Source organism: Oryctolagus cuniculus, chromosome 13 (genome assembly GCF_964237555.1).
Source record: "Oryctolagus cuniculus chromosome 13, mOryCun1.1, whole genome shotgun sequence".
NCBI lineage: Eukaryota > Metazoa > Chordata > Mammalia > Lagomorpha > Leporidae > Oryctolagus > Oryctolagus cuniculus.
In genome coordinates, this window is record NC_091444.1 from 102181090 (window position 1) to 102655845 (window position 474756).

Below are 474756 nucleotides of genomic sequence, written 5' to 3' on the forward strand. Positions count from 1 at the left end.
AAAAAAAGTGATGGACATTTGGCAAAAAGAAGAAAGAAACCTGAATTTCTCCCAAACAGTAAATTAGAATGAGAAAGTGGTGCCAGCATGGAGGTGCAGCAGTTAAACCCCGACTTGTGAAGCCAGCAGCCTATGCTGCAGCCCGGGTTCAAGTCCCAGCTGCTCCACTTCCTATCCAGCTCCCTGCTACTGCCTGGGAAAGCAGCAGAGGATGGTCCGGGACCCTGCCACCCATGTGGGAGATCTTGTCTAAAGAATGAGGAAATGTAAGTGTCAAGGACAAAACACTAAGGAAGAGTAAAATATCCAATGTTATGGCACCAAATGTGGAACCCTTAAGTGATTGGGATCCTGCTACCCATAGAGGAATCCTGGACGGTGATCCCAGCTCCTGATTGAGCAGATGGGAGCTGTCTCAGGAATGCCGACGTGATGGCCAAAAGCAGCAGCAGCTATCTTGGACCAGGAGGTAAACGAGAAATGGAGCCCTACACAGCGGAGCGATGTGAGATAAGGAACCATAAGAGGTGGCTCCTCCCAGGGCTGTGGGAATCTGAGCTCACCAGAGGCGAGGTGCTGAGATCTGGCCCAGCTCTTGGCCTGCTGGGTGGAAGGTTCTGCCTCCTGCCGGCCCACGAGTGCTTCTCTCTGCTAAGTAGCAGGAGAGCCCTGACCCTGTCACTGCTGAGCTGACCCTAACGCTGGCCTGCTTGGGGTCAGCGGGAGCTTTCAGCTATGGACAAAGAAGATGCCAGAGAAATTACGCTGGCATTAAGCCAGGTGGCAGGAACACTCCGAGCTGCCTTTATTCTGGATTGGGTGAGTGCCCGTCTGTAGGTCTTACTCAGCCTCTCATATTTGCTCGCAAATAACGCCTCTGGCTGTGCACGCCTGGGCATCAGACCCAGCCCGGGGAGTCCACCCTTCTGGCCTCGCTCTCAGAGTGCCCAGAGTTCGAGTCCTGGCTCTGCTATGGATTCCAGCTTCCTACTAAGTGCACCGTGGGAGTCAGCGGGGATGGCCCGAGTGCTTGCGTCCTGGCCAGCCAGTGGGAGACCCAGAGGGAGCTCCAGGCTTCCGGCTTCAGCCTGGCCCAGCGTTGGCTGTTTGGGGCATTTGGGGAGTGAACCAGCAGGTGGGAGATTCTCCCTCTCTCTCTCTCTGTCTCTGCCTTTCAAATAAATAAATTTAAAATAAAAATCATTGGCTGGCGCCGCAGCTCACTATGCTAATCTTCCGCCTTGCGGTGCCGGCACACCGGGTTCTAGTCCCGGTCGGGGCACCGGATTCTGTCCCGGTTGCCCCTCTTCCAGGCCAGCTCTCTGCTGTGGCCAGGGAGTGCAGTGGAGGATGGCCCAAGTCCTTGGGCCCTGCACCCCATGGGAGACCAGGAGAAGCACCTGGCTCCTGCCATCGGATCAGCGCGGTGCGCCGGCCGCAGCGCGCCGGCCGCGGCGGCCATTGGAGGGTGAACCAACTGCAAAAGGAAGACCTTTCTCTCTGTCTCTCTCTCTCACTGTCCACTCTGCCTGTCAAAAAAAGAAAAAAAAAGAAAAATCATTTTAAAAAAAGAAGACTCCAGGGCTTGGAGAAGGAGATGAGTAGGAAGCAGACTAATTCCACAACCCACCCCGGGAACCTCCTGATTCTTCTGAGATTCCCCCTGACCATACTTCCGACTCAGTGGTACCTGGTCAGTTACAGCCTCTGGGGCAGCCCAGTCTTCAGGCCACTGGAAATCCAGATGAGTCTGGCTCAAACCTCTCTCCCATGATCCATAGAGGTTTCTCCCGTTCATCAGCAGACCGATGCTGCCCGAGTCACCTGGTAGCTGGGGTTTACGTTACCCTGACCGAGATGTGAGCATCACTCCATCCTGGAGTCGCGCACACACACAGGGCAACCTTACAGGGGCTGGCCCAAGCACGCTCAGGCACTGACAATCAGGGTAGACCCTGGGGCCGGCGCTGTGGCGTAGCGGGTCAAGCCGCTGCCTGCGGTGCCAGTTCGAGTCCCGGCTGCTCCACATCTGATCCGCTCTTGGCTATGGCCTGGAAAAGCAGCAGGAGATGATGGTCCAAGTGCTTGGGTCCCTGCCCCGACGTGGGAGATCCAGAAGAAGTTCCTGGCCCAACCTGGCTGTTGTGGCCATCTGGGGAGTGAACCAGAGAATGGAAGACCTCGCTCTCTAACTGCGTCTTTCAAATAAATAAATAAATCTTTAAAAAAAAAAAAAAACACATACATAGAACAGACCTGGTGTTCATGGGGGTGAGGCCACCGCAGTGTAACAGAGGTACACAACTCTGTGGGCAACCCATGGGGCACACGGCCCACACCCCCACTTCACAAACCACTGAGGCCAAGATGAGACTTCCTGTGTGTTTTTTTGTTTGTTTGCTTTTTGTTTTTTGTTTTTTGTTTTTGTTTTTGTTTTTTTTTTTTTTGACAGGCAGAGTGGACAGTGAGAGAGAGAGACAGAGAGAAAGGTCTTCCTTTTTGCCATTGGTTCACCCTCCAATGGCCGCCTCGGCCGTTGCGCTGCGGCCGGCGCACCGCGCTGATCCGATGGCAGGAGCCAGGAGCCAGGTGCTTCTCCTGGTCTCCCATGGGGTGCAGGGCCCAAGCACCTGGGCCATCCTCCACTGCACTCCCTGGCCACAGCAGAGGGCTGGCCTGGAAGAGGGGCAACCGGGACAGAATCCGGTGCCCCGACCGGGACTAGAACCCGGTGTGCTGGCGCCGCTAGGCGGAGGATTAGCCTAGTGAGCCGCGGTGCCGGCCCCTGTGTGTTTTTTATACATGCAAGGATGCTTCCAAAAATTCATGGGGAACAGAATTTAAAGATCAGTTTATTCTTGTGCAAGCAAAAATCTTTTTCAAGATGTGCTTTTATTTTCTTGAAAGGCAGAGTTACAGAGAAAAAAGGAGAGGAAAGAGAGAGAGAGAGAGTGCTTCCCTCCACTGGTTCATCCCCCAAATGGCTGCAGCAGACTGGGGCTGGGCCAGGCTTCAGCCAGGAGCCAGGAACTCCATCCGGGTCTCCACGTGGATGCAGGACCCCAAGCACGTGGACCATCTTCCATTGCCTTCCTAGATGCATCAGCCAGGGGCTGGATCCAAAGTGGAGCAGCCAGGACTCGAACTGGTACCCCTGTGGGATTCCAGCTTCATAGGCAGCGGCGCTTAACTCGCTGCACCAGTGCCTGCCCCAGTGCAAAAAAAAAAAAAAAAAAAAAAAAAAAAAAAAAAAAATTGAAATCCATGTGGACGCAGGATCTTCAAAAATTCCATGGAAAATTCGCATTGTGAAAAAGCTGTGCATGCATGGGTTTCCCAGTGGGTTTTTGTTTTTTGTTTTTTTTTTTTTTTTTGCATCTAAATAAATTTACGCTTTCATTCCACTTTCCACAAAGTTTTTGAAATGCTCTCATACTGGGTCACTTTGCCATGAGGGTCCTGTTTCTTCTCAACAGGTGACAGCGCTCACCCTCGGCCAATGCACAGCCCTCTCTCGTCTCTGTCGCTGTCGGGCTGGGAGGACATTTTCCTGGCATTCTCAGGGGGCAGTTTGAACAGCTCCCTTTACTGCCAGAGTGCCTGCCAAAACCCTGCCTTTCATAGGCTCACTCACCTCTTAGCCCAAGAGCTTATGGAGATATTCTCCCAAGCAAGCAAACAGAATCCTTTCTCTAAGAGGAATTCTGGAGTTGGCTCCCAGCAGGTTTTTTTTGGGGGGGAGGGGTTGTCTAAAAATAAAATTCCAGACAGATGCCTGATGCCATGTGGGGATCTCCAGGAGCTGTGGCCCCTGCAGGTCACGGGGCAGGGCTGAGCCACGCCCGGAGGAGCTGTCCATCTCCCAAGCACACGTCTCCTCCAGAAAATGCAGCCTAGTGTCTCTCACGCTCAATACCACCCCCATTCTCGGGTTCCTCACCTCTCCCTCTCAATCCTTTACATGCAGCAGGGGCCTGTCCTTGTCCATCTCCGCTCCAAGAACCTGGCTGACACACAACTAACACATGTGCTACATGCACCAGGGGATACAGACGGAGCTGGTGACTAAGCTCCGGAAACTCAGGTTCTGTCGGGGAAGGCAAACCCAGAACCCGGATCACCCGGGCACGAGTGAGATGAGCGCTCCTTCAGCTTCCATCAGAGACGGGGGTGGGGGCGGGGCCTCCTCCCAAGCCCTTGTCAGAGAGAAAAAGGCACTAGGAGCACAGAGACTCAGCCTCAGATGCTGGTCTTGGCTAGCTGGGGAGCCATGAGCAAGCTGCTTAATCTTGCAAGGTCTCAGTTTCTTCATCTGCAAACTGGGATGCTAGCCCACCTTGCTCACCAGACAGGTGAGTCGTGAAGACAAAAGTCTCTAAGGCACGGAGCAGGGCACCCTGACCTGTAGCCACGTTAAACCGGAGCCTCAGTCGAGCTGTCACAAACGTGCTCGGAGTGGAGGAACTCCTGGACCCTTCGCAGAATTCCTCGTGTACAGAGCTGGAAACCGTGTCTGCAGCCTTGAACTCCTTCACTAGCATCAAGGAGATGAAGGTTGAGGAGCAAAGATGAAGAGAGAATTTGGCAAGGAAGCTATTTCAGAGTTGTTGGATGCTGTAGGGTTCTGCCTTCATCCCAGGGGTTGCTGGGGGTACAGGCAGGGATCTGCCATTTGCCCTGGGCCTGGTGGGAGGGGCTTTGGTGGGGCCATTTAGAAAGCTTAATGGGAGCCAGCGTTGTGGGGACAAGGTTGGGTCTGTACCTGCGGCATCCTATATGGGCACCAGTTCGAGTCTCGGCTAGTTAGCTCCCTGCTAAGGTGCCTGCAAAAGCAGCAGAAGATGGCCCATGTCCTGGGCTCCTGCATGGGAGACCCATATGGAGTTCCTGGCTCCTGCCTTTGGATCGGCCCAGCAGTGGCCATTGTGGCCATTGTGGCCATCTGGGGAATGAACCAGCAGGTGGAAGACCTCGCTCTGTGTCTTTCCCTCTCTCTCATTCTGTAACTCTGCCTCTCAAATAAATCTTCACAGAAGAAAAAAGAAAGCTGATATGGACATTTATGGTGGGGGTCCGAGACAGTGGGCCACACAGCCGGGATCCCTGTATGGATGGCTCCTTTGAGGGAGGAACTTGGGGTGCTCCCGGAATGCATCTCCAAAGCCCCCCAACCCCTCCACCCCCCTGGCCTCATCCAGGCTGCCCCTGGCAGCAGCTTCCTGGGGCTGGCTCGGGCCAGGGCCTAAGAGAAGCCCCAGGGCAGGCAACCAAGGGGTGGCTCTGCCAGTGGCACCCCGCGGGGGTGCAGGAAATGTGCCCATGATGCCCTGGGGCAGCCTTCGCCACGGGAATTCCCTCTCAGAGCCTCCAGAGGGCAACAGGCCACAGACAGCGTGCAGACGGGGTGCAGAAGAGAGAGACAGAGGGGAATTTTGCAATGTCACCTTCCTTACACTCATCTATATTTTTTGGCTTCCAGAAATGAGCAGACAATGCTTCCATCAGCAGGGAAAGAAACGCATGTGTGTATGTGCATTGGGGTTTTTGTGGAGAGGGGAGCCTTTCTGGAGGTCCAGCCCTGAGGACGGCACAAACTCAAGGTGGCTGAGCCCTCCCGTGCGCTCCTGTTTGGATCTCAAGATTCTAGCGGGTGGGCGTGGCTTCCTCTGGGGGCTGTCTTGTTAGGTTTGAGCCTTCAGTTTTCTGCCGTGTTCTCTTTCTACCCCTCTCAGTGTGACAGCCAGAAGGAGGCCAGGGTGCACAGACCATGGCGTTGGGCCCATGCTGCTGTGCTGTCCAAGGACAATGCCACGCACTCAGGGTAAGAGCGTTCATCTTGGTCTCATTCCGCACTCTGCGTTCTGTTAGGAAGACCAGTGTCGCCTTTAATAGTCTCCAACAGCGTAGGTGGAGCTCGGAGCAACCTCACTCTTGAGCAGTTAGACAGTGTGGGAGAGCAGGACAGTGGAGGAAGACGTGCGTGGGGGGTGGTGTAGGATTTCACGGGCTCAAGTTCTCCTTGAGGGGTGGGCTTGGGGATCAGACAGGCACACACTTGGTTCACAGCCGTGGTAGGTGAGGAAGGGTCCTCCAAAGTCGTCCTAACCAGCAGAACCTGTGAATCGGCTACCTCACGTGGCAAAAGGGACTTGGCAGGCGTGGCTGAGTTAAGGCAGTGGAGGAGGAGAGAGCCCTGGATTGTGTAGGTGGGGTTCAATGTCATCCAGATCGAGCGAGAGGCCGAGCGTCACAGACAGAGCAGGAGATGCAACCACAGAAGCCAAGGTCAGGGCCGGGGCGGGGGGCGGGGGAGATCCAAGATGCTGTGGACGCGAGGAAGGGGTCCCAGCCTGGGGCGGCAGGCAGCCTCTGGGGAAAGCCAGCAGGAGGCGCTGCCTGGCATCCTGTGGACAACCTTGACTTTTGGGCTTGTGACCTGCAGCACCCCAAGATAATGACTCTGCTGTTAGAAGCCACTCAGTTCTTGGTGGTTTGTGACAGCAGCAGGAAACGAATACCAACAATCAGACCCAAGAGAGTCTCTTCAACTGTACGAGAGGATGGCCGTGTGCGTCTGCTGGGGCTGTTGTGCGCCTGGAACACAGCACTGCCCTAGAAGCCGCACTTCCGGATATTCGTGAGTGCTGACTCGAGCCACAACACTCCCTCCTGCTCTGTAATGCTCGTTGGAGCAGCTCAGAAACATGCATACGCCTTCAAAAAGTTCACGCAAAACGTACACTATGAAAAAACTAGGGACCTCAATTTTTTTGCACCAAAATAAATAAACTCACCTTGGAATTCCACTCTTCTGCAAAGGTTTTTAAGTACCCTCCGATAATATGGAATCGAACTAGCCAGCCAAGCAGGGAGGGGACTTTCTATGCAATGTCCCCACGTTTACATGTGACACCGTGGGGGTTCAGGAAGTTAAACAAATTGCCCAAGGTCACCCAACTGTTTAGTGGCAAACAGCATCAAAACGTTTCGCTCTTAAAACACTCACCCCTGCTTGGATGGGTGATTTACTACACTTGTGACTCTCAGTGAGTGAATCTATTAAATATGCAGATTTCTGTTTCCCACTCACAAGGAAACCAGGCACAGGTGCCCAGGAATCTGCATTTTATCAAGCTCCCTAATTATTTTTATTCAGACTCACCCATGTTGAGGAATGCTGCACCACCCCATGCTGCCCCATCTGCTTCTACTTCTATCATGGCTTTGACTGAGTGGTTGGTTGATTGGTTGATTGGTTTGAAAGGTAAAGAGAGAGAGAAAGAGACAAAACCACAAAGGGAGAGGTCTTCCATCCACTTGTTCACTCCCCACTTCTATCCACTGGTTCAGTTCACAAGAGCTGGGACTGGAGCAGGACAGAGTAGGAGGCTGGAACTCATTCAAGGTCTCCTCCATGGGTGGCAGGTACACAAGGACTTGGACCATCCCCTGCTGCCTCCCAGGGTGTGCATTAGCAGGAAGCTGGAATTGGAAGCAGAGCAGAGACTTGAACCCAGGTGCTCCAATATGGGACGTAGGTGCGTCTTACCCCCTATAACAAATGCCTGCTGTAATGTCTTTAACCTTCTATTTGGAAAAACTTCAAATGTGCAGAAAAAAACTTACATCAGAGACCACTCACATATTCACCACTTCGATAAAGGAACTGCTAGCATTTTGCCATATTTGTTGCACCTGTATAAACGCACGCGTTTCCCTTTGGGGCTGAGCCATTTTAAAGTATATTGCAAGACACCATGCCGTAACTTAAAATACATCTGAGAAAAGTGAGACACTCTCCTACCTCCACGATAAATTGTCACACAATTTCTCAACATCCTCTAGTACTGGTTCATACTCAAACTTCCCCAATATCTCCCCCAGTGTCTTTAATCAGTGACTTTAAGAAGAATACCAGGAACCGTGCTCTGTCGATTTTGCAGTGGCCGGTCTCTTAGACGAGCCTTGAGGATTTCCAGGATGATGGGCTGGCGGGAGTCCCCTAGGTTTTCTGCACTCCAATGAGCTCATAAATCAAAGGTTGGTTTTCCCCTTGAGTCTGGCCTGACAAGCCTGCAGCCTCCGCCCTGTAAGGAGAAAGCCCCTCTTGCTCTTCATGGTGAGGACAGAGGGCGCCATGAGGCGCCTGTCCCTACAATGCCCTGTCCCTTTCAGGACCCAGCAGGGGAGAGATGACCCCAGACTCACAAGTTGGAATCCACCCAGAATTGTCACACAGACTTCTCCTTGATTAAGCAGCAAAGACAGGAAAAAGTTCTGCAGCCTCACAACTGCCACAGTCATCTCCTATGTCACCCTTTTGTTCTAGAACCTTCCACGGATCCCCACTGTCTGCAGAGTCCAGGCCAAACTGCTCCACGTGGAATTCCAGACCCAGCCTAGTTATCCTAGATTCTTCCTCCATGAGGGAGATGAGAAGAGGCAGAAATCCAGGCAGAGGGAACAGCACAAAGCAAGGAGATGGGAGTATAGCATGAATGAGTCCGTGTTCCCACCTTGGGGTGCACAGTCCGGCAGAGGAGGCAGATACATACTAAGCGCAACGGAGGGCAGCTGAGTGCTGTCCCATGGGCGCTCAGATGAGGAGTTGGAGGCTCAAGGAGGCATCCTCAACGCAGTGATACTTGGATAGAGACCTAAGAGTAGAGACCTAAGAGAGCAGAATCTGGCAAAGAGACGAGGACACCATGCGTGCAGCAGCAGGAGCACTGGCAGCCCAGATGTGGAGCGGGCAAACTGTAGGGCATGTGTGTCCAGTAACGAGCTGGGTGTTACTGGAGCAGAGCGAAGGCGTATTGGGTTCTGATCTGCTCCTGCTCCAATTTCTTGGTGGTTTACCTACCCTCAGATGGCAGGCATGACTCAAGTGTTGATGAATATCAACGTCCAGCTCTATATTACATCTCTTTGCCTTGAACTTCACGCACGTACATGCACCTGCAAAACAGCCATTTCCACTTGAGTCCCATGGATGCCAAAAGGTCAACAGATCCAACCTGCACCTTTCAAACCATGTCTTTTGTTGTTGGGGACAGCAGTTTAAGGGACAGGTAGGGGCATTTAGCTGTGAACACAGGAAGCAAACTGTTGGGAGACCAGGTGTCTCGGTTCCTGACTATCCTTTCCAGTACCGGACTGCACTTCGAAAAATTGGCTGCCCCCAAAGCATCCCGTATGACACAAGGAGTGGACAGACTTTGCAGGCAGGATTCTCCATCTCACAAATCCTCAGTGTTCTCCTAGGGAAGTGTGCACCCACATCACGTAGCCCAGTGGGACATGATGCCAAGCTGAGTGTTCCCTCTTGCCTGGGAGTTGGTAAGTAGGATCCAAGCTGAGGACAAAGAGGAGCTCAGTAGCCAACCTTCTAACAGATCTGTAGGTTTTGGCCGGCGCCGCGGCTCACTAGGCTAATCCTCCACCTAGCGGCGCCAGCACACCGGGTTCTAGTCCCGGTCGGGGTGCCGGATTCTGTCCCAGTTGCCCCTCTTCCAGGCCAGCTCTCTGCTGTGGCCAGGGAGTGCAGTGGAGGATGGCCCAGGTGCTTGGGCCCTGCACCCCATGGGAGACCAGGAAAAGCACCTGGCTCCTGGCTCCTGCCATCGGATCAGCGTGGTGCGCCGGCCGCAGCGCGCCGGCCGCGGCGGCCATTGGAGGGTGAACCAACGGCAAAGGAAGACCTTTCTCTCTGTCTCTCTCTCTCACTGTCCACTCTGCCTGTCAAAAAAAAAAAAAAAAAAAAAAAAGATCTGTAGGTTTTGTAATCGCCACACCGAGGCTCCCAGTCTGAGTGACGGGAGATGCTGCAAATGTCATAGAATATCGAGGACTGGGCCACTCGTGACGTCACCCTTCTCCACCCCTGAACTCCAGGCGTTTCTATCTTTGCTGCTCCGTCATCTCCCTTCCCTGTCAGCTCGCACAGAGGGACCAAGCTCATGGCCTGAAATGACCCCGTTCTGGTGGAATAGGCTTCTGGGTCTTTTGGTACCTCTTGACCGTCTCTGAGTGATCTGCATTTGGGGCCATCTTCCCCAGCAGACTCCTGTGCACCTGCTGCAGCCCAGTGTGGTAGATGAAGATGAGCGTGCCGTTGTCCGGGAGACAAGTCCTCTTGCAGTTTCCAGGGAGTCTAAAGAAAGGGAAGGCCCAGCTCCCCAGAAGCCTGAAGGCCACAGATCAGACTTGGAATTCTCAGGACCCTGGCCGGAACCATCGCAAAAGCTGCCTGTGGTCGTCACTTCTCTCCTCCACGGAGGGAAAAGGCTGCTTTGGACTCTAGAAGCAGTTGGAAGGCTGGGGCTGAACGTCCCCCATCTTTCCTAAGACTCAGGATGACACAGGAGGAGCGTCTGTCTGACTGGGTTGACAGGTTCCCCTGTTCTGTTTCTTCTACTGGGTCAGACGATGAGAACTGAAGAGTACATGGGGGAGGTGGGGAGTGACGTTTACTCCCCCTGCTGAGCTGAGGATCAGCGGTAAAATCTTCCCTCTTCCCAAGAACACTGATGCGCTTCCTACAACTACAGCTGTCTCTCCAGGGCCTGGCAACTTCTGAGACCTACAGGAGGTAATGAATCCCAGCCCAAGGCTGCTACCCCAGCCCTACTGATTTCCCTGAAGCCTGCTCACAACCACCTCAGTATCTCTTTGTTAAACTCTCTCCAATTATCCTTCTTCCGTGTGCCAGCCATTTTCCACTGGGACCCCGACAGATAAAATAATTGTTACCAAGGATGGCCCCAAAGGAAAATGCCTCTCGACTGGGATTCTAGAATTGGATTGCTCACTTATTTGAGACATACCAGGATAATCCCCATGCCAGAGAGACGTAAGGTACAGGTAATCTATATAAACTATGGTGGCGTGTGGTTACACAATGGGTCACCAGTAGTGCCTTCAAAAATGTGCCTAAAAAAACGTTGGAGGAGCAGGTGGCTCTGCTATGCTGCAATGATAGGAACAAGGTTTTGCTGATAGCACTGGAACCGTGCACAGAGACGGGACACAAGGAAGTCCCCAGATGCCCAACTCAGAATGTAAGTGGAAAGCCCCCTCCGTGGGAGCTTCGGGAGATTTTTCTCACCTCCTGTGGGATAGCTGTGACCGAGGGCCAAGCTCAGAGACAGCTCACAGAGCTCACTGACACGCCCAGCCAGTGAAAACCACAGAGCTACCAGATTCCGTATGCTTTCTGCTGGTTGCAAATGGCAGACCCCTGACTCATAGACTGGGATGGTTAAGCCAACACAGCTGTGTCTGCCAACTCAGCTCGGGACTCATTGCCACAGCCCTCATTGTCTCCAGCCCCATGACAGCTAGGGCCCAGAATAGCCCAGACAGTGAAAGACAAAACCTGGGACAGGCAGGAACAGCCGCAGGATCCGGGGGTGCAAGACGAAGCGGGGTGAAGCAGACAACTTGATCAGGGAGCGTTCGACAACGCGGGCAGGTGCAGGCGTCACGCCTGGGAGTGGCCTTCACAGCTGGGCTGGCCAACGCCAACCTGGAGCCAACAGTGGCTGTTAGCGAATAGCACTTCTCCAGTGCTCTGAAGAGAAGGGAACTGAAGACTCCAGGAGTTGGGGGTGTGGAAGGGGCTCTATTCTTCCTAGCGTGGCTGGCCACACCTTATCCGCACTCCCCCGGGAGGGCCGACTCCACCGCCTGCAGAAGCCATCAGAATCCCATTAGTTAAATCTGCACAGGTCTCCTGGAAAAGCGCTTTTGGCTGTTTCCTATAAGCAGGGAGGGGCTGCAGTGGAATCGGGCTCCTGGCTTTAATGGAAGAGAAATGTGACCCCAGAGGAGCAGAGACCAAGGCACAGCAGACACAATTACCCCCAAGGAGCCGGCGTAGCCACTGGAGCATTTGCGCCCACAGGGACTGGTGGCACCGGCTGACCCATCAGGGGTCCTGAGCACCGTAATAGCTGTGCAGACCACTAATGGACTCTGACAGATGGAAGCAGGAAAATTCTGGACCTGGCAGGCAAAATCAACATGGGGAATCAGAATTTCTCCAGTGCCCAGATCCCAAAGCCCTGGAGTCCAGAACGCCCTCACCCTGGGGGAGGGTGGCACAATCTCTTCGGGCAAGCACCTAGCAAGGTGGCCTTGGGTCTGCATGGTCCGCCTTCTCCCAGTTCCTCTACAGAGAGAGCTGAGGTCACCCAGCAGAATGGAGAAAGGAAGACCTTCCCGGGGCCATTAGGTGCCGTTCTTGGACTTGTGCTAACCACTAAAGTCTCCAGTTGCCACTGTCGTCCACAAGTTGGGGTGAGCTCAGGAAACCAGGCAGTCGATGGAATAGTGACCCAGTGGGGCCAACGGGACGGAGGAGCGACCCTGCGCTTACTCTCCCAGTTCCAGAAGGCATACCACAGTAGCAGACACGTTGCTAGCTAGCAGGGTCTCCTTGCATGGCAGGTAGGGCCACATGGGAGCTCCCTCCTCTGCCACTGCCAAGATAGTGAGCCCAAAGAAATGCCACAAACCAGGGATCCACAGAGACTCGGGCAGCCATCAAATGATTAAAAGACCCAGGAGTGATGGTCCCTACAACATTAGCATTTTTTTTTAAAGATTTATTTATTTATTTGAAAGTCAGAGTTACACAGAGAGAGGAGAGGCAGAGAGAGAGAGAGGTCTTCCATCCGCTGGTTCATCACAATCCCCTCCCAGCTGGGAACTCGGTCCAGGTCTCCCACACGAGTGGCAGGAACTCAATCGCTTGGGCCATCATTGCCGCCTCCCAGGGTCTGCACTATTAAGGAAGCTGGAGTTGGCAGCAGAGCTGGGTATCAGTTGAACTCAGGCACCCTGATAAGGGATCCAGGCATCCTAACCAGCATCTTAACCACTAGGCCAACTGTCCAGCCCACTGTGTTTGTTCTTTTAAACCACTGATGTTATTATAGTCTGTCCTATTAGAGACCGGTCCTCAATGCAGCCACAATGCATGGCTGGCAGGTACACTCGGGTTCACTGATGCCTCTCTTGTCAAGGATGTTCATTTGTTTTCAGTAATACATCTTTTTTTAAATAAGAATAAATCTTTAGTAGGACAAAATGATTTTCTGATTGGGTCACATGGCAAGCCCAAATGTATGCTATAGGTAAGAGATGCATCCAGCCAAAAAAGATTAGGGAAATTTGGAAATTAAACATACATCATGGACGGGACTGTGGTTCACTAGGCTAATCCTCCACCTTGCGGCGCCGGCACACCGGGTTCTAGTCCCGGTCGGGGCGCCGGATTCTGTCCTGGTTGCTCCTCTTCCAGGCCAGCTCTCTGCTGTGGCCCGGGAGTGCAGTGGAGGATGGCCCAAGTGCTTGGGCCCTGCACCCCATGGGAGACCAGGAGAAGCACCTGGCTCCTGGCTTCGGATCAGCACAGCACCAGCCGTAGCAGCCATTTAGGGGGGTGAACCAACGGAAGGAAGACCTTTCTCTCTGTCTCTCTCTCTCACTGTCTAACTCTGCCTGTCAAATAAATAAATAAAATACATCGTGGAAGTACAAACACAAAGAAAGCAGGGGTGGAGCTATTAATACCTCATAACGTAAAATTCAGGACAAAGGTCATAAGATGATGAAAGACAGGCATATTATTACGTAAGGGGCAGACTGCAGTGATAACATTTATCAATATCCATAAGTCAATAATACAGCATCCACTCCTTTTTTAATGTGTAACTTATGTGTACTATGTAAAGCTTACACGTATGGCAGAAAACAATGTGGCATTTGTCTTTTTATGTCTGGCTTCTTACACTCCAGCTCCATCCATCTGTGGCAAATGCCAGGATTTCATTCTTTCTATTGCTGGGTAATGCTCCATCATGCGGGCAGCATGTGTTCTTCGCGCCCTGAGGGATACCTGGGTGGGCTGCCCCATCATGGCTACTGGGAACAGCGCTGCAGTAAACCCGCAGGGCCAGTGTTTCTTGGATAAGCTGACTTCATGTCCCTGACGTGGACTCGCTGGATCATACTGTAGATCTATTTAGTCATTTGAAGACCCTCCATGCTGCTTTCCATGATGGCTGTGCCAACTTACGTTCCCACCAGTCATGTCTCAGGGCTCGCTTTTCTCCACAACCCCTGCAATATGTGTTATTTTGGAAGCATCTTTGTGTAACCTCTCTAGGACCATTGGTAGCCTCCCGACGACTCCACCAGGGTTGCATGGAATCTCTAGAGTTTGGACTTAACGGCCTCTTTTGCTGACATTTGGAAAGGAGCTCTTTGCTTGCTACCAAGATCTGGTAGACGCTGAATCCCTGTGGTCATGGGACACACGTGACGATGTGACCAGACCCTCCCCTCGTGACCTGACAATTACCTCATCTACAAGACCAAGCACACGTAAATTGCAGCCACAGTGCACTGGTTAATTCTCTATGTCAGTGTGGCTGGCCCACGGTGCCTAATATCTGGTCAAATATTATTCCAGATGTTTCCGTGAGGGTGTTTTTACATCGTAATTGCATTTAAATCAGTGCCTCTGGGCTCAAACTGCAGCTCCTCCCTCCATCTCCAGCCTGCTGACCCAGCCAACTCATGAAAGTCTTCATACACTCTGCCTCCGCATCTGCAGGTTTCTTGTCCACGGATCCAACCTGCTGAGGGGCAAAAATACTTTGCTAAACACTCGTGTCTGTGGTGAAGACCGTTGTGTTCTTGTGATCATTCCCTAAGCAGTAGGGTAAGACGGCTATTTGTAACAGCATTTACATCAATCAGGGATTTTACAGAACTTAGAGATTGGAAGTAGATGGCAGGATGCGCATGGGTTCTGTGCAAACACAGTGCCACTTTCTAGAGGGGACTCGAGCATCCGACAGTATCTGCACAAGGGCTTGGCTGTTTTTGCCGGATAACGAAGCAGGTGGCTCCGACTCTTGGAAGCTGCTCCTACTGTTTCCTTGCCCGATGTGCAGCTCACACGGCTGACTTCATGGGAAATCCCCTATGACTCACTAACGGCCGGGGGGGAAAAGCCAGGTCTGAGTTAAGGACACACGAGTGTCAGCCAGCAGCAGGGAGCGGTGTCACTGACAGCCATGTTCTGGGTGGCTCCGAGGGAGCGCGGTGCAGGGACGCCCTTCCAGGGGGCGGCACTGGGCAGGGACCAGGGGGCGGGGCTACCTGATGTAGAGATCTACACAGACTCACAGGCAGACACTAACAGGACGCACAACCGGACAAGGACTTAAAAGGAACAAGACTGAAGGGGGACCGGGAGAGTTTGGGGCTGGACGCCACTCGGCTGGGACAAATGGTGAAGATATTTCTGTCCTGTGTGAATGCCTGCCAAGGGCACACCCGGACTTAGTCACTGGGACCGTGGACAAAGCACCTCGCCCCCCCTTCCTTCTGGGATGCAGAGTCCAACAGGTTCAACAACGCGCAGCCAACAGCAGAGGTCAGTGCCGACCGTGATGAGGTCAACACTCAGTAAGGCTGGGTTCCCTGAGCCAAACGCCGGCCACCTGGTGGAGGCTGAGAGGCCTTCCATCATGGCGGGGCGGCAACTGGTCCCTTTTGGGGAAAAAAAATTATTTATTTATTTGAAAGGCAGAGTTACAGAGAGACAGAGGCAGAGGCAGAGAGAGAGGGAGGTCTTCCATCCGTTGGTTCACTCCCCAGTTGGCTGCAAAGGCTGGAGCTGCACCGATCCGAAGCCAGGAGCCAGGAGCTTCTTCAGGATCTCCCACGCGGGTGCAGGGGCCCAAGGACTTGGGCCATCTTCTACTGCTTTCCCAGGTCATAGCAGAGAGCTGGATCAGAAGTGGAGCAGCTGGGTCTCGAACCGGCACCCATATGGGATGCCTGCACTGCAGGCGGCAGCTTTACCCGCTACACCACAGCGCCGGCCGGCCCCGATCCAGCTCTCTTCTAATCACCTGGGAAAAGCAGCAGAAGATAGCCCAAGTACTGAACCCCTGCCACCCACATGGGAGACCCTGAAGAAGCTCCCGGCTTTGGCCTCACCCAGCGCGGCTGTTGCAGCCATCTGGGGAGTGAACCAGCAGATGGAAGACCTCTCCCCCTCACGTTCCCTCTCCCACCCCTCTGTAATCCTTTCAAAAAATATTTTTTAAAAAAAATTTTTAATGTAGAGAAAAAAGCGTAGCAGTGGGCTTATTCTAATGAAATTAAATTCTCTGACTCATTCCATGCACACTGTCATCCTGCCACAGGTGGCTTGAAGCAACAGTGCATGGAGTGGTCTACTGACAGCTCTGTCATGGGGCTCATGGGAAGACAATGTTTGCAAGGGTAGGGTGCTGCCCTGCGGGATGGGGCCACCCCCTAAACCAGCAGAACCACAGTGCCCAAGTCCGGGAACCAAGAGTGGAAAGTGAGAGCGACCCTCTCTGGTGCAAGGCCCGGAGCCAGTGGTGCCTCTGGTCCCTACACCTTGAGCTCAGCGAGTCTGTATGTCTGTAGGCACAGGGAAGAACCAGGGCATGCAGCGGAGATTCTGTTAAACTGGAAGCTCAGACTGCCCTCCAACCACTCCGGGACCCAACAGGCAGAGTCGGGGTGGCGCTACTGACCCAGGTGTCTGATCCAATTGCCAAGGGCAGGTTGGGTGAGGACAGGGAATTCTGGGAAGCCACAGGCCACCACTTGGCACTGTCTTCCCCCACGCACTGCTGGGAAGTGCCCTAGCACCAGAGTGCGGATTCTGGCCCATCCTGGCAGCGGGACAGGGCACACCACCCTGGGTGGGAGCCGGGCAGCTCCGAAGGCCTGGAGCTGTTAAATTCAAGCTGGTATCAGCATGTGGACCAACAAGGCCACCCCCCAGCTCTCTTCTTCCCGTGCTGTGGCCGGTGGGGAGCAGAGCCGGGCCAGTCCCCATGGGGGTGGGGGAAGACAGACCCTGGTGGAAAGTGGCTTCTTCCAGGTGTTAGTGGGTGCTGTTGAGCTGTGTGCTGGCAGCCCGGAGGCTCTGCCCAACGCCTCCTGGAGCACTGGGCCCATGACTGCAGCCTGAGGCTGCCCTCACCAGGACCCTTTTAATCCTAGGCCAAGGAGCAAGGTGTGGGGCTGGGGATGGGGCAGGGGTGAGAGCTGGGAGTAGGGGTGGGGAGGGTCAGGGCAGGGCGGGGCGGGGCGGGGGCTACAACATCTACCACTCAGTCTCCACCACCCAGAACTTGTAACTAAAATATTTAAAGCCCTGGGTTTTGAATGAAAATTAAAGGACAGATGTTGGCAAACAAACAAAACTACAGGCAGGACCACCCAGGGTGGGCGGATGAAGGGGTGAAGGCGGAGGGGAAGGGAGTCTGTGTTCAGGGGGGGAGAAGGGAGCCATGACTCTCAGCCAGCACCTCGCCTCGTGGTCCGGGCTAGGCAGTGGGGATCGTAGCACCCTTTGCATGCGTTTTTTCTCTTTCTTCCTTCTGATCCCAAAACTCTATAGGGAGAGTGCTTTGACTAACAGTGCAGGTGTGGGGTCGGGAGTCTGACGTCAGCAGCCCATCACCGTTCAGTAACTCTTGGGACTTTGTCCTTGCGGGGGGGGGGGGGGGACTGAGTGCTTCCTGTGGGCCAGGTACAAGGTGAAGGGCATAGGGGCCAAGAAGAGGGGCACCTCCACTTCCAGCATCCGCTTGGGTTTGGCCAGGGAGAGGCTCTGGCAGGAGGCAGGCGGACAAGGCGGTCAGAGCAGGCTGCACCAAATCTTGCAGCATTTGCCACACGGTGCTCCGTTCCCCGGGTTCCAGTGCCCACTCCCGTGGCCTCTTCTCTGCAGGTCTGTAGGCGGTCACGGCCTCTACACCTGGTGCTCCCCTGACTACCGCAGATCTGCCCGACTCCTGCCTGCACTGCTGTAAGCACTCCTAGGGCCAACCTCTGTGATGCAGCCAGGATCGGGCAGGCTGGCTTCGGACTGGACGGTGCCAGTCTGCACCTGTGCCAGGTGCACCTGAGACACAGTTCCTGAATGCCTGATTCTCACCCACCTGTGCCCTGTGCAGAGGTCTCCGGCCTCACACATATGTGGACACCTTAGTCAGTCTGCTGAATAGAGAGCCCCTACCCCCCCCACACACACTGGCTCAAATGCTCTCGTGCTTGCTGGAAGGATCTAGAACACTTGGTCTCTCTCTCAGTCACGGAAACATCTCGGGATGGATGATCCCCGATGCTGAGCGCAGTGGACGGCGGCTGCACAGCACGAAACGAGGCCCTCGTCCTTCCGGGCAGTGGGAGGGGCCTCGTCCAAGCTCCGTGGAGAATCAGCCTGGGTCTGAAGGCACGGCCTGGGGTCCCACGGGCAGCGCACACAAAGGGCAGCGCCCACCCCAGGCCCTCGGCTCCTCCTCCACCTGGCGGGGGACCTGTGTGGCCAGCACAAAGTCTGCACCCACTAGGAGCTCCCAAGCTGCCGGAGCAGGCTGTGTGCTGCATACCCAGGAAAACACAGGCCACCTGCTCCATGCCTTCCGGCCGGCATGCTCCCCCACGTGACTAGCTTCTCTGCTCAGTAAGAATCCAGATTCCCCTTTCTCTTTTAGACACAGCCCTCACTCTCCTATGCATTGCTCTCCCTGAACAAAAAGCTTAAAAACTCTAAAAAAAATTAAAAGTAGAACATTTAGAAACAAAGCAAAGCTGAGCGCTGTCCTCTTTTCTAGATCCATGGAAAGATGTCTCACTCCCCCAGCCTCCAACTGCTTGCTCTTTTTTTTCCCTCTTCTTTGTTGGCAAGTGGATCTGGGGGAGCCAAATACGTCAGCTGGTGTGCATTTCCTGCGCGGACACGTCACCATGTCATTCGAAGCTAATGACCATGTGTGGTCCTTGAAATCAGCGAGGTTGCTTCTCTCCAAAGAGCTGAGGTTGCTCTTCACCTGAGCCAAGCTGGAAGCGAACGAGTGGAAAACACAGAGGATTTCGGCTAGACCACAGGAGGACTGGATAAACCAGCGCATCGCAGACCTGGGGACCCCCACCCTCCCAGCAGAGAATTAGGGGTTTTTCAATTGTTTTCTTTCTTTTTTTTTTTTTCGGTTTTATTTAGCACCGTGACAATGGCTTCCATTTGGTGCTGCCAGAGAGCCCAAGCTCCGTGGAGGCCCCACAGGCAGGCGGGGCCTGCCGGCTGTCACCAGTCGCCATGGTGACCTCACAGCCAGCAGCTGCTCTGGCCACCCGGGGGCCGGGGGGCTGAACGGTTTCCAGGCAGGTCAGCGGGCGGTGGGCAGTGCCAGATGAGGCCAGAAGCCCGCAGGTCCCGGCCACTTGCTTAGCCTGTGCCTCCAGGCTCCTTCCCAGCAGGCTTGGCCAGAGCGGCCTGGGACAAGTCTCCCAGCCCTGGGAAAGTCTCGGCAGCCTGGAAAACACAGCACAGTTGGCTTTTTTTTTTTTTTTTTTCCCAAGGGCAAACAGAGTTTCTGGAATCTGAGACTCACTCTTCCTGTGCACCTGGTATCGTGTCCATTTTGGAGCTGCTGCTGGCCAGAGACCGGGAAGACGCCTCCAGATTGGAGCCCGGAAGTGGCCTCTGCTTTGTCCCCGCGACCTGCTGCCCCTCGAGCAGTCTCCATCCCCTCCCCCAGCACCCCTGCCTGGCACCTAGCTCCAAGCACACACACACACACACACACACACACACACAAAGCAGGCAGCGTTACAGCTGGCAGCCTCTCCCTACCCCCCCTCCATGGCCCACCTGCCCCGCCAGGCCAGCTTGGAGAAGGGGGCTCTTAAAGGGGGAGGGAGGGGGTCTCCAGCAAGACATCTGCTCCCCTGGCCGCGAGATCTGAAGGGCGGATGCAGGAGACCCGGGCAGCTCTGCCAAGCTGTGGCTCTGGCTCTCAGAGGTGGCTGCAGCCTTCCCTTTCAGCGCCTGCCGCCTCCCCTCCCCCTCCCCGTCAGCCGGCATCTCTGGGAAGAGAAGTGTCACAGCAAACTGCCACGGCAAACAAAGCTGCGAGCTGGCGGCTGGCCCAGCCTGCTGCTGCTGCCCCTGCAACCCGCCGGGCTCCCCGCTGCACCCCAGTGGGGCCCCTGGCCCTTCCTGGTGCGCTGATCCCAGCCCCCGGGGAAGCCCTGGGCCCTGGCCAGCTCTGTGTAAGACCCCTCCTTGCTTCTGCTCCTGGGCCGTCAGAGGCCTGGATGATGGGGCCAGGAAGAAGCCCTGTAGGCCAAGCGCCGTCCTCGGGGAAGGAAGGGACGCGCCTCCCCCAGTCAGCGTGTCCCATCTCTTGGCTAATGCCCCTGGAGGCTGGGACTTCCAGTCGTGTGAGCTGGGCCAGTTGGTTTGGGGATGACGGCAATTTCAAGAAGCAAGACAGCAACCACTGGGACCAGCACTGTGGTGCAGTGGGTTAAACCCCTGCCTGCAGCGCCAGTATCCCACGTGGGCACCTGTTTGATTCCCGGCTGCTCCACTTTGATCCAGCTCTCTGCTATGGCCTGGGAAAGCAGTAGAAGATGGCCCAAGTCTTTGGGCCCCTGCACCTATGTGGGAGACCTGGAAGAAGCTCCTGGCTCCTGGCTTTGGATCAGCTCAGCTCCGGCCGTTGTGGCCATCTGGGGAGAATGGAAAATATCTCTTTCTCTCTCTCTCTCTCTCTCTCTCTCTCTTTCTCTCACCTTTAAATAAATAAATAATATTTTAAAATAATAAAAAATAAAGATAAACAAAGAAGCGGCTCCAGCCTTTGGCCCTGCTGGGTGAAGCAGTTTATAAACCCAGAGGCCCAAATGTTTCTGTTGCCCCAGATGCTCAGGCAACCTGGGGTTTTCTTTCCCGCTGATTGTGCCCAGGATATGACAGCAGTGACCTTGAGGGCCAGGGGTGGGGCCCGGGCCACACGGAAGGCCACTTCCAAGCCCAGTGCCATGCCACAGTCCACAGAAGGTCCTCTTTGGAAGTCCCTGAGCCAGCACACAAGGCCGGAGTGACAAGATGGTCACGCCGCACTCAGCGGCCCGGCAGCGTGGGGCCGGCTTTCCTGCTTTGCAGACCTGGCCTGCCCACTGCTTCCTGCATCTGAGGGCTGCACACTGGCCTCTGCCTTCCGGTGACTCAGAGGCTCACAGGAAGGAAGTGTAGCCGTGGAGTTTGTCTCAGTGGCAGCCGAGCACAGCCTTCCCTGTCTCCTGACGGCTCCTCCCACAGCTCACCAGCCTCCTGCCTCGTGCAGGCCCGGGTTCTGCCGATGGTTCTGGGCACCGCACACAGCCTCCAGCTACACTGCAGAGAGCAGAGAACACAGAGCAGGACAAGGCCTTGAGGGTGGCAAGAGCTGACGCGTGTGCGTGCGGTAATGCACACACACACATGCACACACACATACACATGCACGCAGGCTCACACACACATGCATGCACGCTCACACACACACACGCATGGGCCCATGGCTGGGAGCGAGCGTTAACCCCCACCTCCTTCCTTGGACCCCCTCTCCCCCTCCCCCCATCTCCTGCCCCATTTCTGCTGTCCACACCGAGGGCCTCACTGCACACATCTCATTGCTGTTTGCGCCACTGTCACATCGTCGCCCACTGAACTGTCTCCTCCTCGGGTCCCAGGATGTCCAGGACAGTGAGGGCTCCTTAACCTCTTAAGAGTGAATGGAGGCCGGCGCCGCGGCTCAACAGGCTAATCCTCCGCCTTGCGGCGCCGGCACACCGGGTTCTAGTCCCGGTCGGGGCGCTGGATTCTGTCCCGGCTGCCCCTCTTCCAGGCCAGCTCTCTGCTGTGGCCCGGGAGTGCAGTGGAGGATGGCCCAAGTGCTTGGGCCCTGCACCCCATGGGAGACCAGGAGAAGCTCCTGGCTCCTGCCTTCGGATCATCGTGGTGCACCGGCCGTGGCGGCCATCGGAGGGTCTGTCTCTCTCTCTCTCATTGTCCACTCTGCCTGTAAAAAAAAAAAAAAAAAGAGTGAATGGAACCCTCACCTTCGGGTCTTCCTCTAATCCCCTTCCCAGCCATCAGCCCCCAGGGCTGCAGGGGGCACAGCCTGACACAAGCAAGGCTGCTTTCCTTGGTTCCTGACCCTTCTTAGCACCTGTGATAGAAAAGCCAAAGCCCTCAGTGAGCGTACTGAGTGGGCTTGGTTCTCCTGTGCGCTCCCCTGCAGAGCGATGCTGATGGTGCCATCAAAGGAACAAGGAAGCAGTGGGCTCTGCTTTGCATCGGCTCCTGCTGTCTCCCACGGGGGTCTCAGAGTCCTCCTGCAGGTGTGGCACCTCCAGTCCCCGGCAGCTGCGGGAAAGGGCGTCCCGTGCATGGCAGGTGCACCATGTGGCCATGCACAGACGCCAACCATGGCATCTTGGGGGAATCTGCCACTTAGCTTCTCTGAACCTCTGCTGCCCTATGAATGATGGGTCCCCGCCCTGCCGGCTTCCTAGATGGATGCTGAAGAGGACGTAGGGTAAGAGCTAGGAGAGGACTCTGGGAAAGCACTGCGTGGTGAGCCTCCCGAGGCTGGGGCACTGGGCATGTCCTGGAAACAGGACGTTAGGACACAGATGCAGACACACACACACACACAGGATGGCCCCCTGAGGACCAGCTGTCAGTCAAAGGAAAGACCTCGGAGGTAAACCAGCCTTGGGGTTGCACTTGCACTTGGGGTTGCACTAGGGTTGCACTCTAGACCTGCGGCTCATATGGAAACTGACTTAGGGCTGTGGCACGTTGCTAAGCAGCACAGCCCCTCCTTGCCTTTCTGCCTCCGTGGCCCCATGGGGCGTCCCCTGCGCCACGTTGCAGCTCTGCCCTCCAGCTACCTCTAGCAAAGCACTGGGAAACAAAGTCTCAATTCCCCCAGCACCGCACTCTCTCACTGCGCTCTCTCACCGGGCAGGGCAGGATGTAAGAGCAGTTTGCACCAAGGTGCTGAGATATCCGGAGAGCGTGCATCCTGCCCATCTCAAACCTACCCCACAGGGACCCCCGCTCCAGTGTGCCAGATGTGTGAGCTTCAAAAAGTTCATGGAAATGAATCAAAATGTAAGTTTAGGGGCTGGCATTGTGGCGCAGCGGGTAAAGCCACCACCTGTGATGCCATCATTCCATATGAGCACCTGTTAAAGCCCTGCTGCTCCACTTCCCATCTAGCTCCCTGCTAATGGCCTGGGAAAAGCAGTGGAAGATGGCCCAAGTGCTTGGGTCCCTCCCCCGACGTGGGAGACCCGGATGGAGTTCCAGGCTCCTGGCTTTTGGTCTTTAAGCAGGTGGCTGCTTGACCTGTTGCACCATAATGCCAACCCCTAAATCAGTTTCTTTGTAAAGCCGGTTGCCTGGGGATGTGACTGTAATGTGAAGTGGATGGAGACAGGCCGTCCGAGGGGCTGGTTCCTGACATGCACACTGGAGCCCAGGGAAAATCCAGTCTCTGCTGGGACTCACAGACCACAGGTCCCCGGGACAGGGAGGCACCTGCAGCTGCAGGCCCGCCATTGACCACCAAGGAGACCACAGCTGTGCGGGAGGCCAGGGAGCCTGGGCTAGACCAGGTAGCCAGCTGGAGCGGGCGCCCAGGGCCAGGTGTGCGGATTCCTGGTTTCGTTCCCGCTTTCGTAGGTGCTCTGTGAACACCTTTCCCGCCTCTGAAAGAGGAAGCGCAGGCTCCGCCCAGTGGGGCTGGAGCAGCTGCCATGTGCCAAGTGCCTCTCATTTTCTCCTCCCTGAAGCCCCCCCCCAGCACTCGGCCTCACCCCCACACTCTGGATCCCAGACATCGTAAGGTGGAGCCCCAGCTCACCCCAAGCCTCAGACAGCCCAGGAACAAGCACAGGGAAGGAACTCTGACTGCAGCCAGAGATGTGAAAGGGTTGGGGTGGGCGCTGGGCTCTAGTCCCGGCTGCTCCTCTTCCAGGCCAGCTCTCTGCTGTGGCCCGAGAGTGCAGAGGAGGATGGCCTAAGTGCTTGGGCCCTGCGCCTGCATGGGAGACCAGGAGAAGCACCTGGCTCCTGGCTTCGGATCTGCGCAGCGCCAGCTGTAGCGGCCATTTGGGGAGTGAACCAACGGAAGGAAGACCTTTCTCTCTGTCCCTCTCACTGTCTAACTCTGCCTGTCAAATAAATAAATATATATATACATATATATAAAAGGGTGGGGGGAGCTGAAGTTGCAGATAAGGAGGTCAGAGAAAGTAAAGACAAGAAAAAGTAAGCAAACAACCATGTGGCTACCGAGGGTGGAGGTGAGGAGCATACCAGGTAGAGAGCCCAGCATGTGCAAAGGCCCTGAGGCAAGAGCAGAGGGAAGGAGGGAGACAGGGGTGGAAGATGAGGTCGGGCAGACGCGGTGTGCAGGGAGCGAGGGGTACTTCTTCATGCAGACAAACTCCTGGGGCAGGCAGCAGAGGAATGCCCGGTCTGACCTGTGACTGATGACCTTGGCTGTGGCGTGGGTCACAGCAGGAGATGGACAGACGCCAGGGCAGAAGCAAGGAGGTCTGACGGTGGCTGATGCCGCAGTGGAGGCGACACACAGTCACTAAGAAGACATCTCAAGGGGGGACCCTGGCCTTCCTCGACTTTTCCGACCTCTTCCCAGAAAGTCGAATCGCACGCTGGCGCGTACCAGCAGGATGACCTGGACAGGGTCACTTCACCTTTGTCTCCAAGGCAGGAGTCAGGGTCATACTCACACTGGAGGGCTCTTGGGAGGATGAAGCCAGAGGCTTCCTGCCACCCTGCTGGGGGCCGGCTCCTGGCCACGCCCACGCCCCCTGACCTTGATACAGGCTGCCACCCAGACCTCACACCGGACACCGACTCCCCAGGGCCACACGTGCTTCCTGGCCCTCCTGGGCCTTGGTAGGCTGCAGCCAGAGGTGACCAAGGCCTGGTTGCAGACAATGGGGTGGACAGAGACCGCCAGAGACAGCACCCAGCACGTGGCAGGGCGCACGAGGTCCTAGGAACCTCAGGTGTGGGACCCTGGCTCTCCAGGGCTATTTTCCACGATCCTTTTGTCCATCCTCCTTACCACCAAAAAAGGTAAATAAGTTTGTATTTCCCCTTCCCCTCTCCCTCCCTCTCCCCCTCCTCCCCTTTAAAATAATAAAAAGACTTTTTAAAAAGGAAGGGTCGTAAGCTCTCAGGGGCACCATCTGTGACTCCCCATAATCTGGCTAAAGGGCACACCTTTGGGGGAGGCGGGTCTACAGCAGACTCCACCCAAATTCCTAGGCCCCGCCCTGCTGGCCAGCTGCCCCCTCTCTGGCCTCTGAAAGCCCGGGTTTCCCGCCCCCGCAGGCGGCAGGAGCCTTCCCGAAGCAGGTGAGGCCGGGAGCCTACTCCCCCCAGTCCTGGCTGGGCATTCACACGTCTGGGAGCCAAGAGGCTGTCTCAGCGCCGTCTGGGTGGGTGCCAGCGGACAGGAGAGACAACAGAGAGCAAGCCATTTTCCCTTCTGAAAAGATCTTCATTTCCACGCTAATTGCCATTTCTGGCCTGCCCAGGGTCTCACACTGGCCAGTCGCTGCTGGCCTGCTTCCTCCGGCTCCTTTCTCGTGGCCAGTTATAAATTGACAGGGAAAACACAGCTCCCCGGCCCCTTCTGTTGTCTCGTCCAGGGCGACTTTGCAGCTTGGAACAAATCCCATCCAGACCTCAGCTGCCGTGGACGCCCGACCGGAACTAGCGCCTCTCAGCCTTCCTGCCTCCTCTTCCTTCCTGGCCGCGGACTGCAAACGCGCTCTTCGGCCAGATCTGTCCAAGGCTGCGCCACAAACCAGGGGCCCCATGGAGACCAGAGCCAGGCAAGGCTGCCCAGGGAGGCCAGACCCGTGGGAACCCAGGGTCGAGTCTTCCCCCAGCCCCAAGACTGAATTAATCCCCCTCTCTGCCCCAGGTTGCAGCATGGAGTGGGGGCAGAAGCAGTTAGCGGCTGAGCTGGGGAAGCCACCAGATGTGTGTGGAGGATGGAGGTGTTTCCAGGTGGAGAGGAAGAGGGCCTGAGCAAGCACGGTGTGGGGCCAGCACCACACACCCGCTAGATGGTGTTGTGTCACGCCCCGGGCAGCAGAGGCAGAGTGTGGCTCCAGGGCTACCGGGTGACACCAGGAATCTGAGTTCGGGGCACAGACATGACCGTGAGGGGACTGGCGCGGTGGTGCAATGGGTTAACCCACTGCATGCAATGCCAGCATCCCACATGGGTGCAGGTTCGAGTCCTGGCTGCCCCATTTCCGATCCAGCTCTCTGCTGTGGTCTGGGAAAGCAGAAGATGGCCCAAGTCCTTGGGCCCCCTGCACCTGAGTGGGAGACCCGGAAGAAGCTCCAGGCTCCTGGCTTCAGCCTGGCTCAGCCCTAGCTGTCGAGGCCATTTAGAAATATCTCTCTCTCTCTCTCTCTCTCTCTCTCTCTCTCTCTCCCTCTCTCTTCTGTAACTGTGCCTTTCAGATACATTTTTAAAAAAGGAAATGACCAAGCACATTTGTTGGGGGGGGGGGTGCAGGAAGCGGCATCTCAGGTGCACCTGCTCTCCCCTGCCTGCCTCGTCCCATGGCCTCAGCTCCCACGAGATCGCAGGTGGCAACACGGTGTCTCCCCAGTGGGCGCGTGTTCTGCTGGGGTGCAGAGCTGCGCCGCGGGACAGCAAAAGGGTTTAAAAAAAAATGCAGATATTTAAACTACTGACTGAGCGGGAAAACCAGTCTGGAATACTAGAGGTTCGGACAGACTCCGGCCACGTCAGGTGGAATTCGGGGAGGAGGAGGCCCGAACCTCCACACGCTCACAAAAGCGGTACAGCCCCTGGAGCGCCGGCTGCCAGGTTCCTCAGGAGGGAGAACTTGGGACACCCGTATCACCTCGACCTCCACAGGTGGCTGCGTCACCCTCGCCCTCCCCCCGACCCGGTTCCGTGGGGGTTAGAACAGAAACACCCCCAAAAAGCCAGGGACCCCAACGACCCCACGGCGGCACCCACAGCCGCCACAGGACGCGCGCCGCGGAACCCGGATCCCCGCTGGTGCGCAGGCCCGAGGTGGCCCGGGGCGGGGCCTGCTCGGGGCGGGGCCTGCTCGGGGCGGGGTCTGCTCGGGGCGGGGTAGGTGGACAGGGTGGGGCGCCTGAGGGGGCGGAGTCCGGGCTCCGAGGGAAGGGTCAGCCGCGGCCCGGAAACCGCCCACGTGACGCTGACGCTCCTGAGTGGCAGCGCGGGTTCGGGCGGAAAGGCGGGACGAGAACTCACGGCCCAGGCCGGGTGCCTGAGGCGGGGCTCGGCCTCCCGCGCGGCCGCCTGGGCACTTGGGGGCGGGGCGTGGTGGTCCCTGGCGTCGTAACCACGGCGACCGCTCCTCCCCCCCCCGCCGTACCGCCTCCCCGCACTGCCCATTGGCCAGCGGCCTCGTCGCTCCCCGCGGCTACCAATCACCGGCCGCGTCTCCTACAAAGGGTGGAGAGATGCCTCGTGGCAGGAGCCATGCTGCTTTCTGCGAGAAGCGAGACTGATGGCTTAATTGAGGTTAACGCGAGCCCCCCTGTCAGGGAGCAAACCGCTAATGGTACATACTGAAGGGCGCCCTCGGGCAGAGCCGTCAACCTGGATCTGCCCGGAGACTCCAGTCCGGCTCCGTAATTCCAGCTCCCCACCTCCGTGTCCCTCTGCCGTCTGAGATCCTGGTTACCTCAGCCCGGAGACGGGCAGCGGGTGTCAGGAGCCTTGCAGGGCCGCCTCTCCGTGGGCTGCAGAGGCCGAGCCACTCCTGGAAGCCACGCTGCTTAGCATTCAGGCCTGAACCCTGCAGCCGCAGATGGGACGCTGATTGGATTTTGCTTTTTTTTTTTCCCCGCTTTGCCTCTGTGTGCAGAGAAAAACAGCCGTCTCATTCCCCTTTGCCAGAGGAAAAGATCAATAGGTGTTTAATCTGCAAGGGAGATGAATTTCCCATCGAATCCAAGGAGATGGGGAGCCGGCCGAGGATTGATGGCGCTGCCAGACGTCAGGGCCGGCAGGAGCCATAAATAATCTAGTCCAGCCGTGTCGTGTCACAGACCAGTGCTCGGAGCACTTGGGCAAGGCCAAGAGCCCAGGGAGCCACGGGCGAGCTTTCTGCTACACCGCGCTGGGTGGCTGTGGCCGCAGCTCTCCCCTCCCTCCTCCCGGTCTCACACTGTCCGATCATGAATGCCAGTGTCCACGCTGGCTCAGGGACAAGGACCAGGCTGAATTTTCTGTTGCTGGCTCCTTGAAGAATGCTGCCTTTACCGCAGCCACAGGCCGGAGCATCCCGGGTTCGAGACTCAGGCGAGGGAGGGAGGAAGTGGCGGGATGACTGGCAGACTCGCTTGTTTCCCTAGGGAACCAAGTGCTCAGCACTCCCCGGACTCGGGATCTGAAAAGACCTTGAACCACACAGCAACAGAATCCCTCATCTTACCAAACCCACCTCGGTCCCTGTACCTGCGTCTCGGGGATCAGGCGTGGCCTGAATTCCTAGTCTCCTGAAATGATGCAGGCGCCTGGCAAGCTGACAAGGAACTGGTGGCACTCGGAGAGTTCACACTGAGACCAGGGAGATGCAGTGCCTCTATTTAAAGACAAGCCTACCCAGGAGGCTGCACACACTCCTTAGCTTGTGGGTACAAACGGGGTCACATCAATATTAATGCCCAGGGCTGGTGCTGTGTCATAGCAGGTAAAGCTGCCACCTGCGGCGCCGGCATCCCATACGGGTGCCTGTTCCAGTCCCAGCTGCCCCACTTCCGATCCAGCTCTGCTATGGCCTGGGATAGCAGTAGAAGATGGCCCAAGTGCTTGGGCCCCTGCACCCACGTGGGAGACCTGGAGGAAGCTCCTGGCTCCTGCCTTCGGATCGGCACAGCTCTGGCCGTTGTGGCCATCTGGGGAGTGAACCAGCAAATGGAAGACCTCTCTCTCCCTCTCTCTCTCTCTCTCTCTCTCTCTCTCTAACTCTGACTTTCAAATACATAAATAAATCTTAAAAATAAAGAAAGTATTTAAAAAAATTAATGCCTGGCTTTTGATGACTTAAAGCTCCCAGCAACAAAACTGCAAAGCTTGGGGTCAGGGCCTCCCTCCCACGTGCGCAGAATCCTGAACTCTCTCTGCAGCCGCCTGTGGGCCGGGCCCTTAACCGCCAGCCACAGCCAGAGCAGCCTTCATTATCTCATGGCCCCTGATGGCTGGGCCCCTGGCAGAGCCCTGCTGTGACCTGGGAATCTCCCAGAGCATCAGAAGCCTGGAGACTCCAAATGTGGCATTGCCTGCAGCGGCACTGCGGGAGGCCCGGTGAGCTCCAGGCGCAGGGGCAGTCGCAGGTGTCCTGCTGTCTCTGCCAGACCTACTTTCCATTGCCCTGCAGGTCCCAGCTCCTCTCTCTGTCCCCACCCCCACCCCCTGGGGCTGTTAAGCTCCTGTGTCAGCCCCAATAAGAAACATGAAAAGAACAGCAAAGGGCCTAAAATGTATCCAATGTCTTTCTTCCCGCCCTACAGAACGAAGTGTGAAACCTTTTGCCACCATTTCTCAAAGCAAAGCCTACTCGGTCATGAACTGGAACTGGCTTCATTCATTTGGCAAACACTTGGAGCCCCCACTGCATGCCGGGACCGGGGACGCAGTCGTGGCAAGGCAAGGTCCACGGTCTGTGGTGCCTACAGGCTCAGGCTGCAGCTCAGGCAGAGGTCTTGCCCTCCCCCTGGGGCAGGACGGTGCTGAGTGTTCAGGATGGACAGCGGAGGCACAGAGGCGGGGGCCAGGGGCCCAGAGATGGGGCAGCTTGGGGAAGGGAAGCTAGGAGGCAGACGGAATCAGATGTCGCAGGGCTCTGTAATCGGATGAGAAGACGGGAGATTTCAAGGCCATGAAGAACCAGTGCAGGATTTTAAGCTGAGATGAGACATAACCTGATTTAATTTGTAAACACCCGTGTGGCAGCTCTGCAGCTAATGGACCACGGCATTATCTAGAGAGGAATCTTCTTGGCCCGAGCAGACGAAATCCATTCAGTTGTCCGAGTCCGAGTTCCCTTGCCGGACGTCATACGCTGGGAGAAGACACTGATCCTGTTATCCCACTGAATTTACAAATCAGCCTGGTGCAGAACCTCGGAGTGCGTGGACAGAGTCTCGAGACACACAAAGCGATGGCCTCGCTTCTGACCCAAGTGCTGTCCACCTGCCAGGCCCTGTGAGCCCAGCCCTCCCAGACCCGCTGGGCTGCAGCCAGCCGGAGGCATTAAACCACCTTGATGTTGGTGGAACGAAGGAAGGAACACGTAGGGGGAAAAACAGGCGAGTGGTTAGCTAGCAGGAGGGGTGGAGGACTGGAGAGAACCAGTTTACATGGAGGGGGAGGTGGGAGAGGAAGGGGGGAGAGGGCAAGGGGGGAGGGGAAGATGGCCGGTGGGGAGAGGGGAATGGGAGACAGAGAGCAGAGAGGCCCAAGGCAGAGGAAGAAGGTGGATCCAGAGCACCAGAGAAGGAATGGACTTTGGCCACCTCTGCTTTTTCTGAGAAGCCCTCCAAGACTGCCTGGTAGGGTCAGGGGGGCCAGCAGGAAGGGAGGGGGGTGAGGCTAACCCAGGGCCGGGAGGCAGAGTGGGTGCAGAACCACCTGCTGCTCCCTGCTGTGGCCCACCCAGCACCAAGGCGGGGCTCTGGGTGCCAGCCCCCTAAGGGTCAGCACCCAACAGCCCAGCTGACCAAGTCGGCGTCCCCCACGGCCAAGCCGCCCCTGGGGAAGGGGCTCGCGCAGATGCAGCGGAGGGCCAGGACCTTGGCTGGCGCAGGAGCCGTGTTCAGTGCCCGGGCTGCATTCTTTGCTCCGAGCAGCCCACCACGGAGCAGCGCTCTCACGGCCCTGGGCCTTGGGCAGAGGAGAAGGCATGATGAGGAGCAGTGCGTGCGCTCAGAGGGGCCGAAGACAAAGGGTCGCCTTTCCCTGTAGTCCCCGTTCCCGTGGGAAGCCCCACTCGGCTGTCCCGCAGAGCTAACGGGGAACCTGCCGCGGGGCCCGCAAGCGTTGCTTTGGTCCCCAGGCGAGGTCTCCAGCGCAGACAGATGCTCTCCACATGGCCCCAGCGCACCAGGCGCCTTCCGCCCGCTTTTGATCCTTGGGGGCGGCCGCGTAAACAGTCTTCCTCCCACGGCCGCTTTCCCAGAGACGCGAGCCTCGCTAGCTAAACAGACCCAAGGGCTAGGGGACACACGTTGTTATTGGGAAACGCTAACAACACACCATCCGCCTTCGAGTCTCAGGACCCCAAACCCAGAGCTGCTCAAGCCCCTCCTACAGGCGCGGAACCCACCCACAGCCTCCCGGATAATCTATCGTCTCTTGATTGCTTCCGATACCGAAGGCAACATCCACACCAGGAAAATAGCTGCTCGACTGTATTGCTGCAGGAACAACGATAAGGAAAAAACCTGTACAGGTTGGGGACAGATGCATTTTTCCCAAGCATTTTTGATCAGCAGTGCGTTGCCTCCCAGGACGTGGAACCCATGGATACAGAGAGCCCCAGTGTGACTAAATAAGGAGGGATGGGGACTAGGGCCTGCAAATGAGCACGCTCTGTGAGTGTCTCCACTCCTGCCCCGGGATAAGTGCCCAAGGACCGACACACAGGGCGCTCCCTCCAGTTGGAAACAGCCTAAACACCCAAAGATGAGGGCAACTGTGACGTGCCCCTATCAAAAATGTTTGCAAAACGATTTTAAGAAAAAAAAAAGTCAAAGACTAGGAAATTACAGTCACACAAGCATGCGTTCTCCAATATATAACTACCCCCAGAATCATTGATATTTAGACAAAATAAAGGCTCCCTACCAAAAAATATGTTTGAGTACACACCCTGATACATTGGCATTTATTTATTTTTTAATAAATTAAATATGGGTACTGTCAAAAATGTTATGTGCATTAAAATACATGCAATATGGACATTTAAAGCGACATTTTAAGTTTATTTTATTCAGGGGCCAGTGCTGTGGCGGTTGTGGGTAAAGCCACCACCTGCAGTGCCAGCATCCCATATGGGTGCCGGTTCTAGTCCCGGCTGCTCCACTTCCGATCAAGCTCTCTGCCATGGCCTGGGAAACCAGTAGAAGATGGCCCAAGTGCTTGGGCCCCTGCACCTGCGTGGGAGACCTGGAAGAAGCTCCTAACTCCTGGCTTCGGATCGGCGCAGCTCCGGCCGTTGCGGTCAATTGGGGAGTGAACCAGTGGATGGAAGACCTCTCTCCCTCTCTCTCTCTCTTTCTCTCTCTGCCTCTCTTTCTCTCTCTGCATAACTCTGATTTTAAATAAATAAAATAATTTTTAAAGTTTATTTTATTAATTAAAATTGTAGAGCACCAAGCACAATATTTTTTTTTTATTTATTTTTTTTTTTTGACAGGCAGAGTGGACAGTGAGAGAGAGAGACAGAGAGAAAGGTCTTCCTTTGCCGTTGGTTCACCCTCCAATGGCCGCCGCGGCCGGCGCGCTGCGGCCGGCGCACCGCGCTGATCCGATGGCAGGAGCCAGGAGCCAGGTGCTTTTCCTGGTCTCCCATGGGGTGCAGGGCCCAAGCACCTGGGCCATCCTCCACTGCACTCCCTGGCCACAGCAGAGGGCTGGCCTGGAAGAGGGGCAACCGGGACAGAATCCGGCGCCCCGACCGGGACTAGAACCCAGTGTGCCGGCGCCGCTAGGCAGAGGATTAGCCTAGTGAGCCGCGGCGCCGGCCAATATTTTTTATTTATACACAAAAAATGTAATGTATATGAGCAAAATTGACATTTTGAGGTCTGATTAGTGTTTATAACCCTTGTCTATACTTGTGAGGAATCGTGATTTTTCTACTTTTTTTTTTTTTTTTTTTTTTTTTTTGACAGGCAGAGTGGACAGTGAGAGAGAGAGAGACAGAGAGAAAGGTCTTCCTTTGCCGTTGGTTCACCCTCCAATGGCCGCCGCGGCCGGCGCGCTGCGGCCGGCGCACCGCGCTGATCTGATGGCAGGAGCCAGGAGCCAGGTGCTTTTCCTGGTCTCCCATGGGGTGCAGGGCCCAAGCACCTGGGCCATCCTCCACTGCACTCCCTGGCCACAGCAGAGGGCTGGCCTGGAAGAGGGGCAACCGGGACAGAATCCGGCGCCCCGACCGGGACTAGAACCCAGTGTGCCGGCGCCGCTAGGCAGAGGATTAGCCTAGTGAGCCGCGGCGCCGGCCAATATTTTTTATTTATACACAAAAAATGTAATGTATATGAGCAAAATTGACATTTTGAGGTCTGATTAGTGTTTATAACCCTTGTCTATACTTGTGAGGAATCGTGATTTTTCTACTTTTTTTTTTTTTTTTTTTTTTTTTTTTTTTTTGACAGGCAGAGTGGACAGTGAGAGAGAGAGAGACAGAGAGAAAGGTCTTCCTTTGCCGTTGGTTCACCCTCCAATGGCCGCCGCGGCCGGCGCGCTGCGGCCGACGCACCGCGCTGATCTGATGGCAGGAGCCAGGAGCCAGGTGCTTTTCCTGGTCTCCCATGGGGTGCAGGGCCCAAGCACCTGGGCCATCCTCCACTGCACTCCCGGGCCACAGCAGAGAGCTGGCCTGGAAGAGGGGCAACCGGGACAGAATCCGGCGCCCCGACCGGGACTAGAACCCGGTGTGCCGGCGCCGCTAGGCGGAGGATTAGCCTAGTGAGCCGCGGCGCCGGCCTCTACTTTCTACTTGTTAAATGCTTATTTAGTGGACGGTTAAGCTTGTGGTTATAAAATAAATTGAAAGTAAAAGTAAAATTATTTTATTTGAAAGGCAGAAAGAGATCTTCCAACCACTGGTTCACTACCCAAATGCCCAAAACATCCAAGACTGGGCCAGGCCAAAGCCAGGAGCCTGGAACTCAGTGCAGGTCTCCCACATGGGTCAGGGACCCAAGGACTTGAGCCATCACCTGCTGCCTCCCAGAGTGAGCAATAGCAGGAAGCCGGATGGGGAGTGCAGGAGCCAGGATACGGGACTGAGCCCCACACCAAACGCCCACCCTACCGTGGGATTTTCTACTCAATTATTTCACGAAGTCTTAGTTCAATACTTTGGGACACAATCAAAAGTTCAACATATTTGATTATAATAGTTACCATTTTGTTTATAAAGACATAGTTACAAATAAAAGAAAGGTATCATTAGGCACATATGCTAAATCAAGAAAGTAATCTTCATTCGGATATGCTAAGTTTACAGAGTTTTTTTTTTTTTTTAATTAAAGTTAGGCTAAGTAAATTTTCTCCTATGGTATTGATCATAAGTGTTACATTTTTTAATATTTCTACCAGGTAAATCCAAAACACTAAAATTTTTATGGGCACATCTCTAAACAAATTAGAAGATTCTGTTGCCACATTTTAAAGTGGGTAAATACGGAACTATTTTATGTATAACCACACTTTTCTCTAACCGTAAAATCATATAAGATTAGGAATCAAAAGGCATTACTTATCATTCACTATTAAATATCACCATAACTTGGATGGACAGATTCCAGGTATTTGTTTACGTATTTTGAACATTAAATAATATGGAAAGTCACAACAGTCTCTAGTTCTTTTTTTTTTTTTTAGAAATATTTTATTTATTTGAAAGAGTTACAGAGAGAGAGAGAGAGAGAGAGAGAGAGATCTTCCATCTGCTGGTTCACTCTCCAAATGACTGAAATGGCCAGAGCTGAGCTGATCAGAAGCCAGGAGCCAGGAGCTTCTTCCATGTCTCCTACATGGGTACAGGGGCCCAAGGACTTGGGCCATCCTCCACTGCTTTCCCAGGCCTAATTCATTTCTGTATTTACCACATAATTTGCTGCAGGATCCACATCCAACCCTTGTGAAAATAAAAATGGTTTTGTCCATTCCCTATGTCCTCAAAAAGTCTTAGTAAGATCCTCGTATACATTAACAGCTTTGCTTTACAAACTGCACCACACCACTGATGTTCAGCGTAGACCTCTGCACTTCCAACTTCCTCCTCTTTGCTAGGGCAGTTTGCCTGTGGTGTGAACTCCTAGCTGACATTTGTAGAGCACTTACTATGTCCTAGGCACTCTATAAATATGAATTCATTAAGTGGTCACCAAAATCCCTCCTGTGGGTAGGATTAATATCCCCGTTTCTACAGCAAGGAAACAGGCCCAGGATGGCTGGGTAACTCTGCCAAGGTCACACAGCCAGCAGGACACGGCGCCGGGACTTGAACTGTGATGATCTGAGTGCAGTGCTCTTGACCGTGGGGTGACGCTGTGAGTTCTGGGAAATGGGGGCACAGGAATCCCGCTGTGGTCCAAGCTGGTGCTGTCACAGCTTTGAGAGACATTTGAGAGACACACAGAGAGAAAACAAACAGGGATCCCAGCTGCCGCTCACTCCTCAGAGCGCCACAGCGGCGGGGGCTGGGCCAGGCTGAAGCTGAGAGCTGGGAACTCAGTCCGGAACTCAGTCCAGACCTCGCCCCATCACTTGAGCCATCAACGCTGCCCCCAGGGTCTACCTGAGCAGGAGGCTGGAGTCAAGAACCAGAGCCAGAAATCGAACCTAGGTGCTTTCTGATGAGAGACGCAAGCCAACCACCAAACGCCTGTTCCTTTTTTTTTTTTTTTTTTTTTAACAATTATTGAAGACACTCATTATTAAGAATCTACATCCTTCAATTCTCTTTCCTGTAGTGGCCTACAGAAACATAATTCATGTGTTTCATTTTTCCAACAATTTAGCACATGAGGTAACTGGATCATGTTGGAAACACATGTACTTTGATCCAAATGCATGGCAAAACTCCCAGACTGCATAATGTAGCCTAATATTTGTTTCTTCCAATATTCAGCAACTGCTCTGTATGCTTTTCAATGGTATTTTATTACAAAAGACTACATTTAAGTTCATCTCCATATTTTTTCCAGGCATTATTTTGGCCAATATTATCATGACATGTGGCTTTTAAGCGTCTAAACATTTATTATTATTAGCTTAGTAAAAATGTTTTAAGTGCTGAAACATTGCGTGACTTTAACCACTGATGGGGAAATGTTGATGGGAAAATTGCCTTATATCCTTTTTCCAAAAAGTTGTACATTTTCATTTTATTGGAAAGGCAGACTGAGAGAGAGAGAGATTTTCCATCTGCTGGTTCACTCCCCAAATGCCGGCAATGAGCCAGGGCTGGGCCAGACCAAGGGTGCAAGTCCTTGAGCCATCCCCTGTGCCTCCCAGGACGCATGCTGGAAAGAATGGAGGAGCCTGGACTTGACCCAGGCGCTCTGACACGGGAGCAGGTGTCTCAAGGAGTGACAACCGCACTACCTAAGGCCCGCCCCTTGATGTCCCTGATGGTCATTGAGTGTCTCACCTGCCCTGAGGGTTTCACTCACTCATATCTCAAGTACAACATGCCCTCAGGGTAAGGCCTTCTGTATCTTACAATTCATCTGGTCTACCTGTGACTGACACCATCTCAAGTTCTTCAGATGTGTCTGGCCGGGGTCTTCTGAGATCTGATGATACCACAGTTCTAACAGCCGATGGGGACGTGATGAGCTCACACCGCAAGCTGAAGAAGAATCCGCTCTGTCATCCTCATGTCTCCTGCCCTGCATTTTCTTTGCAGAAGGAGCTCCAGGCCACCTGTCCAACTTGTGAGTTAAAAGAATAGAATTGGGGAATCCCTTTAATCAGACCTCAGAAACTGCATGAAATTGCAGATGGCTAAAACAAAGCAGTGTGGATGCCACTGTCAAGCCCTCTGCCTCTGCCCAGGACCCTGCAGGGGCACGCAGCCTGGGTGCAGCATCAGGGGAATGTTCCGTATTACAATATCGGTAAAGCCTGGGGCCGGCACTATGGGGCCACTGGTTAAGTCGGGCTTAATGCCAGCATCCCTTATGGGTGTCAGTTCTAGTCCCGGCTGCTCCACTTCCCATCCAGCTCCCTGTTAATGCGACTGGGAAAGCAGCAGAAGATGACCCAAGCGCTTGAGCCCCTGCACCCACGTGGGAGACAGAATTCCAGACTCCTGGTTTTGGTCCGGTCGGGTCCAACCCTGGCTGTTGCAGCCATTTTGGGAGTGAACCTGCAGATGGAAGCTCGCACGCTCTCTCTCTCTCCCCCTCCCTCTCTCAAACTCTACCTTTTAAATAATAACAAAATCATTTTAAAAATCAGTAAAGCTTATGTTCTTCTTTATTTTTGGATTAAAAACAGGAAAGGAAGTTGTAATATTTTCTTCTCTCACCCCCTGGGTCATGTGGCATGCATCTCACTTTGCAGGCCACAAGAGAATATTTTGCAGTCGTTAAAAATATGTTATAATGGGGCTGGTGCTGTGGCTCACTTGGTTAATCCTCCGCCTGTTGCACCGGCATCCCATATGGGTGCTGGTTCTAGTCCTGGCTGCTCCACTTCCAGTCCAGCTCTCTGCTGTGGCCTGAGAAAAAAAGTGGAGGATGGCCCAAGTGCTTGGGCCCCTGTATCCGTGTGGGAGACCAGGAGGAAGCACCTGGTTCTTGGCTCCTGGCTCCTGGCAGCGACGGCTGTAGCAGCCATTTGGGGGGTGAACCAATGGAAGGAAGACCTTTCTCTCTGTCTCTCTCTCTCACTGTCTAACTCTGCCTGTTAAATAAAATTTTTAAAAAGTGCTATATTTGCTACAGCTATTAAGATATCAGAGGGCCGGGTATAAATCCTGGCTCTGGTCCTGTCTCCAGCCTCCTGCTGCTGTGCGCCCTGGGAGGTACCCTGCCCCCGTCACGGGAGGCCCGGGTTCAGTTCCAGCCTCCTGACTCTGTCCTAGCCCAGCCCCAGCTGCCTGGGGAGTCAACCACAGATGGGAGACCTCTCCTCGCATGCCTTGGGCTGTGGTTTGCGTTCTTGCCTGAGGAGGAAAGAGTTGCTACCCACGTGCTGAATAGCAATGAAATAACCCAGCATCTGGGGAACAGGAAGCCACTGGCCATTCCCCAACGCCCTCTTCTCTATGGCGCAGCCCAGCCCTGGGAAGCAGGGGAGGGACTCTCGCCCACGCTGGCCCCAAGCAGCTGTTCCCAGAGCAGGCCTCTCCCTGGATGGGTTTCAGCAGGTCTCAGAACTCAGTCCAGGGCTCCTCCATGGGTGGCAGAGCCCCAACCCTGCTGCCTGCCAGGGATATGGGATAAGGCAGGGAACCAGACTAGGGCCACAGCTGGAAGCCACACCTCCTCCACCCTCTGTAATCCTATCTGCCCACCTGTCAGTCAAACAGCCCCTTTTCCCAGGAAGTCTTGCTTCATTGGGACACAGGGAAGGTGTCTCAGCAGCTCCTCTGGGAAGGTTCTTGATCCACACCCCAACACACACACACACACACACACACACCCCCGGCTCCGGGCAGGGCTACCAAGGGGCTGCAGTCCCTCAGCAGGTCCTCCTGGAGCCATGTCATGAAGTCTGATCAAAGGTCCATGCTGGTGTCCACGGCGGGGACACTCGGTAGCCCATGGTGACCGGGGCCCAGCGACAACAGAGGTACCTGGCACCGAGGTCGACTGGGGGTGCCCACATGTGAACCCCACAATTTCACCCCATCACCCAGGTCTGAGCCCGGGACATTAAATAAATCCTCTCCATGGCGTGGTAAGCGCTTTGGTGGACGCCACTGGAATTAGACAGTATAGCAGGAGCCAGGGGCCCCCTGAGTCCCCAGTGTCGTGCACAGAGCCCACCGTGGCCACTGCAGCCTTGTTCCCCAGGCCTGGCCTTTGGTGGCCGTAGGGCGTCAGCTGCGGTTCGAGCGTGCACTTGCGTGCGCACAGGTGGCTGAGCGTGAGTGTGCACGCAGGTGCGTGTGTGTCAGGTGGACGTTGACCCCACCCTCAGACCAAGCATGGAGATTGCGTTCCAGCCCCGGAGGCTGCCAAAGAAGGCCAGACGTGGTGCCCCGGACTCCTGCCAGCTCCGGGGTGGGGGGCGGGGGCGGGGCGCTCTGGCTGCAGGAGGCTGTTTTATGGATGGGAAGAAAAGCCCCACACAAATGCAAGAGGCCACCTGGAGAGCTGCGGCGGATTTTTGGAGAGCGAGCAAGCGAGCGAGCGCCGCCACCCACGACTCAGTGTTTACGCAGGGGCCGGGGACCTCGCCGGCGCTAGCATAAACTGTGTGCACGGCGCTGCGGGGCCGGGGCCCACCCCGCGCGCTCGGTGGCGGGCAGCGCGCGGTCAGGGCTGATCGCGGGCCCCACAGCTGCTGCGTCACGGGAGACCAAACAAAGGCAGGGAGGCAGCTGCTCGGGCGCAGCTGTGCGCGGCCTATTGAATTCAGGCCGCAGATCCCCTTAAGTTATGCGGCCCGGCGCGCACCGGGGAGGCCTGCCCCGTAAATCAACAGCGGCCCCCATCTTTGGGGCGGGGGGGGGGCTGCTGCAAGGCTGGCCCCCACCCCCACCCCCGAACAGGCCCTGGGTCTGGGGGAAGAGAGGAAGCCAGGGGAACGGGGTGGGGGAGGTTGGGGGATGTCCTGCGGGAATACATTGACTGCAAGGTCAGGTGTGGGGCAGACGCCCCAGGGACGTCCCCATCTCCCCTCCGGAACCCTGGGGGTGGGGGGAGGGAGGCCAGCCTGGAACAGGCCCTGAGAAGAGGCCCAGCAGTCCCCGCTGTCCCCTGCTCTGTCCTTTTGTGTCTTTGCAAAAAGGCACAGCCGCCTGGAGCCGCGATGGACTCAGCTGTAGAACATGGGTGCAGGCTGGGGTCCCCTCTGCACCCCAGACTTTCCAGGGCTGTGGAGAGCCGCAAGGTGGCGGGGAGGTAGAAGGAGGCCGGTCCCTGGCCCCTGGAGCAGGTGCGAGAGCCGCCGACTGTCCTGGAGCCAATGCCTGAGCTGAGAGCGGACCCCAAGTCCACCAGCGCAGTGCCAGTGCCCTGCTGGCTGCAACAGTGACACTGAAATACAACCTAATGAGTTCGTCACTTGGAACAATGTCTGGTCCAATAAAAGTATAAAATGAAAAAATAAAGCCTGCAGCTCCAGCTCTTCAATTCGGATTCGGTTTCCCCAAGCCCCTCCCCCACTGCATCACCTGCTACGCACAAAAGCAAGGATTAGACACCATTGTTCACGGAGTGGCTCCCATCCTGCCGGCCCCAGAGGTGCAGACTTCCAGTGCTACAGAAACAAAGGGAGAGGCGCGGCAGGAGCACACAACACTGAAGAGAAAGGCGCTCGCGCTCTCTCCCTCTCTCTCCACCCCCCCCCCCCCAGGCCAGGGCCTGCCTTGTGCTTCTCTGCTATGCAAGTTCATGGTCAGCAGTATCAGAGTAAAACCTCTGATGCTCACAGGAGTAAGGAAAAGCACTTAACAGCCAGCCCAGGCCAACAGCAGGTGCACACCCAGGGCTGGCCTGGGGCGTGGCCCCTTCCTCCACCCTCTGCCTCCCTCTGTAGACTACAGGGCAGGTCCACAGGCACTGCTTCCGCGGACCAGAGTCGGGATTTCACTGCGCTCCGTGTGCTGAAGTCCAGGTTGCATCTGGGCTCAGTTCTACTGTGGGAGGAGTGGATTGGAAAAGCCATGTTCCATGGCCACAAGCCCTGCGGTATGAAGCAGAGAGCCCCCACGGAGGAGTCATGCAATGACTGTCTGAATAGTGCTTGTGTGCCAGGTGCTGTACTAGACGCAGACCCAGAATGAGACCGGCTGGAACCCCCTGGGAGATGCACCTAACTCTGTTCCTGCGGCCACAGGCCAGGCCACCCAGAAAAGACGCTCTTTCCAAGACAAACGTCTGAGAATGTAAGCCGGGAGTCTCTCTGGTACTGCGAGGGGACTTCAGAATGCCCGTGGGAAAATGCAGTCAAAAGATAACGTTTAGCTGAGCGCAAAAAAGTCTTGAAATCCAAGCATAGTTTTTCGTAATAGTTTTCACGAGCTTTCTATTGAGTCCTTATATATGTGGATTTCAAAACTTTTGCATCAAAGGAAACTTACCTCTTTCTTTTTTTAAAGATTTAGTTGAAAATAAGAGTTAGAGAGAGAAGGCGAGAGAGATCTTCCATCTGCTGGTTCACTCCCCAGATTGTACTGGCCAAGGTTGGGCCACGCCAAAGCCAGGAGCCAGGAGCTTCTTCCAGGTCTCCCACGTGGGCGCAGGGGCCCACACACTTGGGCCATCTTCTGCTGCTTTTCTCAGGCCCTTAGCAGGGAGCTGGATCAGAAGTAGAGCAGCCGGGACTCAAACCGGCTCTCATACGAGATGCCGGCACTGAAGGCAGCCGTTTTACCCACTATGCCACAGCACTGGCCCAAACGAATCTTTTAATTTCATTTTCCATGAACATTGCCATGTGCTCTTGTATTCATCATAAATTCTGATGTCTCACGCAAAAGTACTCAAGATTATTTTAGGAAGCTTTTTCTATTCTTTTTTAGACATTTTTATTTGAGAGGCAGAGAGACAAGCAGAGTTCACCCATCCACTGGTTCACCTCCCCCCGCCCCCCAATGCCTGCAACAGCCAGGGCTGGGCCACGCTGAAGCCAGGAGCTCAGAAATCAGGTCTGGGTCTCTCACATGGGTGGCAGAGACCCAACTACTGAAGCCATCAAGGCTGCCTCCCAGGGTCTGCATGGGCAGGAAGCTGGATTCGGAAGCAGAGCTTGGACTTGAACCTGGGCACTCATCTTCCACCACATACCTGCCCCTAACAAAAGGATTTTTTTAAAACCATCCTATCTTAAGACTAAAACCAGCTCAGGTAAGGCAAAGTGGTTGTGAACTTGAAACACCTGGGGAGCAGGACAACCCCAAGGACCTGTGCGACTGTGTCCTTGAAATCCCTTTGGATGGTAAAGAAGAGTGACAGCGAGAAGGGTTTTTAGTGCAGCACTCTCGGGTGAATCACTGGCAACAAGAAACACTCAAAACAGCGCTTGATGTTGTCTTTTGAGTATCCGAGCAGGATCCGAGCAGGGACCTATTCTATTTTGAAGATACACATACTGTTGACTGTCTACAAAGAGGCATTTCCAACACCAGAATTCAAGGAAATTCACACACACACTCACACACACACACACACTCACATCTCAGTGTATTTTCACCAAAGATAATGAACAGAGCAGACCAATCAGTCTGACAGGTAATTCACCATTGCATTTGATTCCATCAGTGCAGCCACAGGGCATTATGAACCAGGAAAATTAGACAAGTCCAGAGGATGATAATATCGGTGTTTAATGTTTATTTTTCCATTCCCTGGCAGCCCAATTATTCTCAACCAAGTACTACCATTCTCCAGGAGAAAAAACTTTAAGTAGCTCAGCTAATAAAAATTATACTGTTCAAGTTTCAAGCAGAGTAAGCAACTTGGCAAAAAAAAAAAAAAAATGCCTTTGATTGATGACTGGTGTGACAACTAGAAAACCACAGAAATTAATCATTATATTTAGGGGAAATGAAGGGAGGCAGGGTAGGGTCTGGACACACAACTTCCATGTTCATTCAATGAAAGATGCTGCCCACGTCCCTTTTGAATGTCATGTATAATGTAGTCATTTAGAACTGAGTTGACAGCTCCATTGGTTATCTCAAACCAAAAGAAGCGTTGGACAAACTGCAGAAAATCATATGTCAATTCGGGATTTGTCAATAAATGTCACACATACCTAAGACCCAGGTAAAAATTCATCCCAAGCTGACTGAGACAAGAGCTTTCATGGACTCTACTGCCTACTACACTTTTCAAAAATGGAGTCTCCGAACACAGGTAAACACTCTGAGATGAGCTTCAGTGCTGTAACCTGAGCATGGTTAGTTGGCCTAACCCATCGCACCACAAAATTGGCCCCAAAATGCAATTTCAAAAGCTTCATAAAGGGACCGGCGTTGTGGCATAGTGGGTAAAGCCACAGCCTGCAGTGCCAGCATCCCATCTGGGCACTGGTTCGAGTCCTGGCTGCTCCTCTTCCGATCCAGCTCTCTGCTGTGGCCTGGGAAAGCAGTAGAAGATGGTCCAAGTCCCTGGGCCCCTGCACCCACGTGGGAGACCCAGAAGAAGCTCCTGGCTCCTGGCTTCGGCCTGGCCCAGCCATGGCCATTACAGCCATTTGGGGAGTGAACCAGCAGATGGAAGATCTCTCTCTTTTTCTCTGTAACTGTGACTTTCAAATAAATAAATAAATCTTAAAAAAAAAAAGATTTAGGTTCCTTGCTGTGAATTCATTTGTGGAATTCTTCCATTCAATTGCATTGAGCTGAAATGACCATAAAAACTGTATTCCACTCATTTTACCTCTACCGTCCAAACATAAACAGAGCTGTATTTATCCAAGAAGACACCAAGAGCAGCTCACCATCCTGCATCTTGTAGCTCATTGGCAGGAGCAACAGAGCATATCTCTGCCCATGGCCTTGCACACAGAGTGCAAGGCCTAGCCAAGAGGCCAGGCAGACAGTCACAAAGCTTGGGCTAAGGTACCAATGCCCTTGGACAAGAACAAAACATGCAGGAGAAGCTGACCCACAGGTAACCCAAAACTCACCTGAAAAAAATGAACCAGTAAATCAAGAACATTATTAGCAAGAAAGGCAAGTTCTACAAACTGGTGAAGGCTCAGTGCATAGTTTAGTATGAGCACATGAATTGATAAAGGCTCAGTACATAGTATAGTGTGAGCACATGAATTGATAAAGGCTTGGTACATAGAATAGTATGAGAACATGAATAAATAACCAATGGGATAAATAGTAGGTTCAATGATGAATCAAAATATATATAGAAATTCAGCATATGATAAAAGTAAAATTTCAAGGCAGTGGGGTAAAGACAGCTCTTTGAATAAACTACTTTGAGATAATTAGGGAGGACAAATACTCTGCCTATTTAGAAACATACAAAGTAAAAACTAAAATCATATGAAAACATGCATCAATTCCTTTATAACAATGGAGTCAAGGAAAATAAGTCAAGATCCAGAAATATTTAAACATATAAAATAATAAATTCAACTATATAAATTTTTTAAAGATTTATTTATTTATTTTGAAAGTCAGAATTAAAGAGATTTTCTAGCTGCTGGGTTACTCCCCAGATGGTCACAACAGCCAGGGCTGGGCCAGGCCAGAGTTAGGAGCCAGGAGCTTCTTCCCGGTCTCCCATGTGGGTGGCAGGGGCCCAAGCACTTGGGCCATCCTCCACTGATTTCCCAGGCCATATCAGGGAGCTGGATTGGAAGAGGAACAGCCAGGACACAAAGCAGTGCCCATTTAGGATTCTGATGTCACAGGCAGGGATTTGCCTACTATGCCACAATGCTGGCCCTGAAAACTTAAAAATCTGTGTGACGAAAAGAAAAATCCAAAAATACACAATGAGTAAGCGCTTGGCCTAGTGGTTAAGCTGCTGGTTGGGATACCCATCCTACTGCAGAGTACCAGGTTCAAATCCTGACTCCAGCTTCCTGCTAATGCGCAGGGGGCAGCAGAAGATGGCCCAAGTAGTTGGGTCCCTGCCACCTACATGGGAGACCTGGATTAAGTTCCTGGCTCCTGGCTTCAGCCTGGCCCAGCCTCAGCCTTTGTAAGCATTTGGGGAGTGAACCAGCAGATGGGAGCATTGGTTCTCTCTGTTTCCCAAATAAATAAAATAAATAAAGAACAAATGACAACAAAAAACAACCTATAGTTTACATCATGGATCAATGGTTCCCAATTTATTTCAGGAACCCTTTCAACCTTAAAAATTATTGAGGGATCTCAAACATTTTTGTTTACGTGTATTTTTATCTATTGATATTTGCTCTATAAGAAATTAAAGTCAAGAAAATTTTAAATATTTATTAAAAGTAACAAACCTGAAGCTGCCACTTGCAATGCCAGCATCCCATATGGGTGCTGGTTCGAGTCCCGGCTGCTCCACTTCTGATCCTGCTCCCTGCTAATGTGCCTGGGAAAGCAGCAGGAGATGGTAAAATACCTGGGTCCCCATCACCCATGTGGGAGACCCAGATGGGGGCTCCTGGCTTCCTTCTAGCCCTAAAAATTGCAGCCATGAGGTGAGTGAACCAGAGAATGGAAGATGGAAGATCACCCTTGCTATGTCTCACTGCCTGTCAAATAATTCCTAAATGAATCTTTAAAAAAAACTATTTTATGTGAACCTAACACAAATTATGAAAAACAGCTCTCTTTTCCAAAACAAAATCTAGCTCTTATTTCACATTTCCTGCACTTGCCTCCATTATCTGGTTCCGCTCTGGGTGCTTTGGTTGCGGTACAGGTGGGGAAGCCAGCTTCACACAGATGTGGCTGGGAAAATGAGGAGCTGGTTTTTTTTAGAAAGATTTATTTATTTATTTGAAAAGTGGAGTTACAGAGAGGCAGAGGCGAGAGAGAGAGAGAGAGAGAGTGAGAGAGAGAGAGAGAGAGGTCTTCCACCTGCTGGTGCACTCCCCAAATGGCCACAGTGACCGGAGCTGCACAAATCTGAAGCCAGGAGCCAGGAGCTTCTTCCAGGTCTCCCACGTGGGTGCAGGGGCCCAAGCACTTGGGCCATCTGCTGCTGCTTTCCCAGGCCACAGCAGAGAGCTAGATCGGAAGTGGAGCAGCCAGGACTTGAACCGGCGCCCATATGGGATGCCGGCACTGCAGGCGGCGGCTTTACTCGCTAAGCCACAGCGCCGGCCCTGGAGCATTTTCATAGTCTTGTCCGCTCACGGTGCATAGTCTCCTTCCATACTGTCCTGAGGCACAGCAAGTGGATTTCAAACCCTCTCAGGGAACTTTCCATACTTTAGGAAAATCCGCCAGTTCCCTTGCCATTTGAATGGATCTTCTATCCATCCCTTCATATTTATAGAGTATCTTATAATTGGTCTTTATTTGATAAAGTTGGTTCACTGGGTTATGCTGATCTTCCAAATGCTGACATGTTTCTTTGTATAATATATATAAAGATATATATATATGTATAATATATTAAGAAAATCAGATTTGTTAATAGCACCACTGACCGCACCCAAACAGTCATGAAGGTTGAGAAACTGTCCAGCTTATGGTTATGGACACAAGTTTCCAAACTTCTAGTTTTGTCTCAAAAATTTGAATTTTGCCATTAGCCACCAATACTATTTGCCATGTCTCCTAGGACGAGAGGGCTGCTTCATGAGGTGTTTTTTTGTTTTTTTGTTTTTTTTTTTTTTTTGACAGGCAGAGTGGACAGTGAGAGAGAGAGACAGAGAGAAAAGTCTTCCTTTGCTGTTGGTTCACCCTCCAATGGCCACTGCGGCCGGTGCACTACGCTGATCCAAAGCCAGGAGCCAGGTGCTTCTCCTGGTCTCCCATGCAGGTGCAGGGCCCAAGGACCTGGGCCATCCTCCACTGCACTCCCGGGCCACAGCAGAGAGCTGGACTGGAAGAGGAGTAACTGGGACAGAATCTGGTGCCCCGACCGGGACTAGAACCCGGTGTGCCAGCACCGCAGGTGGAGGATTAGCCTAGTGAGCTGTGGCGCCGGCCTGCTTTCATGAGCTTTTGAGAAATGCCTGCCAGACAGCCAAGCCTGAACCAAATAGAAATGATATTCCATGAAAACACAGCTGGCTCAATTTGCAACTCAAAAAGTGCTTTCCCAGGGCCAGAGCTGTGGCGTAACAGGCTAAGCCGCTGCCTGTGACGCAGCCATCCCCTGTGGGCACCAGTTTGAGTCCCAGCCGCCCCACTTCCAATCCAGCTCCTTGCTAATGGCCTGGGAACAGCAATGGAAGATGGCCCAGTGGCTTGGGTCCCTTCCAACCACATGGGAGACCTGGAAGAAGCTCCTGGCTCCTGGCTTTGGTGGGATCCAGTGGCCATTGTGGCCATTTGGAGAGTGAACCAGTAGATGGAAGACCTTTCTCTGTCTCTCCCTCTGTAACTGCCTTTTAAATAAATTAAGTTTTTTAAAAGTGTTTTTCCTCAAAACAGTCATTGACCTGCCAAGTCATTCCATGTGTACTTCACATTTCAGCACATAGTGTTAACACAGGATAAAATTAATAATTTTATTGCTTCCTTGAGGACATTGTAAGATGAAATTGGCTTGTTTTTAGTGTTTTTTTTTTTTTACTTTGACTAATGAAGGTTCCAGCAGTTTTACCTACCATTGCTTTTTTATTATTATTAAAGATTTACCTATTTATTTGAAAGACAGAAGAGAGAGAGAAAGAGATCTTCCATCTGCTGGTTCACTCCCCAGATGGCCTCCATAGCTCAGTCTGGGCAGGCTGAAGCCAGGAGCCAGGAATTCCTCCTAGTCTCCCGCGTGGGTGGCAGGGCCCAAGTGCCTGGGCCATCTGCCGCTGCCCTCTCGGGTGCGTGAACAGGGAGCTGGATCAGAAGTAGAGCAGCTGGGGCTCTGGCAGTCTGACATGGGATGCCAGCGTCACAAACAATGGCTTCCCCACTGCACCACAATGCCGGCCTCTCCCACCATTGTTCTGTACCGGCAGTGTCAATACTGGCCCAGTAAAATGGCCAATAATATCTTCATTTTATTTTGAAAGTGGTTTTAATCTTGTGGATCCTCTGAAAGGCTCTCAGGGGCCCCCAGAGGTCCAGAGACCAGCTTGGAGAGACGAAGGGTGAATCCCACTAAGACAAAAATAACTTAGAAATTCAGCAGTGAAAGGTCAGTGACCCAGCAGGAAAACAAAGGCCGGAAGAGAACAGCAATGGTCCCAATAATAAGTCAGGTGGGCAAAAGTCAGCAGTGGGTGGTAAACAAGCGAGCGGAAGTGGGTGAGCCGTGAACCGGAAGTCCCTCACCTGAAATCACTTCTCAGGCACTGAAGGAGCCGGGCTCTCTGTGGCGGAGACACAGACAAGGCTGTAACCTGCCTTCAACGTCGGCTTCCCTAACAAGGGACAGCTGAGAGAGACCGCTGAGTTTGATCTGAATCTCATCATGACCAGCCATCAGACAAACCTACCTTGGGCTAGGGGATATTTGGCAATGTCAACTGTTGCAATATTGAATATTGAGTTCTTTAACAAAAAAAAAAAAAGTCAGTGTTGTGAAAGACCCAATACAAACGGTTACAGGAAACCACTCATATTACAGGATGCTAAAAACACACAACTGTAAGCAACCCACGCTCCTGAATTGGATCCAATAAAATCACTACAAAGGATATTCTGAGCACATTTGGTAAAATCTAAATTAAGATTCTAGTTCAGATAGGAGTGTTGTACCAAGGTTAAATTTCCTGATTTTGATCTTTGGACCCTGGATAGGTAAAAAAAAATGTGTTTTTTTTTTTTTCCTGAAGAAATACTATACATGAAAGAGAAAGAAAGCAATAAAATAACCATGTACGGGGTGAAAGGTATATGGCAGGCCTATGCACTATTCTTGCGAATTTCATATAAGTTTGAAATCATTTCATAAGAAAGATTTGAAATGACTTGAAAGAATTTGAAGTTCTTTCAAAAGAATCTTTTGAAAAAAGGAGAGGAATAAAATGTATATGTGTTTATATTTGCATAAATATTGGAGCGATAAATAACAAACTAATGAAAGCAATGACCTAAGCCAGGGGAATGGAGTGGACGAAGGCTGAGAGGAGGTGAAATGTCTCACTCTATGTCTTCTTTCTTTTTTTTAAGATTTATTTATTTGAAAGGCATAATTACAGAGGGAGGGAGAAACAGAAAGAGTGAGATCTTCCATCCACTGGTTCACTCCCCAATGGGCTGGGCCAGTCTGAAGCCAGGAGCCAGGAGCTTCATCCAGGTCTCCCATGTGGCTGCAGGGACCCAAGCACTTGGGCCGTCTTCTACTGCTTTCCCAGAGAGCTGGATTGGAAGTGGAGCAGCTGAGACACTAACTGATGCCGCAGGCAGTGGCTTAACCTGTGTGACACAATGCTAGCTCCTAAATTGAATTTCAAAAGTTTCATTTTGAATGTGTGATTTTGACCACTAGAATTGGATATGAGCGTGTCTTCCTTTTTCCAGAACGAGATGCATCTCATTGCACAACTTTGGTTAATGTTGCTAGAGGTAAGAAAATAAATCCTAAATAACCCTAAACGGCTACTAAAATTCCATGATATGTTTTAAAATAATAATACGGAAGCATAAAATATTTACGTTTTGCATTAGCTTATGAATCCCACGGGGTTAATGTTTGCCTTCAAAGAATCAGCTTTTTAGTTAACTTACTACATGGTTGTACCGTGTTCCTGTTTTCTAAATGGCTAACGTGGCTTTTATATTTACTAATTATTTTCTTTGTTTTACCATGGACCTATTTCTAGCACTCCTTTTTTGGAAAAGTATTTATTTGAAAGTCAGAGTTACAGAGAGAGATCTTCCATCCACTGGTCACTCCTGGGGCTGGGCCAGGCAGAAGCCAGGAGCCTAGAGTTTCATCCGGGTCTCCCCAGTGGTTGCAGGGGCCCGAGGACATGGGTCATCTTCTGCTGCTTTCCAGGGTGTGTTAGCAGGGAGCTGGATAAGAAGTGGAGCAGCCGGGACTCGAACCAGTGCCCATGTGAGATGCTGGCTTTGTAGGCAGCAGCTTACTCTGCACCACTACACTGGCCCCAATATCCAGCCCTTTTTTTTACCATGTTCTTAAGTTGGGTCCTTTTTTTTATTACTAAACAAGGCTATCCAGTTTCCTCTGAGCACCCATAGGGTCCGGTACAGTTTTCATATCATTATTTTTAGGTGTCGGGCAATGGCAGTCAAGTTTTCCTTTTTGATTTGAGCTGAAAGGTTTTTTTTAACATCAAAGTAGTAGAATGTTCCTGGTTTGGGTTTCTACTATCTATCTTAGTGAGCTATGATCAAAGAATGTCTATATTCTCTGCTACTCAGAATTTATCAAGGTCTTCTTTCTATTTTTTTTATTTTTTTTTATTTTTTATTTTTATTTTTTTTTATTTTTTGACAGGCAGAGTGGACAGTGAGAGAGAGAGACAGAGAGAAAGGTCTTCCTTTGCCGTTGGTTCACCCTCCAATGGCCGCCGCGGCCGGCGCGCTGTGGCCGGCGCACCGCACTGATCCGATGGCAGGAGCCAGGAGCCAGGTGCTTTTCCTGGTCTCCCATGGGGTGCAGGGCCCAAGCACCTGGGCCATCCTCCACTGCACTCCCGGGCCACAGCAGAGAGCTGGCCTGGAAGAGGGGCAACCGGGACAGAATCCGGCGCCCCGACCGGGACTAGAACCCGGTGTGTCGGCGCCGCTAGGCAGAGGATTAGCCTAGTGAGCCGCGGCGCCGGCATCAAGGTCTTCTTTGATGAACGTTTCACTGCCACTTTAAAAAGAATGAGTTTTTAAGTTCATAGATACTCACACCTACTACTACTTTATCGATTATGATATTTAGGCCTGTTTGATTCTTGTGTAATTTTCATCCTCTTGATCTTTAATAAAGTAAAAAAGTTGAATTAATCTGGGGCAGGCTTCATGGTACAATGTGGTAAGCCACAGTTTGGGATGCCCACATCCCATAGCAGAGTGCCCAGCTACTTTGCTTCTGGTCCTGCTCCTGACCCAGCTTCCTGCTAATGCACACCAGGGGGCAGCAGATGATGGCGCAAGAGAGACTCAGATTGAGTTCAAAGCTCCTGGCTTTGACTTGGCCCAGCCCTAGCCGCTGTAGGCATTTGGGGAGTGAAACAGATGGAAGATCATCTATCTATCTATCTATCTATCCATCATCTATCTAATCATCTATCTACCTCCATTGCTTTGCCTTTCTAGTGTATGAAAATAAGTAAACATTAAAAGAATTAAGCTGTGTGTCTTCTATATTTTTCTTATCTCTCTTGTAGCTCACTCTTTCTGTAACTGCTGAGACCATGCTATGTGAGTAGAGTTGTTCAAACTTTACTGTTACACATATACTCTACTTTGCATGTCCTTTGTTCTTTTAGTGCTTTTTGTTCCTTATCTGACTTTAAGATCACAACATCTCCTTTCTTTTTTCTTGCATTCGTCTGGGGTACATTTCCTTCAACTTTCATGGATCATCTGTTTTACTTGTTTCTTTAGAGTGGAGTGTGGAGTTTGGTTTCCTTAGTCCATTTTGAGTCTGTGTCTTTTAATAAGCGAGACTAGCCCATTTACATTTATTCATGTGGCAGATGTATTTGATCTTGCTCTGTCTTGTTACCTGATACTGTTTTGTTTCCTTTACTCTGTCCCTTTGGGTTTTATGCTTTACTCTGTACTTACTGTTTTCTTTGCTCTATTCTTTACTGTCTACCTCAGTGATTTATTTTCTCTGCATCTGTGTTTCTTCAGATAATGTAGAAAGTTTACTTTTGTTCTAATGCAACACCCTATCCATTTACCACTCGATTTCATTAAACTACAGGTATTGAACCTGGGAGCAATAATGATTATTCTTCTCTCACCCTCTCCTCCTCTACTTTCCAATCTTGATTACCTAATCTTCTTACCTTGAATATTTTCCTATACTCCATCTACTTTAAAATGTAGCTTTTGCCTATAAATGGGTGAGGAAATCAGTAAAATCATAATTCTAATGTTTCCTGCTCTCTCTCATTTAGTTATGTAATTTCTATTATATTATATATTACCATCTCAACCTTGATGACTTCTGGCCACATCGTCAGACCTGGACTTCCCCTTAGCAGTGTGGTCCTCCATCTCCCCGAGCATTTCTGGAGAATTCAGCAAAACTGATTGGAAGAGTCTGGGAGTTTCTTCCTGTGCTCTTCCCGGCGCACCTGCATGAAGACGGCACAGGGGACATGGTGCCCCCTGGCGTGTTGGGGTCCCTTTTCCTCGGAGTCTGGCAGAGCAGCTGGACCCCAGTGCCCCTTTACCATGCCACACATGTTTTAGCGTCCACTGGACAATTTCCAAAACCGAGTCTGCTAGGATTTCGCTTAAGGACTGCATTGAATTCAGGAATTAATTTTGTGGAGAGCTGAGCCTTCCAATACATAAATAATCATTTATTTAGATTGTCTTTAGTTTTTCCCAATAATGTTTTGTAGCACATCCTCATTTTACTTGTTTGCACATCTGATTTTTCATACCATCGTAATAGATCACTTTTTAAATGTTAGTTCCTAATTATTCATTGCAGAAACAAAAAGTATAAAGGATTTATATTGCCTTTGTATTCAGCTAATCTTACTAAATTCATGTGTTCATTAGTCTATTATATATTTTTCCTATAAAACATTAGTTTCACATTTTCTTTTTTAACCACGGTGTCTTACTTTTATCCTCGCCTACTGCGTTGTCTGGACTTCCAGTAAAGAGCTGAATTACCAAGGTGATGTGTCGCTCCCCGTCTTCGTGGAGGAACGACACAGGACCCTGCGCTGTTCTTTTGTCTGCTCGGCCCTCCCCGGGTTTGCTGCTGGTTCTTCCCGGGTTGGCTACCAACCCTTCCACCTCCGTGGAAGGGCGGTTCCCCCTAGCCACTTTCCCCACTTCCACGGGGGAGCGGCACACCGCCGGCTGGCTCTCTCGGGGGCTGCACAGGTGTTCCTTCAGATAGATGTTCCCCTTAGATGTTCCTGGTGCATGTTGTCTCTCTCCTCCTTTATAGTCCTCTTCCACCAATCCCAACTCGGCTGCCCACACGCCGAGTACGCTGCTCTCCTCCAATCAGGAGCAGGTCCTACAGTTTGTCAAGTTGGTGAGAGGCAGCTGGGTAGAAGCTGTTTTCTCCTCTCCCAGCGCCATATTGTGGGAGAGCAGATGCAAAGAATAAGTCTTAATTCCAGTAACTTAGTCTAGTCCGAGTTGCTCCCAGTTGCTCCCCACAGTGATGACCAACAACTTCCTCTCACTCTCAGCTTCAGGAAGAGCTTTCAAATTTAAACCTAGGCCAGCGCCACGGCTCAACAGGCTAATCCTCCGCCTAGTAGTGCCGGCACACCGGGTTCTAGTCCCGGTCGGGGCACCGGATTCTGTCCCGGTTGCCCCTCTTCCAGGCCAGCTCTCTGCTGTGGTCAGGGAGTGCAGTGGAGGATGGCCCAAGTGCTTGGGCCCTGCACCCCATGGGAGACCAGGAGAAGCACCTGGCTCCTGGCTTCGGATCAGCGTGGTGCACCAGCCGCAGCGCGCGGGCTGTGGCAGCCATTGGAGGGTGAACCAATGGCAAAGGGAGACCTTTCTCTCTGTCTCTCTCTCTCTCACTATCCACTCTGCCTGTCAAAAAAAAAATTTTTTTTAAACCTAAAGAATGATGTTTGCTGTAGATCTAATTATGTACTTATTTATTCATTTGAAAGAGGGAAGGGGGCAGGGAGAGAGAGCAAGCTTCCAGCTGCTGGTTTACAATGGTTTGGCTTGCTCTGGCCTGGGCTGGTCAGAGCCAGGCGCCAGGAACTCAATCTAGGTCCCTCACTGGGTGGCAGGAACCCAATCACGTGGACCATCACTGCTATCTTGCAGGGTTTGCATTAGCAGGAAGTGGGAATCTGGAGTCAGAGCTGGGGATTGAACCCAGATACTCTGATCTAGGGTGTGGCTAAGTGTCTGCTCCATGCTGTTGATTTTTAAAAAATGTTCTATACTGGGGGCCCATGTTGTGGGGTAGCAGGTAAAGCTGCTGCCTGCGACACCAGCTTCCCATATGGGCACAGGTGACTGTCCCGGATGCTCTGCTTTCAATCCAGCTCCCTGCTAATGGCCTGGGAAAAGCAACAGAAGATGGCCCACGTCCTTCCCTGGGAGACCTGGAAGAAGCTCCTGGCTCTTGGCTTCAGCCTGGGCCAGTCCTGGCCATTGGGGCCATCTGAGGGGTGAACCACCGGAAGAAAGATCTGTCTCTCTCTCTCTCTCTCTGTCTCTACTTCTCTCTCTGTAGCTCTGCCTTTCAAACAAATACATAAGTCTTTTTTTAAAATATGATATTGGAGGCCGGCGCCGCGGCTCACTAGGCTAATCCTCCGCCTAGCGGCGCCGGCACACCGGGTTCTAGTCCCGGTCGGGGCGCCGGATTCTGTCCCGGTTGCCCCTCTTCCAGGCCAGCCCTCTGCTGTGGCCAGGGAGTGCAGTGGAGGATGGCCCAGGTGCTTGGGCCCTGCACCCCATGGGAGACCAGGAAAAGCACCTGGCTCCTGGCTCCTGCCATCGGATCAGTGCGGTGCGCCGGCCACAGCGCGCCGGCCGCGGCGGCCATTGGAGGGTGAACCAACGGCAAAGGAAGACCTTTCTCTCTGTCTCTCTCTCTCACTGTCCACTCTGACTGTCCAAAAAAAAAAAAAAAAATATGATATTGGATTGGGAAGTTGCATTCTGTCTTTCATCTACTGTGAGTTTTTATTACGTATGGTATTTAACCACAGTTAATGTTATTTCTGCATCTACTAACATGAACATATGGCCTCTCTCTTTAATTATGTCAACATGGTAGGGTATACCAGGGGTTCTCAAATGTCAAACCAACTTTTTGAAATAAATCTAGTTGGTCATATGTTGCATATAAATGATGAGATTTTATTTGTTAATATTTTGCTTAGGATTGCACCTATGTTTATGCAAGAGACTAGACTATAATTTTCCCTTCTGGTAATGTTTGTTGTCAGGTTTCAGATTTTGCTGGTTTCGAAAATTAAGCAGAAAATGTTCCTTGTTTGGCAGTTTTCTGAAAAACCTTGTGTATAACTGCTGTTCTTCCTGCAATTGCCCACTGAAATCATCTGGACCTGCAGTTTTCTTGGTGGGAAGATATTTCACCGTGAAGTTCAATTTTGTGATTGTGATTAAATATTATATTTATATTATATATTATTATATTTATATTATTAATTATATCATAATTATATTATTAATATTTATATATTATTATTCGGATTTTCTAATTCCCTTGTGCCAGCCTCAGTAAGCTTTTCTCCCAGAATGTATCCATGTTGTCTAAATTTTCATGTTTATTGTCATAAACTATTTCATAATATTCAACTACCTCTGAGCTGTCACTAGAATTTGTGATGATGTCTGCTCCTGTTTTTCATTCCTGATATTTGTTATTTTTGTGAGTGTGTGTGTCTAGTCAGGGATTTATCAAATTTATTATTTTTTCCAATGAAACATCCTTTAGCTTTTTGTTTAAGATTTATTTATTTATTTATTTATTTGAAAGGCAGAGTTACACAGAGCGAGGAGAGGCAGAGAGAGAGAGGTCTTCCATCCGCTGGTTCACTCCCCAACGGCCGCAACGGCCGGAGCTGCGCTGATCCGAAGCCAGGAGCCAGGAGCTTCTTCCAGGTCTCCCACGTGGGTACAGGGACCCAAGGACTTGGGCCATCTTCTGCTGCTTTCCCAGGACACAGCAGAGAGCTGGATCAGAAGTGGAGCAGCCGGGATTCGAACCGGCACCCATATGGGATGCTGGCACTACAGATGGCGGCTTTACCTGCTACACCACAGTGCTGGCCCCATCCTTTTGCTTTACAAATCCCTTCTATTGTAGAGTGATCTACCATTCAATTGTTTTTCTTTCTAACTTTCTGTTTCCTCCCCTCTCCTTTGGGTTTAATTTGCTATTCTTTGCTTATGTTCAGGAGGTAAATGTCACATTTTCAATATCACTCAGTCAAAATGTTTTCTAATTTCCGTTGTGATTTCTTCTTGGTCCTGTGGATTATTACAAATATTTTTGTAATTTGTGTTGTCTAATTTTCAACCATATGTGACTTTTATAGTTATCTTTTTGATACTGGTTCCTTTTAAATTCCACTGTAGTTAGAGAGCATATTGCATATAATTTGAATAAACTTAAATTTGTTGAAGTTTTCTTTGTTGCTCCAGTATACATTCAGTTTTAGTGAATATTTATGTGCAATTTAAATGAACAAGACATTCTAGTATTGTTGGTGCAGAGTTGTACCCTTGTTAATTAGGGTAAATTAATTACTGGTGGTGTTTACCTTTTATAGCTTTATCTTTTGGAAGCCTGTGCTACAGTCACCCATTGCTTAATGGCAAGAATATGTTCTGAGAAACAGTCGCTTAAGGGGACCAGCACTGAGGCGCAGTGGGTAAAGCTGCAGCCTGCAACACCAGCAGCCCACACCGGAGCACTGGTTCGAGTCCCGGTTGTTCTTCTTTGATCCAGCTCTCTGCTAATGCAGCTGGGAAAGCAACAGAACACGGGGCCCTGCCACCCATGTGGGAAACTCAGATGGAGTCCCAGGCTCCTTGCGTTAGCCTAGAGCAGCCCTGGCTACTGTGGCCATTCAGGAGAACCAGGGGACAGAGTGGAAGACATTTCTCTCTTTCTCTCTCTCTGGGCATGTGTGTGTCTTCCTTTCAAATAAATAAATCCATCTTTTTAAACAAGGAAATAGGTGGTTAGGTGATTTTGTCCCTGTGTAAACGTAAAGGGTGTATGTAGTTCACAAACTAAGATTACTATGACATCACTAGGCAATATACATTTATGCAACCACTGCTGTACACACGAGGGGTTCTTCAAAAAGTTGGTGGAAAATGGAATTAAAAGGTCAGTCTATCTACAGTGGTGCAAAACATTTTCAAATCCATGCATTTTTTTCATAACGCACATTTCCACGAACTTTTAGAGGACTGTATGTGTAGGCTTTGATTATTTTTTGCACCAAATCAGCTTATCTTTTAATTCCCTTTTTCATGAACTGCTTGTAGTCCCTCATGTCGGTGATGGACAGGGATACAGTGTCCACTTCCTCTCTTAGTTCTGTCGGCTCCAGCTTTCTGGGTGTGCGGCCAGGTGAACAGGTGCACGCCGTTTAGCACTCCGTGTCGTCCAGACAGACGGGCCCTTCTGTGAGGCTGGGAGCCCTCTGTGCCTCTAGCCGGCTTTCTGCCTTCAGGTCTGCTCTGTAATCCTAGCTAAGGTTTGCGTGATCTTTGCGGCTGTGCCACAGCGCCGGCCCCCAGCCCCGCGCTTATCACAGATTCCGTACTTTCTGTTTTTAAAGCTGGTGGTCTTCCAGCATTTTCCTTTGCTCTGCTAAAGCGTGTTGCTGTCTATTCTTTTATGATGACCCCAGAGAGTTCCTGTCTCTTGCTGGAGTAGATCTGATACGAATGAATATTTTTACAACTTTCTCAACACGGCCAATGCCCCGGGACATTCTGACTCCATTTGCTTGCCTCTTGGCCCCTGTGTGGTTATCGTGAAGTCGGCTGCCGTGTGAACAGACACACGCACACGCGCACGCGCACACGCACACGCACGCGCGCACACACGCAGCCCCTCGGTTCATGCACCTCGTGGTTTCCCTGGACTCCACGCTGTCGTCTGGGATCACTTTCCTCTTGCCTAAGGAACTCCATTTGCTACCTCACCTCCCAAGAAACTGCTGGTTTCAAGTCCTATTTTTATTCTTTTGGAAATTATCATTCTTTCCCTCTTCCTCTGTGAAGGATATTATTGTTAGTACAGAGCTATATATAATATAGAGTATAGAGTATATATTATTGTTAGTATAGAACATGAGTTTGGGGGCCAGCGCCGTGGCTCACTTGGTTAATCCTCCGCCTGCGGCGCCGGCATCCCATATGGGCACCAGGTTCTAGTCCCGGTTGCTCCTCTTCCAGTCCAGCTCTCTGCTGTGGCCCAGGAAGGCAGTGGAGGATGGCCCAGGTGCTTGGGCCCTGCACCCGCATGGGAGACCAGGAAAAGCACCTGGCTCCTGGCTTCAGATCGGCATAGCACACCAGCCATGGCAGCCATTTGGGGGGTGAACCAACGGAAAGAAGACCTTTCTCTCTGTCTCTCTCTCTCACTAACTCTATCTGTCAAATAAAAAAAAAATGAGTTTGGCGATTTGCGCTCAACATTTTACTTTGTTGTTGAAGAATTAGGTATCTATTGTTTGTTTGGAATTCATATGTCCAATTTTTTCTTTTGTTTTTACGTTCTGGAAGTTTCACAGGTGTGCTTAAGAGACGGTTCTCTTCGGACTGATCCTGCTTTGGTTTGTAGAGCTTGCTCAACCTGTGATGGCTTGCTAATTTCTAATCTGTTTCGGGAAATTCTCAGCCATTAGCTCTAAGTATTGCTTCTGTCATATTCTCTCCCGTCTTTCCTAAAACTGCTCCTACGTGTATGTTACATTGTTTTGACCATGTCCCATGTGACTCTTACTCATGTCTTTATTTTCTGTCCTTGCTGTCTCTCTGGACTTGAGTCTGGCTATTATCTGCTGACCATCTCTGACTCAGCTGTCTCTTTAGTTCTGTCTCACCTGAATGTGAACTCACCTGTCGGGCTCTTAATTTCAATTGTAGTTTTCAGCCTCAACATTTTCATTTCCATTGCATCCCCTTGTATGTTCCAGCTCCCTGTTGAAATGGTCAGTATTTTCATTTAATTTCTTGAACACGGTAATCACAGCTTTTGTAAACTCTCAGTATTTGGTCTGGTGTGTAACTGCTTCTTTTGTCTCTTTTTTCTCTTGGTTTTGTTTTATTGTGTTTGGTGGTTTTTTTTTTTTTTTATGGCAAACATTCTGTGTGGAAAACTGTGAGTTGGTTTAGGTGTTCTACATGATGTCATAGTCCTCCACAAATGGTTTTTGAGTTTTTAAATATATATCCCTGCAGCCGGTGCTGTGGAACAGTGGGTTAATCCATATGGGCACCAGTTCTAGTCTCGGCTGCTCCACTTCCGACCTAGCTCCCTGCTAATGCGCCTGGGAAGGCAGTGGAGGATGGCCCAAGTGCTTGGGCTCCTGCACCTGCATGGGAGACCAGGAAGAGGCACCTGGCTCCTGGCTTCGGCCTGGCCCACATCTGGCTGTTGCAGCCATTTGGGAAGTGAACCAGTGGTGGATGTGAGATCTCTCTCTCTCTCCTTTACAAATACATAAATATTTTAAATGTACATTTTATCAATCTAAGTGCCTCCTTCCCAACAAATTCTCTCCCTGACAACATAACCATCAACAGGTGAGTGTATAAACCAATTATGCTGTAGACACCAAGGGACCACATCTCAGCAATCAAAAGGAAAAGGGGTTGGCATTTGAGCGGTGGTTTTAGACATTGCTTGGGGTACCTGCGTCCTGGCTGAAATGGCTCTCTGAAACGAGTCCTGGCTCTCCCACTTCCTGTTAACGTGCGTCCTGGGAGCAGCAGCAGTGCCTCACGTACTTGGGGCTCTGCCACCTGTGGGAGGCCCAGACTGAGTTCCAGGATCCTGGCAAAGCCCTGGCTGTTTCATTTAGGGAGTGAACAAGCTGATGGAAGATGTTACTCTGTGTCTCTTCCCTTCAGAAAACTGAACATAAATTTCTCTTTTAAAAACGGTCAACACTATGATACACACAAACCTGTGGACGAGTCACAGAACACTATGCTGAGTCAAAGAAGCTGGACCGGGAGATGCACTTGTCCCATGATCACGTTTCTGTGGAACTAGGAGCAAGTCACATCTCATCTGTATCGTAACAAGCCCATCGGAGCTTGCCTGGGACCAGGGATGGAGAACAGATTACTGATTGCAAAGGGACAGGTGGGGAGTTTTGAGGGCAATGGAAATGTTCTATTTCTTGACGGTGGTGTTGGCTTACCTAATTTGTCAAAGCTAATATAAATGTACATTTAACATGGGCGTGTGTTCCTGGCGTAAACTGCACCTCAGCACTAACCACTTACAAGTATTCATCCAGGATAGCTTTGCAGCTCTTGGTTGCAGAATTCTTCGGATACGAGTTAATCTGCTGCAGCCAGCAGCCCAAGTCTATTCATAGACCTTTGTCTATTATTGCCTGTCAGCTATGCTCAGTCAGTCCTGCCAGGGCTGCGTCATCTGCAGTTTCGGAGGCAAGACGTCACTCTTGAAAAGAGTGATATTAAGGCAGTCTGAGATCACTCAATTATTCTTGTAGGACACAACAAGCCACTCTGTTAACACGGCCAGTAGTTAGGAAACAGCTGCCTATTTCTCTAGAAAATTCCGGAAACTAATATATTTTTATCTCTTCATCCATAGGGCATTGTGTGCAATTTCGCCAAAGGCTTTGCTGATTCCAAGACTGTCTTTGCATTCCTTTCATTGATTAACCTTTCCCTGTTTCTTGAGTTGGGGGGAAAATTCTGTGCCTTGAGACTTGTGAATATGTCCTTTATTATTTATCAAACACTGTTGACTTATGTTCTGGAGCTGCATGGGTGAGCTCTCCATCTCCAGGAAGCAGCAGATGGGGTTGCAGTTGGTCTAGCCCTGGAGAGAGAGGCATTGAGAGCTCTCATTCCTTTCCATGGCTTGTCTTGGCTCTGTGGCCCCACATCTGCATTAGTTAGTTTCCTGTCCCTATTGGAGGGTGATTCTGCTTGCTGGGGATGCAGGCCTGTCTTATGCTTCTGGATCTGAATCCAAGAGGGGACTTCAAAAAGTTGATAGGAAGTTGAATCAAAAGGTACGTTTATGTTGCTGCAAAAAGTTTTGAAATCCACTCGTCTAGGGGATCTTCACATAGTTCATGAAAATGAGTATTTTGAAAAACGGTTGTATGGATTTCAGTCTGGGCAAGCACACCAGTGGATCTGGTCTACCCAGCCCTGACTCGGCATCCCATTTGTCGATACATGGACTCTCGCTTTTCAGTGACCTCCCCAGTAATCCACAGGACTGTTCGCTGTTTCAAGTTTGAAGCAATGACACTTGAGTTCACAGAAATAAGGCTCCCTGCATGGGTGATTAAACCCTTGTTACCATGAACGTCGGGAACAGGAGATCTCTGTCTCCCACGTAGCCCATCATTTCCAGGCCTTCGTCCCACGTAGCCCATCATTTCCAGGCCTTCAGCTAGCTCCTCCTTGTCTACTAAAATTATCCACATAGCTGCTCCCCTTCTAAAAGCATCAGCAAAGTGAGTCTGGATTCCAGGCCTCAGGAAGGGCCTTAACTCTACAGATGATGTCCGTGTGTGTCATACAAGGGGTCTTCAAGAAGTTCAAGAAATGCGTATTGTGAAAAAACTAGGCATAGGTTTCCAACATTTTACTGCCATGTTTATAGCAGCCCAATTCTCAATAGCAAACATAGGGAATGCACCTAGTTGTCCATTAAGAGATGCCTAGAAAAAGAAAATGTAGTGGCTAGATAGATAGATAGATAGATAGATAATAGATAGATAGATAGATAGATAGGATGGAATATTACTCAGTTGTAATAAAGAATGAAATCCTGACACTCACAACAAAATAGATGAATTGGAGATCATTATGCTAAGCGACCAGAAGGACAAATACCACGTTTTGCTCACACGTGGACGTTAATATAGAGAGAGTATTAAAATGATGTGGCTGTCATATCCTTTGGTACACAATGATGGACTTCCCTGAATAGAATCATCTACATGACAATATACTCTTCTCTCCTCACTTTCTGATCATTGCCATGAATCTCATATCATGGGACAGTAATAGCCCTGCTTTCAAGAAAAAAATAGCATATATCGTATGTATATAATACTGACATCCAAGGTGAATATGGCAAAATGTTAAAAATTATTAAATATTAAAATAATTGCTACAATGCTTCTAAAAGCACAAAATTTAAAAAAAAAAACAGGGGCTAGCATTGTGGCACAGCAGGTTACACTGCTGCCTGCACCATCAGCATCCCATATGGGCACCAATTCGTGTCCCAGCTGCCCCACTTCTGGTCCAGCTCCCTGCTAATGGTCTGGGAAAGCAGTGGAGGATGGCCCAAGTGCTTGGGCCCCTGCACTCATGTGGGAGACCCGGATGAAGCTTTTGGCTCCTGTCTTTGGCCTGGTCCAGCCCTGACTACTGTGGCCATCTGGGAAGTGAACCAGTGGAGGGAAGATCTCTCTCTCTCTCTCTCACTCTCTCACTTTCAAATAAATGAATAAATCTCTTTAAAAAGAGAAAGAAAAGAAAAAATAAAAGAAATGTTACATGATATAATTATTGTTAATATTTATGATGCTCAAATTTTTTTTCACTGAATTCATCTTTTAACTCCATTTTCCACAAACTTTTTGACGTTCCCTTGTATGATCTCTATTAAACAAACATTATCCAAATCTTCCAAATAGGTCAGTGGCATTATGTAATGATTCCAAAGTACTACATATTTCCATCTGGCTTCACTTAAATGCTTGCTGCACTTCCAGTCCTCATATTTTTATTGTATTTCTTGACAAATGAATGCTTTATTTAGGTATCACACAATCCCTTTCCTATTAAATCTATTTCCTTTGGATCCATCCCTGTTGGGTGGTTATGAGAGTCTGTGCAACTGTCGACTTGGGATGTAGCTTATGCACACATAGACACCTGCAAGCAAAGTACTGCACCCAAGTAGCCTTTAATGTAAAGATACTGCTGCACAGCGCGAATCATGGGGCCCTGGACTAGGCAGCTTTCCGTGCCGAGAACTAAAGTACCTGGCAGGAGCTTTCCGTGACGGCTCAGAGTTCGGAGGATCAGAGCTCAGGGTCAGGCGGCCCCATCTGGTGGAACAGCCCCATGGCAAGCCAGGAAACAGAGAGGGAGAGAGAGAGAGACAGAGAGACAGAGAGAGAGAGAGGAAGCCGGGCTGAACTTGGCGTAAATAATCTTCCCTCTTGGGAAAGCTACCTTCTGAGGACAAGCCCCCAGCAACCTAAAGACCGCCCTTGCCTCCGGTCACGCCCACCTCTCAGAAATCAAGTATCCACCCCGAACCCGGCAAGCCTTAACAGGAGACTTTAGAGTCTAAACATCCACTGAGGTCTGGCGAGCCGAGTCCTGCTCAATCTGTAATAGGCCCCAAACAGCCTCTAACGCACAGATTATTTCTGCGTGTGGTTGCCACCGAGTGCTCCGTTACATAAGTCCTTCCGGCTTTCAGCTCAGCTGGGCTTTCTTGTTGTGTATGTCACCTGGAAATCCAAGCTATATTTAGTCCCTAGTGAAACCTTCGTTCTCATCTATTTTTCATTATTATGTGAGAGGGAGGAAAGGAAGAAGAGCGAGCGAGTGTGCACAGTACCATCCACTGTTCATTCCCAAATACCCTCAATGGCTAAGGCTGGGCCTAAGAGACGAAGCCAGGACTCAGACGCTCAACCCAGGTCTCCCACATGGAGCCATCACCACTTACTCCCTAGGTCTACACTAGCAGAAAGCTGGAGTTAAGAGAAAGAGCCAGGACATCCATAAACCCAGGCACTCCGATATGGTATGTGACATCTCAACGGGTAGTCACTCACCCACCCCCTCTCTGGTCTTTTTGAGCCTCAACCCCCTCCCCTCCCAGGAATCCACCGTTCTGTTACTACCATACTAAGAATAAACACCGCTAGCACTGATTACAGACCGCCCAAGTTCCCCAGGGTGTGTGGTAAATGTTTACTAACTGGCACGAGATACACGTATGTAACGTTACGATAATTATAAAACACTGCGTATTGCAAGTTCCACATAACCAACCTATCCTTGAAGAACTTCATTGATTTTTTCAAATTCTTCTATCTGCAGCCATCCTGTGGTTGCAACTGATTGATGAATGGCTGGAATGCTGGCTGATGTTTTCATTTACATTAATGAGACAGAAGAGAACAGTCCGCACACATCAGCGCTTCGCTCGTGCCAGTGATGGAGCGGACCTCTTTGCTGAGTTAGATAATAGTTGTGAAGACCAGAACAATATTGTTCCAATTTTTTATGTCGTTCACTGCTACAGGCACATTAATCTGCCTGAGCATTTTTCCCATCAATTTCTTAAGTCTGGAAAAATCAACAAAGTAGTAAAACAATCCCTGACTTGGTCTAAATACTGCTTCTGTGGCCAATCTGAAATTACTACGATGTCATTGAATGGAGGATTGGGAAAAGATATGTATAATACACATACTATAAAATATACAATATTATATAGCGTTTCAACCACAGAGCACATTTAGTTCATAGAGAACACTAATGTAATACAATAAAAAAGAACTAAGTTTTGACTACTATGTTTTTAAATCTCAACTGGAAAAATAAAGGACTTGCACATTTATGGAGTGCCTCTTGTAGCTTTCTTTTCCCTGCGGTGTTGCTTGTTGACAAAGCCAGACCCTTTCACCTGCTGAGTTTCCCGGAGTGGACCGTCTTGATCTCATACTCATGATGTAAGTCTCTGTCCTCTGTCTCCTGGAAGCTAGACCCAGAGAGTGATTCAGACTCAAGGGGCACGTCCTTTGACAAAACCCCAAGAGGCCTCGCTGCCTTCCCTCGGGATGCATGCAACGTCCAGTTCTTTCTCAGGATGACAGCAGCTGTTGATGCTTGATGCTCTATTTGTCAACTGAATTGTAAGGTGGATATAAAATGGATATCATATCATTTTTCAGTTATCAAGTGGAAACTTTTAGATTGAGATAGTTTCCCTCGTCTGCTATTTGGTTACTCAGAGGTCAAATGCATACACAGAAATCAAGACAAACGCTCGATTCATTCCATTGACTGGTTTTTCAAAGGGCTATGAATGGATTCCCTCTCGTCTTCCTCAAATGAACAATTGTCTTTTTAAACATCTTTGTGAATCATGGGTTTCAATCTGCAATGATTCTTACTACTGGACCCCAAACTCACCCATTGTTGCCAGCGGACTCTTCTTCGACTTGCCTTCAGAATCCTTTTGACAAGATCCTAGTGATAGCTGATGGCTTCCTGGCACGACAAGATCTTCCGGGATCATTTTGTACGTTTCATGCCCCACATCTGGAATCAGTCATGTCTCCAAAAAGCCTTGGTTTCTATTGCGAGGTGGAAACATCTGGGTCATTTTCAAAGCAAGAAGTGTAGCTGTGAGTAGGCAACTAGCTAGCCTAACAGCTACGTTCCACATACCTAAAGTTCTTAGATAAACAGGACGTTAGCAGCCAAAACAGCCGAAGCAAATGCCAGGAAGACTGTGACCCTGAATACTCAGCCAGTGAGGAACTGGAGGAAGGGCCTGCGTGCCAGGAAACACCTATCTCGGTGTGAAGGTGTGCCGGCCCATCAGCCACCTGGGCTTGCAAGATCTTTAATAAAGTCTCGCCTTTGCTGCACTTCCTGTGTCTGAGTCCGTCCTTTGAGTGGACAGGCGAGGGTGCTTCTCACACTCTTGATAACAAATTCTAGTTCAAGTGGGTAGCTAACAAATGACATCTATGTACATATAGATATATACATGAAGTACCTCATGGCGTCATGGTGATAGTCCCAGTTGAATAACACACTACAGAGTATTTCCTTTTACAGTTGTAACTCCTTTGTTCCATCCTGAGAATCTTGATTCTCAAGGACTCAGGAGATGATAGAATTAAAATATCTCATATGTATTCATTTGTTTAATTTCCTATTACACAGTCCAGGAATTTTTCTAGAAAATGTCTTGGTATCGGTTGTTTTAGGCCAGTATTAGTTATCTGGTGTGCTCCTTCAAAATATAATATTTTTTAATTTCAGGAAAGTTTTCTTGAAAAATAATTTTTTTAAAGGTGTGTTTATTTGAAAGTCAGAGTTACAGGTTCACACCCTAGATGGCCCAACAGCCAGGGCTGGGCCAGGCCGAAGCCAGGAACTTCCCACATGGGTGCAGAGACCCAGACACTTGGGCCACCTTCTGCTGCTTTTCCCAGGCCATTAGCACAGAGCTGGATCGGAAGTGGAGCAGCCAGGAATAGAACTGGTGCCCGTAGGGATGCCAGGGTTGCAGGTGGTGACTTTACCACAACGCCAGCCCTGAAACATAATTTTCAGTTTTTCTCTTGCCTCGGTTTTCTTCATATAATCCTGTTCTCTTTTGCTTTGTCTTTCTTCAATGTCATTTTATCTTTTTTTAAAAAAAATCTTTAAATCTCTAGTCTTTGATTTTTAACACTTTCCTCTTTTGCATCTTTTATTTTTAAGCATCATCTCTTCGTGTGTTGTTTCTTCTAGTCGACAATGCTGGAATGTTCTTACCGCTCATTCGTCCCTGAGTTCTGTCATCTTAGTTCTTCTAAGTCTGATTTGTGTTGTTCTTTCATGTCTTGGAATTACTAAAGATTCACAGCTCATTTTGCAACAACAGCGCGTGTGTCTTGGGCATGCTTCCATTTTCTACAGGGATGCTATTCTGCACCTTGTTCTCTTTTTATATATATTTACTTTATATGTGACTTAACCTCAATACCGTTATGCTCATTTTTCTCAGCAAGCAACTTCCTGAGCTTTTAGAATAAAGACAGGACGAGGAAAGCTTTAACTCCAGTGTGTGTGTGTGTTGCTTGTGCGTTGTTTACAAATACAGCAGCTGGGGGTCCCTGGGCTCCGCTTCCCTGCACCTTGTTGAAGGAGATAATCGCTCTTGCCCGGTGCTCTCATCCTGTTCCATCCTCATTCCATTCTCAACCGCTTGTCTTTGGCAGGAGGACGGTCCTGGAGGGAGCTCTGGCAAGCTGGTTTCCAGAACTCCTAGGGTGCTTCGGCCTCTCCTGACCTGGTGGTTGCTTGAGGTCCTCCTGTTCCCAGGCCCACCAGACGCTACCCCTTTGCCTCCCCGTTTCTCTCACAGAAACCAACACCATGGAGATCCTGAAGCTGTCAGAACTCGGTTCCCACCTGCATATATCTGTGAGAATCCCTAGTCACCTAGTCTTCCCGTTGATTAGATGTGGGAATTGGAAACTTATGCTGTTGCCACACCACCTTCTTCCCAGAATGCTTTCCACATAGTTTCTTATTTTTAGAGTTACTTATTTATTTGAAAGAGTTACACAGAGAGAGGAGAGGCAGAGAGAGAGAGAGAAAGAGAGAGAGAAAGTGAGAGAGAGGTCTTCCATCTGGTGGTTCACTCCCCAGATGGCCGCAACGACCAGAGCTGTGACAATCCGAAGCCAGGAGCCAGGAACTTCTTCCTGGTCTCCCACACAGGTGCAGGGGCCCAAAGACTTGGGCCATCTTCCACTGCTTTCCCAGGCCACAGCAGAGAGCTGGATCGGAAGAGGAGCAGCCGGGACTTGAACCAGCGCCCATATGGATGCCGGCACTTCAGGCCAGGGCGTTAACCCACTGCGCCACAGCGCCAGCCCTATCCACATCGTTTCAATGCAGGAAGTATGATGTGGGTTACTCACGTGACACTCTTCTATTGCTGTTAAATCTATGCTTTTCCCAACAATTCACACTGGACAGTTTCATGCCCAGCTGAGCCAGGCCCTGTCAATGGCAACTATGCTTCATCAAAGCCTTCAGTCATCCTTGTATTTATTTGACAAACTCCCCTTGTATTTATTTGACAAACATGTACTCAAAAGTTAAGTCAATCTCAACACATGCCGCCCAGTTGTGCGGTAAAGAATCTCAGCAGAGGGGGAAGACCATAACACCAGCATCTGACTTGGAAGCAACGCTGAGAGCTACTGAGACTGATCATCACGCGTTCACCTACTCCGCACATATGTGCACATATGTATATATGTCAGAACTTGAGATGCCACTGTCACATCACCTAGCTCAACCCTTCAAACAGGAGAGCTCACTGTTAAATCCCCAGAGGTTAACACAAATCTGAACACACACTTAACTACCTGAAACAGCCTTAATGCACTGTTCAACGAATGGATGAAAGCACTTCTTAACAGACTGTTTATATTAAACCCATCCCAAGCACCTCTTGTTCAGTGGGCGGTGTTTCAGTACTGCCCTCTATTTAAAATCACACCATCACGTGATGCTGGTTTTGTGGAACCTGCCTACTGAATATGCTGCAGGTGTTGTCAAGAGTGGAAAGATGGGTAAGGAACTCTGCTCTTCGTCTCGGGTAATGCTCAGACCACACTTTGGTTAATATTAAGAGGTCAGGAGACAGGGACGGGACCAGAGAGGGCAACCCTAAGATGTAGCCAGGTACATCAGATCTGGCTCTTTAACACAAGGGCTGAATTCCGGGAACCTCATAGTCAAAACTGTGTCACTCAAGTGTGTTGGGATGCCCCCTTCTCAACACACTGGTGTTGGCTTCCCTAGGTGGGTCTTTGATCCCTTAAGTTCATAGACTGGACAGTCTGGACGCAGGGACATCAACAAATCCTGCCACAGTCACTGAGCAGCCACTCAACTGTTTGAAGGTCAGCACCAATGCAGAGGTGTGGGCAGAGGGGACGGGAAAAGGAAGAAGACAAGACAGAGCACATTTCCTGTTCATGGTCTTAGAGAGAAGATGGGAGGAGAGTTTGGTGAGTCAATTTCATGTGATAGCTAAGCTTCTTCACCCTATGGTTTGCTGAAGTCTGAGCTGTCCTTGGGTTAGATTAGTTAGGGGAATCAAGAAACTATCACACCAGGGAACCTTCACAACAGGCATGCAAATACAGCCCATCAGCAACAGCTTCTTCAACCATAGCATCAGACTTGTATGTTCTCAACTACACATGTACGCACCAGTCCTGAAAGAATTTGGCCAGGAACCCTGATAAAATCACATTGATAAAAACAAGTGCTAATTATCATCTACTGTAAGTACTGTAAGTACCCACATTTTAGCAGGTGGCTGGTGAAATCATGTGCACACCTACCGACTTGCTTTGAGACCAACAGTTTCAGCTGCCATTTAAAGAGAAGCTTTGTCATGGACATTCTCTGAGCTCTTCAGTGCTTCATACAGGGCGTCATTAGAAGTCTGCAGTAGCCTGGGTCCCAAGGGCATGCTCCAATTAGAACCATTTCTTTCACTAATTGTTGGGAGACAGTTTCTAAACTAAGGTTTTAGAAAACCTTTCCCACCAAAGAGAAAATTTTTGAATTTAAATGCGAGAATGTCCTGACACAAATGTCTAAAACAGTGTCTCAGAGTGTACCATTCCCAGATTTCCCAACAAGAACAGGGTCGACTGAGGCACAGTTTCAAAGTGGTGCTCACCGACTTGCGAGCATTTTCATAATGTAAATTCAAGTTCAATCGCATTAACCTCCCTTCCAGTCCCAATAGGAGAGCAGAGTGCGACAGGTATTCAGGTGTGGGAGCCCTGGCTGAACGTGCGTCTGCCCTTAATTTTAAGCTCTTCAAGCAGCAGGTACTTAGGCAAGCACGAGGAGGAGCTAAAACATAATAAATAGTTCTCTGTGTCATGTGTTTTGGAAATACCTTTGTAAAATGTGCACTCAGCAATTGCTTCCTCCCTAGAATCTACCTTCTAGAATAGTACTGTCCAGTGGAGCTTCAGAACGGACATGTTCTATCTGCATTGTCCAACATGGCCATGTTCTATCTGCATTGTCCAACATGGCCGCCATTGACTCCATGTCACTTCTGAGCACTGGAAATATGGTGATAGTGCCTAAATAGCTGAATTTTTAATTTTAATTAAATTCTGGGGAGGGCACTTGGTACAGTGGTTAAAACACCACTTGGGGTACCCACATCCCCTAAGGGACTGCCCAGGTGGGAGTCCCGGTTCTACTTCCACTTTCAGGTTACTGCTAATGCACACTCTGGGAGCCAGCAGGTGATGGCTTACATAGTTGGGTCCTGCCACCATATGGGAGACCCAGATTGATTCTGGGCACCTAGGTTTGGCCTGGCCCAGCCCTGGCTGTCGCGGGTATTTGGGGAGTGGTCCCAGCAGATGGAAGATGTTTGCCTTTCAACAAAATGAAAATAAACCTTAAAAAAATTAAATCCTTTGGAGGATATACACAGAAGTGAGATTACCGCACCATATGGTTATTCTATTTTTAATTTGGGGAACCTCCATACGGGTTCCCACAGCAGCTGTACTCTTTTTACCTGACAGTACCTGAGGGTTCCAATTTCTCCACATGCTCGCCAACATTTATTCTGCTTTGTTTTGTATAACACCCATCCTAAACAGTGTGAGGTGGTACCTCATAGTTTTCTATATGTGTATTTCAACATAAGAGACAGAGAACCAGGGAGTAGCAGAGACCTACCCTCACACTGATTCATCCTCAAATGCCTGCAAGTGCTGGGCCAAAGGTGAGAGCTGGGAACTCAATCCAGGTCTCCCACGTGGGTGGCAGGGACCCAACCACCTATTACCAGATGCCTTCTAGGGTCTGTCTTAGCAGACGGCTGGAATCAAAAACTGAGGGTAAGACTCAAACCTACGTACCCTGCCGCAGGATACAGGTATCTTAAGAGACATTTTCAGGGCAAGGCCAAATGGCCATCTTGGCATCTCATAGTTCTGATAAACAATTTCCCTAAAATCATTAGTGCTAGCTTTTTTTTTTTTTTTTTTTTTTTTTTTTTTTTTGACAGGCAGAGTGGACAGCGAGAGAGAGAGAGACAGAGAGAAAGGTCTTCCTTTGCTGTTGGTTCACCCTCCAATGGCCGCTGCGGCCAGCACGCTGCACTGATCCAATGGCAGGAGCCAGGAGCCAGGTACTTATCCTGGTCTCCCATGGGGTGCAGGGTCCAAGTACTTGGGCCACCCTCCACTGCACTCCCTGGCCACAGCAGAGAGCTGGCCTGGAAGAGGGGCAACCGGGACAGAATCTGGTGCCCCGACCGGGACTAGAACCCGGTGTGCCGGCGCCGCAAGGCAGAGGATTAGCCTAGTGAGCCGCGGCGCCGGCCATTAGTGCTAGCATCTTCTCCTGTCCTAGTGTCCATCTGTCTATATTCTTTGAGAAATTTTCAGCAGGTTATTTTGTTATTAAGTTCTAGGATCTTTCTACATATGCTGGATATAAATTCCTTATCAGGTAGGAGGGCATTTTAAAAAGTGGAAAAATGAAATTAAAAGATAATGAACATTTCCCCTGAACTTCCTCAAGTACCCTCAGATCCAATTTGCAGCCATTTTCTCCCATATTCAGAGTTGCCTTTTCAATATGTTTTAATGCCCAAGTTTTTAATTTTCATGAAACACCCTCTACATTTATTTGTGTTGCCTTGCCTTTGGTGCCATATTCAAGGGCTGGAAGAGGGATCAGCAGCATCACAATCACTAAGACCTGGAAGCGCCCTTTGCCACTCACGGCTGAGTAGAAAATATGGTGGACACACACCACAGAATACTGCCCTGTTGGCTCCTGTTTGGACAGGACTGCCGTAAGTGAAGGCAGACAGCCATATTAAAGAGATCAGCGTGCACAGTGGGCTGTCCAGGGATGTCAGTGGGTGGAAACGGACCCACTGAAGTCTGATTATGCACCAGGAGTCGGGTAAGGGATGCTGGCTTATTTTCTTGCAATGCAGACCAGGAGACCAGCAGAATGCACTACTCACCCCTGCCACCTCTATATTCGTAACAGATGCACATAATATCTGGAAGTTAAAAAATGGAAGCTTCGACATGTCACATCAATAAAACTCAGCTTGAAAGTAGATGACAACAGGCAGCAAGGTACTTGTTTCTTCCTCAAATTGTATTACTGAACTTTCTGGAATATGCCTTACAGGTTTCACTTTCCGCAGTTAGAGTTCACTGTGGTCAACTGCTGCCTGACAATACTGGAGAACTCCAGAGCTAACAACTCGTCACCTTGAAGCTGTGGAGCACTCTGAGTGGTGCCATCCCACTGTCCCGTCCGGGACACTATCATTGCTTTGTGCAGCGTATCCACAGTGTATATGCGACCTTCCTATTAGTCACTCAGTAGTGTCTCAGTTACCAGATCAACCAGCACAGTGCCACAGTTCAAGCAACCTGTATTTTAATTAGTAATGGACCCAGGGTGGAAGAGCCTTGATGCGAAGGCGGACCCAGGGCATCAATCACCAAGGGCAGGTTTACTCTGGTGCTGTGTGGCAATGCTGCAGGGCGTACAGGAAAAGAGGACACTTCTCCCTCAGTATGTGTAGGGTCTGGTTCCAGCACCCTCCACCTCCACAAAAAACAGCAAGACCTGCAGGTGCTCAAGTCCCACAAATAAAATGGAACAGTATTTGCATGTTGTCTGTGCACAAATGAGGGTACTTCAAAACATGCATAGAAAATGGAGTTAAAGGGGGAGTTATACCACATTGCTTAGAGAATAACAAGAGAAACGCCTATACCTATTCACAACAGACCCTTTTTCCCCCCCTCAAATACTTGCAATCCACAGTTGGTTGGGTCCACGGGTGAGGAATGCTACAGAGGGCCACTTGCACACAGAGCCAGGGCTCAGGCCTATCTGTGGTTGTAGGCATCCTCCAGCGGACTTGGGATGCAACCCCATAGATAAGGGAGAACCACCGGTCTTAAATGACCACACACGCCAAATAAAAACCACCTAGCTGATGGCAACACTGCTGCCCTTCAGTCTCAGGCTCACTGCCAACGACCAAGCACGTAACTTATGTGCTGCATCAGCAAAAAAGTTCACAATCCATCAGGGTCTCGGGTATTTCACCCCAAAACTTAAGCTGTGATTATGAGGGTCCTTGTTTTATCAGTGAGACTTTTATTTGAGCATCCAAGATTCTCATTTTACCTACCTAAAAAGAAGCCATCTCTCAAAATGTCCAGGAGGAAAAGGACGTCTTGAGTGCTACCTTAAGTATGCACTGGTCACCACACCCCAACTGCATTGCGGCTCTGAGTCCTACGACTTCTCCAGGCCTGTGCAAAGGCCCAGTGGACAACAGCTTCTGCAGCGTCATTTGTCTTCCCAGTGTCACCACGGATTTCACCCCCGTCCTGGGGTTCACGATGACATGAGGGGTTTCGATGCAACTCGCAGTACGAGCCGCCGCCTTCAAACTACCTGAGACTGGGGGGCCAGCACCCATAGTTCAAGGCCTCTCTCAAAGATGCCCTTTCTAAAAACTCTGAGAGAAATAAAGGGGAGGGAGAGTGGACCAGGAAAAACAAGCAATCCGACTTTTCTAACGAGGTATGGCAGCGATTACACAGTTACCTTGTTCCACAAGTGCCTCTCTCTTTCCTTTTCTGCTCTTTTTGTTCCTGGGGGCGGAGGGAAGTAACGAAGGCAATGACAGGTTCTTCTAAGGCCATGCCTGCGTGAGGCTGCTTTGTGAACGCTGGGCCCGGCCCGGCCGGCTTAATATGCTCACAGCCACGGCGGGGCCACACGCCTTCCGCGCGGGGGACTCATTGGGATTTGCCGGCAGAGCCCTGCTGTCGCCGCTGGCAGTTCCAGGAGCCTCATTAGGTATTCCTCAGCGCCCCCTCCTGTAGGGCACTCGGGCTGACTCTGCTTGGCCCCTGGGTAGCTTGGGAATTTCCAATAGATTCGCACACACCAGGACTGGAAGGCTTGCCATTCGCTTGTTTTCATTTTCTTTTAAGACGCAAACGAACGCTGCACTTCGGAGGACTGTTGCACTGGAATACTGTTGTAAAAATGGGAAACGGTGGCCACCTGCAAGATTCTATGGGCCAGGCTAATGTCCCCGCTAAACGCTCTCTCTGGTCCTACGCCGGGGAGTGTTTTCTGCACACAAGATCATTACAGCCGAGGGCTGGAGTTCAGAGAGTACAGCGAACTCCATAAAACCTTACTTTCTTCCCATCCTCTATACACATGCGATATTTGAACATTTGCGTTTTATTAAACTGGTGACGGCGTGACGCCCACTGGACTATTTTTATTTTCTTCTTTACTGAAATGACATGTTGTGCACTCCTCTGGGTGTTTAAAAAAATCTGTAAAGATGTTTGAGAATTAGTGTCATGGGAAACTACATGTTTACTTTAAATATTTAATTAGAAGCCTCTCCCATGAGCTGGGAAATAATTTCTTGGCACACTTCAGGGGCAACAGTTCTCCTTTTACTGCTCTCTTAACTATCCACTACTATGGGTTTGCAGAGAGCTTGGAATGAACCTAAAATAGTACGGAGACCTCCGGGTATCTGCCATTGTGACGACGGGGGTTCTCACTCGTATGGAAACGACGGCAGGCAGCCACACATCCATGCCTGCATACGGGTGCATGTGTGTTACACAGTCTATCTTGCCCCAAGTCCAAAGTTTGTGCTTTGCACATAAAAAGGAGAAATTCAGATCTGCCTCCATCTAATATGTACCCTTATTTTCTCCAGAGAAAAGGTAAAAATTTCTTACAGCTGTAAAACTTAAATGAGTATTTTTCTTCTAATGCAGAATACACGCTGAACATAGTTTTTCTTTCACCTCTCAACTAAGCTTTTTTATGACGCTCTGAAGCAAGGCCTATTCATCAATGAAATTCTACAGATAATTTTTATTTCAGCTTTTAATGTATTTTCTACTAAAAAAAAATCAAGCTGTCGAGACAGGAAAATATTACTGATTTTGTTATTACAAAAACAAGTGAGGGTTTTTCAAATTCACCAAGGATGAACACACAAGACATTGCTCTCACTGTACACACAGTGTTACAATCAGATGGTTAGCAGGATACTAACAAGACATCAGAGACTTCACACACACACATACACACACACGTACTTTGCAACAAGAAACACAGAACAATTTTAATCTTTGATATGTTCATGACCACCCTTGGGGAAGAATGTTACAGAATTGGGTCTCAGTATTTTCCTGGTAAAAAAATCCCTTATAAGAGCGAGCCCTAAGCACACGTTCTTTGGGACATCTTTAGGCAAATGTAAGCATTCAGATTTGGGGCTCTTTCTCTTGACCCAAAACGATCTGCTTTAGTTGACAAACAGTTTGGTTTGTTATCAATTTAACAAGATCACAACAACACACACAGTCTTATTTTGACCACAAAACTCAGGTGAGAGAGGCTTTTAGACAGACCATACAAAAAAAGGATTTGTTCCCCAGGAAGGCAATCTGTAAATTATAAATTCAATCTTAAGAAAAGGAATCTGGGCCACAAATCATTTACTTTTCAAATATTGATGAAGAAATAAAAAGTATGTGTGGGGATGGGGCTGTGTTGGCATGGAAAGTAGAAGGAAGGGTGGGAAAAAAGGAAACCATATTCGCCACAGGAAATATTGGATTCGGTTGATTTTTAAAAAATGAGGTATGAGAGTATGCCAGTAAATGCAAAACCAAAGAAACAAACAAACAAAAAAAAAAAAAAAAAAAAAAAACCACTAAGAGCCCAAATGCACATTTCCAATGGAAAAATCTCTAAACCTCTTAATAGTTTTCTTTATTAGATTAGACATTTCATATACAGCAGTTAATCTAGAAAAATACATTTAAAAAATTTTCAACAGACCATGCTCCCTGTAACAAAACCTTCCAAACCCTGTTTTATTGTACAAATCAATCTACATTAGTAATGTAAAAAGAAATTCTCAAATTTAGCAACGTCATTTTCTATCCAATGTCCATCTAATGTACACATGGGTTTCTACTATTCAAACTAAAGAGTTAGACTTCTGTCATAAAATTTTTTCTAACATACTCTGTACATATTAAATAATCTAAAAGATTTCTCTTGTAGTGCATTTACCCTTAAACAAGTCTAGTCAATATTTTTTCAGTACCATTGGCATTACAGTGGTTTGCCTGTCAATGTAATCAAAATCTAAAAGTGCACACAGTTAACTCTCCCAAGTAACGGCCTATCTCTGGAGGAACCTACTACTCATGGAAAAGATCACCAACAGCGTGAATAGGAACGCAGGGTTAGAATGTCCTCTGAGACTATACAGCACAATGATATACACAGCTAAAGGACCTGGAGTCTTCAGCCTATATTTACAATGTCTATTTCCACAGGGTCATACCAGGAGCTCAGTATGGCACTAGATACAACTAGGGTTGTTAGCTACAATTCAGTATAAGCAAGACAGCTCAAAAAACACCCTGACCTCACTGATGCTAACTAGAACTCCAGTACATCACAGTGTTTTAAGTAGTATTAGTGTGCTGCCCAGACGCGCAACTGAGACACCCAGTGAGGATGCCGTGCGACACGAACAGACAGCAAGCCTTCGGCAAGGGTTACGTCTGGTGACAGCACTTAGCCACTGCATGCAGAAACCCTGAAGAGGAAACGCACAGGTTTCAAGACAGGTATACTTCATTTTGTTTAAAATGCCCAAGTGGTTACATGTTGTTCTACCAAGTGGTGAGCCTACAGATCATGAGAAGAAACTCTACATTATCCAGTTTGAGGGGTGGGGGAAATGTAGTTTTCTTATCAAATTATCCAGTGTATATGACTGGTTAGAACTGTTAAGTTTTGATTTCTTTCTGTCTCTCTTTTTTTTTTTTCTTTTACTGAATTCCAAGTATGAAATGCAGACATTCAGGATAAATGAATTCAATATTACACAGTTACACCTCCTTGTGACAAAGCAGCAAATATGAGGGCCTAATAGGCATCGTGACGCTCCCCTTCCCTTCTGATCCCTCAAAAAAGTGCAAAATCAAAGAGTCACTGCTTGGTCCAAAACGAAAGCACACTGTGGACAGAGACGTGAAATCGATGGAGCCCCGCGTCGCTCCGCAGGTCGTCCTCGTGAAGATTCAACGTCCGAAGATGGAGCTTACTTCCAGCAGAATTAATTCCACAATCTGATTCTGGTACACAGTATGAACCGCTATGTTGCCAGTCTCCTTCTCTGGTTTTAGCAGGGTGGGACCAAAGACAATTGCTATACTCTGGTAGGTCATTCGGTTTTTTTCTCCATTTTCTATAACTCTGGGAGAGGGGGGAAGAGGTTGTTAAAAGATGGTGGGGAAAACTTTTTCACACTGCATCATGAACCTAACCGTCTGCATTGAGAAAAGAGAATAGCGCTCATTCTCCCAAGACACATAAAGTCCTGAACCAAGGAGAACCCAGTCTGAATGCCGTGTGAAGCCTTTTTTTGAAAAAACTCAGATGAAAGGATAATTACACAAGAGGCCTTCAAAAGTTCGCAAGAAATGCAATTTGAAAAAACCTGAAATCCACGCACAGCTCTTTTCACAGTACGCATTTCCTGGTGAACTCCCGAAGACCCGTTGGACACACTCTAACAAATTTTAAAAGTGTGAGATTTCTGGCTCCCTCTGTAAACAGGACACAGACTCAAAGTATTAGCTACGATTCAGGTGGCAGTGGTCACTCCCCCAGGTGGATGGTTGGGGGGGGGGGGGATTTCACCAGGACACAGAAATTGAACTTTGAATTATACTGATTTTATATTATTTTTGCAAAACAACAAAAATTTCCCTATTGGGATTATTTTAGATTCTAAAGTTCTTTTTATAAGATGAAAACATTCAGTTACTCACATGTCCAGAGTAACCCAGAGCCACGGTGGCTTTACTTGAAGGTAATTTAATGTCTCACACTTAAGGCTCAATCTCATCTTTGCACGAGTAGCAACAATGTGGCAGGCCCTATATAAATGCTCCACACACAGGGTCTAGTGCATGTTTCACCCTACATCATTTCACCCCCGAGGAACTGATACTAAAGGAAGTCGGGGGAGCATCCTCTTTCACAGTCACAAAGACAGCAGGTAGCATGGCCGGATCCCATCCTGGGTCTGAGTGACTGGGACCGCCCAGGGTTCCCACTGCACTACGCCGTATCTCAGACTGCCCTTCCCCTCTTACCTTTTGAGATGTCTAAAAAGAATCTGCATTGTATCTTGATTTGGCTTTGGTAACTGTCTGATTAGATCCTTAACAGCAGCGACTCGCTGTCTTGGTTCCTGCTCTGGAAAATAAATAACAAGTAGGTATTCGGCAGCTAGTACTTAGGAAACTGAAAGCAATGACCGTTTGGAAAAGGGTATTTGGTAATACACAGTGCCATCTGGTGGTCACATTTAAAATATCTGGAGTAAAACCATCTTTATAATGAGAGATCAAACAACACGACGGTATCATCTACAGGAAGGATTTTCAGTATGTAGAGAGAAAAAACAATGCATTTACATACTTACTAATTGCATTAACGAAATCATTAAAATGATTAAATGTAAAAAGCGGTTCTGGTAATTCTCGAAAAAACATTTTGAGTGCTCCGGTGACGACATGAATATCTTCCCATTTGCTGTCGTTCAAGTCCAACTTCTCATCTGGGAAACAGAAGGAATCGGAAATTTTTAAAAATGGCCTCGAGCCAGTTCTGAAGGTGGTGAGTGCAGCTCTTGGCTGTGACAGCAGGGAGGATAATCTTACCGTGGTTGACTGCAAATCTCAGTTTCTGGATCACAGCAAGGTTGCCGCTCACTCTGTAGATCCCGTCGACATCCAGACCTAGGTGGAGGCACAACGTTTCAGGTTTAGGGATTGCTCTGCCGCCTCTGCAGCTGCCTGTCTGGGCATTCTCACTCGTTAGCATTCGTCTAAAACCAAATGCACAAATATTCTTCTCCGAACGGCTTTTTATACATGCTTGGCAAGGGGAGCGGGCTAGAAATTCACTCTGAATTCTGTTTAATAAACTCTGCTTTGTTTATCAGGCTCAAGGCAAACATAACATTTAAAACTTAAGAAACACAACAATTTCAGATAAACTTCTGAAACACCTGGGACAGTTCAACACGTAAAGGAAGCCAGTACACAACACTGGCCTGCTATTTTTTTGCGCACTACTTTATAACATAAATGTACACAGTGAAGAACTCTCTTAAAAGTATTTGTCATATTAAGTGCTTGCAATAACTGTAATACAAGCAGATCAAAAGAAACACGCTCATTTGATAATTTATCTTATATATGAAACAGAATCATTAGAAATTTACATAATTAAGCCTTAAATTTGTAGGTATGCATGAAATGACAGTGCTGTATACATTTAACAAAGCACATTAGCTGATGTGCTGTTCCGTTTAACTTCAGACAAAGGCAAGCAAGCAGTGTGGTGTCGACGACTGTCACGTCGACAAGAGGAGCCAGGGGCACAAGAGACCTGGAACTGGCAGAAATTACAAATCCTATCACATGTTTTAATTGCATGAAATGCTTCTGATGACACACAGATCTAGGATGGTGTGATTACAGCTAACATACTGTTAATTTATTAAAAAAAAAAAAACTATTATATATTATAAATGTTAAAATTAACCAAAACAGAAATTAGCTTGTCACGCTTTGTAGGAAATGATATCAACATTCTGTATTGACTGAACAGTCCTCAAGAATCCTTTTATTAACAATGACTGTACGTATTAATGGGCTGCAGCCTGACATTCCAATATATACACACAGCGTCATCTCACTTCCGCAGTCTCCTCAGATCTCTGCACTATCACTTCCTAACAAACGCAGTTTCACAATCACCGTGTTCTTCATTTTAATCAAAGGCCAACTCCAAATGGCTTCAGAGTACCACACACTTAATTAATCACTAGGACTAAAGCATTCAATAGATACCTGCAGAGGTCTTATTTGCGACAGGTCTAAATAAATAAGGTGGTGTTTTGTTTTGTTTTTCCCCCAAACAAAATGCTTTTCTGGACATTTCAGGACTGTAAGGAACTGCTGGTTGCCTCCCCTGGATTTGACGGTTAGACAATAGGTTGGCTGTTTAATGTAAAAGAACAAGAAAACCAAAACCGGTCTCTTACCATGTTCTTCCACGTGGTCAATGCACAGCCTCACAAACGCAGGCACTGTGCTGTTCTCCCTCTGACACAAATTAGCAAGGTTGGCTCCAAATACCTGATCTGAAAGACATTTATTTTCAAAAATGAATTGCTTTACTAAAATTGAGTTTAGGAAATGGCTAGGCCTTACTCCATCTGCCCTCGGCCTACTTTTTCAATTTCGCTTCAGAAAACTCTTCACTGAGCCGGAGAGCCTTTGTATTCTCAACTCCTTTGGAGAGAGCCAATTTCCCCTCTCAGCTAAAATGTCAGCCCCTCAGAAAAATCTACTGGCCACTGTTATCTAAGACCACCCCTTCCGCACGCTCTCTGATACCTGGTCAGCACGATTCAGCCTGTCTGCTCTCCTATCACCTGAGTAGAAGTCTCACGAGGACAGGGACCAACAGCTACTCACATCACCCAGGCTCACCCCAGCATTTAGCAAATACTCAACTATGCTACAAACTATCAGGACACGCACATGCGTGTCCTTCCTGGGCGATCATCTGACGTCACCAGACCTCCCTCAGCAGCTGCCCTTTCACTCTTTCAGCCCCACCGTTCCGATGTTCCACGTAGTGCTAAATATTCAGGAAGGCCGACACACAGAGTATTTGTCGTGAGTGACACTGCACAGTGAGAACAGTTTACATTTCTCAATGAAGAGGTCTAAGGAACAAATGAGCAGCCGTTTCTATTCATTCGTTTGTCAAACGTCTTTTTATAGAGGCCTAAACTTGCCATGCAAATTCAGATTCTTTATTTGGGAATACCCATTTATCCATAAACTATTTTTTTAAATCCATAAACCATTTTTAAAGATTCATTAATTTATTTGAAAGGCAGAGTTATAGAGAGAGAAGGAGACACAGAGAGTGATCTACCCTCTGTTGGTTCACTCCCCAGGTTACCCCAATAGCCAGGGCTGAGCCAGGAGCTCCATCCAGGACTTACATGTGGTAGCAGGGGCCCAAGCACTTGGGTCATCTTCTGCTGCTTTTCCCAGGCCATTAGCAGGGAGCTGGATTGGAAGTGGAGCAGCCGGGACTCGAATCAGCGCCCACATGAGATGCTGGCGTCTGGCTGCTATGCCTCTATACCACAATGCTGGCCCCTACCTTTAACTCTTAAGGCTGCTGATTTAATGCACTTAAACTCTGTTGAAAAGTCTTTTTTTTTTAAAGATGTATTTTTTATTTATTTGAAAGGCAGAGTTAGAGAGAGAGGAGAGACAGAGAGAGAGCTCTTCCATACACTAGTTCATACCCCAGATGGCAGCAACGGCCAGGGTTGGGCCAGGCAGAAGCCAGGAGCCAGGAGCTTCTTCTGGGTCTCCCATGTGGGTGAGGGGCCCAAGCACTTGAGCCATCCTCCACTGCTTTCCCAGGAGCATCAGCAGGGAGCTGGATCAGAAGTAGAACAGCCAGGACTCCAACTGGCACTCATATAGGATGCTGGCGTTGAGGCTGGAGGCTTAACCCACTTTGCCACAGCACTGGCCCCTGACAAGTCTTAAATACCTTTTCGGTAAAACTCATCTGTCTTTTTAGTTTGATGTCCTGGTGATGGCCTTTGCTATAAAGTTTATAGTTATCTTTATCCAAGAATAAATGTCACTGCTCTGAGGCATGTAACGCAGAATTAAACATGCTCGTAAGAACTAAGGCATACACAAGATTATGTGATTTTGTTTTTAAAATTGTTATTTATTTATTTCATTTGAGAGGCAGAGAGACAGAAACGGACACACAGAAAAGGAGCCCTCCCATCAGCTGGTTCTCCCGTCAAATGCCCGGGAGTCTGGCACTCCATCTGGGTCTTCCACGTGTGCTGCCTCCCAGGGTACGCCACTAGCAAGAACCTGTAAGTGGGAGTGCAGCCACAGCCTGGTACTCTGATCTGGGCTCGGGTATCCCAAGTGGTGGCCCAACCACTGCACCTGACACCCCGGTACGTGACTGTAAAAATACTTTGCTATTTAGAAGAGATCTTGCTAGTGCATGGCGGCGCTTGTAAGAGAAATAAAAATGTATAAAATAATTAGGAAAAAGACCTCTGATTCATTTCAAAATTACCTTAAATGCAGTTGAAGGCAGATAAATTAATAACAGAATCATTTGTTCCATTTTTCTTCCTACCTCGTAGTGTTTTTGAAAATATCTGATTGCTTCTGATCTTTGCGGCTCAAAACTGAAACGACCCACTGTCACTCGTGACAGTCTGCTGCCATCACGTCCAGGCATCTCCTCTCATACAAGCATCTCAGCTTGGCGTTTACGTGGGCTCAACGCTTCAGTTCAAGTGAGCGTCATGTGTGCGTTTAAAAACATCGATTTTCATCACTAAATGTCTTTCAGTCACTGTAACTGAACACTTCACGAATGAAGAACGAGACATGCTTACAGTGTGGAAACTGCCCGTTTTTTATGTGCAACGTCTTGTTTCTGACTCTGGCCGATGCTGATCATCACGAACACCCCTCCTCTTACCCACCTTTGATATACCCCTTTTCACGAACAGCCTGCAACGTGGGGCGGCGCGTAAGAAACTTCTTCAGGTTTTTCTTGGTTTTTTTCTGTTCTGAAGAATCTATGCTGGACACTTTCATAGCTTAACAGACAGACAGACAGACAGACACATATAAGCATTTCATAAGATAACAAGTTCTGGGAAGAGTCTCTCCACCCAGCACTCCAAGCACACCAGGAGCCTCAGAAAGGCCACTGAAAATGTGCATTGTCCTCTAATTCCATTTTCCCATAAACTTCTTGAAACCCCCTCATACCCACACCCTGTGTCAAGGTAACTACAAATTCAGTTATTCTGGCTTCAGAGTGGTGAGAGTACCAGGTGAGGAACCAAATTAACACAGACCTAACTGAAAAGACAAACGCTTCATTTCGATCACTTAAAAAGTGACCAAAACCATACCTCATTTGGTATATACATCGAGGCACTCAAGTTATTCGAATTTATACTTGTTGTTTCACAAATGGTTCTATTTATCTCAACTCTGTCAGTTTTAGGGAGTAAAAATAATCACCAAAACCAAACAAATCCATAGAATATATAACAGATAAAACACTACTGTCCTTTTTGAATCAGGAGATTGGAGATATATATAAGGGGACTTGAATGAGTTCATGAATAATGGGATTAAAAATTAAGTTTATTTTAGTGCAAAATTCTTTTGAACTTCATGCACAGTTTTTATACGATACTCATTTTCCACAGCTAACTCACCATCATATTCTTTTTTTTTTTTTTTTGACAGGCAGAGTGGACAGTGAAAGAGACAGAGACAGAGAGAAAGGTCTTCCTTTGCCGTTGGTTCACCCTCCAATGGCCGCCACGGCTGGCGTGCTGCGGCCGGCGCACCGCGCTGATCCGATGGCAGGAGCCAGGAGCCAGGTGCTTTTCCTGGTCTCCCATGGGGTGCAGGGCCCAAGCACCTGGGCCATCCTCCACTGCACTCCCTGGCCACAGCAGAGGGCTGGCCTGGAAGAGGGGCAACCGGGACAGAATCCAGCGCCCCGACCGGGACTAGAACCCGGTGTGCCGGCGCCGCTAGGCAGAGGATTAGCCTAGTGAGCCGCGGCGCTGGCCACCATCATATTCTGAGCTAAGCGTGGGAGCAGCTGGAAAGTGCTGCATATTGTCTTTAGTCCTGGCTTCTTTTTCAGATACAATTAGAAAAATTCAAAAAGCACTATTTCTTGACAATAACTCTGGGGAAAATTGACAGCATAGTAATAAAGTATAAAATAATCAAATTTTATATGTTGACATTGCTATAGGGTGATAATAATGTCCAAAATAGGCCTAAACTTCATTAGAATGTAGGACAACAAAAGTAGAACGAATTTTGTGACCATCAGTTAATTGGAAGCCCAAAGAGCGCTCTCTCAGTTAAACAGGTGAATTTGTTTAAAAGATGAAACAAAAGTCAGAGTCATGGGAAATGGCCTATTTCAATGCCATTCCCCAGGTGCCTGCGTTAGAAAATACTTTTCTTAAAATCTCAGACTGTGGCTCTGCTCCTTTCCATGTCTGAGTTGGAGATTTGAACACAAACACCTATGCGTGTGCACAGACATACGCTGCTCGCCATCACTGCCTGGAGCCAGGAGGAATTATGTACACATCCTGTGACTTCTGTCGTCCTAAAACGTCCACACTGCCCTGCAGAATCTTAAACAGTAACTAGATATGTTTAGGTCAACAACACTTAGCTTCCTCAAGAAGTATGTTATAATCAGTTTTCCTCTTAAAGTATCACAATACCTTAAAATTAACAGGATGCCACAGGAATGCAGACCATAAGGTTGAAAAATAACAATAATGAGTTAACAAGAGAAGGAAACACTCTGAGACTGCAATGATTTAATCTTTCGGGTTTTTTGTAACATTGGAGATTGCACTCAGGTTTTATACACGAATTTATTTTAGGTCTGAAAAGTTACGAAAACAAGCTCACTCAAACCGTTAGCCCAGAAACTTACAACGGAGTTTTCTGAGGTCCTTTTGGTCCTTTTCTTTATCGTGCTTTTCTGCTCCTGGTGAGTCTGGCGTCTCCTCTTCAATTGCCTCTTCAGTCTCCGCCGCCTGTTGGTTAGAGATTCCCCGAACATTCATTACTTCTAATTGTACTGCAGTTGTAACACACAATTCTCAGAGCAACCAATGAAATGACTCACCAATGATTTTAGGAAACCAATTAGTACACAGCATGTACAGCTTAGATATGTGGTCTTAAAGAAATACTACTGGCATTAATTTTCATTCACAAAAAACACAACACATTGCTGATCATTCACAGGCTAACGTGTCTACTCCTGAGCCGCAGCATCGGTCCCCCAGCGTGACTGATCCCCCTTCACAGTTAAACTGGTTACAGCCTGCGGTGATGCAACACACTGCAGCTGTGACAACACCATTAGTAACCATGGGAACAGTGTCAGGTAACACAGTCAGACTCATGGATGTCAGACACTGAAAGGAAACCCAGATCGTACCCTCAGCCTCATCAAGGCCACTATCACAGGCTACAAAACTGGACTGAGCTCCCAAAACTGTTTTGCTCTGCACATTGAGGCCTTCATTCCACCTGGAATTTATTTTTTGTGCACGGTGCAAGGAAAGGCTCCGGACTCCTGGGATAGCTGGTCACACCAGCGAACGTTTCCTTCCCCTCTGCTCTACAGAGGTGCAGCTGACAGAGGGCATCCAGAGGCACGTGCATCTGTCCCCAGTTCTTCACTCTGACCCACAGGCATGGAAGCTTATCCCTGTGTTGATACCATGGCATACTAGTATATCTCTAAAAAGCCTATGACAGAACCAGTCCTGGGTCCTTTCACCTTCTTCTTCATGACCATTTTAGGTATTTCTTAGGCCTTTCCATCTCTATATAAAAATTTAGAATAAGCTGGTCAAGTTCCATCAGAAAAACTACTGGGATTTTGAAAGAGGTTCAAAAGTCTCCAATCTACACATTTATACATCCTTTGTAAGAAAACTGTATCTTCACACTATCTTTTTATTGTTACTTGAGAGACAGAGACAAACACAGACAGGACCATTTGCTGAATCACTTCCCCAAATGCCTACAATGGCTGAAGCTGGGCCACACCAAAGCCGAAGGCAGAAAACCAATCCAGGCCTCTAGGTGAGGGGCAGGACCCCAACTCACAGGGACTGCTGGAATTGGGAGCAGAGCCAGGACCGGAACCCAGGCATTCCAATATGGGACACAGGCATCTTAACCGCAGCCAAATGCCCATTATTGAATCCTTTAATCTATGAATGAACATAGTACATTTGGTTTGGTATTCTTCTGTGTCTGTCAAGAAAGCTTTGAAATTTCCCCTGAAGAGGTCTTCCATCAAAACGGCCCCAACAGTCAGGTCAGGGCCAGCTAGGAGCCAGGAGCTTCTTCTGGGTCTCCCACACAGGCAAGGGAACCCAAGGACTTGGGCCATCTCCCGCTGCTTTCCCAGGCACGTTAGCAGAGAGCTGGATCAGAAGTGGAGCGCCCACGTGGGATGTCGGCATTGCAGGCTGTGGCTTCACCTGGTACACCATGATGCTGGCCCCTCCAATCACTGCTCTGAGACCGTGCTGCGTACCCTTACCGTCTTCACATTCACCACACCTCATCACACCTACTCTTCAGTCGCCTGTCTGCAGTAATCCTGTCTTTGACTGTAGCCTCTGCACAGGTAAGTGCAGTTTCTGACTGTATGCTATCTCCCCAGTGTGTAAAGTGCTCATATTTTTGTTAAACGACTCATGTATGTGCTTTAAAGAGGAAGTCAAGACGACTCAGACTAGTGCAGAAAAACCATATGAGTAGAGTAGAGGGTACATTAGGTTGCTGAATTTTTTAAAAAGCATTTTTTTTTTAAGTTTACTGTTTTATTTATTTGAAAGGGAGAGAGAGATGAGGGGGAGAGAGACAGAGAGAGACAGAGACAGATCTCCCATTTACTGGTTCACTCCCTAATGTGCCTGCAAAGACCTGGGCTGAGCCATACCACAATCAGGAGCCTAGAATTCAATCCAGGTCACCCATGTGGGTGGCAGGGACTCAAGTACTCAAGCCAGTATCTACTGCCTCCCAGAGAACAGAGCAGGAAGCTGCAACCAAGAGTGTAGCAGGTTAAGCCAGCGCCACCTGCAACACCAGCATCCCATATGAACACTGGTTCAAGTCCCGGCTGTTCTGCTACAAATCCAGCTCCCTGCTAATGCTCCTGGGGAAGCAGTAGAAGATGGCCCAACTGCTTGGGCCTCTGCACCCGCATGGGAGACCCAGATGGAGTCTAGGCTCCTGGATTTGGCCTGGCCCAGCCCTGGCTGTTGCAGCCATTTGTGAAGTGAACCAGTGGATGGAAGATCTCTCTGTCTCTCCCTTCCTCTGTAACTTTGCCTTTCAAATAAATAAATAGGCTTTAAAAAAAAAAAAGTGGAGTGCAGACTTGAACCCAGGTACTCCATTTGGGACGTGGGTGTCCAACCAGCATCTTAACTGCTGCACCACACGGCAGCCTCAGTTGCTGAATTTTTTTTTTTTTTTTTTTTTTTTTTAATTTTTGACAGGCAGAGTGGACAGTGAGAGAGAGAGACAGAGAGAAAGGTCTTCCTTTGCCGTTGGTTCACCCTCCAATGGCCGCCGCGGCCGGCGCGCTGCGGCCGGCGCACCGCGCTGATCCGATGGCAGGAGCCAGGAGCCAGGTGCTTTTCCTGGTCTCCCATGGGGTGCAGGGCCCAAGCACCTGGGCCATCCTCCACTGCACTCCCTGGCCACAGCAGAGGGCTGGCTTGGAAGAGGGACAACCGGGACAGAATCCGGCGCCCCGACCGGGACTAGAACCCGGTGTGCCGGCGCCGCTAGGCGGAGGATTAGCCTAGTGAGCCGCGGCGCCGGCCCTCAGTTGCTGAATTTTAATGGGAGTGACAGAAGTTTTCTGAGCAGAAGATTATAAAACTGGCTTTCGGAAGCTTCCTAGAGCAATATTAAAAGTGGGTTAGTGGGAGGCAAATGAAACAAGGACATCTGTTTAGGACTAAAGGTCTGTCCGCGGTTCTGGGGATAAACAGAAGGGAAGGGACAAGATTCAGAAACACCACACAATACTACAAATGCAAGGGGGAATCTACACATAGCTTCATGAGTAATTTGCCTAAAAAGGTCAAAGTTCCCTTTCCCTTCCCGTAAGCACTCTCTCTCTCACTTCTGTCTTCATCACATGATCCCCAATAACCCTCTATGGCGAACAGTAATTAGGAAAACAGTCTAAAGATGCACAGCCCCTAGCTGCCCACGACTGTGCTTACTAATACGGCCTCAGAAAACAAAGAACCCTGGGGTTCTTTTAGGTGGTTGTTATGTAAGTAAGAAGACGTGTACCAGGAACTCAAGGGTACCGCACACTGTTGAAGGGAAGGCGCAGAAAAACTAGAGAGGTGCCACTAGGACAGGAAAGTGCTAATGCAGAGACGACAGCTCCATTCACTTCACAATTCTGATCACTTCCCGTGTATCCAGTCATGGAATAAATACTACGTACAGCTGGCCTGAATTCAACCACAGATCAAAAATATCTGAAAAAAACTGCATCTGTACTGAACATGCACAGAAAATTTTTTCTCTTCAGTGTTTTCCTAAACAACACAGTGTAACAACTGTCCACACAGTATTTGTAAGTATGCTGTACTAGGTATGGTAAGTAATCTGGAAATGATTTAAAGTACACGGAGCAGGTGCACAGGTTGGAAGCAAAGACTGTACCATTCTATTTAAGGGACTTGAGCACCCACAGACTTGGACATTCCAAGGGCAGAGTGTGGAACCAAACTCTCACTGATTCTAAGGTCCAAGGGATGCGTGTATGAGGCAAATCTCATTTCAAACCCACTAGTAGCAAACATCATATAAATGAGAATTTTAAATCACTATCCCCAGGGACTGCTGAGTTAACTACTGTCTTCCCACTTCTGCCCCTCCTCTCAGATATCTATATGGCATCTTTTCACAGATAAATTGGAAGCCAGATGTGCAATAAGCAATTATAAAATGCAATCTTACCTAACTGAAACACGTACCTGATTACTGATTGTACTACTAAGAACTTTAAACCAATCATTGATAACAGTGTCATTATCAGACTGAATTAGCAGTTCTGTTCCTTGACGAGTTTTCAGCTTTAGAGAGAAAGGAGAAAAGCATGGTTAGTGCTTTAACAAAATACATGAACACACTTCAGTCAAGGTTTCCAAACCACCTGTAGATTATCTGCCATACGCTACACCGACAGGACGAGTGGTTAGAAGTACCACACAGCTATGCAGTACACTTTGTTCATTTTATAAAATCTGAAGCTGTTCCTCCTAATAAAATCTCAATGCAAAGCTAATAATCCAGGACCCCAAACTCTGTTATCACAAAACTTGCAAAAAGTTTATTATTTAAAAATTACTTGAAAGTGGTACACTTAAAATTAGAATTGAGGCGTAATTCACTTGTAAAGAAAGAAAATGCTTGACATTTTTACAAAGCCTGACAAATTTATCCCTGGTTAAAAAAAAAATACACAGAGAAAAGAATACACAAAGGGCTCGAATTTTAAAATTTCCTACTTAATAAGCAAATACTGTGGCTTAGTATAAAGACAGAGCACAGACAATAAATATCACCCCTTGGCGCAGAGATAATACCAAAGCGTCAAACCATGAACAGAGGAAAGGTACTATGTATTATTCTGTTCCAATAATAATTTATGTGTAGAGCCGGCGCCGTGGCTCAATAGGCTAATCCTCCGCCTTGAGGCGCCGGCACACCGGGTTCTAGTCCCGGTCGGGGCGCCGGATTCTGTCCCGGTTGCCCCTCTTCCAGGCCAGCTCTCTGCTATGGCCAGGGAGTGCAGTGGAGGATGGCCCAGGTGCTTGGGCCCTGCACCCCATGGGAGACCAGGAAAAGCACCTGGCTCCTGGCTCCTGCCATCGGATCAGCGCGGTGCGCCGGCTGCAGCGGCGGCCATTGGAGGGTGAACCAACGGCAAAAGGAAGACCTTTCTCTCTGTCTTTCTCTCTCACTGTCCACTCTGCCTGTCAAAAAAAAAAAAAAAAAAATTTATGTGTAATCGCTGTGGTTCGAAGCTTTTTACACTTGACTGAGAAAGGTAGTTGTGTAAAGTATTCTTTTTTTAAAAAAAATTTTATTTATTTATTTATTTATTTGACAGGCAGAGGGACAGAGACAGGAAGAGACAGAGAGAGAGAGAGAGAGAGAGGGAGGGAGGGAGGGAGGGAGAGAGAGGGAGGGAGGGAGGTGGGGGGAGGGAAAGACCGATCTCCATCCTCTAGTTCACTCCCCAGATGTGTACAACGGCCAGGGGTGGCCCATGCAGAAACCAGGATCCAGGAACTCCACTGAGGTCTCCCGCATGGGTGGCAAGAACCCAAGTACTGGGGCCAGGATCTGCTGCCTCCCATAGGTATCAGCAGAGAGCTGGATCAGGATCAGCAGAGACAGCGCTTGAACCAGACAGACACTCCAGGATGGGACGCCTCCCAGCCAGAGCCTAACCCACTGCACCACGGTGTCCAGCCCAGCACTCCTCTGACTTTCTGGTTGACAACTGATTACTTTTTCCTTAGAGCAGCATGTGGCAATATTTTCCAGACAACATTCTCAGGGATGCATTCCTCAAACATCCAAAGGGTCTTCCAAAGATCTGTGGCAAATGCGTATTTCAAGAAACTTTTTGCACCTAACAGATACCTTCTAATTCCACTTTTCCACGAATTTTTTGAAGTACTGTTGGAGTTCCCCAAATATGAAATGGTACTCCCCAAAAATGTATTTTTTTTTTTTTATTTTTGACAGGCAGAGTGGACAGTGAGAGAGAGAGACAGAGAGAAAGGTCTTCCTTTGCCGTTGGTTCACCCTCCAATGGCCGCCGCGGCCAGCGCGCTGCGGCCGGCGCACCGCGCTGATCTGATGGCAGGAGCCAGGAGCCAGGTGCTTCTCCTGGTCTCCCATGGGGTGCAGGGCCCAAGCACCTGGGCCATCCTCCACTGCACTCCCTGGCCACAGCAGAGGGCTGGCCTGGAAGAGGGGCAACCGGGACAGAATCTGGTGCCCCGACCGGGACTAGAACCCGGTGTGCCGGCGCCGCTAGGCGGAGGATTAGCCTAGTGAGCCGTGGCGCCGGCCCAAAAATGTATTTTTAAAAAACTATACAGTGTTAATTTGGAAAATACTGGATTGAAGAAAGTCTTAACAAGAGTCCATCCTTCAAGACCTCCTGGGCCTTCTGACATTCTAGGATGCTCTGTGCTTTCTCTAAGGTGAGAACAGAACATACATTGTTCCCCAAGTTTATCTGGCCGTGGAAGCCTCTCTGCTGTGGCAGAACCTCAACACTGCACAGCTGATTCAGGAGAGGGTGACCCAAGGCTCGCTTCGGCAGCACATACACAGGAAAGGTGATCCCTTTCATGCATCTCACTAGAGAGCTGCTCAATCCGGTCAACCCCTGTTGAGATGTTCTGGTGGAGGAAAACCAAAAAACCAACTAAATCGTCTAGTAGGGGGACTAATTCCCAAAGGATGACAACTAACGGAACCATTATTTCCAAAGTATTATAAAGTAGGGAGGCCAGTGCTGTGGCGGAGCAGGCTAAGCCTCCACCTGCAGTGCTGGCATCCCATACGGGTGCCGGTTCAGGTCCTCGCTGCTCCACTTCTGATCCAGCTCTCTGCTATGGCCTAGGAAAGCAGCGCAAGATGGCCCAAGAGCTTGGGCCCCTGCACCCACATGGGAGACCCAGAAGCTCCTGGCTCCTGGCTTTGGATTGGCGCAGCTCTGGCCTTTGCAGCCATCTGGGGAGTGAACCAGTGGATGGAAGACCTCCCTCTCTGTCTGTAACTCTGCCTCTCACATAAATAAATAAATCTTAAAAAAATGTTTAAAATAAGGAAGTAGTATCGCTGTCATGGTGATGTCTGTCGTGAGTCTTGGAAGACAGGTAACAACTGAGAGGCAGAGACTGGCATTGGGTTGGTACTCAACACTGAATAAAGAGTAAAACACCACACAGACAGGAACACCTGGGCTCTGCCTGGGAGACAGCAGTGAAGCCAATCTGCCTAGAGAAAGCCCTGCGACGTGAGGCTGAGAAAGGAAGCTAGATCTACAAGATGGTTTGCAGAGCCAGTCTCAGAACTTCCTCCCAGCACTGAAGACACACCCTCTGCAATGGCGAACACCAGTCCCCCACAACCCTGAGTACTTGGCTAGCTTTCTGAGAGGTGTGAATTATCAGAATACACTGGGAGTGAGGTGGGACTCCCACGTCCAGGCCTCGAGACGCCTTGCGGCTTCTACTCGGCCTGCCTGGAACCAGACCCCTGCACACGAGGAAGCGTGAGGTAGCCCCCTGGAGAAAACAGAGATCTTACAGAGAAAGAGGCCTGGCCTGGCAGGCACCAATGCCATGCAGCTCTAGTCAAGCCTCAGGAATGCTCCCAAGTGAGATCCTAAGAATCACCCAGCTCAGACCAGGTGCAATCGAACAAACAGAATGGTTCTTTTGTTACACCACCAAGCCTTGGAATGGTCTGTTTCGCAGCTGTAAATAACTGATACTACTGTGGAGGATTCAGAAGGACAAAATGGACAGGTTTCTACCTCAAAAATCTCTTAATCATTTTATTTGAAAGACAGGTATCACACACACACATACACACACACACACAATCTTCTATCTGCTAGCCCACTCCTCAAATAACTGCAACACCCAAGTACTTGAGCCATCACCTGCTGCCTCCCAGGGGGTGCATTAGTGGGAAGCTGAATGGGAAACAGAGTAGCCAGAACTCAACCTAGGCACTCCAACATGGGACACGGCATTCCAAGTGTTGTCTTAACTGTTGAGCCAAACATGTGCCCTGAGATTATTCCTTTAGGATCAGTTTTAGGATCACAGCACCTCCATATATGTAGTCTTCCAATTATCAAAACCCTCCTCAATTTACTTTTTTAACATTGAATTTGGGGAGCCGGCACCATGGCACAGTAGTTCAATCCTCCGCTTGCAGCACTTGCATCACATATGGGCGCCGTTTCTAGTCCCGGCTGTTCCTCTTCCAATCCAGCTCTCTGCTGTGGCCTGGGAAAGCAGTAGAAGATGGCCCAAGTCCTTGGGCCCCTGCACCTGCGTGGGACACTGGGAAGAAGCACCTGGCTCCTGGCTTCGGATCAGTGCTGCTCTGGCCGCTGTGGCCATCTGGGCAGTGAACCCATGGAAGGAAGACCTCTCTGTCTTTCCCTCTCATTGTCTGTAACTCTACCTCTCAAATAAATAAATAAAAAATCTTAAAAAAAATATTGAATTTGGCAGGTCAATCGAAACACACCTTTCTATTTTTGCCGAGGAAAGGATCTGCCGGGGAAAAAGGCTTGGAGTATCTAGTCTTGAGTTTCAGTAATTTGCTGAGTTTTTTTTTTTTTTTTTTTTTTTTTTTTTTTTTTTTTAACAGGCAGAGTGGACAGTGAGAGAGAGAGACAGAAAGGTCTTCCTTTGCCGTTGGTTCACCCCCTCCTGGCCACTGCAGCTGGCGCACTGCGGCCGGCGCACCGTGCTGATCCGATGGCAGGAGCCAGGTGCTTCCTCCTGGTCTCCCATGGGGTGCAGGGCCTAAGCACTTGGGCCATCCTCCACTGCACTCCCAGGCCACAGCAGAGAGCTGGCCTGGAAGAGGGGCAACCGGGACAGAATCTGGCGCCCCGACCGAGACTAGAACCCGGGGTGCTGGCGCCACAGGCGGAGGATTAGTCTATTGAGCTGTGGTGCCGGTCAATTTGCTGAGTTTTACATCACCCTTTTTCCCCCTGAAATTACGATTCTTTGATCTTATCACTATTCACAATGCAAGACTATTTCCAAAACTAACTCTAAAATAGTGTATCCAATTGCCACATTAAGAACATGATCCTTAGAAGAATACTCATTACCTCCAGTACATTCTTTTTGCTGGATTTGTCCTTCGAAGCCATCTCAATCGTCGCTCCCTTGAGGTCCACTGTGAACTCTGGTTTGGACTGATTACTCCCAAACTTCATTGTAGAGAAAGAGGAAAATTGTTATGTGATACTCATGCAGCGTGTGGGTAAATTCAAAAACATGTAAGGCTCATTTTATTTTTGTTAATGGTAATTCAAATAGGTTACAGTGGTTTCAGTCTTTTCTTCCTATATAAAATAACTCCTACTTTAAACACGAAAAACGTTTAGAAGATATGAATATGCATTACCTAGAAAATGAAATAAAATGGCTCAAATTCCATCATAATGAAGTTTATAAAATAAAGCCAGGCTGAAATCCTTTTTCACGCACACAAGGGTGAAATATCCCAAACTGTGAGGCTGTATGTTAACAGGCCTCTGTGCAAGCAGGACATAAATTGGAACAAATCCCAGACCGGGAAACTTGGTGATGCTGTATTTGCAAATCTACAAACATATGTACACGCTGGCTTTGCAGTTCAATTTTCCTGGAATTTATCCTAAACTACATATCACTACTGTAAAATGACATGTCCAAAAAGGCAAGGCGATATTATATCCGAGATCAATCATCTCAGGCAGCTACCAAGTGAATTTTCCACTTGAGAAGCCTTTCTAACCCGATTGTGTGCTTTCAAGAGTTATTTCCTTATGGATTATTTACGCTGTCAACAACTAACAATAACTTGTGGGGAAAAGGCAAGCTCTAAAGCTCCATCTTGTTTCACTGAGCCCTGCTGGAAACGATAACCAGTCAGATGTCACGCGGCCTCAGCAGCTCAGCGAGCAACTGTGAAAGGGGTGGGAAGGCAGCTGACCATGAGCGCCTGAGGTGAAACAGAACTCGACTGCATTTTGTTAGCACTAGGTAAGGAAACGGTGAGCAACAAAAAAAACTATGTGAAACATACACTGACTCTGCATCTTGCCGTCCCTAACTTAAATTTCTGCCAGTTCACTAAGAACAGAAAGTGCATCCCTCAGCGACTGGGAAGGCCAGGCGCTGCTGGATTGTAATCTCAAAGTCACAGAGATTGGAGAACATTTCCTGTATGTGATTCAGCAAATTTCATTGCTCAAATATCTTCTAGTTCTGTTGCACTTGTCACAGGAAGTGGATCTTACCCACCAACCTCGTGATAACTCATGCCCTATTTGCAGTGTCAGCTTTATGTTTCAGAAATGGTTCGTTTTCACCTGTTAGCAGTGTGGACTTATATGATGTATTTGTTACAACAAAACAAAACTACATTTAAGAATGATACAGAATTTATTAGAGGAATCAATGCAACATTTAGGATAATTTACAGAATTTACCGCTGGAATATTTTCTTAGAAATCACTGTAAAAATCTGGCTGTACTCTAGTTTTCTTTCTTAAGTATCTTCTGTCATTCAAAAGACATTTAAATAACCATGAAGCTATACACAGGCACAAATAACTTCTTGAACAGGAATGATCCAGTCTGAAAGTTATAAAACTTCAACACACATTTAACAAAATGATGAAAATCAATTATTTAACTTGTTGCCACTATATTTGCTATAGGTGGTTAGCTATTAGCTAAGATACAAATAACCAGTCACGTAAGATATAGCCACTAAATGTGAATACATGACCTGATATGAAATGACAGAAAAATGTGGTCAAGATAGCTGGCAACATTTCCAAAACTCAGCCCCATTTTTCCTGACTGTAGTCACCACCCACCAATGTATTCATGGCACAGAAAATGGAATTACTGTGGCAAGAGGCATGCAACAAGAACACATACAGTGACAGCCGACACAGGAGCACACTTGACATATGTGACAGCAGGCCGACGACTGACAGAATTTTTCCAAGAAGAAAGCAGCGAAAGCAAGAGCTCAGAGATGGAGCCCGGCTGGCAGAATGACTTGATGGGAAAAGGGAAGAAAATGATGATGTCATAACAGTGCACAATGAGAAAATGAGGCACAAGAGAAAAGCATCATGGACCCACATAGGACAAAAATCCTTTTCCATAGCAGACGGACCAGGCGAGCAAAGCTAGACTTTCAGACGCTTTTCAAAGACCTTGGAATTTATCTCGGGATATTTTCTGACTTTGTAATTATATAAATTCACGTTTTACTTGTAAGCCCATGTTGATGACAGGAGACTCAAGGCATAAAGGGGCTGCACCCGGCCCTCTGCCATGCTGTTCACTCACTGCTCACAGACCCCTGGGCCTCCTTCCTCCTGGGGCCCTGTGGGGCCCTGCCTCTACCATGCCTTCTCATCTCTCTGGAACAGCCCTGCCACGTAGTGTGCCTTCCAGGGGACACTTGGTAACATCTGGAGACATTTTCAGTTGTCACAACCCGCGGTGGGGGTGTCAGTCACGTGGTAGAGACTCTCCCACAATGAAGAACTATCAGGCCTCTCAAGAGTATTTGTGGGGAATTTTGAAATACTCAAGGAAAACACTGGATAATCAGAGTGGCGCTGGGACCGCTCCCTGGTCAGTCTTCCCTGTTATAATACGTAACTTTTGCAGAACACAATGCTCAGAACACAGCAGGCTTTCTCCTCCACTGAACAAACATTTACACTTCTGAGGTGAAAGGAGGCGAGGAACCAGACTTCTCAGTTTCTGGTACTGTTACGGGAGTGCAGTGACTAGAGTTTCTAGAACAAAACTGCAGGTATTCATCTTACAGAAGGCAAGGCTCCCTCGGTCTCGGCTACCCCAGCACCCACTGCACTTCTCATCCAGAGGGGAACGCCATGCAGTATTCGGGAGCTCCTTTACTCGATGTTAGCTCTCCACGCTCTGCCACCAGATACATGCAAGCCGGAGAACAGAACTGCCAGCAGTGGGGCGGCTGTCAGCGGGCCACCCAGGGCTGAATGGAAGACGTGCACCGCTTTCTTCACACGGACCTCCTGGTTTCTGTCCCGTGATCCTAACGTCTGAAAAACTGTACTTCTCCCATAATATGGTCCCTTCACAAAACCATCCGAACTCATCTGAAGGGAAAGTGATCTCTTCCTACAGCAAAGGGAAACGCTGTGTGCCAGAGATGAGCTTCCACAGAGCGCCTTCCTAGGGAGACTTGAGAACTCTCTACAGCGGCTGCGGAGCACTCGGCCTGGCTGCTCAGCCTCCGAGGGGCATCAGCAGGTGCAATGCAATCCGCTGTAGAAACAGGACGCAGCTCATCTGCAGAACATCTGCCCCGTGACTGAGCAGACTCAGAACTAGAATTCCCTTAAATCCCTTTTTTAACCATCTTAATTCCAGAATTAAGGAGAACCTTGTATATTTTAGCAAACTCCATACTTCTTATTTAAGTAATGTTATTTGCTTTTCTTTAGGCCATTTCAATTGGTTTTTATTCTGTTAATATGTGGAAATGAGGAAAGCAAGACAGTCCATAGTCTGATATTTTAAAATTAGTCATAAAATAAAAATTAAGAACTGACTGTAAAACCAAGCATTTCACCTTATCCCAAATCTTATTTTGTCTTTATTGAAGACCATAAAACATTGTGTGGCTGTGTTTTATTTAATTATGCCTATTTGAAATAATATTAATAACAATACTAATAAAATCTCATTTAAAGGCAAATATTCAAATAGTGAATTCCTAAAATTAAAAATTCATGAAAATTCTACAATGTCAAAACTGGGTAACTTAATGAATTTTAAACTCTGTTTCCACTATTGCCACATGGTCACACAGTAACAGAATTCTAGCTGACAAACAGAAATGTATCACACACAAAGTCAGTGTCAGTTTTGATTCCGAGTTCTGAATCACCTAAGGTCGCCTAGAGTGGAAGCTCTAAATAAGATGCAGCCATTCTGCCATCGTGATTGTGTGCGGGGTAACAACTAACATCTGTAAATTGAAAGAGAAGCTTTCATTTTCTTCAGGTTCAATAATCAACAAATACTTGTTATACAACTTTCTGCGGGTTTTTTGTTCTTACTTACTAACAAGTATTATTATTCTCCATTGCTTTCCTTTCACTCATCTTCTCAATTTCAAATACAGGTTGCGCCATATGAACACAGGACTGGTCACAGGCCTCTAGCATTGCGGCAGCACGAAGCACCACACGCGTTCCCTCCAAGGGGACGGGACAGACACAGCTATCGTCCTGCTTCAGGCAGGACAAGCCAACATTTCAGTCGCTGAATATGAAAGCACATCACGGGCCACTTTTACTGTACTGGCTGATCAGAGAGTGAAGCACAGTGAGCGAGGCGAAACAAAAGCAAGGCACTGGAACGGCCACATTTGTGCTCAGTCCCTGGGGGTTTTGCGGCTGCCTGTGAGAGCAGCCGAGGACCTCCACTCTGCTGGCACTGCGGTTCAGGACAGTGGTGCAGGCCCGACAAATACGGAGGACCAAAATCTGCTCCAATTTTAAAGTGGACTTCTCTTTCATTAAACAGAGGAGCTGCAGGTTCTACTCTACTTTTAAAGAAACTCAGTCATTCTAAAAAAAAAGTTCATTAAAGTAAGATAGGAAGCGGACCAAATATGTTTAGAATAATTTTCTTCTTTTTTGGAGATGGTTTTGTAGTGCAGAGGGTAAAGCCACCACCTGCAATGCTGGCATCCCACATGGGTGCCAGGTCAATTCTTGGCTGCTGTACCTCCAATCCAACTCCCTGCTTATAGCCTGGGAAAGCAGGGGAAGGTAGCCCATTCCTTGGGCCCCTACTACCCATGTGGGAGTCCTGGGAGAAGCTCCTGGCTCCTGGCATCAGTTTGGCCCAGCCCTGGCCATTCCAGCCACCTAGGGAGTGAACCAGCAGGTGAAAGAGCTCTTTCTTTCTCTGTGTCTCCCCCTCTCTCTGTAACTCTGATTTATGTATTTATTTATTTGAAGGTCAGAGTTACAGAGAGGCAGAGCCAGAGAGAGAGAGAGGTCTTCCATCCGCTGGTTCACTCCTCAGATGGCCACAACAGCCAGAGCTGCGCCGATCTAAAGTCAGGAGCCAGGAGCTTCCTCTAGGTCTCCCACGCAGGTGCAGGGCCCAAGGACTTGGGCCATCCTCCACTGCTTTCCCAGGCCATAGCAGAGAGCTGGGTCAGAAGTGGAGCAGCCGGGACTCGAATCAGCACCCATATGGGATGCCGGCACCACAGGCTGCGGTTTTACCTGCTATGCCATAGCACCAAATCTTTCGTAAAAAGTAACTTTACTTTAAAAGTTCTCTGCACATTGACATTTCAAACTCAATTACTGAAACTTTTAGGAAATACCCAGAGCACAGACTCAGGGCCAAAACAGCAACTTTTTAAACCCAGCTCTGCGAGGCTCCCAGGGAGTTCCTGACCCCCTGGACCTCTTCTTGTCAGCTGTGGCAGAGGATGAGGTGCACAGTGCACCTGATGCACACTGAGTGTACAAGAAACACTAGCGACCAGATGCCACAAGTTCTAACTGCCTACGTTTTTATTACAAATAAACTGAGGAGTAGTGATAGAAAGCATTCAAGAACGCAGACATCTGGTGAAATCTTTTTCTTCTAAAACCTGCTGACTCAGACGCTGAACCCTGGGTCAGACCACAGTTCAGGCAGGCTCGCCCTACGACTGCCTATTCTCTGACTAACACCTGAAACACCAGAGGCTCAGCTACAGGAAAGCTTTCCAATCCTGAAAATGACTCAAGAAATGAAATTTGTTCTATAATGCCCAAGGAGCAAGCCCACAGTTCCGTTCAACAGCTAAAGCAGAACCTGTTGATTTTAATACAACAAACTTTTCTACTGAGTCTTCCTTTTTCAGTCAACAGACATCTTTAACTAGAAAAAAAAAAAAACTTCATTGATTTTATCTGCACATTAACTATAACTAGAAGGACTTTGGAAATTACTCTGCAAATTCGGGTATACCTGAATACCATCCATATAATTTAAAGCCTCCAAAGAAAAGAGATACTCACCCAACTCGTGCTACTTCCTTGAGTTTTGGTAAAAAGCAATGATGATCCCTGCAACACTGCCCACGAAGATAACCAGTTCTTTCTGTAATGATAAAGATGACCAATTACAGCTCTACTTGTCCAGTTCTTCCAACCACTTAAAAATCAAAACCTACTTAACTATTATCACTATCATCTACAATTTACAGGAATTACTGACACTCGAATAATCATTTTTATTGAGGATTTGATGCTGATGGAACGCAGTCATTTGCAGCCCCAACCTGATCTCAAAGACCTCAAAGCAAATGGAGTCAGCTGGGGATACAAGTTATCCAAAAACTATGAACAATCCCCTAATTAGGTTCACATGGAGCTAATCCAGCACACTGTGGTCATGCCCACTAACTTCTTTGAAAGTCACACAAGTGGAACACCATATTTGGCAAGAATTCTTATTCACAATTGGAAATTGGACAAACATGCTTTCCTCAACTCTCCTAATTCCTCACAAATACAGACTGCTCCTTCCTTCTCTGCTCTCCCTTCTGCTAAACAGGGCTGCTCGAGGCAGCAGTAGATACTGATGCTTTGAAGTCTAAAATAACATGCACACTGACTGACCAGCCAGGTTACTTTAGCTAGCCTGACATTCAGAGGGGAAAAAGTCTTCCTAAATTCACCAAAGCAACACATAAAAATTCTGAAGACAGAAATGTGTTAGGAAAAAAATGAAAAGGCCCCCTTTCTTCTCCGTCAATCCATACTTCAGAAGTAACCAATGTTCAGAGTTGGCTGTAATACAAAGCTCTAAAATACATCCCTTTAACACTGACTGTCTCATCTCCAGATACACAGGAAGACTCATACGGAGTATGTCATCATCAGCGTTCCTATTGAGCACTTTAAAAGCTGACAATTGTCATTCCCTGGCCAGATTCTACCCAGTTTTCCCCTTCATTGTCTTTTATTCTACATTAGAGTTGTTTGCCTAAATGCTTCTTTCCCTTTGAAGTTGCAAAGTTACTTGAAAGCAGAAACAGTGCGTTATTTTAATCATCTCAGGCCTAGCAAAACACTTTTCAAACAGCAGGTGTGGATCAGTGTTTGCAGACAGGAAAACAGGGGAACTCAGTTGTTAGGAGGTTAAAATGAATGTCAAATCCATCTACTATAGGAAATTATCACGGCTTTCCTTACAGCCAAACATGTGGCTGGTTTTGTGAAAACGCTACAGACATACAAGTTTATTTTCTGTTTTCAAAATGTTAGAATTTAAAACCTATCAAGTAGGTGTACTTTATTAATTTTATCACTCCTTATGTCTACTTGAACTTCATGTATTAAGAGGAGTAAAATGGGCCAGTGCTGAGGCATGGTAGGTTGAGCCTCTGCCTGCAGCACCAACATCCCATTTTAAGTGCTGGTTCAAGTCCTGGCTGCTCCACTTTCAATCCAGCTCCCTGCTGATGGCCTAGGAAAGCAGTGGAAGATGGCCAAAGTGTTTGGGCCCCTGCACCCACTTGGGAGACCTGGAAGAAGTTCCTGGTTCCTAGTTTCAGATCGGCCTATCTCCAGCCATCACAGCCATTTGGGGAGGGAACCAGCAGATGGAAGACTTCTCCCTCTGTTTCTCCCTCTCTGCCTCTCAAATAAAAAAAAAAAGAAATCTTAAAAAAAAAGTATATGTCTTTCACCACAATGAAAAACTTTAACGCTTTCACACACAAAGTAGAACAACAGCCAGGGCTGAACCAGGCTGAAGCCAGGAACCAAGAGCCTCAGGCGGGTCCCCAGTGTGGGTGCAGGGACTCAAGCGCTTGGGCCACCCAATACTGTTCTCAGGACATTAGCAAAGAGCTGGATCATAAGGGGAGTATCTGGGACTCAAACCAGCATCCACATAAGATGCTGGTGCCACAGGTGATGGCCTCACCCACCATGCCACAACTCCAGCCCCTAAAGGTAGAAGTTTTAAACATTTCTCATCTGCCACTGTTTGACAACTCCTCAACACTTAATGACATCAGTGACCTTTCTGGTATTACCAATGTGTGATTCTTGGTAGTATGAAATAAAATGTGTACCCATATGAAAACTGAGCAAACTCAGTGAACCAGTAGTTCCAAATGACCTACAAGATACTATAAAATTATGGATGGGTAAAGATTCATTCAAGGTGCTGGCGCTGTGGCATAGCAGGTAAAGCTACTGCCTACAGTGCTGGCATTCCATATGGGCGCCGATTCCAGTCCCAGCTGCTCTACTTCCAATCCAGCTCCCTGTTAATGTGCCTGGGAAAGCAGCAGAAGATGGCCTAACTCCTTGGACCCAATCCCTTGGGAAAGAGCAAAGAATTTGACAACATGCTGAACTGGGAAAAGCTATGGAACTATGCCCGCTCTGGGGGCAGGGAGGGATTCAACATGTTGGAGCACAATTTGTAGTACTTCACCAAAATGACCTTGCCAAGGGTCTAGCAACTCTGCTTTTGCAAAACTGATTCTACAAGCACAGTAACATATTTACAAAATGCACTAGCCCAAGATGCTAAGTGTCATATTGTTTGTAGTAGTAAACACTGTAAACATGCTAAATGTTCTACCAGTGGGCCTCGTTACATACTTACAAATAAGTAACAGCTACATAAACTACAGTACAGTCATACAGCATGCAACTGTGCAGCAAATAATTCATTGTGGCAGCTCCACAGGCAATGCAATGGAGCCATCTCCAAGACAGACTGAAAAGACTGTCTCACAGATCCATCTATGCACACGTGCGTAGGAGTACATCCTGTCTCTGGAGGAAAGCACTAAACTCACGGGATGCAACCCTGGCTGCGTCTGGGGAGGGACCCGATGGCTGGCTAACCGACTTCAGTCACTACTTAGTGTACCCTGCTTTTTATCATGTGCATTTACTGCCTACTGAAAATAATAACAGGAATTTAATACTGAAAGTAAGTTAAGGCTTCCCCGAATCTGTTGCTTGATCACCTCTGAATTTAATATTACTTAAGAAATAGGTGAAGACAAAGGAAAATGTTCATACAATTGATGACACACACTCACATACTCTAGTACATTAGAAAGTAACCCATTAGAAATTCTGCAACTCTCAATCATTTCCACTAGAATACATCTGGGACGTTCCACGTATTTCAGTCAGATGAATCACACCAGAGCATTAAAGAATCCATACTTACCGAACTTTTTTCCCATTTTCAGTTATTTTTGTCACATTTAACAATCCATATTTCTCTTGGCCCTAGGAACAGAGTAATACTGTTTATGTGCCATGCATGTGGACAGTGCAGTCTAAGCTCTAACCCAGGACTGAGCGAAACGGCTGGGAAGTCTAACAATTAGCTCGTGGGAAAGATTAGTGAGTACGTGACGTGCTTAGTACTACGGCACAAGTGTAAGATTCCTAATGCTTCCAGAAAGCTTTATTCAGTGACCTGACAAAGTCTTCCTCTTCTCCCTCAGTTACAGCAGCTATCAGGTACTTCCTGCGCTACCAAATTAATTTCCACATGAACAAGTCAATACCAGAGAAATTATTTATGTGAAAAATACCAGAAACAAAGGAATTATTTACTTTGTTTTAACTACATAATTTGAAAATTATTCAACATACTAACCCACTCTGAATATAAAAATAACTAGGGAGGGGTCGGTGCTGTGGCGTAGCGGGTAAAGCCACCGCCTGCAGTGCCAGCATCTCATATGGGCGCTGGTTCTAGTCCTGGCTGCTCCTCTTCCAATCCATCTCTCTGTTATGGCCTGGGAAAGCAGTAGAAGATGGCCCAAGTACTTGGGCCCCTGCACCCACATGGGAGACCTGGAAGAAGCTCCTGGCTCCTGCCTTTGGATAGGCGCAGCTCTGGCCATTGCAGCCATCTGGGGAGTGAACTAGTGGATGGAAGACCTCTCTCTTTATCTCTATCTATCTCTGTAACTCTGTCTATCAAATAAATAAAATAAATCCTTAAAAAAAAAAAAAAAAAAACTAGGGAGAACAAATGCAGAGACTGTGATAATAAATCAATCAAAAGTAACTGTTATTATGTACGGTACTGGCTTTAATATGGCATAAAAACTCAATATGTGCTTCATTAACTGTACTATCAGATTGTGAGTTAGGCTCTGGATAAAACTAGATTTATTAGGCAGCTGATGTCAAAAATAATGATACAAGCTTTATCAGCAAACACTATGTAGGCAAAATCCATTATATTAAAATTAATGTTATTTTAAAATTCTTCCAAATGGAAATAAAGAAGTATTTTTCTCACTGCTTTTCCTACCTACATTCAAAGGAACTTAAACAAAATGAGTTGGTGCCCACATCAATTATCAATGTTAGTATAAGCACTGTACATTAGTACATGAGACAATGGTTAATTTTAATTCAGTGGAAACACACACACTCACTCTCAGAGGAAAATATTCTCAGTTCAGCATTTGTTTCTGACTATTTAATGGATTCCCCATCTACATTTTTTCTATGTACTTTAATTAGAAAATGTATTCTCTGTACGAGAGATAAACAAAATGTACTGAGTAATTTTCTCTATAATGCCTTAAAGATAACATATGAAGTTTTGCTTGATCTGATAAAAACTTACACATCTATAAACAAAGCTGAAAAATTGTCAAGCTGATTGACATTTCTGGCATACTGAGAACTTGGGGAATAATCCACATAAACTCCTACAGTAATTTTTTCATAAGACATAACTTAGATATGCAAGTTTACCATTTAACTTAAGAACTCTGTGGCCTCTCAACAAGGACATCAGTTACACAATTCTAAGGGTGCACAAGATGTGGAATAAGAACATTCTCAACTTACTGTCCCCCACCCCCATCAGAAACAAGGGAGAAGTTAGAAACCTTTCGATGCATCGGGAACGACCTAAGCACAGGACTTTGGATGGATGGGCACTGGCTACGTGAGCTAATGAGCACCGGAACTGCAGGGGCAGGGAAGTGGGAATTAAGCCATAGAAAGTACCCCCGCTGGAATTGTGTGTGAAACAAAAAAAATCAGAAGCAGGAGGAAATCCAGGCATGCAGACGGTGGGAACAATGGATGGGCCAGTAGCAGTGACAGATGGCCATGCCTAAGGGTGAGCGAGAGTCTAACCTGGATTCTCATCTGAGTCAATGGATGACCTGAAACCAGTACAGAATCGTGCCTGTGGATGCCTGGTCCAAGGAAAGGATCAAGACCCAAGTACTGATGCTCTAAGTACGAAGCACTCTAACCTGAACATAAACTAAGAACAACATTCGCCACATCCAAAATGTTTAAAAAATACAAAAATCAACTACCATACAATGTGCTCAGCGCTGTGAGAAAGGTACAGCTAACTCTTTGTGGGAGACAAAGAAGGGGAGCAGAGATGGAGGGAACCAGGAAGCAGACCTTGGCTGGACAGGAAGAGTAGGAGGGAAAATAACAAACAGCACCCAGGCCAGGAGCGGGGGAGAGCGCACGCAGCCGAGGGCTTTCCGTGGCTTCTGGGAGTTAGGTTTCGAGTTGCAGAAGCAGCAAGAAAGACTGAAGAAGCAAGAGCAGCAGGACAGGGAGCCAACCAGAGTCCTCTTCTAACCATGACCCTACGAAAGGAGGGAGGCTGGGCCCAGAGAAGGGACAGGGGGAGAGAGGAGGCACCACTCTGCAGAGAGATGCAGAATGCAAAACTGACAGAAACTGGGTGTGATGGGTAAGAGGGGAGATGGCGGAACAAACTGCCCCACTAGAGCACCCTGGTGGACGAGGTCGCCCGGCTCCCGCTGCCCTTCCCGCGGCGACCACTGCCCCAGTCGGTCCCTGCGTGCTCCTGGCTACCGAGTCCTTCCACCATGCCCGATCCCCCATAGGATGGTGCTTCATTTTACAAGACACACGAGGCCACCGAGGGGAAGACCAGCTGTGCGCTCACACATAGGCAAGGGAGACCACCAGAGCGAACATGGGGGCTGCAGAGAAGTCAGTGGTGCAGGGACAGACCGCGCAGGACAAGGAGGCAGTCTGTGCTCCCCAGGAAGCAGGGGAGAGCTGCTTACCTCTGGACGGCTGGCCTGAGGACAAGGGCAAAGTCTTTTCTGGGAATCCTTACATTTAGTTTTAAAAGGCAAATATAAATTCATCACTTAAAAATATGGTACAGACGTCAATCATGATCTGGCACAAAGCGGGTCTTTAAAATCCATAAAATCTGATTCTTGATTTCAACCTAACTGTGATTTAAGGCCAGTGAAATGTAACAGCAGGAACCCCTAGCCACATCCTTGGAGAAAGGGAACTCCCTGAGAAGGACTGAGGGGAGGCCAGGGCCAGCCCACCAGCGCCCACCACACTAACTGTGTCTTGGAGCTTTGGTGAAGAGGGAGAGGAGTCACTTTCAGGAAAGCAGGGTTTGGAGGCAGTTGTAGATTCCTACAAGAAATAAGTAATGAACACGGTTACTCTATTTGATATCTGACTTCATTCCTCACTCTACTCACAGTAGGAGAGCATCAACAAGCTAGCCAAAGGAAAATGTTTTCCTTAGTACTCTCCTTCTATCTTCAGCTCCAAAATGAATACAGTGCTGACTTTAAAACTACAGATGTTGTAAAGAGTTTAGGAAAATGTGGTAAATTTTAAAGCAATTATTGTTAAATAATGCATACAGAATTGTTCAAAAGCAAGGGTGCATGTTGCCTTAAGATCATGTTGCCGTACTAGCTTCAATTAACTACACCCAAAATATGCAAAATCCGTCACTGGGAGAGAATACACAGTGGTCACTACACCAATGTGCTCTCGGGATAGTAGGGAGGCGTCCCCAGCACCAGGCAGGAGACGGTCACGGGAATGACTTAGAAACTGCCAGAAGGAGGATTTCATTTTACTCAACAGCTACAGGAGAAACTAAATTAAACTGCTATTAATGTTTCAGTTAATTTATAGCTAACTTTCCATTGATTAGAAATAAGAAAGATTTTCCTTTTTTTAAAGTATTCATTGGAAGGTTTTTATTAATTTCAAAGAAATGAACATTTTATAGTGGAGAAAACTGGACACGCCTCCTTAGCCTTGGGATGGTGACACCACCCCTGCAGGAGGCACTGAGCAGGGCCCAGCATCACCAACATCTCAGACAAGCAAGATTGTAAAATGTAAGGAAGAAACCTAAAACGCAAAGATTCATGCTTCACCAAAAAAAAAAAAAAAAAGGCTTTTATGAGTAAGCCTCTAAGAATAACATCAGAGCAAACCGACAGTGAGTTTGAAGCCTCTGCTTTGTCAGTACTGAAACACAGTATATAATTTCTACTACAGACATTTATAGGACTATTCAGGCAGATAAACCTAAAAAAAAGTGTTTGGTGGAAAATGCCTAGCTTGATTTAAATTTTCTCCATCCACTTAGATGCTTCAACTAACTTCAGAAAAAGAGAATTACAAAAATCCTGTCAATACCTATTGATTGTCCTATCAAACAACCCCTCTGTGCATCTACCTTTGCATCTCTATCACTCTAGTTTTCTATGCTTATGGAAAGTGGAGAAGGTATTTCAGAAAACCTGGAAATTATTTCTTATAATAACGCAAAAACCATGAACTCAACAGTCATCCACTTGGAAGAAAGTCTTCAGGGTTACCTCCTACACAATTTCTAAACCCAGAGAACAGTGAGAGATTACAGGCAAACCCTGCCAAGAGGGAGCTTTCAAACCAAACGTCTAAGGCCAACAGTACTAATGGAGAACATATCAAAATCTTATCAAAAAATACCCTTACAAGAAGAAATTAATGTCTAATCCCCGCTGAGCCTCACTTAAGTTCTTCTGAGAACTTTGTATCAAATGAATAGTAAGTGTGATTTATTTTTCATAGCAAGATCAATCTTACAGAAATAACAACAAATGGAGTAATAATGCATAACAAATATAACTACTGTAAGCAAATAACTTATACATTTATCATAAATGTATATGCATATATATCTTTATAAAACTAAAAATAGCAGTTTCAGTAAAAACCATACATAAGCAGACACACAGATACTCCCTCTACCCCCACCGAGGTTACCTGCCAAATGAAACAGGATCTTGGTCATATTTAACAACACTTGCTTTACAGTATTAGCCTTCTATGATTACATCCTGTGTCATACACACTTCACTCCTTACGCATCTTGGGTAGTTTGTTCTGGGATAGTCCCTTTTCATAACCTCAGAGACTGCCTTGTCTTACGAAGGCATATAATAGATTATAAAAAATAGAAATGTCCAGCTGCTGAAGCAATTCCCTATGGATTCACCTTATTAGGCTAATGTAGGGAGAGGGGAGATATTTCTACTGAAAACAACCTACCCTCCGATCTCAAGAAAACCATATTCTCACCACTCTGTGGCAATCAGGTGAATGAGGAGATGGTACTAAGAATTTCATGCATATGACTTTAAGCAACAGACGGAAAATAAAGCTCGAAAGAGATAAAAAAGGAGTAAGAAATTTTAAGAATATGTCACCAATATCATCATCCTATTTGTTCCAGCACAAAGAAACAGGGGGTTGTTTCAATGCTGACTTTTACTCTATATTAGTATATGAAGAGCATTCAAAAAGTTCATGGAAAACATCCATTATGGAAAAATTATGCATGGATCTCATAAAAATTTTCTGCACCCAAATTGATTTAACTCCATTTCATACAAACTTTTTGAAGTATGTTCATACTGTATTTAGGCACTTTCTATAGATCCTGAATTGTAATCTTACTTGGAGTTGAACAAATTTTTCTATTAAAAATCTCCAGGAATCTTACCCACCGGGGTGAACCTCAATGCTAAAGTATTTTCAAGCCTGTCTTCAGTAATTAAGTACAGACTGCAGAATGCTGCTGCTTTGACATGCCCTCCATATTCAATAGCAGAACATCTTTACACGAAACACGGAGAGCACAAATAATACAGCCACATGTCATCACATGTGCACATCAAATGCTTACGCTGGTTCAAAACAAAGAATCATACTTAACAATAGGAATGCTATATAAAGTAAGATGTTAGTACAGATGGGAACAATTCACCATGAAATATAATGCACAAAACTTGCCAAAATCCTCTTTCCTAAGAGTCCTACCTTGTCATTGGTGTCCAATACAATGGTGCTGTGTCTCCACTTTGTCAACACTATTGGTTCCTGCAGCCGCCTGTCCAGGCTCCTACTTTTAATTATTTCTCTCTGCTGCTGAGATGACGCACTATACTAAAGAGAACAAAATGCACTTCATTACTAACAGAAAAAACCAGTGAAGTTTAAACATGCTGATTCCAAAGATACGTGCCTATTAAGCAGAGTTCACCCCGCAGCCCCATTGTGAACATTCTAGACTCCTCTTCTCATCTCTCACCAGCACTGTGGCACAACCGAGAAGACTACAGATTTGGTGTTGGACAGATCAAGCTATGTCTGGTAAATGTTTACCCCCCTGAAGCTTCTTCAGGTGTAACACACGCGTAACAGAAATACGAACTCATTCCCTGAGTCACTCAAAAGACCAAAGTATAAACCTGCCCTGTCAGGCTCCCAGTAACTACTAGCTATCATAGTCTCTAAAATGAGCTCCTTGCATAAATGCACTTCCAAGGTTGCTTCTACTTCTAAAATCCATACGAATTTCATTTCAGGCTTGGATTTTTAAAATAATGCTTATGTACGCAACAGGGATTTCATATTTAAGGACTGTTTTTCCTGGCTAAGAATTTTGTCTTTGTTTCCACTCAAAAGCCAGGTGATGATTTGTTCTTCTGAAGTGGGACTAGTTCTAAAGGCCACCCCTAAATATATCAGTTGTGTACAAAGAACAGGTTGTGCACAGAAGAAATTTCTGCAAAATGAAGAGTAGGTTTTCAGGCGTTATTAAATCATGTAAATGTTTGCAATGAGAAGGAGAAACAAGAAAAAGCACGTGAGATATCCAAAACCTTAAGAGCTACGTTGTCTTATGCAGGCAAAATGACAAACGAAAACCAGTATTCTTTTTAATGGACACACTCTTCTTTTCAAACTATACTTGTTACCCACTTCGCCATGCTTAGAAGTCAAGCGAACTTTGGGCCGGCATTGTGGCGCACTAGGTTAAGCTGCAGTCTGAAACACTGGCACCCCATATGGCGCTGGTTCAAGTCCTGGCTGCTTCGCTTCCTATCCAGTTCCCTGTTAATGGTCAGGGGGAGCAGTAGAAAACAGCCCAAGTCCTTGGTCCTCTGCACCCACATAGGAGACCTGGAACAAGCTTCTGGCTCCTGGCTTTGGACTGCCCCAGTCCTAGCCGTTATGGCCATTTGTGGTGTGAACCACAGGATAGAAGTTCTAACTCTGCCTTTCAAATAAATAAAACTTAAATATATATATATATATTTCAGACACATCAGATGCCCCCTGAAACAACTTCCAGATCCCGTTTCTCTCTCTCTCTCTCCAGCTGTGCTACATAATAAATGTGGTATTTACCCACACACATTTTTTACGCTTCAGTACACACTTATGTATCAATGAACACACTGTTTTATGGGTTTTTTAATTTTGTATAAATAAATTAGCACATGCATCATTTTTAAAAAAAAAAAGATATTTATTTATTTGAAAGTCAGAGTTACACAAAGAGAAGGAGAGGCAGAGAGAGAGAAAAAGGTATTCCATCCACTGGTTCACTCCCCAGTTGGCCACAATGGCCCATGCTTTGCTGATCCAAAGCCAGGAACCGGGAGCTTCCTCAGGTCTCCTACACGGGTGCAGGGCCCAAGGACTTGGGCCATCTTCTACTGCTTTCCCAGGCCATAGCAGAGAGCTGGATCAGAAATGGAGCAGCTGGGACTTGAACTGGCACCCATACAGGATGCTAGCACTGCAGGTGGCGGCTTTACTAGCTATGCCACAGCACCGACCCCCACACGCATCATTTTCAACTTTTTTTTTGAACTCATACAGCCTCATTTTTGAAAGTATCTATGTTGGCTGGCACTAAGCAGCCCTAGCTCACTCATTTGTTTCTTCTCTAGAATAGTCTATTACACAGGAAAACTACCATTAGCCATTTTGCTACAAACAGACATGTCAAAGGTAGCAGCACTAATCTATACTCCTTCCAGCAGAAGACGAAGCTTTGCACTGCCCCACATCCATCGGCATTTGGCACTGTCAAGCTTACACATGGGTGTGTACACAGAAAATACAAAAATGTACACATATGACACTGAGAGGGGAATTCACAAGATTTGTGGAAAATAGAATTAAAAGAAGTCTCTTTGGGTACAAAAGGACTTTGAAATCCATGCAGATAAGGGAGTTTCAAAAAGCCTATGAAAAATGTATACCTGGATTTCAATTTCTTTTTGCACAAAACTCAACTTTTAATCCCATTCTTCTACGAAGATTCAAAGTACCCTTATATGGTTTAAAAGATTCATCTGAAGGGTGAAGTGCTGCCTCGCTGCTTTATTCATTTTTTAATTTATTTCAAAAGCAAAGAGGCAGCGATTTTCCATCTACTGACTCACTCCTTAAATTCTTGCAACCAACAGGCCTGCCCCAGGCCAACGCCAGGAGCCCAGAACTTAACCCTTGTCTCCCATGTTGGTCTCCCAACACTGCTGCCCTCCAGGGTGGAACTGGAAGCAGAGCTGGATCTGAATCAGGTACTATTACATGGGCTGCAGGCCACTCCGTGGTGTCTTGACCACTGAAGCCATTAAACATTTTTTTTTTCATTTTAATATTTATTTGTGTGTCTGAAAGGCAGAGTGACAAAGAGAGGGGCGAAGAGACAAATCTTCCATTTGGTGATTCACTCCCCAAATGGCCACACAAGGGCTGGGCCAGGCTGAAACCAGGTGCCTAAACTCCATCCAGGTTTCCCATGTGGGTGCTAGGGGCCCTAGTTTTGACTATTTCTTTTTTTACTATTTATTTATTTATTTTTTTTGGACAGGCAGAGTGGACAGTAAGAGAGAGAGAGACAGAGAGAAAGGTCTTCCTTTTTCCGTTGGTTCACCCCCAAAATGGTCACCACGGCTGGCACACTGTGCCGATCCGAAGCCAGGAGCCAGGTGCCTCCTCCTGGTCTCCCACGCGGGTGCAGGGCCCAAGCACTTGGGCCATCCTTCACTGCTTTCCTGGGCCACAGCAGAGAGCTGGACTGGAAGAGGAGCAACCAGGACAGAATCTGACGCCCCAACTGGGACTAGAACCCGGGGTGTCGGCGCCACAGGCGGAGGATTAACCTATTGAGCCGCGGCGCCGGCCTATTTCTACCATATTTTCAGACTAACTTTTTACTAGAGAAATGGTTGGTTTTTAATGTTCATTTTGTATCTAGCAACTCAGAACGCTCATCAGCTTTAAGTCTGTAAATTCTCTTGGATTTTCTAATAATCAAAAGAATAATTATATCTTTTCCTTTTCAACTGTATTATTTCTTTCTCGCCTTTATTTACTTGTTGAATAGAAGTAGTGATTTAAAAAGTTCTAGTCTACTTGAGGGGCAGCAGGTGATGGCTCAGGTAGCTGGGATATACCACCCATGCAGGCGTCCCGGATTGAGTTCCTGGGTCCTGGCTCCCATCCCAATCCAGTCCTATTCATTGCAAGCCTCTGGGGAGTAAACAAGTAGAAGAGAGCTCTCTGTCTGTCTCTCTACCTTACAACCCACCCCCCCTTCTCAAACAATTTCAAAAATTTTAAACCAAGTTTTAGTCTAGCTTCTAACTCTGACAGGAAATCTCTGTACTCTCCATGAAACATGAGACAATATAGACTAAATGACAGAGGACATTTAACATGACGTCTCAGGACATTTGAAGTGATTTTCTTATGGAAGTACATCCCTGGGTCATGATTTTTTAAGCATTCTGAAAATCTTTTAACAGGTATGTTCAGGCCAGTTATATTTAATGTAGCAATGTACATGTTAGAATTTAAGTGTGATATTTTTTAAGATTTATTTGAAAGGCAGAGTACCAGGGACAGAGAGTCAAAGAAGTTTCCATTGGATGACTCATTCCCTAAATGCCTACGACAGCCAGGGCTGAGCCAAGACGAGCCAGGAAGCAGGAGCCTCATCTGGGTCTCCCATAGAGGTGGCAGTGGCCCAACACTGCGGCCATCATCTGCTGACTTCCCAGGTGCACCAGCAGAGAGTGGACTGGAACAGAGCAGAGTGGCCGGGTCTCAAACCAGTGCTCTGTTACGGGATGCTGGTGTCAGAGGCAATGATAAACCCACTGCCATCTGCCACCATCTGTACCATGACACCGGCCCCGAGTCTACTGTTTCATTCTCTTCTGTCTTCTCTTTTGTTATCACTCTTGTTTCTTCTGTCCTGCCTCTCTGGGGGCTACTTGAGCAAGTTTTCCTATTACATTTTCACATATCTAGTTTCACTGAGTCACTCTTGTTAAGTTTTCTGGTGCTTGCTCTAAGGATTCTAATGCAGGTATTTAATTTAGCACAGTTTGCTAGTGTCAACATGTTACTGTCTCAAGTGGAATACAGAAACCTTCCCAACAATGGCATCCCTTTCCTCCTTCTTGCCACTTGACGATGAGTTAGATGCCAACTCTGCCTAACAGTACTACTTCACAGAAGTGCCAGGAATCTGTCAAACACTGTTCCAGAGAAGTCTCCCAGAAGTCAGCCTTGACATTTCCGGTTTTCTTCAGTCACCATTTCCCTTCAGTTTGAAAGGGAAACCCCCACAGCAATTCTTTGGGAGCAAGACTGCCAGTGATAAAAGTCTTCCCTTCATTCTGAAAATGTCTTGATTTTATTGTCGTTCCTGATGAGATCTTTGCTGCGTGTACACATGAAGGTTGACAGTTCTTTTCTTTCAGCATGAGGTGTTACTTTCTTCTGCCTCCATGGTTTCTGACAAAACCAGAGTCATTGGAACAACCATGACCTCACAGGTCACAGGTGGCTTAGTGAGTTCTTTCCAGATGGGTGGGGTTTTTGTTTGTTTGTTTTAAGGGATGGTACAGAGGTTATCTTCTATTTTCAAAATTGTAACATGACTGAATATGGATTTCTTTGGGATCAGGGAAAGAGAGACCTTCCACCTGCTGGTTCACTCCACAAATGGCTGCAATAGCTGGGGCTGGGCCAATCAGAAGCCAAGAGACAGGAGCTTCTTCTGGTCTCCCATGTGGGTACAGAGGCCCAAACATTTGGGCCATCTTCTGTTTTCCCAGGTGCATTAGCAGGGAGCTTGATCAGTAGTGAAGTAGCCAGGACTTGACTGGCACCCATATGGGATGCTGGTGCCACAGGCTGCAGCTTTACCCACTACACCACAGTGCCAGTCCCTCAGCTCAAGTTTTCAAAATCTATTTTCTCTCTGTGGCTTAGATTGTATAATTTCTAATAACCTAACCTCAGTATCACTGATTTTTTTAAGATGTATTTGAAAGGCAGAGTTATAGAGAGAAAGGAAGAGACAGAGAGAGAGGTCTTCCATCTGTGGGTTCACTCCCCAAATGCCCCCAATGGCCAGGGCTGCACTGGGCCAGGCTGAAGCCAAAAGCTTGGAATTCCATCCAAGTACATCCGTAAGTTCTTGGCAGAGGTCCAAGTACTTATACCATCTTCCCCTGCTTTCTCAGGTGCATTAGGAGAGAGCAGGATCAGAAGCGGGGCATCCAGGACTCAAACTGGCACTCACTTGGGATGCCGGCGTCACAGGCAGTGGCTGAATCCGCTGCCCCACATCACCAGCCCCAGTACCACTGATTCTTTTCTCTTTCCCCTGAATTCTGCCCCTGGCCCAGCCAGTCAGTATTTTCCTTCTGAGGATTTTCATTTGGTTCTTTACGGTTTCCATTTCTTTGCTGAGACTCTGACGTATTCACTCATCTCAAGGGTGTTCATACTTGCTGTGGTAGCATTTTCATGAGAGCTGCTCTAACACCCTTATCAGAACTCCCTCAATCTGGGCCATCTCAGTGTTAACAGCTATCATCTTTTCCCGTGGAAGGGAGATTTTCCCGGTTCTTTATAGGATGTGCAATTCCAGGATGTATTCTGACATTTTAAGTAATTTTTTTAAGACTTTGATTTCTATTTAAATTATTCTATTGTAACAGGATGCCAATGTGTTTAGGTTGAGAATACATATCTTGGACCACTTTTATGATCTGTTGTTCAAATGTCAATTTAGTTTTTAAAATCTTTTTACTGCCGTTTGGCTCTGCCATTTGAACGCTGTCCAGAGGCCAATTTGAAACTTGGGCAGTACTCCATGCCACATTTTAGTTTCTGAAGCTCCTACCGTGCTATTTCTGGATAGTTTCCTGCCTGGCCACTAGAAAGACGCCTAGGACTTGTGCACAATCTCAGTATCTCCCCCTCGCCTACCTGACCCTCCTCCCAGCCTCTCCCTGAATGGGGGCTGCTATGGTTTGTTTGGGGCACGGTGAGGATGATTCACACGGCTCCTTGCATGTGCTGGGGCAGGCTGGTCGACAGGGCTGCAGCCGCCCTGAGGGCTGGGGCAGGGATGAGGAAGGTGCTGTTTCATGGATGCTGGTTAGGGACGGCTGACAGGGATCCACACCCCGTTCTGCACAGCACATGATGCAGAACGACATGCTTCCTTTTTTGTTGTTCACCAAAAATGTGGCAGGAATAATGAAAAGACAAGAAAGAATGGCTTTCTTAAGGTGTCAATCATTTCCTTCCACAGATATGGGGGTTGGCTAAAAAGTTAGCTGATCTAGAACAGCTCATTCTGCTCAATTCTGCTCCCTGTATCTCTCCTCCTCCTCCTGTGTCCAGTGGGCTAGCCTGGACATGTTCCTCTCATGGTAACCAGAGCAAGCCCTGATGCTCAAGCCCATTTCAATACTCTGCTCTCATTTCAGCAGCCAAAGCAAGTCACACGACTGAACTCAGTGAATGGCAGGCAACACACCCCATCTACAGCAGGAAAGATGTGGGCAGGGTGCAGAATGCAGCCAATGGTGCCAGGCAATCAGTCTGTTCACCATCTGATGGCTTTTCAGTCGTCTGAAGTTCTGCAGACTCAGCAGAATTTGTCAACATGTGGATTTATTATGCATCCTGGTCAATATTCAAAGCATATTTTTTATTTAAAGACTCACGCCTTTCTTCAATTCCCACAAATTATATTTTTTAAATCTTATTTCCCTACCATTTCTTCCATTCTTTTCTTTTAGGATTGCTACCATATTGTTATAGGGAACTTTCAACCCAATTGCAATCTCTCTTAACTATGTTTTCATATATTAAGAAATATATGAGTAAATACAGCACTCTAGTTCTTGATTTTCACACTTTATCTGGGGTTCTGAGTAAGACTTCATCTTCAGTGGGAAATGTTTTGTTTTCTCTCTCTTCACGCACCCTCCCTTATTTCTCCTTCCCAACCCTCGCTCCCATCTTGCAGTTTTGTGATTGCTTTAAGCTACATCCAGTCCAGAACCAGGTATGTTTACATGAATGAGTGTGCATATTCTATTTTACTCAGCTGTCACATGAACAAGTTTCTTATTCCAAATTTATAACAAACTTCCTAAGGCTGAAGACCATACCCCATGTCCTTGTATTCATCACAACACCTACACAGTACTGAACACCGAAGAGGTATTCAGAAAACAGTGGTTAAATTAAACTTCTAATATTTGCATTGGGGGTTCTAAGTCTATTTGACAGAATAGTCTTAAATTACTTAGGGTACAGAATTTAACTTGCAATTGCTTTTACTCATACAGAAGATAGGGGTTCTAGTATTTTTCCACACTTCCTCATTTCCAGCTTAGACAATTTAAACCTCCTCCTCACAACCAATTTAACTAGCAGGTCAAGAAACTGCCAAGACCTAACACTTTACCCTAAGAGGCCGATGGCGGCAGGAGCTGAAACATGATGCTGAAAGTGAGGACCTAACTCTGGTGACAGGACAATCCACATCCATTTCTACTACTGAAGAACGACCCCGTGAGATTTCGATGGAGCTCAGATTCTTGCTCCTCCTCCTCTGCTTTTCACTCAAGCCATCTCCAGAAACAACTGGGTGTCCAAGCACTGAATCTGTGATTCTGACCAAGGAAAGCACGGAAGTAGTAGAATTCCTATGGGAATATTTAGCCACTCTTCAGAGAAGTCTCCAAACTGCTCCTCATATATGAGGAGTCTTCAAACCGTTCACGAAAAGTGTGCATTATGAAAAACCATGAGTAGATTTCAAAAAATTTTCCCAACAAAATACCTCATGCTAACTTGCTGCAATACATCTGTGCAGGATCTAGTCTGAGGCACTAAGAAACTAAGACATCAGTCTGAAAAGAGCCCTGGGCATTAAGAACAAACATCAAATTTATGATGATGGCTGGGTAGAAAAATGGTGAAATCAATGATGCTTTATGAGAAGTTCATGGGGACAATGACCCACAGAAACCAACAGTTTACAAATGGATTACTCATTCCAAGGGACATGATGATGTTGAAGATGAAGTCTGTGGTGGCAGACCGTCCACAGGAACTTTGTGACCATAAAATGGACCTTGTTCATGGCCTAACTGAAGAGGACTGACAACTGACAGCAGAAACAACAGCCAAAACCACAGGTGTCTCAACTGGCTCAGCTTACCCAATTCCGAATTTAAAAATAAAGTGGAGGGGCCGGCGCCGTGGCGCAGTGGGTTAATCCTCCGCCTGCAGCCGGCATCCCATATGGGGGCCAGTTCTAGTCCCGGCTGCCCCTCTTCCAATCAGCTCTCTGCTATGGCCTGGGAAAGCAGCAGAAGATGGCCTAAGTGCTTGGGCCCCTGACTCCGAGCGGGAGACCAGGAAGAAGAGGCACCTGGCTCCTGGCTTCGGATCAGCACATCTCCAGCCACTTCAGCCATTTGGGGAGTGAACCAACGGAAGGAAGACCTTTCTCTCTGTCTCTCCCTCTCACTGTTTGTAACTCTACCTCCCAAATAAATAAATAAAATTAAAAAATTAAAGTGGAGCAAACCTTCTGCTTGACTGGTGCCCAAACTGCCGCACCCACATCAGCTGCAGATAAGAACAGAGTTTCAGTGGAAATTTCACACAAGTGGGATCAAGATTCTGAAACATTTGTTCACAGAATTCTAATAGGGGATAAAACACGGCTTTAATAGTATGGCCCAGAAGACAAAGCACAGCTAAAGCAATGGCTGCCAGCAGGCAGAACTGGTCCAGTCACAGCAGAGCCAGAAGTCACGAGAGTTAATAGTTCTGGAGTATGCTCAAGGCATTTTGCTTATTCGCTTTTTGGGGGACCAAAAAAAAGTAGTATTTGCTTATTAGGAGAAAGTAGCCAATGTTCCAGCAGACAAATGCCTGGGAAAACTCTGCCAGAGAGCCACTCCCAGTACAGCAATGCTCCTGCTCCTCCGTCTCATCAAACACACACACCGGGACAACGGGAGATCATCCACCTTACAGCGCTGACACTGTGAAATTCCCAGGATCTTCCCTTTATGGGCAGACTAAACACCCAGCATCATGCCTACAAAGGTGTCTGGAACTCGACAGGGCTTATGTTGAGAAAGAAGGCTTACAGGAACCTTCTGAAGTCCCCCTGTAACAGCCTCTTCCCTTCAGATGGCCCAAACCTGGAACCAGTCGCTCAAGAGAAGCCCTTGACTGACCGCATCACGCCAAGGGCTCAGAGACCCCCCTGAAGGAACACACTCAGCTGACTAGCTGAGGCACTGACAGCAACTGTGACTCAACTTGTCCGCGGGAACAAAAACAATTCATGTATGTTTAAGCTTTTTATTAACAAAACATAGCCTTCTATAACCTAAATAACTTTCAGTGGACTTTCAGCAGATTTTTCTCTTGGTTTCTTCAAAGTCAGATCTCATATTTTATGACTGGCAAAAGCAGTCACTGTTGCATGGTTTTCAGTACTTAATAGCTATATCCCCAAAATATATTCTTAGCTCATATATAAATTATTACAGATTTTGGCTATCACAATTCATAAAATTTTTCTTTTCAAAGTAACCACATCATACATGATTAAATTGTTTTTATAAATGGGATTAATTTCAAAACGTAATGGTTGAGATATTCTATAACTTCTTTCTACACATTTCTTTTAAAAATATTTATTATTTATCTTATAATGCACACCTTTTTCTCTCAAGGTTGGAACAGCCATATTAAGCTTGGGATATTACTTACCCATTAAAAATCTTATTGAGAGCCAAATTTGGAAAATAACACACTATATAATTTTTTGTAGAAATTTAACTAAAGATAAAAAACTTGCTAGAATATCTCTCCACTGCTTACTAATGAATGTCACAAATGCTGAGTCTTCGTACAACCTTGAATTTTAAAGAGTAAACAAGATTTTATTTTCTGAAGCAGATTCTGAAAGTATAAATTACAAGTGATAGGAATGGGAAAAAAGCCACAACTGGTTTATAGAATATTTCATTAAGTTACGGAATATACAAAACTTTCACCCTTGAAATGTGAGGAGCAGTTTATGGCACTTTTAGATGTACTTTTATTTTGATCTCTCTAGATTCCTGGTTATTTTAAGGGTTATAAGGTAAGAACATAGTGTGATATCTTCATAACTCTTTGCAAATGAATTTTGTCATTAAAATATAAAACCTGTATATTTTTAAAATAATAATATTGTATAAATGTCAATTTTAATATGACCTCTAATTGTGAAAGTGTTATTAATTTAAACAAAGTGGTTAAAAATATGCAATAACTTTTTTCTGAACTGGGAAAAAGATAAAGTACAAATGTAAATGTGTGATAAAGAATCCAAAAACACTTGTTTGAAGATTTGATCTGTTTTTTAATTACAAGAAAATACTGGGCTATATTTGATAGGCAAATTAAACAAATATTTTCTTTATCTACCCATCCCCACCCCTAACAAGTTTCCAGGACAGCAACCTGTGTTGTTCCACAGGATCACCAAATTTTTAAAGCTCCAAGTCATGGAGCTCTTTTGCTATAACACCGACTCATATTTACAAGGGTACCCTTAAAAATCAATTACAGGCTATATACCTTACCTTCCTAGTATCAGTCATATAATTTCATAAAGTAATTAAAGGCCAGAAACTAGTCACGGAAGGAAGAAACTATGATAGCATTACTTTATTGGATCAGTATTTCGCAACCTTTATTCAGTTTAGTAACACCTTGTGATTTTTTCTTTATTCATGTGTCATTTAAACTACTAATATCTTTAAATTGACTTACATTTCCTTAAAAACTAATGTATATGAAATAACTGATACCACAATTTTGCCAATTCTAATTGTTGTTTACTACATTATTAAAATATTACACCAATTAGAACTGAAATGTTTGCTCAGCTGTCACTTAAAATTAACTCAAGTGTCAATAATGACGTGTCCATGACTACTCTGAAACAGTGCCTTAGAAAAAGTCAGCCACAGTGTGCATACCTGTCTGAAAAGAAACATTCAGGCTAGGTCCCAATGATCTTATCACAGCATACTGCCTATCCCAACCAATGCTGACACAATTTTAACAATTACAACACATATTTAATTCAAGGTAATTTGAACATTGAATTACTTTTATTTCTCTTAAAAAAAAAAAGATTAAGTAAAAGACTTAATGTAGAAAACATAGACTCCTGGAAAAAGGTGTCATTATTGGCAGGAAGAGAATTCTTATCTCCTGGGATAATGAAAGACCAATTTCAAGTTAAACCAAAAAACTGAATAGGAATAATTAGTATAATATATCAAAGATAACTGCACATCTTTTAAAAATTTAGCCAGTCATATACTTCACGATGAATTGTGAAAAAACTAGTCTTGTCACTTTTAGAACTTGGGTAAAAATTTAACAACAAATCTGCTGAGACTATATTCAGATATTACTTCACCTGCTAATTTTTCATAGAAATTCAGCGTTCAGAGTCATTACCTTTGGCAACTCCCATTCTGACCGAGATCCATCTGCACTGTAGTAATATTGTCTACCTTGATCATCAACGTGCTTGAGCCACTATAAAAATACAACAGGTTTATTTAAATAAAAGTGAGTTTAAGCCACTACTACAGAGACAGTAGACATTATTCTTATACTACTTCCACAAGAACACTGCAAAACAATATGACAAACTTAGTAGACTAATAGAGTTGCATTTTTGATTTGGCAAGAAGATGTATTAATACTATATTGTGTGTTTTTCTTTCTCTTTCCTCCAATGTTAGGCTAGTGATTCAAGCATCACTTAAGGACATAACAAGGAACAAAGCCCTGGAACACAGCACACTCCCATCCTGGAGACAGGCTGGGGAAACTGACAAAGGGGAACTATTTTTCAATCTCTAAAAACAAAACTAAACTATTTAGGCCTCATTCATGAGAATCCTTGGGATTGCCTGCCTTAGTCAATACATTTTATCAACATAATTGAAGCAACAATAGCAAGAACTTTGTGCGGTAGAATAAGGAGGAACAGGGTCGTGGGGAGGGGACATGATCTTGGTTATAAAATAAACGAAACTATTGCTGCCTTATGTTCTTAGGCTAGAAAGAGAAGCAAAAACCAACACTGCCAGGTGTAATACACATATAGAATGTCAACATTTATTCCCAACCAAATTAATCATAAAACACTAGATTCATGGCTTTTAACAAATTTGGTTATAATAATTTTAAAAAGAGAGTAGAGGCAATGTACAATTACAGATGGTTGAAAATAATTCCAAAAAAAAATGCTTCCTGAAGAAATCTAAACACAACATCCGACAGGTCTACCTATGACAGGTCTGTTTGAAATGGCCGTCAACAGCACACAAAGTCCCATCATTGTGAGCAGTCAAAAACCATGAATCAGTAATTATATATTGCCTTTTCACATGGTTGGTCGGCATAATTACAGAATTACAATGAAGAATAGTCTCATGAGTTTTTTCTTAAAATATTACTAAAACCAGTACACAACTATGTTATGAGAGAATTCTGTCAAGAAACACTAGATGAGAAAAAAAGAATGTACCTTTTCATTAGTATAGTCACTGGTATATAAGGTATGCCCACGTTCATCCAGCTCTTCTGACCAACCCCTGGGAGCAGAACCACACTGACTATCTGACTGGCTGTTACAAAGGCTCTGGAAGTTCTCCTCTGACGAAAGCAGCTATAAATGGTCAGAAACACAAGGATTTTTCTTCTTTGAACATCAACATGCAGCAATTGAAAATCTAAGAGATCAACTTTTCTTGGCTATAAATAATAAGATATTTTGAATATATTTGAATAGTTTTGTTTAAAACAAACTAGTTAGTCGTTAAGTATTTAAGTATTATAAGTGGTGAGGTAAAAATTAATAATAGTTATTTTGACACATTAATGCAATCCTAGAAACATCACAATGAAATGGAAAACGATGTTTTCAGACAAAGGAGTGAGAAATGCTACCTTCCATTTAATGCAGCTGTCCAACAGACACCACGTTAACAAGCGACAGGGATATACGTGTGTGTAAACGAAGGGATGAGGAAACTTCAGACTGTTAGGACGAGTTTCTTGAAAACCCTCACTCCTCTGCGTATCCCATGAGTAAGATCAGAAATCCAGTAGGGACACAATAGGGGTGTGCATGATAAACTTCAGACATACAAAGGGACTTCAGAAAGTTCATGGAATGAGAAGTTAAAAGGTAAGTTGTTTGGTGCAAAAGATTTTTGAAATCCATGCATAGTTATTTCCTAAGACACACGTTCCACGAACTCTTTAAGTTACGCTTGTACAAAAGGAACACACTGGAAGACCGAGAAAACTTAACAGTTATTGATGCTTCTTAACAAACCGGAGGTAATACAATGTTACTAAGCAGCCATCTGTTTACTGCACTTAAACCTCATTTATTCAACAACCAATCATTTGGTTAATCCTCATGGGCAATTGATATTTCCTATCACCTCTAGGTAAAACAGTTTCAGACTATATTTTCTACCACTGTAACTTAATATGAAACCTTGAAGATGGATAGACTCTCAATGTCACATGTAAAGATACAAAGAGTACATTATTAACTTTTCACAAAAACTGACATAGACAACTTTGCAGAAGCATTACATAAAAGTGAGCTGTGTTTTGCAACATAACACTTTGAAAAAATGAAAAGCCTAATTCAAAACTTCAGAATGTCTTTTTATTTAATTGCAACACCTTAAAATGTAATCCTGTGTAGGAGTACAATGAAATATTTTAGAAGCTGAATAAAAGAAGGAAATCTAATTAGTAAATTTAATGCAAGAAAAAAAATCAAAATCACTAAATCAGTTTTCCCATAAATATATAATTTTCTAGTTGACAGAATGTTGATCACAACTGTCCAATGTTCTCTTCTGGTATGACAAACAACCTTCAGTATCTTGGTATGTTTTACCCAGAGGAACTCTGAGATCTTGATACCTACTGGTAGAAAACAGCCATCTAATGGCAATTTAATAAAAAATTAGGATAATTTTAGCAAGCAGTCTCCAAACGTTAACTGTTCTATATTAGATAATTCTATGCTGGAGGGCAGCTGGCTCAGTAAGTTTGGGTATATTCTGCAGTGAATGAGCCCTAGCTGAAATGTAACAGGCCTGCTTACAGGAACGTGGCAGGTAGGTACATCAACTGGTCATCTGCATGAATACAGTTAAAACTGTTACATTAATCATCAGTGAGCAAGAGGCTAGTTGAGAAACACCCAGAGGTCACCCACTAAGGAGAAGCAAGATCCAGGGAGCTAAACAGAATAAAAAGACCAGCTTTGTTCTGGAAGGCATTTGCAAAACCTCAAACTGGAACACTGTTCTTCAACGTCATGAAAACCCTACAATGCAGAGCCGAGATCCCCCAAAAATTAGACCCACAGAGTATGAGTGATCAGAAACAAAACTTGCCCTTTTATTCCACACGAGGAAAATCGAAGGAATCTTCCCCAGACCACAAGGCAGTCTTCATGCATCCTAAGTTACTGCTACCCAGGTGGCCTAGAAAACCAAAGCTGACATCCCCATCGTGAGCTCCTAAGAACCACAGTCGCACATTAAAACAGAGAACAGACACGTCCCACTACCTCACGAGGCTCAGGAGGAAAATAGACACCATCAGAAACCTCACATACCAGAAATCAGAAAAACAAAACACAAGTGGCCGACATCATGGCACTGCGGGTTAAAGCCCCAGTCTGCAATATGGGTGCTGAATCACATCCTGGCTGCTCCACTTCCATTCCAGCTCCCTGCTAATGTGCCTGGGAAAGCAGCAGAAGATGGCCCAAGTCCTTGGGCCCCTGCACCTGCATGGAAGACCTGGAAGAAGCTCCTGGCTTCAGATCAGCACAGCTTCTGCCATTGCGGCCATTTGGGGAGTGAACCAGTGGATAAAAGACCTCTTTCTCTCTGTGCCTCTGCCTCTCTGTAACTCTGCCTTTCAAATAAATAGATAAATCTTTAAAAAAAAAAAAAAAAAGAAGAAGAAGAAGAAGAAGCAGAAGCAGAAGAAAGAAGTCCCGTGTTCATGCTGCAAAGTGTCCTTATATTTTTGGAATAAAATATGTTGCCTGCTTCAAATGGTTCAGGAGAAAATGGTGTGTGTTTGGGAGGATCAAAGGACACAGAAATAAAGAGAATGTGGTAAAATGGTAAGAACTGGAATATCTAGATGAAGGTCCGTGGTATACTGATATTCACTGGAACAGTCACCTAACTTTTGTCTAAGTTTAAAAGTTTTCAAAGTAAAAGACATTGAAACCCTTCCAAATAAAAAATAACACTTTTTTAAAAATGTAAGTACTGACTCAACATCAAAGAAAGACACAGATAGATACAAAAAATGAAGAGGAGCTAGATTTGGAAATGCTGAGGATGAAGCAGATACCAACACAGGAAGCAGATCACACACACACCTAGTCAGAGTTCCCAAGTGGGGCAGTGGCTATATACAGATAATAGCTAAGAATTTTCCAGAACCCATCAAAGACAGGGATCTTCACATCCTTCAAGAGTTCTAACCACAAAGCCCCAGCTGGAAATAAAGACGCCTTCACTTAGTCACATCAAAGCGCAACTGCAGAGATGGGGTCTTAAACGCTACCAACAAACCTCCCCTAAAAAAAGACAACCTGAAAGCTGAATTCCCAGCATCAACAATGGCAGCCAGTACAACACGATAATAAAATCTCCCACGAACTAGGGAAAACCAAACACACAGTCAATTTAGACCCCTATATTCATTAAATAATTCTTCAAAAACCATGGGCAAAATCAATAAAGTTCCAAACAAAAGCCAAGATTCTAAGAATCTATTGGTAACAGATACTGATAAGGGACTATTTTTTTAAAAAAGATCTATTTATTTACTGGAAAGGAAGAATTAGAGACAGACAGACAGACAGACACATCTTCCATCTGCTGGTTCACTCCCCAAGTGGCCACAATGGCTGGGCATGGGCCAGGCTGAAGCCAGGAGCCAGGAGCTCCATCTGGGTCTCCCATGTGTATGAAGGGGTCCAGTATTTGGGCCATCACCTGCTGCTTTTCCAGGTGCATTAGCAGGGAGCTGGATAGGAAGTGGAGCAGCCAGGACTCAAATGGGTGCCTTATATGGCATTGCAGGGAGTGGCTTTACCCTCTATGCCACAACACCGGCCCCAGATGAAAGAATTTAAAAGCATGTACTTATAAAGAAAATATGAGAAAAAAGGTAATGTGGGAAAATAAAATGATAAACTGAGAATTAACTTGAGTCATCATGTACAAGAGGACTAAACACAGAAATAAAATATATGACACTAACATAAGAGCACAACAAGGATACTTCAAAATCTTTATGGAAAATGAAATTAGAAGGTACGTTTCTTTTTGGTACAAATAAAAAATCTGAAGTCCAGGCATAAGAGGGGGACTTCAAAAGTTAATGAGGGGACTACACTGTGGCGTAGCAGGTTAGCCACTGCTTGCAAGGCCAGCATCCTACAGCAGAGCACCAGTTAAAGTCCAGGCCACTTGCTTCTGATCCAGCTCCCTGCTGGTGTGCATGGGAAGGCAGTGGAAGATGGAGCAAGTGCCTGGGCCCCTGCCACCCACATGGGAGACCAGCTGGAGTTCCTGGTTCCTGACTCCTGGCTTCGGTCTGGTCCAGCTCCAACTGTTGCAGCCAGCTGGGGAATGAACTAGTGGATGGAAGACCTGTCTCTCCCTCTGTTCCTACTGTTTTACCTTTCAAATAAAAAAAAATTTGTATTAAGAAAGTTAATGAAAAATGAATATTATAAGAAAACCATAAATAGATTTCAAGTACTTTTGGCATCAAAATAAACTTGTCTTCTAATTCTGTTTTCCACAAAAGCTTTGAAAAGTACCCATGTGTATTTGGGCACAGCTTTCGGAAGCAAGAGGACAGTGACTAACTTCCGTCTTAGGTGCCTCAGGTGGCCAGGTCAGGATTCTAGGGCAGGGTTTCTCGTCAGCAGAGCTGTGGAGAGCTGTCCTGTGTGCTGCTGGAGGCCCAGTAACGTCTCGGGCCTGGACCCACCACGTGCCAGTAGCACTGCTCCCCTTGGTGTGACAACCAAAGAATCCACAGACACCGTCAAATGTCCCTGGAAGGCAACATCACCCCCAGTGAAGCACCACTGGTGTAGGGCAGCCACTAAAGCAATCAGATGAAAGAGTGCACAGTTGGCACCTCTCAAACTCCGCTGATGTAAATCCAGAACAGGGCAAACACCAAATGAGACAACAGCCAGACAAGCCAACGCAGACTTAATGATGCACACAGAAGAGAGCAGGCCCCAGGTGGGCCGGGCAGGGCAGTGAGGGGAGATGAAACCCACCAAGTTACAGAGCAGAACCTGCACGTGGCTCAGGAACGGCTAAGGTTCCTCTGGAACCAGGGAGTGAAGGCAGTGCTACCTAAACAGCAAGGACTAAAATTGCCGGGACCCCCTTCTCTGAGCCTGGTCACTAGGCCTGTACCCCCTTCTCTGAGCCTGGTCACTAGGCCTGTACCCCCTTCTCTGAGCCTGGTCACTAGGCCTGTACCCCCTTCTCTGAGCCTGGTCACTAGGCCTGTACCCCCTTCTCTGAGCCTGGTCACTAGGCCTGTGCCCCCTTCTCTGAGCCTGGTCACTAGGCCTGTGCCCCCTTCTCTGAGCCTGGTCACTAGGCCTGTGCCCCTTCTCTGAGCCTGGTCACTAGGCCTGTACCCCCTTCTCTGAGCCTGGTCACTAGGCATGTACCCCCTTCTCTGAGCCTGGTCACTAGGCCTGTACCCGCTTCTCTGAGCCTGGTCACTAGGCCTGTACCCCCTTCTCTGAGCCTGGTCACTAGGCCTGTACCCCCTTCTCTGAGCCTGGTCACTAGGCCTGTACCCCCTTCTCTGAGCCTGGTCACTAGGCCTGTGCCCCCTTCTCTGAGCCTGGTCACTAGGCCTGTACCCCCTTCTCTGAGCCTGGTCACTAGGCCTGTGCCCCCTTCTCTGAGCCTGGTCACTAGGCCTGTGCCCCCTTCTCTGAGCCTGGTCACTAGGCCTGTGCCCCCTTCTCTGAGACTGGTCACTAGGCCTGTACCTCCTTCTCTGAGCCTGGTCACTAGGCCTGTACCCCCTTCTCTGAGCCTGGTCACTAGGCCTGTACCCCTTCTCTGAGCCTGGTCACTAGGCCTGTGCCCCCTTCTCTGAGCCTGGTCACTAGGCCTGTGCCCCCTTCTCTGAGCCTGGTCACTAGGCCTGTGCCCCCTTCTCTGAGACTGGTCACTAGGCATGTACCTCCTTCTCTGAGACTGGTCACTAGGCATGTACCCCCTTCTCTGAGCCTGGTCACTAGGCCTGTACCCCCTTCTCTGAGCCCGGTCACTAGGCCTGTGCCCCCTTCTCTGAGCCTGGTCACTAGGCATGTACCCCCTTCTCTGAGCCTGGTCACTAGGCCTGTACCCCTGCCGTACCCCAGCAGACTCCTGGGAACTGACCCCTCTGAGCAGGGACAGACTTTCGGGTTCTCGGTTGAGAGACAACATACACGACTGGGACACAGGTACCGACACAGAGAGGGAGACGCCAAAGGAACAGGCAGCCCTCACTCTCCAGACAGCAGGGCCAAGCCGGGGCTCCATGGAGACCCTGCTGCGTGCAGAAGCAAAGACCTAGAGGTTCTAACACTGGAGACTCCCAATAAGCACTAACTGCCTGCGACTGCGGCAGAAAGGGCTTCCCTGCCTAGAGTCCTACGCCCGGGCACGATGTCAGTTAAACACTGAGCGCAGAGGGCAGGATTTCTCACCCACGCACGTCTTGGTTTGGCCTCTTGTACGCAATTTTTCTCAGGAAGTCAGAGGAGAAGTGCTGGAGCCACTTCGGAAACAGCTATTTCTATGAGTTTGTGCAGAGATTGGTCGTGTAAGCGGAGATCCTGACAGACAAATCGCTCACATATATTTATTGAAACAGAAAGCTAAAGAACATGTTAAACGTTTCTGGGGCTACTTCAAACTTCCTATGTCTGTAATTTAGCCTTTTCCCTAATTCTCCCAAATAAAAGCTTTTATTTTATTACCGACTTATAACGCAAATCTAATTTTCCTAACTTTCTTATCCAGTTAAGCAGAAACAATTTCTCTCACTAGTTTTCCTCTCATTCTTAGACACTAACAGCACAAGCTACCGCCGAACCAGAGCTATAAATAACTGAAAAATAGGACATGAAGGGGGTTATTAACTACAAAAGGCTTTCCTGCATTTTGCTCAGCACAGGGTATGCTGCTGGGTCCTGCCGGCTCCTACCTGCCCGCAGCTCTGCTTTACTTTGTGTGAGCCCCCTACCGTCCACTAGAGCAGGTGTCCTACGCAGGTGTGGGACTCCACTCTGGCTGTCCCGCCAGCCCAGCAATCCACATCTACACCGTCTACCAGCATCTCATCAGCCCCCAAGCTGAGCGTCTCTCGAGTCACAGCTGACCAACTCACAACACTACCGTGAGGAAGTGAGGGCAAAGGCGGAGCCAGAGGCAGCAAGACTGGGAAAGCACTCGTGAGAGAAAGAGGGCCGCCGTGAGCAGCTCGTCAGACTGACAGGCTGATCACTGTAACAGAGGAACTGCAGTTAGTTTCCTGATGTAAGCACAGAGGGATCTTGTACCTCCGAGAGACAAAGTGAGAAGTAGCCTGACAGCCACGCGAAAGCCTCTGCTTTAATCGCTTAGATAATTTATTTCTACTTATTTAGCTTAGTCACATCGTATCTTTTCCTCCTTTTCTGAAAATTGCCACTGGTTATACAACAAAAATGACTGAATTGGTGCCTTCTAATAGAGCAGTGAGCAACTTCCATCCACTTCTGGAACTAGTAAGCATTCAGGTTAGCCGATGTCTGCTAGTTAGAGATTAGGAATAACCAGCACTAGTATGGTGAAACTTGGGAATCAGTTAGTGTCTTAGAGATGCAAGTGTTCTACCATCATCTCGCTACCATGTCACAAAGCTTCTCAATTAACAAAGAGAACACCGGGTAACTCACGGGTCGGCTCCGCACTCTCACATACCTCGTGATCTCCCGGGCTGTGGAAGTCTCCTTTGCTTGCGTCCCGAGTCCAGCGGGGCGGTTTCCAAGTTCTTTCCTGAGTCCCTCGGTTGTAGTAGTAACAACGCCCCGAGCCGTCCTTGTGGGTTTCCCACTCTCCATTAATCTGAATGGCGGGGCTCCCGGGAAGCGGAGGCAAAGCAGACTGGGATATTTTCAGTTCCTGTAGATTGGCGTAGACGGGAGAATCTGGCCTTCCTTGACTTGGAGGTGTAGTGGCCTATGACACGGAAATAAAAATGAATGTTCAAAAAGGCACGTTTAACAAATTAAATAGGAGATTATGCAAATTAACATTTAAAAATTAAAAGATCTGGAAACATACATATTAGTTCAATTAAATACATAGAAACAGGTGTATATATTCTAACAAAGGAATAATCTAAGTTTTAACACTCCTACTTTGACTGAAAAGTAAACAAAAGCTTCACACAGGACTCAAAGTGTACTCAATACTTTCCTTAACCTGAAAGCACACTCGATTAGAAGTAGGAACTGTGGGTTTTGGTTCAGAATCTGGCTCTGACAAGTTTTATGATACTGGAAAAAATCACCTGAACCTCCATAAATGTGAGAATTGCCTAAACCACCCAGATCTTCTACAGCTCTAAAATTCTAAGATTTTAGGCAATTTTTAAAAAGATTTTATTTATTTATTTGAGAGGTAGAGTTACAGACAATGAGAGAGAGAAACAGAGAAAGGTCTTCCTTCCGTTGGTTCACTCCCCAAACGGCCACCACGGCCGGAGCTGTGCCGATCTGAAGCCAGGAACCAGGAGCTTCTTCTTCCAGGTCTCCCACATGGGTGCAGGGGCTCAAGCACTTGGGCCATCTTCCACTGCCTTTCCAAGGACATAGCAGAAAGCTGGACTGGAAGAGGAGCAGCCGGGACTAGAACCAGCACCCACATGGGATGCGGGCGCCGCAGGTGGAGGATTAACCTACTGTGCCATGGCAGTAGGTTAAATTTTTTTAAATATAAGAAGTCTGGAGCTGGAGCTGTGATGCACTCCCTATCAGAGTGCATGGGATGGAGTCCTGCCTGTGCTTCCAACTAACAATCATCCTGGTAGGCAGCAGAGGATGGCCCGTATGCCTGGGCCCCTGCCCCCTCGTGGGAGACCTGGGCAAAGCTCCTGGCTTCGGCCTGGCCCAACTCTGGCTGCTGTAGTGGGCCTTTCAGGAGTAAACCAGAGGTGAAAAGTACTCACTCTCTCTCCCCTGGCACCCTACCTTTCAAGTAAATAATCTTTAAAGAAAATAAAAGGGGCTGGTGCTGTGGCACAGCAGGTTAACACCCTGGCCTGAAGCATCAGCATCCCATATGGGTGCTGGTTCGAGACCCAGCTGCTCCACTTCCTGTCCAGCTCTCTGCTGTGGCCTGGGAAAGCAGTAGACGATGGCCCAAGTTCTTGGGTCCCTGCACCCACATGGGAGACCTGGAAGAAGTTCCTGGCTCCTGGCTTTTGATTGGCCCAGCTCTGGCCGTTGCGGCCGTCTGGGGAGTGAACCAGTGGATGGAAGATCTCTCTCTCTCTCTCTGATTTTCAAGTAAAAATAAATAAATCTTTAAAAAAAGAAAAGAAGAAGTATAAAAAGTCTGATACATGGACAGCTCATTAAGAAATATGTATATTTCTAAACTCTAATATTAAGTCAGGGATATAAGCAAAACATAAAAGAATAGCACATAAGAATTTACATGTTCTACTCCTTCTCAGTGATAATTTCTCAGTGTCCATAAATAAATCAATTAATCCCAAATTTCCTATTTGTGGATTTTCTAACAACGGAAAAATAAGAATCAGCAGTAACTGATACACATACTCTTGCGTGACAACTTCCATTTTTATTTCTGAACGTCTCACTAGATGTCAGTAAAGAGCAGAACACGCTTCCCACACTTTGAGGACACTGCCACTGTATCAGGTTCCACAGGCCTCCAGCTGACAGAACAGAGCACTCAGAATACACACACACGCACACACACACACACACACACATGCACGCGCACACACACCTTTCTCTTACAACAAGACTTCTCAGCTCTGGTGAGGGTTGTATGAGCCCGGTGTGTTCACTAGCACGCCTGACCTCCGCCTGCTGGATGACAGGGGTGCACCCATGTACACACACACACCTGCCTTCGCTGTGACAACCAGAAAGCCTCCAGACACTGCCAAATGTCCCCTGGGGACAGAACTGTTCCCAACTAAGAAATCACTGCTTTAACATTAAATCCTAAAGCTGTATCCTGATGTTCAATTACTGTTGAAACGTATCCCGAGTTTTATGAATGGTTTAAAATACTGACCTAAAAAAAGAGAAATATGAATTGAAACACTCAATCAGTTTTATTGAAATTAAAGAACTTCAACTTTTAAAAAGTACTATTTGCCTGTGCGATTTTAGTGAGTTTAAATCACAGAATAAAAAACACAAAGGCACGGATACCATTCCGAAGACCACGGTCTTTTCAGCCACGGTAGCTGTGCAAATATTGCACCCAATGACGCAAACTGGACCGTTTTCTTAAAACGTGAGCTTCCAATTTAGAGCACCACCCAACAGCATCTTTTTATGACGATGCTCTATCCACAGAGATAAAACAGCCACTTATTCCTCTCTCAGACAAATCCCATGTCCTGGTGAGTCAGCCATAACAATGTTTCTCTGACAGGTGGAAATTCTGTTTCCACAATTCCTCAGTAGTAAGTCATTCTCAGAACTTTATCCAGAGAGCACTGATTCAACAGGTATGAACCAAGTTCTCAATCTGTCCCTCACACTGGACCAGAACTCAGGGAACTCCAGACGCCAAGGGACAGCCACCTTCTAAAATGTTTGTGGGAAAATTCTACCGCATTTTTAAGAAATGACTAATTTCCTATTGTTTAAACAGCTCAATTTTAAACAGCTTTTCCTAATGGAGGAAAAAAAACCAGAACTGCTTCAGCACAGTCAGGAAGACTAGCATAATCCTGACACAAGAACACTACATCTCACTTTAAAAAATCATGAAAACATCCAAACTAAAACGTCAGCAATCTAATCCAGCACTACGTTAAATAAGGCAGAGGCGTTAAGAAAGCCTGAGGAAACCGCATACTGTTCTTCAGACTAACGGATGAATATGGTCATCTCCACAGACACGAGAAAGCATTTATGAAACCCAACACAAACTGAGGACAAAACTCGCCACGGCTTAGGAACAGGTGATGCTTCTGTGCCTTTTCAAATTCATTAGCACTTAAAGTAAACAGTATAGTTCACAAGACACATGAGACGTACTTCCATTAAAGTCACGCGTAACACTAGAATGCCGAGTATCTCTTCAACATTGGTTAGTACCTAACCAAGGTACTAAGACATGAAACAGAAAGTCAGCTCATAAATACCCAGGAGAAAAAGCCCCTGTCAGCTGTTACTGAGATAAGCAGTGTTGTGGAGTGATGGAGTGGTAAACAGGTAAGGTACTGGCTGGGTACCCACTCCATATTACAGTGCCTGGGTGTGAGTCCTGACTTCCCTCGGATTCCAGCTGCCGGCTCACGTGCACTCTGGCAGGCTGCGATGATGGCCTCCTAGGTGGGCTCCTGCCACCCACATGGAGACCTGGAGTAACACCTCGGCTCCCACTTTGAGCCCAACCAGCCTCAGCTGTTCTGGGGATCTGGGGAATGAACCAGCAGATGAGAGCTCTCTCCATCTATGTCTGTTTCTCTTTCTCTCTCTCTCTCTCTCTCTCTGCCTCTCAAATACAATCTTAAAATTTTCTAAAACCCAAGTCCAGGAAAACTACTAAGAAAGTTTAATAAATTGGCCTGCTCTGGAATCTCATCATCAGTTTCCCACACATGAGCAATAACAAATCAAAAAAAGCAATGAGGAATAAAAATCTTATTCACAAGAAAAAAACAGCTAAACAATTACAAATAAGCCTTTAAAGAAACATACAAAATCAAATGAAGATACCTATAAAGCTTCCAAGTATCTAAAATTAGACTTTCACCTTCAGGTTAATTCTCTAAAACTCAATCTATAAATTCAACACAGTATTCAGCATGTAACATAGACAGGACACTTCCTAGCACACAATAGCAGCAGTGAACTTCGCTGACCAAATGAACAAAGTGTGAGTAAAAGTATGCAAACACACATGCCCACATAAAAGCAAAATTAAGGACCTGGAATCGGTTAGATGTGATAAAGAGAGGAAACCAGGAAATCATCCACATTGCTAGCAGCTGTGTCTCTAAGACAGCAACATCTGCAGATGAACTGAGCGCTGTGCACTCAGCCGGGTGCATGGGTTACAGACAGGAACTGTCAAATTTCTTATCTTCCAGGACCTCAGGACACAGCGAAGGAAAGTGAAAGAAACTGATGGTTCCAATGCATAATGGATGCATGGCTAGAGCTACAGAGAGGGGACTATGGGAACAAAAATGACCAAACCACAGAAATGAGTAAGTCACGGTTAGCCAGGTAGACGCTGGGGAGACAGGAGTAGCACCAAAAAAAGAAGCCGGGAAGCAGCACTGTACGGTCATTGAACGATGCTGACTCAGAGCATGCAAAAGGAGAGGCAAGCAGTGGAACAAAGAGAGTCCTCGAGCCATGTTATAAGGCATTGATGTCATCCAGAAGCATGTAGGGAACTACAAGACTTTAAGCCAGGAGGTACATTCTGATCTAAACTTCAGAAACACTCTAGACTGCAGAAGGCCACAAGCAGAGGCAGGGGTCGGTGAGGAGCCTGCACCACAGTAGAGAGAAGATGAAGAGAGCTGCAACAGCACAAGATGGCAGAGTGCAGGAGGAGCAGGACCAGATCCAAGAAGGCATCAGAAGGTGAAATGAACATGCAGATTGGATGTTCCTGTCTGTGGAGGAGGACTGGCTTCTGCTGTGTGTGTGTGACTAACTCGGTTAGACTGAATCAGGCAGAAAAGCCTTCAGTGCTCACAGATTGCTGGGTACATAGATTGGGAACTGGGTAGATATCAGGGCTTAAAATACAAACGCAGAAGTCATCTACATTTTGAGGGGGCCAACAACTTAAGAGAACATACAGAATGAGAAGAGGAAGAAAAAAGAGAACCCAGGAAAATACTGAACAGTTGGGCTCATGAATTAAAATAGGATGTAAATTTTTTTTTCAAATTTTTTTTTATGGATTAAGCTTTCTCCTGTTTTTTTTTTTATTTTTTATTATTATTATTATTATTATTATTTTTGACAGGCAGAGTGGACAGTGAGAGAGAGAGACAGAAAGGTCTTCCTTTGCCATTGGTTCACCCTCCCTTGGCCACTGCGGTCGGCGCGCTGCGGCTGGCGCACCGCGCTGATCCGAAGGCAGGAGGAGCCAGGTACTTCTCCTGGTCTCCCATGGGGTGCAGGGACCCAAGGACTTGGGCCATCCTCCACTGCACTCCCTGGCCACAGCAGAGAGCTGGCCTGGAAGAGGGGCAACCGGGACATAATCCGGCGCCCTGACCGGGACTAGAACCCGGTGTGCCGGCACCGCAAGGCAGAGGATTAGCCTAGTGAGCCGCAGCACCGGCCAAAATAGGATGTAAATTTAAAGTTGGCACACTGTCTAGCACCGGTGACTTTTGCTGTTGTTAAAATTATTATTACTGTAATCAATATAATCAAGGGACCACACCCATCCTCCTAAAGGAAAGGATCCAAGGGAGGAGGCATCTAAAGGTTAAGACAAGATTTCCAAAGGGGGAGAACAGTATCAGATCAACGGCATCGATTCAGGGGCTCTGAAACAAGAACCTGACTCCCAAATGAGACATCAAAGACTTCAGCTACCAGCCATGAGGACCGGCACTGCCTTCTGCCACACACAGCTAGAAAGTGAGGAAGGCAAAGGACACAGAACTGTGAGGCTGTGTGCGGCCGTGTGGCACAGCGCAGCACTGTGATCCGGGAACAAGCGGAACAGGGTGCGCTCTGCCACTCCTGCCTTTGTGCCCGGGGGTTTCCAGTGAGCTAATGCAGAGTCCAGCACACAGATAAGGGAGTGCTGGGAATAACACAAGGATGGAAAGTGACAAACTAGTTAACAATAAGAGAGAAAATAAGAGAGAAAAGGGAATGATTTCTTTCCATCAAGAAATCCTCCAAGCTAGCTGGTATTCCTCAGATTTGGTAAATCAACAGAGGGAAGAGTTATGTCCGACAGCTAGAGCCTAACGGAAATAAAGGTTTACTGCCAGTGAAAGGTAACACGTTGCTGGTTCCCACCCTAACTTACCACTATTAACTTTTCCTGACAGATACTCACTTGAAGTGTTGTTCACCTACTGGCAAGAGAATTTTCTAGTAGAAAAAAGGACTTTGTTTTCCTAATGAATTCATTCTGCACAAGTAGGATTCAGTCTTCCATTTTCAAAGTGTGTAGAAGGAACACAAGAGGACTCAATATTCATCTAAAATTGAACTTTGATCTCTGACAAAAAGAAACTGTACGTGTTTATTGTCAATTGCCCAAACTCCTGGGAAAACTCACGGAGATTACCATGGATGGGGTGGGCATTTGGCACAGCAGCTGCAGAGACCCACATCTGGTGTCTGGTTCAAGTCTCAGCTGCTCTGCTTCCAAGCCAGCTTCCCACTGAAGTGCACCCTGGGAGGCAGAGGCAGCAGGTGACGGCTTAAGTACGTGGGTCACTGCCACCTACGGAGGGCATGGATGGAGTTCCTGGCTCAGGCCAGCTATTTGGAGAGTGACCCAGTGGATGAAAGACCTCTTTTTCTGTCTCTCTGCCTTTCAAATAAATAAGATAAACCATTAAAAAATACAAGAAATCATTCACTGCATGCCCAGTGAGTGCACAGCATGGCCTCAGTGGCCATAACTTACCCAGCTGTTCCTCTGTTGTTGGCCAGTTTGATTGGTTTTGATTTGCTTCTTTTTTTTTTTTTTCTTTTTGACAGGCAGAGTGGACAGTGAGAGAGAGAGAGAGAGACAGGTCTTCCTTTGCTGTTGGTTCACCCACCAATGGCCACCGCGGCCAGCGCGCTGCAGCCGGCGCACTGCGCTGATCTGAAGCCAGGAGCCAGGTGCTTCTCCTGGTCTCCCATGGGGTGCAGGGCCCAAGCACTCGGGCCATCCTCCACTGCCCTCCAGGGCCATAGCAGAGAGCTGGCCTGGAAGAGGGACAACCAGGACAGAATCCGGCGCCCTGACCGGGACTAGAACCCGGTGTGCTGGCGACGCAAGGCAGAGGATTAGCCTAGTGAGCCGTGGCGCCAGCCTGATTTGCTTCTAATGAAGAACACTGGAATGAAGCTCTCTGTCGGGAAAGCATTTTTCTGAAGCTAGGATTTTTCCCCTTTGCTGAGGGCCCTAAAAATATTCTGAAAAGCTCTTAAAACACACTGACCACCTGTTTTTCAGAAGGGTTCTGCTGAAGAAAGCGGCCAGTGGTAACCTAGACTTGTACACCCTACCCCCACGCACACTGAGTGTGTTCCTTTTTTTTGTTTACTGGCCAAAATGGGCACTTCTTAACCATCCTTCTTGCTATTAATATTTGTTTATATATATATATAAGATTAGCTTGATGTTTATGCTAAGTACTTTTACATAAGTATATCTTCAAGAGTTCTTGTAGAAAATTGTTGCTGATCAATTAACAGAAATTCCCTTGAATTTTCCTTTTTAAAAAATTTTACTTTGATTTTATTTGAAATGCAGAGAAATAGACAAAGATCTTCCATCCTCTGGTTCACTCCTTAAATGGCCGCAACTGCTAGGGACAGGCCAGGTAGAAGCTAGGAATCTGGAACCCCATCCAGGTCTCCCATATGGGTGCAAGGGCCCAAGGACTTGGGCCATCTTCTGCTGGCTTCCCAGGTGCATTAGCAGGGAGCTGGACTGGAAGCAGAGCAGCAGGGACTCAAATGAACACTCCAATAAAGGATGCCAGCATTGCAGGCAGCAGGTTAGCAGCTATGCCACAGCACAAGTCCCATGAATAAATTCTTAATAACATGATAAAAAAAAAAAAACTTTATAAAGTTAAGCCAAAGAAGTAGAAAACTACACAATAAAATTCCAACCAAAAATTTTAAAACATGAAGAAAACCTACATTATTATCAGTGGTCTGTGAACAACAGGACTATATACTCTTTCTGTTTCACTTCCCAACTTCATTACAGTGAGAATGGTCACCTTTAGAGGATGAGAATCCGGGGCAAGACAGACACTTGCACAGTCCACTAGACTCCGAAGTGACAACACCATTAACACCTTATGAACGGGTTTCTGGGGCGGGCACTGTGGCGCAGGGGTTTAAGCCAGCGGCTAGGACACCTGCACCCCTCATCAGACTCTGCTTCTGGTCCAGCTTCCATCAGAACGCACGATTGAATGCATTCTGGGAGGCAGCAGATGGTGGTCCCAAGTGCTTGGGCCCTGCCACCCAGATGGGGTCCTGAGCTCCTAGCTTCAGCCTGGCCCAGAGCTGGCTGTGGCAGGCATTTGGGGAGTAAACCATAAGGTAGATCTTAATGTCTCTTAATTTCTCTCTCTCTCCCCCTCCCTCATTCTGCCTTTCAAATAGATGAAAATAAACAAATATCCTTAAAGAACATAGATCTTAATTGCCTTAAAAAAAAAAAAAGCAACTAATGTTTCTTAAGGAGTGGTTAATGGATCACCTACACCAGAATCACCCAGGTGTACCTAATATTAAACTTCCTGGGTAAGATCCCAGTGTGGAGTTCTGGGAGCCGGCAGTTAAGAATCTGCATACCTTAAGTCTTCTACATGATTTTAGTGTGCACTACTGCTCCAACATGGTCCCCCTGGTCCAATAAATTTGTGTAATAAAAAACCTAAATACTAAAGACAGTTTTTAAGTTCATACTATCAGCTGCTTCTTGCTCTAGAGATATCAAAGGAAGAAGAGTTAAAAGCTTTAAGCGACAAAGTATACTTTCAATATGTGAATAAAGTAAAAATTAACTTTCCAACATTTATAAGAATAACCTTGCTCATGTTGTTACCAACAAAAACAAATGAATTAGAGGATCTTTAAAAGGAGAACAAAAGATAAAATTATTTTATGGGTTATATCTGTCATTAATTAACAACAGAATTAGGGCTAGTGCCTCTGCACATGACCCAATTTTATATTAAAAAAAGACTTGGCCTGTTCCACTTTTATCTATAGATAGACTAAAATAATCCTCCCACTATCCACAGGAAGGAAAAACTAGGGAACCACAGAGGAAGGTAATGTTGAACAAAACTGTGCCTGAATCCTTTTTAATAACAAAAATATTGACATTTGTAATTTTGTCTTAGACACTTATGTAAGAATCGCTTCTATAATAAACTTTAAAGAATGGCATAACCTGTTTTTTCTTTCTTTTTTCTTTTGAGAGGCAGGCAGAGAAAGAGACAAAGAGAGAAAGAGCTCTTACCTGCAGGTTCCTACAAAATTCCTACAATGATCCTGGGCCCAGCCCTGGAACTCAATCCCTGCCTACCATCTACGTGAGCCATCACCTGCTGCCTCCGATTAGCAGGAAGCTGGACTCAGAAGCAGAGCCAGAATTCAAACGCAGGAACTCCAAAATCGTTGCCGGTATCCTAACCTGTGGCTTAACCTCCATACAAAACCACCCCCACCATCCCCACCTCTGACTCCATATTAACTATGGAACCACACCTCTTGTTTCCTGGACAACACGTGCTACTCAGTATCAGTAAAAAAAAGAAGAAATCCAACAATGGCCAACATTCAGGTAAAATAAGATCATATTTTAGTTTCAAAACTAAAAATTGTGAATCAATTTTAACTGAAAAGTGTAATTTTCCAAAAAATACTCTTCATTTAAAGCCAAACTTTAAAGAAAAAAAAACCACATACTACCCTTTGTTAATAATTCTGAAGTGTAAAAACTTTAAAATTCAAGTGTTTGAAGCAGGACAGGGAAACCACTGGCCCGCAGGCTGTAAAAGGCCTGGCCCTGCCTTGAAATGTGATCAATCTACAGCAGGCCAATGTTTAAGTTGATAGCTGAGTATGGACCAAGAATGACGGTATAAATATCCAAATGGCTCTTGACAGAAAAAAGCTTCCGCACCCCTGCGTACAGCACGGCCGCACTAAGATTCAAGCTCTTAGAGTAAACCGATATTGTCGATGGTTTACTTATTTAACTGACATTTAAGCAGTAATTATGAGCTAGGTGAGAAATGAAAACAGACAGCCCCTATCCTAAAGGAGGCAGTAGCCTAATGAAGAGGAAGAGACAGGTTAAAAACAGAAAGCAAAGCACTACCCCAACAGCACAGCTCCGCGCCGGAGAGAGAAGCGTGCCCTGACACTCAGGAATGTGTTCCCAGCAGTGGGCTCCACTGGATCCCTAAAGGGCAGCCGGCGTGAGAAGTGACAGGAACTCTCTAGCACCTGCAACACCTTCTGTTAGCTGCCACACAAAGAAACAGTATCAGACTCTCTCCATGAGGACTACAGGAACTCAGTACTGCATTATCCTTAACAGGTGCCACTTTTCATGGTAAACACGTGGTTGTCCTTACTGATTTTTTTTCAGGCGGTTTTCTACCTTGTGCAACACAAGGCTGCTCCACTACTACAGGGTTTGATACCTAACACAGCCCCTGCCTCTCCGTTTCTTTCTGTCCTCTCCCTGCCCTTTTATGGCCTCACTCAACAACAGGAGCAAGCCCTTTGCACATCACAGCCAAAACATCATTTCTCGCTCCCCTCCTGATACAGACAACAATAAAGCAGATTCCAAACACAAAAGCCATGAGGGCTGACAAATGCTTATTTCTGGAAAGCCACACGCCAACACACTCAGGAAGTCACTTCTGTGCTAGCGCCCCTCGGTACCAGCAGCAATTTGACCACTGCGCAAGCCAGCCACACAGTGAACCAGGACCACTGGTGGCAACAGACCCTCCAGGTAGAGGGTGGAGAGGTGAGGGTTGATGGACACCACAGTGAGAAGCTGTGGGTAAGGGGGACCGAGACACAAGTGATCTCAGGAGTGCAGAGTGAGGAAGTCCATCAGGGCAGCAGACTTGCCAATGAGGAGCTAAAGAAGACTTGGCTCTTCCAGACCAGCTCTGTGCTTCTCCAACTCCTTTCCCCAGCCCACAGCCTCAACACCTGGTTTCCCCCAGCCTTACCACCCTGGAGCTCTGCACCACGGCACTTACACACTCCTGTCATCCCACATTCCCTTGTCTCTCTTTCCCTCTAGGACCTGCTGATCTTTAAGGCAGAACTGTTTGTCTTCTATGTCTGTTCATCTTCAGAGCCTAGCACAGCAACTGCACAAGAAGCACTCAATATGTTCCTGGATGACAATTACTTTTATATAATTAAAGGAGCTATCTTGACACCCACACACTAAATTTCACTCTCCTATTTTTCAGTCTCCCTGGAAAAACTTCCGCACGTCCACTGCTTTAATAAAACCATAATCTCTCCCTCAAACATCCACCTCTCTCCCCGAGCCACAGCATACATTACTAGCACTGATGCTCCACGTAAACCTCAAACTCATCACGTCCCCTGCCTCAGCCTTCTCCCACAACCACCACCCCATCCTAGTCACCAGTACAAGTAACGGGATCATCAAGCTCTCGATCGAAAATCCCAGTCGTGCTGTGTCTCTTCTCCTTACTACAACCACGTTCTACTAAGTCTCTGTCCTAATAAATCCTGAATTCCTTCCTCTCCTACCCCAAGACAACTACCTGGTCTAGGTCCTCTTCCTCTCTTTTGCTGAAGACACTTCGAGTATGGGGGCTACTGCCCCCAATTCTTTGCCATGCCCAACTGATCCTCCACAAACAGTAGTTATTCCCTGAAAAGAAGCAATCAACACTCCGCCAACTACACAGTGAGTCCAGGCTTCACAGCAGAGAGTTCGAGGCTCTGAACACACGGTTCTCACATTTCCTGCCTCGCTGACTGCCACTCTTCCTACTGCGGTCCTTGCTCCAAAACTCCAGGTCACTCACAATTCTGTTGTTAATATCATATCAATTTTCTACCATTACCTGAAATCTTTACTGAAATATCCCTTCCCCAACCACCAAGTCACACACAAAATCACACAAAGCTGGATCACCCTCTCTGAGCTCCCCTGTTCCCCAGGGCAGGATTAATGGGTTCCCCTGCACCCAGAGCAGCACTAACAGGTATATAGGCATGCAATTCTAATAATAGACTTGTTTAATCAATACATCCAATCTTTTTATTTCACTGCATATTCAATGTAAGAACTATTTTTAAGGGGACCAAGTCTTCGAAACCCAGTGTTTTTCTTAATAATTCATCTCAATTCACATCCTAAATTTTCATTAGAAATATGTGACTTTTATCCAGAAAGGATAAAAGATCGCAAAAAGGGTTTTGTCCCTGCCTTGTAATGAATGTCAATCTGATTGTGAAGTTTTTTTTCCCAAAACTGTGCTTAAAAACTCAACTGCCACAGACCACTTCAGGTTGTTTCCTCTTTTGGAAGCCCCCCTCCATGCCACTCTGGCTGGAGGTCTTTGACTCTAATACACCTTGAATTAAATTAAAAAAAAAAAAAAAAGAAATATTTGACTTTCATTTCAGATTTCATAACATTTACAGTTGAAAAAGTAGATTCACATGTCCAAATTATTCAACATTCTCAAAAGCTTCTCGGTAAGTGAAAACAAGTGTCAGGGTTTTTTTTAACTATTAACTGAAATTCAGTAATTAAATCTCCAGTTCTTCAGTCCCATTAACCACGTTCAATGCTTAAGCCCCACACGTGGGCAGCGAAGTGGCCCCTGTACTGGACAACACTGGATCCACAGCATGCTGTACGTGCAGCTGCGTGACTGTCCCCACCACATTTTAACTCGTCATTTTTCTGTCTCTCTCACCGAACTCTAAGCCCCTTAGGTGTTCAGAGCAAGCCCAGGTCTTCAGCAGTCCATATTCTCAAAGTCTGGACACGAATGCATGACTGAAGCCCTCTTCCCAAGCCTGGACTCAGACTCGGATGGCTCTTAACTTTCTCAGTAACCGCTTCCCAATCCGCAGCACATTCAGGGAAGAAGGAGAAAGGTAACGGAGACAGCTGTTAGGAACTGGGATTTATCTGATGAGATCCGTGTGACCCTGTTGGTCAGTAAAGCAAACCAAATCCTTCAATGGGACGTCATGCTGAGACAGTAACCCTGAGCTGCTGTTTCATGCTGATGAAGCAATGCCAGTGACCGGGTATGTGGCCATTCACCAGTACAAATCTCCTCTACGGGGGACTCCATAGTTAACTCTACATCAGCATTCCCAGCACAGATGCTCTGTTGCTGCAACTCCTCAAGATTAAAGAGTTAATAGCAAAATTACAAATGGAAAAAAAATGCGCCTGTTTTTACTGGATGAAGACATGTACATCGAGCTGAAGTCTAAGCTTAGAATTACGTCTAACCTGAGGATTCTGGCAAGAGCAAAAAACAAACAAAAACCATACATTTCAAATTAACCTATGATTTTAGGGCCGGCGCTGTGGCACAGCAGGTTAACACCCTGGCCTGAAGCACCAGCATACCATATGGGTGCCAGTTCGAGACCCAATTGCTCCACTTCTGATCCAGCTCTCTGCTATGGCCTGGGACAGCAGTAGACGATGGCCCAAGTCCTTGGGCCCCTGCACTCACATGGGAGACCCGGAAGAAGCTCCTGGCTTCCGATCAGCATAGCTCTGGCTGTTGCAGCCATCTGGGGAGTGAACCAGCAGATGGAAGACCTCTCTCTCTGTCTCTACCTTTCTCTGTAACTCTGTCTTTCAAATAAATAAAATAAATCTTAAAAAAAAAAAAACCTATGATTTTATAGCACACTTTTAAACGACTGGCCTTTCATTCTTTCTCTTATTTTCTGATACTGAATTTTCTTTTCTGTTTTTTTCTCAGAAGATCTTGAAGTTAAAAAAATTTTTTTTTGAGAAACACTACCTGAAAAAAGAGCGTATAGGTCACCAGTTGAAGTGAACACAGCCAAACAAACGGGTTTGTAACATACCTCACATACCAGCTCATTAACAAGTTTTCATGAGGGCATAATAACACAGCCGCTTGGATAATCTATCATTACATAAATTCCAAACTGAGTATGTAGTTTAAGTTTAAAGTATTATTTCCTTAAAGCTGTCTTAAAAACTATGTCTATCACAAAGAAAATAGAAAGCAGGTGATTTTTACATATTTTAATGATCAATTTACAGTACCAAACCTAGAAATATTTAAGCCCTCAAAACAGGTATTCAGACACATGAAGTATACAAATTACATTCACACACATGCACATCTGTATGCAGGAAAAAGAGCAGAACACATGTAAGCTTTCATAATTTACTTCCAAGTCATAGGATTATTGCTGGGTTTAATCTCCTTTCATTTGAGTAGCTGGGAGGGACAGAAAGAGAGAAAGGAACACCTGTCCGCTGGTTCACTCTCCAAATGCCCACAACAGTTGGAGCTGAGCCACGCACTGAAGCCAGGAGCCAGGTCTCCCATGTGCCCTGAGCCATCACCTGCTGCTTCCTAGGGTGCACACTAGCAGAAGGCTGGAGCTGGATGCAGTGTTGGGGCTCAAACCCAGGCACTCCCAAGCACCATCTTAATCACTAGGTCACACATCCATTCCACTGCTACCTTTTTGTTTACTTTTGTTTATACGTATTTTTAAATTTATTCCTTAGGGAACACATTAATTTCCTTTTTTTTTGGGGGGGGGGGGGGACAGGCAGAGTGGACATTGAGAGAGAGACAGAGAGAAAGGTCTTCCTTTGCCGTTGGTTCACCCTCCAATGGCTGCCATGGCCTGCGCGCTGCGGCCAGCGCACCACGCTGATCTGATGGCAGAAGCCAGGTACTTATCCTGGTCTTCCATGGGGTGCAGGGCCCAAGCACTTGGGCCATCCTCCACTGCACTCCCTGGCCACAGCAGAGAGCTGGCCTGGAAGAAGGGCAACCGGGACAGAATCCGGCGCCCCGACCGGGACTAGAACCCGGTGTGCCGGCGCCGCAAGGCGGAGGATTAGCCTAGTGAGCCGCGGCGCCGGCCTTGAACACATTAATTTCAAAATGAAATTAAAAAAGAAATTTATGGGAAAAGGGCCATATAGTTCTGAATCTGTTATAATTCTGTAGTTTCTCTTTAAGTTCTACCGTTAAGTTATTATACTCATGAAGGCCAATACTCAAACTTCAGGTTCACTGGAATATCCGGAGTAGCAAGGAGGAAGGGCCTGTTCAAGGTCATGTGTATTGTGGCCTCATTCTAACCTAGAAACAGCCACTGAGTTTAGAATTATAACCTTCACAACAATCCACAGTGGAGACACAGTTCCCACGAGTAAGTTCTCCAAGCTAACTGATAAGGCAGGGTAAATGCACTGTTCCAGAGACAGAAGTCAGAGTCTAAGCCCTCTGTGACAGGAGAGCTCATCTTAAAGATGCAGTTTGTCTAGACACTTAGCATTCCCAGCCCTCTTTTTTTTTTTTTAAACAAAAGAACACAGAGAATATGCACATGTAAAATCTGCCATTCTAACCACTTTTAAGGGTACAGTTCAATGCCATTAGGTACATTAACACTGCTGTGCAAACATCACTACCATCCACCTCTAGAACTTTCTTCATCTTGGGGGAAAAAAAAAAAAAAAAACAGAACAGTAACCCCTTGCCCCTTGGTCCACTCCCTGAAACCCCTGGCAATCACAGGTCTAACTCTGGTCTTCAAAGTTAACTACTGCAGGTGCCTCATAGGAACAAACTCTATAGTGTTGGGCCTTCCGTCACTGGCTTATTTTACCTCAAGGTTCACTCACTTCGCAGTAAGAATCTTCTTCGGAATGGAGAATAAGACCCCACCGTATGGAATGCCCCATTTGCTTCATGTATTCAGCCGTCAAAGGACACTGGGTTAGCACCCACCTTTTGGCTATAGTGAATGCTGCTGCTATGGACATGCATGGACAAATATCAGTTCCCGATCTCTCCGATCTCTGCTGTCACTGAATCTCTGCTATCAACTCTGCTGGGTCTTCGCCCAGGGCTCTTTTCTTTTGAAACTCCTCCGATAAAAATCACTTTTGACTCTAAAGGTTTATGTAAAAAACAATGATGATATTTCACGTTTTCCACTTTTCAGCATCTTCTATATATGTACTGAACAGCATCAATCCAAAGAGGAGTTGGGTAACCATCCAACAGCTAAGTTAAAAAGCAATTTAGGGAAGGGTATTGTGGCACAGCAGATTAAGCCCCTGCCTGGGAGACCCCACAGCCAATCAGTACCTGGGCTCAAGTCCTGCCTCTGCTTCTGATTCCAGCTCCCTGCTAACATGCACCCCGGGAGGCAGCAGGTGATGGCTCAAATAATTAGGTCCCTGCCCCCCACACTGGAGACCCAGCTGGGAGTTCCTGGCTCCTAGCTTCAGCTTGCCCAATAGTGGGCGTTGCAGGCATTTGAGGAGTAAAGCAGCAATGGAAGCACTCTTTCTGCCTTTCAAATAAATGCAAATGAATATTTTAAAAAATACATAAATGAAAGTAATGCTAAAATTCTGTTCATCTCTGCCTCTTCATGTATCCCAATCCCGTGTGCAAGAAATACACTGTAACATTCTATTTAGATTACAAAGTCCATATTTAATAAATATGCCCTAGCTCTACAAAGAGTTGGTGCAAAACTGCAGTTTGTTTTCTGTTCCAAGGTCATTAGCCTCCTTTTAAAAGGGCTGTTCCAACTTTTCTTCCTCAAAACCTAGCTCCGAGTTCAGAACTTTTAGACAATACAAAGGAGACACTCTCCATAGTTCAAATTAGCTCGCAGTCCTCCTCTCAGACCCACTATCCTGTCCCAAGGCTCCAATGAGACACTCGCCAGCCCCTTTGGTTCCAGATCAGTAACTTGAATGCTTTTCTGCTCATCAAGCACCTGCCCACTCACAGGAAAGAGCAGTGGGCTGAGATCGTCTGTGGCAGAGACCTAACTCCCATTACAGTGCACTCGCTGCTGGCCCGGCGTTTCCACTGGGGACACTGCTGGGCTTCAGAATGACACAGACTGAAAGTGGCACAGGACGCCTGGTTCCTTTTAGTCAAAGAAAGCATTCCCCCTAGGAAGGAACAAGTCTGGTTAACAGTGGTCAGTCTTCGCAGTCTATCTTAGCGAATATGCCCACACAGGAACTGAATACGTATCAATCGTATGTCCGAGCAAGTAGCCGGCGTAAGAGCGTCCACACTATTTTTCTAATTATACATAATTACTAGAGGAACACTGATGGTTATCGATTTCCATTGTAAGTCCTTACATCACACTCCTTCCCACTGGATGAACAGATGACCAGTGTTATCGTACCTGATGGATAAGCAGACTGTTTTTCTCTGCAACTCATTTAAATCACCTTAACAAAAATATTAACAAAGAAAAACCGTAACTGAAATAGATGGGTCTTCCATCCAAACCACCACACTGGTGAGTACTGAGCAGTACTATCCACACGGCCTGAGTGCTGAACCTCGTTCTTTCAGCATAAGCATGATAAAATGAATGAATAATCTGACATAGGTAGGGAACACATGCAGCAGAAAACTAATAAAATTTTAAATTTATACTTTCCTGAGTAGAAAACTGATGCATTAAGCTGCACAAAATGTTATATACGCTCTTCTTTTTAAATTATGAACACAAAAGGCAAAGGTGAAGTTCTTAAAAAAAAATGGAAAATAGGATTTTTAAAAATCCAGAAATGAATACTTAAGTATAATCCCTGTCGCTGTCTTAAATGAAGGTGTAATCATAATAGGTACAGGCCGTGCATGACCCTTCACACAGAATTTCCACTGCCAAACATCTTGTAGTTTCACACAGAAAATCCTAAAGCTCCCATAATAAGAAATCTCAACTGTTTCACACCAGCTGATAAGGTCTTGAGCACTTGTTAAAATGAGACAAAAAAGGGAAATTAAAAATAAAAATGGTGCTGCATTTTCCTGTACAGAATTCCATGCAGTACAGGGATAAGTGGCATATAAATCAGCCTACTGCCTCTATTTGTAAACAGTTTTACTGAAACCCAGCAGTGCTCCTTTGTTTCCATATTGGCTAGAGCAGCCTTCAAGCTACAGTGGTGCAGCTGAACACTTAAGTTTGGATCCCTGTAACATTAACATTCTCCTTTTATAACCTATAACCCCAGAAAGGATGAAGAGAAAATGAAGTCTCCTCCAGCTCTGCACACACAGAACTGAGGCCAACAAGCCACTGTTATACTCATTCATGGTGAGTTTCAACTGAATTTTAAAATTCACATATTAACGCTCAAGATCTACTTAAAAGATGAGAAAACTTAACTATGGAGATAGTTATCACAAAGAACTAGAGTTAGTTGATTGAAAACCGGATAGGATTATTTTAAAAATACAACTTTAGGGGCAAGCTTTTGGCACAGAGGTTAGCCACCACTTGGGATGCCCACACTCCCTACCAGAGTGCCTAGTTCAAGTCTCGGCTCTTCCTTTTCCAATTCAACTTCCTTCTGACGTGCACCCTTGAGGCGGCAGGTCCCTGCCACCCATGCGGGAGATGCGGACGGAGCTTTGGACTCCTGGCTTAGGCCTGGCCCCGCCCAGAGTGCTGTGGGCATTTGGGGAGTGAGTGAACCAGTTGGACAGAAGATCTCTTTCTGTCTCTCTGCCTTTCAAATAATAATAATTTTATTACACACATCAAAACATTATTGGTTGGGGCTGGTGTTGTGGCGCAGTGGGTTAAAGCCCTGGCCTGAAGCACCAGCATCCCACATGGGCGATGGTTTGAGTCCCGGCTGTTCCACTTCTGATCTGGCGCTCTGATGTGGTCTGGGAGAGCAGTAGAGGGTGCTTGGGCCCCTGCACCCGCATGGGAGATCCAAAAGAAGCTCCTGGCTCCTGGCTTTGGATCGGCGCCATTGCAGCCATCTGGGGAGTGAACCAGCAGATGGAAGACCTCTCTCTGTCTTTCAAATAAATAAAATAAATCTTGAAAAAAATTATTAGTAGCTAGCCAAAGTCAGACAGAAAACAACTAAATGCTAAGTTTCCAGTGTTAATAACTATTTAACTTATTTTACTTACTCTTCTGTGCATACTTTTCCTCTGACTTCAAATCTTATATCATCCTATTCATTACCTCATCCTACTAATTAACTGCATCCCAACAAATCACGTAATATGCTCACACCCAGCTCCAGTTAGAAGAAAGAAGTCATCATAGGCAGCTAGTTTTAAAATTAGAAAAATCCCATTAACTACAATCTTCACTGTCTACACTACCAGACCCCATGAAATATCCTATCTAATTCTTCAATGAATATACCAAACGCTCCCATGTGCTTTTACAAGGTTTCTGGCTATTCTCAAAGTATCCTCTGTAAGCCTCTGACAGGGGCCAGCGCTGTGGTGTAGTAGTAGGTTAAGCATCCACCTGCAGTGCAGGCATCCCATATGGGCACCAGTTCGAGTCCCGGCTGCTCCACTTCTGATCCAGCTCCCTGCTGACGGCCTGGGAAAGCAGTAGAGGATGGCCCAAGTGCATGGGCCCCTGCAGCCATATGAGAGAGCTGGAAGAAAACTCCTGGTTTTGGATCAGCTCAGCTCTGGCCATTGTGGCCATTCAGGGAATGAACCAGCAGTTAGAAGACCTCCCTCTTTCTCTGTCTCTGCCTCTCTATGTCTGTAACTCTGCCTCTCAAATAAATAAATTAAAAAAAAAAAAAGAAGAAGAAGGAAGGAAGAAGGAAGAAGGAAGAAAGGAAGAAAGGAAGAAAGGAAGAAAGGAAGAAAGGAAGAAAGGAAGAAAGGAAGAAAGGAAGAAAGGAAGGAAGGAAGGAAGGAAGGAAGGAAGGAAGGAAGGAAGGAGAGAAGCCTCAGATATCAAGGAATGTCCACATAAGAAACAAAAGCTGTTTCTTACGGGACACAGGGGAAAACAACTGAAATACTGCACTGTAATACTACACCCAGGTATCTAGCAGATTTTCACAAGGATGTTCCTCTTAGGAGGGTGCTCTTTGATCGTATTCCTATCTCTAGAACCTCGCACAAGGCAAGGAGCTCAGCTGGCGCTCAGTATATACAAGGATCTTCAAAAGGTTATGGAATATGCACATTTCTCTTCCAATTCCATTTCCCATGGACTTTCTGTGTTACACTTATATGTTGAATGAATGACTGAGTGACTGAATGAATGAGTAAACCTAAAGTCAGAGTTATTGTTTCATTTTGTTCTTTTGCTTTCTCTTCCTTTCATAATGAAACATCATCTAACAAACAGCATCTAACAAACAGGTATGAAAAATCTAACAGTTCTCCTAAAGGCTGTAGTTCACACCACATATTTAAAATTTCTGTTTAATTGTCCTGAAATGCAGAAAAACACGCTGCCTTGTTATGGTTTCAGAAACATGTTTATGTAGAAAGCACATCCTCTCATGTCATCACATCACCGCATGGCAAATAATCCAATCTCCAGGAACTCACAAAGTTCCACGTTTAGCCACTTCAAACACATAAACAGCTGTATTTCTCCAACTTTTATAATCACATATTTACTTGCTAAATAGATTATGCTTCCTATGGAAATATTAAAATGGATTTTAGCTATTTTCTTTCTTCTATTTTTAATTAAAATATCAAAAAATAAATAGCTCCATCTGAATGTTTAAAATGAAAGTAACAAGAACACCCTTATATATATATAACAGAAACCACTTATGTAGTGTATTTTAGGGGCTAGGTACTATTTTAAGTACACATATTAATTTATCTAAGCTTTATAAAACTGTATTATGTGAATTCTATTTTTTATTTTATTTTATTTTCCATTTTACAGACGGGGAAATAGTTCCAGAAAGTTCATTCCTTGCCCAGGGTCACACAGCTGGACTTTGAACTCAGGCAACCTAGCTCCAGAACCTGTGCTCCTTGTCTCTCTTACAGGATACTGCTTCAACACTTTACCAAGGGGTAAAAAGCTTATTAAAATTTTAAATATACATTTCAATATTTGACTTCTATAAAAGATTAATAGTTACAAGCTATGAAAAAATAAGCCATATAAAAATACAAGTCTTCTTTGGAAGTACACTATAGACTATACCAGGGAAACCAAGACAAGCTGTTGAGCAAAATGTTCCATTCAACACACACATATTAATTAAGAAGTAAAACTGGGAAGCCATATATTCTTTAATGTCTAGGTTGTCTGAATTATTTTCTTAAAAAATCTGTATTTCTTTACTTGAAAGACAGACACACCAGGGGGTCGGAGAAAGGAGAAAGAGCAAGCTCCCATCCACTGGTTTACTCCCCAAATGTCTGCAGTGGCTGAGGGGCTGGCTGGTCCAAAGCCAGGAACTCAATCCAGGTCTCCCACTTGGGTGGCAGAAACCCAATTACTTGAGCCAAGACGAATGCCTCCCAGGGTCTGCAGTAGCAGGAAGCTAGAGCTGGATCTGGGCTAGAAATCGGACTCAGGCACTCTGCTGGGAACACGGGCGTCTTAACCACGAGGCCAAGTGCCTGCTCCAGGGGCCTTGACCTCACTAGCGGCCTTTCATGCCCTGCTTCATGCACTTAATTCCCTGGGGAAATGCTCCATCCATCTCTGCTGTCGGAAGGGAGAGAAAAGAGCAGCAGTCCTAACTCCTGTCCGTGAGAAGCGAGGCTCAAGGCAGCCCACGGCACCTCCCAGACTTACAAACCCACTCCTCAAAAACAGTGGTAGCACACCAGTTTCCCATAAGAACGTGGAAATCGACAAAGGACCAGCCATCAAAACTATGTCGGAAAAATATAAATACTCATCAGAAGCAGCAACATCATCCCCATGGACTGCCGTCCTGGGCCCACAGACATACGAGGCCCGACACAATACACAGCGTAAAACATAAAACACACATCAAGACGCACCCTGCACATTCAGGACCTTTCGCTTGCCTCCTAACAATAAGAAAATCTCTTTTGAAGGGCCTCAAATCCACAGCTGTGAACTTTTTCTCTCAATGGAATTTCTTTCAGTATGACAGAAATAATAGCAGTATTTACTGAGCAATCGCTCCGAGGCACTTGGTTTCTTATTAATGGTCTCGGCACCCAGAAGTTTAATTATTCCTCTTCAGGAGGAAGTTGCTGAACCAAGATTCAAATTGGGTCTATTTGATTCCAAAGTTCAGTCTGTTTTATTCACTACCTATACTGTCCCTTCCAAATATAAGCATTAGTAATCTTAGAGCTGTGTTTAAAAAACGCTTTTGCTAACACAATGTAGGATATTATTTAACTATTGACATTTCTCTCTCTACAGGTACAAAAATAAAAACACTATCAAGGCATTAAATGCAAAGGTATTCCACTTTAATTCCAGTCCGCCTATTTTTCAAGATGATTTGAGAAGATTGTTCTAATTTCATTATGTAACATGCCTGGTATGGCACAGTAAATCAACAAATCTTTTAAACTAAATAGTGCTCTCCTCTATATAAGCATGGCAACCATTCAACCCAGTTCAAATTTCAAATATTCTCTCCTACTCTCCCTTAAAGTACATTCTCTCTTCTTACACTCATCAAAACAAATGTTCTTATTTTTCATTTGGAAAATGGATTTGCCACATCCAGGACACTATGAAAAATCCAAGCTCAAAATGTTTTTACCTCGCCAACTAAATCTACTACGCAAAACAAGAGCAGAGAGATTTACACTACAGAAGTGTGTTCTACTAGGAAACAGATTACATGATTCATTATAGTCACCCTACTTACTCAGTGCCTGTAAGTATAAGAGACTACACAGTTAAAGGCAGAAAAGGCAAACAATTCTCAAGGTTAATTTTCATGGTTCTTCAGTATCCAAAGTATAAAGAAGGGGCAGGAGTCTGGTGCAGCAGTTAGGACACCGCTTAAGATGCAACATCCCACATCAAGTCCCTGGGTGTGAGTTCCAGCTCCTTTGCACACAATTCAGCTTCCTGCTCACATGCACCCTGGGAGGTCAGCAGGTGATGGGTCAACTACTTGGGTCCTTGCCATCCACGCAGGAGACCTAGATGGAGTTTTAGGCTCCTGGCCTCAGCCTGGCCCAGCCTTGGGTGTTGTAGGCATTTGGGAAATAAACCACCAGACAGATCTCTCTTCATCTGTCTTCCAAATAAAAATAATGACAATAATAATAAATACATGTATGTATATATATTTCTAAGTGTAAAAAAATTCAGAAAATTATGAGTATAAACTAATTAACAAGGCACACCTACCAATTTATTCTTAAAAGTGAGTTTCAGGGGCAGGGTTTTTACACAGTAGTTATGTCACCACTTGGGACACTCGTATCGCACTATCAGAGTGTCTGGTTCGAGTCTCAGCTCTTCTGCTGCCAATCCAGCTTTCCACTAATGTACACCCTGGAAGGCAGCAGTAATGGCTCAGTCCTTGGGTCCCTACCACCCATATGAGACCTGAATCAAGTTCCAAGATAAGCCCTGGCTGTTGCAGCCATGTAGGAAATGAATCAGCAGATCGATCTGTCTGCCCATCTCTCTGTCTCTTTCAAACAAAAAAATGAAAATAAGTATTTTTTTTGACCACCGCAGCGATATAAGGGATAAGACCCCTCCCAGCAACATCAGCTCTACCAAAGTCTCTCAGAGATGAGGCAGAACTGGTTCTCTGTGAGCCATTCAGACAGATAATGTAACTGGCATTACTTATGTGAAGAAGATACTAGCACAAAGGTAACAAAGGCCAGATGTATGTTCTGGGTTCTAACTATGAGGTCAAGTAAAATTCAAAGGCTAGAACTGTCACAATACAATTAAGTCTGCATCAATGGAATTTTAAAAGAAGGTCAGAAATGATAAGAGTATACAGAATCAAACAGGAAACAGTATTTTTAAGTGTATCTTTTTTATCAGATGAAAAGAAAGGCAAACATCTACATTCAGCATATTATAGTTGTTAGTTCTTAACCAAAACTGCTACCTGGAATTGTACAATGTTTCCATTTTCTGGAAATTATGCAAATGACACCTGATAAATTATGTTTTTCTCCAACAATAACAAAGAAAAACTAAGAAATATAAGCTGCAGAGAGAACTAATGGTAAAAATAAAGATGACTACAAAAGTCTTGATTCTTCAAACAAGAAGCTCAATAATCTTTCAAATGATACTGAGAGTAGACTAAAACACATTAAACTAATGAGTTCCTTAAGGGCAGAAACTAGGACGCCCTCAGTAAGTGGTGAATGAAAAGTAGATATGGGGTCAGGTGTCTGGGCTAGTAGTTCCAAGGGCAGTTAAGACCTTTGCATTCCACATTGGAGTGTCTGGGGTGAACCCCAAGCTCAGGCCCCTGATTGCAGCGTCCTGTTGATGCAGACCCTGGGAGACAGCAGTGAAGGCTGAGAGAAGACTCTCCACCTGAGAGTCTTGGATGCCGTTCCCAGCTCCCAGGCATTTGGGGAATGAACCATCAGATTGGGGAGAAGGGAAGAATTCATATTCTCTCTCTCTCATATTCCTCTTCTCCTTCCCTGTCAAATAAATAAATAAACAGATACTACAGAAAGTCAATTAGACAAAGTCCCCTAGGAAAACTAACATGTTTCACTACATTAGGAAATATTTACTCCTTTAAGACTTCCCTTTGTCCCACATGCTTCAAGCTTTGGTTCAACAAGGTAAACATATAAGAGAAATGGTGTCAATTCATCTTCTATCAAAACATTCAAAAATAGTTCTATCATTAAGGTATATCTCTCACATTGTGTATTATGTATAAGGAAGAACCAGTACAGACTTTTTCAAATTTTTCATTTTCCAACTTCAGCACAACAAATAAAAGCAACCAGGGGCCAGCTCGTGGGCACAGTATGTCAAGTCTCTTCCTGTGGCACCAGCATCCCATAATGACATGGGTTCTAGTCCCGGCTACTCCACTACCGATTCAGCTCTCTGCTATGGCCTGGGAAGGCAGTAGAAGATGGCCCAAGTCCTTGAGCCCCTGCACCTATGTGGGAGACCCAGAAGAAGCTCCTGACTCCTGGCTTCCGATCAGCGCAGCTCTGGCCATTGAGGCCATCTGGTGAGTGGACCAGCAGATGGAAGACCTCTCTCTCTGCCTCTGCCTCTCTCTAACTCTGCCTTTCAAATAAATAAATAAATACAGCTTTTAAAAATATGAAAGAAAAAATAAATAAAAAATAAACGTGACGAAGAATTCCAGGCAATGTTTCTTCCTTTTTCCATCTTCACTGGAAACCTGTCATTAACTTTTTGTCACTTCTACTTTTGCACATTCAAGGTTTTTACATCCTGAAATCGAGTATTTTCACACTGTCCTTTCCATGTGGAAATGTGACTTCATGTATAATTTTTATATAAGCATAAATTATTTCTAATCCAAAAGATTCCAGATATTCAAATACTACCATATTTCATAATATTATATGTGTTTATACCAAAAAGATTGAATTTAATTCTATGTATGTTTAAAAGATCACTGCCTGTATGCTTTCCAAATTAACAGCTACAGATTTTAACGAAGAACTCATCTGCCAGTTGCCTCTGTAATTTTAAGAGAATTATTTCATTAAAGCTTTTGGCCAAATTTTAAAACACTTGTCAAACATCTACAACATCAGGGGCAGGTATCTGGCAAGTGGTCAAGATGCTGGTTACCAGAGTGCCTGGGCTGGATTCCTGGCTGGGCCCCAGCTTCCTGCCAATGCAGACCTGGGGAGGCAGCGGATAGCTCAAGTAACAGGGTTCCTGGCACTCACCTGGCAGGCCTAGATTGAGCTGTCAGCCTGGCTTCAGCCTGGCCCAGTCCTGGCCACTGTGGGCATCTGGGGAGTAAACCAGTGGATGAGAACACATTCTTTCTCTTTCTCTCTCTCCTCTCAAGTAAATAAAAATTATTTATGATTTTTATGATCATCAACTGCTACATTTACTCTGGACCTACTACACCAAGAGTTCTCGTCTAAGCAAAATAATCTTGCAAGGCCCCAGTCAAATGTCAATTCCACCTAGCCAAATGTAGACTCTCCCTTAAAACAGCTATTCTTAAACTTCTCATTGCCAAAGTCCCTTGACACTGGAAGCTCAAAGAGTTTTTGTCTAAGTAGTTTACATCCATTGATTTTTGTATTAGAAATTAAAAGAAATTTAAAAACACACTCATTTAAGAATAATAAACTCATATGTATTAATTTACATAGATATTTATGAAAAAAATAATAATTTCACCCCCAATAAACTAGTGGGAAAATAGAACTGTTTTGCATTCTTGCAAATCTCTTTACTACCAAATTCTCCTCTCTTCTTCTCCCTTCAGTTGAAATAGTCAGGTCTGGGTCAGGCAAAGGCCGAGAGCCTGGACTTCCATCCAGGTCTCCCATAAGGTGGCCGTAGCCCAAGTCCTTGGGTCATCTTCCACTGCCTGAACGGGAAGCACAGCAGCCGCAGACTCCAGTGTTTCTCTGATATGGGATGCCAGCGCTGCAAGCCACGGCTTACAGGGGCCACAACGCTGGCCCTTATAAAGCTGGAACTACTCCCTTGACTTAACGCGGGACTACGAAACTGCTCAGTGTTAAGAAGAAATGATTCCCACCTACGTTACAGAGCATTTATGAAGCGATCCCATGCACAGAACCCAGCCCGGCACCTGACATGCTGGAGGCACCAAACAATGGCTGACAGTGAAGACGCACCACGCGGCCCTCTCTCTCCTCACGGCAATCCCATCAATGAACTGCCTTCAGCCTTTCTGTTTTTCTCTCTTCACTAAAACCAACTTGTCCCTCCCACTTCCCCTACAGTCAACCACATTTAAGTTAAACTCCAGCCGTAGGAGACAGAAAAGCAGACAAGTAAACAGGATTCAACCACAGATACAGAAAGAGGGTATCAAAGTCAAGGATCTTTCGTAAGCAAAGGTTCTCTGACACGATCTTCTTTGATTGAGAAGCCTATTCCTACACTTTAAATGGACACCAAGTTACAGTCAGGATTTTCAACAACTCTGATCTTGGGCGTGATTATTCCTTGCTTCAGAAGAATTGTTAATTTGAGTAGTCATCCTGAGTTTAAGCCATCTGCCTGGCATTTATTGAAGAAACTGCTAAAGATAGTCTTTGCATACTGATGAGATTTTTCTCAACACAAATGAAAAAACGTTTCTCCATCTGTTGTTTTTGTTGATATGTCACCTAGATTAACAAATTCTTCCCTAGGATGAAAACACAGAGCATTTTTAATGTACACATTTTTTAATGACTCTATTAAGATTATGCCATCTTCTCAACCACATTTCCTGTTGCTACTCTACTGTAACTATTGATGTGTGTCTGCAATACACATATACAGCAAGATGTTTATGACACTCCAAGTCAGCTGACACTGTGACCTTAGTTGTTAGACATAACATCTCAGACTTTAAAAACAAAACATAGTTTTAAGAACATGAATACTTCAGCCTAGCAGAATGATGAAGGAAATTTATATGCAACTGACCTTATATAGTATCCAAGGTTTCTGAGAACATACAATGTATGCTCATTCGATATTCCAAAAGAGAAACATCTCTCAATGTGTAGCAGATAACTGTGCTGTATAAACAGTGCTTTTGATTGCTAGTAGCCCCCTCTTGGGTTCTATTACCACCACCATTCTTTTCTTCAGTATATGCTCGCCTGTCAATGATACTGCCTTGTTTTTTTTTTTTTTTTCTTTTTCTTTTTTTTTTTTTTTTTTTTGTCAGGCAGAGTGACAGTGAGAGACAGAGAGAAAGGTCTTCCTTTTGCCGTTGGTTCACCCTCCAATGGCTGCCACGGCCGGTGCGCTGCGCCGGCGCACCGCGCTGATCTGATGGCAGGAGCCAGGTGCTTCTCCTGGTCTCCCATGGGGTGCAGGGCCCAAGTACTTGGGCCATCCTCCACTGCACTCCCTGGCCACAGCAGAGAGCTGGCCTGGAAGAGGGGCAACCGGGACAGAATCCGGCGCCCCGACCGGGACTAGAACCCGGTGTGCCGGCGCCACAGGCAGAGGATTAGCCTAGTGAGCCGCGGCACCGGCTGATGATACTGCCTTGTATACATCACAACCTTCATTCATTAAGGGATCGGCACAAAAGGCAGGTGTGACACATCAACCCATTCAGCAGAGTAATTGCAGCACAGAGGAACTCAAGACCTGAGCGAGGCTGAGAAGTCCCGCTGAACTGCATGAAGTCTTTCTCCTGGGGTGTCGAACCGTGAGGCTAAAAGCCTAGAGCAGTCAAGGGCTCTACCCTGTGTATATATATTAGCATTCTCCAGAGAAAACAGCTCCCAGAGGGTGCACACTGTGGGGGAGGCAGGCGGTGGAGAGGATTGGAAGAAGCAAGAGAGACAGAAGGAGGGAGAGAGCGACCAATTTCTACTCATTTTAAGCAAACCCAAAGGCAGCCCACAGGACGGCAGCCCAGGGAAGAGGTGCAGGCCGCGTGCAGAGGCGGTCTGCCAGCAGAATTCCTCCTTGCTCGGAGGTCAGTCTTTGTTCCAGCAAGGCTTTCCAGCCACTGTATGGAGGGTAACATGCACTACTAAAGCCCTCTGATTTACACGTTGATCTCATCCAGAAAACATCTTCACGGTAAATCCCAATCCCTGAGCACTGCAGTCCAGCTGAACACACACGTTAACCCCTGGTCAACTGTAGACACATCATATTGCGGTGTTGTTTAAGTCGGTATCGCCTTGGCTATACACAGATTATTCACTGCAGTATTTGTTGCCAGGAGCCTGTTGGCAGAGGCAGGCAACATACCACCTTTAGTATAAAGGACTTCACAATCCGAAGAGAGAAAGACATGCGCGAACTCTCAAAAGACTGTCATTTTGCTCTTTTTACAGCACACAGAACTCCTCTCTCCTTGACGTCTGAATCTTCAAAACTTCTTCGGTGAACAGAGTAAGCCTGGAACCTGATTCCTCGCCGGCTCCATGCCCTGCCTTTGTAGCAGCTGGTGTCAATGATGACCGCTGATAGAGCACCGGTCTAACGTGGGGAGACCCAGAACCTCAAGAGTAGAACAGGAAGCCGGCGCCGCGGCTCAGTAGGCTAATCCTCCGCCTTGCGGCGCCGGCACACCGGGTTCTAGTCCCGATCGGGGCACCAGATTCTGTCCCGGTTGTCCCTCTTCCAGGCCAGCCCTCTGCTGTGGCCAGGGAGTGCAGTGGAGGATGGCCCAAGTGCTTGGGCCCTGCACCCCATGGGAGACCAGGAGAAGCACCTGGCCTCTGCCTTCGGATAGGCGCGGTGTGCCGGCCGCAGCGCACCGGCTGCGGCAGCCATTGGAGGGTGAACCAACGGCAAAGGAAGACCTTTGTCCACTCTGCCTGTCCAAAAAAAAAAGAGTAGGACAGGGTAGACGACGACTACTTTTCTCACTGGCACCTCTCCCTTATTCTGGGAATGGCACATCTACCACTTCCGCAGAGAAATGTTTCTCCTTAGATTCCTACCATGTGATTGGGAGAGGGCCAGGCATACCCTGGCCATAAGTGGAAGCATGTCCCATGTCAGGCCAGATTCTTTCTCCAGGACTGTCACATTTGGAACTAAGGGGAGAAAAACTGTCACTCTAAATAAAAGAAAAACTAAGCGTGTGATCATGGCAGGTGCCTGCAACTTGCCTTTGGGCACATGGAAGAACAAGAGTCAGAGATGGGAGATGGAAGAGGTAAAAAAAGAATCCTGCCGGGGAGCAAGGTCCCAGCTGCAGTCACTATGAATGCCCAGACCAATAAACCCTCGCTGCAGTTTGATTTCCTGAGCCAGCACACTCCCTTTGTCTGAGCTAGTCACAGTTGGGTTTTCAGCATTTACAAATCAGAGTTCTAACAAGTAGGAATTAAAGCAGAAAAAAAAAAAAGTAAATAAATTTAAATGTAAAATCAATAAAGCCAAATGCATCTGAGAATCATGAGCTAGAAAGTCAATTAGCATTCAGAAAAAAAAAGATGAAAAAGAGACCAATTTGTATTAGAAAAGGAGAAGCTGAGAAAAAGATCAAAGTGGGGATTTGTAAGAGGACATTGAGACAGTCAGGGAGTCACTTACATCACAGGCTTGAAGACACTTATAAAGACACTTTCTTAGAGTCTACACCTTTCACTATAGTCCCATAAAGCCCACTACCAAATAATGAAGGAAGGAGCCTGATAAGCATGTCTACAATAAAAGGAGTTAGGCCCTTTATTCTAGAGGGTAGTTATTGGTTTAAAAAAAAAATACTACATTAACGAATGAATAGATAAAAATAAAAATATTTGCTTTCTAATTCCAGCAGCTTCCGAAAGAAGATCATCACCTCCCTGCCCCCCAACCACTATAACCAGGGATTTGTGGACAGTAGGAGTTGTGTCGAAAAAGCAAGATCAGTCACCCTAAAAGGCCTCAGCAGGTTTCACCTTTAGGTGTGGCACAAATGCCATTTCACACTGATCTTGTCCTCTCCCACAATTCCCTGCACCTAGTCATTTATGCTTACATTTTCATAAAGATGTATGAATTCTTACTTCATTACTGCTCTGCCCAGAATTCTCTAAGACAATGTGGGTTTCTGGATATCTTGAAATTACAGTAAAATTTGGTTTAAATGTGGTTTAAACTGTGAGAAGAGGGCTCCTCACAGTTTCATTGAGTTCTGAGTCCTGACCTGAGTATTTAATGAAGTAACATCAAATTTAAGAACCGTTACTCATTCCCGTTTTAAGTAGATGACAGAACTCCCCAGATGTTCAAAGGAGGAAAACACAAAGAAAGGAGAGTTCAAGGACACTGGACAGTTTAAAAGCTTCACAATTTTGCCCAAATGTATCTCTCTACTTACAGCCACATTTATACTGATTTATAAGTCAAAAGCAGTCAAACTAACAAAAAGCCTTGCTGATTTTGTCACTCCCAGCTATTTCACTAATTAAAATATTATGACATAGATGCAATTTTAACACAGCCAACTCTCCATCAGCTGGAAATGATGGCCATTATTTGTGAATTATCAGAATCTTTTTCCTTCCCTTCTTATTCTTATTTACTACTTTCTATGACCAAAGCAAAGGATAATCAAGAGAACAGAGAGGAACTAAAATGCCAATCAATTTATATTAATGCTTAACATTACTAGGGCAAAGTTAAGGAATAATGAAGAATGTAAGGTATTAAAAACTATAGCTATTAGAGCCAGCACTGTGGCGTAGCAGGTAAAGCCACCACCTGCAGTGCCAGCATCCCATATGGGCACCGGTTCGAGATCTGGCTGCTCCTCTTCAGATTCAGCTCTCTGCTGTGGCTTGGGAAAGCAGAAGATGGCCCAAGTCCTTGTGCCCCTGCACCCGCGTGGGAGACCAAGAGGAAGCTCCTGGCTCCTGGCTTTGGATCAACCCAGCTCTGGCTGTTGCGGCCATCTGAGGAGTGAACCAGCGGATGGAAGACCTCTCTCTGCCTCTGCCTCTCTCTAACTCTGCCTTTCAAATAAATAAATATTTTTTAAAAAACTATAGCTATTTTATTATTCCATCTGCAGATTTCACAATAATATATAAGCTAAACAGGCAAACATCACTAAGGGCTTACTACAAATACATCCACTTTCACATAAATCTATTGTTATATTGACTCTTTTCACTTTTTTCTTTTTCTTTCTTTCTTTTTTTTTTTTTTTTTTTTTTTTTTTTTTTTTTTTTTTGACAGATAGAGCCAGACCATGAGAGAGAGAGTCAGAGAGAAATGTCTTCCTTCCGTTGGTTCACCCTCCAAATGGCCGCTACAGCTAGAACTACGCCAATCGGAAGCCAGGAGCCAGGTGCTTCCTCCTGTTCTCCCATGTGGGTGCAGGGGCCCAAGGACTTGGGCCATCCTCCACTGCCCTCCCGGACCACAGCAGAGAGCTGGACTGGGGACTAGAACCCGGTGCCTATATAGGATGCCGGCACCACAGGTGGAGGATTAACCAAGTGAGCCATGGCGCTGGCCCCTCTTTTTTCTTTTTAGTTATTTAAATTGAATGCCAATTCTGTTTTATCTGCCTTCCCACTTTTATTTTCTAAAGACTAAATCACCAGCTACACACACTTTCGTTGTCTCAAAATAATTCTTTGAAATATTTTTTTCAAAAATCAATGCATGGGGGCCGACACAGTGGTTAATCCTCAGCCTGTGGTGCCAGCACAGCCTGGGAAAGCAGTAGAAGATGGCCCAAATGTTTGGGCCCCTGCACCCGCATGGGAGACTGGGAAGAGGCTCCTGGCTCCTTGCTTTGGATAGGCCCAGCTCCAGCCGTTGCAGGCATTTGGGGAGTGAACCAGTGGATGAAAGACCTCTCTGTCTCTCCCTCTCCCTGTCTGTAACTCTACCTCTCAAATAAATAAATAAAATCTTTTTTTAAAAAAATCAATGCATACTACATTATACATTCTATTTTTTAAATTTATTTATTTATTTGAAGGGTAGAGTTACAGTGAGGCAGAGGCAGAGGCAGAGAGAGAGAGAGAGAGAGAGAAAGTCTTCCATCCCCTGGTTCACTCCCCAAATGGTCCCAATGGCCAGAGCTGGGCTGATCTGAAGCCAGGAGCCAGGAGCTTCCTCAGGTCTCCCACACAGGTGCAGGGGCCCAAGCACTTCAGCCATCTTCTGCTGCTTTCCCAAACCACAGCAGAGAGATGGACTGGAAGTGGAGCAGCCGGGACTCGTATGGGCGGGCACCCATATGGGATGCTGGCTCTGCAGACCCAGGCTTTAACCCACTGCACCACAGTGCCAGCCCCCAATATGCATTCTAGAGAAGAGATTTAAAACCCCAGAATCTGGCTGTAATTTAGCTAGCCAATCTTCTAGAGTAAAGCCACTGAATATCACCCAACAATTACTTTGATTGACTAATACTCTGCCAGTCAACATAATCACCTTTCTAACTGCCCTTACCTCAGTTTTTGTACAAAACCACATCACATCTCATCACAAACTCCATTAATAATGACTATACAGAATACAAAAGATCACTTTTGCACCCAAACAAGTATACGTGCCGCTTTGCAGTTTCTAAAAACTTTGAAGAGAGTTTAAAATCCAATAACCACTTTAAAGTTTTATCTTCTATGATTAATGGTCAAGAAAGATTTTAGTATTTTTAAATACATATATGCTAAAACACTGAACAACTGTTTTTATGAGAGCAGGCATTTAGTAGTTAAGATGCTTGTGAACCATATCTGAGCACGTGAATTCAGTGCCCACCTCTGGCTCCTGACTCCAGCTTGCTGCTAACACAGACCATGGGAGGCAGGGTGATGGCTCCATAACTGTTGTTTCTGCCACTCTTAACCTAGAGTGCATTCCCAGACCCCAGCTCCAGACGTGGCCCAAGCCCAGCTGTTGTAGACATAGTGGATGGGAGCTCTGTCTGTGTTTCTGCCTCTCGAGAAAATAAAAAATAATAAAGCAGCTCCTTCATCACTCATAATACTGGAAATTCAGAAGTGTAATTCCCACATTAAAAGAAAAAAAAAACTATGAGATCTTAATCAGTGAGATCCCTATACACAATTGTGCTTGGTCATCCTATCTCTAAGACTATCAGTTCCTCTATTACTAAACAGTGAAGAGAACTAACATTATGCCAAGGGCTTCCTTTTCTGTCACCTAAACAAGTACTTTCAAAGACAGGATTTCATTTAAACTTACCAAAATTTCTTAAAAAAAAAAAAGATTTATTTTGAAAGTCAGAGTTACACAGAGAGAAGAGAGGCAGCGAGAGAGAGAAAGGCCCTCCATCCGCTGGTTTACTCCCCAATTTGCCACAACGGCCAGAACTGTGCCGATCTGAAGCCAGGAGCCTCTTCCAGATCTCCCTTGTGGGTGCAGGGCCCAAGGGCTTGGGCCATCCTCCACTGCTTTCCCAGGCCACAGCAGAGAGCTGGATCAGAAGTGGAGCAGCCAGGTCTCGAACCGGCACCCATATGGGATGCCGGCACCACAGGCAGCAGCTTTACCCGCTATGCCACGGCGCCGGCCCCAACAACAATTCTGAGTTCTGTTTCTAGAGGTGAAAAAATTGAAGCTCAAAGATGAAGTGGTTTGCCATACAAAACAGCAGATCCAAAATCTGAAGATACCTCAATCCTAACCCAAGTTAAGACACCACAATGTCCTAAGTCAAAAAAGTAAACACTAGTTGCCCAGCGCCGCAGCTCACTAGGCTAATCCTCCGCCTTGCAGCGCCGGCACACCGGGTTCTAGTCCCGGTCGGGGCGCCGGATTCTGTCCCGGTTGCCCCTCTTCCAGGCCAGCTCTCTGCTGTGGCCTGGGAGTGCAGTGGAGGATGGCCCAAGTGCTTGGGCCCTGCACCCCATGGGAGACCAGGATAAGTACCTGGCTCCTACCTTTGGATCAGTATGGTGCACCGGCCACAGTGTGCCAGCCGTGGCGGCCACTGGAGGGTGAACCAATGGCAAAAGGAAGACCTTTCTCTTTCTCTCTGTCTCTCTCTCACTGTCCACTCTGCCTGTCAAAAAAAAAAAAAAAAAAAAAGTAAACACTAGTATTCAACAGACAATTCCCGCTTCCATATGTTCTAAGATGTATATAAATATACACATATATTTTAAGATAAATGAAACTTCAACCACATTTTACCAATGAAAAGTACATTATAAATACTGAAGATTAGATAAATCACTCAAAACTTGTTTAAGCCATTATTAAGCAGAAATCTTATACTAAAGGAAGACTGAATCGCAGGGTCTCCTAAGATTCCTAACTTTAGAACTGCTCTCAGCAATAAAAGGATTAAGTAGGACGTTTACGATGAGGCAGAGCATTCCAGAAAATGTTATAAAAGCTAAAATGTTGTAAAAGCGATGACTCCACTGTTCCAGTGGTGTGGTGGAGGAGGGGCCTAGCAAAAAGACCTGTCAGCAGTGAGGTGACAGGGCACACAAACAGCTGCTGCTGGACACATTCATTCCTGATTCTGAAATAGTATTTATCTATCTGGAAGGCAAAAAGACAGAGAAAAAGACAGACCAAGTGAGAGAAAGAAGGCCCACAATGGCCAGCACTGGGCAGAGCCGAAGCCGGCACCAACAACACAAGGACGGCAGAGCTCAGTTCCTGGAGCCATCACTGCTGCCTCCCAGGATCCACATTAGCAAGAAGCTGGAGTCAGGAGCCGGGGCAGTCACCGACCTGGGCACTTCCTGTGGGACAAGGGCAGCTTAACCCCTGGCCAAATGCCCACCTCGTGCCTGCTTTTAGCTTCAGCACCACGTACATGGAAACAGGTCTGGAAGAATCTAACACTGAAACAAAAAAGACTTTATACTTACTCCTGAATCAATCACAAAACTCAACTACCTTAAAAAACCACATCCCGCAAGCATTCTTCTTAAATGAAATTCTATTTGCATAATAGTTTTTCAATATTCCTGATGTGAAACTGCACATATAATACTGATCCTACTTTGTAAATACATGCATGTATGTGTACTTGAAATTTGTGTTTTTAAATAAAGATCTATGTTACCAGTTCACATCATTTGGGGAAGAAAGATTTAAAAGGAAATATTTAAATGATTTTCAGTTATAAACAAAGCTTAAATCTATAGCACGTTAGATAATTGTGAACCCACTATAAAATGATAGTAACACTCTGAAATGGTGGTTGATGAGATGTTCCATAAATAAATTAATAAATTATTAAAAGATTGGGCTTCTTATGCCAAAAATGTATTAGTGTATCATTGTCAATGAAGAACCTACACATATCATATGCCAATACTAAAAAAAAAAAAAAAAAAGCTGCTACCAAACATCATTTAAACATTTCTAGATGTCTGGCCATCACCATAAGAGCCCTCTCGTATTTTATAAATGATACAGCTCTAAGCTTCACAGTCTGTGGGCCTTCCTCCCAAATGTCAGGTGGCAGTCATCACTTTTGTCATCCTGTCAGCCTGTGGAGGAGAAGTTTACCATGGCTCCTCTCCAGCTTAGGGTCACATTTTGTAAGTAAAAAGACCTGGGATCCTTGATACTCCTGACCACTAAGACACATATGTGAAAGGGGCATTAAAACAGGGCCCAGGAGCAAAGCTCCTGGGAGCTCCGAACAAACGGACTGATTAGAAAAGTGCCATCTTCACGCCAAGCACCACTGCGAACTCTGAGTGGAGCTAAATGCTTGTTCTAAAGAAGACACTGACTGTGACTATGCCTTTCTGGAGATGGGAGTGGGTGCCAATTCGTCCAGTTACGCGCTTTGATGGAAATGCTAAGCTTCTGACTCACATGTTGGAAGCCCTGTATTCCATTACAACTTTCTACGCCAGCTCCATCTTTCTCACACCAGTTCTCTTTCAAGCATTTATTGTATCAAGTCATGCCACTCCAAGATTACCGCTTTCCAAACAGGAAAACACATCTTTGGCAGACCAGACATCTAGGCTTCTCGCTCCCCTTTAACTTCTATGTGTCGGTGGTTGAACCCTGGAAGACATGCCTCTCTGCTATGTACCAGGTACTACATTCAACTCTTGACACACAAGACATGGTGACTAACACAGCCTGGAGATCACAGCCCAGGAAGGGAAGGAAAGAACAATCATAAAGATGAGTACAAGAAAGGCAAACCTCGGGGTGCGAAGGAAGCTGAGGGTGGGAGGGCATCTCGCAGAAGCCAACTTAGTAAGACTGCTGAGAGAGCAGGAAAAATAATACTAAAAAACTACTACTGAAAACTTAGCAGTCACTTCCATTTCCAGGGAGGAGTGGGTTAAGTATACCTTTCCCACCCCTCCCACTAAGCACAAATAAAAACCCTGGACATCATACAGAAAACAAACACAAGAAAGACACTGAACAGTAGGAAGAAGGCAGGCTAACTAGTGACCTTGGGACCCAGTGAATGACCAGGCCATGAGTTTAGCTATGTTTACTTTGGCTTCACACAGCCCAGATTCGGAGAGGTAGACGCCAGCAATCCAGACACACCCACAAGCTCAGAAAGTCCCAACAAAGCCCTGCTCCATCTAGCAAAAGGACAAGAAGGGGGAAGCCTAACAGAGAGCTGACAGCCACAACCATGCTACAAACATCCCAGAAGAATGCCTCAGAGGAAAACAGCAACCTGACCCATGTATCACCAACCTACATTTATATTTCCACACCACCAGCCTATCAAGAGTTACCTAAACTCCTGCCAGGGGGGACCAGAGAACACCCTCCAGTGCACACACAGCGTCGGTGGAGACCACACTGGGAGCTGGGACTTCTACTCCAACTTGGCACAGAAATTGGGGTGACATCAAAGGAGGCCTAGAGGAGAGTTAGAACCTCACCCCACCCATGATGTCAGCGGAGGTCCCAGAGCCAACGCATGGGGCACTTCTACCCCTCCCAGCCAAGGAGGTCAGCAGAGGAGGCTTGGTGGAGAGCCAGGATCCACCCCTGCACCCAGCAGCCAGGACAAACTTCCCCTCCATCAAGAAGCTACAAGGCTGTGGCTGCCTTCCACAGCTGGGGCAGAGTCAGAGCAAGGCAGCTAAACTTCAAGGTGTAAATCGGATCCAAAGTATCAGAACAGAAGTGCTTATATTTCCAACAAAATAAATGATCACACTAAGAACCAGAAAGATCTCAAAAGGAATGAAAAACCCAAGACACGCCAACAACGAGACAGAGATACTGTAACTACTTGACAGATTTTAAAGCACTCATCACAAAAATGCTTCAACAATTGCAAGCCATCAGTATTTAATTTAAAAAAAAAATAGAAAGTCTCCACAGAAAAATAAAGACTCGGGCAAGAAAAAAATGAAATAAAGAAGAAACAAACACAAACTTTAGAGCTGAGAAATATAAAAACAAACTGGATGGGCAGCGTCAATAGCAGTGAGTATGTGAGAGGAAAGAATTCATGTGCTTGACAAATTAATACTAGAAATGACCCACTCTCACCAACAAAGAAAAAATGGACTGAACAAAACAGTGAACAGAGCCGCAAGTAAGTGTGGAACTGTAACAGATAATCTAAAATTCACATCATAAGAATCTCAGAAGGAAAAACAAGGAAGATACCTTGAAAGCAGTTAAGAGACTTTACCTGCAGGGGGAAAACAAATAACAGCTGATTCTCATCAAAAACCAGGAAGGCCACATGGAAACTAGTATAGTATTTTGTTAAAAGCATTTTTAAAAAGAAAGAATAGCCAACCAGAATTCTATATTCTGCAAAAATATCCTTGAGGAATAAAGGAAAAATCAAGATGTTCTCAGATGATAGAAAATAAAGAATTTGTTATGCCCTAAAGAATGGCTAAAGAAAAGTTCTCTAAGCAAAAAGGAATTAATAGGAGAAAACCTAGAACACCACAGAGGAGGCAAGAATACTGTAAACAAAAAATGTGTATATATGGGGAAGGCTCTGTGGCACCGTGGGTAAAGCTACCACTTGGCATGCCTACATTCCATGTCAGAATGACCAGGTTCCAGTTCCAGCTACTCCACCCGTACAGCTAATACACCTGGCAGGCAGCTCAAGCACTTGGGTTCCTGCCACCCACACGGGAGACCAGGGAGTTCCTGGCTTCTGGCCCAGCTCCAGCTGTTATGGGCATTTGAGGAGGTAAGATTCTCTCTCTCTCTCTCTTTCTCTCTCTCTCTCTCTCTCTATATATATATATATGATATTATATATATATCACTCTACCTTTCAAATAAGTCTTTTAAAAATATGGAATTTATAGATTTGCTGTCTTATGCTTTCTAAATGATGTCTGATAAAGTAAAAACTGTAACACAGTCTGACGGGGTTTTCAATGTACATACAGTAAAACCATTGTAAAAGGGAAAAGGTTAAAGGAAATAAGGTTTCTACAGTTCACTCAAACTGGCAAAGTCACGGTAAGCAGATAAGCAGACTGCTAAGTTATACGAACATGAGAGAACTTTAAAAACTTCATAGAAAATGGAAGTAAAAGATGAAGTTTATCGCTGTAGAAAAAAATTTGAAAACTAAGCATGGCTCTTTCTTTTTTTTTTTTTTTTTTTTTTTTTTTGACAGGCAGAGTGGACAGTGAGAGAGAGAGACAGAGAGAAAGGTCTTCCTTTGCCGTTGGTTCACCCTCCAATGGCCGCCGCGGCCGGCGCACCGCGCTGATCCGATGGCAGGAGCCAGGAGCCAGGTGCTTTTCCTGGTCTCCCATGGGGTGCAGGGCCCAAGCACCTGGGCCTTCCTCCACTGCACTCCCTGGCCACAGCAGAGGGCTGGCCTGGAAGAGGGGCAACCGGGACAGAATCTGGCGCCCCGACCGGGACTAGAACCCGGTGTGCCGGCGCTGCAAGGCGGAGGATTAGCCTAGTGAGCCGCGGCGCCGGCCGAGCATGGCTCTTTCATTAATACATGGTCATGTTCCATGAACTTGCTGAAATCTGCTTATATATACCATACTGGAATTTTCTGTACCAAACTTATCTTTTAATTCTATTTTTCCACAAACTTTTTTGAAGTACTCTGTGCATACTATAATGTCTGGAACAGTTATATGAAGCTATATGAAGATCAAAAAACATTTATCAACAGAACCAAAAACAAATTCTGAAAAATATCTCACAGAAAGGCAGGAAAAAGAAAAACAACTGAAAAAAACAAACATTAAAATGGCTTAAGTGTTAGCATCAATAATTAATTTCAAGGATCTAAATATGTCACTTAAAAGACAAGATTTACAGGCTAAAAATACTATTACTAATAATAATAGGCCTAAATAACTACAGTAGTTCTCCCTTACCCACATTTTTTCCTTCTCTGGTTTCAGCTACATGAAGCCAACCACAGTGCAAAAATGTTAAACGGAAAGTTCAAAAAATAAATAATTCATAACTTTTACATTGTGCCTCAATTTAAGTAATATGATGAAATCTCACACCATCACCCCTTTGTCCAGGATGTCCCCGCTGTATGCCAGAACTGTTAGTCATGTAGTAGCTGACTTCAGTTATCAGATCAACTCTCACTGCAGGGCACTTGTACTCAAAGTAACTCTTATTTTACTTAATTATGCCCCCAAAGCCTACGAGTGTGATGTTGGCAATTCTGATGTGTCAAAGAGAAGCAGTGAAGTGCTTTCTTTAAGTGAAAAGATGACAGTTCTTTAACAAGGAAAAAAATATCATACGCTGAGATTGCCAAGACCTATGACAAGAATGAATCTTCTATACCAGTAAGATTATAAAGAAGGATCAGAAATTCATGCCAGTTTTGCTGTCAAAAGTCAGGCTGAAAAAAAAAATGGTTACAGTACTTCGTAAGCACTCAGTCAAGATGGAAAAGGCCTAATGGTTATGTATGTGTGGATAGGAAAGAACACCCACAGGGTCCATACTACCCATGGTTTCAAACATACACTGGACGTCTTAGGTGTCCTGTGAGGATAAGGAAAGACTACTATATACACCTCTAAAAGAAACTCAGTTCAGATATAATAATGTAGACATAAAAAAGGGAAAAGATGGAAAATGCATATCTCATGTAAACAGTACTTAAATGAAAAGCAGTGAATGCTATCTTAATATCTAATAGAGGAACCTTCAAAACAAAGAAAAGTACCAGAAATGGATGGGAGCATTTTATGACAGAGATGTCAATCCACCAAGAAAAACCTAACACTCCCAAATGAGCATGCACCAAACATGACCCCTGTGAATATATGAAATAAAAATGAATACAACTGAAAATTATGAAGATGTACAATTATAGTTGGAAAACTCAGTGACTCAACAAACAGAACAAGCAGACACAAAATCAGTAATGCTTATAAAATACTTAATGCCATCAACTGAAAGGTTCTTATCAAAACTTTAGTTCATGCTAGCTACCAGCTTAATACACATTTTTTTCTAATGTCCATAAAACAAATACCAAGACAGACCAGTTCCTGGACCATTAGACAAATCTTAACATATTTTTAAAAATTTAGTCACAGGGCCAGCACTGTGCTATAGAAGGTAAAGCCTCTACCTGCAGGGCCGGCATCCCATATGGGTGCCAGTTCTAGTCCCAGATGCTCCACTTCCAATCCAGCTCCCTGCTAATATGCCTGGGAAAGCAGCAGAAAATGGTCCAAGTACTTGTGCCCCTGCACCCACATGAGAGACCCTGAAGAAGCCCTTGCCTCCTGGCTTCAGCCTGGCCCAGCCCTGGCCATTGTGTCCACTTGAGCAGTCAATCAGCAAATGGAAGATCTCTCTCTCTCCCTCTCTCCCTCTGTCTCTCTCTCCTCTATATTTCTGCCTTTCAAATAAATCTTATAAAAAATTTCAAGACACACAGAGATTGTTCTTCTACTACATGGAATCAAACTAGGAATCGATAAAGCAAGGGTTAAAAGAGAAATCTCCAAATACTTGGAAACTAAACAAGACCATTCCAAATAATCATGGGTCCAAAACAAGAAGGGATAGGGAAGGAGGAAGAGAAGGAAAGGAGAGGAAGAAGTAGTCATCATCATCTAAAGGGGAATTTAAAAACAGTTTGAATTGAATATGAAAATACAACAGGGTAAACTTGATGGAACAAAACTCAAACAGGACTGAGAGAGTAACTGATAGCACTAAATGGTCACACTGGAAAAAAGAAGTCCCAAATCAATCATCTAAGGAGCAAGTAGGAGGAAAAACAGGAGAACAAAAAATCAAGGAAGCTGAAAAGAGAAAAATAAAGTAATGAAACAAGGACCTGGTTATTTGAAATGATCAATAAAACTGACAAACCTCTAGCAATACAAAAGAAAAATGAAGGAAAACATGCACATTGCCAATATGGAGAATGAAACAGAGTATCAATATAGACACTATAGACACTGAAAGGATAATAAAGGAACACTGTCAATAATTCTAGATACATAGATTTAACAACTTAGATGAAATGTACCATTTTGTTTAAAAAAAAAAATCCCAAGCTATGAGAATTCTCCCAATATGAAATAGGTTATTTGAATAGCTCAATAACTAACAAGAAAAGTAAATCTGCAATTTAAAAACTTCTCAAGAAGGAATCTTCATGCCCAGAAAGAAGCACCATAAAACACTATCAAACGTTTAAATAAGAATTACAGATTTTCTCACGTAAAATAGGAGGGGTGGTCCAGTGCTGTGACACAGCAGGTTATCCCTAGTCTGTAGCGCCAGCAACCCATATGGGCACCAGTTCTGGTCCCAGCTGCTCCACTTCCAATCCTGTGCCCTGCTAATGCACCTGGGAAAGCAGTGGACGATGGCCCACATCCGTGGGCCCCTGCACCCACATGGGAGACCCGAAGAAGCTCCTGGCTCCTTGCTTCAGATCGGCTCAGCTCTGGCCATTGCGGCCATCTGGGGAATGAACAGAGGATGGAAGATCTTTTTCTCTCTACCTCTCTCTCTCTAACTCTTTCAAATAAATAAAATAAATCTTAAAAAAAAAAAAAATAGAATGGAACATTTCCCCTTTCACTCTGTGAAGCCAGAATCCTGATACCAATAACAGATAAAATATACACACCCCAAACTGTAGATCAGGATCTTCCATTAATGCAAACACAAAGCATTTAACAAACACAATTCAGCAGTAAGTAAAAAGAATGACCAAATGAGGGCATTCATCTGACCATGAACAAATGTGGAATATTCCAGGAAGGTTAGTCAGTGTTTGAAAATCAATCAGTACTATTCACCCTGTTAAATAGCCTAAGGGGGAAAAAAACCCACAATCATTATCAAGCAAAGCAGAAAAAGTATTTGATAAAATTCAACATCCACTTATGATTTTCAAAAACTAAAACTCTAAAAAAATAGGAATAGAGGAAACAAGACAAATGCTGAAGACACTGAAGATCGGTGATCTCTCTGAACGATGGGAAAACTAGGGTCTCGTGGCACATCAGAACCCCACAACTTGAACAGAGTCACAACCATGAGCAGAAGCCTCTGGAGCTAGGTACTTACTTCCTTGGGAATTCTGATGAACTGCTGGAGACCGACTGGATTAGCATGACAACAACTAAGTTCTGGAAGACCCCTACCCTTTTACAGGTCTACTTCCAAAACTACCCTCAGGTTCTCCAAGTAAAGAAGCCAACAAAGACACGCCCAGGGCTGCAGGGGACAGGAAAGAGTGGAATCAGTCAAACTGATCTTTGTGTGGCTCTCCGGGAAGACACAGCTTACCAAAGCCTTATCTAACCTGGGGAAAGAGCACGCCCAGCCCTCCAGCCTCACCTAAAGGAGAGAAGGCAGGCACTGTCACAGACAGATTTAATCATCGCCACTGGGCTTCCACACACTACCTGCAGATTACAGGGGAGACAGCAGCAGGAAGCAAGCGGCACTCCAGGGGGGCGCTTAGAGAGGCACCCCAAACACAGATAACTGGGGAATTTAAAGCTTCCAGCACCTATAACTACAGCAAACATTAAACATAAACTAGTACCTCACATCAAAGGTCTATTTTCTTCAGTTCTTGTCTTGGGATAGAACATACCTGCCCTCCAACCAAAAACTCAAAGCATACCAAGAGGCAAGCAAAAACACAGGCTGGAGAAACAAAGCAAGCATGAGAATCAAATTCAGATCTGTGGAGGTGGTGGAATTATCAGACAAGGAATTTAAAATCATTAGTCTTCCTATGTTAAGTGCTATAAAAGAAAAAACAGTAACACAAAAGAACAAGTGAATAACATAAGCAAAGAGATGAGAATCCCAGGATCAAAAAGAAACGTCAGAAACCAGAACACCAACGGAAAATGCCTTTGATGGCATCATCAGTGGACTGGTACGCGTCTTGGGAAGACTTGGTCAGCTTGAAGATATGCCAACAGAAACTTCCCAAACTGAATGAACAAACACAAAAAAATAAAATAAAATAAGCATACAGTTCTATCAAACCTGAGCCACAAAAACTGAAAGATGAAGAGAAAATCTTAAAAGCAGCAGGAAGGAAAACGTCTCTGAGCTACAGAGGACCAAGGGTAAACAGTTAAATCATATTCTTCAGAAACTACGCAAAGATGGGCATGGGGTCAAAGACTGAAAGTGTTGAAAGTGATAAGATCACCAACCAGAATTCCAGGTCCAAAGAAATTATACATCCAAATGAAGCAGAAATAAACACCTTCTTGAACAAACAAAACTGAAAGAATTCAGCACCCAGACATGCTTGGCAAAAAAAGAATACTAACATTGTCAAGACAGCAATATTCCCCAAACTTAGGTGTACAAACTTCAGGCAATCCCTATGAGAATTCAAGTTGACTTCTTTGTAGAAATTGAGAAAGCCAATTCTAAAATTAAATGAAATTCAAAGGACTCAGAATAGAAAAAAAAAAAAAAAAACTCTTGAAAAAGAATAATAAAAAGTAGGACTAATACTTTCCAATTTTAAAACTTATTACACAGAAGAGTTACCAAGCCCGGCCTACCACAAGCACAAGATCGATACAAGGATCAATGGAGGGGTGGGCGTTGTGGCGCAGCAAGTCATGCTGCCACTCGGGACGCCCACATCCCACACGGGAGTGCCTGGGATAGCGATCCACCTGTACTTCCGACCCAGCTTCCTGCGCATGTACACGCTGGGAGGCAGAGGGTAATGGTTCCAATACTCGGGTCCCAGCCAGCCACGTGGAGACCCAGATCGGGTTTCAGGCTCCTGGCATCAGCCTGGCTCAAACTCACTGCTGTGGACATTTGGGGAGTGGGAGTGACCCAGTGGGTTGAAGATATCTCTCCCTCTTTCTCTGGCACTCTGGCACTCTGCCTTTCAAAAGCAAAACAGAACACTGTACAATAATTCTGTTTTTAAGATTTAGTTATTTTTGTGAAAGGCATAGTTACAGTGAGAGAAGGAAAGACACAAAGAGAAAGAAAGAGCTCTTCCATCTACTGATTCATCCGTCAAACAGCTGCAATGGCGGGGATGGGCCAGGCCGAAGCCAGCGGCCTAGAACTCTATCTGGGTCACCCAGGGTGGCAGGGGTCCAGTGCACCTGGGCCATCCTCTGCTGCTTTCCCAGGCGCATTAGCAGGGAGCTGGATCGGAAGTGGAGCAGGATGCAGGCGTCACAGGCATTGGCTTGCCAAGCCGCACCACAACGCGGACCCCAAGCTAACAACCCTGACGCCCCTCCCAGTACAGGGAGGCAGGAGGCCCGAGGGGAGGGCTCTTCTCTGCCCCCTCCAGCCTCTGGTGTGAGCGGCCTGCCCCGGCTGAGGGGTGCTCTTACCGTCAAGGCCGGCATCTTCAGAGCTCCGTTTCACTCTCTATGCAGGGCCTCTGCCTCTCCCCCAGAATTCTTGTGCTCCACGTAAGGCCCAGGCCAACTGCCTCAGCCCCGAACCTTAACTTCATCACACCTGCAAAGGTCAAAGGTCCCTTCTCATGGTACAGCTTCCAGAGACGGAGACTCGATGTCTTCAGTGGATACCGCTCGGCCTGCTGCGAAAGCTAAGATGATTTTGACAAGAACATAAAGCCAGAGGAATCGGTCTGCCTGATTTCAAGACTTAGTATATAGCTACAGTATTAAGGCTGCATGAAATTAAAGGGTGTAGATGAATGAAACGTAACAGAGAATCCACAAAAATACATCTGACTGATTTCTGACAAAGGGGTAACAGCAATTGACTGTAGGAAAGACAGCTTTTTCAATAAATTATACTGAAACGATCAGATATCCATGGGTAAAAAAAACCTTTATCTAAGTCTCACATTTTATATAAAAATTAAACTCAAAACAGATCACAAATTCAAACGTAAACATAAAACAATATATTGACTTCTGGGGGGAAAACACAGAAGGAAATACTGAGAATCTAGGGTTTCTATGATGACTAATTTTATGTGTCCACCTGACTAAGCCATGGTGCCTACATATATGTGAGGACATTTTGGCATGAGAGTAACATTTTAAAAAGTGGACTCTGAGCAAAACAGATTGCTCCCCGTAACGTGGGTGGGCCTCACCCCATTAGGTGAAGCCAAGCATCAGACAAAGGCCTGGCCTCTGCCAAGCAGGGGGCAGTCCTGCAGCACTGCCTTCTGACGGGAAGACGCCAGGCTGCCAGGCCAGCCCGCAGACCCTGGCCTGGGAGGCCTCAGGTGGTGTGAGCCTAACGCTGACACTGATTCCCTCTCCCACCCCTCGTTTACATGTCGGCACATCCCAGTGGTTCTGTTTCCCCCAAGAGGGCTCACTCAATTACACCAGAAGTTCTTAGGCTTGGCACGAGGGAAAATGGACCCTTTTCATAAATTGGACTTCATCAAAATTAAAAACTCTTGTACTTCAAGAGAGCCTAAAGGGTAAAGACAAGCTACACACTGGGAGCAAACCATGCGTGTGACAAATGGCCAGGATCTAGCGCATAAAGACCTTGGAACACTCAAGAGCAAGACACAAACAGTCCATTACAAAACGGACAGAAGACATGAAACACATCAGCGAGGAGGATACAACTGACGACAAAGCAGCATTAACAGGCGCTGGGGAAACACAAACTAACTTCACAATGCGCCGTGATCGCATGCCTGTCAACATGGCTAAAGTCAAAAAACTGCGAAGCTGCCAGTGCTGGTGAGCAGAGACGCTGCATCACACCCACAGGTGCCCGGAGTGAACGTGAAACGTGTGAAACGGAGCTCAGACACTCACAAAACAGCGGGGCAGCTTAAAAACCAAACATGCCGCTGGCAATTACACCTGTGGGCATTTATCTCACACAAATGGAAACTTACGTTCACCACGAAATCCTGCACAGAAATGTTTATGGCAGCTTTTTCGCAGCCGTGGAAAACTGCAAACAGCCTAGATGTCCTGAGGGGTGAAATGCTAGAAATGGTGGCACACCCATTCCACAGAGTACTACCCAGCAGCCACAGGGAACAAACTATGCACAAAGCAACTCGGCCCAATCTCTGAGAACCACGCTGATGAAAACACCAATCCCATGGGCTGGGTAGTGCACCACTCCATTTATGTAACATTCTGGAAATGACAGAATTACAGAAATAGAGATCAAATCAGTTCTCCATATTGGGTAGCCAGGGTTCAGGAAGGATGGGGTGGGAGGGAAGCGGGTGTGGCTATAAAAGGGCAGCACCAAGATCCTCATGGTGACAGAAACACTGTAGCCACTGTTGACATCCTGATTCTAATGTTACAGTCCAGTTGTGTAAGAAAGGGTACAGGGGATCGCTCCATGTTATTTGCTTATGGGTCTACAATTATCTCAAAATGAAAAGTTCTACTAAAGAAGACGGATCGATAGAGATGCAAGTCAGAAAAATGAAAATCGAGCAGAGACACAGCGGTTGGCCGCATGGATATCAACTGAAAGGAGTTCAAGGCTGGTTACAGAGTGTATATATGTAAAAATTCATGAAGCCACACATGTAAGATTACTACAATTCACAATTCGATTATATGCTACGTGTGGATTAAGAATTATTTAAAATTGCCATTGCATCAGCCCTGTTGCTATAACAGCATTGATTATGTGTAAACTTCTGAACGCCCGCAAGTACGTCACCATGCCGCCAGGGGCCTCTCTAGCAGAAGTCGTCTAAGTGACACGGTAGAGTCAGAAGCCACACTCGAGGTGGTCTCAGGAGCAAGAAATGAGGAAATGCAGGGAAGCAAATACAGACAGCTCTCTGCAGAGGATGCCAGTGGAGGGAAGGGGAACACAGCGAAACGCAGAGGGGCAGGCCGGAGTGAAGAAGAGCTTGATTAAACCTGAGTCAACGTAAATGTTGACAGGAAAGACTCGATAAACAGGGAGTCCAAAGCCATACGGACAAAACACTATCACCACCAGCACTAGCTTCGGGAAAAAGCGGGGAGAGCAAAGACGAAGAGACTTGCCCTGTGACGGGACAGGCCAGGCCTGCGATGCACCAAGGAGGAAGACGACCACTAGGAAGACAGGGTCCTCACAGGCACGACAGTGGAAATAATAACAACAGCAGCAGATCTTATTGACTAAAAAGGTATTTCAAAATGTTGGTGGAGAAAAACAGAATGAAAAGGTAAGTTTATTCTGGTGCAAAAAAAACTAAAAATTCATGCAAAATGTGTTCATAATACATGTTTTTCATCAACTTTTTGAAGACTCCCTCCTACATGCGGATTTTGAAATTTTTTGCACAATAGTATATCTACGTTTTAATTCCACAGGCTCTGTGAGGTACCCTGTACTTCCCGTGACTGCCAGCCCCCAATGTGCCCCCTCCTCCCCCATCCTCAAGTCCTGATCTCACACTCCGGGGCAGCATCCTCCCACAGCGAGGAGGGCGGAAGCGCGCGAGCAGCAGGACACAGCAGGCCAGGACTGTGTGTGTCCCAGGATGCGGGCACACTGGCAGCAGCTTCCACCTCTGCCTCCTCTGGGGAGAGCAGGCACGAAGAGGCCGGCTTTGTGAGTGAGCAGCTCTCCTGGCCTCAGCCACGCCCCGTCAGAATGCAGCCCATGAGAGACCCCAGACTTTTGACGACACCCAACCAAGCTGCCTCTGATGGAGTGACCCGCAGAAACTGGGAGATAATTACTGTTTACCGCTTGAAGCCACCAGATGTGGAGGTAATTAAGCGGCAATAGCTACCTACTGCACTTATTATGGGCCTCAACGGCCTGTGATCCGTGAGCAGAGGAAGAAAATGAGCCACATGGAGGTTAAGTAATTGTCCCCAATTACCACACAGCTGGCAAGTGTATGACCCGACTCAAATCTAAAGCCAGCCCTGTTAACTACGGTGCAAAAAGCACGCGCTCCCCAAGGCCAAAGGCGCTCCCACGCCACAGCTTCTATTCTGACGGTGAGGCAGAAGGCAGGGCTATCTGCTAGGAGCAGGGTAAAACACGTGAAAAAAGGAAACAGCCCGGGTTTCACGCAGTTGCCCTGCAGAGCTGGAAACGGGGCTGGCTTGGGAAATCCAGGAGGACTTCCTGCAAGAGTGTTAAGGCCCCAGGAGAGGTCAGGAGCCATGAACCTCCAGTGCCATGGACGTGAGATGGCAAGCAGGAAGAGGGTACGGAACAGCTGGCGTATGTCACTAACATAACGTCAAGTAGGAAGCGGTGGTGATGGCTGGAAGGAACAGAAGACACGTGTGCTTCCAAGGCCCGTCAGGTGCACAAGGAGCCAGCAAGCACCACGTACTCCGCGTCTGAGCATCACACAGACTGAAGACAGGCCTGGGAAGACGACGAGGACGAAACTGACGGTGCGACTCTGCGGAGCCGCCCTGGTCACAAGCAAACACCAGAAGTTTCTCTAGACAATCTCCCCTTTTCCCTATTTCCATCCCCAAGTGTTACAAATTACAGCCCACGGAAAGAATGTACTTGCACGGCATTCAGACCACACCTACGACCAGCCTCACGGTTATTCACGGCCTTAACCTGATGAGGAATCTGACAACAGAGTCTGAGGCCAAAAGTCACTAATTATTAAACTCACTTAAAATGGGACATTTCCAAATATGTCCAAGTTTGGATTTCACACTTTTTTTTTTTTTTTTTTGACAGGTAGAGTTATAGAGAGAGAGATAGACAGAGAGAAAGGTCTTCCTTCCATTGGTTCACCCCCCTAAATGGCTGCTATGGTCAGCACTGCACTGATCCGAAGCCAGGAGCCGGGTGCTTCCTCCTGGTCTCCCATGTGGGTGCAGGACCCAAGCACTTGGGCCATCCTCCACTGCCTTCCTGGGCCACAGCAGAGAGCTGGACTGGAAGAGGAGCAACCGGGACAGAATCCGGTGCCCCAACCGGGACTAGAACTTGGGGTGCCGGCACTGCAGGCGGAGGATTAACCAAGTGAGCCCCGGCACCAGCCCCCCACACGATTTTTTTTAAAATGACTTCCCATCACTTGAGAAATAAACTGGCATAGATCTAATCTCAAAAGAAAGTTGCATAATGAAAAAAATCATATAAAAAAATGACGGATGCAAGATTGTTTCTGGGCTAATAATTCAATGCCATCAATTCTGAATAATGACACTTCAGACACAAAAGCACATGAATGAAGATAAAGGGGCATGAGCTATTTTTTTTTTTTTTTTTGGCACTCAAGGTTAATAAACAAGTTCCACAGAACAAATGTCAACAGTCTGGTGACGTCTTTCCTCATCTACATACTATCACCCAGCAACTACTGCAAGCAAGTCCGGAAGAGTACTGCCAGACACAGTAAAGCCTTTCCCAGTGAAAGAAAAGCCATCGCTGTATAAAGCAGTCCTTTCTGCTTCATGCGCAGTCTACATACAGAAAAGCCGTCCACACTGATCTACAGTGCGCCAGCTCTGCAGGGGTGCGAGAAGAATCGCAAAAGCCACAAGGTGGCCTCTAGGAGCTCCACAAGTTACGTCACCTATTGTCTAGCTCTAAATCAGGATAAGGCCCACGTGTCCTGAAAATCCCGAGCAACACGCAAGTCTTAAGGCCTACAAAGACCTTAATTACGAGAAGAATCCATGACTTTTATTAAGGAGGCGCGGGGCTGCATCTCGGTTTCCGCTTACCCTGATCTGCTCAGTGGAGCTGCTGCTCAGCTCGTCCCCGGACTCCGAGTCCTGGTGGACCTTTTCCGAGCCTTCTCCCGCAGAATCACACGACTGCTCCTGGGAGAAGCTCGTTTTCTCCACGTCCAGGAACTCCGGGCCGGGAAAGTGACCGAATAAGCGTGTCCTGTTCTGGCTGGGCACTTTAGGAGAGTGAGAGTCATGGGTGAACTTCCCGTTATTGTGGGTCAGGTCCAGGCTGAGGTTGAGGGTCTGACCTGCATTGTAACTGGGTCCGAAATTCTGATTGGCATCACGGACGAGACCGGTTCCTTGAACGGACGCCGGCTTTCCGAAGCTCGAGAGCTCGGGCAGCTTGTTCACATTTTCTGTCGACCTCTGCAGGGGCAGACTCTGTATCATCTTTACGGAATTGCTGGGCAGTCCCACCGGCGGCTTAACGGGCGGCATCAGAGCTTTTCGCGTGACCTCCTTCACGTACTGGGCTGGCACGTAGAAGGCTTTGGAGCTCTCATCCGGCTTGACCTGCCACCAGTCGTCGTTGGTCTTTTTCACCAACATGTACCGCTCGCCCTGCTTGATCACGATCTTCCTGTCCTTCGCTTCATACTCATAGTCATATTCCACTTCGATATACACTTGTCCTGGAACCAGCTTCCCCCTGTCAGCCATGTTGACTCAGTGGGGTTCACCTCTCAGACAGGATGATGTGCCACATTCTGGCTTTATTCGGCTCGCTGCACGGACGTAGCTATTTTGTTTAAGGAAAGGAAGAGAATGCACAAAAAAGTAAATATAATCTGGATTTGATATTTACTCACAAACAGCATACAGCTCAGGTTTTTTCTTCAAATCTCAAACTTCTAAAAGTACACGTGTGTCTGTCTAGCAGTGTATTAAAACACTGTCACTCTGGGGCCAGTGCTGTGGTGCAGCAGGTTAACGCCCTGGCCTGAACTGCCAGCATCCCATATGGGCGCTGGTTCTAGTCCTGGCTGCTTCTGTTCCCATCCAGCTCTCTGCTGTGGCCTGGGAAAGCAGTAGAAGATGGCCCATGTCCTTGGGCCCCTGCACCTGCGTGGGAGACCAGGAAGAGGCTTCTGACTCCTGGCTTCGGATCAGCACAGCTCTGGCCGTTACAGCCATCTGGGGAGTGAACCAGCAGATGAAAGACCTCTCTCTCTCTGTCTCTACCTCTCTCTGTAACTCTTTCAAATAAATTAAAAAAAAAAAAAAAAAAAAAAAAAACTAAAAAACCACTTTGACTCCAACTAAGCTACACTGTTCAGTAACTTAGGACTGGAGCACACACTAAGTAGTCAGACGCAACTATCAGATGTGAGAGTTGAGAAGAACGTAACTTTTCATGATGACATCACACTTTCCTTCACTTTCCCAGAAAAGCTCACGGATGATAATAAGTAGTGAGCGCCTTCCAAGAGCCAGGTGCTGAGCTCTTAGCTCCAATACGCACCAGGGAGGAGTCTTTATGAAGTTAGACCTACACAGTGATGCCACATTAGTATTTTACTCTTTATTTTCCAAAGGATCATGAAAATTATTACGGAGCTTAAAAATATTTTTAATTACCCAATTATACAAGTTAATTTCCTAATTTAAGAACAGCATTAAGCCGGCGCCGTGGCTCAATAGGCTAATCCTCCACCTTGCGGCGCCGGCACACCGGGTTCTAGTCCCGGTTGGGGCGCCGGATTCTGTCCCGGTTGCCCCTCTTCCAGGCCAGCTCTCTGCTATGGCCAGGGAGTGCAGTGGAGGATGGCCCAGGTGCTTGGGCCCTGCACCCCATGGGAGACCAGGAAAAGCACCTGGCTCCTGGCTCCTGCCAGGATCAGCGCGGTGCGCCGGCTGCAGCGGCGGCCATTGGAGGGTGAACCAACGGCAAAAGGAAGACCTTTCTCTCTCTGTCTCTCTCTCTCACTGTCCACTCTGCCTGTCAAAAAAAAAAAAAAAAAAAAAAAAAAAAAAGAACAGCATTAAAATAAGGTAAAACAGGCCGGCGCCGCGGCTCACTAGGCTAATCCTCCGCCTTGCGGCGCCGGCACACCGGGTTCTAGTCCCGGTTGGGGCGCTGGATTCTGTCCCGGTTGCCCCTCTTCCAGGCCAGCTCTCTGCTGTGGCCAGGGAGTGCAGTGGAGGATGGCCCAGGTGCTTGGGCCCTGCACCCCATGGGAGACCAGGAAAAGCACCTGGCTCCTGGCTCCTGCCATCGGATCAGCGCGGTGCACCGGCTGCAGCGCACCGGCCGCAGCGGCCATTGGAGAGTGAACCAACGGCAAAAGGAAGACCTTTCTCTCTGTCTCTCTCTCACACTGTCCACTCTGCCTGTCAAAAAAAAAAAAAAAAAAAAAAAAATAAGGTAAAACACACACAGATAAAGGAAAAACTGCTAGTTTACTTGGTTTCCCTTTAGGCTGAACATCACAAATGCCAACAAATAACTATTCATTTGTAAACACTGAACAACCACTACCTTCTCTGATTCAAAGTCCATTTTTTATAAAGATTTTATTTATTTATTTGAGAGGTAGAGTTACAGACAGTGAGAGGGAGAGAAAGAAAGCTCTTCCGTCCATTGGTTCACTCCCCAAATGGCTGCAACGGCTGGAGCTGTGCCAATCCAAAGCCAGGAGCCAGGTGCTTTTTCCTGATCTCCCACGCAGGTGCAGGGGCCCAAAGACTTGGGCCATCTTCTACTGGTTTCCCAGGCCACAGCAGAGAGCTGGATTGGAAAAGGAGCAGCCAGGACTAGAACCAGTGCCCATATGGGATACCAGCGCTGCAGGTGGAGGATTAACCTACTACGCCATGGCACCGACCCCTCAACATCTATTAAAGACAGCCCTAGAGAAGGACACTGTAGCACAGCAGGTTAAGTCACCACTTGGGACAAGCATCTCCCCTATCAAAGTGCCTGGGCTGGAGTCCTGGCTCCTCTGCTCTCCCAATCCAGCTGGGAGGGTGGGGGCGTGGGTACAGGAAATGACAGCCCAAGTATTTGAGCTCCTGCCACACACGTGGAAGACTCTCAGCTTCAGCCTCACCCAGCCCTGGCTGTTGCAGGCATTTCAGGAGTAAACTAGAGGATGAAAGAGATCCGTTCATTCTCACTCTCACATTCTTTCTCTCTCTCTCCCTCCCTCCCTCCCTCCCTCTCTCTCTCTCTCTCTCTCTCCCCCCTCTGACTCCCTCTGCCACTATGCCTTTCAAATAAATAATAAAACTTTTTTAAAAAGTCTCTAGATTGGTTTGAGAATCTAGCATTCATTTTTATTCCTATACTAATCCCAGGATATTTTAGTACCTCAAATAAAACTTTTTTTAAAAAGTCTCTAGATTGGTTTGAGAATCTAGCATTCATTTTTATTCCTATACTAATCCCAGGATATTTTAGTACCTCAAATAAAACTTTTTTTAAAAAGTCTCTAGATTGGTTTGAGAATCTAGCATTCATTTTTATTCCTATACTAATCCCAGGATATTTTAGTACCTCAAAGAATACAGCACTCGAGCTTCAAAATGATCACAGCATCCTGAGAGTGCTACAACGTGAGTCACCCTCCCACTGCTGAGGGTGAGCTGTATTCCCCAAAGAGACATGCAAGTCTTAACCCCAGGACCTTTGGCTGTGACTGTTTTTGGAACTAGGCTGTCTGGATGGAATCCAGTGAAGGTGAGGTTACACTTGATTATGGTGTCATTAGATGCAGTGGCAAATCTGGAGCCACAGAGCACAGAAAGGGAGGAAAACCACATGAAGACAGAGGAAGAGACCGCAGTAAAGCAGCCACAAGTCGAAGAACTCCAAGCCAGGGACTGACAGCAACCACCAGAAGTCAGGAAGTGCCAAGGAAGGATTCTCCCTGGGGGCCTTCAGGGGAAATACGGGTCTGCCAACACCTTGGGATTGGACGTGTAGCCTCCAGAAGTGTGAGAAAATACATTTCTGCTTTAAAAAAAAAAAAAAAGTTATTTATTTATTTGAAAGGCAATTACAGTGAAAGAGGGAAAGATGTCCCATCCACAGCTAACTGCCATTGGCCACTCACCCGGGCCAAAGCCAGAAGCCTAGAACTCCATCCAGGTCTCCTGCATGACTGCAGAGGCCTGAGTTCTTGGGCCCTCTTCCACTGCTTTTCCAGGTGCATCAGCAGGGAGCTGGATAGGAAGCAGAGACACTGGACTGTAAACCAGTGCTCATCGTAAGTCAGCCTGTGGGTCCCTGGGGCAGCTCCAAGTCTCTGCTATTTTAAGCCACCTTTTTTGTGGTCCAGGTTGAGTATCCCTAACATGAAAATCTCAAATGCTCCAAAATCTGAAACATTTTAAAAACTTTCCTTACACTTCCTGATGTGGGCAAACTGCTGGCACTCAGTGGAGGCAATGCTAAAGCAACTGAGAAACTGGGTAAGCTGCAGGTTCCATGAGCACCTGCCAGTTCCCCCTACACCTAGGCACTGAGCACTCAGAGATGCTCTGTAGCTACCACTCTGCACAGACAACAGTCTTCTCTGTGGGAGGTGAGGTCCATTAAACCCATCAGCAAAGAAATTAGCTACTGATAGAATTTCAGGAACCAAAAGTACTTTCTACATAAACTGTCTGAATCACAAATGTAATAGAGTAACACCGCTTCGAAAACAACAAAAAACTTACCTTAGGAGACCGATATCCTGTGTTACATTTAAACCTACAAAACAGAAAGAAAACAAAAAGTTCATTAATTTTAACCAGGAGTGCTTAACTTAAGGAAGACTAAGAATTTAATGCAGCTTACAGTTTTAGAATCATAACTTTTTTTCTTTAACAGCCATAAGGAACGGATGGCAGTTTTATACGTTTTTGTGTTGGGCCCCACCCTTCAACCATGCATAAGCACTGTCCTGAGAGCCGCTAAGGACTGCTTTACCACAGCCCTCCCATTTCCAGTCTCAAACTCACTTCTGTCCCTTACTTAAAAAAAAAAAAAAAAAAAAAGATTTATTTATTGGTTCGGCACAAGTCCTGGCTGCTCTACTTCTGATCCAGCTCTCCACCATAGCCTGGGAAAGCAGTGGAGGATGGCTCAAGTCCTTGGGCCCCTGCACCCCTGTGGGAGACGGGGGAGAAGCTCTTGGCTCCTGGCTTCAGATCAGCCCAGCTCTGGCCGATGTAGCCATTTGGGGAGTGAACCAGCAAATTGAAGACTTTTCTCTTTTTTTTTTTTTTCTCTCTCTCTCTCTCTCTCTCTACCTCTCTATAACTCTGTCTTTCAAATAAATAAATAAATCTTTTTTAAAAAGATTTATTTATTTAGGGGCTGGCACTGTGGCATAGTAGGTTAAGCCTCCCCCTGTAATGCTGGTATTCCATATGGGCACCAGTTTGAATCCCAGCTGCTCTGCTTTCGATCCAGCTCTCTGCTACGGCCTGGGAAAGGAGTAGAAGATGGCCCAAGTCCTTGGGCCCCTGCATCCATATGGGAGACCCAGAAGAGGCTCCTGGTTTATGCCTGGCCCAATCTTGGCCATTGCAGCTATTTGGGGAGTGAAACAGTGGGTGGAAGACCTCTCTGTAACTCTGCCTCTCAAAAAAATAAGCAAATCTTTAAAAAAAAAAAAAGATTTTCTTATTTATTTATTTGATAGGCAGAATTAGAAAAAGACAGTGACAGAGAGAGGAAGAGAGAACCCACACCTCATTAATGAAGTGTCTGGATTTGGGTCCTAATTCCACTTCCAAGTTCAGCTTCCTGCTAATGTAGACCCTGAGATATAGTGGTGATGGCTCAAGCCCTGACCACCCGGGGAAACCTGGATGGAGTTCACAACTCCCAGCTTGGGTCGCAGCCCAGCCCCAGTTGTTGCAGACATCTGGGGAGTGAACCAGTAGACGGGAGATCTCTTTTACTGCCTGTCTCTTTGTAAAATACATAAACAAATAAATGAATGATTAGGAGTTCTAGCACATGCCCCTGCAGATTAGTTACTAATTAGAAAAAGGGGAACAGACATTTACAATGGAGAGATCTGAGGCTGTTCAAAGGTGCGAACTCAGCAACACTAACAGTGAGACAACCGGATGATGTGTGCTTCCTAGTATGAGACAACTAAACACACACATCCCCACCCACACTGCATTCTTGTCAAAAAGCATGCTTCACTGCGAGCAATTAGGAAGTAAACAAATCCAGAATGTGAGAGACTCCAGCAGACAAGACTTGAGTTCTTCAAAAACAAATTCACGAAAAATAAAAAAGGGAGATTCTTCTAGATTAAAAAAGGTTACCGGCACACTAGGAACCAAATGTACCTGACTGTCTAAGAAGCACCAAAGCCTGCCATATCCAAAGTCGACTTCTCTCTGCACCTTGCCTTGCCCCGTAGGCTCCTCCCAGGGCCTTCTCACCGCCTTCTACACGCTCAGCCTCCACTTTCATGTGCTGCCTGGACGTTAGTCACTACGTGCGTTAGTCCCTCACCTCTGTCAATTCTTCCCCACAACTCTCCAGATGCCGACACTGAGACATAGTTGCGCACTGTGCAACAACAGTTTGCGCGATGACAGACTGCCTATGGGACAGCGGTCCCGTAAGATGACAATGGCACTGAAAAAAATCCCTCTCGTCTGGCGTTGGGACGAGACGTGGGAGCACAACAGGTGTTTGTGGTGATGCTGGCGCAGACAAACCTACTGTGCTGCCACAGGGGACACGAACACTCATGGCAATAATCAGCTGTGCCACTGGGCCACGTGTGTGTCTCGCTACTTTTTAACCACTATCTTAGAGTATGCTGTGTAACTGAAAGAACCCGTATTTCCTGTAAAATGGCACGCTGTGGAGTGACTGACCTCCGCCACCTCGGTGTGTGTGGTGCGCTCTGTGAGGTCCACATAAGGACGAAATCACCTGAGGACGGATTCTCAGAACAAACCTCACCAGGAAGCAGCACATGGCTCTGCTTACTCTTGGGACAGGGTGGATGTGTGCTTATCTTTTCTCCCCAGGGAGGCAATACAGTAATGAGGACGTGCAGCTAGTTCCCAGAGGTTACACAGCTCAGGCATGCTGTCACAGGCCAGACATTCAGGAAAGCACGAAGAGGAACACGCAGACTTCCACACTAGTGCCGAGACGCCACGGGGCGGCAACAACAGTGGGCTAAGGGTCAGTCCAGGTTCCACCTCTCTGACCACCAGGCTTCAGGACCACACCTTCCCAGGTTCTACAGTGGCAAGTATGAAGGAGGAGGTGTGCAGAAAGATAAGCAGGTCAGTTTCACTGAATTCCTCAGAAGATGTGCACATCTTACACATTGGGGGCAGAGAAGTAAAAGATGTGAGCAGGTGTGTGTGTGTGTGCGCACATGTGCGAGGATATCACTGTTCTTGTTGAAACATGAGGAAGAAGTTTCAAAGGCAATGAGGGCCGGCACCGCGGCTCAATAGGCTAATCCTCCACCTGTGGCGTCAGCACCCCAGGTTCTAGTCCCGGTCGGGGTGCCAGATTCTGTCCCGGTTGCCCCTCTTCCAGGCCAGCTCTCTGCTGTGGCCCAGGAAGGCAGTGGAGGATGGCCCAAGTGCTTGGGCCCTGTACCCGCATGGGAGATCAGGAGGAAGCACCTGGCTCCTGGCTTCGGATCAGCACGGTGCGCTGGCCACAGCAGCCATTGGAGGGTAAACCAATGGCAAAAGGAAGACCTATCTCTCTGTCTCTCTCTCTCACCGAAGGGGGCAGGCAACAGAGAAGAAGTAGTCAAAAAAACACCGACACAGGAAAGATGATGAGACACCAAGGCAAGAGATGGGCGAGGAGGGATACAATGGGAGCGAGAACGGGGTGGAGACCAGAGTTCTGTCCCATACTGGGGTGGGCACTGGCGAATGAGGCTGGGAAGCAATGAAGAGAAAATATTAAAGATCATAAACATCCAAAAAGTCACAAGTAGCAACTACGTATTATAATCCAAAGTCTAGGGAAAAGTTGAATAAAAAGGAAAAGTCTTATTAAAAATTATTGATCCAAAGAGAATTAAAATTATGGGACAGCTCTACATATATACATCTAAGTGGAAACTATCTGCAAGTCTGTGAATGCCTTACTTTGAAGCATAAGTAGTAAAACAAAGGCTTATAGTTTTCATTGCAGTCTGTTTCGTTCTCTGGTCTTCAAACCTCTGGCTGCTTCGGTGTAGCCCAGACTGAACTCTGCCCGTTCTGTCACCCTCTGTGGCATTTTGGTTAGAATCTTGCTGATTCAATTGCAGTGCGCTCGGGGCGCAACACTCCTCTCTGTAATCTATTCTATTCTCATCACCGCACTCCTCCTTCCACATGCAACCCACACACTTACAGACGCTAAACCTCCAACCACCAGTATATATATAAAACCCCGCTAGCTACTGCCCACTACACCCTGCTGCTTTTCCCAGCAGGCTCTCCGTGCCTCCTACCAGCGCTTTGTATTCCTCCCTCATTCCAACCACTTCTTCCTCATGTTTCAACAAGAACAGATATCCTCGCACACGCACACGCACACGCACACACACACCTGCTCACATCTTTTACTTCTCTGCCCTCAAGTCAGATGCAGAACCTTTATCATGCTATTTTATAATGAATAGCCTCCTCCTTCCCATCTGCCAATTTTTTACATTCTCTTTCCTGCATAACTACTAAGGAGCCTACAACAAATGATACAGCTCAGCAAATGCTATCTTCCTCCCCCAGGAAATCTGTTTTCAGCAGTTCCATCTCTCAGTAAGATATCCTCACTAGGTAGATCAAACAAAAGTAAACAGTGAGAGGAATAAATGTACTTATAATTAACAACTTTCCAGTTTATGGCAAACCAGATATGTACAATCTACTTAGCAATTCTTATACTGTGAACAATAAATTAGTAATACGGCCTAAAACACATAAGTAGTAAGCAACTTAAAAATATCCAGTTAGGCACTGATTTCTTGGCACTAAGGCCTCCAAGCAGTTTTAGAAATACTTGTTTAAACCCTATAGAGGCCTCTGGAAAAGAAATAAGTAAACTTAAGGAGCACAACACAAAGCAAAAGAACAATTCCAGCAAAGGCTCCAGCAGAAGAAATTATTCTACCATATTATTTTGTGAGTTGTACACTTAAATCATGGCCCATTTTTTGAGCACTTACAAATTTTTCTAAATGCCTGACTCCTGTCTTCTAAAAATAAACAGATACACAATCTAGGATTAAAGAAGGGAAGGAAGGGGGTAGGGCTTTTGGTACAATGGTTAACACACAGTTTGAGACTCCTGCATCCCATATCCAAGTGCCTGGTTCCAGTCCTGGCTATGCCACTTTCAATCCAACTTCCTGCTAATGTACACCCTGGGAGGCAGCAGGGGACGGCTCAAGTCCTTGGGTCCCTGCCACCACATGGGAGACCCAGACTGTTCCAGGCTCCTGACTTCTATCTGGCCCAGCCCTAGCTGTTGTAGGCATTTGGGAGGTGAATGAACCAGCAGACAGGAGATCTTTCTCTATCTGTCTCTTGTCTCTCCCTGCCTTTCAAATAAAGTGAAAAATAAATAAATAAAAATTTTAAAAAAGAAAATATTGGGAAAAAGGGGGAAATATTATAAATCATTTGGGCCAGGAAGAAATAGCAAAAATAAGATACAGGAAATAACTGGTAACTGGAAAGCAACAGAGAATACAGTTAAGTGTAAATTGGTAGAGGAAATTCAAAACCAAGATTTAAATCTGAAACAAGAATGAGGAAACAGCAAAGGAAGCATTTGGGGAAGCAAGCGGGGGTTTTAAGACAAATGGCATTCACATGGGGTATTTTAGGAAAATCAGTACCATGAAATCTTAGTCAGAAATGCAGTGAATTTAATGACTTTTCTCAGATTGTCACAATAATGTAGAAAATATTCCAATTGAAAAAGGAAGAAATATGACATTGGCATTGGTAGTTTTTAGAAACGTGAAATTCACAATTCGTGGAAAAAGAAACAAAGTCACACATTACTAAAATTTAAAACTTCCGCTCATGAGAGACACTGTTAGGAGAGCAAAAACACAAACTGCAGACAATGAGAAAACATTTGCAAAACACAAATCTGATTAAGGACTGTTCTTCAAAATACACAAAGAAACTCTCAAAACTCAACAAGAACCCAATTTTTAAGAGGGTTAAGAATCTGGGCACTTCACACACACACACACAAATACAGGGATAGTAAGCAAACACCAAAAATACCGCTCAATACCACACCATGTCATGAGGGAACTTGGGCATGGGAACAACGAGATACCACGGCACACCTACTAGGAATGGCTCAAAGGAAAAAAGCTGACACCACCAAATACTGCTGAGAACGCAGAACAGGAACTCTCATTCATTGCTAGTGGAATGCAAAATGAAGCGGCCACGTGGGAAGACAGTTTAGCAGTTTCTTAGAGCTAAACATAGTCTTACCATATGATCTGGCAATCACACTCCTAGGTATTTACCCAAATGAGTCGAAAACTTATGTCCACACAGAGCCCTGCATGCAAATGTTTAAAGCAGCTTTATTCCTAATTGTCAGAAACTGGGAGCAACCAAGATGCCTTGCAACCAGACAAAGAAAAAACCATGAGACATCCACCAAATGGATGTAATATTCAGAGATAACAAGAAACAAGGTATCAAACCACAAAAAGATACAAAGAAATTTTAAATATATACCAGGGGGTCTTTAAAATGCTCGTGGAAATACATATTATGAAGAAACTGTGCCCAGGGTGCATCTAGTCTGCGTGTACGAGTGGGAGGTGGCAGGCCTCTGGCTGCGGCCTTCCCCGCCCACAGTTCCGGCAACACATCTCTGGCCGTGAAACTGTTTGGTACCCAATCGGTGGGAGCCATGGCGACCCTGTGGCCATGGCCCAAAGTCTGCAGCAATGAGAATCTCAACAAAATTGCTGTGTCTTTGGGTGATTTCATCAAACTGAATGGAGAGGAAGGAAGGAAGCATAATTTTCCAGGGCTAAACAGAAGAATCCAGCAAAGCGTTGCTGACAAATCAGAATGCGAGGCTGGTGGGGAACCCAATAGAGTTTTGGTTTTGCTTAGTCTGGATCATGGAGGAAGACCAGTGCCTGGAAAGAGGTGTCCTTTTGGAGTTATCACTGGCCCTGCAGCTAGGAAGGCAACTGGACTTCGAAAAGGAGTCAGTCCTATGAATCATCCACCTGTAAGCGACTAAGAATACAGAATGATATTTCCCAGTGTTAAAAAGGAAGGCAAACCTTCTGAGACAAAATGAAATGCAGAGGAAACCAGATGCAGTTCTCAAGAGATCTAACCAGTTAAACAGAAAAAAATAGCATTCCAGCTAATTTTACCAAGAGTGGAAATAAATTAAGCCATCAGAAACATACTCGTCAGGCAACTTTGCTTTTCTGAACAGGCCTGAGGGTTCAGGCCCAGCTGAACACAGGACACCTGCGAGATGACGCAGTAGCACAGAGAAGTCAGTGGCAGACTTCTACCGTGAATGGAGGAATTCTGACTGTATCTGTTGGCAGTTTGTGCTGCTGCACCTTCATTCTTAACAAAACAGGAGCAGTAGGATGTAAAAAAAAAAAAAGTCCCTAAAGGTGTCCCCCTACAATCTGACATAAACAAGGTTGGAAAACAGACAGGGATGACCTTGAATGAGTGGTTTTGTGTGCCAAGGTAGTGCTAAGAGTCTCTGGATAGCTGTATTTTATGGTAAAATGCCAAAATGCAGCAAAATATTCCAGCTACCAATTACAACTTCGGTCACTTGAAACTTGACCTTTCAGTTAAAGCCTCTCTCTAAGTAGGTGCTGGGCTTCCCTGGAGTAAATAAGTAGTGTTGACTTTTCCTGTAAAACAAAACAAAGCAATGTATTGCTTCTACTTCATTGTTCTCTCATACTTCTTGAGTTACTTATTGGTTAATGCTAGCCATGGAAAACTATCAGTAACAGTTTCATGCTTATACCAAAGAATAAATCTGATCCTTAGGAGTTGATGTTTTCACAGTACTTCTACTGATATGGGATTATGGGCAGCCAGTCGCAGAATTTGAAAATAAACTCTAGTCTCTTCAGCTATTCAATGTTTCTCATAGAGTCCAAGGATCAGAGACAAAGCAGGTTTGCAAGTATGGATGCTTGCATTTAATCCGGGGACAATATATTTAAGCTTGGTTTAGAATTACTGGCCACCTACTTTAAAGCAAAGGAAGAACAACTGAGCATGAGTCTGTTATCTTTAGAACAGTTTGTGGAAATTCAGCATAAAAAGATGTTTTCATTTTTCCTGAGATTTTAAGTATTTTATTGAGCTATTATTGATTCCATTTTGGAGGAAATGTTTAAAATTGCTCCAGATATTGAGCATAAAGTACATCAAATAACAGTGTCTTTGGGATATTAAATTTTTGCTCTTCAAACACACACACACACATAACTGTGCCCAGATTTCAAAAATTCTGCACCAAAATAAACTTTTTTTTTTTTTTTTTTTTTTTGGACAGGCAGAGTGGATAGTGAGAAAGAGAGAGACAGAGAGAAAGGTCTTCCTTTTCTGCCGTTGGTTCACCCTCCAATGGCCACCGCAGCCGGTGCGCTGTGGCCGGCACATCACGCTGATCCCAAGCCAGGAGCCAGGTGCTTCTCCTGGTCTCCCATGGGGTGCAGGGCCCAAGGACTTGGGCCTTCCTCCACTGCACTCCCGGGTCACAGCAGAGAGCTGGCCTGGAAGAGGGGCAACCAGGACAGAATCTGGCGCCCAGACCGGGACTAGAACCCGGTGTGCTGGCGCCGCAAGGCGGAGGATTAGCCTAGTGAGCCGCAGCGCCGGCTCAAAATAAACTTTTAAAAATTTATTTATTTTTAATTTGAGACACAGAGAGCTCCCATCTGCTGTTTCATTCCCCCAATGCCTCCAGCAGTGAGGGTTGGGCTAGGCCCAAACCGGAAGACAGGAACCCAGTCCAGGTCTCCACACCCAGGTGGCAGCAATCCAATCACCTAGCTATCGCTGCACCTCCCAGGGCGTGCACAGGCAGGAAGCTGAGCTGGGGCTCCAACCGAGTCACTCCAATGTGCAACGTGGGCGTCCCAGCTGGTGGCAAACGCTCATCCCTAAACCTACCTTGAAATTCCACTTTTCTGTGAACTTTTTGAAGTACCCCCAGAGTGCTCATGAAAGCAAGTCAGCCTGAGAAAGCCACGTGCGGGATGGTTTCAACTTACGGCACACTGGAAACACCCAAACCAGACAAGAGTGACTGCCAGGGTGAGGGAAGGGAGGGAAACAAACCACAGACGCAGCACAGGGCATCTCCCAGGTTCCTGACTGGTTTGCATAAGGTAACAGTGGCTACATAGCAGCAGGTGCTTCTCAGAGGACCTCTATTTAGTCTGGCAGTTAAGGCTGCTGCCAGGTTCTACTCCTGCAGCTTCCAGCTGATGTGCACACAGGACGGCGGCTGAGAGCTCAGAAACCACTGGGTTCCTGCTCCATCAAACGAGACCTGGATCGTGATCCGAGCTCCTAGCTTCAGCCCCGGTCCATCCTTGGCGGTGGCAGTATCTGAGTGAGTCAATGGATGGGAGCAGCTGGGCGCTGTCTTGCTCTTGCTCTCTCTCTCTCCCTCGCTCTCTCTCTCTCACTCCCTCTTAGTCTCTCGCACTCTTACTCTCTGTCTCTTTCCTAATAATATGTTTTAAGAACAAAAGAAATGTAAGTTACATTATTTAAACATACGTAAGATGCTAATGTGTCATGCAGTTATGCACGGTCTCAATTTTAACTGGAGTTACAGTTTCAGCATGCAGTTGTCTCTCCAAATGGCCCAGCTTTCTTTAGCTGAAGAGTGCTAACAGAAATCAAATGTGAGTGCTTGCTGCTGCTACACTGTCGTGTACTGACAGCAAGGAAATATGTGGATACACTACACAGGAGATACGCATCTGTAATATTTCTATATTTAACCACCTGTACCTGCAGTCAGCCACAAGTGAGTTCATACAGACAATCCATTATCAAATGGGCCATTCTCAGTATCGTCTCTATGCCTAGGTAACCTGTAAATCCCCTCTCCAACACAGAGAAACCTGGCTCCCACCAGCCACCTTCATTTACTTAATTGTTTAATTCCAGGATGCATATGAAGCAGCATCAGAATTTCTAACTCATACACCCTGAGGAAAACAAGTTTATACTAGAACATAGTACTTTTATGCAATTTCTTTAGCCTGTATTCTTAGAGGCTCCACTTACTTCCAGACTAAGCTGGATCACTCCCACTCCCTTGTTTTGTGTCAGCACAGTTGAACTTTCTCACATCTGCTTTCCATCCTAGATCCACCCTCCCCCAGATTTACCCACACTGAAGTTCATGCTCGTGTTGTCAAGTCCTATCAGATTTTTTCTTAATTTATCTGAAAGGCAGACAGATAAGAAAGGCAAATACATCTACAACTATAGCTATTACTCGAGTCAGACATCACTAACTTACTAAAAAAAAGGGAAAAATTTCCCTATGATGTTTAAGTTATGTAAACATTGTGATGATAAGAGTCAAGGTGATCAAAGGACCTGAATAATTATTTTTCCAAAGGAGACAGAAAAATGGCCAATCAGCACAAGAAAGGAGGTGGGATACCACCGATTATCATGGAAAAGCAAACCAAAACCTTCAGCAGGGGACAGGTGCTCCTTGACATCAAGTCACTAAGAGGGATGGCCACTTTCCATATCAGAGTACCTGAGTTTGCGTTCTGATTCTGGTTCTGCTCCTGACCCCAGCTTCCTGCCAATGTGTACACCCTGGGAGCCAGCAGACGATGGCTCAAGTAACTGGGTCCCTGCCATTTACGCAGGGAATTCCAGCTCCTGCCTTCAGTCTGGTCCAGCCCTGTCTGCAGGCATTTGGGATGGATTATCTCTCTCTCCCATTTTTGCTCTTTCAAATAAAAATAAATAAATAAATAAACAATTTTTAAAAAAGGAGAAACCACACCAAACAAGATGGCTATTTTTTTTTAAAGATTATTTATCTAAGGCCGGCGCCGTGGCTCACTAGGCTAATCCTCCACCTTGCGGCGCCGGCACACCGGGTTCTAGTCCCAGTCGGGGCGCCGGATTCTGTCCCGGTTGCCCCTCTTCCAGGCCAGCTCTCTGCTGTGGCCAGGGAGTGCAGTGGAGGATGGCCCAGGTCCTTGGGCCCTGCACCTGCATGGGAGACCAGGAAAAGCACCTGGCTCCTGGCTCCTGCCATCGGATCAGCGCGGTGCACCGGCCGCGGCGGCCATTAGAGGGTGAACCAACGGCAAAGGAAGACCTTTCTCTCTGTCTCTCTCTCTCACTGTCCACTCTGCCTGTCAAAAAAATAAAAAAATAAAAAAAAAGATTATTTATCTATTTGAAAGTCAGAGTTACACATAGAGGCAGAGAGAGAGAAAGAGAGGGAGGGAGGAGAGAGAGGTCTTCCACCCACTGGTTCACTCCCCAATTGGCCGCAACAACCAGAGCTGCGCCAGTTCAAAGCCAGGAGCTTCTTCCAGGTCTCCCACGTGAGTGGAGGGGCCCAAGGACTTGGGCCATCTTCCACTGCTTTCCCAGGCCATAGCAGAGAGCTGGATTGGAAATGGAGCAGCCGGGACTCCAATTGGTGCCCATATAGGATGCTGGCACTTCAGGCAGCAGCAGCTTTACCAGATTTGCCACAGTGCTGGCCCCAGGATGGCTATTATTAAAAACAAAACAAAATGTAACAAGTGCTGATGAGGGTGTGGAGAAATTGGAACTTCTGTGCATTTCCTCTGAAAATGCAAAGCAGTGTGCCTGCTAGGGGAAACAGTATGGCAGTTCCTCAAAATATTAAGGGGCCTGCACTGTGGCATAGTAACCAAATATCCACCTGTGGCTCTGGCATCCCAGATGGGCACTAGTTCATGTCCCAGCTGCTCCTCTTTTGGTCCAGCTCTCTGCTTAAGGCCTGGGAAAGCAGTAGAAGATGGCCCAAGTGCTTGAGCCCCTGCACCCGTGTGGGAGACCCAGAAGAAGCTCCTGGCTCCTGGCTTCAGATGGGCTCAGATCTGGCCATTGCGGTCATTTGGAGAGTAAACCAGCAGATGGAAAACCTCTTTCTCTGTCTCTCTCTCTCTGTCTCTAACTCTACCTCTCAAAGAAATAAATAAAATCTTAAAAAGAATATATTAAAAGTACAACTACCATATTGCCCAACAATCCCATTTCTGGGTAATATAAACCAAAGATGGAAAGCAGAGACGCAGAACAGTGACTTGTATAACCATGTTCATAGCAGCACTATTCACCACAGCCAAAATGTGGAAGCAAACGAAACATCCTTCAGTAGAAACAGTATGTGGTATATACATACAAGAAAATATTACACAACCTAAAAAAACCCTTGCCATCCACATGGGAAACCAGGATGGAGTTTCCAGCTCATGGCTTTGGCCTGGTCCAGCCCTGGCTACTGCAGCCATTTGGACAGCGAACCAGCAAATGGAACATCAATCTCTCTATCTCCTTCTCCTCCCCGACCCCAACTCACTTCCTCTCTCTCCCTTTCCCTGTCCTTCTATCACTCTTTCTAATAAAGCAATCTTTAAAGAGAGAGAGAGAGTGAAAGAGAGAGAGAGAGAGAGAGAGAGAGAGGTTGGTATTGTAGCACAGAGGGTTAGGCCACCACCTGGGACACTGGTACCCCATTTCATAGTGCTGTTTTAAGTCTTGGCTTCTCTGCTCTGATCCAGCTCCCTGCCAAAAGGCCTAGGAAGGCAGCAGAGGATGGACCTACTACTTGGACCCCTGCCACCAATATGGGAGACCCAGATGGAGTTTCTGGCTCCTGGCTTTGGCCTGGCCTAGACCTGGCTGTTGTGGCCCTTGGGGAGTGAACCAATGGATCGAAGATTTCTCCTCCCTGCATGGATAAATCTTCAAAAGGAAAAAATTCTGGGGCCGGCACTATGGCACAGCAGGTTAACACCCTGGCCTGAAGCGCCAGCATCCCATATGGGCACTGGTTCAAGACCCCGCTGCTCCACTTCCAATCCAGCTCTCTGCCATAGCCTGGGACAGCAGTGGAAGATGGCCCAAGTCCTCGGACCCCTGCACTCCGCATGGGAGACCCAGAAGAAGCTCCTGGCTCCTGGCTTTGGATCGGCACAGCTCCGGCCGTTGTGGCCAACTGGGGAGTGAACCATCGGATGGAAGACCTCTCTCTTTCTCTCTCTGCTTCTCCTCTCTCTATGTAACTCTTTCAAATAAATATTTAAAAAATAAAATTTAAAAAATCCGATAACACAATACAATGTAGATTAATTTAGACAGCATGCTGACACAAGTAGTCACTCACAAAAAGGCAAATATGATTTCACCTGTATGAGGAATCTAGAGTAGCAAATTCATAGGATGATGGTTGTCAAGGGTTGGAGGAAGATGGCAAGGGGAAATTATTTTTAATGGTTATGGAATTTCAGTTTGGGAAGCTGAAAACATTCTGGAAATGGTTGGTGGTGATGATGGTACAACACTGTGAATTTACCTGATGCCACATTTAAAAAACAGAATAGCACATTTTGATATGTATATTTTATCACAAATCACTGTAGAATACAATTGAAATCTTATATCCCTCTATTCAAAAATCACAAAATCCTCCCTTAGCTCTTACTGATCTTCAGAAGTAAGTATTAAAAAGCAAACAGACATTCAACTTAGAAACTGAAAGCTAGCACTGAGGTGGCACACAGACAAATGATGAACTACTGAGGACTATTACCAAGTCCTCAGAGCTTTCTGGTCTCCACCAGAAAAAAAAAGAAAGAAAGAAAATACCACTCCGGAATTCATCGTTTTTATTCAAATTTATTTTAACCAAAAAATAAATAAAATATAATAATGTAAATTAAAACCAAGTTATCACAACCCACCAACCACAAAAGAGCAAATTATTTTCTTAAAAATGCACAGTAACTGGAACACTCATGCGGTGCTAGTGGGAATACTAAATGTTACAGCTGGTTCAACAGTCTCGCTCATAAAAATAATTTCCTGTGAACCATAATCAGGGTCATGAAACAAGTTTCAATAAACTTAAAAGGACTCTTAGCATACCGAGTATTTAGTCTGACCACAATGAAGTTAAATTAAACTCATAAAAAGACATAGTAATAATCCCTAAATTGTTAAGAATCTAAACAACACACACATCTAAATATTTCAGGAGTCAAAAAAGAAATCAAACAGGACATCTGAATGGAAAGAAAATGAAAATATGACATCTCAAAATGTGGGTGGGGTTGCATAGCCAATACTAAATGTTATTATTAGAGAAGAAACGCAGTCTCAACGAGACAAGCTTCGAGGCTAAGAATCCATAGAGTAAATTAAACCTAAGCAAGCAAAAGAGGGGAACATGATAAACATCAGCACAGAAATCAGAAAAACGTTAGAGGAAGCCAACGCAGTCAGAGCTGGTTCTTTGAGAAGATGAGCAAAACTGAGAATTCCAGAACCAAATTGATCAGGAACCAAAGAGAAGACACAAATGATCCGTGTCAAGGAGGAGACCAAGACACAACTACAGGTTCTACAACATCAAAAGAAAAATAAGAGAATATTACCATCAAGTTTATGCTAATAAATTCAACAACTCAGACGAAACAGACAAATTTATAGAAAGACACAAATTGCCAAAGCTTGATGAAAAAGAAATGGAAAACGTGAATACCTCTGTTACACTGAATTTGTCTTTGAAAGATTTGCCTAAAGAGAGCTCCAGACCCAAATGGCTTCACTGGTGAAATTTACCAAACGGAGTAAGGAAGGTAACACCTATTATACACAAACCTCATAAGCAAAATTGAAGCAGAGAAAAAACATCCAACCTGTTCTATGTTGTCTGCATTATCCTTATACCAAAGATCTTATAAAAAAGAAAAACCAGAAACCAATATGCCTCATGAACACTGATACAAAAGTTTTTGATTCAAGTAGCAAGTTGTATCTAACAATATTTTAAATGGTAATGTACCATGACCAACAACAGTATAACACTGAACATTTAAAAATCAATCCACGGGCGTCCGGCGCTGTAGCTTAGCAGGTAAAGCTGCCGCCTACAGTGCTGGCATCCCATGTGGGCACGGGTTTGAGTCCTGGCTGCTCCACTTCCGATCCAGCTCTCTACTATGGCCTGGGAAAGCAACAGAAAATGGCCTAAGTCCTTGGGCCCCTGCACCTGCGTGGGAGACCCAGAAGAGGCTCCTGCCTCCTGGCTTCGGAACGGCGCAGCTCCAGCCATTGTGGCTGTCTAGGGAGTGAACCAGAAGATGAAAGACACCTCTCTAGCACGCGCTCTCTCTCTCTCTCTGCCTCTGCTTCTCTGTAACTCTGCCTTCCAAATAATAAATAAATAAATCCTAAAAAAAATGATTATTTATTTGAGAGGTAGAATTACAGGAGAGAGTTTGAAAGACAGTGAGAGAGGTCTTCCATCCACTGGTTCACTCCCCCAAATGGCTACAACAGCCAGAGCAGAGCCACTCCAAAGCCAGGAGCCAGGAGCTTCTTTTGGGTCTCCCTCGCAGATGCAAGGGTCCATGCACTTGGGCCATTCTACGGCTTTCCCAGGCCTTAGCAGAGAGCTGGATGGGAAGAGAAGCAATTGGGACATGAACCAGCGCCTATACAGGATGCCGGTACTGCAGGCAGAGGCTTAGCATACTACGCCATAGTGCCATCCCCTCTGGCAGTTTCTTACAAGGAAAACACACTCTTACCCAAAATCCAGCAATCATGCTTTGGTATTTACTCAAGTACCTGAAAACCAATGTCCATGCTAAACCTGCATGCAGATGTCTAGGACAGCTTTATCCATAACTGTCAGCATTTGGAAGCAACCAAGATATCCTTCCGTAGGTGAGTGACTGAAAATGGGAGGCAGCCATACCGTAGAGTACTACTAAAAAGAAAAGAGTTACCAGAAAAAGACATAAAGGAAAGCTAAACACACATTACTAGGTGAAACAAACCAACATGAGAAGGCTACAACGTTACGACATTCTGGAACAAGTAAAACCATGCAGGGAGTATAAAGACCAGTGGTTGGGGCTGGCATTGTGGCACAGCCGGTAAATCCCCTATCTGCAATGCTGGCATCCCATATGGGTGCTGGTTCGAGTCTAGATGACTCCACTTCTGATCCAGCTCTCTGCTATTGGCCTGGGAAAGTAGCAGAGGACGGCCCAAATCCTTGGGCTCATGCGCCCACAAGGGACACCCAGAAGCCCCTGGCTTCAGCCTGGCCCAGTCCTAGCTCTTGGAGCCATCTGGGAAGTGAAACAGCAGATAATAATCCCTCTCTCTCTCTCTGTGTCCCTCTCGCTCTCTGCCTTTCAAATAAATAAAATAAAACTTAAAAAAAAAAAAAAAAACAGGCCGGCGCCGCGGCTCACTAGGCTAATCCTCCGCCTAGCGGCGCCGGCACACCGGGTTCTAGTCCCGGTCGGGGCGCCGGATTCTGTCCCGGTTGCCCCTCTTCCAGGCCAGCCCTCTGCTGTGGCCAGGGAGTGCAGTGGAGGATGGCCCAGGTGCTTGGGCCCTGCACCCCATGGGAGACCAGGGAAAGCACCTGGCTCCTGGCTCCTGCCATCGGATCAGCGCGGTGCGCCGGCCGCAGCGCGCCGGCCGCGGCGGCCATTGGAGGGTGAACCAACGGCAAAAGGAAGACCTTTCTCTCTGTCTCTCTCTCTCACTGTCCACTCTGCCTGTCAAAAAATAAAAAAATAATAAAAAAAAAAAAAACAGTTCTTGAGGAGCACGGGTGGAGGAATGATGATTTGGCGGAGCACACATTTTTACGGAAGTGACAATCATGGAGGATACGTGTCATTTGCCCAGACTCACAGAATGTACAACACAAGAAGTGAGCCTCCATGTCAGTTATGGGTCTGTACGATAATGATGTGTCAAGGTGGATTCATCTCGGTAATAAATGTACCACTCCGGGGGGGGGGGGGGGGGCTACTGATAACAGGGAAGGCTATGGATGTGTAAGAACAAGAGGTATATGGAAGATCTCTGTACCTTCCCTGCAATTCTGCTGTGAATCTACAACTGCTCAAAAACATTGTCTTTAAAAAAAAAAAAAACAATCTGGGGCCTGCACTGTGGGCCGCCACCTGCAGTTCTGGTGTCCCATATGGGCACCAGTTCGGGTCCCAGCTGCTCCACTTCTGATCCAGCTCTCCGCTATGGTCTGAGAAGACAGCGGAAGATAGCCCAAGTCCCTGGCCCCTGCACCCACATGGCAGACACAGAGGAGGATCCTGGCTCCTGGCTTCTGATCCGCATAGCTCTGGCCATTGCAGCCAACTGGGGAGAGAACCAGCAGATGGAGGACCTGTCTCTCTCTCTCTCTCTCTCTCTCTCTCTCTGCCTCTCTGTGTAACTCTGACTTTCAAATAAATAAATAAATCTTGGGCCGGCGCCGCAGCTCACTAGGCTAATCCTCCGCCTTGCAGCACCGGCACACCGGGTTCTAGTCCCGGTCGGGGCGCTGGATTCTGTCCCGGTTGCCTCTTCCAGGCCAGCTCTCTGCTGTGGCCCGGAGTACAGTGGAGGATGGCCCAAGTGCTTGGGCCCTGCACCCCATGGGAGACCAGGAGAAGCACCTGGCTCCTGGCTTCGGATCAGCACGGTGCGCCAGCAGCAGCGCACCAGCCGCGGCGGCCATTGGAGGGTGAACCAATGGCAAAGGAAGACCTTTCTCTCTGTCTCTCTCTCTCACTGTCCACTCTGCCTGTCAAAAAAATAAATAAATAAATAGATCTAAAAAAATCCATGTAATTCATTATATTGTATTAACAGGTTTTTTTATTTTTTATTTGTGAAGCAGAGAGTGAGAAAAAGCTAGAGAGTATGCTCCTATCCACTGGTTCACTCCCCAGATGCAGGCAATGAATGAGGCAAAGCCATGAGCCACGAACATGACACCCACATGGGTGCCAGGAACCCAATTACGTGAGCCATTACCACTGCCCCCAGGGTCTTCAGTAGCAGGAAGCTAGAGTCAGGAGTCAGAGCTAGGAACTGAACCTAGACATTCCAACGTGGGACACACACATACTAACCTTCAGGCTGTCTGCTCCCTTAACAGATTTTTTAAATATTCAAGTCATCACCTTAATGGATTCAGAAAAAGCATCTGATAAAGTCCAATTTCCATTACTGGTAAAAATAATAACTAAGATTTAGAAGAGAAGTTCCTCAACTTGACAGAGGCATATACAAGAAAGTCTAGAATTAACATCATTCTTAGTGGTAAAAAACTGAACGCTTTCCTCCTAAGACCAGGGAGTCAGCTCTCACCTCATCCTTCCACACTGGATGGTGCAAGATGGCAAATAAAACAAAGCAAAGGGCAGGGGCACATACAAAGCTTACAGTCACAGATGAATGATCATTTACAAAGAAAATACTAAAGATCTACAAAAGAGCTTCTACATCCATCCATAGTGAGTCTGGAGAGGTCCAATTACATATAAAGTAAGCTTTAAAAATCAAGCATATGTTTATATACTAGGCACAAGAAATCAGTAACTGAAACTTAAAATACCATGACATCAGCATCAAATATTGTGGTATCAAAGAGCAAAAGATGTGCAGGAACTATATTCTGAAACCTGTAAAGAACTTCAGAGAGAACTCTTCAAAGACCCAACTAAGTGGGAAGACTGATGGATCATGGATCCAAAAACTCACCATTACCAAGATATCAGTTCCCCCACAACTCACTTATAAATGCATCGCAACCCAATTCAACATCCCAGAAGACTTTCTTGAAGACATTACAAGCTGACTGACCTAAAATAAACACCAAGTAATAAAACTGAAAGACGTATTGCACTGATGCCAAGAGTCATACAGCGACAGTAATCAAGCAACTGTGGAATTGGCACACAGACCACTAAAAAAAAAAATAGAGTCCAAAAATAAGCCCGTGTGTTTGTGTTCAATTAATTTGCAACTAAGGTGACAAAGAAACGGAATTAGGTGGGGCCAGCACTGTGGCATAGTGGATTATGCCACTGCCTGTGACACTGGCATCCATATAGGTACCTCTACCTGTGGCGCTGGCACCCCATATGGACATCGGTTCAAGTCCTGGCTGCTCCACTTCCCATCCAAACTCCCTGCTAACACACCTGGGAAAGCAGCAGAAGATGGCCCAAGTCCCTGGGCCCCTGCACCAAGTAGCAGACCCGGAAGAAACTCCTAGCTCCTGGCTCCTGGCTTTGGATCAGCTCAGCTCCAGCCATGCAGCCATCTGGGGAGTGAACCAACAGATGGAAGACCTCTCTCCCTCTCTCTCTCTCTCTCTCTCTGTGTGTGTGTCTCTACCTCTCTCTATAACTTTTTCAAATAAATAAAATAAATCTTAAAAAAAAGAAAGAAAATAATGTTGCTGAGTGGAAAAAAAAAGTCCAGACAAGAAAGAGTGCCTACTATATGAGTCCATCTGCTTAAAATTCTAGAAAATGCGGCACTCACTTAAAATATGTGCAATTTTATACAGCACTTGTGCATCCATAAACCATCAACAAAGCCCTCACAGTGCAAATTAGAGCAATCAGACATCATGGCCCACCTACCAGAATGACTTCTAAAAATTTACTTTTAAAAAATTACAAAGAATATTTTGTATGGTAAGGACACTATCAACTAGACTCTCACTCATTCTGGCAATTCAAAAGGGTACAGCCACTTTGAAAAACAGTTTGGCAATTTCTAATAAAGCTAAACATATACTTTCCCATGATCTTGCAATCCCTCCCCTAGGTATTTACCCAAGAGAAATGTGTGCACTAGCACACAAAGGCCTCACATTAACATTCTTAAGAGCCAGAAAGTAAAAACAAGTCAGAGGCCTATTAACTGGTGGATGCCTAAACAAACTGTGATATACCCATTTGTAAAACAGGAAACAATTCAAACTTCAAAAGATCTTTCAGAGAATGGAAAGAGAAAATGAAAAAAATGTTAAGATATAGCAGGACAGTATCACATTAATCCATGGTTATTCAAAAAGGCAAGAACTGTGACAGTGGAAATGGAAAAATAAGTCACAAATCATACAGTATATGTAAGCCTTCTAAATCTGGCTTGTTCCACTTAGAAAAATGCTTTTGAGATCCATCCATTTTGCTGTAAGCATCTGTGGTTCATTCCTTTCATTGTTCACTGCTGGCATATTTTAGTGTTGGTATTAGCATACCTCAATAAAATCAACTCTTTTTTAATCCCAAGAAACTAACATACAGCAAAACACAGGTAATTTTCAGTCAACTTTTATAAAGGTATCACTCTGACCTCATAACATATTCTACATTCAGCTGTGGTAGAAGGGAAAGACCACACAACACAGGCTCAGAGGCTTGAGATTTTAAATCAGATCCAGAGCACCTTACCCTTTGGTAAAGCAAAGGTTTCGAAACACACAAACCTGCTTGTGAGGACGGAAAGAGGGAAAAGCTTTGAAAACCATAAGGGGTGAGAGTATTTATATGAATCACTGCTTATTCAAGGAAGCAAAAGTTATCGAGAGTACAAAAATACTCCCACATGCACTGACCACTTGTAAAACTGGTCCCTGCTCAAACATCCTGGGTCTGCCTCTTGCTAGCTGTGTGACCCAAAGACAATTCTCCCGTCTGCAAATGGAGCTTACCACGTCCTAGAGAAGTGAGTAAAAACAACTGTGTGTACAGCACTTGAATTTAGCGCCTGGCACATGCTAGGTGCTCTAATGAGGAAAATATTACCCCACCAGACCCGACACCAGCCTCCATCCTGCCCACCCAAGGCATTAGTGAACTACATCACGGATTCTCACACTTTCAGCGGACAACGGAACCATCTGAAGAGTGCCATTATTTTTTAAGGAAACACTTTAGAAGAAACTTGGGTTTACAGAATTACTACAGAGATAGTACAGAGAGTTCTGATATACCCTGAAGATCCAGTCCACCCTACTATTAACATCTTACTGTGGGACATTAGTCAGCCAGGTCTGGGCCAGGCCAAAGCCAGGAGCCAGGAACTCCATCGGCATCTCCTATGTGCATGACAGGGCCAAATACTGGGGCCATCTTCTGCTGCCTTCCCAGGTGCATTAGCAGGGAACTGGATCAGAAGCGGAGCAGCCCGCGTTCCCACATAGGAAGCCAGGATGGCAAGCTGCTGTTTAACTGGCTGTGCCACAATGCCAGCCCCTCAGCCCTAGATATTTTAATGATAGTAGGTAGGTGAGGCCCAAAATCTTACATTTCTAACATGTTCTCAAAGGTTGTTGATGGGGCCAATCTGAAAATACATTTGGAATAGCACTGGGCTGGAACTGAGACTCCAAAATGTCAGATACAGAAGCCACCACCCAAACGTGACTACCGAGTATTTGAAAGGTGGCTAGTATAAACTGAGGAGCGCTCTAAGTGTAAAATACACCTCAGATTCCTAAAACTTGGTACAAAAAATACCTCACTAGTACTTTCCATGCTGATTACATGTTAAACAATTTTTCATATACTGAGTTAAACATTTAGTTATTTCATTTTCATTAGTTGTTTATCATTTATAATATGACTAGTAGAAACTTTAAAATTCGCAGATAGTTGCCACTGTATTTCCACTGGACAGCAGTGGTCTGTGGTGTGAACAGAACAGCATCGATGTGACAGGGAGGTGGGGGTTGGGGTGGTCTGCCAGAAGCATAGGTGATTCCTATGTACATTAAAATTTCAGAAGCACTCAGCGCTGTGGCGTAGTGGGTAAAGCCACTGCCTGTGGCACCGGCATCCCATATGGGCACTAATTCAAGTCCTGCCTGCTCCACTTCTGATCCAATCCCTGCTAATGTGCCTGGGAAATCAGTGGAAGATGGCCCAAGTGCTTGGACCCCTATACCCACTTGGGAGACCCAGAAGAAGCTCCTGGCTCCTGGCTCCAGATTGGCCCAGCTCCTGCCATTGCAGCCATATGGGGAGTGAACCAGTGTAGGGAACTGGGGGATCTCTCTCTGTCTCTCCTTCTCACTCTGTAACTCTGCCTTTCAATTTAAAAAAAAAAAAAAAAAGTAAAGTTTGTGAAGCACTAGATTAGCAACAAACAGGGGAGTGGGATTAGCAACATCAGCATTTGGCAGTTCCATTCAGACAAAAAGCTAATAAACAGCAAAATGAAACTGCAGGATATTGATAAGTCCACGAAGAAATCAAGGTGATAAGGAAATGACTGAATCACAGTAAAGCCAGCCACCAGAGAGGCTCTAGATCAATCACATCAGTGAACCAAAGAAAAGAGAAACCACAGGAATGGTGGCCAAAGGTTCCTCCAAAGAGAAAGATGTGAAAAGAACGATTTAAGGTGTAATGATCCTATGTGATACTATGATACTTTCTCACATCTGACTTATTCCACATAATAGTGCATATTTGTGGGGGCTGGCATTGTGGCACAGAAGGTTAAGCCTCTGCCTGCAGTAGGATGCCAGTCAAGTCCACAATGCTCCACTTCCACTCCAGCTCTCTGCTAATGCACCTGGGAAAGCAGTGGAAGATGGCCCAAGTCCCTGGGCCCCTGAACCCACATGGGAGACCTAGAAGCTCCTAGCTCCTGGCTTCAGCCTGGCCCAGCCCCAGCCATTGCAGCCATTTGGGGAGTGAACCAGCGAATGGAAGATCTCTCTCTCTCTCTTCTTCTGTTTTCTCTGCCTTTCAAATAAATAAATCTTTCGTTTTAAAGTGCATATTTGTGCCAATGATTAAAATCGCTAAACACAAAACAGGATGAAAGTTTAATTTCCCTTTCCTTTCCCACTATTATAAAATTGGAATGCCCATCATCTCAGTGAAGTAAAATGCTAGTTTTACTACTTAATGACTATACAGATCACCATTATTCATTATTTTAGTTTAGTTTAAAATCTTGCCATCCTGTTGTTCTCAGTTACATCTCTTGCATAACTTAAAGAACCTAAATTTGGAAAGCTCACTTTCTATCAGCCTATGGAGAAAGGCACCGTGCAGGGACCGGCCTTTGGCCTGGTGATGAAGACATGCAGATCCCCTAACAGAGAGCCCAGATTAGACACCTGCTCGGGCTCCAGCATCCAGCTTCCTCCTAAGGCACACGGAGAGAAGCAGTGTGAAGGCTCAGGTACTGGGGTTCCCAACACCATGCAGGGGACAGGGACTGAGTTCCTAGATCCCAGCTTCCACCTGCCCATGAGGCTGCAGCCATTTGGGGAGTAAACCAACTGGTGCGAGCTCTCTCTTTGCCTCCCAAATAAATAAATTAAAAAAAAAAAAAAAAAGGGATGAGCACACACTTTCTAACTGGTAAAAGGCTAAATGAGTAACCATAAATAAGATGCTATTTTTCTACAGCACTGAGTATTTTCGTTAGCGCCTCACAACTGGTGTGGTAAGTAGAGGATGGCAAAATACATAAAAGATGGTTGATAATGGCCAAAGAACCTGTGCAGGTGGCCTTAGATTAACCAGTGAGTGGGCAGCTGTCTGCAGCTTCTATATCTGATGAAGTATGACGAGAAGCCTATCAATAAACACTGGCGTTATTTGCAAGGAGTCCTTTAAAAATTCGTGGAAATGAACATAACGAAAACTGCAGATTTCAAAAATTTTTTGCACCAAAATAAACTTACTCTTTATTCCACTTTTCCAAGAACTTCCTGAAGCACCCTCATAAACTCAGGTGTGAATCCACCTAACCCATTCCATGACATTGCGTTGCAGTTATTTTTGCCAACAAACGCGTCCAGAGCCCAGGAGCAACACGCAGCAGCAGCTGGCACGGACAAGCACCTGCCCAGCCCGCCCAGCTCTCCCACACCGCACGGCACGGCCCAGGCCCAGGCCCAGGCTCACCCTTCGCCGCCTGTGTCTAGACCCCGTTTCCGAGGCGATTGTACAACAAAGAGAAGAAAACAGTGCACCTGCAGGCAGCCAGACTCCCGGCTCGGAAAACAGCCCCGATCCAGGAATCCACCCTCTCTTACCGATCAGGTAAGCAGAGATAGAGACAAATAAATACGGCTCCAGGCCACCACGCCCCAACTTTGCAGGAGCACAGAGGCGTGGCCGGGGGGGACAGGGGACTTGTTTAACACGCTCAGTGTCACACCGGCAAGTCCCCCGCTCTGCAAGCCGGACTGGCCGCAGGCCCAACCAGAACCCCCGCGCCCCTCGCCTCGCAGGCGCCTCCCTCCACCTTCTCGCCCCTGGGGCATGCGTGCCCAACAGTCAATGAAATCGACTTCCGTGTGTCCTCACCTAGCCAGAAGGCGCGAGAGCGCGAGCCGCCTGGACACGCACCGTGCCAGCCCCGCACCCCGACCCCCGGGACGAAGGACAGCGTCCCGCCACCGTGCACACACCCCGCCGAGATTCTGCGACAGCCCCTGCCTCACCCCCTGAGGCCCGAGCCTCTGCCCCGCACGTCGCGGCCGCGCGTGGCCGCCCCCTTCGCCCAAGGTCTGCGCTCACGCCGGGACAGGCACACAATCGGAGACCCCGGGGCTGGGGCAAGGGCCGGGCGCTGGTCCCCACGGCGGGGTCTTTTTGTGTCTGATTTTTTTTTAAACCAAGGACTTTGAGGGCTGGCAGGGGACGAGACGCCCGGTGCCCCCCGCAAGGTCGGGGATCGCCCCGCACGCCCCGCAGCGGCCTTTCTCTCCCACACACACGGACTGGCGCGCACCCGGGCAGCCTGCCTGCCGGGGGCGGGGCGGGCGCTGCCCGCACACAGGAAGTCGGGGCACCCAGCGGCTGAGGAGACCCAACTTGGGGCCATTTAAACCCGCCGCCGCCTCAGCCGCAGGGCGGCCACGGCCTCCGCCTCCGGACCCCGCAGGAGCCGCCCGGCCCGGCCTCCGCACACCCCACAGCACCCCCGACTCCACCGCCCGCGGCGGGCACAAGCCCGAGACCCCGGAGCGCCTTTGTGCAACGCCCCGCCAACCTCCGCGGGGACGCGCGCCCCGCCGCCTTACCGAGGACTCCGCGCGGCCTCGCACCAGGCGGCCCCCCCCCGCTCTCCGGCCGGCCCCGCGGCTGCGGGACGCCGAGGCAGCCCGCAGAGCGCTCACTCGGCGGCGGCCGCGGCCGGCGCGTCCCCGCAGGCTGGTCTCCGAGGGAGGGTAAGTTCCAGGGCACGTCGGAGCGCGCCGGCGCGGGGGCGGGGCGGGGCGGGGCCCGAGGGGGCGGGGCGGGCTCACGTGACCCGCGGCGGGGGCGGGGCGGGGCTCATGTGACCGCCCCGGCAGCCGGGGCGCGCGCGGGGTGGAGGCGGGCATGGCGGGGCGGAGGGGGCGCGGAGCGGCGTCCGCACTTTGTAAACGCGGAGTGGGACGCGCGTGGGGAGAGCGAGGGAAGGGCGCGCGCGGAGCCCTGAGGGTGGCAGGAGTGGAGCTCTGGGGGGGACCGCGAGGCCGTGGGCCGCTTGCCCCTCTAGGTTCGTCGTTCGCCGGGCCTGGAGCACGCCCGGGGCTGGGCGGGGGGGATTCTCGAAGGTGCCAGGCGCAGCCTGGGTGGCAGAGATGGCCGTCTGGGGACCGCCGTGCGGGGCAGCGGCGGCGGAGACCCCGCCCTCGGCCGTCCAGGGGGCCACCGTGGCTTTGTCCGTGGGCATCCCGGGGTGCGGGGCTTGTGCGTGGCAGCCGGGAGTCCTGGGCGCTGCAGAGGGAGCGATCCCGTGGCACGAGGCGCTCTGCCGGCTGGAACAGGCATCGGGAAGCAGACCTGGCGTGTGCCATTGTGGCCTCGCCCGCCTGGGCCCCGGCCGTGGAGGAGTGACAGCGCTGAGGCCTGGGCCTCCTAGGGAGAAAAGTGTTAGGACTTCCGAAACCGCGCGTTCGTGGACTGGCTGTTGGTCGTGCCTGTTCCGAGGCCGGGATGAAACGTTAACAATACGGGCCAGAAACGGGGCGTGGGGTTGGGAGCCAGGCCGAACTCTCAGTTGTTCTTGAAAGCATCCAGAGAACCCCACCCCCACCCCATGGTGGCAAGACTGACAGCTGTCACTCACAGCCTTCTTGTTAAACTGAATCTGATCTGGGACTAAAGTTTCGAGATCGCCTCCTTTAAAGACGCTGAGGATAAAACTTTGGCAAAGCCAGGCTGAGACCGACTGCTCTGGCTTTGCACCTGCTGCTCCCTTTCCTGGGCATCCACCTGCTCTGTCCTGCTCCGTGGCTAACACGGGCCCTTTTCCACTCTCTTATTCAGCAGGTGGAGTATTTCCGCTGTACGCTTCTGTAGCTGTTTTCCACAGAAACCCCTTGTGATCTCTTTCTAAAACCAAGACAAGGACACATTGCAAAAAGGAAGTCATGCCCTGATAGGAAGTGCTGATAGCCTTATCTCTCCTACTCCCCAAACCTGAAATGGGAACCATTGGTTTCAGGGATAAAATAGAACCAAACAGTTTGCATACACTTGCTGATCTGTCTGTAACTCCATTTCCTCTTTCACAACCTAATCTCGGCTGATACCACAATGCCCACAGTATGCTGATCATTACCAACAGCAGATGGAGTCAGATAAAAAGAGCTCTCCATAGTGTGTTGTTTTCGAAAGGGCCTGATGGAGAGCTATGAAATCATATGCAACATTGCCTGTAGTTAGCTTTTAAATAGCACTTGTAGCATATGTCTGGCGCCTGTACTCGGGATCTCAACAGATCATTTTCAGGATTTTGACATTTAAATGGCTTCTTACCGAAGTAGCAGAGAGTTCCAAAATGTAGAACTCCATGTAAGCTCCGCACACAAGCAGGAATCAGCGTCTGCTTTGTTTGAGTATATATCCTAGCTGCCCCAAACCACTTGACACGCATTAGATGCAGAAGAAATCCCTATTAAATGTATTTTTGAATGTAAATGGACTCTGCAGGTTGCTGGAAAAACTTGTCCCACTTTCTAATTCTTTAATAGGTAACCTACTTTGCATTGTATATTTTTAAATGAAAAAGCATTAAATTGTATCTGGCATCACTACTTTGGCTAGGCTACAGTGAAACAGGAATTTGGCAAGATCTATCAAAATTACAAATGCATATATACCCAGAACTTCCCATTTCACTTCTAGGGATTTATCCATTAGCTGTCTATCCAGACGTGAGAAAGGACAAGATATTGCTTATGGCATTCCTGAGACCAGCAAAAAGTCAGGCGCAACCTGAATATCCAGGACACTAGTTAAATTATGATGCATCTGGATATTTGACCATTATGCATCTGTTAACTGAAAGGAAAAAAATGTGAAAGTTCCTCTGTGGTTTTTAAAAAAGATTTATTTATTTCAAAGGCAGTTAGAGAGAGAGAGAGGGATCTTCCACCTGCTGGTTCACTCCCCAAATGTCTGCAATGGCCAGGGCTGGTCTGAGCCAAAGCCAGGAACTCCATCCTGATCTCCCACCCAAGCAGCAGGGGCCCAGGTACTCGGGCCATCTTCCCTTGCCTTTCCTGGTGCATTAGCAAGGAGCTGGATGAGAGGCAACAGCTGGGACTTGAACCAGCGCTGTGATACAGGATGCTGGCATCATACGGGCTTAATCCACTGTGCCACAATGCTGGCCCCTCTTTTGTGCTTTAATGTTAAGATTTTTAAAGTGGAAAAAAGCACAGAATAGTGCTTGCATATGCATTAAAATGAACCTGCTGACTGTTGGGGTATGAGAACTGGATGGAAGGCATGAAAGATAGACTTCCCAGTATATTCCTATTTAAACTCTTTGACATTTGTACCATGAGAATGATTTACCTATTCAAGAAGTTCAGATGTGTAATTTAAAATTTCCCTGACATCCTAAAATTGTAAGTTGTTTTCATTCAGTTCAGGTTGAAAACTTTCTTAATACTGATTGATAATTTAAGACTGAGATACTATGTTTACCTTGAGGCTTCACATACGTCTTACCTAATGTACATAAATTTTCAAAAGTACTGTATATACGTTTCTTGATGTGAGAGCCTTGGCTGCAACAAGTCCTGATGACTTGGGTCCTCTGTTTTAAACAATAAAAATTAGGGGCTTCTATTGGGTACAGTAGGTTAAACCGCCACCTGCAAAGCTGGCATCTCATAGGAGCACCAGTTTGAGTACTGGTGGGCTCCGCTTCTTATCCAGCTCCCTGCTAATGTGCCTAGGAAGGCAGCAGAGGATGTCCCAAACGCTTGGGCCATGCCACCCACGTAGGATACCTGGGTGAAATTCCTGGTTCCTGGCATTGGCTTGGCCTAGCCCTAGCTGTTGTGGGCATTTGAGGAGGGAAGCAATAGATGGAAGACACACACACACATATCTCTCTCACACACACACATTCTCCACATTCTCTCCCTCTCCCTGTATGTGTAACTGCCTTTCAAATAAAAATAAATCCTTAAAAAAATAAAAATTAGAATTTCATGGGGCCAGCACTGTGGCACAGCGGGTTAACACCCTGGCCTGAAGCGCCGGCATCCCATATGGGCGCCAGTTCTAGTCCCCGCTGCTCCACTTCCGATGCAGCTCTGCTGTGGCCCGGGAGTGCAGTGGAAGATGGCCCAAGTCCTTGGGCCCCTGCACCCGCGTGGGAGACACAGAGGAAGCTCCTGGCTCCTGGCTTTGGATCGGCACAGCTCCGACCGTTGCAGCCGTCTGGGGAGTGAACCATCAGATGGAAGACCTTTCTCTCTCTGCCTCTGCCTTTCAAATAAATAATAAAATATTTAAAATAAAATAAATAAAATCTTTAAAAAAATTCATGGACCACTTGTTTGTCTACTAATTAAGGTCAAGAAAACCTATATTTTGGGAAAAACACTAAAGGCGTGTGTTTTCTGTGTGTGTTCACTTGCCCACTTTGTAACATTAGCTGCCTCCTGCTTCCATGGGCTACACAGATACCCTGTAAGTGATTTTGCTGATATGTTTCAGTATTATTTATAGACTTAATTTCCAGAAGTCTCAGTGAGAATTATAATCATCACTGCAGTAGCAGTCAAATTTATGTAACACCATCTCTTAAAGGATTTTAAGAGCTTATTAGTGTGTGTTTGTGTGAAATCTCAATTTTCACCATGTCGATTCACGATCAGCTTTGTAACATACACTGTAATTAAAGTATAGGCATAAAAGAATTAGTCCTAAAGAGCTGATACACAAATTACCACGTGGAGTGTTTTTCCAAAATTTTACAACCCAAATACAAGAAAATTACTAATTGGCGTTTGAACTGAGACTATTTAGTAAGTCAGTCAGTTACTCAGATCTAGTTTCATTCAGTGTAATTTTATCTTTTAAGTCAAATCCGCACTCATTTTACATGCAACTCAAATATAGGCACTAAAGAAATGACCTTTGAAGTAATAAAAATTGGTCATCAATAATCCATTATTTAAGCCTATTTACACTGCAAGGAAGACATCGACTATTTGTCACAATTAGGCAGTAAGTAGGGCAGTGGTTCTATGTGAAGCCATGAAAATAGAAATGAAATTTTTGATTCCAAAATACAGGTGTTTTGCTGATACACCTCTGCTCTCTCCACTTGTCCTGCAGGTTCTAGCAAGTATATGGCAATGAGGAGGTTTGCAGAGAAAACTTTGGTGGATGGACGTGATTCGGTACAGCCAATAAGAGCACGCAAACAAATCGCATCATTGAAATCCACACGGTGGGTCTGTTGGGGAGGGAGGGGGAATCCAGGGGACCCTGTAGCATCTGCACCTTGCCAGCGGGACCCCATTTCCTTTCTACAGTCTGTGCTGGCTTGGGTTTCAGAAAGAGATCACAGGGTCTTCGGCAGGAAGAAGCGTCAGCAGCACACAGCTAAAATCGTTTCCAAAGCAGAAGTCGGCCTGTGCTAGGTGGTCGGGAAACAATGAGGGTCTGCCAAGATTTGTCCACTCTTAATGTAAAGGTGATTTGTGTTAAAGGGCTTACAGATCTGTGCAGGTGGCAGATGAAAATACACCTCTGTGCTTGTGTGGTCCTCCAGAAGCCGATCTTGATGCAGAGATTAGAATCAGGAAGTTTGGGCGGTGAAGGAAGCCCCAGCCTTGGGAATGAAGACATGAGACCCCGGAACGAAGGGAGCAAGCTCCAGCCACGCTGTGCAGCTGCAGCTTAATCGCACTGGGGAAATTCAGGAGCAGGGGACAACAACCTCTCTTCTGTTTTCAAAGGAAATACAGCAGCCTTCAGCTCAGCTGCAAACCTGACGTCGAGAGATTTTCAAAATACATGTGCGGGACGGAGCTGGCTGTCATACTTGCGTTTTCCCGAGAGGGATTCCCACAGCTTCTCAGGAGCAGGGGCCCCTCCTGTGTTTAGTTGAGCGTGGCTTGCAACATGCACGCTGCCAGTCACCCTTATGATTGCTATGGGACTGGTGCGAGGGATCAATCTTGGAGAATGTCCGCCATTCACTACGCAGGGAAACAGAACGATGTGTAAAATATTCCAATGCACCAACACCTTACTGCTATAGGAAATAGGACCTGGTCATTTCCCAGTATCAACTGAGTTGTGATCTTGTGGCCGCAGAACTATCAGATCCACTGGAAGTCAGCTGTAGGACAGTACCTATGGTCCAAATAAGTGAAAACCAAAAAATAAAAAGGGAAGGAGGGTAGTGTATGGGAGGCTGGTGGTGCTCAGAACAGAGTTCGCCACAAAACTTTTCCTTGATCCAGAGTTCTGATGAGTTCAATGGGTGTACTGGGAGGCACTGACAGCAGACAGGGTCAGGGCGTCTTGTCGCCTCCCCTGCCTGCCTTTGAGGTTCCAGCAGTGGCTGCTCACCTCCACGATCCGAGGCCCCAGGAACAGCTGCTCTGTCATGGTTCCCGCTCCCTCCAGGCTCTGTAACATTGGGCTTTCCTCCCCCATCTGGAGCCCAAGGGCTGGAACGGCTCCTCGCTGTCCTGGTCTCTGGGTGCCTTGCTAGCCCCTTCCTGGTTTCCTGAGCCTGCCCACACCGCTGAGAATAATCCCGGCATTATCTTTGCTTCTGTTAAATTCACTGGAGTGGACTTTTTCCTGACATGACCCTGACTCATACACTTTGTTCATTGTTTTCCTAACATGTCTTTGTCAAATGTGCATCAGAAATTAGGATTCCAAAGAGTCTCTCAGGAAAAAAAAAAAAAAAAGTCATAACCGGCATCCTCAGACCAAGTGACAGGAAGAGGCAAAAACACCGTATAAAAAGCAGCAACAGCTGGGCTGGCGCTGTGGCGTAGCCGGTAAAGCCACCGCCTGCAGTGCCAGCATCCATATGGGTGCCAGTTTGAGTTCGGGCTGCTCCTCTTCTGATCCAGCTCTGCCGTGGCCTGGGAAAGCAGTGGAAGTCGGTCCAAGTATTTGGGCCCCTGCACCACGTGGGAAACCGGGCAGAAGCTCCTGGCTCCGGAGAGGTCCAGCTCTGGCTGTTGCGGCCATCTGGGGAGTGAACCAGCAGATGGAGAACTCTCTCTCTCTCCTCCTCCTCCTCCTCCTCCTCCTCCTCTCTGTAACAGCACCTTTCAAAAAATAAATAAATCTTTAAAAAAAAAAAAAAAGGCAGCAACAGGGATAGGCATTTTAGCAAGTTAACATGCTTGGGATGCCTGCATCCAATACCACAGTTCCTGGTTACTCCACTTCAGATCCAGCTTCCTGCTAACTCACACCCTGGTGGGCAGCAGATAATGGCTCAAGTACTTGGGTCCTCCCACCCACATGGGAGATCTAATGGGTGGGGTTAGAGGATTCCTGCCTCCCAGATGGGTTTCTGGCTCCTGGCTTCAGCTGGTCCAGCCTTGCTGTTGCAGCCACTTGGGGAGTGAACTAGCTGGTGGAAGAACTCTCTCTCCCTTTCAAATAAATTTTTTAAAGATTTTATTTATTTATTTATTTATTTATATGAGAGGTAGATTTATAGACAGAGAGAAAGGTCTCCCATCCACTGGTTCACTCCACAAATGGCTGCAGCAGCCAGAGCTGCGCCGATCCGAAGCCTGGTGCCAGGAGCTTCTTCCTGGTCTCTCACGCAGGTGCAGGGGTCCAAGAACTTGGACCATCTTCTACTGCTTTCCAAGGCCATAGCAGAGAGCTGGATCGGAAGAGGAGCAGCCAGGACCAGAACTGATGCCCATATGGGATGCCGGCGCCGCAGGCAGAAGCTTTAGCCCACTACGCCACAGTGCCTACCCCATCAAATAAATAAACTTTTAAAAGGCAGGAATAGAGAGATTCGAGACATACCCTGTTTGAAGTATTTAGTGAAGGCATTTCAGTGGTCTTGGAGGTCGTTGGACTTTTTGGAATGTACCTTTTAATGACTCCATGCCGAGGCCCTATGGAAGTAAGACTAATTTTTACTAAAAATTCAGGTTTGCTGGGAAGCCCTTCAGCTCCTGACTGCTCTCACTGATGGCTGTAATCCCAGGAAAGGAGGGAGAGGAAGCCTCGTCTCGCCTTGGGCAGGTCCTCACATGCTGCAGCTGGCATACACATTGGCACACATAAAACCAGCCCGCTGGCCACAGGTGCTGGCTCATCTCGAAGGTATTCCAATGTGTTTCCTCAAATTCTAACTTTTAAAAAAAATAAAACTTGTTATTTCCACTTTCATATCACTCATTCTAATTTCTAAAAATAGAACCAATGGCACCATATGTCCATCACCATTGGCTAAAAGAAAAATTTTATGTAAAGCAATGAGTTGGATCTAAATAGGGTAGCCTATCTAGTTAAGAGAGAATAAAAGTCTTGAAATCAACTTTGCATAGTTATGAAAGAACTTTAATCATTAAAATTACTAAGATTTTGGAAGGGGAAAAAATTTTCCACTTTCAGGGAACACTACTACATCTGTTGATATTCTCATGGCAGCATTTAGATAGCTGTCATGGCAACCATAATTTAATCCTACAGCAGGGACTTGGAACACCCAGGCACCCCAGGAAGTGGGGAGAGTGATTCAGCGGGCGGCACGCTCCTGTCCTTGTGAGTCAGGAACATAGCAGTGCTCTCACTCAGCCTGGCTTCAGGCACCACTAGGCAAGGTACAAAGTGCACCTGCCACGTGACCTGTGGCGATTTCCACCGGAGCAGAGCGTGAGCTGCATGAAGGACTCCCGCAGAGCTTACCTTCGGTGGCTCTGAGACCCGTTTTCAGCTTGTGACAAACGTGGAGCCGTCCTTTCTCTCCTTTCTGCCTTTGAAGCAAATCATCTTTGAGGTGTAAGGTCAGGAAGAAGGTGAAACATTGAATGGTTCTTTTTACTGCCTTATCAGTTTTGTGTGAAAGGTAACAAGAGAAGAGGTGTACAGGAATGGCTAGAAGGAGACATTTTTCATCTTCATTTCCAGGCATAACATCACCAGCCCTGCACTTGTCAGGACTACCAAGTTCAAATCTAGAGTTGCGGAAAAGCTCCTTTGCTTTGCATATTCGTGAGCTCTGTGAGCTCAGCGCGTCTTACGGCTCTGAAATACCTGTGGAGTGTTCTCAGTGGGCTAAAGCCCACGGTGATGGACATATAGTGCCTACTACAAGTAGGCAAATGACTTGGCTTCTCGAAGAAAGCACCTGAAGAGTTCTTGCCTTGCAAAATTTCTTAGCATTTTTTTCCTGCTCTATTAACTTTTTTCAAAGATTTATTTATTTATTTATTCATTTATTTATTTTTAAAGTCAGAGTTACAGAGGCAGAGGAATCATCTATCTGCTGTTTCATCCATCTGGCCACAACAGCCAGGGCAAGGCAGGCCAAAGCTGGGAGCCAGGAGACAGGAGGCTCCACCAGATCTTCCACATGGGCACAGGGGCCCCAACACCACTTGGGCCATCTTCCGCTGATTTCCCAAGCCATCAGAAGGGAGCTGGATCAGAAGTAGAGTAGCCAGGACTTGAACCGGCACCTATATGGGATGCCAGCACTGCAGGTGGAGGCTTTACCCATTGTGCCACAGAACAGGCCCCAATTAACTCTTATTATTTGTGTATATGCATGTGTGTAGAGTGCAAGAGAGTTTTGTATATCCAAACATACACTAACTCCCGTTTAGGTTGGGGAAAAATATTTGAAAGAAAGCAAAAGTTGTATAGGAAGTTGCAGAACTTGTGGGAGGAACAAAGGAGAACACCCTGTCTTTTGGTTTCGACAAATTCTATGCCAGTGCTCCATCTGAGCCGGGAGCTGTGCTGGCGCTGCTTATGATTACATCTTGAACTCCGAACCATTTGAAAGTATCTGCGAATACAGTTTCCCACACAAATAAGCCAGCTTGCCTCCCCAGTCTTTTCTGAATACCATTCTCCCATGTACTGATCTTGAATGTCCTTAGTTACAGTCCGCGTCATTTCTGCAGAGTTCCACACACTTTTCCTGCGGCGGTTAACTTGACAAGAAGGCTGGATTCCCTTTGGTGAGGTGCTTCTCTCCAATGGCCAAGATTCCAGAGCGGCTAACAGACGGATTTCCTCCCCGGTTAATCAGCCCGGGGAAAGGAGCTGGCACTCTCTGTCAGACTGGTTCCACTTCATTTCCGCCACCCTCCTCTCCCGGCTGTTTGCCTTGCAAGGGTGAAGCGAAAAAGAGGCCTCAGTTAGATTAAAATCTGCTCCTTCATGCTGGTTTCTTAGACTTTGAGAAGCATGCTTGCTAACTTTCTATCCCCTGGATGGAGAGATGGAGGCTGGAGGAAGACTTCTGGAGGGGCTTCAGGACCCCCCCCGCCCCCCCCCGCCCCCGCCCCCCCGGTTAGCAATCAAGCTCTGACATTAGTGAGCAAGGCCGTGTTGGACAAGAGTCACCTCAGCTATAGCTCTCACTGCCTCCATTTCTTCCCCTGGCAAAGGGTTGGAGTGGAGGATTCGAATATCCTGGATTCGAATATCCCAGTATTCTCTTTATGACCTCAAGATATTTAACAAAGGAAGGCATCTTTGATTCTTGGCATATTTTAAAGTAACGTTCACCGCAATATAATAGTACTTAACACTCTTTCATCTTTAAACTATTTTTCTCTTTTGATCTTCGAAATATCCCTTGGGTAGGAGTTGTTATTCCTGTGTTTCTGATAGGGAGACTTGAAGGTTCCTTAATGGACCAAATGAGATAGGGTCCTTGTCTGCACCTGAGTCCCATTCACTGACCCCAGGCCCTGTGTTGACCCCCACCAGTGCAGAGAATTGTTCAGCTGATCTACCTCCGCTTTAAAGTCCCAGAAACTGTATTGCTGAACTCTTCTTGAACTTGTAATCACAGCCAGGAGAACAATGGCATGTGTCGATTGGCACTGTGGTGCAGTGGATTTACCCACTTCTTTTGATGCTTCTGATGCCGACATCCCAAACCAAAGCACCAGTTCAAGCCCCAGACTGTTCTGCTTCTGACCCAGCTCCCTGCTAGTGCACCTGAGAAAGCAGCCCTTGGATCCTGCCACCCGCATGGGAGACCCAAATGACTCCCTGGTTCCTGGTTCCTGGTCCCTGGCCCAGCCCTGGCTGTTGCAGCCATTTGGGGAGTGAACCAGCAGACGGAAGAGCTTTCTCTCTCCACCTTTCCAATACATAAATAAATCTTTAAAAAAAATAATTGTAATGAAATACTAACCTTTCAGAAATTGGCTACAGAATAAATGACGAATTAACTATTATATCACTGAAATATTCACAGAATTAAAAACTTGGGCTTAATGAGTTAAAGGCACATCTAATTAAATCATTTTAAAAGGGAGACCTGGAAACCTGGAATGGTAACATTCTGTGGAACCACCATGGGTCCACAGCTACTCAGGGTGAGATGCATTCCTGGTGTTATATGGGGAGTTGTTTGAAAAGTGATCAAAGGGCTGGCGTTGTGGTGCAGGGTGTTACGCCACAGCCTGCAACATAGGCATCCCATGTGGGCGCCAGTTTAAGTCCCAGTTGCTCTGCTTCAGATCCAGCTCCCTGCTAATGCACCTGGGAGAGTAGCAGAAGATGGCCCAATTACATGGGCCCCTGCCACCCACATGGGAGACCCAGATGGAGTGCCAGGCTCCTAACTTCGGCCTGGCCCAGCCTCTGCCATTGCAGCCATTTCGAAGTAAACCAGCAAGTGGAAGTCTCCCTCTCTCTCTCTCTCTTTTTCTCTCTCTCTCTCTCTGTAACTTTACCTTTCAAATAAATAAATCTTAAAAAGAGGTAGAGAAGAAAAGTGGTAAGAATTGAACAAATGCAATATGAAAGTAAGTGTTGGGTTATGTAAAGAAACAGGGCCATCTGACCCTGTGAATGAACTTTTATTGCCTTTTGTACAGCAACAAAACCACTTATCACTTATCTTTCTTGCTGTTCCTGTATTTTCCCTCCATCTTGCACTTTAACTGCTGAGTCTGGGATAACCTAAAAGGGGAAGAAGAGTTCCCAAGCCCTTTCTCTGGGCAGTGTTTGTTGGTTCGCTGTGTGAAGAGGGATAACACAGACCCCAAGAGATGAACAAAGGATAGGGTGGACAATTCACAAAAAAGGAAATCAGTTGTTTAACAAGCAGTGGGGAAATGTCAGATCTCAGTATTAATCAAAGATACTGCACACAAAAGCCATAAAAGGGACCCTTTCCCAAAGTGTGTTTTATGATAATACTCGACAGACAACAGGGTGAAGCCTGGTTCCTTGCCTGGTTCCTTACATAGATGTAGCTCTGCTAAAGAGAGAATTGGCAGTGAAGCGGCATTGTGGTGCAGTGGGTGGTGGGACAGCCACATGCGTATCAGACACAGTGCTTGGGTTCTGATCCAGCTCCTGCTGATGTGCACCCTGGAAGGTAGCAGAAGATGGCTCGAGTGCTTGAGTCCCTGTCGCCCACCTGAGAGACCCAGACGGAGTTCCTGGCTTCCTGCTTCAGGATGGCCCAGCCCCAGCTATTGTAGGTATTTGGGGAGTGAACCAGCTGATGAAGGATCTCTGTCTGTCTGTCTGTCTCTCCTCCTGCTCTGTGTCACTGTTCCTTTCAAAGAAATATAAATAAATAAACTTGAAGAAAAAAAATCATTTAAAAATTGGTGGTGATACAAATCAAAATTTAAACACTGACTTGTTAAGTGCTTTTTGAATTAGTAATTCCACTTCTGAAAAGTCTAAACCTTACAAGGGTTTTGTATAGACTAAAGCAATGATCACAATAACTATTTTTATTAGCAAGACACTAAATCAACATCCGGTAATAAATTACAGTGTGGCTCATCCTACCAAAACGTTGTGAAACCATTAAAATTAGTTCATGAAGTGTTGCTAACCAAACGGGAAAATTCTCTTGTTATCATGTAATGTGCAGAATCAGGTAATGAAGACCATGGAGTGGGTGCACATTATGGTGTGGTGGGTTGGCTGCTGCTTAGGATTCCCTCAGCCCATGTCAGAGTGCCCAGTAGTAGGCGTGGCTACGCTGTTGTGATCCAGCTCCTTGCTAATCCACCTGGGAGAGGGTAGAATAGGTGACGGCTCAAACACTTGGGTCCTGCCACCCACGTGGGAAGCCCAGGTGGGGTTTCTTGCTCCTGGCTTTAATCTGGCCCAGCCCTGGCTACTGCAGGCATTTGGGGAGTTAACCAGCAGGTGGAAACTCTTTGTCTCTCTGCCTCTCAAATAAATAAAAATAACTTTGAATAAACATTCAGAGCAAGAGAAAATAGCTAATGAGGAAGAAAATATTTTCACATAAAACTTATCAAGGAAGAGAATTGTACAGTAATTTTGTGCTGGAGCCACTGAATTATTTGTATGAAATAGCATAGCACTGTGTTAGATTTGTATTATACCTCCTAAAATCAAAACCACCAAATAGGTACAGTCAAGTAAATGGGTTTTAAAAGAGAAGTGCAGGCCGGCACCGCGGCTCACTAGGCTAATCCTCCGCCTGCGGCGCTGGTACACCGGGTTCTAGTCCTGGTTGGGGCACCGATTCTGTCCCGGTTGCTCCTCTTCCAGTCCAGCTCTCTGCTGTGGCCCGGGAGGGCAGTGGAGGATGGCCCAAGTGCTTGGTCCCTGCACCCGCATGGGAGCCCAGGAGGAAGCACCTGGCTCCTGGCTTTGGATTGACGCAGCGCGCCGGCCGTAGCGGCCATCTGGGGGGTGAACCAACGGAAAAAGGAAGACCTTTCTCTCTGTCTCCCTCTCACTGTCTAACTCTGCCTGTCAAAAAAAAAAAAAAAAAAAAAAGGAAATAGAGAAGTGCAAAGTGTCAATGGCATCCATCAGGACTTGGTGGAGAGGAAGAGAAATGGCCTGTAAGCTTCATCAGCATTTCCCCGGCGTCCCTTCCTCCTCTTTTTTTTTTTTTTTAAGATTTATTTATTTATTTGAAAGTCAGAGTTACACAGAGAGAGGAGAGACAAAGAGAGAAAGGTCTTCCATCCGATGGTTCACTCCCCAATTGGCCACAACCGCCGGAGCTGCGCTGATCCAAAGCCAGGAGCCAGGAGTTCTTCTGTGTCTCCCACGTGAGTGCAGGGACCCAAGGACTTGGGCCATCTTCTACTGCTTTCCCAGGCCACAGCAGAGAGCTGGATTGGAAATGGAGCAGCCAGCATGCCGGCACTGCAGGCGGCGGCTTTACCCGCTATGCCATAGCTCCGGCCCCCCTTACCCCTTATTTTTGCCTAAAATACTCTGAATTTGTGACTTCTGTTGGGAACATGCAGTATCTTCTGGGGACGGCATCTGATGAACTCTCCTTGAATATCAGCCTCCCCACTCTATCAGATGATCTGTAATACGTGATTCTGAAAACAAAACAAATGGGGCAGCCCCCTTGGCTCTGAGATGTTGCTCTAATAAATCAAAGCCGAGTGATGTAGCTGACCCCTGTTATGATGGATGTCATTCGCTCCTAGAGAGCCAGGTTTCACAATCCATTATTTATCCTCTTCTCCTGGGAGTCATCATTCTTCCCCACGTGACCACACTGTGTGCTGCCAGCCCTTGGCGTGCTTGTGCCCTGCACTGTTTTGTCTCCATTCCATTCCTCCAGCTCACCCTTTGTGGATTATTGCCATCTGCTGGGAAAACAGGGCTGACGACCAGATGGCAGCTTTGAAGTTTCTGCAAGTCAACTGAAGTCATTTTCATCAGCGGAAAGTGCACTGAGGTTTGCTGCATATTTTGGGGCTCCAGGGCAACAAGCACCTTTGTCTTCCATTTCTCTTAGGGACGTCTGCAGTGAGTTCAGTGGATGCATCAATTTACTGATTTTCTGTAGAGGCCACACAGGAATAGCACTTAAGAAAAAGTGGGGCCATGGCCGGCGCCGTGGCTCAGTAGGCTAATCCTCCGCCTAGCGGCGCCGGCACACCGGGTTCTAGTCCCGGTCGGGGTGCCGGATTCTGTCCCGGTTGCCCCTCTTCCAGGCCAGCTCTCTGCTGTGGCCAGGGAGTGCAGTGGAGGATGGCCCAGGTGCTTGGGCCCTGCACCCCATGGGAGACCAGGAAAAGCACCTGGCTCCTGGCTCCTGCCATCGGATCAGCGCAGTGCGCCGGCCGCAGCGCGCTGGCCGCGGCGGCCATTGGAGGGTGAACCAACGGCAAAGGAAGACCTTTCTCTCTGTCTCTCTCTCTCACTGTCCACTCTGCCTGTCAAAAAAAAAAAAAAAAAAAGTGGGGCCATATTTTAGGTAACTCTGTGATCACAAGACAAAAATGAGAAAGCAGAGCTACAATGTCTCAAGTGCTTCTCCCTTGACTAGGAAAGAAAAAATGCAGTGTTTTTTCGTTTGTTTGTTTGACAGGCAGAGTCAGACAGTGAGAGAGAGAGAGACAGAAAGAAAGGTCTTCCTTTTCCGTTTGTTCATCCCTCCACCGGCCGCGCTGATCCGAAGCCAGGAGCCAGGTGCTTCCTCCTGGTCTCCCATGCAGGTGCAGGGCCCAAGGACCTGGGCCATCCTCCACTGCCTTCCTGGGCCACAGCAGAGAGCTGGCCTGGAAGAGGAGCAACCGGGACAGAATCCGGCGCCCCGACCAGGACTAGAACCCGGTGTACCGGCGCTGCAGGCGGAGGATTAGCCAAGTGAGCCCCGGCGCTGGCCTTTTTTTTTTTTTTTTTTTTTTTTTTTTTTTTTTTTTTGACAGGCAGAGTCAGATAGTGAGACAGAGAGAGAGAGAAAGGGAAAAAATGCAGTGTTAAGGTGTTTTCTACTTCTAAATTCTGATAGCACACTTGAATTGGTGAGCAATCTTAGGGTGTGTTCGTTCTTAAAATGAGATTTACTTATATTCAAAATTTAGCAAAGCCTTCAAAGTGACAGGATGAATGTTACGTCCAAAATAATGAGGAGTTCCTCTTTGACAAACTGTCATAAAGTTTACTAACATTTGCACAATTCTCTACAATCTAAAATAAACAAGCAGACCTGTGTTCCTGAAAACTGTCAACATTATGAAAGAGACAAAGGCGGGGGGGGGGGGGGGAGGGTTCTCAGCCCATTCAGGCTGCTGTGACACAACATCATCAAGCAGGGAGCTTATCAACAACGGAAATTTGTTCCTCGCATTTCTAGAGTGTGAGAACAAGATGCCTGCAGATTCAGGGTCTGCCCAGGGCCCACCGTCTGACCCAGGGACGTCATCTTTGGGCTGGGACCCTCAGCAGTGGCAGAGGCATGCGAGCTCCTTTGTGGCTATTTTATGAGGGCAGTAATATGATTCATGAAGACTCACCTTGCGGCTTAGGATTTCAACATACGAATTTGGCTGGGAGTGACCAACATTCAGAACATAGCAGGGATTTTTCCAGATGAAAATAGAGTGATGAAACCTCGTTTCCAAATACTCTGAGTGATGCTTGTTTGGATTGTGAATCTAGAAAAAGTCGTAAAGAATAAATGAGACTTGAATACAGGCTGTAAATTAGCTAATATTATTATAGCAATATTAAATGTCTGGTGTGGTCTTTAGCCTGGCGGTTAAGGTACCAGTTTAGATTCCCAAGTCCTACATTGGAGTGCGTGGGTTTGAGTCCTAACTCTGGTTCCTAACTCCAGCTTCCTGCCAATGCAGACTTCTGGAAAGAGCGGTACTGGCTCAAGTAGTTGGGTCACTGCCACCCACACTTGGACTTGGATTGAGTTCCAGGCTCCATACTTTGGCCTTCCCCAGCCCAGGCCAGTTAGGGAGTGAACCAGCAGGTGGAAGATCTCTACTCTCCCTCTGTCTCTGTCTGTGTCTTTCTGCCTCTCAAACGAATAAGCAAACATTTTCTTAGGTAGAATAAAGCTATCGTGGCTATATAAGAGAATGTCCTTTTCCTGGGAGATGGAGAATGAATGTTTAGGTATGACAGTTGTTTTCAATTGGTTGGAAACTATAACAAGCGAGATGAAGTGTCTAAGGCGAAAGTAATAGCCAGTCTAGACAAAGGGCTAAGGAATTTCTTTGTTCAGATTTTCCCAATTCTGTATAAGCATCACATTTTTCAAATTAAAAAGTTGGAAGGGAAGCAACTGAAGAAAATGGTCTTCTGAAAACCATTGAAGAGTGGAGGAATTCTTTGTCAGTGCATAATACAAAATGTCACCAATACACAATGGATAATTGAGTGAGTGTGTTACTCTAATTCTAGGTCTGTTTGTCTTATTGCCAGATGCCAGACCATGAGTAAGATCCATCAATAGGATCAAAAGCATTAAGTGGTTTCCACTTCCAGACATGATGGAACAGCAGGAATTGGATTTACCCTCTTACCTTAACCAAGAAACTGAACAACATACATGAAAAACTGGTTTCCAGACATTAGACAACAGGAAGCTAAGGCTTGTGTTCCCTAAGAGAAAGAAGACAAACAGGAGAAGCCCTACCGCTGTCCCAGCTTCCAGTGTGGTTTCTGGGCTGCAGCTCAGGCAGGGGAGAGCCCACAGGTGTCTTACAAGGTTGGGGAATCTTTTTCTGCCATTGGATATTTATAGCATCGTTCGCAGGCCATACAAAATTATCAACTTAAAAATTAGTCGGCTGTAGATTTATTGAATTTTGAGTGCTGCCTGTGGTTGCCTTAGCAGGACCAAACCAAATGATTTCATGGGCCCTAAATGGCCGGTGGGCCGGATGGACATCCCATGCCCCTGGAAGGATGTGGCGTTCATGGTGACAGAGCTGAGGGCAGGTGTTTGGCACAGCAGTTAAGTAGCTGCTGGGGATTCTACATCCCTTATTGGATTGCCTGATTCGAGTCCCAGCTACTCCACTTCTGATCCAGCTTCCTGCTTACATATACCCTGAGAAGGCAGTATATGATGCCTAAAGCACATGGGTTCCCGCCATGCATGTGAGAAACCTGGAGTGAGCTTCCCAGCCCCGAATTTCAGTCTGACCCAGCCCTAGCTGTTGTAGGTATTTGGGGAGTGAACCAGTAGATGGAGGATCTCTCTGTGTCAGTCTCTTCTCTCTGCCTCCCAAATAAAATGACAATAAATAATTAATTTAAATTATTAAATAAGTAACTAATATTAAATATTAAACAATTTAATTAATAAATATTAATCATTAAATATCAGATGATTTAATTAATAGATACTTAAAGCCGTTTAAGAAAGACTGATGGAGTTGAAGTGACAGTCATTAGAACAAGCAGACAATGGACTGGGAAGCAAAGAACCGTACAGAAAGATTCTTAGAACATCAGTTTCCCTCCCGTCTTGCAGTGAATACCGATGAGCACACAGGAGACTAGAGGAGACCAGTAACCAGAAGGGAAGAAGCAGAACAATCCTTGGAGGCCACACAGAGCAGGACTAGCTCGTGCTCCCGGCCAGAAGGAAAGACCTTGTAACCAAAACACACTGAAGAACATGAAAGGGTATGGCCATAGAGAGGGGACAAGTGAGCTCTAAAAAAGGTCAACAGATACTCATAGGAATACAAAACAAACAGTCCAGCGCCGAGCAATGTAAAATCCACAAAATCTGGCATTGTAACGAATTAAAGCATGTGAAGACGTAGGTAACCCAACCCATAGGGAGTTGGAATTTATATGAAAATAGGTAGGGGGCCGGCGCTGTGGTGTAGCGGGTAAAGCCGCTGCCTGCAGTGCCGGTATCCCATATGGGTGCCGGTTTGGGCCCCAGCCGCTCTATTTCTGACCCATCTCTCTGCTATGGTCCAAGTTCTTGGGCACCTGCACCTGCGTGGGAGACCCGGAAGAATCTCCTGTCTCCTGGCTTCGGATTGGCGCAGCTCGGGCTGGTGGGGCCAATTGGGGAATGAAACAACGGATAGAAGACTCTCTCTCTCTCTCTCTGCCTCTCCTTCTCTCTCTGTGTAACTCTGACTTTCAAATAAATAAGTGTTTTTTAAAAAAATAGGTAGAGCCAGCGCCGTGGCTCACTAGGCTAATCCTCCGCCTTGCGGCGCCGGCACACAGGGGTCTAGTCCCGGTCGGGGTGCCGGATTCTGTCCCGGTTGCCCCTCTTCCAGGCCAGCTCTCTGCTGTGGCCAGGGAGTGCAGTGGAGGATGGCCCAAGTACTTGGGCCCTGCACCCCATGGGAGACCAGGAGAAGCACCTGGCTCCTGCCATCGGATCAGCGCGGTGCGCCGGCCGCGGCGGCCATTGGAGGGTGAACCAATGGCAAAAGGAAGACTTTTCTCTCTGTCTCTCTCTCTCATTGTCCACTCTGCCTGTCCAAAAAAAAAAAAAAAAAAAAAAAATAGGTAGAAAAGACCTAGAAAGGACACATTTGATACAATTAATAGATGAAGACATAAAAATAATTTTTATAAATCCAAGGAGTCCATTTCTTTTTTCTTTTAAGATTTTATTGATTTATTTGGAAGTCAGAATTCAAGAGAGAGAAGGATAGACAGAGAGAGATCTTCCATCCACTGGTTTATTCCCCACATGGCTGTAACTGCAGGGACTGAAGCCAGGAGCCAGGAGCTTCATCCAGGTCTCCCACGTGGGTTGCAGAGGCCCAAACACTTGGATCGTCTTCTGATGCTTTCTCCCAGAACATTAGCAGGAAGCTGGATTGCTAGTGGAACAGCCAGACATAAACCAGTGCCCACAGAGGATGCTGGCATTGCCAGCGGTGGTTTTACCTGGCACACCACACTCTGGCCCCAAGAGGTCTGCTTCTTTCCCCAGTGAACCACCCCTCTCTGTGATCATTTGACCACACAGTGGAAGGTTTACTTTTGGGCTTTCTACTCTATTCTTTTGGGCTATTATGTCTGTCTGTATGCCAGTACAATACTATTTTGATCATTGTAATTTTGATGTATTACTTGAAATCAGTAAATGTAAGGTCTCCAACTTTCTTCTTCTGTCAACGCTTGAGAATCCACATGAAGTTTAGGATGTTTTTACTTCTCAAGAAAGAAAACACACCATTTGGATTTTGATAGGCATTGCATCAGTCTACAGATTGGATGATATTGCTATTTCTTTTTTTAAGATTTTATTTATTCATTTATTTGAAAGGTAGAGATACAGACAGAGAGACCAAGAGACATAGAGAAAAGTCTCCCAGGAATCCCAATCAGCTTTTTTTTTAAGATTTAATTTATTCATTTGAAAGAGTTACAGAGAGAGGTAGAGCCAGAGAGAGTGAGAGGTCTTCCATTCCGCTGGTTCACTCCCCAAATGACCACAACGGCCAGAGCTAAGCTGAAGCCAGGAGCTTCTTCCAGGTCTCCCACACGGGTGCAGGGGCTCAAGCACTTGGGTCATCTCCCACTGCTTTCCCAGGCCACAGCAGAGAGCTGAATCAGAAGTGGGATAGCAGCGCTACAGGCCAGGTCTTTTTAACCCACTGTGCCCCAGCACTGGCCCAGAGATATGATTTTAGACATCATTTCCTATGTCACTTGCCTTATGTATATGTTTTTGTTGAAGATTTATTTTATTTATTTTATTTATTTTTTATTTATTTTATTTTTATTATTATTTATATTTATTATTTATTTTCTTTATTTGAAAGGCAGGGTGGCAGAGAGGGAGAGACTTCCATCTGCTGGTTCACTCTCCAAATGGCTGCAATGGCTGGAGTTAGGCCAGAGCAAAGCCAGATTCCTAGAATTCCATCTGGGTCTCCCACACGGGTGCAGGGGTCCAAGAACATGGACCATCTTCTACTGCTTTTCCAGGCTCATTAGCAGGGAGCTGGATCAGAAGTGGAGCAGCCGGGACTCGGACCAGCGCTCATGTGGGATGCCCGTGTTGCAGGTAGCAATTTAATGGCAGCCCCATGTATATCTTTTTAAATGAAGTGTCTAGGGAGAGATGAGAGAGATCTTCTATCTGTTAGTTCACTCCCCAACTGGCTGCAATGGCCAGGCCTGGGCCAAGCTAAAGCCAGGAAACAGGAGCTTCATCCAGGTCTCCCAGTGGGTGCAGGGGCCCAAGGACTTGGACCATTCTCTGCTGCTTTCTCAGGCTCATTGTCAAGGAGCTGGATTGGAAGTGGGTGAGCCAGGACTTGAAACTTTTAGCCCATTAAAAAAAAAAAATCATTTGAGGGGCCAGCGCTGCAGCGTAGGTAAAGCCACCACCTGTAGTGCTGGCATCCCATATGGGCACCGGTTCGAATCCCAGCTGCTCCGTTTCTGATCCAGCTCTCTTCTAAGGCCTGGGAAAGCAGTAGGAGATGACCCAAGTCCTTGGGGCTCCTGTACCCGCCTGGGAGACCCAGAAGAAGCTCCTGGCTCCTGGCTTTGGATTGGCTCAGCTCTGGCCATTGTGGTCATTTGGGGAGTGAACCAGCGGATGGAAGACCTCTCTCTCTCTACCTCTCTCTGCCTCTCCTTCTCTCTGTGTGTAACTCTGACTTTCAAATAAATAAATAAATCTTTAAAAAAATTCATTTGAGATTTAGTCCATTTTAAAATTAAGTTTGTTTTCTTATTGTTGAGATTTAAGTGCTCCTTATGCATGTGTTTTCTATGGCAGTCCCTTTTCACATATGATTTGCAAATTGTTTTTAATTTTGTTTAAGGAATGCAACTTCATGCATTCAATATATACAGGTTTGAGAACGTGATGATTCTCTCCCCGACCTCCCTCGCACCCATACCCCCACTTTTCTTCCTCCTCCCCCCTCCCTTTCCCATTCTTATTTTTTACAGAGATATATTTTCAGTTAATTTTTATACTCATAAGATTAACCCTACACCAAGTAGAGAGTTCACCGATTAGTATGAAGTAAAGAAGTAAAGAACAAAAACAAACAAACAAGAAAAACATTGTTCCCCAACAGTCAAGGCAAGGGCTGTTCAAAATCATCACATCTCAAAATGTCAATTTCACTCTTGACACTTTGATTTGCAAATATCTTCTTTCAACCTGTGACTTGTCTTATTGGTCTTTGAACATTGTCTTTTGCGGAACAGAGGTTTTAAATTTTAATGAAGCCCACTTTATCAATTATTTTTTTCATTAAAAAGTCATTGCCATACCCAAGACCATTTATGTATTTTCTTATCTACTTCTATGTTTCACATTTAGGCATGCGACCCATTTGAGTTCCTATTTGCAGATGGTGTAAGGATGGATTCTCTTTCCTAAGTGTTATGGCTGAGTGTTCAGCACCATTTGCCCAGCGACTTCTCTCTCCATTGAATAGCCGTTGTTCCTTTGTCAATATTTAGTTGACTGTATGTATGTACAGATCTGTCTCTGGGCTTTCCATTCTGTTCTGTGGATTATCTTTTTCCATGATTCTAAGTTGTGTTAACCATTATAGCTTACATTGTCTTGTGGTTAGATAATGTCAGTCCTCTAACGTTTTTTTCTCCATCTAAATTGTGTTGGTTATTTTAGGTGTTTTGCCTTCCATATAAATTTTATTTTTTAAAGATTTATTTATTTATTTGAAAGGCAGAGTTACACAGAGACAGAAGAAGAGGCAGAGAGAGAGAGAGAGAGAGAGAGAGAGAGAGAGAGAGAAAGAGAGAGAGAGAGGTCTTCCATCCATTGGTTCATTCCCCAAACAGCTGTAATGGTCGGAGCTGCACCGATCTGAAGCCAGGAGCCAGGAGCTTCCTCCAGGTCTCCTACACGGGTGCAGGGGTCCAAGGACTTGGGCCAGCTTCTACTAATTTCGCAGAGAGCTGAATCAGAAGTGGAGCAACTGGGGCTCCAACCGGCACCCATATGAGATGCTGGCATTGCAGGTGGCGACTTTACTGGCTACACCACAGCACCGGCCCCTCCTTATAAACTTTAGAACCGTTAAGTTTATATCAACAAAATAACTTGATGGCACTCTAAGACTGCATTTAATCCACGTGTCTAGGAACACTGGGAAAAAACTGACACCTTCCTGTCGATGGCTGTGAGATCTCTACATCTATATTTATTTCTTGTTTTATATCTTTCATGAGAGTTTTGTAATTTTCCCCGTATAGATTGTATATACATTTTGTTAGAGTTACATCTAAATATTTCATTTTAGGGATGTTAATGTAAGAGGTTCTGTCCATTCTTATACAGGGGTGTTAAAGCCTGCAGCAATAATAGTGGACTTATCTATTGCTTCTTGCAGTTCCATCAATTTTTTACCTCACATATTCGGATGCTATGTTGATTTTGATGCTATACCCATTAAGGATTCTGTCTTCTTGGAATATCAATCTCTTTATCATTATTTAATGCTCCTCTTTATCTGTGATAACTTTCCTTGCTCTGTTTGAAATTGAACGAAAATTTCCATTTTCTGTTGATTACTTACGGTATATCTTTCTCTTTATTTTTATTCTCTAAGCATGTTTATATGTAAAGTGCTTTCCTTGTAGACACCATATAATTGGATCTTGCATCTTGATCCACTATGACAATCTCTCTTTTAATTAGTGCATTTAAAACATTGCTATTTAAAGTGGTTATTGATATAGTTGGATTAATATCTACTGTAGTCATATAAGTTCTTATTTTTTTACCCTGTTCTTTGTTCCTATTTTTGCTTTCCATACTTTTTCTGCCTTTTGTTGTTTTAATTGAGGGTTTTTTTTTTTTTTTGGGAACTTTAAACTTGTATTTGTTTATTTCAGAGAGAGAGAGAGAGAGAGAGAGAGATCCCAGCCACTGTTTCACTCCCCAGAGGCTCACAATGACTGGGACTGGGCCTGAAGCCAAGAGTCAGGAATGCACTACAAATCTCCCATGTGAGTGGCATGAACCTAATTACTTGAGCTATCCCCACCATCTCCCAGGATCTGCCTTAGTAGGAGGTGGGAGTTGGGAGCTAGATCTGGGAATCCATCCCGGGCACTCTGATATGGGAGGCAGGCATCTTAGCCACTAGGCTAAATGCTCACTCCAGATTTTTTTTCATAATTTTTTTGAGTGACTGAGAGACAGAGCTCCTGTCTCCTGGATCACTTCCCAAAAGCCCTCCAGAGCCAGGGCCAGGCCAGGAACCCAATCCAGGTCTCCCATGCAGGAGGCAGGAACTCAGTTCCTTGAGCCATTAGCAGGAAGCTGGAATCAGAAGCCTCAGCCAGGAGTCAAATCCAGGTTCCGCAATGTGGGCTGCAGGCATTCTAACCAGTGTCTTAACTGCTTAGGCCAAATGATGCACTAGTTGAGAATTTTATATGATTCCATTTTCTCACTTTTCTTTTTTTAAATTAATTAATTTGTTTGAAAGGCAAAGAGTTGCATAGACAGAGATTTCCCATCTACTGGTTCACTCTCCAAATACCCACAACAGCTAGGGCTGTGCCAGGCCAAAGCCTGGAGGTGAGAATTCGGTCAAGGTCTCCCGTGTGGGTAGCAGAGACCCAGGGACCTGAGCCATCACTGCTGCCTCCCAGGGAACTGGACTCAGGAGTGGAGCTGGAAAGCAAACCCAGACTCATGAGATGGATGCCGTGTCCCCTTTCCTCCTTTCTTAACATACTGATTATAGTTTTTTATTATTATTATTATCTGAGAGGTAGAGTTATGGACAGTGTCAAGGAGAGACAGAGAGAGGCCTTCCATCCACAGATTCACTCCCCAGACGGCCCAACAGCTGGAGCTGAGCTCCCAATCAGCTTTTTTTTTAAGATTTATTTTATTTATTTGAAAGAGTTACAGAGAGAGGTAGAGCCGGGCGTGGGAGGGGGGGGCTTCCATTCTGCTGGTTCACTCCACAAATGACCACAATGGCCAGAGCTAAGCTGATCCGAACCAGGAGCCAGGAACTTCTTCCAGGTCCCCCACGCAGGTGCAGGGGCCCAAGGTCTTAGGGCCATCTTCCCCTGCTTTCCCAGGTCATAGCAGAGAGCTGGATCGGAAGAGGAGCAGCCAGGACTAGAACCAGTGCCCATATGGGATGCCGGCACTGCAGGCGGCGGCTTTACCTGCTATGCCACAGCGCCGGCCCCAATTGTAGTTCTTGAAACAGTGTTTAAGTTTGTCCGAGAATTTGCAGTGTCAGTTTCAAATGATGCAAGCCCTCTTTCAAATAACACTACAACATAGGTACTGCAAGAACCTTACAATAACAAAATATTTCTAATTCCTCCCTCCCATCCCTCAAATAACTGCTCTCATTCATTTTGCTTATATATAAGTATTCACAAGAATAAATATGAGTGCTTGGAAAAGTTTGTAGAAAATGGAATAAAAAGTTAGCTTGGAGGAGTAGGTGGTTAGCTTAGCAATTAAGGTGCCCACGTCCCATATCAGAGTAGCTAGGTTCAGTCCCCAGTTCTGGCTCCTGAGTCCAGCTTCTGCTGATGTCACCTGGGAGGCAGCAGTGACCGCTCAAGAAATTGGGTGGCTGCCACCCACACGGGAGACCTGGATTAGGTTCCTGACTCCTCACTTTGGCCTGGCCCAATCCCAGCTGTTGCAGGCATTTGGGGAGTTTGCCCACATTCCTCTCTCTCTTTCTCTCTCTCTCTTTCTCTCCTCCACTCCTAAAAAAACATAAATTTTAAAACATTTTTATTAATAAGAAAAAGGCACTTGTTGAAAGCCTAATTCCCATGTGATGGTGTTTGGAGATGAGAACCTTTGGGTAACTCGGTCCTAAAGGTCGGATCCCTGTGATGAGCTTAGTGCCTGCAGAAGACAAGACAGGAAAGCACTCCTGCTGTGTGTCCTCTCCACACACACAAACACACACACACCCCGCCAGCTTTCTCATCCAGCAGTGTCAGGATGCAGTTTGAGGGCAGCTGTCTCCAAGCAGGAAAGCAGACGCCCACCAGCCTCTGGACGTGCTGGTACTGTGATCTTGAACTTCCCAGCCACCAGAACTGTAAGAAAGAACTGTTTGTGTAAGCCTCCCAGTGGCTTATGATACTTCTGTCACCGTCCCCCACTCACTGAGAGTGATTTTCTTCTCTCAATGCTTTAAATATTTCACTCCACTCTCCTCTTGCTTGGATGGCGTTTGGAGAGAAAGTGGACAGGATTCCTTATCTTGGAGCCAGTGCTGTGGCATAGCAGGTAAAGCCACCACCTGCAGTGCCGGCATCCCATATGGGTGTCGGTTCCAGTCCTGGCTGCTCTACTTCTGATCCAGCTCCCTACTATGACCTAGGTAAGCAGTAGAAGATGGTCCAAGTCCTTGGGCCCCTGCACCCATGTGGGAGACCCAGAAGAAGCTCCTGGCTCCTGGCATCAGATCGGTGCAGCTCCGGCTGTGGCTGCCAATTGGGGAGTGAACCAGTGGATGGAAGACCTCTCTCTCTCTCTGCCTCTCCTTCTCTTTCTATGTAACTCTGACTTTCAAACAAATAAATGAATCTTTTTTTTTTTTTTTTTAAATAAAGGATTCCTTATCTTTGTTCCTCTACCCCTGAGGTGTGTTTCCCTTCTGGCTTCTTTTAATGTTGTTATTTTTGTTTTCTGCCGGCTTGGCTATGATATGCCCAGGTGTCATCTTTTTGGCATTTATCCTGTGTCTTAGCTATAACCAAAAGTTTGACATCTTGGAAGTTCAAGGGCAGAGGCCACCCCTGGCAAGGACCCTCTGGCTGGCAGGGCCTCACCAGAATCCCCAAGCAGTGCGGAGCACGTGTGCCGGCCCGCATCTCTCTTCCTCTTCTGACCAAGCCACAGATGCCATTGTGGGGCCCCACCCTCAGCGCCTCACCTCGCCTAATCACCACCCTCAGCCCCACCTCCAAGCCCCACCCTCTTACAGCTCACAGCGCGGATTCGATGGCCACGTGGGCTTTGATGGTGACATTCAAACCCCGGCAGCCTGCTCAGTGTCTCTGAGCTTCGGCGTCTGCCGCCATTGATCCGGGCGGCTGTTCTTGCTTCAAGTATTTCTTCTGCTCCTTCCCTGTTCTTCTTGTGTTCTCATTGCACGTCCAGTAAACCCGTAGTTGTCCCGGGTATCTTAATTTTTAGCCCAGTTTCTTGCCCCCTACAGAGATAAGAATTATAAGTGGGCGGGCCAGCACTGTGGCATAGTGGTGGCAGCTTCCATATAGGCGCCAGTTCAAGTCCTGGCTGCTCCACTTCTGATCCAGCTCTCTGCTATGGCCTGAGAAAGCAGCAGAAGATGGCCCAAGTCCTTGGGCCCCTGCACCCACGTGGGAGACCTGGAAGAAGCTCCTGGCTCCTAGCTTTGGATCGTCGCAGCTCCGACCATTACAGCCATTTGGGGAGTGAATCAATGGATGGAAGACCTCTCTCTCTCTCTCACTCTCTCTCTTACCCCCCCTTCTCCCTTTCTCTCTAGTTGCATTTTGAGTAAATAAATAAATTTTTTAAAAAATTCCATGTAGCCATCATGGCAGTTCTGGACGAGATACAGTTGCATCTTGGGAAGGTGGGCGTGTCAAACTGACAGAGGTTAGGTTACATTGCAGGGCTGACAAGAACTCCAGGTCCCTTAGACCTAACTAACTCCCTGCCTAGTTACACCATACCACAAGTACTTGACCCAGGGTGTGCATTAGCAGGAAGCTGGAATTGGAAGCAGAGCCAGGACTCGAACCCAGGCCTCTGATATGGGATGCAGGCGTCACAAGCAGTGTCTAAACCACTGCACCAAACCACAGCCCCTGGAGTGTTTAGCGCTTCGCTTTGTCTACCCTGAGCCTACACCAAGTCACTTCAGAATTCCGACTGCATCATTTTTCCTGCCGAGGTTTCTGCTTGTGTAGACTTTGGTTCTCGGTGGGTGCCTACTGCTCTTCAATTTGGGGGCAGAAATTTGTCTCATGGCCTCACTTTGCTGCCAGGTCTAAAAAGAATGTTTATTTTTACATTTGTCCAGCTTTTTATTTATTTTTAGGGTGGAGTGCCAACTCCTTAGAGTCCAGATCAGAAATTGGAAGTTCTTCATTTCTTCCTGTACATCTACTGTAGATGTTTTCTTCATGGTTACCACGAGGGTTACATAAACATCTTAATGTTATAAAAACCAATTTTAAACATATAACAACTTCAATCACAAACCTCTACTTCTTTATGTGTCTGCATGCACCCACTTTATGTTGTTGATGTCACAAAAGACATCTTTTAATACTTTTAATATTTATATTCATTAACATAGATTTATAAGGGTTTTATAAATTCTATATATGAGTTAAAGTGATTTATTACACTCATAGTATTCTTGTTTTAAAAAAGATTTATTTATGTATTTGAAAAATCAGAGTTACACAGAGAGGGGAGAGAGAGAGAGAGAGAGAGAGAGAGAGAGAGGTCTTCCATATGCTGGTTCACTCCCCAGATGACTATAATGGCTGGAGCTGCGCCAACCCAAAGACAAGAGCCAGGAGCTTCTTCTGGGTCTCCTACATGGATGCAGGGGCCCAGGGACTTGAGCCATCTTCTATTGCTTTCCCAGGCCATAGCAGAGAGCTAGATCAGAAGTGGAGTAGCCAGGACTCGAACCAGCACCCATACAGGATGCCGGCACCGCCACAGCGCTGGCTCCATACACTCATAGTATTCTTATAGAATGCTACAGGATTCTGTATTTATTTATCAAGGAGCTTTGTGTTTTTGTATGGCTCATATGACATAGCATCTTTTCATTTAAAATTTTTTTTAAAAAAGATGTATTTGTTTATTTGAAATGCAGGATGATATAGAGAGGGAAAGACAGAGAGAGAGAAAAAGAGAGAGAGAAAGAGAGATGCAGCTCTTCCATCTGCTGGTTCACTTCCCAAGTGCCCACAACAGCCAGGGTTTGGCCAGGTTGCTAGGAGCCAAGAACTCCATCCTGGTCTCCCACATGGTAGCAGGGACCTAAGCACTTGAGCCATCATCCACTGCCTTCCCAGGTGCATTAGCAGGAAGCTAGATTGGAAGCAAAGCAGCTGAGACTCAAACTGGCTCTCTGATTTTGGGGTTCGGGTTCACAAGCAGCAGCTTAGCCCCTTGTACCAGCATCAGCCCCTCATTTCATCTTTAAGGAGCCCCTCTGCCATTTCTTGTAGGGCAGGTCCAGCGATGAACTCCCTCAGCTTTTGTTTACCTGCGAAAGTCTTTTTTTTTTTTTTTTTTTGACATGCAGTTAGACAGTGAGAGAGAGAGAGACAGAGAGAAAGGTCTTCCTTCCATTGGTTCACCCCCAAAATGGCCCCTACGGCTGGAGCTACGCTGATCTGAAGCCAGGAGCCAGGCACTTCTCCTGGTCTCCCATGGGGTGCAGGGCCCAAGCACTTGGGCCATCCTCCACTGCACTCCCTGGCCACAGCAGAGAGCTGGCCTGGAAAAGGAGCAACCGGGACAGAATCCGGCGCCCAGACCGGGACTAGAACCCGGTGTGCCGGCGCCGCTAGGCGGAGGATTAGCCTAGTGAGCCGCGGTGCCGGCCCCCCCTCACTTCCTTCTACCTGCATGATTTCTGCTGAGAATTCCACGGAGAATCTTACACAAGCTCCTTCGCATGTGACAAGCTGCCTGTCTTTTGCTTTGAAGATGCTTTGTAAATTAAAAGTTTATTGCAGTGCCTCTCAGTTCGAGTCTTGTTGGGTTCATCCTTACTGCCGTTGTGCCCGTATTGGTCTGCCTCATGGAGCCCTGTAAACCTCTTAGGCTGTCCACTTCATTCTTTTTCCTCTTTGCTCATCTGCCTCAATGATTTCAAATGACTCGTCTTCCTGTTTAATTAGCCTTTCTTCTGCATGATCAAGTCTGCTTTTGAGACCCTGCAGTGAATTTTTCAGTTTTATCACTGTATTCTTCATTTCCAGAGTTTCTGTTTGCTTCCTTTTCATAGTTTCAGTCTCTTTGTTGATGTTTCCATTTTCTTCATGAGTCATTTTGCTGAGTTTGGTTAACTGGGTTCTCTTTTTTGCTCATTAAACATCTTTCAGTTGATTGTTTTGAATCGTTTGCTTTATTGGGTAAGGCATACATCTCCATTTCCTTAGAGTAAAAGTGTAAAGATTTATTTTGTTTCTTTCGTTTGGCCGTGTTCTCGAGTTTCTCTGTGTGCCTTGTAATATTTTAAGGAGATTTGGGCATTTGGAGGAAGCATCCACCTCTTTGCATCTTTGCAGACTGGCCTTGTACGGGAATGAGCCCTCACCCATGGGACCTCTCCAGGCTCTCTTCCGAGGCATCGTCCACGGGTTTGCGTGTGCAGTGTCCAGTGACAGTGGGCTGCCTTGTTCCCATCACGAGCCTGTAATCTTTGCTCCTCCTACTCCTCTCTCTCTCTCTGTGGTGTTTTCATCTCCCTGGTGCTGTAGAGCTGCAGTGCCCACCTTTGACCTCAGCACCCCTTACCTGCCAACCAAACTGTGCTTCCCAGTCCCATCAGTGCTGAGTCAGGCAACACAGCCCACCACTGCCTTGGTGGTTCCCCAGAACACCTGCCGATTGTCCACTCTTCTCTTTCCCCTGAAGGAGCGGCCAGTGAGTTTTCTCTTACGAAGGAATAAGAGTGGCAAAATGTGACGAATTTTCTTCCCCGCTTTAGTGCGACTCTTTTTAGCACTCGCCTGGGTGCTGCGGCCTCTTCACAGATTTCTGGAGTTCTCACGAAGGCACTTTGGTCCCTGTACTCTTGTTAGTACTCTTGTTAGTTACTCTTGTCAGTGTTTCTAGGGGAGAACAAGCCCTGCGGCTTCCTCTGCCATCATCTTGTTAATATCCCACCCTCTAAAATGTAAAAACGTCATGCTTTGTATTTGTGTAGTGAGAATCAGCTTTGCTGCAACTGAAAATTTACTTCACTGTCAGCAGGTAATTAAATTGGGATGTTGCCGTCCAACTTCACAGTAATAACAAGAATTCGTGATTTTAATACCAAGGAGTCCTTACGAAAAACCCAAAGGGACAGCGCCTTTGGTCCTACATCTGTGTTTCCGTTGTGGCTGTGGTTTTACAGTCGGGTAATCTGAGAACCACGGGCTCTTGCGCCAGTCCACTCATGCTCTGATACAGGTTCTACCGCTGTTTGGCTGAGTGCCCTTTAGCAGGTCATGTAATCTCTGTGGCCGCAACTTCCCTGTTTTTAAAACCAGAATCATACAATGGCCTATTTTATTGGTTGTATATGGGTTAAATGATTTGCTTAAAACAGTGCCTGGGCGGCCAGCAGGGTGAATCAGCTTAAGCTGCTGCCTGCAACACCAGCATCCCCTATCAGAGTGCCAGTTCGAGTCCCGGCTGCTCTGCTTCTGATCCAGCTCCCTGCTGTTGCACCTGGGAAGGCAGTGGACGATGGCCCGAGTCCTTGGGTGCCTGCCAGCCATGTGGGAGACCCAGGTGGAGCTCCAGGCTCCTGCGTTTATTCCAGGTAAGCCACTGCAGCCATTTTGGGAGTGAACCACTGGATAGAAGATTTTTGTCTCTCCCTCTCTGTCACCTGTCACTCCTTTTTTTTCTTTTTCTTTCTTTTTTTTTTTTTTTTTTTTTTTTTTTTTTTTTTTTTTGCATTGCGTTGTTTAATTCCAGGTGATACAGAATCTGGAGAGCAAAGATCAAAGACTCCGGGAGGCTTCTCAGCTGAGTTTCGTTTAAAGTCACAGCTGAGAACGGCTGAGCGAAAACAACTCTCGAGGCAGTGGGCTACAGCACAGCAGGGTTTTCTCAACCTTTTTAACGAAAGTTTATTCGTAAACGTACAACAGGCTCCAAGATAACACTTACCTCTAAACACTTCATTCTAACTGTGCGAGGCAGAAAGATGCTATGGCTGGGAATCCAGGTGTTTAGCCAGGAATGGAACCAAGGGCATCATCACTTCAGGCACAGGGAACGGCTAGCTTTAAAAAAAATTGTTTATTTATTTATTTGAAAGGAAGATTTGGGAGGGGGGGTCTTCCATCCTCTGGTTCATTCCCCAATTGGCCACAACGGCTGGAGCTGCGCTGATCAAAGCCAGGAGCCAGGAGCTTCTTCTGGGTCTCCCACAGGAGCGCAGGGGCCCAAGCACTTGGAACATCTTCCCCTGCTTTCCCAGGCCGTAACACAGAGCTGGATCAGAAGTGGAGCAGCTGGGTCTTGAACAGGCGCCCATAGGAGATGCCGGCACTGCAGGCAGCGGCTTTACCCGCTACGCCACAGTGGGAACAGCTGACTGCCCGATTTCTTAATTCAGCCTGTGGCGAAGGGGCCGCTCCCCGCTGCCTTTGCTTCGGCTCCTCTTCTTATTTTTGCTTGCAAGCCTTATCTTCCTGGGCCACCTCCTCAGCCTGCCTCCTGGGCGGTTGCAGGGGCTGCTTCTTGCCACCTTCCCGGCCGGACACAGCACCGGCCGCCCCTTCCCCAGACCCTGCCACTAGAAACAGAATAAACAAATCTTAAAAAAACAAACACAAAAGCAGTGCCTGGCAGGGAGTTAATGCTACACAAGTTCTTGATATCATTCCTGTTGTTGGTTTGATTTACATAGGAAAAATTACCTGAAAAACAAATGAAAATTTATTTTTAAAATGTATTTTTTTTTATTTGACTTCTTTGAAATGCATAGAGAGAGAGAGAGAGAGAGAGAGAGAGAGATCTCCCATCCACTGGTTCACTCCCCAGATGCCCATAGCAAGCAGGGCCGGCCCAGGTCAAAAACAAGCGTCCAGAACTCAATCCAGATGTCCCAAGTGGTAGCAGGGACCCAAGTTCTCGAACCACCACCTGCTGCCTCCCAGGTTACACACTGGCGGGAAGCTAAGATGAAGAGTAATCCAGGACTCAACTCCAGGCATTCTGGTATGGGATGCCAGTACCACAGCCTGAGGCTTCACCGCTATATACCGCCACATACCCGCCATTCACCGCCACATACCCACCCCTAACACTGATTTTTAACCTGGGGAGAGAAAAACTGAGAATCTATTAATGTCTCTGTTGTTCTTTTTTCAAGGATTCTTGATTTCTAATTCATAATAGGAGAGAAGAATAATAGCCAAAATAGCTGTGTCCCACCAACTATATTGTACATCAGCTAATCTTGAAATCACTTTTCTTAGTATAATTTAGAGGAATGGATTAACCAAAAATTATGCCTGGCAAGTTTTGTAGAAGAATGGATCATCTGGTATAATAAAACTGCTTGCAAATTGGCAAAAGTTGATAGCGATTGTTGCCGTCCATTGGGTATCCTCTGAGCCTTAGGCACCGCTCTGAGCCCTTTACCGGCAGTAACTCTTTTAAGTCTGATGATACGTCCAGGAGTAGAATTCAACGTCATCTCCAGTCTGCAGATGAAGCAGCTAAGGTCTCGAGTAGATAATCCGTGCGTGGATCACTGCGAGTGAACTCCACCTGGTCAGACAAGAACACGGGGCAGGCGCTGGAGCACAGTGCGTTAAGCCACTGCGTGAGATGTGCGCATCCCATGTCTGAGTGCTGGCTCCCGTCCTGCCTCCTCCATTTCCAATCCGTCTTCCTGCCGGTGCATCCTGAGAGACAATAAGTGCCCCTGCCACCCATGTGGGAGACCCAGATGGTGTCCTGGCTCCTGGCTTTAGCCTGGCACAGCCCTGGCTGGTGTGGGAATGTTGAGCCAAATCAGTAGATGAAAGATCAATTCCCCCTGTGTGTCTTTCTCTGTCTCTCTCTCTCTCTCTACCTTTCAAGTAGATGAAAATAAACATTTTAATAAAGATATCAGTAATTCTCAAAGAATTTAAATGTAGTCTATTTTAATCACAGGATATTGGTGCCAATTTGATTTCAGATGATGCTGTTAGTAAAACATCTATATAACAGGTTAAGTAAAATGCATTTTTTAAAAGATTTATTTTTATTTATCTGAAAGAATTACAGAGAGACAGGGAGAGACAGAGATCTTCCATCTGCAAGTCCACCCTCCAAAAAGCCAAGAGCCAGGAGCTCATCCGGGTCCCCCAAATGGGCCCAGGGACCCAGGCCATCCTCCACTTCCTTCCCAGGCACAGAGTAGCCTAGACTCTGACCAGTGCCCATATGGAATGCTGGCACTGCCAATGGCAGCTCAACCCGCTACGCCCTAGCAGGTAAAATTAATTTAATAGCATTTCAATGGCAGTACTTTTATATGATACAGATTCCCACGCCACCCTCCAACCAAGTTAATATCATCTGGGTAACTGTTAATTTTTATGCAAATTGAGGGAAGTATTCTTATTTTTTAAACTAATTTCTCCTTGAGTTGAGGTCATTCAAGTGACTCATGTCACTTGAATGATTTGTCTTTCTTAAAAATAGACCTTTGGTTTCAGAGCAGCATAAATTTACAAAACAAAAGTTGCAAAGTAGTACAAAGAGTTCCCACGTTTCTCACATCCAACCTCCTTTATTAACATTGCCTCTCGGCTGGCGCCGCGGCTCACTAGGCTAATCCTCCGCCTAGCGGCATCGGCACACCGGGTTCTAGTCCCGGTCTGGGCGCCGGATTCTGTCCTGGTTGCCCCTCTTCCAGGCCAGCTCTCTGCTGTGGCCAGGGAGTGCAGTGGAGGATGGCCCAGGTGCTTGGGCCCTGCACCCCATGGGAGACCAGGAAAAGCACCTGGCTCCTGCCTTTGGATCAGCGTGGTGCCCCAGCCGCGGCAGCCATTGGAGGGTGAACCAACAGCAAAGGAAGACCTTTCTCTCTGTCTCTCTCTCTCACTGTCCACTCTGCCTGTCAAAAAAAAAAAAAAAAACAAAAAAAAACAAAACAAAAACAAACATTGCCTCTCAGTATGATTTTGTCGAACAATATCCAGCTTAGAATTCTGTAATTGTTTCTTCTAAAAGTTTTATTTATTTTTTGAGATGCAGAGGCAGAGAGAGACAGAGAGAGGTCTTCCATCTGCTGGTTCACTCCACTGATCTGAAGCCAGGAGCCAGGAGTTTCTTCTGGGTCTCCCATGCGGGTGCAGGGGCCCAAGGACTTGGGCCATCTTCCACTGCTTTCCCAGGCCATAGCAGAGAGCTGGATCAGAAGTGGAGCAGCTGGTACTTGAACCGGCCCATATGGGATGCCAGCACAGCAGGCAGAGGCTTTTCCCCACTACGCCACAGCGCCAGACCCTGTAATTGTTTCTTCTTCTTCTTCTTCTTTTTTTTTTTTTACAGACAGAGTGGACAGTGAGAGAGAGAGAGAGACAGAGAGAAAGGTCTTCCTTTGCTGTTGGTTCACCCTCCAATGGCCACCGCGGCTGGCGCGCTGCGGCCGGTGCACTGCGCTGATCCGATGGCAGGAGCCAGGTGCTTCTCCTGGTCTCCCATGAGGTGCAGGGCCCAAGCACTTGGGCCATCCTCCACTGCACTCCCTGGCCACAGCAGAGAGCTGGCCTGGAAGAGGGGCAACCGGGACAGAATCCGTTGCCCCGACCGGGACTAGAACCTGGTGTGCCGGCGCCGCTAGGTGGAGGATTAGCCTAGTGAGCCGCGGTGCTGGCCTGTAATTGTTTCTTAAGAGCCTTGAATTCAGGCCCCAGTGATGTGGCATAGCGGATGAAGCCTCCGCCTGTGCTGCCAGCATCCCATATGGGCACCAGGCATGCAACATGTTTATTCCCACTGTGCCTGCATTTCCAACACTTAACAGGAATCCCTTTGGGTTAAGCATTATGTCTTTATTAAAATGCAGGTAGTTCAGAAAGAACAGAGAGCAGGGAATCAGAGCAAACAGTGAAGTCTGGGAGTGGGCACTGTGGCACAGACAGACAAGCCACTCCTTGGGTCACTCGCATCCCTCATCAGTGGGTCTGGGGTGGACTCCCAGCTCTGCTCTGATCAGCTTCCTACAGCGCACACCCTGAGAGGCAGCAGGTGGTGGCCACCCATGTGGGAGAACTGGGGGAGTTCTGGCGCCTGGTTTCAACCTAACCCAGCCGCTGCTGGGGTGGATATTTGGAGAGTAACCAGGGCATGGACGATCTCTCTCTCTCTCTCTCTCTGCCTTTCAAATAAATAAAAGTAAGTAAAACTTAAATAAAAGTGATGTTTGTATAAGATTATATTTTACATGTCACTGTTTCGGGGATTTAAAAAGATACTGAGTTGGAAGATATGAAAGGGAAAACACAAATCGCAATTTTTGAAATATCAAGCACAAGGTGGTATATAATAGTGAGATATATATACATATATGTCAGGAAGGTACATATCAGAAGCTATAATGACACTCTGGATGTATGGTCATAGGTGATATGTGTTATTTATTTGCTCATGGAGATACATACATGCACATGTTTTTATGTCTATTCTACAGCGAGGATGTCCTATTTACCTCTTTATATCAATAGTTTCTTTTTTAAAAAAGATTTACTTATTTTTTACTTATTTATTTAAAATCAGAGATACAGAGAGAAGGAGAGAGACAAAGAGAGAGACATCTTCCATCCTCTGATTCACTCCCCAGATGGCCACAACAGCCAGGACTGGGCCAGGCCTAAGCCAGAAGCCACAAGCTTCATCTGGGTCTCCCACATGGATGCAAAGGCCCTGACACTTGGTCCATCTTCCACAGCTTTCCCAGGCACACTAGCAGGGAGCTGGATCCTAAGTGGCGCAGCCGGGACATGTGGGATGCCGGCGTCACAGGTGGTGACTTTATGTGCTACGCCAGAACGCGGGCTCCTATATCAATATGTTCTGTAGGTCCTAAAAGAACCACTAAGGCCTCAACTAAGTTAATGTACAAGTTGCACAAAGTGTTCCAGAGGTGAGGGCGTTGGGGGACATAAGAGAGCATGGGCCGTCCACAGAGGAGGGCTGGATCCAACTCCTGTCCATCCTATCGTCCAGTTCCCCATCGGCTCCCCCTGACGCAACAGCGCGCCCTGCCAGGGACTGGGCTGCCACTCTGTTGCCAGGCGGGCGGACTCACTGCAGGAGCAGCAACGCGAGGTGGTTTGCGTGGCTGCTCATAGTTGCTTCCTGCCCAGCAGGAGCTGTAAATACCCAAGCCCTTTCTCAGCGTCTGCCACACACTGAAAAGCTCTCATGCGCCTCACAAGGAACCAAAGCAAACCGCTGACATGTGTGCAAACAATCTGGAACCTTCGGGAAGGAAGGCTACAAACAGACATCCTTCCAGCAAAGCCATTTTGTTGAGAATCGCTGCGAGCCGACAGCTGAGAATGTTGCCAGGGACGTACTGGATTCAAACAAGTACAGTGTCCTAACTTGAGACTATAGCCATGTATAAGTCGTGTATAAGTTAAAGGAAACGATTTATAAAATAACAACAACAGCTAAGATTATCCTCTGCTTCAGTGAACTTAGACACAACGTTTCATTTGAAATAGTCCACTGAAATATGAGGACACTTCAAAAAGTTCATGGAGAATGTGTATTATAAACCTCCAGGGGGGCTGGTGTTGTAGCACAGTGGGGTAAGCCACCGCCTGCAGCACCCGCATCCCGTGTGAGCACCAGTTGGAGTCCCGGCTGCTGCACTTCCAATCCAGCTCCCTGCTAATGCACCTGGGAAGGCAGCAGAGGACGGCCCGAGTATTTGGCCCCTGCCACCCATTTGGGAAACCCCAAAGGAGTTCCAGGTTCCTGGCATTGGCCAAGCCCCAGCTGGGTGTGGCTATTTGGGGAGTGAACCATCAGATGGAAGATCTCTGTCTCTCTCTCTGTAACTCTGCCTTTCACATAAATAAATCTTTTAAAAAAAATGCACAGATTTCAACATTGCACCAAAATAGACTTATCTTTTAATTCCATTTTTTTTCATGAATTTTTGGAAGTGCCCTCAAACCAGTTGGAACCAGTTTGTTCCAGCAAGCATATGTGGAGTAGCTACTGCATTCCAGCTGCCATGCTTGGTGCAGAGATGAGTGAGGAAGCAATGATCTGTGCGCGCAGGTGCTCAGGGCTTCGTTAGGAAGCCAAGCTCCGTGGGTTAAGCTCCCGACGCCGGGGAGTGAGGGGAGGCTCGTTGTGTGGGGCTGAAGTGATGGGAAGCTTTGTGGGGATGGTGGTACTGGAACCCAGGCAGGCAGGGTGGGAGAGGAGGATGTCGCAAAGGGACAGGAAAGCCCAGAAGCATGCAAGAGTTTTAAAATCTGCAGTTGGTTCCAAAAGACAGACCTGGACTTCCGCCCGTGGTCAAGATGGAGCAGCCAGGACTGGATGTCCCCTTGCTCTTTTTTTTTTTTTTTTTTTTTTTTTTTTTTTTTTTTTTGACAGGCAGAGTGGACAGTGAGAGAGAGAGACAGAGAGAAAGGTCTTCCTTTGCCGTTGGTTCACCCTCCAATGGCCGCCGCGGCCGGCGCGCTGCGGCCGGCGCACCGCGCTGATCCCATGGCAGGAGCCAGGAGCCAGGTGCTTTTCCTGGTCTCCCATGGGGTGCAGGGCCCAAGCACCTGGGCCATCCTCCACTGCACTCCCTGGCCACAGCAGAGGGCTGGCCTGGAAGAGGGGCAACCGGGACAGAATCCGGCGCCCCGACCGGGACTAGAACCCGGTGTGCCGGCGCCGCTAGGCGGAGGATTAGCCTAGTGAGCCGCGGCGCCGGCCTTGGATGTCCCCTTGCTCTTAAACAACGGATCACACAAAGTGTACCTGTTAGACACTGCGCCTGAGAGCGTCCCCAGGTGCAGCTCAGGTGGGAGCGGGGGAGCCCCCTAGTGGACCCTGCCTGCCTCGCGGCTGGGACGTCTTTGGTTCACAGGGCAGCATGTGGGTGGGGGGAAGGGAGCCCGCAGAAGGCCCGAGCCCTGCTCCACCTTGGGTGCAGGAAAGCCATTCCAGCCTGGTGACAGACCCACTGCATGGGGGCGGAGGGCATCCTTGAATGCCAAACTTTGTTGTAATGGACCATCAGGCAGAGAGGATTCAAAAGAGCATCGTCTACATTGTGTGCCAAAGTCAAGTTCAAAGTAAAGGCTGCTCTCATTCTGCTTAATAAAGCTGCAAAGAGGGCAGTGTTGTGGCACAGTGGGTTACACCATGGCTTGTGGTGCCTGCATTCCAAATCAGAGCGCTGGTTCAAGTCCCAGCTGCTCCACTTCCAATCCAGCTCCCTGCTAACGCTCCTGGGAGGGCAGCAGAGTACTTGGGCCCCTATCAGGTACATGGGCGGTCCAGATGGAGTTCCTGGCTCCTGGCTTCAGCCTGGCTCAGCCCTGGCCATTGTGGCCATTTGGGGAGTGAACCAGAAGATAGAAGACTCTCATTCTCTCTCTCTCTCTCTCTCTCTCTCTCTCTCTCTCTGTCTTTCCCTGTCTCTCTACCTTTCAAATAAAGAAATAAACAGATAGATAGATATTTTGAAAAAAAGTAAAGCTTAAAAGAAGCTTTGAAAAGACTTAATTGTTGGTGTCAGTGTTGGAATCCAGCAGAATAAAACATCCCTGTGATGCCAGCATCCCCTGTAGGCACCGATTTGTGTCCTGGCTGTTCCATTTCTGATCTAGCTCCCTGCCAATGGAGCGGTGGAAGATGGCCCAGGTGGTTGAGCCCCTGCACCCACGTTGGAGACCTGGAAGAAGCTCCTGGCTCCTGGCTTCATCCTGGCCCAGCCGTGGCCTTTACAGCCATCTGGGGGAGTGAATCAGGGAGTAAAAGATTTCTCTGTCTCTTCCTCTCTCTTTGCAACTCTTCCTTTCAAATAAAGAACTCTTACAAGAAAAAGGCTTAGCTGTTTCCAATTGACATGACTGCTTTCCAGAAAGCTCAAGTAAATAGTTGTAGGAATAGAAAGGAAAACAGGTACACAGAGGAGAGTTGAGGACAATTCTGAGCGAGAAATCATCAGGCTGTCCAGCTCCTGCCGCAGCTGGTTCTGATCCTGTGTCCATACACTGTTCGGTTTCTCCTTGGCTTCCATGAAATAGGGATTCTTGGCAAACAAAATGAAAAAGGGGCCAGCGTTTTGGCACAGTGGGTGAAGCCACTGCCTGTGACACCGGAGTCCCTTACGGTTCAAGTCCCTGCTGCTTCAGCTGGTCCAGCTCCTTGCTAATGCACCTGGGAAAGCAGCAGAAGATGGCCCAAGTCTTTGGGCCCCTGCACCCACATGGGAGACCCAGATGGAGTTGCAGGTTCCTGGCTTCAGACTGGCCCAGCTGTGACCATCCCGGCTGTTTGATGTGTAAATTAGCAGATAGAAGATCTCTCTCTCTCTCTCTCTCTCTCTCTCTCTGGCTTTCCTCTCGCTCTCACTCTCCCTTCCTCTCTGTAACTCTGCCTTTCAAATAAATTTTAAAAATCTTTACAAAGACAGAAAGGCTTCAACTGATTTAGAGATGATGCAGTTTGTTTCAGACATGTCAAGTTTAGAATGTCTGTAGGATCTCAACATGGAAATACCCACCAGGAAAGTGAATAGAATTATCTGAAGCTTAGAGAACAAAAAAGTGGATATTTTTATTCTGTCCATCTATAGGCACCATCTAAATCCATGGGACTATAGGAAATCAACAGAAGAGAATATACAAAGGGAGAGAAAAACAAAGCCAAGGATGGGAGCTGGGGATAAACCACATTAAAGAAGCAAAAAGAGGGACCAGCACTGCTGCGTAGTAGATCAAGCCTCCAACTGTGACGCCAGCATCCCATAAGGGCGCCGGTTCAAGTCCCGGCCACTCCTCTTCAGATCCAGCTCTCTGCTATGGCCTGGGAAAGCAGTGGAAGATGGCCCAAGTCCTTGGGTCCCTTCACCCTCATGGGAGACCTGGGAGAAGCTCCTGGCTCCTGGCTCCTGGCTTTGGATCAGCACAGCTCCAGCTGTTGCAGCCATTTGGGGAGTGACCAACACACGGAAAACCTCTCTCTCTCTGTCTCTCCCTCTCTTTGTCTGTAGCTCTGCCTCTCAAATAAATAAATAAATAAATCTTAAAAAAAAAAAAAAAGAGGCAAAAAGCAGAGCATCCAAGGAAGAAATCTAAGAAGGCAAAGTCCAGCAAGGCAGGTTGAGAGCAGGATGTTGAGAAAGTCAACGGGAGAGAGACTGAGAGAAAAGGGACAGGTTAAGCACATTCCTACACGATCCCAAAGATTCCTGACCCTTGATAGGTAGCCACCAGTTTCCCATATTTCTCATTCTTCCCTTGTAGTGCCCGTATTTGCCTAGGCACCTGTTTTTCTCCTTCTGACCTCATCCCAACTTCACCAGAGCTAGTCTCTTGTAGGGGAGTTTGCTTGTGACAGTTTTTTTTTTTTTTTTTTTTTTTTTTTTTTTTTTTTTTTGGCAGAGTGGACAGTGAGAGAGAGAGAGAGAGAAAGGTTTTCCTTTTGCCATTGGTTCACCCTCCAGTGGCCGCTGCGGCCGGCGCATCGCGCTGATCCGATGGCAGAAGCCAGGTGCTTCTCCTGGTCTCCCATGGGGTGCAGGGCCCAAGCACTTGGGCCATCCTCCACTGCACTCCCGGGCCACAGCAGAGAGCTGGCCTGGAAGAGGAGCAACCGGGACATAATCCGGTGCCCCGACCGGGACTAGAACCCAGTGTGCCAGCACCGCTAGGCGGAGGATTAGCCTATTGAGCCGCGGCGCCGGCCTGCTTGTGACAGTCTTAATCCAACAATGTTAATCTACAGTTCCTGGCAAGGATAAAAGACCCAGTCAGAGTTGATCCACGAAGCCGGCAGTTTGACCCAGTGGTTAAGACACTGCTTAGGACAGCCCCATTCTATCCGGCAGTGCCTGGGTTCAAGTCCAAGCTCCTCCACTTCTAAGCCAACTTCCTGCTAATGCCCACTCCGGGAGGCAGCAGGTGACCCACTCAGCGAGTTGGATTTCTGCCAACCCCATAGGAGACCTGGATTGAGTTCTCGCATCCTGGTTTGAACCTGGCCTGGCCCCTGCTGTTGTGGGCATTTGGGGAGGGGACCAGTGCACGGGAGATCTTGCTTCGTCTGGAAGAGGGTTGTGTGCCAGTGTGTCCAGGTGAGTAGGGAAGGGCTGGGAGCAGCTACGCTCTCTAAAGAGGGAACCAGGCTGCTTCGGTCTGTCCACGCTGTCCGCAGAGGCACACACGCCTGCAGCAGAAGCTCCTGAATGGCCTTTGTTTAGATGTTCAAAAAGCCGTTCACAAAGCTCCAACAAAAGGCTGTTTTGCAGTTCTAGTCATCATGGTGTGGTGGGCCGAGCATAAGGCCCGGAAGTCGCTCAGAGACAAGAAACAATGGTTTCGGACAATCGGGCACTTCTTGGTGGAAGGCGCATCCATGCTGGCCTCCCCTCGGACCAGCTGGGTGTGATATTTTTATGAATTGCTTGGAGGAAGGAAGGCATGATGACTCTCAGTTCTTCCTATTAGGAAAAGCCCAGGCATGAGGGGACTTCATAAAGTTCATGGAAAACGGATTACCAGGCAAGTTTATTTTGGTGTAAAAAATGTTGAGGGACAGGTGCTTAGTGCCCTGGTTAAGGTGCCACATCCCATGTCAGGGTGCCTGGGTTCAAGTCCTGGCTCCATTGCCAAATCCACCTTCCATTAACGTGCACCCTGGGAGGCAGCAGATGGTGGCTCGAGTCCTTGGGTCTCTGCCACCCATGTGGGAGACCCTGATGGAGTTTTCTTGCTTCTGGCTTTAGCCTGTGTCAGCCCTGGCTTTTGCAGACATTTGGGGAGTATAACAACAAATGGAAGATATCTCTCTCTCTCTCTGCTTTCAAATAAATAAAAATAGGTAAAAAATTTTGAAATCTGTGAAGTTTTTCATAATGCTTATTTCCGTGAATTTTCTAAAGTTTGCACAGACTTCAAATTTTTTGCATCAAAATAAACATCTTTAAATTCCATTTTTCCATAAACTTTCTTTAAATGTTATCAATAAATCCTCTGGTTCCTTCCTTCCTTCCTTCCTTCCTTCCTTCCTTCCTTCCTTCCTTTCTTTGGTAAAGGTTTATTTTATTTATTTGAAAGGCAGAGAGTTACAGAGAGGCAGAGAGAGAGAGAGAGAGAGAGAGAGAGAGAGAGAAGGGTCTTCCATCCACTGGTTCACTCCCCAGATGATCGCAATGGCCAGAGCTGAGCCATGCCAAAGCCAGAAGCCAGGTGCTTCTTCCAGGTCTCCCACGAGTGTGCAGGGGCCCAAGGACTTGGGCCATCTTCCACTGCTTTCCCAGGCCATAGCAGAGAGCTGGATTATAAGTGGAGCAGCTGGTACTTGAACTGGCGCCCATATGGGATGCCGGCACTGCAGGCCAGGGCTTTAACCCGCTATGCCACAGCTCCAGCTCCTTTCCATAAACTTTTAAAGTTAAGAATAAACTGCAGTTTGTATGAGGATATGTGAAGGCAGACACATGGGGCAAAAATAAGGTACTAAACTTAGGGAAAATGAATCTAAATTACTCATTCACTCATTGAATCATTATTGAGGGTCTACTAAGTGACCAGATATTTTGGTGCATGTTGGGGTGAAAATATTAAGAAGGCAATTCTTAGATAACTTAAATGGAAATAGAAAATTTAAAAAAATTATTTCCTTTTATTTGAAGATCAGAGAGACAGAAACACAGATTTTCCAACTGCTGCCCACAACAGCCAAAACTGGGCGAGGCTGAAGCCTGGAGCCCAGAATTCAATCTGGGCCTCCCACGTGGGTGGCAGGGACCCAAGTACTTGAGCCACCATCCCTGCTGATTCCCTGTGCACGTGAGCAGGAAGCTGGAACTGGATGTGGAGATGTGACTCAAACCCAGGCATCCAGTCTAGGATGCAAATGTTCCAAGCAACATCTTAACATCTTCACCAAATGCCTGGCCTGAGAAAAGCGAATTTAAGAAGCTAGGTCACACAACAGGGAACATATTGTATTAGTTTTGCATTACTACAAAAGATGCCCGAGGCAGGCTACATGGGTCAAAGAGATTATTTTGGCTCACAGTCCTGGAGGTTCAAGTGCATGGCACTGGCAACAGCACCATTCGAATGAGGGCTGTCTTGGCTGCATCGCATCATGGCCAATGGCAATGGCAGGAGCCCATGTGGGAGGAAGGATCACGGCTCAGTACCGAGAGCCAGAGAGAGTTTGGGTGTGCAGGCTCGGATTTTGTAAGTCTGTCTCAGGAACTAACCTGGGTCCCACAAGAAATACCTCAATTTCTTTTAAGAACCTGCCCCAAACTGACCTAATAACTTCCCATTGGGCCCCAAAGGTCCATGCCAACTTTTTCTTTCTTTTCTTTTTCTTTCTTTCTTTCTTTCTTTCTTTCTTTCTTTCTTTCTTTCTTTCTTTCTTTCTTTCTTCTCTCTCTCTCTCTCTCTCTCTCTCTCTCTCTCTCTCTCTCTTTCTGTATTTTTGTCTTTCTTTCTTTTGACAGGCAGAGTTATACAGTGAGAGAGAGAGAGAGAGAGAAAGGTCTTCTTTCCATTGGTTCACCCCCAAAATGGTCGCTATGGCCGGCGCGCTACGCCAATCTGAAGCCAGGGGCCAGGTGCTTCTCCTGGTCTCCCACGAGGGTGCAGGGCCCAAGCACTTGGGCCATCCTCCACTGCCTTCCAGGGCCACAGCAGAGAGGTGGACTGGAAGAGGAACAACCGGGACAGAATCCGGCACCCCAACCAGGACTAGAACCTGGGTACCAGTGCCGCAGGCGAAGGATTAGCCAAGTGAGCCGCGGCGCCGGTCACACACCATCTTTCAATGCCACCACCCTGGAAGCAAGATCTCTAATACAGGAACCTTTGGTGGGGACACTCAAACTGTATCGGAGTCATAACACTTTTTTTTAAAGCTTTTTTTTTTTTTAGCAAGGCAGAGAGACAGAGACAGAAACAGAGAGAAATTCCATCCTCTGATTCATTCCCCAGGTAGCCACAATGGCTAGGGCTGCTCCGGGTTGAAGCCAGGAGCTAGGCGCTCCATCCAGATCTCCCACAGGGGTGGCAGGCGTTCAAGCACTTGGGCCGTCTTCTGCTGTGTTAGGGAGCTGGACTGGAAGTGGAGCAGCCGGAACTTGGTACCGATGCTCTGACGTGGGATGCTAGAGTCCCAGGCAGCAGCCGGGCCCTCTGCACCACAGTGCCGGCCCCAAGGAGTTTACTTTTCTTCTTCTTCTTTTTTTTTTTTTTTTTTTTTTTTTTTTTTTTTTTGACAGGCAGAGTGGACAGTGAGAGAGAGAGACAGAGAGAAAGGTCTTCCTTTTTGCCGTTGGTTCACCCCACACTGGCCGCTGCGGCCGGCGCACGGCGCTGATCCAAAGCCAGGAGCCAGGTGCTTCTCCTGGTCTCCCATGGGGTGCAGGGCCCAAGCACTTGGGCCATCCTCCACTGCACTCCCGGGCCACAGCAGAGAGCTGGCCTGGAAGAGGGGCAACCGGGACAGAATCCGGCGCCCCGACCGGGACTAGAACCCGGTGTGCCGGCGCCGCGGGCGGAGGATTAGCCTAGTGAGCCACCGCGCCAGCCAGGGGTTTACTTTTCTAAGTGATAAACTGATAAGCTTCAGAAATGCACAGGTACTCCACATGTTTAGGTGATTTCATGAATGGCGCTGTTCTGATGGTTTTGTTAAAGGAATATTCAGGGCGATAACCATAATATCTAGGTGTAGTAGGACCACTTTTGTTGGAAGCAGCGGAATCAAAGCTAACTTTAAAACCCACAAGAAAAGGTCAGTTGGCTTCAGACGTGGCTGAGAACAGAGAGGCAGGCAGTGCCCTGAGGAGCTGGTGTGGGTCTCCCACCCTCGGCCCTGTTTATTCTGTGTGGGTTTCATCCTCACCCTTGTTGCACAAAACTGCCTCGTGTGGAAGTCAGGTGCAGCTAGGGTGGGTACAATAAGGCACGACTGATGTTCTTATATACAAATGACCAAAAGTAAGTACATACACACAGAACCAGCCAAACAAGTCTGTTAAAATGCCGCGTGTGATTTCTAGCTCGGGTTTGATGTGTTCTAGGTTGCATGTGAAGAAATGCGAATTTTCCACGCTGGATGAAACTTTGGATGTTATTTATAGCCATGAGTGGACTCCCTAGCATTGCATCTTGTTAATTACAAATCCGAAGTCAAGACACAGCGCCTACGGCACTTTCTAGCCAAGGGAAATCTGGACTGTGTTATCTGGTTGTCTTCTGCATCATTTCTCTAATTTCTTCTTGGTTCGAATGAGGTTTTCAATTGTGATTTGAGGTGAAAGGAGACATTTTGCCAAGCTTCCTTTGATGACTGACTGTTGTTTAGAGAGCTGAGCTGTATCACCATGAAATCAGGGTCCGTATAAGGCCAGCGTGACTTGGCCTTTAACATCTGTTTATATCTCGCTGTTTGTTGGTTACCTAACTACCTCTCCTGATGAAAAGTGTTTAGAAATCTCCAAGGGCAAAAGAAAGAGAACCGTTCTAGTAGGGAAAGAGTGTTTATTAAAGCCGAGTTTCTTTAAAAACCTGTCTTCTTTGGCAGGTTTATAAGAGATAGGTTTTTACACCATCTGGTATAAACACCCAACTAGCATAGCTCCCTAAAAGAAATATCAAGCTGTAAACTCCGAAAACTGAGTAGATGATAGAAATGTTGATGCAGCTCAGCTGAAGTGCTCAGACCTGCTGTTGTCTTCAGAACTTAATAGCTACCCTGGGGGGCCGGCGCCGCGACTCAATAGGCTAATCCTCTGCCTTGCGGCACCGGAACACCAGGTTCTAGTCCCGGTCGGGGCACTGGATTCTGTCCCGGTTGCCCCTCTTCCAGGCCAGCTCTCTGCTGTGGCCAGGGAGTGCAGTGGAGGATGGCCCAAGTACTTGGGCCCTGCACCCCATGGGAGACCAGGAGAAGCACCTGGCTCCTGCCATTGGATCAGTGCGGTGCACTGGCTGCAGCACGTGCCGGCCGTGGCGGCCACTGGAGGGTGAACCAACGGCAAAAAGGAAGACCTTTCTCTCTGTCTCTCTCTCTCACTGTCCACTCTGCCTGTCAAAAAAAAAAATTAAAAAATAAAAATAAAAATAGCTACCCTGGGATGATTTCAACTTACACATAATGTTGAGTGGGATTTTCCTATGCTGATTGCTCTAATATTTCAGAAAATTCTAATTAGCAACTAATTACCATTCCGCCCTGTCATCACATAACTTTCTCACTGCTGCTGTGACTTTCTATCTTCTACGGGGAGAGAGGGAGCCTCCAACAAGTGCTGAGGGTGCTTTTGCGAACTACATAGCACAGGGAGCAACGGTGCACTTGCGATTACATCTGTAAGAGCTGTTTCCAGACAGAGAGTGGAACCCATGCAGGAACAAATTAAGTGCCTTCAAATATGCCTCTTACTTCCTGTAGGCTCCACGTTGCCTCGCAAGGGACTGGATGCAAGGCCTTTTATTTGGAATTCAGAAAATACTTAGAATTCGTTACTACTCATCAGCAGTTAAATCATTTGTTGCCAATTCCTTCATCTTAACTAATTATTTTTTTTTCTTAAAGATTTATTTTTGGGGGGCCGGTGCTGTGGCGCAGTGGGTTAAAGCCCCGGCTTGCAGTGCTGGCATCCCATATGGGTGCTGGTTTGAGTCCTGGCTGCTCCTTTTCTGATCCAGCTCTGCTATGGCCTGGGAAAGCAGTAGAAGATGGTCCAAGTCCTTGGGCCCCTGCACCCATATGGGAGGCCCTGAAGAAGCTCCAGGCTCCTGGCTTCCGATCAGCCCAGCTCCAGCCGTTGCAGCCATTTGGGGAGTGAATTAGCAGATGGAAGACTTCTCTCTCTCTTACTCTCTTACTCTCGTTCTCTCATTCTCTCACTCTCTCACACTCTCTCTCTCACTCTCTCTCTCCCCCCCACCCCCGTAACTCTTTCAAATATTTTTTTTAAAGATTTATTTATTTGAAAGACAGAGTTACACAGAGAGGAAGAGACACAGAGAGAAACAAAGATCTTTCCATCTGTTGCTTCACTCCCCAAATGGCCACAACCACTGGGGCTGGGTCAGGCGGAAGCCAGGAGCTTCTTCTGGTTCTTCCACATGGTTGCAGGGCCCCAAACACCTGGGCCATCCTCTGATGCTTTCCCAGGTGCTTTAGCAGGAGCTGTATCGGAAGTGGAACAGCCGGGACTTGAACAGGCACCCATACTGGGGTCCTGGCGTCAATGCCAGCCCCAGTGATTTCTACTTGAGAAGGAAGTTAAGAGGTTAACAGCTCGTGTTGACAAGTCTTCTTGTTTAAAGATTTGTTTATTATGTGAAAGGTAGAGCTACAGAGAGATCTTCATCCGCTGGTTCACTCCCCAACTAGCTGCAACAGCCAGGGCTGGGCCAGGCAGCAGCCAGGAGCCTGGAACTCCTCCAGGTCTCCCACACGAGTGGCAGGGGCCCAAGCACCCAGGCCATCATCTGCTGCCTTGCCAGGTGCAATAGCAGAGAGCTGGATTGGAAGCACAGCAGACGGGACTCGAACTGTCACTCATCAGGAATGCTGGTGTCACAAGCGCCAGTTTAACCCACTGAGCCCCAACACCAGCGCCCGTGCTGGTTTGCAGTAACACCCCTCAATGACAGATGTGCTGTCTGCTGCTGTGACCTCTGGTTGGTTAATGACTGCCAGCAGCCGTGCAGTCTTAAGATGCAGAAATCCAGGTGTCTGAGACGATGTGACAGCTGATTATTATTCATTGGCCTTTGTGATTTGAATTTATTGGGAACTTAGAACACCACACCGGAGGAATGGCATTTAGCCCAATGGTTAAGACACCCACATTACATTCCATATCGGAGGACTTGGGTTAGATTCCTGGCTCCAGCTCCTGACCCCAGCTTCCTGCCAGTATAGATTCTGAGAAGCAGAAAGGTAATTGGGTTCCTGCCACCCACGTGGGAGACAGTTGTGTTCCTGGAGCCTGGCTTTAGACCGGCCTTGGCTCTTGGAGGCATTTGGGAAGTGAACCAGCAGATGGGAACTTGACCTCTCCCCTGACCCCTATCTCTACCTCTACCTTCCACTAATACTACTAGAGGAATGTTCCACTGCAATGAACAGAGACCTTTGCCATAGTACCAGCTCACCACCTATCCACCTAACCATGTGCGTACTAATTAGGAGGTACCATAGCTACCTGTATATATTGCAGTATGAGACTATGCACTTCTAGCTTTTTTATTTTTTAAGATTTATTTATTTGAAAGACAGAGTTTACAGAGAAATAGAGAGATATCTTCCACTCCCCAGATGGTCTCAATGGCCAGGGATGGGCCAGGCTGAAGCCAGGGGCCAGGAACTTCCTTGGGGTCTCCCACAGGGGCGGCATGGGGCCCAAGGACTAGGGCCATCTTCCGCTGTTTTTTCCCAGGCGCATTAGCAGGGAGCTGGATCAGAAGTGGAGCAGCGGGGACAGGAGCAGGCGCCCATATGGGATGCCGGTGTCGCAGGCAGGTGGCTTTTACCCGCCACAACACTGGCCCCAGCTTTTTGCAACCTGACCCAGAAGAGGCACCTGAACTACAGCTTTGTTGTTCTGCTTTAGCAGTAGTGAGACACCTATAGGCGTTTACCTGTACTTACTTGGCTCTGCTGTTTGTTTCGGAACTGTTCTTGGAGCCGCCCACTCTTGACACACTTGTGTCCTGGCTGTTAGTCCCACACCCTCAGTCCTCACCCTGCAACATCTCCCCAGGGCCGGTTTCTAGAATCCCTTACCCTCCTCAAATACTCGGATGTTGCGAGTTTTCTCTGTCGTGGAGAAGACACTGCACATGTGAGGCTGATTCAACATTTGGACAAGTTCTAGAAGGCAGAGAACCAGCCTGTTTACCACGCATCAATTACCCAGCTGTCTATAAACAGTTGCTGTAGAGAGGATGCTCACTAATGAACACCGTCAGTGCTGTTCAGAGCAGTAGGAAAATTAAATGTTGCACAATTTTACCTTAAATCAGTGCTTCTCACATTTTTGCGTGAGTCACTGAGTATCTGGTTAACACACAGATAATGTCGGTAGGTGGTCTGGGTGTCTGTGGCTATGCTACAGGTGGTCCCAAACACAGGAGCTTCCAGGAGCCCTTAAATGATCCAGCTTCCTGCTAATGCAGACCCCGGGAGGCAGCATGTGAGGGTTCAAATACTTGGGCCTTTGCAACCCACATGGGAGACCTGGATGGAGTTGCTGGCTCTTGGTTTCAGCCTGCTGCATCCCTAGCTGTTTCAGGTGTTTGCAGAGTGAATCAGTCTGTCTGTCTACATCTATCTCTGTCTCTCTTCCTTTCAAATGAATACTTTTTTTGAAGATTTCTTTTGTTGAAAGGCAGAGTTAGAGAGGGATCTTCCATCTGCCTGTTCACTTCCCAAATGGCTGCAATGGCCAGGGGTGGGCCAGGCCAAAGCTGGGAGTGTAGAAATCCATCCAGTTCTCCCACATGCGTGGCAGGGGTCCAAACACTTGGGGGCATTTTCTGCAGTTTTCCTAGCAGAGAGCTGGACCAGAAGTGGAGCAGCTGGGACTCGAACCAGTGCTCATATAGGGTGTCGGCATTGCAGATGGTGCCTTAACCTGCTGTGTGTGCCCCAATGCCAGCCTAATGAATAAATTTTTTTAAATGAAATTTAAGGGGCCAGCGCTGTAGCGTAGTGGGCTAAGCCTCTGCCTGTGGCGCTGCCATCCTATATGGGTACTGGTTCAATCCCTGGCTGTTCCTCTTCCAATCCAGCTCTCTGCTATGGCCTGGGAAAGCAACAGAAGATGGCCCAACTGCTTGGGCCCCTGTATCTGCGTGGGAGACCTGGAAGAAGCTCCTGGCTTCAGATCGGTCCAGCTCTAGTCATTGAGGCCATTTGGGGAGTGAACCGAGGATGGAAGGCCTTTCTCTCTGTCTGTAACTCTACCTCTCAAATAAGTAAATAAAAATCTTTTTAAAAAATGAAATTTAGGAGCAGAGCTTGAATTTCTCAGCATATATCTATTTCTATATCTATGTATCTATATTATATATAGATATATGATAATTACATAAGAGCCGGGAGAGTATATTTCAGAAACCAGGTGTTGTTGCCAGAAAAGCAGTGGGCTTTTCCAGAAGGTGGGGAAGTGAGCTACGTGTGGAGAAGGCCTGCGGGGCACAGAGCAGAGGTGTCATTCACCCGACTGTGGCCAATGGGCCAGGCTGGGAAGACAGCAGCAGCTCCGCTGGCTGCCGCGTCTCAATGGAGCAGTTGTCAGAGACCAGGGTGAGCTTAGCCGTGGGGGTGTGTGGCAGCCGAGGAGGCAGGGGGAGGAAGGTCTTTGACAGTTGCCTCTGTGTCCAGGCTGTGGGATCTGAACCCCAGCTTTCCTTTTCCTCAGCCCTCCTAAGGCTGGGTCTCCAGGCCTCTCCGGGGACAGTGCCCACACCCATCAGATAGAGCCGTGTGCGTGGGAGCCCCAGGGGCCAGCAGGTGATCCAGGCTCCTGCAGCAGCTCCATCATCGCAGGTGCAGGGAGCTTTGTCGGGTCCAGGGAGCAGACACCTGCAGCCAGCTCCAGCTGCCTTAATCTGCTCGCTGTGCCCGCCTGCATTTGGTCTTCCGCCTAACAGAAGAATCCGTCTTGCGTTAGTTGAACGTTCTCAGCTCTCAAATGAGGGCCTTTGTTCATTCTAACTCGCCTACATCTGCCTAAAACAAAAGTTCATTTTGCAAGGCCATGCGGAGGGGGCCTGTGCACAATCCCGGCTCTTGTGTAGAAAAGCTGTGTGCCCAACTTTTTATTCAGAGAGAAAAGCACGTCTCCAAGATGCTCACGTGGGTGTTTTCTGTCGCTCTACTGGTCATGTCTTGTCTATCTCTCAGGAAACAATGGGCGTTTCTCAGCCCTGGCTTAGATGTAGTTAGGTGACTTCAGATCCCAGAGGTGGCCCAGAGGCACTGTTACCGTTAAAGAGACGGCAGCTCCCTGTCTGTGATGTCCCTGAAGACTTGTCTCAAATGAATGAAAAAGATGGAACAGAATATCCGGAAACTGAGACAATTAAAAAGATGTAGCAAAAATGCAACGAGAAGACCTTCCAGAGGAAGAAACGGACAGAAGGAATAATTGAAGCAAGGACTGAAACTTCCCAAAATTAATGATAGCAAAACACATATCCAGGGAACACCAAACAGGATATATATCAAAAAATCTACACCCTAGGCCGACCGTATTCACTGCATTATTTTAAAGGCAGAGAGAAAACCTTGAAAGAAATTAAACTGGGGAATCAGAGGCCGGTGCTGTTGTGCTGTAGGTTAAGCCTCTACCTGCGGCACCGGCATCCCATATGGACACCACTTCTAGTCCCGGCTGCTCCTCTTCCAATCTAGCTCCCTGCTATATGGCCTGGGAAAGAGTGGAAGATGGCCAAAGTCCTTGGGCCCCTGCACCCGCAATAAACCCTGAAGAAGCTCCTGGCACCTGCCTTCACATCGACTCAGCTCCAGCTGTTGCGGCCATTTGGGGAATGAAGCAGCAGATAGAAGACCTCTCTCTGTAACTCAAATAAATCTTTATAAAATAAATGATCAAGGCCGGCACCACGGCTCACTTGGCTAATCCTCCACCTGCGGCGCCGGCACCCCGGGTTCTAGTCCCGGTTGCTCCTCTTCCAGTCCAGCTCTCTGCTGTGGCCAGGGAAGACAGTGGAGGATGGCCCAAGTGCTTGGGCCCTGGACCTGCATGGGAGACCAGGAGGAAGCACCTGGCTCCTGGCTTCGGATCGGGGCAGTGCCGGCAGTAGCGGCTATTTGGGGGTGAACCAATGGAAGGAAGACCTTTCTTTCTGTCTAACTCTGCATGTCAAAAAAAAATTAATTAATTAATTAAAAAGCAATAACTTTGGAAGACTGAAAAGAGAAGCTTTTAAAAAAAATAAATGATCAAGCTGTCTAGTGTATAATATCCACATCCACTTCCTTAGTTTGCTTGAGTGTATAAATTCTCACTGGTTTCACTTGATAGGCACTATGGGATCATTGCTTACATGGTGATTATTTTCATGTTTTTTCTTTTTTTTTTTAATATTTGAAAGGCAGGGTAACAGGAGAGATCTTCCACTTGCTGGTCAACTCCTTAAATACCCACAATAGCCAGCAGTGCGCCAGCCTGAAGCCTGATTCCACCCAGGTCTCCTTTGTGGGTGGCAGGGACTCACACAAACTTGCAAATAAAGGGGAACCAAGCACTGAATTTCCTCTACAAACTGTCCCAGAGGCTGATCAAGTCACGGTTTCTCCTCTGCAGGGAACAGATGAAGGAAATGAGATTGAGAATGGTGCCACTGTGTAACCCCTATTAAGCTGACGGACCCAGGCAGTGACCTCCAATGGTGACTGGGAACCCAGGGAGAGATCAGACATACCGTGCCCCCGGATGGAAGACTACCACCACTGCTGAGGCACACTGTCCCCTTCAACAAGCAACATCACTGTCTGTGGACCCAAAACAAATTTAGAGAACTGTCTTGAAGGGTGTCACAGACAATCGGCAAAGTCTGGGAAGGTACATAGCAAACCTGTTTTCTTCATACTCATTACAAGGAACAAACGAATAGAGGGGGAGGCAGAGTGGAACTCTAGAATTCATGGAGTTTATCGGGATCTTGATTCAGAGTATATAAACATTTGATTAGGAAGTGACTTTGTCGGTGTGATGGTATTTTTGTGTGTTCTAAGGAGCTCTGATCTTTTCAAAGTACAGACTGAAATATTCATGAAAGAAGCCAATGATGCTTGGGGTTATTACTTCAAAAGAACACAGGCAAGGGATGGCACAAGTGGGGTTATGGATAAAACACGACTAGCTATGGGGTGATATCTGCTGCAACTGAGTGACAGGTACTGTGGGGTTACTTATTTTAACATGATTAAAAATTTCCACAATAATTGAAGCAGATAAACACCGAAAACAAACCAATTACTACTTGAATTTAGGAAGAGTTCTGAGTCTCCAGTTAAACATGAACGCTACTGAGAAACACAAACTCTATCAGTGTGCAGTCAGAGTCAGATGTGCAGAACATGCAGTCCACATTACAGACAGGTGGTGGCCGGCACCACAGCTCAGCAGGCTAATCCTCCGCCTTGCGGCGCCAGCACACCGGGTTCTAGTCCCAGTCGGGGCGCCGGATTCTGTCCCGGTTGCCCCTCTTCCAGGCCAGCTCTCTGCTGTGGCCCGGGAGTGCAGTGGAGGATGGCCCAAGTGCTTGGGCCCTGCACCCCATGGGAGATCAGGAGAGCCACCTGACTCCTGGCTTTGGATCAGCGCAGTGCGCCGGCCGCAGTAGCCATTGGAGGGTGAACCAACGGCAAAGGAAGACCTTTCTGTCTGTCTGTCTGTCTCTCACTGTACACTCTGCCTGTCCAAAAAAAAAAAAAAAAAAAAAAAAAAAGACAGGTGAGCCTGATATCGCACTGCTAGCTCTTAATTCTTCAGCCTACATATTCTAATACCTGCTGTCTAAAAGGCTGCAACACATTAGGAAACAAAATTTATAAGGATGACAACAAATTACTGACTATTCTACAGAGACAGGATGCCCCTCAGTTGTGTAAATCAAGCTAATGGTTTGTTTTTAAGAAAGCCACTACGTTTCAAAAAATTTTTCCTCTTTATTTAAACATAAAACACATTTACAGCATGCAGGTTAATTTAAAAATTATATGGCGTCTTCCCAAACCAATTATCTTTGAATGTATCTTCAAGCACTGAAAAGAAACCAACATATTCCACAGGTAGACTCAGACTCTCTTCTGTCATCTCATGTCAAATTGAGTTACAAATTGAGAGTGATGCACAGTAGTTAGTTCTCTTAAGTTAGGCAAATAATTTAATTGATCACCATGAATAAATACTACTCTTTTATTTCATTGAGTTTGTCTTCTGATCCACCTACCAACACCATTAAGATAAACAATATATCCAGTCAAAAAAAAAAAAAAAAAAAAAAAGACACCACAAACTGAAGTGTCAATATTCTAGTTGATCAGAAAATGTCATGTAGAAGAGTAAATGCTGTGTTTAATGCCTACTATAGCAAAAAGCAGTTCACTGAAACAAATTTATGAAATTATAGGTATACTTTATGAAAGTTTGAAATTATAAATAGGAAAGAACCATTAAGATACTTAAAACCTAACACTGTGTACTCTGAACCACATGCTAGTTACGACTCACTGCTCCACAGCACCAATACCCATGATACGTCTTACAAGAATGAAACTACCACATTCAGACATAAGAGAAAACAAATTCTGCTCCATTTATGAATATTGCTGAAGAAGCAAGTTTTCATTTGAAAACAAATATATGTGAATGCAGCCAAATGCTGCACCACTTGGAAAACTATCATCACACAAAGGCTGTTGCACTTCATTAACTGTATTACACACTATCTTGCTGCATCAAAGTTTTATCTCAATTTCTGGAGTGCTTTTGATCAATCCGAAAAGCAACACAATCATTTTAAAGGCTGAAGACTACAACAGCAAGGATTTTTGACTGTTAAAAAAATAAATAAATAAATTTATCTTTTAAATCAAAATTATTATAAAAGTGGAAATTACAATAGTTAAGGAAATAGAAAAATAAGCCAATCATGATCTAGATCATCTAACTATGGCTTCAAATTTATTAATACAAATATCTGTGTATAAAACTTTTTCAAAAAGTTAATTCTGTCAGCCAGATCCTAGCACAGAGCTTTCCAAGTCTCTCTCCCGACTGAATAGCCTTAAATTCCCATTCTCTGTGAATTTTTGCTAAAACAGTTGCAGTCACACCACCATCCTCACTGATGAAGCAAATATTAAAATCTTTCTCTATTCCTTTATCATTCTTTTATAGCTCCCTAAAATGAACTGTTGACTTAATCACTTGAGAAAGAAGCGGTAAAAAATAGGTACACACTTAGTATTATTAAGGGCTACAGTCAACAAAGTTTGTGGATTAGTGACTCCCAAACCATGTACTAATTCTAGACGAAACATTATAAATTATAGTGTGTAACTTAGTGTAGCAGGGTAAAAACACTTCAGGGACTTCAGACCAAAATTTGCCTACATACTTAATTCACCACGTACCTGTCCTCAATTTCCTAAGGCTATGCATTTAGATCTGTCAATACAGTATTAAGAACATACCACCATTTTATCCTACAGGATTTTCACTGTACTGATGCTGACAAATTGAGAACTGTCCCAACTTTGTGCAGCCGGCTTAGCAGAATGAAGCAAGGTATTTCCATTCCACCCAGCTGTCATGAGTGCACGTCAGGAAGAAGAGAAACACAATTCCTTTTCCAAACTCTCTGACACGGAGATCTGCCTCTGCTTTTGTAAAATATTTCTATTAAAAACAACTCGGCAACAGGCATTTCATGAGATGACAATCAGGTGGCCTCGCTCAGTCTCAAATGCCTAGTCAGGCAGTGTAGTTTCAGTGCGCAAACTTCAGAGACCATTCAAGATACAAATAACCGCATCCGTGGGGCCGTGGGGCCACGTCAAGGGCTTTCCAAATACAGTACTGACTGGATACATTTCGTGGGCATGTAGTGTTGGAAGTGGTTAAATTTAAGACATTTAATCTAAATGTTCCATTTTCCCTAAAACAAAACAAAACAAAAGACATTTTCATAGGAAAAGAAAAGCAAGCAGCAGTAGCAGCTAGCTAATTTAAACCGAGATTAAAAAATGAACATACAACACACACAAAACATACACAAAAACAAATGCAGAAAGCACGGTCCTATAAGGTAGTCAGCTTGGCACAGTGCAGACTGAACTGAAGACACGGAAGACGAGCTGTGTAATAAATAGGGCCGCAGTTCCTAAGACGCCACGATCGCACTCTAGTTGTATTGGGAAGCAGCAGAGTTTACAAGAATGGGTAGGAGACAGCTGTACAGGCCAGGTACAATTTATACATTTAAAAAAAAGTTTGAATTCTACAATCGCAGGGGCCAGAGGTGAGAGTCACGGAACGACTCGGATACTAGGTCCTCTTCATACTTCCGTTATTTTCAACACCTGAAAATAGGAGAAAAATGGAAAAGATTTTAGTGTTAGAAAGCTCGCCTGAGATAAGCATGAAGGCTCAGACCAGGCGAGAAACAGTTTAGCCAATGCCTCTGACCGCTCTGGCAATGTCGTGTTACCTGATCCCTTCTTCATCCATGACCTCCTAAGTACAACTGTTGAGAAGGGACTCGGCCCCCGTCTGCTTTCCTTTTCCCTAGTAAAGCTATGACGAGCTGGTAAGTGAATGCTATTTGTGTACAGAAGAAAAAAGATGACTCATCTCTTCACCAGCAGGTGGCCGCTAATGACATTCTTCAACCCAGGACTACTAACCAACAAGCAGTAGTTAGCTAACTAACAAGTAGTGGTTCCGTAAAGGGAAGCTACTCAACGGAGGAAGGGGAAGAATACAAAATGAAAGGCACCCCCCCGAGGGGAAAGGGCAGAGAGATAAGCAGTCCCCACTGCTGGCACCTGGAGTCGCCCTTGTGTTAACTGCTACTTACCCACACGTTTAGGAAAACTCCGCATGTTCAAAGTACTAAGTAAACAGTTCAGTCAGGAATCTAATTTATAAAGCTGAAGAATTTTAAAGAGAGTGAAAATGGGAAACTACTTTTAAAAAACTGCTCAAGTTTCTACCAGTAGAAAAGTGAGAATTCGAACTCCGATGGGATTCTCAAGTCCAGGCCCTTCACTACCACGTCTCTCTTAAATTCCATACTACACAAAGTATGACATTAAGTTACTGGAAACGTGATTCTAGAATATCGCTTAACTTTCTGCTCAAAGTTAGAGCCTCTGTGTGTGTAAAAGGTCAAGATGAAACCAAACAAGATTAAAATAAACTGAATTTAGTATTTGTAACAAGTTAACATTCTCAGAATAATCTAGTGTTTTTAATTTTCAAAGCACCTGTATTCTTGGGACTTCCTGAAGAACTAAAATCAGAATTCCTGTCCTATGACCAATTAGCCACCAACTAATCAACTGTTGTAAAAGAAAATGTTCAGAACATATTACAAAGTTAGCTACCAACAGCAAAAGCAGAACATGTATAGTATGTTATTCCTCCAATGGTCAATCAAAAGTTTAAACTTTTAAAAGTTTTAAAAACAGTATGTAAATATACATACAATATGTTGGGTGATATCTGAGTATTTATGTTCTACATTGTGATATTCTTTATTCTGCTACAAGGAACTTGTATTTGTACAGTTTGTATTGATTGTATAGTTAAGTAAAATACAAAAGTCTTTTAGAAAAATCACCCAGAAAAGATAAAGAGAGATAACTCATTAAAAAAAAGGAAATATAAACAGGCCAACAAAGATGTGAAAAAAAAAAAGTCCAACTTCACTGATAAATCAACAAGATGCTATTTATTTGGCTATTACGTAAAAATCTTAAAAACATTTAATGTTCAGTGCTGATAAGGATGCAATAAATAGTACCCTTGAGCCATTTGCCAGTCTGATTTTGTGCAATTTTTCTAGAAAGCCATGTGTTAATATGTACCCAGGGCTTTGAAAACATTAATACTTTGTAATTGCACTGGGAATCTTCTGGAAATGATCTATAGGGTGAGGTAGTATAAAAGATACTTTCTTATCTGGAAGTTTCAATTTCGGAAATTTTCAAATATGAAAAAAATTTACATCATTAAATGTCTAATAAAAGAGAATGTCTAGCCAGTGTTGTGGCACAGCAGGTTAAGCCACCAGTGTCAGCATCCCATATGGGCACTGGTTCAAGTCCCAGCTGCTCCATTTCTGATCCAGTTCCCTGATAATGGCCTGGGAAAGCAGCAGCAGATGACCCAAGTGCTTGGGCCCCTGCACCCTGTGGGAGACCCAGAAGCAGCTCCCGTTTCCTGGCTTCAGCCTGGCCCAGTCCCAGCCATTGAGGCCACTTGGGGAGTGAACCAGATCCCTCCCTCTCTCTCTCTCTGTTAACTCTGCTTTTCAAATAAACTAATAAATCAGAACACTTACTTATTACAAACGATGTAGTATGTTAGGTTTAAAAACAGATAAAAACATAAATTTGAATGTATGATTTGACTTAAACTATGAAAAAAAGACCAGGAGAAATTGTGTTGTTACTTTTATAATTACATATGTCAAGAAAAAATAAGTCAGGACTCATAGGAATAAAAAAAGACTAACTAATGGCTCCCTGCTTCCATACACAGCTCTGACCGCAATGCCAGCAACTACACACCGGCAGTCTGTGCAGACGTTACACCTGCTTGCCTCCGCCGCCCCGCACGGCCACAGGCTGGCTGTTCTGAACAAAGGCGCCGCCTCCGCGAATTGCACTTGGATGAGTTGGAGAAGCTGCTGGATGCTGCCCGGGCCGAATGGGTTTAGCTAATAAGAAAAACAAACAGTGACTTTAGGAGAAAGCCGAACACGTGACTGCAATGACAGTCCCTTCTCTACTCACAATCAAGTCCCAGGTGTTTCCCTGTGTCTTTTTGTTCTTTTTCTTTTTGGCCCTATCCTTTTCTCCAGGACACATACAATCCATAGCCTGTTAAAGATCCTATTCCCGCACCAAGGATTATTCTGACACATGAAACGACAGCCGACGACGTCTTTTCTTGCACTTCTCTCTGCCTACGACGCTGCTCTACAGTCTCTCCTACTCTGACCATGGCTGCTTGCTCCTCCAGCTCTTGGTTATTCTTGTCTTGTTAATGTCGTTAGCCCTCCATTTCCCTCCCTAACAGTACCACTCTTGAGCAAGTTAGAAACCAGACAAGGACCCCCAGGGCAACACTGCATATAGTCAGATTACGTCAACAACATGAAAGCATCGGAAGGGAGCGGGGGGTAGAGGAGTCAAGGCAGCCACTAACCGATCTGAGCCGAATGCCCTCTCCTGGCCATGTTCTTCGACCTGACTGCTTCCTTGATGCGGTCCACTTCTTGCTGATAGCGCTTCCGATCCCGAGAGGCATTTTCCTTCGCTTCTTTCAGTGCCGACTCCAAAGCTTTCACTCTCTCGGCTGTAGCTCTCAGTCGCTTCTCCAACTTGGGAAGTTCGCAGCGAAGATCCGCATTATCACGTACCAACTAGAAAGGAACACAAGATAACAATGGTTCTAGCTGGATGATGCGAGAAGGCATGAGACTTTCATAATTGCTCTTTTTTTCTGAAGCAGACTCAGGGATGCCAGGGCTCTGAGTCAGCCTCCTTGACGGCTGTGGCTCTGGGGCTGGATGCAAAATTTCCCAACTCTGCAGCCCGATGCTTTTTATTTTTTTTAAATATTTATTTATTTTTATTTACTTGGAAGAGTTACACAGAGAGAGGAGAGGCAGAGAGAGAGAGAGGGAGGTCTTCCATCCGCTGGTTCACTCTCCAGATAGCCACCAACGGCCGGAGCTGTGCCGATCTGAAGCCAGGAGCCAGGAGCCAGGAGCTTCTTCCAGGTCTCTCACACGGGTGCAGGGGCCCAAGGACTTGGGCCATCTTCTGCTATCCCAGGCCATAGCAAAGAGCTGGATCAGAAGAGGAGCAGCCAGGACTCAAACCAGCACCCATATGGGATGCCGGAATTGCAGATGGCGGCTTAACTGCTACACCACAGCGCCGGCCTCTCATAATTGCTCTTTAAAAAACTAAGTAAACTTGGAATCAGTGTTGTGGTGTAGCAGGTTAAGCCACCTGTGACACCAATATGTGCTGGCTTGAGTCCTGGTAGCTCTACTTCGGAGCCAGCTCCCTGCTAATGTGCCTGGGAAAGCAGTGGAAGATGGCCCAAGTGCTTGGGCCCCTGCATCCAAGTGGAAGACCAGGAGGAGGCAACTGGTTCCTGGCTTCTGCCTATCTCAGCCCTTGCTGTTGGGGCCATTTGGGGAATGAACCACAGATAGAAGATCTCTCTCTCCCTCTCTCTGTAACTCTTTCAAATAAAAATACGTTTATTTTTTTTTTAAAGCAAAACCAAACAAGCACAGTACCACGAGGGGCTGGTGCTGTGGCGCAGCAAGTGAACCCCAGTCTGCAGCACTGGGATCCCATATGGGCACCGGTTCGAATCCTGGCTGCTCTGCTTCCAATCCAGCTCCCTGCTAATGCACCTGGGCAAGCAGAAGATGATGGCTGAAGTCCTTGGGCCACTGCACCCAACTGGGAGACCTGGAAGAAGCTCCTGGCTTTAGACGGGCTCAGGTCCAGCCTTTGCAGCCATTTGGGGAGTGAACTAGAAGATGGAAGACATCTCTCTCTGTCTCTACCTCTCTGAAACTCTTTCAAATATATATATATTTGTATTGTGTGTCCACAGGCAGAGTGGACAGTGAGAGAGACAGACAGAGAGAAAGGTCTTCCTTTTTCCATTGGTTCACCCCAAAGTGGCCGCTGCGGCTGGCGCGCTCCGCTGATCCAAAGCCAGGAGCCAGGTGCTTCTCCTGGTCTCCCATGCGGGTGGCAGGACCCAAGCACTTGGACCATCCTCCACTGTACTCCGGGCCACAGCAGAGAGCTGGACTGGAAGAGGAGCAACTGGGACAGAATCCAGTGCCCTGACCAGGACTAGAACCCGGGGTGCTGGCGCCGGCCTCAAATAAATATTTAAAACAAAAAGATTACCATGAATAAGTTAAGAAAGCTGACAGCCCAGAATTTCCTATAGAGAGATTAAAAACATGTTTCCACTGGTCTACATTACAGGGTTGTTAAAAGCTGCTGGTGGTTTCCTCATATCGTCTGGTAAAATAATGGAATGGCCAGAGCATACACATTTCTGAGGACTGGAAAGACTGAAACACTTGCCACTTCTGCAGTTTGATTCTGCGATGTTGCAGCAAGCAGTAGACAGCCTGCGTTACCTGTTTGTGCACTTTAGTGAGCTGTTCCAGATTGTTCTCCAGAAAAGAGATTTTCTGCTTCTGCGCAGCACTGCCCCCAGTGTCATCAGAGTCGATCTCGGCGCTCTGAGAGAAGGAGGTCCGAATTTCAGGGGCTACAAAACGAACTGCACACAGCCAGCTCTTCCCACACCCCCTGGGCACGTCCCGCTACCTTTTTAACTCTGGTTGCCAGGTCCTGAACAAAGAGCTTACGCAGGTTGTGTAAAGTCTGAAGTTCTTTTGCCTGGAATCAAGTATAGCAGTACTTTTAGAATTCAGACTTCAAGGCTAGGAAATGGGATAAAAGCCCGCACAAGACCTCGCCCCGTTTATCTTCATTTTTCTTACCACTGTCTCTTCCAAACCCTTCAAGTCTTGTCTTGCTTGTTCTCGTCTGTCTTGCATGACCCTAACAGTGGGAGAACATACAGGCATGGTTTCATCTTTGATTCCTTAAAATTCTAGCTTTAGCACAACAATTCATTCAATATTTTTATCTGAAGGACTCAATAAATTCAAATAGATGAAAGACGCTTCTTTTTAAAGTTTATCTATGCTATTTCTTTCAAAGGAATTTTATATTCCTGATAATCTCTTTCCAAATCTATAGTTTATCAGGAAAAAAACCCTCCTCATATAGCAATGGAAGACATGAAATAAAATGTGGCAGTATTCCAAGAATACGAACAATTCTAATTTAGATTTTTAATTATGTCATATGGGATTCTGTTATTTATCCAAAATGATACTAACTGGGAATGATAGACTAAATTGTCAAAGAGTAAAATATTTTACACTAAAATCTTTATTCTAACAAAACGGCGGCTGCAATGCAGCAGCACGTCTACACAGCCCCTTGCACAGGTCCTGATGGAGTGACCATCCTGGGACAGCAGTTCACCTGCACCGTGTCTCTCACAAACTCAAGGCACATGAAAAACTGTGAGTGTCCTAACCGCTCTGATTCTACAAAACTGAGTACCAACTCTGTTCATGGGGAACAAGCAATGAAAACCTCTGTCCAAAAGACAAGACTGCAAACAGTAAGGTTCTCTTATGCAAGATCAAATCTGAAAAAAACTCATCTTGGGGTAGAACCTGCAATCACTTAAATTACTGACTGCCATGTTCTAGGTTCATTTTTAAGATAAATCCTGAAGTAATATGGTGACACTGATATAGCAAGAGGGCCGAAGGGTAAGACCTTGCTTTCAGTCAAACACAGCATAAATTCTCAGTTTTTAGATGTAAATCAAAACAACTCCAAATATTTTCTTGAAAATACACTCAAGTCCATAGGAAGTAAAACATGTACCCACTAGACGTATCCAAAGGCAATGCCTACGGTCCTCTAGTTTTTATTTTTAAATTTTAATTAAAGCAGTTACTCACGTAAGTTCATGTAGTTTTTTGCTCTTTTCCTGATCTGTAGCTTTCAACTTCTCATGTTCTACTCTGAGACGTTCCTGCTCTAACATCATTTTCTGGTTTTGGCTGACAAAAGGAAAAAAAACAGTATATCAACATCATAATTTTCTGAAGGCTGTCATTACAAAAATTTTTAAAGGTCTTGTCCATACCTATCACTTTTAATATTTTTGGGGTGGGGAAGATTATGGTTTATTCATATATTTGAAAGTCAGTGTTAGAGAGGGAGAGACATAAGGATCTTCCATCCACTGGTTCACTTTCCTAAGTGGTCACAATAACCAGGATTGAGCCAGGCTGAAGCCAGGGGCCAGGAGTTTCATCTGGTTCTCCCACATGGGTGGCAGAGGCCCAAGCACCCGGGCCATCTTCCAACGCTTTCCCAGGCCATTATTAGGGAGCTGGATGGGAAGCAGAGCAGGCAGGACAGGAAGTGACATTGCAGATGGTGGCTTTACCCACTACTGCCACGATGCTGCTCCCTATCACTTTTAATTTTTAAATGTATTTATTTGAGAGACAGAGAAAGACAGAGCTCCCACCTGCTAGTTGACTCCCTAGATGTTCACCATGGCTGGGGCTAGGAACTCAGTTCAGGTCTCCAGTGCGGGTGCAGCATCCCAACCACCTGAGCTCTCACCTCTGTCACACTGGGTCTACACAAGTAAGACACTAGAGCCAGGAAGAGGTGGGCACTGAAGCCAGGTTCTCGGATATGGGACTCGCAGGTGTTTAACTGCTAAGGCTAAACGTTGTCCCAATTTTTTGAACTCTATCATCTCATTTTTCAGACACTCAAAATATCTTCTGTTATCCTGTCCTCCATAGGTGCAGAAAGAGATAGGACCTTTTGGTCATCCAATATTTTTCATGTTTTAAATAAAAATTATGATTTCATTTTTCCATGTCTTTCATTTCCTTGAATCCTTATTACTGCTTTCGTTAAGTACTAGTTAGATCTATGCCCCAAACTTCTGTTTTGTTGTTGCCATCTTCTGGTTTCTATTCAAATCATTACACCCATCCCATGTAGGTGAACATGATTACCGAAGTAGAGAAATGTCTTCTAGGTAAACTAAGAGGACGACTTCTATTAAAAAACAAAAACCAACCTCTAAACCCTTAATTTCTAATAAAAATTTTATCAGTTAAGAATCAAAAAAACAAAGAAATAGAAGTTAAGCGGGCCAGCCCAGTGGTGTAGCAGGTAAGATTGCCGCCTGCAATGCTGGCATCCCATATGAGCACCAGTTCGAGTCCTGGATGCTCCTCTTCTTATCCAACTCTCAGGTCCTTGGGCCCTTGCACTCATGTGGGAGAACCAGAGGAGACTCCTGCCTCCTGGATTCCAATCGGCCTAGCTCCAGTTGTTGTGGCCAGTTTGGGGGAGTGAACCAGTGGATGGAAGACCTCTTTCTCTCTCGCTCTCTGCCTCTGTAACTCCGCCTTGCAAATAAACAAGTAAATAAATCAATCTAAAAAAAAAAAGTTAAATGATTTGAGGGAGAATGCAATAATGAGTTTAAGCTGAGGCTCTCTCTCTCTCTTTTTTTTTTTTTAACTTAGCATTTAGAGCAAACAACCTAAGAAAATCTTTCAGAACTTTTTAAAAATTTTACTCTACAGTGTGAAAATTCTTTATTTTCCAAGTCAAAAAATAGAATTTCCTTGAAAACAGGTTTCAAGTAAGGACATACTGACCACTAGTAACATTATTTCCTCTGAATTTTTTGCAGTTAGTTTCAAATATGTGAGAGAAAAGAAAAGTATACTTACTCTTGAAGGTCAGTGATAAGTTTTTCTTTTGCCTCAACTTCATCTCTCAAACTACTGATTTGTTTTTGATGGGTTTCTCTGTGGCTTTGGATCTGTTGTTCAACGGCTTGCTAAAGTGTTTGAGGGGAAAGAATGTTAGAGTCAGACTAATCAAAATCAGTAACAATGTATTAAAGCCATCAGAATCCAATCTAAGAACAAACTTGCCTTCACTTCATTTGCAGTCTGAACCTTATTTAAGTGCTCCTTTTCCATTTCATGGACTTTCTCTGTTTAGTTAGGGAAAGAAAGCAGAAGAACAAAGTCTTAAAAGAGTCCTCATATAAACCAATCATGTAAGCCAAAGGGACAAATGGGTCTTATGAGAAATAGGTTTTTCAAGAAACACTCAAAATTAAGTTATCCAAATATCACAAAGTAAATCTTGCACTCCAGGCTCAATAACGCGTTGACTACTATATTTGTGCTGATATTAAGCATTGTTTTTTCTTTGCCTAACCCCAGAACAGAGGGTTAAAGGGATGGTAGGCAAAGAAGTTAGTTTCTAAATCTACTTTAAGGTTTATATACAAGAGATCTTTAAGTCTCCTCATACACACACACACACACACACATAACAACTTCATAATCTTACAGGAAACTCCTAGACTGGCCATTTATATATTCAAACACAATTTTTTTAAAATGTTTCAAAGGCAACTTAAAATATATGATGTTTACTATTCCAAGTTACCCATATTCCTACTGTTCTTTATCAGTGTGAATACAAGTTTACTACAATCACCTAAAGGCAAGAAGGATTAACACAGAACATAAACTGGGAGCTAATACCTTGTGCTCGAAGCTGAACTAGTTCTTCACTGAGGGAGTCGACAGATTCTTCGAGCTGCCTTTTCTTCTGCTCCACATTTTGCAGGTATTCAGTCAATGACTTGATTTTGGCTTCATGCTTTTGGAAGAAATACACTGATATGAACAGGAGAAAAACCTCACACACACATTTTGTTGTTAAGAATATCTGGAGGTACAGTAATATCTAAGTATATTACATATGCAGAGGTATCATGTTGAGGGGGTCAAATTTTAAAATGATAGAGTTTATCAATACACTATTCATGCGTAGAGCTTCTACCACGTGCAAACTAAGGGACTAAAGGCTGAAATATGAGACAGTATTTTTAGAATTTTCTCCATCTAATATCACAGTCTTCCTCCTCCTTGCACAGATTCTATCTGGGGAATGATCCCACTCACTGAGTGGCCAAAAATGCCAGAAACCGTTCCTTGGTAGTACTCTCCACTTTGGAATTATTCTAGAGTCCTCCAAAATCATACCATTCGCATCTTTCTAGTACATTTCCATACTTAGTACACACACACTGACAGCTATAACCCGACTAAATCATTTGCACTATCACACTGTAGTAGTACAGGGAAAACTAACATTTTATTGTTACTCTAGAGACTCATTTTTCTGAAAGCTTTTATAATAAATAAAATATACTGATTTACTTCCACGTGGCTGTTAAAAAAAAATGAGGATACTTTGTTCTGTAACACATACTTGGGAGATGCGAAGCTGGCATGCTGCTAGCTCCTTTTCATTTTCTTCCATTTTTTTGTTGCTCTCGGTCTGTGTGCCTTCTAGCTGTTTGCAGCGTTTCACCATCGTCTTGACTTCTGACTTCATCTTGCTGATGTAGAGCCTGGCGACAGTGAACTCTTCGTCTATCATGCCAGTTCCCTCAGGCTGCTGGGAGAGAAAGTAAAATAAAAAGTAAAGCCAGAAAGTTCAGTGCGTCTTCCCAGTTAGACTCTAGTTCTCAAACCATTACAGAACCTTCAGTTATTCAACATTCACAAAAAGGCTGGAGCTAGTTTTTTTTTTTTTATCGTTTTTAATAAAGGATATAGAAGCAGAGCTTAATTTTTGCCTTTCTACTTTTTCAAACTTGGTATGTTAATACATGGCTTATGAGGAAATAAAATAAATGGAAACCTAATAAAAAAAAAGTGACTGACTTCTGCCTCTGTCAAGTTTTACATTTCCTTTTCACAAGACATCTTCATAAATTCATTGTCAACAATGTGCAAGTTCAGTCTAAAATTATTTTTCAAGATTCATTTATTTATTTGGAAGGCAGAGTTAGAGAGGGGCAGAGGCAGGGACAGAGACCTTCCATCCACGGTTCACTCCCAAAATGGCCACTACGGCCAGTGGTGGGTCTCGAACCAGTGCCCGTATGGGATGCTGGCATTGCAGGCGGTGGCTTTACCTGCTACACCACAGCGCCAGCCCCTCAGTTTAAAATTTAACAAGAGGATGTTTGGGGTGGTAGGGAAATGATGACTTTTGAGTATAACAAGGAAGAGCTGTGGCCATTGCACATTCCTTGACTTTTATAGATTTCATTAAAAAACTCCAATACTCAATGTCAAACTTATATGCATCTTGGATAGGAGGCAATAAAACTGTTGTTGCAGATATGATTGCTTACAAAAATCAAAAACAGAGACAAAACAAAAACACTCCTGGAACGAATAAGCCATGATAGCAAGGTTGCAGGATACAAGGTTAATATATGAAAGTCAGTCACTGCAGCCAGCGCTGTAGCATAGTGGGTTAAGCCTCTGCTTGTGGCACCGGCATCCCAAATGAGCGCCAGTCCTGGCTGCTCCACTTCCAATTCAGCTCCCTGCCAATGGCCTGGGAAGGCAGCAGAAGATGGCCCAAGTCCTTGGGCCCCTGCATCCATGTGGGAAACCCAGAGGAAGCTCCTGGCTCCTACCTTAGGATGAGCCAAGCTCCGGCCGTTGCGGCCATCTGGGGAGTGAACCAGGAGATTAAAGACCTCTCTCTGTCTCTCCCTCTCTCTGTAACTCTGCCTCTTAAATAAATTAATAAAACTTTAAAAAAGGAAAAAATTCAGTCACTGCTTCCTCAATATGGTGAATGAAAATCACAGTAAACTATTTTGTGGATGTCAACAAACCGATTTCTAGATTTTACATGGAGAGTCAAAACATCCCCGATAGCCAACATGATCCTGAAGAACAAAGTCAGAAGACTGACACTAAGACTTATTACGAAGCAACAATAACTTAGACGGTACAACAGTTCCTCCTCTTCACAGGGACACACAGTAAGACATTCCCAGGATGCCCAAAACTACAAACAAGACTAACCCCTGAATGTGATGTTTTTCCTAAATATATCTACCTATGAGAAAGTTTGATGTCTAAGGAAATTAATATCAATAATAAAATAGAACTGTAACAATCTAGTGTAATAAGTTATTTAAAACACATGAATTGATAATTTCTGGAAATTTCCATTTGGACTGCAGCTGACTACAGACGACTGAACCCACAGAAAGCCTAACTGCCAACAAGGAAGTTTTCGGACTAGTGCTGTGGCGTAGTGGGTAAAGCTGCCACCTGCAGTGCTGGCATCCCATATAGGAACCGATTTGAGTGCTCCACTTCCAATCCCGCTCTCTGCTATGGCCTGGGAAAGCAGTGGAAGATGATCCAAGTCCTTGGGCTCCTGTACCCACATGGGAGACTCTGAAGAAGCTTCTGGCTCCTGGCTTCCATCTGGCCCAGCCCTGGCCATTGCAGCCACTTGGGGAGTAAACCAGTGGATGGACAATCTCTCTCCCTCTCCCTGCCTCTGTGTAACTCTGCCTTTCAAATAAATAAATCAATCTTTTTTTTTTAAAAAAAGGAATTTCTATATATCGGCAAAAGAACAGACAAAAAAGTGCTAGGAACAAAACAGAATAGATACAGATCCACAGCAAATTCACATATGAGTTTCTTCCCTGAGCTTTATTGCAGTTCCAACCACACACTTCACAAATGGTAATTTATAGATATTTTCCAAGTGCAAAATCTTTAAAAATTTTTTTTAATTTATTAATTTTGATTTATTTGAAAGTCAGAGAAACAGCGACAGAGATATCTCATCCACTAGTTCATTCCCCAAAAGCCTACAACAGGTAGGGCTGGGCCAGGCTGACGCCAGGAGCCAGGAATTCAATCCGAGTCCCTAATGTGGGTGGCAGGGACCCAAGTACTTGTGCTATCAGATGCTGTTTCCCAGGGTGTACAACAGCAGGAGGCTGGAATCAAAAGCGAAGCTGGGACTCAGGCACTCTGACATGGAATGTGGGCGTTCCAAGGGGATTTTAACTGTTGCACCGAACACCTGCTCCTAAGTACAAAATCTTTACATAGTAAAGAACCAAACATGGGCCCAATAAACGCTGCTTACTGAGTAAGTGCCCTTCATTCCTGCCCTACTTCCTCACCCAGCACGCGTGGCTGCTGTGAGGATGAATGAGTATGAAAAGAACATGAACAAAGTGTATGTTACCTTCAGATAATTATTCCTAATACTCACCTTTACATCGTTATTTCCCACAGCAATTCCTATTTCTGCAAGATCTTTTAGTAACGATGCCATCATCTCAGCTGCTCGTTTTTTCTGGTGGTTGGTCATTTCCTTAAGTTTCTGAAGCTCAGCATCTATACTTGCTAAAGTTGCCTAACAGAATCCAAAATAAAATGTATGGTTCAATTTATTAAATACGAAAAAGATTCACAATTATTTCAAGTTTGTTACCCAGTCCTTAAAAAACTGTATCATCCACTTTCATTTTCTTGAAATATATCCTGAAGTCTGGGCTGGCTCTCAGCTTACAACTTAAAAAATATTTGAGACCTCCCAGACTATGTAAAGCAGCCATATTATATTCCATTAAGAGCAGGTGGCTTGTATTATCGTATGGCCATTTTGAGATTGGATAATGTTTTCACCCCCAACTGGGAATTTCAAATTAGATTTATCATTAATACTACATTATGATTTATCTTTGGAAATTAAGCCTGAACAAATAAGTGCTGGAAGGGACCCAACAGTTTTGTACATGGTTAGTATGCTCTCTATATACTTATTCACTGAAAAGAAATCTACTTGATGATGATCATTACTGCTCCTGAAACTATGATATAATTATCCAGAAGCTAGTGATGAGTAATATTACTAACTGCATTTAAGTACTATAATCAGAAATTTAAATTATAACTCGTTTACCAATTTAAAAAGTCAAATCCAATTTGGCTCACATTAAAATTATTTACCACACCATAGATCAAACACTGCAGTTTTAACACCAGCTATGGACTTTTAGTTAGTGTCTTTTAGTAAAAATACCATCATTTCACCTGTTCGTTTCCTCTGGTGATTGGGCATTTCCTTAAGTTTTTGGATGTCAGAAGAGGGGTATGTTCACCCAGTTTAATCGACAATATGATACTAATTATCCTTACCTGGCAAGTCTCATAATGTACCATGCTTCTGCCATTTTCTCTAACAATCGATCGGTCAATACTGTTAAGCAGTTACAAAGATACTGAGGTTTTCTGACTCCCATTAACCAAAGCAGTGCTGATTTTAGTTCCACAACTGGAACACAAATACAACTGTCTTAGAGCTCACAATTAGTGAGGAAGGACCATCTTCCAGAACTGTGAGAAACTCATTCTTCTACACAGCACTTGGGTTTGCTAATAATATAAATTATTAAGAGTTACAATGATGTCTCAGATCTTGGTATTAAGTTGTAACTTCAAGATGTTAACATTAGATACCAAAAAGGAACAATGACCTCACTAGAAAAGAAAGCCTTTTGAAAATCCTCTTTCATAGCATCGACTGCTTTCCTAGGGAAGTGAAAGCAGGAAAGTAAGTGGTGGGCACTGACTATGAGTGCAACTCATCCCTGGTAATGCTATACACTGTTTCTGGCATCAGTGCTGGAGGTAGGCCTTCCCTCCCACAGCAATGACAAGTACAAATCTCTGTCTACTGGGGAACAATAAGGAAGATGCTACTGCATTATGATGGAAAGGCACTGCTTCAGGTTCGGGAATATAACAGTGAACAAAACACAAGTTATACGAAGCTATAGATCCTTATGAATATACCGAATAAATCACCTAACTAGTTGAACAGTATTTTCTTCATTTTATGGGTATATTTCTTAATTTATAGATTGCATAATCCTTTAAAATAGTTTCACTGACCAAGTAGGAGCTAACCCTAAAATTTATTTCCCTTTAATGTTAGGAATCATGATAGGAACAGCCAGTATCTTTTTAAAATAGCAATTCAGTTACATATTAACAGACTATTAGGAACTAAAAAGATAACCCTCTTCCCTCTTCTTCTACCTCCTAAAGCTTCATATGTAGGTGGAACGGAAGTTGAGATCCAGATATCATCAATCACGGGCTTATACAGAAATAAGTTACTTAAATAACTTTCCACCTAAGATTACTTGCACCAAAGAAACCAAACTATAGCCTACCGATTTTTGATTCAGTTCATCACTAAGCAATTCATATTCCTTGGTCTTATCTTCAACTTCCTGAGACTTCTGATCGTAATTGACAGCCAGTTCCTCCAAGGCCTGTAAAACTTCTTTTACTTCTTCTTTAGAGGCATCATTTTCTGCTTGAAGGCGATTCAGCTCCGCCTGCATGTTGTCTTGATCCCTTCTGGTAGATGCCAGAAGCTATATAAACAAGAACAATATCTATTTTCACCAAAGCATACAGGTTTTTAAAAATTCATCTATTTGTTGCAACATTTGCTAAGCACAAAGAAAATAAAACGTGGATGCTATTGAGTGTGCTAACACATATCCATTTAACAGATTTACTGAATGTTTACTATGTGCAAGGCATTGTGCTAGACAGCTGAGAGACAAGGAAGTCAAATAAAGACTCTGCCTTTGAGGAACCTAGTAGGAGAAGACAGGCACATAAATAAAGACAACACAAGATGGAATGTAAGAGCCATAAAACAAAGAGGGACTGGGCAAGGAAGTGCTTGACAGCACAGGAAAGAGGCATTTTCCTGGAGGGTATGCATGGAGAAGGTGCTGAGGATAGGTGGATTTTAGTCATGTGCCATTTAATGTAATAGAAGAAAAAGGCACTCTAGACTTACACAGAGAAACAAGAAATCAGATGTCTAGAAGAGATGCCTAAAGTTCAGACTTGCTTGGGTAGCAATTGTGCGAGGCCTCAGAAAACCTTAGTACAGATTACCAAATATGAAATACAAGGGGGGCCGGCGCTGTAGCGCGGTAGGTTAACGCCCTGGCCTGAAGCGCCGACATTCCATATGAGCGACGGTTCGAGACCTGGCTGCTCTACTTCCAATCCAGCTCTCTGCCATGGCCTGGGAAAGCAGAAGATGGCCCAAGTCCTTGGGCCCCTGCACCCGCTGGGAAACCTGGAAGAAGTTCCTGACTCCTGGCTTCGGATCGGCGCAGCTCTGCTGTTTGTGGCCAGTTGGAGAGTGCACCATCAGATGGAAGACCTCTCTCTCTGCCTCTCCTTCTGTGTAACTCTGACTTTCAAATAAATAAATACATCTTAAAAAAAAAAAAAAAAAAGAAAGAAAGAAAGAAAGAAAAGAAATACAAGGAAGCTAACAGCCTGGATAGGAAGACACTGCAATTATCCAGGTCAGCAGCTTTTCAGCAGGGACCTTTGGAAACACTGTGACTCTTACTAATGTGGTAGAATGTTAATGGCAGGGAAAAGTAGGAGCCAGAGATGCTAAGCGTCCTACAAGCACAAGACAAGACAACAAAGAATTATGTCACTAGAGCCCTTTTGAGAAACAATGCCACAGTTGAAGTTAAGCATAAAGATGGTTTGAGGGGCAGGTGTTTGGCTGGGATTAAGATGCTGCTTGGGATGCACACACCCCATACTGGAATGCCTGGGTCCACATCCCACCTCCGCTTCTGTTTCAGCTTCCTACTAACGCAACCCCTAGGAGGCAGCAGTGATGGCGCAGGTATTTGCGTCCCTGCTACCCGCAGGGGAGAACTATACTAAGTTCCTGGCTCCTGGCTATGGCCTGGCCCAGCCCCAGCTATGGCAGACATTGGGTAATGAATAAACAGATGAAGATCTCTCTCTCTACCTTTCCAACAAAATGAAATAAACAAAAAAAAGTTTTTAAAGATATGATCAGGATTAATTTCACTGATAGTGAGATTCTCATTCTCACACAGTTATACTCAAAAATTATATAAATATTAAAGACAAAGTAAGTCAATAGGATTCAGAAACCAGTATCTCTTTCTTTAGAAAGTCCTTTAGACTTTGATGAGTGACGATAATGTGCTTTTATATTTCTTCCTTCACATTAAATGTGCAAATGCTTTTCATTGGGGAATGAAGTCTAACATTACTCAGTCCACTGTTTTTCTTTTTTTTAATTGTTCATTTCCTATATTCTTTTTTTAAAAAAGAAGATTTATTTATTTGAAAGGCAGAGTTTACAGAAAGAGAGAGATTGAGAGTTATCTTTCATCCACTGGTTCACTCCCAAATGGTTGTAATGGCCAGGACTGAGAGCTTCATCTAGTCTCCCACACGGGTGCAAGGGCCCAGGGACTTGGGCCATCTTCCACTGCTTCCCCAAGCACACTACCAGGGAGCTGGATTGGAAATGGAGCAGCTGGGACATGAACTGGTGCACACATGGGATGTCCGCACTACAGGCAGTGGCTTTACCCGCTACATCACAGCGCCAGCTCCACTGTTTTTACTTGAGAGATACAGACAAACAAGAGTTCCCTTCTGCTGGTTTACTCCCGAAATGCCTGCAGTGGAAGTGCAGTAAAGCTGGGAGTCAGGAACTGAATCCAGGTCTCCCAAGTGGGCGGCAGAAGTCAACTACTTGAGCCACTACTGCTGCCTCCGGGATTCTCATCAGTAGGAAGTGGAAGGGGAAGCAAGAGCCAGCTATCGAATCCCAGGACTCCAATGTGGGTGTACTCCGATGAGTGACCTAACCAGTGACTTAGGCCAAACGCCCGCCCCGAGCCCACTAGTGGAAGTCCTCCCCGCAGATCAGAAAGAAATACTGAGGAGAGTAAGATGGTAAATGGCATTGTTCTTCAAAGCAGGTAAAGTCGAAGACAGCTAAAAAGTCCAATAGGTGTATGTTACTAAAGAGTATTTTTCAAAGGTTCCCAGCTCTCCTCTGGGTTAGAGAAAACTCAAACCTTGAAACAAAAACAAAACCTGAAGAGAAAGTCCACATTTGCTTCCAGCCACAGGATGCATCAATCTCACAGGACAGTCACGATGAGGCACACACATACTCAGAAACTACAACATCGACTTCACTCTGCGTATTCTGAGTTCTGGTGACTGCTTCATCTTTCATATCTGAAGGACTGAATGACAAAGTATAAAGCTTTTCTAGCAGCAAACAATGGTATCAGCTCACCTCTTCCTGATCCAACATCTGTGTCTTTAGTTTCTCTACCAGTTGGCTCTGCTGGTTAATTTCTTCATCCTAGAATTTTTAAAGTATCTGGTTAATAATGTATTCACAAGCTAGTTCTATTTCCCATTGTAAATTTTAAGATTACTACTCTCCCCGAAATATTTCAAAACCACTTTTCCAAATTCGATTTGGCTTAATCTCTTAAGAAAATGTTGAAATAGTAGAAATGTCTTTCGTTCGATTCACCGTGCTAACTCAACCTTCAAGTTAGCAAAGCAAGCAGACTTTGTTTTAAAAAAGTGATAGGGCTGATAGCATTTTGGGGCTTACCTTTCCATCAGCATGGCTTGCCATTGGTCCCTTTGCCCCAGCTGCAGAGCCGTATTGCAGCTCTGGGGACCTAACACCTAGGCTAGAGCTAGAGCTAGAGGTGTTTCCCCCAATCACACTCTAGGACTTCTCTATTAACTATTCAATAATGCCATACGTTTTTATAAGGTTAGATGGTTTGTTTGAAGCATCTGTTTACATTCCATATTCAAATAAAATCGTATTGGTATCAGGTCCTATCTCTAACAACAACAACAAAAAAAGGCAATGTCTTTCCATTAGCAATCATTTATACAAGGAAAAAAGGCTTATGTCTATCAAAGACATTCATATAACATTTTATGTGCTAAAAAATACCATGCTTAAAAGCTATTATTGAAAATAATGGTTATGCAGCCCCTTCAAACCTGCCACTTTAAGACACAGTTGTTAAAAAGAGTAACTGTATCGTCTTCCAGCCGATTTACTGCTCTTGTCCATGTCTGCCTCTTACTTGGTTCCCAAAGTATTCTTTCCACACTACTGACATGGATATGAGCAGAGCAGGAGGATGCACTTCCACTCTACTGTCTCCCTGGACCACCTGTGAGCAGGCTCTTCACATCCCTTATTTTAGGAGCCCATTTTCATTAAGGCTCTCCAATGAGCAGATATCACACTTTCTTTAGAATGCTCTTTAAGCTTAAAAGAGATGTGCCCTCATATAGTTTCTATACAGAAACTGAATGTGATTTTTATAATATTCTGCTACTGCATTAGCTGTTAAAAAATTAAAAACAAATCAAGAAGTATGTTTATGGATCATAACCGCCCATATTACTGAAACTAGAAAAACTTGAAAATAAAAATACCTATGACACTGCTATTCTAAAAGAGTTACAGGGACCAAATGATTTCACAGGCCTTAAAGGCTCACGGGCTGGACTTCCCCCACCACTTCTAAAACATAAGAGACTGAAAGCAAGTAAGAGTTACCTTGTCATCAAGTTGTTTGTATAATTTAGCAATTTCTTCTTCACATTTTCTTCTTTCAGCATCAGTGAAATTTCCAGTAACACCAATTGTGGCTGCTGGCTTATCATTGGTAATAGTAATGTCCTTATCCACTGTGAAAGCTTCCAAGTTGGCTTTCTCTTTGTCAAACTGTTCATCTACAGGCACTGTCTCTCCTGAAATAAAGCAACAGGATGGTTAACTGAAATCTACACATGTAAAACTAATTTCAGTTTCATTCTTTTTATCTCTTTCCTCCTGTGTTTTTTCTGAATAAGTTCAAGTTCACAGTTTGTTCTGCTTGATCAATTCTGCTGTTGATGCACTCAATTCCATTTATTTTGATTGTATCCACTGTATTTGTCGGCTCTAATTTTTGTTTTTACATTTCAGTTTTTCAACTGAATTTTTCAATCTCGATCCCATTGTTTTCCTATTGAAATGTTTGTTCATTCCATTAAAGCTTGCTAAGCTTACTTTTAACATTTGATTTTTTTGTTGGGCAGTTCATACATCTTCATTTCTTCAGCTGTCGGTTACTGGCACTTTAATTAATTTATTCTTTTAGTGATGCCCTGTCTCTCCTATGGCTCCTGATCCTTGTGGCTGTGTAGCAGAGGCAGTGTCTGTATATCTGAAGTAGCAGCTACTAGTGGGCAGGCTGTCACGTGTGATCCTGACACCCTGCCTACTGCTGGGTGCTGGAAGTCTGCGGTTGCCAGGCCTGCCTGTCACTGAGGGATGTCGCGAGCCCTGGGATGTTGAAGTTTGAGACTGAGGCCACCTCACAGGCCTGAACCTGCGCTGCAGGTTCCCACACGGCACTGGGGCAGTCGAGAGATGTCTGTGGACATCCACTTGGCAGCAGGGGCAGCCAGAGCTTGCCGGATGCTGCTTTACTGTGGGGCAGGCTGAGTGCTGGAGTCCAAGGCTCACTCCCTTTCTTTCCCATAAATGTTGTGCCGTCTGGGGCTGTGGAAGGAACAACACAGGGAAAGTAAGACTGTCCTTCCTAACCACTTCAATGTGTCTTCTTCCTGTGGTATAACCAGATACCCTGGCTCTCACCGGGATTCCTTAGCTTTTGTGGAGGTATGTTCATGGATGGATGGATGGCTGCTTACATCAATGGTTATGCAAGGGAAAAGTCCTATTCCATCTTCTTAACTCTGCCCCTCCCTCTCTTTTCCAGTTTCAGCAGTTTGTACTAACTTTCCTACCTGTTCAAGGCCTGGAATTTGAACAGCTGGAATTACCTTTAATCCCCCCTTATCCCTCCTTTGCCATTCTTTGAAATCCAGTCGCTAAAATATTTTGTCATTTTATTGCTTCCACCCTAACCCAGCCATCTTGTCATGCTGTTACTTCTTAATTGGCCTCTATGTGTCTATGCTTAATTTAAGTAAAATCAAAATTTATTACAAAAGAATTTATTCATTTTTGAGTTTAATTGCTTAAAAAGTGAAAATGGACATGCTTTTTCATTTATATTCATACCAGAACCTCATATTAGTAAAATAGCTCTATGACTGTATACAACAAGCCTAAGATGACAAATTCTTAAATTATTACCATTACGCCACCGGTTGAGTTCATTTTCAAGCCACTGAATGGTATTCCGCAGGGTCTTATTTTTTTCTTTTTCTTTTTCATACTTCTTTTTCCACTGTTCTGCAGTTAACTCTACATTGACGCAAACTGTGTTCTTAATTGTTTTGGCCCTAAGAGATGTAATTAGAAGAAAAAAAGAATGTGACTACAATCAGTCTTGATGTATGTAATACATGCATATATGGTTGAAAGTTAGATTGTCCAATTGTTATCTTGTCCTTAGAATAAACATTAAAAGCTATAATGTAGAGTGCTTATCACAACCCATCTAAATTTGAGTCAGCCCCCATAACTGTGGTTAAAAAAAAAAGTATCACTAATTCACCAGATAAAAAACTGGAGGCAGCCATTTGGTACAGAGCTTAAGACATGGCTTGGAATGACCACATCTTGTGTCAGAATGCATACACGTGAGTCCTGGGTTCACTTCTGATTCCAGCTTCCAGTTAATGTGCACCCTGGAAGGCAGCAGGTAATGGTCCAAGAAACTGCCACCCAGATGAGAGATCTGGATTGAGTTCCCAACTCCCAGCTTGGGCCTGGCCCAGAACTGGACATTGTGGACACTGGGTCACACAAATGATAGAGGAGTTCCCTGTCTCTCTCTTGTGCCTCTCAAATAAATAAAATGAATAAATAAAAATTCAACTAAATAAACAAAAAAATAAGAGCCTACAGTTTACCAATTCATTTGTAATGCTGAATTAAGAAATTATCATTGCAGGTCAAAGATAAAGCCATCATTTTTATTTCTTAGACTAACCATCTTATAAATTATCTGACCCTGTAATGTGTCAATAGGCTTTACAAAGGATGGAATTTGTCCGGCCCTTGCTTTATTATCTGATTCTCTCACATAAATTTGACTAAAGTTAACATTTGACTTTAGTGTGTACTAAAACACAAACCCAGGCAGTCTAAAAAAATTGACCTAGTATTATCTGCCTCTCAGCTAGAAAGAAATATCTCTTCCACTAACGATATGCACTGATCGTTAACTGTCTGCCATCAACACATTCAATAATCAAAAGGCCTATCTACATTTAGGCTTTCATTTTCTTAACAAACCTTTGACCAAACAGGAGTGTGGATTTTGTTTCAGACTCATTGTATGATGATGGAGAGCAGCAAATTACAATAGTGGTTCTACAGTTGCCACCTAATGAATCTTGAAGGATTCTTGTCATTTTACTATCTCGATATGGAACATAAGTCTACACACAAAAACAAAGAAAAAGAAATAAGACAAATAGGTTTCCATACAATAAAAATTTGTTATAAATATGTTGACTTATAGTTACTGCCCTCTATTAAGATTGGAACTAGGATACAGATACGAATACTGTGAATAAATTTTCTTTAAAAGATAACCAATTTACACATATTGATTGAAACACAGCGAATTTTCTCCTCACTCTTACACGCCATACAGAGTCAAGCATACACATACACCTAAATAATTCCCCATAAAACAGCAGGGAAACAGAAGGCACGGATACTCACGCTGCCCTCAGCCAGAGCAGAGATGACATTCCCAAGAGCAGAAAGTGACTTGTTGATGTTCTTAGCTTCATCTAGCACAGCACCTTCAGCTCCAGTTTTACTAACCTACACGTTAGATTTCAAAAGAAGGAAAAATTGTCATTTTAAGATGATATTCTTTGAATTTTCTAAAAGGTTTACAAGTCATCAATAACCAGCTAAAAAAAGAAGGAACAAAGTGAAAAGTTTCATGACGTTGTTTGCTAGGCATTTACTCTTGGTACTAGTCACTTCTTGAGTACTTTTCTGAGAACTTAATCAAGCAACTAGATGCAGACAAGAACATGATTGGAGACATCAAATTTTGTTTTTGCTTGTGCTCTTGAAGATAGCCAATTTACAAGTAAATTTTAGCTCATTCATCTGTTGGTCCCCTACATTAGAAAAGAGGAACCTTTTAAGTTTTCCTAAAGCATCATGATGTGATTGTTAAAAAGAGACTGAATTTAAACATATTATATAACAAGATTAAAGAGTCTTTGAGATATGTGTACAACTTTTAACTAGAAGGGAATAGGCATCACCATTCAACTGAGAAGAAACAAAATTAGCAGAACAGTAAAAATGGTCACAGAGGTCAATATTAAAAAACATTTCAACTTATTTTGACTTGACTAGAATCATATTTTTAGGACTGATAATGAGATAATCATCCAAAGGAAAAGAAATGAGTTGGCCTCCATATCTGTGGGTTTCATATCCATGGAATCAGCCAAGTGCAGAAGAAAATATCTGAAAACAATGGAAGTGCCTGTACTGAACATGTACAGACATTTTCCCCTAAACAGTAAAACAACTACGAATACCTTATTAGGAGATGATTTAAGTATACTAGAAGATAAGCACAGGTTATATCAAAGATTATGTACAGTGTTTTATACAAGGTACCCGAGCATCCAAGACTCTGGTATCTGAGGGGGATCCTGGAAACAATCCCTACTGACAGTGAGGGATGACTATAGAACCAAATCAGAAAGGACTAATGGACAGTTACCAGTTTCAATAGGGAGCTCACTGCCAATACAGATAAAAGAGATATGGGACTAAGATTGTGGCGTAGCAGATAACACCACCACCTGCAATGCCAGCATCATATACTGGTGCTGGTTCATGTCCCAGCTCTTGCATTTCCAATCCAGCTCCCTGCTAATGGGCTAGGAAAAGCAGCGGAAGATGGTCCAAGTGTCTGGGCCCTTGCTACTCACATGAGAGACCCAGAAGATGCTCCAGGCTTCAGCCTGGTCTAGCCCTAGCACTTGCGGCCATCTGGGAAATGAACCAGAGGATGGAAGATCTCTCTCTGTAATTCTGACTTTCAAATCAATCAATCAATCTTAAAAGAGATACCCGATATTAGCAAAGAGATATTTAATAAATCATTACTTAATAATAATATGTAATAAAATTTATAATAGCATATGCTGAACAAGTTTTCATTAAAAACATATATCTTAACTCAAAGGTAACAGTTGAGCCAAAATGGCCAAATAGAAGTTAATTAAGAATCGCTAATTTTGTTTACGTAATCATAAAGCTTTGACATCAATAATTATAATTCCCAGATAAATCCAATTAGGAAATTTTAAACATCACATATAAATCCCAATTTAAGGTAAGTTTATATAATGTTTAAATATCCTTGTCAGAATATGTGAACACTATACCTTTTCACTACCAGCTAAATCAACCAGATAAAGTTTTCCACTCAGCTTTTGTTCTGTTTGCGTGTTCTCTTGTTTCACGTTAATAAGAAATATACTGTGACTCCTAGAGCTATGTTCATTCATATCTGCAATGAAAATACAGAAAAACTATAAATAAGCATGACTTTCTCTTACTAATAATTTCCCTAAAGAATTATTTTACATAAAGTCTTAAAATCAATCACCTGAATAGGATATCCAGTTATTCTTACATCTTTTAAGGATAAAAAGCCATTTTATTGTACCTTAACAAATGTTAAATACTTACTTGTAACTGCTACATGTCTGTTGGATTTTCCTTCATCTATAGTATCCATAACTTCATCTGGACTACATACAAAACGCTCTGTGCACCCCTGTGAAATAATTTTGCAAAAAATATGTCAATATCCTTTAAAATTTATTACAAGGCTTTTCTAAACATTCTCTATTATTTTGTAAGTACCTTTACATAGGGGACTCGGTTTTTGTCTTCATGAACTGAAAGGTTGGTCTTTGAAACTGAAAAAGAAAAGTAACTTTAGCAACATTCTTCTAAAATCTAACACTAGTTATGAAATAGAATTGACAGGCTTCCCCAAGCAGCCCAATAATAGGTCAATCGGAAAAACAAAAATGAAAACACCACTATTAAAGCAAGACCTTATTGTCATATTAGCACACTTAAGTAGAAACCAATGCACAATACAGAATTTAGGCCCATTTCACCTTCTGCCACCTACATTCTGTAAACAAGAACATTAAGCTTGAGTGGTTCAAAGATTTGCCCAAGAAGAACAACGTATCTAACAGCTGATGGAAGAACTGAAGGTAGAAGTCAAAAATGCAGGGCTCAGGTTCTCTAGCTCCTTTCCTATGCTGTAATTACTACTTAAGAAGTAGCTTGCCTTAAGCAAGTTATTCTTTTTGTCAAAAGTATTCAATATCTTAAAACTTAAAAAATCTAATTATCTATTTCCTATAGTTTGTCAGTTTCACATAAGGTACTAAAAATATTAGTAACAAGTACTACTTAAAACAATAAAAGAACAAGGATTTAACTTACCATCTAATAGGTCCCTTATCTTATCCAAATATATTTCAAAATATGAAACCTAAAGGGTAAACAAATAAAAAAGGAAAAAATGATTGAACACCTTATTCACTTATTAAATATTTATGAGGTTTGAATGCCAGGTACTGCCTAGACTAAGAGGACAGAGTTATCGATACATTACCCACAGCTCACATTCAAACTGGAAGATATAAATTAGCCAAGTTGCTAAAATAACTAAATTAAAAGCAGTTTCTGCTATACACCCTTATCTAAAATGAATCAGACTAGTTAAGAGAGGAACCTTTTAGTTCAGTGGTAAATACACTGCTGAATTACATGCAAAGAGGGGAGTGACGAGAGACCCAGCTAACTTATGATCACCTAGTGGCAGAGCAGTAAGAACCCACGTCTATTAACCCTAATAATCCATTAACTACACTTGACCATAAAAGTAATTTCAGGGGCAGCATGAGGCGCAGCAGGTTAGGTCGCTGCTCGGGATGCCCACAGCCCTTGGGAGTGCCAGTTTGAGTCCTGGCGGCTCCATTTCCCAGCAGGCTCCCTGCTAATGTATTCCAGGCGGCAGCAGATGACGATTCAAGTGCTTGGGCACGTGTCACCAGCATGGAAGACTGGGATGGAGTTCTGGCCCAGCCCCAGATGTTGTGGATGTTTGGGGAATGAACCAGCAGATCGAAAATATCTCCTTCTCTCTGCTTTTCATGTAGATGATAAAAAAAATTTTAATAATTTTTAAAACTAAGGAAAAAACCTAGCATTTACTGTTTTTTGAAACAATTATTTTAGGAATAAAATAAAATACAACCTCTCCCAAAGGAATTTACCTTAATATGAAATTCTAAATTTTCATCCATGGAGTAAATATAATTAAAAATATCTTGCACTATTCTTGGAATAATTCCCATGCCTTCTGGATCATGAAGTTTACCCTGAACAGAAAACAAAATTAGAAATGTTTAAACAAATTTTAAAATATGAAGTAAAAATTTAAAATGTCAATCTACTATTTATAGTCATCAACAGAAGACAGGAATTGTTATTTTTCATGAAAATAGCTCTACAAATATCTATAAAATCCAGTTCAACTATTTTACACATAATACTCGATATATCACCACAGGAGTGACCAAGTGATATTAATTATTTAATCACTAGATGTGGGTTATCCAGGCATGTAAAAAGAACATATCTGAAAAAGTTTCTTTCTTTCTATGTGCATTTGCTATGTTCCTTTTACTTCAAACAAAATTCATGTAAATGCTAGAAATGTCCATATTCTCTGTGACCGTGACTATGAGCTACACTAAAATAAGCAAAAACTACTCTCAATGATAAAAGCAGATGTTCTGCAGCGGTGGCAGAAGGTCACAGGCTGTTTTCTAGAAGCCAAAGTAAGAGCAGGTCCCATCTATTATTAATACCACCACTGACAACTGTGGTGACGTTCTTCTCAGCGAAGTGTGGCAGGTATTCAGGGGAGAGAAGCCAAGGAGAAGAGCAAAAGTAACCACTCTGAATAAAATCAACAATAGACACCCAAATTTTTCCATATTTAGAGGGTGATATAACATTCCTATTTAATTCCAAAATGTTCATATTTTGTGGTTACGTTAAACAACAAGACAAACCAATATATGTTCTCCAATATAGGCATCCCTTACTATTCAAACTCAAGAATTAGATTCCAATAATGATGTTATCATGTAGATTACTTATATGAAAAAAAGCAATAAATAGCAAACAAAAATGCCAAGCACAGTAAAATAATTGCAAGAATAACAAATCAACATGTGCCGGTAAAACTATATGCAGGAGGTAGTATCCTGGCACTTGTGCAATGCTGGAATCCTATATGAGTGCCGGTTCAAGTCCTGGCTCTCTGCTTCAGGTCCAGCCCTTGGCTAATGTACCTGGCAAAGCAGAAGATGGCCAAGTATTTGGGCCCCAGCCACCCAGCTGGGAGACCTGGATGGAGTTCCAAGCTCCTGGCTTTGGCATGGCCCAGCTCTGGCTGTGGCAGACATTTGGGGAGTGACCCAGTGTACAGAAGATTTCTCTCTCTCTCTGTGTTGCCCCTTCTTACGCTCTGTTATTCTGCTTTCAAATAAATAAATCTTTAAAAGACAAAATATGCCAGTACATCCAAGTACAGATTATAAAATGTTACCTCCATTGTGTGTGTCTTCCCAGATGATGTTTGTCCATACGCAAATATTGTTCCATTGTATCCCTCAAGTACATCTATGAGACAGAGATTTTTATACTTTAGGAAATTTAATTCTTAAGTAAAAATTTCCCAAGAAATAACTTAAGAATTTTATAGGTAAATGTCACAATTATCCTGAGTTACTTAAAAAAATCTCAAAGCCCTCACACACACACAACCCTGTTCCTCATCCATGCACACTTAATTCTGCATAATACAATATTTGTGGGCAGAATGGTAATAGATTCACATTTTCTTTACACTAACATGAAAGAGTTCATCGAGTTTAGTATGTAAAGGATTCATGAAGACATTACAGGAAATAAATAATGTGTTCTTTTTATTTATTTATTTTCACAGGCAGAGTTAGACAGTGAGAGAGACAGAGAGAAAGGTCTTCCTTTTTCCGTTGGTTCACCCCCCAAATGGCCGCCACGGCCGGCGCTGCGCCGATCTGAAGCCAGGAGCCAGGTGCCTCCTCCTGGTCTCCCATGTGGGTACAGGGGCCCAAGCACTTGGGCCATCCTCCACTGCCTTCCCGGGCCACAGCAGAGGGCTGGCCTGGAAGAGGGGCAACCGGGACAGAATCCGGCGCCCCGACCAGGACTAGAACCTGGTGTGCCGGCGCTGCAAGGCGGAGGATTAGCCTAGTGAGCCGCGGCGCCGAACAATAATGTATTCTTAACACTAATTTTTAGTGATGACCCATCTAAGCAATTACTTTCTGTTGGGCTCAAATTACAAACAAATTAAATTGGGTTGGGTCAAGTTAGAAACAAATTAAATTTCAAGGTTATAATTAATAATCTCCTATCTGTCTACATCTCAAATGTCATTACATCCATATTTCAAAGCTGTATGTCACACAAAAGAAAAATAGCTTCTGCCAATTTAACATACAGATATGAATTGGTTTTTAGAAATAAGACTCGTTAATGGGAGGTTAAACCTCACAAACCCACACCACTTTCATCCTTATTCCACCTACAAAAAGTGTAAAATGCTTAGTCTTACCTCAAAATCAATCAGATAGTTCCTACAAAACTAAAACAATACCTCTTCTGGCCCTTGTTGTGCCCCAATTTTTTAAAAGATGCTTAAAAAGAAAAAGACAGTGAGCAAACAGGGTAACCTTTTGGTTTCCAGCTTGGGGGAATCTTTTTTTTTAGTTTTAGGTGACAAAAAACAAAATATGCAAATGCAGTATTTTCTAGAAGAAGCCAGAGAAACTCCACTGGAAACAGCAGGTGAAAACAGTAAGGGGGAGGGGAGCCGGCGCTGTGGCGCAGCGGGCTAACGCTCTGGCCTGAAGCACCAGCATCCCATATGGGTGCCGGTGCAGCTCTGGCTGTTGTGGCCATTTAGGGAGTGAACCAGATGATGGAAGACCTCTCTGTAACTCTGCCTCTCAAATAAATCAATAAATAAATCTTTAAAATGGTTAAGTCAATCATAAAGTCTAAGCATAAAATTAAAATTTTTGTTAGATTTTTAAAAGGTTTATTCACATTAAGACCCAATCATCCTGCTACTGCAATAGGTCCACTAAATAAATATTTGCTGAAAGGTCTTAAAGCGCTATTTGTGCTATGTGAAATTATATTGTATACAAAGGCTCCCATGTGACACTTGAAGCCTAACTTTAGAAGTCTGATATTTACAGAGATTTTGGAATATTCAACAAGGAAATGTTTACTGAGCATCCACTAAGACCTAGGCTCCGTTCTGGGTACAGGAAATACAACTATTAAGCTGATTTCTAGGTAAACCATCCATCAGTGCAGTTTCAACATTTTTATCCATTAGGAACATACAGACATCCTGTAGTATCCTAAAGGGACTGGTTTTAGAAACCTTCAGGATAAATTCCTTGGATATACTGGTCCCTTATAGAAGAGGGTACAGTATTTGATAGTCTAGACCCAATCTCTCACATACCTTTAATCTCTAGAGTATTTATAGTACTGAACACAATGTAAATATTATGTAAACAGCTACTATACTGTATTGTGTAGGGAATAATGAAAAGGAGGGAAAAAAAAAAAAACACCTGGCTTGAAATTACTTCCTTTTCCCAGAAGCAACCATTAATTTTTGAATGTCTGTGGCCTTTGTTTTATTGCATTCCATGGATAATATTAAGAAAAAATGCCAAAGAAATCAAATTAAAAAAAAAAAAACAGAAAAAAAAACTACCTCTGCAGTATAGAACTAAATATTTTCTTAGTATTTTCAGTGTACAATCAATCGAATTCATGGGTGCAGAACGCTCAGAATCACTTTCCCCCATCTCCAAATTGTTTTCTATAGTGATTTTATCCTTGTATTATAAAAAACTTTAATGTACAGAAAAACAATGCATTTTACAATGATCACTCCCATAAACACTAAGAGTCTACCACTAGACTAGCTATCACTAGCATTTCATTATGTTTGTTTTAATCATCTATCCACCCCTGTATGCATTTATCTTTTAAAATGCCATTTCAAAGTAAACTGCAGACATCAATACACTTCAGTATACTTCCACCTAAACACTTACCCATAATATTAGTTAATATTACATTTTCCTGAAGTAAAATCTGTATAATGAAATGCATTGTCTTCAGTGAGTATCCTCCTCACATGGTTGCTCTTGGCTGGGGAAGTGGTCAGGTCCTACTCTGTGCATCCTTCAAGACCAGCTCAGGCTTCGCCGCTTCCTTTAACCCAGACAAACCTGGGTGGAAGTCTCGCTCTGTAGGTTGCCTGCACTCAATACTTAGTACCAAGTACTGTAACGGTGCATTTACCAGTCTGCCTTCGCCACCAGCCTGTGAACTCCTGGAGGTCAGGGCCGCTAGCACAGTGCCTGGTACCAGCAGGACTCAAATGCTTATGAAATGATCATTACCATCACTAACACAGCATCTTTCTAAGGCCTCCTTCCCCTTTTAAAATATACTTTGGTCTTTCTTTTGAGAGACAGATAGTGGACAACTATGAATAAACTTTACAGACAGGGGCAGGCGTTGTGGGCTAAGCCTCTGCTCCCGGTGCCTGCATCCCATTTGGGCACTCGTTCGAGACTTGGCTCCTCCACTTCCAATCCAGGTCTCTGCTATGGCCTGGGAAAGCAATGGAAGATGACCCAAGTGCTTGGCCCCTGCACCTGGGTGGGAGATCTGGAAGATGCTCCTGGCTTCAGATCAGCCCAGCTCTGGCCGATGCTCTGCCTCTCTGTTAACTCTACCTTACAAACAGATAAATATATAAAAAAAAAAAAAAAAAGTTGACACATAATATTGTTTGAGATCTTTCAAAGTACCAGGCTCCTGGCTAATGCAAGCATTCGGGCATTGAACCAGCAAATGGTCTGTCTCAGTCCCTGTGCCTTTCAAATATAAGGGGGGATGGTGGGGTAGGGATAGCGCAGCTTCCAAGTATTGTTCCTATTCCTAATGCAAGGTTCTACAAGGAGTCCCATTTTACAGATGAGGAAGCTGAGGCACAGAGAGGTTAAATAACTGGTCTACAGTTTCACAGCTAGTAAGATGGAACTGCGATACAAACCGAAAAGTCTTGGTGTCAGAGATACGCTCTTAACCAGTGAACTTACTATATAAGGATACTTCAAAAAGTTAGTAGAACAGACTCAGAAGATAAGTTTATTTTGGTGCAAAAAAATTTTGAGGAACAGCCATTTTGGGGCAACGACTTAAGTCACTGCTTGGGACACCCACACCCCTTTTCCGAGTGCCTAGTTCACATCCCAGCTACCACACTTCCAATCCAGCTTCCAATGCATACCCTGGGAGGCAACAAATGATGGTTCAGTACAGGGTCTCTGCCACCCATGCAGGAAACCCAGATGGAGTTCCAATCTCCTGGTTTCGTATTAGCTACTGCAAAATAGGGGTGTGAACTAGGCGGACACAGAGGCAACTCTGTCATGAGACCACTACATCAGCAGAGAGCATCTGGGTGAAGACAGGAGGGAAAAGGCACGTCGGGTGCTACTGTCCTGATATAAACTACAGAGCTGGCACAGAAGAGGAAAAAGACAATCGACAGAAACCTCCCATTTTAACACTTGCTGGAAATTTAATTTTGTACAGTGAAAACCATCTTAGACTGACCTTATCCCAAGCATACATCAGTTGACTGAATTAAAGAATGGTTGCTCTCCCAGAAGATGAAACAATGAGTAGCCAGCATCTACTGTGTGCTTAAATCCTCAGGTTACCTCCTATTTTGCAGAGTTAGAAACTTAGAAAGGCCAAGTAACTTGCCGAAAGTCAAACAGAGCCTAGACTTCACTCTAGATCTGCCTCATTCCAATGCCTTAACTATACTTAAAAGAAAGGAATTATTATCCTGAATTTGGTTCCAGACAGTAAAGTAGGAACATGTCAATGAAGGGCTGAAATTTTGAGAAAAGGAAGGGGAAACTAAATTCAACAAATGATGTCATCTTAGAATTATAAACAGTAATAAAACCAGAAGTAGTAGGATACATGAACCCAAGACACCAGGGTAATGATTATCTCAAAGAGTAAGAAAGGTAGGTATGAACCTGCAATACAGACTATGTAACGGAGGATATATGAGAGAGAGATAAAAATCACTAGAATAGGGTGTGGTGTTGTGGTGCAGCAGGTTAAGTCACCGCCTACAATGCCAGCATTCCACGTGGGTGACAGTTTGAGTCCCAGCTGCTCCATTTCCTATCCAGCTCCCTGATAATATGCCTCAGAGAGCAGTGGAAAATGGCCCAAGTGCTTGGTCCCCTGCATACACGTGGGAGACCAACAAGAACCTCCTTGCTCCTGGCTTTGGCCTGGCCCAGCTCTGGTCATTGCATTCATTTTGGGGAGTGAACCAGCGGACGGAAGATCTCTGTTTTTCCCTCCCTCTCTGTAACTCTGAATTTCAAACAAACAAACAAAAAATCTTTAAAAAACAAAAAAATTACATTCTTGGAATGAAAACTTTCACAGGTAAGTGTTAAAAAACAAACAAAATGGGGGCCGGCGCTGTGGCGCAGTGGGTTAACACCCTGGCCTGAAGTGCTGGCATCCCATATGGGCGCCTGTTCGAGACCCAGCTGCTCCACTTCTGATCCAGCTCTCCTCAATGGCCTGGGAAAACAGTAGAAGATGGCCCAAGTCCTTGGGCCCCTGCATCCATGTGGGAGACCTGGAGGGAGCTCCTGGCTTCAAATGGGGCAACTCCAGCCATTCGGCCCACTAGAGAGTGAACCATCGGATGGAAGACCTCTCTCTCTCTGCCTCTCCTTCTCTCTGTGTAACTCTTTCAAATAAATCTTGAAAACAACAACAACAAAAAAAAAACAAAAAAGACAAACAGAATTAAGCAAACAAAAGATGAATAATTTGCAAATGACCCACTCATTTTCAAAAGGAGAAAAATTTATAGATTATGGGAACTACAGACAAGTAGAACAAAATTTCATAAGCAAAAAGTATGGCCTCATTTCCTGTTTGGCTAATCACTGAACCAACAGATAGAAGATCTGTCTGTGAGGGCTGGCACTGTGGCACAGGTGGTTAAGCTGCTGTTTTTGATGCCATCATCCCACATGGGTGCTGGTTCGTGTCCTGGCTTCTCTATTTCCAATCCAGTTCCTTGCTAATGGCCTGGAAAAAGCAACAGAAGAGGCCTAACTTCAGCCCCTGTCACCCATGTGTCAGACCTGGATGAAATTCCTGGCTCCTGGCTTTAGCCTGGCCTAGCCCTGTCTGTTGTGGCCATCTGGGGAGTGAATCAGAAGACAGAAGATCTCTGTCTTTCCCTTTCTTTAACTTTGATTTTCAAATAAATAAATAAATCTTTTTAAAAAAAAAAACCTCTGTAACAAATAAATATTATACAAATACACACACACACACAGTTACCTTCTATTACTCCTTCATATCCTAACTCCTTCTAGAACCCTAATTCTTCCTTTTTCCCCCCCAATTGTCCGAAAGTTCTATAACCTTACACTGGATGGAGCAGGGCAAGGCCTCAAACCGTTTCAAAACTGTTCTGGCAAGCACTGCAGGAATGCACAGGGTCACAGCAGACCCAAGCATGCTGGAGGCTTGCTGGTGTATCCTTAATTCTTTTTCCCTTCTTTCTTTTGTACTTACCTGGCAAGACTCCAAACGGAGAAATTCAATCCTTCTGACACCTAACCTCAAGAGGGCCCTCGGTGCTACCTGGTAACACTGCTCCACTACCCTAATCCAGCATTTCAACTCTTTCCCTAATTCTTCACACCCCCACTCTCAGTCACGCCTATGCTTCCTATATGCAGACAATAAGTAACTAACATGGAGAGAACATCTACATTTTCCCTCCATCACAACTATAAAGCAACACATAAACTCTATTTACTCTCCTGTTACTGGGATGTGCTCCTCCTAATCCTAAGTCATACTTTTATATTAAATTCCAACTCCTCTAACTACTAAATGCCACAAGACAGATTTTGCCTCAATCTAAAAAGCATGTTTAAACATCTAGAGCTGTCAAAAAATGTGATAAATCATAAGTAGTTATTTAAATGTTAAGATCCCTCTGATAAAAGAAATTTTTATATTAACTATGCCCTGTCCAGCTCTGGAGTTCTACGGTTTTAGGAAATACAAAATTTAAAAAATCACAGTAAGGGGACCAGCACGGTGGCGTAGCAGGTAAAGCCACCGCTTGCAGTGCTGGCATCCCATATGGGTGCCGGTTCGAGTCCTGGCTGCTCCACTTCTGATCCAACTCTCTGCTATGACCTGGGAAAGCAGTAGAAGATAGCCCAAGTGCTTGAGCCCCTGCACCCACATGGGAGACCCAGAAGAAGCTCCTGGCTCCAGATCAACACAGCTCCGGCCATTGTGGCCATCTGGGGAGTGAACCGGCAGGTGGAAGACCTCTCTCTCGACCTCTCTCTCTCTCTCTGCCTCTACTTCTCTCTCTGTGTAACTCTTTCAAGTAAATAAATAAATCCTTAAAATAAATAAGTAAATAATCACAGTAATTAAACAGTATTAACTGGAATACTTCCTTCTCGAAACCTTTGGCACTCCCTACTAAATCCTGAAGAGACGTCTCTGCTAACCAGAAGGGAAGGAATGTGAAGGAATGAAGAGTGACAGACTGGCATTTGCTAACACTTTATAGAAGCCTGCCTAGCCGTTTTGTTTTCATTTTCACGCTCTTCTATTTCTACAACTGCTACCTTAGCAACTCTCCTAAGACTATTGAATAGACACATCATTCGAGAACAAGTGGGTAACATCATTCCTATAACGCCCTTCTCTAGGCTCCACATATAATTAAACCATGGATTCTGAGCAACATTTACTAGTATCTACCATTTAATCATCCAGACAACTTTGTACTGCAATTAGTTTAGAAGAAAGGTCCATGCCCCTGCACCTGCCTGGGAGACCTGGAGGAAGCTCCTGGCTCCAGCCTTCGGATTGGCACAGCTCCGGCCATTGATGGCCATCTGGAGAATGAACCAGCGGATGGAAGACACCTCTCTCTCTCTCTCTCTCCCCCTCTCTCTCTCCCTCCCTCCTCCCTCTCTCTCTCTGTGTAACTCTGACTTACAAATAAATAAATAAATCTCTCTTAAAAAAAAAAAAAAGACAAAAGGGCCACGAAAACAAAAAGGTGACTACTGAGTAGGAAAGATCACAAACAAAATGTTACTTACTACTGAGACAACAGGTTAAGTATATTTACCTTTAACAATCTTCTTTGCACAGTCGTTATATACTTGCTCTTGAGATGTGCTTGACTGGAACACCCGATCAAATGCATAAGGCTTGGACTGCAAAACAAAAGACAAAGCGTTTCAGTCATATAATTAAAGGTGAGTAGGTATTTCTAAGCTCCCTTAAATATTCTATCTGATATTTAATCTTCAAAAATGTATAGCCAGTATCATCACTTCGTATCACTGAATCTTTTGAGTGCAAGTAACTTTTGAGGTCACCATGTACAAATCCAGCAGGATAAATTTCACAAGAATGTCTATTTTATTATTTGATATATTCCCAGGACCTACTGTAGTAAACTACAATGTGGTAGCAACTCAAGTAAGGCTGAATGCATTCTTTTTTTAAATGACTGCCCAGTTTGTTAGGTGTTGAGACTCTACAAGGTGTCTTCAAATGTTCATGAAAACTATGTATTGTGAAAACACTATGCAAGAACTTCAAAATTGCCTTGCCAAAAAACTTTGTCATTTAATTCCATTTTCCATAAAGTTCCCTCAGATTTTTCAATACTAACATCATTTTAGCAGTAAAGAAACTAGCATCCTGAAAAAAAAAGTTGTTAATGATAAAATTAAATTATAATTCAGGCTTCCTTTTGCTATTTCATTGAGCTTTTCAGTTGATTTTGAGAAGTTTTCATTCTTTGATTTAATAAATATTACAGAACACAAGATGTCATCCTAGAATGACAAATTCACTATCTACTTTTGTGAAGCTAAGTAAAAACAGGGTAAAAATTAGACAATTAGATGACTAGAATTGACTCATGCAAATGAGTGTGAGTACATGAGAGGCACTGAGTCTAGGGGAGAGCAGAACAGTATCAGGAAAACCCTTGGAGAAGGGATATTTAAGGAATATTTTAAAACTGAGTAAACAGCACCTAGCTCTCTGTCACTCTTCAATATCAGTCACGAGGAAGGGGGAATGTATGAGGGAAAGCAGTCCAGGCATTAGAAATAAGCAGCTTGAAGTTCCCAAGGCAGAAAAGAACTCAGAGCATTCAAGAAACCAAAGCAAGTTAAGTTTGAAGTACAAGGAGCTAGAATTAAATGCAAATGTCAACACAGTGAAAAAGACAGACAATATTTTATTTTGAAAATAGCTTTGACCTTATAAACCACCCCAGAAGGATCCTGGGGAATCCAAGGACTACTCTTAGACAACCACTGATAAGCATGAGGAGGAGTCAAGAGGCATAGAATGAAAAAAAATCAGAACACAGTTTCCATGTTAAGTCAAAAGAATTTCTAAGGAGGTCAAAACAAAACTGAAAAGTATCCAATGACAAAGGTCAGATTGGAATGGGCTGACAAAAGATTGGGAGGTAACCAAGTAGAAAAGAAAATGTGGCTATGAGTCCAAGGGAAAAAAGTTGTTATTTTTTTTTTAAGAAGGGCAAGGCCTGAGTAAATTTAAATGCTGGCAGGAGCAATCCAGTAATTTAAGAGAGGGTGAGCATCTGAAGAAAGCGAGAGGTAAGGGGTTCTGGGTACGTCTAAGAGTCTGCCTACTGTTTGGTTTTTTTCTAAAGGAAAGGAAGTTTATTACACCAAGCCTATTTTGGTTTTGGTGTCTCCCTAGGGTCCCTGTGTTGAAGGCTTGGTCCCCCAGGATGGTGTATTAGAAGATGCCAGTGCGTTACGTCATTGTCGCCTGTGGCTGTTCTCTCCAGAGGTTGCTTATAAATGGAGCAAGTCTGGTTCCCCTTTCTTTCTCTGCTTCCCATGTCCAGACGTAATCTGCTTGCTCCTGGGGTTGCTTATCCACCACGAGGTAATGCAGCCCAGGGACAACCTCAGGGAGCCAGCACTATGCAGCCTGGACTCCGACCCTACAGAACTGGGAGCTAAATAAACCTCTTTTCTTCATAAATGGCCTATGGTCAGGATTTCATTAGTAATGGAAAACTAAAACAGGACAAGCATAAAACAATCACGATCTCAGGGGGAAATAACCCTTGACATTATAGAATCCTTCCCACTCTTCAACGACAGTGTTTTTTTCAGAAACTGTAGCCCCCAGTCCTGTTCCCCAAAGCCTGGCAGCAGACAGACACTCACAATGGCACTCCAAAGCCATTCCCAATTTCCCTTCCCTTGCTACCTCGCGCTGCTGGGCTAGTCTCCTTGCAACCAGCGGTCACAAGACCCAGTTCTGGATAATAGGAAGTCTGTTGGGAGGTCTCTGAGAAAGGGCGCTGTTTTCCTGATAAAAGAGACTATCTCAGCTGAAACTGCCCTTTCTCCTTGCTCGAGTGAATGTGGAGAGCTGTAGTGTTAACCCTGCAAACAAGACAAATAGGACAATGAAAAGTCAACGGCTTCCCCGGCTCCAGATGACTGGAGTATCACAGAATCAGGGCCTCTCTCTAGCTGTTTTGTTACGTGAGAAAACAGCTTCTTCTTTAAGTTCATAGTTATTTTCCCTTTGCAGCTGAATGCATTCCTGATGAATATACTGAAATGACCTCACTCTACCACCAGTTTAAAACGTCATCAATGTCTGATTATTCTTTAGCTATGATATACGTACAAATATTCTTTTGCTAAGAAACTACCAGACATTAACAGTCAATTCAACAAGTGTGGCCAAAAAAAGATAATCTAGGGGCCAGTGCTGTGGCAAAGTGGGTTAATCCTCTGCCTGTGGCGCCAGCATCCCACATGGGTGCTGGTTCGAGTCCCGGCTGCTCCTCTTCTGATCCAGCTCTCTACTATGGCCTGAGAAAGCAATGGAAGATGGTCCACGTGCTTGGGCCCCTGCACCTGCATGGGAGACCCAGAAGAAGCTCCTGGCTCCTGGCTTTAAATCAACTCAGCTCTGGCCATTGTGGCCATTTGGGGAATGAACCAGTGGATGGAAGACCCTTCTCTCTGTCTCTCCCTCTCAATGTCTGTAACTTCCTCTCAAATGAATAAATAAAATCTTAAAAATATCAAGCAAACATTTCTTTAGCTACTATTTTAGATATTGTAGATGAACAATACAATTCTAGAAATAATACTGAAGACTGTAGGGCTCAAAAAGTCACACAGGATAAGGCTGGGTAGTACTAAGCTAACAATATCCAACATAGGTGATCAAGTAACATTAATTGAACTGAAATCAGTCTCTAGTGTTAAAGAACTCATAATCTCGCAGGGAAGTCGAGATCACAAACAGCTTGAATAAACATTTAATAACAGGCATGCAAAAAATATCAAAGTAAAAGTTAAACAATGGTTGATTCTAATTTTGCTTACAAGAAACAATTTAGTCAATAGAAAATAGTAAAAGAATGAAGACAAGTGTCCCTCCAAAATAAGTCAAATAAAAAATCTTATTAAAACAAACATTTAAAGAACAGTAACACTAGTGAGTGTTGTCATACCTTAATTTTCACATCAGTAAAAAATAAAAAAAGTGCTTCCAAATCATATTTACAAAGACATGCCCGAAATAATGGGCAATGTGCCTCAAAAGTACTTTATGTAGCTGTTTACTCTAGCAACACCTCACAGAAAAAATGTAATCACCACACCCTTACTAAAATAAAATGAATGACAATGATTAAAAGATAACACACAAACATAAGCTGGAAGTGAGTGACTATTTTTAGAGGTTATATCATTGTTTAAAAAAGACTCTGTAAAACAAAAAAATTATCTCTAATAGCCTATCATCAAGGGACGTCTATATCTTTCAAGTAAACGAAAAACTCAGTATCTGGACAGCTTTGTTTTAAAAATCTGGCTCTCAGCCTTGAAATGTACATTATGCAACCTTTAATTCTAAGTATCTTCAAAAACACTCCAAAGTTTCCGATTTCAATTTTACAAACGCCGAATCACATGCATTCACATCTGACTTAGGCTTCAAGGGAACAAACCAAACAGGAGTAAGTGTATCTGAACTGCAACCATACCTCAGATTTCCTAAGTGAAGGGATCCTGTTTGAGTCTGCACACAGCAGGCTGAACACCAAATTTGGTTATGAAGGACACCCTGCTGGCAGGGACAAGCCTTTGTCTGGAATTCTGGATTGTGATCTTTTCACACGGGACTGTAAGTTAAATTTTTCCTTCCTTACGCACTGGTTGCGGATACTATTCTACAGCTGTAAGGGTACAGACGGTGGTTCCCTCTTCTCTTTCAATTTCATTCTTAATCAAGAGGGCACCCACACCAAATCCTCATTGACCTGACATGGCAAATCATGTTTTGCTTTAGGCAAGGAAATGAGCAAGATGATCTGATTAGTTTTAGTCTCTTCTAGTATCAATGAACTACAGCAGCCTGTTTTTAGTTCTGCCAACCTCTATGGTACTCCATATAAGGATCAATGATATGCAAGGATACTTAATCAAATGAGCAAGTACTACTTTTATGATGCATAAATATACACATCAGTCATTTTTCTTCCTGACTTTTTTCTGGTATTTTTAGCAAGTTCACTTGAACCACATGAGCTGCTTCCTTTGTCCTCCCTGCCTTGTGGATAACAAATTTTCTAATTTAAAGCAAATATGTGAGTTATATTTGTACCATTTAAAATTTTTCATGATATTCATTTGCTTCATTTCAGTGTGATATTTTTAGCATTCACCAAACACTTAATCAAAAGATGTGATATCCTGACTTAACAGGAACAAAGCTTGGACAAAATATTAAAAACTGAAATTAGAAGAGAATCAGAAATCTTAAAAATTACTTTCTCCAGGAGCACTGATAATTCAGTAACATCATAAGCTGAAATACTTTAAATTCTGACTTAACTAGAGGACTGTACAAAATTTTCTTCAATCATGTTTACAATAATTTAGTTTTAAATGCTTCATTGCAGCAATTCTCTCCCATTTAGTCTGAATCAGGATCAGAATTCAACAAAATGAACAAAACAAACCAAGAGATGATTTTCTTAATTTCACTCCTCCTAATTGCTCTTAATTCATTTACCAGACTTCTGTGCAATTAATGTAGTTATATACAAGAAACCAGTTCCTGAAAATAATGAACTAGACATGTTGCTTTATAATTTTTAAGGTTGTAATGTATTTTTGCTTACACTTTAAAACACCAGACTAAAATGCTCACCAGTTTACCTACAGAGTCACCAACTGTTGACTACTGAATCACAAACCAATCACCTACCCATTATTTTTCATTATCATTTCAACGTACTTACAGTACTGAAGAAATTCTGAAAAACAGAATTCATACATTTACCTTTCCCAAAGGAAAACAACCTAAACTAAATGCATGGTTCCTGTGGTAATTACCTCTTCCTCTTTTAGCTCTCTTCACATTTTATGTCATATTTGAGCCATAACAGAAGGTTACCTTCTACCCCGATCTTAATACATTGTGAATCCTAAAGAACCTTAGTGATACTTGGAGATTTGTGTCAATACACACATAGAAATCGGGATCCATAAGAGAAGCTTAACACAGCGTAAAAGGAAAAAGTGGTTTGTTGAGTCAACTGTAGATGAAGCTGAGTAACCACAAACACCCTGAAGAAACTAGTGGCCTCAAGTTTTGACAACTAATCCAGGCCTTGCAAGCTTCTACTGATTCCATGTAAAATACACCACGCTAAAGGAAAAAGGATTACTGTGCCTGACTTCTCCACCTCGCATGATGTCATTTATACCAGGAGTTTTTCTAGAGGACTTGCTAACAAAGAACCGGCCTAACATCTTTACCCAGAAGTACTTGGTAGCTGTTAATGACCTAACAACTCTTCGTCTTCAAGATGTGAACTTTGCAAACCTTCAGTTTAAACCCTGAAGAACTACAGTCCTGTCTGCTGGTCAATTTTATCTTTTTTAGAATCTTTCTTTTTAAATCACACACTGATATGAAGTAAACGCTTTTTTCCTAGTCTGTTACCCCCTGTTAAAAAGCACAGTGAGATTCTGGATCTTTCTCAGCACGTTATTTGACCCCATCGAACTCAGCTAGCTCTGTTACAAGATTAACCAAAACTGATCAGCGGCAGAGGAAAACCCACTGTTTCTCTGGACAGTCTTCAATTTGCCATTTGTAACTGTTAACGTGGTAAGTCATTCATTCCAAAGGCGGCTGGGCGATCGTTTGTAGGGCGGGTAAAACCCGCCACGGAGACAGTCAGCTGCAACACCTAGCTCTGCGTTCCTACAAACCTAGTACCTTCACGGCTTGCAGCACAAAAGGGCTGGCCGGCCCCACAGGTCACTTTGCAGCTGGACTTTTCAGACCGAGAAGTCGCGATCACCAAGCCCATCCCGAGTGACCGCACGCCCAAACTTAACACGCACCAAACCCGCTCCCCGCACGGCTGCTCCGGCGCCCCAGGTCGGGGAGTGTCCCCGACCGAGCCCGGGCGCCTCCCGTCTCCCAAAGCCGGGGTGGGGGCGGCCCTGGCACGCCGGCGGGGCGGCGCCGTCTCCCTGCCCTGGGTGCCCTGAACCCGCACGGCTGGGGTCACCAAGGCTCCGTCGCGGGGTCCGCACCCCCGCCACCTCCCTCTGCCCCCCGACCCGGCCGGGCCCCGGGGCTCAGGACGCGAGCTGGGGGCAGGGGTCCCTCACTCACCGCGATCAGGACCGTGTCTTCTCCCTGGAACTTGGCCACGTACTTGTCGCCGCGGTTCACCTCGGACTCGTTGAGCGGTCTGAAGCGACACATCACTTTGATGTTGCACTCGGCCGGGTCCGCCATGTTCCTGGAAGCCGGGGCCCGAGGCCGGGGGCCACTCCCCGCCGCTCAGTTCTGCAGGCAGCGGGGCGCAGCGGACGGTCTGGGGTCCCGAGGGCCGCGAGCGTCGGCAGCCGGCCGCGCCGGCACTTCCCCGGACAGGCGCGGCCGAGGAGCCGGCACTCGAAACGCCAGCGCCGGCAGCAGTCGCCCACAGGCTCACTTCCGATCCATCATGGCAGCCGCGGCCGCACCGGGGCAGAGTGTCCGCGGCTCCTCCCCGGCTGGCCTGCGCGGGCCGCGGGGGCTGCGGAGGCTTGGGAGAAGGGCGCAGGAGAGCGGCCCCGGTCTGCTTTCCTCGGGAACACCGGGCCGGGCCCACCAGGCTCCCCAATCGTCTGCCCGCTCGCCGGTGCGCCGGCAGCCGCCCGATCCCTGCTGAGGCCGCCGACGGGCGCCCGGGCGGTGGGATGGGCGGCGCGGGACCAGCACTGCGCAGGCGCGCTGAGCCCCGGCGGCCAATCAGCGCGCGCGCTGGGGGCCCGGGCTGCGCCGGGGGCGGCGCCGTCACCGCGGCGGGGTCGCGGAGTGAAGTTTTCCTGGAAGCTCCCGCGCTGCGGGGCTGCTGGACACCGGGGCCTTGCCGACCGCCGCTGAGTTCCCCAGAGCCATTTAGCTTTCTTTGGGAGACGAAGACGTTGTTGGTAACTCCTTAAAGCTGTAGCTTGTTTCAATGAAATACCGGATTCCCCGAAAGGAGGAGTTCGCTTTCATTTTGGTCTGAGGAAAAGAAAAAAAAAAAAATTCCCTGGCCCATTTTTTTTTTAAGAGCGCGTTGCCAGGAAGAAAGATTTGAAATGAAGGTGGGACTTGGCTCGCTGGTGGAAGCAGTTGCTCCCTCCTCAGAGCGGGCTGGGAGGACAGGAGTGAGACAGAAGGCAGTTTCTCCTGAGGGATGAAGTAGGCAGCTGAAGAAGGCGTAGGCCGGGGCCGGGATCATCAGGTGGCGGCGCATCCTCAGGGAACCCGAGAGCCTACCTCCCGCGAGGAAACGGATGGAACCGGTCCGTGCCAGTTCCGGAGGGGTGACTGGCCTGGAACGCAGAGCTGGCCTTAGGAGGCCTAGGGAGACTGGTGGACTACAGGTCGAAGGGGAAACCATGGCAAAGTTGCCTTCGCCCCCCGTGTGTGGAAGATGGATACCATAAAGGGTCCTCCCGTGCAAGGGGGTCTGGGTTACCACAGGGCTTTGGGGAAAGCGCAGTTTGGGTTAAAAAAAAAAAAAAAAAGTTAAATGAAGCGGCGGTTTAAGAGGCGCCATGCCAAGCAGAGCTTTGAGGGAAGGCACCAACCTGGGGTCTGAACTACAGGGGAGCAGAGGTTCTGCTTCCTTGAACACCACAGAATTAATGCGGAGAAACCGCTTTTTCCGAAGCTTTCCACCTGGCTTGGGAATCCAGGCTGCTTCCCTGTGCCTTAGATTCCTCAGGGAAGAGTGGGATGTTTTATCCTTACTGCTTTAATTTCGATAGTTTGTGATAGTCGGTGGTTCGAAAGAACAAAGCTTCTGGGTAAGAAATTGATGGAAAGGACATTGTGACTTTATGGATGTGACGTGTCCCGGAGAGAAGTACCTGTTTCCTGTCCTCACCTTGCAGTTAGCCTTCATCGTAGCTGTCGGTCCAGGCTGATGAATGAACATCACATTTTTGCTTTCTCACACTTACGACCTATTCTATGTCGTCTGATTTCCCCATCATATCTAATTGATCCTGTCGTTTTTATCTCTAGTTCCAGAAAAAGACAACTGTCTCTCCCTAAGACTAATTGTTCACTTATTCTCTGAATTGTGTCCAACTTCATCCAACACCTGGATGCTACCCACAATCACCATCTTCTTACAACATCTTTGATTTCACTTTTTTTCAGCTTTATTGAAGAAAAAAAAAAAGCAAATAAGCCTGTTCTCCCTGTCTTTAATACTTTCCTTGTTTTCAGTTCATTATTAGCCGTCTGTCAAAGATCAAGCCAATAGTGGTTTAAATGCTAAGGACAGATTTTATTTAGTAATACACCATGACATGGTGGACATCACAGAGTGTATTTACACGACTTGATGGTACAGGTTTCTCTGTACCTAGGCTACATGGCTTAGCATGTTGCTTCTGGGTTACAGACTTGTATAGACGTTACTGAACTGAATACTGCAGACAATTATAACACAATGGTATCTGTGTAGCTAAACATGGGAAAAAAGCAACATAAAAGTGTTTAAGTGTATAGAGCACTTAGCATGAATGGAGCTTGCAGGACTGGAAGTTGCTCTGGGTGAGTCAGTGAGTGAGTGGTGAGTAAGATTATGAAGATCTAGAACAGACATTGCTGTAGACTGCAAATACTACATGTTAAATTGATATTTTTAAATTTTCTTCACTAATACAGCTTCTTAGTCTTTATATATGTACTTTTAAATTTTTGATTTTTTGTATAACAAAGCAGAAACACATGTACACTGTACAAAAATTGTTTCCTCCTTTAGATCCTCTTTAGATCCTTATTTTCTGTTTTTGAAAGAGGTTTTTTTTTTTACTGTTTAAGCTTTTTTTTTTTTAAGAACTAAGATACATACTCACACCTATACAAGGTCAAGATCATCAATATCATTGTCTTCACCACCATATCCTGTCCCACTCTAATGTCTTCAGGAACAGTAACCTGCATGGAGCTGTCATCTGTTATAGCAGTGTCTCTGGGATCGCTCCTGCAGGACCTGCCTGAGAGCTACAGTTGAACTGTTTTCTTTATAAGGAGGAACACACTCTAAAATAACTGTAAAAAAATAGGGGGCCAGCGCTGTGGTGCAGTGAGTTAAAGCCCTGGCCTGTGGCACCAAGTCCAAGTCCCGGCTGCTCCATTTCCAATCCAGTTCCCTGCTGTTATGCCAGGGAAAGCAGCAGAGGATGGTCCAAGTTGTTGGGCCCCCCTGCACCCACGTGGAACTCCCCAGGATGGCTCCTGGCTTCAGATGGCCCAGCTCCAGCCACTGCGGCCATTTGGGGAGTGAACCAGCAGATGGAAGAGCTCGCTCGCTCTCTCTCTGCCTCTGCCTCTCTGTAACTCTTTCTTTCAAATAAATAAAATAAATCTTAAAGAAAAGTATAGTAAATAATAACCCAGTAAGACAGTAGCTTGCCATCATTCCAAGTGTTATGTACTATACATTACTGTGCTGCACTTCTAAGACTGGCAGCACAGTAAGTTTGTTTTTACCAGCATCACCACAAATATGTGAGTGATATATTGTGGTATTACATTTTTATATCTATGACACTACTATGTGATAGAAGGCTATCAGTTCCATTATAATCTTATGGGACCACTGTCATAAATGTGGTCTGTGCCTGACAGAAATACTCTTATGCAGCACCCGACTATTATAGTTGGAGGGGATCTAAGAACTTAAGTGCTGTTTATAACATTATCACTGTGAGAAAATCTGTATATTTCATGTGGAATGATTTTTTACAAGATTATTTATTTGAAAGGCAGTGTTACAGAGAGGCAAAGAGAAAGAGAAGTCTTCCATCCACTGGTTCACTCACTCCCCAGATGGCTGCAACAGCCAGAGCTGCACCAATCCGAAGCCAGGAGCCAGGAGCTTTTTCCAGGTCTCACACGCGATGCAGGGGCCCAAAGACTTGGGCCATCTTTTACTGCTTTCCCAGGACATAGAGGAGAGCTGGATCTGAAGAGGAGCAGCTGGGACATGAACCAGATGGGATGCTGATGCCGTGGGCAGAGGCTTAGCCTACTACACCACAGCACCAGCCCTGTTTCTTTCCATTTTTACTTCCTCTTCCTAGTCCAGGGCTTCACTACTTCATGGCTATGACAGCTCTTCATTACTTCATTACTACAACTGCTCTCAGCTTCTTTCCTGTTTAATCATCCAGTAAATATTGGTTGAATTCCCACTGCAGGCCAGATACTGAGATAGGTGCAGGTAGAACAATGGTGAGTAACACTGAACAGTACGCCTCATATCCACTGTTTTGCAGGCCATTTTAATATTGAGTTTCCTAAAATACCGCCTTTGTTACATCACTTTATTGTCCAAGCACCTACAACAAATCCCCCTTTCCTACTCAAGTTCAAATTGTTCCATTTAAATTCCCATGCTTACCATCATGTGATTTTGCCTTAGAAGGGATTTTCCAAAAAGTTTATGGAAAATTTGTATAATAAAAAACTGCATGAATTTCAAAAAATTTCTGTGCTAACATTTATCTTTTAATTACATTATTCATGAGCTTTTTGAAGAACCTTTGTATTAAGTATTTTCTACTGCTTCACACGTACTCTCTTAACTCCTAGAAACTAGTTTTTTTTACTGTCCCCCCTTGTAATTGCTCATTACAGTCATGCTGAAATCACCCTATGTGTCTTTCTTCCTTATGCCCATCCAAATCCTCCCCATCTTTCTTTAAGTCTACCTTCAGCAAGTAGTTTTTTCAGCATAGAGTTATTTCATGAGTCTGATGGATAACCCCTACACTCTACTTAGTACTATAGTTTCTTTAGAACATTTTTTAAACATTTATTTATTTGAAGGGGGGATGAGAGAGAGAGAGACAGACAGAATCTTTCATTTGCTTGTTCACTCTCCAAATAGGCAGCAGGGAGCTAAGAACTCCCTTTGGGTCTCCCACATGGGTGACTGGGGCTTGAGCACTTGGGCTGTCTTTGGCTGCCTTCCCAAGCACATTAGCAAGGGGCTGGATCAGAAGTGGGGCATTTGGGACATGAACTGGCACCCCTATATGGGATGCCAGCACTGTAAATGGCAGCTTAACCTGCTGTATCACATGCTGGTGGTTAGAACATATTTCTTAAAACATTTTATCAGGGGCTGGCATTGTGGCACAGCAAGCCTACCACTTGGACACCCACATCCCATATTGGAGTGCTCGAATTCAAGTCGACCTCCACTTCTGATCCAGCTTCCTGCAAATGATCACACTGGGAGGCAACAGGTGATGGTTCAAGTACTTTGGTCTCTGCCATCCACATGGGAGACCTAGCTGGAGTTCTGGCTCCTGGATTCAGCCTGGCCCTGTCCCAAGGCTGTTACAGAGTAGACATTGTGGTATAGCAAGTTAAACTACTACCTGGGGCCGGTGCCACGGCTCAACAGGCTAATCCTCCGCCTTGCAGCGCCGGCACACTGGGTTCTAGTCCCGGTTGGGGCGCTGGATTCTGTCCCGGTTGCCCCTCTTCCAGGCCAACTCTCTGCTGTGGCCCAGGAGTGCAGTGGAGGATGGCCCAAGTGCTTGGGCCCTGCACCCCATGGGAGACCAGGAGAAGCACCTGGCTCCTGCCTTCGGATCAGCGCGGTCTGCCGGCTGCAGCGGCCATTGGAGGGTGAAACAATGGCAAAGGAAGACCTTTCTCTGTCTCTCTCTCTCTCTCTCTCACTGTCCACTCTGTCAAAAATAAAATAAAATAAACCACTACTTGGGATATTTGCATCTCAGATCAGAGTGCCTGGTTCAAGTCCCAACTAAACACTTTTATCTAAGTTCCTGCTAACAAACATGCCTGGGAGGCAACAGATGATGGCTGAAGTACTTGAATCTGTTACCCACGTGGGAGATCTAGATGGAATTCCTGGCTTCTGGCTTTGGCTTGGACCAGCCCTGACTGTTTCGGACATTTGGGGAATGAACCAATAGATTCAAGATAGCTCGTTCTTTCTCCTTTCCCCATCACTCTGCTTGTTGGACCCACTCCAATCTGTCTATTCTCTATGGCAACCACTTTAACTGTTTTAGCAGTTTCTTCTGGCATTTGCCTCCATGTTTCTAAATAACGTCCTTTTACTTCTGCTTCTTGCTTTACTATTACTAAATGAAATGATAGCTCCTTTACACTGCTCCTCATCTGAATAGACTCGTAATTTAATTTTCCTTATCTCCTAAGTATATTTCTATCACTATTTTTAGTTAATATAGAATATTTACATTTTAAGAAGTTATTACTCCTGGGCCAGCATTGTGGTGCAGCAGGTTAACTTGCCACTTCTATATCGGAGTGCCAGTTCAAGTCCTAGCTGTTCTGCCTGCTGTCCAGCTTCCTGCTAATGAACCTGAGGAATGAGCAGAAGATGACCCATACCTGCCTCCCACATGGGAGAGCTGGATGGAGTTCCTGGCTTCTGGCTTCAGTCTGGCCCAGCTCCAACTAATGTGGCTATTTGAGGAGTGAAACAGCAAATGGAAAATTTCTTTCTCTGTCTCCCTCTCTGTCACTCTGCATTTCAAATGAATAAATAAATCTTTTTTTTTTTTTTAAAGAAATTATTGGGGGCTGGCACAGTGACTTACTTGGTTAATCCTCCACCTGTGGCGCCGGGTTCTACTCCCAGTTGCTCCTCTTCTAGTCCAGCTCTCTGCTGTGGCCCAGGAAGGCAGTGGAGGATGGCCCAAGTGCTTGGGTCCTGCACCCGCATGGGAGACCAGGAAGAAGCACCTGGCTCCTGGCTTCGTATGGGTGCAGGGCCAGCCTTAGCGGCCGTTTGGGGCGTGTTAATAGGGTTTAATGATTGATGGATTTCACACTCTGTAATTGAGCAGGACCTAATCATTTCATTAAGGAAATCCTAAGTATTATTGTTTTATGTAAATTTTAATTTTTTAATCAACAGCTGAAATTATATGTATTTATTGTGTACAGCAAAATGTGTTGCAGTAAAATACATTTTGCAATGACTAAATCTAGTGAATTAATGTATATTATGTCACATAATTTGTGGTGAGAAAATTTACATCCACTCAGCATTTTTCAAGAATACAATATATTGTTAACTATAGTCCCCATATTTTATAATAGATCTCTTGAACATATTATTCCTATCTAAATGGAATTTTGTGTCCTCTGAACAACATCTCACCAACCTGCTCCTCACCAACTCTGGTCACTGGTATGCATTATTCTCTACTCTTATCAGATCATTTCTTTTAGATTGCACATGTGGGTGAGATTATGAGGTAATTATCTTTCTGTGCTTGTCTTATTTCACTTAACATAATGCTCTCCAGGTTCATCCAAGTTGTTGCAAATGACAGCATTTACTTTTTTATGGCTGAATGGTATTCCACTGTACATGTTTACTAATTTTGTTTATTCATCTGACGATGGGTAGTTGGGTTAATTCCATATCTTGACTGTTGTGAAAAGTGCTGCAGTAAACATGGGAGTACAGATATTGCTGACACACTGATTTCATTTCCTTTGGGTATATACCTAGTAGTGGGCTCACTGGATCATATGATAGTCCCAGTTTTAATGTTTTGAAGAAACATCACACTGTTTTCCATAGTGGCTGTACTAATTTACATTCTCACCAACAGTGTATGAAAATCCCATTTCCCCACCCTTTTCTCTACTTCCTTACCCACACTTGTTATCATTTGTCTTTTTTGATCATGTCTGTTCTAACATATGAGGTGATATCTCATGGTTTTAATTTGCCATTTCCTGATTATTAGTGATGTTGAGCATTTTTAATGTGCCTGTATGTCTTCTTTTGAGAAATGTCTATTTGCCCATTTTTAAGTTTTATATATATATATATATATTTAAAATTTATTTATTTATTTGAAAGGCAGGGTTGGGGCCGGCGCCGTGGCACAGCAGGTTAACGCCCTGGCCTGAAGCGCTGGCATCCCATATGGGCACCGGTTTGAGACCCAGCTGTTCTACTTCCTCCTGGTCTAGCAGTGGAGGATGGTCCAAGTCCTTGGGCCCCTGCACCCGTGTGGGAGACCCGGAGGAGGCTCCTGGCTCCTGGCTTCAGATCAGCGCAGCTCTGGCTGTTGCAGCCATCTGGGGAGTGAACCATCGGATGGAAGACTGCTTTCTCTCTCTCTCTATCGCTCTCTCTGCCTCTCCTCTCTCTGTGTAACTCTGACTTTCAAATAAATAAATAAATCTTTTTTTTTTTTTTTTTAAAGCAGAGTTATAGAGGCAGAGGCAGAGAGAGGACTTCCATCCACTGGTTCACTCACCAAATGGCCACAATGGCCAGAGCTGTGCTGATCCAAAGCCAGGAGCCTGGAGCTTTTCGAGGTATCCCATGTAGGTGCAGGGGCCCAAGGACTTGGGCCGTCTTCTGCTTTCCCAGGACATAGCAGGGAGCTAGACTGGAAGTGGACTCGAAGAGGTGCTCATATGAGATGCCAGCACTGCAGGCGGCGGCTTTACTCCCTATGCCACGGTGCTGGATCCCCATTTTTAAGTTGAATTATTCTCTGTTATTGAGTTATTTGGTTTCCTTATATATTTTGGATATTTACCTTTTATCAGATGTGTAATTTACAAATATTTTCTCCCTTCTGTAAGTTGTCTCCTCACTCTGGATTGCTTTATTGTACAATAGTTTTTTAGTTTGATATAATTGCATTTATCTATTTTTGCTTTTATTATCTCTACTTTTGGGGTCACATGTTAAAAAAAAATCATTCCCTAGACCAATATCATGGATCTTTTTCCTTATGTTTTCTTCTTGTAGTTTCATGGTTTTGGGTCTTACATTTAAAATGTTAATCCATTTTTATTTTTTGTATATGGTATGAGTTAGGGTCTAATTTCATTTTTTTGCATGTGTGTACCAGTTTTCCCCAGCACTATTTATTGAAGAGACTGACCTTTCCCCATTAAGTGGTTTTGGCCTCTTTGTTAAAAGTCAATTGGCTGTAAATACATGGATATGTTTCTGAGCTTTCCATTCTATCGTTGGCCTGTTTTTATGGCAATACAAAGCTGATGTGGTTACTATATCTTTGAAGACAGTTATTGTGATGCCTCCAGCTTTGCTTTTTTGCTCATGACAGCTTTGGCTATTTGGGGTCTTTTATTGTCCCACATGAATTGTGGGGTGGTCTTTTGTTTTTCTATGAAGAATGTCATTGGTATTTTGATAAGGATTGCATTGAATTCGTAGGTCACTTTGGATAGTGAGGATCTAAATATCATCTAAATGACATTTCTGTTGGACTGGTTAGTTTTCCCAGAGAGAAGTTTTTTATTTCTTGCAAGGTTAATATAAGTCTGGATGCCATTTTCCTTTAGGTGAGTGGGATTAGGCAATCTCAAAATTCAGTTTGTAGCCTTTATTGTTCTGTTTTTGGTAAGAGAGTTCTCCCCTCTCTTTAGCTGTGTCTGATGTCTCTGAATGGACAGCCTCTGTGGTTCAGCTTTTCCAAAGCCTGAGCTTTCTTCTCCTGTGCTGGGGGAGGAGGCAATCTGCACTTTTGGTTGGGGCATTTCACTTTACAGCTCTTTATGAACTTTTAAATAAACCTTTCTAATTTCAGTTTTGCCCTGCACCTCCACCTCCTAGCATCTTTTTCCTGAGGTTCTATGGTGTTCTATGTATAGAATAGACCTTCCTTCTTGATCTTTGGCCTTGCAAGCTGAGATTTGAGCCTTCTCCAGGCCATCTAGGTAGTTACACATTTCTAACATTTTACTGAAATTCTGTTTGGTAGTAGTCTTTTTCCAAGTTTCATTACACTTGTGATTTTAGGACTTTTGTATTTCTTTACTGTTATTTCATGGAGCTTCACAGAGGGTCAAGGATAAATCTGAAAATGCAATGTATGATATTTAGTTGATGAAGTTTATGTCTTAGTTTTTTTTTTTAATTAAAAGGGTTTTTAAAATGTATTTGAAAGGCAGAGTGACAGAGAGAGGGACACACACACACACACAGAGAACCATTCATTGGTTCACTCCCCAAGTGCCTGTAACAGCCAGGACTGCTCTAGGCCAAATCCAGGAGCCTGGAACTCAGTATGTGTCTCCCACATGGTTGGCAGAAACCCAAAGTACTTGGGCCTTCATCTGCTGCTGCCTCCTAGGCACATCCGCAAGAAGTTGGATCAGAAGCATAGACAGGACTGTGACCCCAGACATTTCAATATGGGATGCGTGCATCCCAGGTGTGACTTAACCCTCTGTAGCACAATGCCTGCCCCTTTGGATTAGTCTTCAGTTGTATAAATATGTTACCAGCTCCATAATGTAATAAGCTCCTTGAGGGCAGTAACTGTGGCTCATTATCTTCAACAATGTTTATAGTATTCAGGATCTTATAAGTGCTAATAAATCCTCTGTACTGATTGAAATTAGAATTCAAGAAGCCTATTAATTACCAGATGCAATTCATGAGGTGGAAGGATATAAATGTGACTAGCTTCCCATTGAGGAAGTCCTGGTCTAGTAGGGGAGTTAGAAAAAGCATAAATCAGGGTCCAGCGCTGTGGAGCAGTAGGTTAATCCTCTGCCTGCGGTGCCGGCATCCCATATGGGCGCCGGTTCTAGTTCTGGCTGCTCCTCTTCCCATCCAGCTCTCTGCTGTGGCCTGTGAAAGCAGTAGAGGATGGCCCAAGTCCTTGGGCCCCTGCACCCATGTGGGAGACCTGGAAAAAGTTCCTGGCTCCTGGCTTCAGATCGGCACAGCTCCGGCTGTGGCTGCCATTTGGGGAGTGAACTAGCGGACAGAAGACCTTTCTCTCTGTCTCTACCTCTCACTGTCTGTAACTCTACCTCTCAAGTAAAGAAATAAAAAAAAGAAAAGAAAAAGCGTAAATCACAGAGGTAGGTTTTGTAGAAGCAGTACCATGAGAACACAAAGAATGGGTATTTTTGTGGAACCTTCCAGGTAATTTGGAATGGAAATCACAGCTGATAGTCAAGATCTTTCACAAAATCTGCCTTTCATTTGAGGGTTTAGCCTGGAAGTATTGTGGTTTCACCAGATATTGAAGCTTTTCTAATGTCTTTGTTTTTAAGATTTATTTTATTTATTTGAAAGGCAGAGTTACAGAGAGAAAGAGAGAGAGGAAAAGACAAACACACAGAGGTCTTCCAATGCTGGTTCACTCCTCACATGGTTGCAACAGCTGGGGCTGGGCCAGGCAGTAGTCAGGAGCCAGGAGCTTCTTCTGGGTCTCCCCTGTGGGAGGTGCACCAGCTCCGTTCTATGGAAGGCAGTTCCCAGGAAGGCCAGGAGCCACAACCAGCCTCAGCCATAAATGGAGGATTTGAGAGCTTGGGTGACCCATCACAGCCTCCACCACACCAATGTTGCTTGACACTTAGGAAGTCTTAATATTTATTTCTTCAGAGACTTGATTTTTCATAGAATAAGGACTGTCAGTCTATGCCCTCCCATCAGCTGCTTCTTTCTTTATTGAAAACTGAACAAAACCAAAGCCAAGTGGCTAAATAGCTTAATTGAAAGGCAGACAATTTGCAATTCATTTTCAGCAAACACCTTCCTGGAGTCAGGTACTTCTGGGTTTCCCAACTGGTAGGAATAGTAAGCTCTTTGTGTTTCTTAATGTTGAAGAACCTTTGGAACCTTGAACCTTGATTATCACCACTGCCCACCTCCCTTTCAGTTCTGTTTATTCCTGTTGCTCCTCAAGGTGAGGAATCAGGACAAAGTCTATTTAGTGGGCTAATGAAGTTTCTTCTCATTTTGGAGACCCTGAAGTGTGATATGGAAGGATAGTCTGATATTTCATCATAGGCATCTTAGAGGTTGTAGACAGGATTAAGATAGAAGACTTTAAATCAAGAAGGCAAAGTTTCTGTCATCATAATCATAATCATGTTGTAACGAGTCTATTCTAGTTAATCCTTAAGCAAGAGTAGGCTTACTTAATCGGAACAACTGCAGCCTCACTCCTGGGTTTCAGCTGTATAAATATTAAAAGAGCCATTACGTGATTACTATGGGAGAGATGTAACATAGTCACCTCTTATTCCTGGGGGATACATTCCAAGACCCCTAATGGATGCCTGAAACTGTGAATAGTATCCAGTGCTGTGAACTATGCTTTTTCTTTACATGCATACAGTATAGTGTGGATACATGGACAGAGATGATTCACATCCCAGGAGAGACAGATTTCATCATGCTACTAAGAATGGAGCACGATTTAGAACTTATGAATTATTTCTGGAATTTTCCGTTTAAAATTTTCATACCGTGGTTGACAACAGGCAACTGAAACTGCAAAAAACAAAACTGTAGAAAAATGGGATTGTTGTGTAAGAACACTATTTATAAAATTTCTGGTTTTTTTCAAAATCCTGGAATTGTAAATTTATCAGTTATGAGTGGTAATTGAATATTGCTGGCAGTAAAATTGTTTTATAATAGCTTGCTGGGTAGATGAACCTATTCAGCATCAGACCATTTTATTCACAATATTAACATAGAGGTGACTGATGTTTCCGAACGTGATTTGTCCTTAGCACAACTGCAGTTGGTAGTTCTGATGTTCATGAGGTTAAGGAGCTTTTAGGTAGGAGGATTCTATGTCATTAGTAAATTTTTTTAAAGATTTATGTATGTATGTATGTATGTATGTATGTATTTATGAGGCAGAGTTACAGACAGAGAGATGGAGAGACGCAGAGAGAGAGAGAGGTCTTCCATCCACTGGTTCACTCTCTAAATGGCCACAATGGCTGGAGTTGGGCCTATCAGGAGCCAAGAGCTTCCTCTGGGTCTCCCACGTGGGTTCAGGGGCCCAAGCACTTGGCCGTCTTCCATTGCTTTCCCAGTTAGCAGAGAGCTGGAGCAGGAGAGGAGCAGCCAAGGCCCAAGTACCAGTGCCCATATGGGATGCCAGCACCACAGCACCAATCCCCTTAGTAAATCTTTTGTGGACAGCTCTGCATCTCTTTTTTTTTTTTTTTTTTTTTTTAACAGGCAGAATGGACAGTGAGAGAGAGAGAAAGGTCTTCCTTTGCCGTTGTTTCACCCTCCAATGGCCGCCGTGGCCGGCACACTGCGCTGATCCAAAGGCAGGAGCCAGGTGCTTCTCCTGGTCTCCCATGGGGTGCAGGGCCCAAGCACTTGGGCCATCCTCCACTGCACTCCCGGGCCATAGCAGAGAGCTGGCCTGGAAGAGGGGCAACCGGGACTAGAACCCGGTATGCCAGTGCCGCAAGGCGGAGGATTAGCCTAGTGAGCCGCGGCGCCGACCCAGCTCCGCAATCATTTATTTTTCCTGCAGGGTATTGGATTTGCATATTGAAATAAAGGCAAGTGTTTCTATGATACACATAAGATTTATCCAAGCAAGGACAAAATAGGCTGTGTGTGTGTGTGTGTGTGTTTATAAAACACATGTGTTTCATATTTACTGGTCTACATCAAACACAGTATGTATAATACATAGTAAAACACAGAATATATTCCAGATTTCTGCTTTACCTTATTCTAGAGGGAAAAGATCTGTAGAGCTCTTTATTTTATCCCTTTGACTCTCAAGATTTAGACAACTTAAAGGAATGTTCAATTATACTGTCATATAATTAAATTGCAACCCCCAATGTTTATTATAAGATGGAACAAAACACATTTTGATGTGGCAGTCAAAGTTAAAGCTGTTAATGTACCCATCATTCAAATACTGCTTTTCATTTCATCATTGGTGTGCTGAGAATAAGCACATGACTTACCAGAATCAAAGTGCAATGCGTGTCCTGACTACAAAATCTTCAAATCAATATGTGAAAGTAGTTCAAAGTATCTTTTGCCAAATTTGACTCATGGTGAAATAACTTGCTTTCCTTTTTCAGGGCAATAAGGAAAATATATGTAAGATCTGGTTCAACTCACAGAATTCTTTGCTGTTTTTAGCACATACTTACACACATAATTGCATTATAAGAGGGTACTTCAAAAAGTTCATGGAAAATGGAATGAAAAGTTAAGTTTATTGTGGTATAAAAAATTTTGAAACCCATGCATAGTTTTTTCATAGTAGGCATTTTCCACGAAAATTTTGAAGACTCTTTGTATAATCTGTAACTTGGGGTCAATTATTTATTCCTACATCATTATTTCTCTCCCCTTTCCAAATCCTGCTCCCCCTATCCCATTCTTTATAGCCTTGGGAAGTACAGTCACAAATTTGTCCCTGCAAGTCCAAGTTTATAAGCAACTCTGTCAGTCACTGCATAAAATCTAGAACAAACTCCTAGCACTCACCGTCAGCTTTGCTTATCAGCAATTAATAGCCGCTGTGACAGTTGCTTTGGTTCAACTGACAAGGAGCAGGGAGGCAGTGGATTCAGGTGTAGTTGCTTGGCTCTTCCCTCCAATGCTTGGCAACAGCACGGATCACAGGACTGGCATAGTCCACAGCAGCTCTTCTAGGACTGAGGTCTTCATTCCCATGTTCTTCGTTCAACAAATATTTGTCAACCATCCAGTAAGCACCAGGCTGTGGGTTATAGTAGGGGAAAAAATAGACCTAGACCCTGCCCACATGGAACCTACGATTCAGTGAAATTAATTTTTTAAAGCTAATTTATTTTTAAAGCAGAGCAACAGAGAGAGAGAGAGAGAGAGAGAGAGAGAGAGAGAGAGAGAGAATCTTCCATTTGCTGATTCACTCCTCAGTTGGCTACAACAGCTGAGGCTGGGCCAGGCCAAAGTCAAGAGCCAGGAACTCCATCCAGGTTTCCCAAGTGAGTAGCAGGGCCCAAGTACTTGAGCAACTACCTGCTACCTGCTGCCTGCTACCTTCCAGGATGCACATTAGCAGAAAAAAGGAGGCAGGACTCGATCCTCCACACTTTTATATGGGATGCAGGCACCCAAAGCAGTGCTAAACTTACTGCACACAATGCCCACCCCAGAAATCTAATTTTTTAAATAGTGTTCCCAGCACTATTTATTAGATAATTTATCATTCCTCATTACTTTATAATGCTACTGTCATACACCAACATCACATATTTCTGGGATATCTCAGAAGATTCTACTGATCTGCTTGTATATTCCTTCATCTTATAAAATTTAAATCCTACAACAAAGTCAAAAACACTTTTTTTTAAGGGAAAGAGTTTATTGGGGGAAACTGAAAGACTGGAGGGAGGGGGCGAAGAGGCAAAAAGAGGAGAATGTACGAGAGACAGTAAGAGAGAGACAGAGACACAGAGAGAGAGATCAGGAGAGAAAGAAAGCCATGTATTCAGGTGGGGGGTGGGCAGGGAAGTAGGAGCATCGAATCCCATTAGGATCCCATTAGGATGAGGGTGGGGCTGACACCTGGTGATTGGGCCATGTGGCTACCTGCCTTCCAGCAATGGCAAAGGATCAAAAGCACTTTATAGTGATCACTTGTGTACCTAGCACCTAAATTCTACAAATAACATTTTATTCTCGGGGCTGGCATTGTGGCACAATGGGTGAAGTAGCAGCTTGTGATGTGGACATCCCATGTCAGAAGGCCAGTTCTGCTCCTGGCGCTCTGCTTCGATCCAGTTTCCTGTTAATGTGCGTGGGAAGGCAACAGAAGATGGCCCAGGTACATGTATGTCTGCCAACCACATAGAAGACCCAGAAAGATTTCTAGGCTCCTGGCTTTGGTCTGGCCCAGTCTCAGCTGTTGTGGGCATTTGGTCAGTGAACCAGCAGATGGAAGACCTCTCTCTCTCTCTCTTTCACTCTGACTTGTAAATAAACTTTTTTTTTTTAAATTTCATTTTCCTTAATCATGTATCCAGCTGGCTTTCCATCACTCTATCCATTGATCCACCTTCTGTTTGGTGCATTTCCAATTAAATTGCAGACACTGATATACTTTTCCCTAAATACAACACTCCACTTATAAAATTAGTATTATTTCCTAGTAAGTTTATAGTTTCACTCTTATCACAATTGAAGTTTTCAATTATAGAGAGTACTTCCAAATGATCGTGTAAAATGGAAGTAAGTTCATTTTGGTGCAAAAAGTGTTAAATTCATGCAAATGAGAGTCTTCATAACCTTCACATAAAATGTGTAGTATGAGAAAATTATACATGGATTTCAAAAAGGTTTTGCACCAACATAAACTTACCTTTTAGTAACATTTTCCAGGAACATATTGAAGTACTATCATATAGCTCAGAAATTTTGATATTTCAGTAATTTCCTATTAAGAATATGAAAAAATGAAAGAAATGGAACTAGGAATCCTTGCTTGGTGAGAGCTAAATAAAAGCTTTTGTTTCTTTCAAACCCGTGCTCTCCATTCCAGGCCGGCTGGAGGGAAGACAGCTGATAACTTTACCCTGCATTATCTGGGTCTTGGGATCTTGAAAACTGAGGAACTTGAAATTTCAAAGACTCAGCCTCTTGCCTGAAGAAGAGGCCTGCATTTACCTTTGAGGACAGACTGTTTCCTTGTTTCCCAGTCTTTAGAAAAACATGTTCCTACACAAAGGATCCTATTCTGTAATCAAAAGAGCTGAGAAAATGCATTGCTGTTCTCTTCTGAATACTATTGTAAGTATTTTTCTTCAGGATGGGAGTTACAGCTCTGCTAATGATTCTTTCTTAAGGTTAGTTTTGCTCTTTTCTGTCCTTGAAAGTAATTGATTCTTCTTGCAGATGTATTATATATGCATTCTGCCTGTTCTTGCTTAAACTAAGATCAAAGAGCCTGGCACATAATAGGTATTCAATAAAAGTTAATCATTATTCAAAATAACAGCACGGGACTTCCACCTGTCCTGTAGGATGAAAGTTCGACTATTCATATATCAGTAGAAAGGGAAGTGGATCTTACCAGGTAGAGAGACATCAGACATATCTGGGTTGTAGATTACTACAGAACTTTATTGCTGTACCTTCCAATTATTGAGGTTATTTAATTTTGTAGAGAAATGGGTGCTTATGAGTGAAAAATTACTGGTTAGGGATTCCTGCCTGAGAGACAGGTAGGTGGATTAAGGAAGGCTTTGAGTGTTGAGGAGGATGCAGAATGAGAAAAGATTGTTAGAAAGTGTGGAAGGACTTGAGTATTTGCTCCCAGTGTCACCTTTCCTTCCCTCAGCTCAGCAGCTCTGTCTCTCTCTCTCTCTCACTCTCTGCCCTTCAAACTTCTCTCCCGTAGAGGATTTTAAAGTCAATCCAGCAAGATACAAACTATGCACTTCTCCCAGGGGTATTAGCATTCTAACTAGGACTCAGGTGTGTTTTTGTTTTTTTTTTTTTTTTTTTTTTTTTTTGGTCAGGCAGAGTTAGAGACAAAGAGAAAGGTCTTCCTTCCTTTGGTTCACTCCCCAAATGGCCGCTATGGCCAGCACGCTGCACCGATCCGAAGCCAGGAGCCAGGTGCTTCCTCTTGATGTCCCATGCGGGTGCAGGGCCCAAGCACTTGGGCCATCCTCCACTGCACTCCCGGGCCACAGCAGAGAGCTGGACTGGAAGAGGGGCAACCGGGACAGAATCTGGTGCCCCAACTGGGACTAGAACCCCGTGTGCCGGCGCCGTAGGCGGAGGATTAGCTTAGTGAGCCGAGGCACCGGCCGGGGACTCAGTTTTAATTTAGCAGCAACTCCAAGGTCTGGGCAGTTGAGCAGAGCAGCCTCATCCAAGACCACAGCATGGATAGGGGTCTATGTGAAATTCAAGTTCAATTTTTAAAAAGTCATCAAGCCCATACAAAGCATGTTGGAGAACCAGAGTCAGCCTGCAGCCTGCTGCTTTACAATTTTTTTAAATGTTAATTAACTTGAAAGGCAGAGTGATGGAGATGGGGAGTGGGGAGGAGCTTGAGAGAGAGAGCCAGAGAGATCTCCCATGTACTATTTCACTCTCCCTATGGTCATAACAGCCAGGGCTGAGTCAGGCCAGAGCCAGGAGCCAGGAACCCCATCCTGGCCTCCCATGTGGGTGGCTGTGGCCCAATTACTCAAGCCATAATCCAGTACTTTTCCAAAAACATTAGCAGGAAGCTGGATCAGAAGCAAAGCAGCCAGATTGAACCTGATATGGGATGCCAGTGTCACAAGTGCTGCTTAACCTGTAGTGCCAAAACAATGGCCTCCAACAATTACATCTTGACCTTGACTAGAGTCTCACTTGTTTGGTTTGGAAAAACAAACAAAAATAAATAAAAGGAAGGCACTTCTCAAAGTGGAGCAGACTTTAACAACAAACACATTCTTGGTTGTTTTTTTTTTGTTTTGTTTTTTTTAGGATGTCACTGTAAGAACCAAACATCTCCAGGGAAATACAACTTCCCATTCCCATTGACATCTACTGACATCTGTCTGTGTGCACTCACGATTGAGGGGCCACTTCTTGGAAAACTGTCGAATAACTCCCACACTTACCAGCTGCCTGCTTGTCTAGGTCTTTGTTTGAAAGCCTGCATCCATCACTAGAGGGGAGGGTGTCTGTTATTTGCTACAGTGACCGATATGTTTAGAAATCAAGGGAACAGCTGTTGATTGAATGCACTTGGCAGCAAGTACTGAGGCAGGCATCACATACATTAGCGTGTTGAACCGTCTCCACAGCTCAATGGCTAAGAATCATTCCTATTAGACCGATGAGTAAACTGGAGGGCCTTACTGACTTACTCAAGTAAGCAGCCACACCAAACTGGAATCTGACAATAGAGCTAAATGGCCCTGGAAACCTGGGCAGTGTCCATAGATCAGAGCAGGGAACCACCCAGGAACCACACAAATTCCTGGAAAAGCTTCTAAGCCCCTTCCTCTCCCACCCTCTCCTTTCTCTCACTAAAGAAAATGACCCGAATATACAGTTTTCAGCCACCCACTGGGTAGCAATCCTAATTTCACATGTAGATTTTCTTTAACTCATAAATTGTAAAGCAGCAGGCTGCAGGCTGACTCTGGTTCTCCAACATGCTTTGTACGGGCTTGATGACTTTTTAAAAATTGAACTTGAATTTCACATAGACCCCTATCCATGCTGTGGTCTTGGATGAGGCTGCTCTGCTCAACTGCCCAGACCTTGGAGTTGCTGCTAAATTAAAACTGAGTCCCCGGCCGGTGCCTCGGCTCACTAAGCTAATCCTCCGCCTACGGCGCCGGCACACGGGGTTCTAGTCCCAGTTGGGGCACCAGATTCTGTCCCGGTTGCCCCTCTTCCAGTCCAGCTCTCTGCTGTGGCCCGGGAGTGCAGTGGAGGATGGCCCAAGTGCTTGGGCCCTGCACCCGCATGGGACATCAAGAGGAAGCACCTGGCTCCTGGCTTCGGATCGGTGCAGCGTGCTGGCCATAGCGGCCATTTGGGGAGTGAACCAAAGGAAGGAAGACCTTTCTCTTTGTCTCTAACTCTGCCTGACCAAAAAAAAAAAAAAAAAAAAAAAAAAAACAAAAACACACCTGAGTCCTAGTTAGAATGCTAATACCCCTGGGAGAAGTGCATAGTTTGTATCTTGCTGGATTGACTTTAAAATCCTCTACGGGAGAGAAGTTTGAAGGGCAGAGAGTGAGAGAGAGAGAGAGACAGAGCTGCTGAGCTGAGGGAAGGAAAGGTGACACTGGGAGCAAATACTCAAGTCCTTCCACACTTTCTAACAATCTTTTCTCATTCTGCATCCTCCTCAACACTCAAAGCCTTCCTTAATCCACCTACCTGTCTCTCAGGCAGGAATCCCTAACCAGTAATTTTTCACTCATAAGCACCCATTTCTCTACAAAATTAAATAACCTCAATAATTGGAAGGTACAGCAATAAAGTTCTGTAGTAATCTACAACCCAGATATGTCTGATGTCTCTCTACCTGGTAAGATCCACTTCCCTTTCTACTGATATATGAATAGTCGAACTTTCATCCTACCGGACAGGTGGAAGTCCCGTGCTGTTATTTTGAATAATGATTAACTTTTATTGAATACCTATTATGTGCCAGGCTCTTTGATCTTAGTTTAAGCAAGAACAGGCAGAATGCATATATAATACATCTGCAAGAAGAATCAATTACTTTCAAGGACAGAAAAAAGCAAAACTAACCTTAAGAAAGAATCATTAGCAGAGCTGTAACTCCCATCCTGAAGAAAAATACTTACAATAGTATTCAGAAGAGAACAGCAATGCATTTTCTCAGCTCTTTTGATTACAGAATAGGAGCCAGCATTGTGGCATAGTGGATATATGACATCAGCATCTCATGTGGGAGCTGGTTTGAGTCCTGGCTGCTCAGCTTCCAAACCAGCTCCCTGCTAGTGTGCCTGGTAAAGCAGCAAAGAATGACCCAAGTCCTCAGTCCCCTGCACCCATGTGGGAGACCAGGAAGAAGCTCCTGGCACCTCTGGCTTCAGCCTGGCCCAGCCCTGGCTGTTGTGGCCATTTGGGGAGTGAACTAGCAGATGGAAGATTCTCTCTCTCTCTCTCTCACTCTGCCTTTCAAATACATCAGTCTTTAAAAAAGGAAAAAATTATTATACTTCAAGTAAAAATCATGAGTGTAGACTACGGGAGATGCAGAGAAGCATAAATTCTCTGTCCCCACATTGACGGATGGCTTATAAAACAGCCCATTATTAATGTCTGACTCGGGCATGTTTTTGTTTTCTTTCCTTGTCTGTGGGTATGAGGTGTGGCACAGGGCTGGATGGTGATGAACGATTCGCTGTTCATCTCTAAGATTGATGACCTGTACACTGTAAAATGGAAGATTTCCTGTGAGCTAGTCTAGAAGCAAATACACATGATGGAGGAAGATCTGAAGACTTGAACATCTAAGGGTCCTGGGACCCAGTGGGAGCCCGCTGGTGGCCTCCGGCAGTCCTCCACAGAGGGCATTTCCTTCGCTTCTCTGAGTCATTTCTTCCCTGGCAGGCAGGGATCATATCCTCCTCTTCTCGGGAGCTGGGAGGGTTGGATGCAATGAGACAATGGATCTGAGCACTCAGCGATGACAGCTGTTTTAATTGTTTACGGCCTTTCTCCTCTGCAATTTGAAATCACCCATTTCAACCCCTGAGTGCTTTGTTCAGACTCTGGCCTGCTCCTGCCTGGGCTTCTGCAGGGCCTCCTTGCTGATCTCATCCCCAAACCATTCCGCTGCTGCTGAAACCAATTTCTGCACCACAAGTTGGAGACTTGCAAAATCCTTCCATTACTTCCTTTCCTTTTATGAAGGCAATACAATTCATACACTTTAAAGTGTTTGATGGATGGAGCTTTTTTTTTTTTTAAAGACTTATCTATTTGAAAGGGAAACAGAGACAGAGAGACAGAGAAAGGAAGAAACAAAGAGAACTTTGATCTGCTGGTTCATTCCCACAAATGCCCCCCACAGTCAGGGCTAGGCCAGGCCAAAGCCAGGAGCCTGAAACTCCATCCAGGCCTCCCACATGGGTTTCAGGGGCCCAAGTACTTGAGGACATCTGCTGCTGCCTTTCTAGGCACATTAGCAGGAGGCTGGATCAAAGGCTGAGCAGTCAGGACTAGAACTGGTGCTCAGATACGGGCTACCAGCATTACAAGCAGCGGCTTAACCCACTGTGCCGTAGCACCAGCCCCTGGTGGAGTTTTGCAGTTGTGTACCATGGTGTAGTCACCACCTTTTCAAGACACAGAGCAGCAACCCCCCCCCCCCCCACACACACACACCTACCGCCTCTCCTTTGCGGTCCATCCCCTCTTCCTAACCCTCCTCTCGTCAACTCCTGAGGGGCCTTCTGTCACTAGAGTGTCTCAGACTTTTATGTAGATGCTTCCCAGGACTTTTTAAAAATGAACTTTAAAAATTTTGTGACATATACATTAGGTCTCTGTTTCCAGGCTCACAGCTCCTAAAACCCTTGGAGTCTCCAGAGTGATAAGTGACATCTGTATGCTTATGAGAAAGGCCAAGGCAGGATTACAGGTTAGGACTTCCAGCCTCACCCTCAACCTCCCAGGACAGGAGAGGGGCTGAAGGTCGAGTTGACCACCAACAGCCAGTGAGTCAGTGAATCGTGCTACTTGTGATGAAGCTTCCCTAAAAGCCCGAAAGTGCCCAGGTAACATGACATGTGGAGGCTCTTGGAAGATGGCATGGCTGGAGAAGGCAGGGGAGCTGTGCCTACAACCTCTTCTCCCATGCCTCACCCTGAACAGCTCCTCTGTGTATATCCATTATAATGTCTTATAACAAATGGATGTCGGAAGAGTGTTTCCCTGGGTTCTGTGAGCCATCCCAGCCTTCAGTGAAACCCAAGGAGGGGATCATTAGAATCCCAGTTTTGTTTTTTGTTTTTTTTTTTGTTTTTTTGTTTTTTTGTTTTTTTGTTTTTTTTTGTTTTTTTTTGTTTTTTTGACAGGCAGAGTTAGACAGTGAGAGAGACAGAGAGAAAGGTCTTCCTTCTGTTGGTTCACCCCTCAAATGAACGCTATGGCCAGCACACTGTGCCGACCCAAAGCCAGGAGCCAGGTGCTTCCTCCTGGTCTCCCATGTGGGTACAGGGCCCAAGCACTTGGGCCATCCTCCACTGCCTTCCCAGGCCATAGCAGAAAGCTGGACTGGAAGAGGAGCAACTGGGACAGAATGCAGTGCCCCAACCAGGACTAGAACCTGGGGTACCAGCGCTGCAGACAGAGGATTAGCCTAGTGAGCTGTGGCGCCGGCCAGAACCCCAGTTTATAGCAGGTCATGGCAATTGGTCACTACAACAGGATGTGATGCTGTCTCTGGGCAGTGTCAGCTCAGTGTTGAATTGATTCACAAGACACTCCATCCAGTGTCTGCTGCAGAATCCCTTGGTGTGTATGGAGAAGAAAATCCCACACGTGTAGTGTCAGAAGTGTTATGCTGCGTGCTGAATGAGACTAGGAAAACCACTTTGAATTTTCTTAATTCGATACCTGTACCGAGAGCCCTAGAAACCCTGTAAATCTGGGCGGTTAGGGTCCACAGGAGCACAGTAGCAAGCAGAGACTACATGGAGAGGAGACTGGGAAGTTACAGGCTGCCACTTCCAAACTTGAGTTAAGGAAATACCTTCCCCATTGCATTAGATCTGTGGTGATTTCATGCAAATATTAAAAGGGAATTGGAAAATTCATGTAATGCAGTGGCCCTCAGAATGATGTGTGTAGAAGGCATTTAAGGACAATTTTTCTGATGCTTAATAAACAGTTGTGTGTTTGTGTCAAACATGTAGGCATTGGAATGATTTCTGCTGTCAAAAATATTTTAAAGGGGCAGGCATAATAGTGAGAGAGTTAAGCCACAACCAAGGACAGCTGCATCCAGTAGTGGAGGGCCTGGTTCCGGTCTCAGTTACCCTGCTTCTGATCCAGCTCCCTGCTAATGCACCTGGGAGGCAGCAGGTGGTACAAATACTTAGATTCCTGCCACCCACTGGGAGACACAGATGGAGTTCCTGCATCCTGGCTCTAGCCTGGTGCATCCTGGGCCATTGCAGCCATTTGGGGAACCAACCACAGGATGGAAGATATCTCTCCCCCTCCCCAACACCCCTGTCTCTTTCTCTCTCTCTCTGATGCCCTGTCTTTCAAATAAATAGGTTTTTATAAAAAAAAATTTTAAAAACAATTGCTTCCATGAATAGAAAACTTTAAAACTGATTGTAATGTGGTCGAATAAGGTAGTGCAGTTTTAGTAACCAAGGAGCCTATCAATGGGGCATGAGTTTCTGTAATTTTTTTTTTCATGAGACTCCTTTTTAACACAGTCTTTTTTCTTTTTAAAGATTTTATTTATTTATTTGAGAGATAGTTACAGCCAGTGAGAGGAAGAGACAGAGACAGAGGTCTTCAATCCGCTGATTCACTCCCCAAATGGCCTCAACGTCCGGAGCTGCGCCAATCCAAAGCCAGGAGCCAGGTGCCTCCTCTCAGTTTCCCACGTGGGTGCAGGGGCCCAAGGACCTGGGCCATCTTCCACTGCTTTCCCAAGCCACAGCAGAGAGCTGGATCCAAAGAGGGGCAGCTGGGACTGGAACCGGTGGCCATATGGGACACTGGTGCCTCAGGTGGAGGATTAACCCACTGCCCCACGGCGCCAGCCCCGAGTTTCTGTAATTTTTGTCACCACACATCATGACTCTTTGAAGTGTGTACAAGGCAGTGCTGGCTTTGTACAGTAGGGCAGGGCTATAGAAATAACTGCATAAAAGTAAAAGCAGGCAAAGTAATACTACCTATTAATGGGAAAAATTTTAATTGTCTGGTGACCTTTCAAATACCTGTACAGGTGAAGCGGGGTGAAAGGGCTTGGCACCTCCGCCTCGTATGGTACCTTCTCCTTTGTTGCCTGAGCCCTTGCGTCAGACCGCTTTTGCTCAGACCTGCGTGTAGGTGCGGTAGTCAGGAGAGGAGTTCTGGTAGCTTGAGCTCTCTGCGAATAGTCCCTGACCCAGGGCTTGCCTCCCCCCAGGAGATAAAGAGGTTTGCATAGAAATAATGACTGTTTTATCAAGAATTTATAGGAGCTGGGCCGGCGCCGCGGCTCACTAGGCTAATCCTCCACCTAGCGGCGCTGGCACACCGGGTTCTAGTCCCGGTTGGGGTGCCGGATTCTGTCCCGGTTGCCCCTCTTCCAGGCCAGCTCTCTGCTGTGGCCAGGGAGTGCAGTGGAGGATGGCCCAGGTGCTTGGGCCCTGCACCCCATGGGAGACCAGGAAAAGCACCTGGCTCCTGGCTCCTGCCATCGGATCAGCACGGTGCACCGGCCGAAGCGTGCCGGCCAAAGCGGCCATTGGAGGGTGAACCAACAGCAAAAAGGAAGACCTTTCTCTCTGTCTCTCTCTCTCACTGTCCACTCTGCCTGTCAAAAAAAAAAAAAATTTATAGGAGCTGCTTTTCCAGACCCCTATCTCCAAAGTCAACTCACCAAGGTCAGAGTTTCACAACTCTTCTCAGACCCTCGCTGACATCCAGGTGTCTGCCTCCATTCACAGCCACTTCTTGACCTCCCTTCCTTTTCCCTGCTCTTGTACTTAAAAATGGCCGGCTACAAGGCACAGCAAGATGGTGTCTTTAGGCCTATGTCCCAGCCATTTCCTCAGTCTACCAGGACTGGAAATAAATTCACTTTCTGTGCTTTAACTTCTTGCCCTCACGTCACTGGATTTTTCGTGAGGCAGGCAGACAAGCTTGGACTCAGTAACGCAGGTGGCCTTCATTCTTTGCAGTCCCTATATGCACGAATCTCAGCATGCTGAGTTAAACGACACTAGTCCTCCAACCACATGATTCAAAGTTTAATTCCACGCACTACAGGATGGAGAGGGCGATCTTGTGAAATACGGAGTCGCTGATTGTGCGAGCACACACTTTGCTGTGAGGTCTTCAGTCTGTGACTCACCACATAAATAGCAGATGTGCACTATGATGAGTGACAGCAGTTCTTTCCAACTCTGTCCTTACTGACTACTGCACCTCTGTTACTCAGTGCATAGACAACGAAATATGGGGTTGTGTTCATGAGCTGATAACTCATGAATAATGAGTGACCACAAGATTTCTATGTATGCTAGTTTGAAGTTGTCACCTGCGCTCTCTGCACAAATTTAAACTTGTCTCCCTTCCTTCCAGATGGTGACACCGTTCTGATAACATTTTAGGAACATTGGCAGTTATCGGATCTCATGTGTAGAATTTTGAAGCCGTCTTTTCAGAGGAATTTCTGTGTGTGCTGCTTGTCAATAATGTGCTTACCTTGAGCAACATACTGGGCAGAATGCAAAATAGATGGGGAAGCCAGAGGCCCTGTGAAAGGAGGAGGGTAGACACGAGTAGGAGGTAGTCTCCACCTCTCCACATCCTGGCCTACCCTATGTCCCCTAACACAGGCTCTTTTTCTCTCCATTGTGGATGGGCTTGCTTGACACAAGATCATTCTAGATTGGCAGAGCAGCATGAACCCAGGCACACAGAAATCAAGATTCTTGATGTTCTTGGGGGGCTGAGAGAAGCCTGGACTGATGATGGGGAATATAAGAAACTAGCATTTGACAAGTAATATGGAGTTGTTAGTAACTAGGTGCTGCTCCCAGTCTTTTTTTTTTTTTTTTAAGATCTATTTATTTGAAAGAGTTACAGAGAGAGGTAGAGACAGAAAGGTCTCCCATCTGCTGGTTCACTCCCCAGATGGCTGCAATGGAGCTGCACCGATCTGATGCCAGGAGCCAGGAGCTTCTTACAGGTCTCCCACGTGGGTGCAGGGCCCCAAAGACTTGGGCCATCTTTTGATGCTTTTCAAGGCCATAGCAGAGAGCTGGATCAGAAGAGGAATTGCTGGGACTCGAACCAGCACCCATGTGGGACGCCGGCACTTCAGGCCAGGGCTTTAACCTGCTGTGCCACGGTGCCTGCCCCTTGCGGTCCTAATGTTGGGTGCAGGAAGTGAAAGGTAGTGTGGAGGGAGAGGGAAGTGAGAGGAGAAAGATTAAGGAGCCAGTAGAATCGCTAATTTTAAAAAATTCAATGGGAAAAATTTGGCACAGAACTTAAGACCTCGCTTGGGACACCCACATGCATATTAGGGTACCTGGTTCGAGTCCTGACTCCTCTGCTTCTGACCCAGCTTCCCACTAATGCACACCCTGGGAAGCAGTGTGATGGTTTAAGTACTTGGGTACTTGCCATCCACACAGAAGACCCAGAATGAGTCCAGGGCTCCTGGTTTTGGTCTGTCCCAGTCCTGGCTGTATCTGTCATTTGGGATGTGTATTGAAGATATCTCTGTCTCTGTATATCTCTACTTCTCAAATGAGTTAGTCTAAAAAACAAATTTGAAAAGTTCAGAGGCCAGCACTGTCGTGTAGCAGGTAAAGCCACTATCTGTAGTACTGGCATCCCATATGGGCGCTGGTTCAAGTCCTGGCTGCTCCACTTCCGATTCAGCTCTCTCTGCTATGGCCTGGAAAGCAGTAGAAGATAGCTCAAGTCCTTGGGCCCCTGCACCCATGTGGGAGACTCAGAAGAAACGCCTGGCTCCTGGCTTTGGATCGGCGCAGCTCCGACCATTGCAGCCACCTGGGGAGTGAACCAGTGGATGGAAGACCTCTCTCTCTCTCTCTCTCTCTCTGCCTCTGCTTCTCTCTGTGTGTAACTCTGACTTTCAAATAAATAAATCTTTTTTTTTTAAAGTTTAGTACTAGGGCTGTCGTTGTACATAGTGGGTAAAGCTGTCGCCCGCGATGCCGGCATCTCATATGGTTACAGGTTCGAGTCCAAGCTGCCCCACTTCCCATACAGCTCCCTGCTAATGTACCCTGGAAAGTAGCAGAAGATGGCTCAAGTGGAGACCTGGAGGAAGCTCCTGGCTCCTGGCTTCAGCCTGGCCCAACCCTGGTTGTTGCAGCCATTTGGGGAGTAGACCAGAAGATGGAAAAATCTTTCTCTATCTCTCTCTTTCTATGGTTCTTTCAAATATAAAAATAATTCTTTAAAAAAAGTTCAGTACTAAATATGTTGAGATGTGTCTTATTACTGATCAAAGCAATGAACACACAATACTTTATCACACACTGCCCATTCCTCTCCTCTCAGCCTGTTAACCAAGCTGAGCTCTTATGCAGCAACCATGAGAATGTGTCTCCCAGACTTGCAATTCTAGGGAGTGCCGCTGAGCGAGGGCCCAGCTGTTGTGCTCCGAAATCCATTGCTCTGAGGTCACAGTCCCCCACCACCACTTCCATGCCCCACCCTCTCCCAGCCAATGACAGCACGGCAGGGATTCTAAGGCACACGTGTTCCTGGGAGACAGGAGATGCCTCTGATGGCCAGTTTTGGCTCTAGGCCTCCTTGCCAGCGTTGTTGAACTTCCCTTGGACCTCATTGTGTCTCTCGCATGCCTCTGCTGGAGAGTGTCTTTGCTTCTCCTTTCAGAGTCAGACTTGGAAGTGGTTTGAGCCCTCTCCCAGATGTCCTGAGCCCCCATCTCTCTTTCCTCTCCAAGTCATTTTCCTCGGTGAAAGCCTTGCACCATTCATTCCAGCTTGGCATCCACTTCTCTGTGCATCTGGACTAGCACATCTCCCAAAGGCACATGTGTTTCTATTCTCTTACTTTTCTGTGGGCCTTTGTCATCCCGCAGCAGAGATGGGACAAAAGGGAAGACAATGAGGTTTCAGACATCTGCAAGAATTTTGCTCCAATCGTGAGGGATTCAAAGTAAGCATTTCCATTTGAAAATACTATAGAAACATAAATGCAAAAAAGATGACAGTTAGGTGCCTGCATACTGTGGAGATACACAGCTGAGTAATCTTTCTAATAGTTCCCAAGTTTTGTTGGTATCAAAACTACTTGCTGCTTGCTTTTTTTTTTTTTAAAGATTTTATTTATTTATTTGAGAGATAGAGTTACAAACAGAGAGAGGGAGAGACAGAGAAAGGTCTTCCAGCCACTGGTTCACTCCCCAAATGGCCACAAACGCTCCTGAAGCTCTTCTAGGTCTTCCACACAGGTGCAGGGGCCTAAGGACTTGGGCCATCTTCTACTACTTTCCCAGGCCATAGCAGAGAGCTGGATCAGAAGAGGAGCAGCTGGGACTAGAACTGGCGCCCATATGGGCTGCCAACACTGCAGGTGGAAGATTAAGCTACTGCACCACAGCACCAGCACCACCTGCTGCTTTCTTTTAAAGTAGGTAACCCAACCCCCAAGATGGACTGAAACAATCTCCAGGCACCCTGACACATGCACTTTCCAAGATTTCTCATGGTTCTGATTTATATCAAAGTGTGAGAGTCGTTGAACACCACTGCCCTGTTGCTCCAGTTGTTTTCTTAGGGGTAACAATGATTCAAACATTTTTTAGTGGTTTTCCCCCTGTGTCACACAAGCTACGCCTTTCTTAACACAGATATCACCTGATTCTTTGATGGGAGATGTTGGTGAGAGCAGAGATACAGCAATGCTTGGCTTTTCATGACTCACTCATTCCCAAAAAGGTGTGTACGTACCTAATGTCTTAAATGCCCAGGTAAATGAGGACAAAGACTCACCTCCTTATCTTCATCCTCAGGTCGCTAGATTCTCTATCAGGTTTTCCTGAGGTGTACGTATTTGCCAATAGTTTTTACATGCCACGGTTCACTTTCTAGATGAACAGTCACTTTGAGTTCTGGAAATTATCCCACTTTACTTACCTCTTGGGCAGAGATTGCCACAGTTAGGAATAAAGGAGACAAATTTGGCCAGTTCCCATGTTGGATGTGATCTCTAGGTGTACTAATAGCAAGGCCTCCAGACCAGAGGTGTCCTTGAGTGGGAGAAATGGGAAAATCTGCGACTCAAAGTGACAAGGTCCCACCACCCTTTCCTTCTAACTTGCAAAAACTCACATTCTGCCCAGCAAATATTCTTGAGTTCAAAATGTTGAGGTCACTCAAATATGGTTCATGGTGCCTTTTTAAAAGCATTTATTTATTTTAAAGGCAGAGAGGAAGAGGCAGATGGAGAGAAATCTTCCATCTGCTGGTTCACTCTCCAAATGCCCATAATGGCTGTCTCTGGGCCAAACAGAACCCAGGAGCTAGGAACTCAGTCTGGGTTTCCCATGGGGGTAGCAGAAAACTGATCACTTGAGCAGGGTGCCTTTTTTAAGATTAGACCGGCATCCCATGTGGGTGCCAGTTTGAGTCCCAGCTGCTGCACTTCCAGTCCAGCTCCCTGCTAATGCACCTGGGAAGGCAGCTGAGGATGGCCCAAGTGCCCACATGGAGGACCTGGAAGAAGCTCTGGGCTCCTGCTTCAGATCAGGCCAGCCAGTTGGGGAGTGCACTAGTGGATGGACGACCTGTCTTTCTCTCCCTCTCTCCCTCTCTCTCTTTCTTTCTCTCTAGCTCTGCCTTTCAGATAACTAACTAACTAAATAAATCTTTTGAACAGTAATTTGTTTTTCCAATGAAGGATACAATTTTCACCATATTTGTGAGTTTTTGGTGGTGGTGTTATTGTTTTTTAGTAATTCACAGTAACTTGGTGCCTTTTATATGAAAAATCTTCAAAAAGTTGATGGAAGAAATGCATATTATGAGAAAACCGCACATGGATTTAGAAAATGTTTTGCACTCCCTGGTTACTCCCCATACACCTGCAGTAGCTGTTGTGGAGGTGAGGGGATGGGGCGGGCACCAGGCTGGAGCCTGGAACTCAATCGAGGTCTACGTGTGGGTGGCAGGGACGAAGTGAACTAACTCAGTCAAGGTCTATGTGTGGGTGGCAGAGTACAAGTGAACTCAGTCAGGATCTACGTGTGGGTGGCAGGAACGCAAGTACATGAGCTGCCACCTGCTGCTTTCCAGCGTGCACACGAGCAGGTGTAGGGATTGGAGTCCCTGTGCTGGACTCTCTTCTGTACTCTGGCTGCTTGCTTGCCTGCTATGCTCCCCTGGAATTTATGACCTCCTGCCCTCACCAGCTCCCCTGGGATTTATGCCCCAATGCTTCCCGCCAGTTCTTCTCCTTGCCATCTCTTTTGTGTGACCTTCCTGCCACATAATGTATATAGCCTTTACATTTAAATGAACCAATGAACATGTTAGGTCCCAATACCTTACCATATAAAGAGTAAGAAGGTAACCTATGTAGGAGATGACCTGCACCCTTGTACTGTGAGGCTATAAAAACCTCTCTTATGCAAACGAGAGGACCTTTTGCCTGTGCACTGCTAAAGGGCTGTGTGCGGGTAGGGGGTCCCAGCTGGCTGGTAACAAATAAACCTCTGCTTTTGCATCCGCGACTGTGCCTTGTGCATTGATTGGGAAATTCGGACACAACACAGGAAACGGGTCAGAAGCAGAGCTGGGACTTGAACCAAGGTCCTCCAATATGGGATTCAGGCATACTATGCAGTATCTTTTTTTTTTTTTTTTTTTAACTATGTGGTATGTCAATCTCTGTGCCAGATACCTGCCCCTGCCATATGTTTTCTATTGTCTTTGCAACTTTTGTCCCCTTAGCTTCTCTATATGTGTTCCACCCACCAAATCTATTTTGTTTCCAGATGGTCCATGGCCTACCACCTCTGAAATCTCTGTCCACCATATGGATTGTCCTACCTCAACATCTCACTCCACTGATTCTTCAAGTACAGTTATGTAACCCCCAAATCTTTTGTAAGACACTTGATGGTACTTAACTGCAGTATGACTTTTATTAGCATAAATTAATAATTCATTATAACTTATTATATATTTTATTGAAAATTCATTGAAAGCAAAAGACCATTTCTATTATTTATTTATTTATTTGAAAGAGCAACAGAGAGAAGGAGAGACAAAGAGGGAGACAGAGAAAATTCTATCCGCTGATTCACTCCCAGATGTCTGCAACACTAGTAGCCCATGCTGAAGCCAGGACCCAGGAACTCCACTCGGGTCTCACATGTGTAGCAGAACCCAAGAACTTGAGCCATCGCTGTGCCTCCCAGACATATTAGCAAGCAGTTGGCTCAGAAGCATGGAATAACTGGATCTCAGATCTAACACTCCAGTTCCAATATGGAATGCAGGCACCCCAAACAGGGGCTTAACTGCTGTGTCACAAAGCACCTGCCCCCCTAGTTGCTGTTTAGAAAGGCCTGGCAGTGAGTTGGAGGATGCATTGTGTGGAAGAGAGGTCGACCAGTGAGGATACCCTTGCAGCCATCTCAGAGGGAGGTGAGAAGCAAATGGAATGGGAATGCAGAGGGCAGTGATGAGCGGGAGACTAGATTCTGTGAACCTGCAGACTGACTGGATATGAGAGGGGCTGAAACATGAAGACTCTCAGATGATTCCCAGGATTCTGCCTCAGGCCCTGGTGCCACTCACAGGGGTGGTAAATGCAACCCGCGCCCAGCTGAGGGTGAGGCAGGGGAGGCACTTACTTTGCGTCTAAAATTAAGTAGGATCCAAAAGAACACAGCAATCAATATGAATATTTTTGATGCATTACTTTAAATATTAACATTTAAAAAATTTAAAGATTCTGTGTGCTTGCATAATCTCATCTTAGTCCTGGGTCTGAATACAACGTCCCAGAGAGGTAGGATGACTTGCTGAAGGTCCCAAGGTCCTCAACTGCCTGCAGCCAGAAATCAACCGTGCAAGCACTGGGCTGGACGGTGGTGTCTCCCTTCCACGCCCCCAGCAGCCCCACGCCTGTCTGTGGTGGTGTGAGTGTGCTCTGTTTCGTTTAGTTGCTTCCACTTTCAACAAGTAGTAGTGAGCTGTCCCCAGGTCCCATTGTCTTAGAATTGAGTTTAGCAGGGGCTGTGGTATCACAGGCTAAGCCTCACCTGCATTACCAACATCCCATAAAAGTGCTGGCTCATGGCCAGCGCCGCGGCTCAACAGGCTAATCCTCCGCCTTGCAGCACCGGCACACTGGGTTCTAGTCCCGGTCGGGCGCCGGATTCTGTCCCGGTTGCCCCTCTTCCAGGCCAGCTCTCTGCTGTGGCCCGGAAATGCAGTGGAGGATGGTCCAAGTGCTTGGGCCCTGCACCCCTTGGGAGACCAGGAGAAGCACCTGGCTCCTGCCTTCGGATCAGCGTGGTGCGCCGGCCGCAGCGCGCCAGCCGCGGCGGCCACTGGAGGGTGATCCAACGGCAAAGGAAGACCTTTCTCTCTGTCTCTCTCTCTCTCACTATCCACTCTGCCTGTCAAAAAAAAAAAAAAAAAAGTGCTGGTTCATGTCCCAGCTGTTCCTGTTCTAATCCAGCTCCCCGCTTATAGCCTGGGAAAGCAGTAGAAGATGGCCTAAGTGCTTGGATACCTGTAGTTGCATGAGAGACCCAGAGGAAGCTTCTGGCTTCAGATTGGCCCAGCTCCAGCCATTGCCTCCATTGGGGAAGAGAACCAGTGGATGAAAGACCTTTTTTTCTCTCTCGTCCTCTCTTTGTCTGTAACTCTGCCTCTCAAATAAATAAATAAAGTCTTTAAGGAAATTTTAAAAAAGGGGGCTGGCACTGTGACATAGCAAGTAAAGCCACCACCTGCAGTGCTGGTATCCCATACGGGTGCCAGTTTGAGTCCCAACTGCTCCACTTCCTATCCAGTTCTCTGCTATGGCCTGGGAAAGCAATAGAAGATGGCCCAAGTCCTTAGGCCCCTGCACGAGTGTGGGAGACCCAGAAGAGGCTCCTGGCTCCTGGCTTCGGATCAGCACAGCTCCAGCCATTGTGACCGGTTGGGGAGTGAACCAGCAGATGGAAGATATCTCTCTCTCTCTCTCTCTCTCTCTCTCTCTCTCTGCCTCTCCTTCTCTCTGTGTGTAACTCTGACTTTCAAATAAATAAAAAATCTTTAAAAAATATTAAAAAAAAAGAATTGAGTTTAGCGGTGAGGGTGATAATGTGAAGAACAGGGCAGTAAGGTTACAAGTTACCAAAGAAATAAATCTCTAAGAGTCGGTCTGTATTCAAATAGCAAGCATCAAATTTCGAAGTTTCTGAAAGCACCAAATCAATCAATACAGAATTGATATCCAAAATGTCAACCCAGAGCTTCAGTACACATGCATTAAGTATAGCCACTTAGAATCAATGCAACAGAAAGACGGGAAGAGGGGGCACATTAGCACTCAGGTCCTTGAACCCTGCCGCTGAATCTCAGGTGGCAACTTCGGAAAACAATCTTCCTTTGGCCTTGGTCAATTCCAGAGATCTTGAGCTTTTGGTTCGGACATGTGCCCCACCAATGCCTTCACAACAGAACTCTCCTCTGAAGACTACCTGGAAGGACCCATTTTGCTATATGACCTAGACTGATGGCAATTTTCAACTGTGTAATGATTCGATGTTTTAGAAAATGTACAGGGTATCACTAGACATGCATATTTTTATGCACATAGGTCTCTTCTCTTTCTAATAGCAATCCCCTGTATGGCATTGAAGGATTATTCATTGTTGTGAGTTAGCAGTATTTTTCTTTTCCATGGTGGCTATGGCTTTCCAAAGTTAGTACAAGAAATAGCTGTCTGGGCCGGCGCCGCGGCTCACTAGGCTAATCCTCCGCCTAGCGGCGCTGGCACACCGGGTTCTAGTCCCGGTTGGGGCGCCAGATTCTGTCCCGGTTGCCCCTCTTCCAGGCCAGCCCTCTGCTGTGGCCAGGGAGTGCAGTGGAGGATGGCCCAGGTGCTTGGGCCCTGCACCCCATGGGAGACCAGGAAAAGCACCTGGCTCCTGGCTCCTGCCATCGGATCAGTGCGGCGCGCCGGCCGCGGCGGCCATTGGAGGGTGAACCAACGGCAAAAGGAAGACCTTTCTCTCTGTCTCTCTCTCTCACTGTCCACTCTGCCTGTCAAAAAAAAAAAAAAAAGAAATAGCTGTCTGGAGCTGGTGCTGTGGTGCAGTGGTTAATGCCCTGGCCTGAAGCGCTGGCATCCCATATGGGTGCCGGTTCTAGTCCCGGCTGCTCCTCTTCTGATCCAGCTCTCTGCCATGGCCTGGGAAAGCAGTAGAAGATGGCCCAAGTCCTTGGGCCCCTGCACCCACGTGGGAGACCTGGAAGAAGCTCCTGGCTCCTGGCTTCGGATCGGTACAGCTCCGGCCGTGGTGGCCATCTGGGGGGTGAACCATCAGATGGAAGACCTCTCTTTCTCTCTGCCTCTCCTCTCTCTGTGTAACTCTGACTTTCAAATAAATAAATAAATCTTAAAAAAAAAATAGCTGTCTGTAACTTCCTTGAATTCAACAAATGGAACATTGCTAGCACAGCCAGTGTTTCCCACACACACACAAGTTTGCTGAAGGCACAGCATAAGCAGAAAGTTCACTCAGACACCGTGACTCCATTTCTGGGAAAACTTACTAAAGAGTTTCATGAACATCTAAGAAATGTATGGATTAGCATGTATTTAACTGTTAATGCATGGAAATAAAATGTTAGGCTACATGCAATGCAATTATTTAGGTTGGCCTATTGTTAAACTGCTTTTCCCCTTGTGAAATTCTGCCTTTTAACATGAGAACACAAGATGCAATCATTTTTCAATGTGGTTTGAACCAATCTAAGACCATTTTTTACCATTAGGGAGAGTTTCTTTCTCTTTCTTAAAGTACAGTTGTACATTGTTTTTTACTTTGAAATACGTCAGCACAGAAAATGTATAGAAGGGGTGGTGCCGTAGTTAAGTAGCTGCTTGAGATGTCCGTATTCCATTTCAGAGTGCTGGTTCAAGACCCGGCTGCCATTGCTCCAGATGCCTGCACAACCAGGGAGGCAGAGGTGCTGGCTCAAGTCCTTGGTCCCTGACCCATGTGAGAGACCTGGGTGGAATTCCTGGCTCCCGGTGTCAGCCTGGCCCAGCTCTGGCTATTTCAGAAAATTGGGGAGTGAACCAATGGATGGCAGATTTCTCTGTCTCTGCCTCTTTGCCTTTCAAATAAAATGGAAATAGATAAATACAATTTTTTTAAAAATTTATTTGACAGGTAGAGTTATAGACAGTGAGAGAGAGACAGAGAGAAAGGTCTTCCTTTGCCATTGGTTCACCCCCCAAATGGCCACTGCGGCCAGCACTGTGCCGATCCGAAGCTAGGAGCCAGGTACTTCTCCTGGTCTCCCATGCAGGTCCAGGGCCCAAGCACTTGGGCCATCCTCTACTGCCTTCCTGGGCCACAGCAGAGAGCTGGACTGAAAGAGGAGCAACCGGGATTAGAACCTGGCGCCCATATGGGATGCCGGTGCTGCAGGCAGAGGATTAACCAAGTGAGCCACAGCACCAGCCCCCATAAATGTTTTTCAAAATGTACAAAGTATTAAATGAACACCTGTTCATCTACAAGGTAATAAAGTCGGTGTAAGGAGAACTCCTTGTTCATCTCTTCCTGTCTCATTCCTACTTTCCCTGCTGAATACTGCTGTCAATCCCAGTCACTCCTGCCACCTGTCACCCTTCCAACTGGCTGGACTCTCCAGTGTCCCAGGGCTTTGGGACATGGACAGGAATAGTTACACAGCTATTTGTGCTTTGCTTAAGGCTCAGATTATGAATTTATCTAATAACATGTCCTTGAAAAATTGACTTCTTGAGCATTTAAAAATCAAATTTAACTAATTGCATTGTCTTAATTCTAAACTATATTTACCAAATACACTAGTACTATTGATTTTCTTTCCTTTTCTTTTTTTTGACAGGCAGAGTGGACAGTGAGAGAGAGAGACGGAGAGAAAGGTCTTTCTTTGCCGTTGGTTCACCCTCCAATGGCTACTGCAGCTGGTGCGCTGTGGCCGGCACACCACGCTGATCCAAAGGCAGGAGCCAGGTGATTCCTCCTGGTCTCCCATGGGGTGCAGGGCCCAAGCACTTGGGCCATCCTCCACTGCACTCCTGGGCCACAGCAGAGAGCTGGCCTGGAAGAGGGGCAACCAGGACAGAATCCAGCGCCCCGACCAGGACTAGAGCCCGGGGTGCCGGCGCCATGGGTGGAGGATTAGCTTAGTGAGCCGCGGCGTCGGCCAGTATTATTGATTTTCAAGACATTTCAGACACTTTAAATAGTTAATAAAACACACACAAATGATTATAAAATATATGAAAGTACTTCAAAAAATTCATGGAACAATGGAATGAAAAGATAAGTGTATTTTGGTGCAAAATAATTAGAAATCCATGTGCAGGCCGGTGTCGCGGCTCACTAGGCTAATCCTCCGCCTTGCAGCACCGGCACACCGGGTTCTAGTCCCGGTCGGGGCGCCGGATTCTGTCCCGGTTGCCCCTCTTCCAGGCCAGCTCTCTGCTGTGGCCCGGGAATGCAGTGGAGGATGGTCCAAGTGCTTGGGCCCTGCACCCCATGGGAAACCAGGAGAAGCACCTGGCTTCTGCCTTCAGATCAGTGTGGTACGCCGGCCGCAGCATGCTGGCCATGGCGGCCATTGGAGGGTGAACCAACAGCAAAGGAAGACCTTTCTCTCTGTCTCTCTCTCTCACTGTCCACTCTGCCTGTAAAAAAAAAAAAAATTCATGTGCAATTTTTTCATATACACATTTTTGCTGAAATTTTTTGAAAGGCTGACACAGAGAGCAAGAGAGAGAGAGAGTCCTATTTGCTGGTTAATTCATTAAATGCCTGCATTGGCAGGGCCAAATCTAGGAGCCAGGAACTCAATCCAAGTCTACCAAATGTGTGACAGGAACCCAAGCACTTGGGCCATCTTCCACTGCTTCCCCCCAGATGCACTAGCAGAGAACTGGATTGGAAGTGGAGCAGCCGGGACTGGAACTGGCACCCATAGGTAGTGACTAACCACAGCACCACAAGAGCCCCAAATTTAAATTGTTTCTGAGACATCAACACACTAGGCTTAGCTGTCTCTTCATTATTTCTGTGCTTGTTTTTTATACCTTTTTTGGGTAATAGCTGTTTTTATTTTCGTATCTTCCTAGGGTTTTCATGACACTATTTGGATACTCTCCCAGAATCGCAGTCATCTCAACAGGCCTGTAAGAAAAACACTCCCCAGACCAGCTAAGGTTAGAAGAGGCAGGGGACAGACTACCTGTCCATCGGAGTGCAGGACTTGAGGGCAGCTTCAGATAATCCAGCCTGGGTCTCTGGATTGGTGGTGGTGGTGGTCGGGGTTGGGGGGCGCTGAGCTTCTTGTTTGAGGTTGAGCTCCGCTCATCAGCTCTGCAAAACTTGATTTCAAGATCACTTTTAGCACATTTCAGTTTTTGCAACTTGGTAAAAACCCATTCCTTTTTAAAGTCCCTTTTGACCAGTGTTGCCTAACACCATCTGCCATTATGATATATTCACCCTGTCTGGTACCACCATTTGAAACAGTATTTATTGTTCATTGATGTTTCACCATCAAGAAGTTTAATTATGTGGGGCTGGCATCCCCTATGGGTCCCTGTTTGTGTCCCGGGTGCTCCACTTCCTATCCAGCTTTCAGCTAATGCTCCTGGGAAAAGCAGTAGCAGATGGCCTAAGTGCCTGGTTCCCTGCCACCCACATGGCAGACCTGGATGGAGTTCTAGGCTCCTGACTTTGGCCTGGCCCAGCCCTGGATTTGAGACCATTCGGGGAATGAACCAGTGGGTAGAAGATATTTCTCTCTTTCTCTCTGGAATTCTGCCTTTCAAATAATTTTTTTAAAGAAGTTTAATTACGCTGGAGATGCATGGCTAACTTTCCTTTTAATAACATTTGGCCATTTATCTCTATTGAACCCATCTCTCACCCCCTCTATTTCCCCCCCCCCCCCCACAGGCAGAGTGGACAGTGAGAGAGAGACAGAGAGAAAGGTCTTCCTTTACCGTTGGTTCACCCCCGCAGTAGCCGCTGCGGCCGGCGCACCACGCTGATCCAAAGGCAGGAGCCAGGTGCTTCTCCTGGTCTCCCAAGGGGTGCAGGGCCCAAGCACTTGGGCCATCCTCCACTGCACTCCCGGGCCACAGCAGAGATCTGGCCTGGAAGAGGGGCAACCGGGACAGAATCCGGCGCCCCGACCGGGACTAGAACCCGGTGTGCCGGCGCCACAGGCAGAGGATTACCCTAGTGAGCTGTGGCGCTGGCCACCCCCTCTATTTTTTGCATCTTAGGTATGACCCCCTGCAGTGATTAAATGTGAATCCCCTGTCCTCTCTGTTGCTTTGTGTGATCACCGGGGATGGTATAATTTTTTTTATCTTTTGTGCAATCTACAGTTTCTGGCAGTTTTCCACAGTACCTTGTATTCAGCATTTTTATTCACACAGATGAAAGGAAGTATATATCCATACTTTCTAAATAGTCATAAACTTAAAGAAAACATACACACTCTCTCTTCTTTCTTTTATTCAGATTTGCTGATTTGCAAGGTAGAGAAACAAAGGGAGGGGGAGAGACAGAGAGAGAGAGAGAGAGAGAGAGAGAGAGAGAAATTTTCCATATACTGGTTCACTCCCTAAATAATAGCAGCAGTCAGATCTAGGCCAGGCTGAAGCCAGGAGCCTTGAATTCCATCCAGGTCTCCCACGTGGGTGGCAGGGACCCAAGTTCTCGGACCATCATGCGCTGCCTCCGGGTACATTAGCAAGAAGCTGTATTGGAAGCAAGGCTGGGACCCAAACCACTCTAATATGGGATGTGGGTGTCCTAAATGGTAGCTTAAGCATCTGCACTGTAATAACTGACTCTGTTTCTTAAAATCAATACAGTTAAAACATATCCTTTTATGGTCAATCTTTTTTGTACTGCATTATCTCTTATATAGCTTATGATAATATTTCTTTTCAAGGTACCATAAACTCACAACCTTTCGTAGATTCAATTTGTTCTAATTAACTCTGTGGACAATAACGTTTATTGTTTATTAAGGCCGCACTCCTATTTCATGACGGGAGGTCGTTTAAGCAGGTTGGATTACCCTTCAGTGCTGCTGCTGGCATCCTGAAAGACGTTCTTGCAACTTGGCAAGTCATGATGTTCCAGAACCATCCTGAGTTTTCTTGCCCCAAGACGTGGAGTCAGGTGTCCTCTGGGGTTCCTTTCTCCCGTCGGTAGAGAGCAGTAGCAGAGACCGAAACCCATGATAAGTAAATGCTTATTTACTGCTGTTGCTATGGGATCCAATTAAATAGTAATAGATCTAGAAAATTTTTATCTTTCTAGAAGCCAAAAATTCACACCAACTTTTTCCACCTTAACATATCATGTTACTATATTCTTCTTTCTTGTAATTTTAATTTATTTTCATTTTTATTTGAAAGGCAGAGAGAGGTAGAGACAGAAAGATATCTTCTATCTGCTGGTTCACACCCCAAATGCCCATTACAGCCAGGGTTAGGCAAGGTGGAAGCCAGGAGCCCAAAATTCAGTCCAGGTCTCCTACATGAGTGGCAGGGACCCAAGTACTTGAGCCATCACCTGCTGCCTCCCAGGATTCACGTTAGCAGGAAACTGGGTAGAAGTGCCAGAGCTGGTACTCAAACCAGGCACTCTGAGAAGGGACTTGACATCTTAAGGACATTCATGCCCATACTCTACTCTTCTGGTAGGGAGTTTCATTATTGTCTGAGAAAAGCCATTTCCCTTCAAGAAGAAAAATCTCACTGTAACTGCTGAACATTTTAATTCACCAAAACCACTCCCAGGAGTCATTAGTGCCCCCAAAATGACATATTTTGACTTAATTTTTCTATTTCGTTAAATGAGTACATAGCAGGAACACCCAGAGCACCTCCAAAATGATTAATGCTGTCAGAGCTGTGATAACCATGTGTTAGTTATTTCATCTATGTTGTCTAAGGACTCTGGCAACACAAGCTATGAAATCTTAACTTGCTCAGAGATTTCCCAGGGGATTCTCAGTTCTCATTTAAAGTTTTCACATCGATAATTTTGGATTTTTTAATCATCCTAATGGCTGAATGCTCTAAGTCATTCACTTGTTTCTTTCATAACATTAAAAATGGAACATTGCCATTTTTAAAGCAAGCTATTTACTTTTATTGGAATTTCTTGGGTAGTCTCCAACTCTGCAGGCCAAGTAACTTATCTAGGGGATCAAAGTTGCATTCTGAACTTGTGAGCTGTGCGTTTCTGTGAGCTGACCAGAGCCAGAGTTCTACTTGGTTTGTCAACATGCATTTAGTGAGTCTTCCTTGCATACCTGGCCGGTCAGTCTGTCTATCTATGAAATAGAAGTTTAGAAGTGAAAACCATTTTCTTCTTCTTTTTTTTTTTTTAAGGCACCTCCAAAAGCTGGCCCAACCTTTCAGAACCGAACATGCAGGTCCACATCCTACTTCTAATAGACCAGCCCAACTCCTCAGTGTTCCAGTGAGGTCAGTCCTAGAGATAACTCACGGTTGGAACAGTAGACCTGACTGTATGTTTGTGATACAGGGGAGAGAAGAGGAGGAGGAGATGTAAAGAGGAAACTTAAGGAGTAGGGGGACCAAAGACTTCCAGAGCAATCTTCCACGGATCCTCTTGCACCTCCAACCTGTATGGGTTGACCTCCTTGACCACAATGAAACAGACCAGAACCCCGGGGCTGCAGCACTGTTCTCATCTAGGATGGGGTTGTGAGTGGGCCAGTCAGTGGCTCCTTTCTACTCTGCATCAGTCCTGGCAGCTGTTCTCACTAGCACTCTCTCCTGGGATCCAGTGCTGCAGCTACCTGGCATGCATTTCCATGTCTGACGTCTTTAGGCAGCATGTAGTCTCCTACATGCAAGGAAATCATAGTTAGTGACCCTAAGCCAGTTTCAGCAGTTAATCCTTTTGTGTCTCTAGATCATGACCTTCTCTTTCTATCATTCATTCATTCATTCATTCACTAGCTCATTTATTGAGATTTTGATGTTCACACAGTGGTAGTTAAGAAACCGAGGCAGGGCTGGTGCTGTGGCTCAGGGGGTTAAGCTGCTGCCTACAACACTGGCATCCGCTGTGGGTGCCGGTTTGAGTACCAGCTACTCCATATCTGATTCAACTACCTGCCAATGCACCTGGGAAAGCAGCAGAAGATGGCCCAAGTGCTTAGGCTGCTGTATTCATGTGGGAGACCCAGATGAAACTCCTGGCTCCTGGCTTTGGCCTGGCCCAGCCCCAGCCATTGCAGCCATTTGGGGAGAGAACTAGTAGATGGAGGATCTTTCCTTCTCTTTCTTTGTAACTCTCCCTTTCAAATAAATAAATAAATCTTTAAAAAAATAAAAGAAACAGTAATTAACAACAGCAGAGTATATTCTATAGATAGGTGGCAGGTATTATGTAGTGTAACAAACACATAATTTAGGTGCAAGTTTTGAAATTGACCTTCCCTGTAATTGAAATTAATTGGAATGTATGTGTGTGTACATATTTATATAAAGTGCATAAGATTAGCTATCCATAGAAGTCACTCAACCAGCATAATTGGAATGAGTATCCCTGAAGTATGAACTGTAGCCAAAATGTATTTTGTGACTGGGGAAATGCAATATGAGAGTATGTTGTAATGCTGTAATAACAGAAGCATTAACGTCCGGTGGGAGTGGAAAAGAAAAGTGTTTGCCAATGTATCTCCAGTGCCGTCCAGGGGAGAGGAAATAATAGAACAGCATTTGTTATCTAGGTGGAAACATCCCCAGAGAGAAGGCAAATACCGTTTGTACAATACTGTAGCCTACAAAGTGCTTTCATATGCATTATCTCTTTCAACATCCACAATTGCTCCAAAAAGTCAATATCATTATCGTTCCTGTTTTATTGAAGAGGAAATGGAATCAGGACTTTCTAAGGTCACACAGGCAGTGTGACCTTTGGGGCAGAAGACAAGTATGCAGACTTTAGGGGAAGTAGACTTCCCACACACCCCTTGTTAACCAGATACCAATTTTTAAAAACTCACTATACTAAGTTGATGGAACACAAAGAACTTCCAGGCAAGACCCATTTTCCTTCATCTGACTCTAAGCTCACCAACTCTCTTTTTGAACAATAATTTGTTCTCCTGGAAGAAGCAAATCTCCAGAAGATAATAATTACATGTAGGACTGGCTTCAAGGTTTTACAGTCTGTATAGTTGCACAGAGTCCTGTGTTAGGATGGAAGGATCTCTTGGTTAATGTTCTGCTGTCACTGTCCTGAAATTATTTTTTTTGTTTGTTTTATTTGAAAGGCAGAGTTACAGAGAGAGAAAGAGGGAGAGACAGAGAGAGAATCTGGTCACACCCCAAATGGCCACAATGGCTGGAGCTGGGCAGGGCCAAAGCCAGGAGCCGGGAGCTTCTTCCAGGTCTCCCATGTGGGTGCAGGGGTCCAAGCACTTGGGCCATCTTCTGCTGCTTTTCCAGGTACATTAGCAGGAAGCTGGATTGGAAGTTGAACAGCCAGGATTCAAACTGGCATCCATATGGGATTCTGGCACCACAGGCAGTGGCTTTACTGCTACACCACAGCACGGGTCCCTGAAATTCTTAATAATTTTTAAACAAGAGACCTGGTATTTTCATTTTGCACCAGATCCTGCAAATCAAGTAGCCAGTCCTGATTGCACAAATGATGGCAACCTGCGGGGGATGGCTCCCCAGATAATCAGCCAATTTCTTGGGAGTTTGAAGGGCATCTGTGACTGGGACAGTCTTTATTCAGGAAAGAAAGTGGAGAACAGTCTTGCTCAGGCAAGAACTTTGGGGGGCCGGCACCGCAGCTCACTAGGCTAATCCTCTGCCTGCGGCACCAGCACCCTAGGTTCTAGTCCCGGTTGGGGCGCCGGATTCTGTTCCGGTTGCTCCTCTTCCAGTCCAGCTCTCTGCTGTGGCCCCGGAGTGCAGTGGAGGATGGTCCAAGTGCTTGGTCCCCTGCACCCGCATGGGAGACCAGGAGGAAGCATCTGGCTCCTGGCTTCGGGCTGGCACGCTGCCACTTGGGGGGTGAACCAACAGAAAAAGGAAGACCTTTCTCTCTGTCTCTCTCTCACTGTCTAACTCTGCCTGTCCAAAAAAAAAAAAAAAAAAGAACTTTAGGGAAGACAGAGCAGCAGGGTATATTTGGCATGCTTGGGAGTATCACCATCTTGCAGACTTGTTTCCTTTGATTTGTTCCGGAAAATGCTGTGAAAGAGTTAACACAGCAGATCTGTATGTCTCCAGGTGAACCAGAACTGACTCTTCTTTCTTTAGATTGAATTGTTTATTTTGAAAGTCAGAGTTACAGAGAGAGAGAGAGAGAGAGAGAGAGAGAGAGAGAGAGAGAGAGAAATCCATCTTCCATCTGCCGGTTCACTCCCCAAATGGCCACAATGGCCAGGGCTGGGTCAGTCCAAAGCCAGGAGCCAGAAGCTTCATCCAGGTCTCCCAAGTGGGCGTCAAGGGCCCAAACATTTGGGTCATCTGCTGCTGCTTTTTCCAGGCTATTAGCAGGGAGCTGGATCAGAATTGGAGCAGCCGGGACACAAATCAGTGCCCATATGGGATGCTAATGTCACCACATACCAGCCCCCAGAACTGACTCTTGGCCAACAACTGGGAGCGTGGCTCCTGTAATCTTCTTAGTGTCAGGGATCCATCATTTTGTTAGAGTACTTGGAGCCATGGACCATGCCGGACTGGCTTGTCAGATTGCTTTGCACAAGGAGCAAGAGTGATGACGCACACCTGGGTTCATTGTCAAGCGTCTCATTGCTAGTCAGGTCGCAGGTTGTATCTATGTGACTCAATCCTTAAAAGGGCCCTGGAGTCTAAGACTCAGACTTCTCTGGGCAGAGACGTTCCTTTCATATCCCAGACAGCTCTGCTGCAGAGAATGCGCTCTTGAGAGGCTTTGAATGGGGCCGGGGGCGGGGTGGGGGGGGAGAGGGTCAGAAGCTCTGGTCTTCTGTGGGTATGCATCTATTCCTGCTGCTTTTGCTTAGCAGCTTTTGCTGTGCTAACGCTCAGCCATGAGTAGAAGCTGCACTGAGTCTTCTAAGTCCCAGAGAGTCATAAATAAGACAGTCTTTCACCAACTGCAAAAATTGTATGCTGTTTTATGCTTTTTAGTGACCAGAGTCTAACGATTTTATGGACTATCCATCAGTTTTGTTGAATAATACTAAAGCCAGACAATATGACATTTATAATTATAAAGAAGCAGCCCCAAATAGTCTTTTCTTTAAACTGCCTCCTAAAATTTGAAAATTATTCTTTTGAAGATTTTGAAGGGAATAATGGCATTTGAATGGCTTTTATAAACAGTTCACCTCTCTCCCCCAAACAAACAAACAAACAAACAAAAAGCCCCAAAGCGCTGTGTGCTCCAAGTGCCATTTGACCATTTGGAGGGTATCTTTCATTTGAGAGATGAATGTGCTTGCTAAAATAGACTTGGAGCAGCTCGCCGAGACTCGCCTCTGGGTTCCTGGGCTGATTACGGCCGTCCTTCCTTCCCCAGCGTTCCAGAGGCTCTGACTCACAGATTACAAATGTTTCAAAGTCCTGCCACATATACCCCTGCCAACTCCAGCTCAATTTTTATATCTTTGCAAAACTTGACCTCTAATGAGGTCTTAGATCCATTTAAAAACCCACTTGGTTAAAAATAACCAGAGTTAGATTTCTTTTAGATAGTGTTTGGCTGTATATTTAGCTCTTATGTTCTTGGTTAAGACTTATACAATTAAAAACTTAAATGCATATTTAGAAGATGTCAGAAAATCTTTTCTGAGCCTTCAACGTTAATTTCTTTCACTACAATGTTCTTGATTTATACTATTTATATATATACTATATTTATACTATTCATTCTTTTTCCATTTTAAAAACTTTAATTAAAATCTCTTATTGAATATTGAAATTAAATTACAAGTATTGCTTTACTCATTATCTGTACTATAATTAGTTGGCTCTAAGGGCAAGTCTCTATAAATTAAATACAATCTTTCTACTCTCATCCTTTCAGCTGAGGTTTGCATTAGAATATCCATTTCCTGACTTGACCTGTTTATCATCCAAGGAGTCAGGCCTTATGAGACAGTGTCCTGTGGTCATTCACTGGGAAAGCTGACATTCATCTCGTCACCCCTAGAGCTCCAGTCTTCAAGGGTTCTCCATTCTCCACCAGATCAAATGTGGACACCTGTGCTGTGATTTTTTTTTTTTTTGACAGGCAGAGTGGACAGTGAGAGAGAGAGACAGAGAGAAAGGTCTTCCTTTGCCGTTGGTTCACCCTCCAATGGCCGCTGCGGCCGGCGCACCGCGCTGATCTGATGGCAGGAGCTAGGTACTTCTGGTCTCCCATGGGGTGCAGGGCCCAAGTACTTGGGCCATCCTCCACTGCACTCCCTGGCCACAGCAGAGAGCTGGCCTGGAAGAGGAGCAACCGGGACAGAATCCGGCACCCCGACCAGGACTAGAACCCGGTGTGCCAGTGCCACAAGGCGGAGGGTTAGCCTAGTGAGCCGCGGCGCCGGCCATGTGCTGTGATTTTCGCTCCCTTCTGCAGCCTGGCTCCATCCTGCCTACTTGACCCGCTTCTCACCTCTTAACCTCGGTAGTCCAGATGTTCTGCCCACCTGTACACTCAGCCTCTCTGTGCTCAGAGCAATGCTGAAGACATACAAAGAGCTCAGTTCCCAGATAAGCACATTGATGGAGTTTTAAAGATAAAAACAAAATGTTGCCACAGACCATGAGTGACAGAAAACTTTGAGGCTATGATAAAATATTGTTAAGGGGCTGGCATTGTGATGAAATGGGTTAAGCTGTCACTTGTGACATGAGCTTCCCATATTGATGGGCCCATTCCAGTCCCGCTTGCTCCTCTTCCAGTCCAGCTCCCTACTAATGTGCTTGGGAAGGCAGTGGAAGATGACCCGACTACTTGGACCCCTGCCAGCCATTTGAGAGACCCTGATGGAGGTCCAGCCTCCTGGCTTTGGCTCAGCCCAGCCCTGGGTGTTACAGCCATTCTGGGAGTGAACCAGCAGATGGAAGATTCTCTCCATCCCTCTGTCTCTCTGCCTCTATCTCTGTCTCTCTGTCTCTCTCTCAAATAAATAAAATAGATCTTTTAAAAAAATTCATGGGGCTGACTCTGTGGTGTAATATAGGTTAAGCCTCAGCCTGCGACACTGGCATCCTATGTGGACACTGGTTGAATCCTGGCTGCTAAACTTCTGATCCAGCTCTCCGCTATGGCCTGGGAAAGCAGTAGAAGATGGCCCAAGGGCTTGGGCTTCTGTACCCATGTGGGAGGCCTGAAAGAAGCTCCTGGCTCCTGGTTTCTGATTGGCCCAGTTTCTCTTTTTCTTTTAGATTTATTTTGTTTATTTGAAACACAGAGTTACAGAAAGAGGTAGAGACAGAGAGAGAGGTCTTCCATCTGCTGGTCCATTCCCCAGATGGCCGCAACAGCCGGAGCTGCGCTGATCCGAAGCCAGGAGCCAGGTCCCCTACACGGGTGCAGGGGCCCAAGGATGTGAGCCATCCTCCACTGCCTTCCCAGGCCACAGCAGGGAGCTGGATCAGAAGAGCCGCAGCCAGGACCAGAACCAGCACCCATATGGGATGCCAGTGCTTCAGGCCAGGGCTTTAACTCACTGAGCCACAGTGCCTGCCCCTGATTGGCCCAGTTTCTGGCCATTGTGGCCACCTGGGGAGTAAACCAGTGGATGGAAGACTTTTCTGTCTCTCCCTCTGTCTCTCTCTGTAACTCTGCCTCTCAAATAAATAAATAAATCTTTAAAAGTTGATTAGATAACTGGGTAAAGTTGAACTTCTTTGATTAATATTTTTATTGAGATTGTTGCTAATTGTTGGGTTGTAGTGATATTATGTTTTTGTGGAGGAAAAAGAGCATGCCTATGAGATGTGATGTCCAGGATTTGCTTCCCAGTAGTGGTTGGAATGGATGGTGGTGTAGAGGAAACCTCACTGAGAATTCTCCAAGCTGAAGAAGAATGATCCATGGGAGTTAACCACTTTCTTTTTGACTTCTGTTTATATTTGAAGATTTTTGCTTACAAAGTTTAGAATTTCAGTAAAATTAAAAAGTAACAGCAACAACAAACCCTTCTGACTGAGAAGAGGCTGTAACTGTCACCACGCCTGTGGTGGATGGCTGGGGGTACGGGGGTGTGCTGGCTTCGGGAGCTCTTTCTTCTTGATCATTCTCTCTCCTTCCCATGTCTTTCTGTCAAGCGTCCCCTGAGTCTGTCCAGCCCATTAAGGGATGGAATGGGGCTGAGCTGACCTGTCAGTGAAACAGTTCGGTACGTAAGAAGTAGGTCAGAGAGGTGACCGCACTTGGAAACAGGTTTCCTTTGCTCTCTCATCCGTGCCTGAAGTTTCCTGAACTCAAGCAATGAGCACCAGTTAACATGCTGCTCTCAGTGAAAATTACACACACAGTCACAGGCATAGTCACGCGTGGCATAACTTGATTTTCCACTTTGGGGCACAAATATAATCATAACTCATCAGATACTTGGTTGCTTGAGTCAATGTCGAGACATATTGGTAACATCTTATCTTCCTGCCTGCAAGTGTTCAAATCCCATCTTAAGTACCAGACATCCTCCTACACACACACACACACACACACACACACACACTCTTGCATGCCAGACAGAGAATTAATGACTCAATAGTCCCTTGCCTCACCCCATCACCTCCCCCCCTGCCTTACTGTTTCCTGCAGGCTCATAGAGCCATTGTTGAAGTTTGGCAAAAAAAAAGATTGTCCACCATTTTGGGAATGATCCTATTGGTTCAGTTGTCTGCCCGAGCCTTAAATGTTTCCCAGACTGGATGCTAAGAGTTCATCTCAGTGAACAGTCTTCAATTCAGCCATTGCTCCTCAGTCACTATGGGGTGGTGAGTCGGTCTGGAGTTGCTTCAAATAGTGACACAAACTAGGTCACGTATGGTTTTCTACCATCCCATTGGTGAGTTAACCCATAGTTCTACTTCACACCCATCAATCAAAGGTATTTTGGGAGGGATGGCCAACTTTGTCAAATCAAAGAAGAGATCCATTAAATTCTAAATCTAGAACCAAATCTGTCCACTTAAACTTAGTACAATACTAAGAAGTTTACTGAAGTGAGTCATAGGGCAAAGAAGATCTATGCCAAGGTGAATTTTTGTCTCTTCCTGTAACCTACAGGTATCTGACACCTTCATTTCAGAAAACCAAGCAAACAAGCAAACAAAACTCATTCTGTTTATAGATGGAGAGGGTGTGTCACATTATCCTGCCTGGGTAGGAGGTTTACAGGAGATTTTTTATTTTGTTTATCTGTATTTCCATTTTTTGAATGAACATACATTTATTATGTAGTGAAAAATTCAGAGTAAGAGAAGTTTGAAACAAATAAATGAACAGAAAAGTTGCAAGGTCTAATGACCCTGAGCAGACCCACTGAGGTGCCAAGGTGGGGTTCCAGGGCAGAATTGGTCCCTGGGGGAAACACAAACAATGGCAACCAAAGGCATCTGTTATGTATGTATGTATGCCTTCATGTCTCTGCCCACACTTTCTCTGTTTTGCAATAATTCTAGAGGGCAAATGGTAACTGTCAGCAAGTGCTTTGAGGATAATGGAATTTTTGTGGAGATATCAAAATCAGTTAAGTTTAGCAACTATTTAACTGTTTTTTCTCTCTCTTTTTTTTTTTAAGATTTATTTGAAAGGCAGAACAATGGAAAGAAGAAGAAAAGGAGGAGGAGTCGGGAAGGGGAGGAAGAGGGAGAGGAGGAGGAGGTGAGATCTTTATTCACTGCTTCACTTCCCAAATGGCCATAATAGTCAGGTCTGGGCCAGTTTTAAGCCAGGAACCAGGAACTCCCCCTGAGTCTCCAACGTGGGTAGTACTTAGGCCACCATCCTCTGCCTTCTCAGCAGGAAGCTGGATTGGAAGTGGAGAAGCAGGACACAAACTGGCACTCTGATATGGGATGTGGGCATCCCAAGTAACGGCTTAACTCTTTGCTCCACAAAATCCTCACCAAACCTCTTTTTCAATTTGCCAGCCCCAGTGGCAGGTTCAGAGGAAGATGGGAAACAGAAGAATAAGACACAGTCCCTGCTTCAAAGAGCAGTCAATCTGCCAGGTGACTTGGCACTACACACAAAGGATTGCAATACGAGATAGACAGGGATAAGAGTTTGAAAGGGAGCTGTTGGGACTAGCTTGGGTGAGAGGCACCTGGTCAAAGAGTGCTTTAATTGAATCCTTGAGAATTTCAAGGTATATATTGGGTCGGGTACTGACAATGACTCCATTGCCATTATGATCAGGTGAGCAGGGAAGTGAGTGCTGACAAAGACAATCTCATGTTTATGTGACATTTCCTTTCCTTCAAACATAGTTCTCTGAAATATTTAAGATAATTTTAATATCAAACTCTGTGAAGTGACCATTCCAATATATAATCCTGTGTGTGTGTGTGTGTGTGTGTGTGTGTGGTGTTTTTGTTTGTTTGTTTCTCGAGAAATGCAGAGTAAGCTCCATCCACCAGTTCACTCTCCAAATACCTGCAAAGACCAGGATTGAGTCAGACTGAGGCCAAGAGCTATGAACTCAATTCAGGGTGGCAAGAACCCAGTGACCTGTGCCATCACTGCTGCCTCCCAAGGGATGCATTGGCAGGAAGCTGAATCAGGAGCTAGGACTAGAACCTAAGCCCTCCAATAAGAGATGCAGGCGTCTTAGCCTCCAGGCCAAAGCCTTTCCTTTTGTTGTGCTTTGTATGTGTCTGTGATGACATATTTTCTCATTGACATAATGAACCATACGGAAAAGCTTGACGTCTTCACACATCCATCACTGGCTCTCATAGGAATGTCTTCAAAAGAAGACAAAATGATTCCAGAAACCCAGGGTACTGTTAAGCTATGCCCAGCTCCACACAATGTCTTCTGCCTATAAATAAGTTATAACGATGTGGAAAGCAAAATTGCTCATTGCTGGTGAAAGGGAATGGAATACGAAGTCTTAGTAATAATGTTGCCAAAATTCATGCTCTAAGGAGTACATGCATTGCTCTTACTCCAAATGAAAAGAAAGCAATAAAAATTCAATAAACTTTCTCAGACAGCATAACACATGGAATTTCTTTCAAGTCAAGTTTTCAGGTTTCATTTTTTAACAATAGAGACTTTGCATTTTTTGCTGTATGCTTTGCTATTTATTTAGTCTGTGGGCTCTTAAGTTCAATCCCACAGACCGTAAGGGCGAGTGGAGGCCCAGTATTTGGTATCAAGGGGATCAGGAGAATGTTCCCCTTTTTAATCTTTTCCAAAGAGTCATAGATTGTAATTCAACCAAACAACCACAAAACACAATGTTCAAACAAATGAAAACATAAAGGTCTGCTCTCCCTTCTCTGCTGCTCTGTTTCTATTGTGCTTAGTTCATATCTACAAAGCACCAGAATGTTGAAAAATGCTGGCTCACAGACAAAAAGCAATTGAACTTGAGTCTCAAGTTAGACAAAAAGACTAGCCGGAATGCTCTGGGCAAAGGTTGCCAGAAGCCAAGAGGTGACTTTTGCTCTCTCCATTGAGGTATTACCCATCTGGGTGAGGAATTTGGGGCCAGGGGCCCCTGGGTGCTTCCAGTGGAGGCCACTGGTGAGCAGTAGGAAGTGGAAGGGAGTGGTGAGAGGGGAGCAGCCCTGTGTACAGTGCAGAGAACACAGTCATGGTAGCACAGTGTAGACGCTAACACCTGCTAGGGAGTCCTGGCCAGAGAAAAGTGCACCCCCCACCTTCAGGCAAGGGGAGAAGGAAGCTGTCTTTGCTCCTGAACCTTTAAGGCTGAGGCATCAAGGCCTGACCCTGCTGGTGTAGCAGCACACGGAGAGGACAGAACCCTGCACTACGAAGGGACTTCAAAAAGTTCACAGAAAATGGAATTGGAAAGAAAAGCTGAGGTGTGGGCATTTGGTGCTTCAGGTTACAATGCCTCCTGGGACGCCTGCTCCCCTTATTGGAGTGCCAGATGGAGTCCAGCTACCCTGCACTTCTGATTCAGCTGACGATCACCCAAGTACATAGATTCCTGCCATCCACATGGGAGACCTGGATGGAATTCCTGGCTCCTGGCTCCTGGCTTCGGCCTGGCCCAGCCCTGGCTGTTAGTCCTTTGGGGGAGTGAGCCAGTGGGTAGAACCTCGCTCTCTCTACCCCTTTCTCTGTCACCCTGTCTTTCAAGTAAATATACCTTTTTATAAAAAAGCTAAGTTTATTATGATGCAAATAACTTTTGAAATCCATATGTGGATTTTTTTCATCATCTACATTTTCCGCAAACTTTCACAGATGCTGCGTTGCTTCTCGGAGCGAAACAAAAGCACAGATGAGGACAGGGAGTTTTGAAAGCAGACACTGGAGCTGGGTTGTCTTGTGTTTTATTTCATTGTTCCTCACAGACATCACAGGAAAGCAAATTTCAAAGGAAGAACTTCTGCAAACAAACAAAAACAGATGCTACTTCCTACCTCCTATTCTTTGAAATTCGGCAAAAGGGAGGTGACTCTTGATCAAGTGGGGATCAAACGAGGCCTTGAAGTCAGCCAGGCTGGAGCAGCGTGAGACTTTGAAGGCAGACTTGGGCTTAGAAATTTAACACGACTGGGGCTGTTGAAGGCAACAACCTACTGTGTCTTTTCAACATTACCCCGAGTCTTATTTCACCTGTTTAGTAATCTAGAAAGATGGATTTACATGTTGGAAAAGCTGTCTCCTTGCTTGATTTAAAATAATGATATGGGGCAGGCATTTGGCACGGAGATTAAGATGCTGCTGATTGAGATGGAGTGTCTGGGTTTGAGTCCCAGTGCTGCTTCTGACTCCATTTTCCTGCTAATGTGCACTGGAAGACAGCTGGTGATGACTCAGGTACATGGGCCCCTGTCACCCATGTAGGAGACTTGGATGGAGTTCCTGGCTCCTGGGTTCAGCTCCCCAGTCCTGGCTGTTGTGGGTATTTGAGGAGTGAACCAGTAGATGGAAGATCTCTGTCTGTCCCAGTCTCTGCCCTTTTTTATACTTATTGTAAATGTTTTATTTATTTTGATTGTAAATGAAACTGTTCTCAATTTCACTTTTGAATTATTCATTTCTAATGTATAAAATTGAAGTTCTTTTTTTGATATCTTGAGCCTTTTTTCAAATTTTCCCCAGAAACGCCATACATTTTATAAATATAACTTAGTAATATAGTGATTCTTCCCACCCACACTCCCACCCCTCTTCCTCCTCCTGCTCCTATTCTGATTCTTATTTTTTACTAAGATCTATTTTCAATTAACTTTATACACATACGATTAACTCTATACTAAGTAAAGAGTTCAACAAATTATATATATATATATAAAAACTGTTCCTCAACAGTCAAGACAAGAGCTGCTCAAAGTCATTGCATCTCGAAGTATTAATTACACTTTTTAAATTTTTATTAGCTTTTTGGTGCTCTATTAGTTATCACAGATCAAGGAGAATATATGGTATTTGTCCTTTTGGGACTGGCTTATTTTAGTAAGTATGATGTTTCCCAGTTTCATCCATTTTGTTAGGTTTCATTTCTTTTTTTTAATCACTGTCTAGTATTCCATGGTGTATATATCCCATAATTTCTTTATCCAGTCTTCAGTTGATGAGAATTTGGGTTGATTCCATGCCTTAGCTATTGTGAATTGAACTGTAATAAATGTGGGGGTACAGATAACTCTTTCATATGCTGATTTCATTTCCCTTGGGTAAATTCCCAGGGGTGGGATGGCTGGGTCATATGGTAGGTCTATATTCAGACTTTTGAGATAGCTCCATACTGTCTTCCATAGTGGCTGTACCCGTTTACATTCCCACCAATAGTGGATTAGGGTACCTTTTCCTCACATCCTCTCCAGCATTTGTTGTTTGTTGATTTCTGTATGGAAGCCATTCTAACAGGGGTGAGGTGAAACCTCATTGTGGTTTTGATTCGCATTTCCTGAGGGTTAGTAATCCTGAGCATTTTTTCATATGTCTGCTGGCCATTTGGAGTTCCTCTTTTTGAAAAATGCCTATTTAAGTCCTTTGCCCGTTTTCTTTTTTTAATTTTTTTTTTTGACAGGCAGAGTAAGACAGTGAGAGAGAGAGAGACAAAGAGAAAGGTCTTTCTTTTTCCATTGGTTCACCCCACCAAGTGGCCGCTATGGCTGGTGTGTTGCGGCTGGCGCGCTGTGCCGATCCGAAGCCAGGAACCAGGTGCTTCCTCCTGGTCTCCCATGCAGGTGCAGGGCCCAAGCACTTGGGCCATCCTCCACTGCCTTCCCGGGCCACAGCAGAGAGCTGGACTGGAAGAGGAGCAACTGGGACTAGAACCTGGTGCCCCAACCGGGACTAGAACCCAGGGTGCTGGTGCTACAGGCGGAGGATTAGCCAAGTGAGCCGCGGTGCTGGCCTGCCCATTTTCTTAACTAGATTGTTTGTTTTGCTGTTGTGGAGTTTCCTGATCTCTTTATATATTCTGGTTATTAATCTTTATCAGTTATATAGTTTGCAAATAATTTTCCGGTTCTGTTGGTTACCTCTTCACTTTCCTGAGTATTCCGTTCACAGTGCAGAAGCTTCTCAATTTGATGTAATCCCATTTGTCAATTTTGGCTTTGATTGCCTGTGCCTCTGGAGTCTTTTCCACGAACTCTTCGTCTATGCCAATGTCTTGCAGGATTTCCCCAATGTTCTCTAATAATTTGATGGTATCAGGTTGCAGATTTAGGTCTATAATCCATTTTGAGTGAATTTAAGGTAGGGGTCTGTCGCTCCCCCACTCGTGGAGGAATGACACCGGGCCCTGCACTGTTTTCTTTCCCCTGCCCTTCCAGGTTTGCTGCCGCTCCCCCGCCTCCGCGGAGGAGTGGCACCCCCGCCGCTCCCCCACTTTCGTGGAGGAGTGCACTGGCCAGCTCTCCGACCGGCTCTCTCAGGGGGGCGTGCTGCACATGTTGTCTCTCTCCCCCTTTTAAGGGGTTGGGCCAGGAATCAGCTAATTGACGAGGCAGCTGTGTGAGATTTGTTTACTCTCTCTCAGCGCCATATGATGGGAGATCAGATGCATAGAGTTAGTCTTAATAGTCTCCGTGGTCTAGTCTAGTCTCGGTAGTCTCAGTACTTATTTCGCCATGTTGCGGGAGACAGGCCCTGCTCCCCACAGGGGTCTTGCTTCATGCTTCTTCACGTGGGGATCCAGTTTTCCCAGCACCATTTTGAAGGAACTGTCCTTGCTCCAGGGATTGATTTAAGCTCCTTTGTCACAGATAAGTTGATTGTAATGTATGGGTTGATTTCTGTCATTTCTATTCTGTTCCATTGGTCTAAGCATTTGTTTTTGTACCAGTACCAGGCTGTTTTGATTATAACTGCCCTGTAGCATGTCTTGAAATCTGTTATTGTGATGCCTCCAGCTTTGTTTTGTTGTATAAAATTGCTTTAGCTAGTCAGGGTCTCCTGTGTTTTCATATGAATTTCAGCATCATTTTTTCTATACCTGAGAAGAATGTCCTTGGTATTTTGATTGGTATCACATTGAATCTGTAGATTGCTTTTGGTAGTATGGACTTTTGATATTGATTCTTTCAATCCATGAACATAGGAGATTTTCCCGTTTGTTGTGTGTGTGTGTGTGTGTGTGTGTGTTTTCTTCTATTTTTTTCTTCAATGTTTTATAATTCTCATCATAGAGATCTTTGGCATCCTTGGTTAAATTTATTCCATGGTATCTTTTTTTGTAGCTATTGTGGATAGGATTGATCTTAGAAGTTCTTTCTCAGCCATGGTATTGTCTGTGTACAATTGTCTGTTGATTTTTGTGTGTTGGTTTAAATCCTGCCACTTTACCAAACTCTTCTATGAGTTCCAGTAGTCTCTTAGTGGAGTCTTTTGGATTCTCTATATATAGAATCATGTCATCTGCAAATCCTTCCCAAATCATAACCCTGTTTAAGTAGCCAGGTGACCTGTAATTAGGTGCATATACGGTTATAATAGTCACATCTTCCTGTTGAATTGATCCCTTAATCATTACATAGTGCCCTAGTCTTTTTTAACAGTTTTTGTGTTAAAATCTATTCAGTCTGTATCTTTTAACTGGAGAGTTTAGGCCAATTACATTCAAGGTGATTTTTGATAAGTAATCACTTGACCATGCCATTTTTCCCATAAATATTCATATTGTTTACTTTGGATTTCCTTTGTACTTTTACTGGGAGATTTTCTGCCTTCACCTTCTTTCATAGTAATGCAACCGTGTTTCTGTGTTTTTGTGTATTGCACATCCTTAAACATCTTTTATAAGGCTGAATGAGTGGTGAAAAATTCTTTCAATTTCTGTTTGTTATGGAAAGTATTTCACTTTCACTCATAAATGAGAGCTTTGCAGGGTACAGTAGTCTGGTTTGACAGTTTTTTTTTTTCTCTTAAAACTTGGAATAAATCTCGCCATTCTCTCTTATCCTATAGAGTTTCTGATGAGAAGTCAGCTGTGAGTCTAATTGGAAATCCTCTGAAAGTAATCTGGTGTTTCTCTCATGCACATTTTATAATTTTTTGTCTATTTTACTGTGGAGAGTTTGACCCCAGTGTGCTGTGGTGAAGATCTTTTCAGGTCATGTCTATTAGGAGTTCTGTGTGCTTCCTGAACTTGAATGTCCCCTTTCTTTCTCCAAATTATGCAAGTTTTCTGTAATTATTTCACTAAAAAGGCCTTCTAACCCATTCTCTCTTTCCATATCTTCAGGAACTCCCCAAGACCCATATGTTGGGTCATTTGATAGTATCCCCTAAATCTCCAACACTGTTTTTCAGTTTTGTAATATCCCCGCCCCCCTTTTTTTGGCCTCACTGTAAAATTTCCAGAGATTTGTCTTCTGACTCAGATATACTTTCTTCTGCTTCATTGAGTCTGTTCTTAAGGCTTTGCACCATATTTTTAATTTGTTCCATTGAATTCTTTATTTCCAATAATTTGCTTTGCTTTCTTTTTAAAATCTCAAGTTCATGGGAAAAATTTTCATTCATGTCATTCATGGATTTCTTTATTTCATGAATTTGCTTCTGATTACTTCTATGTAATACTATGATCAATTTTTTGAATTCTGTTTCTGGCATTTTGTCAGTCTCATCTTCAACTTCTAGTATTGAAGTGTTGTGTTCTTTTGGGGGCATCATGTTGTCTTCCTTATTCTTGTTTCTTGAATTGCTGCTTTTATTGTTAGGCATTTGTGTTGATACTTTTTCCCCTCCTATAGTGGCTTGTATCTTTGAGCTATGTCTCTGTGGCTTAGTGGAATGTCTGCCTTTTTGGTGAATACCCAGAGATGTGTGCTGGCTGAGCTCCAGGGTGAGGGCGGTGCCTAAGGTGACACCCAAGTTGGGCATGGTAAATCTCTCTCTTTCTCATTTTTTTAATTAAAAGAGAGGTTTATTTTGCTCTGTTGGCATATTCTCACACTCACCTCCTCTCCTCAGGGGAGGCCAATGCCTGGGCACTAGCCCCAGTGAGTACAGTTTTCATCCGCTCTGCCACAAGAGCCACAGAAAGGATCTGTGCAGTCCTCGGTGTGAACACAGATTCTGCAGCAATGACCCTCACCAGGGAATCAGGGAGCCCTGAGCATGTGGAACTGCCCACAGTGACTGCCCAAAGTCCCTGCCACACCCTGCACCCTCCCACACATCCACAGTGTTTTCACAGTCCTGACACAAAAGATTCCCACAATCACGAGCACCCAGTCCCCTGTGAATTCTCCCAGCCAGACTCAGGCATCTCCTCTTGGCTCGTTGCTGGGTGTACTGATGTGAGCTGACGCAGCTGTTACACATGTCCAAAATGGTGCTCACCCTCTCTCGGCTAGTTACAGGATGCCGGTGCCAGGTGGTCAGGAGGAGAGAAATGCGTCCCCCTTTTTTTCCCTATAGGTTAGCAGGTACACTGTCCCTTACACAGCTCTAAGGCAGGCCCAAGCTATGGTCTTCCTGCAGCTTTATCCCCAGTGGCTTGGGCTGCTGCAGCCTGGTCTCACCTCACTCCAAAGCTAGTGCTGAGGCTCTCCGCTGCTGGGGTCCCAAGCTGTGCACTTCCACACCCTCCACGTAGGTCCACAGTGTCCCCCCAATTTGTGTGGAGTTTCCTCTGCCATTTTCTCCCTGACCCTTCCCTGAGATTGCCCTCTCTCCACTTTTTTAAAAACTATCCTCCCCCAGACTAGAGCAGCAAGCTCTCCCTACTCCACCATCTTGAAAAACTGTCTCTGCCTTTCAAAGAAAATGAACATAAATACATAAAATTCTTTTAAATCAAAATAGTGACATGTGTGCCAGCTCCTTGTGGTGACCCCTATTCCCATCAAGTTTACAGAGATGCGTGTGAGGTGTCCTGGGGATATGGCAGGCACTGTACTGGCTCAACCTGGTGCATATTTTTAAAGCCCCTTTTCCATGACAGTGCTGGCTGTCCCTCGCACTGGTTGAGGAGATTATAAGAAACACAAGATAGTTAGATTGTTGGCAAAGTGCTGAGGACTCACAAAAGCAGGAGGGGCTGCTTTGGAGTAGAAGAACTGGGTACAATTTCACAGATAAGAGTTAGAGCCTGCTGGGTGAATAGGCAGCAGAGGAAGGAAAAGTACAGAGATTCCTTCTGGGCCTGGCCAGAAGCCTTTGCCGACTCCAAAGATTCCGGGAGAGGGAAGGGCAGCCAGGCAGGGGCAGCAGGGATTAACACCCTTCCTGACAGCTCCAGGCTTTGGGGCACAAGAAAGAGAAGTTTCATCTCTGTTAAGGAACCTCTGTGCCCAGAGCAGTAATCTGGCCGTAAGTCAGGAAGGACTGCAGGCCTGCTGGGAGCAGTGAAGGAGGGAAGGAGGGAAGGAGGGAAGCGGATGGACATGTCGGGGAGCAGCAGATGGATTTCAGACCCTGGATCCTTCCCTGGCTGAGACCCAGCCTCATTTCTTTCCTGGGCTCCACCTGACACCTCATCACCTTGCTTATTTCCTCTTTTTTGCTTTAGCCAGTGTGAGTCAGGGATCTATTCCAAGGATCCTGATAAATCCAGTACCGCTGTTGTCTTTCATTGGTCAATGATTAAATTTAAACTGTGACAAATTTTTTTTTTTCTTTTTCTCTCCTCTTTGATCCCTTGCACAAACCTTAAACTGGGAGGGAATGGCAATGATCACTCAATGCCTAATGACAATGATCATTCCCTGCCTTGGGCTGTGACCAATAGTCCTAGTGACCCATAGTCCCAGAGTTAACACAGAGAGAGAGGCAGAGAGAGAGATAGAAAGATAAAGAGAGAGAGAGGTCTTCCATCCGATGGTTCACTCCCCAATTGGCTGCAATGGCCGGAGCTGCGCCGATCCGAAGCCAGGAGCCAGGAGCTTCCTCCGGGTCTCCCTTGTGGGTGCAGGGGCCCAAGGACTTGGGCCATCCTCTACTTCTTTCCCAGGACATAGCAGAGAGCTGGATCGGAAGAGGAGCAGTTGGGTCTCGAACCAGCACACATATGGGATGCCGGCACTTTAGGCCAGGGTGTTAACCCACTGTGCCAGAGCACCGGCCCCTGTATCTGCTTTTATTTCCCGCCATCTTTGCTCCCCTGACAACATGCTTCTGTGAATACGCTTTCTTAAGACTAGAACTCACACTGCGAAGACACAACTCCAAAAAGTGCTATATGACACCACCGTAGTATTGGATCCAATCTTGTCCCCAAGGTCGGTGGTCAAAGCAGGATTACTGTGTGACCCAGCAGCAGATAAAACCAAAAGGACTTGCCGCGTCAAAGGAGATGGAAGTGGGTGGTTGAGAACCATGGCACAGCTCTGCCTGACTCAGGTCTCCGTGTTTCTTCTCATCCATATGGTGCTGGGATTTGTAGGTGCAAGTCCACTGACGAGCCAGAGCTAGCCTGTCTGTCCCAATAGGTACACAAGCCAACATGTGTTCTCCAGAAGCTGTCAGCCTTGCCGACCTGTCTGTCCCCACTGCCTTGGACTGAGTTATTGCTGCAAAAATCAGCTGTTACCAGACCAGCCTCTGCCTTCCACTGCCCATATTTGGCTGGTTTTCTATAGTTACTTCCCAGCCATCAGTCCTGGATCAGAAACCCTCAAGATTCTCCTCCTCCTCCTCCCCCTCCTCCTCCTCCCGCTCCTCCTCCTCTTTCTCCTCCTCCCCCTCCCTTTCCTTCCCCTCCTCCCTCCTCCTCCCCCTCTTCCCTCTCCTCCCCCTCCCTCTCCTCCTCCTCCCTCTCCTCCCCCTCCCTCTCCTTGTCCTCCTTCTCCTCCTCCTCTTCCTTCCTCCTCTTCTCCTTCCCCCACCGCCACTGCCTCTCTGTAACTCTGCCTTTCAAATAAATAAATAAATCTTAAAAAAAAAAAGGAGGGAGAGACAGATTTTCCATCTGCTGGTTCACTTCCCAAATGCCATATCAGCCAGCTGGGGCTGGGTCAAGCCGAAGCCAGGAACCAGGAGCTTCATCTGGGTCTCCCATGTGGGTGCAGGGGCCCAAGCACTTGGGCCGTCTTCTGCTGATTTCCTAGGCACATTAGCAGGGAGTTGGACCGGCAGTGGAGCAGCCGGGACTCGAACCAGCACCCCTAGGGGATGCTGGCACTGCAGGCAGCAGCTTAACCTGCCAGGCCACAGCGCCAGCCCCTCCCCTTTCTTACAGTGAAGCATGCTAGCTTTTCTCTGAGATTGGGGAATGCTTGTCCAGCACCACAGTCCTTCTCTGCTCACCACTTCACCGCTGCACAAACGCGGGACTGTCTCCTGGCCGCATCCTAAGTCGCAGTGAGAAGCAATCTCGACTGTGTTCTTTCTGTTCCTGTGTCATCTCGCACCACCAGCTGAGGGGACACATCTTTCCAGAGGAAAGAAAAACAGAATAAAGAAAATAATTTCTAAGAGCTAGAAAGTGGAGACAACTAGAAGGGAAACGAAGGAAGAAGAGGGAGGCAACCATAAGAAAAGAGAAAAATGCTCCTTCATCACTTGGGCCACTAGCACTTTTTCTCACCTGAGAGCTAACTGGGACTCTTCAATGCCCAAGGTGTGTATGTTTTGTAGTCTGTGGATGAAGGCGTTTCCCGTTTACTCACACTTTTAATCTCTCTGTGAATGTTGATTGTAAGGGTTTCCTTCTTACAACTCCCTATAGCAGAAAACTCAGTTTTTGTCCTTGAATACAAATTGAGTCATTCTTATTTAGCACTCATTCTTTTCAACACACACATGGGTATGGGGGCATGTACTGTATAATCTCTCAGTATATCTCATATCCATATTACCTTCTTCAACCTTTTAAGAAAATTAAGCAATTTTTTTTAAAATGATTGGGACTGGCATTATGGCATAGAAGGTTAAGCCGCTGCCTTTGACACCAGCATCCCATATGGGCGCTGGTTCCAGTCCCGGCCACACCACTTCTGATCCAGCTCCCTGATGATGAACCTGGCAAAGCAGCAGAAGATGGTCCAAGTACTTGGGACCCTGCACCCACATGGGAGACCCTGAAGAAGCTCCTGGCTCCTGGCTTCAGCCTGGCCCAGCCCTGAGCATTGTGGCCATTTGCGGAGTGAACCAGCAGATGGAAGATCTCTCTCTTGCTTCTGCTCCTCTCTCTCTGTAAGTTAGCCTTTCAAATAAATAAAAATTGTATTTGGTTGAGAAGCAGAGAATAAATGAATATAGATATGAGATATACTGAGAGATTATACAGTACACGCCCCCATACCCATGTGTGTGTTGAAAAGAATGAGTGCTAGATAAGAATGACTCAATTCAGAGAGCTCCCATCTGTTAGTTCACTCCCCAGATATCTACCAAGACAACTGCTTTGTATGAAGATACCAGATGGCCAGGGTACCATTCACAGTTAAGAAGCTCTGGTTTGGGGTTGGCATTTGGCACAGCAGTTAAGATGCCACTCACGATGCCCACATCCCGTATCGGAGCACCTGTTTTGACTCTCAGCTGCATTTCTGATTCCAGCTTCCTGCTGATGGGCACCCTGGGAGACAGCACGCGATGGCTCAGGTATTTGGATCCCTGCCACTCATGTGGGAGACCAGCTTGAGTTCCAGGCTCCTGACTTTGGCCTGGCCCTGCCCTGGCTGTTGCAAGAATTTGGGGGTGAACCAGGAGATAGGAGATCTGTGTTCTTTTTGTCTCTGTCTCTCTGCCTTTCAAGTAAAATGAAAAGAAATATGATCTCTGACTCCATGGAGAGGCCGTGCACAGGGATCTATCTGTCCAGGCTGCGGGCAGTTCCTGGAAAGCTGCAGCTTTGGGGATCTCTCCCCAGGTGCTGTGAGCTCCAGAGCACAGTCACGGTTCACAGTGTGGAAGGATTGCTGGCTCCATGGCTCCATAGGCTGGTCTGCTTCAAGGGGACGGCCTGGCCCAGGGCCTCAGTTCTCTCCTGTTTCGTTCCCTTCAGCTCATCCCACTGCTCAGCTCCCATGCTCAGAATGCACCCAAGAAAATGATTGAAAGAGATGCCACTTAAACTCAAGCCAAAATCCTAATGCAACCTGTCGGCCAGGGGTGTGCAGGCCCTGCCCAGCGCAGCAGGAGTCAGCTGTTGGCTGGCCTGCCCCAGTGGCTCAGGTGAGTCATCACTTTCCCCGCCCCCGCTGAGGCGTGGCTGCCAGGCCTGCACGGAATGCTGCTGCTCCCAGTGCTGGGCTCGAGGATCCAGCTGTTTTAGTGTCTGCTCTGCCTCCCATGAATTAAAAATGACTGCACTTAAAGCCCCACAGTGCTCGCTAACAGGCCTTATATTCGCTCTGTTGGCCTTTGGCAGACACCAAGCTACCCACGTGTGCAGCACCCCTCACGGAGGCCAGGGCTTTGCCTCTCACATGGCTGAAGAGGCATGGGAGCGGAGCCAGCCGTGCAGAGCGTCAGCCTGGCCCCTTCATTGGAAATGCAGCGATGCTACTTGCAACACATGACTCAGAACCAACACGCCATGCCCACAGGTCCTCTATCTACCTGGCTTGTTTCAAGTCACAGATGCTAAAACCCGGAAGAGGAGCGACTGTGCTCTGTGCCCTGACGGGTGTCCAGCAGAGAGCTCTGCATGCAGTAGGTGCCCAATAGATGTTTTTCAGGAGAAGAAATGCACATAATTGTAGGCTCCAATGACAATGATTATCACTCAGTAGCTAAAAAGAGCTTCATGAGACTTTGTGGCTCTCTAGCCTCCTTCTCCAATAAGCTTAATGTTTAGGATAACAGAAGCCGGCGTGGTGGTACAGTGGGTTAAGCTGTGGCCTGTGATGCTGGCATCCCATATAAGCCCCAGTTCAAGTCCTGGATGCTCCAGTTCCGATCCAGCTACTAATGTGCCTGGAAAAGCAGTGGAAAGTGGCCCAAGTGCTTGTGTCTCTGCCATCCACATGGGAGACCCAGGTGGAGTTCCTGGATCCTGGCTTTGGCGTTGCTCAGCCCTGGCCATTGTAGCCATTTGAGAGAGTGAGCCAGTGGATGGAAGATTTTTCTCCCCCCCTCCCCTACCCACTTTCTCCCTCTCTCTGTAACTCTGCCTTTCAAATAAATAAATCTTTTTTTAAAAAAGTTTTAGATAATAAATACATGTTTCTTTATAAATAATAACTGCTTGTCTATTTGGTAACTGGGAAGGCTGAAACTAAGTGGGGTTATGATTGGCTACTGCCCCACCTGGCAGGATAAAATTCAGTCTCTCTCAAGCTTTCCATCTAGGAAGAACAGAGACCTAAGGGGAGAAGGGTGTTATAAGTCACATGGGCCAGCTAATCTAAGTCCTTCTGATGCTGAGCTCAGCCACGACAATTGTGTTCACCCTGTGGCTGCAGCATTTTTCATGGGACAGTTGCAAAACCAGGGGGCAGAGCTCCTGGGTTCTGTATGGACTGCTGGATTTTCCACGAGGACTCTGGAAAAGAACAGCTGGGAAGCGAGGGTGGAACCCACGCAGCAAAGTCAAGAGGCTACTCTGGGAAGGGCACACGCGAGGCAGGCCTCGTGGCATTCCTGTCTGTCAGGGCTCAGCTCGGAGCGCCAGACAGGAGCACTTCTCTGCCCTGTTTGCCGACACCTTGTCGCTCCTGGCCACTGAGGGGAAACGAGGCAGGGAGGGGCAGTGATGTCAGGCTTTGCCGTCCTTCCGGCTGGGAGCTGGGCTGTGCCCTTCATTGTTAGCCAGCGTTCTGCAAACGCCCACGGCCAGCTTTCCCGTCCAGCCCAGACAGGGAGGTGGAATCAATGGATTCCTTTATGTCCACGTGTGACTCTGGTCCTTAAATGGTCTTGTTAAAGAGACAGTGATTTTGAGAGCCGTTGTGTTTAGTGAGCCATATTTCTTTTCTTTACTTTTTTTTTTTTTTTCTGATGTGTGCACTGACTTACCATGAGCCCTCCTGGAGCCATTTGCACCATGGTCCCTTAAAAATTTATTAAAAAAATCATTATTATGCAGGAGAAAGAGAGATGCCCCATCCACTGGTTCACTCCCCAAACACCCACTTTGCCTGGGGCTGGGGCCAGAGCTAGGAACTCAGTCACCAGCTGGTGTCCAAGTGGCAGCTTAGCCCACTGAGCCACAACACTGGCCCCAGGCTCAGCCAGTTAAGCCACCACTCAGGATGCCCACATGCCATATGGGAGCACGGGTTTGAGTCCCAGCTACTCTGCTTTCCGTCCAGCTATCTACCAAAGCAGCTTGGAAAGCAATGGATGATGGCCAAGTATTTGGGACCCTGCCACCCATCTGGGAGACCCAGAAGAAGCTGCTGGCTCCTGACTTGGCCTGGCACAGCCCTGGCTGTTGTGGCCATTTGGGGAGTGAACCAGTGGATGGAAGATACCATTCTCTGTCTCTCTCCTCTCTTTCTGTAACTCTGCCTTTCAAATAAATAAATCTTAAAAAAATTTTAAGTAAAAAATTAGAACTCCTGAGTTAGAATCCTGATCTATCAGTTACCATTTTGGGCAAAAGAGAAGAAGGCTAAAATATTTACTTGAAATATTTGTTTAACTTTGAGCCTTGGTTTACTTACCAGTTTATATCAGAGAATGATTAGTTGCATAATGTGAGATCTCAATAAATGCTTGATGAGAGAATGAATTACATCATCTCCTAGTGAATGGGACACAGGCCTCTAATGGGATCCAAGCTTCCTGGGACTGTCTTACTCATCCTTGTATCCCTGGATGCAGCAAACGCCCAACTCCTAGTGGATGCTGGCGAATTGTGAGTGACTGTAACACATGGCAAGTTACAGGCAACTAGGTTGACAGCGTCTTCCTCAGACCAGCTCAGCTCCTGGAGTGAGAGGAAAAGCCCGGTGTGGGAGTAACCGGTTAGGACAATAGCCAGCAGGGAAGAAACAGGCAGGATAAGCAGGAGGCTGCATGGGAGCAAGCCCTCTGATGGCAGGATGCCTACTGTGTGCCCCTCTGGTCCATTTCCCCCACAGAAGGGCACTGAGCCAGGTCAGCTGTGTCTGCGCAGGTGCACTGCCCAGCAGGAGTTATCTCACTGCTGAGGGAGCCCCAAGCTAAAGGCTTCTGCAGGTCTGTGCCCCTCTCCACCCCAAGGCACTGGGGGTCAGGGGTCAGAGGTGGGGGATGGGAAGTGAAAGGGAGGCATTGGGAGGGGGAAAGTACTGGATACTAAGTCAAGGTAGACAAAAAGTGCCTTCGAGTTGTCCCTTCTCTGCCCCCATGAGGGAGGCCCCTGGGCTGGGAACACAGGCACTCGGTGGGTGTGAGAGAAGGAAGGCAGCAGGGCCTGCACCCTCACGGCAGCTCCCCTTGGGCCTGGGCTCGGAGCACCAAGCCTTGCCCTGCGCCTGCCAGGTAAAGCCTCTGCAGTGTCCGTAGGAGAACCAGGAAAAGCCTCTCATAGGGGTTGGGCCAGGAGCCAGCCTCCTCCTCCAGTCGGTGACATCTGACTGGCACAGGAGCGGAGCTGACTTGGTTTAGTGGGCGCAGAGTTGGAATCAGAACAGAGTTGCTTGTTTGCTCGTTTTTGTTGTTGTTATTATTACTGCTCCTTCCTATTTTGCACCGGATCAGAGGTTGGAAGCTTGAACGGTTCTCGTCTCTGACGTCACAAGCAGCTGCTCTTTTGTTTTGGTTGGTTGCCCCTGCTCTGATGGCCAGAACGAGTGGTCACAGCCAGGTCAGCAGACTGTCGACCCCATGAGTATTACCTGTGAATATACTACGTTACACAGTCAAAGGGACTTTGCAGATGTAATTACAGTTACTAATCAGTTGATTTTTTAAAAAGATGTATTTTATTTATTTGGAAGGTAGAGAGAGAGAGAGAAGAGAGAGATAATCTTCCATCTGCTTGGCTCACTCCCCAAATGGCTTCAACAGCTGGAGCCAGGCAAAGCAGAAGCCAAGAGCCAGGAATTCTGTTTGAGTTTCCAACGTGGGTAGCAGGAGCCCAAGTACTTGGCCCTCTTCTGCTGTTTTCCCAGGTGCATTAGCAAGGAGCTGGACCAGAAATGGAGCAGCTGGGACTCAAATCTGGCACTCATGTGGGATGCCAGTGTTGCAGGTGGCAGCTTAACCTGCTGCACTAAAATGCTAGCCCCTAATCAGATTATCTTGGATTATCTGGATGGGCCCAATGTAACCTTTGAGCTTTTAGCCCAAGAAGGTAAAAGTCAGACAAGTTTGAATCACAAGAAGGATTTTCTGTGTTTTCATTGGGACAGGACCATGAACCATTGCGTGACCTTTGGCCAACAACCCCTTAAGACACAGGGACACCAGTCATGCAACGACAGGAGAAGTAAGTCGATTCTGCCAACAACTGGAATGAGGCTGGAAGTGAATTCCCCCTCAGGCCCTGCTGCCTATCCCTTGGACTTCAGCCTGGGGTCCTGGGCAGTCCCCCTGGACATAGGTCCGAGAGAAACTCTGGGTAATTAGTTGGTGTTGTCTTCAGTCACTCTATTTGTGTAACTAACAGCAGCAAATTAGCAACAACAGAAAATAAATTCACAGGTTCAGAAGTGTAATGTGAAAATCTATCCCATCCCGACTGCTCTCAGACCTGCCAAACTCCCCCTAGTAAATTTGGTCCATTTGGTCCCCTGTGGCAAGTATGGCTGTGAGGCCCCATCCAGACATTGCTGAATGCAGCTCCAAGTGCATTTGTTGCAAAATCAGGCAGGCGTGGGGCCTGGTCCTCTGATGGCAGGATGCCTCGTGGTGGCACCATTATCCCTTTTATCCACGTGAGACCTGTGGGAAGTATTCTGGTCGAGGAACTGGTGTTGCCAGTTAAAAGACAATATTCTCAGTTAAACTTGAATTTCAATTTTAAAGACAGTATTTCAGTATGTCCCAAATATTGCACAAGACATGTACTAAAAAATATTGTTCTTTTTTTTTTGGTGTTGTTGCTTTTTTTTTTTTTTTTAATCTGGCAACCCTACAAGAAGCACACATTAAAAACTAGAATTTTCTGGGGCAAGTCACACTCACCAGGAAAGTAGTGAGTCGTGAACTAAATTGGATCAGCCACCCCTCTCCGGGACCAGTGCCCTTTTGTTCCTGACACAACCAAATCTGATATCAGAACAGGATCTTACGTCAGACACCTGCACTTCAGTGGGGATTGATGTCAGCTGGGGTGTCTGTGCCCTTCCACCCATGCTCCCGTGTGGAACGGGAGGCCTGGCCCCCTGTTGAAGGCCAGTATCTCTTAGTGTCACGGCGCAGGTGGGAAATGTGTGCTCAGTCTGGTGCTTCCCAAGGTCCGGGGTTGGGAGGGAGACGTGGGCTTCTGAAGTCAGACAGATCCGTCTTTGGATTCTGCTGTGGCTACTGTTTTGTAATTGGAATAAATTCCTATTTCTCAGCACATTTATTCCCACTTGGAGCCCGTGAGGATTGACCATGTCTATGTGTATGAAATACCTGGCACTTGGTAGGTGCTGGGTACATGTGCTGTGTCTTTTCCTCCTGAACTCAGACCTCATAGCCCTGTGTCAATGCTGTGTGCCAGCCATATGACCATGTCCCTCCAGGGCCATCTGTGGGCACCCATCTGAAATGTTAGCACGCAGGGTTAAAGAAGGAAAGATTGCACTCAGATTTACACAGAAGGGACAGCTCCAGTAATACCTCCATACCAACCATTTGTTAGAGGCTTAGTACAATCACGGGAGAACACTTAGAAAGGACCTCCCATGCCATGATTGGTTCTGTTGGTTTTCACACAGTAACTCCCTCGACAGTCATGACAGCCCTAGGAGGGGACACCACTACTTCTCATTTCCACCTCCGTTTTGGATGGGGGAATGGAAGTGCTGGGAGGTTAGAGAGCTTCCTCCAGGTTCCCGCCAGTACATAGAGAATGGACTTTAGACCCAGGTCTTCGGTTATGCACCTCATTACACTTTCTGTTGCCCTTCCTCTCATTTAATCCTCACCAAAAGCCCAAGAATTAGGAATCCCTTTAATCCCGTGCATCTTACAGTTTGATCAGCAGTGAGAAAGTAACTCTGGGAACAAAGATGTTGGTATTTAGCTTTCTGGGATTTTTTAAACTGAAATTTATTTTATTTAAGTGAAAGTCAGAGTTAGAAAGAAAAAGGAAGCTCCCACCTGCTGGTTCACTCCCCAAATGGTCTGGAGCCATCTTCCGCTAGTTTCCCAGGTGCATTTATGGGATGCCAGCATCACAGGTGGTAGCTTTACCCACTACACCACAATGCTGGCCCCAGTATTTAGGTTTTCAAACTTTTTAACTCTTAACATGGTTGCATTTAGTCCTGTTAAGTTGCACAGTATCCCACAGGAGAGACTGGACGTCATAAGACTAAGTGGTTGGCCTCCCATGCCTTACGACGTGGTCTGTTTGACGGCGTTCCTCGGTTTGTCAGAGATGTTCCATCCAGTGGTTCTGCGGCTGTATTTCCAGGCTTCCTGCAAAGCCCCCTTTCTCCATCCTGTCAGGTGGTCACCCCAGCATGGGAGCCCAGGGGACAGGTCCCGTCCAGCTCCTCTGATGCAGCCCGCCCCTGTGTTTTCTTGGAGACAAGCGAATCAGGTTTCCACTGATGCCCAAAGGGAGGAAGACAATGAAAGCTGTGGCATGACTCTGTAGGACGCTTCTTTGTCTTCATTCTGGAGCCCGGCATGGAAAGTTGGCAGCTCAGCCTGAAAGTCGAGAGTGCATAAGCAGCTGCCCGGGTTGGAGATAAAGTCCACAAAGTGGGGAGCAGCTCACTGAGCCTGCACCGTGGAAGTAGGGCCGGGGTTGGGGGGAAGGCATGCTCTACGTCTGGATCCAGGTCTCCACCTCCCAGGATGGGATCGTGTTGCCCAATCGTGACATCACTCAAGCTGTTCCCACACCCATGGCCCACTTTTGAAATTACTTAGCAGTGGTTGCAGAAGCCAAATCTGAGATAAATTCCTCTGTGACTCAGACTGTTAATCTCTGTTTTGACAACCAACAGCAAGTCACTGGAACTTCAGCTTATGTTTGGTATGAAAATACCATTACGTAATGCCAAGTCTCCTTAGCTGAGCCACCTGCCCCGAGAAAGTGCCAACTGTGCACAGGCAAGAAAGTCGATTCCCTTGTATTTGGGGGCAGTAGCTGGAATCCTTGTTCCAGGGAAGAAGCGAAGGCCTGCAGCGTCTGCTGTCGCACCAAGGCTTGTGGACTGATTGCAACCCAGTGTCCCGCTCTGTAAGTGCAACCATAGTGTCCACAGTGTGTCGGGGTTGTTGGGGTTATGTGACGACAGGAAAGGTCATAGCACAGTGCCCTGTAGGCACGAATGGTGCAGACAGTTCTTATTTAGGATTGTGTTTGTAAACACATGGTCTCAGGGAAAGAAAAAAAAGAAGAGGAAGTCCTTGATATTGATGGCTATGTATTTATTTGAAAGGCAGACTTATAGAGAGAGAGAGAGAAGGAGGAGAGACAGATGTTCCATCTGCTGGTTCACTCCACAAATGGCCACAACAGTGGGAGCCGGGCCAGGCAGAGGCCAGGAGCCTGGAACTCCATGTGGGTCTCCCACATGGGTGGTGGCAGCGGCCCAAGTACTTGGACCGTCCTCTGCTGCTTTCCCAGGCACAAATGCAGAGAGCTGGATGGGAAGTGAAGCAGCTGGGGCTTGAACGAGAGCTCCCGTATGGGAGTCCCGAGTCATGGGCGGATTAATCTGCTGCACCGCAGCACCAGCCCGTTATTATTTGTTATAGGTGAGGTGCTTCCTAACTACCTGCCAACAACAAAGCTGTGCACAACGGGCAGTTCTGAGGACGCATGGCGAACAGCTAACACAGGTGTTGATGCAGGCAGGCTTTTGGCCTAGGGCTTCAGACCCTGGCTAGGGCACCTGCATCCCACGTGAAAGAACATTGTTCAGTGTCCACCTCCTGCTCCAGATTCCACCTCCCTGCCAGTGTCAGGAGGATGGCTCGAGAACTTGGGTCCCTGCTGCCCACCTGAAGTCTTGGATTGAGTTCCTTGCTCCTGGATTTGGCTCTGCCCAGTTGCAGCTGTTGCAGGCATTTTTTGGAATGAGCCAGTGAAACAGAGCTATCTCTCTGTCTCTGTCTCTCCTCTCAGAGGATTGTGGGAATCTGAAGTCCAGGAATATGTTCTCTGCTGCAGGTTGCTGTGGGAGAAGCAAAAATTCAACTTGGATTCACACCAGACAGCTTTTGCAATGTTCCCTTCAGTGGCAGAAGGATTGCATCACACCACGCCCTTCCAGCCCATTTGTTCCTTTTGCTATGGGCACTCTGGCATTTACCTGAGTCCTGTGTTGGCTCTCTCATTCAGCTTTGTGTCCTCTGAAGATTGCTCCACTTTCCTATAATTGTCACCATGCTCTTCTTCTTCTTCTTTTAAAGATTTATTTATTTATTCATAAGTCAGAGTTAGAGAGAGATCTTCCACCTGCCAAAAGGCCTCAACAGCCAGGGCTGGGCCAGGCTGAAACCAAGAGCCAGGAACTTCATCTGGGCCTCCCACATGGGTGCAGGGGCCCAAACACTTAGGCCATCCTCTGCTGCATTCCCAGATGCATTAGTAGGGAGCTGGATCAGAAGTGGAGCTTCTGGGACTTGAACTGATGTCCATATGAGATGGCAGCACTGCAGGTGGCTGCTTAGCCTGCTGCACCACAACACCAGCCCCTCCTCTCATTTCTGATATTTACACTCCTATCTCATATATGATACTGCTTTGCAGTCTTTCACTCCTTAAATCCTACCATTCTGTACATTCATGTTCATAGGAGCATTATCTGCAATAGCTCAACATCAGAGCAACCAGGAGGCAATCCATGGATGAATGGATAAGCAAAATGTGGACTAGGCAGACAATGGAAATTATCCAGCCTTAAAGAGGACACTGTGCAGCCTGCTGCTGCATGGTGAAGCTCGAGGACATTACGCTAAGTGAAACGAGCCAGTCATAAGACAAATGCATGTGAGTCACTTACAGGAAGCACCATCATTATTCTCTCTGTAATCCCTGAAGGTGCCATGGTAGGCATTTAATCTATTTGCTGCTCATTGTCCTTTCCTTCTGTGAACAGCTTTGCCTTCCCAGCTGGACCACAGAGAGAGAGAGAGAGAGAGAGAGAGAGAGAGGAGAGAGAGAGAGGGAGGAGAGAGCTGCCGGTCCCAGTGCTCCACCTGCAGACCGCGGTGACTGGTACAGAGGTGGGCATGTAACCAAGCCAGGCAACTCAGCGCTTCTCTGGGGTGTCACACTGAGACACTAAGAGAGAGAACATCTCCCTTTTTTCTTGAATCTTGAGCTCTAAGATTGTTTCTCTAATCATGTCCTTCGGAGTTGGGTTGGCTACTGTAGGATAAACTGAGACCAGTTGACAGAAGCAAATCTAAGCAATGAAGTTATGTAAATTAATAAATGCCTATTTGCTTTAATTGGTTGGATTTAAGTTTCTCTTTACTAGCAACCAAGAAAGAGTTTTCATTCAGGTACAACTTCACTTTTAAGAACATCTACTGCCATCCATTCCTGTTCTGTTGCAGAGTAGTATCTCTCTCTCTCTCTCTCTCTTTTTTTATTTGACAGGTAGAGTTATAGACAGTGAGAGAGAGAGACAGAGAGAAAGGTCTTCCTTCTGTTGGTTCACTCCCCAAATGGCCACAACGGCCGGCACTGCGCTGATCCGATGGCAGGAGCCAGGTGCTTCTTCCTGGTCTCCCATGGGGTGCAGGGCCCAAGCACTTGGGCCATCCTCCACTGCCCTCCTGGGCCACAGCAGAGAGCTGGACTGGGAGAGGAGCAACCAGGACTAGTACCCGGTGCCCCAACCGGGACTAGAACCAGCAGGTGGAGGATTAGCCAAGTGAGCCATGGCGCCGGCCCTAACCTTTCTTGTACTGCCCCCCTTATAATATATAACTCACCACAGTCTATTCCTGTTGACATTTCACCACTTTGAATGAAGATACAAACCTTACCTCCCAATATACCCCTTTAACATTTCCCTTTGTAGGATTATTGATAGTAAAAAAAAGATTTATTTATTTATTTGAAAGGCAGAGAGACAGGTATGGCAGGGACAAAGATTTTTTCATTCACTGGTTCACTCCCCAAATGGCTGCAACAGCCAGGAGTAGTCCAGGCCAAAACCAGGAGTTTGTATCTCCATCCAGGTCTTGGGTGGCAGGGGCCCACGTACTTGGGCCATGTTCTCTGCCTTCCCAGATACATTACCAGGGAGCTGGATCGAAAGCAGAGCAGCCAGGACTCGAATCTGCACTCTAATGTAGGGTGCTGGCATCACAAACCAAGGCTCACTGGCTGCACCACAGCACCAACCCCAGGAAAATTGTTGTAAGTATTTCCCTCTGAATATGTTGGAACCATATCAGACATTGTTGTAAGTTTGGCTTCAATTATCAAACAGAATTTAGAAGATTCCAGAAGAGAAGGAAAGACTTGTATTTACCCATATCTTTACTTTTTCTGTTGTTTTCTTTTCTTTTCTGATGTTACAGATTTTTTTTTCTTTTATCAAGTGCTTTCTAATTGGAGAAAATCCTTAGCCAGTCTTTTAAAGCAAATATGGTAGTGACAGATTCTCCTACTTTGCTTTCATAGGGGATGGCTTGATATTCCATTCTGGAAAGATATTTTCACTGGATGTAGAATTCTGGGTTGACAATTTTTTTCTTTCAGTCCTTGAAAAGTGTTGTGCCACTTCCTTCTGGTCTGCATGGTTCCTGATGAGAAATCTGCTGCTACTCCAACTGTTTCTCTCTTACAGTGAAAGGGTTCTCTCTCTCGTTGCTTTAAAAGCTGTTTCCTTTGTGCTTGCTTTCAGGAGTTTGAATGTAATGTGTCTTGGTGTGGATCCCTTTGGGTTTATCCTGTTTGAGGTTATCTCAGACTTCTGCATTAGTAGGTTTATGTCTTTGCCAAATTTGGGGAGATTTCAACCATTATTTCTTTTTACTTTTCTAGTCTCCTCTTCTGGGAACTTACTGATACAAGTCTTCTTTTCTTTAATATTTATCTTAATTATTTGAAAGGCAGAGTTAGAGAGAGAGAGAGAGAGAGTTTTCCATCTACTGGTCCATTCCTCAAATGGCCACAATGGCTAGGGCTATGCCAGGCCAAAGCCAGGAGCCAAGAGCTTCATCCAGGTGTCTCACGTGGATGCAGGGTCCCAAGCACTTGGGCCATCTTTTGCTGCTTTCCCAGGAGCATTAGCAGGGAGCTGGATAGGGAGTGGAGCAGCCGGGAATTGAACATGTGCCCATATTGGATACTGGTGTTGCAGGCAGAGTCTTGACCCTTTTTGCCACAATGCCAGCCCCCACAAATCTTACGCTATTTTCTCTCAGGTCTCTGAGGTTCTTTTTTGTTGTGGGTTAGCCTGTTTTCTCTGTATTGTTTGGATTGGATCATTTGTATTGTTCTACCTTCCAGTTCATTGATTCTTCCCTCTGTCCCTCTATTCTGCTGTTGGGGCCATCCATGGAGTTTTTCATTTGGTTATTGTATTTTTGAGTTCTAAAATTTCCATTTAGTTCTTCTTTATACTTTTTTATCTTTTTTGCTCAGACCTTCGAGTTTCTCATTTAGTTCAAGCAAATTGTGGTCTTTCTAGGATGGCTGTTTTAAAATCCTTGCCAGATGGTTCTAACATCTGTGTCATGTGGATGGTAGCATATCTTGATTATCTTTTCTCACTCAAGTTGAGATTTTCCTGGTTCTTGAAGAGTCCTTTTCTATGGAAACCGAGACATTTTGAGTATGATGGTACAACCCTGTGTCTTATGTAAATCCTCCATTTAGCAGAGCTCCTTGGTACCACCCTGGTGTTTAACAGGCGTGCCACCTCATGACTGCTGTCAATCTTCCATTTAGCAGAGCTCCTTGGTACCACTCTGGTGGTTAACAGGCGTGCCACCTCATGACTGCCAGGTGAACACTGACGTCCAGGTTTCCCATTCAGTCTGGACACCTGAGATGCCTATTGTCACTGCTGAGGATGGGTGGGAATTCAGCCCCCTCCGCTAGTCCTCCGCTGACATAATCTTGGATGGGAGAGCGAGGGATGCCTTGTCAGGGCTCTCCACATGGCCCCTAAGGAGACCATGATGGGCCACCTCATCACCTATGGCAGTAGAAAGGTCCTGACTCTCCACTGGGCTTCCTCTGACATGACCCAAAGTTGGGGTTATTGGCAAGGGCAGTAGTCTGGGCTGCTCATTCGGCCCTCTCCAGTGGGCGTGAGGGTCGGGCCACACTCTTATCTGTGATGTCTGGCTGGAGTAGGTGGCCATTTCTTCCTTGTCAGGCTACTCCTTCCCTGGTCCTTCGGGCAGAGATGGGTATTTCATGAATTTTCTTTTCTGTTCCTGTGGGCACGTCTATGTCACCAGCTTCTCCAGGGAACTCACTCCTTGCTGTTTCTTGGGTCTTTCAGAGACCTTGGGTGTTTATGGATAAAGTCCAGGCTTGTAGTTTTGCTTGGTGACAGGAATAGAAGAAGGCCTGATGTGGCACCTGCATTGTGGAGCAGTGGGTTAAGCCGCTGCCTTTGATACCAGCATTCCATATTAGAGCACCGGTCTACTCCGCTTCTAATCCAGCTGCCTGCTTGTGCGCCTGGGAAAGCAGCGGAAGATGGCCTGGATTTGGCATGGCCCAGCCACTATGGCCATTTGGGGAGTGCACCAGTGTATAGAAGACCTCTTTCCCTGTTTCTCTCTCTGTCACTCTGCCTTTCAAGTAAATAAATAAATCTTAAAAAGAAAGAAAAAGCCCTGCCTTTATTTTTGAAGCAATATGAATTCCTTCTGGAACGTGAAAGGATACACAAGCAGAGGCAGACGTGTGCCAGCTCAAAGGCTGTCACCTCCGTAAAGCCTTCTCATTTCTTCTTCTGTGTGATTGCCGAGTTCTGGTGCTACTGCCATCACAGCGTGGTGCTAGCATGATGTTTCCACATGTGTCCACAAAATAGGCTGCACTTGGATTTCCTGACTTATTTTTTTAAAGACAAATGGATCCAAAGAAAGGATGTAACTGCAAACTTTCATACAGAAGACTAAGCTAGAATTCAAGCTGCAAGTGTACTCTTACATGTTCATATTTTTATACAGCTTTTTTAAATATCTGTGCTGAATTTCATTGCTTCGACTTTGAGACATCTTCAGTCATGCAATTCAAACTGTCCACTGATCTGGCTGAACAAGTTACACACTAACCCTCATCTAAATATTAACGTAATGTACTTTGGCTGTGAGAAAAATATCTCATTTCCAACGTCCAAACAAATCTTCAAAGCTCACCAGACTGAAAATTCCAGAGACTCCTTTTTCATGTTTGTACCACCAGCTTTGACCTCAGTCTAGGACGCGTGGAAGATGAGGACATTCTCAACTGTTAGTTTTCATTTTCTCTTGATGTAAGAGAAAAGGTGATCATTTTTCAACATCATTGTCAATAGTAGCAGATAATGTTCCATTAAATATCTACATAGTTTATTTAACGTCCCCTATTATTAGGCATAAGGGTTTTGCAGTTTCTCAATATTACAAACAACGCTAGGTGACTCTTTGTAGTTAGGAGTTTGAACATCTCTCTGATGTAGTCCAGACATGGAATTACTGACTCAAAATCTATGTAGAGGTTCTAGGCGTTTGAAACGTGCAGTGAGAAGAAGGCAGGGACAAGACAACATTCTGAAGAAAGAGGAAAAGTTTTTGAATATCCAGTGAGCAATGCAGGTGAGGAGACCTGGCCAGACACATGCGTGGATTGCTGGAATGTTCTAAGGGCACATCCAAGGTTAGAGGTTGGAGGTTTCTGGTGTCACCAATTTACAGGGTTGTTCTTCACTCTGGAACCACCCCCTGCTGGCTTCTTCCCATCATTCAGGCCTTTAACAAATATCACCTTCTCACCAGAGAACTTCCCCAGCCTCACCACGGAAGGAGGCACCTTTTCTGTGCTGCTCATCACATGATGCAGTTGCCAAGGAACTTGTCATTCTCTGAAATATCTTGTTTACTCACTTGCTTTACTTGTCTTTACAAGAGTGTCAACACCATCAGATTGTCTGGTATCCTCAAGACCTAAAACAATGCCTAGGGGCCAGTGTTCTGGTGCAGCAGGTTAAGCCACCGCCTATGACACCAACATTCCCATCTCAGCTGCTCCACTTCTGATCCAGCTCCCTGTTAATGCGCCTAGGAAAGCAACAGAGGATGGCCCATGTGCTTGGGCATCTGCCACCCATGTGGGAGACCCAGAGGAAACTCCTGGCTCCTGGCTTCATCCTGGCCTAACCACATTGTGGCCATTTGGGGAGTGAAACCAGAAGATGGGATATTATTTCTCTCTCTTACTTTGCCTTTCAGATAAAAAAAAAAAAAAAAAAAAAAGCCTGATCCACCATGGGCTCTTTAAGAAAACATTGTGGACAGACTGAATAAATGTGTTCATGGTTCAGAACATGATAGAATTCCTTTATGATGGGTTAGGACTCCCAAAAGAAACACAGGAAAGTCAAGATCCCTGGGGAGAAACCCAGAGGAGAATGGGGACAAGAGTGGGTGCTTGCACCCAAGGTAGTGGCCAAGATGGGTGGCAAATGCTAGGGCGGGACTGACGTCCCCGAGTGCTGGGGTGGGGGAGGGCAGCACCGCAGGAGACACACTTGGCTGAGGAGTGACTGAGGAGGGGTAGTGACGGGACGGGTGAGTGGGGTGGAGCCCTGTGATATGCCTAAAGCTGCTGGTACACGCCCCGGCTGGGAAGGTGTGCCCTCTGTGGAGGAGTACAAGGACAGCTACCCTAAAGACCCCCACCTGAGAGCGGGCAACAGCCGCCCCTGCACGGTTCGCCCTGGCTGAGCCGGGGCAACAGCTGTCTCTGTGCGAATGCACTCAGGCGCCCAAGAACGCTGGCCTGGTAACCATGAGAAGGGGGAGGCATTTTGCTCGAGTCCCAGAGGTGGGAGAAAGTAGAGGGGAAGGGAGAGACGCACGTTGCTGTCATTCCCTTCCTTGGGTCCTGGGTCTGTGTGCAGATGGTTAGGGAAACGAGGGTGAGAAACGGAAACTGTAATTTCTGGGGATTCAGGGCAGAGGGTGATGGCCAGAAGATGTTGAATCTGGATGTGAGGCCCCAGGCAGAAGCACAATTGCTTGGAAACCCAACAAAAGTGGGGCAGGAGATGCCTCCACCCTCTGGTCTCACGGCAGGTGCAGGAGGGTGGCGACCTTCCCACCTTGCTCACCGCAGAAGCCCCTGCTCACATGGATTTCCTCTCCTAGTATTTCCCAACTCCACGAGGAGCCCACGTGTGCCACACCCATCGCACTCGCCGCTCTGCTGCCACCCCTTGCCAGCCAGTGACTGTGCAGTCATGTCCCTCTCAAGCATCAGGCAAGCTCCAAAGTACAGGTGCAGGCTGGCACGACACACTACAGGAATCTCGAGACTGAAAGGGATTGGTGCAGAAAACCAAAGCTCAAAATTCAGCATCAGCTGTCAACGGCTCTTAGAGTTCAGTCGTGTTTTCCTATCGGAAGTCCCCAACCAGCCACCTCTTCATCCCATAGCCTCTCTGCCGTGGGGGCATCACGCTTCCCAGAGTAGCAGCCTCTGGCAGAGCCCTGGTCCCCACCCTGCACACCTCCACACCTGCAGAACAATGCTTAAGGTAGGAGATAGCCCACTCTCACCACAGGTTGTCAGGTGCTGCTGTGTGGCCCACGTGAGGCATCATAAGAGCTGAGACTGTTTTTCTCAGCCTGAGTTATTAGTCTTAAGTCACATCATTGTGGGATTCCCACAGTTCAAGGCAGCGGCTCCGCCTGAAGCCAAGTCCAGAGTTTTTGCACATTCTTGCTGTTTCCTCCTGTAAACATGAAGACAGAACTGGTGAGACTTTTGTTTTAGGATCCATAGGAAATTACCTGAGCAGGGACTTATGGTAAATATCCTGTGTCCCACATGGGAATGTCTTGGTTTGATCCCCAGCTCGGGCTCCTGACTCCAGCTTCCTGCTAATGTGGACCCTGGGAGGCACCGGTGGTAGCCCGAGTGATTGGGTTCCTGCCACCCAGATTGTTTCCAGCCCCTGGCTTTGGCCTGGCCCACTCCTGGCCATTGTAGGCATTTGGGAGTGAACCAACAGATGGGAGCTCTCCCCATTTTTCTATCTGGCTCTGTGCCTCCTCCAACAGTAAGAAATTTGCCCCCACCACCCCTAAAAGACAATACTTAAACAAAAACACACACATACCCACAATCCCCTGCAACTCACATACCCCTCCCCCCAAATTCTTGTAGTTTTCAGGGAAAACCCAGTCAAAACACATACTTTTAAAAACATGTGTAAAATCACAGCAGTATTTTTTAACATCTCAGACTGAAGCATCGTGATTTGATTGACATCACTGACCAGGGCTTCCACAATGGGACATCAGTGGTCCTGGTTCAGAACAAAGGATGGGTCTCCCCAAGCCCGGGAAGAGCGTCTACCCAGAATGCAAAAACATGGTTCCCCTCCCTCGCCCCAGCTTCCAGGGTCAGCAGCACACAGAGCCCACTTCCATGATGGGAGACGCTCTGGGTGGTTCCAAAATAGCAGCTGTGGAGCAAGTGTTGGTGCAGTCGTGAAGATGCTGCTGGCGACGCCCGCATCCCATATTGGAGTGTGTGGGTTCACATCCGGGCTCTGCTGCCCGTTCCCGCTAACGCACACGCTGGGAAACAGCAGGGCACTTGCATCCACATAGACCTGGAGTGAGTTCCTAGCTCCTGGCTTTGGTTTGGCCTAGCCCTGACTCCTCTGGGCATTTGGGGAGTGGACACAGCAGACAGGAGATCTCTCTCTGTCTCTCATCTCTCTCTGCCCTTCAAATGAAAATGAAAACTAAGAAATAAATAAAAATTTTGAAAATAAAATAGCAGTTTCTGTCATTAAAAGTGTGGTCCAGGGGGCCAGCATTGTGGCACAGCCGGTTAAACCGCCACCTGTGATGCTGGCATCCCATGAGTGCCGATTCAAGTCTGACTGCTCCACTTCTGATCCAACTCCCTGCTAATGCCCCTAGGGAAACAATGGAAGATGTCCCAAGTGCTTGAGCCCTTGTACCCACGTGGGAGATCCTGATGAAGCTCCTGACTCTTGGCTTCAGCCTGGCCCAACCCTGGCCATTACGGCCAATTGGGGAGTGAACTAGTGGATGGAAGATTCTCTCTCTCTCTCTGTAACTCTGCCTTTCAAATAAATAAATAACTCTTTTAAAAAAATGTGGACCAGGATAAGAAAAAGAATCATTTAATTTACCTCTGCATGAAAGCCAAGTTGAATCTAATGCTCCCAAGGATGGGAAATTTAGCAGTACAGAGAGCTGGCATCCTGGGAATGGCTCATGGCATTCCTGGGATGCTAGGGGAGTGGTGAGGCTTCTCCCAGAAGGGATGTGGGCAATGGTTGTGGACCGAGGGAGACCAGATGATTTCCGCTGACTACAGCGGCGTGAGGGAGGCACTCTGTCCCTAAGACATTCCGAGGTAGGCATAGAGGCTGTGAGACAGAAATATTTCCCATGATCCAGCCAGAAGGGAATGTGAAGCCTCAAAGTGTGACTGCTCTGTGTGGTCACAGGCGATCGGACATAGGACATTTGGGTTATGCATAGTGACCCAAGATTGAGTCCTCAAGAGAATTTTTAGTGTCATGTATAGTCAATGGCTTATCAAGAATACACTCCCTTCATTTTTCTCTGGTCAAAATATAGGTGAGTCCTTCAAAAAGCTCATGAGAAAGTGGAATTAAAAGATAAGATGGGTGCTGGCATTGTGGTGCAGCACATTAAGCTGCTGCCTGCGACATCAGCGTCGCATGGGAGAGCCGGTTCAAGTCCCTGCTGCTCTACTCCCACCCCACTCCCTGCTAATGTGCCTGGGAAAGCAACAGAAGATGGTCCAAGTGCTTGGTTCCCTGCCAACCACGTGGGAGACCTGGATGGAGTTCCTGGACCTGGCCTCGGTCTGGCCAAGACTGTTTAGTCACGGCCATTTGAAGAGTGAACCAGGGAGCTGGTATTGTGGTGTAGTGGGTAAAGCCTCTATCTGAGGTGCCAGCATCCCATATGGGCGCTGCATCCACATGGGAGACCCAGATGAACCTGCTGGCTCCTGGCTTTGGCCTGGCCCAGCCCTGGATGTTGTGGCCATTCGGGGAGTGAACCAGTAGATGAAAGATCTCCCTGTGTCCCTCCCTCTCTCTGTAACTCTGTCTTTCAAATAAATAAAACCTTTAAAAAAATAGGCGCACACATTTTAACTAACAGACCTTGAGGTAAAGTATGTGAAAGTCAAAATGCCAGGGTGGGTGTTTTGACCATCTGAGATGCCCACATTCCATACTGGAGTGGCTGGGTTCAAGTCCCATCGGTGCTGCAGATTCCAGCTTCCTGCGAATGTGTACCCTGGAGGCAGAAGATGATGGCTCAGTTACTTGGGCCCCTGCCACCCACATGCAAGACCCAGACTGAGTTCCAGGTTACTGGCTTTTTGGCGTAGTCCTGGCTGTTGAAGGCATCTGGGACATGAACCAGCAGATGGAAAATCAATCTCTCTCTCTCTCTCTCTCTCTCTCTCTCTCTCTCTCTCTCTCCTTTCAAATAAATAAATAAATCTTTAAAGACAACAAGAATTCTAGAGAGATAAAGCTACCTGCCTGAGAAGTCACAGGACCAGTACCTAGTTACCCAGGTCAATGGTGCTGACTGTGGCCCACACTGAGGTCATGGGTTCAAGACCTGAGACAGCCCTCAGAGGCAGCAATGCAGAGTGACAGAAATTACAGACACGGGAGTGTTCCTGTTAGGACTTTCAATTTATGATGCACGGATTTGAATTTTTTTTACACCAAAAGAAACACCTTTTAATTACATGTTCCCGTGAACTTTTGGAAGTGCCCTAGTACAAGCCCTGGAGAAGTGAGAGCCAAGGAGAAGGGACATTTCTTGAGGCCTGTGGACAGCAGGTGCAGAGAGCAGCTGCCGGGAGAGGCCTCCCCTGGGAGCCTCTCGGAGGGAGGGAAAACAGGCCAGATGGTGTCAGCGCTTCCACAGAGCATGTCCCAGGAGTCTCCAAGGAAGTTCTACAACTGCTGGGTACTTAGTAACGTGCTAACTTGGGAGAGGGCGTGTGACTGGTGGTTAGGATGCCCACAGCCCACACTGGGGCACCCAGGTTCCCTTCCCACTTCTGGCTCCTGACTCCAGCTTCCTGTCAATGCAGTGGTTGTGGCCAAAAGAATTCAGTTCCTGCCACCCCACGGGAGACCTGGGTTGAATTCTCAGCTCGTAGTTCCTAGCTTCTGCCAATCTGGGCTGCTGGAAGCATTTAGGGAGTGAAGCAGTGGATGGAAGCTCTGTCTGCCTGTCTCTTTGCCTCTCACATAAATAAATAAGTAAATAATTTTATTTATCTTTTAAAAGATTTATTTTTATTTGAAAGGCAGAGTTACAGATAGGCACAGGAAGAGAGACAGAGAGGTCTTCCATCTGCTGGTTCACTCCCCAAATAACCACAATGGCTGTGTCGATCTGAAGCCAGGAGCCAGGAGCCAGGAGCTTCTTCCGGGTCTCCCACACAGGTGCAGGGGCCCAAGGGCTTGGGCCATCCTCCACTGCTTTCCCATATGATAGCAGAGAGCTAGGTCAGAAGTAGAGCAGCTGAGACTTGGACCAGCACCCTTATGGGGCCGGCACTGCAGGAGGCAGCTTTACCTGCTATGCCACAGTGCCGGCCCCATAAGTAAATAATTTTAAAAGGAAGTGTTGTAATTGTCACATCATTAGAACCAGCCTTTGGGAAGGAAATGGCAGGCTGATTCACAGACTTCCAGAGATTTTTGCTTCCTGTTACAACATGCAGAACCTCTGTAGCAGATGTCTCTACAGAAGATTGTTTGCAAGCATGGCAACGTAATTCCCTTCCTGGTATCCACAGCATCGAGGAGCCATCTCTCACGCAGACTCCAGGTTTGGCTGTCTGGCTTGTCTTGATCGGAGAGAAAAAAGCAAATACACCACAAGCAGAGACATGGGAAGGGCATGCACCTTGGACTTGACCTCCCTTTCGCTCCTTGTGACCCTGGGAACACCGCATGAGAGATCACACTCAGGTAAGAACCCCATGGAGTGAGATGAGATGTCCCAGCAGGGTCCTCCCGGCAGGCCAACCAGCCTGCTAACCCACACCTGTGTCAGTGATGCCACTAGCTGCCAGCAACAGCCCACGGCCCAAAGACACATACGGGAACCAGCAGAGAGCGGCGAGCCAACCCAGAACAGGACAGCTTGCTCAGCTGGCCCGGAGCTAAGCCAAATGATTAGTGGTTGAAGCCACTAGGCTTGGGTGTGGTAGAGCATACAGCCGGAGCTGAGGGATCCACCTTCAAACACAACAGTTCACCCTGAAGCAGAAACGCCTTGAGGGCAAGACACAGCTCTTTCTCTATTATTTTAAAAGATTTGTTAATTTATTTGAAAAACAGAGTGACACAGAGAGAGTGAGGGAGAGAGCTTCCCTCCACCAGTTTACCCTCCAAATGGTCACAACCACCAGGGCTGGGCCAGGCTGATGCCAAGAACAAGGAACTCCATCAGGGCCTCCCATGTGGGTGGCAGGGGTCCAAGCACTTGGGCTGTCTTCCGCTGCCTTCCAAGGTGCATTAGCAAGCAGTTGGATTGGAAGCAGAGCAGCTGGGGCTCTAACAGGCACTCCCATCTGGGACGCCAGTGTGGCAAGCTTCGGCTTAACCCTCTGTTAACGGAAGGAAGACCTTTCTCTCTGTCTCTCTCTCTCACTGTCTAACTCATGCCTGTCCAAAAAAAAAAAAAAAAAAAAAAAAGGGATGCAAGAGGCAGAGATATAGTAGGTGGGGGAGGGGGAGGAGGGAGGGGTAGACAGAGAGAGAGACAGAGATCTCCCATCTGCTGGTTCACTCCCCAAATGCCCACAACAGTCCCAGACTGGACTGAGCCCAAGCCAGGAGACAATAACTCAGTCCAGGTTTCCCGTGTGTGTGGCAGGAATCCAACCACCTGAGCCCTCACCTGCTGCTTCCCAGGCTGCACACTGGCAGGAAGCTGGAATCGGGAGCCAGAGCTGAGAATGAAACCCAAGCAACTCCACTATGTGAGGCAGGTGCCCAGATAGATGCAATACCCTGAGGAATTTATCAAGCTGTTTTCCTGTTTTCTTAAAAAGTGCTCCCACCCTAGAGCAGGTCAATGCGTAGTAGAACCATCTGTGTGATGCTGTAAAAATCCCAGTTCCTGGCTGGCAATGTGGCATAGCAGGTAAAGCCGCCACCTGCAGTGCCGGCATCCCATATGGGTGCCGGTTTGAGTCCTGGCTGCCCTACTTCCGATCCAGCTCTCTGCTATGGCCTAGGAAAGCAGTGGAAGATGGCCCAGGTCCTTGGGCCCCTGTACCCGTGTGGGAGACTAGGAAGAAGCTCCTGGCTCCTGGCTTGGGATCAGCGCAACTCCAGCTGTTGCAACCAATTGGGGAGTGAACCAACAGATGGAAGACCTTTCTCTCTCTCTCTCTCTCTCTCTCTCTCTCTCTCTCTCTCTCTCTCTCCCCCTCTGCCTCTGCCTCTGCCTCTCCTTCTCTCTCTGTGTAACTCTGAATTTTAAATAAATAAATATAAAAAATACAGGGCAGCCACCCACCCCCAAGGTGGCTAATCTGAAACACCGCCAACAGTTAAGGCAGCTAAGGCAGCTGATGGACAACTAATCCTTAAATTCGTTCAAGGTCTTACAGTCGGCAGCACCTTGCTCTGCTTGATTTCCCATTTCCACCCCCCTACCACACCTGGACAACTAAGTCCCCCCTCTCCTTCACGGCTGGCTCCCCAGGGCCTGTCTCCTCTGGGGTCCTTGCTCAGGGTCTCCTCCCCACCACCACCTCCCAGCAGGACTCACCATAAGCCAACAGTGGTGGACCTCCCAGGCCCAGCTCCACTGTTGCAGTGACTCCTGGGTACTTGCGTCTCCGTGTGCAGTGATTCTCGGGACACCCCCAACAAAAGGCCAAACCTGGAGCCGAGGTGTTGGAGAAGCAGCCTGAGGGCTGGGGAAGGGGCACACAGGAAGCTGTCTGTATTATTGGGTACCAGGCTGAGCCTAAACGTGACCCTTCCCTCTATGAATTTGTGGCTAGGTTTGAAACATTGGTGTTACGTACGAGTATATGCTATGCCATTTTTTCTAACTTTGATGGCAGAAAAAAAAAGTATTATGAAGATCTGTGAGCTGTTATATTATGTGACTTAAAAGAAAAACCTGTTATTTGTTTTCATTTTATTTGAAAGGTGGGAGAGATAGAGGGAGAGAGGGATAGAGGAAGAGAGGGAGAGAGAGGTTGGTTCTATCCTCTGGTTCCTTCCCCCTGCAAAAGCTAGGGTTGGGCCAGGCCAAAGCCAGGAGCTCAGGTCTCCCACGTGGGCAGCAAGGACCCAGGTACTTGAGCCATCACCTGCTGCCTCCCAAGCTGTGAATTAACAGGGAGCTGGGTTGGAAGTGGAACCGTTGGGACTGGAACCCAAGATCCGACATGGGGTGCAGGTGTCCCAAGTGATGTCTGTCCCTGATGTATTTTAAGCACTTCAGCAAAGTTGTTTGTATGAGTGTGTTGGCTTTGATCTTCACCTTTTTTTTTTTTATTTGACAGATAGAGATAGACAGTGAGAGAGACAGAAAGGTCTTCCTTCTGTTGGTTCACCCTCCTAATGGCCACTATGGCTGGCGCTGCACCGATCCAAAGCCAGGAGCCAGGTGCTTCCTCCTGGTCTCCCATGCGGGTGCAGGGACTCAAGCACTTGGGCCATCCTCCACTGCCTTCCTGGGCCACAGCAGAGAGCTGGACTGGAAGAGGAGCAACCGGGACTAGAACCCAGCACCATATAGGATGATCTTCACCTTTTTAAAAATATTTATTTATTTATTTGAAAGGCAGAGTTTACAGAGAGAGAGAAGGAGAGAGACAGAGAGAGATCTTCCACCTGATGGTTCATTCCCCAAATGGTTGCAATGACTGGGCTGGGCCAGGCCAAAACCAGGAGCCAGGAGCTTCCTCTGGGTCTCCCATATGGGTGCAGGGGCCCAAGCCATCTTCCACTGCTTTCCCACATGCATTAGCAAGTAACTAGATTGGTGGTGGAGAACCCAGGACTCAAACCAGTGCCCATATGGGATGCCGACATTGCAGGCTGTGGCTTTTACAGGCTGAGCCACAACACCAGACCCTGCCCCCATCTTCACCCGTCTTAACTGGGAGCATACAATGTCCTGCTGTTTAGTCAGCACTTGAAAGTTTCCCCAGGAGCTCATATTCCAGAGAGGAAACCCTTAGCCCTTCGGTCGGCTTTGTTCACTCACACACTGGCTTTTGTAGCTGACTACACTGGTGAAATGACCCAGGTTAAACTAGGTTGGTTGGCGGCTTCAGATACTGTTATGTGGTGATCCTCCTGCTCCCCCCAGCGCCGTCACCCTTGATTCTGGCATGATGTCCAAGGCTCCTGCACCCCTACCTAGTATGTTGGGCTTCCCGGGGCTTCCCTGCCCCCGTCCTGGGTGGGTCTGTGCAGCCCTGCTGCTGGCCGCTACCCAGCCTGCTGCAAGCAAACCTTCCTTTCATAGAAGTTCCTGCAAGTGCAGGGAACCCACAGAACAGGCCCCGCAACGCCTCTTTGCCAGCTTGCTGGTCAATATGTGTAGGCATGACGGAGTTCTCTGCTCTGAGACTCCCTGTCTTTGCAGCCAGCTGTCTCGTGGGAGGTGGCTTCCTCAGGACAAAGCCAGTAGCCCTGAACCACTTTTCACTTTCTGCAGTGACTCAGATCCATTCCTTCTTCAAAGGGAGTCCCTGGAGGCCGACGCCAGCACACCCATCACGGACAGCGCTCTGCCACCTGGTTCTGTGGAGTTCGCTCAAGTGTGGGGGCTGAGGGATGGCCAGGGTCCCGGCCGTCGAGGAAATAAGCACTGATTTGTGAAATGCCTAAAGAGCTTTTTGTTGTCAGTGGGATGAATTGAAGAAAGACACTTGGGGAGAGGAGGTGTGGAATCCTCCCAGCTAGAGAGAACTCAGTTCGTAAAGCAGACAGAGGCCCGTGGGCCTACGCAGGGATGCCTTCAGCAGTCACACAGCTGTGCAAGAGGCAGAGAGGAGAGCCACAAGCAAACAAAGCCTGAAAGACAGATCCTTGGAGGACCCACAGCACATGATCAACACGGCCCGAGGCCCCAGGGCCTCTGTATGATGTAAGCAAGGACATGATTGCCCAGCCACGCCCCTGGACACCTCCCACCCCAGGGGAAAGGCCAGATCTCTTGGGGCAGCCGCCAAGGAGAAGGAAAGCGATTCCTGCTTAACCCCAGAGCTGCTGATTGTCAAAACAGAAATAAACCAGAGGCCAGAATCGGGCTCAACACAGCTTCTGATCAGAGCAGAGCAGACAAGGAGAGCCCAAGAAACGGTCACAGTGACAAGTGGCTTTAGGTCCTGGTTTTGTTTGTTAACCTGATTACAGTAGAAATAACTCAAGGGCAAGCAAGCATTTTATCTGTGAGTTTCCTGTTTAAGTCAGCATGTAGCATGCAGAAGAACCAGTGTAGGGGCCGGTGTTGTGATATAGTTGGGTAAAAGCTGCTGCCTGTGATTCCTGCCTCCCATATGGGTGCTGGTTCGAGTCCCGGCTGCTCCACTTCCGATCCAGCCCTTTGCTACTGCACCTGGGAAAAGCAGCCCGAGTGCTTGGGCCCCTGCACCCACACGTGGGAGACCCAGATGAAGCTCCTGGCTTCGGTCTGGCCCAGTCCTGGCCTATGTGGCTATTTGGGAAGTGAACCAGCAGATGGAAGATCTCTCTCTCTCTCTCTCTCTCTCTCTCTCTCTGTAGCTCTGCCTTTCAAATAAAGTAATTTTTTTTTTTTGAGACGTGTGAGCCCTTATCGCTGAACAGGCTACTTAAGGGAAATGCAGCAGGTGGGTGGGTGACCCCAGTGGCGCCGGTACTTCACAGGCTTGTAGGTGATGGGGAACTCGCCCAGGTAATGCCGGGTCATCTCCGGCTTGATTTCCACCTGGGTGATGGTCTTGCCATCGTGCCCGCCCACCACGCTGCCCGTCATCCCAGGCAGGATGACCACGACCCACACGTGTGTCTACACCACCTCCGGCTTCTCCGTGGGAGGCGCCTCCCTCCTGGCTCTGTGCACGCACTTCGGTAGCGAGCACCGCCTCCGCCGCGCGCCCCGCCGTGGCCCGGGCACTGGACCACTGTGCAGCTGCTCCGAGGATGTGTCCCGCAGGCCACCAGCGGGTCGAGATCCACACCATGGTAGGTGAGCTCGGTGCAGGTCCGCCCGGCCTCTGCTCCGCTTACACCATCTCGTCGGCTTCCCGGGAAGGTAAATACATCTTTAAAAACATACAAGAATCTGTGTAGCTGTCAGCCCCGTAGGACATGGAGTCTGTCTGGGGAGATAAAACACATGAAGACAGCGAGGGTACTTTTAGAAAAAAGTTCATGAAACATGGTATGAAAAGAGTTTATTTTGGTGCAAAAGTTTTTAAAATCTGTGTATCTGAAGGGCATCATCAAGTTTACAGAAATGGGTATTATCAAAAGACTGTGCATGGATTTCAGAATTCTTTTGCACCAAAATAACCCTATGCTTTAAAAAAAGAGATTTATTCATTCATTTGAGAGGTAGAATTACAGACAGAGAGAGCGAGAGACAGAGAGAAAGGTCTTCCACCAGCTGGTTCACTCCCCAGATGGCCGCAATGGCTGGAGCTGGGCCAATCCAAAGCCAGGAGCCAGGAGCTTCTTCTGGGTTTCCGGTGTGGATGTGGGGGCCCACACACTTGGGTCATCTTATGCTGCTTTCCCAGGCCATAGCAGAGAGCTGTATCAGAAGAGGAGCAGCAGGGTACGAACCAGCATCCATATGGGATGCCAGCGCTGCAGGCAGAGGCTTAGCCCATCACACAGAGAACCTCCGTCCACCATTCACTCCTCCAATATCCACAACAGCCACGGGGGTGGGCCAGGCCAAAACCAGGAGCCTGGGCTTCAGTCAGGGTCTCTCATGTGGGTGGCAGGGACCCAAGTACTTGGGCCATTATTCACTGCCTCCCAGGGTGGGCATTAGCGAAAATGGATCATAAACAGGACTTGAACCAGGTACTCTGATATGGGATGTGGGCAGCCCAAGCAGCAAATTAACCACTGCTCCAAACGCCGGCCCCTCACTGTATCTTTTTTTTTTTTTTAATACTTTATTCATTTACTTGAGAGGCAGAATTACAGAGAAGGGGGAAGAGAGCGAGAGAGCTCCTCCACCTGCTGGTTCACTCCCCACAAGGCTGCAACGGCTGGGCATGGAAGCTGAAGCCAGGAGCTGAGATCTTGCTCTGGGTCTCTCACGTGAGTATCAGGGGCCCAAGTTCTTTGGGAATCTGTGCTTTCCCAGGTACACTAGCTGGCAGCCGGATCGGAAGTGGAGCAGCCAGGACCCCAGCTGGCACTCCTATGGGATGCTGGTATCGCAGTGGGTGGCTTAATCCGCTGCACCACAACGCCAACCCCTGAGTGCACTTTGAGTGGCAAGAGGTGGGAGGAGTAGAAGGAGAAAGCCACTGGGCGAAGGAAGGGGGGTCGTTTACTTTGATTCCCATATGGGAAGGAAGGAGAAAACCCTGAGAAGCTAGTGGGGACCTCGTTCCCCAGCCTTTCCAGGGGTCTGCAAGCCATCAGCCTCTCTGAATTAACTGTGCTCTGCTACAGGGGTCCGAGCTGTTGAGGGCGCCTGTAACCAAGGATGCTGCCCGGAAGTTGTGTTTTCAACATGGGTGTGCTCCCAACAGTGAACGCTTACGGAGCAGCAGCTGCCCAGGACCCAGTGGGGAACACTGATCCAAATCCTTTCTGTCTGTAGCTTGCAGGTGAGCGACTCTCCCATCAGAAGCTGAGGAAGCTGAGCGACCCACGCAACCTCACACAGCTACAAGGCGACAGCCTGATGGGGCAGGTTTCGGTCCAGTGGGTAAGTCGCCACTTGGGGTGCCTGCATCCCATGTCAGAGGGCCTGATTGAAGTCCCAGTTTCTCCACTTCCGATCCAGCTTCCTGCTAACGCATATCCTGGTAGGCAGCGGTGATGGTTCAAGTGCTTGGGTCCCTGCCCAAGAGAAAGAAGAAGTTCCAGGCTCCTGGCTTCAGCCTGGCCCAGTCCTGCCTGTTGCGAGCATTTGAGGAATGAACCAGTGGATGTGTCTGTCTCAGTCAATGGATCCACATGGGTGTGAAGGTATGGAAGACCCATGCCTTCCCCAGAAATAACTAGCAGAGGTTGGTGTGTGTGTGGGGGGGGGGCTGGGCATTGTGGTACAGGGGTTTAAGCTGCTCTTGAGCCCACATCCCATAATAGGGGCAGTTCCAGTCCCAGCTGCTCTGCTTATGATCCGACTCTCTGCTAATGTGCTTGAGAAGCAATAGATGGCTGAGGCTCAAGTATTTGGACCCTTGCCACCCACGTGGGCGACTTGGGTGGAATTCCTGGCTGTTGGCTTTGACCTGGCACAGGAGAACTCTTGCAACTCAACAACCAGAAGACAATCCAGTCAAAAAATGGGCAAAGGACTTGTAGACATTTCTCCTAAGAAGGTAGACAAATGGCCAAACAGCACATGAAAAGGTGTTCAGTGTGCCATGGCCATTGGTTAAATGTAAATCACAACTGTGACGAGATACCACTTCATGCCCACTAGGATGACTAGAACAGAAAAAGAAAAGGAAACTCGCAAGTATGAGAGCAGATGTAGAGAAACTGGAATCCTTGCCACGCTGGTGGTGGGAATGCAAAATGGGCCAGCCTCAGAGGAACCCATCCCAGCAGTTCTGCCAAAAGTTAAGCATAGAGGGTTGTACATCTGGCCTGGAGGTTGATACTGCTGGGGGTGCCTGCGCCCCTTATAAGAGTGCCTGCGTTCAGGTGCCTGCTCCTCTCCTGATTCCACACTCCTGCTAGTGCACTCCATGGAAGGCAGTGGTGATGACTCAAGTCACTGATTTCTGCCATTTACGGAGGAGACCTAGATTAAGTTTCTGGTTCCTACATTGGTCTGGCACTAGCCCAGCCGCTGTAGGCATGTAGGGGGTGAACTAGCAGATGGGCGATCTCTCTCTGTCCCTCTGTCTTTCTCTATTCCTGCTTGTCTGCCTCTCAAATAAATACATATATATTTTTTAAAGTTTAACAGTTTCCGGCCAGCGCCGCAGCTCACTAGGCTAATCCTCCGCCTTGCGGCGCCAGCACACCGGGTTCTAGTCCCGGTCGGGGCGCCGGATTCTGTCCCAGTTGCCCCTCTTCCAGGCCAGCTCTCTGCTGTGGCCCGGGAGTGCAGTGGAGGATGGCCCAAGTACTTGGGCCCTGCACCCCATGGGAGACCAGGAGAAGCACCTGGCTCCTGCCATCGGATCAGTGTGGTGCGCCGGCCGCAGCGCGCCAGCCGTGGCGGCCATTGGAGGGTGAACCAACGGCAAAAGGAAGACCTTTCTCTCTGTCTCTCTCTCTCACTGTCCACTCTGCCTGTCAAAAAATTTAAAAAAAAAAAATTAAAAGAAAAGAAAAAAAAGTTTAACAGTTTCCTTGATTCAGCAATTCCACTTCTAGGTGTACACACAAGAAATGAAAAAAACACATCCACATAGAAATTTACACACAAATGTTTATAGTGACATTAGTTGTTTACAGTAGCTAGTGGGGAAGACAGCCCAAACATCAGCAACTAATGACGGGATAAGCAACACATGGGCATCCTTACAATGGACCAGTATTCAGCCATGAGAAGGGATGAAGTGCGGGAAGTTGCACTGAGTGAAAGAAGCCCGCGGCAGTAGGTCACGTGCTGTGTGGTTCTGTTTACGTGAAACTCCCAGAATAGACAAATCCATTAGGAAGGAAAGCAGACCAGGGGTTCCTAGGGGGTGGGAGAGGGAGACCTGAGGACTACTTACTTGATGGGTACAGAGTTTCTTTCTTTTTAGGGGTGATAGAACAATCTAGAAAGGAGAGAGAGCTAGTGGTTATACAACATTGTGAACACACTAAGTGCTGCTGAATTACTAATTCAAAATTAACAAAAAATTGTTATTTATTTATTTATGGGAAAGGCAGAGAGAGAGAATCTCCCACCTGCTGGCTCACTCCCCATGTGCTATGGCCACAACAGCCATGGCAGGTGGGCCAGGCTGAAGGCAGGAACCAGAAACTCATTCCAGGTCTCCCAGGTGGGTGACAGGGACCCAAGTACTTGAGCCATCGCTGATGTCTCCCAGGGTGTGCATGAGCAGGAAACTTGATCAGAAGCAGAGCCAGGACTTAAACCCAGGAGGGCATCTTGAGTGGCATTTAAACCCCTGCACCAGTGCCCACCTCAAATTGTTAAATGATTTTTTTTTATATTTATTTTACTTGAAAGTCAGAGTTACACGGAGAGAGGAGAGGAAGAGAGAGAAAGAGAGAGAGAGAGAGAGAGATCTTCCATCTGCTGGTTCACTCCCCAATTAGCTGCAATGGCCGGAGCTGCAACAGGCCTGGGAATTGTACCCCTGGGTACTCACGGCTGCTCCCGGAGGTGGAGTCCAGTAGAAGCCCCCAGAGAAGCGCTGTGGGGGAGCTTGTTCATAAGCCACGCTGGGGTTGGCGGTGTGTATGAGTGTGTGGCTGTGTAAACTTAGTGTGTGAATGCATATGAACGTCGGGGTGTGGGTGAATGTGTGAGTGGGAGTCTCTGTGTGAACACGTGCAAGGGTCTGAGGATGTGTTTGTGAAAGTTTATGTGTGGCCGGTTGCTCCTCTTCCAGGCCAGCTCTCTGCTGTGGCCCAGGAGTGCAGTGGAGGATGGCCCAAGTGCTTGGGCCCTGCACCCCATGGGAGACCAGGAGAAGCACCTGGCTCCTGCCTTCAGATCAGCATGGTGCGCCAGCTGCGGCAGCCATTGGAGGGTGAACCAACGGCAAAGGAAGACTTTTCTCTCTGTCTCTCTCACTGTCCACTCTGCCTGTCAAAAAAAATAAAAAAAACGTTTATGTGTGAGTGTGTGGATTGTGAGTCAGAGAGTTTCCATGTGAATTTCTTTGTGTGAACGTGTGTGAGAATATGTGAGTGGATGTGGGAACATGTAGTTTATGAAAGTTTGTGTGTACTGTTTCTGTGTGTGATAACGTTTGTGAATGTATGAGAACATGAGAACATGTGTGACTGTGAACATGTGTGTGTGAACTGCGAGGACGTGTGTGTGGTGTGAGAACATGTGAGTGTATGTGTGGTGTGTGTGAGAATGTATTATGAGAACATATGTGTGACTGTGAACATGTGTGTGAGAATGTGTGTATGTGAAATGTGTGAGTGTATGTGTATATGTGAGAATGGGTGTGTGGTGTGTGAGAACATGTGACTGAGCATGTGTGTGTGGTGTGAGAACATGTGACCGAACATGTGTATATTGAGAATGTGTGAGTGATGTGAGAACATGTGACTGAACATGTGTAGTGTATATTGAGAATGTGTGTGTGGTATGAGAACATTTATATCGAGAATGTGTGGTATGTGAGAACATGTGCTGAACATGTGTATATGTGAGAATGTGTGTGTGGTGTGAGAACATGTGACTGAACATGTGTATATTGAGAATGTGTGTGTGGTGTGAGAACCTGTGACTGAACATGTGTATATCAAGAATGTGTGTGGTGTGAGAACATGTGACTGAACATGTGTATATCGAGAATGTGTGTGGCGAGAACGTGTGTGAGAGAACATGTGTTGAGAGAACATGTGTGGCATGTGTGAGAACACACGTGTGGAGTGGGGGGGCACGCAGTCAGGGCTGGCAGGGCTCTGTGAGGACGGGAACAGGGCCTGAGCCCTGGCACAGGGGCCCCCACCCCTCTGGGCTGCGCGGTGGGGAGGGGATGAGGGGACAGGGGAGAGGGCCAGGGAGATTGGCAGGGGAGATACCTCACGATCAGATTTCATTTCTGGCTCCTCTGAGGGCATTTGTTTTGGGGGAAAAAAAGTTGGGGATTGAGGGGTGACATTTAGAAATGACAAGAGGAGGCTCTTGGGAAAAGTTAGAAGCCATCATTCTAAATCTTCTGGAAAACGAACCCCGAAAAGTTTCACTGGAGCGCTGCTGCTTCCACGTGGGAGACCCAGGAATCAGAAGCCCTAAGGCTCAGGGCGGCGGCTCACCCTCCGGCTGCCCCAGTGGCGCCGCCTGCCGGCCGGGTCCAAGACCACAGGCCACGCAGGGGACCTGCAGCTGGACCAACCCGGAGCCACGCTAGGAGGAAAACTTCTCCACGGACAGGGCTAATGCCTGGAGGCCCGCAGGACTGGGCACGGGGCAGAGAGGACACTGCTCCTCCCAGGGCACCTGTGAGGCCGCAGGCGGGCTGTTGGTGGTGCAGACGCCGCCCTGGGCTGCGGGGGCGCTGTGAGCACGGCGTTCCTGTCTCTTTAGATCAGAAGCTCAGGGTTTAGTGCAGATTTATTTATTTGACAAGCAGAGTGGCACACACACACACACACACAGAGAGAGAGAGAGAGAGAGAGAGCGCGAGGGAGACACCTTCCATCTGCTGTTTCACTCCTCAGTAGCTGGGGCTGGGCCGAGCCTAAGCCAGGAGCCAGGAAAACTCCATCCAGGTCTCCGAGGTGAGTGGCAGGGGCCCAGGTATCTGGGCCACCTTCCCCTGTCTTCCCAGGCACGTTAGCAGGGAGCTGGATCAGAAGCAGAGCAGCTGGCACTCGAATCGGGGTGCTGGCCGCACAGGCGGCACCCTAACCTGCACCACAAGGCTGGCCCCTTACCCCTAGTGAGTCGCAATCCATCAGTTAATAATGAAGAAGCATCAGAGCTCTGGGTCACCCTTGGAGACGATGTGGGCTGCAGCCTGGCCCATGCCCCTGGTGGGAGCAGGTGCCATCAACAGGTCGTGGGAGGCCTGATTCATGAGCTGGCCTCTGGGTTTCAGGAGGAAAGTGGGTTAGGTCATCTCCAGCATCTATACACACCTGACGTGGGAGCTAGGGATGCAACTGGGGTCTTCGATTTGAAAGAACAAGATATAGTCCTAGCGAGTTTCAGGAAAAGCTTTCACAAAAACTCTCCCTGGAAAAATGAGTGCCGTTCTTCCCAGGGATGAGCTGGGAATGTGAGTTATGTCTGGGAGTGAGCGACTTTCCACTAAAGAGTGACCCCGTGGTTAGCTGATTGGCACAATGGTTAAGCTGCCACTTGGGACGCCACATCCCGTATTGGAGTGTCTGCCTCCACTTCCCATTCCAGCCCCCTCTTAGTGCATGCCCTTGGGTGTAGTGGGGATGGCTCAAGTAGTTGGGGGAGTCCCTGCCACGCACGTGGGAGACCCCGATTGAGTTCCCAGCTCCCAGCTTCCACCTGGCCCAGTCCTGGCTGTTGCAGGTATTTGGGAAGTGAACCAGTGAATGGAAGATCTCTCTCTCTCTCTCCTCTATGTCTTTCAAATAAATAAAAATTTCAGAAGAATTATCAAGGGGGAGAATGTGCACCTGATTTGCTGAGGCTCAAGGAAAGAGGGGTGGTCTCGAGCTGTCTGACCCACGAGGCAGTCCCCGTAACGAAAGCAAGTGAGTGATTCTGTTCCCAGTAGCATAGCAGAATGCTGTGCCACGGGACAAGTTCTTCAGCCCCATCACGCCCTGCCTTCCTCCTCGTTCTGTGTTCCTGGTAACAATCACAGCTGGCACTGACAGCCGCTCCCCACAGGGACTTTTCTAGCACTTTTTTTTTTTTTTTGTACAGGCAGAGTGGACAGTGAGAGAGAGAGACAGAGAGAAAGGTCTTCCTTTTGCCGTTGGTTCACCCTCCAGTGGCCACCGCAGCCAGCGCGCTTCGGCCGGCGCACTGCGCTGATCCGAAGCAAGGAGCCAGGTGCTTCTCCTGGTCTCCCATGGGGTGCAGGGCCCAAGCACCTGGGCCATCCTCCACTGCACTCCCGGGCCACAGCAGAGAGCTGGCCTGGAAGAGGGGCAACCGGGACAGAATCCGGCGCCCCGACCGGGACTAGAACCCGGTGTGCCGTCGCCGCAAGGCGGAGGATTAGCCTATTGAGCCACGGCGCCGGCCTTTTCTAGCACTTTTACAATGAATTACTTAATCCCCATAATACCCAAGGAGATAACTGCAATTATGTCCCCATTTTATAGATGAGAAAAATTGAGGAGCCTACAGAAGAGGGAAGTGACCTGACCGAAGCCATGCAGCCATGCAGGGAAAACAGAAGTTCAGATCCAGCAATCGGGCTGAACATGCCCCGCCCCACTAGGTCCCTGGGGACATGTGTGCACGTGTGTGTGTGAGTAGTGCATGTGTGTGCACACGCGTGTGCATGTGTGTGGGGGGAATAGAAGCTTCACTCTGAATAACTGAAGAGCCCTCTGGTACCCTGCCAGGACAGAGCCTGCAGTGGGTCTGTCCAGCTTTATTGCCCTTGACCCAGCGGGGACAGAGGCAGGGTCATCGGCAGTCAGGGAGACAGGGCTGAGGGATGAGGAGGAGGCCTGGAGGACACTGTGGGAGAAGACGAGCTGAGAGCACAGCCAGGCCCCAGTGGCCTGCGAGGCTGACCCGGGAGCAGTGGAGGGAGGCGCGGGGCCCCGCTCGATCCTGCACTTGTCCTTGAGAACCAGGAACTCCGTCCTCTCTCCCAAAGCCCCTCAGCAGGCTCGGCTTGGCTGTGTAAGATCTCCCCATCCCGTTTGTGTCAGCTCTGCTCTCGCCTTCCAGGCACCTGCTGCAGCCTGCATCACTCCCGATTCTAACTTCTGCCCATTTCAGGGTCTGGGGAAGCCACCCGACATGACGCAGATTTGAGATGTCTGAGCGTTTGACGACTTTTGATTTGACTGCCCATTTCTTCCAAGAGAAGTCCCGATCTCAAGTGACAGAGGTCATGGGAAGCAGCAGGTTGATGGGACGGCGGCCATGACCAAGGGCACTGGGGGATGTGAACAGCACAGAGCAGACTTATGCCTTGCTTGGAGGCCGGCGCAATGGTTAACTTGATGTCAGTGGACTGAGTTAAAGGGATGCCCAGATATCTGGTACAGTTATTTCTGGTTGTGTCCCTGTGGGCGTTTTCGTAAGAGAACAGTATTGGCATCAGCACACTGAGTAAAGGTTGTCCCCCTGGATGCCCTAGATGGTCATCACCCAGTGTGTTGAGGGCGGATAGAACAAGAGAGCAGTAGACGGAGTAAAGGTTGTCCCCCTGGATGCCCTAGATGGTCATCACCCAGTGTGTTGAGGGCGGATAGAACAAGAGAGCAGCAGACGGCTGAGCTCCCTGTCTGTCTCTCCCCCTCTCTCCCGTCAGGCTGGTACCTTCATTTTCTCCTGATCTCAGACAATGGAGCCCTCCTTCTCAGGCCTTTGCGCTACAAGACTTACAGCAGCACCTCCCTACCTAACCCCCTTCCCAAGGCTTAGTCTCCTACCGGGAACTACATCACCGGCTCTGCTGGTTCTCACACCTTCGGACTCAGCCCGGATCTCAGCACTGGTTTCCTTGGGTCTCTTGCAGAAGATCATGGGACCTCCCTGTTTCCATTATCTTGCAAGCCAATTCCCATAACAAATCTCTCTCCACATACGTGTATACACACATGTGTATATATATATAATCTATATTACATACATATGTAGAGAGAGACTTCAAAAAATTAATGGAAAAATAGAACTCAACAATAAGTTTATGTTGGTGCAAAAATATTTTTTAAATTTGTATTTTTTATTCATCACAGGAATTTTTCCATGAACTTGTTGAAGACCCCTTGTGCATTCTTCAGCCTCCTTCTGTTCTTCTTCATCATCATGATCATCCTCCCCCTCTCACCATCACTGCTTGGAGCTCTTATGCCCAGGCAGTGTTGCGCCCATTGAGCCACTTCACTTCCGTGGTCATGGGAGAAGTCGCTCATGTGCTGAGCTCTGGAGCGCCCTGATTTCACGCCCTTTTCCCCAGTCAACCACCATGTAACTTCCGGAGAGACATCTCGTTTGCTTTTCGCCATCTGCTCGTGAGGAGGAATTGTAGAAGTGACGTGTTCATCACCCAGACTAAAATATATAAGGAAAAAAAGTACCAGTTGCAATGCTTGGCCCTTGATAAGTCATTAGTTCCTCTTTTATCCTCCACTTTGTGGGCCTGTGTTCCCACTAATTAGTGCCACTAGATGGCGGACTACCCAGGCAATCAAATTCATAAGGTAAAAGACTCCCTGGGTTGTCCCTAACTATATTAGATGGTGGGTTTTTTTTTTAACTTTTATTTAATAAATATAAATTTCCAAAGTACAGGGTTTTTTGTTTGTTTGTTTGTTTGTTTTGACAGGCAGAGTGGACAGTGAGAGAGAGAGAGAGACAGAGAGAAAGGTCTTCCTTTTACCGTTGGTTCACCCCCCAATGGCCGCCGCGGCTGGCACACTGTGGCTGGCGCACCATGTTGATCCGATGTCAGGAGCCAGGTGCTTCTCCTGGTCTCCCATGGGGTGCAGGGCCCAAGCACTTGGGCCATCCTCCACTGCACTCCTGGGCCACAGCAGAGAGCTGGCCTGGAAGAGGGGCAACCGGGACAGAATCTGGCGCCCCGACCGGGACTAGAACCCGGTGTGCTGGCGCCGCTAGGTGGAGGATTAGCCTAGTGAGCCACGGCGCCGGCCCAAAGTATAGTTGATGGATTACAATGGCTTCCCGCCCCCCCCATAACTTCCCTCCCACTTGCAACTCTCCCATCTCCTGCTCCCTCTCCCATTCCATTCACATCAAGATTCATTTTCAATTATCTTTATATACAGAAGATCAATTTAGTACAAATTAAGTAAAGATTTCAACAGTTTGCACCCACACTGAAACACATAGATGGTGGTTTTAATGTGTCAAAGAAATGTGGCTTTCTCATTCCAGATCTTTGCAGGTGTAAATCCTTAGGCAACAAAGAGCTCATTGGACAGGGAAACTGTTGAATGCTGGGGCCTGGCCAGAGCTTAGCATCACTCTACTAGGGAGTCCTCACCGGTGTGCCTGCTATTCTGCCATTGTTGACTGCTACTTTCTTCCTGTGTTCTTGGCACTGGCTGGCCACAGTGCCGACTCCCTATGGGGAGAGCTCTCTGTATTTGCAGCAATATGTTCGTTGAGATAATTCTATTGGAAAGTTTGCCGGCCACAAATCACTCTGACACTGTTCCCAAGAACTCAAAAGACAAGCCTCAGCAGGGGGTGAGTATTTGGCATAGCAGTTAAGACACTGCTTGAGATTCCCGTGCTCCAGATCAGAGCTCCTAGGTTAGAATCTCAGCTCCACATTTGATTCCCGCTTCCTGCTGATGTGCACCCTGGGAGGCAGCAGGGATGGCTCAAATTGTTGTCCCTGCCACCCACATGGGAGACCCAGATTGAGTTCCACGCTGGTGGCTTCATCCTGGCCCAGCCTCGGCTGCTGCAGGGATTTGGGGAATAAGCCACAGAATGCAAGACCTGTCTGTCTCATTACCTTTCAAACAGACACGCAGAGAGAATTGAACTTCAGAGAAGCTTCAATGAGCGTTTGCACAAAAATAGAGTCACAGCTTAGCCTCTTCTCCCGTGTGTGATAAATAATGACTGGAAACACTGTTTACTGTATTCCAGTTCCTACAGTAAGACTTCATATTAACCCTCTGAGAAGTTGGTATTATTTTTCCAAGAAAGTTGTCTTTATTTAGCAATTGCAACTCGGTTCAGCATTTGAAAAGTCAATGGAATTTCTGTATTAAGAGAACAAGGGAGGGCCGGTGCCGCAGCTCACTAGCCTAATCCTCCGCCTTGCAGCGCTGGCACACCGGGTTCTAGTCCCGGTGGGGGCGCCGGATTCTTTCCTGGTTGCCCCTCTTCCAGGCCAGCTCTCTGCTGTGGCCAGGGAGTGCAGTGGAGAATGGCCCAGGTGCTTGGGCCCTGCACCGCATGGGAGACCAGGAGAAGCACCTGGCTCCTGCCTTTGGATCAGCGCGGTGCGCCGGCCGCGGCAGCCATTGGAGGGTGAACCAACGGCAAAGGAAGACCTTTCTCTCTGTCTCTCTCTCTCTCTCACTGTCCACTCTGCCTGTCAAAAAATAAAAATAAAAAAATATAAAAAAAAGAGAACAAGGGAGGGAAATTACCTAATTTAACTCAGAAGTACTTGGGAGTTTGACACATTCAACAGCTGTACAAAGTGAAAACCTGTAACAGGCTGTGAGTAGCAGGAAACTTCAGTGTGAGAAAGGCATCTGCAAACACCACAGCAGTCTTACTTTTTTCGTGTGAAAGGTAATTAGAATAGAAAGTTCTGTACCCTATTCTTCCCCACTAATTATTCTTGTTCACAACATTGTGGTAGGGGTGGACATTTAGCATGGTGTTTAGGCTGCCACGTGGGAAGCCTTCATTCCAGGAGAGGGCCTGGGTTCAAGGCCTACTTCTGCTCCAGAGTCCAGCTTCCTGTTACTGTACACCCCGGGGGGCAGCAGGTGATGGCTCGAGGACTTGGGTCCCTGCCACCCATGTGGGAGACCTGGCTGGAGTTCCTGGCTTCTGGCTTCAGCTTGGTCCTGTTTCTGCTATTGGGGGAATTGGGGAGTGAACGAAGAGATAAGAGGTCTGTCTATCTATGCTTTTCAAAGAAATAAAAATAAAATTGTGGTAAACTATATCTAACATAAAACTATCATTTTAACCACCTTTTTATTATAATCCCTAGGTTCTATTTTTTAAATTTTTTGAAGATTTATTTATTTATTTGAAAGTCAGAGTTACACACAGAGAGAAGGAGAGGCAGAGAGAGAGAGAGAGAGAGAGAGAGGTCTTCCATCTGCTGGTTCACTCCCCAGTTAGCTGCATTGGCTGGAGCTGTGCTGATCTGAAGCCAGGAGCCAGGAGCTTCCTCCGAGTCTCTTACGCAGGTACAGGGGCCCAACGCTTGGGCCATCTTGTACTACTCTCCCAGGCCATAGCAGAGAGCTGGATCAGAAGTGGAGCAGATGGGATTCCAACCAGTGCCTATATGGGATGCCAGCGCTGCAGGCTGGGGCTTTAACTTGCTGTGCCACAGCACCGGCTCCAACCAACTTAGCTTTGACAACAAGGCTAAAAACATTCACTGTTGGAGCAGTCACACTTTTAAAATTCTATTATTATTACCAAACACTTACTCCTATTTGTATGATCAATTTAACACTTAATCCTATCCCTATGATCACTTTAACAATTAAAATATATCTTTTTTTATCAACCCACTTATAGGGATTTGGCATCCCATGGCAAGTTTTTAAACTGTACTTCCTCCTTCTCAATTTGTGTCCTTTTGATTAATTTTTCTTGCCTAATGGCTCTGGCTAAAGCTTCCAGGACTATATTGAAGAGCAATGGTGAGAGTGGGCATATCTGTCTGGTACCTGATCTCAGTAGAAATGCTGAGATGCTGGCCTTGGGTGTGTCATAAATTGCCTTGATTGTGTTGAGGAATTTTCCTTCTATACCCAATTTGCTTAAAGTTTTCATCATGAAAGGGTGTTGTATTTTATCAAATGCTTTCTCTGCATCTATTGAGATAATCATATGGTTTTTTGTTGTTCAGTTTGTTAGTGTAATGTATCACATTGATTGATTTGTGAATGTTGACCTATCCCTGCATACAAGGATTAAATCCTACTTGGTGTGGGTGAATGATCTTTCTGATGTGTTGTTGGATTTGACTGGCTAGTATTTTGTTGAGGATTTTTGCATCTATGTTCTTCAGGGAAATTGGCTTGTAGTTCTCTTTCTTTGTTGCATCTTTTTCAGGTTTAGGAATTAAGGTGATGCTGGCTTCAAAGAAAGAATTTGGGAGGATTCCCTTCCTTTCAGTTGTTTTGAACAGCTTGAGAAGAATTAGAGTTAGTTCTTCTTTAAACATCTGGTAGAATTCAGCAGTGAAGCCATCTGGTCCTGGACTTTTCTTTGTTGGAAGGGTCTTTATTACTGATTTAATTTCCATCTTGGTTATGGGTCTGTTTAGGTTTTCTATGTCTTCATGGCTCAATTTGGTTAGGTTGTAGGTGTCCAGGAATCTATCCATTTCTTCTAGGTTTCCTGGTTTGTTGGAATACAGATCTTTGTGGTAATTTCTGATGATTATTTTTATTTCTGTGGTGTTTGTTGTTACATTTCCTTTTTCATCTCTGATTTTATTGATTTGGGTCTTTTTTTTTATTTGGTTAGTTGCTCCAATGGTATATCAATTTTGTTTATTTTTTCAAAAAACAGCTTTTTATTTCACTGATTTTTTAACTTTTATTTAATAAATATAAATTTCCAAAGTATAACTTTTTGATTATAGCAGCTTTTTTCCCCATAACCTCCCTCCCACCTGCAACCATCCCATCTCCCACTCCCTCTCCCATCCCATTCACATCAAGAGTCATTTTCAATTATCTTTATATACAGAAGATCAATTTAGTATATACTAAGTAAAGATTTCAACAGTTGGCACCCACACAGAAACACAAAGTATAAAGTACTGTTTGAGTACTAGTTATAGTGTTAAATCACAATGTACAGCACATTTAGGACAGAGATCCTACATGGGGACTAAGTGTACAGTGACTCCTGTTGTTGATTTAACAATTGACACTTTTATTTATGGTGTCAGTAATCACCCGAGGCTCTTGTCATGAGTTGCCAAGGTTATAGAAGTCTCTTGAGTTCACCAACTCCGATCTTATTTAGACAAGGTCATAGTCAAAGTGAAAGTTCTCTTCTCCCTTCAGAGAAAGGTACCTCCTTCTTTGATGGCCCATTCTTTCCACTGGGATCTCACTCACAAAGATCTTCATTTAGGTTTTTTTTTTTTTGCCAGAGTGTCTTGGCTTTCCATGCCTGAAATACTCTCATGGACTTTTTAGCCAGATCCAAATGCCTTTAGGGCTGATTCTGAGGCCAGAGTGCTGTTTAGGACATCTGCCATTCTATGAGTCTGCTGTGTATCCCGCTTCCCATGTTGGATCGTTCTCTCCTTTTTAATTCTATCAGTTAGTATTAGCAGACACTAGTCTTGTTTGTGTGATCCCTTTGACTCTTAATCCTATCATTATGATCAATTATGAACTGAAACTGATCATTTGACTAGTGAGATGGCATTGGTACATGCCACCTTGATGGGATTGAATTGGAATCCCCTGGTATGTTTCTAACTCTACCATTAGTCCAATTGAGCATGTGGCGAACTGTACATCTCCACTCTCTCTTATTCCCACTCTTATATTTAACAGGGATCACTTTTCTTCACTGATTTTTTTTATTTTTGTTTTTATTTTGTTATTCTCTAATTTTAATTATTTCTTTCCTCCTACTAGTTTCAGGTTTGGCTTGTTGTTGATATTCTAGCTCCTTTAGATGCATTGATAGCTCATTTATTTGGTACCTTTCCAGTTTCTTCATGTAGGCACTGGTGGCTATGAACTCCTCTCTTAACTCTACTTTTTCTGTATCCCATAGGTTTTGGCATGATGCATTGTCATCTTCACTTGTTTCCAGAAACTTTTTGGGTTCTCTTTTTATTTCCATGACCCATTGTTCATTCAGGAGCACGTTGTTCAGTCTCCAAGTGTTCGAATGTTCTAGAGGTTTTTGAGTTGTCATTTCTAGCTTTATACCATTGTGGTCAGAGAAGGTGCATGGTATGATTTTGATTTGTTTGAATTTGCTGAGCCTTGTTTTGTGGCCTAGCATATGATCTATCCTAGAAGAAGTTCCATGTCTGATGAAAAAAATGTGTGTTCTGCCACTGTGGGGCAAAATGTCTGTAGATATTCATTAGCTCCATTTGATCTATGGTGTCAATTAACTCTGTTGTTTCCTTGCTGGTTTTCTGTCTGGTTGATCTGTCCATTGCTGAAAGTGGGGTATTGAAGTCCCCCATTACTGCTGTATTGATGTCTATGTCTCCCTTTAGGTCTATTACCATTTTTTATGTAGCCAGGTGCCCTGTAATTATATGTATATAATTTTATTGTAGTCACATCTTCCTGTGGATTGGTCCCTTAATCATTACATAGTGTCCTTTGTCTCTTTTAACAACTGTTATGTTAAAGTCTATTTTGTCTGATATTAGGATGGTAACACCAGCTCTTTTTTGGTTTATGTTAGCATGGAATATCTTTTTCCAACCTTTCACCTTCAGTTTTGTGTATCTTTGTTGGTGAGATGTGTTTCTTGTAAGCAACAATTAGATGGTTCTTGTTTTTCAATCCATTTGGCCAATCTCTATCTTTTAACTGGAGAATTGAGGCCATTTACATTCAAGGTGACTACTGATAAGTAAAAACAGCCCTGCCATTTTTTAAATATTACTGTTGCTTACTTTGGATTTCTTTTGTACTTCTACTGGTGGTTTTTCTGCTTTCTCATTCTTTCATAATGGTGGCTATCTTTCTGAGTTTCTGTGTGTAGTACATCTTTAAGCATCTTCTGTAGGGTTGGACAAGGGTCAACAAATTCTTTCAATTTCTGTTTGTTATGGAAGGTCTTTCACCTTCATTCATAAATGAGAGCTTTGCAAGGTACAGTATACTGGGTTGACAGTTGTCAAATGAATAGTTTTCAAGTATTTTCTCCCATTCTGTAAGTCATTAACTATTCCTTTTGCTGTGCAGGAGCTGCTTAGTTTGATATATTTCCACCTGTCTATTTGCTTCTGTTGCCTATTCTTTTGGGATCTTATCCAAAAATCATTGCCTATACTAATGTCTTATAGGGTTTCTGCTATGTTTTCTTCAAATAGTTTCATAATTTTAGGTCTCACACTTAGGTCTTTCATCCATTTTGAGCGCATTTTTGTTTGTGGTGAGAAATCGGGGTGATGGCACTGAGTTCATTGTTCTGTACATGGTATCCAGCTTTCTCGGCAGCATTGGTTGAAGAGGCTGTCCTTTCTCCAATGTATGTTTTTGTACTTGGGCTTTTCTTTGTTGGGAAGTTTCAGATTGCTTACCCAGTCTTCTTAGACTCGTACCGTCATGTGTTGCTAATGACAGGGATACTCTCTGAGCAATGCATTGTTAGGCAGTTTTGTCATTGTGCAGACATCATAGAGTGGACTTACACAAATGTGGATGGTACCTACTACACACCTAGGCTACATAACATAGCCTGTTGCTCCTGGGCTGCAAATCTGTGTGGCTGTTACTCTACTGGGTAGTGGAAGCACCTATAACACAGTGCTAAGTACTGGTTTAGCTGAACTTTGAAAACGTAGTTTAAAAAAGTAGTATTCCTGGTGTTTTTTTAATTTTTAAAGATTTTGTCAAAAGGTTATTTATTTGAAAGAGTTACAGAGAGAGAGGGAGAAGGAGAGAGATTGAGAGAGAGAGGTTTTCCATCCATTGGTTCGCTCCCCAAATGGCCTCAACAGCCAAGGGCTGGGCCAGGCCAATGCCAGTAGCTTCATCCAGGTCTCGCATTTGGGTGTCAGTGGCCCAAGCACTTGGGCCATCTTCCAGTGCTTTGTCCAGGCCATTACTGGGAGCTGGATTGGAAGTGGAGCAGCTGGGGGACAAACTGGTGCCCGCATGGGATGCTGAGTCACAGGTGGCTGCCACAATGCTAGCCCCTACACCTGTTGTTTTGAACGGAACTCTTTTGAGTTTGTCTCTGAACTTGGCAGGCAGCCATATCTCTAACAGCACCAATGGGGGATCCACTTGTGTGCATCTCTTCTGGGTAGCCTCACCATCAGGGCTCGATGACACGATGTGAAAGTTGAAGAGATGTTAGCACTTAATGGATCGTGGGGGCTACATGGGATGTCTGGGGGTCGCCCACAAATGGAGGTCAGGGGACTCAGGGCCCATGCCTGTAGGGGTCCTCAGCATGATCGGAACGGGTATCCTACAGGGAGCTTTAATTGTTGAGCTTAAAGCCAGCTCACTAATTGTGAGAAGTCCCGCTGTGACTGAGAGATGTTGGTGGCCAAGCATCTGCAGGCTCCATTTTCATGCAGGGGTGAAGCACGTCCAGCCCACAGGCCTGAATCACGTGCTGAAGCCCTGCCAAGGCAACCGCAGGTGGGACTCCCAATCCAGTAAATCTGTAACAGGCTCATCCTTTCTTTTTTCTTTTTTTCAAGCATATTGAACCTTGTTGTTGTTTTTTTTTTTTTTTAATATTTTTGTTATTTATTTGAGAGGCAGCGTTACAGAGAGAGACACACACACAGGAAGGTTTTCCATCCACTGGTTCTTGACAAATGGCTGCAATGGCCAGAGCTGGGCCAATCCAAAGCCAGGAGCCAGGAACTTCCTCTGGGTCTCCCAAGCGAACGCAGAGGCCCAAGCACTTGGGTCATCTTGTACTGCTTTCCTCAGCCATCAGCAGAGAGCTGGATCAGAAGTGGAGCAGCTGGGACATGAACTGGTGCCCCTTTGAGATTCTAGCACCACAGGCAGAAGCTTAGTCCACTATACCACAGCGCCAACCTCAACAGTCTTATTCTTACTTAAGTGGATCATTTTGCATGGCCTGCAGATGATGTTATAACTATTCAAATGGCCCCTGGCAGAATCAAGGTTCCTGCCCCTTTAAAGAAAGCAATGGGAAAGCAAGGAGCCCAGCCTGCTAGGCAGGAGAACTGCTGTGTCTTCATCTCTGGCCACTCCCTGGGGCCATTTGGGTGGGGTGAGGGGTAGCAAACTGTGTCTAGGGCCATTGAGCACTGCTTCTGCTGTCAACAGCTAAACTTACATTTAAAAATGGATGCCAGGAGCCGGCGCTGTGGCGCAAAGGGATAAAGCCCTGGCCTGAAGCACCGGCATCCCATATGGGCTCTGGTTCTAGTCCTGGCTGTTCCTCTTCCCATCTAGCTCTCTGCCATGGCCTGGGAAAGCAGTAGAGGATGGCCGAAGTCCTTGGGCCCCTGCACCCACGTGGGAGATCCGGAAGAAGCTCCTGGCTCCTGGCTTCGGATCAGCACAGCTCCGGCTGTTGCAGCCATCTGGGGAGTGAACCAGCAGATGGAAGACCTCCATTTCTCTCTCTGCCTCTCTCTGTAACTCTTTCAAATAAATAAAATAAATCTTAAAAAAAATGAAAGTATGCCAAGGTGGACATTTGGTGTAGCAGTTAAGGCAATGCTTGGGATGCCTGTGTCCCATACTAGATTGCTTGGGTTTGAGTCCTGGTTCCTCCATTTCCAATTCCAGCTTCCTGCTAATACACACTCTTAGGAGGCAGAAGATGGTGGCTCAAGTATTTGGGTCCCTGCCACACACGTGGGAGACCTGGATTGAGTTCTGGGCTCCTGGCTGCGGCCTGGCCCAGCCCTGGCTGTTGCAAGCATGTAGGGAATGGCCTGGGGATTGGGAGACTTTCTCTTTCTCTCTCAAAACAATAGTAAAAATCAATAAATAAAATAAAAGTGGATGCCGAGGCAACACGAAACTGTAGCACTCATGGCCTCTAGAGAGGGCACTGACCGGGCTGACTGTGAGTGGGGTTGCAGGACTGGAAGGAGCTCTGGGGAGGGAGTGAGTATGAACGTCAAGGGTGCTACTGTACTCCCCCGCCCCAACAACTTGACAGACACCCTCTACGCTTAGGCCATACCGAATCCACAGGAACAGCTTTTGCATCCATAAGAAAGCAATTTTACTGTAACTTTATGAACTTTAAACTTTTTACATTTTTTGGTAAGAGCACTTAGCTTGAAACACATTGTACAACTGTACAAAAAATCTTCTCTATTTCCTTATTCTGCAATTTTTTTCTCTATTTTTAATTTTGTTTTGACTTCTTAAAACTTTGTGTTTAAAACAAAGACACAAATACTTACAAGGTCAATATCATCAACATCACTGCGTTCCACCTCCACATCTGTCCCACGGGGTATGGGGGGGGGGGTGTCCTCAGGGGGACTAGCACTGTGGTACTGTCAATGGTTCTCCAATGAGAACAAGGCTTTCTGCACACCTCCCAAAGGACTTGCCTGAGGCTTGCGGTTAAATGTTTCTACAGAAGTAGAAGGAGTACGCTTTTATTTTTTTATTTTTATTTTTTGACAGGCAGAGTGGACAGTGAGAGAGAGAGAGACAGAGAGAAAGGTCTTTCTTTGCCGTTGGTTCACCCTCCAATGGCCGCCGCGGCTGGCATGCTGCGGCCGGCGCACCGCACTGATCCGATGGCAGGAGCCAGGTACTTCTCCTGGTCTCCCATGGGGTGCAGGGCCCAAGCACTTGGGCCATCCTCCACTGCACTCCCTGGCCACAGCAGAGAGCTGGCCTGGAAGAGGGGCAACCGGGACAGAATCCGGCGCCCTGACCAGGACTAGAACCTGGTGTGCTGGCACCGCAAGGTGGAGGATTAGCCTAGTGAGCCACGGCGCCAGCACGAGTACACTTTAAAGTAATGATAAAAAGCATTGTATAGGGGCCTGCGCTGCGGCGCAGTGGGTTAACGCCCTGGCCTGAAGCACCGGCATCCCATATGGGCGCCAGTTCTAGTCCCCGCTGCTCCTCTTCCAATCCAGCTTTCTGCTGTGGCCTGGGAAGGCAGTAGAGGATGGCCCAGTTCCTTGGGCCCCTGCACCTGCGTGGGAGACCTGGAGGAAGCTCCTGGCTCCTGGCTTCAGATCGGCACAGCTCCGGCTGGAGCGACCATGGGAAGTGAACCATCAGATGGAAGACTTCGCTATCTTTCTCTGCTCCTTCTCTCTCTGGTAACTCTGACTTTCAAATAAATAAATAAATCTTTAAAAAAGAAAAAGAAAGCATTGTATAGGGGCTGGCAATCCACCACTCCCACCCCTGGCAGGTTGGAGCCCTGGCTGCTCCACTTCTGATCCAGCTCCCTGTTAATGTGCCAGGGAAAGAGATGGAGGATGACACAATATCTGGACCCCATGTGGGAGACCTGGATGGAGCTCCTGGCTCCTGGCTTCAGCTGAGACCAGCCCCAGTTGTGGGGACCAGCCCCAGTTGTTGTGGCCGTTTGCGGAGTGAACCAGAGGATGGAAGATCTCTCTCATTCCAACACCCCCCTTCCCTCTCACTTTCTGATCCTCTCTCTGCCTTTCAAATAAATAAATAACTCACTGGGGGAAAGTGTAGTATAATAAATACCTAAGTACCATAGTAATTTATAATATATCATAATGTCATATTTGTTATCATATGTCAATAATCATAAATGATTACTCTACAGCACATATCTGTACTGCTATGCTTTCACGCAGTTGGCAGCTCAGGTGGTTTCTCGACACCAGCGTCACTATAAGCGTGAATCATGCATTGTGTGACCGCTCTACGGCAGCTGGAAGTCACTGGTTGTGGGCACGGCAGACGGCAGCTTTTCCCGCTACACCACAGCGCCGGCCCCTCATACATTTTTTAATTTCCTTTGTGATGTGTTCCTTGGCCCACTGGCTTTTCAAGAAGTGTGTTGCTTGATTTCCTCATATTTGTGGGTTTTCCAGCTTTTCTTCTGCAACTGGTTCCTAGTTTCTTTCCATTTAAATAACTGTTTATTCCTTTAAAAACTACAGAATGCTTCCCGAAGTCACATGTCATCCTCGGGCAGGGTCTTGCTCATCTCTGCGTCGTTCCAGCTCTAGTATATGTGCTTACAAAGGGTGCTAGTTTCTTCCCATTTTGGCAAAAAGAAAATATCTTGTATGCTTGCAACCTTTTACAATTTGTAAAGACTTGCTTTGTAAGCTACATAGACGGCCTACTCTGCATATCGATCCAAATGTACTTGAGGAAAACATGGATTCTTCTATCATTGACCAGAGTCAACAATGCATGCCCGTGAGGTCCCGCTGGTCTGTGGGGTTCCTCAGATCTTCTGTTTCCTGTCTTCAAAATGTTATTTATTTTTGAGAGGCAGAGGCCCCCTGTGTGCTGGTTCAGTCCCCCAGTGCCCATAATGGGTAAAGCTGTGAGGGGTGGGAGCCAGGCCTCCTGTGTGTGCTGGGATTTCAGTTACTGGGGCCATCACCACTACCTCTCAGGGGCTGCGTGGCAGGAAGCTGGAGCCAGGAGCCAGTGCTGGGAACCGAACCCAGATATGCTGATGAGGGACACGGGCATCTTAGCACAAGGCTAAATGCCTGCCCTATTTTCTTACTGATCTTCAGTTTAGTTGTCCTGTTGGGTTGGCAATGCTGTTGTTAGCATTTTACAGAGAAGGGGTGGAAGGAGGCACAGAGACATTAAGTCCTCGCTCAAGTTCATAGCTGATAAGGGACAAAATTGGGCTTCAACTTGAGGTCTGGATTTTCCAAAGGCCATGCCAAGACCTGTTGCCTCCCTGAGCGTGCATTAGCAGGAAACTGGATTGCAAATGAAGTTGAGATTCGAAGCCAGGAACTCCGGTATGGGATGCTGCTGCAGCACAGTGTCCAGCCCAGCCTCCTCAGGATGGAGTGTGGCAAGGCCACGTGGCGGAGGAGCATGTGGGACGCAGAAATCACCGTGGCCAACTTTGGAGAGCACACAGGGCCTTGCGCTCTTGTCCTGGCAGGTGCATAGGGAGCGCCGCCGGTACCTGGGAACTCCCACTGCTTTCCCTTCGCGTGGCTGCTGACGAAGCTGCATCTTCCTTGGGCCTCTTTCTCCTCTGTGCATCATTGCTGCTGGGAGAGCCAGGAGCAGACTGAAGGAGGCATCCCTGTGGCATTCACCCCCTTTCAGTAAGGGACTCAGGAATCCCGTGTGCGTCCTTGTTGTCACAGCAGCCTTCCAAAAGTGGCGTCAACACACACAAGCTCTTGGATATACAAGGCTCTAAAACCTGGAGATGACTCAAGTCCTTAGGCCCCTGCCACCTACAGGGGAGAACTAAATGGAGCTCCTGGCTCCTGGCTTCAGCCTGGCCCAGCCCTGGTGTTGCAGCCATTTGGTGCAAGTGAGCCAGTGGATGGAAGATCTCTCTGTCTCATTCTCTATCACTCTGCCTTTCTTTTTTGAAGATATATCTATTTATTTGAAAGGCAGAGTTACAGAGAAGCAGCAGAGGAAGAGAAATAGAGATCTTCCATCTGCTGGTTCACTTCCCAAATGACCACAATGGCTGGAGCTGGGCAGATCCAAAGCCAGAAGCCAGGAGCTTCTTCCAGGTCTCCCACATGAGTACAGGGGCCCAAGCACTTGGGCCATCTTCTACTGCTTTCCCAGGCCACAGCAGAGAGCTGGATCGGAAGTGGAGCAGCCTAGTCTCCAACCAGCACCCACATGGGACGCCAACACTCCTGGCAGTGGCAATACCCACTACCCCACAGTGCTGGCCCCTACTCTGCCTTTCAAATACATAATGAATAAATTTTTTTAAAAAGGAGTCAGGTTGCAGTGTTTGCTCTGTTACTAGTGTTTCTGTTTCTTGCCATGTTAGCGTCCACAGGTCTCCTGTGTTTCTGCCTATGGCATGGGCAGGGGCAGTGGCTCTTTGTTCCAGATTTCTCCATGAGGTTTTCTGTGTAATGAGGAGCCTAGGAAGACAGAGATAGTGTCTCTCCCTGGAGCAAATGTCAGCCTTGTTCACTGCCCAGGATGACATGGACAATGTCCGTCTCCTGGACAAAGGTCATTGGGGAGGCTTACTTCCCATTATCAAAGATTAGGGTTCCCTAAGACCAGGGTTCCTCTTCCGCCAAGCAACCAGTGTATTTCCTGGCCCTCTGCATCATCCCGCGGGAACTGAGCCCTAAGGGACCTGCGCAAAAGCTGGTGCTCTGCTATGATTAGCACAGTCCTTTGTCTCTAACCTAGGAGTCTTGTCTTATGCCAGGGGCCTTGAAATCAGAGTAGGTTAACTTAGAGACTTGCAAGTAGGAAATACCACAACCCCCCCCCCCCTTTTTTTTTGACAGGCAGAGTTAGTGAGAGAGACAGAGAGAAAGGTCTTCCATCCATTGGTTCACTCCCCAAATGGCCACTACGGCCGAAGCACTGCGCTGATCCAAAGCCAGGAGCCAGGTGCTTCTCCTGGTCTCCCATGCGGGTACAGGGCCCAAGCACTTGGGCCAACCTCCACTGCCTTCCCGGGCCACAGCAGCAGAGAGCTGGACTGGAAGAGAGCAACCGGGACAGAATCCGGCACCCCAACCAGGCACCGCAGGTGGAGGATGAGCCTATTGAGCCGCGGTGCCGGCCAGAAATACCATAACCCTTAAGACACACCTTTAAAAGATTAAGGTGAGATTCTTATGAGACTAGAAAGGGTTTTATCCTGGCGAGAGAGGTTGGGACCTTGCACTTGCCCCACCGCTCACGCGGGGACAGGGATGGCGCAGGCGAGACGTCCTGTGCTCTGACTTGCTCTCATCCTGCACCAGACGTTTCTGATCCTCACAACACTTTCACGTTTCGAATCCATCTTTCTCCCCCATTTATTTCTTTATTTTAGATTGTTTATTTATTTGAAAGGCAGAGTCACAGAGAAAGAGGGAGAAAAAAGTCTTTTATCCCCTGGTTCACTCCCCAAATGGCTGCAGGCCAAAGCCAGGCGCCTGGAACCTTGAGCCTCCTCCGGGTTTCCCATGTGGGTGCAGGAGACCAAACACCTGGGCCGCCTTGCACTGCTCTCCCAGGTGCGTTGGCAGGGAGCTGAATTGGAGGTGGAGAAGCCGGGATCAACCAGCGCCTATATGGATGCCCGCATCGCAGGTGGAGGCCCGATCTGCCACACCACAGCACCGGCCCCTCTTCCCTCTATAACCAATACTCCAGAGTCCTAGATCAGATTTTCCTGGCTGGCAGCGGCTTATCTCCTGTCGTGGGCTAAATGTTCGCATCCCTTCTCCTACCGGGACATCCTCCCGTGTGGAGTCCCTGGGAGACAGTTGGGTCATGAGGCTGGAACCCTTACTAGATGAGGTTAGTTCCCTTAAACAAGGAACCCCAGGGAGCTCTTTCCATCTCCCCACCATGTGAGGGTCTACAGAGAAGCTGGTGGTCTTCAACCTGGAAGAGGGGCCCTCGCGAGAACCCCACTGTGATGTGCTGTGATCTGGGATTCCAGCCCCCTGCACCGGGAGAAGTTAATTCCTTGTGTTGAGAAGATGCCGCATGCACGGGTTCTGTTATAGCAACTCCTGTAAGACATTGCCCTCGGGAGCACTTGAACTTTAACAGGACACAGCTTAACTGTAATGGGAACCCTGACGTGGGGAGGTGGGATAAATGGGTGGTGAGTGGAGGCAGGGAGGCCAGAAGGGGTTGCACAGGTGCTGTGGGTTATGGCCAATCTGAAACAGCGACATGGTGTAGGCTGGAGCTAACGTCTCTGGGTTCTCTGACTGGCATTGCCGACGCCCTGCTAGTGAAGGGTTTTTCCAGCTGTCCTCTATTTCTTTTTAGAGATTTATTTATTTGAAAGGAAGAGGAGAGGGAGAGGAGGGAGAGGGAGAGGAGAGAGAGAGAACAGCCAGGAGGCAGGAGCTTCATCCGGGTCTCCCGTGTGGGTTCAGGGGCCCAAGCACCTGGACCATCCTCTGCTGCTTTCCCAGGCCCTTAGCAGGGAGCTGGATCAGAAGTGGAGCAGCTGGGAACTGAACAAGCGCCCACACGGGATGTGACGTCACAGCCTACGCCACCACGCAGGCCCCAGCTGTCTTCTATTTATGCTCAGGTAGAGCAACACCAGGACTGAGTGCCTTAGCCTGCAGAGACGGGAGAGGGCTGCGGCGGCTGCTCCGGGCCCACCTCACAAAGCGCCGGCCCTGGGGACGAGCGGGCCGGCGGTGGGGTTTGCTGGGTTGGTTTCAAAACCCACCCCGCCCTCCTTTACCGTGTGCATTTCCCACAGGCTGTGGGATGAGAGGTGGGAGTGGGCAGAGGCCGCAGGAAAGGGTGGAGAACTGCGAGGGAGCCTGCCAAGCCGGCACCCACCGACAGGTAGGAGAGGCCCGCCTGCCGTGTGTGCGCCAGCCTCTGGGGAGCTTGTGACACGCAGGTGCTCAGGTGACAGATCTAGGGGCGCCCAAAGTCCGCGTGTCTCCCAAGCACCCGGTGGTGCCTACCGCGCGGGGGCTGCAGCTGTACAGTGGATATGATTAGGGTGCCCTCTAGTGGCAATCCCAGGAAAAGCTAAGGTGCGCCTGCCTTAGAGAACTTAGCCAATGAAGACTTTTTAAGAAAAATTAATACCAAGTCAACTAGGAACTTAAGTCGCTTTACAGAAAAAAATCATGATTAAGCTCTCTACAACTTATTTCAAGTTCTCCTTTATAAGTAAACGGGGAATCTTTCACTCCTAGGCTTCTGCCAGCTTTAAAGACTGAGTCCATCCAAGGCTTGGGCGTGGGGCACAGAGGGAAAAGCCCCCTATCACTACCAGTGCCATCACTAACAGTTTTGGCAGGGTTAGATGCCCGCACCCCTTATCCGAGTGCCTTGTGAGAGTCCCAGCCCCCGTGCTTCCAATCCGGCTTCCTGCTCATGCAGATTCTAGGACGGAGCGGAGATGGTTTAAGTAATTGAGTCCCTGCTGCCCACATGGGAGATCTGAAGGGTGTGCCTGGCTTCTGGCTTCAGCCCCAGCTCGGCCTCAGCTGTTGCAGGCACGTGGGGAGTGAATCAGCAAATGGTGTGTGTGTATGTATTTCTGTCTTGCTCTGCCTTTCAAGTCAATGTTAAAAACTATGTGCATTTCTACCAGCCCACTTTGGGTTGAACTTCAAAGAGCTGTAAAACTGCCCCGTCAATACAAAATAAATCAAAACCAACCTAGCACTGCACTGAAAGAATGTTCAGGAACTTCTTGCCTATTTCCAGCTTTTGCATAATTGCTCTAACAGTCTCCCTCACTTGCAATCAGAAATGATCCCCAAATAACATTATGTTTAATTTTTAAAAGATTTATTTTGAAAGTTAGAGTTAGGGAGAGACTGGGTTCACTCCCCAGATGGCCAAAATGGCGGGCGCCAGAAGCTTCATCCAGTCTCCCTCATGGGCGTCAGGGGCCCAAATACTTGGTCCATTTCTGCTGATTTTCCCAGGTGCATTAGCAAGGAGCTGGATTGGAAGCAGCTGGGACATGAACCGGCGCCTCTCTGGGATGCAGGCGTTGCAGGCGGCTGATTTACCCACTACAGCATAGTACTGGCCCCTAAATTTTTTACTCAAAAATTACTTGAGCCCTGGCCTCTGCCTCTCCATGTCTGTATTATCAGGAAAGTGGAGTTAGGAGCTGGAAGTGGGATTCAAACCCAGTCACTATGATGTGGGACACAGACATCTGAACCCCTAGACTACTCGGTCACCCCAGGGTGATAACGAAAGGGTGGCCCTGGGAGACCTCGCCAGCCTGATTGTTACACAGGTGTAGCAAGAATACCCGTTAGTGGTTAGGCCACCTGTGCTTGTTCTGCAACCCTGGAGCCACATAGCACTGAGCAAGCGCCCGGCAGATTGCACCTGCACCTCCTGAGATCCGATAAAGGAGTCGTTCTCATAATGTCCCAGGTAGGCCCCCGAGCCAACAGGTTTTCCATTGGTTTCGGTCAGAAGGAGGGCAAATTATTACTGAACCCACCCAATTAACTATTTTGTTGCGAAAAGTAAGGAGAGTTAGTAAAAGTAGTTGTGAATTCTGACAGGACCAGACACCATTAGTATGTTTCATTTTAGTCCACAAATACATAGGCTACTAATCTGTCTCTTTATTATTATTCATTTATTTAGACAGAGTGGACAGTGAGAGAAAGGTCTTCCTTTTCCATTGGTTCACCCTCCAATGGCAGCTGCAGCCGGCATGCTGTGGCCAGCACACCACACTGATCCGATGGCAGGAGCCAGGTGCTTCTCCTGGTCTCCCATGGGGTGCAGGGCCCAAGGACTTGGGCCATCCTCCACTGCACTCCCAGGCCACAGCAGAGAGCTGGCCTGGAAGAGGGGCCACCGGGACAGAATCCGGCGCCCCAACCGGGACTAGAACCTGGGGTGCCGGCGCCGCAAGATGGAGGATTAGCCTATTGAGCCACAGCGCTGGCCCTAATCTGTCTTTAAAAGATGAGAAAGGGCTTCCTCACATGTCTGTGAGATCTGGAGACTTAAAAACAAGGGCTGGGCATTTGGTACAGCAGTTAAGAATCTGCTTGGGACTTGGGGTACCCCCGTCCTGTATTGGGGAGCTTGGGTTCAAGTGCAGGCTCCACTTCTGATTCCAGTTCCCTGCTAATGTACACCCTTGCAGGCAGCCGTGATGGCTCAAGGCTTGGGTCCCAGCTGGATTTTCAGGCTCTCGGCCTTGGCCTGGCCCTGCACTGGCTGTGGTAGGCATCTGGAACAGGAACCAGCAGGTGGAAGACGTCTCTGTCGCTGCATTGCAAATAAAATGAAAATATTTTTTTAAAATACTAAAAATCTGGTAATAACACCAATAATATTCCAAATAAAATATCACCGTAAACTTTCCCTCAGCTCAGTCCCATGAGATGGATTGTTGTGTGGCTGGATTGGGCTCAACAATCTGCCTTATAAAGTGTGTATGAAGAGACTTTAGTTCAGAGAAAATGGAATTAAAAGATACTAGTAAGTTGATTTTTGAGGCAAAAACTTCAAATCTATGCAAAGTTTCTTCATAATACGCATTCCCCATGAACTTTTTTAAAGATTATTTATTTGAAAGGCAGAGTTAGAGAGGTAGAGACAGAGAAAGGTCTTCTATGCACTGGTTCACTCCCCTGAGGGCCGCAACACTGGAGCTGTGCTGATCCAAAGCCAGGAGCCAGAAGCTTCCTCGTGGGTGCAGGGGCCCAAGGACTTGGGCCATCTTCTACTGCTTTCCCAGGCCACAGCAGAGAGCTGGATCGGAAGTGGGGCAGTCGGGACTGGAACAGGCACCCATATGGGATGCTGGCGCCACAGGTGGAGGCTTAGCCTACTAAGCCACAGAAACGCTCCCTCCTCACCCCATGCTGCCTGATAGTTTTTGAAGGCCCCTGTTGAGTCTGCAGGACTTGAAGGGGTCCTGGGGGGTGCACTCAGTTCCTGACGTGGTCCGAGTGTTCCCTCGGCAGCACTGGCTCAGGCGCCCGCACACTGGCGTCCACCCTTTGAAAGGTCAGCAGCTTCGATGCCCTTTTCCAGTTCCTCCCACGGGCTTTCCATGGGCTTCCGCAACTGTCTTCGTGAAAGCCAGACTCTGGCTTCGAGCAGAGCCTTCAGCAGCACCTGTACGTTGACAAGACTGCATGGCTGTCGTTAATTTATTGCCGTCACTAACAGCATTAGCAGGGTTAGCCTAATCATCTGGAAAGATGTTTGCCTGGGGGTAAAGATAGCTCATGTGGATGAATCTCCAACACCTTAACCTGGAAAATGCTAACTGTGAACTATTTATAATCATAACATTGACAGATACCAGTTTGGGGGAAGGCTGAGTGTCTCTCTCTCTTTTTTTTTTAATATTATTTGAGAGGCAGAGTTAGAGAGGTCTTCCATCCTCTGGTTCACTCCCCAAATGGCTTCAACAACTGGAGCTAGCCCAATCTGAAGCCAGGAGCTTCTTCTGGGTTTCCCATATGGGTGCAGGGGCCCAAGCACTTGGGCCATCTTCTGTTGTTTCCCAGGCCATAGCAGAGAGCTGGATTGGAAGTAGAGCATCCAGGACTCGAACCAGCACCCACTGAGATGCCGGCACCACAGGCAGATGCCCAGCCTACTACCCCACAGCACCGGCCCCAACAGGACCACTTTGTCCACGCAGCTCTGACATTAGTGTTGAGCTGATACAGACACAGGACTTGCTGAGCACCAAACATGCCTGGTAGTGCCTGGCACCTCTCCTGGTATAAGGTAAAAGAAGAAATCTGATTTCTGAGGGTCCTCTGGGGAATTTCAAAAGCAGATGGCATATAGGAGGCAACCCTTCAGGTCCAGCACTCTGGCATAGAAGGTTAAGCCTCTACCTGCAGCACTGGCACCCCATATGGGCACTGGTTCAAGTCCCAGATACGCCACTTCTGATCCAGCTCCCTGCTAATGCACCTGGGAAAGCAGCAGAGGATGGCCCAAGTGCTTGGGCCCCTGTACCCACCTGGGAGACCTGGAAGAAGCTCCTGGCTTCAGCCTGGCCCAGCCCTGGCTGTTGCAGTCATTTAGGGAGTGAACCAGCAAATTCAAGACCTCTTTCCTTCTCTCTCTGTATCTCTGCCTTTCAAATAAATAAATCTCTCTCTCTCTCTTTTTTTTTTTTTTCAAGGCAGCTCTCCCCCATCCCCAGCCTTTGGTTTTTCATTTTAAAACCCAGTTTGGGGAAGACAGATATTGAAAGACTGATCATGGTTCACGGGGATGGATGGTGACAATGGGGCCATGGAGCACCTGAGAATCAGTATGTGATAATTTCACCATTGAAAATGCACGTCAAAAAGCAGCAAGATTATAAGAACCCCAGCTCCTTTGTGGGTGAGGAATACTCCGTTTTCTGTTTCGTTTTCAGGCATCAAGGGCTGTATTCTGGCAACGTATGAAATCTCCACTGCCAGGACAGATGAAGCAGAAGGTAAGGGTAAGCTTTTCCCATGGGCTGAGGGCCAACCTGGCACTCGGCAGAGACGGCCAAGTTCAAGGTCTGTGTTCGCGTGTTACAGGGAAGTGTAACCCCCTCTTAAGTGACTGACTGACAAATACACCCACTGGAACTGGGCAGACTCTGTCAAAACTGAACGTACTTTGGGGCTCTCTTCAGGCTGGAGTGGCAGAAGCCAAGGCAGATAAAACCTGCTTCTCTCTCACCCTCCACAACCTGCTGTCCCCTCGGATTTCACCTTTCAAACACTGTTGCCTCTTCTGGAATACGTAATGTTTCATTTTAGTTCAGAGCCTAAACCTCTTGGTTTGCTTGAGAACAAGAATTCATGCTGATAGCTGGTGCCCATGGTTGTGTTTCTTCATCAGTGTTGCCGTTAAGTATAATCTTAATTGCAAATTATAACCTTGTACTCGAAATAATTAAATTCTGTTTCAAACAAAAAACCAGAAGGGGCAATTGAAGGATTTGTTATAAGCCTTTCAGCAGGTGGGTCAGGTCCTGCACTTCCTTAGCACAAGTCTCCACAGCCACACACGGTCCTTCTATTCCCTCCTAATGGCAGAAATGAACGCACTGCTTAGTATCACCCACAGATACGGTCACTCTGTTGTGTGTAAAAATAAGAAGCAAAGGTACACATGCTGAAAACTAAACTCAGCAGTCCGTGTTTGTGTGTTTAGCCGTACTTGGAAATCACCTACGTCTCAAAACATTACTCATTAAGTTGGTTTAATATTAATCCAAGATTGTAAATGACTAAGGATCTTGGAAGTTAGGTTTAAGGTGACATACTATGAAATATAACTACTATTTTTAAAACAGTTGAAATTCTGATTCAAATTGAACACAAATATGCATGTTAATCAATTTTTTAAAAGATTATTTATTTGAAAAGCAGAGTGACAGAAGAGAGCAAGAAATCTTCTATTCACTAGTTCACTCCCAAATGGCCCCAACAGCAGAGACTGAGCCAGGAACTCCATCTATGCCTCCTGAGTGGGAGACAGGAAGCTAAACACTTGGGCTGTCACCTGCTACCCCTGGGCACATTAGAAGGAAGCTGGATTGGAAGTGCAGGGTAGTGGGGACTCCTACTCAAACTCTGATATGGGATGCAGGCATATAAAACGATAGTTTAGCCTGCTGTGCCACAATACCTACCCCCATTTTAATGATTTTAAGATTTTAGTAATGTGAGCTTATTTGATAAGTTCAAGTTAACCAAAGTGCCATTGGAAGATGTCTGTTGTGCTGTGTGGAGTTTCTCTACACCCTGTGCTGCTTCTGGTTTGTAATCTGTTCAATTCCTGTAATTATTCAAGTTGATTTCTGGAAAGTCTAGCGAGAAAATATTATTTGTAGTTTTTTCCCCAAAAAAAGCCTTTCAATAAATGCAATAAACATGGGAGTACAGATAACTCTTTCATAGGCAGATTTAATTTCCCTTGGATAAATTCCCAGGAGTGGGGTGGCTGGGTCATATGGTAGGTCTATATTCAGATTTCTGAGGAATCTCCATACTGTCTTCCATAGTGGCTGTACCAGTTTACATTCCCACCAACAGTAGATTAGTGTACCTTTTTCCCCACATGAGGATTTTTGCATCTATGTTACTCAGGGAAATTGGTCTGTAGTTCTCTTTCTCTCTTGTATCTTTTTTCAGGTTTAGGAATTAAGGTGATGCTGGCTTCATAGAAAGAATTTGGGAAGATTCTCGCCCTTTCAATTGTTTTGAATAGCTTGAAGAATTGGAGTTCTTCTTTAAATGTCTGGTAGAATTCAGCAGTGAAGCCATCTGTCCTGGGCTTTTCTTTGTTGGGAGGGTCTTTATTACTGTTTCAATATCTGTCTCAGTTATGGGTCTGTTTAGGTTTTCTGTGTCTTCATGGCTCAACTTAGTTGGTTGTTTGTGTCTAGGATTCTATCCATTTTTTCTAATTTTCTTGGTTTGGGGGCATTCAGCTCTTTGTAGTATTCTGATGATTCTTTTTCTCTGGTATCTGTTAAATTTCCTTTTTCATCTCTAATTTTATTAATTTGGGTATTCTCTCTCCTCTTTTTGGTTAGTTTGGCCAGTAGTGTGTCAATTTTATTTTTTCAAAAAAACAGTTCTTTGTTTTGCTGATCTTTTGTATTTTGAGGGGTTTCAATTTTATTTCTTTAATTTTAATTATTTATTTTCTCTGACTAGTGTTGGGTTTGGTTGCTGTTTTTTTAGATCCTTGAGATGGATGATAGCTCATTTATTTGGTGCTTTTCCAATTTCTTGATGAAGGCCCCAATTGCTATAAACTTTCCTCTTAATATTGCTTTTGCTGTATCTCATAAGTTTCAATATGTTGTGTTGTTGTCTTCATTTGTTTCCAGAAAGTTTATTTCTTTTGATTTCTTGAATGACCCACTGTTCCTTCAGGAGCATGTTCAGTACCCATGTGTTTGCATGTGTTCTAAAGATTCCTGAGTTGCTGATTTCCAGCTTCATTGCATTGTGGTCCAGGAAGATGCATGATAGGATTTTGATTTGAGTTTTCTGAAACTTGCATTATGGCCTAGCATGTGGTCAATCTTAGAGAAAGTTCTATGCACTGTTTAGAAGAATGTGTATTCTGCACTGTAGGGTGGAAAATTCTGTAGATATCTGCTAGGTCCATTTGGTCTATAGTGTCGATTAACCCTGCTGCTTGCTTGCTGATTTTCTGTGTTGTTGATCTGTTCATTGCTAAAGTAGGATATTGAAGTCCCCCATTATTGTATTTGAGTCTTTGTCTCCCTTTAGATCCCTTAACATTTGTTTTAAAAAGCCCAGTGCCCTGTAATTAGGTGCATATACATTTATAATAGTTACATCTTCCTGTTGGATTGATCCCTTAATCATTACATAGTGCCCTTATTTGTCTCTTTTTACAGCTTTTGTGTTAGTCTATTTTGTCTGATATTAGGATGGCTACCCCAGCTCTTTTTTGCTTTCTGTTAGCGTGGACTATCTTTTTTCATCCTTGGCTTTCAGCCTGCATGCATCTTTGTTGGTAAAATGTGTTTCCTGTAGGCAGCCAATAGATGGGTTTTGTTTTTTAATCCATTCAGCCAGTCTGTGTCTTAGCTGGAGAGTTGAGGCCATTTACATTCAATGTGACTATTGATAAGTAACGACTTTGCCTTGTCATTTCCCCATAAATATTCCAATTTTTAAATTTGGATTTCCTTTGTACTTTTACTAGGAGATTTCCTTCCTTTACCTTCTTTTGTATTGATGTCCATGTTTCTGTGTTTATGTACCACATCCTTTAGTACCTTTTGCAAGGCTGGACAGGTAGTGACAAATTCTTTCAATTTCTATTTGTCATGGAAGGTCTTTATTTCAACTTCATTCAGAAATGAGTGCTTTGTAGGGTACAGTATTCTGGGTTGACTTTTTTTTTCCTCTTAAGACTTGGAATATCTCACCATTGTCTCCTAGCCTATATGTTTTCTGGTAAGTCCTCTGTGAGTCTAATTGGAGATCCCCTGAAAGTAATCTGGTGTTTCTCTTGTGCACATTTTAGCATCTTTTTGTTTTACTGTGGAGAGTTTGATTACAATATTTCATGTTGAAGGTCTTTTCTTGTCATGTCTATAAGGAGTTTTATGTGCTGCCTGTGCTTGGATGTCCCTTTCTCCAAATTAGGGGAGTTTTCTGTTATTCACTAAAAAGGCCTTCTAATCCTTTTTCTCTTTCCACACCTAAAGGAACTCTTAGAACCTGTATGTTGGGTCATTTGATAGTATGCTGTAGATTCCAACAGTGTTTATTATTTTTCTAATTTCCTCTTGTTTTGTCTGACAGTATAATTTCCTGTGATTTGTCTTCTAAGTCTGATATTTGTTCTTCTACCTCACCAATTGTTATGTTAAGGCTTTCCACCGCATTTTTTGTTTTATTGAATTCTTCATTTCCAATATTTTACTTTGATTTCTCTTTAGGATCTCAATTTCATGGGAGAAATTTTCTTTCATGTCATATACAGATTTCATTATTTCATGCATTTGCTTCTGATTGCTTCTAAAGTTAGCAGTTTTTTGAATTCCACTTCTTGCATTCAAACTCTTCATTTCATGGTCTAGTATTGAAGTGTTGTATTCTTTTTGGATGTGTCATTTTGTCTTCGTTATTCTTGTTTCTCAAATTGGTGTGTTTATTCAGCATTTGTGGGGGTACTCATTGGTTTCTTTGCTTTTTCCCTGTGTCCACTTTAATCTTTGGACTATGCCTCTGTGGGTTAGTGGAGTTTCTGCTTTTTCAGTGAATACCTAGAGGCAGGTGGTAGGCGTGGCCAGGGAACTCTGTTCAGTGCTCCAGGGTGAAGGGAGTATCTAAGGTGACACCCAAGTTGGGTGAGGTAAATATATATATATTTTTTTTAATCAGAGGAGAGATTTGTTCTCTGTTGGCATAGACTCAGCTCACCTCCTCCCCTCAAAGGAGAACTGTGCCTGGGTGCTAGCCCCAGTGGGTATTCTATTCATCTGTGCTGCCACAAGGACCATGCAAATGATCTGTTCAGTCCTCAGTGTAAGCTCAGATTCCCCAGCACTGTCCCTCACCAGGGAACCAGGGAGCCCTGATCATATGGAGCCTCCTACAGTGACTGCCCAGAATCCCAGCCACACCCTAAGCCCTCCCATGCAGCCTCCATGTTTTCACAGTTCACAGTTCTAGTACACAAGCCTCCCATAGTCATAAGCACCCAGCCCCCTGTCAGTTCAGGAGTCTCTGCTCAACTTGTTGCTGGGCACAGACATGAGCTGGTGCAGCTATTACATATGGTCAAAAATGGCACCTGCTCTCTATTGGCTTATTAGAGGATTCTGTTGCAGGGTGATCGGGCAGAGAAATGTGCCCCCTTTTTTCTCTCTAGTTTGGCAGGTACACTATCCCCCATGGGGCTCCAAGCTGGATTCCCTCCTGACTCTTCCTGCAACTTTATTGAAGTGGCTTGGGCTGCTGTGGTCTGGTCTTACCTTACTCTTCAAAGCTGGTGTGCAGGCTCTCAGCTGCTGGGGTCCTGAGTTGTGTGTGTCCACACCTTCCATGTAGGTCCACTGTGTCCTCTGATTTGCCTGGAGTTTCCTATGCCATTTTCTCCCTAACTCTTCCCTGAAACTGTACTTTCTCCACTTTTTAAAAAATTATCTTCTCCTAGATTAGAGCAGCAAGTGCCCTCACTACTCTGCCATCTTAATCCAATCCCTCTTTGTAGTTTTGATTTCAAATAAAATTCTCAGGTAACATTAACTATAACTTTATAGGTTTGGGAGGTTTATATAGGAAAAAGGGGAAACTATGTAAGATTTCTGTGCATTTTCATGAAGTAATTCTTGCATTTACTTTTTAATTTTCATCAATTAGTTTTCCTGGATCCTAAATTAATGTCCACATAGTGTGTGTCCTTTCTTGAAGGTGATTGGAGTCATCATTTAGCATGAAGTATCACTTAAATATATCTTTTATTTAAAAAATTTTAAAGTTTATTTGAGAGACAGAGAAGAGAAGGAGCTTCCCTCTGTGGTCCACTCCCCAAATGCTCACAAGGACTGGGTAGCCCAGAGCTGGGAGCCTCGAACTCAGTCTGGTTTCCCACAGGGGTGGCAGGAACCCAGTAACTTGAACCATGCTCTGCTGGATCCCAGGGTCTATATTAGCACGAATTGGGGATCAGAAGCTGGATCTGGGAATTGAACCCAGGCACTGCGATGTTGAACAGTAGGCTAAATGCCCATCCTAAAAGCATCAGTTTTAAATTATATTTTCTAGCTATATTTTATTATTATGAAGAACATGTTAGTTTTCTGATAGACTAGAGGTTTTGCTTAAGATGTGAACCCAAGTTACAACTCCAAGTTCTGTGGGCACCAAACTTTTCTTCCCACTTAGAGGCATCTGTCTAAAACAGTTAGTATTCTTTTAAGGTTTATTTATTTGAAAGGCAGAGTGATGCAGGCAGGGAGAGAGCTATCTTCCATCTGTTGGCTCACTCCCCAAATACTCACAATAGCCAGGTCTGGGCCAACATCAGGAGCTAGGGTATCCATCTGGGTCTCCCACATGGGTGACAGGGACCCAAGTACTTGGGGCCAACTCCTGCTGCCTCCTAGGTGTGTGAGCAGAAAGCTTGCTGGGGAATGGAGGTGGGACTTGACCCCAGGCATTCTCATATGGAAAGTTGGTGTCACCTCCTAGGTGGCAGTCTAACCACTGCACCACAGTGCGTGCACCATTACTCGGCGTTCGTGAGGTCTGAATCCACAGATGAACAAACCTTTCTGAGTCTAGGCGGGCATTTGGCACATCATTCAAGTCCTGATTCCAGCATTCTCACCAGTGTGCATGCTGGGAGGCAGTAGGTGATGGCTCAAGTTGTTGGGCTCTGCCTCCCTCGTGGAGAGACCTAGATTATGTTCCAAGCCATAGCCCATTGTGGGTATCTGAGAAGTGAACAAGCAGATGGGAATACATCTCTCTCTTTTTTTTTTTTTTTTTGACAGAGTTAGAAAGAAAGGTCTTCCTTTTCCATTGGTTCACCCCCCAAATGGTCGCTACGGACGGCCGGCGTGCTACGGCCAGCATGCTGTGCCGATCCAAAGCCAGGAGCTAGGTGCCTCCTCCTGGTCTCCCATGTGGGTGCAGGGCCCAAGCACGTGGGCCATCCTCCACTGCTTTCCCCGGCCACAGCAGAGAGCTGGACTGGAAGAGGAGCAACTGGGACAGAACTGGTGCCACAACTGGGACTAGAACCCAGGGTGCCGGTGCCACAGGCGGAGGATTAGCCAAGTGAGCCACAGCACTGGCCATCTATCTCTTTATATATGTGTGTATTTATCTGCCTTTAAAAAATTAATAAGAGGAGAAATAGTAGTATATGACTTGTGGGATTGTCAAAGAGGGTTACTGAAGTGATAGGTACACAGCTGTTAGAACATCGGGCAGATAGTAACTGCTAATGAATGATTGAGAGGGACCCAACCCTTAAGTTAAGGCAAAGAACAGCAGAAGCCCACAGAGGATGGGAGGCTTGAATGTCTGGCCCTCAGCAGCCCAGGTTTGTCTTGGGTATTTCAGTAAAGGAGCCGCACACACTGGCAAGGCACATGTCACCACCACCTTGTGGAAATCCAGGGAAGCTTTAACCAGGATCCTCTGGGGAATGCTTACTGCTGTTTCCATAACTAGTGAGTTCTTACTTTACGACGCACACTGAGTAAACATCCCTTATTGTGCTTTGTGTATCCCACTTAAAGAAGTAGCAACATTGGCTATTAAAAGTTTTTTTAAAAAAACCTGTTTGCGTGCCCCATACGCAAAGCTGCTGTCCCAGTGCCTGGGTTGGCCAGTGTTTACCGTGCGTTCAGTTTTGCTTCCACTGGCATCATTTCACACAGCATTAGCCATGTGAGGGGGATTTATGGTGAATGATAGCAAAGATGTCAGGTGTACGGTGTTGGGAAGTCGTCATGGGAAGAGTCTAACCTTGTTCCAAGAGCATCCCAGTTACCCAAAACATTATGTTAACATCTGTTCCAGTCGCCTCATTAGCAGGCATTGCAGGATTGTGAATGGCATACTGATTTCCAAAGACAAGGCAATCAACCGTTGCTTGATTTGGAAGCCAAATGGTTCCTGTTGATTTGCATGACTGTCAGAGTGTGGCTGCTATGAATGCCGCTCTGGCTTGACTAAGAAGGGGTAGCATCAACTGCAGGATCAACTAGAAATCTGGTGGGTGCGTGGGGAGAGCCAGAGACAGCCTTCCCTTCCCCTCGGCCTCCCACCCCTCACCAAGTCCGGCAGAATCTTCTAGCTGGCCGTCGCCCCTGCCTGCCCACTGGCCTGGAGCTTTGCCCTGGTTTTCATCTTCGTTGGCTCTCTGGTGGACATTTGCCCAGCCCCTGGCCTTGCCTCCTCCAGTGCTTTCTCTACACTGCCCCTGTCTGGGGGATTTTTGTCCCCTCACATGTAGATCCAGTTATTCTACTTCTCCCAGTTACTCAGCAACCCCGTGCCAAACACACAATCCAAACCTAAACTTCCGTGCTTGGCATATAAGGCCCTCGGAGCTGCCACTGCCTTCCTGTGCGGGCTCACCTCCATTCCTTTCCAGGAGCTCCATCCTCCAGGGCAGGAGCTGCGCGTGGTACCCATGGTTCAGCCTTGATATCTCCACCCACTGCCTTGCATTCTCCATCCCTGTCTGGTGTACAGCAGGTCTTGCCCTCCGCTCATACAACACTTGGGCTGTAGCTCCGTAGAGACAGCTGAGACGTCGTGCTGGTGAGCTGGCGTCTCTCGCCACTACAATAGCAGCCTCTTTGGGATGGGCATTTGACTCGGCAGTTAAGCTGCTGCTAGGATGTCTACGTCCCACCTCAGAGTGCTGGTTCAAGGTCGGGCTCTTCCAGTCCAGCTCCCTGCTGAGAGGAAGCAGAAGATGGCTTAATTGCTTGGGCCCCTGCTGCCTGTGTGGGGGACCCAGATGGAGTTCTTGGCTCCTGGATTTGGCCTGGCCTCACCCTTGCCGTGGCTGGCATTTGAGGAGTGAACCAGTAGATAGAAGATCAATCTCTCTCCTCCTCTTCCTTCTCCTCCCTTCCCTCCCCCCTCCCCCTCTTCCTTCCTTCTCCCTCTCTCTCCCTCTCAAGTAGATGAAAATAAATAAGCATTAAAGAAAAAAATCATAAAATTATTCAAATTTCACATAGCTTAAGGCAAAATAAGGACTTCCATCAATAAAAGTGTTTTGATATAAACTCGCACCAAGAATCCTAATTCACATGTGTCATAATTTGAAAAATGATGACATACATTGACTTTTTTTTTTTGACAGGCAGAGTGGACAGAGAGAGAGAAAGGTCTTCCTTTGCCGTTGGTTCACCCTCCAATGGCTGCCGCAGCCGGCGTACCACGCTGATCCGATGGCAGGAGCCAGGTGCTTCTCCCATGGGGTACAGGGCCCAAGCACTTGGGCCATCCTCCACTGCACTCCCTGGCCACAGCAGAGAGCTGGCCTGGAAGAGGGACAACTGGGAAAGAATCCGGTGCCCCAACCGGGACTAGAACCCGGTGTGCCAGCACCGGAAGGCGGAGGATTAGCCTAGTGAGCCGTGGCGCTGGACTACATTGACTTTTTTTAAAGATTTATTTATTTATTTGAAAGTTAGTTACGGGGGGGGGGAGGGTCTTCCATCCAATGGTTCACTCCCCAGTTGGCTGCAACGTCTGGAGCTGCACTGATCCGGATCCGAAGACAGGAGCCAGGAGCTTCTTCCAGGTCTCCCACGTTGGGGGGCAGGGGCCCAAGGACTTGGGCCATCTTATGCTGCTTTCCCAGGCCGTAGCAGAGAGCTGGATGGGAAGTAGAGCAGCTGGGACTTGAACTGGCGCCCATATGGGATGCTGGCGCTCCAGACCAGGGCCTGGTATGCTGGCCCCATACATTGACTCTTTTGACAGTTCCCAACCAAAGTGATATAAGTAACTTCGGTTTAACAAATTTTGACTAAAAGCATCATCTGATTGCCAGAATTTTTTTAAAAAATTGTTTTTAAAAGTCAGAGTTAGAGGGAGAGAGAATCTTCCATCTGCTGGCTTACTCCACAAATTTCCATAATGGCCAGAGTTGGACTGGGCTGAAGCCAGGAGCTTCTTCCAGGTCACCCATGTGGGTGCAGGGGCCCAAGCACTAGGCCATCTTCCTCTGCTTTTCTCAGGCACATTAGCAGGGAGCTGGATCAGCAGTGGAGCAGCTGGGACTCAAACCAGCACCCATGTGGGATGCTGGCTTTACAGACAACAGCTTTACCTGCTGGGCCACAACGCCATCCCCATTTGCCAGAATTTTTACTTCTGTTATTTGGTGGTAATGTTCAAAACTATAGAAAAAAACATTGCTTACTCACTTGAGGGTGCCGATGGGATTGGAATTTTTTTTTTTGAGTCTTTAGTTGAAATTTTTCTCAGCAGGGTTTCCAAGAAAAACTCAATTTGTTCAGTGAGCAACAGGAATGGAGTGCACCAGAGTTGAGGGCCTCCTCCATCTAGTTTGGCCATGGTGTGGGTTTTGCTTCGTGGGGGAGTTCTGCTTTGCAGCAGTCACTCCAGGCTGTTCAGTGAGCAAAGGATCTCTGGGTATGCTAATTTAAAATCCTATGTATCATGCCTATCAGAGGATCAGGGTTTCCTTCCAGGTGACTTTCTCTGTGGGATTTGTGTGGATGCTGGGGAACCGGTGGGCTTCTAGGAACCAGTGACTGTTCCGAGTCTTGCCTGTCTCTGCTCAGAGCTGAAGAACAGTGGAGAACTCAGTTCAAGTGCACAGACTCAGTAATTTTTTTGAGCAGCTTTGTTAAATGCCTCAGTGTTGCTCATGTCCTCAGACATTGGAGGGCTTCTCTGTTTCAGCAGGTGCATAGAATTTACTTCTGGGATAATGAGCGGATGGAGCAAGTCGTCCTGGCTTTGACCAACACTCAGTTATCAAGGGTTGAGAATGCATCCTTGTGTTAGGCTGAATCATGACCCTGTGAAGCTGTCTCCAGAACCCGTGCACCTTACAGGGACCAAGGAATGCTGTAGGTGTGATGAAAATTAAGGACCTTGAGTTGGAAGGTTGTCTGTCCTAGGTCATCTGAGTGTGTCCAGTTATTTCCCAGCTGTGGCCAGAGAAATGTGACAGCAAGAGAAAAATCAGAGGTAACTTGGCGTGTCGGTGGAACTTGATGAAAAGGATGCTGTAGTTCCTTATTACTGGATCATCACCAAAGTATTACCAAGTAGTTAAGCCTTACTACGCCTTATTCCTCTTAGTTTAAAGGAAAGTTGATGAAACAGCTAGAGAGAGGATGGACTGGTGGTGGCGACAGAAGGGGTACTTTTGAAAGGAATGTTGCAATGATATGCCTTTTTTAAAATTTATTTGTTCATCTGAAAGAGTTACAGAAAAGGGGAGAGGAAGAGCCAAGGAGAAATCTTCCATCTGCTGGTTCACTTCCCAGATGCTGCAAGGGCTGAGGCTGGGCCAGGCTAAAGTATCTGGGTCTTCCACATGGGTGCAGGGTTCCAAGCATTTGGGCCATCTTCTGCTTTTCCCACACTGTTAGCGGGGATCTGGATTGGGAGTAGAGCCAGGTCCAAAATGGGACGCCTGTGTCACAAGGCAGCGACTTTACCTGCTATGTCACAACACCAGTCCCACTGACATCATCCTTACTCATTGCCATCCTCTGAGCTGGGAGCTCAGAACAGTTAGGACATGGCCAAGAGTGACCATCCTTACCCTGGGCGGGGAGAATGTCCAGGTGACGACAGTGTTGGGTTTAGGACTGGAGGAAGGAGAACAGGGTGGAAGGAGTAGCGGGGCTTTGTTCACAGTCCTCAACAGCTGGAACACTTAGTGCGGAGCCTGGCTCGTTTGTTACATGTAGGTAAACAAGGGAAAGTTACAGTAGGTCATGTTTAGTTCTGGCTAACTGAACCGTGGTTCTGCAGTCAAAATGCATTCCTCTCCTAGTGAGAAATACCCGTGAACATCTCCAGTTTAAAAAGAACAAGTAAGGCGCGAGTGCATGGTGCCACAGTAAAGTGCTGCTTGGGCTGCCTGCGTCCCTGGTTTGAGTCCCAGCTCTGGCTACTGTGCACCCTGGGAGGCAGCAGTGACCACTCAAGGACTTGGGGCCCTGCCACCATGTGGGAGACCTAGATTGAGTTGGAGGCATTTAGGGGACTGAACCAGTGGATAGAAGACCTCTCTTCCGCTCTGTCCCTCTTTCCCCCATCTCCATCCCCCCTCCTCTCTTCCCTTCTTCCCCCCAACCCTTTCTCTCTCTTTCACATAAAATGACAATGAATTAAAAATCTTAAACCAGAGAGTAAGTGGAGATGATGAAATACAAAAGGTATCTGTGAAAGGAAAGATTGAGTCTTTCCCCTCTGGGGCTAAGAAATATGAGCACACGGATTTCAGAAAAGGCGCCATGGGAACAGGGAGGCTGAAGACAGGGGCAGCAGAGGGAGTTCTTGCAAAGCGTGTGTCTTGGGAGATGGGGCTGTGGTTGCCATGACACCTCCGAAGCATGTTGGACTTGAATCTCCATGGTGACGGTACTGGGAGGTGGGATCTTGATGTGGCTGGGGCTCTGCCTTCATGAACGGGTCAACTGTCACTGAAGCAGTAGCTTGGTTATCTCAGAAGTGGCTTTGTTGTAAAAGGAATCTCTTTCCATCTTTTCCCATCCCCTTGCTTGCTCTGTGTCTTTCTCTCAGTAGCATGTTGGCACCCAGCAAGAAGACCCTCACCAGAGCCACCACCATGACAGTGGACTTCCCGGCTTCCAGAACTCTGAAAAACAAATTGATTTTCACTATACCATGCCCAGTCTGTCTTACTCTATGACACAAGAGTGCTCCCAAAGTTAATGGAAAATGGAATGGAAAGATGAGTTTATTTTTGTGCAGAACAACTTTGAAATTCATCCCCACAAAGTATCTTCCACAGAAAGGTCATGGAAAATGCACATTATGGAAATGGTCTGCCTGGATTTTGAAAGATTTTGGTGCTCAAATCAACTTATGTTTTGGTTTCATTCCCGGAACTTTTGGAAATACACTCAGCGTTGCAGAAAACAGATGGAGACGTGGGGGCCAAGTGGGACACCTGCATCCCGTATTGGATGCAGCCCTCAGGGCTGGCTGCCTCAGGGCTGGCTACTCTTCCATCGCAGCTTCCTGCTAATGCACACCTGGAGGCAGTGGTGACAGCCCAGGCACCTGGGTCCCTACCACCTACATAGGAGACCCAGATACAGCTCCTGGCTCCTGGCTCCCAACACCCAGTCCTAGCTGTTCCTGGCATCTGGGGAGTGAACCAGTGCACAGTAGATCTTTGCCTCTGTGCCTTTCAGATAACAACAAAAAATGTTAAAAAAAAAAAAAATGGCCGGTGCCGCGGCTCACTAGGCTAATCCTCCGCCTTGCGGCACCAGCACACCGGGTTGGGGCGCCGGATTCTGTCCCGGTTGCCCCTCTTCCAGGCCAGCTCTCTGTGTGGCCCGGGAGTGCAGTGGAGGATGGCCCAAGTGCTTGGGTCCTGCACCCCATGGGAAACCAGGATAAGTACCTGGCTTCTGCCATCAGATCAGTGCAGTGCGGCAGCCATTGAAGGGTGAACCAACGGCAAAAGGAAGACCTTTCTCTCTCTCTCTCTCTCTCACTGTCCACTTTGCCTGTTAAAAAAAAAAAAAACTTTCCAAATATCATGCTAAAGCCTTTCCCAAAAAAGTGTTAAAAATGTAGAAATTACAGCAATGACAAAATGATGTTAAAAGGGATATGATACCCCCAGGGAGGGTCTAAAGTGGTAGAAGTGGGCAGGAGTCTGTAACTTTTAATTCTGTTTTCCCACAATTTTTTTTTTTTAGATTTTATTTGAGAAGCAGAGTTAGAGGGAGAGACAGAGGTCTTCTACCTGCTGGTTGATTCTCCAAATGGCTACAGTGGCAGGAGCTGGGCTGATCTCAAACCAGGAGTTTGCTTTAGGCCTCCCAAGTGGGTACAGGGGCCCAAGGACTTGGACCATCTTCCATGGCTTTCCCAGGCCATAGCAGAGAGCTGGATCAGAATTGGAACAGCCAGTGTAGGAACCAGTGCCCAGATGCGGTGTTGGCATCACAGGTGGTGGCTTAGCCTACTAAGCCACAGTGTCAGGCCCCTTCCCACAATTTTTTTATAAACTTGCAGAGAGAGGGTGAGGGTGAGAATGAAAATCTTCTATCTGGTGGTTCCTCCCTAAATGCCTGCAATAGCCAGGCTTGGCTCAGGCTGGTACTAGGAGCCAAGAGCTCCATCCAGCTCTCTCACCTGGGTGGCAGGAGACCACGTACTTGAGCCATCACCTGCCGCCTCCCAGGCTGTGAATTAGCAGCAGGAAGCTAGAATCCAAGTGGTGCTGTGACTCAAACCCAGGCACTCTGATACGGATGTGAGGGTCCCAAGTGGTGTGCTAACCACTGCACCAAATGCCTGGTGTGTGACCTTGTCTGGGGTCCTTTCATACAGGGCAGACAAAGAACAGTCCTGGGAGCTGCGATGCTGGTGATGTGGATTCTTGAGTGCACTGGCTGCCCGTCAGAGTTCCCCAGAACTTGTAGAAATCACGACTCAGCTGGTGCCGCGGCTCACAAGGCTAATCCTCAACCTTGCGGCGCCGGTACACCGGGTTCTAGTCCCGGTTGGGGCGCCAGATTCTGTCCCGGTTGCCCCTCTTCCAGGCCAGCTCTCTGTGTGGCCAGGGAGTGCAGTGGAGGATGGCCCAAGTGCTTGGGCCCTGCACCCCATGGGAGACCAGGAGAAGCACCTGGCTCCTGGCTTCGGATCAGCGCAGCAGCCATTGGAGGGTGAACCAGCGGCAAAGGAAGACCTTTCTCTCTGTCTCTCTCTCTCTCCCTGTCCACTCTGCCTGTCAAAAAAAAAAAAAAATCACGATGACATCTTTGGTATTTTACTTTAATTCAACTTTTTTACTCAAGACTCATCCTTGCAGAGCTGGTGGAAGAGAAATTGTAGCCATGTTTCCAGTTGTGTCAGTGACCTTGGAGCTTGTTAACAACACATAGAAGCTGCAGGTGGAGTGTGTGTGTTTGGTCTTCAAGTCACTGGCCACAAAGGGGTGCCTTGTCTGTCTCCACATGGCCTCACAGCCCTGAGAGCTCCCTGGGTTTACCGGTCTCTCCTGCCACCAGCCCCCAGCCTGGGCTGCCTTTGGTCCTGTCTACCAGGTGTGAGCTGCAGGCTTGTGTCTTTGAGGGTCCCCTGCCTCTCTGACCGGCTGCCAGGGATTGGGGCTCATTGTCCATTGCTCTCACTTCTGTAGCCTGAAGGAATCTCTTTCTTGTCTAGATTTCTCTCTTCTTTGATTTTTCACCCCTTTCCCTTTCTCATCTCCAACACTTCCTGCATCGTGGGGCTTAAACTCTTGAAAGCAATCGGAGTTAGGAGGATTTGGGCTATTTGGGCCACTTCCATTTATTTTGTGGAAAGTTTTGAAGTTGTGCATTCAATTTCTTGGTTGGATTTAGGGCTGCTCAGGTTACATATTTCTTAATTGGATCAGATTTAGTAACCATGTCTTTCAAGGAATTTCTTTATGTTATCAGATTTATTGGCAAAAATTTGTAAGCTCCCTTATTCCTGCAATGTCTGTAAAATCTTTAGAGATGACTCCTCTTGCAGTGTTTTTAAAGATTTTGAGAGTCAGAGTTACAGAGAGGGAGAGACCGAAATGTCTTCCATCTGCTGGTTCACTCCCCAAATGGCTGCAGTGGCCGGAGCTAAGCCAAACTGAAACCAGGAGCCAGAAGCTTCCTCTGGGTCTTCCACATGGGTGCAGGGGCCCAAAGACTTGGGCCATCTTCTACTGCTTTCCCAAGCCATAGCAGAGAGTTGGATGGAAAGTGGAGCAGCCGGGACTCGAACCGGCGCCCACATGGGATGCCGACACCATAGGCAGAGGCTCAGCCCATTTGCCACAGTGCCGGCCCCTCTTTCATTCTTGATATTGATCACTGTCTCCTTTTCCTTTCTCCTTTCTGTTCCGGCCATATGTTTATCAGTTTTGTTGATCTCAGAGTCCGCTTTTAATTGATGGGTTTTTCTTTTTAAAGATCATTTACTTAAAAGGCAAAGAGAGGGGAAGAGGGAGAGGGACGGAGAAAGGGAAGGAAAGAGAGCTTCCATCTTCTGGTTCACCCCCCAGAAGACCACAATAGCCCAGGCTGAGCCAAGCTGAACCAGGAGCCAGGAACTCCATCCATCTCCCATGTGGGTGCAGGGACCCAAGCACTTGGGCCATCCTCTGCTGCTCTCCCAGGTGCATTAGCAGAGAGCTAGATCAGAAGTGGAGCAGGGGCTGGCGCTGTGGTATAGCAGATAAAGCTGCTGTCTGCAGTGCCAGCATCCCATATGGACCCCGGTTCTAGTCCCGGCTGCTCTGCTTCTGATCCAGCTCTCTGCTATGGCCTGGGAAAGCAGTAGAAGGTGGCCCTGCACCCATGTGGGAGACCTGAAAAAGCTCCTGACTTCGGATTGGTGCAGCTCCAGGTGTTGTGATCATCTGGGGAGTGAACCAATGGATTGAAGGTCTCTCTCTTTCTCCCTGTCTCTTTCTGTCTCTGTCTCTCTGTAACCCTGGCTTTCAAATAAATAAATCTTTAAAAATAAAATGGAGCAGCTGGGACTCAAATTGGCACCCTCGTATGGGACCCAGGCTTCACAAGTAGCATCTTAACCTGCTGTATCAGAATGATGGCCCCTATTTTATGATTTTTTTTCTCTTGTTATTCTACTTTTCACATACTGATTTACACTGTGATCTTGAGTATTTCCTTCCTTTTGCATTTAATCCACTTGGCTTTTTCGAATTTCTTCAGATGACTGATTTTAGATCTTCCTTTTCTAATGTACGCAACTAATATTACGAAGTTCCCTTTAAAAATAAGTTTACTATATCCCATAGATTTTGATATGCTGTACTTTTGTTTAATTCACAATATTTCAAATTTCATTTGTAACTTTTTTCGCTGGGCCATGGATTATTCAGAAGTCTGGTTAATTTCCAAGTATCTGAAGAATTTTCTGGGTATATGTCTGATGTTGATTTCTCCAATTCCAGCATGATCGGAAAGCGTACTTTGATTTCTTTCTTTCACATTCAAGGAGGAAGTGGGCATTTTGTGTCTCTTGGGCTGCCTGCATCCCACATTGGAGTGCCTATTTGCATCCCAGCTCTTCCACTCTGACTCCTGCTTCCTGATCATGCACCGGGAAGGCAGCAGGTGAGGGCTCAAGTGCTTGGGTCCCTTCCTGCCACCCAGGTGGGAGACGTGGATCGAGTTCTGAGCTTCTGACTTTGGCCTGGCCCAGCCCTGGCTATTTCAGGCATTTAAGGAGTGGACAAATTGATAGACTCCATCAATCAATCTCTGTCTCTCTCTCTCTCTCTATTTCTCTCTCTATTTCTCTCTCTCTCCCTTTCTCTCTCTCTTTCAAATGAAATGAAAGCATAAAATCTTCTAAAATAAAAACAAAGATGCCTACTTTGAAAAGACTAATTTAAGGAGACTTATATTCAGCCTAAAATACAGTTTTCTTTTATTTATTTTCCATGTACACTTGACTGTCTTCCATTTTGTGGTGGAGTGTTATATGGAAATGTCAATGGGGGATGGTGTTGATTGACAGTGAAGTCATCAGTAATCCTACTGACCTCTTACTTGTTTTATAATTGCTGAGATAGAAGTGTTGAAATTTCCAATTATGATGGACAGTTTTCCTATTTAGCCTTTCAGTTGCACCAGCTGTTTTCTCCATATTTTTGGAAACTCTACAGTTAAGTGTTCACAGACTGAGGATGGTTGTGCTTCCTTGATGAAGTAAGCACTGGTCAGTATGAAATGCGCCACTTTATCTGCTGTAGGATTCCTGTTCTCTCTTCTGCTTTGTATGATGCCCACGTGGCCACTGCAGCTGTTTTCTGTCCCCTCCATTGGTACATCCGCATCCATCCTTTTACATTTAACCTATCTGTGCCTCTCTCTATAAGGCCAGGTTCTTATCAGCATATTGGGGGGGGGGAAGAGAGGTCTTGATTTATTTTTATCCAATTTTATAATCTCTGTCTTTCAGTTGGAGGTTTGAACAATTTATATTTGAGCTATGCATGTGGTTGGATTTCAATCTACTATCAATCCCTTGTTTCAAAACATCCCATCTGTGCTTTGGATTATCTGAGCATCACTTACAATTATGGATTCATGAGTTATGTCCCTCTTATTCCTCGAGTGGTTACTCTAGGTTTGTAATGTATGTTTTCAGTGTATCACAGTCTACATCCAGCTCATGCACCTCATTGCATATCTAGTGAAAGAATGCTGCAGCATGTCTCCAATTCTCCTTTGTCACTTGCATGAGAACTGTTGTCATGTATTCCATTGCTATGACTCCATAGCCCCAAAATACATTATTTCTGCTTTAAACATTCAATATTTTTTCTGATGCTAGGAACTTTGATTTTTTTATTTTCATTTTTTCCCAAAGAAACCTTTTATTTAAGGGACACAACATACATACAACTTGAAATCTGATATTGTGATGCCTCCGGCTTTGTTTTTGTTGCATAAGATTGCTTTAGCAGTGTTTCCATATAAATTTCATCATTTTTTTCTACATCTGAGAAGAATGTCTTTGGTATTTTGATTGGTGTCACACTGAATCTGTAAGTTATTTTCAGAAGAATGGACATTTTGATGATACTGATTCTTCCAATCCATACACATGGAAGATTTTTCCATTTTTTTGTATCTATTTTTTTAATGTTTTGTAATTCTCATTGTAGAGATCTTTGACATCCTGGGTTAAATTTATTCCAAGGTATCTGATTTTTTTTTTTTGGTAGCTATTGTGAACCTTAGAAGTTCATTGTGAATAAAAAGGCTATTTTTTGTGTATTGATTTTATATCTTGCTACTTTACTAAACTCTTCTATGAGTTCCAAAAATCTCTTGGAGTCTTTTGGATCACTTACATATAGAATCATGACATCTGCAAATAGGGATAGTTTGATTTCCTCCTTTCCAATTTGTATCCCTTTGATTTCTTTTTCTTGATTAAAGGCTCTGGCTAAAACTTCCAAGACTACATTGAATAGCAATGGTGAGAGTAGGCATCCTTGTCTGGTTCCAGGTTTTGGTGGGAGTGCTTCCAACTTTTCCCCTTTTAATAAGATGCTGACCATGGGTGTGTCCTTATTGCCTTGATTGCATTGAACGTTCCTTCTAAACCCAATTTGTAGAGTTTCCATCATGAAAGGGTGTTGTATTTTGTCAAATGCTTTCTCTGCATCTATTGAGACAATCATATAGTTTTGTTTTTCAGTTTGTTAATGTGTTGTATCATATTGATTGATTTGTGGAATGTTGAACCATCCCAGCATACCGGGGATAAACCCCACTTGGTCCGGGTAAATGATCTTTCTGATGTGTTGTTGCATTTGATTGGCTATAATTTTGTTGAGGATTTTTGCATCTATATTCATCAGCTATATTGGTCTATAGTTCTTTTTCTATTGTATCTTTTTTAGGTTTAGGAATTAAGATGATGTTGACTTTATAGAAAGAATTTGGGAGCATTCCCTCCCTTTCAGTTGTTTTGAGTAACTCGAGAAGAATTGGAGTTAGTTTTTCTTTAAATGTCTGGTGGAACTCAGTGAAGCCATCCGGTCCTGAGCTTTTCTTTTTTGGGAGGGTCTTTATTTCTGATACAATTTCTCTTTGGTAATGGGTCTGTTTAGATTTTCTATGTTTTCATGGCTCAGTTTAGGCAGGTTGTATGTGTTCAGGAATCTATCCATTTCTTCTAGGTTTCCCAGTTTGTTGGCATACAGTTCTTTGTAGTAATTTCTGATGACTTTTTATTTCTGTGGTGTCTGTTACATTTTCTTTTTCATCTCTAATTCTATTGATTTGGGATCTCTCTCTCCCTTTTTTTTTTTTTTGTTAGTTGGGCCAGTGGTGTGTCAATATTTTATTTTTTTCAAAAACTTTGTTTTGCTTGCCTTTTGTATTTCTTTTCAATTTTGTTTAGTTTTTTTTATTTATTCTAATAGTTTTTGGTTTGGTTTGCTATTGTTTTCCTAGATCCCTGAGATGCACTGATAGCTCATTTATTTGGTGCCTTTACAATTTCTTAATGTAGTGACCAATTGTGATAAACTTTCCTGTTAATGCTGCTTTTGCTATATCCTGTAAGTTTTGATATGTTGTATTGTTTTCAAAAGTTTTTATTTCTCTATTGATTTCTTGAATGACCCACTGTTCTTTCAGGAGCATGTTCAGTCTCCATGTGTTTGCATATCTTCTAGAGATTTCTGAGTTGCTTATTTCTAGTTTCATTCCACTGTTGTCTGAGAAGATGCATTGTATGATTTTGACTTTTTTGAATTTCCTGAGACTTGCTTTGTGGCCTAGCTTTTGTTCCATCCTATAGAAAGTTCCATGTACTACAGAGAAGAATGTGTATTCTGAAGCTATAGTATAGAAAGTTCTGTAGATATCTGCTATGTCCATTTGGTCCATAGTGTCTATTAACCCTGCTGTTTGCTTGCTGGTTTTCTGTGTGGTTGATCTGTCCATTGTTGAAAGTGGGGTATTGAATTCCCCCAGTACTATTGTATTTGAGTCATTGTCTCCCTTTAGATCCCTTAACATTTGTTTTAAATAGCCAGGTGCCCTGTAATAAGGTGCATATACATTTATAATAGTCACATCTACCTGTTGTTGATCCCTTAATCATTACATAGTGCCCTTCTTTGTTTGTTTTAATAGTTTTGTGTTAAGTCTTTTTTGTCTGATATTAGGATGGCTACACCAGCTCTTTTTTGGTTTCTTCTGGTATGGAATATCTCTATCCTTTTATTTTTCAGTCTGCATGCATCTTTGTTGGTGAGATGTGTGTCTTGTAGGCAGCCAATAGATGGGCTTTGTTTTTTAATCCATTCAGCCAGTCTGTGTCTTTTAACTGGATAGTTGAGGCCATTTACATCCAGGGTGACAATTGATAAGCAACAACTATGCCCTGCCATTTTTCCAAAAATATTCCTATTTTTTACTTTGGATTTCCTTTGTACTTTTACTTGGAGATTTCCTTCCTTTACCTCTTCCACCGTGTTTCTGTGTACAGCACATCCTTAAGCATCTTTTGCAGGGCTGGACAGGGGGTGACAAATTCTTTGTCATGGAAGGTCTTTATTTCACTTTCTTTCGTAAATGAGAGCTTTGCAGGGTATAGTATTCTAGGTTCACTTTTTTTTTTTCTCTCGAGACTTGGGCTATATCTCTCCATTCTCTCCTTACCTATAGGGTTTCTGATGAGAAGTCCACTATGATTCTAATTAGAGATCCTCTGAAAGTAATCTGGCATTTGTCTCATACACATTTTAGAATATTTTCATTATGTTTTACTGTGGTGAGTTTGACTACAATGTGTTGTGGTGAGGATCTTTTCTGGTCATGTTTATTGGGATTTCTGTGTGCTTCCTGTACTTGGATGTCCCTTACTTTCTCCTAATTAGGGAAATTTTCTGTTATTTCACTAAAAAGGCCTTCTAATTCTCTTTCCATGCCTTCAGGAACTCATGTATTTGGGGTCTTTTGATAGTATCCTGTAGATTACTAACAATGATTTTTAGTTTTCTAATTTCCTCTTCTTGTGTTTGGTCCTACTGTATAATTTCCTGTGCTTTGTCTTCTAAGTCAGCTATTTCTTCTGCTTCACTGATTCTGTTTTTAAGGCTTTCTGCATTTTTCATTTGTTCTATTGAATTGTTCATTTCAAAGATTTCATGTTGATTTCTCTGTAAAATCTGTTTCGTGAGAAATTCTTTCATATCATGTATGGGTTTCATTAGTTCATGAATTTGCTTCTGATTACTTCTATGTAATTCTTTTTAATTCTATGTAGTCTTATCAATTTTTGAATTCAATTTTTTGCATTTCCTCAATCTCATCTTCACAATCTAATAGTAAAGTGTTGTGTTCTTTGGGGGCACCATGTTGTATTGTTCTTGTTTATTAGATTGGTGCATTTGTTATTTAGAATTTGTGGTGATTCTTGTTGGTTTTTCTTTTTTCTTTTCTTTTCTTTTTTTTTTTTTTTTTTTTTTTGCTTTAGTGGCTTTTTCTTTGTACTATGTCTCTGTATATGAGTGGAGGATCTGCTTTAAGTGAATACCTAGAGGTATGTGGTGGGTTTGGCCAGAGAGTTCTGTTCTTCATGGTGAAGGCCATGTCAAGGTGACAGATCCAGGTTTGGCATGATAAATCTTTTTTCCCCTAATATCAGGAGGTTTATTCTGCTCAGCTAAGCTCCTCTTCAAAGGAGACCAGTGCCTGAGTGCCATCCCCAGTGGTTATAATATTCATCCACTCTGCCCCAAGAACCACACCAAGAATCCTTGAAGTCCTCACTATAAGCTCAGATTGCCCAGCAATGTCCCTCACCAGGTATCCAGGGAGCCCTGAGTATGTGGAGTCTCCCACAGTGACTGCCCAACGTTCCAGCCACACTGTGAGCCCTCCCATGCAGTCACAGTGTTTTCACAGTCCTGGCACAGAAGCTTCCCACAGACATAAGCACCCAGCTTCCTGTCAGTCAGTTCTCCCAACCAGACTCAGGAGTCTCCACTGGGCTGGTTGCTGGGCACTGACACGAGGTGGTGCAGCTGTTATGTATGTCCAAAATGGCACCCACTCTCTTTCAGCTTGTTACAGGACACTGTTCTAGGTGATCAGAGAGAGAGAGAAATGTATTCCTCCTCTTTTTTTATTTCTCCTCTAGTTTGGTAGGTACTATCAAACTATCCCCCGTGGGGCTCCAAGCCAGATTCTTCCTGCAGCTTTATCGCCAGTGGCTCAGGCTGCTGCAGTCTGGTCTCACCTTGCTCTCCAGCTCTGGTGTGGAGGCTCTTGGATGCTGGGGTCCTGAGTTGTGCATGTACACACCCTCCATGTAGGTCCATTGTGTCCCTCTACTTTGTGTAGAGTTTCTTAATTTTCTTCCTAACTCTTCCCTGAAATTGCACTCTATCCACTTTCTTGAAACTATCTTCTAGAGTAGAGCAGTAAGCTCCCTTCGTACTCTACCATCTTAATCCCCTCTCTCAATTGTTCTTTTAAATTTATTTTTATTCTATTTGAAAGGCAGAGGGACAACAAAAGACAGAAAGAGGTTCTCCACTCACTGGCCCATTCCCCCAAAGCCCACAACAGCCAGGGTTGTTCCTGGATGAGATCCAGGAACTCAGTCTGGGTCTTCCATATGGATGGTAGGGGCCAAACACCCAAGGAAATTAGCTGCTGCCTCCCAGGATGCATTAGCAGGAAATCAGAATGAGAAGTGGAGCCAGGGCTGGGCCTGGGCATTCCAGTATGGGATGTGGGCATCCCAGGCAGCATCTTAACCATTGTGCCAAACACCTGCTCCATCAAGGAGCTTTTAAAGAAGCTTGAAATGGGGAAAAGTCCTTTAAATTTATTCAGATAGTTCTCATGTCTATGCTACTCATTCTTTTGCATGTATTCAGATTTCTTTGTGGAATCATATTCCTTTTGTCTAAAGGACTGTTTTAAACATTTCATGTAGTGAAGATCTGATTAATTATTTCAGCTTTTACTTATCTGAAAATTCTCCATTTCGCCTTCAACTTTGAAAGATATTATATAATGTTTTGGGGCTGGTGCTGTGGCACAGTGGGTTAACGCCCTGGCCTGAAGCACCAGCATCCCACATGGGCAAGACCCAGCTGCTCCACTTCTGATCCAGTTCTCTGCTATGGCCTGGGAAAGTAGTGGAAAATGGCCCAAGTGCTTGGGCCCCTGTACCCACATGGGAGAACTGGAAGAAGCCCCTGGCTCCTCTCTTCGGATCGGTGCAGCTCTGGCCATTGTGTCCAATTGGGGAGTGAACCAGCAGATGGAAGACCTCTCTCTCTCTCTGCCTCTCTCTCTGTGTAACTCTTTCAAATAAATAAATCTTTTAAAGAAGATTATACAATGTTTTATAACATCCAAGTATAACTCTACACTCATTCTAGTGTGTTACTATTTAACAATGCTTTTCTGTTATCTTCTGGCTTGTATTGTTTTTCATGAGGATTCTGTTGAAGTCACTCTTTTTTTCACCCATAATGTGAGTTTTCCCCTGTTAGCGACTAAAGATTATATTGAAAATCATGGCCAAGATTTATTTTATTTTTAAATATTTATTTATTTGAAAGGCAGAGTTACAGGGAGAGACAAAGAATCTTCCATGTGCTGATTCACTCCCCCCATGGCTACAACAGCTGGGACTGGAACTCCATCCAGGTCTCCCCCATGAGTGGCAGGGGCCCAGGTACTTGGACTGTCATTCACTGCTTTCCTAAGTACATGAGCAGGAATCTGGGTTGGATGTTGAATATTTCACAATGCATATGTATCTCAAATAATCAGGTTATACATCTTAAATATATACAATTGTTAATTGTGAACCACATCTCAATCAAGTTGGGATTTAAAAAGAGCATCCAAGGCTCTTACAGGCACCCTAATATGAGATTCTGGCGTTACAGTTGGTGGCTAACCTGCTGCACTAGAGTGCCAGCCACCATATCCAAGATACTTAAGGGTGTCAGGGTCACAAAGAAAACTGAATTCACAGCCCCAGAATGTCTCTTTGCTCAAGTCAGGACCCTGAGATGTGCTAGGGGATGTTTAGACTGATGCTGTAGGAGCCATTGATACCCAGAGACTCTTGATGCCTGTGGCAAATAGAAGCAGTCCTTGTCTCTGGATGACAGCATGGAGACCTGCAGGGGGCTCACCTGTGGCAGACGCAAGGTGACACGTGCTCTTCTCAAAATCTGCCTTTGCTCATTCCCATTGCATCTAGACAGATGACTGTGTTTGGTCTGGGCAGGAAAACATCATCCCTTTAGTCAAAGGAACTGAATTCTCTCAGAGCTTCAGAAGATAGCTAGTGTGGCAGTGGAGATGGCAGCTACTGATGGGGTGGGCAAGGGAATGGAATTGAAAGCCGGGTGGGGGGAGGTGATTGAAGTGGGCGTTCACAAATTGGGGGGGGGGGTCATCCAAGTTTCCTGCTCTAACCTGGCAAGGATACCTACTCTGCTAGGCTGGCTCCTTGAAATGGGTAGATGATGAGAGCTCAAAACCTAGGTTAGGTTGCCCGAAGTGCCCCGACAGAGTACTAGGAAGGGTCGGAAGGTATATAAAACTGCTCGTGCTACAAAGGATCAAAGGATCCATCGCGTACCACCAGAGAACTCACCAGCTCCTCCCGCTCCCTGGAAGAATGTTCCCTTCTCGGAAGAGACATGGAATGAGGATATTCGACAGAAGGGAAGCAGCTAATGGCCAGGACACATGGAGAAATACCCAATCAGGATAAATCCGAGGCCACAGATGAGACTCAACTATGGCCGGCGCCGCTGCTCACTAGGCTAATCCTCCACCTTGCGGCGCCGGCACACCGGGTTCTAGTCCCGGTCAGGGCGCCGGATCCTGTCCCTGTTGCCCCTCTTCCAGTCCAGCTCTCTGCTGTGGCCCAGGAGTGCAGTGGAGGATGGCCCAAGTACTTGGGCCTTGCACCCCATGGGAGACCAGGAGAAGCACCTGGCTCCTGCCTTCGGATCAGCGCGATGCGCCGGCCATTGGAGGGTGAACCAACGGCAAAGGAAGACCTTTCTCTCTGTCTCTCTCTCTCTCCCTGTCCACTCTGTCAAAAAAAAAAAAAAAACTCTATGCACTCATACAAGATTCAGATGACTAGGGGCAACAACGAGACAATCTGTTTTCTCAAAAGGTCTGATGGCCACTTTGCAGAACGGACTATCTACTAAGAAACACCTACATTCTTCCTGTGGTCTTTTTTATCCCAACTTGACTGAGATGTGGTTCACAGTTAACAATGTAAGGTGTATAACTTGATAACTCAACACCTTCATGCAATCAAGGCATAATATCAGCTGGCATAATCGTGTGTGTGTGTGTGTGTGTGTGTGTGTGTTTGGTGAGAACATGTAAGATCTAGCCTCTAAGCAAATTGAAGTAGACAGTATGATACTGTTCACTCTAGTCACATTGCTGTACATTAGCTCCCCCGGATTTACATATCTTCTGTGATAAAATGTAGTACCCCTTGATCTGTATCTCCCCATATGCACCCCCAGGCAGCCCCCAATAACCATCAATCTATCCTGTGTCTGTGAATTGACATGTTCGGACTCCACATGCGAGATTGTACAATATTGGTTTTTCTGCATCTTGCTGATTTCCCTTAACATAGTGTCCTCTATGTTCAATCATGTTCTTGCAAATGGCAGGGATTTTCTTTTTAAAGGTTGACTAATATTCCATGATAATTCTCTTTAGCTACTTACCCTTTGACAAGCATTTAGGCTGTTTCCATATCTTGGCCTTTATGAAACTGGGAATAATGCTGAAATGAATAAGTGTATGTCTTTTAAAATTTACTTATTTGAAAGCATTACAAAGAGGGGTAGAGAAATCTGCCATGGGCCAGGCCAAAGCCAGGAGCCTGGAGCTGCTTCTGGGTCTCCCATGTGGATGCAGGAGCTCAAGCACTTGGGCCATTTTCTGCTGCTCTCCCAGGTGCATTAGCAGGGAGTGGGACTGGAAATGGGGTAGCTGGGTCTCAAACCAGTGCCCATATGGGATGCCAGCATTGCAGGCAGAAGCTTAGCCTGCCCGCTGTGTCACAACAATGACCCAGAAGTATAGATATATTTTTTTAAAGATTTATTTATTTGAAAGTCAGAGTTACGTAGAGAGGAGGTCTTTTGCCCATTGGTTCACTCCCCAATTGGCCACAACAGCTGGAGCTACGCCGATCCAAAGCCAGGAGCCAGGAGCTTCCTCTGGATCTCCCACATGGGTGCAGGGGCCCAAGGACTTGGGCCATCTTCTGCTTTCCCAGGCCATTAGCAGAGAGCTGGATGGGAAGAGGAGCAGCTAGGACTTGGAACCAGGGCCCATATGGGATGCTGGCACTGTAGGCGGTGACTTTACCTGCTACACCGCAGTGTCGGCCTCTAGATGTCTTTTTAAGATATTTCCTTTGGATGAATACCCAGAAGTAGGATTGCTGGCTATAAGGCAATTATATTTATTTGTTGAGGACTCTGCCTTCTGTGTTCCATATGACTGTACTACTTTGCATTCCCACAGTGCATTTGGGTTCCTTTTCTCTACAACCTCAAATACTTTATCTCACCTTTCTGATCAGTGTTTCCAGCAGGTGTGCGGGGACATCTTGTCATGACCTTTGGTTTGCATTTTTTTTGATGATTGATGAAGTTGAGCAACTTTTTCCTGGGAGCATATCCATTGATCATTTGTATTTCTTTTGAGAAATGTCTGTTCAGGTCCCCTACCCATTTCATAATCAGGTTATTGGTTTTGTTTTTTGTTTTTGTTTTTTTGTTTTTGCTTTTTTGTTAAGTTCCATGAGCTCCTTATTTGGGGTATTAATCCCTTATCAAACACCCGGTGTGCAGATTTTTCTATACTTATATAGGTTTTCTTTTCATTCTGTTGATGGCTTTCTTTCCTATGTAGACATTTTCTGGTATAGTACAATTTGGTGTCATAAACAAAAATCATTGCCTAGACTGATGCCAATAGGCATTTTTACCTACTTTATTCTAGAAGTTTTATAGTTTCAGGTTTTATATTCAAGTCTTTAATCCATTTTGAGTTGATTGCTGTATATGATGTGAGGTAAGGATCCAATAATTACATATGGATATCCAATCTCCCCAACACCATTTTTCCCATTTTTTATTTTAATTTTAACTGATTTTCAAAGCAGATTCAACATTTCATTAGTTACAAGTCTAAGAACAAAATGATATTACCTTCATCCTTCCCACCCTCCTTCCTTCTACTTTTTTTTTTGTTTTTGAGATAACATATTTTAACTTCCCATTGCAGTAAAAAGGCTTAATATTGGGCCCAGTGCTGTGGCGTAGGAGGTTAAGCTGCTGTGGCAGGGACAACATCCAGTATGGGCACTGGTTAGAGCCCCAGATACTCAACTTCCCATCCAGCGCCCTGCTAATGGCCTGGAAAGCAATGGAAGATGGCCCAAGTACTTGGTCCCCTGCACCCTTGTTGGGGACCCATTTGAAGCTCCTGGCTTTGGTCTGGCCCAGCCTCGGCTATTGTGGACATTTGGGGAGTAAACCAGGGGATGGAAGATTCTCTGTCTCTGTCTCCTCCCTCCTTCCCTCTTACTCTGTAATTCTGACTTTCAAATAAATAATCTTTCTTAAAAAAAGGCTTAATACTTCACCTAATAGTTTCCAGTTGCATCCATTTTATTGCAAAATATAGGACTTCATTCTTTTTTACAGCTGAGTAGTATTCCACAGTGTGTATATACCAGATTTTCTTTATCCAGTCATTGGTTGATGGACATCTGGGTTGATTCCATATCTTTGCTATTGTGAATTGAACTACAATAAATATGGGGGTACAGAGAACTCTTATTTGCTGATTTCATTTGGGTAAATTTCTAGCAGTGGGATGGCTGGATCATATGGTAGCTCTATTTTCAGATTTCTGAAGAATCTTCATATAGTGTTCTGCAATGGCTGTTTGAGTTTGTATTTCTACCAACAGTGAATTAGGGTACCTTTTCCACATGCTTGCCAGCATTTATTGTTTGTTGATTTCAGTATGAAAGCCTTTCTAATGGGGGTGAGGTGAAACCTCATTATGGTTTTGATTTGCATTTCTCTGACTAGTGATCCTGAGCATTTTTTCATGTGTTCATTGGCCATTTGAATTTCTTCTTTTGAAAAGTGCCTGGTCAAGTCCTTCGCCCATTTCTTTTTAATCTTTTTATTTTTAATCTTTTTTTTTTTTTTTTTTTTTTTTTTTTTTTTTTTTTTGGACAGGCAGAGTTAGACTGTGAGAGACAGACAGAGAAAGGTCTTTCTTCTGTTGGTTCACGCCCCAAGTGGCCACTACGGCCGGCGCGCTGTGCCGATCTGAAGCCAGGAGCCAGGTGCTTCTCCTGGTCTCCCATGCGGGTGCAGCACCCAAGCACTTGGGCCATCCTCCACTGCCTTCCAGGGCCACAGCAGAGAGCTGGACTGGAAGAAGAGCAACCGGGACAGAATCCAGTGCCCCAATCAGGACTAGAATTAGATTGTTTGCTTTGTTGTTGAGTTTCTTGAGCTATTTATAGATTCTGATATTAATCCTTTATTGGTTACATAATTTGCAAATGTTTTCTCCCATTCTATTAGTTACCTCTTCACTTTGTTAAATGTTTCCTTTGAAGTGTGAAAAAGCTTCTTTGCATGTGTAACCCCATTTGTCTATTTTGATTTGATTGCCTATGCTTTTCGGGTCTTTTCCAAAGAGTCTTTGCCTATGCCAGTGTCTTGCATATTTTCCCAGTGTTCTCTTCTAGTAATTTGATGGAATCAGGTTGTATATTTATATAGTTGGTCCATTTAGAGTTGACTTTTATATAAGGTATAAGGTAGGGGTCTGTTTTCATACTCCTGCATGTAGAGATACAATTTTCTTAGCACCATTTGTTGAAGAGACTGCCCTCATCCCAGGGATTAATTTTAACTCCTTTGTCAAAGATCGGTTGGTTGTAGATGTATGGCGGCGCCGGCACACCGGGTTCTAGTCCCGGTCAGGGCGCCGGATCCTGTCCCTGTTGCCCCTCTTCCAGTCCAGCTCTCTGCTGTGGCCAGGGAGTGCAGTGGAGAATGGCCCAAGTGCTTTGAACCCTGCACCCGCATGGAGACCAGGAGAAGCACCTGGCTCCTGCCTTCGGATCAGCGCGATGTGCCGGCCATTGGCGGGTGAACCAACGGCAAAGGAAGACCTTTCTCTCTGTCTCTCTGTCTCTCATTGTCCACTCTGCCTGTCAAAAAAAAAAAAAGATTGCTTTAGCTTTTCAAGGTTTCTTGTGTTTCATGAATTTTAGCATTGTTTTTTCTCGATCTGAAAAGAATCATTTGTATTTTTAAAATATTTTTGAGATATTTACAGACAGAAGGACAGATAGACATGGAAGAAAGGTCTTCCATGTGCTGGTTTATTCCCCAAATGGAGGCAATGGGCAGCCAAAGCTAGGAGCCAATCGGTGCAGGGGCCCAAGCACTTGGGCCATCTTCCATTGCTTTTCCAGGCCATAGCAGAAAACTAGATCAGAAGAGGAGCAACTAACACGTGGAAATAGGCAGAGGCCCAGCCCACTACACCACAGTGTTGGTCCCTAGAATGTCATTGGTATCTTAATTGGGATCACACTGAATCTGTAAATTGCTTTCAGTAGTATGGGCATTTTGATGATATTGATTCTTCCAGTCCATGAACATGGAAGGTTTTCCATTATTTTTTGTCTTCTATTTCTTTCTTGAATGTTTTGTAATTCTCATTGTAGAGAATTTGACATCCTTGGTTAAATTTATTCCAATGTATCAATTTTTGTAGCTGCTGTGAATAAAATTGATCTAAGAAGTTCTTTCTCAGCTATGGCACTGTGTATACAAAAGCTATTGAATTTTTCCTCAAATTTTACTTCAGGAATGCAAACTTCATTCATTTCATAAAAACAATTTTAGAAATACAGGGATTCGGGCCGGCGCCGCGGCTCACTAGGCTAATCCTCCGCCTAGCGGCGCCGGCACACCGGGTTCTAGTCCCGGTCAGGGTGCCGGATTCTGTCCTGGTTGCCCTTCTTCCAGGCCAGCCCTCTGCTGTGGCCAGAGAGTGCAGTGGAGGATGGCCCAGGTGCTTGGGCCCTGCACCCCATGGGAGACCAGGAAAAGCACCTGGCTCCTGCCATCGGATCAGCGTGGTGCGCCGGCCGCAGCGGCCATTGGAGGGTGAACCAATGGCAAAGGAAGACCTTTCTCTCTGTCTCTCTCTCTCACTGTCCACTCTGCCTGTCAAAAAATAAATAAATAAAAATTAAAAAAATAGAAATATAGGGATTCATCCCACAGACACTCCCATCCCACTTCCTCCTCCCTCTCCTATTCACATTCTTTTTTTTTTACTAAGATCTATTTTCAATTAACTTTATACACATTTGATTAACTATACTGAGAGTATTGTATGCTTTGTATGCAAAAAAAAAAAAAAAAACTGTTCCTCAACAGAAGAGACAAGGGTTATTCAAAGTCATGGCATCTTGAAGTGTTAATTTCACTTCTATCAATTACCTTTTAAGGGCTCTATTAGTTATCTCATATCAAGGAGAACACATGATATTTGTCCTTTGGAGAATGGTTTATTTCACTAAGATTGTTTTCCTGTTTCATCATTTTCTTGCAAACAACAGGATTTTTTTTTCTACTGTGTAGGATTCCATGGTGTACATATCTCATAATTTCTTTATCCAATCTTCAATTGATGGGCATTTATGTTGATTGCATGTCTTAGCTATTGTGAATTGAGCTGTAATTAACATGATGGTACAGAGAACAATTTCATATGCTGGCTTCATTTCCCTTCGGTAAATTCCCAGGAGTGGAATGGCTGGGTCATGTGGTAGATTTATATTCAGATTTCTGAGGAATCTCCATACTGTCTTCCATGGTGGCTGTACCAGTTTATATTCCCACCAACAGTGGATTAGGGTACTTTTTCTCCACATCCTCACCAAAATTTTTTTTGTTGACTTCTGTATGAAAGTAATTCTAATGGGGGTGAGGTGAAACCTCATTGTGGTTTTGATTTGCATTTCCCTGATGGCTAGTGATCCTGAGCATTTTTTCATGTGTCTGTTGGTCATTTGTACTTCGCCTTTTGAAAAGTGCCTGTTTAAGTCCTTTGCCCATTTCTTTTTTTTTAATTTTTTTCAATTTTTTGACAGAGTGGACAGTGAGAGACAGAGAGAAAGGTCTTCCTTTGCTATTGGTTCACCCTCCAATGGCCGCCGCGGCCAGCGCGCTGCAGCCAGTGCACCATGCTGATCCGATGGCAGGAGCCAGGTACTTATCCTGGTATCCCATGCGGGTGCAGGGCCCAAGTACTTGGGCCATCTTCCACTGTACTCCCTGGCCACAGCAGAGAGCCGGCCTGGAAGAGGGGCAACCGGGACAGAATCCGGCGCCCCGACCGGGACTAGAACCCGGTGTGCCAGCACCACAAGGCGGAGGATTAGCCTAGTGAGCCATGGCGCCGGCCCTTTGCCCATTTCTTAACTGGATTGTTTATTTTGTTGTGGAGTTTCTTGATTTCTTTATATATTCTAGTTATCCTTATCGGTTGTGTACTTTGCAAATAAATTCTCCCATTCTGTTTTAACTATTCACTTTTCTGTATGTTTCTTTTGCAGTGCAGAAGCTTCTCAATTTGATGTAATCCCATTTGTCAATTTTGACTTTGATTACCTGTGCCTCTGGAGTCTTTTCCAAGAACTCTTGGCCTGTGCCAATGTCTTGCAGGGTTTCCCTATTGTTCTCTAATAATTTGATAGTATCAGGTCATATTTAGGACTCTAATCCATGTTGCGTGGATTTTTGTGTAAGGTGTAAGGTTAGGGGTCTTGCTTTGTACTTCTGCATGTGGAGATCCAGTTTTCCCAGCACCATTGCTGAGGATGTTATCCTTGTTCCAGGGACTGATTTTAGCTCCTTTGTCAAAGATAAGTTGGTCATAATGCATGTGTTGATTTCTAGAGTTTCTATTTTGTTCCATTGGTCTATGCAGTTTTTGTATCAATACCAGGCAGTTTTGATGATAACTGCCCTGTAGTATGTCTTGAAATCTCGTGTTGTGATGCCTCCAGCTTTGTTTTTGTTGTATAAGATCGGTTTAGCTATTCAGGGTCCATATGAATTTCAGCATTATTTTTTTCTATATCTGAGAAGAATGTCCTTGGTATTTTTATTGGTGTTGCATTGAATCTGTAAATTGCTTTCAGTAATATGGACATTTTGACATTTTTTCTTCCAGCCCATGAAAATAGATGATTTTTCCATTTTTCTGTGTCATCTTCTGTTTCTTTCTTTAACGTATTGTAATTCTTATTGTAGAGATCTTTGATACCCCTGGTAAAATTTATTCTAAGGTATTTGATTTTTTGTAGCTATTGTGAATGGGGTTGATTTGAGAAGTTTTTTTCAGCTGTCGCATTGTTTGTGTATACAAAGACTATTGCTTTTTGTGTGTTGGTTTTATATCCTGCCACTTGATCAAACTCTTTGAGTTCCAACAGTGTCTTAATGGAGTCTTTTTGTTCCCTTGTATATAGAATCATGTTATCTGCAAATAGGGATAGTTTGATTTGCTCCTTTCCAATATGTATTCCTTTGGATTTTTTCTTGCCTAATGGCTGTGGTTAAAACTTCCAGAACTATATTGAAAAACAATGGTGAGAGTAGGTATCCTTGTCTGGTTCCAGATCTCAGTGGGAATGCTTCCAACTTTTCCCCATTCAATAGGATGCTGGCTGTGGGTTTGTCATAAATTGCCTTGATTGTGTTGGGGAATGTTCCTTCTATACCCAATTTGCTTAAAGTTTTCATCATGAAAGGGTATTGTATTTTATCAAATGACTTCTGCATCTATTGAAATAATAATTATGGTTTTTGTTCTTCAGTTTGATTTGCAAATGTTGAACCATCCCAGCATACCAGGGATAATTCCCACTTCATCTAGGTGAATGATCTTTCTGATGCGTTGTTGAATTTGATTGGCTAATATTTTGCTGAGGATTTTTGCATCTATGTTCATCATGGAAATTGGTTTGTAGTTCCTTCTCTGTTGTATCTTTTTCAGATTTAACAATTAAAATGATGCTTCATAGAAGGAGTTTGGTAAGATTCCCTCCCTTTCAATTGTTTTGAATACCTTGAGAAGAACTGGACTTAGTTTTCTTTAAATGTCTGGTAGAATCCAGTGAAGCATCTGGTCCTGGGCTTTTCTTTGTTGGGAGGGTCTTTATTACTGATTCAGTTTCTGTATTGGTTAGTTGTTAGGTTTTCTGTGTCTTCATGGCTCAATTTAGGTAGGTTGTATGTGTCCAGTAATTTATCCATTTCTTATAGGTTTCCTAGATTGTTGGCCTACAGCTCTTTGTAGTATTTTCTGATGATTCTTTTTATTTCAGTGCTGTCTGTTGTTACATTTCCTTTTTCATCTCTAATTTTGTTGATTTGGGTCTTCTCTCTCCTCTTTTTGGCTAGTTGGGCCAATGGTATGTCAGTTTTTGCTTATTTTTCAAAAAACCAGTTCTTAGTTTTGCTGATCTTTTTGTATTTTTTGGTTTCAATTTTATTGATTTCTTATTATTTCTTCTGCTAGTTTTTTGTTTGGTTTGTTGTTTTTCTAGATCCCTGAGGTATACAGATAATTCATTTATGCCTTTCCAGTTTCTTGATATAGGCACCAATTGCTATAAACTTTCCTCTGAAGACTGCTTTTGCTGTATCCTATAAATTTTGGTATGTTGCATTGTTGTCATTTATTCCTAAAAATCTTGATTTCTCTTTTGATTTCTTCTATGAACTACTGTTCATTCAGAAGCATGCTGTTCATTCTCCGTGTGTTTGCATATGAAGTAGAGATTCTTCTTTCTTTTTTTTTTTGTTTCATTGCATTGTGGTCTGAGAAGCATGGTATGAGTTTGATCTTTTTTTAAAGATGTATTTTAACTATTTGAAAGAGTTACAAAGAAAGGTAGAGACAGAGAGAGATAGAGGTCTTCCATCCACTGGTTCACTCCCCAGATGGCTGCAACAGCTGGAGCTGCAACTATCCGAAGCCAGGGGCTTCCTCCAGGCCTTTCACGTGGGTGCAGGGGCCCAAGGACCTGGGCCATCTTCTGCTTTCCCAGGCCATAGCAGAGAGCTGGATCGGAAGAGGAGCAGCCAGGACTAGAACCCATGCCCATATGGGATGCTGGTGCTTCAGGCCAGGGCTTTAACCCGCTGCACCACAGCACCGGCTCCATTTTGATCTTTTTTTTAAATTTGCTGAGACTTGCTTTATTGCCTGGAGAAAGTTCCATGTGGTCAATCCAAGAGAAAGTTTCTTGTACTGGAGAGAAAAATGTGTACTCTGTGGCTGTAGAGTAGAAGGCTCTGTAAATATCTGCTAGGTCTATTAGTTCTATTGTGTTGATTTTCTGTTTCCTTGTTGATTTTCTGTATGATTGTTCTGTCCATTGCTGAAAGTGGGGTATTGAAGTCCACAATTACGATTGTATTTGAGTCTATATTTCACTTTAAATCCCTTAACATTTGTTTTAATTAGCCAGGTGCCCTGTGATTAGGTGCATATATATTTGAATAATTACATCTTCCAGTTGAATTAATCCTTTAATCATTATATAGTGTCCTTATTTGTCTCTTTTAATAGTTTTTGTGTTCAAGTCTATTTTGTCTGATATTAGGGTGGCCACACCAGCTCTTTTTTGGTTTCTGTTAGCATGGATTATCTTTTTCCATCATTTCACTTTCAGTCTGCATGCATCTTTGTTGGTAAGATGTGTTTCTTGTAGGCAGCAAATAGATGGGTTTTGTTTTTTAATCCATTCAGCCAATCTGTGTCTTTTGACTGAGGAGTTGAGACCATTTACATTCAGGGTGACTATTGTTAAGTACCGACTGCCCTGCTGTGTTTCTGTAAATAGTCCTGTTAATGTTTTGGATTTCATTTGTGCTTTTGCTGGGTCATTTTTGCATTCATCATCTTTTGTAGTGATGTTCCTGTTTCTGTGTATAGCGCATCCTTGAGCATTTTTTGTAGGACTCAGCAAGTAGTTACAAATTCTCTCAATTTCTGTTTGTTGTGGAATATCTTTTATTTCTCCTTCATTCATAAATGGGAGTTTTGCAGGGTACAGTATTCTGCTTGACAGTTTTTTCTCTTAGGACTTGGAATAAGTCTCACCATTCTCTCCTTGCCTGTAGCGTTTGTTATGAGAAGTCCAGAGTGAGTCTAATTGGTTTCCTCTGAATGTGATTTATCATTTAGATAAATGATAAATCATGCACATTTTAAGCTCTTTTCCTTATGTTTTACTGAGAAGAGTGTTTGCTACAATGTGTTGTAGTGAGGTTCTTTTCTGGTCATGTCTGTTGGGAGTTCTGTATAATTCCTGTATTTGGATGTCTCTTTCTCCAGATTGGGGAATTTCTCTATTTCATTAAGAAGGCCTTCTAATCCTTTTCTCTTTCCATGCCTTCCAGAATTCCTAGATCTGTATGTTGAGTCATTTGATAGAATCTTGTAGATTTCCAACCATGATTTTTAATTTTCTAATCTTTTATTTTGTCTAACTGTATTATTTCCAGAAATTATTCTTGTAGTTCTGATATTTTCTTCTGTCTCACCTATTAAGGCTTTCCACTGCATTTCTTATTTGATCTATTGAATTCTTCATTTCTAGTATTTCATTCTGACTTCTCTATACTATTTCAATTTCTTGGAAATGCTTTTCATTTAGATTGTGAATTTGTTTCTGATTGCTTCTAAGTAATCAGATGATTAATTTTCTGATTTAATTTTCTGGCATATCCTCGATCTCTTCTTTAGCTTCTATTATTGAAGAGTTGTAGTGTTCCTTTGGGGGGCTAATGGAGTCTTCCATATTCTTATTTAGGGTTTTTCCTTTGTTTTTCAGCATTTCTGGTTGGTTTTCTGTTTAATTTGTGTCTTTGTGCTTGTGGTGAGATTTCCCTCTGTTATGAGCTACTATGTGCGTTGTAAGTGGAAGCACACAGCCCCACCCCTTGGAGTTCTGCTTGCTTCTAAATCATAATGGGGGTGGGTATAAGAGCTCTGGTGCACTAAGCCCCACCTACTGGGGCCAGGCTCACCTTTCACTGTTGCATGAAACAAGTTCAAGTTTTTTATATTCAAGACTTCTTGTTGTATAGCTTGCGTGGTGGAGAGGAAATTACACCAAAATGTTGTGATCCTCATTTCCATGTGTGGGAGGTGTTGTGAGATGGCCCCCAGAATGGATGGGCATGTGCACGGGAGGCAAATACAGTAGCCTCTTCTGCATACATTTGAAAATGTAAACAATCAATATGGTTTCTCCCAGCTGGCTGCAGGTCCAGTTAGGGGAAGGGGGGAGACATAGATGGACAGGGGCGTGCGCGACCTCTCCATTTGTTCCCCTATGCTTTCTCTTTCTGCTTGGAGCTTCAAATGCAGTTCACCAGGCTCCCCTGCCCCTGCTATCTGCAGTTACATAGACTTGCGATTTCCCATCTCATCTGGTTCTCTGTGGCGGGGATGCCAGTCTTGCCATTCAGCATCTCTGCCGCACCTCCGCTGCACCTCCACTGCTTCCCTTTCTTTTTTGTTCCCTCAGCATGGACCTGCCCAGTTTCTGTTGGACTTCTGGGCTTCTCTGCATGAATTTCTCATGACTCTGTTGCTGGCTTGTATCCCTTCTTATTAACTATCTGTTTTGCCCCACGTGACTTGGAATGTCCTGTTGCTAGAGCACCATCTTGGCCCCTCCCCATAGTTTTGATATGTTGCATTGTCATCTTCATTCATTTCCAGAAATTTTTTATTTCTTCAATGACACCATTCATTCAAGAGCATGTTTTTCAGTCTCCATGTGTTTACATATGCCCTAGAGATTCTTGTTGTTTCCAGCTTCATTCCATGGTGGTCAGAGAAGATGCATGGTATGATTTCAATTGTTTTAATTATGGCCTAGCATGTGGTCTATCCTAGAGAAAGTCCCATGCACTGCTGAGAAGAATGTGTGTTCTGCAGCTGTAGAATGGAAAGTTCTGTAGATATCTGCTAGGTCCATTTGGTGTATAGTGTCAGTTAACTAGGTTGTTTCCTTGCTGATTTTCTGTTTGGTTTATCTGTCCATTGCTGAAGGTGGGGTATTGAAGTCCCCCATTACTATTGTACTGGAGTCTATATATCCCTTTAGATCCTTTAACATTTGTTTTAAATAGCCAGGTGCCCTGTAATTAGGTGCGTATATATTTAGTATTGATACATCTTCCTGTTGAATTGATCCCTTAATCATTGCATAGTACACTTCTTTGTCTCTTTTAATAGTTTTTATGTTAAAATCTATTTTGTCTAATATTAGAATATCAACTCTTTGGTTCCTGTTAGTATGGAATATCTTTTCCACCCTTCCACTTTGTCTGCATGCATCTTTGTTGGTGAGATGTGTTTCTTGTAGGCAGCAAATAGATGGGTTTTGTTTTTTAATCCATTCAGCCAGTCTGTGTCTTTTAACTGAGGAGTTGAGACCATTTACACTCAAGATGACTATTGGTAAGTAACAACTTGCCTTGATATTTTCCCATCAATATTCCTATGATTTACTTTGAATTTCCTTTTTATTTTTACTGGGAGATTTTCTGCCTTCACCTTCGTTTGTACTGATGACCATGTTTCTGTATTTCTGTGTGTAGCACATCTTTAAGCATCTTTTTAAAAAAGATTTATTTATTTGAAGGTCAGAGTTACACAGGGAGAGAAGGAGAGGCAGAAGGAGAGGCAGAGATTTTCCATCCACTGGGTCACTCCCCAGATGACTTCAGTGGCCGGAGCTGTGGCAATCAGGAGCCAGGAGCTTCTTCCAGGTCTCCCATGTGGGTGCAGGGGCCCAAGGACTTGGGCCATCTTCTGCTTTCCCAGGCCATAGCAGAGTGCTGGACTGGAAGAGGAGCAGCCGGGACTTAAACTGACACCCATATGGGATGCTGGCACTGCAGGTGGCAGCTTAACCTGCTATGCCACAGCACTGGCCCCTTTAAGCATCTTTTGTAAGACTGGATGAATGGTGACAAATTCTTTGAGTTTGTTTGTCATGGAATATCTTTATTTCATCTTCATTCATAAATGAGAGCTTTGCAGGATACAGTATTCTGAGTTGACAGTTTTTCTCTTAAAACTTGGACTATGTTTTGCCATTCTCTCTAGCCTGTAGGGTTTTTGATGAGAAGTCAGCTGTGTGTCTAATTGGAGATCCTCTAAAAGTAATCTGACATTTCTCTTATGCACATTTTAGAATCTGGTCTTTGTTTTACTTTGGAGAGTTTGACTACAATGTGAGGATCTTTTCTGTTCATGTCTATTAGGAATTCTGTGTGCTTCCTGTATGTGGATGTCCCTTTCTCCAAATTAGGGAAGTTTTCTGTAATTATTTCACTAAGAAGTCCTTTAAATCCAATCTCTTTCCATGCCTTCAGGAGCTCTTAAGATCCATATAATTGGATCATTTGATAGTATCCTTCTGACACTGTTTAGTTTTCTAATTTCTTTTTTTTTTTTTTTTTTTGCCTGACTATAAAATTTTCAGAGAATAGAGCAGCAGGGTCCCTCCCTATTCTGCCATCTTCAACCACTTTATTTTTTGTGTTATTTATCCTGACACTTTACCAAACTCTTCTACGAGTCTTTAGTGGAGTCTTTTGGATCCGCTATATATAGAATCATCTCATCTGCAAAGAGGGATAATTTGACTTCCTCTTTCCAATTTCTATCCCTTTGATTTTTTTTCTTGCCTAATGGCTCTGGCTAAGACTTACAGGACTACATTGAATAGCAGTTGTGAGAGTGGGCATCTTTGGTTCTGGATCTCAGTGGGAATGCTTTCAACCTTTCCCCATTTAATAAGATTCTTGATTGTGTTGAGGAAATGTTCCTTCTAAACCCAATTTGCTTAAGGTTTTCATCACGAAAAGATATTATATTTTATGAAATGAGTTTTCTGTGTCTTAGTGATAAGCATATAATTTTTATTCTTCAATTTGTTAGTGTGATATATCACATTTATTGATCGGCATATGTTGAACCATCCCTGCATACCAGGGATAAATCCCACTTGGTCCGGGTGAATGAGCTTTCTGATGTGTTGTTGGATTTGATTGGCTAGAATTTTGTTGAGACTTTTTGCATCTATGTTCATCAGGGAAATTGTTCTCTAGTTCTTTCTCTATTGTGTCTTTTTCAGGCTTAGGAATTAAGGTGATATTGACTTCGTAGAAGTTTGGAAGCATTCCCTCTTTTTCAATTGTTTTTGAATAGTTTGAGAAGAATTGGAATTAGTTCTTCAAAAGTCTGGTAGAATTTGGCAGAGAAGTCATCCTGTCCTGGGCTTTTCTTTGTTGGGATGGTCTTTATTACTGATTCGATCTCCAATTTGTGTATTGGTTTATTTAAGTTTTCAGTGTCTTTGTGCCTCCATTTGGGTAGATTTTATGTGTCTCTGCTTGCTGCTGCACCTTTGTGCTTTCTGTGCAGCTCCTAGGCATTCCTCTTTTCTCCGTAGAGTTTCCACCTCAAGACTCTCTCCCACCTTCCCCTGCAAGTGTACTTCCTTTGCTTTTCTTCTGCTATATTCTAGTCAGAATCAGCACATTTTTAATCTAGTCAGCCATCTTGGAATCTTCCTAATGCCATTTATTAAAGGCACTAATTTTTTCCCATTGTGTGTCCTTAGCACCCTAAAAAAGTTCATTTCTGGCCTCTCATTCTGTTCCATTGTTCTGTATATCTGTTTTTATGCCAGAGTCATACAATTCTTGTGACTTTGTGACAGATTTTGAACTCAGATAGTATGGTGCCTCCAGCTTTGCCTTTTTTTTTTTTTTTTTTTTTTTTTTTTTCCCGCTTAAGGTATCTCTGGCTATTCAGGGTCTTCTAGAGCTTCATGTGAATTGTTTCCTATCTCTGTAGAGAATGCTGTTGGAATCATCATAGGGATTGCATTGAATCTGGAGATCACTTCAGGTGGTATGGACAGTTTAACAATATTATTCCAATTCAGGAGTCATGAATGTTTTTCTGTGTATCAGTGGAGTTGTATTATTGATTTCCTCTTTGGATATTTATATAAAAACATGACTGTTGCATGTTAATTTTATATTTTACAACTTTACTGAGATGGTTTCTAGCAGTTTTTGTTGTTGAATATTTAGGGTTTTCTACATATGAAATTATGTCACCTACAAATAGAGATGATTTTAGTTCTTCCCTTCCAATTTGGATTTTTTTTCCTCATCTAATTGCTCTGGCTAGCACTTCCAGTCGTACATTGAAAAAAGTGCTGACAGTGAGCATTTTTGCCTTGTATTGCATCTTTTACTGAAAACTGAAAAGTTTTCCATTTTTCCTCACTGATTGGGATGCTTGCTCTAGCTTTTTCACACATAGCCTGTACTGGATTAATATAAGTTCCTTCTATAGTTATTTGTTGAGAGTTTTAATCATGAATTGATGTTGAACTGTGCAAATGCTTTTTCTGTACCTGTTGAGATTTGGTCGTTTTTCCTTTCCTTTTGTTAATATATTGTATCATCATGGTTTCTTGATTTGCAAGTGTTAAAACATTCTTGGATCCCTGAGATAAATCCCACTTGGGCATATGGTATATTATCTTCAGTGTTCCATTGAATTCAGTTTGCTGATATTTGGAGAATTTGCGCATCTTTGTTCATCAGGGTTATTGGCCTATGGTCGTCTTGCTGTGCTTTTGTCTGGTGTGGGTATCAGGGTTATGCTGGCCTCATAGAATCCACTTAGAAGTGTTCTCTTTTATTTTTAAAAAGAGTTTAGGAAACACTGGAACTAATTCTCGGAATATTTGATAGAATTCACCCATGAAGCCATCTAACCCTGGGCTTTTTATCACTAAGGGATTTTATTCATTAAATCTCTTTAATTAGAATGTTTAAGCTCTCTATTTATAGTTGATTTGGTTTTGGTAGATTATATATTTCTAGGAATTTGTTCACTTAATCTATGTTATTGAGTTTCATGCTTTATAATTGTATGTCTTTTTAAAAGAAAAATTTATTTATTTGAAAGAGATACAAGAAGAAAAGAAGAAAGAATGATCTTCCATCCACTTGTTCACTTCCCAAACAGCCAGGGCTAGGCTAGACAGCCAGGAGCTTCAATCAGATCTCCCACATGGGTGCAGGGGCACAAGCACTCGGGCCATCATCTGCTCCTTTCTCAGGCACATCACCGGGGAGCTGGATCAGAGTGGAGCAGCCAGGTCTCCAACTGGCACCCATATGGGTTGTCTGCATCACAGGTGGTGGCTTAAACCACTAGGCCACAATGCCAGCCCCTCATATTTGTTTGTTATGATCCTTTTAAAATTTTTTTAAAGATTTGTTTATTTGAAAGGCAAAGTTACAGAGAGGCAGAGTCAGAAGTCTTCAACTTAGAGTTCTCTCCGCAAATGGCAACAATGTCCAGAGCTGTGCCAATCTGAAGCCAGGAGCCTGGAGCTTTTTCCTGGTCTCCCACGCAAGTGCAGGGGCCCAGGGACTTGGGCCATCTTCCACTGCCTTCCCAGGCCATTAGCAGGCAGCTTGATCTGAAGTGGAGCAGCTGGGACTCTAACCAGCATGAATATGGGATGCCGGCGCTGCAGGCAGCGGTTTACCTGCTACACCACAGTGTGGGCAACCTCTATTTTGTTTGATTCTCTTTTTGTTTTTAAAGATTTATTTTATTTATTTGAAAGAGATATAGAGATGCAGAGAGAGAGAGAGAGAGAGCGAGCATCCATTCACAGGTTCACTCCCCAGATGACTGCAACAGCTAGAGCTGCATCTGAAGCCAGGAGCTTCTTCCAGGTCTCCCATGCGGGTGCAGGGGCCCAAGGACTTGGGCCATCCTCTACTGCTTTCCAAGGCCATAGCAGAGAGCTGGATCAGAAGTGGAGCAGCCAGGACTTGAACTGGCACCCAGATGGGATGCCAGCGCTACAGGTGGTGGCTTTACTGACACTGCCACAGCTGTGACCACCCCCATCCTTTTTTTTTTTTTTTTTAAGATTTGAATTATTTGAAAGGCAGAGTGACAGAGAGTGAGTTGGAGAGGTGGAGAGAGAAAGATTTCCCATCTTCTAGTTCATTCCCCAAATGGCCATAAACCATCTGAGCAGGGCCAACCCAAAGCCAAGAGCCCAGAACTCCATCCAGGCCTCCCGTGTAGGCAACAAGGGCCCAATTATTCCTCTGCTTTCCAAGACACCTGAAGTAGAGCAGCTGGGACTTGAACTGGCACTCTCATAATTGGGGATGCTGGTGTTGGAGGCAGTGGCTTAGCTGGCTGCACCACGACGCTGGCTGGAATTCTCGGTGTCATCTATGCCCTCGTCTTCGCTGTTTTCTTCCTCCTGATAACTTTTGGCTTAGTTTGTTGTTGTTCTAGTCCTTTGGGGTATCAAGTTAGGTTATTCTTTGTGTCTCCTTTTTTATGTGCGAGTTTACCACCATGCATTTCTCTTGAATCCTGTTTTTGCTACACCCCATAGGTTGTCTCGGGACACTGAAAATTCTCATTTAGTTTCCTTTTTAAACTAATGGCTGCTCAAGAGTGTGTTTAGTTTCCACGTATTTGTGATTTTTCCAGTTTTCTTGCGGTTGCTGATTTCTAGTTTCATTCCATTGTAATCTGAAAAAAATACTTGGGCTCCCGTCTTCTTACATTTTTTTAAAAGATTTTTATTTATTTGAAAGGTAGAGTTACAGACAGTGAGAGGGAGAGACAGAGAGAAAGGTCTTCTGTCCAATGGTTCACTCCCCCAAAGGGCCACAACAGCTGGAACTGCACTGATCCAAAGCCAGGAGCCAGGAACTCCATCTGGGTCTCCCACACGGGTGCAGGGGCCCAAGCACTTGGGCCATCTTCCACTGCTTTTCCAGACACAAAGCAGGGAGCTGGTGTGCGTGTGGAGCAGCGAGGACTCCAGCTAGCACTCAGATGCCCTGTTGCAGGTGTGGCTCAACCCGTTGTGCCGCCACACTGGCTCTGGCTCCCTTGCCCCCACCCCAAGTGGTTTCTCTGCTACATTTCTTTTTTTGACAGGCAGAGTTAGACAGTGAGAGAGACAGAGAGAAAGGTCTTCCTTTCCGTTGATTCACCCCCCAAATGGCCACTACAGCCGGCGTGCTGCGCCAGTCCGAAGCCAGGAGCCAGGTGCTTCTCCTGGTCTCCCATGCGGGTGCAGGGCCCAAGGACTTGGGCCATCCTCCACTGCACTCCCAGGCCACAGCAGAGAGCTGGCCTGGAAGAGGGGCAACCGGGACAGAATCCGGCGCCCCGACCGGGACTAGAACCCGGTGTGCCGGCACCACAGGCAGAGGATTAGCCTAGTGAGCTGCGGCGCCGGCCCTTCGCTACATTTTTTAACCTCTTCCCACTGCCAGGTCCCACAGCCAATTCAAAAGGCTTCGAGGTTTTGTTAGAACAGCATAATACTCCAGTAGCAGCCTAGGAATCATTCATTGTGGCATAACACACCCCACATAACCGGAGCCGCCTTTATGCAGTTTCGTTGCCCAGAGGGCCCGAGCTTGGTCACCTGCTCAGGCCTCAGTCTATAGGCGTTTGATTCATTTCCCCTGAGTGTGCTTAGCTTCCCTGGACAGGGACGGTATAGGATCTGTCATGGGAGCATGCAGAGGCTGGAGGGTCCCCAGTGGGCAGCACAAAAGACCAGAGAGACTGAACGCATCTCAGAATGATCAGCACAGTTCTCCCCTTCCGATTCTGGGAGCCACCTATCAACGGGCTCCAGAGTCTAAGAGACGTGCAGTGGCATCTGAAAAGGTCAGCCAGACACTTGGTCCAGAAATTCCACTTCTGGGGGTGAGCAGACAAGAAATGAAGCAGGAGCTGCTTCTCCGAGAACCATGTGGTGGGTGACGCTGGTGCAGCGGGAGGCGCTGGATGCCCGGGGGCCCTGTGGCGGGAGACCTGGCAGCTTGGCCAGTGACATCGGGCATCCGGGTCGGGACAGAGGCTGCAGAGCCCATGGCAACGAGGCCAGGGACTGGGCCACCTGGTCAAGGACATGAAGATCGAGTCCCCAGGGGTCTGTCCCTGAGGCCAGTGACTTCCCGGGGGGCATCTCTCAAACATGAGTTTGTGAAGACCATGGCAGTGCGTGCTGGCCAGTGGGCCAGGTTCAAGGCTTCTGTCATCATCGGGGATTCCAATGGCCATGTCAGCCGGGTGTGAAGTGCTCCGAGGAGGTGGCCACCGCCTTCAGAGGGGCCGTTTTCCTGGGTCGGCTCGTGCAGAGGCTACGGGGGACGAGAGCAACCAGCCCCACACTGCCCCTTCGAGATGACCCGATGCTGTGGCTGGGAGCAGGTGCACCTCATTCCTGCCCCTGGAGGTGCTTGTCTTGGCCCTGTCCCTAGGAAACTGCTGCAGAGGGCTGGCATTGATGGCTGCTGCACCTGAGCCAGGGGCTGCATTGCCACCTTAGACGCCTAAGACGCAGAGCAAGCTGAACCCGACCTCCAGAGAGAGACTGTATTCACCAAGTCTCCTATCCTACAGAGGAGAAGGCTCCAGCTGTGCTACAACATAGGATTTTATCCAGCAACAAAACTGAAGGAAGCTTGTTTAAAGAAAAAAGAATCGGAAGCAAGGACACACGCAGGTGTTTGTATATGATGTTCATGGAAGCATTTTCAGAAATCAACGCATGAAGACACCCCAAACACTCACCGAGGAAACGAGGGATGAGCAAACTGTGGTACGTGCCTAGCACGGAGCATTATTAAACCTTCACAAGGAATCATTCTGATACATGCTCTAACATGGATGAGCCTTGAAGACATCGCGGTAAGTGAAATCAGCCAGAGAAAGACAAGTTGTGTGCTTGCTCTAATACAGGTGCTATGGACTGCGTCGTGTTCCCCCTAAATTCATAGACTGAAGCTTCCACCCCGCAGTGGGACTGTAATTAAGGTTCAGTGAGGCCATCAGGGTAGGACCCTGATTCACCAGGATCAGGCAGAGAGCTCCTGTCTCAGCCATGGGGGCACATCGTGAGAAAGTGACCACGTGCAGTTGGAAAGAGCCCTCCCCAGAAACTGACCATGCTGGCACCTTGCTGTCACACTCCCAGCTTGCAGAATTTGTAGCCCGCAGAGCATCGCCCATCTCTGAAGCCACGGGGTCTGCAGTGTGTGTTATGACTGGGGCATGGGAAGTGCCCAGAAGAGTGGGAGACAGAAAATAGAAGCGGGGTCTGTGGAAGCTGGGGGCAGCGGGAACGGGGTTACGCATAGTAGGTACAGAGATTCAGGTTAGACGGTGAAGAATTCTGAAGGTGGATCGTGGTGACGGTTGTCCAACAATGTGAATGTCCTAAGCCACTGAACTGTAGCTGAACGATGGTCCAAATGGAACATTGCATGTTAGGTATCTTTATGGTAATTTTTAAAAATAGGAGGAAAGACTCCAAATAAACAAGGAACCCCAGGGAAACTATGGCCTTTTTGCCACTCTGGCTCTGCGTGCCCATCCCCAGCCACGCTGTCACCTTTCTCCTCACCTGGCCACGAGCTGCCAAAGATGCCCTTGGGGAATGCACACAGTTCACCCGATAGCAAACTGACAACATTTCAGCCTCCATCTACATGAGCTCTAGAGTGCTACCAGGACCGAATCCAAAAGTCTTTTTCCCAAGAGAAAAAAAAAAAAAAAGTTTGCAGCTGGAGCCTGAATTAGCGGTTTTATCTTCTGAGACCGGAAAACACCTGGTCCCGGCAGGCTGTCTATTGAATTTTACACGGCTTTCAGAAATAGATGAACTCATAGCTGACTGGCAAGATTTAGTTCTGTTTGGTTGTGCGCCATGATTTCATCCAAGCTCAAGCAATCACTTTTTTTTTTTTTTAAGCTGGGAGAGGGGCCTACAAAATTCTGCCACATTTTTCCTAAATCAAGTTGTGGGTTGGAAAACTCAAGCAGCTTCTAACAGAGGCGGGCACGTGCCCGCTCGCAGGGAACACCTGATTCAGGGTGCACACCTGATGGGAACTAGAGACTGCTGTGTGCACAGGCCCCGGGGCCCTGGCATGAGCCCGTTCTCAGAGCCTGTCGGAAACCCCAGCCCTCCTGAGCCAGAATCTGTGTGCTTACAAAAACCCCAGCAATGCGCACCAAACTTGGGTAGCACTGCCTTCAGCCCTGGCCTGTAGACTCCCCTCAGCTGGACTGCCTGAACGCTTACTAAACGCTACATATGGCAGGGGTAAGAGAGGCAGGCGTTTGGCACGATGGTTAAGGTGCTCCCATGGGACACCTGCGTCTCATGTCAGTGCCTGGGCTCTGCTTCCAATTCCAACTTCCTGCTAATGTGCTCCCTGGGAGGCCGTGGTGATGACTCAAGTTCCTGGGTCCTCAGCCATGTGGAAGACCCAGACTGAGTTACTGGCTCCCAGCTTCGGGCTGGCTGAATCTCTTGAGCCATCACCATTGCCTCGTAGGGTGCCCTGATTGTTTCAGGAGTGAACCAGTGGATGGGAGATCTCCCTGGATCTCTCTTTGCCTTTCAAATAAATTAAAGCCACACACACACACACACACACACACACGGACTTTTAATAGTTCATGAGAAATGAAAAAGCTGTTTATTTTGGTGTAAAACATTTTGAAATCAATGCGATAGTTTTTCAATAATACAATTCATTCGTTACTCCTCGAAGACCCCCTCGTGTGCATGAATTTCAAATAACAAGTTTTGCACCAAAATGAACTTGGCCTTTAATTCCAGTTGCTGTAAATCTCCTGTGGAGATTGCCCTGAGTGATGCTGAAGCGAATGGAGGAGGGGCTGCAGGTGCAGGTGCCTGTTTGAGAAGCTGCTGGGGTGCAGGCGTGTGGTGCTGAAGCCACCACTAGGGGCGCCAGCATCCAGCATCAGGAGCCTGACTTGCGTCCCTGCTCTGCTTCCCAACTAGCGCCCCCCAGTGCACCTGCGAAGGCAGCAAGCGAGGACTGGAGTGCTGGGGTCCCTGCCACCCACATGGGAGACCTCAATGGAGCTCCTGGCTCCTGGCTTCGGCCTGACCACGCCCTGGCTGTTGTGGGGGAGTGAACCAACAGATGGAAAATCTTTATTTTTTCCATTTCAATTGAAATAAAGATACAGATTTTTTTATTTTTAAAATGTAAGCTGCTCTGACAATTCTGATACTCCTCCTTCACCCCCTCTCCCAGGGACCACAGCTCGAAGAATGTGAAGTTTCCCTGCAGTCAGGGAAGGAGAAATAGAGAACATTCCGGGCTAGTGGGATCAGAAGGGCTTCCAGCTGGACACACCTGGACTGAATGGCTTTTTTATTTTTAAAGGTTTATTTATTTACTTGAAAGTTACAGAGAGGCAGAGAGGTCTTCCATCTGCTGGTTCACTCCCCAAATGGCCACAATGGCCGGAGCTGCGCTGACCCGAAGCCAGGAGCCAGGAGCTTCCTCCAGGTCTCCCACACAGGTGCAGGGGCCCAAGCACTTGGGTCATCTTCTACTGCTTTCCCAGGCCATAGCAGAGAGCTGGATTGGAAGTACAGCAGCCAGGACTCGAACTAGCGTCCACATGGGATGCCAGCACTGCAGGCGGAGGCTTTACCCACTATACCACAGCACTGGCCCTCTGAATGGCTTTTAATGGGTGTGAGCTGTCACCAGGTGGGCACCCCTTCCCCATGCTGCACAGGGCCCTCTGTGGATGTCCCGTGGGCGCCCCCTGGTGGTGTGAAGTGGATCTGGGAACTCGGGTCACTGCCCACCCAGGGCATAATCCTCCTGGGCCAAGGTCAGACAGTTGCTGGCAGCCCTGGGATTTAGGAAGAGAAGTGAGCGGAGGATGCCAAGGAGAGATGCCACTTGTCCCTGGCGCTGAAGACTAGCTTTGGTAGGCTTGGGATGCACATTCTATATACCCAGCTTCCAGACCTCACTCCCCAGCAACCTGTGGATGTGAACTGAGCTGGAAGCTGGAGCTGGAGGGGACTACGCAGGCAGCGTGCCTGTCCTGCCTGTGTGTTGGTGTTGCTATAAAACCTGCAAACTGAGGTCCACTCTCTGGATGTGCAGAATGCAATCGCTGACATCAGGGTGGTGGAACAAAGTAGGAGTAGACTGCAAAGCGTAGAATAAGGAGCTTACTTCCTGCACTCCCCGAGGGGTTAGGGTTGAAGGTCCTTATAGATTGGATTGGGGCTGAGAGATGCGTGATCAGCTTGTGTCCAGGTTCCTGGTTGGTCACTGGTGCCCATGACCTTCCTGTGATTGGTTGGTGATGATGTGCTCTGTAGGGAATTTATGATGGCCACGGGAGCTTCAGCTGGTCTGGGGGTGGGGCGTTGTTTTGCCCCAGACCTGGAATTCCCCTACCTGGACCTGGAATTCCCCTAAATAAATCCCTCTGGACAATGCTGGCCAACAGGGTTTCACCTATTGGAGAAGCAAATGATTTCTTGAGTCCAGTGATTATAACCTTGTTGGGTCAGCTGTATACTCCCTCAGTTCAGTGAATGCCTTTTGATAAGGACAGGTAAGGACATGATGGGCTCAGGGAGACAGAGGAGAGGCTGGGTCCTGCCCTGATGTTGCAGGGGTTTGGTCTCATTCGCTCTACAGATGACAGTCCTCAGTAGCCAAGAGTCCCATGCACCCTTGGTGAACTGCAGAGGGTGGGGTGTGAAGTGGCCAGGCCAGGTGGGCTCAGAACTCGGAGTCTTGACCCCCAGGGTGCTTGCTCAAACATAATTTTCTGTCTTGGGAAGCCAGAAACAGGGTCTCCAAGAACTAAGTCCCAGTCTTGCATAGATGAGGGGTCTTCAAAAAGTGCATGGAAAATGCTTTCTATGTAGGAAAAAAATCTATGCATGGATTTCAATTTTTTTGCATCAAAAGAGAGAGCGAGGTCTTCCATCCACTGGTTCACTCCCCAATTGGCCGCTGGAACTGCGCTTCTTCCAGGTCTCCCACGCAGGTGCAGGGGCCCAAGGACCTGGGCCATCTTCTGCTTTCCCAGGCCATAGCAGAGAGCTGGATCGGAAGAGGAGCAGCTGGGTCTCGAACTGGTGCCCATATGGGATGCCTGCACTTCAGGCCAGGGTGTTAACTCTGAGTCACAGCGCTAGCTCCAGGCACATGTGTTTTTCTATTGGCAGGACAGGTGGTTCTGCTGCAGAGGTTGGAGGACCAGACTTTGACAAGCAGCTCCAGGAGGGCTGGCGCAGCAGCATCAGTGAATAGTGGCTGGGAAATCTCCTTCTACCAAGTGTCTCCCTTTTAAAAGCATTGCGTTCACAGGATGACATTTCTTGATAGAAATGGTAGATCTGCTTCCAGATCTTAGTAGATCTGCTTCCAGTCCCTAACCCCTGTCACGACACAAGTGAGGGCCCAGCGTATTAGGTCACAAAACACTTGGCAACTAACGCACGCTTTCATTTTCCATGTTTTCTGGGCAGCTGTGCAGTTTAGCTCTCTGCCAACGTTTGCCACTAGGGGGCACCAGTGACTTCCTCCTACCGCTAGGAGTGCTACCAGGTGGCTAAATTAGCAGGCAATTAGCAGATGTTTGCAGAAGGTGCTTGACAGCTGCTTACCACCTATGGCCTCAGACTGATCTTTTTACTCCTGATTGTGGTGTTAGGATGACTTCTAGAGACGCTGGCTTTGGGCCATCTTTCTGTGTCTAACAAGGAAAGAGGTATGTCTTCATGCAGATAGGGGTGTGCAGGCTTGGACCAGTCCTAGGGAGTTCTGCCCAGGATGTCCTTCCCCAAACCTCTTGCCTCAGAAGACATCACACAACAGAAAGAACACTATGGTTATCATTGCCCCTCTCATATTCCCCTGGCACCCCCACAGGTGCTTAGAAAGGAAGACCCTCCCCTCCTGTACCTGCAATTATTTTGTTGCTCAATGGCAGAGCAGGCTCAAATTTAAATCTCTGATATGATAAATATTTAACAATAGGCTCTTCAAGCAGCCAACCTGGTTTTAGTGTTTGCTGATTTCTGTAGAGATAAATACTCCCATCATGGCCGGTTTCAAGCTATCGATGTGCAGGAGCCCACCTGGATATGACTTCTACCAGGCAAGCACAGTGGCTGTAACCCCAAGAGCCTAGATCGTAATCAGTGTAATGAGTTAACTAGGAAGTGATGAGTTATAAACATTACCTTTTAAACATTAGTGTAAAATGTACATGACATGTAATTTACCACCTTAATCATTTTGAAGTGTACAGTTCAGGATTGTTAATATTTGCATATTTTGGACACTCTCCAAAACTCTTTTCGTCTTGTAAAACTGAATCTCTGTACCTTCTAAACAGTGCCTTATTTATCCATCATCACTAGCAACCACTGCTGTGCCTTGTATTGGTAAGAGCTTAGCTACTTTAGATTACTACACATGGAATCATGTAGTATTTGTGTCTGTTTCACTGTCCTCAAGGTAATCCATTCTGGAATATGGGACACGATTGCCTTCTTTCCCAAGTCTGGAAAATATTCCATTGTATGGCTGTAACACTTCTTTGTTGTTGATGGACATCTGGATTGCTTTTACTTACCTCTTGGTTGTTGTGAATAATGGTGCTATGAACACAGGTGTACGAACCTCTCTGCAAGACACTGTCTTTGCTTCTTTTAGATACTCCCAGAAGTGGAATCTCTGGATCTCATTTTTAACATGAGCAGCCAACCGCCGTTTTCCATAGCAGCAGTGCCATTTTACATTCCCACCAGCAGTGCAGAAGTGTTCCAGTTTTCCCACATGCTCCCCAACACTGGTCATTTTCTGTTGTGTTTCTATAGTGACCATCCTAAGGGGGGTGGGGTGATCATCTTACTGTTGCTTTGATCTTCATTTCCCAATGGTTAGTGATGGTGAACATCTCTTCCTATACGTTTGCCAGATCTTCAGAGAAATGCCTATTCAAGTCCTTTACCTAATTTTAAGTTGAGTTCTTTAAGATTTATATACTCATTTGAAAGGCAGAGATACATGATTTGCAAACAATTTCTCCCCTTCTGAAGGTTTCTTTTCACTGTGTTGTGTTCTTTAATGTATAGACATTTTTAATTTGGTATAGTCCAATTTATTTTTCATTTGTTGCCTGT

The 474756-nt window shown here is 46.1% G+C and overlaps 2 protein-coding genes, 4 long non-coding RNA genes, 1 other non-coding gene and 2 pseudogenes across 15 annotated transcripts; 4 read left to right on the top strand and 5 right to left on the bottom strand.

The window, feature by feature from the left end:
• Positions 1-15189: 15189 nt before the first annotated feature.
• Positions 15190-20698, top strand: LOC138844890 (uncharacterized). The gene is made up of 2 exons (XR_011381311.1): positions 15190-15451; positions 18684-20698. It is a non-coding gene; the product is annotated as an uncharacterized lncRNA (long non-coding RNA).
• Positions 20699-74954: 54256 nt separating this feature from the next.
• ARHGAP12 (Rho GTPase activating protein 12) lies at positions 74955-208470 on the bottom strand. Of its 8 annotated transcripts, XM_070056089.1 has the most exons (20): positions 208331-208470; positions 183895-183928; positions 179221-179971; positions 128484-128741; positions 120947-121087; positions 119866-119946; positions 108019-108144; positions 105247-105321; positions 102077-102138; positions 98890-98971; positions 94733-94855; positions 92908-93009; positions 87992-88090; positions 83887-83989; positions 81878-81994; positions 79364-79462; positions 77973-78050; positions 77735-77869; positions 77403-77505; positions 74955-76497 (listed from the first exon to the last, which is right to left on the bottom strand). In XM_070056089.1, exons 3-20 carry the CDS (start codon positions 179890-179892, stop codon positions 76323-76325), a joined length of 2631 nt encoding a protein of 876 aa, XP_069912190.1. In that variant the 5' UTR covers positions 179893-179971; positions 183895-183928; positions 208331-208470; the 3' UTR covers positions 74955-76322. The 8 variants fall into 8 exon arrangements, with proteins under 8 accessions (XP_069912190.1, XP_069912192.1, XP_069912191.1 ...); XM_070056091.1 differs by lacking the exon at positions 120947-121087; XM_070056090.1 differs by lacking the exon at positions 105247-105321.
• Positions 186284-260932, top strand: LOC138844904 (uncharacterized; annotated as a pseudogene).
• A 1149-nt stretch (positions 260933-262081) lies between these two features.
• On the bottom strand, positions 262082-306264 carry KIF5B (kinesin family member 5B). Of its 2 annotated transcripts, none has more exons than XM_051821684.2 (26): positions 305668-306264; positions 299072-299159; positions 291305-291378; positions 289962-290066; positions 289126-289174; positions 288526-288581; positions 288349-288436; positions 288042-288166; positions 286339-286443; positions 285904-286049; positions 284797-284945; positions 283207-283400; positions 281902-281970; positions 278951-279157; positions 276982-277125; positions 274141-274326; positions 273408-273525; positions 272784-272845; positions 272577-272686; positions 270765-270866; positions 269721-269781; positions 269545-269616; positions 269352-269456; positions 267374-267590; positions 266734-266882; positions 262082-264519 (listed from the first exon to the last, which is right to left on the bottom strand). In XM_051821684.2, the coding sequence occupies exons 1-25, from the start codon at positions 305791-305793 to the stop codon at positions 266752-266754; spliced, it is 2889 nt and encodes a 962-aa protein (XP_051677644.1). In that variant the 5' UTR covers positions 305794-306264; the 3' UTR covers positions 262082-264519; positions 266734-266751. The 2 variants fall into 2 exon arrangements, with proteins under 2 accessions (XP_051677644.1, XP_051677643.1); XM_051821683.2 differs by having other exon boundaries at positions 274141-274329.
• Positions 297303-297435, bottom strand: LOC127483627 (small nucleolar RNA SNORA9). Its single transcript, XR_007910065.1, has one exon. It is a non-coding gene; the product is annotated as a small nucleolar RNA SNORA9 (small nucleolar RNA).
• Positions 306265-306370: 106 nt separating the features above from the next.
• On the bottom strand, positions 306371-319953 carry LOC138845045 (uncharacterized). Its single transcript, XR_011381731.1, has 2 exons — positions 319844-319953; positions 306371-306549 (listed from the first exon to the last, which is right to left on the bottom strand). It is a non-coding gene; the product is annotated as an uncharacterized lncRNA (long non-coding RNA).
• A 54429-nt stretch (positions 319954-374382) lies between these two features.
• Positions 374383-376940, top strand: LOC108178157 (uncharacterized). The gene is made up of 3 exons (XR_001794841.3): positions 374383-374718; positions 376283-376476; positions 376586-376940. It is a non-coding gene; the product is annotated as an uncharacterized lncRNA (long non-coding RNA).
• Positions 376941-392729: 15789 nt separating this feature from the next.
• On the top strand, positions 392730-402994 carry LOC138845044 (uncharacterized). The gene is made up of 3 exons (XR_011381730.1): positions 392730-394021; positions 394533-394640; positions 402443-402994. It is a non-coding gene; the product is annotated as an uncharacterized lncRNA (long non-coding RNA).
• An 11224-nt stretch (positions 402995-414218) lies between these two features.
• Positions 414219-414319, bottom strand: LOC127483620 (U6 spliceosomal RNA; annotated as a pseudogene).
• Between the last annotated feature and the right edge of the window lie 60437 nt (positions 414320-474756).

Coding starts and splice junctions, on each gene's coding strand:
- KIF5B (XM_051821683.2), bottom strand. CDS start 305,793: ATGGCGGACCCGGCCGAGTGCAACATCAAAGTGATGTGTCGCTTCAGA. Junction 269,457..269,544: donor TGGCAACCAGAGTTAAAAAG/GTAGCGGGACGT, acceptor TCCTTCTCTCAG/AGCGCCGAGATCGACTCTGA. Junction 266,883..267,373: donor AGGGCATTCGGCTCAGATCG/GTTAGTGGCTGC, acceptor TTTTCTTATTAG/CTAAACCCATTCGGCCCGGG.
- ARHGAP12 (XM_070056089.1), bottom strand. CDS start 179,892: ATGGCTGACAGGGGGAAGCTGGTTCCAGGACAAGTGTATATCGAAGTG. Junction 128,742..179,220: donor GCTCCACTGAGCAGATCAGG/GTAAGCGGAAAC, acceptor TCCGTGTCATAG/GCCACTACACCTCCAAGTCA. Junction 77,870..77,972: donor GAGATTTGCAGTCAACCACG/GTAAGATTATCC, acceptor TCTGTTTCCCAG/ATGAGAAGTTGGACTTGAAC.